At 47.5% G+C, this 576,716-nt stretch overlaps 3 protein-coding genes across 8 annotated transcripts in view; 1 reads left to right on the forward strand and 2 right to left on the reverse strand.

Annotated features, from left to right (window-relative positions):
• PPIE (peptidylprolyl isomerase E) overlaps window positions 1–1,265 on the forward strand; it is a 184,136-nt gene extending 182,871 nt beyond the window's left edge. For both annotated transcript variants that reach the window (XM_085648357.1, XM_085648356.1), the window contains exons 9-10: window positions 239–381; window positions 892–1,265. In XM_085648357.1, the coding sequence (XP_085504483.1) occupies window positions 239–381; window positions 892–960 (212 nt within the window). In that variant the 3' untranslated portion in view covers window positions 961–1,265. The remainder of the gene's footprint in view (window positions 1–238; window positions 382–891) is intronic.
• An 85,148-nt stretch (window positions 1,266–86,413) lies between these two features.
• Window positions 86,414–365,452, reverse strand: LOC146857745 (bone morphogenetic protein 8A-like). The gene is made up of 7 exons (XM_085648358.1): window positions 363,997–365,452; window positions 178,564–178,756; window positions 153,535–153,683; window positions 129,590–129,784; window positions 103,554–103,633; window positions 100,788–100,898; window positions 86,414–87,448 (listed from the first exon to the last, which is right to left on the reverse strand). Exons 1-7 carry the CDS (start codon window positions 364,388–364,390, stop codon window positions 87,299–87,301), a joined length of 1,272 nt encoding a protein of 423 aa, XP_085504484.1. The 5' UTR covers window positions 364,391–365,452; the 3' UTR covers window positions 86,414–87,298.
• Window positions 365,453–513,026: 147,574 nt separating this feature from the next.
• The window catches only part of MACF1 (microtubule actin crosslinking factor 1), a 1,146,281-nt gene continuing 1,082,591 nt past the window's right edge, over window positions 513,027–576,716 (reverse strand). For 4 of the 5 annotated variants that reach the window (XM_085648361.1, XM_085648360.1, XM_085648359.1 and 1 more), the window contains 6 exons: window positions 555,456–555,573; window positions 548,943–549,011; window positions 545,445–545,656; window positions 533,043–533,141; window positions 516,271–516,391; window positions 513,027–514,549 (listed from right to left, as the gene is read on the reverse strand). In XM_085648361.1, coding sequence (XP_085504487.1) covers window positions 514,290–514,549; window positions 516,271–516,391; window positions 533,043–533,141; window positions 545,445–545,656; window positions 548,943–549,011; window positions 555,456–555,573 — 879 coding nt within the window. In that variant the 3' untranslated portion in view covers window positions 513,027–514,289. The remainder of the gene's footprint in view (window positions 514,550–516,270; window positions 516,392–533,042; window positions 533,142–545,444; window positions 545,657–548,942; window positions 549,012–555,455; window positions 555,574–576,716) is intronic. The other variant, XM_085648363.1, reaches the window with a different exon arrangement.

The following is a 576,716-nucleotide window of genomic DNA, read 5'->3' on the forward strand; positions in this document are numbered from 1 at the left end:
GGGGTTGATCATTTACAAAGAGGTATTTTCCTACACTCACACATGATTATCTGTGATTGTCTGTCTTTCCCAGTATGAAGAGATTACCCATTGGGGTGTACAACCCGTGAGCCTTGTGTTTGTCGTATGATTGATGGTTGTGGGCTCTCTAATGTGAAGCAAGTGGAACTTTGCTCTATGTTAAATGGCACTATTTTGGTGTTAAAGATTCTAATATAGTTTGTTTCCATTCCCCTAGGGCAGCTTTCAATGGCAAATTCTGGACCAAACACCAATGGTTCCCAATTCTTCATTACTTGTGATAAAACAGACTGGCTGGATGGCAAGCATGTGATCTTCGGAGAAGTCATGGAGGGAATGGACATTGTGAATCAGATGGAGGTAATTTTAGAGTAAATTCAACCACCACTCACGTCACTGCAGTAGCTTGAATACAGATGAAAGCATAACTTATTTCTCGTCATAGCACACCCCTCTCTGATGGTAATGTTATGCTATGCAGTTGTAGCACACTGCTCTTCAGTGTAGTGTATTACTATTGATATTAAATCAACCACTTTTGAGACATGGCACGGTGATCTTGGAATTTGTCAGTCTTGCGAAATGTCCCTGTAGAAAATGTTGCTCAGAAGCAGTCTGGTTAATGTGACGTACCCCAAAGTCTGCTTTACTTTTCAACAGTTGGTAGAGAATGGTTCCTATTCTCTTATCCGCATATTAAATTGGGTTCCTACTTTGCATTCTGCAATGTGTGGTTCTTTTTCTCCCATTTGAAAGACTTGACTGTTTTATCCCATCCAAGAAGTTTGTGTTAATTTTCTCTTGTTAGTAGAGCTTGGGTTGTTTGTCTTCCAAACCAAAAAGATTGATGAGCCTTTTTCCACTTTTTAGGCACAAGGAAGCAAGGATGGGAAACCGAAGCAAAAAGTGATCATTTCGGATTGTGGCGAGTATGTGTGAAGAGCCTCTAACACATCGTATTGCAACTTCATGGAATGGAATTCTACCATAGGTACCCCCATTGTGCACAGGGGAAGGACACGCTACTCTCCGTGGACGGTAGACAAAGTGTTCCAGCATCTACCCTAAATTATTCAAAAGGGCTCCGATCTCCTACGTGAAGGTGGATGACAGACTCCTGACTCCCAGAGTTAAAACCAAGGCGGCACTGCTGTGGGACCAGATATTTTAATGCCCTCATAGGTCTGGCAATTCTGTATATATTTATGTTCAATTTTTATCGTGAATAAATATTATTTTTCATATGTTGTGATTTTATGCTTTGTTGTCCAAAAGAGATGCTGTAACACACCTGGCAGTTCTTCTCACCTTGGATCGACCCCATTGCGGTTGCATGGAGAGTTCTCACATCTAAAACAGGCATTGGCATAGCCAATAGGTCTCGCTTTGGGGACCTTATAAGTGTTTAGCCATGCAACAGTTGCATAACTAAATACTTATAAGGTCCCAAAAGCGAGACCTATTGGCTATGCCGATGCTTGTTTCTGTTTATTACTGCTCTGTAGTAATGGCGGCGATCGGGTGCCACCATTACTACATAGAAGTAATAAACAGGAGAAAAAAAAACTGGCTCACGGAGAACATCAAAGCGGCCGCGAAAGTGAAAGTGATCGCAATCGCGATCAAACATCAAAGCGGCCGTGAAAGTGAGGGGCCCGCGCACATGCACTGTAGCTCTAGGCTACAGTGGTAGCACTTTTTTGAGCCCTCACAAAAGGTCTCGCCAGATCAGCGCATGCGCTGGGTCAGGCGAGACCTAACAAATGAGCAACTGTAAAAGCAGGTGCTGTCCATACACAGAGACAAGTGTTAAAGAGTACAGAGGGTAGCAAAGAAAAGGAAGCGGGTGGAAAGAACTGAAGATCAAGGTGATAGAAAAGAAGAAAACATGAAAGTAAGGAAATATAACAGTGTGACAGAAGACATGACAAATTCAAAGACGAGACCAAGAGAAGCAAAGACATTCAGTATGCACACACCAGAAGTCAACATTGTAAAAGGGGAAATTTATTTACACAGATTTCTATAGCAGAGAATATGTATATTGGGTTTCAGAGCACTGTACAATATGCTGCATATGGTTAACGTTTGGGAAGGAAGGAATTAATTAGAAAAAATGTTTTAAGGAAGGAATTCAATTAACTTCCACAAACAGAGGACATTCAACCAGGCCATCTCATGATGGAAGGTTTGTCAGCATCAGGACACTGGACTGTTTTCCCCTGAAAGATCCATTCACAAAACAATAGTTGCAGAAACTTCTAAAGAAGACAGAAAAAAAGAGAAAGGGAACATATGACCAGGAAGGGACAGAGTTGTAGGAGGGAGCGAGAGGACGACGAAGCAATGTCCTGGGAGGAAGGGAGCCAGCCAGCCTGGGAGACAGTTAAAGTGAGCGCCTGTGAACCCTGTGATTATTTCAACGACATTTTCATTAACCGTGTGTGATTTCATTACACGAGTCATTATGTGGTTGATTGTACATGGAGTTGTATCTTGTTCCTCTCTGGATGTGCCTGTTGCCGGGAGTGCTTCCACCGGAGGCGCTGGGTGGGCGTGGCTGTTTCCCGCCGGCTCACCACGCGCTGCCGCTGCTGATTACAGTAATTAGAGCGCGGCTGTCGCAGCGCCAGGATACGGTGAATGGGTTGATGAGGAAGTGGTGCGCGCTCTCGGGCGCCACCAGGAGATGCAGTTCCCCCTCCCCCCCCCCCCAAACACACACTCCAATCGCATTTCGATTGATACCCTTGGAGGAAGGTTTTATTTATTTGAAGAATATTGTTTTTAATAAAGCCTACATTGCCAAATGGTGTCAAAGCGGTTTAGTAGAAGAAAAACCCCCGCAATTCTTGGTAGGGGAGGGTGAAACATTACCCCAGAAAGCAATGCGTGCGATATTCCCCCTTAGAGAATCTTTTTCAGATTCAATCAGCCTGGTGGTTGTGGCAGCTTTTTAGAGACTTTTTGACAGGGTGAGATAGCGGAACTGAAGCATAACTCGCTTTCGCGTTACAGATACAAACACCCACCTTTAGAGCGTCTGTACGAACAAAAAATCTTCAAATAGATTTAAGCGAGGGATTATATGTGCTCCAAGCATGGATAGAGTATAATATAGGGCCGTATCATTGGTGTGGAACTTAGCCACTGATGGAAGGGCGAAAAGAAACGGAGGGCCACAGAGCAGGGTACAGCAGCACAAAGAGAATCCTTGCTCAGTAATAGAGTGTGGATGGAACAGGAGTTGTTTATTTCTGTTGAAGAAGAAGAACAAGCAGGAAGTGGGATAAGGGAGGGGGTGGCAAATGGTGATTAATTTCGCGGCCGCTTTGATGTTCAGTGGCCGCACGGCTCACTGAGAACATCAAAGCGGCCACGAAAATGATCAGGCAGGCTGCCAAATGGTGCGCGCGCCCGGCGCACATGCACTGCATTTGGAGGCCTGAAAAGCACTAGTTTGCACTTCCAAATCCCCCGTTTACTAAAGCTCTCGCCAGAGCAGCGCTAAAGCGCTGGCTCAGGCGAGACCTAAAAATGAGTGATGGTTTAGAGGGCTACTGCATCTCGGCCTCATCTGATGGTTCAAAGAGCTTTCTTGCCTAAGGCACCTATGTGATTCAGTGGAGTGCTCCACCTTCTCAAACTGTCCGATTAAGCAGTGAACCTCTTCATCTCTAACCCCTTTTGCTTTCCCAGCTTAGACCCTGTGATTGTGAGAGTAACCCTTCCACCTCATATACCTGTGTGATTTAGAAGTTTTCCCACCCCCGAAACCTGTATGATTGTGCTAAGCTTTTCTACCCAAAAATCTTGTGATTGTATGGGTGCACTTTCCAGGACAGACCCTTCTCTGAATATTTTTAGTTATTCCATCTCGGACTGTTTGATTTGTGGATGAGCCGACCAGCATCCTGCCCTTTGAGTATTTGGGGTGTTTTCCCACTTCCACTGTCTGTGTATGAGACCCGCTTTAGGGACGCTTGGCAGAAACGTGCTGTAGGTCAGATGCGTAAATTAAATAGCTGGTAGCAGTGCACCCTGCTGTAGGACACATTGTTGTAAGCATTGTGCAGTGATCTTGTTTTATGCAAATCAACACATTATTGTGTTGGAATGGAAGCCACTTGTTCGAAGCAGCAGCGAAATCAAATCCTCCCTTCCCCTCCCCCCAATGTAATCCTTTGTCTGGCCACTCTCTCTTGCTCTGCACCTAGAATCGTAAGGCTGATGCTGTTCTGTGGGTCTGTAGCACTTTCTGTGCAAAGCAGCTGTGCAAAGCAGCAGTATGTTCCGGACCCTCCGCGTGCCCCTGATGCCTAGTCAGCCCTTACGTGGAGTAGTGCACTGAAGCTAGATGGAAGCAGAAAGTTGTCTGCCTTCTGATGGCTACTTCTTCCCCCAGTCCACCCCCGTTTTGACTATCCTCAGATGGCAGGCTAAATCTAAACAAGCATTGAAAATGCAATAGGTCTCGCCTTTGACTAAGTTAAAGCCATTTGCTTTACTAATGGTATCCTATAGCAAAACAAATGGCTTTAACTTAATGAAAGGCGAAACCTATTGCATTTTTAATGCTTTTGTTTTTTGTACCTAAAAACACACCTTGACTTCATAAATGTTGCATGTCGACATGTTTTAATCATTACAAACACACTGAACATGACCACTGTTCCTAGGTCACTTCACACTTGTTTCAGAAAATGACAAGGGAGCTACCAAAAAAGTGTGCCAACTTTTGACATCTCCAAAACATGAACTGAACAATGCTTCTGCAACATGCTTCCTCATAGTGATGAAAAATCGAAAAGTCACACTGACGTGTGCGGAAGCCTCTTTTGCCCATGTTCTGAAGCATACTATGCTGTTTTGTGTAAAAGCAGGCACAATTCACCAGTGAGTGGTAACGGATGCTAAGTTGGAAATGAGAGGAAAGCTCATCACCGGCACAGAACTACAACAAAAGAGAAAGACACAGGGAGTAAATGAGAAAGCAGCACACAGTACAGACTGCTCTCTTATGGAATGCTTCCATAACAAAACAAGCATTGGCATAGCCAATAGGTCTCGCCTTTGGGACCTTATAAGTGTTTAGCTATGCAACAGTTGCATAACTAAACACTTGTAAGGTACCAAAAGCGAGACCTATTGGCTATGCCAATGCTTGTTTTAACTGCTGCAATCTATTGAAGCCTCACAGAGAACATCAAAGCGGCCATGCGGCCGCGAAAGTGATCGCGATCAAACATCAAAGCGGCTGTGGGGCCGCGAAAGTGAAAGTAGTCGCGGTAAAGCGCGATGCGCGCGCCCGCGCACATGCACTGTAGCTCTAGGCTGGCCTGGTAGCACTTTTTGGAGCCCTCACAAAATGTCTCGCCAGACCAGCGCATGCGCTGGGTCAGGCGAGACCTAAAAAGAACCTCTAAAAGCGCAAGCAGTGGCAGGATTTTGATCCTCCAACTGAGCATGGTCCAATTACTCCTTCCTTGCGCCCACCATGGCGTCTGTCACCACCACACTGCATGGGCCCAACATGGCGTCTGTCTCCTCCACTGCATGGGCCCACCATGGCGTCTGTCACCTCCACACTGCATGGGCCCACCATAGCGTATGTCCCCTCCACACTCCATAGCCCACCATGGCGTATGTCCCCTCCACACTCCATGGCCCACCATGGCGTCAGCAGTTTCCCAATGTTTTGCCACACCCAGTCCACCCCAAGTATCATACGGAGATACAAATTCCAACCTGCACCCCCCATAAAAATAAGCGAGGGGGGTACAATCGAACAGACGTCAGTGCTTGTTGCGTGCTACTTGCCCATCGCCACCAGAGGGTGCCAGTTATCATCCAATCGGTATCGGCTATCGGCTAAGAATGCTGCCAGAGTGAACAACTGAGTGGTGTGGGAGTGAGAGAGGCAGGGGTGGGGTTTGAGGGGGTAATGTGGGGGAAACATGTCAGAATAGAGAAAATAGGAGAACTAGAAAAGGGGCGATCGAACAGGGTGCTATAGAGATAGGCAGAATGAGAGGGGGCGAAGACGGGGTAGGAGGTGCCAGTGAAAGAAGCTGGGCGGTGAAGGGGTAGATTAAGGGAGGGTTCGGGGAGGGGCGATGGAGTGGAGGAGGGAAGGATGAGCTGCGTGCCACTGAGTTAGTGCACACAGACGTCTGGCGCTGTAGTGTCTGGAAAGCTGACTATTCAAGCATGATATAAAACAATGTTTTGTATTTGTTTTTTCAGTCTTCATTTTTCAAAAGTCTGATTTTTTTTTTTTTTTCCCCCCCCCCAGATATGCCAAAGCAATCTCTGATTTACTCGACACTGCCCAACCCCCTCCCCAAAATAAAGATTGCTTGTGAAAACCGGTTACATGCTGCAGCATAAATAAAAATTAACTGGGGGGAGCTTGTTTGCCAGGCACGAAGCAGTAAGTGAAAATGTCAACAACGGTCACGTGGGTGGGTAAATCTGAGAGCCTGATTCCAGGGAGATCTAATGGAGGTGCCCAGGATGTGGCTGCCGCTGTAGTACATGTAGCCAGGTGCTAGGCTGTTTTGTTTGAGGACCTCATACACGGTATGATATTTACAACGAGCTCCAGGGGCAACCATGAGTAGAGGAAGAGGATCTTCTTAGGCAATAAGGTCTGCGCAGAAGCATCGCTCTAATGCAGGGAAAACGTGTAAGCAACGCACAGAAAATAAGACTCATGCAGGCAGCAGTATTCTTGTGGCACAGCACGCGCGCGGTCTACCATAGCTCATTGTTGAAAGTGAAAGCACGCCGCCATGCGCGTGCTCATTTGTTGACGGAGCCAGAAATGAAGGAAGCAGCGGCAAGCTGTAAACGCGAAGCGGCATTTTCATTGCTATGACAACAAAATGGTGTCGGACTGTCCACAGTCCCTACGGACACGCGCATGCTGTTTGCTTTGGACAAATGGCGAGAGCAGCCATCTTTGTCCATGCAGACGCGTGCATGTAAGCCTTTGGGAGAATTGATTGCAAAAGGCACTTGCATGGCGAGAGCAGCGCATGCGCTGCTATCGCCAGGCGAGACCTAAAAACATCACTTCAGTGCTCTCGAGTGCCACCAGGTGGGGGCATGCAGTCTGTGCCCTGTCCCCGAAAAACTTGCTGACACTGATATAATAAACCAATGCCCCTGTAAGATGACACACTGCCATCAGTTCTTAAACTTAAGCACCTGTGTGATACGACTCTGGAGCTTTTCTTTGTTTTGGTGACATGCTAACCAAATTCTTATAGCAGTGTAGCGTTGTTGCTCTTATATCTTTTCCCTGGGTTTCTGGGCTGAAATTCTGTAGGACAGTTGTCGGGGTCAAACATGACACTACGTCCTGTAATTGTACTTCAAGGCACTTAGTCAGCAGGAGGCCAAGCAGGTTGTGTCCAAGGCCCAACTGGAATGCACTTTGTACCTGTCTTTATCGGCCATAGGTAAGTCTTCTAACTGGGTGTGCTTTCTTGAGTTTCTCCTGCCACACAAAATGTAACAAGTATTGAAAGGACAGATCTTCCTCTTAATCTGAAAAGCGCTTCCAGTTATCAGGAAAGAGCTGATAGTCTGTGACATCGTACCTCAAGTCAGGAATCGACTTTAGTTTTGGAACTAGTTGTTGAGAACCTGCATCGGGAATTCCTGGAGTTGTTCACCAATGCCTCGCAGATTTCAGTCTTTAAGCATGCGATGTTTGGTACCTTCAGGGTATGTCTTGTGCCCTTTTTTCAGGAACTTCAGCATCAGCAGCTTCCACCTTGATGCCAGTTGACCATGCATGGCTCTGGCACGATCTCCCAAGCTTCCAGCAAGTCCCATTCTGGATCGAGGTAGTCACATATGGGCCCCTTGATGGAACAGTCTTCAGTGCCAGAAGTATAGTCATCACTTCTGCCTCTTTTGGTGCCATCAATTTTTTCTTTATTTAAAGAACAGATTCTTTTGGCTACAACACCTTCCAAAGGGCAATAATTTGCCCACTTGGATGAACCTTTTAGTTTGGATTCTGATGCTTTCTCAAAGGCTGCAATGTGGTTTACCTGCAGAGATGACGAATTTGTTACATCATTTGTCTGGTGATGTTGGTCTGTTTTTGGAACTTCAAAATGTGTTCTCCCTTACTTTGGCCCAAGCACCCCTTCCTCCCAATGATTAGGTTTGCTAATTTGCCTCTGTGGTTAGAAAAGCTAATGAGGTGCTGGAGTTGCCCTTTCCTGCCTATCAGTTGAGATTCTTTTTTGACTGAAATACTGCAATCCCAGTTGTCTTTTTCGGAGCTGCTTCCAGGCTGATAGTCAACCAGCAGCAACATTTCATTCACCGACGACCGGCTCAACACTTGATTACACGTTTGTCGCTCTGTCCTTGTTCCATAAAATCTCCTCCTTTCATCTGAGCGATCATCTCCCACAAGAAGTCACTTATAAAGTCACAGCCACTCCTCTTTGCAACCCAATTACAATATCTAATTCACAAGCCACAATAAACAATAGACGGATCAAGATCACAACTTCCTCACTAGGCAGTTTCCTGGAATCTGCTAAGAGCTTGCTCCGACAGAAACAAGTCGAATTAAAGAACCCTCCATATGGGAAGCCTTCAACAAGGAGCTCAGGGACATAATCACGACTTCAGTATCGACGAGAAACACGCCCCAGGTAGGGGGTTCTGAGGCGCCTCTACCTCTGTACAACAATCCCAAATGTAGAAGCAAAAAAATCTATAAATAAAACTCTGAGAAAGCTTTGCTGGAACTCGCAGGCAATAACTTTGCAATGTGAACGAAGACGAAACACTGCTGCACTAAAAAAGTTAATCTGGTCAATAAAAAGGCAAGATGAAGAAGCCCTATGGGAAAAGCTGTTTCAAGACACAAAAAGCAACAACAGCATGTAATTTTGGCACACGTTAAACTCTACAATGTGCTACTCATCATCGGATTAACTCATCTGTCGGAAAAAGCTTGGGCCACGTTTCTGTTTGGCATTTTAACAGCTCTATGGAGAGAGACACTCATGCAAGAGCCCACGCAAGCCCAAAAGAAAACACCATCCCTGTCCCCAGACGTAATGTCGATACAAGCCACTTAGACCCTCCGATCCGAAGGCCAGCAGCCATCATCTGATCCCTGCTCGGATACACTTATTTTGTCATCACAGCAAATCAAGAGACCAATAGCCAAGGGGAGGAGGCAAGGGGCCTCAGGACTAAACTGGATTCCACCATCACTGTTCAAGCACGATCCCACTTACTGGTCCGAGACCTTGGAGAAAGTTTTTAAGCAGATACTGACGGAAGAATTTATCCTGGTCTCCTGAAAAAGGTCTATAATTTCACCCATCTACAAGCAAAGTGACGAGCAACACTCAAAACTACCGCCGCCCTTATTGATAATGATGCCAAATATTATGCAGGAGCGGTTAAATTAGGGCACGACCTTGCGCACCCATCTGTCGCACTGCTGAAGTGGGAGAACGTCCCTCAAAAATCATCGTTACTCATTGATTTATACTTATTCATTATTTCTTTCCAAATTAGTACTATTGCTTCACCATTATTTCTTCAACCTTATAAAATCACCGCTGAGACAGCGTAGTTCCACCTTCATGCTTTATTTCATAATTTCCTTTTTCAAATTTTCATGTGTCTCCTGAGTGCCCATTACGACATTTCAGAGCGACATGTTCAAAACAAAGCTCAAGGCAGATCATACGTCCTGGTAGACTCATTTCTTATACCCAATGCATTTCGAGCCCATGTGGTTCTTCGTCAGGGGTCTCTACAACAAAATAACAGAAACAGCTTGACTATCAATTCGCTGTGAACTCACACTACACTGAAAAAATGTTTAGCGAATTCAAAAGAAACCTTGTGGTGAAACGCCCAACATGTGCCTCTACCTCCAATAAATACAATCATCCCTCCTCCCTGTTTGCCAAAACTCCTACCTGCACTTAAGGTGAAATTTAATCGAGTGATTTATGTGCAACAACATAAAACAGTCTAAATGCCTCTCTAATTAACTGACAATCCTTCCCTCCCCTTAAAAACGGCTTCTACATGTCTTGTGTTTTCCCAATTACCTCTCAGAAATCACAGCCTGCAATCGTCCTCATCTTTCCTTTCATATAGCACTACTTCTTAATCGGTCAAACGGTTTGTTTTTAAACGGAAACTTCCCCTCGTATACCCAATAAGATGCGATGTTGTTCAATGCTCTCCACGTGACTTAATACCCTATGAGGTTATGCTACACACTTGAGAAACCTTGGTAAAAACTACAAATCCCATCATGCACTAACGCAAACCAAATTACCTGAAAGATACCAAAAGGAAACCTAACTTTCTACCCGTATGCCACCCTCAAGTTACCCACACCAATCTGTTACGAAAATGCCATGTAAAAAATGAAAAAATAAGTGCATTAATGTGTCTGTGTATGTGAACATACTTTAGAAACTGAATAAACAAAAAATAGGTCCATGAAATGTCCATTACTGTGAAAGAAAGTGTTCAAGTTCAACAGTCCAATCAATCAGCCACAGTTGTCCTCATGTAATCTGTGCACTCTTTACTTCATGAAGTCCACTCAAAATGTTTGCGCTGTCTCAGCAGTGATGAATTCATTTTTCTTCACGTTCCGTGTTTAATCCTTCTTCCATAGGGTGCAAACTAGGTTGGGACGGTTTAATATTGCTAAGCAAGACACATGGTAAGAATGCACTCCTTTCCTTGTAATGTTCTTTAATTAAGCTGTAGTCATCTGAAGATGCGTGCGAACAGTTTGTGTGAACCGGCCCAATCACACATTTTATACAAAAGCGGTTAAATTAGGGCACGACCTTGCGCACCCATCTGTCGCACTGCTGAAGTGGGAGAACGTCCCTCAAAAATCATCGTTACTCATTGATTTATACTTATTCATTATTTCTTTCCAAATTAGTACTATTGCTTCACCATTATTTCATCAACCTTATAAAATCACCGCTGAGACAGCGTAGTTCCACCTTCATGCTTTATTTCATAATTTCCTTTTTCAAATTTTCATGTGTCTCCTGAGTGCCCATTACGACATTTCACAGCGACATGTTCAAAACAAAGCTCAAGGCAGATCATACGTCCTGGTAGACTCATTTCTTATACCCAATGCATTTCGAGCCCGTGTGGCTCTTCGTCAGGGGTCTCTACAACAAAATAACAGAAACAGCTTGACTATCAATTCGCTGTGAACTCACACTGCACTGAAAAAATGTTTAGCTAATTCAAAAGAAACCTTGTGGTGAAACGCCCAACATGTGCCTCTACCTCCAATAAATATTATGCAGGAACCATTCTGGAGGAGCTTCAAGTAAGTCAATTATATCTCCAAACTAGACTGGTTTCTGCAAGGAACTGGTAAATAGCACAAATATTATGGCCATATTTCTGCTGATAGATGCAGCTAAGGAGGCAAACGATACCTTTGTACTTGTGCTTCATAGACTAGCGATCCACCTTTGACCACGTTAACAGAGTCAAACTATGGCAGAAATTGACCAACTGGAATATTCCATTAGCCCTTTTGAAGAAGCTAGTTCTGCTGCACATGGGTACCGATCAAGCTGGGAGCCGGAATGCACCCCTCTAGGCATATTTCAACTTCTAAAGGACCGGAGCAAGGGGGTGTTCTTGCCCTAACCTTGATCAACCTCTTTCTGGCTGACCTGACCATGAGACTGGATAACTGCAACACACGTGCCCCAAAACTGAACAGCATGGTTCTTTATAGTCTTCTTTAAGCAGACAACTTGGTGCTAATAAGTTGCACCCCTGTCGGGCTGCAGCACTTGCTAGATGTCACGCAAACATACTCCGTGGAAAAGACTGACGATCAACCTGGATAAAACAAAATCAATGGCAATAAATCATGGGAAAAGAAGGAAACCCTCCTGACATCTGGGCTCCCAGGCCCTGAATACAAATACCTAGGTGTCGTCGTCATCAACAACAAGGGATCTTTCAATCCACGGAAAGAAGCTCTGAGAACGAAAGGCAAATCTATGGTTCTAGCATTAAATGCCCTAAAAAGGAAGGTGACCAGCCTCATTCTAACTCCATTACTTAGGGTCATACAAGCAAAACTCTTACCAACAATAACATATGGGAGCGAGCTGCTGCGAGGTAGAGAGACAATCACCTTGGCCAGTATCACCACTGGGGCATACACAACGATCTTCTGCCTCCCTAAATACAGCACTCCCTCACAGATCAGACTAGAATTCGGCTTCCTATGACAAGCTACGGTCAGAAGGGGGTGTATGTCAAATGCTTGCACAAGATTAGGAGCGCAGAGCTGAACACATTAAATTTGCATCTCTGGGAAGAGCTGACCACTCGAGAGAACTCCCCAGCCAGAGCTTACCGCTATGACTCATTAACGCTACTAAGCTTACAGGCCCTTTGGGCAACATCCGCAACCCATGCAAGTTATAAAAGCTTAGTCAACAAATCAATTAAACTGACCTCTTTAATGAGGATGAATTGAGACTGGCAAGTGGGGCTCATGGCTGGTTTGTCCTGAACAACTACGTTGCAGTATCTCCACTACCTTACTTCCATACAGGTTTCTCAAGGTCAGGGAAGGAGACATTTCTGAGATACCGCCTAAGCATTTTACCTTCGCCCCCTCACCAACCACCCTGGAAACAAAGCCTAAGAAAGTCCCGCTGTCGCCTGTGCAGATCGGGGTAGGAAGACCAGCCACGCTTAAAATGCATCCGCAATGAATTGCTGGCGGAACGAAGAACAATGCTACGCCCTCTCTTTAAAAAAAGAGGCGTCCGGACCTGCAGACGGGTGGTACTGGCATGCTTCGATCCGGCGAATCTGCAACTAAACTGCCTTTTTGTAAGATACTTAGACATAGTAGGAAAATAAATAGCTGCACTGGTAACGCACAATGAAAGCCTTGACACTCTGAATCGCGACTGTTTTTATAAAGGCATTCTAGCACTTTATGGTTCTTTCTGGACTTCAGAGTAGGGTTGAATGCTTCACAATGCTACCATTGAAACAAACTGTAAAAGCAAAGCAAATACACTGGTTATTCGTTGAATTTGCCAATACATGCTTCTGGTTGAGTGGAAAATGTTGATTTATTGTTGCTTTACAAATCTATATCTCCACTTGCAACTGGTGGATCTTTTTTATTTTTGTGTCCATAAATTTATAAAATACTGTCTATTTTTATAAACTGGTGTTGGATTTCTTGAGTTCTGTTTCTTCTTCATTTGTTTTGGGGCAGTTTTAATACTTTATGTGCATTCCTTTGTTGAAGGCTGACTGCTTGAAGCCACAGCTACCCAGGGTTGAGCTACAGTTTGACTAATGAGTGATTGGGAGTGTATTGCATGATGAGGTCTCACAACCACACCATATAATACATCCCATTTCCTCACCCTGAGTATAGTATAGTCCCTGCGCTTGAGAGAATACAGCTGCACCAACATAGGCATGGATGTTTGGTCCCAATTTGAAAGTCAGTCTTTTGGAATTGTGGATAATTCGCCTGGTGCTGAAGGCCATCTGGCCATGGTCGGGGAGCAGATGGTACAAGGTCTCAAGGAAACACCACTGTAATGGTTTTTGTAAATAAGCATGGCAGTATTGGGCCCAATCCGCTCTATGAGTAAGTTCTTCACCTCTTGCACTGTGCCCTGTGTCGCATCATCTGGCTTGATCATTGAATGGAAAGGCAAGCACATTGTGCAGGCTCTGTGCGAAGGATCAAAAATGGGTGCTACATTCCGAAGTGGTGGAAATGATCTGTAGAGATTAGGGTTATCTTTGGGGGTATTTGTTAATGTTTCTGGACAAAGCAAAATACATTTTTTATATCTCCTTGGTTTGTACTGTTAAGGTGAGTTGAGGAACTCATTTCACATGATTTAGAATTTAGCACTGAATTATGCATCTTCTCCCCTTTCTATGCTGACCTAGGTCATCCAAAAGGTCAACTTTGACTTAGCCTAGCAGATTCTTGTAGCACTGGATTTGGGCCGGGCTGCCTGGTTTTCAGGTCTGTTGACAGTGTCAGTCCTTAGATTCCTCTAACCTCCGGGGTGGTTTACCATCTTTCGGGTCAAGTGTTGCACCTGAACCTCCACAGCCTGAGCCTTCATGCATGGGAAGTGAAAGCGACCGCCTGACTTAGTTTGATCCATCTCCCAATGTCAGAGATGTTATTTTGGTGGCAAGGAGATCCTCAACCATATCTGGTGTATGCAGGTTGTTAGCCAAACTTGGAGTGCTTCTATGACAGTGGATCAAAGTCAGACAAAACTGTCAAATGTGTTCCGTGGTGGGCACAGCTAATGGCTGTCTTGATGCGGTGGCAACATTTTTGTCTTTGCTGAACCAACTGTTCATCTTATAGTCACGCTTAGTGCTTCTTTGTGTTGCCCAGTGAAACCTGAATCTAGTGTTGTGTTTGTAATGACTTCACCTTCGAGATGCTCCATAGTTTTTACTTTCGGCTTTTGAAGACTGTTTCTAGACGTCATTATTTTGGCAAGGAGGGTCAGTAATTATTAGGCGTTGCTGATCCGACCTTACATTTGTAACTTTTCTCAAGACAAATTGATTTTGAATATCCACCCCTCTTTTTCTGTAAAATGTAGTTTTCCCATTCATGTGTACAGTTCATCACTTTGTTGGTGTTTTCCCCTTCGTCTCGCCCTCTCTGAGGAGAGGTTGCTTCGGCTCAGCAGCAGGAGACAGCTAAGCTTTTGACTCCTTACCTGTGGGATTACGTAGGGTTAGCGAGGCACAAAAAAGTTGAAAAGAAATTCACAGACGACAGGTTCAAGATGTGTCTGGCTTTCTAATGATCTGTGTTATGCTTTTAGCAAGAAAAGATCCTTTGGAAAGTATTATGAACCTTTTGAGTAGAGCAGGACAACTTCCTTTGTATGCATAAGTGTAGAATGATGGCCATTCTGCTAGATCCCTCTTGTGCAATTTCCTGACTTATTCTTTTTCCTTAGTCCCTGCACCAGGACAGTACTACTGCCAAAGGACCTGTTTAAAAGGTGAGAAGTATCCATCCGATTAATAAGTTACTTACCTTCAGCAACCCACTTTTTGATGGATGCTATATCTTCCTGTGGGTTCTTCACCACCTGTCTCCCTCAATTTTCAAGAAATGAGGGTGTTAGTTGTTGTTAGTTCATCCGGGGCGTAATACTTGTTTGGAACCCTGCTGATGTTCAATTCTGTTGGATCCAGCTCTTATTGCAGCTGCTCAGGGGTGCACAGAATGTTTGAGGAGCTGACATCCACACGCATTGTGGTGCCGTATAGGGGACCGTTTTGTTATGTCTAGAGCCCTTGCAGAGTTTAAGAGTATTGCTGTGGACATTTGTGGATTCACTTTGATATCTGAGGATATTCAAAAGGTGAGGAATCTGCTGGAAGGTATATGTGGGACCTATTTCAAAAGATCCAGAGTCGTTGGAGTTACTGGGCTCAGGTTTGATCTAGAAGAGCAATTTACCGCTTGAGCCCTGGGGTTTCCGTGCTGTTGGGCCTGAAACAGAGTAGTAAGTACAACCCTTAAGCACTTGACCCTGAGAGACTAAGACCTCAGCAAACATCAAATAACAATTAATACCCTGCTGTCTAGCCAGTACGTTTCCACACTCCATATATTCCCTGTGTACATAATCAACAGAGGACATTCATCTGGGCTACTATTGGAAAATAGTGCCCACAGTAGACCGGTAGACCGTCTTCAGTGGTAAAGTAGAGCTGTCCTTGGCCCTGCATGGGGAATCTTAATGGGACTACTGAGGGCAGCTCTTTCAGTTCAGTTTATATTGAAGTTAGCCTTTAAGTCTCCATATAGATGTGCACCCTTCCCTCCCTTCTGGGAGGGGAGCATTGTCTCAGTATCTTTCTGTCCTTGATAAGGAGTTCTGCTTGTGGTGGTTTGCGTTGTGCATGGTCCATGGAGTGAGACTCGATTGCTATCATTTTCAGCCAAGCCCACTTTAGTCGCGGTCTGTCCTAGCAGACGAGTGGCTGTGCAGAACTCAGTCACACTGGTGATAGTTGGGTAAGTCTTGCTCCTGTGATAGTTTCTAAATCCAAAGCACATTCGAAATAACTAGGAGCCCATCCTGGTTGACTGGTGAGTCTCTCAACTTCTTCATCATCAAGCGCCTCTAGATGCTCAACTTCAGTGAGCAGAGTCACCCACCAAACATTTTGCATTACTTCCAGAAGGCCTATCGACCTAGGACTCGAATTGATGCTCTCAAGTCAATTATCCCTCACTCGTCATTTGCCGCTATACAGGCTCTTCCCCCTGGCTTGCAGCGACCATCACAATTCATCACCTCCTAAGGCGCAGATGGGCCGACCAAACAGTCAGGGCTCGCAACATTGGGCTAGCCACTCCTCCCCTGTTGCAGGACCGCCCACCAGCTCGACCTCAACCAAACCCTTCTGCTTTCTCTCAGTGCGAGAAGCAGTAACATAAAATGGTAATTATACCATTTTATGTTACTACTTCTCGCACTGCGAGAAAGCGGGGCGGTGCTCCTCCGCCCACATGGAGGAGCCGTCCCTGAGTTTTTCATTATAAGGAATGCTATTGACCGTTGGTACTGCCCCCATTCACTTCATTGGTGAACAATAACATTAATTATATATAAGTGCTGTCCACATTGACTTCAGTGGTGTTCCAGTAGTGAATTAAAATGTTACTGCTTTTACGAATGTGGGGACACCCTTACAAGGCCATAGGCTTGCCTTATTGATAATGACACCCCCTTATATTGTGATATTGCATCTAGTATAGGTAGGGGCTATTGTGCTTATAGGGTTCAGAACCCATTCGGTGTGAAACGTGCCATGAGGGTGTCACCAAACGTATTTCTACCTGTTTGGGGATATTTGTAATTTAATGCATACTATTTAGTTGTGTATGCATAATAAAATAACTTTATTGGGTTGTGTTGTCGCGTACCAGTAAGCTGGAGTTACTATCCCACACCCCTCCCCCGAGTAGGCCTTGAAATGCTCTGATTCGCTATCCGGAGAGGGTCCGGTGCCATAAAAGGGTACTTGGTTCCCAGTAAAAAGACGATTATAGACTTATTGCTTGTGAGGGACTCGCATCTTCCGCAACCAATAATTCAATTTCCTAGAGTTCTGTCTTTTCTCTTACTCTTATTTTATTGTATTTTTTCATTAACTGCTCAATGAACATCCGTTATTTCTCAAAAGTATGAATAGTTGCACTTCTCCAGTTACTTGACTTGGTTATGCAGGTCCTGTTGTGTTTGCTTTATAGATGTTGGGTGTCCTTTCTGCTTTGAGATCTTATTTTTAGAGTGACTGTCTGGATTTGCTTCATCCTGTTCGTCATCCTTATGTTGGTCCCTTCTATCCTACACAGAGGCTACAAACGTGTCTTGATTGCATCTTAATCCCATTTTTCCATCGGTACTTTCTATCCCTGATGCTTTTAATGACTGTATCTGGTGTTGTACATAGCCCTGCTTACAATAAAGTGACGCTGTTAAAATGTCATACATTTGTTATGTATATTTGTAAAGTGTACTATCATCCGGGAGGGTATCCTGGCACAGAGCAGGTGTGGGTATGGCTTTGCCTAGTGTGGGAGGGTCTTCTTGGGGAAGGCAAGGAGCGTGGATGAGACTCGGCTTCCACGCTTTCGGAGCTATGTATGAGAAGGCTGGACCACCGGATCTGGCCCTGCGTTTGCGAGGGATGTGTACAAATAGGAGTCTGGCTGAGCGGAGTTTGAACTGTGCACACTTGTGTATAGGGAGTCAGCGGAGCTGCTTCAGGTGAGGTGCAGTGTGATGTGTGTCCTGCGTGGAAAATTGAGAGCGTGTCTGGCCGACAATGGTTAGCTTGCAGTCCTCTGGTGAGTGTTCGTTTCCACTTCCCTCAGCAATCAGACTCTCTCCTCCCAAATGTTAAAGCTCGTGACTCTTCTCTGCCGCTCCTTCCTTCGTCGTGCTGTGTTTATTCACAGCTGTTACCAATCTTCTTTGCGCGCATGTCTCTCTTCCACTCTTAAGTGTGGACCTTCATTAGGCCAATTTGTAGTGGGAACTGGCCTGGAGGTTTCTGTTTTCATTATTACATTTATCTAGCCATTCACTTCCTTCCTGAATCCCTATAACTAGAATTGGACTAAAACACGTGCCCTGGTTTCCCTTTATTCTGCCGGCACTGTCGCCAACGCAGCCGTCCCTTGCCTCGGTGTCCCTGTCTTGGTTTGGGGGGGGGGCATTTTCGCAAGTTACCAGTTTCTACAGTAATTATTACCTGCTTCGGCGTGGGGGGTGACCGCTTTTCGCGAGTTATCCTCACAACTTAGCAGTCGACCACTTCCTTCTCTTCTGCGTCACAGTCCGACTGTGGTAGAAGCTTGAATATAGTCGGAGCTCAGCTAACGGCCAAAAAATGGAAAAAACATCTAGATAACTTTCATTGCGGTAAAATAACCTTGTGGCAAAAGACAGCTCATCATTTAATATCAAGCGACACTTTTACTGTCAGTATACATATTAAACCACATGATTTTAACATGTTTATAAACATACTTTTACCATGCCACGTCAACACTGTACTTTGACTCCTGGCAACAGTTCTGCAAAGCATGTATTTCGGTAAAGTCTGCAGTATTTGGGGAGGTCATTTTCTAAACTCTCCTGCTTTGCTTACTGTCATATATTTTGTTTGATGAGGTTGTGCAGTCATTCGCATTGCACCCGCACCGCGTTCTTACTCTTACGTGTGAAAAAGAAATGCAGCGCTGGTCCTGGCGCGCGTGGAGTTTATTCCCTGCGTGTCAGGGCTGTTCTAATCCCCGCTCTGGACCATGAGGCCTTACGTGGTAGATCGGGCAGGGCAAGTGCCATAAAAAGGGCAGACGGCTGAGCTTCCGATGCATGAAGGGTGGCGGCCCTGGGGTGGATGGGCCGTGGCACTGGATTGCGGCAGTGGCTTCACTGGCTCTCAGCCGGTCGGTGCAGTGCTCTGAATGGGGGAGATGAACTGCGGGTTTGAAAGGGCTGGAGTTCTTGCTCACTGTGCCACTGGATTCAAGCTATCCTGGCTGAAGAAGGGTGACATACCCTGAAACCGGGCTCAGGATGCTTGTTTCCGGTCCAGGGAGGACCTGGACTGGCAGTTCGGTCTGGACCGTTCCCATGGGGCACAGGGTCAAGACTGATTTGCATAGGGCTGGGTCCAAACTGGGGTGGCGTAGTGGGCAAAGGAACGATGGATTTAACCCAAATCTTTTGACTGGGGGAGAATGTTTGTATTGTCAGCATTCCGTCCATCAACACTTTTCGCCCTACGTAGGAAGGTTATGCCCAGACGTGGGTCCCTTGCTCACTGTGCCACTGGATTCAAGTTAGCCTAGCTGAAGAAGGGTGACATACCCTGAAACCGGTCCTAGGACGCTTGTTTCCGGTCCAGGGAGGACCTGGCCTGGCAGTTCGACCTGGACTGTTCCCATGGGGCACTGGGTCACAACTGATTTGCATATGGCTGGGTCCAAACTTGTGTGGCGTGTAGGCAAAAGAACAATGGATTTAACCCAGATCTTTTGACTGAGGGAGAATGTTTGCATTGTCAGCAGTCCATCATTTGTTTGCTGTGACACACCAAACTGTATTCATGTGTTTAGGTTCTTAAGTTAGTGTTTTAAAATGTTTATATCTTCAGCTAAGCAATCTGGCAAAGAGCTTAATCATTTTTTGTATTGTGTACTGTCATTTTTAGGTCGAGCCTAGCGCAGTGCGCATGCGCTGCTCTATGGGAGGCTTCATGTAATCACTTTAAACTTTTGTGTGTGGGTCTAACTCCCCTCACACATTTGTTTGGCAGTTGGCTGTGTCAATTTAAAATGGGAGGCTGCAAATGGCTAAAGGCAGGCGCATGTCCCACCTCTTGTACAAATGCTCACTCCCACAGCCTTTTGCTAGTGGGAGCGAGCAGCAGCGGGCACGGTGGCAACTTCATTCCTTAAATTCCTTGCAGCGCGCACCACTCGAGGGCTTGTTTTTGATGGTGGTGATCACCACTAGGTGGGGGCATTACGTCGGAGCTCTTCCTGTCACGCGTACAGTCGCAGAGGTTGACAGGGGAGAAACATTATCTCCCAGCCCCAGCAAGGCCCGCAGGCAGGTTACCATCTATGGGTGTGGGTTAACAAGTCGGCGCGCTGTCCTCTTGCCCGAGTATTACATTCCAGGATGCGCACCAGCCCAAAAGTCTTCAACTTGTTTTCTTTGCTGTGGTACTTGCAGCCACGGGTTTCTGAAGGCTAATCAGGATTAAAAACACCAGCAGGCAAATAAACGAATTTGTACTGGACGAGTTACTCGGGCACGGAATCGGGAAACACGAGAGCCCTGTAAAATCCCCAAATATCCCATTTTATGAACCGTCCCAAGTGTCGAAATAACGGGTGTTCTATTTACAAGACAAATGAGTAAATGATCCGTGGTAGGAGTGAGTTATGCCTCTAATCTTCCGATTGCTTTTTGGAAACTGAAGATGTCAATTAATGCTAATTTGCCTCTGCTTTTGAAAACACTTTATTTTCCTTTGCTACACTGTTTCATACATTGTGATCAGTACTCACATTTAGTCTTCATTGAAGCATTCACAATTTAGCAGATACAGGGATAACTGAGAAACAGGAAAATAAAGTAGTCTGCTCAGGATCACACAGTTCGCAGATCTCGCATGTGCTGGTGCCATAGCTGATGCACTAACCACTGGTTCAGATCTCTTTCACTGAATGCAAAAGCTCAGTCTTGATAGGCTCTGTCTACACCCCTTATAGCCTTGCGGCGGCATCAGAGGCACAGGGGTGCTGGTGGTACAGTTGGGGCTCACCGGGGTTTCCGCTTTGGGGTGCCCGTCTGCCATCACCAGAGTTCTCCTCCGACATGCTGCCTGCCTTGGAAACCCTGCAGGAATCCAACTGGAGAAGTTGTAGGATGGGAGAGGTTTTCCTGTGGTTCAGAATAGGCACAGGGAGGTGGGTCTCATGAGATGGGCTTCCCCACCTCCTGATGGTAAATATACTCCAAGACCGAGCAGCAGCAGGAGGGGGGGGCACGGGGGAGCCTTCATTTGATCAAAGGAACGATGAGGAGGAAGCCCTTTGCAGCCGCGCTTTACTCAAAGCTATCATTTCAGCGCTGACGTTAACTAACGTGTATGGATTAAAACCGAATGCTTTGTACTGTTGCCCTCGGTTATTTCTGCTCCGCGTGCCGAATTTCACTGACAGGGACCTTGTGTTGCCTAAAGCCCAATATAACTATAGCACAGCTTTCCAAACTTTTCATGTTGGTGACACACTTTTTTGGAGATACATCATTTTGGGACACAGTAAGGCAGTGTAGCGAGCGTAGCGAACGAGCCCGAATAACCCAATGGGGGTTTAGGGGGTTGCCCCCCCCCCCGGAAGAAAATGTTGAAATAAAAGTGGGCAAATGGTGCATTTTCAAGCAAATTTTGAGAAAACAGGAAGGTTACTAAAGCAATTGTGAATCTGTTCTAACAAAGACAGTGACTGGCAAAACTTGGTGCAAGGTTAGGTTTGTGCCTGAAGCAAGAATATAATCATGCACACATTGACACATGGCCCAGTGATTTATGGCACAAAGAGGGCTGGTTCACGCACTGCCAACCCTTTCAACCATGCACAAAGTCCGCCTGCTGGTGAGCGAGCCCGAACCACCCAAGAGGGGTTCCGGGCTGGGGGATCTCGCCCCGGAGAAAATTTTGAAAACAAAGTGGACAAATAGTGCATTTTCAAGCAAATTTGAGAACACAGCAAGGTTAATAAAGCAATTGTGAATCTGTTCTAACAAAGACATTGGCAAAACTAGGTGTAAGGTTAGGTTTGTGCCTGAAGCAATAATATAATCATGCACACATTGACACATGACCCAGGGATTTAGGGAATAAAAAGGGTGGGTGCACGCACTGCCAACCCTTACATCCATGCACAAAGTCCGCCTGCTGCCTTGCTGAATATGAGTTATACAAAAATCCGTTCAGGAAGGGGAAATTGTGAGTGGTAAAACAATCATGCAACTTATCAGCTGGTCTCTGCGCATTGAACTCAGATGGGACCGCTCTCCGTTTCTAAGTGCTGTAATATACAGGCAATATAGTTACCAATGTTTTGGAAGTATGGAAGGGTGAGTCAATCTTGCTGTAATTCTGACGCATGGGTACTCACAAACTTTCTCTCGGGGCCAAATTTACAGTGTGGTTTGTGGCTGAGGGCCGCACCGCTGGGGGCGGGGTCAGAGGGGGAGGGGAGGGGCTAAAGCAAAAACAAATTGTGACTATGAGGTTGAACACAGGTCCCTGCAGCAGACGCCTTCTTCCACTGAGCCACCAGACCCAGCATACACAGATCTCTCTCCCTCTCCCTCTCCCTCTCCCCCTCCCTCTCCCTCTCCCCCTCCCTACCCCTCCCTCCCCTCTTCCTCTCTCCCCCTCCCTCTCCCTCTCTCCCCCTCCCTCTCCCTCTCTCCCCCTCCCTCCCTCCCTGTCTCTCTCCCCGTCGCCCTCCCTCCGTCTTCCTCCTCCTTCTGTCTCCCTCCTCCCCCTCTGTCGCCCTCCCTCTGTCGCCCTCCTCCCTATGTCTCCCTCTGTCTCCCCCTCTGTCTCCCTCCCTCCCTCTGTCTCCCTCCATCCCTCTGTCTCCCTCCCTCCGTCTCCCTGTCTCCATCCGTCCCTCTGTCTCCCTCCCTGTCTCCCTCAGTCTCCCTCCCTCCCTGTCTCCCTCCATCTCCCTCCCTCCCTCCCTCTGTCTCCCTCCATCTCCCTCCCTGTCTCCCTCCGTCTCCCTCTCTCCCGGTCTCCCTCAGTCTCCCTCCCTCCCTCTCCCTCCTTCCCTCTCCTTCCCTCTCCCTCCCTCTCCCTCCCTCTCTCTCTCCCTCTGTATCCCTCTGTCGCCCTCCCTCTGTCGCCCTCCCTCTGTCGCCCTCCCTCTGTCGCCCTCCCTCTGTCGCCCTCCCTCTGTCGCCCTCCCTCTGTCGCCCTCCCTCTGTCGCCCTCCCACCGTCTCCCTCCCACCCTCTCCCTCCCTCTCCCTCTGTCTCCCTCTGTCTCCCTCTGTCTCCCTCTGTCTCCCTCTGTCTCCCTCTGTTTTCCTCCCTCTCCCTCCCTCCGTCCGTCTCCCTCCGTCTCTCTCCCTCCGTCTCCCTCCCTCTGTCTCCCTCTCTCCCTCTGTCTCCCTCCCTCCGTCTCACTCCCTCCCTCTGTCTCCCTCCCTCCCTCCGTCTCACTCTGTCTCTCTCCCTCCGTCTCCCTCCCTCCGTCTCTCTCCGTCTCCCTCCCTCTGTCTCCCTCCGTCTCCCTCCCTCCCTCCGTCTCCCTCCCTCCATCAATCTCTCCCTGTCTCTCTCCCTCTATCTCTCTCTCTCTGTCTCTCTCCCTCCGTCTCCCCCTCTCCGTCTCCCTCTCCGTCTCCCTCTCTGCCTCCCTCTCTGCCTCGCTCTGTCTCCCTTCCTCTCCCTCCGTCTCCCCCAAACTGCGCCTCTGTCACCCTCTGTCAACCTCTGTCTCCCTCCCTCTCCGTCTCCCTCTCCGTCTCCCTCTCCCTCCCTCCGTCACCCTCTGTCATCTCACCCCGTGTGTGTGTCAGCCCTCAGCCCGGACTGAGACAGCTTCCCAGCGCGCACACAGCCGCACTGAGACAGCTTCCCAGCACTCACACGCAGCCCGCACCCGAGTACTTCACAGGTCTTTAAAAGACCATTTACATGTTAATAAAGCTTTGTTGTATTTCACCTCTTAGGCCCCTGCATCTCCACTTTGACAATCACTAGAATCCCCCGGCCCCCACAGAGCAGAGTGTCAGAGTCTGGGCTGCTAACACTATTTTTGTAAATTTTTTTTAAAACACATGTAGGATATCTGCAAGGTCCGCGGGCCGCCAAGAAAGGCTTGCCGGGCTGCTGGCGGCCCGCGGGCCGTACTATGAGTAACCCTGTTCTGACTGATGTTTTCAGTCACAGAAGGATACTGCACCAAGAATGTCCTGAAAACCTGACTTCACCCCATTTCCTAGTGAGATTGCTCAGTGAAGCAGGATAAAGTGCTATGAATTTTCCCTATTAACCATGGACCATTCTCTTGTGGGAAACCTGTAACAATGTCCAGTGAGTGACAGAGTAACACCAGTACTTTGTCGCCTGCAAATGGTGGGTGTCTCGCGGGCACTTAGCACATAACTGCTGCTAATTAAGAGGCATTCCTAGACACTCTGCTCTATGGGAGCCGGGCGATTCATAACAAAGCCTCATTAACAAGTATATGGTCTTTTAAAGACCTGTGAAGTGCTCGGGTGCGGCTGTGTCGGTGCCCGGGAAGCTAGGGTGAGGTGACAGAGGGTGACAGACAGAGGGAGATGGAGGGAGGGAGACAGAGGGAGGGAGACAGAGGGAGGAGGGCGACCGAGGGAGGGAGACAGAGGGAGGAGGGCGACCGAGGGAGGGAGACAGAGGGAGGGAAACAGAGGGAGGGAGACAGAGGGAGGAGGGCGACCGAGGGAGGGAGACAGAGGGAGGGAAACAGAGGGAGGGAGACAGAGGAAACAGAGAGAGACAGAGGGAGGGAGACAGAGAGGGAGGGAGGGAGACAGAGGGAGACCGAGAAAGAGGCAGAGGGCGACAGACAGAGGGCGACAGACAGAGGGAGAAGGGCGACAGAGGGAGGAGGGCGACAGAGGGAGGGAGACAGAGGGAGGGAGACAGAGGGTGAGGGAGACAGACAGAGGTAGGGAGACAGAGAGAGAGGGAAACTGTGGGAGACAGAGAGAAAGGGAGACAGAGGGATGGAGTCCGGGGTAGACAGAGCGAGGGAGTGGGAGACAGATAGAGGGAGACAGAGAAAGAGGGAGACAGAGAGAGGGAGACAGAGTGAGGGAGCCGGAGGGAGACAGACAGAGGGAGAGAGAGGGATGGAGACAGAGGGATGGAGACTGAGGGAAGGAAACCGATGGACGGAGATAGAGAGGGAGACAGAGGGTGACAGAGGGTGACAGACAGGGGGCGACAGACAGAGGGAGGGCGACAGAGGGAGGGAGACAGAGGGAGGGAGACAGAGGGAGGGAGACAGACAAGAGGGAGACAGACGGAGACAGACAGAGGGAGGGAGACAGAGAGAGGGAGACAGAGAGAGGGGGAGACAGACGGAGTGAGTGAGACAGAGGGAGACAGAGAGAGAGATGGAGAGAGAGATAGAGAGAGGGAGGGAGACAGAGAGAGACTGTGAGGGAGACAGAAACAGACAGGGACAGAAACAGACAGGGACAGACAGACAGAGGCAGGGACAGGGGCAGAGACAGGGAGACAGAGGGAGGACGGCGACAGAGGGATAGAGACAGGGAGGGAGACAGAGGGAGACAGATGGAGGGAGACAGACAGGACGGAGACAGACGGAGGGAGATGGACAAGAGGGAGGGAGACAGAGGGAGAGGGAGGGAGACAGAGGGAGAGGGAGGGAGACAGAGGGAGAGAGAGAGGGAGACAGAGAGAGGGAGACAGAGAGAGGGAGACAGAGTGAGTGAGACAGAGAGACGGAGACAGTGAGTGAGACAGAGAGACAGAGAGAGGGAGACAGAGGGAGGGAGACAGAGACAGAGACAGACAGAAATAGAGACAGGGGCAGACAGAGGCAGAGACTGAGACAGACACAGGGGCAGAGAGAGAGAGAGAGAGAGACAGAGGGAGGGAGGCAGAGGGAACGAGTCAGGTAAGACAGAAGGAAGGAGAGGGAGACCGAGAGAGGGAGAGAGGGAGAGGGAGACAGAGAGAGAGGGAGAGCGAGAGAGGGAGAGGGAGAGGGAGATAGAGAGGGAGAGACAGAGAGGGAGACAGAGAGAGACAGAGGGAGGGAGGCAGAGGGACAGAGACAGAGGGAGGGAGACAGAGGGATGAAAACAGGGAGACAGAGAGAGGGAGACAGAGGGAGGGAGAGAGGGAGACAGATGGAGGGAGGGAGTGAGAGAGAGACAGGCAGAGGGAGACAGACAGAGGGAGACAGGCAGAGGGAGGGAGGGAGACAGAGAGAGGGAGGGAGACAGGGATGAAAACAGGGAGACAGAGAGAGGGAGACAGAGACCGAGAGGGGGAGACAGAGAGAGGAAGGGAGACAGGGATGGAGACAGAGGGATGGAAACAGGGAGACAGAGAGAGGGAGACAGAGAGCAGGCGACAGACAGAGGGAGGGAGACAAAGGGAGCGAGGCAGATAGAGGGAGACAGAGAGAGAGAAGGAGGGAGAGAGAGGGAGACAGAGAGAGGGAGACAGAGAGAGGGAGACAGAGAGAGGGAGACAGAGAGAGGGAGACAGAGTGAGTGAGACAGAGGGAGAGAGAGGGAAAGAGCGAGATAGAGGGCAGTTTTTTTTTACTCTAGCCCCGCCCCTCCCCCACAAATGTGTGGCCTTTTTTGTAACTTACGACATGTTGGTGCTTTTAGAAGGAATAACGCTTAACATCTTGGGTTCATAGAGTACTTTCCTTCTCCTGTAAGTGCATTACTAGCGTATGTTCATGTTCTGAATGTTGCCATCCGTTTTATTGCTTTCGCCCATATCATTTTTCAGAATGCATTTTGTTATTTGCCTGCTTGGGTGATGTCAATCCTTTGGTCTTAAGCTGTGTAGCAAAGAAGCATTTTTCCTCTTGGATTTGGATGAGGATATCGGGGTAGAGCTTGTGGGGTTGTCTTGTAATACCCCTCTGTTTGGTATCTATCTGTATTCTTAAGTGACAGCTTCGGTTGACAGCCAGGTCACTAGGGTGAGTTTTTTTTGTTTGCGAGCATCGCCAGGGATGGAATTTAGTTTTTATTATTTCAGATGTGATAGTTCATTGTGAGCCATTAATAGTTTAACATTGTTCCTCCCATTTTAAAATAAGAAAACTTGTACAGACCTTTATTAAGGAGATATTAGTAGATTGTTCGTACATTTCTTTTTTTCTCCTGCAATGAACCATTCGATGTATCTTCTATTGTAGGCCCTTGCTGGTATTGTGTGGAGGTCCTATATGCTGGAAGGAACTATTATAACTATAATAAGACTTTTTATTGGAAAGAAGCACTATGACATATGAAGAATGTGGTATTCAACTGTACATAATGCTGTTTAGTCGTGTTACTCTGTCACTCACTGGACATTGTTATAGGTTTCCCACAAGAGAATGGGCCATGGTTAATCAGGAAAATTCATAGCACTTTATCCTGCTTCACTGAGAAATCTCACTAGGAAATGGGGGGGAAGTCAGGTTTTCAGGACATTCTTGGTGCAGTGTCTTTCTGTGACTGAAAACATCAGTCATAATTACAGAAAGATTGACTCACCCTTCCATACTTCCAAAACATTGGTAACTATATTGCCTGTATACAGCACTTAGAAACGGAGAGCGGTCCCATCTGAGTTCAATGCGCAGAGACCAGCTGATAAGTTGCATGATTGTTTTACCACTCACAATTTCCCCTTCCTGAACGGATTTTTGTATTACTCATATTCAGCAAGCGGACTTTGTGCATGGTTGGAAGGGTTGGCAGTGCGTGCACCCGCCCTTTTTGTTCCCTAAATCCCTGGGGCATGTGTCAATGTGTGCATGATTATATTCTTGCTTCAGGCACAAACCTAACCTTGCATCCAGTTTTGCCAGTCACTGTCTTTGTTAGAACAGATTCACAATTGCTTTAGTAACCTTCCTGCTTTCTCAAAATGTGCTTGAAAATGCACCATTTGCCCACTTTTATTTCAAAATTTTCTTCCAGGGGGAAAACCCCCCCGAACTCCCCTTAGGTTGTTCGGGCTACGCTCGCTCACTACACTGCCTTACTGTGTCCCAAAATGATGTATCTCCAAAGAGTGTGTCATCAACATGAAAAGTTTGGAAAGCTGTGCGCTAGGGCTTTAGGGAGCCATGCAGCCAAAGCGTTGGTACATGTCGCATGCAGTGTGTTGAATATTATAATGAGCAAGTGTAACGTGACAGACACCACTTATCCTTTCTGGAAACACTTTCATTGTGCTTGCTTTTAAAAACAAGCATTTGCAATGCAATAGGTCTCGCATTTGAATGTTTAAGTAAGCTATTGGCTTTGTAAATGGCAATGCCTTTTATTTATGTTTTAAAAATCTACACTAAATAAAAGGCATTGTCATTTACAATGCCAATAGCTTAAACTTTCGTAAATGCGAGACCTATTGCATTGCAAATGCTTGTTTTTCTTTGAAAGGTGCTTTTCACAGTCATAGTAACTGTACCAGCTCCATTAGGTTATTTACCATAATAGCTCATGTAGTACTTCATATATACCCCTCTCGCTTCTAATACCCTAAATATTAAATGGGACTATGACCCATTTAAATGGTATTCATTCAATGACTATTTGGTTTAAAAAGTGGGTGCAAATAAAAAAAAAACCTTCCCACAGTAGTAAAATTTAACATTTTGTGCCATGATGTAATTTACCACATTGTTAGACACATGTCACCACTTTTATGTCACAATATGATGTAGTTTCGATGTCATGACAAGGAGATTTCATTGTTAACTGATTTTTTGTCTCTGGGCTTTCTACAGATCTGGCCTTCTATTAATGTATTCGAAGGTCACCTTCGTCTTCCCCTGGGGCCCTTGATCCCTCTCTGGCACCAGCATCCTTCTATGGTACCCCCATCCTTTCCTGACACCCCATTCCAAAAAGGCACTTCTTTTCTGCCCTCTCAAGAGTAGGAAAGGAACAGCTAGTGATCTCTAGTCAACCACTCTCCCAATAACCACTAAATTATCATCTCTTCCGAAACCTCTTGAAAATATATTTATTTACACTTTAGTGTCATATCATTAGTTTTTGAATCAGCCTAATATTAACTGTGAATTCAACAATGAGCCCATACTTCGCTCCAGAAATGGATTGGAGGTGGTCACAGTCACATTCTCAGGGGTGTGCCTGGGATCCTGTGACTGCTACACTGTGTTCAAGAGAGCAGCCAGGAAAATGAAATACAGCCCACTTGGAACTGCATTGTTGCCATTCAGTGAGTGAGTGAGCGTGCGAGTGAAGCGTGTGAGCTCAATCGTTTCTAGGAAGTTCCACGGCATTTTTACCATAATGTTTCTTACGTATCCATTGTTTTGTTCCTTTCAAACTACTGTCCCTCCTGCTTTCTTTTTTCTTGCATTTTTATTTCCCGCTTTGCATTTTTTCCTCACTTCTTTCGCATTATCACTCTCGCTCGCTCATTCTGGTTTGTATTTTCTTTGAGCTTTCCATCATTCCTCTTTCTCCTTTCAGCCATGTTTGGTCCCTTTGCCGTGACTTGGCCCCCTCTTAACAACTGTGTCTGTTATCTTTTTTGTGTTATGCATTTGCTTCTTTCTTGTGACCTTAGACTCGCAGCTCAGTGTTCAGAAGGACATTAAAAATCCAAGTTAATCTGTTCAGCTAAAACCCCGCTCGAGACGATATAGAGGGTTCTTCCATACTCCTCGATTGAGTCCCTTCCTTGCCTGGGACCATTTCTGTTGTGTTCTGGCTGATGCCGCTGCACAGCATCCTGTCCTCTGTAGAGATTAAAGCCTAACAACTGAATTTCCCCACTTGAGCTTTTCGAGAGGGTGGCCTAATGTCACTCTATTCACTTGTTCCTTTGATTTCCATTTCTGGATGTCCATACAGTTCCAGTCCTTTTCTCTGGAGCAGCGAAGGAGTAAAATCTATTCATCACAATACTCTGGTTTGACATTGTAGGTGAAGTATTTATTCGTCTTTGTGTTTTTTCTACATTGGCTCTGCATATTGTGGGATGACTCTTAGCTAAGGTAGTCACTCTGGTACGTCTTGGGCAACATATTGAGCATTTTCTTACTCAAAATGCCCGTCAATTGTGAACTAAAATATTTATTTTGAGTCGAAACGCCTGTGTTGCAGAATGGCCCATTAGTCAACCAGTGTCCCTGATCAATCCAGCCTTGTGGTCTGCTTGCCACTCACCAGGGAAGATCATGGACAGCATGAGGCACGTTGTCATGTATGGTATATGACATTGTTGGGATGGAATTTCCCCAGCATGGCTTAGTGAAGCTCTATCGCTCTGCCCTTGTACATTTGTCTGGAGCCTTGTGTATTTTTCTCCAGTGAGATTCATGCAGGCTTAAGTGAAGTACTCTTGTTTATAACGTGAGACATCAGAACTGGCTCTGAGGATGAGGTGGCAGCTGCACCCCTTTTTGTGAGAGTGCCTCGGGGGCAAATAATGGGGGCCGCAGAAACTGTAGCACATAACATCTATTCATTCTCTCATAACTTGGGTCATTTACCTCCATGATATCTTGGACATGCATGTGAAAGGCCGTTGCATGTGTGTGGGTAAAGGCTTAATGTATATATCTGGACAGGTGAATGTTGCAGTCCACTGGACTCACTATGTATGCGTTACTAGTTGGTGGTCGCCTTTGTGTGAGATTGCCAAAGTCCACTCCGGACACTGAGTTCTGCGCGCAATAATCTCCCATATCGCCCCCCTCCCACCCGAAATCAATTAGTCTGTAGGGGGAGATGAGTAGCCCACCAGAGCCCCTTGGGTGTCGGTGCAGTCTGCGCTGTTAAGAGTGAAATCTCTCCATTTCCTGTTCAGAATCTGCTTTTCTTTGGGAATGTGGTCTTGCGTGGAGCCATTCCACATTCTACCTGAGGCTGAGCCAGCCCAAACCGGTCTCAGGCAGGGCTGCAGAGCTGTATGTCCTTGACATGAGGTGATCATGCCTCACAGGTTTTGAAAGTAGTAGACCACCTGATTGGGCCAGGCATGGCCATGAAAGTAAAAGAAGTACTAATATTTAAACGTTTTGACTCTGCAACTGAGGACCTGTACGCCAGCTCATGAGAAGAAAAACACAGAAAAGATACCAATGGGACAGATGCTGCGTCGGAACTGTCCCTCCATTATGGGCCTATGTGTGGGAAGCATCTTCAGAGCTACCTTGCTGGAGCTGTTTAGAACGGAAGACCTACAAGCCTGCAAAACCGCATTTGTGCAATTGCCAAAAGAAAGGAAGTGAGCTGCTTATCAGAATATCTCAGTCCAGCTCCTGGAAGAACCTGTGAAGGAGAGCTTTCACAGATTGAGCATGCCCCGGGAGGAAAGGTTGCCCCGGCCATCTGCTCAAAAGAGACAACACTGAGATGTGGGGGCAAAAAGATGGAGCAGTGACTTCAGCCATTGAGAAGGGTGTGTCTGCTCCACCCCTGACCAACCCACTGCTTACCTCTCCAGCTGTCTGGAAAAATCCTTAGGAATTTAGACTTTGTCTCTTAGTCTGAGGCCCATTGACATTGGCTGGAGGAAGGTCACTTTGAATTAAGGACTGTTGAAGTCCTGGTCTTAACCCTTGCACGGGGTCCTGCAGAGGCAGCAGCTGGGGGTCCTCAATTCTCTTTCACTGCTGGTAAGATTCTTGGGATCCTCCTCACAGGTGCAGGGGCGGGTGCGAACCCCCTGGTGCTGATCCTCTGATGTGGCTGGGGCCCACCCTGGTCACTACAGTGGCCTCCTCCTCATGACGACTGTCTCGACCAGACCACGCTCCTTAGCTTACCCCAGTGCCCCCATAAAAACCCTCGGTCAAAACCCACAGACTCAACATCAGATCCTATACTGACGAGACACAACTCACCCTCTTGTGCTACGAAGACTCCACCAACACTGAGACCAACTTCTACAACTGCATGTCAGACACTGCCAACTGTATGAAGGACAACTGCCTTAGGTTCAGCTCGGACAAGAGAGCGGTACTGTTTTTCGGAAACAAAAGCTCCCCATGAGACACATGCTGGTGGCCCTCAGAACTTGGACCTACTGCTTTCCCCACTGACCACGCTAGGAACCTATCTTCGTAAGATATTCAAATGGCTACCCCAATGCTCAAGAGGCACCATCACCCAGGCCCTCATCTCCAACCAACTGGACTATGGCAAAACACTCTACGCAGGGATCACAGCTCACCTCTGACTACAGACCATAGAGAACGCCACACAGGTTAGCACATTAGAGCAGAGGTCTTTTTGATGCCGAGACCCACCAGTCAAACCTTTTTAGGCCTAAGGACCCCCTCCTGACAAAACTTTCTAGATCTTGGTACTCCTCATCATTGACAACTATTAACAACCATAAAAGCCCCCAATTTCCATAGCAAATCATTTTTACAGTGGGGGAAATAATATTAAACAGTGTTTATCAAACGAGAGATCAGTGGGCGTGGTAAAAGGTGAGGCTAAAAACAAAATGCCTCATTTATGAGGAATTGGCCTAGTCTTTTTGCTGCGCTGCCCTAAGCCAATGGGAAGGGCAGGAATGCACCTTATTTATGAAATATGGTGCAATCCTGTCCTTTCCCAATGCGTTGGCGCACAAATTGCTACCTAGCGCCAATGTAGGCTGGATTGTTTTTGTGCAGGTAGGTGCCCCGATAGGGGGTTTCCTCTTTCTGTGTGAGCTGCAGAATGTCACCATCAGGTAGCTACATATCAAATAATGGGTAGCTTAAATGAAAAATATATTTATTTAAAGTTGTTACTCAGTGGGAAATGCACTGTACTGCATTAGGAAACCTCAATTAGGTAATGCACTGCAGAGGTCTGTGTGTAACCAGAGAGCCACAGAATTACATTTGGTTTGTGCAGTGGGGAAGAGTAGCTTATGGATTTTTAGTGCTACGAGGTCACTGCCTGTGACAGAAAGCACTGTGAAAGTGTAAGTCATTAATTTATTCTTTGATTACACACATTATAATGTAGACTGCTACAAACTGTGCAAATAGTTTTAGGATATAATGGAGCTGCCCAAATTTAGATTTTAGTAATACTAGAACATCAGTAATTTTATTTTCCTTTTGCATAACTGTCCCTTTAACTCCTCCTCCGAGGTACTAAGCTATTAAAAACATGCACTTTACAGGCCAGTTGTTAACTCATCTTACTACCACAAACAAAAATATTTGCCATCACAAAGCAATTAAAGCCAGAACCGCTCACAAGCACCAATTTACATTTGTAGATTAACTCAAAACGCACATTTCCATTTCATTCAAGCAAGCAGGCACCCTGGCACAAAGGATTGTTTCACCTGTCTGCCCGGCCTTTTCCTTTCACAGAACAGGAGACTCAATTACCTTCAGCTGAAGCATTTTAACAACCAAAATGAAGCGTCCCGGTTTTAAAAAGGAAGAGCACGTGTTTTAGATTCCAGGCAGAAGTAAGGCCTGGAAATGTGAGACCCCCTTACCAGGACTCCACCCCCCCACCCCACCCCTCCGGGTCGCACCCCACAGATTGAAGACCTCTGCATTAGAGGGAACTCAGTGACCTTATCAATAAGGGTGCAGATTTACATTAATTATTTAAACACTGCAATCTAGTAAAGCACCACTGAACTTTTCGCAGGCTTCTACATTCAGTAAGGCTGGCATCAAATATTAATAACTAGTCTTTTATAGTGCTTCATACCAAATTTTAACATCTTTTAGTGTTACCACTTTATGGTACTCAATTTACTGGCCACTGAAACATGGAAAGCAGAATCTGCTATCCAGGGATTCGAATTTGTGACTTTAAGATCACCACATGGTCATTGGTGGGCATCCAACTTGTTGAGCCAACCTACTCACTTTCCCTATGAATAAATAAGCTGGTGGGAAGTGAATGGTCCCTAATTCGGTGGTCCTAGAGTGGTGACGTTCTGGAGCCTAGACTGTGGGTGTGTGAGTGTTCTGTGCAGTGTTGTGCCCTGTACGCCACTGAATGGTCTACATAGTCCAGGGGCCTAGCTGGGTGGCAAGTGGACGTTCTTTGTGGCTAATGCTCTCTGTAGTCCTGGGGCCTAGACTGGAAATCAGTGAATGTTCTCTGTAGCTCTTCATCTATAGGCTGATGGTGAGTGAGTGTTCTCTGCACTTCTGGGTGCTGGGTCTAGTCTTTTGCATTGGACGACTAGTGAGTGAACGGTCCCTGTAATCACAGGAACCTGAGATAGTTGTGAAAGAATGGTCCTTGTCATCCCAGGGTATTAGGATAGTGGTTACTGAGTGTGTAGTCTTACATGGGATGGTTGGGACTGGTGAGTGAATGTTCTCTGTGGGGAACAGCCATTATAACGCGGTTTTTACCACGCGCAGCTTTTACATCGCATGCGTTACAACGCATGCGATGTTACAACGCAATGCCATTACAACGCAAGTCTTTACATCGACTTGCGCTAGATGGCGTGCTAACATTACAAATAGTGTAATTTACTATCCCAACACCTTCCCTACTGTTACGTGGACTGGAGTTGGAATAGTAAATTACACTTTTCTAATGTTAGCACGCCATCTAGTGCAAGTCGATGTAAAGACTTGCGTTGTAAAGGCATAGCGTGGTAACATCGCATGCGTTGTAACGCATGCGATGTAACTGCACGCGTTGTAATAACACGCGTTGTAATGTCATACATCCTTCTCTGTAGCTCCCTGGCACTAGACTGGTGGTGTGTGAATGTTCACTGTATCTCAGTGCCCTGGACTTCTGGCGAGCGGATGGTAACCTTGTGCTCCTGATATAACATCTTTGAACTTGCTGGAAAGTTCACATGTTATGCCAACTGCACAGCACATAATTTGTACTTCTGATCATATTATGGCCACAACTGTTGATGAGTTGTTTGCCAACAGGGATGAAGGTGTTCAAACAGAGCTGCTGCTTATAGATCTTGATGCAGGCTTTGCTACATGAACACTGAGATTCTGATTGGCTGCCTCGACACAATTTTTGCTGATTCTACTTTGCCGTGGTTTAAATTCTTCATGAGTAAGCAAGGGATCTCTCAGCCTACATAGCCCTTAGCAACACATCCCGTTCCAGAGGGTTTGGCTGCCTCACCCATTCTTTTTAATATGTATATGAAACCTTTTGGCAAGATGGTCAGGTCCTGTGGCTTCAAAGTCCTCTCCTATGTGAATGATTCCCAGCACAGCAGTAGTCCAGGCTATCTCAATCTTCTTATAGTTCTGTCAGTCGTCTGGGAGAGTGTCACCGAACCATTCAGTGGTAGATGGCCACCAACGTTCTGAAAGATTAATGGGGAGATTACATGGGTGCTAACTGTGGGGGACAACCCCCAGGGGGATAGGAGATTATAGAAAAAGGGGAGTGTAGAGCGTTATACACTGCCCACTATATCAGTACAACATATGGTCCAAAGTTGCAAAAAAATTATTTAACTGAAGTACGGCAAGTCAAATCCTCCTCGTAGACAAGATCTACTCAATAATCTGGTCTCCAGCAACTACTAAATCGAGTGCAAAATATGGCAGCCAAGCTGGCCTGCGGCCTCAGACAAACACAACCAGAAATTTTTTGCACTGGCTCCCCATTAAGTAGAGAATTGAAGATGTTAGTGTTTTGCTAATTGTATTATTTCCTGTCTCCTTTTTGATTGTCCGGATCTCCTCTAACCCCCTCCCCCACCTATTATAGGTTGCTAGCAGTAGTACCACGATGCCGTTCAACGTGCCTTACTTACATATAATTTAGCACAGTAAAACATACAAACTATGTAATGTTCGAATGATCTATGTATGTAGCCCTAGGGCTGGCTCTGTAAACGTTCTCCATAATCATGTGCCTGAGCTGGTGGCGCTTGGTCTCTATAGTCCTGGGGTGCTGCTGATTGTATGGCGCTTAGGGCACTGGGATGTGGTAAGGAAGCGTTCACTGTATTCTTGCGCCCGGGGCTTGGAGAGTGAGTGCTGCCTGTAATCCCTGGGCCTGCTCAGTGAATGCTTCCTGGCTCTGACTGGTGGCGAGTGAATGTGTACTACAGAGGCGCCGGGATAACGGATACGGCAAGTAAAGGTTCACTGTGGCCTTGTGCCACGGGCTGGTGAGCGGTGGTGAGTGAATGTTCTCTGTAGTCCTGGAGCCCGGGTCCTGACCCGCGTGTCTGCGACCGAGAGCACAGAGGGGCCGCTATAAGGCGCCGAGTTGCGCTTACAGCTGGCAGAGCTTCCAGGACCTGCTGCCAGCTACGGTGCCCCCTCTGGCTGCCACCCAGGTTCCCCTCCATCGCCGCTTACAAGCGGGCAGTCAGCTCCGGCCATGCGCCTTCAAAGGGCCCGGAAGAGGCGGGCCAAGGAAAGCACAGCCAAACAGGAAGAGCCCTTCTGGGCCCTTCCCGGACGCAACCGACTCGCCCGCACAGATTGTATTTATATGAAAAACCAGAAGCTTGTTTTCAAAAGATTTGGTAAGTTGTCTTTGCTTTTACTAATTTTCTTTCAATGGGGGCATTGAGTGCTGATCCGAGCCGAGGTGCTGGAGTCGCACACCAGTCGCCCCAATTCCCTGTCTGCTGTTTATTTGTTCCACGAGAAATGGTCTTCAGGCGCCAACTATCACCCAGTCATAGCTGCCAAATTTTCAGATTGCATATGAAAACATTAACAACGTTTAAGTGTGCTTATGAGTGACATTCCATGGCTTTTGTGTTACATTTATTGTGAAACTTAATTGTGATTAAAAACAGCAAAAATCCCTGTAACGAGATACATATCCGAAGTAATCCCCGTTGCCGCAACATGAAGCTATAAAAGGAAGTTCCACTTCATCTTTTTTTCAATTTTTCTTGCTTTCACTGTGGCACGGCTGCTAACTGGCAGCAGGCTGCCACTGAATTTAAAGGAGCCTGCGCCTGTAGAGTGCAGGGTCTCCCTATCACAAGCTAGTGCGCACTGATGGTGTAACCATGACAACAGTTAACCCTTCCTGAACCTGGTTGCAGACACTCAGTGGCGTCACTAGGGTTGGTGTCACCCGGTGCGGGTAACTCATGGTGTCACCCCCTCACGACTTACCGCATGGACCTCCTCCGCTCCGAGTCCGCCAGTGGACACAGTTGGCAAATAACGGGACCATACAAAATCCTTAGTAACGTTTGTAAATGTAGGCAAACTTTGTCAATCATTGCGTCACACCGCTCTTTCGATCTTCACAATACTTGATTTTGCCAATGATTTGGAAGAGAAGTGGAAAAATCTTTGCAATGTCCATGTCATTTTCCTCAACAATTCTAGCAAAAATATTAGCAAAGAGCTTAAAGGAGGCTCATCTTGATAGCCAACGTAAAGTTTAAGAGCACCCCATGCCAATTTCCACAACATAGACGTCACAGTCAATAGAATGAGGCTGATGAGTGAGCCGCGATTAAAACATTCCGAGCCATTTCAGAAGTCTTTTTGCGTCATAGGCACATATCAGCAGGCATCTGTAACAGCTTTTCAAGCAATGTTGCAAAAGCTGTGACTTTCATGACATTTGGCGTGGCATCCCTGCAGTGCCCACTTGCAGCATTGTGGGTTGTTGGCATCCCTGCACTGCCTGCATGCAGCATTGTGGGTCGTTGGCGTCCCTGCTGTGCCTGCATGCAGCATTGTGGGTCGTTGGCATCCCTGCGGTGCCTGCTTGCAGCATTGTCAGTCGTTGGCGTTCCTGCAGTGCCGTTTCTTGGGAGCAGTGTGGTGCACTGTATGCTAGGTGAGAGACTAGTTCACGTGGGTTTGTCGGGATGCTGTGGTTCCCTCGACTGTGTCGCACAAGCCCCTTGGTAGGAGGGTGGTCTGCATTTGTCGGGTGTCATATGTTGGGCTGTTTGTGCCTGGGATCTCCTCCGGTTCTCTGTGAGTGCTCCTCATCACATGGAGGCCTGTCCGTTAGCCTTGCTTGGAATAAAATTAAATTATAGTGGCACCGGTCGCACCATTCAGTTGCTTGCCTCGTTACGTTCTATGCACATATTGAGTGCTGTGTGACTACATGTCGATGTGACTTGCTTGTGTTCTTTGATAAAAAAAAATATTTTTGCATGCTATCCAGATGTGGTATTTTGATGGACTTCGATCAATACAGTTGACCTTCCATTTGTCTCTCAAGCCCCCCACCCCGTGAACTGACCTTCCGTTTGTCTCTCCCGCACCCCTCCCCCCCCAGTGAACCATTTATTTGTTCCGTAAGTCATTACACAGCAGCGCTAGAATCAGAAGTCTGTGAAAGGATAAGGAACCTTGGTATTGGTAACGAATGTCATAGGCGCTTCAGTTTGATGTCACTGAGACCCAGGGTTTATGATACGTAACGGGAGCCTGCATAGGGGAGGCCGCCACCGCATCAGCGAGAAACAGAACATTTGATTTTTGATGTAGAATGTTATGTGAGGTAGAAACGGGTCTTTTTTATAGGTTCACGGCTGGATCCGTACCCCCCGCACCCTCCTAGTGACGCCACTGCAGACACTTGCAGCAGCTGCAATGGGAATACGTTTAAATATTGTTCAGTCATGCCATGCAGTCCCTCGTAACTCAGTGCTCTAAAACCAATTCATCACCTTTTAGGAGTTCTAACTTTACTACTACTAAATGCCTTCTGTGAATACCAAAAGTAGTAAGTTTAGGATTTTATCTCAGATTAGTTCTGTGAATATGCCCCTTATTGTTTTCATACGTGTTCAGCATTTTTATTTCAACGCATTAAGTGATTCAGACTAAACTTGGGTTTCAGGGGCAGATTGCTGTCTGCATAAAGCGAAGAAACACTAACTGCGAGGAGGTAGCCTGTTTGCAGTGGTTTTGCTCCGGTTGGCGGTTGGTTCTCTTCCCACCTCCATTCTCCCCGTGGCTCCCTCCTCCCTCCTAAGGGCGCATTCATTCTGCTGCTTCTTGTTTACACTTCCAACTAAAAACATTTTGATGGTTCCACGTTTAATAGCGGTCCCAAGTAAAAAAAAACAAAAAAACAGCACTCGTCCGTTGCGGCATGCAAAATTATTTTAATTACTGTAATGTGTTGGTTAGCCTTTGTCCGCAGCGTGCATGTTAATTGGTTGTTTCCCTACCACACTGACACTTTTTCCGTCTCTGTAATTAGGCACTCCCATTGCCATGACCGATTGGCTATGCCAATGCTCGTTTCCTTTGAGAGCGGGCTGCTCTGACACTGGGGCGGATTAGCCATCGCTACACAGTTCTGATGCCTGGTCAGGCCCCATCTTCTTGCTCCTGGGTTGGCGCTTTCAGACCCCCGTGATCACCTTTGTTTCTGAAAGTACTGTAAGTACAGCTGTTTGGCTCCAGCTTGCCCAAGATGGGGTCTGCTAAGACCAGCCCCCTTGGTCTCATGTGTGAGACCTCAGACACTGCTGCGTCTTTCTCTTCGGCAGTGGCATAGCTAGAGCTTTTGCCACCCGGGGCGATCCCAGTGTTTGCTTTCCAGTGACGGCCGGTGCAGAAAAGGGGGGTGGTGGAGGCGACAGATGATGACGGGTAGGGAGGGGGCGAAGGGACAGACGACGAGGGAGAATAAAATTAAGAAAGGAAAACTTACATTACTCTCGCCACTGCCCTCCTAGGGCAGACCACCACCCTCCTACACCCCAGCTACTCCACTGCTCTTTGGTTCTCACACTTGTGTGTGGCTTACTGTCTGCTGAGACTGACAAAATATGGTTTCTGCAGTCTTATGCGCCACCTGCTCAAGCCCCTGGCCCTCCTACTTTGGGTGGAAATATTCAAACACACACACACTGTCCTTCCCCTTGCTGTCCAATGTGGCCAGCTCAGATACCCTAATTCCCTTCCCCAGGATGACGAGCTATCTGTTCAGGAATAACAATCTTCCTTTCTCGTGGAACCTGGTCTTCCCTTCCTCCAGCTGTCCTAGAAGACAGCTCCATCTGAGGCCTTGCTGCCTTTCAGCCACAGCACTTAGGCAAGGTTCACAACTCTCCAAGTGGCACTGGTTTGCATTACTGCTTCTCCTGAAGTCAGCAGGCCAATACCTTGGGTTGGGTTTTTAAAAAGGGATCGCCCATGGGATACTGTCTCCCTTCTTACTTGCATGACCAAGTGCCCTCCATCCAGCAGCTGGGTAGCTCAGCATGTGTAGCTTGTTGCTCCTAGTCTTGTCTCTCCGGGAATAGTCATATGTTCTTAAATTGGCAAGCTTGTGACACTTTTGAAGTCCTGCAGACCTTAAGATGATCTCTCATTCATGACACTGAACATCAAACTCCAGATGACTTTCCTTCCGACATCTAACTCAAGGGCCTGGCTTGGATATGGCTCATGCCTGTTGGCACAGGGCCATGATGTAACAAGTCCTCCTCTTTAGATGTGCCCTTTGCATCAAGAATTGTCAGGTTTTCTTTCACAGAAGCTACTGCTACCTTCTCAAACACATAGAACTCCCCTCTTGAGACACAGCAACCATGGTCCTCGGAATGGCAAAGTCTCTTCTCTGGAAGCTGTTTGTCGTTTTGCCTCCTGATGTTTCATGTGAGGGATGGCAGAAGAGCCTCCTGCGGTCTTCTCTGTTGTTCCACCTCCAGCTGTCTGGAAGACTTCCTCCTAACCCTAAAACCCTTCCAACTGGTTCAGGCCTCTAGAAGTTAATCTGTCAGGCAGGACTTGGCAGATTCATAAAGGCAGACATTGGGTGAAGAAGGATGGTGGTGGCGGGGTACATGCCAATACAGTTTCCTCCATTACAAAAGCAAGCAACACACTGGGTTCTGCGGATAAGCCATCCTTGATATGTCCACCCTGTCTAAGCCCTGGGCCTTTAAAAGAGCCTGTGTTCTAGGCAGTCATTCCTTTGAGCCACTTGGCAACTGCTTCTGAATTGTTCCTGTCTGGGGATACCATTCCAAGCCCAATCAGGTTGTTCTGGAGTAAATAATTGACAAAAGGTCATCCTATACTCCAGCTTTTACAAGTACGATCTTGTCATCTCAAAGGTCATTAGTGTCAGGGGACAATCATCTATCTCCTTTTCCCAGTTTGCTTGACTGCTTCTGGTCAAAGATCTAATGGTCCACTCTTCTGATGCGGGAAGTCAATCTAAGCTTCATCAAGCACCTTGCACTTTACCTGGGCTGGGACTCCATCCCCCAGTTGCCAGCACTACCAGGAGGCTGGGCTTTGGCTGAGAACATGCTATAAAGCACCTGTACGAAACTGGGTTTCAGTTGCAGTAACCCTCGCCCCCACACACTTTTTGCCAGACTATTGATGCACTTTGACATGAGGTGCCCTGGGTCCCTGCCAATCAGGTTCCCAGGGCCTGTGTTCTTTCCTAAAACTGTACTTTGTACCCCCAATTGGCACCTTTCTGGCCACATGTCAGTACATTGTAAAATGTACCATGGGTACCAAGGCCACTGTGGTCAGGGAAGGCCTCTAAGGGCTACAGCACTTATTGCGCCACCCTTAGAGACCCTGTATATATATATATATATATATATATATATATATATATATATATATATATATATATATATATACACATACACACACACACACACACACACACACACACACACACACACACACACACACACACACACACACACACACACACACACACACACACACACACACACACACACACACACACACACACACACACACACACACACACACACACACACACACACACACACACACACACACACACACACAAACTATGAGTCTGTTTTCTTATACACTAAATTTGTAGTTGAAAAGTCACGTGTGAAGCAAAGTTAAATGGCCGCTGAATACTTTTCTCAACGTCAGTGAACAAGGGTGCTACGCACTCGAAACGCGTTTGGCCAACGGCTGACTGAGGAATAAAAGATTTGCTTAAAACCACACAAGGCTTCGTTTTTCTTCCGGATATATTGGGGAAGATTTCGCTGCAATATATATATATATACATATACACACACACACACCCGCGTCGTGTTTTGGAGCAGAGCAAAGTTGAGAGTCGACATGGCGCACATCCCTGTGTGCCATGCCTACGACCCACTGCCCTGGCATAGGGCAGCCACCCCTCTAGCTGGGTGCACTATACCAGTGGTGAGGGTACAGGTACATGAACCCTGTACCCTTACAGTGTCTAGACCAATTCTTAGACATTGTAAGTACAGTAATGCCATTTAGAGTATATGTTGCTGGAAGTTTGTCATTACGAACTCCACAACACCATAATGGCTTTACTGGGAAGTTTGGTATAAACTTTTCCGCACATTAAACTCACACTGATGCCAGTGTGGAATTTAATGAAAAATGCAATCAGAGGGCATCTTAGAAATGCCCCCTGAAAAACGACCAGCCTCTGGTGGGTTCCCAGACTGGTACACCAGCCTGCCACCACGAGATATGTTTCTGGACCCCTGCGGTGATAGCCTTTGCTCCTGAGCCCAGAAACAAATCCTTTCCTCGGCGGAGGTGGTCACACCTCCCCCAGACCAGGAAGAGCCATCTGTGGAAGGGGAATTTCTTAGCCTTGCCACCTTTATAACGGACACACAGCCTCTCCTGCTATCAGGAGTAGGGCCCCTTCCTGTCTTCCCTCCTTTTCGGAGGGAAGACAGGCAGGAAAAATGAGCACAGCCCAGAAGGTGTGCCCACCTCTGCCAACCCCACCCCTCAGGTAGGGGAGGCGAGGTGACGCCCCCTCTTCAGTGCCCGCCATCTTGCAGATGGACGGCACTCTCCAAACAGGATAATGGATTGTACCCACTTCTCCACGTGGGTTGAGCACTCCAAGGGTGTAGTCACTCTAAGGTGGGATACTGAACTCGCGTCCCCTAAAACGCCAGGTACATACAGTATTTAGGGGGCAGCCCTGAACCAAGAAGACAGATTCCCGCAACCTAAGTAGAAGGACGAAAGAAGACGCCCAGCAGAGAAGACTACAGAGAAGAACTGACTTGGCCCCAGCCTTACCGGCCCGTCGCCTTGTCCTGCAGTCAGCGACCTCCAGAACCCCTGGGAGCACTGACTCCCTTCAACAAAGACCGGATCTCCTATGAACAGCAGCTCTGTTCAAAAGAATCTCCAAAGTAAGACTCACAGTCTGCTGAGGACAAAGAAACCAGATGCCTGGAACCACCACTGCACCAGTCGCCCGAGTTTGAGTGGCTCACCGGTCCCAGTGAGGTCCCCCAGAGCTCTAGACTCAGAGTCCACCGTGGGTTTACCCCTCCAGGACTCCCCGACGCCACCTGCAGCCTCTACACGGAAACCTCCCCCAACCGCGAGTGGCCCGGTAAGGTGAAATCCAACCTCAAAAGACACCCCTGCATCCAGCTGCCCTGCGCCCTGGAAAAGAGAACCCGAGGTGCACCTACTTACCAGAGCCCTCCAACTTACCTGCCCAGATGTTGGTTTCTCCTAGAAGTCTGCCTGGACCAAGCCTGCAGCCAAAATCCAAAACCAGCAACTCCCATTGAAACAACAGGGCACCCGACGCCAAAACAGATCCTGCACCCAGCCGCCCCTGCGCCGCTGCGGGTGCACTTTGTGTGCTACTGGATCCCCCTTTGCCCTGAGCCTAACACCAGGAGCTTTGCTCCCACAACTTTGTGGCCTGCTCGTGAGCAGCCACCACCCTGAGGCCCCCTTTCCCCCATTGGATAACATTGGGCCTCAACACCAACTCCCACAAATAATGACTTGCCTGCAAACCGTTTACTTCATTTCCTTCCATAGGATTGCATTGACTGCTTTTCCTTGAACATTCTTCTAAGTGTGGAGTTGGTTTGTATAAAACATTGAAAAACTGCAAATGCAATAACATTGAATTACTTACCTTTTGTCTAAGAAATGTCTCAGTGTGATATCTAGGCATATCACACTGATTAGCAAAAGTAACTTAAAAAGTAACATGCACAGTAATCTGTAAAGTAACAGAAAAGTAATTTTGAGCTGTTGACTTACCTGTAATTTAACCAACTGCATTTGAAGCTGCATTCAACTGTAAATCACTGCATAAGATTCTGCAGAGTATTATTTCACTGACCTGCACCAGGATTGGCTTGGTTCTAGAAATATAATAACTAAATTATATTTTTATACAAACAAATTGGTCTGAGTTCAGTCTTTGAGTGTGTGACATCATTTCTTGCCTGAGTGTTTACAACAAATGCTTAACACTACCCTCTGATAAAGCCTTACTGCTTGCCCACACTACCACAAATAGAGAATAAGGTGCAATCTACTTGTAGCTCTTCCTACCTTTGGGGTTCCACTGGACTCTGAGCACACTATACCTCATTTTGGTATAGTATATACAGAGCCAGCTTCCTACACCGCCCATTTGTGCACACTGTGGGCTGGGACGTAAATCTAAGCCACATCAAGTACCTCACACTTTACGTGGGGTAGGACTCTATCCCCCAGGTGGCAGCATTACCAGGAGGCGGGGCTCAGGCCGAGAACGCGCTATGAAGCACCCATTTGCACACCGCAGTGCGGGATGTGCCCGGGTGAAGACCGGGCCAAGAGCACGGCTGGACAAGCCTCGGATGGATCTCCCCTCTTGGTCCTCACCCAGCATTCTTTACCAGAAAGGTAGGACTTTTTGTTCCAACCCTATCAATATCATTTGACTATATATCCAAGATTGGGAAGAAAAAGCTTACTCATCAGCCTAAAACTGGAGCCAAAGGGGCTGTGCCGTCGCCTTTAATCACTTTATACTTGCCTTCTGCTATGGGGGGGTTTCTCTACAGAGAAAAGTTAGTGGAAACTCGCATTGATTCTGTGCAGAAATTAATAAATGTTTCCTCAGGGCCTCCACTAGCTTCATCGCCTAATGGGGGAAACTTCATACCATCAAGCAATTCTTCAAAAGATTCCCAGCAGAAAACCCCTTCTTTAATTTTAAACCCCTATATAGTCTATGACCCCGTGGAAGATATTTCCATTGCCGGCTCTAGTTCTCCAACAAGTGTTCCTAAACCATCACCCCTTAAATGCAAGTGCAATGATGGCAAAACCCAAAAGGGAGAATCTAAGATTAATAAATTAAGAACAAACTCTACTCCCTCACATTCAAATTCAGTTTTTATTAACACCCGTTTTCTTGAAAATTTGTAAACCCATATTCAATAATCTGGAATCTATATTGAAGGAATTCCAACAATCAATGTTGTCTCAACTTAATCATCTATTGGAAAAAGCACAGAGTTTATATGATTACCAGCGTAATCTCCCACAGATCTAGACCTGCTGGCCACATCATCATGAGTCTTGTCCCTCACTTGCAGCTAACTGTCATGCCCCGCGGTCATGCCCCTACAGGCAGTGAGTACTTAAAGGGCGAAGGGCGTGTAAACGCCGCTTCGCGTTCTAGCATTGAGCCCCATTTCCGTCCCGAGAGTTCTTGCCTGACTTCCTGTTGCTGTATTTCCGGTTTCCTGTTTCGAGTCGCAGACGATTCCCGGCTCCGGTGTTGGTCACGTTGTGGATCCTGGTGTAGCGTGGCGCTGGTGGTGTTCTCTCTCCAGGAGCTACTGCGAGTGTTACGCCTGCTCCCTATGGTTGTTGTACCATTCAAGTAAGGTCTGCTGGGTGATAAGTTGTGCGGGGGTTTCCTGTCTCGCGTCGCTCCTTACCTGGGAGTTAGAAGTGGATAGGTGGTTCGTGAACCCCCCTCGCCAGCGCTACCTGTCTTGGTGACTTCAGAACAGCGCTACATTTATTAGTGAATTCAGACTGAAGCCTTATCAGTCGTGGGTGTAGTTGTGTTTTGCCTGCTGTTAAGGCGACTCCGAGGTTGTGTATTATTGGAGTCTCTCCTTTGTGTTTGTACAACGCCCTCAGTATCGTTTACTTCCCTTTGCTTTCACCAAGTATATATCCCTTGGCTTCATATCCCTCCCCTACGTCCTCCTGAACAGATATTAGGAATCCGGTGGTGATTACTGCGAGGACCATTGAGCAGGGGGTTAGGTTTCCCATACTCCTTCACAAAAAGCACGGTACTTGTTCTTCCTAATCTTCTTCTATGAATAAGTGGCATAATATACCTCCTGTGTTCACGATCTCTGCCTACCTGTTCTCCGCAGCTGCCCGCAAAGGAACTACTTACCTAGAGTAATACCTGCATGTTCCCGCAGACTAATACCCAAGCAGCTGACGATACTCCTGGTAGGTGCCGGGGAAGTGAAGATTAGAAAGACCAAGGGTAGCGATACATAGATATCCCTATAACCATCTTTGTATTACAGCTGGGAGGCCCTCTTATTCTTCCTGCCAAGATCCATCACGCTCCTGCTGTTCCTCCTGCCAGAATCATCCATCAAGACCTACCTGTTCCCCCAACTATCCTTGTTTTGTTTCCCTGTTTTCCCCAGTGGGTTCTCCCCACTCTAGAGTTTGATAGAGTCGGAGGAACGCGGGGGACGACTGTGGACTTTCTTCACGACTCCAGACGCTCCTGCAGAACATCCGCGATCCTTACACTAACACCTCATGCATTCCATTGGTTCCCTACACTTCTAGCCAACCTATTAGGAGTCCCACCCCGCCATCTGTGTTATGTTTTGTAATGTGCCCCAATATAGGCCTGGGTAGTCACCTAACCTTTCACCTACAATTTCCCTGCCATTGTACTACATAACGGTTTTTGGAATTGACCTTTTACCTAGTAAAGGTACTGCATAAATGTCTTGTGGTTTTCCCAGAAAGCTAGCCTCATTTATTATGCATGAGGGTTCTCAGAATTACAGCAGGATTACCATCTTCTGCATAATAACTATGTATAAGGGTCATCCCTTTCGTCACCCTCGGCCGACATGATACAGCAAGGTAGAACCCCTGAGGGTACATTTTGGGTATATATACACCATATCTTCGCTGAGGAGAAAGACTTACATGCTGACACACTGCCATGAGACGCTGAGGTTCCTGCATGCAGATACTCCAGCTCGCAGTGGTCTGACATCCCTTGCGGGGTATCCATCTTGGGACCAAGACAGGATACCACAGTCTCTCACTTCAGGTAATGGGGTTGGCTTCAGCCTAGGGGGATTCTTGGCTCTACACCTACATACATGCTAGGTATACTTGGGTACATCTAGTTAGGGTTGCATCGCGGGAGTATGCATTTTTATTGTCATGTACTTATATACCTGCTTGTAATCATTGTTTTAGCACTATGGAATCTATCATTCTTTTACTCTAATGGTGCTTATAACTGCTTCTGTCTTATGGTTGTTTCAGCACACCTGTTTTACACTAGAATGACGCTGGTTCAATAAATGCTTATTGAAAAATGTCCCCACTGTTTATTCTGTGTCTCTTTCTGAGACAAAGTGAGCACGAGTGACTGAGCGAAAAGTACTGTCCTGTTTCCATGATCTCTGATGGGACAGAGTTGTCATGTTCAATAGTTGCCAAGAATTATTCTCTCCTTGGTAAGAGGAGTTTATAGTGGCACTGTGAGCTAGCTGGTATACAGGCAAACATACTCGGTGGGGGTGTCTGGAACAAGTCTGGACACCAATCCCACAGTCTTATGTTGTCTAAACGCGCAGATCCTATAAAAGTTTATAGGAACTACACGAAATGGCGCCGCTAACGTTGGTTTGGTACTTATTTAACGGTCAAATCTGAGTACTTCAGTCATGCTTTTCTCAGAGACCCCTACTCACATTTACCCAGAGATGTCTGGAGTGGGAAGGGAAAATTTTGCAGCAGCTGAGTATGCATATCCTATGTATTGTCTGTAGGTTTATTAAAGCTTAAAGGACAAAACATTCCTATTGTGCATAAAACCTTATCTCAGTTTCCTTGAAACTTTTTCAACACAATGTCTGACGAACATCTCGTTGTGCCAGTGGAGGAAGGAGAACAAAAAGGCGAAATAAACATTTCAGAAAATGTCAGATCTACCCTTACCTTAAATTTAGCAGGCTATGGAGTCACAGCAAGGGGAGGGGTAGTAACTTTGGTGATTGAGGCACACAAATCGTATAGAACTGAGGTATTCTATTCATGTGTTAAATCCCCACCTGCAGATGCACGCACAAACACATTTCATTCTTACACTGAAGATGAAACACATGGGGAATATTGTCCATACGAGGACATTGAAGGTCCGCTCACCTACCAGGAGCATATAAACTGGTTTAAAGGCGCCCTCCCACACACAAAAGATAAAATAAGACTCGGTCCGCTCGACAGAGACAGAGCGACTTGGCCGGTCCTAGCGGCTTACACACCGCATCCAGACATTGACACAATGTTGGTAGTAGACTTCCGTCCCCTACACAAAGAAATAATAAAACTTCAGCTATCAAGGGCTACACAAGCAGAACAAATTCAGGGATCTACAACTAAAAACTCCACAAACACTACAAGCAGTTATGGGTAAAATGCCCACTAAACATGAACAAATGCCATTCTGGATAGCTCAGAAAATCACACAGTTAGAGGTAGTGTTTCCACACACAAGCCCGCAAGAAAAACACAGAATGCTAACAATCTGATTGGCAATGGGGATAGCTTCCCAGATAGAGGATTGTACCTCTTGGGGTACAGTTTTCACTGCCATATATACCAGAACTCATGGTATCCCTTCAATAGCAGTAATACCAAATGTATTAAGACAAAGACAGAATGAGTATGGAGCAGAACCTGCTCTGAACTTAGGGATGAAATTGTTAGGAAATTTTGCTCAGGTATCAATTTTTATATTAGCAAACATAAAAGGGGAGGTAGCAGAAGTGGCAATACACCAACGCCTGAGGGATTTCACTCCTGTACAACAGGAGTGTGAATTACCTAAAATTATCTAAGATACCTTTGCTGAATTAGGTAGAGATAGTTTGGGAGCTAGAGCAACAAAACCTCAACTCATGGGTGGACCTGAAAAGGATAACACCAAGTAAGCACCTGATTCTTCCAAGAACGAATGGGATAATAAAAAACAAAACAAAATAATAGAGAGAATAGATCACAATCCAGGGGTGGGTCTCCTCAACAGGAGCCCTCCGAAAGGAAGTACAACCTTAGGAATCATGATAACATAACAAAAACCTGACAGGTATCAGGATACTGATGCACGTTCCTCTCGTTCCTTTGAGGGTTCATCAAAAAAACTCCAAGAGGGAAGGATGGTCAGAACACAGATAAGAAGAATGGACAATGTCCAGAGACACACATCGTACTTTGGACTACAATATCAAAAAAGAAGATAAATCAAAATCAAAACCTCAGTTTAAAAAGAAGAAGGTAGCAGGCCTTAAAGTTACCCATGTCAAGGATACTGAGGACTCAACTTCTGAACGGGGAATTGGCTCTTACAATGCTAGACAGCGCAGCAGAAGTAACAATAGCTCACCAGAACCTGATGGAATTTCTGGTGACAGAAGAGTTGAATGAACATATCACAGTGGAAACACCTGATACAAGGGTAAGTGTCCCACATCGGTTACATGAGATAACACTCCAAATGGAGGGGGACAAACCTAGAAAATTAAAGGTCTCTTTTGGGAGAACCTGACGTTTGGCTATGACATCCTTTTGGCTGAAAGAAGATTGGCTGCCTGAGATTGTTATGGAGTGCCCAAAGGGTAATTATACTGGCTTTTTTCGACCTCGTTCCAGTATACTTAAAACATTCATACGTGCAGGAGTGGGCGATTGCACTTGCTCCTGCATTAAATCGCAACCATGTAGGGTGGGATGCTAAGTCACCTCACCATGTAATTCCAGTAAAAAATACTCCGGCATCCACAGAGACAATACCCTATTAAACAAGAAGCGAAAAAGCAAGTCAGGGAGCTCTTAGATCAACTTGAATACCATGGTGTAATAGAAACTTGCACCTCTTCAATGAATAATCCTTGGTTTCCTGTAACAAAACCTGATAATTCATACTGTCTAGTTTTAGACTACAGACATCTGAACACATGCACAAAAACATTTGCAGTACAGAATGCACATGTTGCCACATTTATGAATAACATTGTGCGGAAAAAATACAAACCAACACTAGATATCTCAAATAGATTTTTCTGCCAAAATATAGCACCTGAAAGCAGGTATTTGACAGCATTCTCAGCGCTCGGTTCTCAGCAGCAATTTTTTAGACTGCCCCAAGGGTATAAGAATAGCTCCGGGTTGTTCTCAGCTAGGGTAACAGAGTTACTTCAAAATTTTGATGAGGAGGCATTGTCCTATGTAGATGACATTTATCTGACGGATGATGATTTAATGGATCATTTGACAAGGGTGAGCAACATAATTTTGGGGTTCGCCTAGGAGGGCTACAAATTCAACTTTAAAAAATCAAAAATAGCCCACCTCAACATCCTATTTTTGGAGTATGAACTTTCAAGTGAAGGGAAAAGCCTAGCAACTAACTTTTTAGAAAAGTGTGTGCTGCTTCAATCTCCAAAATCTCTGAAAAATTTATAATCCATATTAGGATTCCTGAATTTTGGCAGAACATACATTTTTGATTACACAGAAAAAGTAAAACCTCTGTACGATTTAATCAGACCTGATTTTCCAATTAGACATTGGACACAGGAACACACAAATATACTTTGTTCTTTACAAGCTGACATGATAGCTTCCAATCCCCTACACACACGTGTAAATACCACAAATTTGGTGGTCCGTGTAATCGCGGGTCAGTCAGGGTACACTTACCTAACCTTCAATGAAGGTGAAATAGTGCCCATAGCAAACAAATCACACATTTACACAAACGCTGCCATGCATTTTGCTTCTACAGAAAAAATTCTGACAGCAGTACAAACTGCTGTAGTGAGAGGAAGAGCACTAGCTCAGGGGAAACAAATAATTGTCGTAACTCAGGTACCAGCCTCAGAGGCTGTTGCAAAGGCAAGCGTTCCAAATGCTAAAGCACTACATCCACGATGGATACAATGGGATAATTCTCTCACTGCAACAGATGTAGAATACACTAAAAACACAAGCATTCCTGCAATACGAACAAGAATATCCTCTCCCGAATGAAATAATGCCTCTAGATCAGTATGAATACATTATTTACACTGACGGTTCTGCTCAGCCTGCCATAGGAAGTAAACAGCAATACAGCGCAGCTTGAGTGATTGTAAAAGGACTTATGCAGGACGGCAAGTTCCATCCTAGCAGTAAGAAAACACAGTCTCTAGGAGACTGCACGGCACAGCTGACAGAATTAAAAGCCCTATTACTGGCACTAATACAAACTGATCAAAAATTCCCCACACTTATAGTGTGCAATTCGTTTTACTGTGTCCAGTCTTGCAATGAATATCTTCACTATTCGGTTTAAAATGGGTTTAAAGACTCAAAAGGTTGCACAATAAAGCACAAAACGCTTTGGGAACAAGTGGCAGAATTGAAAAAAGACTTGCACAAGTGGCAGAATTGAAAAAAGACTTGCAGAGAGCTCACGTGAGACACACGCTGAGTCATCAACGTGATGGCGTTCACGTTGAAGGGAATTTATTGGCTGATGAAGCCGCTAAGGGGGCAGTACTGCAATCACTCGTTCTAGCACGAGAATAGACGGAAGCACAATGGTGGCTGGCAGTGCTTCACGCAAAAACAGCGCAGTCTTACCAAAAGGTTTTCCACTCAAGTACTCCAACAAGTTAGATGCAAAAATCCTTCCGTATGCTCAAGTTCCAGGAGTGGGGGATAGAGTAATACCAAACATGGATAGCAGGTTAGGTTTAATATCAGCTGCACACAAGGGTCTGGGTTGTGCACATGCAGGGGATATCGCGACAGCTTCTCTACTGAAACAACGCAGTTGGTGGACAGGTGCGACATCTGTCAGCAGATGAAGGGTTCCACCATAGCACGTCTGGCATAAACACCATTACTAATATCAGACAGACCTCTTGCGTGTCTATTTGGAACCCTGCGGCCCCTTACAATCTGATGGGGCTTACAAGAACATCTTGGTGGCAGTGGATTCATGCTCTAGATTCCTGTGGGTTTGGCCTCAGCACTCGGCTGATGCTCAAACTGTTATAAAAGATTTGCGAGTCTTCATAGGGACATACGCAGTTGGCATATATTACATTCTGGCCATGGCCCCACATTTAGCTCTAGGGCTTACAAGGAAGCCATGGGAAGTTTGGATGCAGCACTACGGTACTCCTCTCCATACCATCCCAAGGGAAATTTGGCAGTGAAGAGGAAAAACAGGGACTTAAAGCAATCCTTAACAGCAAGGGTATTAGGCTCGGTGGTAGATGGATCAATCACCTATATGGGGTCCAGAGAGCACACAATAATATCCCAAGAAGTTCCCTAGGAGGTGTCACCCCTTACAAAGTCCTATTTGGGACGAGAATGTGGGTACCTGATCTCGATTATGAAAGCACAGTGGCGAATTAAAAACCTTTTGACATCACTAAACGTTTGGCTGTTTTACAGGATCTTAATGAATTCCGGGCACAACAAGGCAACGTGCAAGTAAATTGCACCGCCACTGGGGAAGTCAAATTAGTATCAGCAAGACCTGTTTGGATCCCAAAAGTCGGGGATCTAGTCAGAGAAAAGATTGTGGACAAAAAATATTTATGGCCATCTTACAGAAAGCCTGTACCTATCCTGGCTGTGGAAGGAACAAGAACAGTACTTCTTCTACCTCTTGCCAGCAAGAAAGAAAAGACATTGATCTAATCAAACCACACTATGTGGCCAATCCTGAATAGCAGGCCACGTGGGCTCCTGGGTAGCCGCTGCTCTCCTATTGCTACCATACAGGAAGTTCAGACAGAAAGACTTATAACATTCGAAGAGTCTTCTATACGTAGTAATAACCAACAATTAAATGGAACTCGTTCCTATTGAAATTGAACATCAAAACTCAAATGAAACACAGATATCAATTCGGCCTACTACCGACATCTACATCGATATGCCTCTACAGGAGACCCCTACCAGTTCATCAAAAACTGCTTAGCTACCAAAGATAGATTGAACTGCATCTGCCTACTTCATCAATTTCGACACATTTTCTCTGGATCCAAGTGAACCTGAGTCACCGCCAGTTCCAGTTTTCCACAAAAAACAACTTCATGATTTCTACATTTTTCTGAAAAAGACATACTAAGTGTCACCATGCCTACATCTCTGGATAATAACTCGAATACTATTCCTCCTATTCTGGATAGGTTTAGTGACTGTATTTTTGTTGCTCATGAATGTACACTATCTCCCAGAATGCTCTGCAGCATCACATGTGAACTTGGTACTGAAACCTCAGATGTCATCTCATCGTGAACAACGCGACCTGTCCTATGAGAACATTACAGCAGTTCCGGTTCCAGATAGAATAGTTTGGGATAAGGTTTCATATGATGTATTTGGTCCCACTGAACTTTTGAAAATGTCACATGTATTCAAAATTTCTTTAAATGATACCATCACTTCCTATACGTACTCTGACCATTGGGATTTTGAAACTGTAAATAATATGTTGTCCAATTTAGAACTGTCTGCAGCATTTACAGAGAATGAAGTGTTTGATGTCAATATTGATTTTGACACAATGTACTGTTATCAACATTATGGTCATCACTTTCTGCATAAAATAAGTGCACCACATAATGTTTTCACATACCACCAATGGGAACATTGAAAAAGGGGGTGGGAGCACACTGACTTCACATCGCAGCGTCATTACCTCTGAGCATCGTGGTAGATGTAGTTCATTGTTTTTGGCACAGGACAAAGTTCGAAAAGTTTCTTGGCTCAATACCATAATTTTCAAAGCGTATCCCTAGACACGTGTTTCTGGATTTCTCCGTCATCAGTAGGGAAAAAATAGTAGGTTGCTGGACATGCTGCCGCTTAATTTTCTCAGGCACAATTCCACTCTGGGCATGCAGGTGCTCCCAAGCTTGTCAGCTCAAGCGGCTCGAGGGAGCCTTTTAAATTATGAAAAAAGGGGTGGGAGCACAGTGACTTCACATCGCAGCGTCATTACCTCTGAGCATCGTGGTAGATGTAGTTCATTGTTTTTGGCACAGGACAAAGTTCGAAAAGTTTCTTGGCTCAATACCATAATTTTCAAAGCGTATCCCTAGACACGTGTTTCTGGATTTCTCCGTCATCAGTAGGGAAAAAATAGTAGGTTGCTGGACATGCTGCCGCTTAATTTTCTCAGGCACAATTCCACTCTGGGCATGCAGGCGCTCCCAAGCTCGTCAGCTCAAGCGGCTCGAGGGAGCCTTTTAAATTATGAAAAAGGGGGTGGGAGCACACTGACTTCACATCGCAGCGTCATTACCTCTGAGCATCGTGGTAGATGTAGTTCATTGTTTTTGGCACAGGACAAAGTTCGAAAAGTTTCTTGGCTCAATACCAAAATTTTCAAAGCGTATCCCTAGACACGTGTTTCTGGATTTCTCCGTCATCAGTAGGGAAAAAATAGTAGGTTGCTGGACATGCTGCCGCTTAATTTTCTCAGGCACAATTCCACTCTGGGCATGCAGGCGCTCCCAAGCTCGTCAGCTCAAGCGGCTCGAGGGAGCCTTTTAAATTATGAAAAAGGGGGTGGGAGCACACTGACTTCACATCGCAGCGTCATTACCTCTGAGCATCGTGGTAGATGTAGTTCATTGTTTTTGGCACAGGACAAAGTTCGAAAAGTTTCTTGGCTCAATACCATAATTTTCAAAGCGTATCCCTAGACACGTGTTTCTGGATTTCTCCGTCATCAGTAGGGAAAAAATAGTAGGTTGCAGGACATGCTGCCGCTTAATTTTCTCAGGCACAATTCCACTCTGGGCATGCAGGCGCTCCCAAGCTCGTCAGCTCAAGCGGCTCGAGGGAGCCTTTTAAATTATGAAAAAGGGGGTGGGAGCACACTGACTTCACATCGCAGCGTCATTACCTCTGAGCATCGTGGTAGATGTAGTTCATTGTTTTCGGCACAGGACAAAGTTCAAAAAGTTTCTTGGCTCAATACCATAATTTTCAAAGCGTATCCCTAGACACGTGTTTCTGGATTTCTCCGTCATCAGTAGGGAAAAAATAGTAGGTTGCTGGACATGCTGCCGCTTAATTTTCTCAGGCACAATTCCACTCTGGGCATGCAGGCGCTCCTAAGCTAGTCAGCTCAAGCGGCTCGAGGGAGCCTTTTAAATTATGAAAAAGGGGGTGGGAGCACACTGACTTCACATCGCAGCGTCATTACCTCTGAGCATCGTGGTAGATGTAGTTCATTGTTTTTGGCACAGGACAAAGTTCGAAAAGTTTCTTGGCTCAATACCATAATTTTCAAAGCGTATCCCTAGACACGTTTTTCTGGATTTCTCCGTCATCAGTAGGGAAAAAATAGTAGGTTGCTGGACATGCTGCCGCTTAATTTTCTCAGGCACAATTCCACTCTGGGCATGCAGGCGCTCCCAAGCTCGTCAGCTCAAGCGGCTCGAGGGAGCCTTTTAAATTATGAAAAAGGGGGTGGGAGCACACTGACTTCACATCGCAGCGTCATTACCTCTGAGCATCGTGGTAGATGTAGTTCATTGTTTTTGGCACAGGACAAAGTTCGAAAAGTTTCTTGGCTTAATACCATAATTTTCAAAGCGTATCCCTAGACACGTGTTTCTGGATTTCTCCGTCATCAGTAGGGAAAAAATAGTAGGTTGCAGGACATGCTGCCGCTTAATTTTCTCAGGCACAATTCCACTCTGGGCATGCAGGCGCTCCCAAGCTCGTCAGCTCAAGCGGCTCGAGGGAGCCTTTTAAATTATGAAAAAGGGGGTGGGAGCACACTGACTTCACATCGCAGCGTCATTACCTCTGAGCATCGTGGTAGATGTAGTTCATTGTTTTTGGCACAGGACAAAGTTCGAAAAGTTTCTTGGCTCAATACCATAATTTTCAAAGCGTATCCCTAGACACGTGTTTCTGGATTTCTCCGTCATCAGTAGGGAAAAAATAGTAGGTTGCTGGACATGCTGCCGCTTAATTTTCTCAGGCACAATTCCACTCTGGGCATGCAGGCGCTCCCAAGCTCGTCAGCTCAAGCGGCTCGAGGGAGCCTTTTAAATTATGAAAAAGGGGGTGGGAGCACACTGACTTCACATCGCAGCGTCATTACCTCTGAGCATCGTGGTAGATGTAGTTCATTGTTTTTGGCACAGGACAAAGTTCGAAAAGTTTCTTGGCTCAATACCATAATTTTCAAAGCGTATCCCTAGACACGTGTTTCTGGATTTCTCCGTCATCAGTAGGGAAAAAATAGTAGGTTGCTGGACATGCTGCCGCTTAATTTTCTCAGGCACAATTCCACTCTGGGCATGCAGGCGCTCCCAAGCTCGTCAGCTCAAGCGGCTCGAGGGAGCCTTTTAAATTATGAAAAAGGGGGTGGGAGCACACTGACTTCACATCGCAGCGTCATTACCTCTGAGCATCGTGGTAGATGTAGTTCATTGTTTTTGGCACAGGACAAAGTTTGAAATGTTTCTTGGCTCAATACCATAATTTTCAAAGCGTATCCCTAGACACGTGTTTCTGGATTTCTCCGTCATCAGTAGGGAAAAAATAGTAGGTTGCTGGACATGCTGCCGCTTAATTTTCTCAGGCACAATTCCACTCTGGGCATGCAGGCGCTCCCAAGCTCGTCAGCTCAAGCGGCTCGAGGGAGCCTTTTAAATTATGAAAAAGGGGGTGGGAGCACACTGACTTCACATCGCAGCGTCATTACCTCTGAGCATCGTGGTAGATGTAGTTCATTGTTTTTGGCACAGGACAAAGTTCGAAAAGTTTCTTGGCTCAATACCATAATTTTCAAAGCGTATCCCTAGACACGTGTTTCTGGATTTCTCCGTCATCAGTAGGGAAAAAATAGTAGGTTGCTGGACATGCTGCCGCTTAATTTTCTCAGGCACAATTCCACTCTGGGCATGCAGGCGCTCCCAAGCTCGTCAGCTCAAGCGGCTCGAGGGAGCCTTTTAAATTATGAAAAAGGGGGTGGGAGCACACTGACTTCACATCGCAGCGTCATTACCTCTGAGCATCGTGGTAGATGTAGTTCATTGTTTTCGGCACAGGACAAAGTTCGAAAAGTTTCTTGGCTCAATACCATAATTTTCAAAGCGTATCCCTAGACACGTGTTTCTGGATTTCTCCGTCATCAGTAGGGAAAAAATAGTAGGTTGCTGGACATGCTGCCGCTTAATTTTCTCAGGCACAATTCCACTCTGGGCATGCAGGCGCTCCCAAGCTCGTCAGCTCAAGCGGCTCGAGGGAGCCTTTTAAATTATGAAAAAGGGGGTGGGAGCACACTGACTTCACATCGCAGCGTCATTACCTCTGAGCATCGTGGTAGATGTAGTTCATTGTTTTTGGCACAGGACAAAGTTCGAAAAGTTTCTTGGCTCAATACCATAATTTTCAAAGCGTATCCCTAGACACGTGTTTCTGGATTTCTCCGTCATCAGTAGGGAAAAAATAGTAGGTTGCTGGACATGCTGACGCTTAATTTTCTCAGGCACAATTCCACTCTGGGCATGCAGGCGCTCCCAAGCTCGTCAGCTCAAGCGGCTCGAGGGAGCCTTTTAAATTATGAAAAAGGGGGTGGGAGCACACTGACTTCACATCGCAGCGTCATTACCTCTGAGCATCGTGGTAGATGTAGTTCATTGTTTTTGGCACAGGACAAAGTTCGAAAAGTTTCTTGGCTCAATACCATAATTTTCAAAGCGTATCTCTAGACACGTGTTTCTGGATTTCTCCGTCATCAGTAGGGAAAAAATAGTAGGTTGCTGGACATGCTGCCGCTTAATTTTCTCAGGCACAATTCCACTCTGGGCATGCAGGCGCTCCCAAGCTCGTCAGCTCAAGCGGCTCGAGGGAGCCTTTTAAATTATGAAAAAGGGGGTGGGAGCACACTGACTTCACATCGCAGCGTCATTACCTCTGAGCATCGTGGTAGATGTAGTTCATTGTTTTTGGCACAGGACAAAGTTCGAAAAGTTTCTTGGCTCAATACCATAATTTTCAAAGCGTATCCCTAGACACGTGTTTCTGGATTTCTCCGTCATCAGTAGGGAAAAAATAGTAGGTTGCTGGACATGCTGCCGCTTAATTTTCTCAGGCACAATTCCACTCTGGGCATACAGGCGCTCCCAAGCTCGTCAGCTCAAGCGGCTCGAGGGAGCCTTTTAAATTATGAAAAAGGGGGTGGGAGCACACTGACTTCACATCGCAGCGTCATTACCTCTGAGCATCGTGGTAGATGTAGTTCATTGTTTTTGGCACAGGACAAAGTTCGAAAAGTTTCTTGGCTCAATACCATAATTTTCAAAGCGTATCCCTAGACACGTGTTTCTGGATTTCTCCGTCATCAGTAGGGAAAAAATAGTAGGTTGCTGGACATGCTGCCGCTTAATTTTCTCAGGCACAATTCCACTCTGGGCATGCAGGCGCTCCCAAGCTCGTCAGCTCAAGCGGCTCGAGGGAGCCTTTTAAATTATGAAAAAGGGGGTGGGAGCACACTGACTTCACATCGCAGCGTCATTACCTCTGAGCATCATGGTAGATGTAGTTCATTGTTTTTGGCACAGGACAAAGTTCGAAAAGTTTCTTGGCTCAATACCATAATTTTCAAAGCGTATCCCTAGACACGTGTTTCTGGATTTCTCCGTCATCAGTAGGGAAAAAATAGTAGGTTGCTGGACATGCCGCTTGAGCTGACGAGCTTGGGAGCGCCTGCATGCCCAGAGTGGAATTGTGCCGGAGAAAATTAAGCCCAGCATGTCCAGCAACCTACTATTTTTTCCCTACTGATGACGGAGAAATCCAGAAACACGTGTCTAGGGATACGCTTTGGAAATTATGGTATTGAGCCAAGAAACTTTTCGAACTTTGTCCTGTGCCAAAAACAATGAACTACATCTACCACGATGCTCAGAGGTAATGACGCTGCGATGTGAAGTCAGTGTGCTCCCACCCCCTTTTTCATAATTTAAAAGGCTCCCTCGAGCCGCTTGAGCTGACGAGCTTGGGAGCGCCTGCATGCCCAGAGTGGAATTGTGCCTGAGAAAATTAAGCGGCAGCATGTCCAGCAACCTACTATTTTTTCCCTACTGATGACGGAGAAATCTAGAAACACGTGTCTAGGGATACGCTTTGGAAATTATGGTATTGAGCCAAGAAACTTTTCGAACTTTGTCCTGTGCCAAAAACAATGAACTACATCTACCACGATGCTTAGAGGTAATGACGCTGTGATGTGAAGTCAGTGTGCTCCCACCCCCTTTTTCATAATTTAAAAGGCTCCCTCGAGGCGCTTGAGCTGACGAGCTTGGGAGCGCCTGCATGCCCAGAGTGGAATTGTGCCTGAGAAAATTAAGCGGCAGCATGTCCAGCAACCTACTATTTTTTCCCTACTGATGACGGAGAAATCCAGAAACACGTGTCTAGGGATACGCTTTGGAAATTATGGTATTGAGCCAAGAAACTTTTCGAACTTTGTCCTGTGCCAAAAACAATGAACTACATCTACCACGATGCTTAGAGGTAATGACGCTGTGATGTGAAGTCAGTGTGCTCCCACCCCCTTTTTCATAATTTAAAAGGCTCCCTCGAGCCGCTTGAGCTGACGAGCTTGGGAGCGCCTGCATGCCCAGAGTGGAATTGTGCCTGAGAAAATTAAGCGGCAGCATGTCCAGCAACCTACTAATTTTTTCCCTACTGATGACGGAGAAATCCAGAAACACGTGTCTAGGGATACGCTTTGGAAATTATGGTATTGAGCCAAGAAACTTTTCGAACTTTGTCCTGTGCCAAAAACAATGAACTACATCTTCCACGATGCTTAGAGGTAATGACGCTGTGATGTGAAGTCAGTGTGCTCCCACCCCCTTTTTCATAATTTAAAAGGCTCCCTCGAGCCGCTTGAGCTGACGAGCTTGGGAGCGCCTGCATGCCCAGAGTGGAATTGTGCCTGAGAAAATTAAGCGGCAGCATGTCCAGCAACCTACTATTTTTTCTCTACTGATGACGGAGAAATCCAGAAACACGTGTCTAGGGATACGCTTTGGAAATTATGGTATTGAGCCAAGAAACTTTTCGAACTTTGTCCTGTGCCAAAAACAATGAACTACATCTACCACGATGCTTAGAGGTAATGACGCTGTGATGTGAAGTCAGTGTGCTCCCACCCCCTTTTTCATAATTTAAAAGGCTCCCTCGAGCCGCTTGAGCTGACAAACTTGGGAGCGCCTGCATGCCCAGAGTGGAATTGTGCCTGAGAAAATTAAGCGGCAGCATGTCCAGCAACCTACTATTTTTTCCCTACTGATGACGGAGAAATCCAGAAACACGTGTCTAGGGATACGCTTTGGAAATTATGGTATTGAGCCAAGAAACTTTTCGAACTTTGTCCTGTGCCAAAAACAATGAACTACATCTACCACGATGCTTAGAGGTAATGACGCTGTGATGTGAAGTCAGTGTGCTCCCACCCCCTTTTTCATAATTTAAAAGGCTCCCTCGAGCCGCTTGAGCTGACGAGCTTGGGAGCGCCTGCATGCCCAGAGTGGAATTGTGCCTGAGAAAATTAAGCGGCAGCATGTCCAGCAACCTACTATTTTTTCCCTACTGATGACGGAGAAATCCAGAAACACGTGTCTAGGGATACGCTTTGAAAATTATGGTATTGAGCCAAGAAACTTTTCGAACTTTGTCCTGTGCCAAAAGCAATGAACTACATCTACCACAATGCTCAGAGGTAATGACGCTGCGATGTGAAGTCAGTGTGCTCCCACCCCCTTTTTCATAATTTAAAAGGCTCCCTCGAGCCGCTTGAGCTGACGAGCTTGGGAGCGCCTGCATGCCCAGAGTGGAATTGTGCCTGAGAAAATTAAGCGGCAGCACGTCCAGCAACCTACTATTTTTTCCCTACTGATGACGGAGAAATCCAGAAACACGTGTCTAGGGATACGCTTTGAAAATTATGGTATTGAGCCAAGAAACTTTTCGAACTTTGTCCTGTGCCGAAAACAATGAACTACATCTACCACGATGCTCAGAGGTAATGACGCTGCGATGTGAAGTCAGTGTGCTCCCACCCCCTTTTTCATAATTTAAAAGGCTCCCTCGTGCCGCTTGAGCTGACTAGCTTAGGAGCGCCTGCATGCCCAGAGTGGAATTGTGCCTGAGAAAATTAAGCGGCAGCATGTCCAGCAACCTACTATTTTTTCCCTACTGATGACGGAGAAATCCAGAAACACGTGTCTAGGGATACGCTTTGAAAATTATGGTATTGAGCCAAGAAACTTTTTGAACTTTGTCCTGTGCCAAAAACAATGAACTACATCTACCACGGGGGGGCGTGGCTTGGCTGCGAGGCGGAATGGCTGCCTGAAACCGCAGCTCCGCCGATCGAGCGCATTAATCCGGAATACATCCGTTCAACTTGTGTCTGGACTCGGCTCTCTCGTCCCCGCCAGGACGCCTTGAGTAGGGGCTCGGCCGGAGGGGATCCCTGCCCCAGTGGTTGCAGGTACAGCGAGGATCGGCCCAGCGAGTGGCGGCCGGCGGTGGGGCCTGTGACGCTCACGGACGCCGGGGACTAACGTGGGGCTGGTGCCCAAGGAGGTGCAGTGCTACTCGGCGACGTGCATCTGGTCGCCCCGGACCTGGGTGCGCGCTGCCTCACAGGATCTACCCCCACGGGAGGTGCTATAGTCCGGTGGCGGCGTGCCCTGTGCTGCGGATCGTTGCTGGCGGACTCAAGGTGAAGTGCCGGGTGAGCGCTCTGTGTCCCCGCGCTCGGAACGCTTGGAGGCCATCCGGGAGTCGAGGAGCGTGGGCCTGCGCCGGCGTCCGGAGGATACTGTGGGATCACGTAAGCCGGGCTTGCTGTGCCGGACCTCACGGCGAAAGGAACCGCGTCGTACCTGGGGGGCGCCTTTGCTCCCCTTGGAGCGCTGTAACCTGCGCCGGACCTCGGGACCTGAGGCGGTGGGCGGCCATTGCACCCAGAACAGCGACGTTACTGTTGCCTGCGTGAGGGCTCCCCGTGACAGCGGACTGACTGCAAGTATAGCCGGGGGGGGCGTGTCCGCTGCCCGGTCCCGGAGACTGAGCGCTGCTGAGCCGTGGCCCTTCGGGGGCCGGTGTGTCTGCCCGTGGTGACGAGGGCGGGCGGCGTTTGCGCCTAAAAGGTGCCGTGTGTGTCGCCATTTTGCCGGATTGGAGCGCTGCTGGAACCGCGCGGTGTTAACACGAGGCCCCGACCTGTGAGTCCAAAGTGAAGCGGTTGCACTGGGGGCGGCCTGCGACTGGTGACATGTGCCGCAACTGGCCCGGGGGAGCGGATTGTTCCGTGGAGGGCATACCCTGCCGTGGGAGACGATGCCCACCCTGACTGCTGGCGACGACCGTCCGATTTGCTGTCTGCAGTGGAAGCCCGGAGCGGAGTGTCTGGTGAAAGTGGAGGCGCCGGAGCCGCGGCGGCTCCGTTCCATTGCTAGCGTTGTGAGGCAGCAATGGGTAAGCCTGATACCCGTCAGCCGAGACTGACATTTGACAAATCTAAACAAAAAACGCCGGACCCCGACGCTCGGGACTCTGAAGCTAAGAAGGACGCCCAGAGTGGCTCTCAAGATGTGGATATTAAATCAATGTTCCAAGAATTAAAGGCGAGCCTGAAGGGAATCGATGGCAAGATGGACGCGCTAGCGGAACGCATGGATGGTATTACGACGTGAATGGACAAGCAATAAGGCAGAGTAGAAGGGTTAGAAACGCGTGTCGCGGAGTCGGAAGAGAACCAGTCGGCGATAGTCACACAAATGCGGGGCATGGACAAAGTACTGGCTCTCATACAGCAAAAGAACGAAGACTTGGAGGCGCGCTCGAGGCGCAACAACATCCGCGTCACGGGGGTGGCAGAATCAACGGACATCACCAACATGGAGCAGTATGTTGAGCAGATGCTGAAAGATCTGTTTGGGACGGGTCTCTCGCCGATGTTCCTCGTCGAGAGGGCGCATAGGACACTGGGACCTAGGCCAAAGCCGGGAGCGCCGTCCAGGCCCATTATTGCACGCATCCTGATTTACAGGGACCGGGACACGATATTGCGCATGGCACGAGACATGAAGGACGTGCAATACAAGGGCAACCACATTGCGCTGTACCCGGATTTCACTCTACAGGTCCAAGCCGCTCGCAGAGAATTCATGCCGGCGAAGAAAATCTTCCAACAAACGGGCACGAAATACTCATTGATCTACCCTGCCAAGCTCCGGGTGCAGGGTCCGGGGAAACCATCTTTTTTCGTGGATGCGAAGGCAGCCCTGCAGTATGCGAAGCAATTGGCCAGAGACCAGAAGAACCAACCGCTTGCAGAGGGGCCAGCTTTCCAGGACAGGCTAAGTGATATTGAGTGATTGTATCCGATGGGGATTTGGTGTTCCGTTATGACCTGCCTGTGTGGGCTGGATTGGAGACTGGTGACTGCTGGGGACATCGGGGGTTGCCTCCAGGTGGCTGGGGTGCTATTAATATGACTTTCGATCTAGGGGGGGGAGGTCCTCGAGCTGACACGATAAGCCGGCACTCGATCGCCCTGTCAAAAGTACGGGGTAAGTAGGTGGCCAACCTGCGCGCCTCAGGGGATGATTCCCACTCATTGGTTGCTGCCAATGGCCTTAGTTAAAGTTTGTGGGGTAGGGAGGGTGACCTGGGGGGACTTTGCACAACCTGATTGGGGGGTTGGCGCGGGTGGGGATTCTGGAATTGGGTGTTTGGAGGCTGTTGTGGTTGTTTGTTGGTTTTGTAGCGAAGGACCAGAGGAAGCGAATCACTGTGCTCTACCAATTACTGTAAAGTACTCACTGCAATGTTGTCCGTCAATTTACACGATGTGCTGCGCTCACTCCTGTGCCTGGTTGCTCGTCGAGCCGCTGGAGTTTGACCCTCGCGTCTGCGGGTGGGGAGAGTGTGGCGTGCTGAGTGGATATGGGCTGCTGCTAGACCGTGGTGTTCTGTTGTCCTTGTTGCCGTGCAGAACGTGAAGTGCCTCACTTGGAATGTGCGGGGTATGAATGACAGCCGAAAGGCCAGGCTGGTGCAGGCCTACTTACTTCGGAAAGACATAGACATCTGCCTCCTGCAGGAAACCCATTTAACTGCAAATACGGTGCAGCTGCTTCAGCGGCATAGATGGGCAGAGATAGTGCATGCGGCGTATTCTAACTACTCCAGAGGGGTGGCGATACTGATCAGAAGAGGGCTTCCATGGTCCACACAAGAGGCAATTAGGGACGCTGAAGGCAGATACATAATCCTTGTGGGGGCGCTGTATGGCATGAGAGTGGTGCTGGTAAATGTTTATGGCCCAAATGACGATAACCCAGACTTTTATGGAGACTTATGGCATAAGGTACAGACCCGGGGACCGGCGGCAGAACTGTGGGGGGGGGGATTACAATGTGGTGCTATCTGACACGATGGATCGGCAGGGCGCGGCCAGGGACCACCATCCCAGAGCGGCGGAGGCGCTCGGCAGTATTATACAGGATGCGGGGCTGGTGGATTCCTGGAGGCTTTTACACCCCGGGGATCGCGCGGGCACATGCATAACTCCGCATAGGGCGGCCTGGTCCAGGCTAGATTACTGGTTGTTATCCAGAGATTTACACACCTCGGTACTAGAGGTGGAGCACCTGCCGCGGTCACTTTCCGACCATGCTCCGGTGTTCCTGTCAATGGCCACCCCCTCCAAATATGCTACACCGTTTATCTGGCGGGTCCCCTCCCGGGCGCTGCGCGACCACGTATTTCAGCAGGGTCTCCGCGAAAAGCTGGAGGAGTACTTTGAGATCAACGAGGGCTCTGTGGAGTCCCCGGGCACGCTGTGGGAGGCCTGTAAGGTGGTTACGAGAGGGTATTGCATGTCTCTAAAGACGGGAGTTCTGAGATCCATACGGACCACGCTTCGCTCCCTAGAGACGGAGCTAGCGCAGCTAGAGTCCACGTTGATTGCAGCGCCTTCTGATAGCGTGCGGGCTGCATTTCGATCGACGCTTACTAGGTACCAGGAGGAGGCTGACCGTGAAGTCGCGTATTTGTCTAAGGACTGTCAGGCCAGACGATATGGTGAGGTGGACTGCGCTGGCCGCACGCTGGCGAACTTGCTGCGGGCACCGCGGGGGGCGGACCATATCCTGGAATTACAGAGTGCAGAGGGTGGAGTGGTGAGGGAGCCACCGGCTATACTCGCCACCATGACAGACTTCTATAGGGAATTATACACTTCCAGGGTGGATCCAGACGACACGGTTCTCCGTGAGTACCTAGATACTATAGCGTTGGCGTGGTTCAATGACAGCGCCAGACAGTATATGGACCTCCCGTTTGCGCCTGACGACATACGGGCAGTAATCTCTAGCTTGCCCCCTTGCAAAGCACCAGGCCCTGATGGGCTGACGGCGGCCTTCTATAAAGAATATGCTGATATCCTGGTTCCGCGATTGCACAAGGTATTCGAGGAGGCGGTGGAAACGGGCATCCTCCCCCAGTCGATGCGCGAAGCACTGATTATCACGCTACTCAAGCCGGGTAAGGACCCTACCAGCCCGGACTCCTATCGCCCACTTTCATTGATCAACCTTGATGCTAAAATCTGTGCGAAATTGCTCTCCGACCGCTTAAAATTTATGTTGCCACAGATAGCGCTGTCTGATCAGTCGGGCTTTGTCATGGGGAGGTCCACCTCACATAACCTGAGGGTGCTTTTTGGGCTCCTGCACTACCTGGATCCCAAGGTGCAGGCGTCGGCGGCGTTATTGGACGCGACCAAAGCATTTGACTCCCTGGAGTGGAAGTTCTTGCGGACGCTGTTTACCCGAATGGGTTTTAGCCTGCCATTTGCCAGGCGAATCGGCGTACTTTATAATGACCCGACGGCAAGAGTGCGGGTGAATGGTCAAACATCTGCACCTATATGCATAACCAGAGAGACTCGACAAGGCTGCCCGCTTTCGCCGTTACTCTTTGCTATCGCCACGGAACCACTGGTGGCTCGCTTGAGGCAACATCACACTCAGCGAAGCATTGGATTCACGTCGCGTGGTCTGTTGATATCGATGTATGCTGACGATATTACTATATACATGCTGAACCCGTCAGAGAACTTTGATCCGTTGATGAGAGAGGTGATACGCTATAGTGGCCTCACCGGCATAGATATCAACTGGTCAAAGTCGGTGATGCTACCGCTGACGGACGGCACGGCCGTGTGTCATACGGAATTCCCGATCGAATGGGCCACTGACGAGGTCAAGTACCTAGGTATTAGGATGAGTCGCTCAATTCAGGACGTATGGCTGTCTAATTTTGGGGTGGCCATGGAGTGGCTGGAGACTAAGGTGAAGCGATGGAAGACGCTACCGCTTTCTATGTTGGGCCGCATTGCTATCGCAAAAATGGTCGTTGTGCCTAAATTCCTCTATCTATTTATAAATATCCCTGTGCCGCTAACAAAAGCATTCTTTCGCCGCCTTCGCTCGGCCGTGATTGAATTAGTCTGGGCGGGCAAGCAGCCTAGAGTGGCTTGGAACCTCCTTACACTTCCCTTCCGTCAGGGGGGCCTCGTAGCCCCGGATTTCGAGCTGTATGCGTACAGCGCGCAGGCACAATATTTGCACTACTGGCATCACCCGATTCCTTACCAGCCACATGTGGCGATAGAGATGGACGTGGCGGCACCCTGCCCATTACGGACAGCGGTGTATCAGACATACAAACGACCTGGGGAAGAAATTAACACTGTGGAGATGGTGCGCTGGGCTTGGGCGGGCATTGCTAAGCGCGCGGGCATTTCTGACCTCTACGCCCCGAGCATGCCTTTGGATGGCAATCCCCTGTTGGGTCCGTTGACGGACGCGGCGGTGGCGCGACGAGCCCGTGCTCATGGACTGACAGTGGCAGGTGACCTGTATCCGGATGATACTTTCATTACACTGCATGGTGTGGCTGCGGCTTCTGAGCCGACGGCATCGGAGCTGCTACTGTACTATCAATTACGGTCGGCCTGTAAACAGAAGTACCCTACGTTCCCAGAGGCCCCGCCGTCGCTGGCGGCCTTGGAGGACGTACTGTCAAACTCCTCCTCGCGGAAATTAATAACACGCATATACAGGGCTACACAACACGCAACACCTGTTGCGCATGCGGATTCCAGGGCACTGTGGGAGAGGGAAGCAGGCTTACGCATCACGGAAAAACAGTGGGAATTCTGTTGCGCCCAACTTGAGCAACTGTCGCCTAACTATAGACTGCGGCTGGTACACTTCCACTACTTGCACAGGACGTACCGTACACCTATACAACTTTTCAAAATGGGACTGCAGGCTGACACGAAGTGTTGGAGATGTGGCGAGGGGGAGGCTACGTTCTTCCATCTTGAATGGACGTGTGGACCCATAAATAGATTCTGGGACGCTGTTTTAAAAGCCGTAGGTGAAATAGTGGGCACGGCCATTGCTCCGGACCCACTGGTGGCCCTCCTGGGATTTGTCAAGAATGTACCCACTGCGTCGCGGCGCCTGGTGGCCCTTCTTTTATTGCTCACCAAGCGTCAACTGGCGGTACACTGGAAGAGGAAGGCCCCGCCGACTGTTGCAGGATGGGTGAGGTCCGCGATATACTGCAAGGAACAACTCACTGCCTATTGGGACCAGTTGCCGCAGCGCTCACAACCTGTAGACATATGGCAGCCGTTGGTGGACTGGCTGGCGGGGGCGGGTGCGACTGGCGTAGACTGAGATCGTGTGCGATTGGACTGGTGGTTTGGCATGGTTACGTTTGGGGTCTGCATGGGGAGGCAACCGACAATGGGAAGCGTTGCATTGATCATGGTTGCTCTGGCGGCTGGACTGCGCTGTGCATGACTGGGTTGTCTGGTGTTTCCGCGGATACGGCACCGCGTGGGTAACGTGAGGGTAACGACAGGGGTATTGGTCTTTAACGTATGCTGCTCTTCCTCGACTGTCGCTTTCAGTTGTTATTGCTGTGAATTGCGAACCTTCTTACTTTGGATATTCTGCTTTGATGTACGGTGTGGATGGGCTTTGGCGGCGTGCCGCCACGTAACCACGCTGCCTGCCTCCGGGTTGTTGGCTGAATAGCAGTGTACACTTTGAAGTAGCAATAAAGGTTATGGAAAAAAAAAGAAAAAAAAAACTACATCTACCACGATGCTTAGAGGTAATGACGCTGTGATGTGAAGTCAGTGTGCTCCCACCCCCTTTTTCATAATTTAAAAGGCTCCCTCGAGCCGCTTGAGCTGACGAGCTTGGGAGCGCCTGCATGCCCAGAGTGGAATTGTGCCTGAGAAAATTAAGCGGCAGCATGTCCAGCAACCTACTATTTTTTCCCTACTGATGACGGAGAAATCCAGAAACACGTGTCTAGGGATACGCTTTGGAAATTATGGTATTGAGCCAAGAAACTTTTCGAACTTTGTCCTGTGCCAAAAACAATGAACTACATCTACCACGATGCTTAGAGGTAATGACGCTGTGATGTGAAGTCAGTGTGCTCCCACCCCCTTTTTCATAATTTAAAAGGCTCCCTCGAGCCACTTGAGCTGACGAGCTTGGGAGCGCCTGCATGCCCAGAGTGGAATTGTGCCTGAGAAAATTAAGCGGCAGCATGTCCAGCAACCTACTATTTTTTCCCTACTGATGACGGAGAAATCCAGAAACACGTGTCTAGGGATACGCTTTGGAAATTATGGTATTGAGCCAAGAAACTTTTCGAACTTTGTCCTGTGCCAAAAACAATGAACTACATCTACCACGATGCTTAGAGGTAATGACGCTGTGATGTAAAGTCAGTGTGCTCCCACCCCCTTTTTTATAATTTAAAAGGCTCCCTCGAGCCGCTTGAGCTGACGAGCTTGGGAGCGCCTGCATGCCCAGAGTGGAATTGTGCCTGAGAAAATTAAGCGGCAGCATGTCCAGCAACCTACTATTTTTTCCCTACTGATGACGGAGAAATCCAGAAACACGTGTCTAGGGATACGCTTTGGAAATTATAGTATTGAGCCAAGAAACTTTTCGAACTTTGTCCTGTGCCAAAAACAATGAACTACATCTACCACGATGCTTAGAGGTAATGACGCTGTGATGTGAAGTCAGTGTGCTCCCACCCCCTTTTTCATAATTTAAAAGGCTCCCTCGAGCCGCTTGAGCTGACGAGCTTGGGAGCGCCTGCATGCCCAGAGTGGTATTGTGCCTGAGAAAATTAAGCGGCAGCATGTCCAGCAACCTACTATTTTTTCCCTACTGATGACGGAGAAATCCAGAAACACGTGTCTAGGGATACGCTTTGGAAATTATGGTATTGAGCCAAGAAACTTTTTGAACTTTGTCCTGTGCCAAAAACAATGAACTACATCTACCACGATGCTTAGAGGTAATGACGCTGTGATGTGAAGTCAGTGTACTCCCACCCCCTTTTTCACCAATGGGAACATTGCCTGACACCACCAAAAGGTAGTTCACAAACGTTTGCACTAAAGTTTGCTTACTTTTCTGGGTTTAATAAATCAAATCCACGCTCATACTATTATAAGCTTGCACCTACATCTGCAAAGAAAAGTATGCTCACTAACACAAAACATATAAACTTTGCATCCTTTATTGCCCAACTGTCTGAACAGGGTTTCTACTTATGGAAGGACACTATAGACACAAAATCTGTCTGGGGTACTAAGGACTGGCAAGTTCAGGGAACGGAGGCATGAATGTAGAGCATGCCTCATACCACAACAAATCATCTTCCTGAACGACACTGTGCAACAAACTTCCTGTCTTGGGGTAGCCAAGATTAAGGATTTAAATACAGCAAGTATTCCCTTGCGTTCACTCTTTGAAGAGTGGCAAAGTTACACAGAAAATGGTAAGGGTACACTAGATAACCTCATGCAGGGCATTTCATACAATTCAACAGACCCCAATTGGAAGGCATGGTTAGTTTGGCCTGTAGACCCGAATAGGTGTCAGTCAAGAGTCAGGGGTACTGCTAGTATCCAAAGGCCTGATTAACGCTATGTACAACAAGAACATCTGAGTGTGGGGACAACATACAGTGTTGGGAAGTTATGCCTAGATTGGCTAAAAACCTCAACACTGTCCCAGGTGAAACAACACTTGTCCCTACTCTCAGATGACATGGATTTAAAGGATTTTTTGCTAGGTCCCCATAAGCCACGTCGTACCAAATGCTTCCTATATGCCACTTACAATCAAATTTGGAAAATCTCTCCAACAGGAAGCTGCAGACAGATTGCGTGAAATTGACATCATTAACTTAGAAAAGGCTTTGGCTGTGGTTGACAACGGCATGACCACACTAACATCCATCATTTATTCACTGGGCAATATTGTATCTTCTGCTATAGACATAATGGAACAGGATCTGTCCATCTAACAACATGGACAATTACAGTTACGTTGCGTTGTGTCATTAAGCTGGACGCTACAATCCTTGCTCTCTGGTTATGTGCCCTGGAAATATATCAACAGTATATCTCTGTTGCCTACATATAATTTAACTGAAAAGCAGATAAAAATGCCACAAAGGGATGCGAAATATACAATGGTGCGCATTGAAAAATTGGACCAATTACCTTTCACCGTAGCAGAGTCACAGTCCACAGAATGGTTAATCCATGGACATATAACATTGCCAGTAACAACTTTCCAGTTTCAACATTGCCTAGAACACTACCAGGCAGGCAGATACAAAGTATTGGGGCCTGTAATGGTTCAGTTGCAAACTTGTCCTGTCATTTGAAAGGGTACCCAGCTGCTGTGATTAATATGATGTTCAGGCTGCTCTCAAATGGGTGTTACTTAATGTTGAATGATCAAGGTTGTTGTTGGATGCTTCCAGACATCGTATATCTTGTCTCTGTAAGTTCCAGGGTTACTTGTATGCAAGTATTGTTTCCACTGACCCGCACAGTCCGGGAGGTGCCGTTATGGCCTTCGCTGAATGTTTCCTTTATACGGTTTGATACTCTGAGCCGAATGAAAGCCATGCTTTTACAGAAAGACGTGCCCTTAACCTCAGCCCGAGACACTTTTGATCTCCAGATTGCAAGGTCCTCAGCTGAAATACAGGCACTTGTACGAACCAACTGCCCTTTTCATTTCGGAGAAATGGTACAGCATATCTTTAACATGTCTGATACAAAGGGTATAGTACACCTATTTAAGACCATAGGTTATGGACTGTTAAGCACCTTTCAGACAGTCTTCGGAGTGATTTCAGCTTTTATACACTCGGAAGCATTTTCAGAGGACTTCCGCTGATCCTGCTACTGGTAGCGGGAATCCTGATTTTAATTGTTCTGCTACGCAATGGACATCCCAGTCACCAAGGAGATGGAAGAAAACCCTCTGGGAGCGACGTTACCGTGATCGCATGGTACTTCATCTGGGCACACCTTGACTTTGGGAATTAAGCGAGTCTTGGTTCCCATCATTTCGACCAGTCTGAATTGACTGTGTTTTGCCTATTCTGTGGACAAGAATGTGTGTTGGACCTATGTCTAATACTTCTATCGGTTGCGCCCACGTACTGCAATGTCCTCAGTGTATTCCAATGTTGATGTCGGCATTCTTAGAGCTACCACGGGATGCTTCAGCTCCTGTTGTATCGGATACCGGCTCCTGTTCAGGCACACAGGCTCTGGATATTTCAAAGGTTTCCTCGGCACCGGCCGTTGGAACTGATGAAGATCACCTTTGCTTGATTGACCTGATCTGTGAGGTGTTACAGGGACCCTCGTCTGCGAATGCAAGCAGCAGTGATGTTGCGTCTCCCACACAGGACACACAAACATTTTGCTCTCCGTGTGCTGGGAAGAATTTGGCCTTTTTCCAAAACAACCAAAATTGGTATTTTAAACAAATGTTTTTCCCTCCTCTCTGCTATTATTATGGTACCATGACTTTCAAAGACTCTCATTTACTCAAGCCATATATACGAACATATTTTAAAGAACTTATAGAGTTTTAGCAATTTTTATAACATTTTTTAGAAGTTTTTACTATGAACATTTATTAGAATGTGTTATGACTGAAAGGATATTACTTTTTTAGTATATATAGTATATCATCGGGTCGGATGAGGAGTGGGTGTTATGTTTTGGAATGTACCCCAATGTCGACCTGGGTAGTCACCTAACCTTTCACCTACATTTTCCCTGCCAGTGTACTACATAACTTTGTTTGTATTGACCATGTACCTAGTTAAGGTACTGTATAAATGTCATATGATTTTCCCAGAAAACTAGCCTCATTTATTATGCATGAGGATTCTCCAAATCAGTGCAGAATTACCATCTTCTGCATAATAACTATGTATAAAGGTCATCCCTTTCGTAATACTCGGCCGACATGACAAAGCGAGGTAGAACCCTTGAGGGTACCTTTTGGGTATATATACACACCATATCTTTGCTGGGGCAGGCAGAGGAGAAAGACTTCCATGCTGACACACTGATGCAAGACGATGAGGTTCCTGCATGCAGACACTCTAGCTTGCAGTGGTCTGACATCCCTTGCGGGGTGTCCATCTCGAGACCAAGACGGGGTCCCACAGCCTCTCACTTCAGGTAATGGGGTTGGCTTCAGCCTAGGGGGATTCTTGGCTTTACACCTACATACATGCTAGGTACACTTAGGTACATGTAGTTAGGGTTGCATCGTAGAAGTACGCATTTTTATTGTCATGTACTTATATATCGGCCTGTAGTCATTGTTTTAGCACTATGGTAGGAATCTACCATCCTTTTACTCTATTGGTGCTTATAATCATTTAAATCTGCTTCTGTCTTATGGTTGTTTCAGCACACCTATTTTACACTAGAATGACCCCACCGTTTATTCTGTGTATCTCTCTGAGACAAAGTGAGAACAAGTGACTGAGCGAAAAGTACTGTACTGTTTCCAAGATCTCTGATGGGACCGAGTTGTCATATTCGATAGTTGGCAAGAACTATTCTCTCCTAGGTAAGAAGAGTTTATAGTGGCACTGTGAGCTAGCTGGTATACAGGCGAACACACACGGTGGGAGTGTCTGGAACCAGTCTGGACACCAATCCCACAGTCTATGTTGTCTAAATGTGCAGATTCTATATAGGTTTATATGAACTACATGACAGCGGCACAGCCCAATAATGCTAATTCTGTACAATGCCCAAGGTAGAGAGAGCAGTAAGGGAGCCCAAGGGTTTTCGAATCACCGATCGCAGGCGTACGGCCTGCTTGTAATTACCACCTGATCACACGCCTTTTGTCATAGTCCTCACAGGCGTGACCTCCCTGAGCGAAGACTCCTCTTAAGACTGGGGGGTCACTTAAACGGAGAGTTGCCCATTGTCTTGTGACTAATTCAGGTTGGGGCAAAGATCAGATGGATAATATTCTCATGGTTCGTAGGGTTAGCTGGGTCGGTTATGCTCCCAAGTCTGTTTCAGAAGACTGCTTTGTTAATTTCAGAAGTAAATAGCCGGTTAGTTCCTTACTTCATCAACTTGAGCACTTAGCTCTGACCCAAGCCAAGTTTGTGCATTTTCTCTAAAAATCATCCCCCATTTTCATCAGCTCAAATCAATTGAATGAAGGGTCTGGAAGTTGCAACGTCCAATTTGCACATGAACCCTTTAGTCCGCGACAAATCATTTTACACTGCTTTCCAGCCTCTCAGATACTGATTGAATTGCCCCCTTGCCAAACCCTAACCCCACTACCAAGTCTGAGGTTGAACTAGTTACTGCTGAAGGAGTGATGCCACTTAATACCATTTTATAACCCAAAACAGTTGGATTAGGTGCTATGTGTTTCCTTTCTTGGAATGTGGCAAGTTTTGGGAAGAAATTGGACAATCCGGACTAGCTTGATACTGTTAATTTATTTGATGTGGTGTGTTGTCAAGAAACATGTTGTTCACGCAAATGGTTTTCAATCTTTTTGTCTGCCAGCCATACTCTCGTCATCCGGTCGACCCAGTAAAGGTTTAGGAGTGCTTATTCATCTGCAACTCCAGAATTCTGCCATGAGTACTCTTCAAAAGAGGGCTTTGTTCAGGAGACATAAGTAGAGTGTGCGTCACGGTGACTCGCTCACCTTCAGTACCAGTATTGTGCATCTCATGGTGGTTTGCACACCTCAGCATAGTATACACTGGGTTACAAGGGAGCCAGTGCGCACCACGGTTCATGCACACCTATAGTGACAATACTGAGGCATTTTTCGAGTTAATTTGGTACTTTGCTCCTTCTAGTGCATCGGCATGAGCATTGTGTGTGTTGCGGGGAGTAACACATCCTCAGCACTATTAAAGGTAGGTTAGTGCAGTAAGGAAAATTTGAGGGGGAAAATTGTAGTGCAGATTGGGAGGGTATAGCTTTGGGGATATAGATACATCATGGGTGTGCCTCCTACCCATTGTATTCAGTCTTTTTTAGGTGGGTTGTATAGTACACACGCTGGTTGGAGATGAGTTCTCAAAATTGTGACCTCACTCCCCCTGTGCCATTTCTTCCACGACCAGGCGATCCTAATTTAAATGGTCAGATTGGAAAGAATGCTTTTTAAATTATATATCCGTTCTGGAGGAGGAAAATTATGAGGAATTCGCTCCTTCTAGGAAGAACATTTTTTTGTTGCACAGTCTTGGTCGTGAGGGTGTACAGTCAAATGGAGAAAAAAGCAAGACTTGCAGAAGCGGTCAATGCAATTAAAGACACCTTGGAAGATTGAGACAAACATTATCATCCTACTGTATGTGCAGCCATTGATAGGTATACATTTTCCCAAAGGAAACAGACAAAGAATGAGTCAGTAGAGGACTATGTGGTTGCACTAAAAAATCTGGCAATTCCGTGTAAATGTGGTGGAATACACAATGATTTCATAAGAGATGAGATAGTTATGCATTCCAACAATACGAGCATTCAAGAGAAGCTGTGGGTTTGTGGGGCTCTCTATTGAAGAACATTACGGCCATTGTGATAAGGCTGAAATGCTGAAGAGGTATGCTAAAGCTGCATTGAAAGGACGTGGAGAAGGGGAGTCTGTGTGTAAGTTGTCGAATTCAAGGACAGTTATAAGAAAGGGGAGGAACAGAACACTAAAGGTCTTGGAGGGAAAAAGTCAGTGTGTTTCAGATGTCGGAATAGGGGATATATGGCTAGGGACGAAAACTGCCCAGCTGCCAAATCCAAATGTGCTTATTGCGGAATCATGGGTAATTTCGTGAAGGTTTATAGGAAGAAGAAAAACAAAGGGGACAGGAGCACTGTCAAGTGTGTGATAGAGAATGAAGAGGATGCAGAGGAAGAAAATGAGTCCTTGAGTGACGAGGGATCCCTTAGCACAGAGGACGCAGTATTGGATGTAAATATTAGCTCTAGGAAGAAACCCATGTGTGAGATTAACATTGGGGGGTGCATATGCAAATTGTGGCAGACTCAGGATCTTGATGTACAATTGTACAACGTTCTGTGTGAGAGGAAAGGTTGGCTGCGGTGTTGGGTGACCAATTGAATCCTACAGATGTACACACAGTTACATTTATAGGGGGAGAAGATTCCTATGGTCTGGTCTAGGGAACTGGTATTTGAATTTAAAAATAGGACAGCCCGAGGGAAATTGTACGTGGCAGAGAAGGAACCATTTGTACTTGGTTGGGTAGATCATGGAGCATTGGGTATTACCATTGACCCCAATAGTGGAGACCAGGTAATGTTACTTAGTGAACCAGATGGGAATATTAAGGAGGAGCTCACTTAACAATTTCCCAATGTATTTTCTGGTATGGTTGGGAAGTTAAGTAGATTGGTCCATAAAATCTTTTTGAAGGTGGGAGTGTAACCGGTTCCACATAAGTTCAGGAATGTACCTAAAAGTATCAGGGAAGGCGTTATGGCAAAGGAATTATTGCGACCGTGGAGACTGTGGAGTGGTTAGCTCCCTTGCATGTAGCAGGTAAACCGGATGGTCGATTACGTCAATTCATTGACCTCAGAGACCTGAATAAGAATATCATTATAGATAAATTTCCCTTACCAAGGATCCATGAACTTTTGTCACGAGCCTAGGACATAAAATGGTTCTAGTAGGAATCTCACGGCGCTCGTCACTCCTTTCGGGTGCTATAGATTCATATTCATGCCATTTGGCCTTGCGTCAGTGGCTGCTTTTTTTCAGTGCCTGATGCACAAACCTTTTAAAGGCGTCTAAGGAGTGACGCTCATCCACCACGATATCCTAGCGATAGGCCGTGACAGGTAGGAACACGATTCTAGGCTAAGGTTGGTGTTGGGAACGTTTGCTGACAAAAGTCTTACTGCCGAACTCAAGAAATGCAAGTTTGCATTGAATTCTGTGACATCCTAGGGTCATGAGGTACGTTGTAATGGTATCTCGCCCAAAAAAGACATTACTGAAGTGATAAGTAATGCCCCGACCCCAGCGTCAAAGGAAGAAGTTAGATCTTTCCTTGGCATTGCAGAATCCTATTCCAAATTTGTGTGGAATTTTGCTATGAGGATGCATGGTTTAAGGTAGTTGTTCAAAATGAAGTATTCACTTGGAGTGAAGATTTACAATCTGATTTTGAAAGGCTCAAGAATGATATAATTATGTCTATGCCCTTGCAAGGGTTTGATGAAGGATCATGTAGTATTATCACCACGGATGCCAGTGGGAAGGGCCTCAGGTCAGTTTTAACCCAATGGTCAGGTACAGAGGAAGAATGCACTGTACAGTATGCCTCCTGTTCATTATCTCCTTCTGATGAAAAGTTTTCAGTCATTGAGAAGGAGATGTTAGTAGCAATGTGGCCAATGGAGAAATTCAGACAGTATTTGTGGGATGCCCAATTTACAATTCACTCAGACCATAAACTTCTGGTGAAGGTTCTTACTTCCAAGGGTATAATCAGATCTACTCCAAGGATAGCAAGAATGAATTTTTTAGGTTACTAGATTTTGTATATGAAGTGGAAAACCTACCTGGAAAGAAAAAAAAAGTGGCAGATTGTTGAAGCTGTTCTCCTTTGCCAGGACATGATGAGGCCAAGGAAGAGTGGGGCGACTACAATGTGGCAATGATTGAGGATGGAAAAGCAGCTATACAGAGGGAGAATTGGGGAACAGAATATAGAGAGGATAAAACCTTGGGGTTGGTCAAACAATTGTCAAAGGTTGGTCTAACAAAAGCACGTTACAGGGGGAATGTAAACAATTGTGGGAAATCAAAGACGATTTGTCTCTCAGCAAGAAGGGGTACGTTATGAAGGGAATGAGGGGTACATTATGAAGGGAGACAGGTTGATACCTCCTAAAGAGTTACGGGTGAGGATTTTGGACATAAACCATGATGGACACCTGGGTATCATCAAACTTAAAGACCAGGCATGGATGTTGACATAGACCGATTTGTGAAGGATTGTCAAACTTGTGCAAATTCTGACAAAGCACAATCTATGTTTCGGCCATCTCTGGGTGATAGGAAGTGTCCTGAGTACCTGTGGGAGGAGTTAAGCATAGATATTCTGGGTCCAATTTTGGAAGATTGGGGTGCTTCCAGTGTACGTTATTGTGGTCATTGACCAGTGCTCAAAATGGCCAGAGATTGAAGTTTCAGATGCAGTGGACACTAATGCCACAATTACATTCTTAGAGAAGTTTTTCTTGAGAGAGGGTATTCCTAAATCTATCCTCAGTGATAATGGTCCACAGTTTCTCTGAAAAGTGTGGGAATTTGTTGAGTAGGAATGGGATTACTGGGAAGAAGACTCTGGTGTACCATTCACCTGGGAATGGCGTTGTGGAATATTTTAACAGTATTGATTCAAGGTGCCCAGGCAGCTATCAATATGGGCAAACACTGGGTGAAGGAACTGAATAGCACACTTTGGGTATATAGGCACGGGGTACAGTCCATTTCGAATCCTCAGGGGTAGAGAACCATTTACGAAGGATAACAGAGCTTGGAAAAATATGAAAATGTGCAGTAAATGGTCTCTTTCCGTAGTGAAAACAATTCAATTAAAATGCATTAGTTGTACAAAACGTACAACGACAGGCAGCAGGGTGTAAAAGAGGTGTATTTCTCACCTGGTGACTGGGTGAGAGTGAAGTTAGGCCATAAAACTAGGAAGGTGTGCAGCACGTTTTCTGAACCATTACAGGTGGAGGAGGTTTATGCTAAATCAGCTTTATTGAGTGATAAAAAGAATTGTCACTTTAGTAGAATCGCCAGATGCAATAAGGTGCTGGATTTGGAAGACATTCTTCCCCCTCTATGGAATGGATGTTGGATGATATTGGTGATGCTACCAAAGAGACAATAGGGGATGATTGTGAAAATGCCCACTTTCTTATTGCCAATGCAACAGAGTTGGGTAGAAGCACAGCAGCAACACGTGGGGGCAGGTCTATTGTGTTGCCAAAACAATTCAAGGATTATATAATGTAGGGTATACTTTGTTATGCATTATAATTACAATGCTAGTAATTTTCTTTTAAAATGGGGAGAGAGGGGATTAGGGGGCAGTAGTGGTATGGCCATATAATTATATGTTGCCATTTTGTGTATAGTTGGCATATAATTATAGGTTGCCATTTTGTGTACGTTTTTTCTTCTATATTGCCACTGCTATTGAATTTTCACTTTATGTAAAGTTATGACTTACATGTTACCAATGCTATGTAATGTTCACCTTTGCAGTAAATTCTCTTTTGTTGTATTAGAAAGTGTTTTGAAGATTAATATATATTTAGTATAGTGTGACGATGGTTAAGAAGGGGAGATGTAGTATCCAGGTTACCTGTGCCTAGGCAAAAGAATGCCACAGGTTCTGGAATGTGGATGGCGGAAGGAGAATGTGTTTGGCAGTTGGATGAGGGTTAGGTAGTGTGAGGATGCTACCAGCTTTCTCTCCAGTAAAGTACTTCTTACCTTCAATCGGAATCTGTCATCCTTACAGGTGCTTTCGCACCATCTTGTTGGCTGTTAAATAGTAGAAGCTACAGGCATTCTCTGTCCTCGAACCTGGGAAGCAACAGCCATGTTGGCATCCACAGCTGGTGACTGGCAAAAGGTCGTCCTAGACTGCAGCTTTAACAAATACTATCTTGTTGCCGACTCAAGGGTCATTCGTGTCTAGGGACAATATCCTAACAACAGTTCCCTTGATAACTTCTGGTCAAAGATCTTATGGTCTTGTGATGTGGAATCCTTAATCTCTTAGTCCAGTTAACCGCTGACTCTATTTTTTTTAGATTTTGTCCCGCTGTCCCTCTGGCCCTTACACCTATTGTTTGTAGGATGTCAGGATGATTGATTATGACTTTGGATCAGCCACTGATTTAAATAGGGGTTGTGTTGTGACTTTACTTGAACTTTTGAGCTACACTGTTTTCGTAGCATTGACCATAGATACCTGGTGCACAATTAAATTATGTGAAGGGAACAATATACTTGATTTTGCCCTTTTACATACCTATTAAGATAACACCAAGATCAAATGATTAAGAAACTAGTTAGCTTGCCTACCATCACCACATGAGAAATTACAATGTTGCTTCTCATTGAGCTAATACATATGCACATAAGACTTAAAATTATTATCATATATGTTTCCTGTTTGGTGTGTGCTCTTCAGTCTTAGCCTTGAGTTTCTTGCAAGGGTTAGCCATGAGAGTAGGCAGGAAAACCAGACTATAGCAGGTAACAATTTATATCTTGTGTGTGTTCACTTCCGATCTCCCACGTTTTTGACACTTTTTAAGATTGTTATACAGGATGAAGCATGCCTTTCACTGTGTTTGTGGGTGCACCGTTAACAATTGTATACTGTTGAGATACAATCTGGGCTCTACATTGGATTTTGCTATCTGGATGATGCTCTGACAAATTACCATTTTCCCTACATGTACCCAAAGAGGTGGATCTCCTCTACTCCTTGGTGATCACCTTTTGTACCAATATTTATGATCTTTTCACACTATTACACTGTTATACTTTACAGCAGAGTAATTTAATTTAGGTCCTGATGAATGCCCCTTACACCTTGTTGAAGGGTAATTTTAGAGCAGAAACATGTTGACCCACTAGACATAGTCAGGGATGATTCTTTTCCCTGCTTCACTCTATTTGTTTGTAATCCTGTCCCTAGTAGACAAGAATAAAGTTTTAGGGTCTGACTAGGCAACAGTTTATTCTCACTACGTTTCACATTTTACACTCGACACAGCTCACCCTCATATTATAATCATATGGGGTAGGATAAAAAACATCTAACAGATCTGCCTATTGTAGGAGCAGTAGCCCACACCACAACTGTTGTTGTGGTATGAGGAGGAACCCTATGATGAAGCATGCCCCCTCAGGGTGAGTGAGGGGGTTTGTCCTCATTTTGTATCTGTCAGAAACATTGATTGTCAGCAAATCCCTTAAAGGTTTTGATCATAATTATTAGATCAGTGTATATTGTTGTGCTTATCATTTCGCTGGGAGTTTTTACCTGCTGTTCTGCAAATTCTCCTTGGCGTCTCTGTGTGTTATATACAGACCACTTTATACATTTGGAGAATCTCATTTAATCAGTTCTTAAAAAAAAAGTACAATAAGAAGTGGACTTTGGGTCTACCCTGTTGAACCTTTGGACTTTCATGTGTATTTCATGGTTTGCCATTACTTGGATGGACTATCCATCAAGGCCATGGCATTTCATGGAAGGATATATTGTCCCATTAATGTTACCATAAGGATTTGGAAATGGGAACTCATGTATTCCTTTTGTTAGCCTGTTGTTGCAACAAGGACACATTTTAAATGCTGATTTACAGCTTTTTTGTTTAGCAAGTGCTGCTGTTTAGATAATTTAGCCTGTCACAAAAACAAAGTACTATTCATTAATAGCCGATGCATGTTCATTTGTTTTACTCTGCTGTCATGATAGCATGTCGTTGGATTAATGGCTTTATTTGTTCATAAAGTAAAGAGGTGCACACACATAAGCTTTCTTAAAGATGAAACTAAATACTGTCCTTTTGACAAAAGTATCTACTGTGCAATATTTTGCTGTATTTGCCTTTTTAAGTTTACCACTTACAATACAAACTTCCTCATCTGACTCCTTTTCATAACACTTTTCTTTGAGGCTAATGCACTCTATTTAGCAAAGGAACCCTATTCCCACTTCAATATTTTTGTACCCAAGATATTGCTTCATAATCCGATTTTCTTTTCAGCTGCGAGAAACACACACAGAGTCACTGAACTATTCCCAAACACTTCCTTTAACAAAAAGCCAGACCTATTCGCTTCGCAAATACTTGTTTTTTTTACTGTTGTTTCTATGTTTACAGGTGCATTTCTGGAAGGGCGGTCATAGGTGACAGTGTGGTTTCTTTTCTGACCTACATGAACAGGCTTCCTATGGTTGAGGAACTGAGAATATACCCAGTTTGGGAAGTACACAGTTCCAATCAACCATTTATAGTGCTCGATCTGATGCATTGCTTCTCCATCTAAATCCAGGTAAAAGTATTGTCGCCATCTACTAAATCCATTGTCGCCATCTACTAAATCCAAGAAAGTACACTTTGCATATTCGTCTCATGTCCTGCACCAGATGAAAACCATGTGTGGCATCTGCCAGGCATCTTCGAGGCATTCCCCAAGCAGAAGTGGTCTCTAAAGAAGTTTGGCTTCCTTAAGCGTCCTTAAGAGGTCAGCTCATTTGTCACATGCTGAGCTTCAGGTTGAAAGCAGCAGGCCTCTACTCTTAATCACAGATGTTGCTCACATCCTCAATATCTTTGGCTCAGCCTTTGATGCAGGCTTGTGCCACAAACGGCTTAAATGCACTCTATTTGGGGATGTGTAGCTTCCTTTTTTAGAAATAAAGGGTGTAGCTGGTAACATTTGGAAGTGAGGCTACTTGGGCATCAGTGCATTCCTTTTTCCATCATTTTTGCCTTTTGGTCTAGAGCACTAGAGAAGCAAACATTGGTCTGGGATTATGCGAGACCGTGCAGAAGGGAACTGTCCAGGTGTATATTATGAAAGCGCACCGGATATTGCATCAGCTTGAGTTATTAGTGTGATTTTAAGATTCTTGTTGGAAGATTAGGGCGCTGCTTTCAGGGGTGTACCTGTCATTAGTGCAGCTGATGCAGATGCACTGGCACCTAGAGATGCGAGGAGCCGGCTGCACCCCACTTGTAGCTGTCTGATACTATCCAAACGAGGGGGCCTGGTCGCCTCGCTTGCATTGGGCCCCATGGCACTCTAGCAGTGAAGGAGGCTGTTTTAAATACCATTAGTAAGGCTGACACGTTAGAAGGACTGGGAGGTAATGGTCTACAGTACTCAACCGTAATCTCTATTATTCTTGGCCCCCCTCTTTCAAATCACAGTCCTTTAACATTGCCTACCCACTATAACGATGGAAGTTCCAGCCATCCTTTGGAAGCTTGGGTCCTGGAGGCAGTGGCGGCTTGCAGAGGGAGTACTGCGGGGCGGTGCGGCCGAGTTGGCGATGCAGCGAGCGCAAGGTAAATAGTTTTATTTATTTATTTACTTACTTACCTTACTCCATGCTGTCGTATGTCCGACTCTACTACCCCCTACCCTGCCCCGCAGCGCTCCCTCGGCGAGCCGCCACTGCCTGGAGGGTTCTGAGGATGCTCACCCCTTGACTCACACCCATGCTAGATGTGCCGGGCTAGCATTTTCAGAATAGAGCACAGAAGGTCTTCTCTCAGGGATTAAGTCCTTCTCATCAGAAAGCGCTGTGACATGTGAGAGTAGAGCCAAGAATAATGGAGATTAGTGGTAAGTAATCTAGGCAGTGCTGCAGATATATGTTGTGTTTCCACAAAATTCTTTACTCAAATACGTTTTATCCTCCGCTGCCTCATTCCCCATGCATTGCTTACCAAAATACTATTTCTTTGCATAAAAAAGGAGCAAAATTACAGTTGTACAATTATTTTACTCTGCACATTTTTTATCAATGCCAAATTGCCCATGTAGAGTTGATGTTTTTACTTTATGTGGTTGAAGATGTACGTATATGTGTATGGTTTGATATTCATACATCCTACACCTTGGTGGTGACCACAAAGTGGAGACAAGTTGAGATTGCGTATATCAAGTGAGGTTATCATATTTAACATTGCAATTCAAGTAGAGATCCTGCGACACCCCGGGCTATTGTGGAGCGTAAACCCACACAGGACCGTGCCACAGGTGAGAAAAATCCTGACAGTTGCAAACCATTATAAAACATTTGAGAATACAGCTCCTTTTTCTGATTTCAGACACCTAACAACATTGTGTGCTAAAATCATTGAGCAAATAAAAACTGGGGACTTCTCGGCTCCACTTTATTGTGCTGACAGATGCATATGGGAACCATTCGATATTGGGAGAGATGATGGCAAGGAGCCCATCGACATTTGCGGGTGGTCATCATTCGTCGCTCTGCAGTCGAGGGTTGGCTGTCGATAGACGTAGGTAATAACTGGAAACGATCACGGGCAAGAGACCTGAGAAGGACCGCACCAGGGCTTTATAATGCAGCAGGTGCCTTGTGACCCCTTCTTTGCCCCCTAAGGTGCAACGAAGCAGAGGTAAACTCTCCCACCCCTACATTGCTGCTGTAGAAAAGCCACTGAAGACCAAGTGAAGTATTGTGATTAATGAGGGCACTAGGTTGCTCGAATGGCTGCCTCCTTTGGTGGATACCTTTCAGGGATGAGGCTGGTAGAAAGGGGAGCTTGTCTGCTGGGGGGCCCTTCAATTCAACCTCTACCTCTGGTACCTCAACGATTATGTTGGACATGATCTAGTGTCATGGGATGCCCCAAAAGGGACCAGGCGCTATGCCATCTCTGGTGGTGTCAGGGTGGTGTTTACCTTAAGTCCTTTGGTCTTTGTGGGGAATGTAACAGCAAATGTTTGCAATTTGGATTTATTGTGTTCTTGTTTGCTGTGTATTTTGGTAATTTGTAGATGCTGTAATGGTTCTTATACTACCTTGATGGATGTGAAGTAAATTCACTACGCCCTCACCCCAGAAGGGAAGCCTGTTGCCTTTTGGGGGCTGTGGGGAGCATATTGTAAGGATAGGCCCAGCACCATTGCACAGTTAGCGCATTATGTGAAAGTGCTCCACACTGTTTACTTTCGCTGGAAAAGAGAATGCAGAAAGGCCCCACATACTTTGGGTGACGGCGAGTTTACATTTTCAACAGTAGATTGGGCACCGCAGAAATAGCAGCAAACAAGCAGACTGTGATCAGTGGCAGTGGCTGCTCAGGATGGCAAAGGGCAGGCTCTTGATATGGGATCCTCTCCTCCAGGCAGCTGATATGCCTCCTCCTGTGACAGTGGAAATACCCACACTCTCTCTTAGCCACAACAGGGCCTCTATGTCTATGGGTGGCGTCTGACTGTTCACTTCCCAAACATTCAAAAGGAGATGTGTAAACGGGGGTGCTTGAGAGCACCACTAGACATGTCAAACTGCGATCTCTGCGAGATCCAAGGGGAAGAAAGAGGACGACAGCCTCCAGTCTGACCTTCTTTCCTCACTGCCACAAGACACGCCCCATGCACGTTAGTTTTACACCAGGCTTCTCCAATGAACAGCTTGTGAGCTACTAATAGCTCTCCAGCTCCCTGTAAGTAGCGCTCCTTCGTTCAGCCCAGCCCACAAAATTTTAAGCTTTTGCTTGGCTGAATTAATATTATGTATATCAAAACTGAAAAGTGTGTATTCGATACAAAACAAAAATGTATGTATTTTTAGAACTCATAAACTGATGTTTGGAGAAAAATGGTTGAATTTCCAAAATATATTTAAAGTTGATAATTGAGTGACCACAGGTTTTAACCGGGATGTGATTTTAGACTGTCGGAACCTGCAACAAGTAAAAAATATCCTTTGGCTTGCCTATATTAAAAATGTTATGTGCGACTTAGGCCATCCTGAGCTTTTTGCTAATCCTGATAGCCTGTCCCTCATTACGAGGAGGGAATTAAAATCAATATCCATAAACCACCTGGAGTTGATCAGGCTGTCTTCTAATATCATGAAACCCTCAGTGAGAGCCAACCAATTGCTCCTGACTCAGACTGGGAGACAACCATATTCATTACGTACTTCCAGTAAAAATTACATGTATTTATTGACACACCTACGTTTAGGCAACTTTCACACCCTGGTTACTTTTCCCCAGATTAACGATTGGTCACGCTCTCTATGCCCTTGTCCCTGTGACGACATTTCAACACAGACAACAATCCACATTATGTTTTTCTGCAAGTTTTACACCTCACTCAGGAAAAGATGGATTCTGTCTTTTCTGAAAACACAAGGCTTGAGAACTTGCCGACCTGCTTTTATCAAGCTGCAACTTTTGGATGACGAAACTGTTAGTGACCATATTGCTAAGTTTCTGAAAGGGGTGGTCAGAACTCGAAAAATGATGCAAGGCCCGAACCTCGATTAAACGAGAATGGTTATCAATCATGTTTTGGTGGTGCACTGAACTGAGATGGTGTTTTTTTTCTTTTTAATCGACTGATTTTATCCGTGTAAATTGTACCAGTTGCTACATGTTTTACGTTTTTATGGTTTTTATCTATCGGCTTGTAATATTTTGTCTGTATTAATTGACGTGTTCGCGTGCTTTTATGATCTGATTTTTCAAATCGAATAAAGCGTATCTTGACTTGATATTTGAGTGATAAATCACTTGGCTTTGTGGGAATTTATTACTACTATTATTACTTTGGTGTAAGGAGCTCTGCAGCTATGGCTGTTATGTGCTACCCATGTACATTTACAATAATGCTGCCACATCTGCCCGATGCACTGAGGTGAACACTGCTGGTAATTTTGCATAACTTGGCTACTAATGTAATCTTGTCTGAGGTTGTCACTTTCATAACACTGTTATTAGTAGCCCAGGATAATTTTCATTGAGCATAAGTAGCTTTTATTACAGAGAAGGATAGAGACCCCTTTTCTACACACTCTAGCTATTAATTGAATCTTCTCCTCCACGTAGAGATGCCATTAAGAGAAATATGGGACTAGGAGTCTGTGTAGAGTAAGACTGATGCAAGGGCGTGAGTGCATTATTGACAGTCGAGTTATAATCTCTTGTGAAGATAGGAAGGAAACCTGATTCCATTTAGTCAACAGGTACTGTTCTTTCTGTAGTAATATCCCACTCTGTCCAAGGATCACCCCTGTCTCTCTCTAAAACCCACCTCCAGTACACGCTTATACACCACAAGACAAAAACAGGGAAGGGCAAAAAAGACACAGTAAGTTAAATATGAGCTTGGACATGTGTGAAGAAAGAATATACTTTAAGCTGTCTTTATTGGTGGTAGATCTGCTGATCCAAGATGCAGTAGCCACATTTGAATCACAGGCAATTTTAAGACTACCATTTTTTCTTCTTCTACAGTTTAGTTTCTGGCTAGTGTACTATTCTGGTCCAAACAATTTGAAACTACTTTCGAGATGTTTTACATATTCTTTCTTTTGATCTTTGATCATCCTACAATATTCACTCATATATATAAATATATTCAATTTTCTGGAACCCAGGGTAATAGTTTCTGTGTACTTGGAAATAATATAGTTTTTATTTTAAATACTCTGTTGGCTGGTTCATTTTCTCTGTTGTCAGCCTTCCTTTCTTTTGAAGAAGGCCTGTTTGGGTTCCCGCAATCCCATAGCTTTGAATTGGGTAGGTGTGCGACACTCCCCAGTGCTTGGAAAAGTTCTTTGGATCAGGAGTGGGGATCTGCAGTCCTATACGAAGCCGTCCTTCCACAAAATGTCACTGCTATTGCTGGTTTAATGCATAACATGATGTCTCCAAGTGATATGTGTAGACATGGATTCCAAAGTGCTCCCTACTTTCTGGTCCCTAGTTTATCTTGGAGCATGGGTCAGTCTGAGGTGCTTCAGTGCATCAGGCCTTTACAGTCTGTGGAACACAATCTACCTTCATCCCTCCACTGCTCGATTGCCCTCTGCTCCAATGCCTGGTGAAGCAGAAGTCCTTTGCTGTGGATGCTGGGGCTTTACAGATGCAGGCGCCTTTCCTTGTTTTCACTGCGAACCAGGTAATCTGGGCATCAGCGCATGCGTTAGTCTGTGAAGTGCCCTAGAAATTCTGTGCACCAGTGCTTTAGAGTCCATAGCATTAGTCCTTTTTTAGCTCTTCGCTCTCTTAGTGGCAGCCACAGGACTTTACCACCATGTTTCGGTGCTTCTTGAGGATGACATTGTTGCTATTATCATAATACAGAACGGATGTGGCACTCAGCTTGGTGGGGGCGCAGCAAGCTTTAGGGACCGTGTCTGGCTTCAGCAGATGCACCTAGGAGAATAAAAAACACAAGCACTCAAACAGTAGGCTATCGCTCATCAATGTATTATGGTGCCTACCACGAGAAATATCTCAACTTTTGGGATGCCAATGAACTGACTTGTGTGCTCCTCAAAGCTAGCAACTTACAATATAAGTTAGTCCACTGAAAGTATCATCTCTGAAAACTCAGGGGCAGATTTACTATTATTTGGCGCAACGCAGCAACACAACTTGCTGCGCTGCGTCAAATGGAGAGGGCAGGAATGCGTTACTTATCTATTAAGATTTAGCGCATTCTTGCTCTCCCTCTACGCTGGCACACTTGTGGCTGCCAAGCGCCAACGCAGGCACTCTTGCACCAAGGTGAAAGGGTACCTTTGTTACAGCCAGGATTGTTTTTGTGCAGAAAGGGACGCCTTCCTGCGCAAAACAATCCTCTGAGGTATTTTCCTTTCAATGTGTGCTGCAGGATGACACCCTCCACTTCCTCTCAGCGCCATGAAACCTCTAGGGGTGTGTGTGATCATATATTACATATATATATTCCTTGGGAAAGAGCTGTAAATAAACATCAATAAATATTTTTAAAATTAACCGATCTATATATGGAGTTTAATGAGACCTCAGTTCCCCAAACTTGAAGAGTTTACCAGGAGCTTGTCAGGAGACCTGGCATGGCATCAGCTGTGCTTCTCCTGTATCCTGGCCATCTGGACTGGTGCATGGAGCAGCAGAACACTAAGATGTTCTGTATGATCATAATACCAAAGCATTCTCGACAATAGTTATAAACAGTAGTTACAAATCTTGAAATTTACATGATTCTTCATAGAAAATAGACGGTAGACTTCAAAGGTTGTAGATCGTAACGCGTATTGAGACAAAGGACAAACAGACGATTTGTGTTTCATCACATAGTGCCTTCTTCAAGGCTGTAATCATATATATACAAATACAGAGATTTACAACACATTTTCAGAAAAATCTTCTTTGTAGTCAAAAGACGCTATTACATTTCAGTGTTTTATCACTAGGAAGGAAGACGGTACGTAATCGTACCACCGTGTACAGAATGTTATATTATTAATCTTCACGCACCTGTGATAGATGTGAAGAAGAAAAGAAGTTGATCCCAGCCATGTAACATTATTATTTAGCAATTATTTCAGTGCTTGGCACCAAGACATGAAAATTATCACCCAGTCCATAGTGTGAAGAAAGTAAACAGAATAAAAATTACCGTGAAAAGTAGATGTCCTTCACCTAAGACGACCTTTTTGTCTCAAAAGCATCGAGATGTGAAGATAGTTAAAACACTGACCTAAATTTGCGGTCATGTAGAAGTCAAGTAAAGTTGTGCATCAAATGGTTTTATAGATGCTGCAAAAATATTAATGGGAGGAGAAGGTAGTGTCATAAGTCTCCTCATCTTAATAGCATATTTTTAAGACGTTTTGTCTAAAGAAGTAGCGCAAACCGACTTACATAAGAGAAAGTGTGGTGGATATATTATTTCCACACGCTTTCAATGGTCACTGAACGATCCCAAGAATTCTTCCTCTAGTTCCTATGGAAATATAGTGCTATTTTAAGTCTCATTTAAAAAGAATTCACAATGCAATTTTTATCAATGTTTTGGTCCCGAATAATATTTTCTTCACACTATACATCGGATTAGCAACGTCCATAGAATGGATGGACAGTCCTCATAACAGAGTTTGGATGTCTCTCACATTTAGGATTCATAAACCTAACTAATGTGTTTTGGACATAAACAATATCTTGTTCATATTATATATCGGACTAGCTACATCCGGATATGGATCAATTAGGATGATGAGCACAATGGTCTTTTTAATACTTATTCACATATGATAATAGTATCCATATTCCTTATAGGAGCCTTATCATGGACTCGTATGTGTCGATCTTTTAAGACTGGTTTACAACAGAAGACATCTTATCACCACTTGGCATGTGGGGTGTTTATTCACGATGACTTAAAAAACTAATGTTTTATACTGCTTTTTAAATTAGACTTAAAATAGCACTATATTTCCATAGGACACATTGTTGTGACCTCTAACAGACCGGGAGGACATTTGATAAGAACTAGAGGAAGAATTCTTGGGATCGTTCAGTGACCATTGAAAGTGTGTGGAAATAATATATCCACCACAATTTATCTTATTTAAGTCGGCTTGCGCTACTTCTTTAGACACGAGGTCTTAAAAATATGCTATTAATATGAGGAGACTTATTACACTTCCTGCTCCTCCCATTATTATTTTTGCAGCATCTATAAAACCATTTGATGCACAACTTTACTCCACTTCCACATGACCGCAAATTTAGGTCAGTGTTTTAACTATCTTAACATCTCGTTGCTTTTGAGACAATACGGTTGTCTTAGGTGAAGGACATCTTCTTTTCACGTTAAGTTTTAATCTGTTTATTTTATTCACACTATGGACTGGGTGATAATCTTCATCTCTTGGTGCCAAGCACTGAAAGAATTGCTAAATAATAACGTTACATGGGTGGGATCACCTTCTTTGCTTCTTTACATCTATCATAGGTGCCTGATGATTAATAATATAACATTCTGTACACGGTGGTACGATTACATACCGTCTTCCTTCCTAGTGATAAAACACTGAAACGTAATAACATCTTTTGACTACAAAGAAGATTTTTTCTGAAAATGTGTTGTAAATCTCTGTATTTGTATATATATGATTACAGCCTTGAAGAAGTCACTGTGTGATGAAACACGTGTCAGCTGTCTGTCCTTGGTCTCAATACACATTACGATCTACAACCAGTGATGTCTATCATCTATTTTTTGTGAAGAATCATGAGAATTTCAATTATTGTAACTACTGTTTATAACTATTGTCGAGAGTACTATGGTATTATGATCATATATGTACACACTGAGGTGGTTTTACCAATGTGGATTACATATCGGTGGTTGTAGGATACGCCCATACCAGTATAGCACTGTATAATTACTTTCTTACATCCTCTTACACATTGTTGAACATGAATTAAATGTGCGGTCGATGAAAACCACTACAACGCGTTCTATAATACTAAGATGTTCTGCCGACAAGCTCCTCTGCCCTGTCTCTGAACTCTGGAATGCCTCCCAGTGCTGGTGGCTGCAACGGGGTTTCGAGGACCTTCCTTTCCACTACAGCGTGATAGAGTTCATTGTTTTTTACTCTGTTCAACCAGTGAGAAAGGTGAGGTGTCCTAGGCTAGCTAGGCACTCAAAAGACAGTCTGCCCACAATGCCTTACAGGCACAATTATGTGCAGATCTGAGATTTCACTCGGCTAAAGGTAGAGGAAGCATGACCATGTCTTTCTTCCACAGTTACAATAGGGGCCTCTCTCTGCCTGCAATGTCCTCGGCGCTGTCTTTTCACTCAGTTCAGGAAAGAGAGACGTTTAGGGTGAAACGCAGCCTTCTTGGGAATATTTACAAGCCCCTATCGCCACCACACCATCACTTTTCAGGATGCTGTGCTGGCGATAGGGGCTTTGCCTTATTTGCAAGGCACTTAATGTGGCTTAACACTGCCTTGTAAATAAGGAACCCTTTCATGCTATACTTAGCATGAAAGGGGAGGGCAATTTGTGTTTCTCTGGGCATTCCACTGCAACACCCATTGATTGAGCAGCACACATATAAATTACAAAACACCATTTAAAGATTGTTTATGTGCCGGAAGGGACAGCTTCCTGCACATAAACAATCTTCCCCTGCAATGCAGACACCCTTGCACAAGAGTGCCTGCATTGGCACTAGGCAGCTAAATTTAGCGCCAGTGCAGGGGGAAACGTAGGGCTGCACCATATTCTTGTAAATATGATGCAGCTCTGTGTTTCCAAAGTGTTAGAGCATGTAGTTAGCCTTCTTGGCTTAACGACACACTTCGCCACTTTACTAGTATATATGCCCCTCAGTATACCAGGAACGAACAGGAACACTCCCCATTTGTGACCACCAGAGTTGTTGACTTATGGTACAGTGCAGTCACAGCGGACCATGCCTGCTTGGATCTGTGATGCTGCTCTAGGTGAGAAACCCACATCACGCACAGAGCAGTGGGAGGGACTAGGCAGCAGGTCATGAGAAGAGGAGCCTGGGTCCACACCTAACATCAGTGGGTTGATCCTTGATACCTGGCAGGGTTGAGGGGTGGCGAGTCAGAGAAGGGTATGAGTTTAGTCAAGGGTGAGGGTTCTAGATCTCAGAATACTGAATAAATTAGGGAGAGCAGCAGATACGTTTTAACGCATGGCCAAAGGGGGCATTGTCCACAGACCCCCCCCTTCCACTGGCCAGCCCCTGGTAGAGAGAATATGAGAATTGAAATTCCTGCATTAATAATCGGTGTTCATATAAGAGGGCTTCTTTTTCTAATTTGATAACTGAGCATGTTTAACAGAAACTGTGTGCATGCCTGGCCTGCCCACACGCTCAGACAGTTGGTGACAATTACAAAGAATAGTAATAATTCAGTGCCATGTCTTCCTCCTTAATTCACCTCACCTCTTCTACTTAACCCCTCTCCCTGAATCTCTATCTCTGCAGCTTTATGTGCCTAATCCTCTCTCTTTATCTCAGTTCTCTCTAACTTTCCTTTGTCTACCTAACCTCTCTCTCAATATACCCAGTGTGCCTCATTCAACTTAATCTCTCTCTACCGCTCTCATGACTATGCCTGTTAATCACTCTCTCTCTGCCTACCTCAATGTCTGTCACTCTCTGGCCCCTCTCGCTATCACAACTCTCTTTCTCTACCTTATCCCTTTTTCTGTACCTCACTGCCCTTTTTCCACCTGACCTCTGCATGTCTCCTCCATCTCCTTCACTTCTCATACAACCTCATCTCTCTCCATGTCTCTCCTACCTTACCCCTTTCTACCTCTCTCAGCACTTTCTCATCCTCACTCCTACCCCTCATTTATCTTTTCTCTTTCTGCCTCACATCTCCCTCACTACCTCACCTCTCTCTATCCCATCGCTCTTCCTCTCACTTCCTAACCTGTAAGTTTACTTCACCTCTTCATCTCCCCTTTCCTTCTTTCCAAATATGTTTCCCGGTTCCTTTACCTCCCTAAATGTCTTACTCCTTTATGGCTATCTCTCTTTCTACACTTCTACCTCTTTTTCTCCATCATTAACTCTTGTCCCTCTCTCTCACAGAAACAAATCTTTTTCTCTAACCCCATTCTCCATTTCAAGTTTTCCCCTTCGCCTCAACTATCTTTCACTACCTCATTCTTTACAGATCTCTTTTCCTCACCATCTCTTCTTTCTCCATCTCACAACTCTATCAACCTTACCTCAATATCTCTATTTCACTTGCGTCTCTCAACTTCCTCTTTTTGCTCAACACTACATTTCTCTTTCTACTTTCACTCCCTCTACATTTCTCTTCCCCACTTCTCACTTTACCTGATCCAGTTTTCTATCTCTCTTCTCATTTTGACCTCTCTCTACCTTGCATTTCTTTATTTTTCCTCACATATCTCCATCTATCTCCCTCAACCTGTTGGTGTTTTTACCTCTCTCTAATGCACCTGTTCTTCTACTTTACCTCCCATTCTCCCACACCTCTTTGGGTACTGTAATCCTCTGCGTCTCTACATTTCCTATCTCTCTCTATCTCTCTCTACCTCACTCTTAAACCTTACCTAAGTCCCCAACACTCTTTCTCTACCATGCGTCTCTCTCTCTACATCTTCCTATTTCTACTTTTTCTTTCTTTCTGGCTATCTCACCATTCTCTATTTACTGAACTTCTCTAGCTCTACCCCCTTCTCTCTTCACTTCACACTGCCCGCTTTATGTCTCTGTGCTGCTCCAGTATCCTGTCCTATGCCATTTCACTTGGTCATCAGGGTCACAGGTACCTGTCTAGCCAGAGAAGTGCACCTATGTAAAGAGGAGAAGAGGGACATAGAAGGAATGCAAGAAAAGTATCATATTTTAACTGATGGAATGTTGAAGGAATTTTATTTTCACTGTTGCAGAATTAACTACAGTAGTGAAGGGAGATCTGTGTGGTTCCTAATTTCCTGCAAGTAAAGCAACAATTTCAAGTGCTATATGCACATGTTGGATGTTGGGACTGAAAAGTCCTCTGCATGGTACTGGACCTGCACCTTTGCCCTGAGTGCCCAACTATACTGATGTCTGGATCCCTAATGCAGATTTGTTTTTGGGTGTCGTAGGCACACCATGACATAGGTCTGTCTTAGGGATTGTGATCTTGTTGGACCAGGAAGCGCACAAAGCACTACTCTCATAGTGGTGGAAGTCCACTGCCTCCACCAGGAGTTAACCAGCATGAGTGTGTTGGTGGCAGCAGACCGTGAAGTGATCTGTAGGGGTGGACAGGTCCTTTCTAACCTGTCATTGGAGTGAGGCCTATAGGATCACTCATTTTCTAAGTTCTGCTGCTGTGTGCTTAACTCACTCTTGGCCTACAACAGTTTTGTGTGAATTACTACACAGTGCCAAGGTGTTTATTTGTGCCTGGGAAGTGTACAATACATAGATAATACAGTACTGAGCACTGCACCATGGTGAATGCATGTGCTGAATGAATATGTGCCAATGAGTGGTACAGTACCTGAAGGATGTAGTGCGTGCATGATAAATGTATGTCATGGGTGTATGTGTACCTGTGAGTTGTACAATACAGGAAGGGTGCAGTATGTGCATGACAAATACATGTGATGGGTGTAGGCGTACATGTGAGAGGTACAATAAATGAAAAGTGCATGCATGATAAAGGCATATGCTAGGTGTATGCATATTTGTGAGTGGTACAATACAAGAAGGATGCAGTGTGTGCATGTTGCATACAAATACTGGATGTATGTGTGCCTATGAATGGCAAAGTACATGAAGGATGCAGTGCTGGGCAGTGCATTCATGTTAAATGCAAGTGCTGGATGTATGTGTGCCTCTGAGTAATACACTACATGGAGGATAGGGTACTTTGCAGTGTGTATACTCTATACACATGCTCTGGCTGTATATGTGCCTGTGAATAGACCCAGACCTGCATGGCGAAACATAGAGAGGAGGTAGAGAGGTTCCTTCATACAGATTTGTTTATTGTTGTATTCTTGTAAGCTGGTTGGGACACACACTGGGAGGGACGAGCTAGGCTTTCCCTGTACATTTCAAAACGTGCTCCTTGATTCAGTGAGAGGTCACCAGGAAGGGGCCTGGGCACATCCCAGGAAGGATACGGGGCTGATAAGAGAGTCATAAAGAGTAGGGGTAACGGCCCTGGACTCACCTTTTGATGCACATATCACTGTGGCTGACATCCAGGAGTGAACTTAAGTCACTCCCATGGCCTGTGTTTGGAGACCCTCCTGCTGGGACAGACTGCGTTTGAAGAGGGAGCAGAGGAGTGGACACACATAAAAATTCAAAGTCCAAGACCCTAGATCACATTCAGTGTTGGGGAATTAACTATAAGGGGAATTTGAGACCCCAAAATTGTCATCAACCACGCAGCCAGACTGGCTATGCGAGGAGGGGAAGCTGTGCAAGACTTCTGCCTGTGACCAGGACTGGGGGCCAAGGCCTGCTAGTCTCCTTGCTGGGTGAGGGGACATCACCCAGGGACTCTAAGGCCTCCTCCCCTGAAGCTGGAAGCACCAGCGCCTGCATGCTTGACAAGACCAGTGTGCCTTATGAGGAAAAGGAGAGCGTTGGAGGGAGCAAGGTCCAGTGCAGAGTCCTGTCGAGTAGACTCCGTGTGCGAGGTGTGAGGCTACACCGATTGGGTTGTTGCCAATGTGCAGGACAAAGCTGGCGACTCCTGTGTGCCAGGAGAGGGCCACAGTGAATTGAGGTGTGTGTTGGACTGTGCCGATAGGGCTGGAGCCCATTCATAGTGCTAAATCAGCGACCCCATGTGCCAGGAGTTGCTGCCGCAGAAAAGGCTGTATCCTTGTGCGGTCAGCCAGGATGGGCCACAGTGAAGAATTTCATGTGCTGATTGGACAGGAGGATTATGAGTTGCAGGGACCCCATATGTCCGAGGAGCACCAAGAGTGGTGACCTGTTCTTCCTCCGTGCCAGAGAAGTGAGGACATCATGGGAGCACTTGCGCACCATCACTCAGGCGAGGGAGCCAAAACAGGATCTCACAGTCACCCCTCACTGGGAGACAAACTGAACCCTTGAGGCCTGATTCACAAAGGTAAACTTACACACTGATGTAAGTTTACACTTTTTCAGTATTCAGAAAACTATATTTTAATAGTAAGTTTACAAGTGCAGAGACTCCGCAGTCAGGGCGGAGAACTCTGAACATAAAAAGTCAGGACAGGCCTAGTAAACTTGCTATTGAAATGCAGTTATGTGAATATTGAAAAAGTGTGCATTTACACAAACGTGTAAATTTACCTTTGTGAATCAGGCCCTTACCACATAGGAGGAGCTGCTGAGAGCCTTCGGTCCCTTTAGGAGCACGACTGCAAGGGAAAGGCTCTCCTGCCACTTACTGAAGCCACCTGTGGCGTGTACGGCTGAGTCTGCTGCAGCCACGGCGAGCACCCACAGACCGGGTGCATTTAGTCTTACAAATGCCAGTGCGGGTAAGACTGTTTTCAGGGCCGTTGACCCTAGGGAACTCTACTGCTAAAGTAGCTTGGCAGCACTGTAACCCTATTAATTTTAAGTTAGAGTCATAATGGGCTCTTGACTCAAACTACTAGTGTGGCATTCCCTGGATGTTACCAATAGTGAATAGGGAATAACCACAATCGCTAAACGTGTGGAGTGAAGGGGGCAGGGAACCAACAAAAAACACTAGAGTCCTGACTTCACAGGAAGACTGTGTAATTGTTTATGAATGTCGTATTTTCCTTTGTGTGGTTAGCAGTACAAATAAAATACTTTTCATAAAAGTGAGTATTTGTCTGGAACATTATTTATTGCAGCTGCTATGCGCATTATGAGTTGTGAGCCCCCCCCCGACTACTCAGACCACACTATCCTGACAGTCAAGTGCAGACGGGGTACTTGGCCCAGTTGTTCAGGATCCATAGTAGATCAGGGCCACGGACATCAGGAGGGAAAGGCCTCAACCCCCATGGTTAGGCCCAGTAGCCCCTATGTGTCCCCATCGACCTTGGAAAGAGGTTCTGATGCAATTTAATATAATGAGCTAACCCACTAAGCATCGACCAAGTCACCCTTAGCATGTGTTTCCTACAAAGGGAGTAATAAGCCTGTTAGATACTAAATTCCTCATGAAATAATGGTGTTGCAAGAAAAAATGGCTTTATCAATGTTTGTTTAAGCTCAGCTATTTTTTTTAATAGTATTTGGCCAATGGACACCAGGCAGCTTGAGCTTTCCACAGTTTTTGCGTGCTGCAATTTCTGAAGGTTTTGCATATAATTCAATATTATTTGGCATCATGAGGACTTGAATGAGCTGAAAGGTGCAATACATACAAAGTTGTTTAAACAGTTGGCCCCCAAATATATCTTGCCCAGGACTCAACATATCCTTAAGATGTCACGCGGGAGAGGAACAGCAGAGGTAAAAAGTGGATTTCCCGCCATGTACCGGTCTCCTCTCACAGAGGAAAAGCAGTGGCAGCTCCTCTACTAAGGCGGAGGAACGTCGCCCCACTGCTCAAAAGGAAAATAGAATGATAATAGCGTATCGTTATTATCATTTTATTTTTCCTATTGCAGTCAGTGGCAAGGTGGTGCGGGCTGGCCAGAGCAGGGGGAGGAGTGGTGTGCACTCTCTAAGTGCAGATGAACTGCTTGGTCGACCCATGGCACTTTGCATTTCCCACTAGGCTGCATTACACAGTCTGGTGAGGAACATGCACAGGCTCCCTGATTCCATCTGAGCACCGAACCACGGAGCCCAGACCAGTCACAATGCTGCATTGCAGCACTGTGATTAGCTCAGGGGGGCCTGTGTGCCCGGGTGCTTCCTGCTGCTCGCCAGGACAAGAAAAGGAGAGGATCGAGGAGAGGTGGCATCTAGCCGTTAAAGGTAGGTCCTTTTTTTTTTATTACATTCCTCTTCCCCCTTCCCACCACCACCTTCTGGTAGCTGCTGCTACTGAGGAAAAGGCAGCATGTCCCCCCACAGTTCTAGAGTCACCTTCCTTAACAAATCACCCAGGACTAAATGTATCTAAGAGATGCGTTGCACCTCTTAAGTTAGATTTATCAAGCCACACAAGGCCATCATGCGTGGCCGTGAGTGGCTTGTTAAATCTATAGTAGTGCAACACAGCACGTTAATCTGCCCCAGGGAGGTGTTCCATTGGTGAGCCTGTGTCGTATGTACTCGTGGCACTGGACATACCTTTCATAATTTGTGGCATTGTTCCATTTATAACACAAACATACGATCAATTTTTATTTTTTTAATGTGCGAAATTTAAAGTGCAGAAACATTTTGTTTTGTAAAAATGTTCATGATATGGAACATTTTTGGGCACTTTAAATTTCTCTCATTAAAAGAAATGGCTGTATTTTTCAGTTATACTTATGGCACAGTGTCTACTGGCCACTGGGATCAATAGGCCTGCTGTTTGTAAACGCAAAACTTTGAAATGGGAGAATATTAAAATGAAGAGTTAACTTCATCATCATCATCATCAAAAAGCTTTATTCGACAGTAAATCTTAAAAGCACATAAAACATATTAGACACAAACAAACAAAATAAATATCACATGACAATCCTCTTTGTAATATAAAAAGCCATCCATTAGATCCAATTAATTACTGTCAATAAAAGAATTAATATACATTTTCAATTACTATAGTTACATAAAATTTATTTCCCTCTTTAAAAAGGATTAAAACAGCATAGCGAATTCAAGAAGTTTGCTAGCAACTAGTAGGTTGGATAGAAGTCCGGGTACGTATTATCCAAGCCCAACTTAAAAATTTGGCTACAGCCACCGCCAAACATGGCGAGCAGTCAGACCCCGATATCCTTAATGCTTCTATATGTCTACTTGTGGCTAATTTTAGACAGATAGGTCTAAGCCACTTGTGACGCGGGGCTGCATAAAGGGGACAAGCAAAGAATACATGTGCTACAGATTCAGTCATATCGGGAAAATTATGACATTTCTCATCCATTGTAGAGGACCATTTATTTGTAAATGTTTTGACCGTAAGAGTACCTATCCTAAATTGAAAATATAACTTGCGGTCTAATGGCCTCTCGATGATATCCCAATAAGCTTCACACAATGGGCGAAATTTAAAGTCTAAGAACCGACCAGTTAAATTTGTGTGCATATTGGCTCTGTGGGATTCTGTCTGAACCATTTTCCAATATTTTTCTTTCATTAGTTTTTTAGATGGGAAAATTGAAGAATCTGGTTTGTCCCACAAGATGCTCAGGTCCAACTTTAATAAAAGAGACCTGAGCTCTTTGAGCCACTTGATTTTATGAAATTGGTCGGCCAAAATCACGTCCTTCAGTCCCTGTGCATAATGTAGAAGTTGGGGAGTGGACCAAATGCGTCTCCAGTATAATAACGGTCGCAGCCTTGCTATATCTTCAATACTTTTCCTGCCCAAATCCAACAAGAGCGGAATGATCGGGGTACTCTGGGAAACACCAACTAAGTTACGTAAGAACTTATTCTCCGCTTTAACTAAGTGTTTCAAGTTGTTAAAGCCCCAGAGTTCTACTCCATAAAGGGCAGTATTAATTACTTTCATATTGTAGACCTCCAAGGCAGGTGTAACAGACCTGGTTAGGGAGGACTTGTGTTTAGAGGATAGGGCCCCTACAAGATGGTGAAATTTTAATGTGGCCATATCCATATGACAATTCCATCCCATATTAGCCTGGAGGGAGATTCCAAGATATACAAAAGAATCAACCTGCTCAAGAGGAGTACCATTTAAGAGAATTCTACCCTTATAGGGTTTGGACAGGTTCAAAGACATAAACTTAGTTTTTGTGGTATTAATCTCAAGACCACGTCGTAGATAGAACTCTCCAAAGGCATTTACCGCTTTCTGCAAGCCACTCGGGGTCCGCCAGACAATAAGGGTGTCGTCCGCGAACATGAGAACAGGCACGCGCGTACCAGCCAAAATAGGAGCATCTGTGGGGGAGCTATAATGATGTTCAACTATTCCATTTATATAAAGTGTAAATAGAGTAGGGGCCAAGACACACCCCTGTCGAACCCCACGCTCGACAGGGAATGAATCAGTGACCTCACCCTGAGCCCCCCATCTGATTCTGGCGTAATTGTTCTCATGCAGGCGGACGAGTAGAGTCAAAAGATCAGGTGGCATCCCTTGATCAGCAAGAACAGAAAACTTAATCATTAAGGTAACTTTTAAGTTAAAGTTTCTCCCATTTAAAAGTTTTCAGAAATATGTTTTTGTTCACAGTCCAAATATTGAGTTTACAAGGACTTTTATTTAAGAGTTAAATACATCAGTGCTTTGGTTGTTCTTTTCTGTGCCCAAGCCTGGGTCATAAATCTGACTCCAGCTCTGCTCATTATCAGGCCCTGCTATCTGCAGCCTCATTCTAGTAATATAAAATAAACACAGTCTTCCCTTAACTTTAAAAGCAACATTTGACCCTGTGCTTATTTAAAAATGAACTCCAGGCTGGGAGCTACTATGAAGATGTCTGGGAGCTACTGGGAGCTTGCGATTAATCGACTGGTTGGAGACACTTGGTTTAGAGCCTCTATGCAAAAAAAAAAGGGAAAACTCACTTACCGTAATGGGTTTAATTGTAGATTTCCAGAGAGGCTTATTACGGTAGGGAATTATGAAGCTGGTCAAGAGTCTGTGATGAGCAGAAGGGTTGTGCTTGGAGGCGGAAGCAGCTATGTTTGTGTGAAGGTTTGACTGACTCTCATAGTTTTCATGCTACTGTAAAATACACTGGGTGGAGGATGAAAGAACAATGGGTCTGGCTCCATGGTGATGGATCATTGTTTCTGATACTCCTGCTCCTGTGCACTTTGGTACTTTCTTCTGTGCTTCATGTTTCTATTACTGTACCTTTGATCTTTACTCTTTCACCAAGTGCTCGTCTGTGCAGCCTCAATGGCCAGTCTTCTGAGCAGCTTGCTCCTAAGCACTTTGCCTACTGTGTCAGTGCTCCCCACTACTGTGCCCAGTGCTAGGCACGGTCATACTCCGTGCTCCTCACTCTTCTGCCCAATGCACCTGTGCGTGTGAACCTATGCCTATCATCACATTCATTATTCACTTGCAGCCAGTGTGGAAATAAGAACTTTACTCCGACTTAGAAAATTCTCTTATAATACTCACAAGAGACTGCAGGATGGCGTGGTTGGTGGCATTCATGCAAGAGTCCAGCGGGAAGGAGCATTCACCCTCACAGTAGTATGCCGAGTACCCCTGCGGGGCGATCACCCAATCCTGGGGAAAGAACATCAGCCATTGGTTTCTGAAGTATATTCCCTACTTAAAAAGGCATCAACTGTTAAGCCTAAAGCCTGGGGGTATTACATATTATAGCAGACCTATTGAGTGGTGAACATTCAGTGCAAGAGTGGAACAAAAGATTAGGAATAAGCAATCTGACAGTGCAGGTGAAAGACAATGGGGAGGCCTAGAAGAGGAGCAGGTGTTCTTGCTAAAGCAAGACCTAAGGTAAGAATCAAACACTCACTGATATGTTAGGGCCCAAGGTGACTTGTGGATTCTCACCGCCATGGCTAGGCAAAAGGGACATGATCGCCGTAAGTATGAGGGCTAAGTCAAGCAGAGGATAACAATTCTATAGCAGGTGTTAGGTAAAGAGAAGACATTCTTGGATTCTATGAAAACCAAGGAAATGTCATGTGTTACCTGTGAGGGTGGGGGTATGATGCAACATGGTGGATGCACTCTATGGTGGATGCACTCTCCAAGCATGGGGCACTAAGGCAGACATTAACGTCTTGGCTAGCTACAGACAAGGCATGGGTTTTTATTGTTGGGGCTGAGGAATATAGGAAGCCAGGTAAAGTATTACTCTGGCAGACACCTAGGAAGTGGGTGTAAGGAATGACCACAGTAGCGTAGAGTGAAGGACTACTCGGTGGGTGTGGTGTAGCCTGATGCCCGAGTCCAGTGTATTGAGGTAGATTATTATCAAGGTAAATAAAAAGGACAATAGCAGTTGACCTATCTATATTGATAATGGGCCAGATGTACTAATATTCTGGGCGCAAAAAGCAGTCACAATTTGCAGCCAGTCTTTTTGCCACCAGAAGCTTATTTTGCACATTGATCTATTTACTAACAGGCCAGTTTGCAAAACAAGGATTTGGTTTTAGTCACAATCCGACCTACCTAATTAATATTCATTATGTAGATCGCAAATTGCTACTCAACTTGATTGCGCAAAATCACAGGGAAAGAGGCCTGGAAGGGTCAGCAGACCACCATAAATGGGATTTTTTTTTAAAGCTTCCTGATTTTCTTGAAGGAACAGAGACTGCTTTAAAAAACACTAAAATATATATATATTTTTTTTAAGTTTCATTGAGAGTTGACAGTGGCCAAAAGGACCACTGTTTAGTCTCCCTGAAGCTTTTACCCCATTTCACAAAGGGCTCAATGGGGACCCGTGCCCTTTTGCAAATGGGTTACCACTCAAACTTGGAAGTCAAAGCTTTTCAATGGTTTGAAACCAGAATTCTGGTTGCAAACCATTGATACACTGAACAATTGATTTACTATTTGGGAGGACCCACAACACAGCCCCTCCAAATAGCCACTTGGTAACCATACAGTACTCCATTTTAAGATTCAGTAAAAGGTCACCATCTTCTAAAATGGGATTTGTACATGGGAAATGCCGATTTTGCAGTTGCAAATACTTCGAGTTTGCAAATCAGTGTTTGCAAATGCAAAATAGGTTACTATCTCTGGCCCACAGTTCCATTTGATAGCTATTGACCCATTTATTTTTAGAGGACAGATTGAAAACATACCATTTCCTTGAAGACATTTCCTCGTCTTCCCTCAAGGAAATACTATTTCCTCATCCGCCAACTCTTTATTTTTTCAATTTAATGTGTTGGCTACATTAATAATACACAGACATATATGTAATTATTTTATTTAAACACAAGTTTAATAAAGCTCCTTAATTAAAAATAAAATTGGGATTATACTTTACAAATAGTTTTCATTCTGAAAGCAATTTAATAGGCAACTGTACAACAAAAAGGTTGTGAGTTTAACCTTGGAGTACTAATAACGCAATTACATTTAGTTAAAAAAAGATTTTAATTAATAAAAAAGAATTATGCTAAACTACAATTAAAAACGTGAATTGCATAAAATTATTTTAAAAGGTGAGAAAGCTAAATTCCCCTCTAAGTCCTGGAATAGTAATATAGGAATTGTATTAGTGTATTACATTTATTTATATTTAAAATATGTATAATTTATTAAATGAATTTCAGTTAATTTAATGAATAGAAACATTAAATAAATAATAAGAATCAATAAAGGGAATCAAATTGTACCAATACATTAAAATTAATTTAATGAAATACATTCTAAAACATTAAATCAAATTAATAAAATATTGAATAAAGGAGATTTTTTAGAGGTAGGCAAAGTAAAAGTGGCTACGTTTAACACAACAGTATTCAATTTAAAGGGATCAAAAAAGGAAATTGCTAATTGGCAAGAGAAGTAACATAATAAGGAGATAGTGACAAGAAAATAGTTAATTTAGGTTAATCCCACCTTGACGAGGAAATGGTCTATGTGGAAAAATAACAAGGACATGGTAGGAGGGGAAATCACAGGCCAGTAAATGTTATGTGTCCAGAAGAAACAGTTGTGGGACAGACTGTCTTCACCATTGGCCTGGTACTGAGAGTGCTAATAAGAATCTTACTTTCTAGCTAGCACCAGTGAGATCTAGATGAAGGTGTGTCTGTGTATAATAGTATCTCCAGCCTAAGTCTGCGGCCGGATAGAAAATGAGTGGTGCAGTGCTTGAGGTGTTATTGTACCTCCGTTCTATGGTCGAGATAGGCTATGGTACAGTGAAGGAATAAAGGTCATTACCAGCCATCCAAGGTCCCGAAAGCTGACATAAAGTTCATGCCTCTTGCACACTTGATGTCCTTCATTGGTGTGAACATGATCTGGAAAAAGATGGAAACATTAGAGTGAGGAGGTAGGCCTCAGAGCAGAGGTACCTGACTTTCCTCTTTAATCAGATGCTTCTTCATGAAGACAACATTTAATTGGAAGTGCAGGAGTGTTCCAAAAATGTGCATTTACCAATTCAGTCTTTCCTGATCTTTCCTTATCTTATAGAATCATATACATTGTGTGGCTTCCACAGATCATTGAATCAAAGAGCCGGTGCAAGGACTTTTGAAGCAGTTGGCAGCAGGAACATATCTGATGCTTTTATTTTCTTTCTGGTATTTCCTTGGTGGCTGAACCTGCTGACTAGTTTTACATTGTTGTACTTCTGCCCCTCTCAACATGCACATATGCATGCTTTATTTTTCCTCTCATTATCCAAACAATAGCTGTGCATCAATAAATAGAGGTCAGAAAAATGTAATATTGGCCATACCAATGTCATAAATTATGCCTGTATACTATGCCCTCATTCAGAAAAATCTGAGAAAGATTATGAACCTTGACTGAGTATAACTGAAAATGAATCCTCATCCTCACCTACGGAATATTAAAATGTAAATATCAGCCTGCACTTATATTGACTCCACAATATGGACTAAATTCCTTTGTATGCTTACCTTAATAATATGTTGGTAGTTGATATTGTTGAGTCCAAATATATGCAGGTCGATATTGTTGACCTCACTTTTGTGACGTACAGCCCCTCTTTCACACACTATTACAGGTTCAGATGAGCAGTAGTGAAATACATTGTATTGCTGCAAAGATAAGGATAACTCTACAGCTTTCTCTGTGCTTGGCCTGATCTATACTCATTCATTTGTCCTCTGGAAATAATGAGCTGCTATAACTTTTTTATATGTCTTATTCAATTGCCTAGGGTAATATTGATTGCAGTGATTTGAAGTTTTTTTTTAATGAAGTTGATTCATTAAGTCATTGAATTTTCTTGAGTCCTTTGATGTTGTCACTTCATTGAGCTGAGATAATTTATTTTCTTCATCATGTTTCTTATTCTCGCATAGCTTCTTTCTTCATTAATTGCATTTCTTGTATAGTTATATGGTTAGTTGACCCTTACTGTTCAGAGACCACAATCTCATGGCGGTATTCAGTTGAGCTTTATGTTGCCTAATCTCCTTCCCTCTGAAGCAGAGATTTCTGATCAGTTCCCTATTTGAACATGGTTGTTCCACCTCTAGTAGGAGCCATTGTAACAAGGTCAAAAAAATACACCCTGACCGGAGAGGTGCGAAATCTCAGGTTCCCCATGATCAAGTGGCCATTCAAATATTTATCCAGTAGGATAGTGCGTAATTCAGTGTTTTGAGTCTGCCATCTAAGCCTATGATTGGTACCAGCTCTGCTTCATTTCCCTATTGTTAATGACCCAATAAGTAAATGTAAGGAACACTCCAACATTGCATAATCACTTGGCAAGCAAGGGGACCCTCTAAACTAGTTTATTTGTTGAAAATCAGCAATGGATATCCACATGTAGCCCAGTGTCGCCAGCCTTTGTGGTGATTTATGAGTGTAAGGAGCCGGCTGATCTGTTGGTGTTCTGCCATTGAGCAGGAACATGTCCATCTTTTTTATTTCACTTGAAATAACTTTCCCAGGTTGAGGGATTTTCTAGTAGGAATCGCATTGTTGCCATTTGACCACTTGTCAGTGGGCAGAACGTTTGCATGAAAGACCCCAGATATTAACTATATTGCGTTTTTCTAAACCGTTTTTAAAGTCTGCAGTTTGGCCTTGAGAGATGCCAAAGTGTCTTCATTCTTATTGATTTTAGGGTTTATATTTATATATACTACCTATTATCACAATCTTCCACCGTTGTCTGGAGATGCTGTCAGTTTAACAAAGATGTAATCCCCACATTTTGAATAGATTACTGATGCATTTACTGCTATTTATTTTCTTATTTTAACATAGGTTGGATGGCCACCCTGCTGGAATTTCTTGGCAGTAAAGAATAATTCCATATACTCAGGCCATCGGCAGGATCCAAGCAACAAAGTCTCTGGAAGACATACAATATCATATCTTCTTAAGTAGGGAATTGAATCCCTCTTAGAGCCTATTGCATTAATACCCATAATGTTACAGGAGCATATTGACACTAACGAGTTCAAGGAGGAAATGGGGTTAGGACTGCTGACCAAGAGTATAACTGAAAATGCCAAATATTACAATTTAAATATCAGTGAAGCAGAGGCCCTGCCATTAATTTGGCTGGCCGTAGCTCTCAGGGTCTTGAGATCAGCAGTGCTGCCTTGTTTCATATACACACACACTCTGAATGAGGTACTGAACTTGTCTTCACTTCTGGGAGCCACTTCAAATGTGTTGGCGAGCTATCAGTAGTTCGCAAGCTACTCGTGGAGACCCCTGTAAGTGGCCCCCTCCAATTAATTACCCTGTGGGCGAAGCAGCTTTGAAGGACAATCTTGTCACTGGTAGCAAGGGCAATTCTTTGAGGGTAGGTGTCATATCTGTTCTAGCTAATAACTTGTCTGACAATGGCATTCTGTACACTTTGAAGTTTGCTGATTAGGCATTCTGTTAGCCTAATGTATAGTCACTGGCCTAATTTAGTCTAAGTTGAACCAATGCATTTGAGGCCTTTACTCAGATGGAACAACCCAGGTATGGGAAGATGCAAAACAGTGTTGCTCGAATAGGAATTAACCTTGAAAAAACAAACACAGGATGCGTTTGGCAAAACAGGAACAGTTGGTTTAATCAAACACTGCAGCTGGGATTACAGCATACAGAAAAGATCTGAGGACTGACTCAAAGTACAATGATTTTGAGTGCCTTTATATACATTTCTTGGATTATCATAAAACAGTTTACAGATCCTCTTTAGGGAGAGGAATGTGTGCCTACTTATGGAGCCATAAATTACTCCCACCTCATGACATGCAGGTGGGTGTCTACCTTGCATGGACACAATGAGGGCCAGTGGGTAACATGCCCAGATGCCTGGCATGGGGAGCGTGTGATCACTGCATGTGCTGTGTCCTGATTGGCTGGGTGTTCCTAACTTCATGTGGCATCTAACTTTATGATGTTTTGGGAATGTACATCCCCCCGGCCATGTGCGTTTTATTGGGGCCAATCTCCCTGGACCATTGTGGTGCTGCTGCCTATCTGTCAGACTAATCTGGGTTTTTCCTGATTGTGCATTTGTTCTGCTATTTACGTGCCACCCCATCTGTGATCTGTCAATCAGTTGCCTCAAGGCTGGGTTGCAGGGCTTGCCTGACTAAAAATTTCTGACCCTAGGTTGATGGAGAGGTCATCTCGGGTGATTTCGACAACATTGATTTGATTTCGTTTTTATGCACACGTGTATCATTGCATACATCAACATAAACATTAACAGTAGAATTCTCATGATGTTGAAGGTGCTTTTTGTAGCATTGTTCACTCAACTTTCAAGTGAGAGCTTGAGTGCATGGTCAAGTTCTGTACATCTGCGGAAACAGTAGGACTTGATACAATTTCTTCAGGCCCAACTGTCATGGATGCAGGAAGCTAGGTTTCTGTTGCAGTAACCCCCCCCCCCCCCCCAACACACTTTTTGCCAGCCTACTGATGCACTTTGACTTGATTTGCCCTGGGTCCCTGCAAATCAAGTTCCCAGGTTGGTTCCCAAAACTGTACCTTGTACCCCCAATTGGTACCTTTCTGTCCCTTTTCATTGGTACCATGGGCACTGTGGCCAGGGAAGGCCTCTAAGGGCTGCAGCACTTATTGTTCCACCCTTAGAGGCCCTGTATCTCTCTCTGTCTCCCTCTCCCTCCCTCTCCCTCTCCCTCTCCCTCTCCCTCACCCCCTCCCCCTCCCCCTCCCTCTCCCTCTCCCTTTCCCTCCCCCTCCCCCTCTCCCTCCCCCTCCCTCTCAGCAGGCTGCGTGTGAAGAGTCCACATGGTACACATCCCTGTGTGCCATGCCTACAACCCACTGCCCAGGCACAGGTCAGCCACCCTCTAGCTGGGTGCACCATACCAGTGGTGAGGGTACAGGTGCATGAGCCCTGTACCCCTACAATGTCTAGACCAATTCTTAGACATTCTAAGTGCAGTAATGCCATTAAGAGTATATGGTGCTGGGAGTTTGTCATTACGAACTCCACAGCACCATGATGGCTTTACTGAAAACTGTGAAGTTTGGTATCAAGCTTCACAGCACATTAAACCCACACTGATGCCAGTGTATGATTTAATGAAAAATGCACTCAGAGGGCATCTTAGAGATGCCGCCTTTGTAACGCGACCCCCAGCTTCTCCTGTTATCAGGAGCAGGCCCCCTTCTTGTCTCCCCTCCTTTTCGGTGGGAAGACAGGCGGGAAAAATTAGCACAGCCCAGAAGATGTGCCCACCTCTGCCAACCCCACCTCTCAGGTGGGGGGAGGCTAGGTGAAATCAACTCTTCAGTGCCCGCCATCTTGCAGATGGCAGGCACTTTCCAATAAGGATTAGGGATTGTGCCCACTCCCCCACGTGGTGTGAGCACACCAAGGGTGTAGTCACCCTAATACAGTATTTAGGGGGCATCCCTGAACCAAGTAGAGCGATTCCTGCAACCTACGAAGAAGAAGGATGAAAGAAGACACCCAGCAGAGGAGACTGCAGAGAAGAACTGACTGGCCCCAGCCCTACCGGCCCGTCTGCAGTTTCCAGAAATCCTGCGCCAAAAGTCGCCTTCTTCTGCAGCCAGTGGCCTCCAGAACCCTGGAAGGACTGACTACCTTCAACAAAGACCGGATCTCCTGTGAACAGCAGCTCCGTTCAAAAGAAACCCCCAAAACAGACTCTGAGCCTGCTGAGGAACCACCACTGCACCTATCGCCTACGGCCTGAATTTGAGTGGCCCACCGGTCCCAGCGAGGTCCCCCAGTTCTCCAGAGTCCGAGTGCACCATGGGTTGACCCCTCCAGGACTCCCCGATGTTGCCTGCAGCCTCTGCACGGAGACCCCCCCCCAACTGAGTGGCCCGGTAAGGTGAAATCCAACCTCAAAAGACACCCCTGCATCCAGCCGTCCTGCGCCCTGGAGAAGAGAACCAGAGGTGCAACTACATCCTTGAGCCCTCCAACTTACCTGCCCAGCTGTTGGTTCCTCCCGGAAGTCTTCCTGGTTCGAGCCTGCAGCCAAAATCCAAAACCGGCAACTCCCACTGAAAACAACTGGGCGCATGATGCCAAAACAGCACCCTTCATTCAGCCGCCCATGTGCTGCTGCAAGTGCACCTTGTGTGCTTACTCGGATCCCCCTTTGCCCTGAGCCTAACACCAGGAGCTTTTCTCCCACAACCTTGTGCCCTGCTCATGAGCAGCTACCAACCGGAGGCCCCTTATCCCCCATTGCATGACATGGGGACTCAGCACTCTGCACCCGGCTGCCCTAGTGCCGCTGAGGGTGCTTTGAGATGCATCCTCGACCCTGGGGGGACCCTGGTTCTAACCCCAGAATACCAACTCCTACAAACAAGTACTTACCTGCAAACCTTTAACTTCATTCTTCTCCATAGAAATACATTGACTGTTTTTTCTTGATAATTGTTTTGTGTGGAGTTGGTTTGTATGAAACACTGAAAAACTGCAAATGTACAGAAACTGATTTACTTACCTTTTCTCTATGAAATGTCCCAGTGTGATATCTAGGCAGATCACACTGAGTAGAAAAAGTAACTTAAAAAGTAACGTACAAAGTAATCTGAAAAGTTATTTCAAAACACTGACTTACCTGTAATTCAATCAACTGCATTTAAACCAGCATTCAACTGTAAAACATTGCATAAGATTTTGTAAAGCATTTATTTCACTTACCTGCACCAGGCTTGGCTTGGTTCTAGAAATAAAATAACTTAATATTTTTTAAACAAACAAATTGATCTGAGTTCAGTCTTTGAGTGTGTGACATAATTTGCTACCTGAGTGTGTACAGAAAATGCTCAACACTACCCTCTGATAAAGCCTTACCGCTCGCCCACACTACCACAAATAGAGAGTAAGGTGCTATCTACTTTTACCTCTGCCTACCTTTAGGTTTCTATTGGACTCTGTGCACACTATACCTCATTATGGTATAGTATGTACAGAGCCAACTTCCTACATTGGATCATAGTTTTTCCACAGCCCATAGGTTAGAAATTCAATTTTAGAAGGGTTTACATTATTATGTAGCGTCTAGGTGTCAACTGTGTGTAGGCATTCGTCGAGTCCTAATGTCCCACAATATGAAGGTTTTCCCAGTTTAATACAGCATAGTTCTAGCAAATTAGTTTGGAGGGTTTCATTAGCCCAGGAAGTGGTGCCATGTATGTTGAAATTCAGAGGTGCAGTTGTACAGCCTTGGGTAAAACATCATTTTTTGCGAATGGTGAGATGGAAAAGGAGTCTGTTGGAAAGTGCCCCTTTTTGCATGGTTACCCCCTAACTTTTAGCCAGATACCTGATGCCAACTTGACAATTAGGTTCCCAGGGCCTGTGTTCTTCCCCAAACCTGTACCTTTGTCTCCACAACTGGCACACCCCTGGGCCCCCTGTAAGTCCCTTGTAAAAGGTACCCCTGGTACCAAGGGCCTTGTGACCAGAGAGGGCCTCTGAGGGCTGCAGCATATATTATGCCTATTATGCCATCCTCAGAGACCCCTCACCTGAACACCCACACACTGCCACTGCAAGCTAAGTGTTCTGGTGCAGACTAAACTGAAGAGTTGACATGGCATCATGGTTACCTCTCTAATAGGTATTATAACCCTAAAAACAGGGTACACCATACAACCGGTGAGGTAAGCATTATGCTTCTTTAGTGTCTGTGCAATACTCAGGCATTGTAAGTGCAGTGAGACATTTTTGAGTATAGGGGCTGGAAGGTTCTCATTACAAATTCCAAATCCCCAGAATGACTCCCCTGACAACTGGGAAGTTTGGTACCAAACTTCTCAGCACATTAAACCCACACTGATGTCAGTGTGGAATTCAATGTAAAATACACTCTGAGGGCATCTTAGAGTTGCCCCCTGAAAAACGACCAGCCCTAGTGTGGTTCCTGACTGGTTGCCAACCATTTGCCACCACCAGACAGGTTTCTGACCCCTGGGCAGAGAACCTCCGCTCTCTGGGACCTGAAACAAAGCCTATCCTGCACAGAGGTGTCATGCCTCCTCCCCCAGGATGGGCAGGGTCCATGAAGTGGAAGCTTCAAAGGCCTGCTGACTTTGTTAGCTACCCCTAGCCTTTTGCTGCTACCAACAACTGGTCCCCACCAGTTCTGACCCCCACTTTGGGTGGGAGAATTGGTGGGAAAACCTAGCCAAGAAGGGAGGTGTGCCCACCTTTGCCAACCCCACTCCTCAGGTGGGGGAGGCGAAGTGAAGCACACATCATAGTCCCCTCCATCTTGAAGATGAAGTGACTCCCCCAATCAGGAAGAGGCCTGTGCCTCACTCCCACTGGTGGGTAGCATACTAGGGGGTGTAGACACCCCAGGGAAGGGACCTATTGGTCCCGAGCTACAGACCCCTGTAACGCCTAGTATTTAGGGGCACCCCTGATTCTTGCCTCTTCAGATTCGATTCGACAAGAAGAGGAAGGGCTGAAGAGCCGTGCTGCAGAGAAGATGGCGACAACTGCTTTGGCCCCAACCCTACCGGCCTGTCTCCTGCTTTGGAAGCCCTGCAAGCTAAAACCAGCGAGTCCTGCAGCCAGCAGACTCAAAACACCCTGGGGACCTGCCCTGCCTTCCAGAAAGTCTCTGATCTCTCATGGACACTGGATTTATCGAGCAGAAACCAACACCAGTCTCCGGATCCATGTGGATCTGCGACACTGCAACACTGAGATGTCTCCCCGTCGATCCTGAACTCATCTGCACTGGTGGCTGACATCTTCAAGACCCCTCCTCGACGCCCGTAGCCTCTCTCCGAAGGGTCCCCAAGCCCACGAGGAGATTCAGCTAAAGAAACCCGACACCCAAAGGTACCACTGCATCTTCCCCCCCCCCCCCCCCGATTTTGGGGAGCCCAGCTGACAGTGCCCAGGTGTCCTCCAGCTATCCAACTCACCCGTCAAATCGGTGGCCGCCTTCGTTCAACCTCCTGGTCCAGGCCTGCAGCATTTCTTCCTGACTGACGTTCTCCATTGGTTTCCATTGGGAGCCAGACGCCTACTGTGCACCCTGCCACCCGTTTGCTGCTGGAGGTGCGCTGCTGGTGCCTACTAGTTTACCTTTGAGCCCTGACCCAGAACCCGCAGATACCTACCTGTGACTGGTGCTCTTACCGAGTGTCTCCTATCTCCATAGTACTGCATCGGGCCCAACCTCTCCTTTGACCTCTGCACAGGGCCACCCCTGAGCTGGTGAGGGTGCACTCACCTTACCTACCTGACCCCTGCCCAGTGTAAGTGGTACCAGCCAGAGACAGAACTACAAAATCGTTAACTTACTTGCAAACTTAACACTTCATTTTCTCCATAGGATTGTATGGTGGGTTTTCCTCTGAAAAATGTTCTGTGTTGACCCTGTCTTGTACTGCAACAAAAGTACCTTAATGTCTTCCAAAGAGTTAACCTGCTTACTGATGTACTGTAAGGCCTAAACTGTGTTATTAGTTTGTTTCACCCCAAACTAGAAAACTAACTAGAAAGTAACTAGAAAGTAATCTAAAGTAATTACAAGTATTCTAAAAAGCTTACAGCCCATTTTCTCGACTGCAAAGCAATTTGTTTGCTTCTAAAAAACAGTACACACTGTATCTTGAAAAGTATCATTGTATGGAAAGTATCACTTACCTGCTACTGAGTAAAACTTGGTTCTAGTGATAAAAATAGCAAAGTAACAACTTTTTACTCAACCAATTGGTTTGGATTCAGTCTGTTGAGTGTGTGACATCATTTCTTGCCTGAGTGTGTACAACAAATGCCTGACACTACCCTCTGATAAGCCTGCCTGCTCAACCACACTACCACAAAAGAAAGTAAGGTATTATCTACTTTAGCCTCTGCTTTACCTCTGGGGATCCCGTGGACTCTGTGCATACTGTACCTTACTTTGGTATAGTACATACAGGGCCAGCTTACTACAGAGTCAATGATACGATTTGTGTTCTCTCAGTGAGGTATGATTGAATCCATTTCCGTGTTGTACGAATGTGGGTTTCTGTTGCAGTACCCCCCCCCACCCCCACACACTTTTTGCCTGGCTTTTGATGCAACGTTGACTGTAGAGTACTGGGTCCCTACTAACCAGGTTCCTAGTGTTCTTTCTCTAAAACTATATCACAATTGGCACCCCTTCAGTTACCTATGTAAGTACCTAGTAAGTGTACCCCTTGTACCTAGGCCATGGTTGTGCCACCCCAGGGACCCCTCACCAAAGCTATGCTCTCTGCCATTGCAGGCTGCATGTCTTGGTGCAGAGAAAACTGAAAAGTCAACATGACATACACCCGTGTGCCATGCCCATAGACACTGCATGATATATAGGTAAGACAGCCCTCTAGCAGGCCTAAGCCTTGAGGCAGGTGCACTATATCTCATTTGAAGGCATATTTGCTTGAACAGATATGCCCCTGCAATATCCTTGTAGAGTCCCGGAAATTGTAATTGACTAGGGAAGCCATAGTAAGTACATGTGCTGGACACTCATTATTACGAGTTCCCCAGCTCCATGATGGCTTTACTGAAATATGGGATGCTTGGTACCAAACATCCCAGCATAATAAAACTGCACTGATTCCAGTGTCAGATTTATTAAAAGGTGCACACAGAGGACCCCTTAGAGGGGTCCCCTGGAACCCACCAATCCTTATTGTGGTCACTGACTGGCCTGAACCAGCCTGCTACCACCAGACAGAGTTCTGACCTCATGGGGAGAGTGCCTGCACACTCTGAGGCCGAGAACAACACCTTATCTGGTTGGAGGTGTTCACACCTCCCACTGGTCAGGAAGAGCCATCTGTGACGGAGAGCGTCAAAGGCCTTGCCACCTTTGCAATGTGACCCCAGCCTCTCCTGTTAGAGGGAGCAGGCCCCCTTCCATCCTCACCCCCTTTTTTGGTAGGGAGACAGGCGGGTGAACGTAGAAAGAATAGGATGTGTGCTCCCCTCTGCCAACTGCACCCCTTCAGTGCTGGAGGCAAGTGGAAGTACACTTTTCAGTGCCCACCATCTTGAAGATGGTTGGACTCCTTCAATCAGGTATATGCCCACTCCCCATGTGGGATGAGCATTTAGAGGGTATAGTCACATTTAAGGTAAGTAGCCCATTGGCTACTAGCTGGCTCTCCCTTTAAACGCCCCCTAAATGTAGTATTTAGGTGCCCCCCCTGAGCCCTGAACTTCAGTTCCTGATGACCTGATGTACACTACAGAGTCACACCAGCAGAGAAGACTGCAGAAACCAACTGACTTGGCCCCAGCCCTACTGTCCTGTCTGAAGCCCTCGATGATCCTGCGCCAAACGACAACCCATCTTTAAGGGTGGGTGGCGAACTCCGGTTCGACAGCTGAGTTTGCAGAGTTTTGCCAACTCCGCGCTCTGCTGGGATCACGAAGTTCAGCAAAAAAACTCAGATTCTGCAGCGTGGTGGGGTTTGCCCCTGCCGGCCACCCCTAAGCCAAGCAACTGAGCCCTGCTCCTGCCCAAGTTCTCCTTACCTGGATCTCGGCGTGCCGTTCTCCTTGCCCAGGCTGTCTGCTCGTCCTCGGTGGTGCAGGATTCTTCTTCTTCTTTCAGGCTGTAAAAATGAAACCCCTTTGCTGCAGGACTCGCAAGGAACTGGGCATGCGCGTGCATTGAGAGTGGAGACAGGGCTAAGGTTTCCATTCTCTATGCACGCACATGTGCAGTACTCAAGAGTCCTGCCTCGAAGCGGTTTCATTAGTTATGGCCCAGCCAGGAGTCAGGAAGGACTGGAGAAGAAACACCATGCAACACCGTCACGGCAGAGGTAAGCTGGTAAAGCAGGTGGCAGTCTAGGGGTCAAGAATACTTCAGGCCTGTGTGCATAGGGCGGAGCGGAATTCCGCGTAGTGCCACTCTGCCAACTCCACTCACCCGTACCCATCTTGCAATCTAGTAACCTCCAAAGCCTTGGCAGGACTGCCTGCTTTTAACTAAGATCAAGATCTCCCATGAACAGCGGACCTGTTCACCAAGCAATGATCTTCAAAGCAAAGACTCTGTGACCTGAAGAACGGCAAAGCCTGCCCCTGGTTCCACTTCTGCACCCGACACCTACGGCCGAAGTCCAAGTGGCCCACCGGTTCCAGCAAGGTTTCCCAGTGTACCAGAGCCCGAGTCCATTATAAGCTGACCTCTCCTGGACTCCTTGACGTCACTTGCAGCCTCTGCACAGAGACCCCCTCAACCACGACCTGCTCCAGTAAGCCGTTTCCAACACCAAAAGGCACCTTTGCACTCGTCTGTCCAGGGCCTTGATGAAGAAGACAAAAGGTGTCCCTACGTCCCAGAGCATCGCAACCTACCTCTGCAGCTGGAGGTTTCCTTCAGCCGGCCTCCTGGTCTGAGCCTACAGCTCTTGATCGATTTGGCCGTTCTCCATTGCCTTGCATTGAGCACCCGACGCTGTGTTGGCACCCTGCACCCGGCCGCCCCTGTGCAGCTGGTGGCGTAGTGTTGGGGCTGCTTTAGGTCCTGCCCAGTGTTTGCTTCACCCTCTGGAAACTGGCCCACCCAAGCCGCTACTACTCACCTGTAAGCAGCCTCAGACCGATTGCCCCCAAACCCCATTGAGTTGTATTGGATGCCCTACTTTGAACTTGCACCCAGCCGTCCCTGTGCTGCTGGTGGTGCACTGTTGGTGCTGAACTGAACCTTGCACAGTACTGACCTTAGCTTCCAAAGACTGGTCTTATAAGTTGACGTTATCCCTATGTATGCTGAATCTTCCTATAGTTTAACATTGCAAAGTCTGAAAATTGCACTAAATGTCAGTTTTTCAACTGAAAAGTATTCTATTGAAAAATGTATTTACCTATGACAAAGTTCTGTGGTTCTACAAAATAATTATATAACCAAGTAATATTTTTATAAATTGGTCTGGGATTTATTCATTGAGTCTGTGTCTCATTTATTGCCACTGTGTGCACATCAAATGCTTAACACTGCCCTCTGATAAGCCTAGCTGCTTGCCCACACTACCAAAAGAGAGAGCATTAGTATTATCTACTTTAGCCTCTTTAAAGCCTCTTGGTAACAACTGGCCTCTCTCACAGTATACCTCCTTTTTGTATAGTATATAGAGAACCAGCTTCTTACAAGTGAAAGGTCATGTATTACTTTATAATGTAGGTTTGTTTAAGTAGCAGTTGATAATCCACAGTACCAAAAGCTACAAGTAACCATAGTGCACCGACTCTGTCAGACTCTATGGTGTTCTTGAGGTCTTCCCAAATAGTTATAATGCTAATTTAGTGCCTCTTCCAGGTCAGAATCCTGTCTGTTGGTCAGGGTGGAGGTTGGTTTTATTCAACAAAGTCTAAATTCTGGATGAAAGCAGCCGTTTCAATTATTTTAATAAAAATGATGCGTTTCTATAGGTCTTTAGTTTGTTGGGTTCTCCTGGCCAAGTCTTTGCTTTTCCAAAATCTGTTAGCTACAGGAGGTTTTTGGTACATTGGGAAATTCTGCTGATGATAGCGATTCGTTGATGATTGCTTTGGCCGCAGAGGTAGCTTCGAGGACATTTTTGAGATTCTTGAATATATATGGAGCTCATAGTCCGCAACAGAGCCAGTGATACTCATAGATATAATTGCTCTTTTGTTTCTTTTATGGATAGTTGATTAAACTAATGTAGTTTTGGGTATGGGTGTGCATTGTGAATGCCAATTTGTGCAGCCATGTGGTTAGTGGGTGTTTTTGTAAGGAAGTAGTTCACAAGATCTTTGGCTTTTTCACTGGAGTGTTCTGCAGTTGAATTGCAACATTTTAGGGAGTGATAATCTGGTACTGAGATGCAGTCTGGTTGCTGAAATTCATTGGTGATTTTGAATAGCTCTTTGGTCAAGTTGGTGGGATCTGAAATTCATTGAGTATAGCATGATTTACAGGCTTTTTGAGGGTTGCTTTGCAAAATCTGCTTTGTAATTGTTTTGCTTTCAGATCATACGCTTTCCTTCCCTGTCCTTATGGTAGCATTTTGATTTTCTGTTTTGTGTATTTATGCTCGAGTTGAGCCAACCTGCCTTCTGTTGTGATTGCTTGCATCTTGAAGCTTTAAGTCGAGCTACGGTATTGAAGATCTCAATCAGCCATTGGTGGAATTGGTTGACGGACATCACTGAAGTTTCGGATGACCTGTCGCTGAGAAATGTACCTAAAAAGTGTTGATGCTGAAATTCTTCCATGGTTTGTTAATAAAGTATGCATCAATCTGGTGGCTCAATGGTTTTACTGTATTGGTTGTTCTGTAATTGTGAATTTGCCAGGTTGGATGTTTACATTTTAGTCACTTGAGACTACGCCTTGAGAAGCATACTTAGAATTGTGATTGATGCAGTCAACCTTTCTTGTTTTATTGTTCTTTGCTGTACACATTTATTTTATTGTCACTGCCCACTTGCACTGTGCTGTATCACTGAGCATCAACATTTTGTGTTTTGTCTATATAGCACCGTAATGCCTGGGATACAATACATGCAAATGACTTGTGTTCTGAGACTCATTGTAGTATGGTGGTTTGTTACACGTACGTGGCTCCCTTGATTGTGAACCTTTCTTTTAAGTGAGTCCGAGGGTACCTGTATTGTTTTGTGCTATTCAGCTCTGGCTCCCAGGAATCCCAGGTTGCCCCTATGTTTGTGGTATTACCGAATCGAGAAGGACATCTGGAAATTGCGTGGTATATTATTGAGCGGTGGTGGTCGATTTCTTTAGAATAAATGTTTTTAGGGCGCATTCCATCGTTGCCTGCGTTTCCTGCCTGTATATTTCGTGACAGTTGGGAGGTTGGGCTAAGCTGTCCTTTTATAATAAGGTGGTAAGTGATCGATGGTGTATTGATAATTCTAGTGTTTGTTTTGGACTGGATTGCGCCAGGGGCGTAAGACAGGCCCCCGCATCCCCTGCAGTGCGGGGGGGGCCCCAGGCTCCAGGGGCCCCCTTAGCACTGCACTTTGGCCGGGGAGCTCCTAATAAGAGTCCGGAGGGGGCCCCTCCCGTACCTTGCAGGGGGGCCCCCCTCAATTATCGTTACGCCACTGGATTGCGCCTGAGGTTTTAGGTCGTTTTTTGTGTCTGCCTCTTCAGAGTCATCCGGTAGAAGAGGTAAACATTGACTGGATTATGTTTGGAGGAAGGTTATTTAGTGAGTTTGTTAGGAGGACTGGTAATTAGAACAGAGATTGAGGCGTGTGAGCCAGACATTGCAGAGGGCTATGACTGGGTAGGAAAAGAAGGGTGCAATTAGTGTGCGGTCGTTTATGTCTGTTAAAGGTTTTGGGATGTATAAAATCTTAGTGCAGCCATGCAGTATTGTTCTTTATACTTTATTTTGTTATTTTTTGCCAACTGTTACAAACATAGAATAGTACGAGACATTTGTATTCCGCTTTCCCTTTTTATGCATTCTTGCTGCGCCGCGCCCCTCCCAGACTGTCTCAGTGATGGTTTACATTTCCCCACCTGGGGGTGTTCCCTCCCTTTGCTAGTTGTGGTGCAGGTGTTCATCTGTTTCGATGTCACTGTGAGGTGTTTCCCTATCAGCCAGATTGGTTCCTAGTGAGTCCCATATGTCTCTAGGTGTTGACACAAGAGGATGTCGTTCAGTATAGAGTTTACTATTTACATTGTAATAGATGAATACTTTTATCCAGTCTGAGGCTTTGGGCGGAGGCTCCCTTCCCCATCTCATGGCCACCACCCTTCTTCCAGTTAGGAATGGCGATACTTCTGCAAATTTCCGGTATGATTTTGGGATGTCAAGCACACAGGACAGAAGACCCATCCCCTAGATATCATCAACGTCAATTCTCTAAACATCTCCGTCCATAATGGTGTCACTCATTGACAGTCCCACAACAGGTACTAAACCCAGCCTGCCCTGCACTAATCTGTCTCAGTTGCTGCTTTGTCTGAAGTTCAACTTATTGAATTCAGGTGGCGTGTGGTATTGCCCTGTTTTTACCATTGCTGGATATCTGTTGTGTCTGCATGCAGCAGTATTCCCATTGCTTTGGTGTGAATGCAATGCCTAAGTCAGTTTCCCACTGTTCTTTGTGGGGCGAGAACTCGGTCTGCCGTATAATGTCTTATAGTATTGTTAAAAAACAATCATTTGGCGCTGGTCGCTGTTAAGTGAGTAAGCTGGACCAACTCACCCAGCTTCTTTATGAATGAGCCGAGCATGACTCCGGCTTTCCTTTTTAGCATTTGGTATAAGAGTATATCTAGTGGTGTTCTAATTTCAGAGCTCTCAAATTCATCCAATGTGAGAAGTCCAGCATTCCTGTAGAGGTCTCCAAGTTTTGCATGACCTGGCATCTGCATTTCCTTACACGTCTTGGGCTGAATCGTCGGATCCAAACTAGGGTTAATGGCAAGTGGTACCAGAGGCGATTACATGCAGCCATCGACCGTCTGTCCTGCTATTTTCTGCCAGGCAATCGTGTTGAAGAATTGTTGTGTGGAGAAAATAGGTATATTTGCAAATAAGTAAAGGAATGTAGGCAGGATGACCATTCGTATTAAGGCAATTTGGCCTACTAATAATAATGGAAGTTTAATCCAGTTCTCTATATGGTCTGTTCCCTGGCAACAGTATTCAGTCATGTTGTATGAGGAGCCCCAGATATTTAATTGAGGCCTCACTCCACATAAGCAGATACTCCATCCCCACTGAGTGAGTGCTATCTCGCAGGGGGTAGAGTATGGATCTCGCTCAGTAGATAGTGAGACCGGGCAGCCATCCAAACCAGAGTATCTCTCTTATTATTGGGGTAAGGTTTTCATTTTATGGGGAATTTTTTTTTTTTTTAGAAAAAGCACCAAATGTCATCTGCACCAAACCAGTATTCTTTGCATCGTAAAGCTGAGGCATCCCTGAGAGTGGCGCTGTCGCTACCAATCAACTGGTTCCATGCCCATTGCAAAGAACAGTGGTGACATAGGGCACCCCTGTCTAGGACTTCGTGGGATTTTTAAGGGTACAGATAGCAGATTATTTATGTGCAGACAAGCCGTAGGGCCTGCATAGAGGATATGTATCCATTTTATGAATCAAAGGCTTAATCCTACTTGGGTTAATACTCTGAGCGAAAATTGCCATTCGACTGAGGCGAACGCCATTGCCATGTCCAGCAAAGCAGCGACAGCCCTCACCACAAGTTTATTGTGGTGCAACATTACAGAAATTGCGTGCAGATTATATACCGTTGAACTTCCAGGAATTAAGTTTAACTGCTGTGGGAGGATTAATGACGTCATGAGGAGTAGTAGCCTATTCACCAATAGCTGAACTAGAACTTTACACTCAGTGTTTATTAATGACAGTACCAACACAATACTAACCATCACACGCCTACAAGTGTGACAATTCAGACTATTCCAGGCTCCAAAGCCAAAAGAATGACCTGTGCAGAAGGTATTAGTAATTTTTAATGTATACTGTATTAATAAACTAACTGTTATTGTGCTCACCTCTAAATTAGACAATCAGCGCCACCATGTGGCAGACAATCATAAGTGCTGGTGTTGACAATTGAGTGCCGGTGCAGAGTACAAGAAACAACTGTCTCAAATTAGGCACTGGTCCCTCCTCTGTGGGTCTCTCCACTTCTGATATTTCTAATGTTTGTAATTCAGTTATTCCAGCCACAGCCCAAGGTTTTCGCGCCATGCCTGCCAGTCACTTGCCCGGGCGCTAGCCTTCCCCATATCTATGGGCTGTACTGGACTTGCTCAATCATTTAGTGCATTTCCCTGTCTGCTTTATCTGTGTACTCTCTAAGCTTGTTCAGCAGTGCTGTGTCCTGTTGCATCCCTGGATTTACTACTATGTTACAGTCTGAGTTCATGCACTTCCCCCTCCAACCATCTCACTCATATTGATTTTGATATGGCCACACGTTTCGCTATTGTGAACCCTCTGATGTAAGCTTTAAATACCTCCCTGAGTGTACCCCAACTCTCCACTGTACCTACATTGTTCTTAAAATAGTCATTAATTGCCTCTTTTATTTCCTGTCGGAGTGGAGCATCTAATAAGTAGTCTGATGAGAATCTCCACAGTTTATGTGGTGCTTTAATAATCTGGACATCAGAGTTACAAGACCAGTGCATAGTTAGACCATGTTCTTGCTAGTGTCTGGCATTTGGTTGTTTTAGTGCTGAGGGCTTTAGTTGCAAACCAATAGTCCAATCTAGTAGATGTGTTGTGGGCTGGGGTTTAGTGCATGTAGTCATGCACCCCTGGGTATTGCATTTGCAATACATTTATGAAGTTATTTTGGGCCTGTATCTCATAGAGTTCTTTGGTCTCTGCCATTAAACGGCAGGCGTGTTTGTGCGTCTACCTATATCAGGGTCTGGTACAATGTTAAAGTCCCCTCCCACAGCACTCTTCTTCCAGGTATCTACGCCAGTCTTGTGCTGACCAACTGGTAAAAGGTTGGTGTGTCTACATTAGGGCCATAAGTATCTATCAATGTAATAGGCATGTCTTTGAATAGGCTGTGTATCCACTGAAATCTACCCTCACTGCCAGCGTATGATGCCTTTAATGTAAAGGTAGTCCTCTTTTTAGTGATTGTTGTTACCCCCTTGGAGTAGTTTGAGGAAACATTTCTGAAGGAGCACCATCTTGATGATAATTTAGTTTCCTGCTTGGATGTGGGATGTGTCCCCTGGAGCATTTCTATTTGTATGTTATGCTTATTAAGAACACTATCACCTGTCTAGCTTTAAGTGCATAATCCAGTCCTTTTATATTCCAAGGGATGCAATTATTACAACTTATCATTCTGTGAATTTTCAGTCCGTTCCTACCCAACCTTCGAGTACTGATTAATTTTACTGCACTCAACAAAGTGCTATTATGGATTATTGCACACACAAAACATTGTTCTTTTTCCTCTAGTCATGCATTTCTTAAACAAAGTGAATCTCCCTCTATCCCCCCACCTCACACGCCAGTTCCCAAATGACTAGCTGGCTCTCCTATTTTATAACTATTTGCAGCAATATATACTATGAGTTCAACCTATCATGTGTGGTTTGACAGTAGGTCAGAACTCAGTGACCACCTGCTCCAGTCACAAATGTATACTTGTCCCAGAAAATATGTATCTCATCAAATGTGTTATAAGCTGTACAATCTATACTAAACCATCACTACCCCAACTTTGTTTCCTTTGCAGTCTCATAGTGTTCTAAGCAGACACTGCATGCTTTGCAATACCTGCACAGTAAGGCACTTTTTATGTGCTGCGTCTCAACAGTATCATCAGAGAAGTCTGAAGTTTTCATGGTGTTGTGGTACTCCCAGTTGCCGTTGCAATAATAACATCAGTGTGTTGCTCGGATCCAGGCTGGTCTTTTATTTTTATCTTTTTGATCAATTTGGTGGCTTTTGTTCCTTCCATGAAGTAGTTCACTTTAATATTGAGCTTTATCTGTAGTCTGGCTGGATAAAGCATTGCAATTCAACATGGCAGCCGTAAACGCCCATCTAGCTTCCTGCAGTGCGATTGTGAAATCCGGGTACAGTGATATCATCAACCTCATGGTAGCCAATGTCTTTCTTTTCTGTTGCTACTCATACAGCTGTTTTTATATATCTCCAGTGAAGTAATCATGTGATTATCGTTCGTACCGGGACTCACAGAGGTGGCTTTGGCACCTGAAATCTGTGCACTCTTTCCACAATGAGCAAGTCTAAGAAGTTTGCATGACCTAGTGTGTCTGCTAAGAACTGTTCCACAAATTGCTCCATTCTACCCCTGGGTGGGGTCTCTGTGACCCCCAATACACATATGTTGTCTCTCTTAGATCGCTACTCTAGGTCTTCATTTTTGTCCATGGGAGATTCCAATGCTTTCTCCAGCTTCCAACTTTCCTCATCATGTACAGCCAGAAAGTTTTCTGCATTCGAGATTAGGCTGTCAGCTGTGTCCATCCTGGAGGCCTGTTTGTCCATTCTGTCTTTCAGTTGATCCACCCAAATATTCAGAGTCCAGTTTGCCATATATGGCTGAAAGACTCTTCTGTGTAGTCAGAAGGAGCGACTTTAATGTCCCTTACCTTCCCCTTTGTTGGTAGTTTAGTACCTGCAGTGTTGGACCCATTATTGTCGATGCAAATGGCTTTTTGTTCTCAAATGGTAATTTGGACTAGTATTGATCACTTTTGTTTGTCTCTGCCCGTAGCAATGCTGCAATATTGTTCCTAAAATCTGCAGAAAATGTGCACCCTGATTTTGTGACTTTTTTCAGCAGTCCTCAATTTGTTTACTATGCTGCAAGCACCGTCCTAGTTTTTACTAATAAACCTTAGTCTTAAAGCACCCCTATGCAAGCTTGGCGGCCCCAATTATCTGTCCAAAGTCTGCATCCTTGGGAGCTTACTTATGGAGTTGTAGTGTGCCCACGGACAGGCTGCTACAGTGCCAATACTGGGTGCTGCACCGACATGCCGTTTAGAACCTTCTTAGTGAATTTGTTCTTTTTGCTGTGTTTCTATGCTTTTGTTACATCTGGATGTGTTATCAATTTTTATATGTGCATTGGCCAGGATTTCAGGCTTGCTCTGACAAATCAGCATTCACAATGTTCTTGCCCTGGTTCTCGCTATAGTTTAGCCCAACCCAGGCTGCAGCAATGGTGTTTTCTTGAAAAGCCATACATCCCAGGTAATGCCTTCGCCACTCACCTCTGTGGCTGAGGAAATCATCCTTTGTGGTCTCCAGGTCCTCAACGTGATCGCCTTTAGCCTTGAGGCCTGCTGATGTCTCCCTAAGTTCTCTGCCGGCTTCACTGTCATTCTCCACATGGCCACAACTCCTTGCTGCATTAAAATTACAGCCTTGTGCCTTCTGAAGTGGAACCAAAAAGTTCTTTGTCAGCTGCAATCCTGCTCCATTTCTTGGTGCTGCAAGGTCCGTCCACTTCTCCTCATCGTTGTCAGCTGGGGCCGGTAGTTTATCGCGTTTTATCTCCTCAGAAGCATAGGCGTTATGCACCCATCTCTGGGTCCTGCGCTTTAGCACCCCAGCCATGCAGTATCTCATTTGGCTCGGATAAATGGTGTGTTTTAGGGGCAGCAGAAAATAGTTAGTACCCGCTCTTTGGCAAATACAATGTGAAATGGCTGTGATAGCTCAAGAAGGCATATATAAGGAGGGGTTATTTGCTGAGACTGTAGGAGATTGGTAAAGGGATGCGGCAGGTGGATGTTGGGTTTTAAGGGGTGCTAGGGCAAGGACAATGGAAGCAATGTTTGACGGATAGCTGGTTGAAATGGGGAAGGATGGAACTGTTTAGAGTGGAGGAGGTCATGGTATGTGATTGTCCATCAGTTGGGTGAGTGCAGGGGGTGTTAAGAGACCTTGGGTAGTGCGTGATTACTACTCTTGAAGTGCTTTTAGGATGGGTGTAGGGATAAGGCTTGGTGATTTGACATTCTTCTTTGTAACATTATCTGTGATGCATTCGGGGGTTGGAACTTCAGAAACCCAGTAGCTAACGTGAGGTTTGCTATTCCTGCTATTACGTTTATGAGTCTCACCCCAAAGTGAGGTGAGAGCGCCCAAGGGATAGTTTAGTTCCCACCGTAGCAGGTCTTTGGGGCTTGCTCAGGTGTAAGGTGTTGCTACCCTAGGGATAATTGAGTAACCACAGTATTAAGTCTTCGGGGCACACCCAGGTGAGAGATAGCTCTACCCAGGGGGCAGTTGAGAACCACAGTAATAAGTGTATGGGGCCTAAAGAGATGTAATATGTCTTACTACCTTTGGGTTTGTTCAGTACCTACATTGGAATTATGGGGCAAATCTAGTTCAGTGATGTCACTACCAAAATGATAGGGAAGTACCCACTATAGTAGATCTATGGGCCCCCAAGGTGTAAGGTGTTGCTAACCTATTGATAGGTAAGTAAACAGAGTAGGTAGTCTGTTTCGACCAGGTGCAAAGTGTTTGGATACCTTTGGGATTAATGAGTACCCAGAGAAGTAGGTGTGAACCCTCCCAGGTGCATGCATGGTAAAGCGAATGCACGTTGAAGGAGACATGGTTTTGGTTGTTGTAAAATGGTGCATTTCTTTGATTACAGGTTTCTTGTGGATTTGAAAGACTCTAAAAGGCCAGGCATTGTTGTGTTAATTAAAACCATTAACATGCTAAGGTGTGAAATGGGCTTTCACTGGAATGAATAGGATTTGCTGCTAGTAATACTAGGAGGCTACATAATGATTGTAAAACTAATCAAGGCGCAGAGGAGAAAGTTGGTCTTGTGTGTCTTCCCTGGAACAGTAAGGACATGGCTGTGTATGCAATAGCAAAATGTTATGAAATTTAAAGATGTTGGTTTATGCTTAAATGCAAGGCTGTATACATGAAGGACCAGATGTGTTATTGCTCTGGTCGCTAAAAAGTGGTTGTAATTTGCGACCAGTCTTTTTCCGACCATAACATTATTTTGGAAACAGGCAAACATACTAATAGGTTGGTTACCAAAATGAAGTATCGGAGTTGGTTGCATGCTGATCTACCTAATTATTATCAATAAGGTTAGTCACAAATTAGGACATGCTCCGATTATCCACAATCACAGGCATGGGTGCCTGCAACAGTCAGCAGACTAACATCATTTTAAGTGACTCTGTGCTGTCTGTCATGAATTATAGCTCAACAGCTGAGCAGGCGGACAGCATGGGAAATTAAAAAACAGGATGAAATTTCTTTAAATAACGGCATGTGTCAATATACATTTGTGGTATAATGCTAGTATTTACCAGTGGATGTATTGTTATTAGGGCTCCCGGTTTTCCGTTTTTACGGATTTATACATATAAATACAGACGGAAATCTATATTTCCTTTGTCTGTATTTATATTTATAAACGGCAAAATACTAGCAAATTTGGCCACGCTGCCGTCGGGTATTTTTCTACCGACGGGGCACTTGGAATGGAAGATAAGGCGCTTGTACCCGTGGCAGACTGTGCTGAATGAAGGAAGGCACCCGGCACGGAGCGAGACTGGGAGAGTTGAATGAATGATGAACAGGACGGCTTCCGTGCTGGCAGCGCGGAGTGGGGGTGTCCTGTGTTCAGTGACTCGCGGGTCACGGTGTCTCGTGCTGGCGAGGACTTTGGAGAGCAGGGCACCAGGTAGAAACAAAGGCACACAGACAGATGGAAGCAAAGTGTGGCTAGTGGACTTGGGATGCCTGCTGTAGTAGAAGCTTCCCACACTTGCAGGGAGGTAGTATGCTTCCTACACATGCGCTCCTAGCTGCACTCGAAGAAAATTCATGTCACTCTGTCAATTAAAGCCTAAATGTCTCCCACGCCGCCTTTCCATTTCATCATTAGCCATTTGCCACATTTACATTTTCTACAGGTGTCAGGCTTCCTGACGAGGGTCGTTGTTTAGATTGCTGTCCTCCAGGTTCACGGCACCCATCCCTGTTTCCTTTCAGACCAGGCATCTGAGGGCTGTGTTTCTTTTCTTTTGCAAACAGCACCGCAACTGTTTCTGTTTAAATAAAAAACAAATATGGGCACGTAGCTCCCACCCTTGTCCCGTGTAAAAGGCAACTCTCACAGGGGGTAGACACTGCCCGCAGTCTGGTAAAAAGGGGTGAAATAAACAATAAAGCCTCGTTAACATGTGAATGGTCTTTTTAAAGACCTGTGAAGTACTCTGGTGCGGCTTGTCAGCTTTGTTATCTCGCACAGCAAGAAACTCCATCTGATTTGAAGCATAATCTTTTGGAGCTGTTGCGTCACCTTTAGGTGTAAGGGATACATAGTCAAGCAGGATGGAGAGCGAGAATGACAAAGCAGCACAGCCCACTAATTAGCCATCCAAGATCTATCATTTTTTTGTCCTACATTTTTTTATTTGTTTTCTAGTACAATATAGACTATATTGTACTAGAAAAGGAATAAAATTGTCAATTTAAATAAATGTGGAAAAATACTAGCTGTAGCGTCGTCTTTTGCTTGTGGCAAAAATAAATGTGGATAAATACAGAAAAAATGCCCAAAAAATAAATATGGATAAATACAGACGGAAATGGCAAAAAAATAAATACCATAAAACCGGGAGCCCTAATTGTTATGTAATATTTAGCAGCTTAAATAGCTAAAACACATCAGACATCAAAATATGAGTGCACGTCTGTCAGTTAAATACGGAAATGTACAGTTTTACAACTTCATTTACACGCAAAACACAACATAAATATGGATAAATACAGATAATATGGCCAAAAAATAAATATGGATAAATACATACAGAAATGTAAAAAAAAAAAATACCATAAAACCGGGAGCCCTAATCACAACCAAGGTAGTCACCTGACCCCAGCAGGCCACCATGCCTGTGACTGTAGCTAATTGTAGTAGGTAGCAATTTGTGATTTACCTCAAAAATATTTATGAGGTAGGTCGAATTGCGACCAACTATGATTATGCATTTTGTGACTGACTTATTAATACATAGGTTGGTTTGCAAAGTAAGAATCCATTCGGTAAAAGTTGGAGCGCAACTTGTGACCCCTTTAACTTAGTTCATTCTTCATACTTGAGGCCGTGAAGACCCATTTTGGGAGTCAGTTCAATTTGACTGACTCCTAAAATGAGTTGTGGTTCATGGGCAAAAATGATTTTGCGACCGCAAACTCCGAATCAAAGAGTCTGTAACCGCAAAACATTTCGTACTAGCCTGAAGTTATTTATTGAAGGGACGGGAGCCAATATCCGCAGCATCAACCCAAGGACGCAGTATCACAAAGTTCTTATTAACTTCAGCTAGCTGAAACTGATAGCTTATCATAGTGGGACTTTGTATGGTTGGGGAGTGTCAGTGGTGACAGAGTCACAATGGAGAGGAGCTTTCCTCAGCAGAGCAAAGAACAGGTATTTGAAATCTGCGTTTTGGGTGTTTGAACTTTTATTGGGCCTTGTTCTGTTTTTCCAGAATTTTGAAGTTCTTTATGGTGTTGTAAGGCTTTGGTGGAAGAAACTCTGACTGCTGATTTGAGTTGGCCTTTGCCCTATTGCGTACAGACATCCATTTTATTGGACAGAGGCACATTATCTCCTTTTCATCGTTTTAAGTGGACATATAACAAATTTCTACTGCTTAACACCTAAGCTATTGAAGCTATTTCCAGTGTGCTTTCATGGATTTAATACAAGAGAAAACCTGCAATCTAAAATAGGAGATTTGAGAAATTAGGCAAAATTATTCTATTTTTCTTTCCTTAAAGGACACAATCAAAAATAAAGTCTCAAAAGCACATTGCTGCATGTTGAAGACAGATGAAATTATCCTGCGCACAACTTGCGAAGCTAAGTATACTCAACCAGAAAGGTCGTGTTTAACCCAATCTTTCTATCAGTTGTCTTATGCGCGTTAATAAAAGTAAGCTTATTTATCTAGTTACTCTTTTCGCATATAATAATTTATATTTTCATGACCTTAGCATGACCATAGCAACTTAGGGGCACATTAACAAGGAAATGTCAGAGCATGGAGCTGCACAAAATTTGGCAGAGCCACGCTCGGACATTTTGAAAACGCAGGGATGCACCGTATTTACAACAATACTGTGTTTACCCTAGCGCTGGCGCTAAAATTAACTGCCTAGCGCCAACGCAGTCACCCTTGCACCATAATGCAAGGGTGCCTACGTTGGAGGGAATGATTGTTAATTTGCAGTAAGGTGTCCCTTCCTGCACATAAACAATCAATAATGGCGATTTGTTACTTCTATGTGTGCTGCAGAATAGAAGTGTCAAATCGCCATTATTTATCGATTGTTTAATAGCAGGAAGGCGTCTCTTCCTGCACATAAACAATCATAAATGTGCGGCATTAATACAGCACACACAGAAAAAGCAAAAACGAGGAGAAATAAAAGTGTTTCTCCTTGTTGCGCCATTCTAACGCCTGCTAATGCATAGCATTAGTTTTTGGCTCTGACTTAGATTTACACATCCTTGTAAATCTGGGGCAGTGTCAAAATGCATTGTGTGTTGCAGTGGAACGCCCGCAGCAACACCCATTGCACGCCCCTTTCACTCAAAGTGGTGCATGTAAAGGCGCTGTATTTACAAGGTAACGTTAAGCCACTCAAAGTGGCTTACCAGCACTTTGTAAATATGGAGAAGGGCAGAGCGCCACCAGAATGTTGCTAAAAGTGAAGTTCTGATGGTGCTATCCCCTTGTAAATATACCCCTTAGTTTTTTGCATGAATTTCAGCAACAAAGGAGGTGTTGTGCCTTTTCATCTGTTATTGTTGTGTAAATAACCACTGAATCATATTTCTGATTATATAACTCCATGCATGAGCTCAGTGATCATGTTCACTCAGTCACTGATGGGAAAGCAGTGAATGTATGCCCACTGTATAGCGGAAACCTACCTTGGAAGAGATGAATTAGCTAATAGCAACAACCGCTGGCTTGTGCTTTTGTTTTGTGTGGGCGTGCACGTTTGTGTGCATATGTATGTATGTATGTGTGGGTTTACAACATGCAGTTCTATGTGTAGTATCCCTTGCTGTATGTACATCACACCGCGTTGTGCAGAAGGTGGGTTTTGCAGACCCTGACATCTACTTTTGTACACCTAGTCCCATGTTGTGGTCAGTGTGGTATAACCGGCTTTATGTCTATGGTGCACAGGGAGAACAAGGAGCCTGTGGAGTACGCTTACCCCGCCTCACTGCTTACCAATGACGCCCGGCAGTTTGTTGGGGTGCGGTAGCTGATTGTTCTTCTTGTGCGGTCTCTTCTTCAGCTGCTTCACAGCTCGAGGAGCCCGGACTGGGCTCAAGCTTGCTCGAAAGAATGTCACCATGAAGGGCTGCTTCGAGCGTGGCCCTCTCCGGCCGAGGAGGCGAGACAGGCCCGGATCCACACTGTGCCCTGCAACACCAGATACAAAACCAAGAGAGGGGTTACTGTGCACTCTAATGACTCCCTGCTTCTCTTGAAGGGATGGAGAAGGGACACAGCATGCGGAATTGTGTCGTCCGAGAACGAGAGGAAGAACCCACACACAGGGGGCTGCTGTCATGAGCCACCATACACAACATGGAGTAGCTCACGGAGATTTATAATGTTACCAGTAACAGGGGTGCAGGAGACACTGCATTTCTGGGGGGAACAGGGACCGCCTTGGGGACTTTTCATTGACGCTACAGAATGCGCCAGTCATCTGAGAAACGCAGGCTTTGATAAATGTATACAGTCACATAGTTCTGAAGTTAATAGCAAGAAAGGAGGGTATGTTGTCACAATTTATAATAATGCTTTTATTGTTAATTACATTTTGGAAAGTAATTCGAAAATATGTGAAAAAACATGACCCTTGCATCTTCATGCACCAAGCAAACAAGGGCGGGATAGAATAAACGAAGAATAAACAAAATCTTCTTAGGACATTCATAAACCTCAAAATGCAACTGGACTAATAATTAACCATTTGTTTTGCTGCAGTCAGTTTTAATAAAAACCTAAACTTTTATTTGAAAAACTATATTTCTTCACCAGTTCAGTGTGGAGAACAAATTCCTTTGCTATTGTCTGTATGTCAGATGATTCGATCATCTCTTTATATATGTTGCATATTGCATGATTCATTCCTCTGTGGGACATAATTGACCCTAAGCACGTTTTCAATTGGTGGAGACCAATGAATTTTCTCTCAGCCTCAAAGAAGATACTGGAATAACCAAGATAACCTGTTGTAGCTTCTCAAATTATGTAATAAAAGGCTATTTCTGTTGAAAGGATTTTTTCAAAATATGTCTGCAGGTTCTAGCCCTTAAGAGCACTTAAGCATACTTGATAATGCAGTTAACTGAGGTGGGGGCAGCAAATTATCAATTTCTTGGTATTGAGCAATAGTGTCTCTGTGCCCATTTTTGAGATTCAGTCCATACTGCCATTCTCTGCAGTAAGCCCTCAGTCGTTTTGAAAGACAAAGCAGTAATCACTCATTGAATTTGAATATGTGTGATTAATGTATCATGCTGTAAGGAAGTCACCATCCTTCTATTATTGTTATTACACAGCTTATAGAGTGCCTGGTTACTCCAACGAAGTGTCCCCGTGCAAGAACACCAATTAGTACCCAGCAGCTAGGCCAGAGACCACCCACTCACCCTGCAGCCCGAACCCCCTATGGAACAGCAACATAGGGCCTATTTCCAGCCATCAGGGGAAGGCGGAATAGCCACGTCTTAAGTTTTATACCTCAACTATACGTGGACTGCCCACTCTTCTACTCTTTAAGAGTTAGTTGTATAAAGTCTTATTGAATTGGAATATTTAAACCCCTCTTTAATGGTAAAGTTGTATTCTAAGTCAAAATTCTGCAAATTACACTTTTAGAAAGTTGGATTTTTTTGGTTCTAACCATTTGTTGCCACCAGCCACCAGCCTGTGTCCTGGGTCACATGACTGGGTGTGGTGGCAGTTGGCCTTTGTGTATTCCTCTCAGACAGTGAGACAAAAGGGGTTAGGTGTTGGCAGGATGGGAGGACTAATAGAGTGACTCTAACGGTCAGGTAGCTGACCTCCTTTTATGAGCTACAGGATCTCAAAAAGCCCCAGGGGGCTCCCTGCATATACCCAGCTCACCTGCTGCAACTGGCCCTGCCTAGAACTGCAACTAGCCCTGCCTGAGGCCTGCTGGCCTCTGGTGGAGTGAGTCCCTGATCCCCCAAGAGATGCCCCCCAGGTCCTAGACCCTTGGCTGGCATTAGTATAGCGTCTCCTGTAAAACCTGCATCCTTGAACTCTGTGCGCAGGACTTTGAGAAGCTAACCTTTTTCAGAAGGTCTACCCTGGTCCATGTATTCGCCCGCACTCCATCATGGTTGCCCTGAACAGATGACTATGTCCTGGTCTAATGACCAGATAGCCACAGTTAGAGCTTTCTGCTTCTAGGTGCTAATTTTACTGAAACCTTTATAATTGCATATCTACAATTCTACAGATTGGAGTTTTGCCATTTTATTCTTATTTTATTGACTACATTTTACTCTATTTTCTAAATTGGTGTAGGGGCTTTCTTATGTTGTGTTTTCACTTTGCTACATTTGAGTGCTGCATAAATACTTGTGCATGTAAGTTAAGCCTGGCTGCTTTTTGACAAGGTACCAGAGGGTTAAGCACAGGTCAAACGAATGGCTTTTGTAGTTCACCCTGCCTACGATTGTGGTTGTTGCTTGAGAAGGATTTTCATCCCACTCAATCAAGAATACAGTTTCTTACAGTATCCATCATTCAGTAACCACCTACTATCCCAGACCTCTACAAGAGGCTTAACAATCCGCTTGTCAAAAAATGAAAGCACTTAGAAACACTGCTACCACTCCACTAGATGTAGTCTTGTGTATAAGTTTTAGTCAAACAACTATAAGATTTCTAAACCCAGCTTCTCCTTTTTTGAATAAAATTATGATGTAATAAGAACTGCATTAAAATGTTCACAGGGCTCCCAACAGTGCATTTGTCCATGAGGGCAATCTCTGGGCATTTTCATCAGCACCTGCTCTACCATAACTGCATTGCAGCGGGCAATGTGGAATCAGGGAAAAAAATAATAAACCATCTATCTAGATGTGACCAAGGCCGCTTGACGGCCGAAACTCGTCTTTTTTGTTGCCTTCTGTAAAATAAACTGACTTACCCGAGCGGCTCGTCCTTCCCCGCCGGAGCGAGTGTGGGTTATTTCGGTTATATATATAAAACTCAATTCCTGACGTTCCAGAAAAAAAGCAAGGACACCTTGGAAGTTGCAGTGTAGAGATTTTTACTGACTGCACCAGCAATACGCCAGTCTGATAAGGGCGGGAACCTTGTGGTGCAGGATAAGCATGCTTACCTGATGGAGGGTCGTAGACAATTGACTGATGTAACCTGCTATAGCGTTTCGGATAGGAATGCTATATTGAAATCCAATACTGAGTATGGAAAGTTGCTTGTGGAATGGAGAGAGCGTGGACTATTGGAATGGGAGGAATTTAATTACCTTAGGTGCCCCCACCCACGAGTCCCCGTACTCTATTTACTGCCCAAATTGCACAAGGATCCAGTCAATCCTCCAAGAAGGCCTATTGTCTCCTCCATCGGGTCTTTGTTGGAGAATACTTCTCAGTTTATTGACCACTATTTACGACCATTTGTGGTCAGCCTGCCAGCCTATCTGAGGGACACAACACACTTCCTAACCGTCATTGATGGGATACATTGGGAACCAAATTACATCTTGGTTACCCTAGATGTATGTAGCTTATATATGTGCATCCAGCATGATATTGGTTTGCAAGCTGTCAGATATTATCTGAAAACTCGCTCTGTCTCTTTATGATCACACTCTGAAATGATTCTGGCAATTATTCAATTTTGCTTATGTTAGACCTGTCAGCCCTTTGGGTGGTCCCTCCTCATCATTATTTATTTTGTCCCACTTTTGCCTCAAACCCTGTTTGAATTTTTCCTTTTTGGGAACCACCAGACTTCTTCGTGTTGCTACAGATTCAGGGAACCATTTTAGCTACCCCTGAAACTTCTGTCTGAGGGCCTGAAGCACAAAATGGTGGCCACCTGTGACATCACCAGCATCCACTGGAACCTACCAGCACCTTCCAGAACATTCCAGGAGCTTCCAGAACCCTGTGACCGTTGGAGGCGGTTTAGAATGTTGGGAGGATAAGAGAGGCAGTTGGCAGTTGGAGCTGGCAGTTGGCACCTGACTGGTGAAGAGAGAGGAGCACAACAGTGAAGGAGGAAGGAGTGAAGCAGCAGGGGTGGAAACTTGTGCCTGGAGTGGGGTCCATAAACCCACCCTTGATACTTGTCCCTACTGATGGATCCCAGCCTATAGCCCTGTGTGGGAAGAAGACAGAAGAAAACCATCCTAAGGACCTGGACAGCAGGAACAGGCCTTAGAACCAAGAAAACAGCAAGATTCTGACCTGAGAACTGGTTTCCCTGGAGTCCGGCGTCGAGTAGCCTGAAGACCTGGAGCCCGAGGTGGAGAAGCGGCGCTGACTGAAGTAGCAGACGTCGTACCCGGAGCCGCCTGAGGTCGTTAGAGGGCGCCGACGGGGGTCGAGAGGAATACCAGAGGTCGAGGAGGAAGTGAACCGAGGTCGAGCGAGCGGCGTCATCGGAGGAGTGAAGTCCGCCCTCCGGAGTCGTCGGAGACCGAGGTAGAGGAGCACCGGAGGTCGGGAGTGAGGATCGCCCTCCGGAGTCGCCCGGAACCTGTGAGGAGGAGCACCGGAGGTCGGGGGTGAGGATCGCACCCCGGAGTCGCCGGAAGTCGACAACGAGGCCAGGCCGGCCGACGTCATCGGAGCCGAGAGCGCCATCGGACCGGAGCCGCCCGAAGTCGACATCGTGAAGAGACTGCCCGACGTCGTCGAATCGGAGGTAGAGATCGAACCGAGGCCGCCGACATCGGACCGGAACCGCCTACCGGCGTCGTCAAAGAACTGACATTGTGCCGAGGCCGCCGAGACCGAACCGGAACCGCCTCACGGCGTCGACCCGACTCCAGCGGCGTCGGAACATCAGAAAAAGGGCAGTAAGTGGAGTAGAGGGCGCCTAAGGCCCTGTGGAGACCTGAGAGACTGCTCTAAGGGGCTAGGGAGGTGCTGAAACCCACCTGACTGTGCCTGGGGTGAACTGGGACTAACCTAGAGAGGTTGTGTGGAGAAGGAAAGCCAGGGCATTGGTATTCCCCCCCTTTGATCTACCTCAGTTTAGGCCTCAGCCTTGTCCCAGCCAGGGAGTAGCCTCCCCCCTCAAGCCTTCCACAACCCTACAAGCTGTGCCTGGGCCAAATCAGCCCTTAAGAAGTGAAGTGTCATCTGATTATATGAGGGGTGCTGTATACTTGTAATTATTTATTGGGGATACTGTATTTATTGAGTTTTTACCTATTTATTGCTGCACTATATTTATAGGTCCACAGGACTTGTTGGTGTACAATATTTATTGATACAGTATTTATTGCCTCAAAGTATTTAGTTGTCTGTATATATTGCCCTTGTATTTATGCCCTGTTATTTATGATCACCCCTATTTATTTCATTCAACAGCCAATATTTATTTGACCTGCACTAATTGAAATTTGTATATTGTGATTGACCTATTTATTTTTCCAATCAGCAACTAAGAGAAAAAGATAAAGAAAGAGTATTTTCATAATTTTTACGGTGTAGAGTCGTTTTTGGAACGGATGCACGCATGGTTATTGTATGGGTATATTGTATGCTTAGCACTGCGCCTGTTTCCTGACCACTCGAGCCAAGCTACCACAGTGTGTTCGGGGAGTCCACCACCACCCTGCGGAGTGGAGGTGGGCTGTTTCCAACATAAATTGGTGTTCAGTGGTGGGATAGAGCTGTGCCTACGTATACTCAACAATAACTGTGGGTAGTCCATAGGCCTACACCGGGAGTTTTCTCAAAGCGGCCTTCCTAATTGTGGGTTTTTGTTTTTTCCAAATTTACTCTGGTGGTGGGAGGAGGTATTATTAAAGGTACCCCCCTGCATTGTTACTGCACAAAACCTGTCCTCTAACCTGAGTGGGCAAGATGGAGTTTGTACTAGAAAATCAAGAAACGTACACTGTGGCCCAACTCAGGGAGTTTTGCCAGCGGGAGGGGGTGTACTGTCCCCCAGGAGCAAAGAAGGGTGCACTCCAAACCAGCTTAAGGGCTTGGGGGGAGGCACGCAGGGAAAGCAAGGCTGAGGAGGAAGACAGGGATGGAGAGCCTGACCCCGAGGGGGCTGAGATGTACCAACCTGAGGTGGGGAACCTGTCAGCAGGGCCCAGAACCATTTCTAGGGGGGGCAGCCGTGCCTCTAGCGGTGGCTTGTCTGAAGTGGAGCTAACGGACCGGAGGGAGAAAAGACAGCTCACATGGGACTTAGCAAGGCTGGAAAAGGAGAAGGAGGAGCAGAGGATGGCCCATGAATTGCGACTGAAAGAAATAGATCTTCAGATCTTGAGAATCGGGGCACAACCTGTTCCTAATGGTGGCAGCCAGACCCAAGAGATCACCAGGGAATCCAAACCATACCTGCCAAAGGACATAGTGGCTAGCTATGGAGTGGGCGACGATATCGCCAAGTGGCTAGCGGCCTATGAGGTCTCACTGAGGGCCCATGGGGTTCCGGAGAAGTACTGGGGAGGGGGATTGTATAAGTACATGCCTCCAGCTGGTAGGGATGCTTTATTGGCCCTCGAAGAGGATGAGCAAACCCACTACCCCACCATGAAGCTGGCGCTCATCAGAAAGTTTGGACTAACACCTGAAAAGTACAGACAGAAGTTCAGGGGTAGTCACAAACTGGGCACACAGAATTGGGTGGACTTCCTGGACTATGCGAAGAAGGCAATGGAAGGTTGGATTCAGGGCAGTGAAGTAAGGAGCTACGAGGAGCTGTTCGACCTAGTACTGAAGGAACACCTACTCGAGAAATGTTTCCCTGAACTGCGGCAACACCTGGTGGATAGCAAGCTGACCAGTCCCCGGAAGCTTGCTGAGGAGGCGGACATTTGGGCTAGTACCCGGGTGTCCACAAGGGGGACTGGAGGGGATACTCAAAAGGCCGGACAGGGCGCCCCCCAGAAGAAAGAGGGAGGGGAAAAGAAAAAGGAGTTCTCCAAAGGCCCCCAAAATAACTTCCAAGGGAAGGGAACAGGATTCACCTCTAAGGCTAACCCTCCCAGAAACCCTAATCCTGGCCAGAGTCAGCAGCCAAGGGTTGTCCATTGCTACGAGTGCGGTGGCGTTGGACACTATAAAGGAGATCCGAAGTGTCAGAAACGATCACCCCCTCCCACTGGAGGAAAGACCCCCGGAGTAGCTAGTGCAGTGCTCGGGGAGGAGATGCCCTTAGCTAAGGGAAGGGAGTGGGCGGGTGTCACTTTAGTGTCCCTGGGAGAACGGGAGATGGTTCCTAAGATCCAGGTGCCCGCAAATACCGCAAAGTATGGGCAGTGGGTCACCATCAACGGCCAAAGAGGGGAGGCTCTGAGAGACACAGGAGCCAGTATGACTATGGTGCGTAGTCAACTGGTGTCTCCAGAGCAGGTAATTCCCGATGTACTCCACCCAGCCGCGATGGCTGACGGCAGAACAGGTCACTATCCAGTGGCCGAGGTTCCCTTTGAATGGGGGGGGGTTGCAGGTTCACTTCGAGTTGCCGTAAGCCCTGCCGTGCCAGTCGATTGTCTGCTGGGCAATGACATGGAGCACAACGCTTGGAAGGAGGTGGAATACCGGACTCATACCGAGATGCTGGGTACACCTGACTGGGCCTGTGTTAGCACAAGGTCCGTGACTACCCGAAGAGGGAGTTCATTTCGGCTGGAGCCTGGGACAAAGGCCCAGCCAGCTGCCAGTCAAGGGAAGAACCGAGGACAGGAGGAGCCTGCCTCGGCGTCTCCACCCCGTAGGACGGATAGGCCACCGGAGGTGGTGGACCAGGAGTCTGCGGAGAGGGACGTTACCAACCTGGAGGACCTACCCATCCCGGCCGAGTGGCACGTGGAGGGAGGCCCGTCCAGGGAGGAATTCTGCCAGGGCCAGAGGGAGTGCCCTACCCTTGAGGGGCTGAGGCGACAGGCCGAAGCCCAGGCAGCAGGGAACGTTGAAGGGAACTACAGTGTTTACTGGGAGGATGGCCTCCTCTACAGTGAACCCAAGGCACCCCTACACGGATCGTCACGAGCCTTGGTAGTCCCTCAACGTTATCGAGCCTTCCTTCTGGAGTTGGCTCACGAGATACCATTGGCAGGACACCTGGGGCAAGACAAGACCTTCGCCCGTCTTGTTCCACACTTTTATTGGCCTCAGATGAAAGTGTCGTCCGATACCTACTGCCGGACATGTGTGTCTTGCCAAGCCAGTGGGAAAACAGGGGTGAAGCTGAAAGCTCCCCTGGAACCACTTCCTGTCGTTAGCACCCCCTTTGAAAGGGTGGGCATCGACATTGTGGGTCCGTTAGATCCGCCAACATCAGCTGGTCACAGGTTTATCCTGGTCCTGGTGGATCATGCCACACGGTACCCAGAGGCAATACCTCTGAGGACCATAACAGCACCTGTTGTGGCAAGGGCCCTGATGGGAATCTTTACCCGAGTGGGTTTTCCCAAGGAAGTTGTGTCCGACAGGGGGACCAACTTCATGTCAGCATATATGCGGGCAATGTGGAAGGAGTGCGGAGTGACCTACCGGTTCACAACTCCTTACCACCCCCAGACCAATGGTTTGGTGGAAAGGTTTAACAAAACCTTGAAAGGCATGATCAGAAGTCTGCCTGAAAGCCTGCGGAGGAAATGGGACGTCCTCCTACCCTGTTTACTTTTTTCTTACAGGGAAGTGCCACAGAAGGGAGTGGGCTTCAGCCTCTTCGAGCTTCTGTATGGGCACCCTGTACGTGGACCTCTTAACCTGGTGAGAGACGGATGGGAAAGAACTCCCAGGAAGCTCCCCCAGGATGTGGTGAGCTACATGCTGGCCTTCCGGAGCCAAATGGCTAAGTTGTGGAAGCAAGCTTCTGACAACTTGGAAGCCAGCCAAGCAGTAATGAAGGCGTGGTATGACCACAATGCTCACCCGGTGGAGTTGGAGCCTGGCCAGAAGGTGTGGGTGATCGAACCAAGAGAGCTTAGTGCCCTCCAGGATCGCTGGTCAGGACCCTTCGAGGTGTTGGAGAAGAAGGGTAAGGCTACCTACTTGGTGGACCTGAAGACCCCTCGTCAGCCCCTGCGGGTGCTGCATGCCAACCGCCTCAAACCCCACCACGAGAGGCCCGAAGTCATCTTGATGATGGTGACTGACGGAGGAGAGGACGTGGAAAGCGAGCCTCTCCCTGATCTGTTTGCGTCTCAAGAGAAGGATGGGTCGGTGGAGGGAGTGATTCTCTCCCCATCTCTCACTCCTGAACAGCAGGAGGACTGTCGCCAGGTCCTGGGGCAGTACTCTTCGTTGTTCTCCCTTGTCCCGGGTAGGACTCACCTGTGCGTCCATGACGTGGACACAGGAGACAGCCCACCTGTGAAGTCCAAGATCTACCGGATGTCAGACAAGGTGAAGGCCAGCATTCATAGTGAAGTCACTAAGATGCTGGAGCTAGGAGTGATCGAACCTTCTAGCAGCCCCTGGTCCAGTCCGGTGGTGCTAGTACCAAAAGCTGCACCACCGGGTGCCCAACCAGAACTGAGGTTCTGTGTGGACTACCGGGGACTGAATTCAGTGACAAAGACTGATGCACATCCAATCCCTAGGGCGGATGAATTAATTGACCGGCTGGGAGCTGCCCAATATCTAAGTACCTTTGACCTTACCTCTGGGTACTGGCAGATCTCTTTGACTGATGGAGCAAGGGAAAGGTCAGCCTTCTCCACGCCCAATGGCCACTACCAGTTCTGTGTGATGCCCTTTGGGCTCAAGAACGCACCTGCCACGTTTCAGCGCCTGGTAAACCAGATCCTCACCGGAATGGAGAGTTTCTCTGCTGCTTATCTGGATGACATAGCCGTCTTCAGTAACAGCTGGGAGGATCACTTGCGTCACCTGCAAGCTGTTCTCCAGGCCCTGAGACAAGCTGGATTGACGATCAAGGCCAGCAAGTGCCAGATCGGGCAGGGGTCGGTAGTGTACCTTGGACACTTGGTGGGTAGGGGAACGGTGCAACCCCTCCAGGCGAAGATCGAGGCCATCATGGCCTGGGAACCCCCCAAGACACAGACTGAGGTCCGAGCATTTTTGGGCCTCACGGGATACTATCGCCGCTTCGTGAAGGGGTACGGTACCATCGTAGCCCCTCTCACGGAGCTCACGTCCAAGAAACAACCTCGACGGGTAGTCTGGACGGAGGCTTGTCAGCAAGCCTTTGAGAGATTGAAGAAAGCCATGTGCGAGGCCCCGGTCTTAAGGGCCCCAGACTTTTCCAAGAAGTTCATTGTCCAGACAGATGCATCAGAACATGGCATTGGGGCAGTGTTATCGCAACTCAACGAAGAGGGTCTGGATCAACCCGTGGTCTTCCTATCCCGGAGACTACTTCCCAGGGAACAGAAGTGGAGTGCAATAGAGCGTGAAGCCTTTGCAGTGGTATGGGCTCTGAAGAAGTTGCGGCCATACCTGTTTGGCTCGCACTTCCTAGTTCAGACCGACCACAGACCCCTTCGTTGGCTGATGCAAATGAAGGGGGAGAATCCCAAGTTGTTGAGGTGGTCTATTTCCCTACAGGGGATGGATTTTCAGGTGGAACATCGGCCTGGAGTGGACCACGCCAATGCAGACGGTCTCTCAAGGTATTTCCGCCTTAGTGATGAGAACTCCCAAGGGGTTGGGTAGCTCTCCCCACTTTCAGCTGGGGGGGACGCGTGTTAGACCTGTCAGCCCTTTGGGTGGTCCCTCCTCATCATTATTTATTTTGTCCCACTTTTGCCTCAAACCCTGTTTGAATTTTTCCTTTTTGGGAACCACCAGACTTCTTCGTGTTGCTACAGATTCAGGGAACCATTTTAGCTACCCCTGAAACTTCTGTCTGAGGGCCTGAAGCACAAAATGGTGGCCACCTGTGACATCACCAGCATCCACTGGAACCTACCAGCACCTTCCAGAACATTCCAGGAGCTTCCAGAACCCTGTGACCGTTGGAGGCGGTTTAGAATGTTGGGAGGATAAGAGAGGCAGTTGGCAGTTGGAGCTGGCAGTTGGCACCTGACTGGTGAAGAGAGAGGAGCACAACAGTGAAGGAGGAAGGAGTGAAGCAGCAGGGGTGGAAACTTGTGCCTGGAGTGGGGTCCATAAACCCACCCTTGATACTTGTCCCTACTGATGGATCCCAGCCTATAGCCCTGTGTGGGAAGAAGACAGAAGAAAACCATCCTAAGGACCTGGACAGCAGGAACAGGCCTTAGAACCAAGAAAACAGCAAGATTCTGACCTGAGAACTGGTTTCCCTGGAGTCCGGCGTCGAGTAGCCTGAAGACCTGGAGCCCGAGGTGGAGAAGCGGCGCTGACTGAAGTAGCAGACGTCGTACCCGGAGCCGCCTGAGGTCGTTAGAGGGCGCCGACGGGGGTCGAGAGGAATACCAGAGGTCGAGGAGGAAGTGAACCGAGGTCGAGCGAGCGGCGTCATCGGAGGAGTGAAGTCCGCCCTCCGGAGTCGTCGGAGACCGAGGTAGAGGAGCACCGGAGGTCGGGAGTGAGGATCGCCCTCCGGAGTCGCCCGGAACCTGTGAGGAGGAGCACCGGAGGTCGGGGGTGAGGATCGCACCCCGGAGTCGCCGGAAGTCGACAACGAGGCCAGGCCGGCCGACGTCATCGGAGCCGAGAGCGCCATCGGACCGGAGCCGCCCGAAGTCGACATCGTGAAGAGACTGCCCGACGTCGTCGAATCGGAGGTAGAGATCGAACCGAGGCCGCCGACATCGGACCGGAACCGCCTACCGGCGTCGTCAAAGAACTGACATTGTGCCGAGGCCGCCGAGACCGAACCGGAACCGCCTCACGGCGTCGACCCGACTCCAGCGGCGTCGGAACATCAGAAAAAGGGCAGTAAGTGGAGTAGAGGGCGCCTAAGGCCCTGTGGAGACCTGAGAGACTGCTCTAAGGGGCTAGGGAGGTGCTGAAACCCACCTGACTGTGCCTGGGGTGAACTGGGACTAACCTAGAGAGGTTGTGTGGAGAAGGAAAGCCAGGGCATTGGTATTCCCCCCCTTTGATCTACCTCAGTTTAGGCCTCAGCCTTGTCCCAGCCAGGGAGTAGCCTCCCCCCTCAAGCCTTCCACAACCCTACAAGCTGTGCCTGGGCCAAATCAGCCCTTAAGAAGTGAAGTGTCATCTGATTATATGAGGGGTGCTGTATACTTGTAATTATTTATTGGGGATACTGTATTTATTGAGTTTTTACCTATTTATTGCTGCACTATATTTATAGGTCCACAGGACTTGTTGGTGTACAATATTTATTGATACAGTATTTATTGCCTCAAAGTATTTAGTTGTCTGTATATATTGCCCTTGTATTTATGCCCTGTTATTTATGATCACCCCTATTTATTTCATTCAACAGCCAATATTTATTTGACCTGCACTAATTGAAATTTGTATATTGTGATTGACCTATTTATTTTTCCAATCAGCAACTAAGAGAAAAAGATAAAGAAAGAGTATTTTCATAATTTTTACGGTGTAGAGTCGTTTTTGGAACGGATGCACGCATGGTTATTGTATGGGTATATTGTATGCTTAGCACTGCGCCTGTTTCCTGACCACTCGAGCCAAGCTACCACAGTGTGTTCGGGGAGTCCACCACCACCCTGCGGAGTGGAGGTGGGCTGTTTCCAACAGCTTAACTAACAACTTTTTCTATTCGATGATGTCATCTATCGCCAGTGACAGGGCACAGCGATCAGAACCTGCTTTGCCCCCAGCTATGCCAACTTGGTGATGGGCTGGTGGGAGGAGCAGGTGGTCTCACAAATTCCAGAATACGACTGCTGTGTCCTGTGGCTGCGCTTTATAGATGACATCTTTATCATATGGAATGGAGACACTGATTCAGTTAAGACCTTTTTTAACAAACTTAATGATAATCCATTTAATCTTGCTCTGACTGAACATATAAGCAAAACCAGAATAGAATTTCTAGACGTGCTAGTTGAAATTGTTGACAATACCATACAGACACAACTATTCCGCAAGTCAACTGCAAGGAACAGCATTTTAAATGCCTCGAGTGCCCATCCTCGGAAACTGGTATACAGTATCCCGTATGGTGAGTTACTACGCGCTAAGCGCAACTGTAGCACAGAGAGTAGTTATTTGAAGGAGAAGGAGATAATGTCCCAACGCTTCAAAGAGAGAGGATACAGTGTTAGAACTATATCAGAGGCATGCAATAGAGTCGAGTCAGTTACTCGTACACAGCTGTTACATTCAGTAAATCATCAGACCAGTAATGAGAAGCTGAGGTTTATAACCAGCTATTCTGGACAAGCACAAGATGTTCGCCAGATACTTAAGAAGCATTAGCACATCTTGTTAACTGATATAAATCTACGTAAACATCTCAACAGTTGTCCTCAAATCACATTTCAGAGGAACAGATCTCTGAGAGATGAATTAAGCTCTAATTATGTGACTGAAAAGGGTGGACCGATGAATACTAGCCGACCAGGCTTTTGACGCTGCAAGAAGTGTAAAGCCTGTACCAAAGTATTGACTGTACAACACTTGTTATAGCAAGCAGAGAGAGGGAATTTGTGATTAAAAAAGCCCTTATCTGCAACACAACGTACTGCATATATGCACTTATTTGCCCTTGCAATAAGGCCTATATAGGCAGTACAATTCACCATGCACAGAAACGTGTACTTGAACATGTCAGGGCTATACGTCACAACAACAGACAGTATCCTGTTGCCCGACATTTCTTTGACCATTATCTTCAAGATGAAAAACTTCTAAGAATGGTGGTAATTGATGCCGTTCTGGACAATGTGAGGGGTGGAAACAAAGAACTTGCATTACGCCAACTAGAGTCACGGTATATCGTTGACCTAGAAACTATGACCCCCTTGGGATTAAATTCAAGTGAGGAGCTAGCAGTATACCTACAATAACAAACTCAATGTAATTTAGATGTGCAATTTGATTTGAAATATGGATATGCTGCCTATTTCTATTGTCTGCTACATCATTTTGTAACTATGATATTATTATTTTTCCCATTTCTAGGTGAGGTGCACTTGTTTAACGCAGGCCATGTACTCGTTCAACATATCTGGAATCCTTCCCCCACTTGGGCAGAATTGTTTCTCGTGCACATCTGATATTGGACCATTGGTTGGCTTGTAACATTGCAGCCATTAAGCTGGTTATTATTAACTGACATTTGGTTCACAGATAAAGGTAGCCAAACCTTATTATCAACTGTTTCATATTCGTTCAGATGTGCTATAGGTGCGGTGAACACCGTTTAGAGTCAAACACTAATGTGCAAATATAATTCATGTACATAACGTGATATAAAGTTTTAAAATACTTTAACTATTTTTCTAAGTATAAAAGAATTTGATGAATTGTTATTCTGCTATTAACATTGACTCATGGTTTTAACCGCCCTGCAATGTGTGTATATTGATATACAAAAACCTTCCAGTCATGAAATACCTGACAGTGCTAAGATGGCCGCCATGGGTTGTATGAATTGTTCACTATTGGTGTAATTGTCCTTTCACTATGTTAAGTGCACTTGTGAAATAAATACGTGCTGTTACGTGCTGTTACTGCTTAGCCTTCTAGCGTGACCAAGGCGTAAGCGTAGGCGTACACTGCAACTTCCAAGGCATCCTTACCTTTTTTCTGGAATGTCAGGAATTGAGTGTTGTATATTGCATGGTTGATGGTACCCTGAGCGAGGACCGCCCTATACGACAACCTCTACCTATACCGGGTTCTTTGTGAATATATATATATATATATATATCACCTCGAACTAGTGACACCTCCCTCTGCTTCGCGCAGAAATAACGAGTGCAGACCAACAATAGTGCAATTGTTTATTCCAGCATTTTGTCTTGACGCGTTTCGGCCGTACAGGCGGCCTTGATCACATCTATATATTAACCCTGGGCATAGTTCGCGAAGTAGCACTTCGCGAAGCTACGCAAAGTGCAGTTCGCACTACGCGAGCTACGCGTAGCACTTCGCGAACTGCGTAGTACCTTGTTCGCACTGTGCCAGATGTCGTTTTCAATGATTGCACAGTGCGGACAAGCAACCGGCACTGTGCAATCATTGAAAATGGCATCTTGCACAGTGCGAGCTGTAGTTTTCTTCTGCTCGAGTAGATTTTTACTCGAGCTGCAGCTTTCTCAACGCGAACTGGTAGTTTCTCATCGCGAGCGGTCGCGAGCATACGCGACCACTCGCAATGAGAAACCTGACCTCCTCGCGTTGGGAATCTCGCCGGGAGGTTTATTTTCCATGCTCGCGATCGCCAACTTGATGTTGCTGATCGCGAACAAGGAAAAAGTCTCGCCGGGATGTCATTTTGCTTGCTCGCGGTCGCCAACTTGATGTTGAGGACCGCGAGCAAGCAAAAAATGACCGCAGCACTACGCAACACTACGCTACGCGTGTTCGCACTGTGCTACGTGCAATTCGCGTAGTGCGAAGTAGCGCGAACTTCGCAAACTACGCGAGCGTAGCGTAGTGCTTTGCCCAGGCTTACTATATATATATATATCAGTCACACAAATGCATAAAGCTTGCTGTGTGAGACAGAGTACCCTATGCCGTGACATGCTTCAAACAATGACAAATATGACATTGGCTTATGAGATGATCACAGAAATTCAGTGTAGTGAAATATGCAGAATGAGATGAGTGTGGATGGTGATGCTTGATTAGTAAGGAAATCTTAGGTATTCTTTGGAGTCAGTATAGACTTTAATTCATAGAATCATTTGAAGATTGATGGTGTACAAGAGTTATTCTTTTTTGAAAGGCACTCTAAAATTATTACCGGTTTAGGAAAGGTTAGCACAAGGTACAGTAAACATGTGACATACCAAAAAAAAGCTTTTTTGAAAGCACTGCAAGCATTTAATAATTATGGGGAACATTTTGGGTCCAAGGGAGTGAGGGAGGATTTTCTTTGGGGAAGGGACAACCGTTTGTGTTCTCCCTTGAAAATACAACAACCACAAAAAACAAACAGGCCCATATACTTCTAACCCTACCTCTGGGCTTTCACACCTTATTGTATAGGCATTTCCTCACCGAAAATGTGTATCAACTGGCTGGCTACTCTACTCATCCAGTATTATGGATTTACACAGGTGTGTCGAAATATTGATCGGGATGGCCTCACACACCCCCCTAAGGGAAATATCTGGAGGAGGCTAGGGATACACCTAGGTGATCAGGCGAGGGAGATCCTTGATGAAAGTGTGTCGATTGGACTCCCTCCCCCACCCCTCCCTGAGGTGAACAATCTCCAAAAGTAGGGGGTTACCTCTTAGAACACAAGGACCCAGATTGAACCAAATGGCAATCTGGTATTGTATGTGTAGCATTGGAATGTACGTGAAGTAGATGTAGGGAAGTACTGTAGGGTCATATAGGGTCCAAACCGGTCCTGAAGAAAGCCCTAGACCCTGTTGGGGCAGCCAGGGGGCTGAAACATGTTGACCTGACCATTAGTGGATATTAGCACCATAATAGGGCTGTTACTGTCCCACTTTCTCTTGTTTTTAACCTTCCCCCCACCACCAAAGAATAAAGATTAGTGATTTTTAACTGGTAGGTGGTAGGCTTTTTTAATGGACTCTTTCCCCCTTTTTTCCCCTAGGTTCCTGCTAATGACCGACCTATAGCCCTAAATAAGGGTCTTGTTCGCCATTAGAGGATTCTTTGGCAAACGCGGGATGGCCGATGATAAAGCCTGACACCCGGGGGTGTGTAAGGCTATCCTGATACATTTTTCTACACACCTGTGTAAATCCATAATACTGGATGAGTAGAGTGGCCAGCCAGTTGATACACATTTTCGGTGAGGAAATGCCTATACGACAAGGTGTGAAAGCCCAGAGGTAGGGCTAGAAGGATAGTGGACTGTTCTTTTTTTGTGGTTGTTGAAATATTTTATTTGACCATAACTTTTTACTTCATTATCGCCAAAGAAAGCATATTCAAATAAGTGAGTTCAGACTACCAGTGGTAGAAAAACTATCAATTTTAACAAGTACTTCTATTGGAGTGCTATAATACTCCCTGTTATTGTCGAATCTTCCACATCTTAAAGAAAACCATATTTTTTAATTTTGAGAAGTTTTAATAATATTTTATGTGATGTGTGTTGCATAATTTAGATAGAAAATATTTTCAGGGCTCAGTTTATGCATGGGCTCTAAGATGCGAGCCAGACCCTTGGCTTGCCTCTGGCTCACCTCTCCCTACTAATTTATTGGCTCACCCACTTCTGAGCATGCCCATTTACAACCCATGGAATATATCCTTGCCACAAAGTAATGCTTAGCTCTACTTTGCATTATGTTAGGTAACTTTCCAACACAAATCAGGATGTGCATTAGAAAGTAGATTCTAGCACAACACCTTGTCCCGGGTTTGCATCACTTTTCTGTGATGCAAACCTGGTGAAAAAATGTAGTACATTTTCCCTTGAGTCTTTCTGCACAGTTTCTGCAAGTCTATCTTATAAAGTGTGCAGCATGAGATACATTTTAAAAGTGTCCTATATATTCAGAGTGCTTTCACACCCAGGGACCTCATAGGTCTATAAACATACAAGTCACTAGTTCCCAGGGCACCAACTGGTTATACATACGATATCTGAAGTATACTATTACCCTAGAGGTGGGTGAGCCACTGAAAGCTAAGGGGAGCTCGAGCCTGAAGCCTGGCCCTGGCTCAGATTAGGGTTCTGTTGAAACCTCGAGCTCATAGCAAGACAAGCTTTCATGTGCCTTCTGCCAACTTCCTCACTCTACCCTCAAGCACAAAAAGGTGCAAACAAAAAATTAGCCCATTTAGTGGCTGATTCATACAAAGCGAAACCAGAAAACCTGGATTAATCATGGCTTCCCCGCTTAACCAAACTGTGTGATCACAGTAAAATATTTTATTTTACCCATCTTCCTTTTTCTTCAAATACACGAGTTCAGTGTACTAGCTGTACAAAACCTATTGAGTTTCATTTAATAGACTGTAATCTTGCTCTATTTATAAGCATGTGGGCTGCATAAAAGATTCACATGACATCTGTCAGGACTGGAATGGTTCTAAGTTCATTTTTAAAAACTATCGATTGTATAAGTACTTTTTAGTGCAGTACTAAAATGTGACGCATTAATGTCAAAACATCCACACATTAAACAAATACACTTTTTTGAATTTTGAAGGCACTTTATCATATTTTAAGTGATGTTTGATGTATGATTTTCATGGCAAATGTTTTCAGGGCTCAGCTTATCCACAGACTCTAAGAGCTAAGTCAGACCTTTTGCTCGGCTCTGACTTGGCTCAGCCTGTTAATGTATTGGCTCGCCCACCTTCATATTACCCAATTTACACTCAGAACAATGGATTGCCCACAGATCAGTGAGGACAAAATGATGTGACAGCGTTGCCTAAATTATGCAGCAGTGAAATCACATTGGATTGCATAATGTGACACTTTTTATGATGGTATTACTTCATTACATTGCCATTTTAACAAATCATATGGGCAAATGTTTCACCTCATTAGTACCAGTTTAAGACCCAAAGGTTGCATATATGTTGTGATCAGAGTTGTGGTACTACCATATTGTTTCCCTGCTCTTATGCATGAATTTGAGGTAAAAAGGAGTGGGAGGTAGATTTATACCCATTTTTTATGGGGAGAGCGAAGGGCCTTGCCCAAGGGGTAGCTCCCCCCTTCCTGGTGTCTAGTGGGTGGATCCCTGCTTGGGGATCGCCCTCCTGGGATGATTCCCAAGCAGGGATCCACTGGGGAGTGGGGAGATTCTCCCCTTTCCAATGATACCTCTCCCGTCTTTCTACGTGCTCAGGCAAGGGCACAATTTTGATGTCGCCTCATTACGTTTTGGGCCCTTGCCTGTCACGGGTACATGGGCCTCCCACACGAGTGAGGTACCATTTTTATCGGGAAACCTGGGGAAACGCTGGGTGGTAGGAAATTTGTGTCAGCCCAGTGATGCTACAACTTTCCCACACAAAAATGTGTGGCAAAGGTGATTTTTTCAGCTAAATTTTAGGTTTGCATAGGATTCTGGGTAAGTAAAAGGTGGGGGATCCACGCAAGCCATACCTCCCTATAATCCCCCGGGTGTCTAGTTTTCAGAAATGTGTGCGTTTGGTAGGTTTCCCTGGCTGGCCGCCGAGCACGGGGCCAAAAACCCAGGTGACCCCCCTTGCAAAATCAGGTTGTTTTGTGATAGGCAATTTTGATGTCGCCTCAATAAGTTTTGGGCCCTTGCCTGTCGCGGGTACTTGGGCCTTCCACACAAGTGAGGCACCATTTTTATCGGGAGACCTGGCAGAACGCTGGATGGTAGTAAATTTGTGTCAGCCCGGTGATGTCACAACTTTTCCACACAAAAATGTGTAGAAAAAGTGATTTTTTTCAGCTAAATTTGAGGTTTGCAGGGGATTTTGGGTAAGAAAACGTTGCGGGATCCATGCAAGCCATACCTCCCTGGAGTCCACTGGGTGTCTAGTTTTCCAAAAATTTATAGGTTTGCTAGGTTTCCCTAGATGCCGGCAGAGCTTGGGTTCAAAATCTACAGCTAGGCACTTTGCAAAAAAAGGGTCAGTTTTCACTGTGAAAATGTAGTGTGTCCACGTCGCGTTTTGGGCCATTTCCTTTCACGGGCACTAGGCCTACCCACACAAGTGAGGTACCATTTTTCTCTGAAGACTTTGGGGAAAGCGGGATGGGTGGAATTTTGTGGATCCACGCAGATTCCAGAACTCTCCACCACAGAAATGTGAGGAAAATGTGTTTTTTTTTACAAATGTTGACGTTTGCAAGGGAATCTGGGTAACATAACTTGATGAGAACCAGTCAAGTCACCCCATCCTGGATTCCCCTGGGTGTTTAGTTTTCAAAAATGTATAGGTTTGCTAGGTTTGCCTAGGTGCCGGCAGAGTTAGAGTTCAAAATCTACAGCTAGGCACTTTGCAAAAAAAGGGTCAGTTTTCACTGTGAAAATGTGGTGTGTCCATGTTGCGTTTTGGGCTGTTTCATGTCGCAGTCACTAGGCCTACCCACACAAGTGAGGTACCATTTTTCTTGGAAGACTTTGGGGAACGCGAGGTAGGTGGAATTTTGTGGATCCACGTAGATTCCAGAACCTTCCATCACAGAAATGTGAGGAAAATGTGTGTTTTTGGACAAATTTTGAGGTGTGCAAGGGATTCTGGGTAACAGAACCTGGTGAGAGCTACACAAGTCACCCCATCCTGGATTCCCCTGGGTGTCTAGTTTTACAAAATGTATAGGTTTGCTAGGTTTCCCTAGGTGCCGGCAGAGCTAGGGTTCAAAATCTACAGCTAGGCACTTTGCAAAAAAAGGGTCAGTTTTCACTGTAAAAATAAAGTATGTCCATGATGCGTTTTGGACCGTTTCCTGTCGCAGACACTAGGCCTACCCACGCAAGTGAAGTGCCATTTTTATCTGGAGACTTAGGGTAACACAGAAGTGTAGAGAAACTGTTATTACCTATTGACTTTCTATGCGTTTCTGCCTTCCAAATGAAAGACAATGTGTAAAAAAGAAGTCATTTTGAAAAATGACCTATAAGTCTCATGCTAGTATGGGTACTCACAATTTCGGAAATGTACAAATATCTACTGTTTCCAAACTCTATATTTTGTTCCAATTTCAGAAATACATAGGTGTCTTTCATACCGATTTTTCCACGTATATATTTTCCCAAATTGATTGCTATATACCCGGAACATAATGAAAAAACATTGCAAGACGCTGCTCAGTTATTGGCTCTGGGTTCATCGGGTTCATCGGGTTCTTGGTGAACCTACAAGTCTTATATATCCCCACAACCAGAAAGGTCTAGCGGATGTAACGGTACATTGCTTTCAAACAGCTGGCACTTAGTAGAAGTTGCAGGTGAAAACGTTGTCACAAATGGCTGTTTTTGTCAACTAATTTTCAATTTTTCCTATATTTAACTGTTAGTTTCTATAAAGAAACCTTGAAGGATCTACACAAATGACCCCTTGTTGAATTCAGAATTTTGTCTACATTTCTAAAATGTATAGCTTTCCAGGATCCATTATTGCTTTCATACCCATTTCTGTCATTAACTGGAAGGAGGTTGAAAGCACAATAAAAAGCAAAATTAGGCTATGTCCCAGAAAAATGCCAAAACTGTGTAAAAAATGTTGGTTTTCTGACAAAAGTCTCTTGTCCCTGAAAGCTGGGAAGATGGTGATTTCAGCACCACAACCCCTTTTTTGATACCATTTGCAGGGAAACAACCAGACGCCTTAATCTGTAGCCCTTTTTTCCCATTTTTCAAAAAAAAAAAAAAAAGATTAGCTGTATTTTGGCTAATTTCTGGGTCCCCTCCAGGGGAATCCTCAAACCCTGGGTACCTTTAGAATCCCCATGATGTTGGAAAAAAAGGACACAAGTTTGGTGTGGATACCTTAGGTGGTCAAAAAAAAGTTACAGGGGCCTAAGCGCAAACTACCCCAAATAGCCAAAATAATGCTTAGCAAGGGGGGAAAGCCCTAGCAGCGAAGGGGTTAAGAATGAGACATGGTGGTGCAGTGTATTTGTGAATGAGCGAAGATATGCTAATGGAGCCATTTATCCCTGTTTATCTGTCCCCACTAAGTCTTTAATTGGCACCCTGCAAGTGGGCTAGAAAAAGCGAGATACTGCAGGGGGCACAAGAAACAATTTAAAAAAGCATTTGCAATGTAATCAGTCTCGTCTTTGTGGTCTTGTAAGTATTTAGCCATGCAGCCCAATATTGTGGCCAGATTATAGATTACCAGCGTATCGTGAATGGCAGTATAAATCATTTTATAGATTTACTGTACGAAACTCCACATCTACCTACCTTGACAATGTATACATATGTAATGTATGTAAAAGTTGCATTAAGAAGAGCAAATCCATACTTATATCTCCACGACATTCCATATTCGATATTTTTGCCCTCGATATTTTGACATAAAGCCTCCCTGACCTCCCTTGGACTCTGGTTTTTACCTGCTAGCATCGGGACAGTGTAGACATATACATGCGTAGTCATACGCACTGTATGAAAGCGCATGCGCGTGATGCTGCTTCACCCAGCCTGATAGTCCTCGTTTGTCAGCTTGAAAATATTATACCAAGCTGCTGATACCTACAGACGTATAAATAGCCTGCCTGCTGTTTTTCATTGACTTTTTGTAAATAATTGAATGGTAATCAGTTAGTAAATCCATATGAACTTCCCGCCTCCACTAGAGCAGCGCCCTGACGTAATCATGCAGCAGCTAAAACAACTGCCTAGTGAAATTACATTACCTGTGTGCAATGCTGCTATGGCCTCTCGTGTGCCAGCCTGTCATTAACGTGCCAGCTTGCTGCTGAGACAGTAAGGTACTCCTCGGGGACCCCGTGCCCCACCTCACCGAGCTGAAAATGTGAAATGCTGCCATGGTCAGCAGGGCTTCCTCTGGTGCTATGGGTGGAGAGAGGTCACTCCGGACGAAGAGTAGCGGAACACAAGACTACTTATCCGTCCTTAGCCAGCAACATAAAAGATGGGAAAGGCGCCGCACCGAAAAAAGAAAGAAGCGTGGTCGCCATTGTTTAAGATCAAGCATGGCGTGCCATGCTTGAATTAAAAACATATAATATTAGAAAACGCAGTAGGGCGAGCCACATAGACTGAAAGAAAGGCATGCAGCCGCCATTGTCTCTGCTTGCTTTCTAGCATGGGCGGAGCGGGCTGCCGGATATCCATCACACACAGTTTAATGCTGTGCACTGAGAGAGCACCTGTGTGAAACATATGTAAAGAGTTGGTGCTGAAGAAAAGAAAGGCGTTGCCAACATTGTTTAAGATCAAGCGTGGAGTGCCGCACTTGCTTGAAAAAAAACAAATATTCAAAAATACAGTTGGGCGAGCCTCGTAAAGTAAAAGAAAGGCGCACAGCTGCCATTGTTGAAGATCAAGCGCAGCGTGCCGTGTGGCTTAAAAAACATATAACCTAAAAAAAACAGTTTGGCAAGCTGTGCATAACAAAAGAAAGGCACGCGGCTGCTATGACTAAGGGGAAAGCGCGGGGTGCTGTGCTGCTTAAAAAAAATGCAAAGGTATCATATAGACGCCCGGCTGTGGAGCGCGGAGGGGACGGAGCACCTTTCAACAGTAGTTAGGAAAAAGTCATTAACAAAATAGTGCTCACAAACTGTAAATAGCACATTCTAAGTAACTACACATGTAGCAGGGGCAGTCTTTATGGGAGGTGAAAAGTGGAGAAAGGAGGTACTAAGGAGGGACTACTAAATTTAACTAATAAAAAAAAACAATTTGAAAAGACAGTCAAAGGAGCCAATACAATACATGGGTGGAAAAATGGGCAGTGCTTAAAGCCCATATTCTTAATACAACATGTCTCAAAGAGACAGCGCAAGTGCTGCTTATGCGAGACCTACAAAACAAAGCCTCCTCTACTTTTAAAAGGCGTTTAAATGACCTGTGAAGTACTGGAGTCCGGCGCACAGATCAGATAAGAATCCTCTGTGTCATATAAGTTGCAGCAGCCCAGGCAGCGGGCATTGCGAGCTTGGAATCAGGAAAGAAACATGTAGAATTTAAGTCAGCAGCCCATTTAAACTTAATTCATTTTTCATTTCCCATGCTTTTAATGCTCTGAAAAACTAATGAGATTTAAACAGGGACTGCATCGTCTCTTTTTAAACTGCAGGGTCATTTGTCCCCCCACTCTAGTCCCCTGTGTCCCCCCACCTCCAAAACCTGGGTGGATAAATCCCCCGCATCTCCCATAGTTCCTACGGCCATGACCAGTTAAGAGAGCACTGGCGCAGCTTCTTCTAGAAATACCAACCGTCTTCTGTCTCCACATACAGCCGCAATCCAAGGTTGTATTTCGGGTTCAATAACCAGTGGTTACTGGCCGCCGTGACATCGAAAACCAGCCAACCCTCGTCCCCAGCTTCAACATCCTGCAGGTCCAAGAGGAACTGGTCAGACTCCCTTTGGAAAAAAAACATGTCATGACTCAGCTGCTGAATGTTAATGTTCAACAGAAAATTGTGCCTGTGGTGTCTGCAGTTTTAGAACATAATGCTTGGTTTCTCAAATGGAGGCATTTTGTGGCATTCAATATGGCCTGGGCCCAAGGAGGCTAAAGGCATTCCTGCATTTGTATAGCCAAAGGCAAAGTGCAGAGTTTCATCAAGTATCTTTTCCTGAGGTGATAGTAAGCACCATGAACCATCGATAAGTAGGAGCCCTGTATTCCCCAAGTTACCTGATGACACCAAGAACCATCGATAAGTAGGAGTCCCGTATTTCCCCCGTTACCTGATGACATCACAACCAGTATGTTGGAAAGCGTGACCTGACCGAAAAGTATTGGGTGCTAGGCAACTAACAACATTAAAGCACAATGGGCAAGTTTAGGGAAAAGGTAAAGAAGGCACAAGCAAGAGAACATTCACTCAGGGGAATATTTACTACAAAATGACGCGGCGCTGCAAGTCACCTTGCTGTGCCGAGCTGCATCATTAAGAAAGTGCAGGGATGGGTCGTATTTACAGCAATACAATGCATCCCTGCATTGTGCTGGCCCATAATTGGCTGCCTAGCACCAACGCATTCCCGTCTGATCTTATTAATTAATCGCCATACATCTTCAATGTAGCATGCAGGAGTTAAAAGCTCAGAACCATTTTGAATTGCATCAATACATAATTATTTTATCACTTCGAATACTACATCCGTTTTTGTTCACAATAAGATAATCTTTTCCTTTCCATCATATCCACGACTGCACGCAGATCATTAAAACATATCAAAACTGTAAAAACATTGAAACACATGCAACAAATTACTTCTATGCTCAGACATTCATTCATCTTTCTCCCACATACATCACTCAATAATATCACATGCAAAAAAACAACTTTACTGATCAATTCTTATGGTCCTGGCTTAGCACAATTTTGCTAAGTAATATCATTACTGATGTTCAATGTTCGACTTATTCTTCAGTATACATCCAATAATGCAATTATTACATACAAACCATCATATGTAATTTTTGTTTATACAGATTTATGATTGCAACTTCTTAATTTTTCTGTTTATGCTGTTATTTCCTGATGTGGCTTAACCCATCAACCTCAACGCACGTTTCTGCTAAAACGCCTTGCTCAGGAGCGCCACATGTAATGACCCCATGAAACATCCAAAGCCTGCAATCATATAATGTAAGAATATTACTGAGCCACACATTAAAACAAGTGCATTATAAATTGTGTGCTTTTGAGTTTAAAAAGGCAATCAGGTCAACCAAATACACCAAAAAGTGTCCACTACCAATGGAGGAAAAAAAAGCAATACGAAATTTAACTTGAGCACCACTATCCAGGTCAAGCCCACACAAAACCAAGGTCGATTCAAAAGTGTCCCTGAAAACATAGAAAGTACTTAAAGAAATCATTAATTGTGTGACTTGATGCTCCAATTTCAGCAGAAGCCACATAGCTGTAAATTGTACAGTTAGGAATAAGTCACACCTATCAATCGGTAATGAATACTGTCACCCACCTAGGGGGCAAAACCTAGCTCACACCAAAGTGGCTTGAAAGTTCCAGCCATAAACTTCCTTTGGCTCCTGCAAAGGCTGAATGCGCTAGAAACAGCAGAGAGTTATTACACTGTGCACCTATGCATACAATTGACTCAGAATGTAGGATGCCTGAAAAACACACTACCCTAATTTCCACGTGTTACTGTTGACTATCTTGGTTCCACTGCCCGGATAGAAAGACAATCGCAAGTCGGTTGGCAACTTTATTCTCCTTTCAAACACCAGCCCATTCTGGAAAGATATGTAACACACATAATAAGACTCCCTTAACCCCTAGTATAAGTAATCACTATGCAAGAAAACAATGGAGGACCGTTACGTCACAGTCAATTCTAAGTATACATCAAACTTGCTATAGGAGATAAAGGGCCAGATGTATGACCATTTTTAGCCATCGCAAACGGAGAATTGGGCCGTTTACGACTGCTAAAAGGGCTTTTGTAATGTACTAAACCTATTTTGTGAGTCGGTAACCTATTAAAGACTCGCAAAATAAGGTTTGCGAGTTGCTATTGTAAAGGGGTATTTCAAGGGCGTCCCTTCCTAATAGCGAGACGAAGTGCCACGAATGAATGTTTTGCAACCGGAATGTGGTCGCAAAACATTCATATTTTACCCACTCAGTGAAGGAAGTCGTAATCACTCTGCAAATGAGAAAAGGCACCCATGGGACTCATTCCCCTTTGTGAATATGGGCGGCAACAATTTTTAAGAGCGGGTAGTGGTCCCACGGACCACTGTCTACTCTTAAAAAATGTAAAGGAAACTTTTCATTTTTCTACTTGAAATGCATCCCATTTTCCTTTAAGATAAACCAGCTGTGTATTAAAAAAAAATTCTTTATTTTAAAAGCATTCACAAGACATTGTGGTCTGCTGACCTCAGCAGGCCACCATCCCTGTGATTACAGCCCGTTCCAATAGGTCACAAATTGCGACCTACCTCATGAATATTAATGAGGTAGGTTATTTGCAACCCCATTCGGAATCGCTAAATGTGTCTGAGACACATTAGTACATTTAGTTTTGTGACTCGCTAATTGTGAGTCGCTAAAAATCACAATTTGCGAGTTGCAAAATGAAATGGTAATATATCTAGCCCATAGTACTCTAACAATGTGATCAAAAAGGGGGAGGAAAATCTCCTTCCTTCTCATGAGGCTGCATCTCTAAGCTTCAATCAGAAGTGGATATATAGCGTAGTGCGTTTGAAAAATACAGAGCGATCCATGGTCTCAATTCTTTTTAAAAGTTATGAGCATATGCAGGCCTCTGGGGAGGCATGTAGGTTGAGTGTATATCGACAATACCCCTGTGGTAGCTCAAAGGACATCCTCCCATACTCTTAAAGATTGTTTATTAACAGAGCACAGCACGCACTCACGCATCACGCTCCTTAAATATAGGGCTGGATTTCGTCATCACTCAAGAGTCTCTAAATCTAATCCATAATCTAATGGACATGCATGTACTACCCAGACACTGCTGAGGGATTCTAACCTGTATCTGAATCTGCTCTGGAATGCCAACTGTCGGATGCCACAAAACATGCTTAAATGTTGGCTTGAATGAGCCAATCAAGACCCTGGGACCGCCTCGCTCCCCCTTTTTTTTAATGTAACTTTATTGGTATTTAGGAATCATACAGACATCATTTTCAAAAGAATACACTGAAGTGAAATCAGGCTCCCCATCCCGTCCCTCCTCCCCTACAACTGTGATGGATGGTAAATGACATCATCAATAAGTTGCCGGTTATCCAGCGGGAGGATCGAAAGGGGAGGAGGGCAACCCATCAATCTCATTTATAGAAGTATTCCATTTCTCAAATAAAGGTATGAAAGGAGAAAAAAAACATTACATAGGATTTCTTGCGATGGTAATATATAAAGTTTACAATATCCACCTCTTCATTCTGTCCACGAAGTCCCACGCCAAATTTTAACATATTAACTACTCCTACCTCTTCATCCACCCCCCACCCCTGTGTCAAGTCATCAGATCCATGAAAGGTGTTAAAATATACGAGTTTGCCTTAGGCCAACCAATGCGATTTCAGCCATCGCTCTTTAACTATCGTTGCCCACGATTCTCTGGCACCAGCTGTGTTCAACGCTCATCCGGACCCTCCCATGTCCCCGGGGCTTGCGGGTCCCTCAATTCAGACAACGTATAGGACCATGCCTCGAGATCGTCTGCAAGCTTTTCATCCTTCCAGACAAATTTCATCCGTACCACTTCCGCAGTCTCCCACTCACACACGTCTCTTACCCATTTCTCTGCTCGTGGGGGCAGAGGTCGAAGCCTTTGGTAGCACTAGCCCCAAGAAAACAAATCATCTACTTAGTTTCTTGTGCTTTGGTGCAGGTATTAAACTCAACACACCGGTCAGATCTCCATAGGAATCGCATATCCTGTGGCCCTTCAGAGGCGTGCAAGTACATCTTACCAATAAGAGTGTAGTGTTGGACAAGCCCAAGTTATATGGGAAAAGCCTGCTGCCCGTGACCCACATCTTGGACATTCATCAGAGTGAGCCGGATAAATTATATGTAGTGTTCGTGGGGTAAAGTATGTCTGATGTACAAAGTTCTATTGAAGGAGCTTAAAATGTGAATTGGAACTTACCCCCTGGAACCCCTCATGAACCCTTAGCCATTCTCCCACCGATAGGGGCTCCTCAACTAATGCATCCCATTTTGACTGCACGAGAAGAGTCCCGCATGGTAAGTCATCTTATAAGGGTCGATAAAGATGGGAAACCAATCGCCTTCCCTGAGCCATGTATAGCATCACTTTTTTGTATATTAGTTCTGGAGGGCTCCTCTGGGAAAGACGGTCAGATCTCCAGGGCCACCCTTGATATCTTTTCGGACTGCAGGAACTGCCCTGTCCCCAAATTAAAGGAGACCGTTTCCTCTTCCCAGGTGATGATTTTTCCATCAACAAACAGATCCCTCAACAGCTGGCATCCACCCTCCCTCCACCGACGCACAGACATGGAATCGGCGACACATGCCAAAGGACGCGGAGCCTATAGGGGCATATCTGGGGTATAAGGTGCATGTTGCATCAACTGTCGCACCACATTTCCCATGTTATAGCCACGTGCTGTACAATGTATGGAAGCAATGTGGGGACTCTGGTACAGAGCACCAGGAGGTCTGGTAAAGAGCGACCACCGCACATGCCTGCCAGGAGTCACCACTCCCAGTTATCATTACTATCCAGCCAGTGCACTGCGTGTTGTAGTTAGGACGCCATGTAATAGAATTCCAAACAAGGAACCTCAAGCCCTCCTTTACCCCATGTTCTCTGTAGTGTTGCAAGGCGTACTCTCCTGTGCTTGTTGCCCCACAGGAGGTCTATCAGTAAGCCATCTAGTGTCTGGAAATAATGCCTGGGAACCATGTATAGCGAGTGTTGTAATACATATAAACATCGAGGTGGGATAATCATTTTCATAATTGCAATCCGGCCCATAAGAGATAGCGGTAGGTCTTGCCAAAATCGTATGGAGACGTGTAATTCTTCTCTCATTCTTCCTATATTGAGATCTAGGTAGGAGGAAGCTGTATTCGCCAGTCGGATCCCCAAGTATCTCCCTCCTTCGGCCACCCGCGGAACCCACACCTACGGTAACTCAGTTTCCGATTTCTTCGCCAGTCTTCCTATGGGGATCAGTTTGGATTTCCCCGGATTGATACGAAACCCGAAATACTTCCAAACTTTTGTTGCTCCACAAGGAGGAGAGGCATTGAACATGCCGGCTGCCGGAGATATACCAGTGTATCATCAGCATAATGGGAGACCACATGATTGATCTCCCCCAGCTTACCCCACCCAGAGTCCCATCCGTTCTCTCGAGGCGGCTGCCAAAGACTCCATAGTAGTGATAGTGGGCAGCCTTGAAGGGTGCCCGGCAGAGTGCAAATGGTTTAGATATCAATCTTCCAACTCTTATTCCATCTAAAGGGGCAGTGTAGAGCAGTTGGACCCACTCGGAAAAAAAACACCTACCCCGACCCACTGGAGACCTTGCCAGATGTAAGATCAGCCTACCGAATCGAAGGCCTGTTCTATGTCTAAAAGTGCCAAAGCATAATCATCTTCCAAAAGGCACGGGGCACGCCACACATGAACCAGGCATCGTAGATTATGAGTAGTACTACACTTCGGGATAAACCCCACCTGATCTGTATGTATAAGATGGGGCATATTCGGGAAAAGGCATGCCGCCAGAATCACTGTAAGTATTTTTACATCTAAATTTAGGAGCGAGATCAGCCTGTAGGAGCTGCCCAGTAAAAGTTCTCTGTCAGGTTTTTGTATTATGGCCACCATGGTTTCGCGCATAGAGGTCCGTAAATTGCCAGCCTTGAGTTTCTCATTGTAAACCGCTAGTAGGCGGTCAACCAGCAGGGAGGCAAACCTCTGATAAAACTCTGCCAGTAGCCCATCACTCCCATTGCTTTTGGCAGATTTGATATGTTGAATGACCACAAGGATCTCCTCTCTATTAATCGGGACATTCAGAACGTCAGTCACCTCCGGGTCCAACCGGGGAAGTTTGACAGAGGTCAGGAAGTCCTGGACTGCCTCTCATGGGGGGAGGGTTGTCCCACTTTTTTTCATATTTCTTTATTGCGGTTTTAAGGTTCACGGCACATGTTGAGACAGTAATATTTTACAGACAACACTGAATAAGAAGCCTCACAGTCCCTGCCCAGCAGCAGTTAGTCCAATGTGGGTTGCCTTTGAAGAGTGTACCGAACCGGCAATGAGCATGAACATTGTCATTAACAATCATATGAACTTGTAACTGAACATCCCCCCTCCCAACCTCACCCCACCCTCCTTACCGGGCCCACCCACCTAGAGGTTCTGCTAACAACATCTCAATCAGGGGTATCCTCCCATCTCTCCCCCTGCCTGGGGGATTCAATCCCCACATGACTAACATCAGTCAATATTGTCTGTGTAGAATTCGGGGAGCTCCTCCCTATCTCCTGGACCATTAGCCCCCACGCCTGCAATACATCCCTTCTAGTGCTGCGTATGTGCCCCTCCTCCGCTAGTGCCCATTCCTTCAAGTCCGTCTTCCAGTTCGCATCCAGCGACACACTCTGTGTCAGCCAATGGATTGCTATTCGCCGCCAAGCTAACACAAGTCCCAACACCAGGAAATTCCTGCTGGTTTTACGTTTAGGGTCCCGGGGAATCAGTCCAAGGAGACAAGTACGTATCTCTAGGGCAACTCTCCATCCTATTATTCTGTGCAGGTCCTCTAGGATAGCTGTCCAGTATATCTGGATCATCGGACACGACCAAACCATGTGTGGGAAAGCTGCCTGTGCATAGTGGCATCTGGGGCACCTTGGATCCCTCAAGCTATCAATAGTGTGTAGGCGCTTGGGTGAGAGGTAAGTCATGTGGACCATATTGTATTGTATCTGCTTAAATCTATTGGACACCGCCACCTTACGTACACCCTTGTGAATTTTTTCCCACTCTCGTGGTGTGATCTCCTGTGGGCTCACTTCCTGCCATCTACCTTCTATTTTGAGAGGTGCGCATTTTCTGTCTTCCCGTAACGCCCTGTATAGGTGAGTGACTAGTTTCCGCCCTCCCGCCATGGCTATCATCGTGACCAGAGTATGCGTGTGTTCTGGGGCTTCCGGGAATGTAGGCCATAGAGGTCGTGCTGTTGCCGCTATTTTGGTGTATTGCAAGAATTGCCCCGGTCCCAGCTCAAAAGAGTCTACTGCATCTCGGTATGTTATGAACAGTTGGTAAGGGTAGAGGTCTGACAGCATAAGACACCCTCCCGCCTTCCATTTGTCAGTAGACATGACCCGGTCAATGTGCGCGAAAGGCGGCATCAGCCAAAAGTCTGCCTCCGGGGCAAACGGTCGCACCTGTATAAGTCGTCTAACCACCCTGGCCCAGATGGCAGCCAACAATCTGCCCAGTGGAGGACATTGGTCCTGTCACCCCTTTGTGTGCCAGAGAAGCGCACCTGTCGATCCCCATATGTGTCCGCCAGGAGCGATCGTTCCCATGAAGGGTTTGTATCGAGCCAGGCCACTGCGTGCTGTAATTGGGACGCAAAATAATAAAGTTCAAGATCAGGAATTTCTAAACCGCCCCTACCCCAAGTACGTTTCATGACGTCCAGGCTCACCGGACAACGTTTTCCATTCCACCGTAGTTGTATAAGCATTGCATCGAGGTCCGTGAAGACCTGGTGTGGGAGTTCAAAGAAGGAGCCTGCATTGTGAAGAGACATCGAGGCAACACCACCATTTTAATCAAGGCAATCTTCCCCATCAACGAAAGCCTGAGTGTGTTCCAGAAATCAATGCTGTCTCGGAGACCTCTAAGAATCCTCCCCATATTATGTTGGTAAATAACTTCTCTATCCCTACTGATCCAGATCCCGAGATAGCGCAACGTATCCGACACCCATGGAAGCCCCAGCTCTGGGAGTTGAACCCCGCCACTCACAGCCTCCGACCCAACCAGATATAGTTGTGATTTAGTGTTATTGACATAGAGTCCAGACGCCTCGGCAAACTGACCCAGAGTCGCCAGCAATATCGGAAGCGAGTGGGTTGGCTACCGTAGATACACCAGTGCATCATCTGCATACAGTGATACTATATGTTCCAAGACCCCAATTTGGATACCCTGCCCCTGGAGGACCCTACGGAGATGGCACGCTAATGGCTCCATCGCCAGGGTGAATAGCAAGGGGGAGAGCAGACACCACTGTCGCGTCCCCCTGGCTATTGATATCGCATCTGAGACATAGCGTCCCGTGCGGACCCTCGCCACCGGCTGAGTATAGAGAAGTCTCACCCAATTCACAAACCCCTCACCGATCCCCATTTTTAGGAGCACCTGAGCAAGTCGAACGCCTGTTCGATATCTAGGAATACCAGGGTGTTCTGTTCGGCCCTGCCCTCTAGTGATTGCATGACATGGGCGAGACGGCGGATATTCCGCAGCGCGTTCCTTCCTGGAATAAAACCGGACTGGTCCACGTGTACCAATCTCCTGAGATACGGAAGTAATCTGTTTGCCAATACCTGACTAATGATCTTAAGGTCTACATTGAGCATTGAGATTGGCCTGTAAGAGGCGGGGAGTAAGGGGTCCTTCCCTGGCTTGGGGATCATCCCAATCAGCGCCTCACGCATGGAGGCAGGCAATACGCCAGTCTCACCGGCCTCCAAAACAATGTCCAGGAGCCTAGGGACCAGGACTCCCCCAAACTCTTTATATAGTTCCGCGGCCATGCCATCCATTCCAGGGGACTTAGCTGTTTTCAAATGGTCGATCGCGGCTCTCACCTCCTCCCCTCTGAAGGGGATTCCTGACTGTCTGGGTCAAGGCAAGGTAGATCCATCTCAGCAAGGTAGGCTTCCAAAGCCTGTGGGGCGACATTGGACTTGGGCTCGGAATATATTTTTTGGAGGTGTGAGGTGAATACTGCATTAATATCATGCTGGGTATAAACCATTCGGCCCTGACCGGCTTTAAGGGCCAGTATCGGGAGAGGCTGAGTCTCCACCCTAATCAGGCGTGCCAATAGGCACCCGGCTTTATCACCCTCAGTGTACCACCGACGCCTACTCGTGGTCCTATTGTACTTGCCCAGTGACTCCCATAGATCCCCTATCGTTTGTCGCTGCTCCGTCCATTTGGCCGGCCCCTCTGGGTCTGTGGGAAGTTCTACCTCTAGGGTCTTTAAGCGTTCCTCCTGTTGTTTTAGGTCCCGCTCTAACACTCTCCTCACCCCCACCTCCGTGGACATACATATCCCCTCAACACCACTTTCATCGCGTCCCATTCGAACGCCCTTGAGCTAGCCGTGTTCCAGTTCACCTCGAAATAGCCTTCCAACCCTGTCGCGATCACCTCCTTATAAACCGGGTCCGGCAAGGCCTCGGTGTTAAGTCTCCACAACGGTATTTTGGAGCGCGGGCGGCCCAAAGTGTAGGCTATCAGCAGGGGGGAGTGATCGGACAGATATCGGGCCAGGTACTGTGTCTCTAGAATCCGACCGGCCGCCGTTTCCTGAATAAAACAGTAGTCCAGCCTGCTATGCGTATTAGCTGCCGGAGTATAACAGGAGTATACACGACTATCAGGATTACGGTGCCGCCATATATCTAGTAGGTGATAGTTGTTAATCATCTGGTATATGGATTCCCATGCCTTGGGTTTAGCATCCACCTTTGGGGGGTGCCTATCCCGTTCCCCATCTAGAGCACAATTATAGTCTCCTGCTATAATGAGTTCCATGTCAGGTCTAATTTTCCCAGGACCTTAGCCAAAAATTCCCCATCGTCGGTGTTTGGAGCATAAACGTTCACTAAACACATGTGTCTCCCATCCAGTGTCCCTTCCACCACCACGTATCTCCCATCGGAGTCAGGACTACATTTTAAAACCTTAAAGGGGTCTCCAGGCGCCACCCATATAAGTGCCCCACTGGCAAACCCCGAGTAGGAGGTCACGAAAAACTGGCCCCTCCACCGCCGTTGGACATGTGTCAGGCAATCCCCCCAGAGGTGCGTCTCTTGTAGAAAGGTCACACTTATCTTATATCGCCTAAGGTATGTTGCTATCCAAATCCATTTGACCCTGTTGTTGAGCCCCCTAACATTCCACGTTATAAGTTTATAGGTCTGCTGATCGCCTGCCATAAGTAGAGAATTTCGGTTGACCGCAATACCTGATGCAGAAGTGGTAAGAACCATAATGTGCAGTGATGGGAACCCCTCCGTTCCTCTCTGAACGCTCTCATGACCTCTGGTGACCCGGCATAGAACATTCCCATCATAGAACAATAACACAAAACAATGTGAACCTTCCCCCCCACCCACAGGCAGTAGAACCTCATTCGCACAGCCCAACCTAGATCTGAGAACTCAGGACTCCGCCCCATAGCCGCCACCCTCCCCTGAAAACCCCCCCGCAACAGTGTAAACAACAATGACAGTCTGCAGAAGGAAGAAACCCAGTCCTTGTTGTACAACTAAACTGCCGGGTGCTGCGCAGCCCCGCCCAAGCAGCGGCCTAGCCGAGCTGACACAGCGCCCCACCCCAACAGCTACGCTCCCACCCCCCTTATAGTCCCTGAAATTGAGGACCCCCCACAGGCACTCCACAGTAGAGTCAGGTTACAGTATCGGTGAGGTCCTCACTTACAGCATCTAGTGCAGCCCCGCCGACCACCATCCCCCAATTGGTAGTTCCCATACTTGCAAATACGTGGCTCACGAGCCACTCGCTAGTGGGTCAGCAGTGCCTTCCGGTTCCGATTGAGTTTCTTGGACAAGGCATAATGGGGAAAACTGATTTTGCGTCAGTATGCCCCCCAGGTCTTCTCTCAGGGTGCCATCCGGCCCCACCATGATGCGACCTCCGTCTGGTGTCCCCTGTGGCGCGGACCGTTGTCCTCCAGTGCGACCAGACTGATTCCGCTGTCGACCGCTCCGTCTCTTCCGTTCTTGCCATCCTTGATGTTGATCTTGCCCCTCCAGGGCCATCGAATCCATCCAGTCCGTGGCCTCCTGCGGATCATTAAAGAAGTGGACCCGGTCTGCATACTGTACTCTGAGCCGGGCCGGAAACATTAGGCTTTATTTTATATTGAGATCTCTTAACCTCCTCTTGACCCTCAGGAAGTCATTCCGCAAGTTTTGCACCTTTTTCGTGTAGTCCGGGTAGATATGGATCTCTTGGTTCTCAAACCGGGGGGACCATTCTTGCAAATGAACTGCAGGATCGCGTCCCGGTCTCTAAAATTGAACAAGCGAGCGATCAGAGTTCTAGGCGGGGATCCCGGTTTCGGGGGGGGGCCAAGGGAGCGGTGGGCTCTTTCCACCGCAAACATCTTGGATAGTCGAAGACCCGGGAGTGCGGATCCGATCCACTCCTCCAGGAATAGGTCCGCTGCCGGCCCCTCCACCCTTTCCGGAAAGCCCAAAAAACGGAGGTTGTTTCTCCTCGAGCGCCCCTCCGCGTCTTCCGCCCTGTCTTCGAGATGAGAGGTGTGCTCCTTCAACGCAGACACCGTTGCTTGCAAGTGTTGGACCTCCGCTTTCAAGGAGGCCAAGTCCCCCTCCGTAGTAGTGAACCGATCCGCCACCTTCCGTAGGTCCAGGCGCAGGTGATTTATGTCCATGGCCATACCATCCATCTTGGATTCCAATGCCGCCCGTGAGTCTCTAATGACCTCTAGGATATCTGCCTTATCTTGGGCCGCCGATCCCTGCGGCGGTCCCTGCTCAGGGTTCGGTCTGGTGCGCTCCGCCGACGTTGGGTCCGGTACTGTATATTGCATAATTTTGTTCGCTTGTGCTCCTCTAAGGGGTCTATCTTTCCCCATTTCCAGTGCGGGCTTGTCAAGGTCCTCACCGGGGCCCTTCACTCTGTAACCCCAGGCCCAGAAAAACTGTCACGGGGCAACTCGGGCCCAGGAGGCGTGTGTGTGGGTCCCTCACTGCACCCTAGTCTACCAGTCGGCTGAATAGTATCTGGGTACGTGTCCCCCAGAGCTCTGCACTCCAGGCACTAGGGCATCCGCTGGCTGTCTCGAGGGTCGCAGTCCAGCCGGGGTCCAGCTGCGGCCCCCCGAGTCCTCCTACCATGAATATTGGGTGGGCACTTCACCGACCAACAGGGCACCTCCCACCATCGGTGACGGTCCTGGGAGTTTACGGATCGGCCCCCTTTAGGAGTGCATCGTCAAGTAGAGGTCCAAGCTCCTCCGCTCAGCAGCCCGGCCACATGGACCGCACCGCGCCACCAATGGCCCTCCCAGGTGGGAACACAGCCCGAGTAGGCAAGGACCGGCCCCTCCGATGCACCGGGCTCGTGTGGAGCGCACTCCCGGGTGGTGATGGGTCAGCAAGTCATTACTGCGTCACCTCTTCGGACCTCGAATCCCTCCGGACCCCCACTCCACCAGGCAGGTGTCGGGCCTCCGACAGCTCCTCAGCATAAGTCTCTCCAGCAGAGCCTCGCCCCCACTTCCGTCCACCATCTAGAGGGATAAGGCTCAGGCGTCTCTATTCGTGGGCCCCTCGTAGTTAGGCAGGCTTCACTACACCAGAGCCCGCTCTCGCGGGTCGCGTCCCGTTGGCCCCAGATCTCACAGGGAGAGGCTCAGTCCAGGTGGGCCTACTGAGGCCCTCCCGAGGCCCCGAGGTCACGTAGAACTCGGCCCCGGGCACTCTGTCAGGATGCAGCAGGCCAGTCCGCGCGGCACCTCACCTCCGGGCAGAATCCTCTGGGGGCCCCCTACAGTGCGGCAGGAGTCCCGGGTCGCGATCGGCCCCTCAGCATAGGTCCGCACAGCAAGGCCGACCCAGAACAGGCGTTAGGAGGCCGTCCGTTAGGAGGCCGTCCGTCAGGCAGTCGCGGCCCGCGCCGCCACCCCGCAGGAAGGGGAGCTGCCTCAGCTCCAAGGGAGAGAAAGTTGGTTTTTCCCAGTCACCGGCAAGCGGAACCGCACACGGTTTGGATCCTCGGGACCAGGGGGGGTTCCGACCTCCGTGTATAGTAGAATGGCCGCTATTCCGCCAGGATGTAGGTAGGATTACGCTGTGTAGGACAGAAGCTGCGCTGATCAGCGACTAGCCCGCCATGCGTCCATTGGAAGTGGGTTGTCCCACTTATACACCACTGAGATGCATAGCAAGAGCTTCGGTGATCGCGCGCTGTCTGTGTACTAACTCTCCGTCGCTATCCGAGAGCTGTAAGATGGGTGTTGTGGACGATTATCAACAACAGGGGGGGACAGAGGGGCAAGTTTAATGAGGTCCAATGTACATACCCCATCAAGGATATATGCAAGAAAAGGTACAGAGTTCCTCTAGAGAAGATAAGAAAAAGTGCTGTCACGTGTCAGGGGTACCAAGTGGGCCTGGCTGTAAGATAAGCAGGTCTGAAAAAGGGGGGGAATCCCTTGTTGGAACTAGGGCTCTCACACACCCAGCAAGCTAGGTGTCATGCTTCATCATTTGAGCCTGCCCTTCGTCAGGTTGGCGCTGCGATACCTGACGGGCACCCAAAATTGGGGTTCTTTAGCGGGGATCTTTTGTTCCTGCCGGTGGGTGCAGTGGGGGTAGGGGCCCTAGTGTGTAGATGTGAGTGTAGGTGATGTGAATATAAAATAGGTTCTGTTTGTCCACAAAGACACTTTATTATGGTGGTTAAACAGCCTAGTTAAAAGGTGGTTGAGGTGGGTATTAAAGCTAGAGATAATGAATCCTGTTATGGATACCCTACTCTCAATGGGATTTACATGTTTCGTGCCATAGTAGCCATAGCGGTCAGGGCACTTCCTCAGGATCAATGGTGGAACTATCTACACTACGTGGACATGTGAAGAATCTACATACAACATAGGCTTGGTAAGGTAACCAAAACTGCTGACAAGGAGGTCTCGCAACAGTTACCGGCGGGTAAAAAACGGACTCAAATTCGGGTCCAACGTGTAGAGACGCTACAGCTTGTGCACCTACCCAGCCGCCGGAACCGGGTCCCTTTCTTACTTTGCCACTGGATTCAAGCTAGCCTGGCTGATGAGGGCTGTTAGCACGAAACTGGCCCCAGGATGCTTGTTTCCGGTCCAGGGAAGACATGGCTTGGCAATTCGGGCTGCACTGTTCCCATGAGGCACAGGGTCAAGACTGATTTGCATATAGCTGTGTCTGAACTGGGGTGGCGAAGTGAGCTAAAGAACGATGATGGATTCAACCCAGATCTGGGACTTAGAGTGAGTGTCTAAAAAGTTTCAGCACTCCGTACTTCATCTCCTTGTGTTTACCATTTCAGTTCCCCAAGTTCTCACTTTTTTAGTATTGTTCATGTTTTAACTTTCCACAAATATTGTGCTACACTAGTGGTTGGCCAGCTGGCGGGGTGCAAGGTCGAGACTTCCAGCCCCCTATCCAGGTGCCAGCCACTGGGGGGGTTAAGCCCCCTCCAACTTCACTTAGCTATGATCTGGAGGAACAACATCCTCACACAGCGCATCTTGGAAGCAATCTCCCCATATGGCTGTCTCGGCATTCCCTCATCTCATCTCAAATAGATATCGTTTCACTTATCTGGTCCAGGTATGCATGTCCATTCCCCGTCGGGGGTTCCGAACTTTAATTGGCGGTGTCTCAGCTTGGGCCCAGGCCCACCAGCTGAGCCGGAGACGATTCTCCAGAGTCAGGTACAGCTTCAGAAGTCTGCAGCGTCCCATCAGTGCATACTCGGATTCGTCCAGGGCTCCGAGTCTTATCAAGGGATCGCCAGTCATTCTGTTTTTTCAGGTCCCGGGCGGATCCGCCCGACCCGATGGCCAGGATGATTCCATCGAGGGCACCAGACATGCACCCGGGTGTCCCTGGGAGTCCAACCAATCACTCGCCTTCGCTGCTGAGAAGAACAACAAGGCTTTTTTGTTGCTTTCTACCCTTAGTAAGGCTGGGAAGAGGAGGCTGTACTTGAGATTTAGGTCTCGGAGATGATGTTTTACCACAAGAAAAGTTTTCCACTGATCCTGTGCTCATTGTGTGTAGTCTGGGTAGATTGAGACAGGGTGCCCATCAAATAACAAAGGTCTGCAAGTGCATCGAGTTCTGTGTGGTCGCTCGATGGTAAAAAACTTAGAGAGCTTCTTGGGAGCCATGACAGAGGTAATCCAGTCTTCCGGGAATAATTTGGTGGATGTCCCTTCTGCTTTCTCAGGAAAACCTACAACGCGTAGGTTGTTCCTACGCGATCTCCCTTCAGAGTCCTCCGTTCGGTCATCCAGTCGCACCACTCGCTTCTGGAGGTCAAGAACAGTGTCTTGTAGGGTATGGACCTCTGCCTGTAAAGTGTCTACCGTTTGTTTGGTGGTGGTAACCCTCTCTGATACTTTACATAACTCACAACGCAACAGGTTGACCTCAATGGTGACAGAGTCTACCTTGTGTACCATCTCATCCCGTGTGGTGTGAATCGCCGCCAGCATATCCGCTATAGAGGGGTCTGGTTCCGCAACCTGCTGTATCCCCTCAGCGTGCTCATTCAGGGTTGTCTCTTGTGCTCCGGGGGTATGGGAGGCGCATAATTTAGGATTTTGTTGGTTTGCATTGCCTGGTTTCCTTCCTCTTTCATCATCATTGATTGCCTTCGAGCAGGGGCCCCCCAGATGGGATCCACATCAGTTTATCTTACACCTAAGGCTAGCTGGATGCCTTTGTGTCTCCGTTCCTCTGATCCAACACAGTTCCCGCAGTCCCATAGGACGTGAATTTAGTGGGCAACTCAACCCGTCCCCTTCTCACTGCGCTGCCCCGCCGGGGTGTAGCCAAGATAATACAATCAATAATACAATCAATGGATCCCCCGCCCAATTTCAGGGCCTTTGCCTTTGCCGATCTGGGCTGGGGTGTTCACTTTCTATGGGGTCTCCAGGCACAGGGACAAGCCCATAGTTTCCAGGTCTCATCTGGCAGCAGAGTCCAATTATCAGCCGACTCTCACTAGGCCTTACCGCTCACCTCTAATCATGCATTGTAGGCCCTCTGCTCACTCTCATTGTATCTTCAGCTCACTTAAATGCATGGCTCCCCTGCGTGGGTCCACGCCTCCCAAGACTGCAGGAATCACTCGGTGACAGCCGCTCGCCTTTCAAGTCTGGGACAGCCGTCCACCACATCACAGGCCAGCAGCTAGCCATTACCGCAGCAAGTAGCGTGCATGGGAAGCCCAGGAGCCCTGATCTGTATCTCCACTCACGGGCAGCAGGGCGGTTGGTTCTCCCCCAAGCGTCGCACCCTCAAACGTGAGTGTAAGCGACTGGAGAGACATTTGCCATCCAGCAGGAACCCATCAGACTTCACCACATTGAAAGCTGCACTCTGCAACTACCACTACTGCCTCAAGGAAGCCTAAAATGATGCCCTAACCACCCGCATCAGAGTCAGTGCCAATTACACAAAAGAACTCTTCAGCATCGTCAGAGAATTCTCCTGCCCGTCGGCCACCAAGTTCACAATTCGCCCTTCCTAATCCCCCTGTGTTACTCGCTGGTGAACCACTTTCACAATAAGATAGCATGCATCTACAGTAACTTCGACCTGCATCGCACCCATCTCGCCCACCTCCTGACTCACACCGGCATCTCCCACAGCCACTTCATCGAATAGACACCGCTCGCCATGCCAGTCACCACAGCGATCATGGCCTCCATCCACTCCGGAGCACCAACAGACCCCTGCCCCCATCACGTCTTCAACCTGGTACAGCAGAAAATCAGCAGCACCCTATATGACATCCTCAACTTATCCATCTCCATAGCCATCATCCTTGATGCTTCGCAAAGCGCCTTGTGCTCGAGGCAGTACCGTTGTCACCAAAGCTCTGGAGATAAAGGGTATCCTTCCCCTGTTAGTTCCCGGTGGATCCCTTGGGAATTTGCCCCTCGTTTCAGGAGGAGTCTCCCTTGGAAGTCGGGCCTTCTAATGTCAGTGCTGCACCGGCGCAGGCCCTTCGTTGCTGATTAGCTATGACTGCTCCATGCCTCCCTACTGACATTCGCCCCTCAGGGGGACCGCTGGCCGCCCAGGGAGGTCGTCCAATCAATGGATCCCCATCATCATGCATCGGGCCGTTCTTCTCGGCGGGGTCTCCTAAGCTGTCTTTCCGCTCCGGACCCAGCTACTTGTCTCAATGCTGGTTGCGATCCAGCCTTTCTATCAGTTTAGCATGGAGCGGGGAAAATGGCGGTGGGCTGTTAGAGCAGCTCACCCACTATAGGCTTCAGGATGCAGTTCGCGGACGGTTCTAGAATGATAGCAGTCTCCCCTCAAGCCATCTATGGGGAATCACTGATCAGGCACTGCAGGATGTTGCTGGATTTAATCCAAGTCGACGGGAGTGCCAGTAGAAGCGTCTACTCTGCCATCTTGCCAGGCCACTCCCCTCCCCACTCTCGCCCCTCTTTCATGAATTGGGGCTAGTAATGTGGCAGTCATGGTTAAAAGGAAAAAGCCTGAATGTACAACGAACGTCAAGTGTTCAAAAATGAACCAAATAAGAATACAGAGGTGCGTGACCCAAGAAGCGCAATAAAAAAACAATATTTATATATCTAGCAATATGGCGGTCCCTCCGGTGAATTCGGTCAATACATCGAAACAAACGATGAAGGACCCGGTTATAGGTGACAGGTATAATATATGCAGGGGTGAAAATTGCACCTATCTAAGCTTTTTATACCTCAGATTCACCTCTCATGGAGAGAGTTTGTTGCAAATATTGCCAATAGGGGTTCTGGATCTTTTAAGAAACAAACAGACAACTCATTCTCATGAGAACACAGCTTTGGCTAACAAGCTGAAAACTATTTTCAGATAAATGTGCCATTATGAGACATCTTCATACTGCCGTTAACCATATGGAGGTTCTACATCTTTTCAAAAACAAAACAGGCAACTAATTATTTCATTGGAAATACAACTTTGGCTAACAGGACGGAAAGTATTCTGAATTATTGTGCCATTATGAGACACCTCTATACAGCTTCTAAACACTATGGAGGATTGTGAAGCTAGACAGGATCCCTAAGCTGAGCATAATCTCTCCAGGTGTATCGAATAGCGTTTTCCCAGGGGATCTCACTATTCAGTCCTCTTGAGTGGGTTTGGAAAGTGAAGATCCAAAATGCCTCTCTCCTTTTCCTCACTTCAGAAACATCCTTCCCTCCTGTGGTGATAATTTTCTCTTGAATAAGCCATTTAAGGCTTTGAGGTGACTGTCCATTTTCCACACAATGTTTCCCTATGGATGCCAATCATTTCTGGGTTTTAATGGCTGATCTATGTTCAGTCAATCGTATATAGAAACTTTGACCTCTTTCCCCCACATAACCTTGAGCACACGGACATAACAGTAGGTATATGACATTTTGGGTTTTACAGTTTGTCATCATCTGCAAATTTAGCTTATATACAGCATGTGTCCACATATCTGTTTCAATAGCACTTTTGCAGGCCATACATTGACCACATTTGAAATTTCCTTTCACAGGAGTGTTACCATCGATAGTTTTATCTGGTGTGATCTACCTAGCCTGTCTTTCAAGATCTTGTTCCTGAGGTGGGTGAACAGTGGTTTGGGCATCCTAGTTGAGTTCTCTGAATTGGTATTCAAGATATGCCAATTCAAATTGATCATCTGGCATACTTTCTTGTTCATGGCAGAATGTTTTGTAAAGCTTACCAATTGTGGGTCTCTTTTCCTTTTTCCCTGCCAAAGTAGATGATCTCTGTAATAAAATCTTGCACTTTTATAGGATTCTCGAATGAGTCTCCTAGGGTAACTTCTCCTCAGGAACTTTTCTTGCATTGGGACAGACTGTTCATCACAATCATGAATATTGCTGCGATTACCTCAATAAGTAATGTATTTCAGGCAGTAACCTTAACAAACAAGTCTACCTCAAGAAGAAAGACTTGAAGTAGACTTGTTTGTTAAGCCTTCTGCCCTGAATACATTGCTTCACTTCAATAGTTAATATTCGAGAAACCAGAAGCAAGGCATTCCCTTTGTACAGTTTCTCAGATTGCAAAGTAACATGGTTGGCGTTCCAGCCCAGATTCAGATACAGGTAACTCAACTTCCAACTCGACGACCCCAATGACATCAACTCCGCCAACCTCTTGGAAAGCAGAAGCAACATCGGACTCACACAACTGATCACCAGTCCCTCACACTGTGCACGACACTCCTTGGACCCCATCTTCACGGCCAGCGACAGAATCAAATTCAGCCACACCACCAAAATCACCTGGAAGGACCACAGCATCGTCCACTTTTCCATCGCAGGCTCACCATGACCCACCCCCACACCGCCACACAGGTTTTCCACAATTGGAGGAAAGTCACTGAGACCCAATGGACTACCGCCCTCAACACCACCAGACCCCTCACCACCAGCAAGTTGGAGCTAGCTGTCCAAAATGTCTCAAACTGATTTCCAGCTGCTCCGACACCGTCTGACCCATGAAAAAAGCCAGTACCAGGAAACTCTCCAAGCACGCCAGTTGGCTAACCCCCAAGCTTTGCACCCTCAAACGTGAGTGTAAGTGACTGGAGAGACATTGGCGATCCAGCAGAACCCATCAGACCTCACCACCTTTGAAGACCACAACCTTCTCGACACCACTCAGTTTGGCTTCCATGATAACCTTAGCACTGAGACAGCCTTAATAGCCGCAACCGAAGACATCAGATCCATCTCAAACTGTGGCGAGACTGCAGCTCTGATCCTCCTCGACCTCTCAGTGGCTTTCGACACAGTCTCTCACCACACTCTCAACACCAGACTACACCGCATGGGCATCAGAGGAAATGTCACCTTCTTCCTCACAGGACGCACGCAGAAAATCCACCTACCACCTTTCACCTCCGAACCCAAGAGCATGATCTGCGGAGTCCCCCAAAGATCCTCCCTCAGCCCCACCCTTTTCAATGCCTGCATGTCTCCACTGGCCGACATCGCCCGTACCCATGGACTCAACATCCTCTCATATGCTGACAATACCCAACTAATCCTATCTCTCATGGAAGACACCTCCACAACTGGAGTCGACTACCAGACCGCCATGACCAATGTTGTCGACTGGATGACATCCAACTGCCTGAAGCTGAACACAGACAAGACCGAAGTGGTCATCTTCGGGAAGAACACTTCCCCATGGGAGGACACGTGATGGCCCCCTGTGCTCGGACCCTCACCCACCCCTACCAGCCATGCCCCCAACCTCAGCATCATCCTGGACAGTGATCTTTCTTTCAAGACCCAGGTCAGCACAGTAGCCTCTGCCTGCTTCCACACCCTCTGCCTGCTTCATAAAATCTTCAGATGGATCCCCGTCAACACCAGGAAAACAGTGACTCAAGCCCTCGTCACCAGCTAACTGGACTACAGAAATGCTCTATACGCCAGAACAACCATCTCCTCAGACAACTACAGACTATACAGAACATCACAGCCTGACTTATCCTCCCAACATGGATCGGCATCACCCCCCACCACAGGCATCTCCACTGGCTCCCTGTCCAGAAGAGATGCCAGTTTGAGCTGCTGACCCATGCATCGAAGGTCCTCCACAACACTGGACCCACCTACTTCAACTACTGCCTGACTTTCCACCAGCCGACCAGACAACTCTGATCCACCTCCCTTGCCCTCGCACACGTCTCATACATCCGGAAGAGCCGCAGCAGAGGTTGCTCCTTCTCGTACCTTGCCGGCAAGTCCTGGAACAACCTTCCACTCCACCTCTGAACCTCCCCCTCTCTCATCGACTTCAGGAAGGGACTCAAGACCTGGCTCTTTCCCTCTCTGCAGCGCATGGATGGATGATAAGCTGTGCTATACAAATACGGATTGATTAAGGCAAGAATCCCTCTGCAGTGTCTGGGGAGTACATGCATGCCCACTGGATTATGGCTTAGACTTAGAGACTCTTGAGGGATAATGAAATCCGGCCCTATATGTAAGGTGCCCTGGGTCCTTAGATGCGTGAGTGCGTGCTTTGCTTGGTTAGTAAACAATCTTTAAGGGCATGGGAGGATGGCCTTTGAGCTACAACAGGGGTATTGTCGATATACAATATTGACTAACGTTTTCCTATTGGAAAAGCGAAGATCATACTCAACCTACATCCGCCCATGGCGTGCATACGCTTGTAACTTTTAAACAGCATTGACACCAGGGACCCCTCTATTTTGCAAACGCACAATGCTGTATATCCATTGTTGATCAAAGCTTAGAGATGCAGCTACATGCGAGGGAAGGAGAGATTGCTCCCCCGTTTTTATTACATCGTTAGAGCAGTTTATCTCCTATAGCAATTTTGATGTGTATGTCGATTGGACCACAAAGTAATGGCCCTCCATTGTTTTCTTATGCAGTGTTTCCTTACACTAAGGGTTAAGGGAGTCTTATTACGTGTGTTACATATCTTTCCAGAACTGGCCGTTGTTTGAAAGGAGGATAAAGTTGACATCCACCTTGCAATTGTCTTTCTATCTGGGCAATAGGACCAAGATAGTCTATGGTAACACATGGGAATTAAGCTGGTGTGTTTTTCAAGCATCTTACATACGGAGTCAATTGTATGTATAGGCGCAGGGCTGGACTGGGAACCGAAACCCGCCCTGGCAAACTGCTCGGCCTGCTCCCCCTCCAGGGTGAAGGGGGTGCGGCCGAGCTGTTTTCTAGGGCCGGTTTATGCCGATTTTGTTACTGGGTGCTGATATTCCCGGCCCCAGGGGCCCAAAACCAGCCCCCACCCTGGCGGCCCACCGGGGTAATGCCCGGTGCCAGCTGCGGCCAGTCAAGCCCTGTATAGGAGCACAGTGTAATAACCCTCTACTGTGTTTAGCGCATTCAGCCGTTGCTGGAGCCCAAGGAAGTTTACGTGTGGAACTTTTAAGCCACTTTGGCGTAAGCTAGGTATTGTCCCCTAGGTGGGTGACTATATTAATTACCAATCGGTAGGTGTGGCTTATTCCTCAATGTACAATTCACAACTATGCAGTTTCTGGTGAAATTGGGGCATCCAATCACACAATGGGTGTTTTCTTTAAGCATTTCTATGTTTTTTGGGACACGTTTCAATCAACCTTGGTTTTGTGTAGGCTTGACATGGACTGGGGCGCTCAAATTACATTTCTTATTGCTTTCTCTTCGTCCTTGGTTGGCGGACATTTTTGGGCGTATTTGGTGTACTTGGAGACCTGATTGACGGTTTTAAACTAGGAAGCACTTAATTTGTAGGGCATTTTTTGAAAGGGTGTTCAGTGATATTATTTCATTATGTGATTGCAGGCTTTGGATGCTTGATGGGGTCATTACATGTGGCACTCCTGAAGAAGGCGTTTTAGACGATTGGTTAAAACACATCAGAAAATTACAGCAAAAAACAGAAGAATTAAAAAGTTGTTCTCATAATCTCTGCAACAAAAAAATACATATGATGTTTTGTATGCATTTATTGCTTCATTCGATGTATACGGAAGAATGAATTGAACACTGAACATCAGCAATGATATTACTTAGCAAAATTATGCTAAGCTAGACCTGTAAGAATTGATCAGTAAAGTTGTTTTTTTCGCATATGATATTATTGAGTGATGAATGTGAGAGAAAGATGAATGAATGTGTGAGCATGAAAGTAATTTGATGCATGTGTTTCACGGTTTTTACAGTTTTGATATTCTCCAAAGATCTGCATGCAGACATAGATATGATGGAAAGGAAAAGATTATCTTATTGTGAACAATAAATGAATGTATTATTCGAAGTGATGAAATAAATGTGTATGGATGCTAATCAAAATGGTTCTGAGCTTTTAATATAGTCATGCTAAATCGAAGATGTATGGCGATTAATGGATAAGGTCAGACGGAGGTTTCTTTTGTATATTTTAGCTTGCGTTCCCTGCCCCGTTCACTGAGCCTAAGCTGGGGGTCCTTAGTTTTTTGCAGTACTGGATCATGGCAGTTCATAAGAAGGGTGTAGATCTACCACATTTGAACACAACTTCATCTCAGAGTATGACTCATTTTCTACGCACCTTAGAAATGTGCCAACCTTTAAATCAAACAGCGTTTTAGTAATTGAATATGTTTAGTGAATGAAAAGACTTTGCTAACTTCACAATACAGAGGAGAATTGAAAGTGATCATATAATCCTATTCATTACATGGCAATGAAAAAGAGCAATTATTCATACATATTCCCAAGAGTCTGCGCTGGACACAGGACATCATCCAGGGATTTAAAGAATTGTTAGGGGGCACTGAAGCACTAGCAATAAAAGACTGGACCATAGAGGCCCCAAATGATAAGGACTGACGGCAGTCTTACTGCAACATAACAAAGTTTTTAAACCCTTGGCTGTCAAGAAGACCTACATGTGATGAAAAACCAGTGGCATAAAGGAGAGGGACCCTATCAATCTCAATTGAATGATTCGATTGAAAATGCAAGGATGCGAAAAATTAACTTGTCTTGTAATTAAGGGAAGGAGTGAGCTGGGATGAGTTCAAACATAGTAGAGGTTTCTACAAGAATTAATCAGGGATAAGTAAGTGGCATACAAAGAGAACTGATGGAGATTATTTGTAGAAGCAGCAAAGACCAAAGATTCCAGGACATTCTAGTTGATGATAGCCAGCAACACAATACAGAGATTTACACAGTTGAGACCACCTGGATGGAACTCATTAAAAAAATCTTTGCGGATAAAAATAAGCCAGATCAGCTATGGAAAATTATATCAACCATTTAAGGTCCAACGAAACTAGGGTCATGACTATGCTTGTTTGATGCAGATGCTATCCAGCTGACCATCAACCTACCTTCACATGAATCTCCAGGATCAAATGCGAAACACCCAGAATATTTCTGTGACTTGACAAGCTTTTAGAAACTAGTCCTGAATAGGACATTCAGTCATTTCCTAATGATCCAAGGATTGACAGACTCATGGCTCAATAGACTGTTGGTCCCAGTCTCCAGAAATAAAAACCTACTTGGCCTATAAATGTAATCAGTAGCATTGTCATCACTATGTAAAAAGCATTGGTCTAGAGTGATCAGACATACAAAGACAGACATACAAAAGTAGCCAACAAGTCACCTGGAACAAATGTTATGCTAGCAACACATTGTTAGAAAGGTTTGTAGTATATCTGAGGTGTGTGGGGTGCTCTGTTTGGGATACTGTAGAAGGAAAATCACAATACCATGATAGCGCTTGACAAAGCAGCTAGCAATCTTTAAAAATGTTTGTACCTTTGAAAGATGGTATTTAATCACAGTCTTGGGATCTGTGATTATTAGTAGATCACGATGTTCTAGCTGGCCATTATTTGCCAGGATCAATGCATCGGTTCCATCATGAATATTTAATCATGGGGTTTGACATAAACATTAGATAATAATCAGGATCATCTAACCATCTAACAATTTTTGTGTAACTTTCTTAAAAATGATTCACCACAAGTACATCTTATGTGCAAATGTTATGCAAAGTATGCATTTGGACGATTGTAGATGTTTGCTGTGTGGTGCTTGTCTATTTTATATAGGCTGTCCCATTGCTGCTGGGGGGGTATTTGACTGTGATTCGTGTGTGTTCTGTGTACAATGCCCGTTCCCCTCACCCTGCATGCCACATACCTGTTGCTGTGCTCCTTCACAATCTCGTAAATGCTGATATGCAGGCTCTTATTTGCATGTTGGGACACACTTCGCATTTTGTAAATTCTGAATTCTGCAGCAGTCACTGCTTCCCCTGATGGAATTTGTGTCAGGTCAAACTTAAACTCCTTCCAGTACGGCTTCTGGTAGAAGGTGTCCCTGTCATGTTCAACTGTAAGACACAAGACAAGTTATGTGTGAGGAGGATAGGTTCTGGGAGTGCTAAAATATAATAATTTTTTAGCAGACTTAATGAATTTGCAACTATGGCCCTAATTACAATGTCAGTCGGAGTTGCCTCCGACTGGCACCGTTTCAGTGAGGCAACTGCCCGACCACACGTCGGCGGTTCCGAATACCTGATTACGATGCAATGGTGCGGTCGCAAACTCCCATTTCTCTATGGGAGTTTGTGAAAATCCCTGCACCGTGTGGCAGACACCTCACAATGCCTACCACACGGTGCAGAGTTTTTAAGGGGGGCACCATAGGTGCCCCCAGGGCCACATGTGAAGGGCCAAGGGGGAAGGGGGCCCCTTTAGGGGCCTGCAAAGGTGCTTTCCGACTGCCTTCCGATGTCGGAAAGGCCAACATGGAAAAGCTGTCGGAAACTGACATCATAATCTCGACGAATGAAACATTGTCCTTAAGGGATTATGAGGCCTTTCCGAATGGCCGACGGGCTCCTTGAGCCCGCCAGAACCGCACCAGATTCCGAGGCCAGTTTAAACTCTGGCCGCCGTCATTATTATACGGCAGTCGGAATTTAAACCTACAATATCGGTGGGAAAGCTTCAGATCAGCGGTCGGAGACATTCCGACAGACATTGCAATTAAGCCCTAAGTGTTATAATCAGCCATGACTCCACCAAATGCACTACCCATCTCCAGAAGCTGATATGATTTGGAGGAAGCATACCATGTTTTGCTAAGAATGTGGATTTCTGGATACCGTATTAGGAAATGTTTGGATTTGACAGAGGTCTGTGATGAGGCAAACACAGGATAGGGATCACACAGTAAGAGCAAAGACACAGCTAGAGATGAAGCTCAGGCTATAGTTTTAAAGCATGCAGGGGTATGGGTGTTGCAAGAACGTTCAAGGGGTATTTGGGTATAGTTTATGCCTTGCCTTTAATTTTGAATCTGTTTCCAGTTGCTCCAGGAAAAGGAAAGAACCCCTGACCCATTTATTTTAGAAACTTTATAAGAGTTATCTTGAGCAACAGGTAGTATCATTTGAAAGTACTTAGTAAATTTGATTCTAGGTTGTAGAGTCTTCCAGAATTTGTTGTACAAATTTGATGCCGTTTAGTGTTTTTATACATATTTGAGTATGTGATAATGGAGAGCTACTTCTCAACAGATCAGCCAACATGTGCTTTGCCCCATGTGGTCCACAAACCGGGGCTTTCTCAAGGCGTAGAAGATAAAAACGTTCTTAATATGGTATGGATGTGTCTGTGGTCCTTATCCATAGAAAATGGGTAATGTGAGGAGGCATGGAAGTCCTTTACTGCGGCTGGTATCTATCAATTTCTGCCTTTCATTGATTTCTTTGAATGTCTTCAGAATCTATGATATGCTGTAGCTGTGTACTATAGCATGTTGTAAGTGCCTACATTTTGCTAGTGTCATCAGAATATATGTATGTCATTACTGTCTATGCATCCCTTCATGAAATTAGTATCCATGGATATCATAAGTATGTATTTATCTGCATGCCTTTAGCATTTATGCATTACTACGTGTCATTAGTACCCACAAATTACCGAATTTTCGTATTCTTGCAGCATGTCCTGGGCTCCCTTCTGGAACTTCCATCACTTGACATGTGTAGGGTATTCACTCATATGCACATATTAGTGCATTGGGTAAGTAGTGTTGTGTACACACATTTAATTCATCGACCTCAAGGAAGGTTTAAATTATCAAATAGAAGAATGCAAGGCCATTTATTTTCTTTACATGCAAGAAAGAAAACTTCATGCAAATGAAAGTAAATCTGCCTTTTAGGACATTTGTTATGTTTTCACAGTAGCAAGTACACAGCACCCTCGCCTAACAAGAGAAATATTAGTACTGCCAAAGTTGAGATCGAAGTTTTTAGAAATTTCCACACCATTTCAGATGATTGCTTGCTCACTCACAAGTTGAATGTAAGGAGTTCCCAAAAGATACTACCTGAATGCGAGAGGGATACTGCCTGAACGATAAAGCAATACAGCAGCCCAATGCGGACCTATCAGATCCAAACAACTTCCGACCTATAACCAGCAGTATGACTTTAGCGAAATTGCTTGAAAAATGCATCCATTCACAGCTCTGCAACCACATTGAGAAATATCAACTCCTGGACAGCCCATCAGTCCCGTTTCAGATCAGGGCACAGTACTGAAACGGCACTAACGTCCATTGTTGATGACGCTTGAGAGCCCTTGACCAAAATGTCCTTTGTCTCCTGATCTTTCTGGACCTCTCCTCAGCCTTCGATACCATCAAACATGAAAACTGATTGATCTTCTACAACACAGGATGGGTCCCTCAGGCCCGATCCTCAATTGGTTTGCCTCTTTCCTGCATAAATGCACGCAATGGATCAAAGTTAACATTCCTATGCATCCAGTACCCCTGCCATGATTGGAGTCCCCCAAAGATCCGTGCTCTCGCCCACTCTCTTCAACCTTTTTATGGAACCACTTTCTGTCTTTCTGAACCAGACGAATATTCAGTACCCCATGTATGCTGATGACACGCAACTGTACCTGAAGATCTTCTCTCAAGAGGGTATAAAAACTTTAAATGCTGCACTTGCACAAACCCAACAATGGTTAGATCAGAACCATCTCCTACTAAATACTCTCAAAACAGAATTTCTTTTGAGCTCCCCACCCAATCACTCGGCTACTACCCTTGACTGGATTAAACATCTCACTGCTCTGAACTGCGCCCCTCATGTTGTAGACTCTGCCAAATCTTTAGGTATCACCTTGGATAAACACTTAAACATGCAAGCGCACATCAGTGCTACTACTAGGGGAGCCAATTTCCAACTTAACACACTTAAGAAAATTAAACCTTTCCTCCCCCCCCAAAGACTTCAGGCCGGCAGTTCAATTCCTGGTTATCTTTAAATTGGAATATGGGCTGGGGACCCTTGCTGGACTTCCCAAAGCTAGCTTGGCCCCCCTCAGAGCTACCCTGAACGCATCGGATAGACTCATTAGGGGTTCGAGAAATGACCACATTTCCCCCGACCTTCTGCAACTAAATTGGCTATCTATTGAAGCCAGAATCCAACTCAAGATAGCTTGCCTGACTCATAAAGCCATATACTACAACACCCCGTACTACCTGGCAAATAAGCTTGAACTTTCGGGCTCCAGCCGGAACCTTAGAAGTACGTCCACCCTTCTCTTGAAACCTCCAAGATACAAAAAGAAAAGATCTTACAACCATGCTTTCACTGGTCTTGCTCCGAGAATCTGGAACTCCATGCCCTTCGAGAGCAGATACAATCCTTTAAAAAACTGGCCAAACGACTACTCATGAACGAACTTTAACAGCACCATCCTGTGATCATGCTCTTTATTAATACCCTAATTCTTGTTGTACTACACTGATTCATTTTATTGTATGCTTTTATGTTATTTTGCTCTAGTCCTCTAGGGCTCCTTAACTGCATTGACTTGTGATCTCGCTCTTTTTGTTAAATTCCCTGATTTTTATTGCACTTCTCTGGTGCGTTTTATTTTATGCTGTTTTTCTCTTTGTATTCTAGGGCACCGCTGATACCCCCAACTCTTAACCTGTTCGATTTCCCCTTTGTTGTAACTTCACCTACTGTCACATTGTGTTTGTACCCTTGCTTTCACCAATTCTGTACAGCGCTCTGATACCCGTATGGGTCTTGTTCGCGCTTTATAAAACTATTCAAATAAATAAGCTAGGAGGCCGAACGATACCATCTGAATGGCAGAAAGATATATCTTTACAACTAGAGATGTACAGCTGAATCTGAGAGAGATACCAACTGAATACTACCTAAAAGCTAGGTAGATGCCACCTGATAGTGAGAAAGATGGCCTTCTGGCTTCAGTACAAAGACTCATTCGTACACACAGTCTTTCTACTGCACATGTGCTACCCGCGCGCTTCTCATGCACTCGACATACGCAGAGGATGTTAGTGCAAGGCTCTGGGCATTCACATCGCAGCGATGTTTTTAACAATGGGTGCCTGTAAGCCACACATAAGTGGTACAGGTAAAAAGAAAATCTGATCACGCTGTCACTCTCAAAACACGAGATGCTGCACCACTGCTTTAAGTACTATACATAGGGCAGGGTCAGTGGCCCACAGGACAGGTTCAGAACCTCCATTAAACTGGGACAGACCAATGCCACTGCGCTCACTTTGGCGTGTCACTAGGGCAAAATAAATGCCTGGATACCAGATACACATGCAGTTGGGAACTAAGGACAGGGGAAATGCTCATCTGCTGGAAAGAAGAAAAAAAAGGAAGAGAAGAAGAATAATTTTGTGTTTTTACTATGTAAATGTGTTGATATTTTTCAGGACAGTATTTCATGTTTTGCATTTTAAGCAGGGTTAATTTAATTCAATTAATTTAAGTAAGAGGCTGTGCACTTTTATTGTTACGTGTTAATGACCGAGCTGTGTACCTGTATTCAAATACTTCACCCTTTTAGGTTTTGTTTGTTGTTATTTTGAAATATTTGAACTACTTAGACAAGCCCGGAAAACCGGGATGGACCATTCACAAAACACATACTGGCTATGTTTTGTCACTGAAAGATCAAGGCATGGCTATTTGAATACTAGCTATATCTTTGCGTGATATACGATTTAAAGTAAAAGGATATATATGCGTTAGTGTTTCTTTTTGTTCAGACTTTATTGTGATGTAAATTTGTGTACAATATAATAAATTCAGACACCTCATTGTTAGTGTTTTTATTAGAGGATTAGTGTTCATGTGTAGCTTGAAGTCGTTTGCTCCCCAGTATTAAAAAGTCAGGGTTGTTGCGCTATGTAAGTATCCATTGGTGGAAAGTTAGGGTTACTGGCTATGTGAGTAGTAGCAGTGCAGGGCTATTGGAGTTATCGCTCTTGTTCTCTTGAACCGGTTGTGTTATTTGCAGCATGAATTCATGTATGTACCTGTTACTTCCTACATGTGGGGGGTATGTTTTAGCCTTCCTTTCAGTAGTAACCATTTTCCTGCTTTTAGATTTGAGAATTTCACATAACATGACTAAATCCACCATCGGTAAGAAGAAAGGTTGCTCTAGGCACAACAAGCAGTACATCATCTTTCCCACAGCATTTAGATGGAACAATCCTCATCAAAGAGGGAATAATTGATTGTAAGGGAACCTCATGTGTTGGTATCAGGAGGAGTACAAAGGACCATTTCATACTGGGAGTTGAAAGCTCAAATAAATGAAGACAGAGCAATACTATAAAAACGGACTGCACAATCCAATTCAAAAGGGAAAGTAGTTAAGTCAAAACTCAAAAAATGAACAAGCACTCAAATTAAAAAATGAGACCATCCAAATAAATGCAACAAACAACGTCTGGAGGTCAAGTGCAGTTCCTAAGGTGAAAGGTAAATCTACTTTGTTATAAAAAAAAATCATATATACACATATGGATTTAACATAAACCTAACTAAAAAGTAAAAAAGTATAGGTTGAAAGAAACAAATAAAAATGAAAGGTCTGGAATGGACTGGTAGCATCCACCGAGGTTCGGCCAGCTAAGCAAGCAAGTGTGGCAAAACGACAATGTTAATGGCCCTTGAGAAGATTTCCACCCAAGCCAGTAGAGTCGGTATGGTGAACTTGCTGAATTTTAAGTACCTTTGAATGACTTACTGACTGACTGTTTTTAACAAAAAGGAAGAGTTTCTCTGTAGGGGTTTCCTTTGGTTGGTTCCTTTCTGGTGACGGTCTGCCCATCTTTGGTACAGAGAGGGGAACCAGTTTTGTTTATATTCAAACACTGAGTATGAAGTTCCTATCGAGAGACGAAAAAAGAAGAAAAATGCTAACTGTGTGGTTGAAACCGATGAAAAGTCGGAGAGTGATCTCCTTATTGGAATAAGGCCCTCACACACCTGACAAGTAGGTGTCTTGCTTCATCATCGGGTCTGCTCCTACTCGGGCCGGCGCTGCAATGCCCGATCAGGCACCCATTAAGGGGCCTACTTCTCGGAGATCTTTTTTCCAGAGCCAATAGGTGAAGTGCAAGTGAGGGTCCTAGTGTCAGTACACGTGAAGGTGTTGTGTGCGTTAAAATAGGGAAAAATAATCCAATCCAAAAATAATTTTATGAGTATGGTTACTTCCCTAATTAAAATGAAAATAGCGCGTATCTTCACTTCAATGTTGTGTAGTGATGCGCTAAAAAGAGGTCGACATGTTTCTTGCCTATTTATCAAAGTTGATGGCAATTCCTCAGGACCTAGTGATATACTACCTCCACATTTGTTGGTGGTGGTCACCCAACGCGAACAGTGAAGGAGCGGCCACCATTACAGCACCCTAAAAAATGTGTAGGGGTGGTTGGTACCTTGGTGTCAACCGGGGTAAGAAATGCTTAACCTGAAATAAAAGACACAGTTAGAACAATAAAAAAGCAATCCATTATAATATGATTTCACTGAAAGTCACTCATCCCAGTACTATAGTTTGTGGTAGTGTAAAGACACATGCATTGGGACTGAGTACAGTGACGTGCTGAAGTGCGATAAAACAGTGGTCAATCAATGGAAGGACACTGCGGTGACCCTATATCGAAAACCGACAGACAGAAATAGTCTGCTTCTTTTCAGCAGTCATCACCCCAGGGCACTGAGACATAATCTTCCTATAGGCCAGTTTCTTCGCATCAGAAGGAATTGTAGCACCCTCGATGACTACAAAAAGGAAGCAAATACATTGAGACAAGATCTCCTCCAACGTCAATACCCTAAACAGGTGATTAATGATGCTTATAAAAGAGCACGCAATAACAATCGAGAGGGATTGTTGGAGGTTAGGATGAGAGAACCCGACACTACCATCACCTGCGTCACCACCTACACACCAGACTCTAGTCGTCTGAGGAACATTATTCGTAAACACTGGGGTATTTTGAACACCGGCTCTCTGAACCTTGCTAACCCCAGATTTGCATTTAAGAGGACTAACAACATAAAAGATATGTTGATACATACCAGACCTAAACAACGCCGTGACACAACACAGAACACCCTATGGCATTTACCACCAGTACAGGGACATTTTCCTTGCGGTTCGTGTTCTGTTTGTCCCCAAACCAAGGTCACAAAACAACTGAACCTTCCGAACAACTTTTTGTGGCATTTGAAAAAACACACGAACTGTAATACAACTAACTGTGTTTATATGATGCGTTGCCCTTGTAACCTTATCTACATAGGGATGACGACAAGACAGGTGAAGCTCCGCATGATGGAACATAGAAGCACTTTCAGATGTGCTAAGACCAACACAAGAATGACCACCCATTACAAAGAAAGTCACCATCCTCCTGACTCCTTTGATTGGTGCATTCTTGAAGCACACACTGGCATGACGAAGGATGCCTTGTTCCGTTTGGAACAACGTTGGGTCCTGAGACTGTCATCTGACAGATCAGGACTTAACGAGGAGATTCCATGGAGCATCCTGACCTCTAGAAACTGAGGGACACTCTCAGTTATCACTCTATGTATGTTAATCAATATCACAGACTCAGTTAATGTAAATAGGAATTTTATTAATAGCTGACTACCTGGAGTGTAATTCCCGCCTTCATTAAACATCTGGCTATTTTTGAATTTACTGACCCGCCATACTACCCTATTGTACTAGGGTTACACGTCACTTATCTTCATCAATTTGTGGGCACTGACATGGCATAAATCATACATGATTAGTGGAAGACCATCAGAATTGGCATATACATTTAAAACTAATCGTAGGATTGAATGCGCGATCCTCCGAGACCGCGTTCACTTTCACTGTCCTTCCTCGATTATCATTTCTTGCCCAGTCCCGTCCACACTTCCCCAAGATGGCGCTCCTGAATGTGTAGCGCTCCAGTCTTTGTTCTACCCGACCCGGAAGTACGGATCACGCATCGCGCGTCCTACTTCTTTTTAAACACTATCAGCGATTTCCCGGTCACCAGACTACTTGGACCGGCCGATCCGCAGGGGTAGGGTTAACGCTGTGATCCGTCTGCAAAACCGTGAGTAAAACTATTCTACTTAACCCTCCATTGTTGTCTTGGGTTATCAACCGGATTTTTCTACTAAGAGACACGCGATACCCGCTTGTCACTGGTTCATATTAATCGACTCAAACTTCAAGCGAGCATCATCACGATACCTAGACTGCTCGGTAATGTATTTACGGTACCATGGCTATCTCAGATCATATTGGCACAGATGTCCGGATAATTGGCCAGGTATCATTACTCAATGTATTTGAAGTTCTAAATTCACTTAATGGAGTTTGTTACCGTTCCAGGGTTGCCTGTAGAGGTTTCAATTTCATAGTCAGCGATACCATTGAGCTCTAGTGACCCTTACATAAGTTACTACCTTTACCTGGGTCCTAGGAATGAATTCGCTGTTGTTTATACCCTACTATGGGTTTGACATTAACGTGTTTTTATCATATATTATGACACTAGACTGCAGTGCTGGCGGCGACCGGTACCATTATGGCCCGTCACGGATTGAACGAGGGTGAGACACACTTTGATGATACTATATCCTTATGCTTCAAGTATGATGTTTCCCTGTATTCTTCTTTCGTACTTCTGTTGTTCTTTTCATCACCGCAGTGTCCTTCCATTGATTGACCACTGTTTTATCGCACTTCAGCACGTCACTGTACTCAGTCGCAATGCATGTGTCTTTACACTACCACAAACTATAGTACTGGGATGAGTGACTTTCAGTGAAATCATATTATAATGGATTGCTTTTTTATTGTTCTAACTGTGTCTTTTATTTCAGGTTAAGCATTTCTTACCCCGGTTGACACCAAGGTACCAACCACCCCTACACATTTTTTAGGGTGCTGTAATGGTGGCCGCTCCTTCACTGTTCGCGTTGGGTGACCACCACCAAAAAATGTGGAGGTAGTATATCACTAGGTCCGGAGGAATTGCCATCAACTTTGATAAATAGGCAAGAAACATGTCGACCTCTTTTTAGCGTATCACTACACAACATTGAAGTGAAGATACGCGCTATTTTCATTTTAATTAGGGAAGTAACCATACTCATTAAATTATTTTTGGATTGGATTATTTTTCCCTATTTTAACGCACACAACACCTTCACGTGTACTGACACTAGGACCCTCACTTGCACTTCACCTATCGGCTCTGGAAAAAAGATCTCCGAGAAGTAGGCCCCTTAATGGGTGCCTGATCGGGCATTGCAGCGCCGGCCCGAGTAGGAGCAGACCCGATGATGAAGCAAGACACCTACTTGTCAGGTGTGTGAGGGCCTTATTCCAATAAGGAGATCACTCTCCGACTTTTCATCGGTTTCAACCACACAGTTAGCATTTTTCTTCTTTTTTCGTCTCTCGATAGGAACTTCATACTCAGTGTTTGAATATAGTCTTCTGGGCATGTATGCTGGACCTGATCATAAAAGCCCTTCCTTGACTTCCCCTCATCTTTTTGATTTAACCAGTTTTGTTTCACAAGATGTTACAAGAAAAGCACCTACAAGCTGCAGCAGAGGGCATTGCTATGATCCCAAGGATTAAGCCTCAATAGGAGACATCTTATGCATGGATCTGTCCCCCACCCCAGGGATGGGTTCACCAGCAATAGCCACAGACATTCTCTGTGCGGAGGACTTAGAGCGCGCTAACTCTCAATTCAGGGGAATAAAGAGCTGCAAATCTAAGGCCTACTTTATTTAGGCAGTGAAGAGTACACCAACTGCACCCATTAGTCCCTCCGCCGAGAATCCAAAAGTGAAGGTTGTTGTGCCTACACAGCAAGATGGTCCATGATGTAAGGCTTGAATCCTGAAGAGAAACACACCCAAGAAAAACACATTATCTTCGATTGCAGCTCGAAGTGAGGGCTGGTAGGAAACATAAGTAAGCACTCGGTATCTGTTCTGACCTCTCAGGAATGCCCTTTTCTCCCAGTGTCTCAGTATCAGGGGTGGGGAAAGTAGTGAAATAAAAACCTTCGTAGTGGTCTCATCTACTCCTCGTCTTTTCACCTTACCAGGGGCCCGCCACCTTGCGAACACAGAGAAACATCCAGTAGGAGAAGGAGTAAGTTCTCTTCTCTATATCATCTTGTTCCCTCTCCTAACAACTTGCATCCTGCTTCCAGGTGGTCTGGGGATTACTCTACCAGACAATAAACTAGCTGTGGTCTCTGTGGTCGCTGCATGTCATTAAGCCTCAAAGGCATTTCTATCCCTGACATCTGTTTGCAACTAAGGAAGCCCTTGTGGTACCTTGTCTCAGACATCCATAGGCATACAGGACACCTAACTGGATACGCTTGACAACAGGGCCCAGATTTGCGAACATTTTGCATCATGGGAGCGCCACATTTTAGGCGCAGCCACAAAGCAAAATGTATTTCACGGTATTTGCATGGCTTTGTAAAAAAAAAATGTTTAAGTTGTGCGCGGCAGTGCATTCCACTGCTTTGTATGGAGTATGCGTTCCATGGGTGGTGCAGGGGTGTTCCCATGCATCCACCCATGTATTTTGACGCAAACCCAGATTTACTAAAGTCTATAAACCTGTAACAAGGAAACATATGTTTATTTCACCTTGTTACTTCCTCTTTGCAAATGTGCTGCATTCTGCAGTACACATACAAAGATGAATACGCCTCTAAGGTACTCCTTCCTGCACAAAACTATCCTGCCCACAATGCAGGCGCCCTGGCACCAAAGTGCAAGAGTTCAATTGTTGGTGCTAGGCAGTCACAAGTGCGTCAGTGCAGGGAGAGGGTGGAATAGCGTCATCTCTTTGCAAATATGGCCCACCTCAGGTCTTTTCTGTTCACACAATGCAGAGTAGCACCATGCCTTGCAGTGCTGCGTTGCGTGAACTGTTAGTAAGTCCGGACTCACCTATATATTTCACGACTCTAGAGGTGACCATGCCATGCTCAATTTATTCAGGTCTGCAGCCCTTCCTTGATGGTTGTTCCATGTGGGGTCCTGCACAAGGTTAATTAGTAAATGTAAACGTCAGTTTAGTCATGCTAGTATCCACAGAGAAGAAGGAACCAAGGTGGTCCACACCCTACACCGGAGACAAGACAGCGCCACAGAGGTATCCTGGCACGCCCTGTACCTGAAGGGCCAGTTAGAGCCTTTTTAAAATTCATAACAACATTCTTTTACAATGCGCTGTAGCTTCTAGTGCAGTGAACATGACACGTGAGCCACTGAAGGACTGTTCCCTTGTTCCGGCTCCTGTCTTTGATCCATGCGGGACGCTGCATAAGTGGCCAGTGAGCCAGCATAAACTGGCCGCATATGCCCCGTAATCCAGCTGAGCTCCCACTGCTTCGGTATAAGCGAATTCCCTAAAAGGCTTTTTTGCCTCTTGGTTGCTCTGTTTCCCATCTCAAAAAGGCCATTTGTCACACCTGTCGACCTCTTGTTGCCATGTATAGTGCACAGCGAGGCAGCTGCCTACAATAGCCTCAATGGAATGTCTGCAGTGTACCCCAGTGACACATAGCGGTCAAGTGGACCCACAAAATCGCGGCTTCCCAAATTCAACCTGTAGTGCCATTGCTATACCAGACCTTGGACCCAACACAACTGTGCTGATGCACCTCACTTCTCACCTACATCACCCCTGGTCATTATCTTACTTCTTCCCCCAGGTGAAAATGCAGCAAATCCTGACCTGGAGTAACGCAGCTATTTTAGTACTTGGCCCTACATCACCTAGTCAACCCGAAACTTGAATGACACCATTTCTTTGAATTCCAATATTAAGACACACATCTCTTCCAGTGTGTCCATGTTGTTAAGGCATGCGAAATAATTGCATGCTTGGTTCGCTCAGTCAAACGTGGATCTCTAGTGTGCCATTGCAGGTTTGCTCCCTAAGAGAACAACCTAGCCCCCTGCCCGGAGCCCTTAAACATGCTCCCAGCCCTAAACACTACCCCAAGCCCCTGCCCTGAGCCCTAAAACCCTTCCCCCTGCCCTAAAAACGATCCTGACCCCAGCCCTAAAACCTACCCTGACTCCAGCCCTAAAAAAACGACCTCCTGCCCTGAGCCCTAAAACCCTTCCCCAGCCCTGACAAATACCCAGACCCACAGACTACCCCAAAAACTACTCACCAAGCTGTTCCATTCATTGTCATCCATACAGGACGTCTCCAACACCTCCCACCTACTCTCTCCAAATCTAGAGCGCGGACTGCCTTTACCACGCATATGCCTTTACAGCCTTTACAAGGGAAATCATTGTAAAGGCATGCGTGGTATAGGAATATGTGTGGTAAAGGCATACGCGTGGCAAAGGCAAGCGTGGTAACACTGCCATTGAAATGGCATGCGTGGTTTACAAAACGTTGGTAATGCCATTTACCGAGATCCATGCACAGCTCTGCGAATGCACCACTACAGCGACATGAAGTCCCCTCGCTATTCGATCAATGAATCCCCAAATGAGTACGAACGCAGTTTAATTAAGAGGTGATTCTCAATAATTAGATATTTAGGAATCTTAGTATGCAACGAAACAATCATACAGCAAGGTACAAGATATTATTAAAAATTAAATATGGCAGCAATATACTGCATTGCAACTCAAAGGCATTCTGCAGGGTGATCTCTGGGGGGAAGCCCACATCTCCCTTAACTTGCTTCACTACTTCTTTCAGAATGCTAAAATCATAACATTCTCAAGGCAAAGTTTTCCTAGTTTTAGTGCGAGACATCAATGCTCTTCTCATCTGTTGAATCTTCAGAAGTGCAGGGCTTTGTTTAAAGCTGGCGCAGATCAATTAGCCCAAATCTGCTCCTTTTCTGATGCTAGCACACACCCATCTCACAATCACGGCACTTTGTCATATATCTTTACTTTACAAAAGAAACAAATACCAGTTCAGGTCATTTCAACACATACGGCTTGATTACAAGTTCCCTGCTGATGGCTGAAATGTATAGAGCGTAATAATAATCACCTATTATGAGTCGATCCCTCAATAAGAGGCATAATGGATTTTGGTGCATTCTGCAAGTAAGACCTCGTGTTCCCATATTTACTGGGCATTTTCTCCTGTAAATATCAGGAGGTCTGAGCTGCCAAAATGTATTCGGTGGTTGGGGGAGGGGGTAAGGGGTGTGTAGATTTTATCGCACCCAATAATTAGTGAGTGTAATAAAATCTGCTTGTCATAATTCTGACCCCTGTGCAAACACTGATCTGTTTACGAGTTGGAATTTAAAAAGGCAATCGAGGTGTATAATCATTGGGAAGGCAGGTATGTTTACTAGCCTCTTTCATTTTTTTTCCAAAATCCTTGCTTTGGAAGATTTTTCTTTCAGTTTGTTTCTGATATAATTAATGCTTACTGTAGGAAAGTGCCCCTTTTTGCATGGTTACTCCCACTTTTTTTGTCTGACATCTGATGCATCCTGACTTGATGTGACCTGGGTCCCTGCCAGTCAGGTTCCCAGGGCCTGTGCTGTTTCCCAAAACTGTACCTTTGTACCCACAATTGTCAAATCTCTGGCGACAGGTAAGCCCCTTGTAAAAGGTAACATGGGTACCAAGGGCGCTGTGACCAGAGAAAGCCTCTAAGGGATGCAGCACCTATTGTGCCACCGTTCGAGGTCCTGTACCTTAACACCCATACACTGCAATGGCAAGCAGCGTGTTTTGGTGCAGAGAAAAGTGAAGAGTCAACATGGCACACATCCCTGTGTGCCATGCCTACAACTCACTGCCTGGAGAAGTCACCCCTCTAGCAGGTTGCACTAGCCCACAAGTGAAGGTGCAGCGGCATGAGCCCTGTACCCCTACAGTGTCCATTCTTAGACATTGTAAGTGTAGTAAAGCCATAAAGAGTATATGGTCTGGAAGTTGATCATTACGAACTCCACAGCTCCATAAAGGTTTTAATAAAACTGGGTAGTATAGCAGCAAACTTAAACCCACACTGATGCCAGTGTGATATTTAATGTAAAATGCACTCAGAGTGCATCTTAGAGAGGCCCCCTGAAAAACAACCAGCCCTGGTGTTGCTCCTGGATGGCTGACTGCCATTTGCCACCACCAGACAGATTTCTGGACCCCTGGGTAGAGAGCCTCTGCTCTCTGGGTCCAGAAACAAAGCCCATCCTGGGCAGAGGTCTCATGCCTCCTCCACTAGGATGAGCTGGGTCCACGAAGAGGAAGCTTCAAAGGCCTGTCATCTTTGGAAAATGTCCTGCAACTGGATCCCACAAGTTCTGCCCATCCCCCACTTTGGGCAGGAGATCCGGCGGGAAGACCAAGCTATGAAGAGAGGTGTGCCCACCTTTGCCAACCCCACCCCTCAGGTGGGGGAGGCGAGGTGAAGCCCACATCTCAGTCCCCTCCATCTTGAAGCTGAGGGGACTCAGCCAATTAGGGAGAGGCTCATAGCCCCTCTCACTGGAGGGTGGCATCATAAGGGGGTGTACCCACCCCAAGGAAGGGACCCATTGGTCCAGACATGCACAACCCTTTAACGCCCCTAAATTTAGTATATAGGGGCAACCCTGAACCATGCCTCCTTCTATTCAAGGAAGAAATAAAAAGGACCGAAGAGCCATGCTGAGCCAGGAAGAAGAAGACACCAACTGCTTTGGCCCCAGCTCTACCAGCTTGTCCCGTCTACAACCTGCTTACAGTGAGAACCCCTGCGAGTCTAGCAGCCAGCAACCCCCAGAGCCCAGAGGACCTGTCTGCACTCAATTAACTGTCTCTGTCTCCTGTGATCACCGGATTTCCTCGAGCCAAGACTCACCCACAGAACCCGGCCACCCCTGTGCCACTGGTGGTGCAGCTCCTGAGCTGATCATTGGGCCCTGCAGTTGTGACCTTAACCCCGGGAGCCTTGCTCCCACACCCGAGTGGCCTGCTCGTAAGCAGCCCCTAACCGAAGGCCCCCTTAGCCCCATTGGCTAACTTTGGTGCCTGCACTCTGCACCCAGCCGCCCCGGTGCCACTGGTGGTGCAACTTGAATGCCTACCTAGACCTAGGGGAACCTTGGTGCTAACCCTAAAAACTCCCACTCATGAGTCAAATACTTACCTGTGAAACCAATAACCATTTTCCTCCCATAGGGATCAATGTTATGTGTTTTTGACCCTAAAACTTTTCAGTGTTGAACTGCTGTTTGTATGGAGAAAGAGGAACTAAACTGTAAAGTTTTAAAAGTCTCACTTTCTGTGTATTGTGAGATCCCTCTGTGTGGTATCTAGGCATACCACCACAAGTAGTCGATGTAATCTGAAAGTAATCAAAGAGTATTCTAAAAGTAATTACTGCGTAAGTCAAACTGCTTTTTGAAACTATACCAACCTGTAATAAATGCAAATCCATCCCCAATTGCATTTCTGTGTAAAGATTTACAAAGTACATTATACCTACCTGTAAGCTGTTCTGCTTGGTTCTAGAAATAAAATGTAAGTATGCTTTTTTATACTTACCCATTTGGTCTGGATTCTGTCTCTGAGTGTGTGCCATCAGTCTTGGTTGAGTAAATACAATAAATGCTTAACACACCCTCTGGATAAGCTTAACTGTTTGCCACACTACCACAAAGAGAGCTGTTATTACTTACCTAATTTAGCTTCTGCTATACTTCTGGGGACTCCATGGACTCTATACCTTACTTTATTATAGTATATACAGAGCCAGCTTCCTACACTTACCACTTACTTTCTGCAACTCTATGCTACATCTTATGACCCTATTCATGTTTCATTCTCTGCCAACAACCGGTTTAGCTGCAATGGTGAATAATTTCACTAATCTTGGAGGGTCTGAAAATGTAGACCCCTCCATCAGCGCCGTGATAATCTGATTTTAACCACATCTCAGCAGTCACACTGGTACTCTAACACCTATTCTATGATCTAATCTCTTTGTATTTCTTCTGCAACAATTCTGCTCTGCCTCTCTCTTTTTCACCTAGATTTACGCTTACTCTCCTTTTATTCAATTTCTATTAGTCTCTAGTAATACTGTCCCAGACAACTCCAAATGGAACCTACCCAGTGATGGCATGTGGAAGCATCGGGGGCAACCTACTCAGTGATGGCATATGGAAGCATCCTGTGGAACCTACTCAGTGATGGCATGTGGAAGCATCTTGTGGAACCTACTCAGTGATGGTATGTGGAAGCAAAACCTACTCAGTGGTGGCATGTGGAAGCATCCTGTGGAACCTACTCAGTGATGACACGTGGAAGCATCCGGGGCAACCTACCCAGTGACAGTTTGTGAAAGCCTCTCTTTCGTCGCAAAAATTCTAGAAATCTGGGTTTAGGCTCTTTTTTTAAGCACCGAAACTGTACTTATGGAATCTGCCAATGACATCCGTTTCATCTTGAATGGAGGGAGCTTGGCAATTCTCTACCTCCTTGATCCTGGTGAAAAGACTATGGCCCAGATTTACTAAGCCCTTGCATTGCTATTGTATCACGCGAGGCAACACAAGGCAACGCAAGGGCTTACATGATATTTAATAAACCATGCAAAGCCCCCTTGCGTGGCTCTGCATGTCTTAGTAAATCCAGAGTAATGAAAGGCAGCACTGCCGTCCATTAGTCTGCTATGGGGATGCGTTTAATTGGTGGAGTGTGGGTGTTCCCATACAGCCACCCATGAATTTTGGTGCATTCCCAGATTTACTAAGGGTAGTAAACCTGGGAATGCGCCAAAAAGCTACACCATCCCAAGAGAGGCGCAACAAGGAGAAATATGTTTATTTCTCCTTGTTATTTCCTCTTTCTATGTGTAGTGCGTTTTGCAGCACACGTAGAAAGAGTAAAATGTCTCTGAGGATTGTTTTTGTACAGGAAGGTGCCCCTTCTTGCACAAAAACAATCCTGCCTGTAACGCAGGCACCCTAGCACCATGGCGCAAGGCTGCCCATATTGACACTAGTCTACAGGGATAACGAGGTCTGAGAGGAGGCAACAGAGGTATGCAAGAGGATGAACGCCTTGATGAAAGTGTGACAATAGGGTTCACACTGCACAGCGCCACCATGTTGTATAGAAAGACTGCACAACAGGTACAGTCGCAAGAGGCAATTCTTGATATGTAAGTTCGATAACAGCCGCTTGTAGCGCGTGCCTTAGGGTGCATGCGCATCACACATTTTGGTCCTGATGAAAGCCATACTGACTCTGATGGGCGCATGGTGAATGGCTGAAACATGTTGACCACATAATAAGGGGTATAAGATGACCATTGAAGTCCAAAAAGATATCCCCACAATTTGTATGAATTGACTTTAACCAAATCCACCTCCAGTGAGCATGTGGCTGAAGTTGATAGATTATACCTATAAACTCGACAATGATTGCCTTCTTAACAATAACACAGACAGCATATGGGCATTGTATATCAGATTGAGTAACAAAAACATAAATTAAAGGCTGTCCAATGATTACACCAAATTGGGCTGAATTAGACCGACCGCAATCTGTCTGGTTATTTTTCAGCAGACCAAGGCGCAGATGGACAATTGACAGCTTCCGATAGAAGTCACTCATATTTGATGGTTCCATGAGGACCAATATAAAAACAAAATGGACAGTCACTTTTGTCATGGTGTACCTGTTTGCCAAACTCTAAATCAGTTTCTAAGTGTTGTAATCTGCAATTATTGGACCCTTAACTCTGTTGAAAACTTCATATTAAGTGAAAGAAAGTAACTAAAGCCCTCATTACAGTTAGACAAGCAATAACGCTGCTGATGCAAACTCCTGTGTGCGCCTGAAACTGGAGTATAATTTTGCAGATTTGCAATTAGGAGGTAAAAGAAACTGACTGCTGGTTTGTGCCCACTGCTAATTACCCCAGATATTACATCACTCATGACATCTTCTATGACATCATTGATAATATTACTGTAACATTTGCAGTAAAATTGTTGATGAGAAAGCTGAGCATGGTGTGGGCACGAGTTTCAGTTACCTTAGGGCATGAGATATAGTAACTATAAAAGCTGAATTTCTATAACCGTGTAAAATCTGAATCTAGCTAAAATGACCCTGTACCCTTTTTTGTATTTTTTATATTTAAGTTTTTTTTTTATTTCCTAACCATAACGTCCCTGTAACCTTCATTTTTTTTCAGTGGGTTATATACATGTATATATATATATATATATGTAATATTTTATTACTTTATATTTACAAGGAACCTTAGAAATTCACTGGAAAAAACAATTGTTATGGGAAGTCTATCCTTAGGTATAAATGTCAGTTAAAACATACCATTTTAAACAACAACAAAAAAGAGCATAGAGCTACTTCTAGGAGTGCTTTATAAAAATATGATAAGCTCTCCCGTTTTAATGGATTTGATGACCCAAGAAATGTGCTGGTTTTTTTTTTTATTAATGTTGCAGGTGGGGCTGCTACACTTCCTACAACCTAAAAAAATGTTAGGTGGTGCCCAGCCTCTTCTAGGCACACCACCAGCAAGAAAATATTCAGTAAAAAAAAGCCCTAGAGCATTATGGCATGCTCCTTGCCAGAGCAGGGTATAATAAATGAGTGGCTCTAGCTGCTCATTTATTATTCATTTTTTCAAGATTTTTTTTGGGGTGTCCTGGTTTCCACCCCTAGACACCTACAAATTGAAATTTTGTTAGGGGCTGCAGGATAAGACCCACGGTCCCGTGGCCCCTGCTGGCACCCATTGTGGGAGCCGGCATATTTTTATTAGGTGAGTGCCCCGGTGCCCATTGGGGCACCCACAGCCCATTTTTTGTTGGGGGCCTTGGGGGAGCCCCAGAGCTCCTGTAGCCCGAGCTAGCTCCACTGGAAGGATTCTGACATTTTTTTACATTTTAAGTGGGTGCCACAGTGCCCCCTCAGGGTGCCCATAATGCAGGCCATGTTGGCTCCCCAGCCAACACCATGTTGGGTGTTGGCGGGAGCCAGCACCTCTTTTTTGCTCCCTTCCGGCAGGCGCAGCAGTTTTTTAACTTCTCCCCCCCTCTCGCCCTCCCTCCCCCGAGCGGGATCAAACTTCAGTTCCCTGCCCAGGAGAGTGCGGCGGAGTTTGCACACACTCTCTCAAACAGGAATCTACAGTATTCCATGGAATGGGGTCCCAGGGACACTGCTGAGTATTAGGCCCCCAAATCTGGGGCCCGCGGGTCGATCTAGGCTCAGCTTAGGGGTCTGTGTACTCCTCTCGCCTGTATTTAAATATGGCCCGGGGTCTCATTGAGATTTGCGATGGGGGGGGCTGTGCCAGTAACTATAACTTGTGCCCTAAAGTATCTATAACTCGCGCCCGTGCAATGCTCTGCTAATTTCTTTCCATAGTACATCTCTCATGACCTGTTCTATGACATCACTGATAACATCACTGAAACATCTGAAAACATATCATTCATGACAACACTGTGCATGGCTGGGATGCAATTTATAGATAATTTAGATAAATATAGAATGTGAATTCCATTGTTTAAAACGATACGTTTTAACTGACATTTTCACCTAAACTCCTTTGACATTTGGTTTTTCTGTGAATGTCTAAGGTTTTTTTATATGTAATGTAACATATTATTACAATTCCTAACTTTGATGTATATATATATATATTCACTTAAAAAACCATAGGTTTCACACATGTTATAGTTAGCTGGACATTTCCCTCGTAAAAAAACAATGAAATTCCCCCGTTATAGTTAGTGCAGGCAACTATAACTCACGCGACCGCAATCCTCTGCTGATGACGTCAGATATTACATCACTGATTACATATGTGTCTTTCTGAAAAATAAATATTTGTAATATATGTATAGCTAAAGATTAATGGAAGAAGACATGGGTAAATAGGTGTCTAAATATAGTGATGTAATATCGGACGTCATCAGCAGAGGATTGCGGTCGCGTGAGTTATAGTTGCCTGCACTAACTATAACGGGGGAATTTCATTGGTTTTTTACGAGGGAAATGTCCAGCTAACTATAACATGTGTGAAACCTATGGTTTTTTAAGTGAATTTGCAAGGTTTTTTAAATGCTAATTCCTAACTATAACGTGTGTGAAACCTATGGTTGTTTAAGTGAATTTGTACGGTTTTTTAAATGCTAAGTTATGTATTTATTAATATTTTTTTTTCAGTTTTTTCACCGTGCGCGCACCGTGCGTGCATGGTGCTTTTCGCGCACCGTGCACGCGCTGTGGGCACTCGGTGCGCTTCACGCACCGAGCCCCTACGATGCGTTGTGCGTGCCGTGCGCGCACGGTGCGCGCACCCCGCACTTTTTCGTCAAAAAAATAAATGTTTTTTTCACCCTTGGGGGTCCTTCAGTGACCCCCTGACAAAGGCTAGGGGGTCAGGAACTTTTCATCCTGACCCCTTTTCACGTTCTCCACCTTTGTTTTTCACTGCCTCAGACTGCGAGAGACAAAATGGCGGCCGACACTTCCTGATTTCGACCGATTCGAATGTTTACTGACATCTAACAACCAATCAGAATTGCGCTTGCGCACGTCACCGTGCACGCACCGTGCGCGCTTATAGATATATATGTACTTTTAACTGAAATTTTCTCTGGAACTACTGAACAGATTGACTCCAGATATTCAAAAGGCACATCCCTGACCTGAGGACTACCTCTCTGCCAAATTTCAAGTAATTCTGTTCAGCCGTTCGGGCTGTACCTTGGACTAAAGGTCCCTATGGAAAAATGCATGGGGAAAACGCGTTTTGGGACCCCCTTTTTTCTCGGCCCCCACTTGACTAATCACCCCGAGACTTTCAGGGTAGGAGCGGAGCGTCCCACCTATTTCGAAAAATTCGCGAGGATTCGTCAACCGGCGCCAAAGTTATTCAAAATAGAATTTTCAGATTTCCTACGGAAACACGGTCCTAACTATAACTATCTACTGGCGACCGCCAGTAGATAATATATATATATATATATATATATATATATATATATATACATACACACACACACATATTGGAAGATAGTTATGGTTGCGGGAAGGGATGTACAAAGTTGTGAAACTTGGCACTCACAAACTTTTTAATACCTTGCCAAAACCCTCACTTGAAATAACTCCCCCCGCCCACAATCTTTTTAAAGACTGAAGCTGGCAAACCTTTTGTTTATGAAAAAAGAACAATAAATGGAAAAAATTGAGCTGTGTGAAAGTAAGAACATTTCTGCTGAAACACAGGGCTGCAGGCATGCCATGAGCCAACATTGGCTTACTGGTTTCTGACAAGCCACATATCTCCTCTCCACAATACTGGAAGTCCTACAGTCTGGCAGCAGGGTATGACAGCTATGGTGTTTCCCCACCATCATTCATGGCATGTACCCCTGAGTGACAGCACAGAAATCAGTTTCCTGCATCTGGGTGCCCTGTGGGGCAGGGGCAATGCAAAGCTATGCAGGCAAAGTTTATAATTTCCACATCTCTAGTTCTTCAATGCTAATATGGGGCTCTTGTGACATGATAATTAGCCATGTGACCCATTGGTTTGTAAATGTCACCATAACACCAGAACATGTTATCGGTTATGCATTTTTATATTATACATTTTTGAAACATGAAAACACATATTGATGCCTGCACTATATAACACAGCTATATACACCGCTTCTACTTTGGTCCCGGCTAAAGCAGAGCGTAATTTGGGAGTTATGATGGATGCTAATCTAACCTTGGAAATACACGTAAATACGTTGGAGGGGGTTTGTTTCTCCCTGATCAGAGCTTTGAGGAAGATCTTCCCGCTGTTGCCAAAGACGGCCAGAGTGTTGGTCGTTGGAAGTGTCATCCTCAGCAGGTTGGATTATTGTAACGCCCTATTATTGGAGGACCCAAAATTCTTAGTTGATCGTCTTCAAAGAGTCCAAACCTTGGCGGCAAATTGTCACTGATGAAACCACCTCGCTCATCAGGCTCCTTGGCCCTTGCAGAACTTCATTGCTTACCAATAATGCAGAGGGTTCAGTTTAAGTCTCTCTGCTTGGTCTTCAAGGCCCTCATGGTTTTGGACGCAAACCTCTTCAGGAGACCTTTGTATGGTATACTCCATCAAGGTGTCTTTGCTCCTCCACAGCCTGCCTGGTGAGAGCTCCTAAAATTCGGAAAGCTAAGTCAGGAGGCAGGGCGTTTAGCTCGCCCGCTGCCAGACTCTGGAATAACCTCCCTCTGGAAATCAGACAGTCTCAGGATCTTTTGCAGTTCAGGAAAAAGGTCAAAACATGGCTGTTTCCTAGAACCTGACTGTCCAGAGGGCTTTCTGGTAAATCCATTCTGGTACCTTCCACTGATTGATGACTCACGTATCATAGCGCCAAGATACCCGCTGGGTGATAGTTGCACTTTATAAATACTGCATACAATACAATGCCTCAGTAAAATATATTACTTTCCTGCCTTCTAAATTGTTGAAATATAGAATTCACAGGGGCAGTGCAATTTAAACAAATTACTTACAGAACATTCATACCTATGAAATCATTCCAGTGAAATGTGGGTTTGAAATCCACAGCAGAGAAGACATTGTTATGATCCAAAACCTAAAAGCAAAATTGTTTTTCAGAATGTATGCTTAGCTATGCTACCACAGCATCACTATATTCATACCTTATGCCCTTCAAGCATGCCCATTAGCCAAAATACCACTGCTTGTGGTACTCTCTGATGATTGTTTTCCGGTACACGGAGGACCGGTCCTGGCAGTTCGGGCTGGACTGTTCCGATCAGGAAAAGGATCAAGGCTGATTTGCTTATGGATGGGTCCAAACTGAAACGGCGGAGCGGGCAAAATAACAATGGTTTAAACCTAGATCTGTGACTGGGGGTGAATGTTTAACAATGTTCAGCATTCCGTCCATCATCTTTTTGTGTTGCATTTTTGCCCTAAGTGGGGGGAGTATACCCAAACGTGGGTCCCTTGCTCGCTACGCCACCGGTTTCAAGCTAGCCTGGCGAGGCGCGATACCCCAAAACCGGTCCTAGAATACTTGTTTTCTGGTCCAGGGAGGACCTGGCCTGGCTGTTCGGGCTGGGCTGTTACCATGGGAGCAAGGTCAAGGCTGAGTTGTATATGTCTAAGTCCAAACTGGAATGGCGTGGCGGGCAAAATAATGATGGATCAAACCCAGATCTGTGACTGGGGTTGAATGTTTGACAGTGTTCAGCATTCCATCCATCATCTTTTTGTGTTCCACTCTCTGACCTCGGCCATGCCTAAAAGGCTCTGAACAAAGGTATCCTGCATCCAGAAACTCTTAGAACCCCTGCTCTGCTGGCAGACTTTGCAGGTCAGTACCTGCAAAATGTGTTGCAATTGTTCAAGGCAGTGTGCTTAACACAGTTGTTACATTGTAAGCAAATGCCTCTTTTTGTATGATCACTCCAAGTTTGTGGACTGATGCTGCTGATTCTTTGACTCAAGAGTGTACTGAGGCCTGCTAACCAGTCCTCAGTGACAGTGTCCTGATCCCAAAACATGTATGTTACATTGGCTACAGCCGATTGGCACAGGCTAACTTATCTGTAAGTCCTTAGTATATGGTACCCAAGATACAAAGGGGCAGATTTATAACAGACTTGCGCCACTTTTACGCCACCGTTGCGTCACTTTTGTGACGCAGCGGCGGCGTATACCCTGCGCCATGTTGCGCCCCATTTACAACGTGACGCATCTAGGGAGATGCGTCACGTTGTAAAGCTTGCGCCACAATTGGGCGTACCTGCACAGGGGGGGGGCGTTCCGGCGCAGGCACGCCTCCGAAAAATGGCTGAGTGAAATCTACAAGATTTCACTCAATCACTTTTCCGGCCATGCTGCGTCAAAACCCTGCGCCTGCTTGAAGCAGGCGTAAGGATTGACGCAGCATTGTAACGATAGGGCACCCCCGAGCCTTGCTGGAGCTGCGTCGCGCTTGCGACGCAACTCCAGCAATGCGCCAACCTTCCGCCATCAGATGCGTCACGCATCTGTTTATCCTTGCGCCACGATGCGCTGCATTGTCAATGCGGCGCATCTATTGTGGCGCAAGGGTAAACTTGCGTGACGCATCTTCCCTGGCGCATCCATGCTGATTTGCAGGGATGCGCCAGGGAACATAAATCTGCCCCTAAGGGTGTGTAAGTTATAGATTCACCCCAAGGACTGCAGCACTGGTTGTGACACTCTGGGGGTGCCACAGATAACCGAGTCTCCCAGTCTGCCACTGAAGACTGGAAGAGCAGTTTCAAATTGTAAAAAAGCCCAACTTTGCTATTTAAAGCAATGGCAAAGCCAAGCCTCCCTCTGTGAAATGTATAAGTCGACCCTATAGCAGGCCTACCAAGCGCCTAAGGCAGGGTGCAGCATATTTCAAGGGCAGAACATGTATTTTGCATGTTCTGGCAGTAAGACGCAAAACTGTTGTTTTTACAGTGGAAAGACTTGGTCGACCCAATTGACATGTACTGGGTTAAACACTGCCCCCCTCAGCTGTGCTAACTCCTGAACGGTGAGCACAAATTTAATACTCCAAGATATCAAACAACTTGTTATGTTAAGTCCGACTTAATTCACAAGTCTAAATAAATGTAATAAGTTACAAAGTTGCCACGTTTTTTGCCTTCAATCTCCTGTGCCCTTAACAGTTACACAAAGTTGGTTTTCTGCCCTGAGTCCGACTCTATTTAATGTCTACCTCACCCCCTTTGCTACCTTGGCAGAATCTCTAGGGGGAAAAATCGTGTCATATGCGGATGACACCCAACTGCTGTTCTCTTGGAAGAATAACGACACCTTCCCAAGTGACAAAATTCGCAAATGTCTCACTGAGGTGTTTAGGTGGCTGTCCATCAACCAACTTAAATGTAATGGTGGGAAGACAGAACTTCTCTTCTTTGGTTCAGAGGCCGAGACACTATGGCAGTCTTTCTGGCCATCAGATGCCAACCCCCCTCCACTAACCCAAAATCTGGTGTTGAAAAACTTGGGCGTCAAATTTGATGAACAACTTCTATTTCGCGCCCAAGTTTACTCAGTGGCAGGCACTTGTTTTGCCCTACTTCGACTACTTCAGAAGTTTCTGTTTTTATTGTACTTTACTGCTAGACAACAAGTGATTCAAGCCCTTATAATGTCACGGCTTGACTATGGGATCTATTCAGGCCTGTTCAAATACCTTATTGATAGGCTGCAGCTTGTCCAGAATGCAGTGGCACGAACAATTTTTGGCTCCCCTGTAATTCCTATGCATCATGTCTGCTTAAGGGTCTACATTGGCTTCCGGTGAGGAAGAGGATTATTTTCAAGACACTGACTGTGACCCAGAAAGCCCTCCGATGGAACTGGCCCAGGCTATCTACAAGACATAATTAAGTTCTACACCCCCCAGAGAAACCTTCGCTCTGTTGATCTTTGTATCGCCAGTGTTCTGAGGATCAGGAAGGCAATCAGGGGGCAGAGCCCTTTCTTTCATGGGCCCCTCCCTCTGGAATAACCTTCCACCGACACTCAGATGAATAAAGGCGAGGCCTGTGTTTTGGAGAAAGCTTAAGACTTTGCTTTTTTCCAACCCTAGGTCATTCCCTTCTATTCCTTCACGGACACTCTTTCTGTAGAAGTGCCAGGACACTCCTTGGAGTAACAGCCACGCTTTATAAAAAAACCCACATAGACATGCCAAAGGCTCCCAGGTAAGGAGACAATAGGGGCTGCTCGGCGGAGAGTCGTCAGAGTAAAGCTTTGTCACCCAGTAGGTCAGTTATGACTTTGACTGCGATACTGGGTGACTGATAGCTCAGTGGCGACTGGACTTCTACAAGCATCGAGAGGACTACAAGGGATGTCAGCTGTGATCTGTGACCAGGACAACCTCACATCCTTAATGGACAAAAGAATAGCTGCAGGAAGACCCTCATTGACTGCATTGCATCCACGACATCCTTGATCATCATCAACATCCTTCATCCCTTGCATCAGGACCACTTCCATAGGAATCCATTGCAAACGGTATGAAGTGTCTGGAACTGTCTGGAGACTGCTTCATCTGTGGAAGTAACTGATTCTGAAGACCTTGCTGGTCCTCCTGACATCAAATAATCGAGGATTAAAAAATGAAACATGGATATTTAGTTGTGAAAATTAACAGAATTAATGTTGGGACCATTTACAAACTGATGCCCTTACTGTTGGTATTTTGTTTTTTTATGTATTAAACAGTAGCTGTAACCTATTAGGTCCGTGTAATTTGACGCAGCCCAGCCGACTTGTAGTAGTAACTATGCTGGAGTAAGTCCCAACCAAGCGTGCCAGTCTTTTTAAACCAGCCTTGGTGTGGCACCTGTTCGAATTGTTGAGAGCATCCAATGCCCTGCTCGCGGTGCAGAGCCGGCATTGGCCACCAGAGGTGGACAATGGTCTTATCTATAATATTCGACATTGCTAAAAATATTTAACTTTCACTTCTTAGACATGCCAAAATTGGACAGGTGTTTTCAGTGTGGACACCAGCGGGTCTCCCAAAGCCCTTTGTTGATTCTACCCACACCTCCATGTTTTTTCATTTCCCACCCATGCTCCTTCATGGTCCCTCGTGACCCAGAATCCTAGTGCCAGGCAGGCATGGCTCAGTTATTCGCTCTATCTGCATCGTTTGTAATTTGCCATCGCTCCCAGTCCCAGAGCGTGGCTGGCCTGCGTGCAGCTTTGTCCACGCGCCCCGAGAGCCTCTCTTCCCCTTCGCCGAGACCGTAAAGTGTTTGCAGGTGTGGAAACCAGTAACTTGGCGCTATAAAAGGAACATTTTAATTGTACGTCTCTGCACGCTTAACTGCACGCTGAAACATAACATTTCCGTCCAGCTCCTGGTCGACCGCAGGGTCCCTTCTCGGGAAGCATTCAGGCCTCCTCCGGCAGACGGCCACCCGGAGGATGTGGTGGCCGCTTCCGGCTGTGTGGGCGGGGCACTGAGGGGAGACAGCTGGACTGTGGGAGGAAGTCGGGGACATTCTGTGATGAGAAACCTACATTTCGATCCTCCCCTGTGTATTAAAAGAAAGGGAAAACAATCTCCACTCTGGGAACGGGTGCACTGCCAGACACCAAACTAATTTTAACTTTGCGGCACCAGTAGCCGAAAGATACCAAGCTGAACCGAAAAACAGAACTGTGTCCGCGCCGTAGAAGGTGGACCTGTCGGGAGACTTCTTGCACAGTGCAGCTACGCGCTGTCTGTGGGACCCATACATGTACTGTCCGACTGCACCCTGCACTGGCTGGACGAACCCGAGACATGGCGCAGTCCGCACTGGACCTGCACTGCTGGACCTCGGGCATGGATGTGTTCACTGTGGCACTGCAGGCTGCAAGGCGCTGCTCTGTTCTAATCTAGACATACCATGTGCACATTACCTCACATACAGTCATGTCCAAAATGAAGCCTTGAAGGCAGCACTGGTGGGCCTCAGGGATGGCCACGTCAACCCTGCAGGCGACTATGCAAGCCGCCTCTGTTGTACTTCAGACATCCCATATAGACGCTGCAAAACGGGTGGCTGCGCCGCTGTGCTCCACTCTGGCTGTGCAAGAAGAACATCTCAGCTCGCTCATAGTCATTGACAGTATGGCAGTGCACTGCAGACTAACCAACAAGCCACCCTGCTGGAATCCAGACTTATGTCCCCAATGCAGCACCGCTGACATTGCTACCGGAACTCAGTCTTGGTAATTAAATGTATCAGTGGCACAGTGCACTGCACTGCTGGAACTCAGACATGGCCAAGGTGCACTGCAACCCTGCGGGCTCCACTGCCCGGCTCCAGGCATGGCCATGTCTACACTCCAACAACGGGGATTGTTAGCTAGGCTACCGCTGGGCTCGAAACATGCACTGTAATCTATACACATATGGACCCGTCTTCCAAATATGGAAAGGCGTCCACTGGAGCGGGAGGACGGGGGACTGTCAGCATGCGTGTGCTCCCTATCTATACACCAGAAGCGGCAAAGGGACAACCGGCCTTCCCAGGCATCGCAGTAGCTTCTAGTCATGCCTCTGGCCCACCTTCAATAAATAGAAACTCTTCGGGCTCAGGGATTTTTACACTCTGTCGATCCTATTTTGCAAAGACTCCTTACCCTGCAAAACTATAAAAGTACTCTCCAGAGACACAGGGACCACATAAGACATTACAAGTTTCTCTGGTGAATGATGCCTGGCCAATGATGAAACATGACACATGGGGAGGGGGATGCGGGTGTGAGGAGAGGCCACCCATTGCAATTTTTTTGTGATTCTCTTTGGTCCTATTCACTTTCCGAAAAATACAACGGGAGGGAAGAGTTCTCAGAAGATGGGTAATTCCCTGTGGGTGATCCTCTATTGAGTCTCTTTAAGACGGGTCACGCTACAGTTAAGACTGGTCATGTTACTGTTAAGACTGGTCACGTTACAGTTAAGACAGGTCACGTTACTGTTAAGACTGGTCACGTTACAGTTAAGACTGGTCACGTTACAGTTAAGACTGGTCAGGTTACAGTTAAGACTGGTCACGTTTCAGTTAAGACAGGTCACGTTACTGTTAAGACTGGTCACGTTACAGTTAAGACTGGTCACGTTACTGTTAAGACTGGTCACGTTTCAGTTAAGACAGGTCACGTTACTGTTAAGACTGGTCACGTTACAGTTAAGACTGGTCACGTTACTGTTAAGACTGGTCACGTTACTGTTAAGACAGGTCACGTTACAGTTAAGACTGGTCACGTTACAGTTAGGACTGGTCACGTTACAGTTAAGACAGGTCACGTTACTGTTAAGACTGGTCACGTTACAGTTAAGACTGGTCACGTTACTGTTAAGACTGGTCACGTTACAGTTAAGACTGGTCACGTTACTGTTAAGACTGGTCACGTTACAGTTAAGACTGGTCACGTTACTGTTAAGACTGGTCACGTTACAGTTAAGACAGGTCACGTTACTGTTAAGACTGGTCACGTTACAGTTAAGACTGGTCACGTTACAGTTAAGACAGGTCACGTTACTGTTAAGAATGGTCACGTTACAGTTAAGACTGGTCACGTTACTGTTAAGACAGGTCACGTTACTGTTAAGACTGGTCACGTTACAGTTAAGACTGGTCACGTTACTGTTAGGACTGGTCACGTTACTGTTAAGACTGGTCACGTTACTGTTAAGACAGGTCACGTTACAGTTAAGACTGGTCACGTTACTGTTAAGACTGGTCACGTTACAGTTAAGACTGGTCACGTTACTGTGCAAACTACCCTGCTGTGCTTGATACATCCCATGCGCACACTACAGCACTGCTGTCTGCAGCGATGACTCTCCAGGCTCAGGCAGGAGTATACTGTGGCCCAGCAGCGGATTTGGCCAAGGCCCACATCAGCCTGCACTGCTGGACTTCAGACCTGGCCAAGACTCGATGCTAAACTGCAGAGTGCACAACTGGGCAGGGGAGCGGGGCGAGGGCAGGGGGGCGGGGGTTGGAGGGTGGGGGGGCTGCATGTTCAGAGTGCGACCCATGTGTCTGACTCCTTGGCCGTGATTCAGAGTAGAAAGTAGGAACAGCTCCCATCCACTCGTTCCCACAATTCACCCACATTGCCTTGCGCAGAGAAGCCTCCTTATAAGCAGGATAATCCCTGTGAAAACCCACACAAGAGCCGCTGTGCTGGCCCAGACTTTCATTTCGGTGATGTAAACACTGTGACCACCTATTGTACTGTATGAAACTGTGGGGCAGAGCAGTAGGGGAAAGGCGTATAAAGGTTGAACATGCTTCAGAGGAGCTCACACTGTACTCAAACCCTGGCGATTACAGACAGGGGACAAAAGAAAGGCCTCCTTGAAGCAACATCTGGCTAATTTTCTGGATTTTACAGTCCAAACTCAAATCTGTGCCGGAAGTGTGTTTCAGGGTGGGCCGGACTGAGAACCAAGAGCAGTCCAAGCAAGCATTTGCAATCCAGCCCCACTCCCATTCTCCCTTCTCTCTAAGGTATCCACCTGGAATGGAGGCAAATTCACAACAAGAAGTAAAAATGCAGGACAAAAGGTCAGAATTCAGGACAGAAGGTCAATTATATGCAAACATCCGAGGAGAGTCCATACTCCACTATTTTATCAGTGCGTTTATTCACTATTTGTTATATTGCACTATTTCTTCACTGTGCTTTGTATGCGATTGCCTCTAAGTGCGCTACATTCAGGTAGTGCATTATGTTTAAACTGATGCACTTGAGCATGGTGTCCAGTGCATCACTACTAACCAAATCTTTCTTTGAGGGAAAGTAACAGTGACATTTTACTTTCCCATTGCCAACAGTTTAGGAAACATTAAAGATCACTACTTTTTCACTTTCTGCTAACTCAGACAAGTTGAACAAACACATCTGGTTCACCTGACCCTCCACTGGACTTCAAACCTTAACCAGACTTTCCATAGCTATTCAACATAGTGGCCATGGTGCATTATTAAAACAGTATGAATGCTGTGATCCTCAGTGCAATGGGGATGGGGGGCAGTGAACATGGAGGCAGAGTCAAAAGCGTGGCTAAAAAGAACAAAGTATTCTGTAACCATTAGGTAACTGCATATAAAATACAGCACACCTTAAATGAAAAATAAATGCAAGTTAAACTCATCGGTGGGAAATACATTATTTTTTGTTGCGAGACCTCGGCACATAGAATTGAATCCTGCCTTGTGCAGCAAGGAATAGTGACATATATATTTTTAGCTCCATGAGTTCCCTGCCTGTCACAGAAAGCACTGTGAATGTGTAAGTTTTTTAAAAATTAAACGTGCATTACACACTGTATAATACAGGCTGCCATAGAATGAGCAAATACATTTAGTTTAAAGATTAAAAAAAGTGCTTCCAAAGTGTAGATTTTAGAGATGTGCAGATTGTACCTTGTGCAGGCACTTTTTAAAACTGTTCATTAAAAGCACACGTGCCACAGCCCAAGCTTGGAACACCCTTAAAATACCTGTTTGGTTGGCACCTATGTGTAGGAACCTGGGTACTAAAAGTAGTATGGTGGCTTTGCTCATAGTTAGATCGACTACTTTAACTTGGATTATAATTGCCACCGCTAAGTATCTGGGGTGGGCATGGATAATCAGGCAGAGATTGCTAGTTCGGTGACTACTCTCTGCCTAGACGCTCAGAGACTGCTAGAGTACTGTCTATTCTCTGTTTAGTGTATTTTATCGTGTCATCTGGAAAAAAAATTTTAACGATTCTTTTTTAGTATAAAGATTTTACAAATTATACTCAATTGTATCATCAACATCATGAACTTTACACCTGTGAAATGAAATTCTAAATGGTTCTTTTTTTAGTATAAAGATTTTATAAACTGTACTTAATTGCATTAACAACATTAATGAATTTTACTCCTGTGATTATGTATATTTTCTTTCTGAAAATAATTTGTATTCTTTTTAGAAATGTGCGTATGTCAATATGACATCTCAGATTTAATTGTTTTTATTATATGTTTGTATGTTTGCTTTTATGAGTAACACTCGAATAAAGCACTTTTGACTTGACTTGACCTCTCAAAACAATAAATCTTGGTCATCAGGAAGCCTAAAGTGACTCCATCTATTAACCAGAGCCTTTTACATTTGCAGTTTAACCAATTGCACACATTTTCATTTCTTTCAAGCAGCAGGCACCCTGGCAAGGCTGGATTCTTCTTCAGCTGTCTGCTCCTCCCTCAACTTTAATTGTGGACATTTAAAATCATCTACAAAATGTGTGAAGATTACACTTTTTAGTCACCAGTCATAGAATATCCCACGCTGTCAGATGCCACAGGTATTAGGAACACATAGCAAATAAGGACACAGCACACGCAGTGATCACACGCTCCCCAGCCGGACATCCGGACAGGCTACCCACTGGCCACATTGTGTCCATGCAAGGTTGAGGCTCACCTGTATTTTCCATTAGACAATTCATTTAAGACTCCAAAGGCAACAACTTTCATTCCTCACCATATATGGATCACTGGAAACCTTTTATTACCCGTGATGAACTGTATAAAAGAAGGCCACAGACTGATTGTAAACCGAGACAGTCCTCAGACCCTGTGCCTCTAATTGTTCTCCCAGCCGCTATGTTTAATTAAACAAACTGTATGTTTTCCAAACGCCTCTTGTTTCCCCCAAGGTATTTGATGTTCAAGGAACACAAGTTTTATAAGTAAGGATTTGCAAAGCAAGGATTCTGTACTGAATTACTTGAATATGCTCTCATACTAGCTAAGTAAAGTCATACATTGTTAAGTAAAGAGAAAGGCTTCGGATCAAACAATTTGATCAAGTAGGAATGGCGAGATTTGAGCCCAAGACTCAAAGTGGCACTTTGTGCAATTCAGAAGCTGTGGGGTTATAGCCACCTACCTGCTGTTCAACACCAAAGGTCAGTGCTTTGTGTTTAGTTTTTTCAGTTACTGTTATTCGGTTAGTGTTAATATGTGGAGTTAAAAAAAACACAATTATCTCACCTTAAACAGAAATTATACACATACACAAACATGTAGTCATAAGGTTTAAAGGTGTTTTTTTTTCTCTTTGTAATTTTTCCATGGACACTGAAATCAAACAAAACATGCCTGTCTGAAATTATGCAGCACTTTGCAAGCGTCTCCTCGAAGAGCTGTTACATAAGGAGTAAACTCTGTCTGAGCTCTGATTAATTCATAATTAATTTAATTGTGCTCATCAAGGTGTTGAGCCTCCCATAAAATCGTTCTTTTTCTCAAGGCAGTGGAACCAGCAATAAAATAAATTCACATCACCTACCTTTCCTTCCTCAGCTGGCTTACCTGGTTTGACAAACACAAGAATTTTAGAAGAGGCTCAACACCTCAATGACAGAAATTAAATATTTAACAAAACAAGCCGTGCAGCCCCAAAGGGTTTGCTCCTCAGGTTAACATGTTTCAAGGAGAGCGGTGATGGGCAGATTGAGTTCAGAAACACATTCTGCATGCCACTGTTTTTAGGTCTCGCCTGGCCCAGCGCATGCGCTGGTCTGGCGAGACTTATTGAGAGGGCTCCAAAAAGTGCTACCAGGCCAGCCTAGAGCTACAGTGCATGTGTGTTACACATTAGTCGAGGCACACATAGAAAATAGTATAGCCGAGTAAATCTTATTTTCACTGTGTGTTAGTGTATACTTAAAGTCCACAAAACACTTCACAATTTTCTTTCGATTTTTCTTTATTGTTTCTTCTTTTAATGACCACATGTATGTACAAAAACAGCCGACACGTGTTTCGTCCAAAGGGACTTTTTCAAGGCTGTGAACAAATGTATATAAACAAACAATCACAATCTTTAAAAGTCATTTACAAAATTTAATAATTAAAAAACCATCGTTTTCATACCGATCATCGACTCATGCTGATGTAAAAACATTTGAATTTTATATCTATTAGTTTAAAACAAAAAACAGGACAAAGGGGCTCTTGTCCAACACTTGTTTAAGAGAATGTATCCAAGAAAAAATCACTATGTTACTAACCAATAGTAAACTGTATTAGAACCACCACCAGAAACCAAATTGTCTATCCTATTGGAAACCAAAGTGTCAGTCCTATTGTGTCCATCATAGAACCACTCACCAAAGAACCAATTTGTGAGAAGAGTAGAAAAGAACCAATAGGTCTCTAGTTATAGTTTCTCACCTAATGCGTATTCAGACGAGCGTTAATAACATCCATAGTCAATTGAAAAGTTAGAGACAGCTAAATCCGCTGGAAATCATTTTGTATACAACTCCTTTCTTTTTGGAACTGGTATTAGCATTCCCCAGATTATTAATCATCCATTTTGGGGGTGGCCTTCAGGTCATAATACACCTATCGGCAATAAAAAAAACAAATTAAAAAAAAAGTAAAAAAAATTTTTAACATAAAATATCGGTCTAAAAAATTGACACTATTGTTATATAAAAAAGGTCAATCTCGTGTTGCTATAAATAGAAACCACTGCGCTTATAATGTCCCTTGGTATTGTTCGCTCTTAATTATGTGGGAAACAACCGCATTTAAACACCAAAAAGCAAATAAGGAACCTCGACGTTTCTATATTAAACAATTGAGGCACATTGCTTCCGATAATACTGTTTCTGTCTCTAATGGTGTTCCCCCGTATACAAATAGCACCCCGATACAGCACGCCAAAATATCTATTAAAATAACGGATGGTGGCTGATAACGTCCCACATACCTGTACAAAAATTGGCGTCTCGACTCTTGAGAAAGGAAATGATGGGCAGATTGAGTTCAGAAACACATTGTGCATGCCACTGTTTTTAGGTCTCGCCTGACCCAGCGCATGCGCTGGAATGGCGAGACTTATTGAGAGGGCTCCAAAAAGTGCTACCAGGCCAGCCTAGAGCTACAGTGCATGTGTGCGGGCGCGTGCGCCGCGCTTTACCACGATTTACCGCGATTACTTTCACTTTCGCGGCCGCACGGCATAGCCAATAGGTCTCGCTTTTGGGACCTTATAAGTATTTAGTTATGCAACTGTTGCATGGCTAAACACATAAGGACCCAAAGGCGAGACCTATTGGCTATGCCAATGCTTGTTCAATCTTCAGTTTCCACTTCAAAATACCGTCCCCTGTGCCCATCACTCCAGAATTTGGAGGGATTGTTCCCTCATCCCCTCCTGTTCCCTATGCCACTGTCTTGCTGAGACTGCAGCCTAGGACATAGAGATCACATACTGATCTCTGTCTTACATAGATTTACCCACTGAGCTTTCGCACTAGGATCTACATCTGTGGCCTCAAAGATCAGTGCTGTAGGTACAATAAACATCTGAACTATTAACTGAGATACGTATCTGGGCCCAACACTCAATCGATATATATAAAAGCTTTGAACAGTTTCAACATAGAACTTTGCAGTGGCATGCAAATTACCAGAAGGGCTATAATGTAGAGAGACTGTTTATTTTTCTGCTGTTTTTTCCAGCAACCTTAGATTTGCTCATATGTTTGCATGTTACTTGTCTCTTGCTCTCTCTGACTTTAGTGTTTTAAGAAAGCAGCCACCCTGAACAGTAGGATGTGAAACACTTGCTCTTGTTTCTATCCCAGTTTCAGCCTTTTGCTGCCTGCTCATATGCTTGTGATATAATAGCCATCACTGCTCCTTTGTCAGCTTCAAGCATGCCAGGGCCAGGCAGGTCGCTCCCCTCACCGCCACGCAGCCCCCTGTGTGACCACTGACCGCTGCTGCATTGTGTCTGCCTGCGCCCTCCTTCTCTTCTGTACCCACGAGTGAGTGATTCTCCCCCACTGTACCTGTGTATTTTGCTGCCTTGATTGTCCCCCTCTCCTTTGGTGCCCAGATTGTGTCCCTTTTTTCTTCTGTCTTTCCCCGCGTCTCCCCCTCGCCGCCCGTTTCCCGCCGCCGCGTCCCGTAGCTCCGCCCCCCTCGCACCCTATTGGCCGCCGCGTCCCATGGATCCGCCCCCCTCGCACCCTATTGGCCGCCCCGCTCCCACCTCCCAGCTGCTCCTCCCTCCCTCTCCCACTCACATGGAGGCCGCGCCGAAGGCGCGCCTAAGGCAAGCCCGTCTGCGCCCGTCCGCGCCTGCGCCCGCGCCCAGCGCCAGAGCCCCTGGCCCCCGCAGATGCCAGCCCACCCGCAAGACCTACAACGCCGCCACTCTCATCGCACTCAACACCGGCCGGAGCCCGGGCTGCTGCAGAGCCACCCCAAGACGCACCCACGGACCCTTCACCTGCCAATCCTGCAAGTTCTCCTGCATCCGGACCCGTACCGCACCCGCCAAGCCAAGCACCAACAGCAACCACCTGAAGCACCTGAAGTGCATCCTGCTCAACACCCGCTCCGTCCACAGGCACGCAGTGGAACTCTGGAACCTGCTCAACGCCACATGCCCAGACGTCGCCTTCCTCACGGAAACCTGGATGAACGCCTCCTCAGCACCCAACATCGCCATCGCCATCCCCGACGGATACAAGATCACCCGGAGGGACCGCGCCAACCAGAATGGAGGAGGCATCGTCATCGTCCACAAGAACACCATCCGCATCACGACCAACTTCGAAGACACCCTCACAGCCGCCGGACACCTGCACTTCCAGATCCACACCGACCCCAAGACCACCCTCAGAGGCACCCTCATCTACAGACCCCCGGGACCTCGCACACAATTCAGCGAAGACATCGCCGACTTCATCAGCCCGCACGCCCTCCCCTCCGCTGACTACATCCTCCTCGGGGACCTCAACTTCCACCTGGAGAACAACAACGACCGCAACACCACCACCCTGCTGGACAACCTCGCCAACCTCGGACTCGAGCAACTGGTGACCATCCCCACCCATTACGCCGGCCACACGCTCGACCCCGTCTTCTCCTCCAGCAAGGACATCACCTTCAGCCACGCCACCGGACTCCACTGGACAGACCACAGCTGCGTCCACTTCAGCTTCAGAAGGACCACGACTCACCACCACCCGCAACTGGTCCACCGCAGAAGCTGGAACAAGATCACTGCCGACCAGCTCACCACATCCCTGAGCCAGAACCCCCCCACCAGATCAGCGAACCCCAACCAAGCCGCCAACAACCTCACGAAATGGATCAGCAACTGCGCAGACGACCTCGCTCCACTGAAGACCCCCCCCGCCAGACCCGGCACCAAGAAAGCATCTTGGTTTACCGACGAACTCAAGAGCTCCAAGAAGAACTGCCGGGCCCTCGAGAAAGCCTGGCGCAGAGGCCCAACTACAGACAACATGACCACCCTCAAGCTCGCCACTCGAAGACATCACCAGCTGATCCACGCCACCAAGAAATCCGCATTCAAGGAACGACTGGACAACAACGCCCACAACAGCAAGGAACTCATCAACATCGTCAAAGAGCTCTCGAACCCCAGCGCCGGAAACAACGACATCACGCCCTCGCAAGACCTCTGCAACTCGCTCGCCTCGTTCTTCCACAGCAAGATTGCAGACATACACAACAGTTTCAGCACACAGCCAACGCACCCTACGACCGGAACAACGCCCCCCACCACCACCCTCCGCGCCTGGACCCCAGTCAACACCGAAGACACCATCCGCACGATGAACTCCATCCACTCAGGATCTCCAACCGACCCCTGCCCTCACCACATCTTCAACAAGGCCGACTCCGTCATCGCACCCCACCTGCGGGACATCATCAACGCCTCCTTCGACACCGCCACCTTCCCAGAGAGCTGGAAGCACGCCGAACTCAGCGCCCTACTGAAGAAACCATCAGCGGACCCCACCGACCTCAAAAACTACCGCCCCATCTCGCTCCTTCCTTTTCCGGCCAAAGTCATCGAGAAAACCGTCAACAGACAACTGGCCGCCTTCCTCGAGACGAACGGATCCCTCGACCACTCGCAGTCCGGCTTCCGGGCCAACCACAGCACCGAGACCGCCCTCATCGCAGCCACCGACGACATCCGAGCTTTGCTCGACAACGGGGAAACAACGGCCCTCATCCTCCTGGACCTCCCCGCGGCGTTCGACACGGTCTGCCACCGCACCCTAGTGCAGCGCCTCAACAACATCGGTATCCAGGAGAAGGCACTGGAATGGATCATCTCCTTCCTCGCCGGAAGAACACAGAGAGTCCGCCTACCCCCGTTCAGATCCGAGGCCACCGAAGTCTTCTGCGGCGTACCACAAGGATCATCACTCAGCCCCACCCTCTTCAACGTCTACATGAGCCCCCTCGCAGCCATCGCACGCCAACACAACCTCAACATCATCTCCTATGCCGACGACACCCAGCTGATCCTCTCCCTCACCAACGACCCCGCCACCGCCAGAACCAACCTACACGAAGGGATGAAAGACGTAGCCGAGTGGACAGCCGCCTGAAACTGAACTCAGATAAGACGGAAGTCCTCATCCTGGGATCATCACCCTCCGCCTGGGACAACTCCTGGTGGCCCCCTGCCCTTGGCAGCGCACCCAAACCAACAGACCACGCACGCAACCTGGGCTTCGTCCTGGACTCCTCCCTCTCCATGACCAGACAAGTCAACGCCGTCTCCGCATCATGCTTCAACATCCTACGCATGCTACGTAAGATCTTCCGGTGGATCCCCACCGAAACCAGGAAGACGGTCACCCAGGCCCTCGTCACCAGCCGACTGGACTACGGCAACTCCCTCTACGCCGGAACCACAGCCAAACTCTAGAAACGACTCCAGCGCATCCAGAACGCCTCAGCACGCCTCATCCTGGACATTCCCCGACACAGCCACATCTCCGTACACCTGAGAAACCTGCACTGGCTCCCCGTCAGCAAGAGAGTCACGTTCCGACTCCTCACCCACGCACACAAAGCTCTCCACAACCAAGGCCCAAGATACCTCAACGACCGCGTGACCTTCTACACTCCCACCCGCCAGCTTCGATCAACCAGCCACGCCCTCGCCGCCGTCCCCCGCATCCGAAGAGCCACAACAGGAGGAAGATCCTTCTCCTACCTGGCTGCCAAGACGTGGAACTCCCTCCCCATCCACCTCCGCCTGACCCAAGACCACCTCTCCTTCAGGAAGCAACTCAAGACCTGGCTGTTCGAGCAGTAGCGGACCCCCCTCCCCCAAGCGCCTTGAGACCCTCCGGGTGAGTAGCGCGCTATACAAATGCTTGATTGATTGATTGATTGATTGATTGATTGAATGGTTGTTAGGACTTGGAAGGATGCTATGGCTATGCTGAGAGCTGGGCCTGGCACTGTCATCATAATGTCATGGAACCTTGGGGGAGTCATACTGTACCCTGTAGTTCACGGTTTGCATTTGGAATCAGAACTGCCCACTGAGAGATTGGTGGTTTTTTTCATGTCGGCCCACAAATTAGTCTCAAATTGTAGCTCATGGGGCATGCCAATGGCTAGGACCAGGAACGCTGTAGTCCCGATACAGACTTTGGTGCTCCCCGACTGGAACCGTCACTATTTCTAGTTCAGTAAATTCACATGCCTATGCTGAAACATTCTCTTAAAAATGACAAAAAGGGTTGTTGTTTCAAAACTTTATATAAAGAATGAAACAGATTACAATAAGCATAGCATAAGCGAGTATTGCAGCAAAGCATTAAAATCATGAGTACAAGGAACTCGGTACAGTTCCAAGTTAAATCTGGCACATATTTGCCTTTTAAGGGTGTGGAAAGGTATGTTCCTCAATTACAGAACTGCACGCCCTTTTATTGGACTTTAGAAAAAGACTTTCATACATTCTGTAGGAATACCTGGTTCTCAGATTTTGCACCAAGAGGGAACCATCTAGAAGAAACATTTTATTACAGAATACATTTGAGGATTCTCTCAGGATAGTAATACATTGAGATTTAGTCATTTTCATAGTTTTAGCTGAACAGTTGAACAGATGCATTGTTTTAAGAAGAGCCTGGGGCGGTTGAAATCATCCTTGATTCGGTACAGTGGTAAAACTTCTCAGAGAACACTCTCTGCTTAGTCATGTGGACACTAGCAATACTTTATTTAGAACCGAAATAGCAAAAGTTATCACATGGTATATTGTGATGTTGAGGCCAGATGGAGGACAGTGTAAACACAATCTTATGTTAGCATAAGCTTAATTCGTAATTGACAGAAAATCATCTTCCAGACTCACTTTGCTTATCATGCAAATAGATGGCTAGAACGTATTTGTATCATGTAAGCTTCTTCATTGGCACAGCTACAGCACTGGCAATCAGTATCAATCAATCAGGGGTTTGTAAAGTGCAGCTACTCACCGAGAGGGTCTCAAGGCGCTGAGAGGGGATAACAGCCTGTGGTGGACAGGCGCATGTCACTAACCTTCAATGATAGCAAAGAACCCACTTTGTAGGATCAGAGTCTCCTGCCATGTCATTGAAGATTGGAGAAGACCATGTTGCCGATGATCCAGAATTGACGCTGACACAAGTTTTGTCCTTGAGAGCAGTTTTGTGCGTGTAGGAGAACTAGGCACAAGCAGCTTCCTGTGTAGTCTCCACGTCTCTTTTCAGCATCTAGATGAGATCACATGCCTGCTGTGCGTGACAGTGTTACATGATGCCCATTTTGCATGATGCACATGGAAATGCTCCGATCCCGATAGACTCTGCGACTACAGCATCCCTTTAATCAGGACAGTCGAGGCTGCAACTGTAGATATACTGTCATGTTTCGGCATAGGTAGTGGGGGGAATCGATAAGTATGAGTGTCCGTATGAATGCTGCCCTTATTCGGACTACATCTCCCATAAGGCCAAGTGGCCATCACATAACACAGGCATCGGAAGTGTATATAAGCACCTCCCTCCCCTTTGAACGGTGCTTGTCAATCTAAGCTCCCGAGCATTTCCCCAAGGCTCGGATTCTCTCCGTTTCCAGGCTAACGAACTATTCCTTGCATTTTGGTGCGTCTGCAACCTTCCCTGAAGTGCCGAGGCGCGCTCCAAGAGTGGGCGTCATTGAACCTTACAAACTGCCATTCCGAACGCACAGAACTGTGCGAGAGACCTGAACCCGCTACCGTGCAGCTCTCGCGTCCCGTGCTGAAGCGCACGGTGAACGCTGTTCCTTTCCCGGTCTACGGGTGCGAGTCCGCAGTGGTACTCCCCGAGAACCGGAAACGTTATCTTCCTTCACGAGCAACGGCTCGTCGGCGAGCCGCTTGAAAGGCTCGGATCCCGTGACCCGTGTTTTCTTTCATTTTCTTTCACGGAGGCTGGACACGAAGGCGTGGTGCTTTGGTAAAGGCGCTGGGGTGCCTTTTGGACTACGGAGACCGTTCCTTCAAGGACACAGTGGCAGAGAACTCCGTGACCGCCATCCGTCAGCTAAGTGCTTTCTTTTGTTTAAATGCTAAACATAGTTAAAGACGTGCTGCTGAAAGCATAGTCAGGACAAGTGTCTATGATGCTAACATTCATCCTCAGGGAGCACGAGTTTCAGACTTGGGTTGCCTGCAGTTGCCTGTCCCGTAAGTGATCTGCCACCTAGTAGACTTATGTATGTGTCATTACCCATGCTTGCCGAATAAGGTCTTTGAGTGACTGTGCTTCTTTCTCTGCAGGGAACACGGGGCTAGCTGGCAGGGGATCCCGACACCTACTGAGGTTCGCTTCATTCCCATCCTGAAGTGGGACTTAGTAGCTGCTCCTTTTTCTTCTTTCCTTTGTCCCGTTTTATCCCTTTCCCCCGGGCGGAGTCGTTCCTTGAGGGGTGTTCGAAACCTCGGGGGCGTTTCCGTGGTGGGGGACGGGGTTATCTGGCATCATCCATCGTTCCTGCTGCATTCGGAGTGACAGGTTAGTGGGTTGCCTGTTTACAACCTGACAGACCTAACAGATTTACAAGCCCACGATTGCTTGCAGCCTGAGCGATGGATCCATCCACGATTCTTTCGTCCGTTCTAGAAACCCTGACTGCCTTACATTTGGAGGTGGATGCATTCCGAGGAGAGAATCAGGAGTTACGGAATGAAATGGGATCCATGAGACAGGAGGTAGCTGGGCTAACTAGAACCACCCCTACAGGGGGTAGAGGGAATGGTTCCTACATTAGGGATTGGACTTTACCACCCCCAGTGACAGATCGCACTCAGGGCCCTCGAACCATACCGCAACCCCAAGGAGGGGGAACACAGGGTGCGGGAATCCCCTCGGTGCCTGTGATACAGCCAATGCATCTGCCTTTGGCGCCTCCTGAACGGTTCTATGGGGACCCAAAGAAATTTGGTATTTTTCTTAGTCAGTGCAGACTACATTTCATGTGCAAACCTGCGGTGTTTCCCACCGACCAAGCCAAGACGGCCTTTATCATGTCCTACTTAGGGGGCAATGCTGCAAATTGGGCCCTTCCACTAATAGAAAGGGACGATCCTGTCTTGTATAACTATTCGGACTTCTGCACTGACATACGTAAGCTGTTTGACCGTAAGGCACACCACCTGTCGTTGGACAAGGAAATGCTCACCCTTAAACAGGGATCACAAGACCTCCTCACTTATATCACCAATTTCAACCGACTCCTGGTGGAAACGAATTGGCCTGTAGAAAAAAGATCGTCCATGTTCTATCAAGGGCTCAAAGGTGAACTAAAGGACGTGCTCGCACAAGTAGTACAGATGCCAGAGTCCTGCGAAGAACTGATTGACCTCACAGTGCAGTTGGACCACAGGCTCCAGGAGAGGAAAGGGGACAGGTATCGTTCCGAAGCAAGAATCTACGTGCCCCGACCTAAACCTGTAGCGGACGAAAGACCCACCACCCACGATGGCGCCGAACCCATGCAAATCGGTGGAGTCCGAGGTCCCTTAAGTCAGGAAGAAAGAGAACAACGACGAAAGCAGAGGTTATGTCTGTACTGCGGGAAACCCGGCCATTTCATTAAAGAATGCAAGGCTCGCTCTCGGCTCACCAGGAGAACAACCCCGACAGAACGAAATCTCTCAGTGGTGGAGTATACAGCAGAAGAGTCGGAAAACTGACGCTCTCAAACGAGAAAGAGACCCCTTGTTTGAGACCCCCTGAAGAAGAGGTCTCTCCTTCGGTGGCCAACACGGTCCAGTACATGGTGGCCCATATGAATTTATGCGTGACCTTGGAACTACCTTCAAGAACACTCCTAGTTGTCCATGCCCTGTTGGATTCTGGGGCCACGGGCAATTTCATCGACCAACAGTACGCCGACGAAATCGGTGTCCCTTGCAGGAAAAAGGAACATCCCGAAACCGTGAAGGCAGTGGATGGGTCAGCGTTGACCTCAGGATTGATACGTTTCCATACTCAACCCATATTGATGCAAATAGGGGAGCAGCACTTTGAATACATCCAATTTGACCTGATTGATGCCCCCCAATTCAAGTTAATACTGGGGATGCCTTGGTTGACCTACCATGACCCCTTGATACAATGGACAGCACGTTCTGTCTCAATGAATTCGACGTTCTGCAAAGAGCACTGCACAAGACAAGAAGTCATGAGCACCAAAGACTCGGAACGCCCCGCCAAGCTACTTGCTTTCGGAAGCCACACCCAGACAGTATGTTATGCCTCCACTCTACCACCTGAATATCTACAGTTCCAAGCCGTGTTCAGCAAACAAGAGGCAGGGAAGTTGCCTCCACACAGGAACTACGACTGCGTGATTGAACTAGAACCAGGAGCACTAATACCATGCAGTCGGGTATATGCTCTCACGGAAGCGGAAACAACGTACTTACAGCAGTATCTTGCCGAAATGTTGTCTAACGGATTCATTCGTCCTTCATCCTCTCCAGCCTCCTCCCCCCTCTTTTTTATACCCAAGAAAGAGGGAGGCTTGCGGGCGTGCATAGACTACAGAGCCATCAACAAGGTGACTATAAAGAATAGATACCCCTTACCCTTGATACCCGTCTTACTAGACCAACTTAAAGGAGCCACTATCTTCACCAAGTTGGACTTAAGGGGAGCCTACCATCTGGTGCGGGTGCGACGCGGAGACGAATGGAAGACCGCCTTTAGAACAAAGTTTGGGCTTTATGAATACCAGGTCATGCCTTTCGGTCTCTGCAACGCACCCGCAGCCTTTCAATATTTTATGGATGAGGTGTTGCGAGGACTCCTGGACATTTCATGCATAGTCTACATTGACGACATCCTTGTTTACTCTTCTTCAAAGGAAGAACATGTACGTCATGTGGCTGAAGTACTGGAACGACTACAGAGGTATACTCTGTACGCTAAGCTGGAAAAGTGTCTTTTTCACGCCGATGAAATGGAATTTCTAGGGTACATCATAGGACCCCATGGCCTGTGTATGGACAGTAAAAAGACCCAAGCCATAGTGCAGTGGGAATCCCCTACTACGGTCAAGGCACTTCAAAGTTTCCTGGGATTCGCGAATTTCTATCGCAGGTTCATCAAGGAATTCTCTCGCATTATCCAACCCCTCACGCTTCTGCTCCGGAAAGGAGCCAGATATCTATGGACAGAAGCAGCAGAACATGCCTTCCAGGAACTTAAACTATGTTTCACCCAAGCCCCAGTATTGAGACACCCGGATACGGCTCTTCCTTTTGTGGTAGAAACAGACGCCTCCCATTACGCCACAGGAGGCATTCTCTCACAACGTCATCCTAGTACAGGTCAACTCCACCCCGTGGCCTATTATTCTAAGAAACTCACTCCTTGCGAGGTCAACTATAGTATCACTGACAAGGAGCTGCTAGCAATAAAAAGAGCCTGCGAAGAGTGGAGACACTACCTGTTAGGAGCCAAGCACACCGTGGAGATCTTTACGAACCATCGAAACCTGTTGTTCCTAAAGACAGCCAGAGCACTGACGCCGAGGCAGCTCCGTTGGTCATTGTTCTTCGCAGACTACAACTTCGTGATCAGGTACCGACCTGGGCCACAAAATGGCAAGGCTGATGCCCTATCGCGGCAAACTCCTCCACCAGAAGTGAACCTAGCGCCACAAGAAGAACCCCCGGTGATCCTACACAACGCTTCCTTTCCAGACATGTTCCTGGCTTCCACGACCCATCACGCCTTTCTAGAGCGAGTAAAGGATCAGGTCCAGAAACTTGATGTCCAAGCATGGATCGACGAAGCACCCGGAAGACGAACAAGCAGTAATGGACTGCTGTACCATGACGACAACTTATTTGTGCCTGACAGGCCTTTACAGCAACAAGCTATGCAATGGATACACGACTCACCCTTGGGAGGGCACTTGGGAATACACAAAACCATGCAAGCAATGAAGAGACAATTTTGGTGGCCAACCTTATCAGCGGATACCACTTCCTATGTCTCCGAATGTGCGGTTTGCGCTCAAGGAAAAGCCCTACATCAAAGACCTAGTGGGCTCCTGCGGCCCATTCCCATACCTCCAACACCGTGGCACACGTTGTCAATGGACTTCATCGTCGACATGCCGCCCAGTAAAGGGCAGACCACCATTTTGGTAGTAGTCGATCATCTTACTAAGATGGGTCACTTCATCGCCCTCCCCAAGGTGCCCTCTGCAGCGGAATTGGCTCAGGTGTTTCTTCAACATATTGTGCGTCTCCACGGAATCCCAGCAGTCCTCATCACAGATAGGGGAACTCAGTTCACGGCCAGATTCTGGAAGGCCTTTTGTGAATCCTTGAAAATCGATGCCCGGTTATCAACCAGTTACCATCCGCAAACGGATGGCAAAACCGAAAGACTGAACCAAACATTAGAACAGTACCTCAGGTGCTTCACTCTACAACACGAAGAGGAATGGAGTACACTTCTCTGGACTGCGGAATTCGCATATAATAACGCCAATCATTCCTCCTTAGGGTGTGCACCGTTCTTCTGCTTACAAGGTCACCATCCGAATATGTTACCCTTCGAGTGGCCTGCTCAGTCAAAACACCCTACCATTCAGGATCATCATGCGCACCTCCGTAAGGTCTTACACTCTGCTAGAACACAGCTAAGCACAGCCCAATCCTGTGACAAGGCCAATGCAGACAAGAAACATTCCGCAGAACCATCGTATGGGGTGGGGGATAGGGTATGGCTGGCTACAAAACATCTAAAACTCAGGGGAAGCAATAGGCTAAAGCCGAAATACGTGGGTCCCTATGTAGTGGATAAAATAATCAACCCGGTCGCCATGAGATTAAAACTCCCCCATTCATGGCATATACATCCTGTCTTCCACGTGTCCCTGCTACGGCCCTGCCTTCCCAGCACAAGACTACCTCCTCGGCCGCGGCCTGTAGAGATAGATGGGGAAGAAGAATACGAAGTTAGACGCATTCTCGATTCCAAAGTGCAGCGAGGGAGGGTCTATTATCTCATTGACTGGAAAGGGTACGGTCCGGAGGACCATTCCTGGGAACCCAAGAGTAATTTACATTGTCCTGTACTGCTCCGGCGCTTCCATGCGCGCTTTCTTTCCAAACCTGGCGGACCGGCGGGTCGCCGGTCGTTGAGAGGGGGTACTGTCACGTTTTGGCATAGGTAGTGGGGGGAATCGATAAGTATGAGTGTCCGTATGAATGCTGCCCTTATCCGGACTACATCTCCCATAAGGCCAAGCGGCCATCACATAACACAGGCATCGGAAGTGTATATAAGCACCTCCCTCCCTTTGAACGGTGCTTGTCAATCTAAGCTCTCGAGCATTTCCCCGAGGCTCGGATTCTCTCCGTTTCCAGGCTAACGAACTATTCCTTGCATTTTGGTGCGTCTGCAACCTTCCCTGAAGTGCCGAGGTGCGCTCCAAGAGTGGGCGTCATTGAACCTTACAAACTGCCATTCCGAACGCACGGAACTGTGCGAGAGACCTGAACCCGCTACCGCGCAGCTACCGCGCAGCTCTCGCGTCCCGTGCTGAAGCGCACGGTGAACGCTGTTCCTTTCCCGGTCTACGGGTGCGAGTCCGCAGTGGTACTCCCCGAGAACCGGAAACGTTATCTTCCTTCACGAGCAACGGCTCGTCGGCGAGCCGCTTGAAAGGCTCGGATCCCGTGACCCGTGTTTTCTTTCATTTTCTTTCACGGAGGCTGGACACGAAGGCGTGGTGCTTTGGTAAAGGCGCTGGGGTGCCTTTTGGACTACGGAGACCGTTCCTTCAAGGACACAGTGGCAGAGAACTCCGTGACCGCCATCCGTCAGCTAAGTGCTTTCTTTTGTTTAAATGCTAAACATAGATAAAGACGTGCTGCTGAAAGCATAGTCAGGACAAGTGTCTATGATGCTAACATTCATCCTCAGGGAGCACGAGTTTCAGACCTGGGTTGCCTGCAGTTGCCTGTCCCGTAAGTGATCTGCCACCTAGTAGACTTATGTATGTGTCATTACCCATGCTTGCCGAATAAGGTCTTTGAGTGACTGTGCTTCTTTCTCTGCAGGGAACACGGGGCTAGCTGGCAGGGGATCCCGACACCTACTGAGGTTGGCTTCATTCCCATCCTGATGTGGGACTTAGTAGCTGCTCCTTTTTCTTCTTTCCTTTGTCCCGTTTTATCCCTTTCCCCCGGGCGGAGTCGTTTCTTGAGGGGTGTTCGAAACCTCGGGGGCGTTTCCGTGGTGGGGGACGGGGTTATCTGGCATCATCCATTGTTCCTGCTGCATTCGGAGTGACAGGTTAGTGGGTTACCTGTTTACAACCTGACAGACCTGACATATACAGTCAGTGAAACCTTGTGAGGTATCCAGTACATACACTATACACTAAGGCAGCGTTTCCCAAACCTTGGTCCGTGGACCCCCAGGGGTCCGGGACACATTCTCAGGGGGTCCGCAGGGCTTGAGTGCCTGACATTGTAGTAAAAGACAAAACGCCCATGCACCCTCACTGCTCACAAGAGATGTGCATGTTAGCGCAGGGGCGGCAAAACCACAATACAATCTGGCCAATCACCATTCAGCTTTAGGTGCGAGCTGAAGGGTGATTGGCCTTATTTTCTTATATGATTCTGCTAGCCACCCGACGTTGCACTCGCACGGCAGTGCATGTGTTTCCTCTTGTGTTTGCGGCCAGCCCCAGGGCATTTTGCTATCAAATGTCCCCTTTTGCCCTGAAAGCAGGGTACAGCTGTGCCTCTTGTGTCCAGGCTGACGAGCATTCGAAGACCTCGAATCATCAGGAGGGCTCTTCTGTGTCTGGAACTGCATGTGAGTGTTTTATAAGTGTACCCTTTTACAATAAAAGCGCGCGGATAACGTGTTTCCTTTTTATGTCATCAGCGCCTCATGTAACATAGCTGCCAATGTTTCAGATTGCCTATGTGTGACATTTTCATATGTGTGTGTGTTTTTTTTTTACAGAGCTTTTTCTTAACTAGTGTCTCAAAAGGAAAGCTAGGAGAGCAGTGCTTTTAGAGAGCCCACGCCTGTCACTTCTAAGCTGCTGAGGGGGGCAGAGGTGACCTGACATCGAGCGGCTTCCAGGTGTAATAAGACACTAAATACTAAACGTTATGTTAAGGGTGCCATATTATTGGTAACTGGCAAAAACAAAATGCAAGTAGGGTGTTACATGGCGAACCTAAGGAAGAGAATATGGTGACGGAAAAGATGGGGTGAGGTGAAAGCACATTGGGTTCGGGGCAGTTTGTAATTGGGTTGTGGTGAACAACAGAAGAAAATTGCCAGTGGAATTTATGGGCGGCCATGAAGGACGGAGCCGACTTTGATCACATAAGACAGCGCGGGGCTGGGCAGGAATGAGAGTGTTTATGTCAGCAGTGTACCGGCACAATAAAAGTGCAACGTTGGGCAGCAGGGTTAATACTAGTGGTAGAGAGGTAAAAAGTTGGCTAGAGAAATGAATAAAAACACCCATAGATCTTGAGGTGCAGGTCATAGAAACATAGGAGGTTAGAAGAAAAGCCGGTGACTGGAATGCGGCACGAAGGAGAAGGCCAGAGCATCAGAAACTAAGAAGAAAAGGGAAGAGACAGACGAAATACTGTGCTGTCTTTCCTCCGACATTTGGTGTGACCTTGAAATTGTGAGCTTAAATTATTGGACAGAAATCTTTACCTGCCATCCTCCAGAGAATGGTAAGTGGAGAACTGTTATATTGAGCAGTAGTTACACCTGTTATTTCCAGTGCTTTGAAACTGCAAGAGTGTGGCATGGAGCTCTTCTGAAAAGAAGTTATTAGGATTACTAATGATAAAGAACTCCAGTGAGGTATGTGTGTGGCAGTACTGGGAAGAGAATGGTAAAGTGAGGAAGCAAGGGACTGGTATTGGGCAAGGTTATGGAGGTATAGAACGACATGAAGAAAGTTAGGGGAGGATAGGGATTGGGAAAGGGGTCAACCAGAGGCAGCAGTGCAGTGTCTAAGGCAGGTGCAGAAATACTAGAGAGGCCAAGCAAAACAGGCTAGATAGTGCAAGCTTTCCTCTCTCGCAGAACAGCTACACAAGGTGCATCAGTTGACAAGTTTCCCAGGTTCATAGAAGTATACCACACCATCCCTCACATAACAGGCACAGCTCAGCATCACCATTGCAGGCTTCCATTCCTCATAGAACGGATACGGCAAGGGCATGAGTGCAAGCTTCCCTCCTTTGCAGAACAGGCACAGCATGGTAACAGCAGTGGAAGCTTTACTCTGTGACAGAAAACCTTTATAACAGTATATCAGTACAAACTTCCTACTGTCACAGAACAAGTAAAGCTTAGGAATTATCAGTGAAGCTGCCTCATTCACGTAATCGGGTGCAGCACAGTCTGCAACAGCAGTGAAAACACCCTTGCCTATTTGATGCGTATGTTTTAGTACAGATCGAGGGTAGGACCCATATGGGGACCTCTTAAAGAAATGCCTAAGATATCAGGGGAATTAATTTTTTTCCGGTCTATTAGACAATTCAGGGCAATATTTACCCATATAAGCAAGCCTCCAGATGGCCGACCTTTGCCATTTCTGGGGAGATTGGCTGGGACAAAATACGTGACGTATCCAACCCGGAAAATTGGTTCTAGAGACCATGTCTCCTGAAATAGGCAGATCATATGAGCCTCCACTAGGGCGTTCCACTCAGATGAGCACAGTTTCCTTTGGAGGCCCGCTAGATTCCAGCTTAGGATCTTTACCGTGTCCAAAGAATAGCAACAGTAAATTTTAGGAGAACTAACGCAATCATTAGGAGGTGTGGATACTACTAAAGTATGAGTCAGACATAGACATGGAGATGGAACCTGTAAGAATTCATGAACAGCAGGCTTCTGAGTGGAAGAAATAGGGTTAATGTCATTGGCAGTTTTAGGAGGGCTATTCGGAGGTTGAGGCTGATTGGAAAAAATATAGTCAGCAACCTCCGTATCTTGTCTTGCGCATGGTAATGGTCAGTCTACTGTGTCTAGGCAACTAAATCTGTTAGTCAGAGGTATATCGTCCAGTAAAAGGTGCAGCCATACTCCCATAGTCCTGCCAACCATCCCGCACCCTTCTACCAACCCAGTTGGCATCTTGGGGCCCACCCCCTCCTGGAACAGGACAATAGGTAGGGGTGGAGTAGAAAAAGGAAAGCCTTCTCGTCTCTATACCATCATGCTTGGCCCGTGTACCACGGCGGCAAATATAGTCCGCCGTGTGTGGGTTGTCAAAATTTACAATAACACAATCCCCCCGGGTCCGTTTCTTTTCGCTACCTATCCAGAATACCCTGCGTACCATTAGAATCTTACTGGCACAAAAGGGTGGGAGCGGTCTATTTATAGTGAGCCAATGCTGCACCTTGTTTTTTAGAGACCCCAAAGGCTCCTTTGTATTGGGCCTTAAGCCTGGGACACCTGTCATAATTACAACATATGGGCCAGCTTCGGGTGGTAAGTGTATACGCTGGCCATTCACATCCCTATCATTATCGATGTTGTTCATTGCCCCAGGAGATTTAGATAGTATACGATTCAAATTTACAACTGGGGATTGGGATTTAGCAGGCTCCACAACCTTCTTGTGGTCATCTACGGGTGGCTTAGGTTTTTTGTTCCAATTTTTGGGTGGTATTGGGTCCGTCCTCATAGCTACGTTATTAGGCTCCCCAGGTGTAATCAGCTCCATACCCATCCCTTCTTTGGGAGAGACAGTCAAGGGAGATATATTCCTAGATGCTAACAATTTTTCGATGTTTAGAAGCGATAGTTCTATGGGATGAATATAGGATTTAATAAGTTCATCTATTCTAGACAAAAGAAGATTGTTAGCCTCACAGGTCTTGCATCCCTCCCCCAAACTAGCAGGGTCCCTAGGCAAGATTGGATTCAAGGAAGAGGCAGGGTTAGCCCTAGACCCTCCCTGCGCGAGAGTACTTTTGCTTTGTGGCCGGCTGGTGGGGGCTTTTTTAGTGAATTTACGTTTACATTTTTTCGCCTCCCTAGCCTTCTTGGTTTTGGGGATAGCACCTTCCCTCTTGCCCCTTGATGCGTCAGTAGTGGGGGACACCTGCCTTGGGCTCCTAAAGAGGGCTGGCGTCCTCTCGAGGGTCTCGCTAGATTGTATATCCGAGGAGGGCAAAGATGCCGAAAGATCGTCGATGTTTGGCACTCCATGCGTCTCGGCCTGGACTATAATTAAGGGCCTGGGCTCCCTTGTGTTTAAGGGTGACTTAGATAATGCTAACGTGCCTATAGAAGAACGTCTCGCCAAGGCCAGGTCTTGGGACACCCTACGTTCTAAGAATGATATGCCTTGGTTAATTGCCTCATTCGCCCTGGTTATATATTGGTCTATTGGGCCTGACACATGTGTTAAGCCATGTGATGGTTTGCTTTTGCTGCCCCTTGTCATCATTATGCTACTTCACTTATATAGGCTGGCACAAATATAACTGAAGAGAGGGAAAACAATTCACCAGTTAGAAGATAGCGATACAAAAGGCAACAGTTGTAAGAATAGATACTTCCGGGGCAAAGTTCAAAGAAGAGAGTCCAAACCAGTCTTACCCGAACTTTTGGCGGGTTTAAGCGGGACCACTACAGGAGGCTGATGGATACTTTACGCACCTACAGGGCGCTCTCTGGCGTCACACAGCAGTAAAAGTCCTTTGGAGACCTGCCTCAGTCCACAGCGTCCGTGTCCACAAGCACAGCGTGGCCAGGACCCATGTACCGATGTTAGGGGAATGGCCCAGCCCAGTCTGGTCCGGTCGGGGACGGGCAAGGACGGGCCCGCCCTTGGCTCGGGCTTCGCCCGGGCGCTGCCCGCACGCGTCCCGCGCTGCGGGGGCCCCTGGCAGGCTTTAAGGTGTTCCGGCGCGGCCGCGTAGCATCACTAGCGTGCGCGGCAGCCAAGGATGCTGGGAAATGTAGGCCGTTCCCCTCACGGCGATGTTTGGCCTGGAAAACGCCAATGAAGCAGAGTCCGCTGTCGTCGCCACTGAGCCGTTCCCCTCACGGCTGGCGAAGAGCTTGCAGAGCTTGAAGGTACTAGCCAAGGGCAGGGCGTCCCGCGCTGCAGGGGCCCCTGGCAGGCTTTAACCTCTTCGGTGCCCGTGACGAGCTGGACTCGTCATGGGCCGCGGTGGCGCTGTGCCCATGACGAGTCCAGCTCGTCACAAACCCCGCCCGCTAATGTAACGGCCGGCACAGGGCGGGGAAAGGGGCGGGCACCGAAGGGGTTAAGGTGTTCCGGCGCGGCCACGTAGCGTCACTAGCATGCGCGGCCGCCAAGGATGCTGGGAAATGTAGGTCGTTCCCCTCACGGCGATGTTTGGCCTGGAAAACGCCAATGAAGCAGAGTCCGCTGTCGTCGCCACTGAGCCGTTCCCCTCACGGCTGGCGAAGAGCTTGCAGAGCTGGAAGGTACTAGCCAAGGGCAGGGCCTATCATTTGACACAGTGTATTGGCAGGTCCATTGAAGAGATTTCCATTACCGTGTTCCCCCCCTTTAAGAGTTGGAAACCTTTGCTGCAACTAGGGGCAATGTGGGACTGATTGCTATTGGTGGTCATCCCGTCTATGTTTTAGTATGATTGTGTGGATTGTTAGGTGGCTTTGATGGTTGAGCAAGTTAACGGCCGCACCACATACTTATGTGAAAAGGCGTTCTCAAATCTTATGTACCTAAAAAATAGGTACAGAAATCGCTTGGTAAATCTAGAATATGACCTGAGGATTTAACTTTCCGAAATAAAACTAAACATTGAAAAGTTAGTCGCTGAGATGCAGCATCATCCTTCGCATTAAAATGTTTTGATTTTTGCATATTTTTCAATATAAAATATTAAAAGCTTTAGTAATGCAAGTATTTGTTTGGTGTGTACTTGTATGTGTATTTTTTGTGAATACTGTTTTAATGTTTTAAAATTTAAATTGTACAAATTGTTTGGGGGGTCCCTGGCTTCCAGTAGTGATTCTGTGGGAGTCCTCAGGAGTCAAAAGTTTAGGAACCGCTGCACTAAGGCAACAGTAATTATTTTCTTATTTGCAGATTGTGCCTCGTGGTACTGGATGTATGTACTGAGAGTGCTGAGGCTATTATGGAAAGCGATGGTTCAAGAATATTTTAGCAATCTACAAGCTAGGTTGGCAATGAAAAGTACTTTTGGACATTTGTTTCTAGCACCACAGGTCAGGTTGATGGAGTTTATACTGTGTGTTAGGAACCTTCATTGTCACTCTTCACATGAATTCCTACACCATAAACCTGTCTGGTCACAGTGCTACCCGCAGTATTCTTGATTACGGATAGTGGTGTTAGTCCTACGTCCGTGGCTGCTCTAGAGATGGTGAATGAATCATGCAGGAGGAAGAGGTGAAGACCTAAGCGCTGGAAGGACTTTGGCATGAAATGACGTTGGGAGGAACTTTGCCTTGAAACAATTTTGCTCTGATATGTTTATGGTGAAATATTTGATTTCTATGTTAGCTTTTCTGTGGTCTTATTGCATGGTCCCTCTATCTATTTCTTGACATTCAGAACAATTTCTTCCTTTTCCTGCATCTGTTTTCCATGCCTTCGGCTCCTTATGTTGTTCCTGTACACATTCACTTATCTTAGTGGGTGTACTGTTGTTTGAGTTCTCTTGGGGTTGTGCTAGCTGGGACATGTTGTTAGCTGGGTCTGGCGCTGTCATCATAATGCAATGGAACCTAGGAGGTATCATTCTATATTTGGACTTAACTGGATTCCACGGGTGGCAGTTGGAGTTGGGCTGCCCTGCTGAGAGGCTGGTGGTTTTTGCTGCTGTGCTTATCGTGCGAACATATTTTCTATCATGCAGGCGTCTTGATTGGCTAAGTTTCAATGAACATCTCTTGGAGAATAAGAGCGCATGGGAATGCAGTTGGAAAGAGTTTCCGAGACTTCGACCTCTGCCTAGGATGTGATTTTGCAGAGCACTCCTCAGAGAGCAGGAGAGCGGCCCCGGGCCCCCTCGGGCCCCCTCCCGCCCCCTCGATGTCTTGCAGTTGTCTTTCTCAGCCCTGCTGCCCAGTCTTCTTCAGCGAGTAAGTATGACAGCGGAGAGACAAGGCGGCTCTGAGAGAATAGGCTGCAATGGCAGAGAGCTGGTCATTACTTAAGTGTGCCTCACAGAACGAGTTATAAAGCCTACAGAGCGGCCAATCCCAGCTATTGCTGCAGATGGAGGGTAAGACTAAGAGCCCCCCCCAAGAGAGAAATATGCGTTTGCTGCCTCAAAACGCTTTCCCTAGTGCCTTGAGGGATTCACCTGAATAAATATGAACAGAGAAAGAATCGTGAAACGACTCTGATTTTAAATAAGTTCAGGCTCACCTTTCTTTTCATGATTCTTTTGATTCCTCGTGTTTGGCTCTAGGAGTGCAGCCCCGTGTGTAAGTATAGTGTCTCTACATTCCTTAGCCATTGCTAAGATCCCTAGCCTCCGACCATCCATAGCAGGTGGGTCCTGGTTGGAGGCGTGCACCGCGTGGCACTGTAGTGCCTAAGAGGAGTGGCATAGGCGCATGGGGGTTATTGATAGTGATGCTTTTTGTAATTTGATCATAAAATAGAAGAATATTTAAAGAGAACTAACTAAAGGTGCGCGCTCCGGTGCTTTGCTCAGCCCTGCCTGAACCTCCTTGTCTGGGACTCATACCCTAGACGTCAATGCAGATGCAGCTCGCTGGGTAAACTGTGACTTGAAAAAAATATTACAAAAAACGAAATCATGAGATTACTTAGAAAACATCTCATTGAATTTCTCAGACTCGGGCATCTGCCAATACTGGAATTTCAAAACATAACATCCAAACAAAAAGCCATGGTTTTAAAAATGCAAATGATACCAAAACCAGTTAGATATTTTTGTAAAATAAAGTTTTTTCAGTGTTCATAAAAATGTCCAAAGTGATAGTTCAGTTTTAAACAATGAAATAACTGAGGAGCAGTGGCCACTCTTTCTTAGGAAGGCTGTCTCTATGCATACAGTCATAGCTCCCGTCTGCAGCACTGAGATAAGAATAAACCAAGCATCATGTCACCTTTGACCCTGCTGTGGCCAGGTGCCGCAGACAGCCAGGCCGGCAATCCTGGGGAGCACTGCAGGCATATCATTTGGTGCTCACAGTGGTAATTACCAAGCACTGCCAGCCGTCAGGGCAGGTAGCTATTAGACTACACTGTGGTTGCTTTGTTGTGCCTTGCAATAGCCAACGACCAATGGCAGCCAGAGGCGGCGGCCACCACAGCACACCGCAGATATCTTGTTTTAAGGCATGGCAGTGAACAAATGAAAGGGTGAGGTGCACCTAGATCACCAGCCAGCAGAGGTAACACATATTACAGGTCCAGGCAAACGTAAGGCAGATACATTCTGGAAGAAAGGGGACCAGGTACGGCAGCAATCAATGCTATGGGGAAGAGCTGAATCTATTTGACAGGTTAGGGGATATCGAGGAAATGGCAGGTCTCCATAGGACACTATGAGAGGGGTCTCCACCTTGCCTTGTTAGTTGCAATTCACTTATGAGAGGCTTAGGACAAATATAAATGTACATTAATTATTTGTAAAGTGCCGTGTGGCAGTGCAACTCGTTTCCAGGAGCTAAGGGAAAGACAAAAAAACAAAAAGAAGAACCAAGAGAAAGATAAGGAGGGACAAACAGAAAACGTGTGTCTTCTGCATTATCTCCTGACATTTTTTCATCTTTTTATGGACTGCTTTTTGCAGGTAATAGGTCTCTTGGCTCTGTGAAACTGCCATTAGGTTTTACAGTGGGGGTCATCTGCCCCAGAAACACTGAAGTAATACTGGCTACACCCAATTGGCTATTTAACTTTCCAGTAAGACTACAGTAGGCTGGTGCGCACCAGGGGTGTAGTAGTTAAATGTCCCATGTTGAATGTAGTGTATGTTTACACCACCCGCATATTACTGAAAGGTATGACTCTAGGGAACACCACTGTGTCCAGACTGCCTGTAGCTTTCCCTGCAGGAGCACGTCAGAGAAAAATGTTCCATCCTATAGAAAAACCTACTTTTATCCATTAGCTGTCACCCCGAAGTCTGCCAGGTAAGCCCACATGGCCGTGGACTTAATGAATGAAAATGGAACCTGGTGAATGTTAAAGAAAAGTAAGTCACCACAATGCACACTTGCCAGAAGCTGTCTGTCACTGTTGACAAAGTTACATTTTCATATGAAAATGCCTAAATGTGAATAAAAGTCTATTTTTAGAATTTCAACCGGAAAACAGATTAAAACTAAAGCTCCTTTTTAATTTTTTATGAAAAATCTAGTTCAATTGTGAAAGGAAATCGTTGAAATTGTAGATGAAAACTAATTTTTATAAAGTGCAGTTTGTCCTGCCTTAAAGTCAAACAAAATCGAACCAGTTCTACTGGCCTGCCTGTACATTAATGGGTGTAATTAGCTTTCCAATTAGGTGTGAAGTGTTGAGTTGCAGGAGTACACTAGAACACTTCAAAGACAAGGAGGACTGTTGTAGTGCAAACACTGAGCTCGGGTGAGCTATTTGGGAGAGAAGTGAACGTGAAAGGATGGAGGCGATGTGGCCTAGTGGCTGCAGCTACCATCTTCAGAACTGGGGAACCAGATTCTACTCATGACCTTGACTTAACATTCTCTGATTCTGGTGCAAATCACTTAATCTCCATTTGCTTAAAAGACAAAAAAATGTATAACAGTAGTCTTGTAAAGCGCTCCAGTGCCCTCAGGCAAACTGAAAAAAAACATCATAACAGAGGACTGCAGCAACAGCCTTCTTCTACAAATGGAAATCCCAAGATGGGACTTGCATGTCATACATTTTTCATACGTATAGGCCCCTCAAACTTCCATCTGCGCCCACAGCAGAGAACGCTTCTGCCATTTTGAATGAGGATCTCTGGGGAGGGTGGGAGTCGGATAAAAAAGAAAGTCCTAAAAATAAGGTTGCGTTTTGGTGGGGATTCTCTAAGAGTTGGGCCTAGGACAGCTCCAATTACTGGCCAGTGCACAGGATAAAAATGGCACAATGCCACCAACTGCACATTTCCTTCCAAACTTCCAAACTGTTTTGGAGGACCTGCAGGCAGATAAGTTTGTACTGGTTGGGGGGACATTGCAGGTATATGTGGAAGTGGGATACATGTACATAAATGGCAGGGCAGGTCACCTGAAGTATGATAAAAGGCAAGGATGACAACACAGTGCAGACCCTTAGTGGGAGAAAGCCATGAAGGGTCTTCTGTAAACATGATGCTAACTGTTCCACACAGCGACAACACCTGGTGGGGAACAGGTTCGTATTGTTCCAGTGAGGGAGTCTTCTCTGCTCAGGCACTTTTTTCGTGAAGACCCTGAGGTGGAGCCTGGAGCTGAAACTATGACTTAGCTCTGAGGTTACCAAATGTTTTCACACCTCCTAACTCAGCAACTAATTATTAGAAAACAAATACAGAGTCAAACAATTTCAATAATGTTCAATTCCGTTGTAGAAAAAGGACGCCATCAACAGCCAAACCGAATAGTTTAAGAGGGAACAACTTTATATCACTTGCCCACCGTAATTCGTTTTCAGCCTTTCTTTCTACTTTTTCTGCTTTCTCAAATTGCATCCTACCTCTACATTCCAAAAAGCCTGCATGAAAATAACCCGATTAATTAGTTAGGGTTTTTCCCTTCCTGCCTCTTTATTTAACTGATCCTCTCCTTACACCCCATCCTCTGCACACCTTAGTGTCTTTGAGTTTCCCCAACCCTTTAATATGCCTGCCAGCTTGCTCTCTACCCCACTTCAGCAAACTAATCACACCTTTCCTTACAAATCACAAACTCTCCTTCTGAGTAACCATTAATGCAATATCAAAACCTTTTTAAACCAACTACTCAACCCGCACCTATGAATCAAAATTTCTTAATCTGTTTAACCTCTTCTTGCGAACTCACAATATCTTACCTATGCCACCCTAGTTACACACCCCTTTTTGCATGAACTATCTGTAATAACCACAACTACCTCCTATTAACTTAATACATCACCACTTGCAAATGGGGAAAATTCTCCAGTTTCCTTCGAGCAAAAGACTAACTCAATAAGCAACAAATCTACAACAATAATTAATACCCATTGGATTAGCCACTAACTTTGGGCTACAGAGTAGCGTGCTACTCGCAATAAAGCACTTCATTGCCTCATCAGGGGTAGTAAGCACTATATACATGCAATTACAATATAATATTGTTCGAAAATTTGCCCTTTCTGCAGATCACCGTGATTTTGTTGCCTTTTTGCTGAACGCTATTTTACTGATTATGGCACTCTGTGCACTTTACCTCTGCTAACCAGTGGTAAAGTGCTGCTGCTGCTTCTTTCAACATCATAAAACTGGCATACTCTTTAAGGCATATTTAACTTCCCCATAAGTCTCTAGCATATGGTACCACTGTATACCCATGACCTGTAAGTTAAATTTCACATTAAATGTGGACTGCAGCAACCATTGTGCCATCCACTACAGAGACAATGTTAAACATGACTTCAGGCCTGCCACCAGTAGCTTGGCTGTTGAGGTTTTGACTGCAAATTCGATTTGTCAAAATAACCCCTACTGACAGGTCTAAAACTTTATTTTTAATATTACTAAGTTACCCCAAAGTAGGCCTTACTGCCCATAAAGGAAGGGTGCATGGTTTTTAAAAGCGGGACATGTCAAATTTAATGTTGAACACATCCTTACAGGGAAAATGCCCTTAAAGCAATTTTCACTGTAGCAGGTTTAGCTGTTCCACAGGAAAACACTGGGATGCCATATTAAATAATAATCCTATATTTCAGTAATGGGACTATCTAGAAAAATAATTAAGCAACTATATCAGATGATAACAATCCAATTCAATGGTGAGGTTAGATTTGTTCTAAATAATTTGGAATGGACCTTGGAAGCTAAATCTGCATTTTGTTCTCCCTTTTTGGCCATCCACTAATTAGCATTTAAATGGGAGTAAATGAGGTGTGAACTTGCTCCCAGGAGCAAAGCAATAGATTGACTTGAATGGCTGGAAAGGACCCCTCTGAGTCTGACAGTATATACACGAGGCTGAGAGGATCCTTTTTTAAATTACAGTGTTAAGTCCTGCAAGAATGTCACATCCTGCTTAACAAGTCTGCTTGGGCTTTTTAAATGACACTTGGGGCACTCTTCAAAGAGACCTGCCCTGTCAGAGGCAAATGCTAGCTGACACTTGAGGAGGGCTCATCTGCCATCTTCCCATTTAGCCTGTCCCCAATTATAGTGGGCATATTTTGACATTACAGTGTCACAACTTGTTTGACAGGTCTGCTAGGTTTGCATATAACATTTAGGGCACGCTTCAAAAAGAGGAAACAGAATTGCTAAACAATTTCTGCTTATTACTGCCAGATTTCTAAAATATCTGCTTTGTTATATTCTTAAGTTTGTGTGTGTACAGGGACTACATCAAGCTAGAGTTTGGCATTAGATGTGGGAGGACACTGTGATTACCATAGTACACCCCCTCACACACCCTCCCCCAGCATTCAGAGCCCAAGTTTAGTGTGGCCAAAGACTTCAACCAACTTACAAATGCCCCAGGTGGGTAGGGTTAGCCCCAGGAACCGTTGCAGTATTGGATATGGCATCTCCAAATGGCATAACAATCCATAACTATGGCACCTCCAAGCACCCACTTCAGAACACTCCCGGACCTGTGGAAGATCAAAGAGTATTGAACCGGTTGTCTGGGACTTGAGAGGAGACTAAAAGACTGCACCTGCTCTTCTTGTTGTACCCTGGAAAAAGAGATGTACTCCAAGGGCCTTGAGGCTCACCTCCTGGTACAGCTAGAGAGACACAACAAGCTACTAGAGGCCTTTTCATGAAACTGCCCATCTGATCAGTGACAACTGAAGTGGATTGGACCCTGCTTTGGCCTCAGTCTGACATACGATGAGTCTCAAAGGGCCTCACCTGAGATCACGGGGGCTTTAAAAGTGTACTTCTGTGGAGATTGGGACTTATATGATTAAAGTCAGAAGGTAAAATCTTTGATCAAGGCGAACCTGGTTAGTGTTTCCGACCCATGCTCCATCGTGGTAAGTGTCAAATTGTGGCTAGGTCCTGTTCTACCATGACCATTGACTATCATTGGCACTTAGTGCTTCATGTGCACTTTTTCTATTTAAAACTTTAAAAAATCATATCTTGGTTCCCCTTACATGATTTTTTTTATTTTGCAGCCATTTTAATATTTAGATTTTACTCTATTTATCTCATTTGTTTTGGGATTTTTATTGTTTTGCATTTCAACTTTATTACTGCTTTAGTACTACATAAATACGTTACACATTGCCTCTTAGTTAGGCCTGTATGCTCTGCGCCATAGCTATCAGCGGTTTGACCTCAGGTTTATTTAGGGTCTTTAGTGGTTCACCCTGACAGGGATTGTGGTTATTACTTGAGGTGGATACGTCCCCCCAACTAATTCTCCAGTTTCCTACAAATACAATAAAATATCACCAAGGATGCAGTACTGCAATTCTGGGCTTTGTTTAAAAATCTGATGCTTTCTGGGAGATGTAGTCCTGGTTCACATAGGTTGATCCAATTGAATGAATACACCTGAAACAATGTCTTGTACAAGGAAAGTCCAGGACTGGAGCATGGCGTCCTTGGTGAAATGGAGATATATGGTTACCTTAGTCAGCTCCTTGGGTAGGTGGACCCCGATATGCTAGGACAATTATGAGTAAAAGGATCCAATCATGCCTTCTTTTCTGCCTCTGCCCCTCTACATAATACTTTCTCCATAGGAGAATACCTACCTAATTGAACAGTTTGATTCAGGGCTCGACAAATCTTAAAAATCGTACTTGACCTGCAGGTCCAGTGACTAGAATTTTCTACTCGACCTAACATCACTGTACTCGACCCACAAATTGGTTGCATACACATTTTCTTCAAAACATTTGCAGCGCAGTTGATCTATGACCAGTAAGACATGATCACATTTTTTAGCTTAATTACCATTCTCACTGCAATGTTTTGAAAGTTACGAGCATGGCCTTGGATGAACACTCTCATCAGTACTCGGGTACACCACTGAACCTTAAACATACTAGAGTGCGGCCTCAGATAAACACTCTTAGCAGTACTCGGGTACACTACTGTACATTACACATACTAGAGCGTGGCCCCTGGATGAATACTCTTAGCAGAACTCAGGTTCACCGCTGTACCTTAAACATACTAGAGTACGGCTCCGGTGGCTCAGCATCCTGTGATTCTGAGCAAATCACTTAATCTCCTGTGCCAAACAAAAATGAGTGTGTCCTTGTGTAACGTAACTGGTGCTCATGTAAAGCACTCCAATACCTTCAGGTCGAATAAGCGCTATATAAATCTGCAAAACAAAAACTCTTAGCAGTACTCTGGTACACCACTGTAGCTTAAACATACTAGAGCACAGCCTTGGAAAGGGCAGATCGCACCATGGCTTGGGACAGAAGTAACTGTATGACTGGAACGTTTTTACGGGCTCTTGCATTTGTATTTTATGTCCCAGCTATCAGACCATGCATGCTGTGTAAGCACAACTAGGGCCACATAAACAAAACTGCCCTGCTTGAACGTGACATGATATCGTCATTCAGGTCGCTGACGTGGGGACCTGTCTGTCAAGCGACGGTGAAGCCTTTCAGTGCGATTTCACACCATAGATTGTGATTACAACCTGCTCATACATCTGTTGCACTTCCTGGTGGGCTCCACGGCCTGGCCTTTCAACTTAATGACGTCGCCGCCAGCCAGATCCTCCTTGTGAACGGCCATGCTTCATATACAATTAATTAAAAATCACTCAGGGAAATAAAAAGATAGGCGTTTAACGTGATTGGTTGTACAATTTGGAGTGGACATATATTTTCGTTCTTGTCCACTTTTCTCCAGCCTCCTTATATTTTTACCTCTTTTATCTTTGCCAACCCACCCATTCACTCCTTCCTTACTATAGATCATATTATGCAGCTCAATATTTTTGTAATTAAAATAACAAAGGGAATCGTGGGGCGCTGTTTACCCTCTGCATCCCGCCGGTGCACCCCCGACTGCACCCGCCTTGTAGAGCTGGGTAATCCAACATCCAAGCTGTGAGAAAATACAAAATTTCCTGCGCTTCCATCTGGCGCCTCGATGGGCACCGCAGGCAGCTTGTGGGCACCTCGCGAGCTACCATTGTATGAGGCACGTGCAGTGAGTGCCCTCTGGCCTCCCTCTATTAGAGTCCATGAATGCTTTGCAGTTTTGAAATCTCAAACCTTTTTCATGTGCCTCATCTAGCTGTGGTTCTCTGAGCACTATCAACCTTCTGATCACAGGCAGTTCGCAGTGTTATGTTATGTTAAGTGATGCTTATAAAGCGCACTGACACCGAAGCTTCCTGGCGCTGGTAGACAGAACAGAGTGAGGGGGAGGTAGAGGAACAGAGTCTACGTGGGGGTGGGAAAGAGGTGAGTTTTTAGCATTTTCCTAAATTTGAGAAAAGAGGAGCAAGATTTAATAGAGAAAGGGAGGAGGTTCCAAAGCCCGGGGGCTAGGTGAGAGAACCGGCGTCTGCCGAATCTCTTAGTTTTGCTCCTGGGGGTGATCAGCAAGTCGCGGTGTGCGGATCGAAGATTACATGTGGGGCAGTGAGGACGGATGGTAGATTTTAGGAAAGCAGGGGAGGGGCAATGAAGTGCCTTAAAGGTGAGACAAGCCACCTTAAAGGCAGCCCTTCGCTCAACCGGGAGCCAATGCAGGTTCGTAAGCAGAGGTTTAGCTGATTGCCATCTAGGTGTTCCATGGATCAGGTGGGCAGCCTGGTTCTGAACGATTTGAAGGCGTTGAGTCAGGTATTGTGGCAAACCGTGATAGATGGCATTGGAAAAATCCAAACGGGAGAGTACCAATGAAATGACAGTTTGGGTGAGTGCTGCCGGGGGGAGAAGGTGGCGGATTTTACGGATCCTCCGAAGTTGGAACATACAGGAGGAAACCACCGCTCCCACCTGAGCACTAAGAGAAAGCTCGGTGTCGATAATGACCCCCAGTAGGTGGCACTGAGTCCGGGAAGTAGGAGCTCAGTTTTACCGGGGTTCAACTTTAATTGGTTCTGGTTCATCCAGAGTTGGATATGAGTCATGGCACCATGGAAAGTTGTGATGGCATTAGGTGAATTAAGGGGGAAAATGATTTGGAGATCGTCAGCATAGTTATAGGTGACGACGTCCCATTTCAGAAGCGATTGAATGAGTGGACGGAGGTAGAGATTAAAGAGAAGCGGGGAGAGGGAAGAGCCTTGGGGAACACCACAGGATGTGAGAGATTTTTTTGCAGTGTAAGGACCAAGGCGGACCGCCTGTGTTCTCCCGGTGAGGAAAGACCTGACCCACTCGAGAGCAACGCCCTGGATGCCCGCCTGTCCGACACGGTGGAGAAGGATGTCATGGTCCACCGTGTCGAATGCGGCCGATAGATCCAGTAAGACGAGGGCTTGGGGGTTTCCCGCGTCCGCGTTGCCTCTAAGTGTGTCAAGGGCTGCCAGTATAACAGCTTCTGTAGAATGGGCGGGTCTGAAGCCGGCCTGGGTAGGTACAAGATAGCCGGAAGATTCAATAAACCCGGACAGGCAGCAAGTGACATGGGCCTCCATGAGTTTAGAAAAGTAGGGGAGAAGGGAGATGGGGCGGTAGGTCGATGGCTCCGTGATGTCGGCGCCAGGTTGTTTTTAGTAAGGGTACAAGGATAGCTTCCTTGAAGGAGGTGGGGCAAGTGCCACTGCTGAGGGAGCTATTAAGTAGGTGTAAAATACTGTCAGGTAGATTGAGACATATGTTCCGCAGAACGGACGGCGGGCAGCAATCATTTGGGGAGCCAGATTTTACACGAGTGGCTAGTTCCGCCGAAGAAGAGGAGTCTAGAACCGGGAAAGAAGTGAAGGACAGGGGATTATTGAGGGAGTTATCCAGTAGTGGCAGTTGGTGGAATGAGGGAATGGATTTTTTGATAGAAGAAATTTTTTCTAGAAAGTACGAGTTCAAGGTGTCGCAGGCCTCCTGCGTGGGAGTCTGGGCTGGTAGGGTCCTATCATCTGTGGTTAACTCGTTCATAACTCTGAACACCTCCTTAGATTTATTAGCTGCCTGAGATATCCTACTGGCGAAGTGTTCGGATTTAGCTGAACGAATAGCTGTTTTAAATTCTTTGCGAGCGGTCAGATAAGATTGTTTGGCTAGGTCAGAATAATCGTGTGTCCAGATGCGTTCCAGCTGGCGTGTTTTAAGTTTCCGGGCTTTGAGGTCATCGGAGAACCACCTGTGAGAGTTCCTATGTTTGGTACAGGGAAATTTGACCAAAGGGGCAAACAAATCGCTGGCCGACTCAAGCCAGGTGGCCACTTTTTGTTCCAGCCCGTCCATGTCGGTGGGGTCGGAAATCACCGGGGAGGAGTCGGCCAGGGCAGTTAGAAATCCCTGGGAGTCATATGAGCTTCATTTACGGGCATGGCCGCCGGCCATCAAGGGAGCGGGGGTCTGAGCAGCAACCGTGATGGTAGTGTCTACCAAGTGATGGTCGGACCAGGCACACGTACGTATGTCTGGTGGGGACAGCTCCAGGTTGCAGGTCCAGATCTGGTCCAAGACGTGTCCCTTGATATGAGTAGGTTGGGAGATGTGTTGGACAAGGTTCAAGCTTTTAAGCATCTCAAAAAGCTCAGTGGCATGAGAGCCGGTGCTAATGTGATCGCACACGTTAATTATGTCTAATGCCTAATTTCTAGTCAACTAGGTTTATTTACGTTGCCGGTAAGCTTGTGCTTTTCCAGGATAGAAGACTTGAAGTCTGAAACAATAATAAGTGTAACAATTGCCCCCGCTGTGCGTCAATCCCCTTCAAAGCCACTCTCCCCAACAATCGGAGCAAAAACCCCTGACCCGCGGCGGTGTTCCCATCTAAGCGCACCTACCGTAGGGTCCCCCGCAGAGATATCGAGCTGTCCTCGGCAGGCGCAGGCTTACATCACGGGCAGAGCTCCACTCGCAGGGCTCCCAGAAACATGGTTAAACACCCAAGGTGCAGGAGGAGAACTTCTGCTTCGCTAGGGCACCAGTGTCGTTCATGGCCTGCCTCCGGTCAAGTGAATTGGGTACAGGGGTTGGCAAAGACAGTTTACACGCTTCTCCGTCAGTATATCCTGCTGCGGCTCATTGTAATCAGCCAATGAGAAGCGTGTACACCTTACTGTGCGGAGATTAGCTACGATCTGATTGGCTGATTGCAACTAGGCCTCAGCAGATCGAGCCCGCGTGGCAATCGGCCAATCAACACCTTTTCTTTTCCCGCATTTTGTCACAGCAGTTCCTGAACATTTCACCCAGCTGCCCTCTAGAGCCTTCAACCGGCACTGCACTTTAGCACAGCGACAAAGCTCACTCGCCAGGCCGGTCAAGTAGACCTGAAAACTGTCTCGCCCTGGAAGAAATTGACTCGCATTTGCGAGCGGGCGAGTATATTTTTCGAGCCCTGTGATTGTATACTGGAAGACTGCCTATTTTCCCTCAAATTCCTATCTGACATTTGGGCTGCAACAGCGTATAAACTTGGTCTTAAGAAAATGTCTCCAATGCTCCAAGAGAAGGGGTGAAGGGGTACAACCATGGCCCTCCATAATGACCTTCACAAATTATGTGAAGTCAGTCTTTCAGCTCTTTGTACTGATGAACTGGGAGTTGGAGGTTTTCTCTTCCTGGCAGTTCCATGAAGATCTGCATGGGCTACTCACTGCCAGTGGAGCCCCCTGATTTGGAGAAGATGTTACTGGCACCGAAAAAAGCCCCCGTTCTCAGCTTGCATAAAAGGAGGCTCAAGGAGGTAAAAATTCACTCAGATTCGCGGCGCCTTGGCCCAGTTTCTTGCAAGAATATTTTGCCCCACCACTTCGGGTGTTTAGCACAGCAGTTCATAGTTAGATAGGGCAGTCCAGACTTGTGTGTGCCATTCTATTGTTGTATTAGCAGTCCAGAGGTGGGCGTGCCAATCACTATTGGACATGCCAGTTTTGTTTCCAGGATTGGGAATGCCAGTCTAGTGTTGGATCTAACAGTCAGGACTTAGTTGTGCCATTCTATTGTCGGAATAGAGGTCTAAAGGTTGGTGTCCAAAGAATAAAATGCCAGTCTACTGCTGGACACTGCAGTGCAGAGTGGAACATGGCAGTTCACAACAGGGTGTGCGCTATGGTTTACATCTAGCGCAGGTGAAGCGCAATAGAACTTTATGATGTCGTCTACAATGTGAAATGTGAGACTAGAATTTTAAGGAGTTCACTTTCTGCAAGAAGTGCGAGTGGTGGTCTTTAGTGGCTGTTTCTGTACTAATAAACTACATTGGAATTACATCTGTGACTATTTCATGATTCCTAAAGGTGAAAGAAACCCAACACGGTGAAAGTCTAATGTTGGACTTGGCAGTCTCACTCAGCCTGGTGGTGGGCCTATCAGTCCAATGATGGATGTAGAAAGCTGATGCATGCTCTTCACAATCGGTGTAGGACATGGCAGGCCAGTGGGGCTCACCCAGGCCCATGTTAGATTTGGCAGGAAAGTGCATGCTCTTAAGGCTGATCTTAAGTGCGCCAAGCTGGTGTTTGATTTGGCAGGCCAGAGGTGGGTGTGCAAGGCTGATGCAAGCTCACCAAGACTCTAGTTGGATGTGGCAGTCCACAATAGAATCACCAAGGTCGATGTTCGATATGAAAGGCTAGTGAGTTAGAAGTGGCAGGATGCTGATTCAGTTAGGTCATTGTTGGACGTGGCTAATGAGATCAGGTTGTGAAAGGCCTCTGTAAGACGTGTCAGGGGAGGGCAAAAGTCCTAAAAAAAAAAAGAAGTGAGAGGACTAATCAAGTTAGACAGTATGCAAGTGACATCATGGGGTATGGCATCACAGCGCGTGACATTGCATGTGGCATCATAGGAAGTGACATCACAACCTATGACCTCGCAGGAAGTGACATCAGATCTTAAGACCTCACATATGTTTATCAGGTATATCATGAATACATTTGAGCTCATTACAATATTTAACAGATGAGATTTTGCATCCAGGTTGTGTAAAAAAATTGACACAACCCAGACACAAAATCTGTGCCTCAACTTATACATTTAAAAAAAAAAATCTCCAACAAAGAAATTGGCAACAATGAGAAAAGTGTCTGTAAATCTGTTAAGCTTAATTGGTTACAAATCCTGTATTTTAAAATGTCTTATGGAGTTAAGGCAACTGCTGCAAAGATATTTGTGTGAAAGCTAAATCTCAGGAAATAATAATAATGGTAAGATAACTCTAGAGGACAACGTATTTGTTGGAGAGAGCTGAATTTTGTTTAGACCCAGTTTTGAATCAAAGCAGCGTAGAGAGTTAATGTGTCTTCTGCAAAGCACATTATGTAATACGCAGATAACAGATTTTTATTTTATGTAAATGGGTAATTGAGTTACTGCTTTTAAAACAGAGACCCCCTTGTTAATTGCAGTTCATAAATTGCAATCCTTCTACTATACCATAGTGAACTATGAAGGACATGTGGCTCCTACACCTTGTAACCCTCACTGTCTTATGTAACACATCATGTACATTGATTTAACAACATATGATTTATTGTCAATGTATAATGTGACCATGTGATGTAAAGTGCTTCGACACCCTGCTTTGGGATTAGTAATGCTAAAGCGCTATAAAAGACATAAAACAAAATATAGGTATTTAAATTGTTGTGTAAATACTGGGATAGACCATCACATCTGACATTCTTACAGTGCATGCATATCTCTTACATACAGGGACTGAACAAAGTCAAAAGCATGCCTTTCTTATACCTTTGAGGTGATAACAAGCTGTGAGCCTTTGTTTGCCCTCCATTGCATCTACATGTGAGGCTCCAGATAGCTCCCAGCCTGGATACTCCAACAAAAGGAGGCCTTATGACTCCTTTGGCTTTTGTTATGGACAAGCTGGAATCTGATAAACCCCTTCCCCGCAAGCACGCTGCTGCTAGGAACAAGAACAGACGCTGCTGAAATTCTCCCGGTTTCTGAAAATTACAGTGGGACAAGTTCAGCATATTTCTGTGGGGCCCATCCTTTTGCCAGCGTAAACGGCATCCGCCCTGTGAAAATAGTGGGTAGACGCCATCTACCAGCGTGTGCCCTCGACTTGTGCCATGTGTCAGGGGAGGTTGATTGTTGCAGTACAGTGGACAGTCATTCTAGTGGGGAACATAACTGCTCAGTGTTATTGGCTAGCATGGTGTTGGCTGTAGCAGGTTTGTGCATGTAGTATGTGACCATTCACCCCGACATGATGTGACATACATGCATGCACCGAGGTGCTAGGCACAGCTGATGAGGTTAATAAACTGAGCTAAAGCAGGGTCGGTCTGGCCTATAGGCAATCAGGCAGTGCCCAATGGGGTGGTCTGACAGGTCAGAGTGTGGGCCAGTATTTAGTCTGTTTGTGGGACTCTTTTGTTATCTGCTGGTTTACTGTTGATTTCCCTGATATTAAAACAAGCATTTCCTGCAACAAGCTCAAATCCATGCAGTCTTCCATACCTTGAAAAGCACGTGTACAGTGTCTTTACAAGTTCAAAACTGCCCCAATTTGCAAACAAGAGCTACTTTTTAACCCCTTCTGTGCCCATGACGTGCTGGACTTGTCATGGAGCACAGTCGCGCTATGCCCATGACGAGTCCAGCACGTCATGAGGCATTCCCTGGGGAATCCCTCTGGTGCGGGCAGCAGAGTGATTCCCTTTAATTAAAAATAGCCTCGGGAGCTGGGGAAGAGCTTCCCCAGCTCCCGTGCCCCCCCCCCCCCTTTCAGTGTAATGACGATCGGCGCGCACGTCGCGCCGACGTCATTACACTGAAAGTGAAACTGAAATGAGCCAAGAGGCTCATTTCAGTTTCACTTTCAGTGTAATGACGATCGGCGCGCACGTCGCGCCGACGTCATTACACTGAAAGTGAAACTGAAATGAGCCAAGAGGCTCATTTCAGTTTCACTTTCTACGTGCTCAGGGGGCTATCTCAGCCCCCTGAGCACGTAGAAAGACGGGAGAGGTATCGTTGGAAAGGGGACTAGACACCAGGGATGGGGGAGCGGCCCCTTGGGCAAGGGCCCCCAAATAACGTTGGCACCATTGAGTCTTTTTGCCCCCCCTGGGGGCAGATGGGGGCATTAGCCCCCAATCTGCCCCCCGGGGGGGGGGCAAAAAGCCCACTAGACACCAGGTAATTTAAAAAAAATAAAAAATAGGGGTGGGGGCTGCCCAAAACGGGCAGGTCCAAGCCACCACCCCACCCGCCAATAACTACAGTCTTTCTGCCCCCCCCGGGGGGCAGATGGGGCATTGGCCCCTAATCTGCCCCTTCGGGGGGGCAGAAAGCCCACTAAATACCAGGGATTAGTTTGTAGTCTTTTTTTTAGGGTGGGGCTGCCCGAAACGGTCACGCCTATGCCCCCACCCGCCCGCCACCATTAGAGCCTTTCTACCCCCACTGGGGGGCAGATGGGGCATTGGCCCCCAATCTGCCCCCCAGGGGGGCAAAAAGCCCACTAGACACCAGGGAATTTAAAATAAAAATAGGGGTGGGGGCTGCCCAAGATGGGCAGGCCCATGCCCCCACCCCACCCCCCCAATTATTACAGTCTTTCTGCCCCCGTGGTGCAGATGGGGCATTGGCCCCTAATCTGCCCCTTCGGTGGGGCAGAAAGCCAACTCTAACACCAGGGATTTATTTTTAGAATATTTTGAGGGTGGGGGCTGCCCGAAATGGGCACGCCAATGCCCCCACCCACCCGCCATCATTACAGCCTTTCTACCCCCCCGGGGGGCAGATGGGGCATTGGCCCCTAATCTGCCCCTTCGGGGGGGGGGGCGGAAAGCCCACTTGACGCCAGGGATTTTTTTCGCACAATTTTCTTTAGGGTGATGGATTTTATTTATGATAGTCTTTCTGCCCCCCAGGAGGCAGATGGGAGCTGTAGCCCCCAATCTGGCCCCCCTTGGGGGGCGCAGAAAGCCCACTAGAAACCATGGATTTTTTTGTTTTCTTAGTGTAGGGGTAGGGGCTCCCCAAAATGGGCATGACAATACCCCCACCCCACCCCCAGAGAAACTCCAGTCTTTCCGCCCCCCCCTGGGAGGGTAGTTGGCGGCAGCGGCCCCTGATCTGCCCCCTGGGGGGTGGGGGCAGAAAGCCCACTAGGCGCCAGCGAGTACGCAGGCTTTTTTTATGTGTGGGGGTGGGGGCTGCCCAAAATGGTCATACCAATGCCCCCACCCCCACAAAAAATAGCCACAGTCTTTCTGCCCCTTTAGGGGCATATCAGGATGAAACCCCCTTCCCCAATTACCCCCCAGGGCGGCAGAAAGCCCACTGGGCTCCGGCATTTTTTTAGCAATGTGCATACCTGTGGATTTTGGGCCCTAGCGCAGTTGGCACATAGGCAAATCTAGCAAACCTGTACATTTTTTAAAACTAGACACCGAGGGGAATCCAGGATGGGGTGACTTGACTGGCTCTCACCAGGTTCTGTTACCCAGAATCCATTGCAAACCTAAAAATGTGTCCAAAATAACAAATTTTCCTCACATTTCTGTGGTGGAAAGTTCTGGAATCTGCGTAGGTGTAAGAAAGTGGGTTTCTGTTGCAGTAACCCCCCCCCCTTTTTTTTGCCTAATAGCTGATGCACTTTTTTTTGTTGTGCCCTGGGCTCCTGCCAATCAGGTGCCCAGGGCCTGTGTTCCTTCCCTAAAAACTGCCTAACAGCCAAAACCCAAATTGGCAAACCCTGGCCACATGTCAGCCCCTGGTAAATGGTACCCTAGGTAACCAGGGCCTTGTGACCAGGGAAGGCCTCTAAGGGCTGCAGCACTCATTGTGCCACCCTTAGAGGCCCTGTACCCTAACACACACACACTGCTCTTGCAGGCTGAGTGTTTGGATACAAGACAAAACAGAGAGTCGACATGGCACACATCCCTGTGTGCCATGCCCACAACCTACACTGCCCTGGCATACATCAGCCATCCCTCTAGCTGGGTGCCCTATGCCAGTGGTGTGGACACAGAGGCAGGAGCCCTGTGCCCCTACAGTACCCAGGTCCATTCCTGGGTCCTGTAAGTGCAGTGCTGCCAGCTAAGAGTATATGGTGCTGGGAGCTTGTCAAACACGAACTCCTCAGCACCATAATGGCAGCACTGAAGACTGAGAAGTTTGGTATCAAACTGCTCAGCACATTAAATCCACACTGATGCCAGTGTGTGATTTAATGTACAAAGCACCACAGAGGGCATCTTAGAGAGGCCCCCTGAAACCTAAACCTACAATCCACGTCTGTTCTGAGGCTGCCTAGGCTGCCACACAGCAGACATGTTGCAGGACCCCTGGGTAGGAGAGCCCCTGCTCTCCTGGGTCTGCAACAATGCACATCCTGGGCGAGGTGCTAAATCTCCTCCCCCAGGATGGGTAGGGGGAAGCTTCAAAGGCATTCCGCCTCTATGAGCTCCCCCAGGCCACTGCAACCCCCCACTCTGGCAGGAAGCTTGGCCGGAAACCCCAAATAAGGACAGGGGATGTGCCAGCCTGCCAACCCCACCCCTCAGGTGGGAGAGGCGAGGTGAAGCACATCCCCGGGCTCTCGCCATCTTGAAGATGGGAAGCCCTGCCCAATCAGGACTAGGCTCCTGCCCCCCTCCCACAGGATTGGCAGGATAGGGGGTGTACCCACCCCAGGACAGGGACCCCTTGGCCCCTGCCCTTCACCTACCTGTTATGCCCCTAAATCTAGTATTTAGGGGCACCCTGAACCTTCCTTCCCCAGATTCCAGATTCGAAACTACAAGAAGAGCAAGAAGAACAAAGACCTGCCCTGCAGCTGCTAAAAAGAGGAAGACACCAACTGCTTTGGCCCCAGCCCTACCGGCCTGTCGACCCTCGAACCTGCTCCTGCTCCAGCGCGGCATCTCTCGTGGCCAGCAACCTCACCAACACCGGAGGACCTGGCTACCTTTTGGCTCTAAGCCCCTGGGACTCCCATGAGTAGAGGCTCTACTCGAAACCTATCTCTAACCCCTGGCAGCAGCCCGGAACTGCGAACCCAGCACACTCTGCATCAGCCGAGCCTGACCAGTGCCGGAGTGAACAAAGACCCTGAGGACGACCCCACGGCGACTGTGACCCCGAGTCCGGCACCCAAGGACCTCCCTCGACACTCTTGAAGAAGCCTGCAGCCTCAGAACAAGGTGCCACCCCAACCACGGCCCCCTGTGCCCAATCCCGGGGTACCTACCTATCCTCCAACTACCCAACTTACCTCTCGAAGTGGTGGTGGCACCTGAAGAGTCCTCGTCCCCGAGCTTGCAGTCTTTTTCTAAACCGGAGATTTCCTATTGAAATCCATTGAGCGCCCGATGGCTCAAAAGCCCTCTGCACCCAGCCGCCCGAGTGGCCCTGGCAGTGAAAACTCTACACCTACCTACTTCCCCACTTGCCCTGAGTAAGTGACCAGGAGCCCAGCTCCCACAGCCGCGTGGCTTGCCAGTCAGCAGCCACCAAACAAGGCACCCCTATCCCTCATAGGATAACATTGGGCCTAACTCTCTCTGCACCCGGCCGCCCTAGAGCCGCTGAGGGTGAACCAACTGTACCTACCTGACCCTGGGAGACCCCTGAGTCTGTGCCCAGAACCTCAACTCTGCCAGTCGAGTACTTACCCTTAAACCGCAAACTCTATTTTCCTCATAGGGTAACATTGATTGGCTTTTTCCTGAAATTTCTTCTAAGTGTGGACTTTTCAAATCCTCAAATATTCACCAAAAATCAGCCGAGTGACAAAAACGAATTTACTCACCTGCTCTTAGGTGAGCTCCCAGTGCTGGATCTTGGTGCCCAGCACTGACTCTGAAAAATACCCACAACTGTACTTACCCTTAACTCAATTTTCTTCCATAGGAAACCATTGACTGTTTTTCTGTGAAATTTCTTCTAAGCGTCGATTTCTGCAATCTTTAAATATTCTTCAAAAATCGTATAATATCTGAAAACGTAATTGCTTACCTGTTTTGGATAAAGGTCCCAGTACTGAGTCTAGGCACCCAGTACTGGATTACAAAAGTAACGAGAACATACTGTACCTGTATTTTCCTCCATAGCGAATCATTGACTGTTTTCTCTGAAAGGCAATTTTCATGTCGCCTCACTACGTTGTGGGCCCTTGCCTGTCGCGGGTACTTGGGCCTCCCACACGAGTGAGGCACCGTTTTTATTGGGAGACCCGGGGGATCGCTGGGTGGTAGGAAATTTGTGTCAGCCCGGTGATGCCACAACTTTCCCACACAAAAATGTGTGAAAAAGGTGATTTTTCAGCTAAATTTGAGGTTTGCAGGGCATTCTGGGTAAGGAAACGTTGGGGGATCCATGCAAGCCATACCTCCCTGGAATCCCCCGGGTGTCTAGTTTTCAGAAATGTGTGGGTTTGGTAGGTTTCCCTAGGTGGCCGCCGAGCACCGGGCCAAAAACCCAAGTGATCCCCCTTGCAAAACCAGGTCGTTTTGAGATAGGCAATTTTCATGTCGCCTCACTACGTTGTGGGCCCTTGCCTGTCGCGGGTACTTGGGCCTCCCACACAAGTGAGGCACCGTTTTTATCGGGAGACCCAGGGGAACGCTGGGTGGTAGGAAATTTGTGTCAGCCCGGTGATGCCACAACTTTCCCACACAAAAATGTGTGAAAAAGGTGATTTTTTCAGCTAAAATTGAGGTTTGCAGGGCATTCTGGGTAAGGAAACGTTGGGGGATCCACGCAAGCCATACCTCCCTGGAATCCCCAGGGTGTCTAGTTTTCAGAAATGTGTGGGTTTAGTAGGTTTCCCTAGGTGCCGGCAGAGCTAGGGTTCAAAAACTACAGCTAGGCAATTTGCCAAAAAAAGTTCATTTTTCACTGCGAAATTGAGGTGAGTCCACGATGCGTTTTGCGCCATTACCTGTCGCGGGCACTAGGCCGACCCACACAAGTGAGGTACCATTTTTCTCGGAAGACTTTGGGGAACACTGGGTGGGTGGAAATTTGGGGATCCAAGTAGATTCCAGAACTTTGCACCACAGAAATATGGGGAAAATGTGTTTTTTTTGGCAATTTTTGAGGTTTGCAAGGGATTCTGGGTAACAGAACCTGGTGGAACGCAGTCAAGTCACCCCTTCCTGGATTCCCCTGGGTGTCTAGTTTTCAAAAATGTATAGGCTTGCTAGGTTGCCCTAGGTGGCGGCAAAGCTGGGTTCAAAAACTACAGCTAGGCACTTTGCCAAAAAAGGGTCATTTTTCACAGCGAAATTGAGGTGTGTCCACGTTGCGTTTTGCGCCATTTCCTGTCGCGGGCACTAGGCCGACCCACACAAGTGAGGTACCATTTTTCTTGAAAGACTTTGGGGAACGCGGGGTGGGTGGAAATTTGTGGATCCACGCAGATTCCAGAACTTTCCACCAGAGAAATATAGGGAAAATGCATTTTGTTTGGCAATTTGTTAGGTTTGCAGGGGATTCTGTGTAACAGAACCTGGTGGGAGGCAGTCAAGTCACCCCGTCCTGGATTCCCCTGTGTGTCTAGTTTTCAAAAATGTATAGGCTTGCTAGGTTTCCCTAGGTGCCGGCAGAGCTATGGTTCAAAAACTACAGCTAGGCACTTTGCCACAAAAGGGTCATTTTTCACAGGGAAATTGAGGTGTGTCCACGTTGCGTTTTGTGCCGTTTCCTGTCGCGGGCACTAGGCCGACCCACACAAGTGAGGTACCATTTTTCTTGGAAGACTTTGGGGAAAGCGGGGTGGGTGGAAATTTGTGGATCCACGCAGATTCCAGAACTTTCCACCAGAGAAATGTAGGGAAAATGCGTTTTTTTGGCAATTTGTTAGGTTTGCAAGGGATTTTGGGTAACAGAACCTGGTGGGAGGCAGTCAAGTCACCCCATCCTGGATTCCCCTGGGTGTCTAGTTTTCACAAATGTATAGGTTTGCTAGGTTTCCCTAGGTGCCGGCAGAGCTATGGTTCAAAAACTACAGCTAGGCACTTTGCCAAAAAAGGGTCATTTTTCACAGCGAAATTGAGGTGTGTCCACGTTGCGTTTTGCGCCGTTTCCTGTCGCGGGCACTACGCCGACCCACACAAGTGAGGTACCATTTTTCTTAGAAGACTTTGGGGAACGCGGGGTGGGTGGAAATTTGTGGATCCACGCAGATTCCAGAACTTTCCACCAGAGAAATGTAGGGAAAATGCGTTTTTTTGGCAATTCGTTATTTAACTGTTAGTTTCTATAAAGAAACCTTGATGGATCTACACAAATGACCCCTTGCTGAATTCAGAATTTGGTCTACTTCTCTAAAATGTATAGCTTTCCAGGATCCATTATTGCTTTTGTACCCATTTCTACCATTAACTGGAAGGAGGTCGAAGCACAAAAAATAGCCAAAATAGCCTATGTCCCAGAAAAATGCCAAAACTGTGTAAAAAATGTTGGGTTTCTGACAAAAGTCTGGTATCCCCTAAAAGCTGGGAAAATGGTGATGTCAGCCCCACAAACCCTTTTTTGATAACACTTGCAGGGGAAAACCCAGATGCTTTCATTTGCAGCCCGCTTTTCCCATTTTCCCCAAAAAAACTGAATGTTGCTGTATTTTGGCTCATTTCTGTGACTCCTCCAGGGAAATCCGCAAACCCTGAATACCTTCAGAATCCCCATGATGTTGGAAGAAAAGGACGCAAATTTGGCGTGGATACGTTATGTGGTCAAAAAGTTACAGGGGCCTCAGCGCGCACTACCCCAAATAGCCAAAAAACGGCGTGGCACAGGAGGGGGAAAAGGCCTGGCAGCGAAGGGGTTAACTATTTCATACTTTAATGGGATGCTGCTTTTATTTTGGTGCCTGGGCCTGTTTTCTGTCCTAGTCCGACCCTGAGCTGGAGCACTCATGCACCGCACCTGAATTCACCTCTCTGCCTAGGGTACGTTCTATCCTGGCCTCACTCCTAAACCAGATCACAAGTGCTGGGCCGTCATTCACCACACTACACTGGAGACGAGGACAGACCAACATTAATGTCCCAGAGAAGCACACAGCTATGGTGTGCCAAACACCTCCTTGCTAAACATAAGACCCAACACCTTCCCGCAGAACCCATGAACTTCAATTTAAAGTACGTACAAAATTGCATGAAGAAAAAATAAAAAAATAAAAAGCCATAAACGTCATTTAGGGGATGCCAGGGGTCACAGCTGCGACCCCTGGCTTGTTCCCTGCGACTCCTGGCTCTACATTTGTGATCCTTGGCCTCAAAATAAGTGCCAGGGGCACAAGATCAGCTGTTTTTTTGTCAATTGTTTTTATTAGGTCTCGCCTGACCCAGCGCATGCGCTGGTCTGGCAAGACTTTTTGAGAGGGCTCCAAAAAGTGCTACCAGGCCAGCCTAGAGCCACAGTGCATGTGCGCGGGCGCGAGCTCCGCGCTTGTCCGAGATTACTTTCACTTTTGCGGCCACACGGCCGCTTTGATGTAATTTGTAACTGTTTTTGGAACTGAAACAATCCTTTGGCTTAAGCCAAAGCTCTCAGCACGCCTTCCTATGGTTGTAAGAGGGCGATGATGCCCACCTGCCAGTCTCCCTTCTTCACCCCCCTTCGGGCGTACCTGCTGTGTGCTAGAGCTTAGTGTGGGAAGTTGGCCTGACATATGATGTCACTAGTTCTAGTGTACACCTTGTATCAGTCCAAACAACCCTTATGGTGATTGGTTGTAAAGTCAACCTTATAGACCAGCTATCCTAGTGGTAGCATGGACAAGAGCAGTCTTAGGCTAAACTCTGTATGGCATGTGAAGCCAGCTGTTATACCATTTGCAACCCCTTGAATATCAAATGAAAGGACACCACAACAGATATATTATAAAAATAGAATGTATTTATTCTAGTCAAAATACCCTCAGCACTCTTTATGAGATTCGAGGTAAGTACAACACAGTCTTATTTAAGCATACATAAGTCACTCAGGTAAGTAATACAGTTAAGCCCTCGGGGCCACGCAAACCATATACTAAGTAAGTGGTATAAGAACCACTGTCACAAACACAGGTTAGGCCTAGGCCTAGGGAATCGCTGGGGCTACACTATCCTACCAGTTGCTAGGCAGTGGGAGGCCCACGCGAGTCAGGTGCAGAGTGGAAACACTCACGCGTAATGCTTTAAAGTCGATAGAAATAGTAATGTTTAGAATTAAAGAGTTTTAGGACACTTCGGAAGGAACTAGGAGTTAGAGACTTGGAAACTAGACACTAGGATAGTCAATACCCTTGTGAGCACCGGAGTACTCGAGTTACCTAGCCCACGGGCTGCGGGTGCATAGGTGTGAACTTGCGTCGGGTTTCGTCGTCGACTCCTATGGATGCCTGAAGAAAGATGCTGACAGGCAGTCAGTGAAGAGTGTCCGGTGGATTCCAAGGATGGAATCAAGAAGGAGGATACCTGCAAGCAGAGGGGACAGAGTCTAGGTCACCAGCCAGGAGCCGGGAAGGAACCAGGAAGGAACCAGGCGATGTCGTGAAGATGCAGGTGAAGAGGTGAAGCTTGTCGCAGCAGCCACGGGTACCAGGAGACATCGAGGATGACCAGAACCAGGAGGCGAGCTGTCCCACAAGGGCTCTTGCTGTTGGCGGCGTCGATGTCGAGTTTGGACACAACAAGCCTTGACAAGCGCAACCCACGCAGAATGAAGGATTCGCTTCTGTTGCAGACCAGGAAGGCCTGAGGTGCTTCTCTTTCACAGAGAAGCAAGGGCCAGTCTGGAGGAGCCAAACCAGCGGTGGAAAGTTAAGGTTTCATTGTCACTGAGGCTACTAGCCAACAGGCAAGTAACCGGACAGACGCGTCGAGCAGGAAAATGCAGAAGGGCCCCACGCAGAACTCGTGGAGTGTGGAGGGCTGAACTTCGGTGCAGATGGTGCTCGGGGTTGGGCCTTCTCAATCCCTAGAGCACAACTTCGAGGGTGCCTCAGAAGCTGCGCTGGGAGCTAGTAGCCAATTTTCCCAGGTAGCCGGTCCCACGTCTCTCGTCGCCTCCACAGATCTCAGCTTTGCTGTGGATGTGGAACAGGGTCGGAGAAGTCTGGAAGTCAAGGCGCTGGTCGGGCTCTGCAGTCGGTTCCTCGTAGAACTTGGGCAAAGAAAACGGCAGGTCGCTTGATGGTGCCTGTTGGAGGGAGGACCACCGGGGAGTCGGAGGGACTACTCCGGCACCTTCCTACCGCCAAGTTATAGCCGAGCGCCGCTGAGAAGCCTCCTAGGAGAGGTCCTTCTCCTATAATCGTACTAGGCTCAGTAACACCACCACACAGGACTCTGTATCAGTTGCTTATCTTGGTTCTTTATATAAACAAGGAGCACGGTCAATCTGTACAGTGGGATCGAGAGATCCAGTAAAAGTCTCAATGTCTCGAAAGGAATAGGGTAGCGGGACAGTCTCAGTACCAACCAGGTACGGGGGGAGGGGTCTCTGCGCCAGACCTTGGATGCTGTCTCAGAGCAGCTCGGACGTGGAGAGCCGCAACGGCGTCAGCAGGGCTCGGGTGGTAGTTCCGCTTGGGTCGAGCCGCGACACAGTCAGCAGGGCTCCGGTGGTAGGTCCGCTTTGGTCGAGCCGCGACGAGGTCAGCTGGGCTCTGATGGCAAGTTCAACAAGGTCGGGCCGCGACGGCATCAGCAGGGCCCCAAAGGTTCGTGAAGGTCTTGTAAGCACGATGGAGCCGCGACGTCGTCAGCAGGGCTCAGCAGGTAGTTTCAGGCAGAGTCTTTCTCCGTAGGGTCAGCCGCGATCCGATCAGCAGGGCTCTTGACTCCAGGATACAACTGTCCTCTTATTGTCGAGTCGCCCCAGATATAGGTCGTGAGCCCTTTGATGTCCGGACCCTTGCGCCCAGGAGGGCGGAGAGGCCGGGTAGGGCGCGGCCAGACGCCCAGCAGGAGAGGCGCCAGGCCCCAGAGAGCTGTGGGGCGGTCGCACCTAGGTGTGGAAGGACGGTTGGGGGTCCCATCGATACTGCCCTCCGCCGGGAGTGGAAAGGGCTCCCGTGGTATCCCCCGGGCCAGGGGTGGGCGCCTCGATGTCGGGCCTCGCTGGGACCGAGGTCGGGTAGAGCAGGGTCACGGAGGTGGTCATGTGGAGTGACGTGTAATCCAAGATGGAGGAGCCCCGAGGTGCATGGGACCTCGTGCGGCTGAGCGAGGGGGAACAGGACCACGCCACGAGGACGGCTCCAACACGCGTCCCCCCCAGCTGAAGGCAGGGAGAGTCACCCATCTCCTTGGGGGTTCTCCTCGCCGAGGCGGAAGAATCGGGACAGGCCGTCAGCATTGGCGTGGTCGTTGCCGGGCCGGTGCTCCACAGTGAAGTCCATCCCTTGCAACGAGATGGACCATCGCAACAGTTTGGGGTTCTCGCCCCGCATTTGCATGAGCCACCGCAAGGGCCGGTGGTCAGTCTGGACCCTGAAGTGGGTGCCGAAAAGGTAGGGCCGGAGCTTCTTGAGAGCCCATACCACAGCGAAGGCCTCCCGCTCGATGGTGCTCCACCTCTGTTCTCGTGGCAGCAGTCGGCGGCTGATAAAGGCCACAGGTCGGTCGAGGCCCTCGGCGTCCATCTGGGAGAGGACCGCCCGACCTCGTACTCGGATGCGTCGGTCTGCACCACAAATTCCTTGCTGTAGTCAGGGGCCTGTAGCACCGGGGCAGCACACATGGCCGCCTTGAGGGCTTCAAAAGCGGTCTGGCAGCGGGGCGTCCAGTGCACCACCTTGGGCTGTTTCTTGGAAGTGAGCTCCGTAAGGGGGCCCACAATGCTGCCATAATCCTTAATGAATCGCCGGTAGTAGCCTGTGAGGCCTAAGAAGGCCCGGACAGCGGTCTATGTTGCGGGGGGCTCCCACGCCCGGATGGCATCGACCTTCAACTGGAGGGGCGCTACCTGGCCACTCCCCACCTGGTGGCCCAGATAGGTCACAGATCCTTGACCGATCTGGCATTTGCTGGCCCTAATTGTGAGCCCGGCCCCTTGGAGAGCGGCCAGGACTTTGCCGAGGTGTCCCAAGTGCGCGGCCCAATGGTCGCTGAAGACTGCAATGTCGTCGAGGTAGGCCGCGCTGAAGGTCTCTAGTCCGGCCAGGACCTTGTTTACCAGCCTCTGAAAGGTTGCTGGGGCGTTCTTCATACCGAAGGGCATCACCCGAAAGTGGTAGTGCCCATCAGGGGTGGAAAAGGCGGATCGTTCCTGGGCGCCGGGAGTGAGCTTGATCTGCCAGTACCCAGCGGTGAGATCAAAGGTGCTTAGGTAGCGGGCGGCCCCTAAGCGATCGATCAGCTCGTCTGCCCGGGGCAGGGGGTGGGCGTCGGTCTTGGTGACTGCGTTCAGGCCCCGGTAGTCTACACAAAATCGGAGTTCCGGAGAAGTACCGGGGGCGGTGGCCTTCGGCACCAAGACCACCGGTCTGGCCCACGGGCTGTCTGAGGGCTCAATGACTCCGAGGGCGAGCATCTTGGTGACCTCGGTCTCTATGCAGGCCCGGACTCGGTCGGGTACCCTGTAGGCGCGATGTCGCACAGGGGGGCTGTCCCCGGTATCCACGTCGTGTACGCACCAGGGGGTCACCCCGGGCGTGAGGGAGAAGAGGGCAGCGAAGGGTTGCAGCAGCCTCCGGCAGTCATGGCGCTGTTCCGGGGTCAGCGTGTCAGAGAGGTGGACTCCCTCTAAGGAACCGTCTTGGCTCGAGGACCCCAGGAGGTCGGGCAGGGGCTCGGAGTCGCTTTCGCCCCCATCATCAGTAGCCAGCAGCAGGCTCGGGCAAAGTGGGGCTTGAGCCGGTTGGCGTGCAGGACCCGGAGGGGGTTCCTCGGGGACTCCATGTCGATTAGGTAGGTGACGGGGCTCTTCCTCTCAACCACCTTGAAGGGCCCGGTCCACTTGTCCTGCAGGGCGCAGGGGTCCACGGGTGACATGACCCAGACTTGCTGGCCTGGCTCGAACTCGATGGTCGAGGCGTTGGCGTCATACCAGCGCTTCATGTCTTCTTGGCTGGCTTCGAGGTTGGCTTCTGCCAGGGCCCGGATCTTCCGAGTCTGGTTCCGCAGGGTCAGGAGGTACCGGTAGACGTCGGGGGGGGCATCTTGGACGTTCGCCTCCCAGCCCTCCTTGACCAGGCTGAGGGGCCCTCGGACGGGGTGCCCATACAACAGTTCGAAGGGGCTGAAGCCCAGGGATTTCTGCGGTACCTCTCGATAGACGAACAGGAGGCAGGGCAGCAGGACATCCCACCTCCTCCGCAGGGGCTCTTCCAGACCTTGGATCATCCCTTTTAGGGTCCTGTTGAACCGCTCGACCAGTCCGTTCCCCTGGGGGTGGTAAGGGGTAGTGAATCTGTAGGTGACCCCACATTGTTGCCAGAGGGATTTCATGTACTTTGAAATAAAGTTTGTACCCCTGTCGCTCACCACTTCTCGGGGGAACCCCACCCTGGAGAAGATGCCCATCAGGGCCCGGCCCACCACTGGAGCTGTCACAGTGCGGAGTGGGATGGCCTCCGGGTATCGGGTGGCGTGGTCGACCAGTACCAGGATGAAGCGGTGTCCTAGGGCGGTTCGGGGGTCGAGGGGCCCCACGATGTCGATCCCCACTCGTTCGAACGGGGTGTGGGCGGCTGGAAATGGTTGGAGGGGGGCTTTAACTCGACCCCCAGTCTTCCCGCTAGCCTGGCAGGTCTGGACCGGCAGTGGTGGTCCACGTCTCTCCGCATTCGGGGCCAATAGAAATGGGTCACTAGACGGCTGTAAGTCTTGTCCCTTCCGAGGTGTCCGGCGAGGGGCACGTCATGCGCCAGGTTCAGGAGGAACTCCCGGAACCGGAGGGGAACCACCCACACCCGGCCGGCTCCCAGATCGGCGACTTTCTGCTCGCTGTATAGTAAGTCATTGTCCCAATAGACCCAGTGGGTTCCCGTGGGGTCCCCCGAGGCCTGGGCGGCCGCTTGCTGTCAGGCCCCCTCGAGGGACGGGCAGGTCTTCTGTTCCTGCTGGAACTGTTCGCGGGTGGGGCCCCCATCGTGGCGCCACTGAGCCAGCTCGGGGATCTCGCTGAGGGAGGCGGCCTCGTCGGGAGACAGTTCGGACGGCCCGGCCTCATCGTCGGGTTCCTCCGTGCTGGAGGGGGGTGATCGTTCTGGGCCCGTAGGCTGGTCGGTGGCCGCGGCAGCGGCGGGTTGGGCGGTCATGGACCGGGTGGTGGCGCAGGCCCACTCAGGCAGCCCTAGCATCCCCAGATGCTCTCGGCGTTCCACCTGGGCCCAGGGGGAGCTCTCTAGGTCATTCCCCAGGAGGCAGTCCACGGGGGCGTCGTCGCGGACAGTCACTTTTAGGGTGCCGGACACTCCTCCCCACTCGAAGGGGATCCTGGCCATCCGGCACAAACTTTCGGTGTTGTCCGTGGTCCGGACCGGGCATAGGACATGTGGCAGGATTTGTTCGGGGGTCACCAGGTGGCAGCGGACAGCAGTCACGCTAGCCCCAGTGTCCAGGAGGGCTTCGGCCCGTTGCCCGTTGATGGTGACCCACTGCTGGTACTTCTGGGTGTTGCGCTCGGGATGGCCGCTCGGGGCACCATTTCTCGGGAGCCCAGGCAGACGAGCGACATGGCAGCTGGTTCCCACTCGGGGGACCCGTCCTCGCGGTTTTCCTCCTCTTCTTCTCCTTCCCCCAGGGCAGCGGCGGCTATTTGTCGGGGAGGGGGCCCAGCAGTCCCGTTTCGTCGGTTCACGGGGCAGGCCGGGTCGCTCGCATAGTGGCCGGTCTGCTGGCAGCCGAAGCAGGTCACGGGTGGTCGGGGTCCTGGTCGGGCGATGGGGGTCCCCCTTCGGCCCAGGGTCGGGGACGTGTGGTTGGCGGCTTGGCCTCGTGGCGGGCTTCTGGGCGGTCCGGTCGGGAAGTCTCGGCTGCGGTGGGACCCCCCTCCTCCGCCCCGCTGGCGGGGGGGTCCCGTGGTACTCCGTTGGTAGTCCCCCACGGGGTTCCGGGGGACCCTGGTGTTGACCCATCGGTCTGCTTCGGCGGCAAGCTTCCGGGGCTCGGTCAACTTACTGTCCAGGAGGTGTTGCCTTAGTTCCACAAAGCAGTTGTTGGCGAGGTGCTCCCAGACAATGAGGTCGAACAGCTCATTGTACGAGGTGACCTTGCTCCCTTTTATCCACCCTTCAAAAGCCCGGCTGAAGAAGTCCACGTACTCGACCCAGGTGGTACCGGGGAGCTTCTTGCAGTCCCGGAAGCGCTGCCGGTACATTTCGGCTGATAGTCCGTAGCGGGTGAGTAGGGCTTCCTTCATGTGATCATAGGAGGTCATCACTGCGTCGGGGAGCTGCAGCAGGGTATCACGGCCCACGCTAAGGAACCTCCCCCATAGGCCGGCACCCCAATCCTTCCGGGGTACCCGATGGGAGATCATGGCTACCTCGTAGGCTCGGAACCACTGCTGGATGTCGTCGTTCTTGTAGTACTCTTTGACGACATCCTTGGGGATATGAACCTTTGGCTCGGTCAGTGGCAGGGCGTCCCGGGCCCCGGGGGTGCTGGTCTCCCCCGTTTTGGATTTCAGTTCGATTTCTTTGAGGCTCCTCTCGTGCTCGAGGGTTAGCCGTCTCTCTTCGAGCTCCCGATGCCGTTTCTTCTCCTCAATTTCCTCTTGCAGCCGTAGTTGCTCCAGGGCTGTCTTCTTCTCCGCTAGCTGGAGCTCGCCATCCAGCCGGAGTCGTGCGAGGTCCATTTCGTGTGCCCGGACCCTCTCCCGTTCTCGTATTTCTTTGTGGGATAGGCGGGCTTCGGGGATGCCTTGCCCCCCATCTGTCGGGGTCGTGGTCGGCAGGTTTTCGTCCCGGGCCGAGGTCCCTTCGGTGCGGGTGGAGTGGCCTCGGCTTCGGCCCAGGCTTTCAGGGCTTTCTGCATTTCTTCCTTGGTGCCCAATCCTGTGGTTGGGATCCCTTTGTCTTTGCAGAATTGTTTTAGTTCTTTGTGGGTGTATTCCTCCAGTTTTTCCAGCTGGAAGGTTGCGGCCACGGTTGCTTCTTGTCCGTCCATGGTTAGGTAGTGGGTGCGTTACTTGCTTGTATGATTGCGTCTGGCTCGGATCCCGTCGCTGGCCACCAAATGTTGGAGGGAGGACCACCGGGGAGTCGGAGGGACTACTCCGGCACCTTCCTACCGCCAAGTTATAGCCGAGCGCCGCTGAGAAGCCTCCTAGGAGAGGTCCTTCTCCTATAATCGTACTAGGCTCAGTAACACCACCACTCAGGACTCTGTATCAGTTGCTTATCTTGGTTCTTTATATAAACAAGGAGCACGGTCAATCTGTACAGTGGGATCGAGAGATCCAGTAAAAGTCTCAATGTCTCGAAAGGAATAGGGTAGCGGGACAGTCTCAGTACCAACCAGGTACGGAGGGAGGGGTCTCTGCGCCAGACCTTGGATGTTGTCTCAGAGCAGCTCGGACGTGGAGAGCCGCGACGGCGTCAGCAGGGCTCGGGTGGTAGTTCCGCTTGGGTCGAGCCGCGACACAGTCAGCAGGGCTCCGGTGGTAGGTCCGCTTTGGTCGAGCCGCGACTAGGTCAGCTGGGCTCTGATGGTAAGTTCAACAAGGTCGGGCCGCGATGGCGTCAGCAGGGCCCCAAAGGTTCGTGAAGGTCTTGTAAGCACGATGGAGCCGCGACGTCGTCAGCAGGGCTCAGCAGGTAGTTTCAGGCAGAGTCTTTCTCCGTAGGGTCAGCCGCGATCCGATCAGCAGGGCTCTTGACTCCAGGATACAACTGTCCTCTTGTTGTCGAGTCGCCCCAGATATAGGTCGTGAGCCCTTTGATGTCCGGACCCTTGCGCCCAGGAGGGCGGAGAGGCCGGGTAGGGCGCGGCCAGACGCCCAGCAGGAGAGGCGCCAGGCCCCAGAGAGCTGTGGGGCGGTCGCACCTAGGTTTGGAAGGACGGTTGGGGGTCCCATCGATACTGCCCTCCGCCGGGAGTGGAAAGGGCTCACGTGGTATCCCCCGGGCCGGGGGTGGGCACCTCGATGTCGGGCCTCGCTGGGACCGAGGTCGGGTAGAGCAGGGTCACGGAGGTGGTCACGTGGAGTGACGTGTAATCCAAGATGGAGGAGCCCCGAGGTGCATGTGACCTCGTGCGGCTGAGCGAGGGGGAACAGGACCACGCCACGAGGCCGGCTCCAACAGTGCCTGTTTGCACAGGGTGGCCACTCCTTGGCCACAAGGGAGATTCTTCAGTCTTCTTCCGTAGTCGAGTGTCGAAGGTCCAGAGTTTCTGTTCAAGTTGCAGTTTTTCAGGATAATCCAAAGTCCTAGGGACTCAGCTCCCACTCTTATACTAATCTGGGGGGCTGGGTTACCTGCTAGGTCCCTCCTATGGGTGGGACCAGGGAGGGGGGTGGTTACACCCCCTTCCCTTTGTCCAGTTTCGCGCCAGGACTGGGGCTGGAGTGCCCCAGCACCGGTTTGAACCGGACTATGCATGGGACACCTTGTGTGCCCCAGGCAGTGTCTCGTTTCATTCATCCCTCCCTGCCCCAATACACTAAGTCCTGTCTAGGGTGGTGCTAGCACCTCCCAAGGCAGGAAGCCTATTGTCCAAGCCTCCCTCGCTGGAAGGACTCCCAGCAGCAGGAGGTCAGACTTGTGTCTGTGGCAGCGTCATCCATTTTGTGATGCTGGGGCTCTGGTTAACTTCAACCGGGTAGTAGGTCTTTAACATGTCTTCTCCCTCTAGAAGGGAGGAATACTATCCTCATCGCCAGAAATGGTGTAGGGGTAGTATTCCAAAGTGTTAGACCCCTTACACGACATGTTTTGATAAAGCCAAACCATAGTTACCACAACCGCGAGGATTATAAGGTACTTTAAGAGTATATGGTCGGCGATATCATAGAACAGCTGTAAGGACATGGTTCCGAAAGCTGCAGACAGGCTCAGCTCATGCTAGAGCACCATCTCACATGTTACCAAGCACTCTGCCTTCAGGATTGTTAAGGCCGGCCATAGGAGTGACTGATAGGTTACCCATGTGTCTATATATAAGGTAGGTATAGGAATACTACACCTAAGCAAGGGGTGATCACACGACCTTGCCCCAGCTGAGTGATCAGCCAGATGTGTCATAATGGAAGGCCAGCCAGGGGTGGCATAATACATGCTGCAGCCCCTGGTAGGCCTAGGGTACACCTATGCCCTGGGTACCTAAGGTACACTGTACAGGGCCCTAGAAGGTGATCCTTACCAATTGGGTTATGTACCTAAAGTACATAGTATGAATTTAGAGAGAGAACAGCTGGGCTGTGGGTCTGATTAGCAGGCCCACAGCCACATCCAAGTCGAAAACCAGTGAAGCAAAAGCAAAAAGTGGGGGTGAACATAGAAAGCAGACCCTACTCTCCTACACTTAGTTTCGAAGCTCTGACACTGAACGACTGGACTGCCTCCTGACGATTAGCTTTACAATCGAGCAATGACTAACATACCAGCCCAATTATATTTCGAGAAAAATACAACATCGCGCTAGAAATGATGCTGTAAACAGATGGCTTCAGATATGCCCAGTGTTATTTGTGGGTTTTAATTTTTTTTTAAAAATCCGAAACAATCCGGCATTGAATTGAGTGGTGGCATGAATGCGACAACATCCTAAAATCCCACCCGCCAAAGCTGCTGCTGAGGTATGACCTAGGCCCCAGAACATATAAAATAAAACTGTATGTAACACAACCTATTATTAATCGAGTCCACTGCAACTTGAACTTTTGACTTTCGAATACAACAAAGATCACACTGTGTCCATGCTGAGCTGCTGCAACTCACAAATGTAAAGTGAAGAGAAATAGGGCACATACAAAGAATATACTGAAGTGCAACATTAGTTCAGAATTAAATGTGTCTGCTACTGACACGCAAGATTTCTAAAATGCCCTATAAAATCCAATATTTTGGAATGCACATCCTCCTCCAAAGCTTCAGCTAGGATTTCATACAGGCTTAGAGATGCGGCTGCTTCATTACAACACATGCTCATCGTCAAACAAAAAATGCATACAAAAAGCTGCGAACTGCAGTTATGTTGGGTGTCTCATGTGCGCAAAAGGGTAAAAATGGCAACAAAAACAAACATTAGAATCACCTTATGTGATAAGAGGGCTAACTGCGATACCCCACTACCTCGTGAGCATACGAGCTTGGACTTGAAATTGACCAGAAAAGGGTCAAAATCAATGGAGCGCACGCCGTTCACAACAACTCACGAGCCTTACCAACTACCGGTGGCATCACAAAAACTCAAAACGAAAGCACCAGCTCTTACAATGAGAAAAGCCCTCATTTTGGAGCCGCGACGAACAATCAAAGTGAGCGCCCGGCTGAAACCAAGAGCAAACTCCAACAAAGCCCATGAAGAGAATGTGAGGAATTCCGAAGGCTAGTAAGTTAAACATTACCACACCTAAGACGTTGCAATTCAAATGCAGCTAAAACGAATTAAGGCGTATTGTGAATGCCTTCAGACTTTAAAACCTGTCAGTGCACATGTATGAAGTACATTACTCATGCGTTCTATTTTTAACCACAGACCATCATTTAAAAGAGGAAACGCCTACCGTAAGTGCTGGTTTTGATCAAATACCTTTTTTATTTTAAACATATACACATAAAAAAAATGCAAAGGTATAAATGCGTGCTTTCAAAACCTTTTAGAACCACAACCCAATTTTTAGAACGACAAAGATTTGCGATCCACCTACCTTTAATGGACATGAGGCGGAAGGTTTAGTAATAGCACTAAAGCATTGTGTGGTAGAACACTGTAATTTACAGATAGCATAAATAACATCACACAGCCAGTCTTTCCTTTCACACTCCCTGCTCCCTTGCAAAATTGTCACATAATGCACTTTACTTTTCTTTCTCTGACTGCAAAGTGAGCGGAGTTTGTAAACATCAATACCCATGTTAAAATTTGTCAGAAGACATAGTCTGACATTTCACCATTGTCTTTGAAGTGCAACAAATGTTTAGAATTTAAAGGCATATTTATCTATTGCTTGGACGTTTGTGAACCACCAAATAAAAACGGGTCCCCATCCAGATTTTGGGAAACACTGATATAAACTATAATACATACATATACATACACACACACACATATATATACACACATATATACACATACATAAACACACACACATATATATATACACACATATATACACATACATACACACACACACATATATATATATACACACACACACACACACACACACACACACACACACACCTACCTATATATACACACACACACACACATATATATATTTTTTTTTTCACCAAAACGCCCTTGCGCTCAGGCTTGCACTCGACGATGCTCCCTCACTGATCTCCTCGAAGCTGCACGCATTACCTCTGTCATTAAATAAAACCATGCCCGACGCATTTCGAGGACAACGCCTCTTAATCATGGGCTGCACGTAGAGGCATGAAAAGGCTTACTTGTTAGTTAACTCCTTTTTATTATGGTTAAGAGCAACCTCCCACAGTGGGCGTGGCTTACAGTAGCTGCCACGTTTGCATGCTGGTAATTGCAGTTCAACAAGTAAGTAACAGTGTCCATCCTTAGTAGGCTCCGTGCCTCTGCGTGTCCTTAACAGCATTGTGATATCCTTTAGTAGGGAGTGACTTGTGGCTTTGTGTGCTCTCTTTAGCCAGGAACACAATGCTGTTAAGGACACGCAGAGGCACGGAGCCTACTAAGGATGGACACTGTTACTTACTTGTTGAACTGCAATTACCAGCATGCAAACGTGGCAGCTACTGTAAGCCACGCCCACTGTGGGAGGTTGCTCTTAACCATAATAAAAAGGAGTTAACTAACAAATAAGCCTTTTCATGCCTCTACGTGCAGCCCATGATTAAGAGGCGTTGTCCTCGAAACGCGTCGGGCATGGTTTTATTTAATGACAGAGGTAATGCGTGCAGCCTCGAGGAGATCACTGAGGGACCATCGTCGAGTGCAAGCCTGAGCGCAAGGGCGTTTTGGTGAAAAAAAAAAAATATATATATATATACACACACACACACACACACACACACACACACACACACCTATGTATAGGAAAATCTTAACATTCTTTTCCCAATAACTTTGGCGCCGGATGACGAATGTTCGCGAAATTTAAAAAAACTGGAGGGGCGCTCCGGTCGGCTCCTATCCTGAAAGTTTGTCAGTGATTCGTCAAGCGGGGGCCGAGAAAAAAGGGGAGGTCCCAAAACGTGTTTTCTCCATGTTATTTCCCATAGGAAATTTTGGAACAGGCTACAGCCCGAACTGCTGAAAGGAATTACACCAAACTTTGCAAAAAGGTAGCCCTTGGTTCAGAAAGAGACCTTTTTTTTAAAGGGTGTAAATCCGTTCAGTAGTTCCTGAGAAGTTCAAAAAATAGAGGTCAAAAAATCAATTTCCCATAGGAAACTTTAGACACAGTTATAGCAACAAGCATTGGCATAGCCAATAGGTCTCGCCTTTGGGACCTTATAAGTGGTTTGCCATGCAACAGTTGTTGTTGCACCAAGGATATTGTGCTGCATAACTAAATACTTATAAGGTCCCAAAAGCGAGACCTATTGGCTATTCCAATGCTTGTTATACTAATACTGAATAATTTTCTATTATTCACTGTAGGTGTAATAAAAAAAATGGAGTGCAGTTAGCTCGAATATGACCCTCCTTGACAGCAGAGAGAAGTAAAAAATACTTTTGAATGTATGTTGTATGTATGCGTGCAGGTGAGGGTGTGTTTATGTGAGAGAGAGATAGAGAGACGGTGTGGGTGTGTGATTTTGTGTGTCTGTGTAAGCATGTGTGTGTGAGTGTGAGTGAACATAAAATTCAAATGGCGAGTGATGTCACTTCCACTACCGTGGCCTTTTGGTGAATTGACGTTCATGGAAAATGCACTCAAAGCCAGAACATTGCTGGGTTGACGTTGTCTACACTTACACACTGCAAGTGCCAGTCCACGCGCCTTGAACATACAGACAAGGCCAGAACATTTCAGGGCTGACAACCTGCTCCATTCACATGCTAGCATCCTGACATCATCCCGCTGTCACATGACGAGGACAACCATCTGTGCCCCTCCAAAGGTGCTACTACCCTCTAGTGCACGTGCATCTCAGTGTTCAGGGCTTTAATCAAAAGGATCATGGGAACAGCACCCCAAAAAGGCATGTATTTGTTGCACACCATTTTCGATTGAAGGAAATGACAACAACAAATAATGGGTAGAAGCGAAAAGGGGCTACTGGCCAGATGGAAAACCACCATCTGCACATTTGTCACCCTCAGTGAGGATGAGGCAAGCAGAGCAGGCAGTGCTTAATTTGAGCAGGTGGTTTCAGGTGCTCAGCACTGGCACTAAATTATCAACACAGGCTCTTGTAACAGTCTGTCACTATGTGTTGCTGTCTCAGATGACCACAACAACTATCAATTATTAATTCAACATACATTAAAAATGACAATTACCTGCCATCTGTAGGAAGCTGGCTCTGTATATACTATACCAAAATGAGGTATAGTGTGCACAGAGTCCAGTGGAACCCCAAAGGTAGGCAGAGGTAAAAGTAGATAGAACTTTACTCTCTATTTGTGGTAGTGTGGTCAAGCAGTAAGGCTTTATCAGAGGGTAGTGTTAAGCATTTGTTGTACACACTCAATCAGCAAATTATATTACACACTCAAAGCCTGAACTTCAGACCAATGGTTTTGTATAAAAATATTATTTTAGTTATTTTATTTCCTAGAACCAAGCAAGCCTGGCACAGGTAAGTGAAAAGTACTTTGCAGTAATAATACAGTTTGTATTGCAGTTGTATATATACTTCTGGTTTGATCACAGTAGAACTACTAGTAATGCAATGCTTTGAAATATTATACATATACTTGGTATTGGCTTTTCAGTAGAATGTCAAGTAGATTACTTTACAAATTATTTTTCTTACACAGGGCAGTATACCCGGATACTGCACTGGGACATTTCCTGTAAACAGGTGAGTAAAAGCGTTTTGGTTATTTTGTTACAGTTTTAGAAACTTTTATAGATTTTCCAACTCCACACTTCAAAACTTTTCACAGAAAAACAGTCAATGTTATCCTATCGTGGAAAATAGTATTATCGGTTCAAAGGTAAGTATTCGGTTGTGGGAGTTGGTATTCTGGGGGTAGACTTAGGGATCCCCAGGGTCAAGGATGCACTCTTGTTACACCCTCAGCGGCACTAGGGCGGCCAGGTGCAGAGTGCTGAGGCCCAATGTTTACCAATGGGGGATAGGGGGCCTCTGGTTGGTGGATGCTTACGAGCAGGCCACAGGGTTGTGGGAGCAAAGCTCCTGGACTTAACCTCAGGGCAAATGGGGGTTCAAGTCAGCACAAAAGGTGCACCCTCAGCGGCACTGGGGCAGCCCGGTGCAGAGTGCTCTTTTCGTGTCGGGCGCCCTGTAGCTTTCAATGGGGAGTCTCCGGTTTGCAAACACACTGCATGCTCCGGGACGAAGGTCTTCTGGAGGCAACCACCACTTGGAGATGTAACTTGGGATGCTGGGGGTTGGTTAGGCACTGTCAGTTGGGCCACCCAAGGCCATGGGGTGTCACGTGCAGAGATGCCTTTTAGGGTCGGATCTTCTTACCAGCTCCTGGTTACGGTTGGGGGGACCTTCCAGTTTGAGGCTGCAGGCGTCGGCTTGAGGCAGGTCAGGGATTCCCGGATCTTGGATCAGTATCGCCGGGGAGACCTCCTCGTGGTGTTGGGTTACTCGAACTCGGGCCGTGGGCATCGGCTGCGGAGCGGTTCAGACTTGCGGTTCTTGCCAGAGCTGGAGTCTGTTGGTGAACAAATAGGGTGTTCACGGAACACAGTCTTTTCTTTTGAATGAAGGGCAGGTCCTCGGGGTTCTTGAGGCTGCTGGCTGCAGGACACACCGGAGTTTCGCTTCTGCAGGTTCGAGGTGGGGACAGGCCAGTAGGGCTGGGGCCAAGTCAGTGGCCAAGTCAGTCCTCTTCTTAGCTTCGGCACGGATGTTTGGTCCTTCTTCTTTTCTTCTTGTAGTTTCTTGGCTGCCAATGGGCTACTGACCTTAGGTGACTACACCCTTGGTGTGCTCACCCGACGTGGGTCCAGAAACCTGTCTCGTGATGTCAGGCTAGTGTGTACCAGTCAGGGAACCCACATGAGGCTGGTCATTTTTCAAGGGCAATTTCTAAGATGTCCTCTGAGTGCATTTTTCATTAAATCCCACACTGGCATCTGTGTGGGTTTAATGTGCTGAGAAGTTTGGTTCCAAACTTCTCAATTTTCAGTGCAGCCATTATGGTACAGTGGAGTTCGTAATGACAAACTCCCAGCACCATATACTCTTAATGGCAGCACTGCACTTACAATGTCTAAGAATTGACTTAGACACTGTAAGGGTACAGAGCTCATGCACCTGTACCCTCACCACTGGTATCGTGCACCCAGCTAGAGGGGTTACTGATCTATGCCAGGGCAGTGGGTTGTAGGCATGGCACACAGGGATTTGTGCCATGTCGACTCTTCACTTTGTTCTGCACCACAACAAGCAGCCTGCAATAGCAGTGTGTGTGTGCAAAGGTACAGGGCCTTCAAGGCTGGCACCATATGTGCTGGAGCCCTTAGAGGCCTTCCCTGGCCACAGTGCCCTTAGTACCCATGGTACCTTTTACAAGGGACTGACATGTGACCGGAGAGGTGCCAATTGGGGGTTCAAGGTACAGTTTGGGGGAAAGAACACAGGCCCTAGGAACCTGATTGGCAGGGACCCAGGGCCCAGCAAGTCAAAGTGCATTAGTAGTCTGGCAAAAAGTGGGGGAGGGGTTACTGCAACAGAAACCCAGCTTCCAACACAAGCCCCCCCCCCCACCCCCACCCCCAGCCCAAAGGCCAGGAGACTCAGCCAAACCTGGGAGAGTCTTTCTAGTCTTTCAGGCGAGGAAGAGTAGAGGAAGTGGGTTGAAAGTTGCAGGGCCTACTCTGCATCACATCCTTCTGTCCAGGTCAGTCCCTTTGGGGAGCTGGCCTACCTCACCAGTTTCAGGACCTAATGCCCAATGCTCCTTTCCTAGCTCTTTAGTGTCTTCACCCCATCTTTTTAGTTTGGGTTCAGAGGTACCTGCCTCTGGAAATTCTAACTTAGCTAGGGCAAAGCCCAGCTTACCCACAGAGGATACCCGCAGCTTTAGCAACCCCACCATGACCAATAGGGTCAGCGGGCCTAACTTGCTATTTGGCAGGGGGCTAGGCCACCATGCCAAGGACAATGCTGCCATGAAGGCTAACACCCAGCAGAGGCTACTGACAGCTGTCAGTGTCCAGAACCACACCTTTAGCCATACACTGGTAGGTGAAGTGGCTAACTTACAGGTTTCTTTGGATTCTGGTGGCCTGTCTGCTGTTTTAGGGTAGAGGGTCACTACACTTGGTAGTGAACACCCTTCTTCCACCCTCTGTTCTACCAGCTGAGGAGCCACCAACTCAGGCTGGACAGTTGCCTGACTGTATCAATATCAAGAGGGAGAATGGACCACTTGTACCTGTGTAACCAGGGTCAATGGGTTTGAAAAAGTTCCTTAAAAAACCCTCATATACGTACACAAGTTGTGGGCAGTATATCTTGGTTATCCGCCGGTCAGTGACGTGGCAGGATCATCATTGGGTTTTTAGCATAGGTATGCTGACCTCCACCTGAAGGAAGACCAACTGTATTACAGTAGTGCCCAGGAATGAAAAAAGTGGCTGCGGTGCTCATGTGAGGTGAGTTCAAATTCTCTACACCACCATTTAAGGGGATTCTTTAATGGTATGGTGGTGTCAAAAACGTAAAAACAGTGTTGGTGCGTGTATAGATCAAGTTACCAATCTTATGCACTCTTAGGTTCATCGGTGGTGGACATGTTTCAGCCTCGTTGTCGGTAGGATATAGGGGCTTTCTTCAGGACCAGAAAAGGGGTAGATGCACGTTGCGGCAACTACGGTAAGTGAGTAATGGACTTACCCATTTAGTAGAATCAGGTCAGGTCAATAGCACCCGTACCTGTAATCAGATGAAAAAGAATGCATTCGTCTTATTTTCTTCATTACATATATAAACATTATTAAGAAACCCGAAAATGTTGGCTGCTCATATAGTTGTTCTACCAATCAGTTATTAAGTTATTGACAGTGCTACACTTAAAGAGAAAGAGAATAGACACAAGTCAGGCAAATCCCGGTAAATTGCATTGTTACATGTGTGGAGAATAATGATTACAGGAGCCCTTTAAGTTAATGTGTGTTGATCTTGAAAGTCAGCTCATGTAAATTCTAGCATCTCATTGTATAAATGCGCACTTATGAATTGAAAGTAAAGCGCGTGGTTCAGGTCTTCTTAGTGGATGTTGTCATGTTAGGAGTCTTGATAGGTTTAAAATAAAACATAGTGCTTAGTGCGCGCGTGTCCTGTTAGGTTACAAAACAAAACAAAGTGCCCAGTGCGCCTGTTCGTAATGCGCCTATTACGAGTAAATTAAGCGTTAGAGCCTGCGTTCATACTGCGCCTTTTAAGAATAGAGCCCGCGCGGGCATGATATGTAAGAAAAAGGGGGCTCGCGGTATGTCATTAGTATTTACTCTACAACAAGAGTACAAATGGCCGTGTTGGTAATAATCGGGCTTGCGATGTTCCGATTGCCGTTAAGTCGCGTTCGTGCTAAAAGCCAGTATACCTCATAATTCCCAGCTGCAGGTTTCCTCAGCGTCCCGGTCAGCTATCCAGACCTTCTCTGTAGGGAAAGAATAGACGGTTATGAGGCCTTACTTAGTCTGGAGGTGTTCTGTGCGTGTATGGCGTATTCCAAGGAGCTCACTACACGAGGCTGGAACAGCGACTTGTGCTGATTCCACACAAGGATCCCTCGATAACGCTGGCTCGTGAGGAGCTCAAAATAAATGTCCACGTTGCAACGGGATATGGTGAACAGACTTACTAGTGTATGTTATAGTTTCACAGTAAGGAAGGTAAAATCTTCTAAAATATATGCCTTCTTTCACACTTTTAATTCATGGTGATAATAATGAAATGCCCAGGAAAAGATTACTTTTTGGCAGAGTTACAATTAGCAGGGGATGGACATAATGGACAGACTCATGTCAGATTGATGAGTAAGTAGATTCTACTCAAGTGTGGAAAAGAGACTCTATTTCAGTGTCATCATGTGGTGTCATTTTAAATTTATAAACAGTTGGTGTACTTGACTTCATAATCAAGCCCGCTAAAGTAATGCTGGCTGGTTCATCATGTTAATGTATGCCACGGGATATTGACATTCAGTCCTCATGTGTTGGTCTGTAGACGGTGTTTCCAACGTTGTTCCTTCTCAAATAGGATACGTTCCGCATTGTGGTTTCTTACGGCTTGGTTTCCCAGTATTATCCATTTCAAGTCTTCAACGGAGTGGTTAAAGTCAATATAGTGTTTGCTCATTTTTGTTGCAATTCACGTTGCTCCTATGTTCACAAATGCGTTGTTTTACTTCGCGTCAGGTCATTCCTATGTATTTCTTGTCACAGGGACAGGTAATCATGTAAATTACATTTGTGGAGTTGCAATTAGTGTGGTAACGTATTGTCCAAAGAAGATCCGGTGTGAGTTGAATGATTTTGGTCACAGTTGTCAACTTGCACACTGAGCAGGATCCGCATGGGTAGTGTCCTGTGATAGGGCTCAAGTTCCATGTAGAAGCAATTCAATTGTTGTTTCTGTTATGCTTTTTTGGGGCGGTCTTGTGTGTACCAAGATATCTCTAAGATTCCTAGTTCTCTTGTTAGCGAATCTTGGTTTCGGCCACTGTAGAGAACCAGACGTAAGTATTCTCCAATGTTTATTGATGATCTTTTTCACCGTGTTGGTGGCTGTGTTGTATGTTGTGACGCATTTCAGTAGGTCTTCTGGTGGTTCTTTTGGTCTGACCTCTAGTAAACACTCCCTTGGCTGATTTCGTGCTCTCTTTTGACATTTCTTTATTGTTCTCACTGGATAATTCCTTCTCATACGTTTTTGACTCAGTTCTTCTGCCTGTAGTTTATAATCCTCCAATTTGCTGCAGTTGCGCCTGAGGCGCAGAAATTGGCTATAGGGTAGATTGTTCCTCAGTGGGCGGGGGTGAAAACTGTTGTATGAGAATAAACTGTTTTTGGCTGTAGGTTTGTGGAATGTTTTGGACTGTAGGGTGTTATTTTCCACATAGAGGGTGACGACCAGGAAATCTAGTTGTTTTTTGTCTGCGTTGTCGGTGAACTTGAGACACTCAACTCTGCTGTTGATGTAGTTGATGAATTCCTGTAAGTTGTCCATCGTGTCATGCCAGATCATTATGACATCGTCGATGTACCGTTTCCAAAATGATATCTTGATTATAAAGGGATTCTGTTAATTTTGAATATGCATTCTTTCAATGTTGCTCACGTAGAGTCCTGCTACGCTTGGGGCGAAGATACTGCCCATTGAAGTCCTGTGACATTGCACAAACAGTGTTCCATCATACTCGAAGAAATTTTCAGTTAGAGCTAGCCTGCAGCATTCTAGTATGAAGTGTCTAGGTGTTCTGTGCTCTCATTGTTCAGAGAAGAGGATGTCTTCGAGGGTTTCCAAGGTTTTTTTCTGTGGGAGGCTTGTATAAAGGCTCTCCACATCCAGACCGACTAGGCACATACTCTCTTCGTTGAATGGTTGTCCTTTAAGTTGGTTTAGCAGATCACGTGTGTCTTTAAGGTACATTGGTGTTTATTGTACAAGTGGTTTAAGGAATTGGTCTGCAAATTGTGAGTAGGGTTCAAGTAAGGAACCTATTCCGGAGACTATTGGGCATCCTGGCGGTGGTACTCTGTTCTTATGCATTTTTGGCAATGAGTAGAAGCATAGTACTTTCGGTGTCTTAGTCTTCAAGAAGTCTGCTTCGTGTTTCGAGATCCACATGTGTATCTCGGCCTCGTCGACCATCAATTCAATGGTCCGTTGTAGTCTTTTAGTGGGATCCGTAGGTATCTTTTTCTAGAACCTTTCATCAGAGAGGAGATCCAGGCATTGTTTTTTGTAGCCTTCTTTGCTGAGGAGGACAATTCCACTCCCTTTTTCTGCCGGTTTTATAATCAGGTTCTCATTTTGCCGCAGTTCATCAAGTGCTTTCTGTTCCTGTCTCGCGATGTTGATGAATGGTGTCTTGGTTTGATTCTTTATATTGTCCATCTCCTTCATGATGGCTTGTTCGAAGGATTGGATTTCGACTGGTACCAGATGGTTTGGAGGGTTAAAGGTTGATTTGGGTCTCAGGTTGGTGTTGCTTTTTGTGGTCTGATCTTCTTTATCCATGAAGAAGGCCTTTAGTTTGATCTTTCTACAGAACTCGGCCAACTCACATTGCAGTTTCAATACCTCTAGTGTCGGTGTTGGTACAAACCCAAGTCCTTTGTTTAATACTTTTTCTTGGTTCTCAGTTAAGGTAATGTCAGTGAGGTTAACTATTAGCGATTAGCTGAGCTGGGTCCCCGTTTTTCTTTGATCATGCTGCTTGCGTTCATTTGGTGAGGATGACTATGACACAGCAGTAGCTACCCTGAAGCATATTTAAACCTGCACCTAAACTCAGATTTTGAGAGGTTCAAATTGAGGCAAGCCAAACAATAAGAGCGCTAATCCAGCAATAGATTCTGTACCACACTATGATATCTTTCAGCACCTGCACTTAAGAAAACCCAACTAAAGATGTGTGGATACAATTCATCAAATGAAGCAGATCCTCATAGCTGAGGTGGCTGATGCTGAAACAACCAGTGATACTGCTGCTGGGCAGATCGCATATACTGTCAAGAGCTGAACACATACAACCAGAACTAGCTACAATGGCTATAAAAGAAGAACAAATGTATCACCCCCCATCAAGACAAACAATAAAGACCATCAAAGGCAAATGCATCCCTGGAGGCGGGATCCCCGCATGCAACAATTCAGAGAATGAGTGACTGCAGCCACTGTTAAGCTGAACCATATCCTACAGCCTAACGTCTGCACAGGGCAAAACATTCTCCACCTCTGGCAACTCAAACCACTTTGCCAGAGTATGCTATAGTGGACACAGGGGACATGGACCAAAGTGAGAAACTATGAGCCCATAAGGACTACAAGCAGCGACAAAAGAATGTGAAGATGCTTCATATCAATCAACACAACCAGCAATGACCACCAATTGTTGTAATGATGAGGATAAGGAAATATTCCCCATCTCTTTCATTGATCACACCTAAGCTAGCAAATCACTAAGGTCTACCTGCAAAGTACAAATACAAGAATTCAACAAACACACTCTAATCATCACAGGACCGTCGGGAAAAATCACAAATCTGCAATAATTTGAACATCTGAGACCAAGCCCAAAACTGTTTGTTACTAAGACGTGCATTTATGCTCATGGAAGCACAGAACCTATTCTGCTTGCTGGCAAAATCTTGGCAGACATGCCCAATGGTCAGTGCTTAGCTTGTAAAGAATTTAATGTCTGGCCCTTCTTGGGAGGTCCCTGCAGCTTGCATCACCCATTGCCCCTGCCAGCTCTGCCAATGACAGTATCAACATAACTAATAACCATCTCACTTCTACAGTGGGACAATTCTGACTACTTCAGGCCACCCAATGCTATAAGAATAGCATTGGTGGCAAATACTGTTAATTTTGATTGGATATTGAATTATTAACACTGAATTTTGCTCATCTCAAAATTTGATAGACATCGGCACCATGTGGTAGATTGTCATTAGAGCTGGTGTTGAGAATAAAGTGCTGGTGTCAATCACTGGAAAGCACTTGCTCAAATTAAGCACTGCCCATGGTTCTTTTGCAATTCACAGGAAAGTATTTGTCACCAAACCAGAGGTGAACACCCTGATTAGCAGGGCAACTGCAGAAAAACAGAAATTAATCATGTTCTTAAGCAACATGCACACAGACAGCAATGACACCCTGCTAGTGGAGCCCCCAACGTGATTTAAAAGATATCCAGACAAATGCTCTTGGTGTTCCTTATGATAATAACGATGAAACCCAAGCAACCAGGTTAATACGTTTTTATAGTTAGAAAACGATGGAGGGTAGTGCTTTCTTAATTGGTCCACGTCGGTGGATAATCAACATCAAGAACATTGCTCAAAATGAAATTACTTGTGTTGTTTTTATTTTTTGACAAAAAATGCAGGTATAGATTGTGAGAGAAAAAAGCTTTTCTCTCACAATCTATACCTGCATTTTTTGTCAAAAAATAAAAACAACACAAGTAATTTCATTTTGAGCAATGTTCTTGATGTTGATTATCCACCGACGTGGACCAATTAAGAAGGCACTACCCTCCACCGTTTTCTTACTTTACCTTTTCAATGGCTCTTGGGTGTAGCCATTCACGAGGATTGTGCCACACATAAAATTGGGCCTTAACAATTGTAGCGCCACAAGTCCAGAATTTTCCACCCATACAATGTTTCATAATACGTTTTTATAAGTTCTCTTGTAAGCACGGCTCAGTAAATTCACTTTGGCCCTCAGGAAAGCAAAGTGTTGTACCAACTCACCAGCTTGAGTGGGAGAAACAGACAGGGCATGGCTAGTGCATTTCCCATGACTTACCTTGATATAATAAGTATTGAGCAACTATCAGATCCTGCCAGAGACTTTTGGAAATCCATTTTATTTTAGTGGGTTACAGGAATGCTCTTTCTCGAACTATGCAAACACACATAAAATGAACAATATTATATTAAAAGCTTTCATTAGTATATTAAAGCCTGGTTTCAGCACAGAATACCTAATTGCAGATATAAGCACAATGGTGAATAAAATAAAGACATAACATGTCAATAATATGAAAACTGACATCATACTAAATGGCAAGTTTTGATAGAGTATTTAGTGGAATCACTTATTTCCTATTCTGACCTAATATCTACTTTGGCACTAAAATACATCAACTTCATTAATTTTGAGAAAGCCTTTGACAGTATCCACTGCGACAGCCTATATGTATACTGTGAGCCTATGGGATACTGTGCAGCAGATAGCTCTCCTCATCAAGAGCAACTTTGATCATTTTACTTGCAAGGTGGGAGATAGTGAGTATAGCTTCGAAGTCAAGACCGGTGTGAGCCAGGGATGCATGATGTCAGCATTGCCTTTCAACCTAGTCCTCGACTGGGGGATGAGATGTGAAGGACAACTGAAGACTAAGCCAGAGCCATCAAATAGATCTTATTCTCTACACTGGAGGATTTTGACTATGCAGATTAACAAGTCTTGCTCTCTCACACATACTAGCGTATGCAGGAGAAGATGTCTCGCCTCAACATTTATGCACAGCAAGTGGACCTGAAGATAAACATAAATAAATAAGAAGTCATGTCACTCAACATCCAAAACCCTTCGCCAATCAAGGTGAATGAATAGGGCCTAGCCATGACTGAAGACTACACCCACCTATGCAGAACCATCAGACATGATGGAGGGGCATGTAGAGACATCAAGAGCAGGCAAGGAATGCCTCGAGGATGCTGAACAATGTGTGGTCGTCACCTCAGGACAGCACTAATACTAAGCTGAAGCTTTACCAGAGCTGTGCTCTGACCACACTCTTGTATAGATCAGAATGCTGTATCAGCCTTTCACACCAGTAACCTGAGAAGAATTGTGTGCATTTTCTAGCAGCAAACCATCTCCAATCAGGAACTGCTCACTGGATGCAAGTAAGAATGCGTGGGCACCATCATTATGAGAAAAAGATGGAGCTGAATAAGACACACCATCAGATGTGAACAGGACTCCACCACAAGAACAGCTCTCTACTGGACCCAAATGGCAAATGAAAACCCTGCCAATAAACTGGGGCACTGTACAGAAACTTCCCCGAGACAGAAAAAAGTGGAGGACCTTCGTTGCTGCCCTACATACCATTTGGCATAACAGGCAATAAGTAGGTAAGCACCAAATCCTGGCAAAAAAAGGAGTTTACTAAATGGCACACATCTGATAATTGTATTTGCATTTTTGCAGTCTATCGCCTGCCTCTAGGCATGGCAAGTCATCATCTCTGTTTTGTTGCTGCTCTCAAAAGAACCAGATTACAAGTGAAGAAACGCAACCTTGGTAGACTGTTTGCCAAAGATGCTCCTTCTAAAATGTCCGAAACTCTTCTCTCTCAGAGAAGCTCTCAGACATGCTTTATATAATATGTGTTCAACATTATCTTGAGAATAACTAACCCCATAATCTATGATGTATGGTGTGACTAGAATCCTGTGAATTGCCTTGCACATTAATCTAAACCTGTTGCACTTTTACTCTAAATCTCTCACTTCATGAATATATAACATATAAACTAGAAACACACTATCAAATTATAAGAAATATTGTTAGACTGTTAAATTCATACAAATAAGATACCAAGCAGCAATTATGCAATTTGAAATGTATGTGACGCCTAAATTGATGAAGAGTACAGATGCAAATACACAGTACAAAGAGGATCAAAGGCATAAACAATCTGAAATATATGACAAGGTGGTGTTTGCATATTCACCATTTGTGACTACCCAACAAAGCCATTAGTTGGAACAACATCTCGCCCCCACCTTCAATGATATCCTCATTAACCTGAATTGAGCCTGGTGGTTCTTGAAAATTATCAAAGTCAGGGCAATACCCTCTACAAGTAGACGAGGCCAACAGGTAAATGACCATGTTTTCTATACATTTGCCTGAATTTTGGAATGTTGTTAGCAATAGTGATCTCCCAAAACACCACCAACAAGATATTGTCAGGACATCGGTGATGACATTCTGATCCACACAAAGACCACCACCAGAGGCTGAAATCCAATCTGCAGAGAACAGCCAACAGTGGCCACACCACAGACAAAAGTATTTCTTCTTCACAGGGACCATAAACCTATAGGAGTATCTGTTCTTACATCACTGGCAAAGCATTGACCTGCAAAAGGCCAATGACAACATGGGCACAGAAACCTCAAAAAATACAATTGAGGACAGGAGCCTCCCCGGGATGACCACATACTCAGAGCACCACATTCCAAACCTGTCCACCCTAAAAAGAGTTGATGATACAGTTAACAAAGACCTAATGCCCCTGGGTATGGACAAAGGTACCCATAAACGAATTCTCACAAGTAATAGGTGCTGTTTTTGAATGATGCTGTGAGGAAACACTTCAACCCGAAACTAAGAACCGAGTTTGTTGTGGATGTGAGTTCAGTAAGACTTGAGACAGTCCTTCTCCCAAAAAATTTACTGATGTCTGGGCACCAGTAGCATTCACATGACATGGCCTCTCAGAGACCAAAACTGATACTCTAAGATAAAGAAGTGCTCTTAATCACTTGTATGGGTATTATGTTTGTGTGATCACTGATCACAAGAAAACCAAAGTCCACACCTGCAAGATGAAGAACATATCAACTCAAATCCCCACACCTAATTTTATTTTATTTATAAAGCGCGGTGAATCAACCCCCGGGGGGGTATCTCAGCGCTCGGATACGGCAGTGGAGATATAAGAGGTACTCAGGCTGGGAACAAGACGGTTTTGAGAGCCTTCCTAAATTTTCAGTAGTCGGGGCATTGTCTTAGGGCCAGCGGAAGCAGGTTCCAAATACGGGGGCCTGATAGGAAAAGCATTTCCCTCCTGTGCGTGCTTTCTTAATCTTAGGGATTTGAAGGAGTGACTTGGAGCTAGAGCGGAGGGATCGGATGGGGGTATAGGAGTGAACTTTCTCTGCTAGATAAGGAGGGCTTTTTCTCCAAATAGCTTTGTGGGTGAGGCAACAGATCTTAAATTTTATGCGGAGACGTATAGGGAGCCAGTGTAGTTGATGGAGGAGTGGAAGAGAAGCAGATCTGTTTGGGGCGTTTAAGATCAAACGTGCAGCTATGTTCTGTATTACCTGCAGGCGGTCCAATAAAGACTCGTTGGCTGCTATTAGGAGAGCATTGCAATAATCTAATTTACTCATCACTAGAGTCTGAGTGAGGGTCTTTCTAATGGCATCAGGGAGATAGGGAAGTGCTTTCCTCAGTAGACTTAGGGTGTGGAAGCATGAGCTTACAGTGTATGACACGTGTTTTTTCAAGGTGAGGGCCTGTTCAAGAAACACCACGAGGTTTTTTACTGAAGTAGCCGGGGTGGGTGGGGAGCCCAGTTCTGGGGGCCACCACTGCGGGGACTACAAGAGGGGGGTGTCACCGAAGAGCATGACTTCCGTCTTTCCAGCATTCAGCTGGAGGAAGTTGTCTTCCATCCAACGGGAGATTGCCAGCATGCCGGAGGAGAAAGTGTGTTCAGCTGTCAGGGAGGTTTTATTGAAGGAAAAGGTAAGTTGAGTATCATCTGCGTAAGATACTGGGATGAATCCGAGGTGACGCAATAAGGAAGCCAGGGGGGAGATGTAGATGTTGAACATGGTCGGGCTTAGGCACGAACCCTATGGGACTCCCTTGGTCAGATTTTGAGGCTTAGACCGGAAAGGTCCAAGATTGATGGTCTGGGAGCGATTGGTAAGGAAGTTGTTTATCCATTTCAGGGCAGTTCCCCCGATTCCTGTCTCTCTGATTCTTGTAAGCAGAATCTGTTGGTCGACCGTATCGAATGCTGCCGAGAGGTCCAATAGCACGAGGAGGGTGGGTTGGTTTTGGTCTAAGGAGAGTCTGATGTTGTCGGTGACGGCTAAGAGGGAAGATTCAGTGCTATAGTTTGGGCGGAAGCCAGATTGAGTCGGGTCGAGGTAACCTATAGCTTCTATGTGGTCTGAGAGATGTTTATTCACATGGTTTTACTTAAGTAAGGCAAGAGGAAAATGGGGCGAAGGTTGGACAGGTTATCAGCGGGTAAGTTGGTGTTTTTCCTGATGGGGATGACTTGGGCCACTTTCCATGCAACAGGGAGGATACCTTCCTCCAGAGATTGGTTTAAGATGGAACAGACTGGGTGAGAAAGTTGTTTTGCTAAGGATGCCATGATCTTGGCCGGGATTGTGTCTAAGGGAGAGCCGGAGGAGATTGTGGCCATTATGGACTCGGTGTCTTCTTGTGTGAGTGATGGGAATTTTAGGAGAGTGGAGGGGTTGGGTGGGAAGTGTGGGGGGATGTCCGGGTTGATATCTGGAGAGGAAGGGTTCTTAGAGGAGATTATTTTGTTATAGATGGTGTCGATTTTTTGTATGTAGTGGTCACTAATTTTATCGCAGAGTGTTTGAGAGGGGGCTTCTGTAGATTCACAAGCTGTGGGGTGAGTGAAGGTTTTCAGAAGTTGGAACATAGCTTTGGGAGTGTTTTTAGCTGTGCTAAATTGAAGGGCTATGTAGGACTTGCGGGTTCGTTTAATATTTTTATGGTAGATGGACAAGGCGATTCTGTATTTTTCATCTGAAAGAAACACGTTAGTTAGATTCCTCACCTTAGAATATCCCCAGGCGTCAGACTGGATCCGGAAGATTTTTCGTCAGCAATACCCCTTGCGCGTCGCTAGGCGTCGTCTGCGGCTCCGCGTCCGTCGTCGGCGTCGTGCGCCCAAATGACGTCGTCGGAGTACTTAGACGCCGCCCTCGCGCGCTGACGTCAGTTCTTCTTTTTTCCGCGCCAGTAAGCGCAGATCCGGGAGAGCTACCCCTTTAGTCATTTTTTGACTAACTTTTTCGATCCTTTTTGATCTTGTCTCGACTCCGGTGCCGGTAGGATGCCTGGTTTTAAAGCCTGTGCTGACTGTAGCCGCTTGATGTCGGTTACGGACCATCACCGCCGGTGCCTTTACTGCTTGGGCCTCGACCACGATGCGGAGTCGTGTTCGGACTGCAAGGCCCTGACCTCGAAGGCTAGACGGGAGCGGTCCCGTAAGCTTCTCGAGATTCGCCACTCGGCTCCGCGCCCCTCTCGATCCCGGTCCAGGAGGAGGTCCAAGGATCGGTCGCAGAGCCGCAGCCGACGTCATCATCGGTCGTCGGGTTCCAAGTCTTCGGGTAAGTCGAAGCACTCCAAGAAGTCCAAGAGGCGACACCGCTCTTCGGACTCCCCTCGCCGGTCGCGCGACTCGGCCGAGGGTCAGGGTGGTTCCACCCCCGCGGCTCCGGCAGAGCCGCAGGCGCTGCGCAAGTCCCCATACCCACCGGTCCCTGGGACTGACGCGACGCCGGCGGAAGTCAGTGCCTTCCTCTCGGCCATGAGGAGCCTGGCTCCGCCGTCGACGCCCGCTGGCGCGCCTTCGGGCCCCGCGGTCCCGACTGGGCAACCTTGCCTGCCGGCGGCTCCGGCCCCGGCGCCATTGACGGCTCCGGCCTCGACGCCGCAAGCGCCCGAGGGACCCGTTCCCGAGTCCCCGCCGACGCCGGTCGACCTCGTCAGGCCTCCTCCGCCGGCGTCGACACCGGTACCACCTCCGACGCCGACTCCGCTCGGCGTCGAGCCCCGGTTCAGCCCCGGTCCGGGCCCGGCGCCGATACGGCATCGATGGACGCCGCGTTCGGCGCCGCTGGAGACACATTTTGTCTATCGCCCGGCTCCGATCCTTCCTCCTGCATACCAGGAATCGGATGATGGGGACAACTGGGAGGGATCCGAGGATCCTATGGCCGTTCATGCTCAACTGTCCCAGGACTGGGCAGATGAACTGGGGGAGGCCAGTGGCCTGGATACCTCTCCAGACACTGGATTCATCTCTCCTCCGACTGTGGCTTCGGAGGAGGGTGCTGCTTTCTCTGTGGTGCTGCGCAAGGCGGCCGCAGCCCTTGGGCTCAAGCTACCTGCCGTGGCTGTGAGGACGAACGTCCTCACTGAGGTGCTTCAGTCTGCAGCAAGCTCCACTGAGCCTCTGCTGCCATTCAATGAGGCCCTCACTGACGTTCTGCAGGGCACCTGGTCCAAGCCCTCCACAGTTCCTCCTGTGGACAGGAACGTCGCCAGGCGCCACCGCCCTGCTCCGGGCGACCCCAGTTTTCTGTCCCAACACCCTACCCCTGAAAGTCTGGTTATCCAGGCCTCTACCTCCCAATCCTCCTTCCCAACCGCTCCGCCGGACCGGGATTCCAAGAGGCTGGAACAGTTTGGCAAAAAGCTGTTCTCCTCCCCTTAGTTTGGGCCTGCGGTCTTTGAACACTGCCTGCCTCTTGGACCGTTATTCCCACTCTCTGTGGGATGCGGTGGAGGACGTGCTGCCCCTGTGTCCGGAGGAGGTCCAGACACGACTTACCCAGGCTCTGGCCGATGGGAGGGATGCAGCACGACATGCTATCCGATGTGGGCTTGACACTACGGACTCGCTGGGTAGGGCGATTTCTACCTCAGTGGCGCTTAGACGTCACGCCTGGCTGCGGTCCACGTCCTTTTCGGGCGATGTCCAGAGCACCCTCATGGACATGCCCTTTGATGGCACTCGCCTTTTCGGCGAGAAAGCGGACAGTGCGCTGAATCGCTTTAAGGACTCACGGGCTACGGCCAAGTCCTTGGGCCTCTCGGCCCCGCTGTCGCAAACTTCCGCTTTTCGCCCCTTTCGTGGCCAAGGAAGGGGTGCCTCCTCACGTACGCCTAGCCACCAGCCGCAGAACCAACCTGCGCGCGGTCGCGGACATGGTTTCCGCCGAGGCGGTTCTGGTGGACGACGAGGTCAGCCCACATCCACCCCGGCAGCATCCGCCTCAAATCCTTCCTAGTCCGAGCTTTCAGGCCCATTCCACGCCAGTGGGCGGCAGAGTTCGCCATCACCTGCTCCACTGGCGGTCCATCACATCGGACAGGTGGGTGCTGCAAATCGTCCGAAGGGGCTACTCCCTCCCCTTCGAGACGACCCCTCCAGCCATGCCACCGCAGCACCACCGTATCTCGGGGGATCATTTGAATCTTCTCCACGAGGAAGTTTCGGCCCTCTTGGCCAAGGGGGCCGTCGAGCGCGTTCCGAGCCCAGAAGTAGGTCGTGGTTGTTATTCCCACTACTTTCTGGTTCCCAAGAAGGGCAAAGGGGGCCTACGCCCTATCTTGGACCTCCGGAACGTCAATGCCTTCCTCCGGAAGGAAAGGTTCAAGATGTTAACTTTGGCTCAGGTTCTAGCTGCCCTAGACCCTGGAGACTGGATGGTAGCGTTGGACTTGCAGGACGCCTATTTCCACATCCCCGTCCTGCCGGCCCACCGGCGTTACCTGCGGTTCACGGTGGGCCAAGAGCACTTTCAGTTTACCGTGCTCCCCTTCGGCCTCACCAGTGCCCCTCGGGTGTTCACGAAAGTGATGGCGGTGGTCGCAGCTCATCTGCGCAGATCAGGGGTTCCAGTCTTCCCCTATCTCGACGACTGGTTGTTGAAGGCGGGCTCGCCCCAGACAGTCGTCTCCCACCTCCAGACTACGGCGGATCTCCTACATTTGCTGGGATTTTCCATCAACGTGCCGAAGTCACACTTGAGTCCCTCTCAGAAGCTCCTCTTCATCGGAGCGGTTCTCGATTCGGCGCAGTTCCGGGTCTATCCGCCGGAACAGCGGGTCCGGGATATACAGGCCCTGATTCCCATCTTTCGGCCTCTATCCTGGGTTTCGGTCAGGCTAGTGTTGCGGCTTCTGGGGCTGATGGCCTCCTGCATCCTACTAGTGCATCACGCCAGGCGGCGCATGCGGGCTCTGCAGTGGGACCTGAAGTTTCAGTGGGCCCAGCATCACGGCAACCTGTCCGACCATGTCTTGATCTCGGAGGGCACTGCACAGCAGTTGCGGTGGTGGCTCGCGGACCGCGATTGGGTCAAGGGCAAGAGCCTCTCCCTTCCCCAACCAGAGCATGTCGTAGTGATGAGGGGTGGCCATATGGGAGAGGCGGAGATCAGAGGCCTCTGGTCTCCGGCGGAGTCTCGTCTCCACATCAACCTGTTGGAGTTGAGAGCGATCCGACTTGCACTGAAAGCCTTCCTTCCCTCTGTCAGGGGAAGTGTTGTGCAGGTGTTCACGGACAACACCACCGCCATGTGGTATTGCAACCAACAGGGCGGGGTGGGGTCATGGACCCTTTGTCAGGAGGCTCTGCGCCTCTAGACATGGCTGGAACACCAGGGCGTCACCCTAGTGGTTCAACATCTGGCGGGCTCTCTGAACGCCACAGCAGACGAACTCAGCCGCCGGTGCATGATGGATCACGAATGGCGTCTGAACTCCGAAGTGGCGCAAGGTCTCTTTCAGCAGTGGGGAGAGCCTTGGTTAGATCTATTCGCCACCGAAGAGAACGCGCAATGTCAGCAGTTCTGCGCGTTGGAGTTTCCAAGGCGGCACTCGCTCGGCGACGCTTTTCGTCACGAGTGGAGTTGCGGTCTGTTGTACGCCTTTCCGCCTATACCACTTCTGCCCAGAGTGCTGAAGAAGATCAGGCACGACCGGGCCCAAGTCATCTTGGTGGCTCCGGATTGGGCACGAAGGTACTGGTATCCCGAGCTACTCAGTATGTTGACCGATCCTCCGATACGTCTGCCCCTTCGGGAGGATCTTCTGTCGCAGCAGCAGGGGACGGTCCTCCACCCGAACCTGTCCAGCCTCCACCTCCATGCGTGGAGATTGAGCGGCGGCAGTTGATGCCATTTGACTTGCCTCCTGAAGTCTGCGATATCATTCTGGCAGCCAGGCGTCCCTCCACAAAGACGGTATACGCCTGCCGGTGGAACAAATTTGTGGCATGGTGCACAGCAAAGGCTGTGGATCCCCTTTCCGCCCCTCTTTCTGAGGTTCTACTGTTTCTTCTTTCTTTGGCCCGGCAGGGCTCTGCCCTGGGCACCCTGAAAGGTTATCTTGCTGCCATCTCTGCCTTCTTGCGGCTTCCTGATCAGCCTTCTCTTTTCAAGTCCCCTGTAGTTACACGCTTTCTAAAGGGCATTACTCACACGTTCCCTCCTGTCCCTTTTGTAATGCCTCAGTGGGACTTGAATCTTGTTCTCACATTTCTAATGTGCGCTCCCTTTGAGCCTCTTCATAATTGTCCTCTTCGTCTGCTGACGCTTAAGACTGCTTTTCTGGTAGCCATCACCTCGGCTAGACGGGTGAGTGAGCTCCAGGCTTTATCTTCAAAGCCTCCTTTTCTCTCTGTTCATCCGGACAAGGTTGTCCTTCGGCCTCGTCCCTCTTTTCTTCCGAAAGTGGTGACTCCATTTCATCTTGGGCAGTCTGTCACCTTGCCCACCTTCTTTCCGCCTCCGCATCCTTCCAAAGAGGAAGAGAGGCTCCACCGTCTGGACCCAAAACGTGCGCTCTCCTTTTATTTGAACCGCACAAAGCAGTTCCGGGTGGACGACCAGCTTTTCGTTGGATACGTGGGTGCTAAGAAGGGGAAAGCTGTGCACAAACGGACCATCTCTCGGTGGGTCGTTTTGTGCATCAAAATTTGTTACTCCTTGGCAAAAAAGGACCCTCCTGTTGGGCTGCGCGCCCATTCTACTCGGGCCACAGCGGCTACTACTGCTTTGGGACGGGGTGTCCCTTTGCAGGACATCTGTCAGGCGGCGACGTGGGCTTCGCTACACACGTTTGCCAGACATTATTGCCTTGACAGCCAAGTCCGAAGGGATGGCTTCTTTGGCCGTTCTGTCCTCCAGGACTTTCTGGTGTGATCTTGGTTCGCAGACCCACCACCGGGGATGGTATTGCTTGGGTATCTATTCTAAGGTGAGGAATCTAACTAACGTGTTTCTTTCAGATGAACAAGTTACTTACCTTCGGTAACGATGTATCTGTAAGAAACATTAGTTAGTTAGATTCCTCACCGACCCACCCATCCTCCCCGTTCTGCGAACTGACATCTAGGGTTAAGGTTATCCTTTTCAGGCCCCTAGATTTTATTTTTGGCACCAGTGTCGGTCTTTGCATGGCTCTGCGTTCCTGGCGCGGAAAGCTATGTACAAGAACTGACGTCAGCGCGCGAGGGCGGCGTCTAAGTACTCCGACGACGTCATTCCGGCGCACGACGCCGACGACGGACGCGGAGCCGCAGACGACGCTTAGCGACGCGCAAGGGGTATTGCTGACAAAAAATCTTCCGGATCCAGTCTGACACCTGGGTATATTCTAAGGTGAGAAATCTAACTAACTAATGTTTCTTACAGATACATCGTTACCGAAGGTAAGTAACTTGTTCTTTATGAGCTTCGAGTTTGGTGCAACGCCATTTCCTTTCAAGATTTTTGCAGTTGGTTTTTTCTATATGAAGTTCCGGGGAGAACCATGCTGTCTTGGGTGATGTGGGTTTAGAAGAGCTTTGGCATGCCCAAGAGCAATCTCCCTTAAGAAATATCTGAAAGTGCTGCTACTGATTCAACCTAAAATGGAACTCAAAGGGTCTAGAAACAACTTCCTATCCAAATCTAAGTATTGAGATCAATCAAGCCAACAAACCCTCCTGGTCCTGTGCAGTCTGAAACAAATTAAATGCTTCACAAAAGGTCTACCTCTGTGGGGCAAATAAAGTCACAGTCCCTCTGACATTCAGAGTCCTTAAGACTAAGGTTACCAAAGGAAAGGCCAAAACCGAGGCAAGAATCAGGAAGAAGCTGTGGTACCCCAACATAGATGCTTGGTTTGAGATAGTTAACAAGTGCCACCTGTGCCAAACAACAGGCAACCATGAGTGAGTGGCACCAGTCTTTACAGAAGAAGTCTGGGAACTGCCATGGACAAACCGCAAAGGAGTTCTGCGCCCTCCCTGATGGGAGGCAACTACTTGTTACTGACATCTTTACAAAATTTCCACCTGTGGAAATCATTCAAATCATGGCATTTGAGCATGTCAGTCCCAAATTGGAAAATATTATTGTGGCATATGGCATTTCCAAGATGGTAAAAAACAGACAATAGACTCCCATTCAAAGGGGAGGAATTTGAGGCTTATTTACAAGAGCTTGATATAACAAAGTGATTTGCCAATAAGGATAGACAAAAACAACACCATTGAATCGATCATCCATCACTTCTTAAAGAGTACACACCACTACTCCGCACTGCACTACGAAGAGAGACCCTGCCAACTTTCTACTCATGCAGGGCTGTGTGAGATGGTCAGCATGTGTAGAATGGTACAAATCCGCACAGTGTGTTGATACTGGTTGGGTGACAATGGTGTACAGTTTACAACTTTCAAAATATAGATATGTAGAGATTGTACAAAGAACATATAATATCAGTGGCAACCGTATGGTTGAGAGGTTCAACTGAGTCCTGAAGGATGCTGTTCAGCTGTCCGTCAAGCGCCAGAAATTCAGAACAACGAGCGTTGAAAACAGTATGTAAATTGTCGCTCAACCATTGTCGCTCAACCATTGTCGCTCAACCAGCACGGGCATAAGGGAGCACCGTTATTGTATCAACTGGATACAGACTATTTGGGATAATGAGAGGCAGAAGTCCCAGATCCAAACCTAGGTCAGGATGGCTAGTTGAACCAAAAGTAATTAATTTTTCAAAAAACGAGGCAAGGGCCAACATGAATGATGCAAGAAGTACTACGACCACAAGTTTGAAACACAGGCTGTTGAGGTGAAAGTAGTCCCATGGGGCACAGTGAAGAAATCGGTAAAAGTACATAAGGGAGAGAGTGAGTTTTACAACCCATGCACAGTGAAACGTTATACAAGTTATGAAGAATTCCTTTGTTAGAATGGCACTGGAGTTATGTGCCATTATGTAGTCATACTGGAATGAACCAGGGATATCTGTAGTACAAGTTTGATGTGGATAGTAATCATGCAAGGGTGGACAGTGATATACAACTTGAGAAAGTCTTGAATCTGAGGAACAAAGTTTCAAAGAGGATGGTAGAAGGGAACAAGATGCCTTTTCTAATTCTCATAAGCAAAAGGAACAATTGATGGATGGAATGCTGAACAATGCAAACATTCACCCCCAGTCACAAAGATCTGGGTTTACTCCATCATTCTTTTGTTCACCCCGCCACCCCAGATTGGACCCAGCCATATGCAAATCAATCTTGAACCTGTTCTTTCTGGGAACAGTCCAGCCCAAACTGCCAAGCCAGGTCCTCCCTGGACCAGAAACAAACATCCTGAGACCGGTTTTGGGGCATCACCCCTCATCAGCCAGGCTAGCTTGAATCCAGTGGTGCAGTGAGCACGGGATCCACGTCTGGACATACCCTTCACACTTAGCGCAACAAAAGAAAAAGGAACAATTGATGGACGGAATGCTGAACAATGCAAATATTCACCCCCGTCACAAAGATCTGGATTTAATCTATTGTTCTTTTGCTCACCAACCACCCCAGTTTGATTCCCATAGCATGGCTGAAATTCATGCTGTGAACCAATCAGCAATGCACCAGGGAAGTATTCACTATCAATGGGATGTAAGTTTGGATATGGATAGGATGACCAGATTTTCAGAAGAAAAACCAGGACAGACACAGAAATGGGACTAAATGTCCTATTGGGAAGTATATGGTATCAAGGCGTCTTATATACAAAGATTCTATTTCACAATGTCATATATAGGTAGTTGAGGGGTACTGCTATGGGCACCTACTTCGCCCCAGCTATGCAAATTGTCATATGTGCTAGTGAGAAGAGCAGTTGCTACAAGTGGAATATCAAGGTGAATGAAACGAGAACATAGTCCTATGGACACATTTCATAGATGACTTATTTGTAATCTGGTGGGGGACATAGCAAAGTGCTAGAACATTTGTCACTAAGCTTAATCACAATAATCTCAATTGACACTTCACCAGCACTATAAGTAAAACAGAAATGGTTTACTTCCTGGATCTCAATGTGTATATAAAGAACCAAAGTCTGGAAACTAAAATTTACCACAAACCAGTAGTTTAAAATGAGCATACTCTATGGAGAGGCACTCACAGCATGCCAAAACTGAAGCGAAAACCATCAATTTGATGCTGCTACTGTAGAATAGGGGGTTTAGATTCAGGGAGAGAGGTTATCCCAGAGAAGCAGTGAAAAAGTCCATAACGACAGTCAAACACATGAAAAAGGAAACAGTTCTGTTACAAAAATGTGATCCCTCAACACACAGTACCAATGAACACAGATCCATTGCCCATTTAGTACAGAACACAACTTTATTAGGAAAGTACTCAAAAAACATTGACACTTGGTGCAGAGTGATAATATCATAGGCCACACACTTCCTAACAAGCTAAGCTGCACCTTCAAATGAGTACGCTCGATGAGGAATTAACTGGTAAGGAGTACTTTACCAGAGCCCGCTAAGTGTCACTGGCTAGCTGCCAGTCAGGGAAATTGATTATGCAGTGGGCTACGATACGTGGGCAGACCGAAACATCAGTTACACAAACGCATACTACAACATGTCTGGGCCAAATTTATTCAGTGGCCAAACTTTTTGCAGAAGCACATAGTAATAGGGAAGCAGACCTGCAGGATTTTGTCATAGATGCTGTGCCCCTAACCACTAGGGGCGGGGCTAGGAAAAAGATCCTCTGGAGGATGGAATCCTCATAAGCTTTGAAGCTAGACAGCAAGAATCCAGGAGGCCTGAATATGGATGAGGAGATGTACAAGCATTTATAGGGTAGGTATTCACTCAACTCAACATTATGAGCAGATTACTAATTCTTCCTGTGCTACCTATACATGGAGTTTTCTCTTCTACCTCATGCAACTTTTTCTGTATGTTCAAGAGGAACTACATGTTTTTAGTTTGACACCTTCAGCATGGCATCTATACTGGGCTCCTCTTTTCAATAGTTCATTTGGATGGTTAGCATTAAGACAGTATTATTGGATATGTAGATATGCCCAAGGCAGTTAGGCTTTCAAAGTTTGAAAGGTTAGCGAGAACCATAAAAAGTAGCACTTTCCACGCTGCTTAGCAAAATAGGTTATGACAGCATATATGGTTTGTGTGTGCATCTTGTTTAAGGGTGATACCCAGTAGCTTTGCGGTGAGCTTAATAGTTTTGCTCACATGGGCTTAATTTTGTTTAGGTTGGTATACACAAACCTTTTCGCTATTTAGAGCATGTGGATACTGCAGCATATCTGTTTTGTGCATGCACCTTGTTCCATGGGATAGGTTTATTCATGCTTTGCCCACTCAAGCTCATTTTTGTTTGGGGGAGAATACACAAACTTTTCATAGGAAAGAAAAAGAGATGCACTATTAATAATGAGGACTAGGATCTTTACTTTTTTGCACATCATTTTGCATGAATTGGATTGTACTCCATGTGATGAAAATAGTATCGCAATGAATTTGTATTTTTGAAAAAATAAGCCTGCGCATCACAGCAGTACAAATGGTGTATTTCTGAAATTTCAGTTTTATGTTATTGTTATGTTACTTTATATTGTGATGTTTTAGTTTCTTTGAGAGAAAGGAAAAAAGTATGTGCTTCTAGTAGTACTAATTATGTATTTAAGAAGTCGATCACTTGCACAGCGATTACATAAAGAATTTGAGTATTTGAAAAAAGGGGATTCCAAAACACGTTTTCCCCATGCAATTTCTAATAGGGATTTTAGGCACAACTACAGCCTGATCCGCTGCACGGAATTACATCAAATTTGGCAGAAAGCTAGATCCTGGTCCAGAAAGAGTCCTTTTTGTAATATGGTGTAAATCTGTTCAGTAGTGCCGGCGCTATAAAGGAAAAAGATTTATCTATATCTAGAGACGTGGATCCACCATGGTGGGTCCGCGCATCCCTGCATCAACAGCAATGTTGTGATTGGCTGACTGCAACCTGGGAGAAAAGTCGTGCTCGCCATTTTGTTATCAGGGACACGGTTTACAGGTGGAAAATCTAAAAGGATAGGGGTCAGGATAGATGTATGCTGACTCCATGGGACTGATGGAGGGGTCTGTGAGGAACCAATTATGCGCAAACAAACGCCCCAAAATGTTTTTGGGAGGGCGTGTGAGGATCTGAGGGTCCACGCGGGGCTCAGAGTGGCCCCCCGTGTGAATCCGCGGCAGATCCGCGTATCCAGATCCCAATTTTTTTTAAAATACAACCACTCACAGACTCACACACCCCCACACAACCACTCACACATCCATAGAGCCACTCACCCACTCAGAGCCCAAGAACACCACTCACACACCCATACAGACACTCACCCACTCCGAGACCCAGAAAACCACTCACACACCAATTGACAGACCCCCAGAGGCACTCACACAGCCACTCATACAACCATGTACACACTCATTCAGCCATTCACACACCAACTCACAGAACCACACAGCCAGTCACATACACACTAACACACCCACCACACACTCACACACCCACTTACACACCAAATCACACACCCAGGTTACTGGGACGTTAAAGTTAGCAAAGAGAATGAAAAACTGTAGCAATTCAATGAAAAAAACAAAGATTACAGGGAGGTTATAGTTAGGTTCAGATTTTACACACACAAAACCCTACAAATTCAGCAGTTATGATTATCCAAAGTAACTATAACTCGTACCCTAACGTAACTTTAACTCACGCCCTCGCCATGCACTGCTAATTACCCCACATATTACATCACTCATGACATCAATGATAATATCACTGAAACATGTTGATGAAAGGACGCTTGAATGGCAGGCAAATAGTCCTAGGCTCCATATATGCCCCGAATACAGAACAGTTACCGTTCTGGCATGCCCTGTCTGGCGCCCTATCTAGGTGGTGCGACACCCCCTGGTTATTAGGAGGCGGTTTTAACGTGGTCCTAGATACACACCTAAGCAGGACCTTCCCACCACTTCCGCAGACAGCAGCCTCGTCAAATGCTAGAGCCTTAGGTGAGTTAATGCGATATTGGGGTCTGATAGACATATGGAGAGTGCTGAATCCGCAGGGGCGCCTCTACTCTCACTAATGTCACCCGCATGGGCTACACATGCACATAGATCACTTTATAGGGACCGTGACGCTACTCATGGAATGTATCAGTATGGATTACCTAGGCCGCACACATTCAGATCACAATCTGGACACGCTTCGACTCTCCGGGGACAGCATAGAACAAACGAACCGAGTATGGCAACTACAACCCACAGCACTGGAGGCTCCCCCCCTTCAGGGCCTCGCGAGGCACAACCATAGACATTTATCTCGAAGCAAACAGGGACTTGGTCATTAACACAGGGGTGGTCTGGGATGCATATAAAGCAGTGGTTAGGGGGCAATGTTTAGGCCTCAGTTGGAGTCTACGCTGCCAATTAGACAGACGCCACAGAACTGAAGATGCACTAATTTGTCTAGAAACCGCTGTAGCATGCAACACTGGCACCCAGCAAGCTTTAGATGACCTGCAAAAAGAACACACCGAAATCATGGAGAGCGACTGCATTGCCTAAACTATAGCGCACGCACACCTGCGGCGGCAATAGGGCAGGCCAACTACTGGCATGGCAGATCAGGCAGAAGCAAGCATAACAGCCGGCCCTCTCATTAGGGTCCACATCTGGACTGTTACTGACCAGTCAGCATGATATACACCAGGAATTCACTGCCCATTACACAAGAGTGTATAAATCAGCTGTAACCATAGCCCCAGGAGTGATGGAGTCTTACCTGTCCTCGTTATCCTTACTATCATTGTCCGCAGCACAAAGGGCTGAGCTCAATGAGCCTATCACACCTCTTGAAATTCAAGCGGCAATCCAAGCGCTGGCAACAGGTAGAGCTCCTGGACCGGATACGCTACCAGCTGAATACAATAAAACATATAAAAAAGCTCTTGCCCGACAACTAATCGAAGTATACCGCAACTCGCAAGAGAAAGCGTTCAATACACTAGAATGGGGTTTCCTTTTTGCCACTCTTAGCAAATACGGATTGGGCGCCAGTTTCTTAGGCCTAGTGAGGTTATTGAACACGCACCCCACCACTAAGATTAAAACGGGCCCTTATATACCAAAATCGATCCCAATCGAACACGGCATCAGGCAAGGCTGCCCACTCTCCCCACTGCTGTTTTTACTGTCCATTGAGCTGTTGGCTGTAGCCTTACGTGGAACAGGGCTGCACTGGGGCCTCCCCATGGGAGATGGAATACACACAGTTTCCCTGTACGCGGATGACTTGCTAATATATCTACGGAACATCCAGGAGCCGTGCACGGAAATAGAAAGAGCATTATCGGACTTTGCCATGGTGTCTGGTCTCCGAGTAAACTGAAGGAAATCATGTCTGTACCCATTTATCAAAGCAACTCCCGACCCAGCCTAAATGATTGGCAACACCCTGGTCCGCTGGCAACAGTCGGCATTCGGATACTTAGGTATTTGGATCTATCGGGAATCGGGGGACCTACTGGAGGGAAACCTCACGCACGCCATAACAGCAGTTAGGTCACAAATGTCATTCTGGCGCACCCTCTCATTAAATACAATGGGTCGCATTGCGTTGCTCAAAATGGTAGTACTTCCGAGGCTCCTCTACCATTTCACAAACCTACCCCTACATATCAAACCCGTGATTTTCTGCATGTTTGAAGGCGATATGTGTCAGTTTATATGGCATAGCACACGCAACAGGGTAACACCTGCACCCAGATCATAGCGCTGTTTCACCCTGGCAGGAAAGGAGTAACACCCACCCAACTAATGACGATGGTCGCATATACATGTTTTCATCGCCGTCTAAGACTTATGAAAGATGTGATCCCATACGCACCTTCTTTGGCTATACTCGGCACACCTAGACTGAACCAAACAACCACCATCGCAGAGCTCAATGCATGGGAAGAAGCAGGTGCTCAAACTCTAGGGGACCTATACCATGACAAGATGCTCATGCCAATTGACATATTAGTTGAAGGTTGCGAATTGCCATGGGGTCAGTTCCTCTTACATGCCGCGCTGACGTGGACTATGCGGGCGCTCTGGAGTGATGTGATATAGGAGCTTGCAACTCACCTCACAGCACAGTATTTCCATGTCATGGGCCCGGGACAACACCTCATTAAGTGGGTTGCGGACTCACTGCAGGCGCATGCAACATGTCCAATGTCGTCGTTCAGGCAGCGCTGGGACACAGACTAACAATGGCAGAGTGCGAGTGGGGGACCATCCTAGAGGGCCCCACTAATATCCCTCGGAATGCCAGATTCCATCTTATACAATACTTCATTCTGCATAGAGCTTACATGGCACGAGCTAAGATTAACCAATACTTTAAACTTAACGATGCCTGCTGCTCTAGATGTAAGCTAACAGTGGGTGCTCTCCTACACATGCTATGGGCCTGCAAAGCACTCACCACCTACTGGGAAACAGTTACAATGCACCCAGCAGACTCCACGGGCTGCACAGTAGAGCGCTCTTGGGAGGTATGCCTCCTGGGCCTTTATCGGAGACCCTAAAAAAACAACTTAACATCCCGTTTCATAGATCTCGGGCTCATTGTTGCCAAGCGACTCATTACCAGGCATTGGAAATCCCCAGAACCCCCACCAACAAAAGCCTGGTACCAATCCCTGATGTACTGGGCTCAATCAGAGAGCATAGCACTGCGCCGAGAAGACACGCTAAGACTGTGGGCACAGCCGCTAGCAGCAGCATGGGAAGTGATACTACAAGACTTACGCACATCCTGGCAGGCGCAGGCAGACACTCTATCAGACTCAAGTAATTAGGGAGGCACGAACACAATCGGCTAACACGTAATAAAGTGGCCACTAGTAGGCGGCTCAGACCTAGGATCCCTGCAGTAGCCTGAATAGCATATACTTCATACACACACCCAGGTCAAACTATAAACATCTGCAAAATAAAGACGAGCATCACACTCCCCCAGCACATAAGCGGCGCAGGCATGGAGGCAACACACACCACTGGAGGGTGGAAACACATTGCAGCAGGCGACTGACAGCACACTACCCTGTTGTTTGTAAAACCCCTACCTATAGTATCAGCTTCCTGTTACTCAGTGTTTCACTACAACTAACAGACTGGTTGAAAGCTCGATAAACAGACATGTTACATGTGAATAGTAATCCTAAATTAGAGCTTCCCTTCTGCTATGTACTTATGCGAATAACCATTGTGAAACCTGTATTGTTAAAAAGTAAAAGAAAACGTAATAAATTCAAACAAAAAAATTATAATATCACTGCAACATTTGCAGTGAAATTATTGATGAGAAAACTGTGCATGGTGGAGGTGAGAGTTATAGTTACCTTAGGGCACGAGTTATAGTTATTTGAGATAGCTAATAAAGAAATGGGGGGCCATGTGGCCCCCCTCGTCGGGGGCGTTCTCGGTCCCGGTACCGCCACCTCCCCAGTGCAAGCCCTCTCCTGGAGACCTACATGGCCCTGGGGACCGCCTTCTCCCAGGGTCGGCTCCTGCAATGTCCCGGGGTGCCCAACCGCTCCCACCAAGCCTAGCAAACTGTGCTCCGTTTTGAGCAAGGGACAGCATTTTGCTCTTGCTTGCTCAAACCGCAACACAATTGCTTTTAGACTCCGGCGTCGGCGGGGACCTTGATGCTCCACCTGTGGCCCCCATCACTAAAATGTGGGTGCCCTGGGTGGGACAAGGGCACCCACAACAGAAGCCGGGCCACGGTGGATGGGTTCCCCGGGGCCAAAATCGGTCAAGGAACAAGGCCCACCCAAGGAACAAGGCCCACCTCCCATTATCTAAAAAAAGAATTCAAAAGGCCAGGACCTGGGGAACAGGGTTCCAGGGGCAGATATCGGCCCAGGATGAGGGCCGCTGGGCCCCCCTATCTTTAAATTATAAAAAATGAAAAAGAAAAGAATGGGCCCCGGGGTATGGTGTTCCGGGGCCGAAATCGGCCAACAACGGCAACGCAGCCCCCTCCCTATTCAAAATGGACCTGGCACCTGAGGATAGGGTACCCGGGGCAAAAACTGGCCCCGAGGAAGGGGGGCCACGCAGCCTCCTCCCCAGAGTAAACAAAAAAAAGGCCGGCAAGTCGCTGGAGGGTCCGTACCCTTTCCTCCTTTCTCCACCACTCGGCAAATGTATCTCCTTGCGCACTGCTGGTTGGGGGATTAAGTCCCCTTAGGTGCAGAGGGTCCTTGGAGGCCAACAAGGCTCCAGAAAGTCCCACACAGCCTGATTGCTGAGAGGACTTTCAAGGCCATGCCCCCTTTCTCCATCACTCTGCAAACACACCTCCTGGGGCACTGCTGATTGGGGGATGAAGTTCCCTTGGCTCCAGAAGGTCCTTGTGGGCCAACAAGCCCTCCTGTTACCTCCTGTAAGTCCCACACAACCTGATTGCTGTGAGGACTTTAGAGGCCACACCCCACTTTCTCCACCACTCCAAAAACGTGCCTCCTGTTGCACTGGCAGCTGGGGGATTATATCCCTTTGGCACCAGATGGTCCTTCAGACACCGAAACACGTTGATGTCTCTTCCGCATTAGAGAAAATAAAAATCCATTGAATTTACACTCAGCATTGGCGTGCTGTGGTTTCTTAACGACAGAAAACCTGAAAAGCAATATTATATATATATTGAAAGAAATAACTGTGTCCAGCAGCAGAATCTCGTGATGGCTTCGTTTATTCATACACGTAGTTGATTCTCAAACTGCTAACATGTGTTTCGCACACACTGCGCTTCTTCAGGGCTGTTACATAGAAATTTGTACATAAGTATGTTTCATACGAATACAAAATTATACAAATACAATAAACTCTATCTGATACAATTTTTAATTGCTTGTCAAACTCCAAAGCATCACTTATTTCCTTGTCTATTTGTAGTCATGTAACAGATACATACATTACATCCTACCCCGGAGACCTACATCAATTATTGTTAAACACTATCATTACACAAAAGAACCTCTCGTTAGTGGATTGCTCCATAGCCATGAAAGTTGACTCTCTCTGTACCCATTCTATAAAGGTATATACAATAGTACATCGCACTCCTATTTCATACGATTTTGATAGGTTGTCAAACTCAGAAACATAAATTGCTAACCTAGTCTCTAAATTATCCTGTGATAAAAAACTTTGCAGTACATTCTACCCAAGGAAAAAACATAGGTTGTTGTTAACATAATTATCAGCCACCAGACCCTCTTATTATTAAATTGATCCATAGCCATAGGGGTTAAATCTTTCTGAACCCATTCTATTGTTTCAAGCGTTAATGTTCTCCCACATTATCCCATGAATGATATAAATAAATGTTAGAAAATTAAAATGTAAAAATACATTTTGCTTACGTAATTTCCACTCATGCGTTATTTCCTCGTAAGTATTTATTTCATAGGTTTGTCTTCCAGGAATTATATTGTCTATTGTGGATATCTCTAGCAGTATGGTTTACCCGTAATTTATAATGTTATGCCAAATTATCCTGCATACGTTGTAAAGGGTGTGTAACTATATTTTAATTGTCAGGTATAATCACACCTACTTGTATGAACGCTTTTAAAGAGAACTATTTTATCCTTTTTCCATTACAAAGTTTCTCTGCAATTATCTATGAATCCACCATACCGACTGTGCTTCTGTAAGAACACAGAATGTCACTGTAAGTTACTGGTCAAGGGTGAAGGCCTCTGCCTGCCTAATTCCCAATGATCACGAATTTTTGTTCTCACCTTAAAAAGTGAAAGATATTGTCCTCTAAGTTCAGGTTGCCTTCTTTTTCGTCATAGGTGCCCCGTGAACCAGAAATCTAAAAATGCAATCCATCGCACATATTGAGATTTCTTTCTAGGTTTCATCTACACAATGATATTTACAGTGTATTGTGTCAAGTGAACTGTATATAGTGTGACGTGCCATTACTGAATGTACATTCCTTGCCGGAAGTCATGTGAAGGGGATTTTGCAGGAAGCACAGGGCGTGTATTTGCATTGGTTTTTTATACACGTGCCATTACTGAAATTCCACTTCTTTATAATAAACGTGGTAGAAACGAAAAAACCGTCGCCATTGTCGAAATCAGACAATTATTTTACACCTGCAGAGAGCAAGCAACATGTTACCCGTTTTTTACATGCAAACAGAAAATCAAGTAGACTCCTCTCTTTAGAAAGCGAACCTAGCCACGGTTTATGGGGTGACGTGCTTTAAGCAGTTCCCTTGACACTATATTCTGTAAATATGATTGTATTGATGAAACCTGGAAATAAATCTGAATACGTGTGATGGATATAACTTTCAGGTTCCCCGTATCATGGGGCACCTGTGACGCTGCTGAAAGCAACCTGACCCCAGAGGAACAATATCTTTCACTTATTAAGGTGAGAACAAAAACACTAAATAATTGGGAATTAGTCAGGCAGAGGCCTTCATCCCGGACCAGTAACTTGTGGTGACATGATGTGTTCTTACAGAAGCACAGCCGCTAAGACATAAATGGAAGTGGATCCATAGATAATTACAGAAAAGCTGTGTAATGGAAAAAGAATACAATAATTCAACTTAAAAGCGTGCTTAGAAGTAGGCGTGATTTTACTTGACATTTAAAATGAGTTACACACCCTTTAGAACGTATGCAGCATAATTAGGCATAATATTATAAATTACAGGTAACCATGCCGATGGAGATATACACAAAAGGAAATATAATTCCTGGAAGACAACCTATGAAATAAATACTTACGAGGAAATAACGCATGAGTGGAAAGTACGTAAGCAAAGGGTATTTAAAAATTTTGATTCTCTCATTCTTCATATTTGTCGTTCATGGGCTAATGTGGGAGAACTTTAACACTTGAAACAATAGAATGGGTACAGAAAGACTCAACCCCTATGGCTATAGAACAATTTAATAATAAAAGGGCCTGGTGACTGATAATTATGTTAACAACAACCCATGCTTTTTCCTTTTTTTATTTATTTATTTATTTAAACATTTTTTATTGAGTTCTTGGCAATCCATTCATATAATGCAATATATCAAATATAAATGATATGCTGGATCTGGACAGAATACAACCACAGAAAACAAAAAGAAGAAAAACCCATCAAGCATACAGGCAGCTCAACGATTTGAATTCTGACAATAAATCTCGAATTTTATCTAGCGTAATCAGACAAATAGTTTCAATCAAAATAAGACTCCCATATTTTAGTGAATTTACGCAATGCCGCAGTCCTTTGAGCAAATATAAATTTGGTTTTCCTGACTCTCTTAATTTTTTGATACCATTCATCTACAGTTGGAACTGTTTCTGTCTTCCAATACTGGAGGATCAGTGATCTGGCCACTGCTACTAATATATACAGAAGTTTCGCCAGAGAATCAATCAAATTTAGCTCTGGATCAAATCCAAATATGATTACATTTTCATAGCTGGTGATCGTCAAATGTAAATGAAGAGAGAACAAAGAAAACATTCCTTTCCAAAATGTCCAAATTTTAGGACAAAAGGCCATTATATGAGACCAGTTAGCCAGGTCCGGTTGAGTGCATCTAAAACAGGTAGGCGACGTAGTGCTATACATTTTAGCCAAGGTTGCCGGGGTGTAATATAAGTGCCACTTACTGAAAAAGAGCATTCGTCGCCAATTGGCACCTCTCAAAACCGTGAAATTAAATTTATTTAAAATTTTCCAAGAATTATCAGTTAATTTATTGCTTTCCTGCTTCTGCCACTTTTTTATTGCTTTGGCGCTTACATCCTCCTCCCTGCTGTGTGCTAAGCTTTTTCTCCATTTTCCGGCGTTTTGGAAAACTGGGGACGAGAAAAGGTCCTTTATTAAATGAGAGAATTGACTATTCTGCGCTAAATCGAGATGAACCAGAGATTTATACAATAGTACATATGAACCCATGAGAAGAAAGTTTCCACGAATTAAGATGCCATCTCATCAGGAGTCAGCCAAGCTCCATCTTTCACGAAGTTCGATAAAGATATGAAACCAGATCTGGCCCAATTATGTATAGTTTCTGGCCCCATGTTAATCCCGAATCCAGAGGCAGCATCGCTCAGTGGAGTTGTTAAGTTCAGAAGAGAAAGAGAGTACCTTTTCAGCATAGCATCGCGCTTTTTAAGAAACCAACTCAGGACCTTATATCCAACTAATTTAGGTGATTTGACTATCAAAAGTGGAGAGGGAATTTTGGTCTCTTTACAAATTAAATCAAAAAAAATTTTTATGAACAAAGCCTCTCTAGATACTAAGGGGCCGATTCCGATCCTGGAAAAATTTTCCCCGTACGAATCGTGTCCGGATTTTTTACCGTACGAATCGTACAAGTAGCGTACAAACTGCCAAGTACGATTCGCATGGTAAAAAGTCCATACGAATCGCATTGGGAAAATTTCCCCACACGTCCTCAGGTCGGAAAATGTGTCCGACACATCCCCGGACAATTTACCGTACGAATCAGAAAAATGAAGTCCGACCGCGCAAGTACGATCAGTCCCGTCCTTTCGATTTTACAACCGTATGGAAAAAACACCGTACGGTCCGAACTCCTATAGCAACCATGGAGACATGTGCCCGCATACGCGCCGAACACCCCACCCCAGACCCCGTATGTACGCGCAGAACACCCCCCCAGCCCTCGTATGTACGCGCCGAACACCCCCCCCAGCCCCCGCATGTACGCGCCAAACGCCCCCGGCCGCGGATGTACACGCCGAACCCCCACCAGTGTATGTACGGGGCGTACCCCCACCCGTGTATGAATGGAGCGTACCCACACCCCACCAGTGTATGTTCGGAGCGGACCCCCACCCATGTATGAATGGAGCGTACCCACACCCCACCAGTGTATGTATGGAGCGTACCCCCACCCGTGTATGTACGGAGCGTACCAACACCCCGCAAGTGTATGTACGGAGCGTACCCCCACCCGTGTATGTATGGAGCGTACCCACACCCCACCAGTGTATGTACGGAGCGTACCCCCACCCGTGTATGTACGGAGCGTACCCCCACCCGTGTATGTACGGAGCGTACCCCCACCCGTGTATGAATGGAGCGTACCCACACCCCACCAGTGTATGCACGGAGCGTACCCCCACCCGTGTATGTACGGAGCATACCAACACCCCACCAGTGTATGTACGGAGCTTACCCCCACCCGTGTATGTACGGAGCGTACCAACACCCCACCAGTGTATGTACGGAGCGTACCCCCACCCGTGTATGAATGGAGCGTACCAACACCCCACCAGTGTATGCACGGAGCGTACTCACACCCGTGTATGATTAGAGCGTACCCACACCCCACCAGTGTATGTACGGAGCGTACCCCCACCCGTGTATGTACGGAGCGTACCCCCACCCGTGTATGCATGGAGCGTACCAACTCCCCACCCGTGTATGTATGGAGCGTACCCCCACCTGTGTATGTACGGAGCGTACACCCACCCGTGTATGTACGGAGCGTACACCCAGCCCCCCCTGTATGTACGGTGCGAAACACCACCACCGATGGACGGTGCGGACCAACACCCTGCCCGTGTCTGTACGCACCCTACCCCAGGCCCCTACACCAGCACCCTCACCCAACATCACGCATGTACAAGTCGTACTAAGCCATAGCAAAGGACAGCACTGTACAACAACATGGCCCATGTACGCACCGTACAGACGCAAAAAACACTCGTACTGAACCAGGACAAACCAAAACAACACAAGGAGAGTCAATTTGATGCACACAACACCACAAAACATGTCCAACAAGCCCAAATACATCCTATACACTGACCTGCAACTGCCAAACAGCTAAACAGAGGCCCAAAACACAACCACTCCTTATAACACACCCACCCAAAGTTCAAACACAGCCACACCCACAAATGGACCAATAAAAAGGCCCAACACACACAAACCATGATCCTTTGCAACAGATCCACTACTGCCAGACCACAGAGACAACGCACTGCAGCATACTACATCCATCAATACACCTTACACTTGCACTCCTTCACACAACCACCATCACAAACACCCCCTCATCACATTCACACACACACACCTTCACAACCACACTCACACACCCACAACCATCCACACCAACACCCCCACAACCATCCACACCCACACCCCACACCATGCCCACTAACAAGAATCCAAAGTTCACAAAGGAGGAGCTGGAGGTCCTTGTCGACGAAATCGTCAGAGTCGAGCCACAGCTCTTTGGAACATTGGTCAGACGGACCAGCATATCCGAAAAATCAGCCATGTGGGAGAGGATTGTCAATTCTGTGAATGCTGTTGGGTCCACCCGAAGGACCAGGCATGAGTGCCAAGCCAGGTGGTACGATCTGCGGACGATCACAACCAGAGGAACATCACTGGAGGAGGGCCGCCCCGCAGACCGGTACACTACCATCCCTGGGAGGAGAGGGTGATGGCCACGCTGCCGCCGGTGGGAGTAGACGGAGTAGAAGGAGTCCGATAGCCTGGTGAGTATACAAACAACTCACCTCACATGGGGGGAACGCCATACACAACCAAAATACCAATCATGCACGCAACCCCCCCAAAGCCAGCACCGGACACAACCACACTCCAAAAACACACACATGCCACTAGCGCCTCCATGCCCCAAGCAAGGCCATGCCAAGGCACAGGCCACACAAAACACCAACACAAGACAGGATGTCCCCGATGCCGGGAGGGTGGGCCTCAAAACTAACATAGAGCAACTCTGAAGCACACAACAATGCCCTCAGCCCATATGGCCTAGGGCACAGCCATACAAACAGTGTGTCCCCACACAGTACTGTGTTGCCTGCAAATGGTGGCCGCGTTGCAGGATGACATGGGTATGAAGGCACAATTTGCACATAACAGCAGCTAATGAAGACGCATCACTCTGAAAGAGTGTCAGCACACACCGCCACAGCAGCAGCGCAGACTCAGACACTCCGCCCAATGGGTGCCCGGAGATAAGAAACAAACCCACATGAACAAGCCAATGGCCTTTGAAAGACCTGCAAACTGTGTGTGCCCAGGAAGCTGGGCTGAGGTGACAGAGGGTGACACACAGAGGGAGGGAGAGGGGGAGAGAGAGGGAGGGAGACAGAGGTGGACACAGCGAGACAGACAGAGGGAGGGAGGAGGGTGACAGAGGGAGGGAGAAAGGGAGACAGAGGGAGACGGACAGAGGGAGGAGGCTGACAGAGGGAGGGAGAAAGGGAGACAGAGGGAGACGGACAGTGGGAGGAGGGTGACAGAGGGAGGGAGAAAGGGAGACAGAGGGAGACGGACAGAGGGAGGAGGCTGACAGAGGGAGGGAGAAAGGGAGACAGAGGGAGACGGACAGAGGGAGGAGGCTGACAGAGGGAGGGAGAAAGGGAACGAGAGGGAGACGGACAGAGGGAGGGAGAAAGGGAGACAGAGGGAGACGGACAGAGGGAGGAGGCTGACAGAGGGAGGGAGAAAGGGAGACAGAGGGAGATGGACAGAGGGAGGAGGTTGACAGAGGGAGACGGACAGAGGGAGGAGGCTGATCGAGGGAGGGAGAAAGGGAGACAGAGGGAGACCAAATCACCCTTGGGTGGTGTGGCCATGTCCGCTCGTCAGCAGGTGGACTGTGTGCATGTAGACAAGGTTTGGCAGTGCGTGAACCCCCCCTTTAACCTTTGATAAACACTGGGCCATGTGTCAATCTGTGCACGAGTACATCAGCGCTGCAGGCACAAACCTAACCTTACACCCAGTATACCCACCCACTGTGTTTGTCAGAACCCTGTCACAAATGCTTAAGTTACCTACCTGCATTCTCAAATAGCATGGAAAAAACACCATGTGGCCACGTACAGTGCAACACGTAAGGCGGCTCTGCATGGCTTGCTACGCCCGCTCACTACACTGCTGACTGCGTTCCAAAAAGATGCATCAACTAAGATTGTGTCACACATAGGTAAAGTGTCGAAAGCTGTGGCCAAGGGACATACCCATGCACAAGTGCACTGTGAGAGGAATGCAAGCCAAATCCAACCACCCAGAGGAACTGTGCCAACTCAAAAATGAATGAAACATGGATGTCGCATGTAACACAATTAACATTGTCTCTCTCACACACAGGTCAACGTCGTCGATCTCCCCCCAACACTGGGGGGAAAGACTCACAGGACCAGGCTCTGCGTGAAGAGGACCCCACCGGCAGCGACGACTCTCACCACTCCGTGGATGACCCAGACCAACCTGGCCCCTCTGGTGTCCAACCACCTGCAGCACCTGCGTCAGGTACAACTGTGCCAACCACCACCCCCATTCCTGCCACATCCCAGGAGCCCTGCCCGCACACAACAACACAGCCAGTCTGTCCAGGAGGGACAAGGTTCTCCGGGCACCCAGAAGGAGGCAGGTGACACCGCAAATGCCATCCCTCAGGGGTCCCGGAGACCCGATGTGCCCACAACGGCAGGCCAGGCGCAAGTGGGCAGGGGTGGTGGGAGTGGAGGACGGCGGAGGCGCGAACCTGACCAGTTGGCTCAGGAACCGGTAATGTCACACGTCAGCAACATCCTGGACACATACCGGCGTGACACCAGGGGCATAGTCCAGATTGTGTCCACCCTCACAGACATCAAGGGGACCCTCGAGGAGATGAAGACCCTGCAGGCCGAGCAACATGCCTGTCAACAGCCACACCAAGGACGGATGGAGGCAAGACAGGCTGAGCTCGTGGCGGTGCAAACGGACATGACCCGTGTACTCCGTCGGATTGCCGAAAACATGGGCAACCCTCCCTGTGCCACCAGGCGAAGAACATCACCACCCACAGGGAGGGATCAGGAGGAGGAAGATTCATCTGACGAAGCATCACAAGCATCATCACGGCCTGCTTCTGAGGGTCCCCGCAGGAAGGTGGGTCGTCCACGCAAAAGACCGTGAGAGTCAGCGGAACATCACCATCTCCCAGGTCACCTGGCCTGGCACCTGGCCCTCTGGCCCAACAGCAGCACATCATCACATGACATTCTCTGGCACATGGCCTTGCTGGTCACTGTCTGACCAATGTTGACAAAGACTGTGGCATAGACTTTGATGACTTCCAATGGCAAGGATACCAACTCCCCCTGTGAACTTTGGATTCTACACTCCCGCAAAGCACCTATTGTCATCCCCCCAAACACGTACCCCACCACAAATAAAAATCATCACAATCACGAGATGATGCCGTCATTTTGCATTATTCCACTACATGTGTGTGTTGTAAAGTCAAACCATGCCTTATTTCAGGAGTAACTCCAACCATCCATACCATGGGGTCTGAGTCTGGCACAGGACACACATGGGTCACAATGTATCATCCAATACAGACATAAAGCACCATACTCACCCGTGATGGGCCCAACCAGCTGAGGGGGTGCCCGCACAACTGTGCCTACAGACCTATTTAGAAGAGCAACAGTCATGCGCAGAGGTCAGGGATCATGTGGAGTGTCCTGGGGTGCTACTCCCAGATATGTGTAGACACGTGGCAGAACCATGTCCTGTATGCTTGAGTCAGGTGGATGTGGAGAATGGTGGGCCGGCCAAGGTTGGATGCATGGAGATGGCACAATGTGGTGTTGGATCACAGTGCCACAAGGTTGTGTTGTGGTTGTGGGCTGCATCCCGAGTGTGTGCGTGGATTGAGAAGGTCATCCTGCAGCTGGCAGTGATCCATTCCCTCCATCTCTGTTGGACGTTGATGTGGCCTGGTCGCCGGATGTAGAAGCAGAGCTGTGCAGATGCACCCTGGATGTGGACAAGTATCATGGGAGTTGTAACGCACATGTCCGTAGAGTGCAGGGTAGGATTAGACACGGATGTCGTAGTTGACCTGGGGGATGGTCTCTCTTGCCTTGAGGTGGATGGAACTGGGGATCTTGTGCATAATGCCGAGTGTGCTGCAGCATGAGGCACAGATGCTGCTGATCAGCATAGCACATGTCAACGAGCAATCCATGATGAACACCAGCTCGTTTGCGTGGACACTGGGTGCCCTTGCTGCAGGGCCTGCAGCAACATGCGCCATGTCAAGAAAACAATGCCACATGTTGCACACAAAGACCAGGATCTCGGGAAGGAACTATGCAAAAGGTGTATGTCAAGGAAGGAATGTCTGGTTCAACATGGCGCACACACACACACAATGGATGCACATGCAGCACAGTGGCCGTCGTGGAGACTGACATGCCACAATACCTACACAGCCATGGACATCATGCACAATACAGATTCTAATCCCTGACAAACAGCTTGCATCTTGCTACTCCACACATAGACTCATATGCACTATCTCTGATAACTATGCCAGACATGCCGCATGCACAGTGGCAACAGACCACCATTGACAGAGATGAGTCACCTTGGAGGCAGAGGGACACCTTTATTAGTCATGTGTGTCGGAATGCTAATGCAACTCTGTCAACACATACACAGGTCATGTGGATGAACATGTGGGACCAACACTGGCACCCACCTTTGCACCACAGATGCTGGAAATCCATAGAACTGGCACACAAGTGACGGGTTACAGCTAAACACCCCCTGCTGTTCACGGAGAGGCTGCTATACACCATTGAGCCTCTAATGGGGAATTCACACACCATGTCAACCCGGTGCAACCCGTATGTTTCCGAGAGCAGTGTTACACACATTGATGGCTTCATCACAATCCACAATCCCATTACAGATGACTGTCAGCAAGTCTGACCATCAATTCAGGTGAATTCAGCTCCATGTCATGTGCCCCATGGTGATTCTACATGTATGAAATGTCTCCAAACCTGAACAGGAGCAGTGCACACACATTCAAAACAAATACCACTCCCAAAAAGCCGTGCTGCATCCCTTACCCTAAGGAGATTTTCAAACTTGTCCGTGCATGTAACGCTGATTCAGCACATGTTGCTGTGTTCATGAGGAATAGCAGGAGCACAACAATGCCACCAGCAGACAGCATGTGCAAGTACCTGTGGATGAGAGACACACCAGAAGTCAGCCAAAAGAAGCACATCCGCATGCATGTGCATGTACTCGACACGTATAAGGTTGTCAACATGCTAGGTGACAATGATGACTCTGGAAAAACATTCTTCTATTGCACCATCACTCGAGTGACACATCCAAACACACCTCTGACTCACTTGGCAGATGGACACACACATTGCAACACATGCCACACACGGCTCAATGCGTGCACACTCAGACACTGGAACTTACCACTAAGCAAAGAAGTTGCGTATGAGCCGACTCCGGATGTCCTCCCCCCTCTCCTCCTCCTCCACATCACTTGCCTCGTGACCAAGCCCTTCATCCTCCACGGGTGGATGGTCCTGCTCATCCGGATCCAGGATCAGCTTTCTCCACTGCCATGTTGTGCAGCATGCAGCACACGAGGAAGATCTTGCAGACCTTCACCGGTGCATATGGGAGTGCGCCACCGGTCTTGTGGAGGCAACGGAATCGGCTCTTCAGGAGGCCAAACGTCCTCTCTATCACTCGCCTGGTCCGCCCATGAGCGTTGTTGTAGCGGTGCTCGGCAGCCGTGCTGGGGTTGCGGAGAGGCGTGATCAGCCATGGCATGTTGGGATAGCCAGCGTCCCCCACATGGAAACATCATGGACAAAAGTGGGTCAGGAGAAGCAGTAGGACAGGAAGATGACGTTAAATACATGACTGCCAGAGTATACCCACCAACAATACATGCTTGTTCGTTGCGCAGCTGCAGCATCATTTCAGGCACCCTGCTACGCCTCATGATGTAGGCATCGTGTGCTGATCCTGGAAAACGAGCACAGACATGTGAAATCACCATGTTGGCAAGACACACCACAAGGGCATTAATGGAGTGGTAATGCTTGTGGTTCCTATACGCTACCTCCTGTGCCTGTGGTGGTACCAAAGCCACATGTGTTCCATCTATGGACCCAATGACATGGGGCATCCCTCCCAGGGCATAGAACTCACGCTTGACACCTGTCAACTGCTCAGGAGTTGGGAATTTAATGAACTCATCCAGGTGATCCAACATGGCCTCTAAAAAATCATGCAGAACACGGCTGAACATGGTTTGGGACATGCCACCAACATGAGCAATGGTATATTGAAAGGTACCCGTGGCAAAGAAATGTAGGGCTGCCATCACCTTCATCTTGGGTGTCAGTGCAGTAGGATACCTGTGTAGTGGTTGGAGGTGTGGTGCCAGCCGTGTCGTCAAGTCCTCAATCAACTGTTGGGGGAAGCGGTAGCGGCGTATACAGTCATGTTCCCTCAGGTCAGCCAAGTCCGGAATTGGTCGATGGAGAGGCGGAGCCCTGCAGTGAATTTGAAGGGACAACGAAGAGTGAGTACAGTACACCACCAATGTCAATGTACTGAGCACATGTTCAACAGGCAATACACATATGCTACATACAGAGTCAGGTCTGTGCAATATGCCCTGGACACGTATGCCAGGCAGGTGACACTCCTACCAAGAGCCAGCCACAAACGTGGATTCTCAAGCTCAACATGACATGGCATGAAACTAGCGGTGGGCCAGTGTGAGTGAACAGGCAGACACATCACAGGAGTGCCAGACATCCGCATATGTGCAGAATAAGTATGTTAATCATACAGACAGGTTGCGGAACACTAGAGGCACAGGTCACATGTCATATAAAAAGGACAGACCACACACCTTGCCATGAAGGAGTACATGTCAAGACTGATCACACATACATTGAGAGTATGCAGATATGTCCTTGTTTTGAAACTCCGTGTCGATGCATACATACACACCTTACGTCGGATGACACATGTGGGATGGTGTGCGTAACAGTGTGCCATGCCCATCTACACACAGACACATGTCGGTTGCAGTAACTGCAGATGCATTTGACCAAACACCTACAGCAAACCAATGGGAACACATGACACACACATGACATAGTTACAGCGTGCAACGCGGGCATTCACATCTCAGGTGTAACATTCCGTGTACCTGGCATCAGGGGACAGTTGCGGGTGTCGGTGACTGTGCCATGCCAGTGACGCATGGCTCAACAAGTCTGTACTACATGCACACATGTCAAAGGAGTGACATGTGTACACAGCTCATCATACAGTTATTTGCTTCACACCTCAGGAGTAATGTGCCACATCACAGCCTGACACACCTGTGCCCGACACATGTAGTACTGCACAGACAATGCCTTGATGTCCAGCCTTGGCCAAGTATGACAGCTCTATTCCTGTCTGTGTGCCGCCTGTCACCACTGTCAGGTGTGAAACGCACCATACATACGCACTGAGGGCGTGTTTACGGTCCCTATCACAATGGGAGTGCTGGCATATGCGTACGCCATAGTGATACGGACCGTACACGCGTGTGTAGGGTCGCTATCACTATGGGAGTGCTGGCGTATGCGTACGCCATAGTGATACGGACCGTACACGCGCGTGTAGGGTCCCTATCACTATGGGAGTGCTGGCGTATGCGTACGCCATAGTAATATGGACCGTACACGCGCGTGTAGGGTCCCTATCACTATGGGAGTGCTGGCGTATGCGTACGCCATAGTAATACGGACCGTACACGCGTGTGCAGGGTCCCCATCACTATGGGAGTGCTGGCGTATGCGTACGCCATAGTAATACGGACCGTACAGGCGTGTGTAGGGTCCCTATCACTATGGGAGTGCTGGCGTATGCGTACACCATAGTAATACGGGCCGTACACGCGTGTGTAGGGTCCCTATCACTATGGGAGTGCTGGCGTATGCGTACGCCATAGTAATAGGGACCGTACGCGAGTCTGTAGGGTCTCTATCACTATGGGAGTGCTGGCGTATGCGTACGCCATAGTGATACGGACCGTACACACGCGTGTACGGTCCCTATCACTATGGGAGTGCTGGCGTATGCGTGCGCCATAGTAATACGGACCGTACAGGCGTGTGTAGGGTCCCTATCACTATGGGAGTGCTGGCGTATGCGTACGCCATAGTAATACGGACCGTACACACGTGTGTACGTTCCGTATTACTATGGCGTACGCATACGCCAGCACTCCCATAGTGATAGGGACCGTACACGCGTGTGTACGGTCCGTATTACTATGGCGTACGCATACGCCAGCACTCCCATAGTGATAGGGACCCTACACACGCCTGTACGGTCCGTTTCACTGCATTTGGGGTGCCCTAGGGCCGTGGAACGCACCGTACCTGTGTGTAAATATTGAAATAACATAGGGGACACATGAGGGACAAGTATAAGGGCCAAAATGCATGCTGGTTGTCATGGAGACCGAGTTTAAAGTTTGCATTTTAGCATCAGGTGGCCAGCAGGAATCGGTTGGAAACAATATACTTTGTTGCAAAGTGGTTGTTGACTTGACATCATGCTCAATTTTAAAACCATGCAAAGCCACTCACTGGGGTAGGTTTAAAGGGATTGGAGGAAACGTAGGATGCTAATGTGACTGACCAATCACTCTGTACTCCTGTAAATAAAACAGGCCAGCAAGGCAGATATAAGGCAGCCAGGTCCCATGAGAGAGCACTTGCCTGCACATCCTTTCATTCCACAACACTGCTGCTGCTCGTGATTCCTCTGGCACCATGTCCAGGTCTGTGGAGAGGGCCCAGCCATTCACCATGGAGGAGAATTTGGTGATCCTCCCACAGTACACCATGCTGTATGGTCGACCAGGGGAGCAGGTGGGTGCTGACTCCACTAGTTTAGGCTGTGCCCCTTTTTTGTGACTGTGACTTCTGGCATTGTGTCCATGTGTGACAGACATGCAATGTTGTTTAGAGTGGGTCCCAGGGTGGGAATGCCTCATGTCTCCCATGCAGAGCATGCTGTAGTTCCTGTGTGCACTCCTCACTTGCATAGTGCTTACTGTGACAATCAATGCATGGTGCATGCCACATTCAGCCTGGCTACTCCTCCTGGGAATGTTGTTTCTACAGTCCTGATGTGATTCTGTGGTCCCCCAAGTGTGACAGGTGACAGTACCCATAGATGTGTGTTTGTTTAGTGTACCTGTGCTGAGAGTGTCCAAATGATGTGTTTGTCCCCTGGACATTGGTGTGTGTGTGTGTGTGAGTCCCCTGTCATGTGGGTGATTGCATATGTGGAGTGTTGCACGCCAGCTGCATGAGGGATGGATATACCCTGCCCATCTGATCTGAGCAGGGAGCAGTGCTGTGTGACTGCCGTGCTGAGCCAGCCCCACACCTGTGACACCCCCCAGTCTAGTGGCACATGGGCAGAGTGAGGTTTGTACCCGCAGTTGGCAATGGCAGGTGATTTTCCTGTGCCTGTGTGTGTCTGTGTACTCTGCTGAGGTTGCGTCAGTGGGCTGGGGCATGTGACTGCTTTGAGGTGCTGTACATAATCCTGGTGTAGCTTGTGATGCACAGTGTGATCCAGGATCATTGGTTGTGTGGCACCCCTCATGCCACCTGTGTACTTTCAATGCCACGTAGTGCATTTGGCCTTCCGCAGAGGATAATGTCCCTATGACAAACGTGCAATGAGTTGCCTGCATACCATGGCCTGTTCAAACAAGACAACTTATTAATATGGTTGTCTCTGTGTCATTGCTCAGGTGTATTAAAGTATTCTCACTTTTGCATCCTCACAGGTAGGCGTCCATGCCAAGGGAGAGATATGGAAGCAAGCCGTCAGTGCCGTGAGGAAGACGGAGGGTCGGAAGCGGCGCCTAGCCCAGGTGAGGAAACGCTGGCAGGATATCCGGTGCTGGACGAGGAGGATCGCACGGGTCCTGCTGGGGGACTCACCTGAGAGCCACAAGAACCGTGGGCGCCGGCGTCTGACCCACATCCATAAGCGTGTGCTGGCGGTGGTCTTCCCCGACTTGGATAGGTGCTTACGGGAGAAGCAGCAGCAGGAAGGGGGTAGGTACATGTGTGTTTGTTGTGTGTCACCAGCTTTTGGAAGTGCGCAGTTGCATGGATACACTGCCAGGGTTTAAATGTGCAGTGCATGACCTGTTCCCCAAAGTAAACCGGTGCTGTTCTTCCTCCCTTCCCCTCCTTGCCATGTGTTCCCTGGTCTGTGTGTAATCACTCATGCACAAGGTTATCTAGGCTGGCAGTTAATCCAAGTGCCCAATGCTTGCAGCATCATGTGTGGGGGTGGTGTGTAACTGGTTTTGGGACCTTGCCTGTGCCCTGGCCAGTTCAGTCATTGTGGGGTCCATGTCAGTTGGCACTGATGGTGAGTCCCGACATAGGAGTGTGTCTTAAAAGTGTACTGCCTTACAGCATGCATGTCCAATGTTGTGCCCTCTGACATGATGTGCATGAGTGGGAGTAATGCATAGTGCAGGGACGGTTGCTTCAGTTACACTGGGGCACCTTTTCCTAGGTATCATGTGTGTCATACAACAATGTGGACATTCTCTGTGTCTTCGGCATAGGTTGGGCTCTGTGGCATTGTACCCTGGCCTCATCTGTATTTACGTAAACTGTGCTACATGTGTCCACTGTACAGTGTGACCCAATTTTGCTTGTGCATACTTACAGTGGGCAGTGCCTGTGTGTCTTGGTACGACAATCTGATGATAGTTGATTGTCAATGATATATGTGGACAGGCGCACCAGGGGTAGTTTGTGTACAATCCGGATTTAGTGCAGGCCATGTGTTTTTATCCCAGAGTGAGAGGTGTAAGTACTTCCTCTGTCTCAATCATATTGTCTCAGGTAGGGGGCGGTTTGTGCAGGCAAGGCCTACATGTAAAAATCTGAAGTCTCCTTGCTAGGTCTGGCCTGTGTGTGATGTTTGTCTGGACATACACTCAAGGTGCAGTGACCCAATCATGTTGGGCATGGTTTAATGTATTAGCTTTGCAGCATGTGCAAAAAGTTAATAGACATGGTTCCTGCTCATCCCTTTTTTGGCAATGCTGTGTGGTGCTGATGCTGTGCACGATTGTCCCCAGAGCCTGGCTCCTCTGTCCAATTTGATATCAAGTAATTTGCTGTTGTGTCGTGCTCTCCATTGTTTCTCAGTGGCATGGTGGGTCAACCAACTGTGTGTTGCAGGGCCTACATATGTACCTTGTATTGTAGATGTTACTCATGTTGCTTTTCAGGCTATGCACTGTGACCTATGTAGATTTGACTCATGTGACATATGTATACAGGTGTCTGATTATTTCCTGTCTCTTCACCTTGCCCACAGCATCGTCGGGGGACTCCGAGGGAGACACTGGCACGGACAGTGAGGAGGGATCGAGCACCAGTGCTGTCTTGTCTGGCGCATCGAGTGGCACGGAGGCCGAGGGGAGTGAGGCGGAGTGCCTGTCCAGTCCCACCACCGACTATGACGCTGACGGGTCCGAGGCTGAGCTCCCAGAGGGGGCGGAGGCAGCTCCCACAGCTGAAAGCAGCACTCAATCTCTACCCGCCCCCTCCATTACCATCACCGGCCTCCCACTTGCTCGGGTCCCTTCCCGCCGTGCTAGGTCACCACGTGTCTCCTTCTTGCCAGGCACCGCACCCCCTGCCCCTGTCTCCACTGCTGCCGTGAATGCCGAGTCTGTGGACATCCTGCGCCAGTTGCAGGTTGGTCAGACTGCGATGCTTAATGTCCTCCATGGCCACGCCCGTGTGCTCACCCAGATGGAGGCATACATGGAGGGCATCTCAGCTGCGCAGTCTGACCAACGCCAGTTGCTGAGGTCCATAGACTCAACACTGACTGCAGCAGTGGATCTCCTGCAGCGCTGCGTCCCCCCCCTACCCCTGCACCATCCACACTTCCCACTCCCATGCCTGTCCCACGCACACCCAGACGTCACCATGCATGCACCCCACCAGACACAGGCACCACACCACCAGGGAAGGCCAAGCGCACACCTCCTCTCACGCACACACAGGGTGAAGTAGGCACACCCACTGGGTCGGGGGGCAAACGGAAGACACGCAGCCACAGTGGGAGTCCACATTCCTCACAACCCACTCCCCCCGAATCCACTCCCCTCAGCTCTCTTGGCCAAGATTCCAACAAAGATTCCTTCATGGCCGCTCTGTCCCTGAGCCCCAAAGTGACACCACCCCGCAAGCGGTCAAAGGAGTCCCCGGTCAGGGTGGTTGAGTCCCCCCCCCCCTGTCCACACCCTCCCCCAGTAGCGCTGCGACCCATCCCTCCGACCCCCCCCCCTCCTTGGGGCCTGTGGTTCCTTCGGGTGCAGGGGAGACGCTGGGGGACCTTGCAACCATGTGCAGCGCCATTCTCACCACCACCTTTGGCTTCCCCACCCCCTGTGGTGGAGTCCTCCGTCCCTGCACCCACAACACCTACCCTTGCCTCTCCTGTCCCTGCGGTGCCTGGTCCTTCCCCCCCACATGATGCCCCCCCCTGTGGAAGCAAAGGAGGTATGAACTGTGCAGGCAGGCTAGGGGACACGCGTCCCTATGTGTCCCCCACCAGGAATTGGACTATGGACTGCCCTATGGGCGTTGAACATATTGAACTTTTATTAACAATTTTTTCTTTTCATGCTGAATAAAGCAATGTTTTATTTTTCCTTTGTACACTACTGCTTTTCTGGTATTGCTGTTGGTGGTGCTGCTCCATGATTTGGGGTGGTGATAATGTGTTAGGTGTCTGGGAAATGTTGTGGTGTGCTGCTCATGGGGTGGACCCTGGTATCTGTGTGCCATCACAAGGGCTCTGCAAATAATCTTTGGTCATGTGTGTTCTTACTGTATGGTGAAATTGTCCCAAGGTGTGTTCCTTCCTCTGTGGACCCTGACATCTTCCCTGCAGGGTGTTTCCAATATGTTGTGCTGAGCTGTGTCTACATTTCCTTGGTGTGTGACGGATCCGTTCAACTTTGGCCATGCATGCTGGGCAAAGTCTCCACCTGCATCATTAGTGGCATCCTTGGTGGTCGCTGTACTTGTGTATGGAGTTTATTGACATTACTTCATGTGGACATGTTCCCTTTTACACACTATGCATGTGTGTACTCCCAGCCTCACACACATGTGTTACGTGTTCTGCAGGGTCTTTGGGCACCAGACTGACATTTGTGGCCATTGTATCTGTGGGTACTCCACCCTTTTCTTTCCATGGGCACTGCTGGGAGGACTCTGCACCCACCCCTCCTGTGTCTGGGCACTGCTGGGAGGACTCTGCACCCACCCCTCCTGTGTCTGGGCACTGCTGGGAGTGATAGGCACCCACCCCTCCTATGTCTGGGCACTGCTGGGAGGACTCTGCACCCACCCCTCCTGTGTCTGGGCACTGCTGGGAGAACTGTGCACCCACCGATCCTATGTCTGGGCACTGCTGGGAGTGATAGGCACCCACCCCTCCTATGTCTGGGCACTGCTGGGAGGACTCTGCACCCACCCCTCCTGTGTCTGGGCACTGCTGGGAGGACTCTGCACCCACCCCTCCTGTGTCTGGGCACTGCTGGGAGTGATAAGCACCCACCCCTCCTATGTCTGGGCACTGCTGGGAGTGATAGGCACCCACCCCTCCTATGTCTGGGCACTGCTGGGAGGACTCTGCACCCACCCCTCCTGTGCCTGGGCACTGCTGGGAGGACTCTGCACCCACCCCTCCTGTGTCTGGGCACTGCTGGGAGGACTCTGCACCCACCCCTCCTATGTCTGGGCACTGCTGCGAGTGATAGGCACCCACCCCTCCTGTGTCTGGGCACTGCTGGGAGGACTCTGCACCCACCCCTCCTGTGTCTGGGCAGTGTCTGGGCACTGCTGGGAGGACTCTGCACCCACCCCTCCTGTGTCTGGGCACTGCTGGGAGTGATGGGCACCCACCCCTCCTATGTCTGGGCACTGCTGGGAGTGATAGGCACTCACCCCTCCTATGTCTGGGCACTGCTGGGAGGACTCTGCACCCACCCCTCCTGTGTCTGGGCACTGCTGGGAGGACTCTGCACCCACCCCTCCTGTGTCTGGGCACTGCTGGGAGGACTCTGCACCCACCCCTCCTATGTCTGGGCACTTCTGGGAGGACTCTGCACCCACCCCTCCTGTGTCTGTGCACTGCTGGGAGGACTCTGCACCCACCCCTCCTGTGTCTGGGCACTGCTGGGAGTGATAGGCACCCACCCCTCCTATGTCTGGGCACTGCTGGGAGGACTCTGCACCCACCCCTCCTGTGTCTGGGCACTGCTGGGAGGACTCTGCACCCACCCCTCCTGTGTCTGGGCACTGCTGGGAGGACTCTGCACCCACCCCTCCTATGTCTGGGCACTGCTGGGAGTGATAGGCACCCACCCCTCCTATGTCTGGGCACTGCTGGGAGGACTCTGCACCCCCCCTCCTGTGTCTGGGCACTGCTGGGAGGACTCTGCACCCACCCCTCCTGTGTCTGGGCACTGCTGGGAGTGATAGGCACCCGCCCCTCCTATGTCTGGGCACTGCTGGGAGGACTCTGCACCCACCCCTCCTGTGTCTGGGCACTGCTGGGAGGACTCTGCACCCACCCCTCCTATGTCTGGGCACTGCTGGGAGTGATAGGCACCCAGCCCTCCTATGTCTGGGCACTGATGGGAGGACTCTACACCCACCCCATCCTGTGTCTGGGCACTGCTGGGAGGACTCTGCACCCACCCCTCCTGTGTCTGGGCACTGCTGGGAGTGATAGGCACCCACCCCTCCTATGTCTGGGCACTGCTGGGAGTGATTGGCACCCACCCCTCCTATGTCTGGGCACTGCTGGGAGGACTCTGCACCCACCCCTCCTGTGTCTGGGCACTGCTGGGAGGACTCTGCACCCACCCCTCCTGTGTCTGGGCACTGCTGGGAGGACTCTGCACCCACCCCTCCTATGTCTGGGCACTGCTGCGAGTGATAGGCACCCACCCCTCCTGTGTCTGGGCACTGCTGGGAGGACTCTGCACCCACCCCTCCTGTGTCTGGGCACTGCTGGGAGTGATAGGCACCCACCCCTCCTATGCCTGGGCACTGCTGAGAGTGATAGGCACCCACCCCTCCTATGTCTGGGCACTGCTGGGAGGACTCTGCACCCACCCCTCCTGTGTCTGGGCACTGCTGGGAGGACTCTGCACCCACCCCTCCTGTGTCTGGGCACTGCTGGGAGGACTCTGCACCCACCCCTCCTATGTCTGGGCACTGCTGGGAGGACTCTGCACCCACCCTGATAGGCACCCACCCCTACTATGTCTGGGCACTGCTGGGAGTGATAGGCACCCACCCCTCCTATGTCTGGGCACTGCTGGGAGGACTCTGCACCAACCCCTCCTGTGTCTGGTCACTGCTGGGAGGACTCTGCACCCACCCCTCCTGTGTCTGGGCACTGCTGGGAGGACTCTGCACCCACCCCTCCTATGTCTGGGCACTGCTGGGAGTGATAGGCACCCACCCCTCCTATGTCTGGGCACTGCTGGGAGGACTCTGCACCCACCCCTCCTGTGTCTGGGCACTGCTGGGAGGACTCTGCACCCACCCCTCCTGTGTCTGGGCACTGCTGGGAGTGATAGGCACCCACCCCTCCTATGTCTGGGCACTGCTGGGAGGACTCTGCACCCACCCCTCCTGTGTCTGGGCACTGCTGGGAGGACTCTGCACCCACCCCTCCTATGTCTGGGAACTGCTGGGAGTGATAGGCACCCGCCCCTCCTATGTCTGGGCACTGCTGGGAGGACTCTGCACCCACCCCTCCTGTGTCTGGGCACTGCTGGGAGTGATAGGCACCCACCCCTCCTATGTCTGGGCACTGCTGGGAATAATAGGCACACACCCCTCCTATGTCTGGGCACTGCTGGGAGGACTCTGCACCCACCCCTCCTGTGTCTGGGCACTGCTGGGAGGACTCTGCACCCACCCCTCCTGTGTCTGGGCACTGCTGGGAGGACTCTGCACCCACCCCTCCTATGTCTGGGCACTGCTGCGAATGATAGGCACCCACCCCTCCTATGTCTGGGCACTGCTGGGAGGACTCTGCACCCACCCCTCCTGTGTCTGGTCACTGCTGGGAGGACTCTGCACCCACCCCTCCTGTGTCTGGGCACTGCTGGGAGGACTCTGCACCCACCCCTCCTATGTCTGGGCACTGCTGGGAGTGATAGGCACCCACCCCTCCTATGTCTGGGCACTGCTGGGAGTGATAGGCACCCACCCCTCCTATGTCTGGGCACTGCTGGGAGGACTCTGCACCCACCCCTCCTGTGTCTGGGCACTGCTGGGAGGACTCTGCACCCACCCCTCCTGTGTCTGGGCACTGCTGGGAGTGATAGGCACCCACCCCTCCTATGTCTGGGCACTGCTGGGAGGACTCTGCACCCACCCCTCCTGTGTCTGGGCACTGCTGGGAGGACTCTGCACCCACCCCTCCTATGTCTGGGCACTGCTGGGAGTGATAGGCACCCACCCCTCCTATGTCTGGGCACTGCTGGGAGGACTCTGCACCCACCCCTCCTGTGTCTGGGCACTGCTGGGAGGACTCTGCACCCACCCCTCCTATGTCTGGCCATGTACGCTCTGGACATACACGGGTGGGGGTACGCTCCGTACATACACGGGTGGGGTGTGGGTACGCTCCATTCATACACGGGTGGGGGTACCCTCCCTACACACACTGGTGGGGTGTGGGTACGCTCCATTCATACACGGGTTGGGGTACGCTCCGTACATACACTGGTGGGGTGTGGGTACGCTCCATTCATACACGGGTGGGGGTACGCTCCATACATACACGGGTGGGGGTACGCTCCGTACATTCCTGTACCCACGATCTGCAGGCCTGGGTACGGCCCGTACCCATGCCTTTGGAACATGGGTACGGTGCGTACCACCATTGTTGGGGTGCCGTAGGGGTCCGCATCGTACCCAGGCCTTAAGAGCGTGGGTACGGGTCGTACCACGCGTACCCCTACGTCACTCCAACAATGGCGGTACGGCCCGTACCCACGTTCTAAAGGCCTGGGTACGGTGCGTACCCCTACGGCACCCCATTGGGGGTCCGCACCGTACCCAGGCCTGAAGAGCGTGGGTACGGGCCGTACCGCCATTGTTGGAGTGACGTAGGGGTACGCGTGGTACGACCCGTACCCACGCTCTTAAGGTCTGGGTATGGTGCGGACCCCCAATGGGGTGCCGTAGGGGTACACACCGTACCCAGGCCTTCAGAGCGTGGGTACGGGTCGTACCACGCGTACCCCTACATCACCCCAACAATGCTGGTACGGCCCGTACCCAGGCCTTTAGAACATGGGTACGGGCCGTACCGCCATTGTTGGGGTGACGTAGGGGTGGACGTGGTATGACCCGTACCCATGCTCTTAAGGCGTGGGTACGGTACGTACCGGAATTATTGTGTTGCCGGTTCGCGTCAAAATCCACTTCCGTTGTGGCGGACGCTTGCGTTGCTGGACACGCCCCCACCCCCTCGAGGTGACCAGGTCCTGCAGGTCAGGTATGTCCAGGGCATGTCTGATTTGGGACTTGGGTGGGGGTTATGTGTCCTGCCCCTGCCCCCCCCTTTGCCCCTGGGTGTTGTTCTGACCTTCTGCGGCGTCTGCGTCGGTTCCTGTAGAGCAGGTGGACTGCTATGAGGGCTGGGATGACACGTAGGTTCGGGTCCATGGCTGTCCGTCGCGTACAGGTGCTCCTTGTGCGCGTCGTCCTGATTTCCCGGCAGTTTTTGGCAGCCGGAGAATATAATCCATGCGGGATGACGTTGGTGCGGATCGTACTTCCTGGTTCGTGAAACGCAGCCTGAATGCGTCCCGACGTCACGTCTGCGCTTTCCCGGATCACATTTGTATGTTTTTTTTCGTCGGTCGGTGTTTTGTACGATTCGCACGGAAATAGTGTTTCCATGCGAATCGTACTTGCATTTTTGTAATGTTTTTTGGTCGGGTACGAGTCGGACGGAGAAAATGCTCCGTCCGACGGTTCGTACCCGGTTTCTCCAGGATCGGAATCGGCCCCTAAATGTTTAAATCTTGAGAGATATTGTGCAAAATATGCATAGTAGTAATCTTTCAGACATGGCAGACCAAGACCTCCTTGTTCCTTATCTACATATAGAGTATTGATAGCTATTCGAGGAGTCTTTTTAGCCCAGACAAAAGCAGAGAATAAAGACTCGACTTTTGAAAAAAAGGAGCCTGGAAGGGAGCAAGAAATAGTGGAGAACAAAAAGTTGAATAAGGGGAGTACTGACATTTTAATGAATGCAACCCGGCCCAAAATAGATAAAGGCAATGCATTCCATCGTGAAAACATGCCACAAACTTTTTGAATCAAGGGCCCGAAATTCAACGTATACAGATCACGAACTAAAGGCGAAAAAAAGACGCCCAGATACCTTTTGGGTCTATTGTTAACACAACTCTGAATATCTGGGTGCAATTCAAGATTTTTGTTACAACAGATTAGAATCTCAGTTTTCTTCTTGTTAATTCGGTACCCCCCCAAAGCTTCAAATTCTGTAAAAAACGAAAAAAACTGTATTTGCGTATACATCTCAGGTTTCAGTAACAACATAATATCATCTGCGTATAATTTGATCTTATCCATGCAGGCAATAGGCGGGAGAATATCCTTACTTTTTCTAATTGCCACTGCTAAAGGCTCAATAAGAAAAGCAAAATGGACGGGAGATAGTGGGCAGCCTTGCCTCGTCCCTCTTTGCACTGAAATCGAGCCCTCCATAGATGAATTAACAAGGATATGAGCTTTTGCCCCTTGATATAAATTTCTAATTAGGGCAATAATGTGAAGGGGAATACCAAAATGTTGTAAAATAAAAAAGAGTGTATCCCAAACCACCAAATCAAAAGCCTTTTCTGCATCCAGGAGGAGAACTAAGGCCGGGACCTTCCGTGTTTCAAAATAATCTAGTGCCTCAATCAAATAGTGTGTGTTGGTGATTAGTTGGCGACCTGCAATAAAACCATTCTGATCTGCTTGAATCAATTGCGAAGAGACATGAATAAAACGAATAGAGAGCAATTTAGTGATAATTTTATAGTCCGAATTCAGCAATGTTATGGGCCGATAAGAATTTGGGTCTTTAGCTTCCTTTCCTTTTTTCAAGAAACTGACCACTGTGCCATCGTAGAAAGACGCTGGAATTAGGCCGCCCTCCAGCATAGAATTTGCTAATAAAAGAAGAAATTCGGAAAGAGAGGTAAAGAACGTAACAAAAAATTCAGCGGGAAACCCTTCTGGGCCGCAGGCCTTGCCATAAGGAAGGCTTTTAACTACCAGCTCTAATTCATCGCACGAAAATGATGATGCCATGACTTCTTGGTCCAGCAGGGGGAGGGTGGGAAGACGAAATTTATCTAAAAAATCGTTTAATCTCCACGGATCCGTGGTGTGATGTGAGGTATAGATATACTCATAATGGGACAACATAATTGCCCCAATCTCTCCCACGTCTGAGGTATCCACACCACTGATTGGAGATTTAAGAGATCGAATTGAATTAGCTGCAGCTCGTTCTTTAGCCTGCCACGCCAAAAATATACCCGTAAAATTACTATGCTCGTACATTTTTTGGGCTTGTCTACAAAAGATTTCCTCACTTCTTATGTAGTAATGTGCATTCAGCTCCCTTTTTGCGGTATTTAATTGATTCTGTATCTTGAGAGAGGGGCTGTAATACATTTGATCTACTAATGCCTGTATTTTTTGCTGCAATTGATTCTTTGTGTCCCTATAAATGACTGATTCCCTTGCATCCCTTCCTATAACTGCCCCCCGAATAAATGCCTTCAGTGAGTCCCAAACAACATGGATAGGGGCCGTCCCCGTATTTCGTTCAATATACTCCCTAATCTCATTTTTAAGAGAAGTAACCCATATTTCATCAGACAAATAAGATTTGTTAAAGACCCATCGTTTCTGAATATTCACGCTTTCATCCAGCACAAACTCGGCCACTAACATCGCATGGTCGGAAAAGCCATAGTGTAACATCCGATAATGCCGAGTTTTAAGTTTTGAAGAAACCAGAAGAAAATCAATACCAGAAAATGACTTGTACCTTCCCGACCAACAAGTATATTCCCTTTTATAAGGATTTAGCAAGCGCCAGGGATCAACAAGATCAAGAGTCCTTACATTATTCATAATTGTCTGAAATGATTTAGGTTTCAACTGCTTTTTGCCACCAGTGGTAGAATCTAAATTCGGTTTCATGAGAATATTAAAGTCCCCTCCGATCACAATATCCCCGCCAACCATCAGTAGGGACTGAAACATTTCATCATATATTGCAGGACTGTCATTCAGAGGGGCATAAAAACTTACAAAGGTAATATGCGAAGGTCTATTCTTTAATTTACATGTGGCCCAGCACCACCGACCCTGACTATCTGCACCAGTTTGAATCGTCTCCGCCTCCAATCTCCTATTAAGAAACAGTGCGGCTCCTCTCTGCGACTCAGAAAAAAGGGAAAAGCCCCGGTAAGAGGCCCACCCCTTAAACATAGAAAAATTATCGGCCTTTGAAATAGGAATATGAGTTTCTTGCAAAAATATAACTGCGGGATTTTCAGTCAGAATCCATGTCTCTATTGCCCGCATTTTCTTCTTATTATTTAGGCCGTTCACATTAAAAGAAATAATTTTCAAACTTATTTTAGTCATCGTTAAAGCCCTTACTTAGAACCAATAACACATTTTTCTCTCTTCCTCCCTATCTCATTTTAAGCAGTCAATACCCTGATCAGTATTTACCAGAAACTCCAGCACAAAGACCACGTTTATCTCCAACGATTGACAAGTCGATTCAACAGAAATAAAAAGAGCAGGAAATTTGCCAAGAACTTCATTTTTAATTTTTTTACCCAACCCACCCCCTCTACCGCCTGTGGCACCCTCCTAACTCTGCCTCCCTCTACCCACGCTCGCCACAGGGACCTTCCCCACTGTGCTATTTCAGCGCATAGCTGCTCTCTACCAAAAACCTTGAAGGGGGAAAAATCGTCATCTTGGATTGAAGAACGAGGAAAGGAAAAAAAAAAACCACAAAACTGGTGATAAGCGAGCAGCGTGAATTCCTGGAGTCTTTGAACAAATATCTGAAGCGTGCATGATGGGAAAGCTTTTAAATGCTCGCATTAAAGCTAAGCAACGCCGACAGCAGGCAAAAGAGGCAGCGGCTAGGCTAAAAGATGGTGGTATTTCCAAGGAAGACGATTCGGTTCGTTCATCAGAGAGCTCAGAGGTCGAGGATGTATCAATAGAAAACTTAGTTCAACTGAATATGGGGGATGAACTCTATGTTTTACATCCTGAAGATCATTCTAAGACTCTCGAGCCTACTCAATCTCCCCTATTGCATCCGCCGTCTAAACAATTTCCTCTGTTTGCTAAAAAATCACTCCTTCTCTCACCCAATAAAGCGTCCTCCCTGAAGTCTAAACCTGGAATCAGGTCAGATTCAGCATGTTGGCACAAAAGGTCTGAGTCTGGCTGTAAATACCTCGATAAGCTCTGCTCCATCTGTTTATTCTACATTGGATTCAAAAGAAAAAAAGATAGCAACTGACTCTGCAGATGTTAAAAAAGAAGCTGTAAGGTGTATAACAACACAGCCTTCTGAAGTATCTGACAAGGGATATGATGGGGTGGTGGCTGACCCCCTCGGCCCTTTGTTAGAATTGAACACAGAGACTGAGGGGGAAATGAGGATGTCTGTGAAGGATATGCTGAATCTAATCCTGGATGAGGTAAGAGAGATTAAGAGGTCGCAAAATGCCGAACTAGCAGCGATCCATCAGAGACTGGCCAAAATGGATAAAATCGAGGAACTAGTCTCTACTTTTCCAGTTTGCTTAGTTGAGGCAGAGGAGAGGATCTCTTCTCTAGAGGACCAAATGGTTGAGGTGAAGCAAGAGTCCAAAGATGTCTCTAAAATATCAAAGGCTATGGAGATTAAATTGGACGATTTGGAGAACTATAACAGAAGGTCCAATCTACGAATAGTTGGTGTTCCCGAAGGAATTGAGGGGACAGAAATGCTTGCATGGGTGACCACGTTTCTTCAACAAGTGGTGATACCGGAGCATAAAGTCGATCTCACTATTACCAGAGCGCATCGGGTTCCTGCTCACCCATTTCCGAATTCAACTCTCCCGCAAACTATCCTGCTAAATTTTGCAGATGTCAGGGTTAAGGAGCGAATTTTATCTAAGGCGATCCAACAAAGGCAGTCTCCCGTGAACGATACAGTGAAAAATGCCGAATCTTCTCCGATATGTCTGCAGCAGCGGCAAGACGCAGGAAGGAGTTTGTTAAGATTCTACATCTATTCAAAGCCAATGGGGCTCAAGCAATGATTGCACAACAATCAAAGCTTAGAGTATTGATTAAGGGGAAATGTTATATGCTATCTGATGTGGAGGAAGCACAGGCATTGCTTCATGGAATTCAAAATGGCTAGTTTCGAATTAAGATTTAGTATTTGAATATATCTTGTGATAATCTGGATTACTCACAAAATGTCTTTTTTTTTCTGTCCGAAAATCTTTACAATCTTTATTAGTCTCGGGGAGGCGGTCACGGTCTTGGGGCTGAAGGGGTGTAAATCCATGCTTTTTCCTTGAGGAGAACGTACTGCAATGTTTTTTATCACAGGATAATTTAGAGACAAGGTTAGCAATTTATGTTTCTGAGTTTGACAACCTATCAAAATTCTGTAAAATAAGAGTGATTTGTACTATTGTATATACCTCTACAGAATGGGTACAGAGAGACTCAACTTTAATGGCTATGGAGTAATCCACGAACAAGAGGTTCTTGTGTGTAATCATAGTGTTGGACAATAATTGATGTAGGGCTCCTGGGTAGGATGTAATGTTTCATGTCCGTTACAGGACTGCAAATAGACAAGGAAATAAGTGGTGCATTTTAGTTTGACAATTGATTAAAAATGTTATCATATAGAGTGCATTGTACTTCTATAATTTTGTTTTCGTATGAGAGATACTTGTGTACATATTTCTATGTTTGGAACATCCCCGAAGAAGCGTAATGTGCGGTAAACACGTGTTGGCTGTTTCGGAACCAATTAGGTGTATCAGTAAAAAAAAACATCACAAGAGATTCTGCTGTCAGACACAGTTATTTCTTCTCAGTATTATTATTTTTTGCATTGTACTGTGGTGTTTCAGTGTACTAAGAGAAAAGCACTGGGCATTATTCCTGTTACCCACAGCTATTGTGATATATATTGCAACATTTCATGAAGATTCGTCAAACGGCACAAAAGATGTAGCAAGTCAAAAAATGCTTTTCCTATGGAAACATGGTCTTAACTATATCTACCTACTGGCAGCCAGTAGGAGATAGATAGATAGATAGATAGATAGATAGATAGATAGATAGATAGATAGATAGATAGATAGATAGATAGATAGATAGATAGATAGATAGATAGATAGATAGATAGATAGATAGATAGATAGATAGATAGATAGATAGATAGATAGATAGATAGATAGATAGATAGATAGATAGATAGATAGATAGATATAGAAGCATTTTTTGACGTGCCTACATCTTTATCTCTGTTTATATTACCTACTGGCAGTTGCCAGTAGGAAATAATAGTTAGGACCAAAGTTTGCATAGGAAAGGGGTTTTTGTTTTGCCAATAAGTTTGGCGCTGCTCGATGAATCTTCACTACATTTTCATAAATCTTCCCCTTTTTAGTTCAGATGCTTGGTTGAAAGTTTCAGGATGATCCGTCAAACAGGGGCAGAGAAAATAGGGGGTCCGAAAACGCTTTTTCTCCATGTTATGTCTAAGGGGATTTCCATTTTTTCAACACGACTACAGCCCGAACCACTGAACGGAATTATACCAAATTTTCCTGAAAGCTTGCTTATTGTGGTCCAGGAAGTGTGTTTTTTGTAACTTGGTGTAAATCTGTTCAGTAGTTTAGGAGATATTTAGGTTTTAAAAATATAGATATCTGGTAGCCCAAAATCATACTGAAATTTGATTGGCTTCCAACACTTCAACCAGGAATTGTTGGCAGCCAACTTGGGAGTCGGTTTACATAAACTGTTATAAAAAATAAAAGGGGGCAGGATAGAAACAGCCTAACCCCTAGGCCTCTTAGCGGGGCTCCACTGGGACCCCGTAGGGCCAAAAAATTCATTAAAAAAAAAAAAGAAATTGGTGGGATTAGTGGATCTGACCAGAAACATAGGGGGGGGAAAAAGAAGCACGGGCTTCCGCGCTTTGTTCATTATACACCCCCATGTCGGCCTGGTGCATTTTTTTAATAATGAAGGGGGGTGCATGCTCCCCCCCTCGTTGGGCTGAATATTGCCCTGCGCACCACCACCTCTGTGGGTCTTCTTTTATTAGAATTGAGTGGCCTCATGGACCCCCAGCCCCTCCCAGGGGCTGTATGCTAAAAGAATGCGGAGCCCTGCAGCACCAGGAGCCACATTTTTAAAAATCTAAATCACGCAGGGGGCCGCGTGGATCCCCACAGCCCCGTGGACTGCCACCTCCCTAAATTACATCAAACACGCCCCTTGGAGAGACCCCCAGTTTTTTCATCCCACTTAAAGCCTTGGAAACAACACCATATCACAGTCACCTCACGTCCTGGCCCAGTTCATCATGCATGACTCATGACTTCCAAGTTTTCAGAGTGCCTATGTGCAGGCGCATAGTGAACCCTACTTGAATGTTACACTAGCAATTGATCTCCTGCTGCGCCAACAAGCTCACACCCCTCCGCCACCCCTCCAAACAACGCCCTCTGAAGGCCGCCTGGTTCACCACAGAACTACAGGAAGCCAGACGCTCTTGCAGACGCCTTGAGAAAACCTGGCGAAACCAGAAAACCACGGCAGCACGGAACAACCACAGGAGTGCCCTGAAGGAATACCACCAGCACATAAGAGACACCAAACGGACCTTCATAAGAGACAAAGTCCAGACCAACGCGACCAACGCCAAATAACTGTTCAACGTCATACAGCAGTTCACAAAAACCCCCAGCGAAGCCACGGACGACACACCTTCCCAGGAACTCTGCGACAAGCACAGCTCATACTTCCATCTGAAGATCAAGGCCCTCTACGACAATTTCAGCAAACAGACGCCGGACACCTCCCCTCCCCCCCCAACGCCGGCGATAAGCCAACCATTATGACCTGGAATCCTGCCACCGTCAAACACATCACCGCTACCATGAAGAAAACCCACTCAGGAGCCCCAACGGACCCCTGCCCACTGCACATATTCTACATGGCCGCCGCTGCCATCGCACCCGAATTAGGACTAACCATCAACGCCTCTTTCATGTCCGGCAATTTTCCCAGACGACTAGAAGCGGGCAGAGGTTAAACCCCTCCTCAAGAAACCCACGGCCGAACCAACTGACCTGAAAAACTACTGGCCCATCTCTTTCCTCCCTTTCACGGCCAAAGTCACCGAGAGACTTGTGAACACCAAGCTGACCACCTTCATCGAAGAGAACTCCATCCTAGACGCCTCCCAGTCTGGATTCCGCAGCAACCACAGCACCGAGACCGCCCTCCTTGCCGCCACTGATGACATCTGCATGCTACTCGACCAGGGACACACCGCGACCCTCATTCTTCTTGACCTCTCCGCAGCCTTCGACACCGTTTCGCATCGCACACTCGCAGCCAGACTTCACGACGCGGGGATACAATGAGCCGCTCTCGACTGGATCCAATCCTTTCTCTCCGGCATAACCCAGAGGATCAGACTCCCTCCCTTCCTCTCCGAACCCACCGATAGCAACTGCAGAGTACCCCAAGGATCATCGCTCAGCCCCACGCTCTTCAACATTTACATGGCCCCCCTCGCAACCATCGTTAGACAGCATGGGCTCAGCATTGTATCCTACACCTACAACACCCAACTCATCCTCTCACTCACGAAGAATCATGAAGACACCAGACTCTGCTTCCAGGAAGGAATAAAGAATGTGGCAGCCTGGATGAAACACAGTTGTTTGAAGCTCAACTCAGAGAAGACCTATGTCCTCATCTTCGGACCCTACACCTCCGCCTGGGACGACACCTAGTGGCCCTCCCCCCTCGGGAATCCACCCACTCCTACAGACCACGCACAAAACCTCGGCATCATCCTCGATTCCTCCCTCTCCATGAACCACCAGATCAACGCCGTTGCTTCCACCAGTTTCAACTGCCTGCACATCCTCCGCAAGACCTTCAAATGGATCCCCCCGACTGTAGAAAGAATGTCGCCCATGCGCTAATAACCAGCAGACTGGACTACGGCAACGCCCCATACTCCGGAATCAACAGAGCTCTACTACACAAACTCCAAACCATCCAGAACGCCGCTGCCAGACTCATCCTCGGGACACCACGTCACGAACACATGACCCAACACTTACAAGACCTCCACTGGCTCCCCGTCGAGAAGTGGGTCACCTTCAAACTCCTCACCCACGCCTTCAAATCCCTCAACAACATCGGACCCAAATACCTCAACGAGAGAGTATCCTTCTACGTACCAAAGAGAAACCTCTGCTCCACCGACCTTGCCTTGGCAGAGGTCCCCCGCATCCACAGAAACAGAACAGGCAGGAGAGCCTTCTCCTACATCACAGCCAAGACCTGGAACGAGCTCCCCGTGAACATCAGACGCTCCCCGATCTGCACACGTTCAGGAAGGCCCTCAAGACCTGGCTCCTCGAATGATTCGGAGCTGCTCCCGCCCTCCACTCCCCCAGCGCCTTGAGACCCTCACAATGAGTAGCGTGCTTTATAATCCCGATTGATTTATTGATTGATTGATTGTAAATGTATGCATGTTTTGTTTTAGGTGTAAGGTTTTAGGGAGAGCCTCATAGTGCCATGTGCAGTGCTTGAGATGTATATTGTTTTTTTAACAATAGGCAAGGAGTCAAAAATAAACTATGTAATAGTGTATCGGCAGTGCCTTCTTTAAGAAAGCTGCAGGGAAAAGCACCTTTGTGACTACCGTCAGCTAGTGCAACTCTCTGCGAAGCCCCCATAAGCAAAGTCAGATTCCATATTTTAAGTTCCACCTGCTGAAACACCCATAACGCGTTCCCTATAGTGGGTTCATCACAGCAATCCTCCCTTTAGTTCACCTATGCATGCCGCTTTACATCTCACAATGGCACTCCGATATGAGATGCCAGTAACAATCCGAGCAGATCTTTCTGACCACTTCTCTCTCCAAACATGCCTGCTCAGGACCATGAGTTGAAAACAAAATATCAGACTGGACAACCCAGTGCAGTAACCATATAAATAGATTATTATCATACGAAATACCTTAAAAAGACCTGCACAGTTGCTCAAAGCTGCGCGCATACCAAAAAAACATGAAGTGCATATTTGTCTCACCCTAATATAAACTTATTTTGACTTGTACTTAAGTAGTTGTCTGTTTACTTACTTTTATACTATCGCACAACTTTCTCTGATGTGTCTATAAAACTTACATTTTGTCCTGAAATGTTGTCCTGAATTTTGACCCTTTGTCCTGAATGTTTACACTTATCGTCCTGAATGTGCACCCATGCCAGTTGGTCACCCTAGCTACGAGACTCCCGCTGGAACTGCAGAAGAACTCTGAGGACAGGGCGTGGGTAAGTAAACATTTTTAATACGCTTTAGTTTTTTGACCCACTGATTGACAGGCACTGTGGAAAAACTCGCCCTGCCTCCAGCCTCAAGCCCAGAGATCTCGTGGCTCGTTATAAGTGCTTTTTGTAACAAGTGACGATGGTGGGCTTCGGCACTGAGTCTACAGGCAGTGCTGGTGTCGCTCAGTGAGTGATTGCTCGCCTCACCACTTAATATTGTCGCCAGCCGCTACTGACTACGTGTCATCCTTATGATGAATGTGGCAGGCCGGTGCTGGGCGTGGCAGACCTAAGCTGCCTCACAGGCCTGTCTGTGATGCGCTTTGCTCCCTTCATGTGGTATATATATAAATAAAGGCGGGTGATCACCCCATGTCTGAGTTGTTGCGCACACGCACAGCCCGTAATTACCGCAGGGCTCCGAGGACTCTCATTACCTCCGACACATGTCGCGCGCCTTCTGATTGAGGGAATAATTAAGGGTGCCGTCAAAGGCCTCGTTTTCACAGACTTGTAATATGGCTTGAGAAAAGCGCACTTTAACCGAGGGCCTCATTTCATAAGCAACGCGAACATTCCATTACCCAGCCTGAGACATATAGACCAGACTGGGACGGACACACAGCCCAGCCCGTGACAAACAGATCCGCGTGTGACATACGGGCCACCCTGTGACTTACAAACCTGACGGGCCTCTGATATGCAGAACAAACAGCAGCATACAAAGCAGCCCAGCGCGTGCTACAGAACACAGCCTGCGATATCGAAACCCAGAACTCTGTAACACATAGACCAGCATACGATATTCAGCAGTCCAACCCGTTACATACAACCCAGCTTGTGGCAAACAATACAGTCTGTGGCACCAGCGGCTTACCTTCCATAGGTGCAACAGGTTCAGTGGCACAAGGGTCTCAGGGGCCCAGTGAACCCTGATTATTGCTGCATTTTATAATGCAAATAGAAGCCATGTCACCCATTTCCTTTCTTGCACCAGGGCCCATGACACAATGGCTGCGCAGCTGTGTGACATACAAACCAGTGTGTCACCTATAGACCTATTATGCACAGACGAATTCAGTCTGTGAAATGAAACGTGCCCTGGCCCGCGAAGTACAAGCAACCTATATGTGAAAGTTAGACCAGCAGAAAAGCTTGGTCTGTGACATGCAGCAGGTCTAGCCTGTGAAATATGGTCCAGAAGGAACTGTAGCAAACAGACAACCGTGTGCGGTATAGGGTACCCTGCATCTGAGAAGCAAACCTTAGACTTACATCGCTGTGACAGACGCACCCGCCGCTGGCATACAGACCAGCGGGGTCTGAGATACAGACACAACCTGATGCTTGCCCCGACCCCTCCCCAGGCAGAGAACAGGGATCGCAAAACCCAGGGCAGGGACGGAAAAGTCATGGAAGTCAACTCACATCGGACGAACATTTTGAAACAGAGGAGAAACATTTCCCCCAAATCAGGACTGACAGACACTGACTCCATAAGTGAAACACAAGACTCCCTGAACCAGGAACATCCAACCATTTCTGTACTAAGAGTCACTTAGGCTCAGTAACAAGCATCCAGAGCCGCTCATGTTATGAGAGTGGTAATAGTGATCACACCGGTCAAGATTACCTTAGTGGCCACCCCAAGCAAGACCGCCAGCAGTGACCACTCAGTGCAGCAGGCAGGGCCGCCAGCAGTAATGTAAAAAAGGTTTGGCCAATATAGAACACCTAATATAGACTAGCCATCCTTGCAATGCCCCCCCCCCCCCCCGACACAAAAGTAGTAAGTCTACCCAAAGCCTTATATTTGTGTTGAAACTGAAATATTTTTATCTGGGCATATGACCACAAAATAAAGTGGTTTGGGTAGGCAAGGTAGAGTTGTAGGATACAAGTATTAAGATGTGCGCATGAAGTCCACGGTACAAGGACAGGAGGCTCTAAACAGGGAGGCAAAGGTTGCCCAGGACCCCTAGAACACACCCATGAGGAAGAATGGGTTATTGAATGAGGTACACTGATCTGGCCGCCCTGTAATCTCTGGCAGCACCCAAAGGTGGGACGGAAGATGTCCGAATGAATGGGGATCATCAAACAGGCGGAACAGATTTTCCTACTTCCTGTTAGACCCACCCTTGCCTTTCCTACCCTTCCATACCCCCTCCCCATGTGAAAAGCTGTGGAAAAAGGCTGGCAGGCCCCTAAATGTTTATCTAGTTGTGAATGAGGGTAAAGTTAGAAAAAAGGGGCAGATAGATTTAAGATGGAGATTACCCCGGCACAAGGGGCTCCCGCCTACGTGATGTACCACCAGGATGGTAAAAACAAGCATGGGTATACAGAAGACTAGGCAAAGTGCACACATGGTGGGGGAAGAAGTATTTCCCAGAAGTGATATTGAGCATTTAAGTAACATTAAGAAAAGACTGAAAGAGCCCAAATATAAAGTCAGTCAAGAGCAAATGGCAGCCTTCCTAAATTGCTATGAAGACGCCATGACACAAAAGTAGGAGTTTCTGATGTAGGGATCGAAGGACACCCAAGAGAAACTGACAAACCAAATTAGCCACTTTAGGGACATGGTTAGGGCTGTGTCCTACTGCTTCACTTTCTCCTTTAATATTTCCCCAAATTACGAGTGAAACTCCAGAAATAGCATAACAAAAGGAGCACATACTAGATGTTCTAAGTTTCCCTATAATGGCAGCAGAAGCTGGCGGGCACACAGCAAGGACTGCCTGGGAATGGAGCAATGCCAGTCAGTGGGCTGGCATGAGGGGCACAGGCAACCTCCAAAGGAGGCGAGCGCTGAAAGCACAGCATGGTCGGCAAGCAGCAGCACAACAGACGAGAATAACATTTCAGCACCCCACTTGCCACCCTCAATCAGTGGCGGCTTGCACAGGTAACCGCTGTGGGTGGTGAGGCGGGGCGGAGGCAGGGCAGGGGCGGGGTGGGGGATAGTGAAGTCTGACATAGGACGGAAAAGTGGAAAGCAAATAAATAAATAAAACTACTTACCCTGCGCTCGCCGAATCGATGCGTAATTAAAGAATAAAACAAAACTGTTTGGTAGACAGGCCCATACACACTGGTTTACTATTGCAAGCATCGTTGCAGCCAGGGTCCACTGTGAAAAATGATGAGACTGTGTTCGATTGTTTCTCGTTGAAATTCCCCTTCTCTCACTCACCTCACACATGAGCACTTTTTCCTTGAACCCTTTCTTAGAGCGACCGTCTATTGATAAACTTTCATATGTTGTATTGACTTTGCTATTTTAATAATAAGAGAATATAAGTAAGATTTTGTCTCCATAATAAAGCAATTGTGTCTTTCGCTCGGGTGTGTCTTAAAGAGTATGTGTTATGTTATGTTATGGTAATTTATAGAGCGCAACGAATCACCCTGGGGCATCTCGGCGCTATGCCTGATAGAAAACCTAAAGAGTAAGAGGAAATGAGCAAGAAGGAAAGGAGAGACCGAGATGGTCAGAACTAAAGAAAAACCAATCACGGAGGAATTAGAATAGGAAGGTCTTCAGTTTTTTCCTGAACAGGGTGAGAGAGGAGCAAGAGCGTATGGATGTAGGGAGCGTATTCCAGTAGCGGGGGGCAAGATATGAGAAGGATCTTCCCCCCGAGCAGGCAAGGCGGATACGAGGGATCTTCAAGAGCCCTAATGAATTTGACCTAAGGTGCCGAATTGAAGTTTGTTTAGTAAGTTTGCGTGATAGATATTGAGATCCTTTCCCCTTTAAGGCCTTGTAAGTAAGACAGCAGGTCTTGAAAAATGCTCGTTTCTTTATAGGGAGCCAGTGAAGGTCAAACAATAGCGGGGCTGATGCCGAGCCCGGAGAGCAGTTCAGTATCATACGTGCAGCCGTATTTTGTATGGTCTGCAGTTTTCTTAGCAGTGTCGGGCCCAGATCTGCCAGTAGTGCATTGCCGTAGTCAAGGCGGGAAATCACCATGGCCTGGACCAAGGTTTTTCGATGTGTGGTAGGTAAGTAGGGGAGGATTTTTCGTAGGAGCCGGAGGCTGTAGTAGCAGGAGCTGGTCGTTGCTGCGATATGATCCTTCATGGAAAGGGCTTGATCCAGTTTAAAGCCCAAGTTTTTTACCACTTGTTTGGCGACGGGGGGACTCCCCAGGTTGACGTGCCAGCAGCCCTGAGACCAGCACACCGAGGCTTTCCCAATTAGCATAATTTCAGTTTTGTTGGGATTTAGTTGAAGATAATTTGCTATGTTATGCATTCCCGCTGCAAAACGCAGGTGTTCAAATTTTGCTCCAGATTGATTTTAAAAATAAGCTGAGTATCATCTGCGTAAGAGATTATCTCAAAACCAGATGATTCGGCAATCTTTTCTAGCGGGGCCATATATAAGTTGAATAATGTGGGGCTAAGGCAGGATCCCTGCGGAAGCCCTTTGTCCACACAATACTTATCAGAGTGGTAGGGTCCTAGTATGATCGTCTGGCTTCTGTCCGAGAGGAAGTTTTGTATCCATTTTAGAGCCTGATCTCGGATCCCACAAGAGTACAGTCTCCCCAATAGCTTAGCGTGTGAGATGGTGTCGAATGCTGCAGATAAATCTAGGAGGACCAAGATGGCAGATCCTCCGGCATCCCTTTCCAGTCTCAGAGAATCCGTCAGTGCCAGAATCGCGGTTTCAGTACTGAATCCTGGGCGGAATCCTGACTGTGACGGGTCTAGATGATTGTTAGACTCTAGATGGAAGCTTAGCTGTTTGTTAATAGCTGATTCCAGAAGTTTGCCTAATAGAGGTAGCAGAGATATCGGACGATAGTTATCCAGTATGAGAGGGTCAGCTGCTGGCTTTTTAAGAATGAGGCGGACAAACGCTTTCTTCCAGGTTTGGGGGATGATGCCCGACCTGATGGAGAAGTTACAAATTTCTTGAATTTCTGAGGTGCAACTTGGAGCTAACAGGGCCATGATTCTGGAAGGGCATAAATCGCTCGGGGAGCCTGATTTGGCTGAAGAAATTAGTTTAAAAACTTCCGCTGTAGAGAGAGGTTGAAATTGTGTAAGATTAGTGGAAACTGATTGGTGGTTTTCTTCGAGGCTCCTACCGCAGGTTACAGGCCGAATTGATACTGGAGGGAAATTAGCGTAAATCAGTGCTATTTTATCGTGAAAGTGTGAAGCAAGGGAGTTGCAAAGATCCTGAGATTCCAGTTGGGGTGGCCTGCATGCTTGAGGCGAGACGAAGTCTCTAACTATATTAAATAATGTTTTTGATGAATTAGTGGCCTGGTCTATTTGATTTAGAATGAACTGTTTCCTTGCTTTTTTTATATTTTGATGGTATTCGGATTGGGACATTTTAAAAGTATGTCTATCCAGAGATGTTTTACTGTGTCTCCAGCGTCTCTCCAGAGCCTTATATTTAGTCTTTTCCAAGGCGAGTTCGCCTGTGTACCAAGGGGCTGATGGCCGTTGTTTAAAGGGGGGGGGGGAGTTTTTTCCCAGGAATCACAACATCAAAAACCTGGGTTAATCTGGAATTAAAGTTTCCCAGCAGGTCCAGGACCGAAGAGTCTGCCATGGGATCTGTCTGGGAGTGTGCCTGATAGGCGGCCTCAAAGGCCTCTGGAGATAAGTTATTCCATGGTCTACGAAATTGCCTGGGTTGCGGTCCAGATCGTGCTTGAACCGTTGCAAATTGTCGTTGTATGGAAAAAGGGACCATAAAGTGGTCGGACCATGTTAGGGAAAGGGGGGGAAAGACGAATAGGTGCCTGATGTTAGTGAAGATCAAGTCTAGGGCATGACCTGCCTTGTGCGTGGGGCCGGAAGTCAGTAAGGAAAGGCCAATTTGCGATAGGCTGCTGAGGAGGTGAGTCACCTCATGGTTAAGAGAGTCTTCACCCTGAAAATTAAAATCTCCAAGCAGCATAAAGTTGCTGGAGGCTAAGACCTTTGTAGCAATCAGTTCAGCTAGGTCATTAGCGAAGTGGGACCTGGGTCCTGGTGGGCGGTAAATCAGGGCCCCGTCCCAGCAGTCCGAGTGCGACCTAGTGACTCTGAAAAAGCCTAGTTCCAGGCCGTCCGTACTCTGTGAATCAGTCCATTTGACGTTCACATGGTCCTTAAAAGCAATTGCGATTCCACCCCCCTGTTTTCCCTGCCTATCCAGATGGATGAATTTATATCCGTCTGGTATGGCAAGGTTAATCTGAGGGAGGTTTGTGGGATTTAACCAGGTTTCAGTCAAGAAACATAGATCTGGGGAACTGGAGTGGATCATGTCCCAAATTTCAGTCGGATGTTTGCCCAGAGACCTGACGTTGCATAGAATGAATTTTGGAGTGGGCTGGTCTGACTCGGGCTGATCTGCTCCTGCCGGTGTGTTTGGTTTGCAACACAAATGGCAGATATAGCATGTTACTGGTCCTTCCAGGTTGCAGGGAAAGGTGTTTGGGCAGCTAGTCATGGATAGTGACTGGGAAACAGCCCTAGACTTGATGTCAAGTTGGTCCGTTGTGCAATATGTTATGCGGGGCATAATAGAGGTTGAAGTCATGATTAGAGCAGCCCTTCCTGGCTTAGGGCTTGTATGGGCGCGGACGGGCGCAGACGGGCTTGCCTTGGGCGCGCGTGCGCACCAGCTGCTTCATTCATGCTGTATTAGTCCTGATAGCTAGTCTGCTGACTGCTTGTCCCACCCAAGATGGCGGTTTTCCCAAGCAGTGAGCCTAGCCGTCCAACGTCAGGCGTTCAAGCGCGACTACCCAGCAAAGAAGGATCACGAGGTAAAGGAGGGTAAAATACAAGTGCAAATAGCAATTTTTCTTTTAAAAAGAGTAATGTCCTTAGCAGCAACATGAATAATAGAGTGATAAAAATACCAGTTAAGAAGATTTCGCCGCTATTACTCGTTTCCCGGCTTCCGCCTCAGGAAACTATCAAGCGCTGCGCGTGCGCACCAGCTGCTTCATTTATGCTGGATTAGTCCTGATAGCTAGTCTGCTGACTGCTTGTCCCACCCAAGATGGCGGTTTTCCCAAGCAGTGAGCCCAGTGGTTCTATTTTGTGCAACAATTATGTGAAAACCTTTTTAGTGACTTAGCTAATTAATTCCAAGAGTCACAACCTGTTTGGCCCTTTCAACGAGAGATGTCAGGACCTCCTGATGCCCTTACTAAGTTTTAAATGCTGGTAACTGTGTCAATACCACTACTGTCGCCAATCCACTTTCATGGGGCCCTTTGTTCATGTGAAAATAGATTTCATTGAAATGCCTCAATGTTGTTCTTACACTTATACTGTAGTGAAAGAGTGAAGCACACCGTATTACTTCTAGAATCAACTATCTGTTTTCCCACTTATCTCAGTGCAACAGTGGTGTACGTGCTGTCTGGACACGCCCTGCTACTAAACCACTCTATTTCGGGTCTATGTGACCTGACCACTATGCACTTTAGCTCAATGCAACTGCACTGTAATTTTCAGCACAAAATATCAAAACAGTTATCAAGTTTTTTTTAACATTTTTGAAAAGATATATATACACACACTGTTTATCAAAACATATACACAACACGGTACAATCCTTTGTGTTTGATTTAATCATATACATTCATGTTCGAAGATCACAAGACAATATATATGTCCAAAATGTTCACAAATTTCGTTCTTGCCCAATGCATTTCAGGCCGGTGGCCCTTCGTCCGGGGCTCAAATTGATGTAAACTCGTTTGAAAACACTCTGAAGCTACATCAGAACCCTCTTCAGCCGGTTCCTAGACGGCTGTGCTTTGTAACTAGACAATACTCCAAAGCAGGCTGTGTAACAAACGGCTCACACCTCACATCTCCGATTCTTACACTTATGTCAAAGTCCTCATGTGCTTGTTTTCTGAATAGGTTGAAGCCTTCTCATGCACCCAAGTTGATACTATCACTGTAGCTAAGAAACTGCTCAGAGATTTCATCCCAAGGTTTGGTATTCGCCTCCGAGTTGAAACTAACAAAGTAACTCATTTTTTTAAGCCTGTCAAAAAATGTAAAGATTTGAGATTAAACAACATCTAAATTGAGCTTACTGCCTTGAATCCGCGGGGAAGGTAGGAAAGCTTAATAGGACCTTTCGAAAAAACAAAATATCCTAGATCCGTGCAGAAACTGGATTTGAGTACTTTTTGCACTATGGTCCTCTTTTCATCTGTCTAGCTTCTCCTTCCCTATCCTTCCGTCCGCCAGCGCTGGGATACCCCGGTGTTAGACTGTCTATCTGGATTCAAACACCACACCGAAAGGGGACAACCTAACTGATTGACACTGAACCTACACTCCAATATATGTACCCCAAAGGACAACAGATCCAGGAATTCAAAATGCTCCTGAATCCTGCCATCAAACCCTGGAGTCATCACCAAGATGCACCCCTTTCTCCTGCCTACTGCAATGACATGCGACCCTGCTAGTTGGAAATCTCACAGATACCTGATCCCTTGGCGGCATTCGCCGGCCTTCTTTGCTGGGCGCCTGTCTCAATGGGTCATTGTATTGTTCAGTTTGGAGGGTATCAGTGCTGAGAATGAAAGAAAATCATTCACACTAAGCCTGCTATCCACCTTCGAGATAAATGCACCATCTATACCAATTACAATGTCCTATACCGTTTGGAGCAATGTCTGCAGAACATAAACTTTTCTTCATGCTATGTGCCTGTCGGAAAAATTAATCTAATGGTGGAGTGTCCATGATTCCGATTACCTTTGATGAAGAAGAACAGGACAAATTGCACACACATGGGCATTTCACTCCTGAATCTGACAATGTCACAATCTTGTTCAGCTCTCACGCCAGAATCTTCATCTGCCTGACCAACAGATTTTACCTCCTGCTACCCACGTTGCTGATACTGCTTATAGCCTGGCTTGTGAGACTGGAAAAGCAAGTGTCTTTGTGGGACTTAGTAAGTGTGATGTGTCCCTTCCTGCAATAAATGAATACGCCTTCTCTTACTCCTCTGATTGTCATGTGATCACATTTTAGGCTTGGGTAGAAACACCATTTTACATGATCACGTTTTTCGGTTGCCTTCTTTTCCTAAACACGATGACATTTGACACACATTGGTTTGCATGCCTGTGCAGGATAATATACTCTGAAATAAGCTTTGCTTACATTTCCACTTCGTAAGCACATTATCAAATGCCTTGAACATTCTGTACAGGGGCTAAGATCATTATGCAAAATGTTATTTGTTATTGGCCGTATGGCAATAGAGCTATCACAATAGAATAATTATTAACGGTCTGACTGAGGCTTCAGCATGGCAACATGGGTGATGTTTATTATATAAGCGGCATCACTTCCTTGTTTAGACAGAGGAGAATTTTGCTGGCACTGAGGGGTCACCCCATGCTGAAATTCCAGCCCACCCGATTGCTGATTACCTCTTGCAAGAGATGCTACCCAGCTCTCCACCACGACTAGCACCCTGATAACACTAACATAGGTAACAGGGAGTTAGATCACCCTACAGGGACCTGGCAGATTCGCCCACCCTAGGCACACTAGGATAGGTAGTGCTAGGTAGGAACACAATATATTACAGTTTTTATAAGCAAGCACATATTCTCTAGTATAGAAAAATTGTTGAAGTGTTTATCTTTTTCACTATTCTCCTGATTCTAATCACATTATTGTGTTTCCTTCTATCGATTATTCCAGCACACATATTTTACTCAACAATCACAATGCTTCAATATATATTAAAATGTTATGGTGTGTATTTCTTGTGTATCTCTTTGGGTATGCATGAATAACCAAACGAAAAGGTTCTAGATCTGTCAACATGATTCCCTTGAAGAGTCAGGGTTGTCATGTTCTGAGGTTGCACATTCCATTTGTTAACTGGTCAGGTTTGGGGGTACAGATGGTGCTCTGTGAGCTAGCAGGACTAAGGCCAACGTATCCAGAGGGAATGCATAGGATCAGTCTGGCACAATTCTGATGTTTATGTTGTCCAACAAACACACAATTTTTTACTGAAAAGTATAAGCTGTACGACATGATGAACTTCCTTTCAGAGTTCTGTTCACCCACAGTGGTGCAACTGATCAACCTGGAACCATTTAAGTCTGCTGGAATTGATCGTATGTCTGGCTCCCCAAAAAATGCCATGGATAATGTTATTCTGTTTATGCTGTGCCTGCCGATAGGCACTTTAAATCACGAGCACCCTCCTTTATGCTCAAATCTGCTAAGAAACATTTCTGAGACTGCCGGATGATGAGACATTCTTTTTGCTATTTACAGATGGCTCTTCATTTTGTTCTGGCTGTCAAAGGTGGAGTTTGTGCAGTTGTAGGCACAGAATGCTGTACTTTTATTCTGAATAACTCTTTAGGAACAATGGGACAGATTTATCATATATATCATACTCTGAGACAGTATGGTTTTCGAAGGTGTTTAGTCATGGTTGAAAAGCATTTTTAAAGGTTAGGGGCAGAAAACCATTGACTACATATTAATCATTTTCATTGTCCTTTTGTTGATTTACATTCTTGTATGAGTCTCTATTGCCTAAATCTAGAGTCTACAAGACGGAAGAATATGTCCCCGTCTTACCCTTTGAGAGTGATGGATGGTAAAGAAGATTATGAGGTCGGGGAGTCTGAATAAAGATCATAGGAATATTATAAACCAAATATAACACGAAGCCATTTTTTCACATATTAGCAAATAGAATTAACAAGTGTTGATTAGTTTACTCAGCCAAAATGTTTACATGCTTGTTTGAAATCTGTAGGTCTTCTTCCTCCTTTCTTATGATCTCAGACTTTATACTCCTGTAGTGTACCTTTGACACGGCCACATGCTCCCAATTGTAGACCTATGAGTGTAACACTTTAAATGTGTGCCTTGCCTTTGCTTGATGATGTTCCTCTAACACAGTTTGCTGGAGGACCTCAGGCAAACTGATTCTGCAATACACAGAATTTTTCTTTTTCTTTCCAACTTTGATTGACCTGTGAGCATATTTTCTTTAAAAGATCCGACAAATCACTTCACCCACACTCACATGTGCTGTTAGAATTTGATTTTAAACCCTCTACAGTCCCTGTGCCCCTTCATCAGTTAATCCTAAAATCAGAAATCTGACAAAGGACCTAAAGTGCCAAAATCATAAGGAATTTGTGAACAGTGTGCTATACAAAAAGCACATAGAATAACATAAAGTGTGATAAAGAACTCAGAGCAGATTCTAAAAAGACCCCCAGTGTCTGAGGCATACAGACCATGTAGTAATACAAGCCCAGCACAATCTATGACACGTGTACGACCAAATGACCCACGAGATTAAAGTTATTTAAAGATGATTGTGAAAGGGTACAGAAAATAAATATACTCCCAGACTCCATATTTTGACAACCATTTAAGGCTTGATTTATATACAGTTAATCTATCTCTCCAATCAAAGGTTCCTGGTGGTATTATTTTTAAATAACTTTCATTTAATTTGTTTCTTTTTGTCTTTTTTTAACATTTAAACAGTGCTTTTTAGGGCTCGCGCAGCGAGAGCCCTTTTGTGTGGGGTTCGAAAACGGAGCCTGGAATCGCACACGCTCATGCGTGTGCTTTTCCTTTTGGCTTCCGTGATTGGCCTTTGCTTGCGTGTGTTTCTGAAAGATGGCACGCAATAGGCCAAAGGCGGGCGCATTGCTCCGCCCATGGCCTATTGGTGTCTGTTACGCGCACCGAAGGCCATGTTGTTTCAATTATCGTGCCCAGCCACGGGCGCGATAATTGATAACACATGTTCGCGCGTGCACCACTCGCGGGCGTTTTTTTTTTTTTTTACACCAACGATCGATTTCATGTCCGCTTGTTTTATGTGCAGCTCGGTCACTTTTACTTCAGCGGCTGTGCTTGTTGTTCCTGTTTCAGACCACGTTTCTAGAAACATTTGAACGGTTTAAGCTGAAGATGTTTTTGTGAAATTCTTCAAAGATGCAGCAGTGAAACTGATCCATACACACAGTGGCATAAAGTAAGAAGTTGATGTCACATAATGACCTAGTCACACTCTTACAACTCCAGGATATGATCTGGTCAGGAACTCCAGGTTCGAGTCCCAGCTCAATCCCTTGCAGTACGTGATCTTGGCTAAGCCACTTTATCTCCTTCCCCTCCGGTATTTCTCACTTCAACTAAAAAGAACCACAGGATGCGCTCGGATCTCAGGCCTGGATTAGAGAGAGGTTTTATAAATAGCCAATTATTTTGGATGAGTAGAAGTGACAGCACTTTTTGTCAGAGGCTGCACCCCTCCCGGAGAAACCTTTATACATCGTTATCACAAGAGACATGCAGGTCTTCCGACGTGAAACCCTCCTGCAGCCGCAAGGCGCTGCACAGAATACAGGCAGGCACTTTTAATGCGCGCTCCCTTCAACCGGAGGACCTGGGGGTGACTAGGCTGGTGCCCCGGCTCCATTTAGGAGATCCATGCATGTTTTTTATAAAAATCTTTCTGTTGAATTTCAAGTCAGGTCATTTAAACACAAATGAATCATACAGTTGTTGCCAGTATAAACGCAAGATCATTTTATAGTAAGCCATAACAATAATTCTACATGGTTATTAATATAATTCGGCCCACATGTACAGAATTTTGCTCCGTGTTTTAACTAATGCTAGTGATCTATTTAAAGAATGATGTACTTTTTAAATAAAACTGCAATAAAAAAAAAATACGAATCAATAGCATGGCAAGTAGTCAGCTCGGAATGGTCTTTTGCACTTTATATTGCTGCACCATTCCAAAATAGCCTCACATTGTATATAAACGAGGCATTTAGAGGCAGCGTGATGTGATGGCCATCAGGGAACGGTTGAATAATGAAATACATGATGATGATTTCAAGGTGGCCGCCACCCACCAACATTGCCTTTCCCAATGCCTGGCTGGTAGTTATGCAAGCATTGGCAAACCCAATACTCGTAAGTGGCGGGCAGCCAGCTTTGTCGTGTTCAGGCGCCAATGGATGGTGGATAGGAAGGGAATAGACAGTGACACAACAGATAGCAACACAGTGCTGGGGAGTGTGCAAGTGACAGCATGGAGCAACTGGAAGTGAACAGCAACGAGTTGGGAATAAGTGATGGAGACTAACAGGGCCAGCTCTAGGGCGGTGCGACTGGTGCCACCGCACCGGGTACAGACTTCGGTGTGGGGATCAAGGGGGCACCATGTTTGCACGTTTATTATGGTTTTAAAGCACCTGCTGCCACGTTCCTTGCCTCCAGCAATTTCCAGGCAATAATAAAACTGTCAAGATAACTCCTGTAATAAATGTTCTTCCTGGAGAGAGATCAGAGTTTTGTCTAGTTGACGTTTTGACTCACTATAAGGCAGCACAGAGGGTTAATATGTCTGCTGCAGACAAAGTGTGCCATGCACAACACAAACTGCATATAATGTAAATAGCTCAGTGGTTAATGCTTTTAAAAAAAGACTTCCTTTTGTTACTTGCGATTTAGAAGTTAAAATCCGAATATAGAACAGTAAGCTATTAACTTTGATCAAAGAACTGCATGCACACTGCAAAGAATAGATTAGTGCATAGATTAATGTCGCAAAAAAGGTTAATTTGGGTAGAACTCGATTCTTATTATCAAACAGAAACCCCACTATTGTGTTCCTTTTTAAATTCTTAGTTTGTGCGTCTCTAGACCAAGCACTCTTAAACCATACTGCTTACCGGTATGGATGATGTCACTCCCACACCTTGTAGTCCACCGGCTTATGTAACATCTCCTATACACTCATCTACAAACAAATGATTGATTGTCTCTGTGTAACTTATGTGGGATGCAAAGTGCTCAGACACTGGTATGGGTGGCGCTATATAACTAATTAAATGTGTCAGAGAGAGTGTGGTTATGGAGGCTTGAGGGGCACTATTAAAGGGTGGTGGTGAGGGAATCCGTGGTGGTGGTCATTGGGGGTGCAAACAAACATTGTCACACCGGGCGTCACCAGCACTAAACAGAGTAAAAAAACAAGCATTTGCAATGCACTAAGCCTCGCAGTTGTGAGAGTTTGAGCTATTAGCATTGTAAATGGCAATGCCTTTTATTTATGTGTTGGTTTTTAAAACATATATATAAGGCATTGTCATTTACAATGCCAATAGCTTAAACTCTCACAAATGCAAGATCTATTGCATTGCAAATGCTTGTTTATTTTACAAGGACACAGGAAAACTGCTCTAAAACATGTTACACAAGTAAAACAAATATTTAAAAATCAATTTAGGTGAACAATTAATCCCAACATGTTAAATGTTACAATTCTGAAACAGATTCTATACAAACAACCTGTATCTAATACCATTCTGGGTTTGCTTATACTTCAAGAAACAAAATATGTTCACACTATTTAATTTGTTAGTCTTTTGTCCACTTTCATCCTCGGCTGATACATTTAAGCTCCTATTGTGATTATCTACTGACTGTCCTTAATAAGAGATATTATAATTATCTCCTATTATGATAATCTACATTGGTACCAATGAATCTGACCACATAAACAGAGCGCTGGATATTAGTTATTTTTTCATGCCCTCATCCTCTATATGGTTCCACAGAACTGTTTATTTTGCTTTGAACATTGGAAGATCTGATTTTGTTTTCTCTAGATGTTTCAGCTCCGTATTCCTATTGAGGAGCCTTCATCAAGACTACAGAGGCTCTAGGTGGAAAGGGGATGCATCTCTACTAACCTTCAAGGGAATTCCACAGAATAATAGTGTCAGAGAACTTTGAGTCAAGTGTCAGCAGAACTGTGTAAATCAAGCCAAATATTACTGTTTCCAATAGATGAAGGATTATAACAAGCAACAGGGACACCCTGAAAAAAATGTGCGTTAGGGCTTTGAAGGGGTCTGGGAAGCACTATGTAAATACTAATACAATACATTTATAGGACTATCCCATATTTTTTTATATTTTGCCTTTTTTGTTATGGGCTCTTCATTACTGACACAAGAATTTAAAATGAAAGCAATGCCATTTTTTAATTTTCTATTCCTTATTTTTGGAGCATTCTTCCTTTATCTAAACATCCACTGAAATCCGCTATCATGAATGTAAAACACTGATTCACTTTGAGAAAGCAATATAGGAATATTCACAAACAGCGGTCAAGGAGCTCTCTGTCACAGAGAGATTCAAAACAGCTCCCTTCTGGAACTCATTATGTTCCTTCATACTTGTAAATGTAGATTCTGCTCACCTCAATTGACAGTCTCTCTACCACAATTTTGGTTTAGTCTGGGGAGTCTTGGAAAAGCAAGGTAGTGCACCTTCTGTCGTGCAGCTCTCCCAGGACTAAAATAGAATGTTTTTCTACCTGTGGCCACCTGGCTATTAGTGCCTACTCATCTATCCTTGGGTGGTCTGGGCACAGGCTGCCTTAATCATTGGATAATATTTGAAAATCTGTGGAAATGTTATCGAATGTTCACAGGAAGAAAGGGAAAATCTGCAAGGAAAGCCAAATCATTGTGCCAAAACGGCAGCGAAAATGTATATTAATATTTTTAAATGGATTTGGCAAAAAACAATAATCAAACAAGTTACATCAAACTCAACTCCCTAAATGTTCATCTTCCTTCAATCTTTAGAAAGTTAGATTAATGAAATATATAGCACCTCTGGCCCACTTTGCACAAATGTCTCCTCAGCGCAGCTCTGTCCCTCCTCATGTGAAAGTCTCACCCACCTCTCTCTCAGCCTCTCTATGTGGGGCTGAGTGGGTCGCATGCCCCTCCCTGGCCTGCCTCCCCCGCGGGTGCTTGTTCCTATACGAGCACACAGGTTCCTATAGGAGCCCACATTCCAGCATGGGCGATCGGGTGAGTATGCAGGGACTGGTCTGGGCGAGTTCTCTGCAGAGGCTTGCTATGCAGGTGCCTTAACTGTGTATGTAACCCTGCCATCCTGTGCTGCTGCCATGGGTCTATCGCTGCATTGCCACTAAGGCCAGGCGTGCTTGGCTCCAGCCATCCCTTCTCCTTCCTTTCTGTTGAGTTAGAATTTTTTGTTGTTGATTTTAAAAGCAAAATAAAGGAGCACTTCATATCTATGTCTGCTTATGAGAGGGCATGCCTCCTTGCCCGATTCCAAGTACCCTGTGACCTTTAACCCAGACAGTAGCGCAGCAAGGGCGCCAATAGCACAGAAAGAATCAGGGCGCGCTGCCACCTCACGCTCTGGGGCACAGGGCCACCCCATGTGGGTCTGGGGTGCCATCAAAGCATAATCCTCTTTCTGCTTGCAGGGTCATGTTACAAACTTGTCTGCTTAGTGGGCATACGTATTTCAGCCTCATTTTCGGGGTGACATGTCTTGTTCCCAACATTTGTGCAGCAGATGGTACCATTCTTACTCGGGGGTTGGGCGCCATCATGCCTGTGGGGCAGGCCCGAGTCGAGTCAAGCTGCCCACTTATTGGCACCGTCTGCAGTGCACTGCACAGCTGCTGGGTGGAATATATCAGTTTAGCGCATTATCTGTATTGAGGTAGGCGCCAAATCACTTGTTGATTATTACATTCCGCTGTGGTGCTCGGCCTAAAGAGGCTGCTCTGTTGAGCCGCATTATTACCAGTCATGTGGCTGCCTGGGGTGTTGGTGGCGGCATGGCATGTTTAATCGCCTTGCTCTGAATGGTTTGTGAGGGGCAATGGTTGTGCTGCTGAGGGTAAAAAAAGGCCCGTGGCAATTGGCGTTTGAAAGGGCAGTAGCTAAGTCTGTCCATTACAGGGTTCGGGGCGGCACCCTGGAATAAAAAAACCGTACTGACTTCACCAGCGTCGCACGTGAATAAATCATTGCCAGGCCGCCTGCGAGGGGACCATGAGAATTGAATCGTTTAATAAACTGCTGCATTTTACTCCTGACACCGTGTGTATGGCTGTCGTTAAAGTTATGACTAGGGTTTGGGTGTTAAACGGATACTAAATATGTGTAACCTGTCTAGAGAGTGTTAACTTAACGAGTGTAAAAAAAAGACTCAAAAATAAACTAACCCTATCAGAAAATGTGCCGGATTATGCCACATAATTTGGCATTTCTTGCCGCATGATTTAGTCAACCCTGCCACATAATTTAGCCGTACCCTGCCACATAATTCCAGGGGCCCTGAATATGATGTTTTGGTACACACACAAAGCAGGAGCTGAGTCGAGTGTGTTCCACTAGTGACTTGTCAGCTCATTTAGCACTGGGGGAAGCTCTTGACAGCGTGTTCCTGGAGGTGGTTTCTTCTAAAATACTTCACTGGCTGAACTGCATGGACTGATAAGTCGGCACACTGACTTCTGCAGCCAGTGTTACATTGCAAAGCATGTGTTTGTCCATGACACACAGGAAGCGAGTCTTTAAAGAATGTGAACTGTTTCCTTTTTTTATTTTGGGCACATTATATTGTTTATTTATTGTTCGTTAATTTAGTTCACATTTGTAGAAATCAGATTTTGGAGAACTGCACAAAAAATATTAAATCATAACAGGTAACAGAAGAAAAACAGGTCCATCGCAAAATAAAATGGACTTTTTCAGGCTTTGCTATTTAAAAAAATAGAAATACGAAATAGTTAAAAAAAAAAAAAAAAATTAAAGAGAAAGATTTGTCTTAAAACAGAGGACAAAACCAATAAGCAGTGGCGTAGCTAGCTGTTGTGCCACCCATGGCAGTCACTGCGTTTGACGCCCAGCGGCCGCATTAAGAGCGGGCAGGGGGACTTGTCGAGTCCTGCTGCGACGGCCGCCTGTACTGTACGAGCGGGGGGAGGGAGGCCACCCCCCTAAAACTCATGCCACCTGGGGCGGACTGCCCCCCCCCACCTTTGCTACACCACTGCCAATAAGTCTGGCATTGGCTGCCACCCTGTTGGCTTTGTCAATGCTTGTCTTGTCAAGGTTTTTGTAAAACATTATTATTAGGGACCCTTGACAATATAAAAAACAAATAATTAGATGAAAGCAAAAACATTTTTGTTTTGCTAATAACTTTGGCGTAGTTTAACGAATTGTCATGAAATTTTCCACACTTGTGTACCAGTCACTTCAGCTGCTGTCTGAAAAGTTTCAGGGTCATTCGTCAAGTGGAGGCCGAGAAAAACAGGGTATCCCAAAACGTGTTTTCCCCATGCAATTTGCCATAGGGATTTTAGATACGACTACAGCCCGAATGAGGAAGGCGGGGCCGGAATCGGCCGCGCCGCCATTATGGTGGTCGGCCGTGCCCCCGTCTCTCCCACGCCCCATAGCCCCGCATTGGTCGGGGCCGTGACCCGGAGGTGATTAGATCACTTCTGGGTCGTGAGGGGCTCCCCCGCGCCCCGGAGGTGATCTGATCACTTCCGGGTCACGAGGAATCCCGACCAAGAACCAGTTCCAGCTGGTGACGGGACACCTCCTTTAAAACGGTGGGGAGCGCGAAGTGCAGTCTCTTTGCACTCCGCTCCCCTCGAAGGCACACCCGTCGCGTGTGCACCCTCCCTTGGGAGGGTTTCTAACCGTTTTTCTGTTTTTCAGGTCGCCAGCTGTCTCGCGGAGCCGGGGGGAAGTTACAGCCTCGCTCGAAGGCCTTTTCACACGTTTGTCGCCTGGTCTCCAGCAGGGCGAGCACGGGATTTTTTCGTCGGCGGCGAGTGAGGGGCGAAGAGAGCAGGAGTCAGTTGTGGCAAGCGGAGCAGCAGCTTGAGGGAATCGGGTGCTTTTAAGTGAGAGCCAGCGCCAGTTGCGGGGAGCATCGGTTCGGAGTCAGGAAGCCGCTGAAGCGCTTGGTTTTGGCACGAGGCGCTGGGACCGACGTGCAAGCAAGGTAGCGTGCTGGCGGGGTGAAGAGCGCGACCTCAGGAGCAGGTATAGTGCGTTGCATGAGTGACCTGGGGGCAAATAAGAGGGTGAAGAGCACAACTTCAGGGGCGAAAAATATCCTCACGGCGGGTGCAATCAGCGGAGGGAAGTGCGCGTTTAATTGAGCGTGGTCAAAGCAAGCTTGGGGGGCAGGCGTCTTCTGAGCCGATTTTCTCTGGTAATCTCCCCATGCAAGGGTTCAAGGAGATAGGTTAAACCGCGTGGGTAGCGCAAGGGTGCCAGAGCCAAGTTTTAGCGGGACAAAACGCATTAAAAAGGGCGGTGGGCACGCATAATTTGGGACAATTCTATCTGGGCAGCGCGATTGACCAATCTGGACATGTGGCGCTTTGTCTGCTTTACTTGTGGTAGTGGTCAGCGAGCGTATTTTGGGAATATACCCGCGCCCGCCGTGTTTTATACTGATGTGCATCGGGAGACGGTGTTTGAGGTCCGGTATAGTAGATCTGCCTGGTGCGTGACTATGTTACATGGAACCTCTTTTTTATCCTTCGTTGGGGAGAGCAGATGGTCCTGTGGGGTATCAGGCGCTTGCAGGGAGCACACCTCTACATGGTGTGTGATCCCTTGGTTACAGAGCGCGGGCGAATGGGATCGCGCCCGAGGCTGATTGAGATTTGCATGCAAGTGGTAGCGTTTCGGTTCAGGCGAACGGCCACGAACTCTTGCGGGGTAATGCAATGATGGAGGGGTGAATATTTGGTCATTTAAAAGTGGAGTGGCAACTGCATGCTCTGTGTGATTGGCAGCGCGTCCCCGGGCTACCAGACAAGCCCCGTGTGTCTGCTGCGAGCTCTGTTCTGAAACTTGGCAACCAGCGCCGTGAATTTAACAGAGTTGGGGCAATCAATTAGAGGCGATTCTGTGAATTATTAACTGATTATAAGGCGGCGATGAATTTGGTATGTGCGAGTGTTTCCAAGTACTTAGATTATGACCGGAACTTGGGCATTAATTAGGCCAGAGAAACGCCCTTGCCGGCTTCAGCGCAGGATAATTGCCTCTGAGGGAGTGGGCACCCCGAGGCCAGGACATATATGGCTTGGTTTGTGAAGAGCTGCGTCAACATTGGCAGGCCGCAACACACACACGTTTTTTAATTATGAATTATTTTGTTACGGTTTGAACAATCGTTGCTCTTTTCTCTTTTGTAATGCAGTGCTAGTGCAGTCATGCCTGCAAAGTAGAGCGTCACAGCACAGCCTGTCATGACTTGCTTGAGTGGTAAAAGTGAGGGGCCATTCGGGTGAGTTGCGCTTTGTCTCTCGACCCAGGAGGGAACCGTGTGGGCCAGAGGCTAGTGCCCTAAGATTTTACCCATGCCAACAGTCTCAAGCTCTTGTGCGGCCCTCATTCCATTCTTTGGGGAAGGATTGGGGGCCAGGGAGCTGCACAAACAGTAGCAAATTTTAGTAAACATTTTGCAAAATGCAAGAGTAATACAAAGCAATCACATGAACTTCAATGGCCCAATTCGTGTTGATAGTACCAGACCTATTTTCTATTGTTTCGCGTGGTCTGGGGCGCAGCGTATCATAATAATATCCTGCATAAGAAAGTTTGCAGGCCTGTAGGTATGAGGAAGGGAGGCCATTTATTTCACTGATGATTTTGGAGGGTTAGTTGCATTTGCGGAAAAATGTCCATCTTCTTGCCTCACTGTGCTTCTTCCCCTTCGTCATATACATATCTTCCCTTCAAATCTCTAACTGGAAGATCCGGAATGCGTGCATTTGTTATTTAAAAAGTTTAATAAATAGGGTGTAACCATGTTTGCCACAGGATACACATAACACATGGTACATAGGACGCCGGTGTATGTGTCCGTTCACCTTAACATGATAAACATGTGTAAGGTTGATAGTGACGTGTAATTTTTAAGCGCAGGATAGACATACCACACTGTTTAGTGTCGGTGTGTGTGCACAAAGCACCTGACAACCATGGGTAAAATTGACAATGTCCATGTATGTTTTAAGCACAGGATATACATAAATCATTGTGATAGCGATTTTATGTGTGGGTACGCTAAGCACAGGATACAGTTGTATGCGCTGGATACATCACGTTTCTGGTACGTCTGTTGGTGCACTGAGCATATTGCATATGCACTAAACACTCAAGGCAGTCAATGCCATGTTTACAGTTTGCGTGTGTATGCACTAGTTCCATGAGATAGCACAGTGGCATGGTTACAGTCTGAATGTGCGCAAACAAAATGCGAGTATGTGCACCAGGCACGATACCAAATGACATACTCTGTTTTGTGTTACACTGGGGACAGGGAGATGCACACAGTATCGGGTTTGTAGTCTGCGTATACATGGGGCCCATGATACATGTATACTTAACCTCAATGTTATGGTCTGTATGTGCAATATGTATATATACACTTAGTGTCATATTTACAGACTGAATGTGTATGTCTAGATCTGAAGACAATAAAATAGTTACTCAGGGAGGGCCTCCTCCCCATGCACACGATGGTAGGTTGGTATGTTAATAGGTGCACTAAAAGGGCACGCAACAGGTAACCCCTCATCTGTGGTTTCTGCCTTGATTGGTACCAAGCGTTAGGAAATATTGTGTGTGTTTTTGATGCATTTATGTTTAAAAAGGATTTGGCAATACCAATAGCACCGGTTTGGCAAGGGATGTGCATTTCGTGCCATGGCTTCAGCCGTCATTAAGTAACCATGAATGCGCTAGTACACTCCACTCTATACCCCATACCTTCCTTAAGTAACCATGAATGTGCTATTATATTCCACTGCATACTTCTATTCTTTTATTAGTGGGGCACTCGCACACGTGAAGTACACCTTCGGGGGGGCCGGGTACATGGTATGCGGTTAAATAGAAGCCTAATCTATGACAAAATTAATGGATTGCATTCCCCTCTAGTCGAACACAGGGATTAGGCAGGAGCATTTCACATTGTTGCAACACTTCTCATAAGGGTCCAAGATGGGAGATGGTACTTGTCCTTCCACTTCAAAGGCTTCATTTATCGGGTCGTATCAATGATATTGACATGGGTAAGCCGGAGAAAATCATTTAGTCTCTTGCGGAAATATATAAAGAGGTCCCCATGTATGCAACAGGTGCTATGCTAGCCACCCTCACTGTAAGCCTAAATTCAATCTTCCCCATGTAATAAAATTGATGCTATGCTAAGCGCTCGCAGTTGAAAGTCTGGGGGTAATACAACTGGTGCGATGCTAGGCGCTGTCAGCTGTAAGTCTGACGATAATGCATTCGGTGCTATTCTGGGCGGTCTCTTTTTGAACGTCTGGTTTCAAAGTTCTGCTCGCAATACAACTACATCTGTGCGCCCCATGCCTTGCTGTCACGCCTTCATGAGTACTTAAGCACGCGTGTGCAGTTACACATACAAAGTAGGGGATTGCTGAAAAGCATCTAGACACCCATTGCAATAACACCTATACATTAGAAACCCGTTAGGTCACAAGGAGGGTGCAGCAATATAGGCCGGTGGTTGTCGCGTGGTACCGGTGCACCCATGTGCTCTACTTGTATGTATGCGTACTACTAATTTATGGTGTCACACACTATCTCTGCACCCAGGTGCCAGATCAGTGTTGCTTTGGATGTCTGGTTGTGGCACACGCTACCGGTCATGGCTTGTGCACTTATATTGTGTTGGATGCCTAAGATATCTTGCATTCGTTTGTGTCACGCATTGTATCACACTGTATCATTTACCCAAAGACAAAACACTAATCATCTGTGTTTAGTTTTCATTTACATATGGCTGGATCCATGACTGTTACATGGGAGGCGCGCCGCACCACAATGACTGCAAGATGTGGGCAGGCAGGGGGATCGGATGATCCAGGACGGGAGTGGCAAGCAGCGGATTCAAGGCTGATGGGCGATCAATGGAAAAGCTCAAGAGGTGCCAGTGTGCTTGGTTCCCTCGGCCTGTCACGCAGGAAGAGAGACAGCGACACCTCACCAAGGAGAAGAACAACCAAGGCGACAGTACACTCTCATTCTTATGTCTAAGTAACTTTCTGTTGCAGGAAATGGGGCAGCGCGCGCAAAACGGTTAGGTTTCAGGGTCTCCTTTTTCGGGCACGGGGGGCTGCATTTCAACAGGTTCAGAGAACGGATATGTCACATGCTAGCTTCCTTGGGCACTCCCCCCGACGCTATCATCTTACATCTTGGGGGTAACGACTTGGTGCACTTGAATAGGAGGACCCTGATTGAAACAGTGCTGTCAGAGTCAGCATGGCTGGCCAGGCGCTGCCCAGGTGCTGTTATTGTGTGGTCACACATGATCCCAAGACTTCAGTGGCGGGGGGGGGGGGAAATCAGTGAGGGCTCTCAACCATTCGGTTCAGAGGATCAATAATAAACTGGACAAGAATTTTAGGACCCCCATAAAAGGGGACGTTTGCTACTTGCACGACGGGGTCCACCTCTCCCGGTTGGGGAACGAGATATTCCTGGGCAACATTTTAGCTTGGTTGGGCCAATCTCAAAGGGTCGATGGAGGACCAATGGACTTAAGTCAACAGAGTGCCTTTTCAATAACAGAATCTCCTCGTAAGGATGCCCCCGAAGCCCAGGACTTTATCCAATCACAACAGGCTCATCCCCAACTTTCAGTACAACAATCAATCTATTCAGACCAAGTTTCATCAAAGGCAACAACTAACAGTAATGCTGACCCTTCAACCACCCAACCAATTTTAAACTCAAGCTTGCTCTCTCCGTCCGTATTTTATTCTTCAGTTAATCTCAACCAGGTCAAATCACAAAAGAGTCCAATAGCCGCTCCATTACAGGCATGGGCCCTTTCACAAGCGGCCCTTAACAACTTAGTTCAATCCGAATTAGACCCCTGTCTGAATAGAATGAATCAAGGGGTAGCATCCGAGCAAGACCCTATACCTGAAGACCCAAATATTAATATCATAAACACCTCTTTGGATCTATCCTTCTTCAATACCGTGCATAAAGAGCCGGATAGGCAAAAAACACTCTCACCGGCCAATTTTAACAATTTATGGTCCCAACTATTACAAACTTTTCAAACCACGTCAGCTGCTCTAACATACCACTCAGACAAGATGGACATGCAGGTACACTTGCTAAACACGCTTGCAGTGTACACCGCCGGGATCGATCAAAAACTGGAGGCGCTCAATGCCCTTATTAAAAAAGCTCAAGCCCAAACACAGCTGGTGCAATCAGTGTGTTGCTGTTCGCCCATCATAGATTCTCTCTCATCTCTACCTCAATTTCTTTCAGCCGTTTTAACGGAAATAAAGAAACCTCTGGTGTCTAAGTCGCAAGATCCTTCCTATCAGGCCTTAAGTCAGCCACAGGTTTCTCCTTGTCTGAAAGTCCACTCCAGTACAAAGTCTCCTAACCCAATCGACACAGTAGCTGCTGAACCATCTTCTATTAAAGCATCCAAAAAAGCACACCGTCTGTCGAAAAGGGAAAAGAAAAGACAACGAAAAAGCCCTAACAAACTAACAACCGGCCTAACATCTTTTAACACGAGTAACCCCCTCAGGGACGAGGCAGCCCCCTTAGGTAATGCACCATCAATAACACCAATACCTTCCTCAAAAGGAGAATGGACAAGCCCTCAACCTCCGTTAAATCAGTCGCTAACACAGACAGCTCTTTTAACCCGGATTAATAGGCAATCAGCGACATCTCAAGCTTTGGAATTTTCTCTTCATTCACCAATTCAAGCTAAATCTGGCTCCACACAACCATCACTTAAGCACCTAGCTTCGGGAGCTGTTCAACAGAGCCCTGCATCATCTCAAATTACTGTTCAAGAATCCAGTTCACTCCAACCCCTTTCTGGTGCCAACAAAAATAAACAACGTACACAAAGTATAGCCATAGATTCCGGCTGTAAAAGAGACTTAAATTTAGCAAACCACCGCAGTTTGGAGCTTATAAACAAAAGTCATCCCCCACATTCTTTAAATATAAATCACATGGAAAAGGTCTCTTTTTCACCCACCATATCCATATTGCCAAGAAAGCTCCCCAAAGCCAACTCCAAGCAAAGACAGCCAGCAACGGCCAACAAGCCCTGTGATCCCCACAACAGCACTCAAAACACCAAATTGCTGTTTATCCCAGAATACACCTCAAGGGGCCCGCACGACATTCTTAATCGAGGAAATATATTAAAGCTTTTCAAATCATTACCAGATCTAAATCATCTTCAATCGGGGGATATAATTGCGATAGAATTTATTCCAAGCACCGGATCCAATACGGGCAAAGCCACCCAAATAACGTTCTTAACATCCGCAACTCGGGATCTAGTGTTGACCAAAATCGACCAGTTCAAAACATGGGGCATTATAACAACAACCCCGAGTGTCCCTCGTTATCCCTCAATACTTGAAACGAATCAGGCATGCACTGTAAGTTCCATCTTGGCCCCTTATTCAGTACTGAGGTCCGCTAGAGGCAGCTCGCCCACAGGCAATCCTGAGCCGGTAAATAACCAGCGAAACAGTGGCATTGCAGACTGGTCATGGTTGCCGGGGACTCTATCCCGAAATCAGACCGATTGACCCATAGTTAATCACAACTTGACAATATGCTCTTGGAATATTAATGGATTTGGCGCGGAAAAACAATCACCAGCTACAATGGACTTTCTAAAAGAATACGACGTTATCCTCCTACAGGAAACTTGGGCAGGAGAAAGTATCCCAATAGTGGGGTTCTTGGAGTTTAGGACACCTGCCTCCAGGCAGTCCAAGTTTGGCCGTCTTAAGGGTGGTCTTTCGATCTACGTATCAACAAAAATATCAACAAGTGTCAAACAGATCGACTTTGCGGAGGAATGGCTCTCTGGAATAACCCTGGGAAGTTCAACCATCGACCCTCAGTTGTTAATTCTTAATGTCTATATCCCCCCCGGCACCACTAAGCAAAATCTAAAATGGACAGTTTGATCAATTCCATCTACGATCTTATCAGCAAGTATGGAAGCACACCAAGTATCATCTCGGGTGATTTCAACACTAATCTATTTTGCAACCATGTAGATGATACATGCCTGGATCCCCCAAGAACCCTCCCACATTTTCTACCCCAGGTAATCCCCGTTGGGAACAAATCATCACAACTGGGTAATACGTGGGATTACAGTTTAACAACCTGGGATTTACTCTATTAAATGGGCGATTTTCTTTCGATACTCCGCCCGCTTGGACTTGGTCAAATGGCAGTTCCCACTCCTTTTTGGATTTTACCTTAGGGAGTAGAGAAATACTGCCTAGGATCAAGAGCTATCAAATTGCCCAACAAGGAGACAGTGACCATCGGGCCCAAATAATAACACTATCTACTGGCGACTCATATCATCAGGAATTGGCCCACACTCACTTAGGTAGCCATTCAGAGGACCTTAAGCAGTTAAAGTGGTCAGATTCTATGGCTCCATCTTTGATGGAAAAAAGTAGAGTTTTGTTACATCAATCTCGAGACTCAAATATCCATGTGGTCAGTGGTTGGGCCTCTCTTATAAATCTTCTTCTCAATGAATTTCCCCTAAGGAGGGGCCCGAGAAACCAAACCTCTCAATTTTTTATCTCAAAAGCTACAAGGAAATTAAGAACCGAGAGGAATCGAGCACTCCGTTTTTCAAGAAAGTTCCCCAGTAACAAAATCTGCTTTAATAATTACAAGCAAGCACAAGCCTTATTCAGAACAACCATTCAAAAGGAAAAACTAAAGGCCTCGGACCGATTCTGGCTGAATCTCATCCACGAAAGTAAAAATCCCAATCCGAAGCAATTCTGGTCCTTAGTGAACAGGAGCAATCAAAGTGTAACTGGACATGGCAGCGCAAACATCAGTGAAGAAGACTGGAGTAAGTTTCTATCTCTCCATTTTGGAGACGCACACGACAATAAAGTTGGCCCCGATTCTGCCAGCCCAGTAAGCCTTAAGTCCCCCTTCCTGAGCCCAGAGAGCCAGGGGAGAGCTTGGCCCGAAAACACCCCTTCAGAAGACTCGGCAAAAAAGGACCTTATGGAATGGAATGACATTCAACCAGAACCTACGGTGTTGCCAGCAGTATTAAAAAATAAGATCTCAAACCACATAAGGAAAGCAAGAACGGACGGAGCCCCCGGTCCGAACGGCCTCCCTCAAGCAATGTTTAAATCCGACATTAACTTATGGGCAGATTATTTGACCCCGCTGTTCCATAATTGCAGATTAAACAACACGATCCCAGAATCCTGGCGAGGAGCAGTCATTCACCCGATCTATAAAGGAGGAAAGAGAAACGAGCCAAAAAATTATCGAATGATTGCACTTCTTGACGTGGAGTCCAAGTATTTTGCAAACATCTTACTAGAGGAGCTGCAGGCCTGGGCTGAAACAACCGCGCGTCTCCCCTTTAATCAGACAGGCTTTATAGCCAAAACCGGGACAATAACCAATCTGCTAACACTCACAGTCTTGATGGATAAAGCAGCATGCCAACACACACAGCTACATTGCTGCTTTGTAGACTTCAAAGCAGCTTTTGACCGCGTACCCAGAAGCCTGCTATGGCAGAAATTAAAATCATGGGGATTACCACAATCTCTTCTACAGGCAATAATTCAGCTTCACACTGAAACATGGATTAAAATCAAGCTGGGCGAAGGCCGCCATGTTTCCAGGAAGATCCAAACAGCAACTGGCGTTAAACAGGGTTGTGTGTTGGCTCCACTCCTGTTTAACCTATTCATATCGGACCTTTCCCCAGCACTTGACAGAGTAAATTGTCATCCCCCTAAACTTGATGGGACCCGCATTACCAACTTACTTTATGCCGACGACCTGGTGTTATTAAGCCACACAAAAGTGGGTCTACAGAGGTTATTGGATGAATTGTTATCATACTCGACAAAAAATCATCTAGAACTTAATCTGTCAAAAACCAAAACTATCTCCTTTGGGAAACAGAAAAGGACAATAGAAAGGTGGTACTTCAATAAAACAAAGCTGGACTCAACTCCCAGTTATAAATATTTGGGCATCTTCCTGGAGGCAAGTGGCTCCTTTGGCAAGCACAAGGAAGCATTACAAATAAAAGCACTCTCATTAGAGGTGGCCGCTGCAAAGCTGTCAAACCAGCTACTAGGTCCCAGTCTTACACCCATGCTGAAAGTAATGAAAGCCAAAGTAATCAACTCACTGACATATGGTCATGAGATCACCAAGGGCTCAACCAGCAAATTAATAAACAAATTAATTACAAAAATCTTCAAACGAGCATTCCGGCTGCCAAAATATGCATCGCCAGCCCAGGTGAGACTAGAACTGGGTCTCCAAGATCACCTCGTTGTGGAGGCAGGTGCCTTTGTTAAACTGTGCCATAGACTGCGACAGGCCCGGGAGGGTTCTTTGGAGGCCCGACTCTGGCAGGAAATACAGAAAAAGCCCACCAGTCAAAAGCACCGACAATACTTGGATCACAGCTTACAGTTGTTAGGCGTAAAAGACCTATGGGACTTAAATCCCTCCTCATCAGTGTTAAAATCTGTCATAAAGAAATCTGTTAGGCTGTGGTCCTTCCATTCAGACAGGGCATCACTATCGAAGAGGGGACATGCCTGGGCGGTAAATGCCAACTACGAAGTGGGTGTCCAGTCGTCTTATCTGTCCAGTACATACGCACTTTATTGGAAACGCAAGTTTTTAGCCTTGAGGATGGGAGAATGGCCCTTTTTGAAGAATCTTCCGGCATGGCGCCGGTCGGGCTGTAGCATTGCATGCAGGTTGTGCGGTTATCAAACTGAATCAATGGAACATATTGTCTGTGCATGCCTAGTACTACTTCAAGCCAGACGGCAGCTATTGAGAGGCCAATGTATCAAATTGGGTGTACGTTCCTGCCGTCAAGCAATATTGGCTGCTCTTAACCCTGTTAACACCAAGCTAAATATTGGGCTTGCGAAATTTGTTCATAAAGCGTCAAGACTTCTTGAAGCCAAAACTACCACCTCAGTTAGAGTTGAGACTCCGAACTAAAAGATGTTTTATCTAAAATTACATGAAATCTAGGGTGACGTATTGTATTAGAAAATTATCAGATATTCACTATCACTGAACTCTATTTTATTGATTAATTGTTTTTAAACTTTTATTATGGTTAAACCAGATTATTCAATTAGCATGTTGAGTTGTAAATGGTTTTTAAAATCAAACAATAAAGAGCTATTATTATTATAAAATGGTTCAAAAGTTACTAAAAACGCAGCAACACATGTTGCCGCGTAGTGGAAGGCCCTTTGCAAAGGTTGACTTGTCAACTTTTTGAAGCTTATTGCTATTATTGGGTGGTAAACTAATGCCCAGGCAGTGTTAACAAGTTTAAAAATGACAAAATAATGAAGTAATACTATCACAAAATGTGCCACGTTACGCCGCATAATTTGCCTATTCATGCAGCATAATTTACTCTAAGCTGCTATACCCCTGATAGTAAGACATATGCATACATGTAAGAATGCCAGATGTATCTGTCTACACAAATAATTACACTGATAATGATTTAAAAAGCACCTACTTTTTTTAAAATTTAATTTCCTTTATAGTTCTACTCACCCCAATCTAGTGTGCCACAGCACTTTACATCGCACACACAGAGACAATGAATCATACAAGCGTGTAAACCAATATATGGTAAATCTTGCGTACGACAATGAGGTCAATGTGTCTAGGAGTCTCATATCGTCCGTAATAATAATACTATAATCCACATTTGTAAAGCGTGAACAGGCGCTAGGGGACGTAGGGAAGATTAAACAAGCTATTGCCCAGAGTCACATGGTGCTGGGCTAATCTACCGCTGGCGCCGGGGCTCGAACGGTGATCCCTAGATTCCGGAGTCAGTCGCCCTGGCCGCGGCGCCACACCGTACTGGTAGGTAATATATTTTAAGAGTACATGGTCGGTAGAAACACAAAGTCAAGATTTAAAATGTAGCACAATGTCTGAGGTTATCTGTACTAATAAGACTGTATTAAACCCTTTTTAGCAACTTGAAAATGAGGAAACATTGAGAAGGCAGTTTGCATGCAGCTGCTTGATGCCAGTTCATAGCTCACTGTGCTATATTAGAGGAATTGCAACTTATAAACTACAGGATCAAACGGCTCCCTGTAACCTACTAAGCTATCTACAAAAAATACAAATCTGTCATCTAAGTGTTACACAGTGTACTTTGCAGCAGGTGCAATAACCCTCTATGCTACGGAGTTAAAACTGTGGTTTGAGTAACAGATTCCTCCAAAAGTGCTGGGTACACAAGATCTCTGCAGCAGAAGCCTTAACTCCCCCCAAAAATATTTTAAAATGCTATGTTTGTTGCCAATTAATTAAGACAGAACAGATTTATTGTGACATTTTTCTTTGTTGCTAATTTCGTTGCTGCAGAGTTTTTATCAAACAAATGTATAAGTTGACTGTCAGGCGCTGCTTTTTGAGACCCCGCCCCTCAGGGCTCCACCCATTTTCCGGCGATACACCCTGACCCCTAATTATACATACATACTATGTATTGCCATGAAGTGAACATGAGGCAGAATTTACTTGCGGTATACAAAAGCTTTACTAAATAAATAAGGAGACGTTGTTCAGTACAAATGAATGGGATCTTAACACTCACTGAACAACCCTAATTTCACCTCAACTCATACATGGAAACCTGCATGGAGTACAGCTTTGACACACGTGGGTCAACAGCCGACCCAGAGCTAATAGACAAGGAGGACTCTACGGGTAAGTAAAGCAAGTACCGACGGAGAGCCCGCGCCAGAGGGGAGGCAGCACCTGCCCCAGACGCCTGCAGGTCACTGCCCCCGGTGAACGCAAGTCTCCACACCCAGAGGCGAACACGCACCGGCCGCGGGGGGGGGGGGGGGGCTATGAAATGTCATACACGGGCAGCAAGTTACACCAGTGTGATGGGGCTTAAGGCAGGGCATGAATTGTAGGTGAGGGGAGGGACTCGAAATCTCCCGGGTCTATGGGGTCACTCAAAAAATGTTTAACAATAAATGACGTTCCTTGTTACTTTGTATTTGGTGAGAACTCATTTAGCATTTCAAACGTGCAACGATTTAAATCGACTCCTTCGAACGTTTCAGAGATGATGGTGAAGAGGCTGAACTAACACCAGCCATTTTTACCACATTGCCCTCTGGACATCCCCCTCTGGTGCCCCAGTTTGAAGCCAACTGCCCTAAAACACAGAGATTTACAAACCCATCCGCCTACACAGCTTCTCCCCCAGAGGGCCCAAAGGAACCTCCTGCCCCACCCACCCTCGACCAGCATCCACGGTGCCCCCAGCACTACTCACCCATGTTCACAAAACTCATGACGGTGTCCGCCTGGCTGATGACCGCCCCCAGCGGGGGGGACTGGGTGCTGAGGCTGGTCAGCACCGGGCGGGAGACCCCCTGCGGCCCCTCGTCGTCGTCCTCGCTGGCCATGGCATGGTAGAGGTCCAGCATGAAGAGGGGGGCGGAGGAGGGCAGCTTGGACCCGGCCCCGGGCCGAGGCCTCCCAGGCAGGCCCAGGATGGAGAGGATCTCCCGCTGCATCTCGCGGCGCTCGCGCCCGCTCAGGCGCCGCTGGATGAAGCTGGAGTGGATGTGGTTCTTCCAGAAGCTTCCAGCAGCGGCGTCCCACCAGAGGACCAGGAGCCATGCCCGGGCCCAGAGCGGGCAGCCAGAGCCACGCGGCCTGCCCATGATAAAAGGTCTCGGAATCTGCTTGGCTGCACAAATCTAGTTCAACGGAAGGCACCAAAATAAGGCCCAGCACTGCCCATTGCGCCCGCAAACCAAAAGCTTGAACTATTCCTGCCACCAGCCATCCATTTATGCCAAATAACCACAGAGCCGGCCAACTGCTGCCTTTTGGCGCACGAAACTCCGCGTTGGGCCTCTCCCAGACCTTTAGTCGTCAATTTCCAGGCAGAAGAAAACGAAATCAGTTCCAGGGACATGCAGGCAAATTAACAATTGGACTTTCGGGCTGGCACCACCTGCAGGAATTAAATTCCACCCCAAATCATCCCAGAAGTAGACCCAGCGTGCCTGCAATCTGGACTGCTCGTCCCTCTCCACCTGCAGCCATCACTTCCCACAAAAAAAGAATAAAACAAGTCACAGAGGGTCCCGAGGTGCTTGTAAACTGTGCAGTTCGGCTCTCTCCACCTGCAGTCCTTATTTTCCATCTAACATCCTAAAAGCAGCCCGGGCGCCGCCGTCGGACCCTCGCGCCGGACTCGCGCGCTCTCCGCCTCCAGTCATCAATCTCGAGCGAAGGCGCACAAAACCAGACCTTTATTCCGCTTCTAAAGGCACAGAGAAAACACGAAAAACGCCTCAGCGCAGCGCCGCTCCCACAAGGAGGCCATTCACCGACCCACTTTGAAATCAAAACTGCGCAGATTGAAGTGTTTTGTCAAAAAATAAACTCGGGTCTAAAAGACTTGAGAGAAGTCTTTTATCGGGAAAACGGCAACTTGTTTGTGGGTGAAGGGGACCGGGGGGCAGTGGGCGGTCACCCTGGGAGCACTTCCAGGAAATGCCCAGCTGGCGAAAGCTGTATATCCCACTTATTGCAAAATCCAGTTGTTAAATTCCACCCAAAAATTCATCACACGTTTCACCCAGCGTTGACCCAGGGCCGAGATATTTAGTGGTAATACTGATAGGTGAAGTGAGGAAAACACACAGTCGGTTAGTTCTGCCTTCAGATATTCCAGCCTTCACATTCCGGGTACCTGTGGTAACCTGCACCACCCCAAAATGCAATAAATGTTCTTAGGCAGGACAGGGGCCGGATCGACGCCAAGTACCGGCTGTGACAGGACTGAGGGCAGAGGAAAGCACTGCCACGGGTGAATGAAGGGGTATCGGTAGGGGCGGGTTGGGGGCAGAGTGAAGGGCTGACGTCAGAGGGCAGGTCTGGGGCAGGTCTGTGGCCAGAGTTAGGGAGTGGGCAAGAGAGCGTGAATGCGCAAAGGCAGGGGCGTGTTTGGGGCAGCGTGAAGGGTTGTCCCGGACTGCGGTCAGAGCCAAGGGCTGTCCAAGGATGAAAGGGCTGACGTCAGAGGGCCGGGCTGGGGCAGCACTGCGGGCAGACTAAGACTGGGAAACGGTGAATGATGGGACAGAGTCGGGGAGTAGGAGCGCAGAGCCAGGCTCGGGAAGACACGGAGGGCAGTGTTGGGGAAGTGGGGAAGATTCCAGGTAGGGGGTAGAATGCAGGATGGGATGCTGGGCAGGGAAGACTGGGGTAGAGTGCAGGTCCTTGGAAGGAGGCTGTGGTGGTACTAGGCAGGGCTGCGACAGTGACTGATTGGGACAGGTAGGTACTGGGACAGTTTGATGCTGGACTGGGGTAGAATAAATGGCATGTCGCAGGACGGGAGTTTGTGAAGGATGGAACAGAGCGCATGGATGGGACCGGACGCATTGCAAGGGGCAGTGGGGGTGTGCGGGCTGCCTCAGCAGCAGACCGCAGATCCGAGGCGGACGCACGTCTTGGGCAGGGGGAAGATCTTGGGTATGCTCGGGCAGAGTGCGCGGCAGGGACAGGTTTCTGTGGCAGAGTCCCGGCTGTGGGTAGTTCCTTTGCAGAGAGCAGCTCCTTTACAGGTTTTGGGCAGAGTGCAGCTCCTGGGCACTGGGCAGGAGTGCAGGAGCAAAGTTCCGATCCGGGACCAGACGGCAGGTTCTGGACAGGACCAGATCATGTCCTGCTGCCAGCTCGCTCTCCCCGTCACCCTGGGGGCAGAGCTGCCTCCTCCAAGCGCTCCCTCCCTCCTCCCTCTTGGCACAAAGTAGGATTATAGAGTCAGTGTTAACTGTAACGAAAGCCACCCCTTGCGCGCGGAGATTAGCCGCACTTCATGTGGTAACAGAGAGAGAGGGGGCAGGGCCGGCTTTAGCACTGGTGGCGCCCGGTACCACAATCATTTTGGCGCCCCCCACACCCCTTGACCGCCTCCTTGGATTCTCTCCTTACCACGGGGCAAACGTGCCCCTTATATCTCCAATTATAAGTTTTTGCTAAACACAGCGCCCCCCTGGGGGTCAGCGCCCAGTGCCTCCGACCAGTCGCACTGCCTAAAGCCTGTCCTGGAGGGGGGCGCTCTCGGTGCCGAAGGCAGGCGCGGCTGGTTGGGGACACGAATGTGAAGGGACATGTGCTATGTGTGAGGGTGGATGAGGCAGGCTGTCGGCGGTTAAACAAGCATTGGCGTAGCCAATAGGTGTCGCCTTTGGAACCTTATAAATGTTTAGCCAGAGCTATTGGCTTTGCCAATGTATTTAAGCTATGCTGTAAAGCTGCATGGCTGCTGTGCAACATGTTGAAAAGTTATAATAAGTATTTTTGCCAACTTATATGTAACCAATATGACATTATATAGATCTGAACGGCCATATTAACAAAATAATTAACATAAAAAATATCTTCTAGTTTTCTTGTTCTTGCAATGCTTATTGAGAAAAAGTGGAATTCAATGTTTTATTTTTTACTAATATTACAAGTACTTACCTTAACCTGTTGTTTGTAACTTCTGGTGTCACGCTTTAGACATCAGTAAGACTAGTAACCTTTCTCATATGGTGGAAAACCTATTAGTCTTCCATGGTACTGGGGGGGGGGGGGGAGGGTTCAGCTCATTCTTAAATCTCCTTGCATGTATGTGTAAGTGAAACTCACAAGCGAGCACACACCACTCACCTGCAAGCATCCACCACTAAACTGCGAGCACCCACCACTCAACTGTGAGCACAAGCCTGCGAGCACACACCACTCACCTGTGAACACAACCACTTACCTGCGAGCACTCGCCTTCGAGCACACGCCACTCACCTGCGAGAACACACCACTCACCTGCGAGAGCACACCACTCACCTGCGAGTACACACCACTGACCTCCGAGCACATACCACTCACCTGCGAGAACACACCACTCACCTGCGAGCACACACCACTCACCTGCGAGAACACACCACTCACCTGCGAGCACACACCACTCATCTGCGCGTGCCCGAAGACAGTTCCTCTGAATAGAGTGTATGTAAGTGTCTTTCTGGCATGGAGGCGGCCCTTCCGCACCTATGCTGGACCCACCTCCCGCCCTGGAACACAAGTGTGTTCTTGCACATTGGAAAGAAAAGTTTATCGGATACATTTTTTTTCCTTTTTAGCGTTTGCAGCGCTCGCCCATATAACGCCAAAACCGAGCCAAACACGAACGACAAAACAAGTGGCTTGGCATTTCAGCAGCAATGAACCCTCCGTGGCCCGGCTCGGGTGGAGTCTGAGGCCGCAAGGGTGCCAGAACTTTACATGAACAGATGGGACCAGACGGAGCAGGGAATGCCAGACTCTTGTGCAATAACCAAGCAACCGTGGAAAATAAAGAGGTGAAGGGTAGGCGCCTCGATGCTCCCAAACAACCCCCCCCCTCACCCACCCGAGAAACCAACGCGGGTAACTTATTTTTTCACTTGTGCTTTTGTATAGCGCTATGTCACTTAACATGTTAGAGCGCTATAAATATGGACGCCTCCTTTTGAGATGGATTTTGGCAACCAATATTAAATGTTTAGACAAAGCACGTTTTTGCATAGGCCAGTCGAAGAAGATATAAATATATATAAATATATATATATATATATATATATAACTAATTGAAAAATTTAAATATTACCTTTCACAACGAAGCGCATCATATGTCCTCCATGTGCGCACGGGGCGCGAAGCGCATCGTGCGTACATGGCCCATCTAGCGTAACGTGGGCACGCGGTGCGCGTAGCGCACCGCGTGCCCACCGTGCGTGCACGGCACTAACTGCGTAAAGTGGGCGCGTGGTGCGCAAAGCCCACCGCGTGCTCACTGTGCGCGAAGCGCACCGTGCGCGCACGGAACGAACTGCGTTAAGTGGGCGCGCACGCCACGAATGGCGTAAAGTAAATTAGCATTTAAAAAACCGTACAAATTCACTGAAAAAACCATAGGTTTCACACACGTTATAGTTAGGAATTAGCATTTAAAAAACCTTGCAAATTCACTGAAAAAACCATAGGTTTCACACATGTTATAGTTAGCGGAAATTTTACTGATAAAAAACCAATGAAATTCCCCCGTTATAGTTAGTGCAGGCAACTATAACTCACGCGACCGCAATCCTCTGCTGATGACATATGTGTCTTTATGAAAAAAAAATATTTGTAATATATGTATAGCTAAAAATTGATGGAAGAAGACATGGGCAAATAAGTGTCTAAATACAGTATTAGCATCAGCAGAGGATTGCGGTCGCGTGAGTTATAGTTGCCTGCACTAACTATAATGGGGGAATTTCATTGGTTTTCTATCAGTAAAATTTCCGCTAACTATAACATGTGTGAAACCTATGGTTTTTTCAGTGAATTTTATATATATATATATACACACACACACACACACTGTCCTACACAACTGGAACCCGCAAACCCTGGCCCCAGCACCCCCTGTCCCCCAATCACCACCCCAGCACTAGCAAGCAACAGAAGGGGCGGAGGCGGGAGGGGTTGTTCGGTGACGTCATTTGTGTTCCTCAAGTCCCAGTTGTTCCAGCCCATGGTTGAATGTCTCACAGGAGGAGAATTTTATTCTGGATCTAGGGACCCAAAGAGTGCCCCCCGTCCATGCTACCCCAAGTCTCTTCACTACAAAACTTACCTCAACGTCTTCACGAGTCGAGCATGTGAATATCAACAAGGGACAAACAGAGCTGCACTTTACTACTTTACTGTCCTTGGAACTGCTCTGCAACCTCCTGGTATCAGGCGTCAGAAAAGCAAGTGAAATTAAAATGTATTCCCTCTTCCAGCTCCTTACTGACGGGCTTTTGGGCACTAAGGCGTCAACCCGATGATGTCACAAGGGATGAAAGGAGGAGCAACGTCAATCCCACTACTCCTTTGTGTTGGTAATCAACCCCCTTAGTCTAGACGAAATCCCAGCTCTTGGAGTCTTTCTGCTGTGATGAAACTTCAATTACACCGTATTCTAGTAATGTCCAGTGTTTCCCATAGCACAATATGTCCCACGGCACTTTTAAGCGCTAGGATGATCATCGTAGACACAGGCCTTCGTTACGATTGGCTGCGGAAATGGTCTATTACTCCCGGAGGTACAGATCCCAGGGAGAGGGGTGGGGGGTGCGGGGCTGATAATTCCAGGGGCAGAGAAAATCCAGCCCATTATACATTGCACCTCGAAGATTCAATATGGAATGAGGAATAACTAGGAAGGAATCAATAAATCACCATTTTGGCCTGAGATGTCGTTCAGATTTTAGCAGCTGAAATACAGTGGGAATAAAAATCTTATAACTTGAATAGTAAATGTAGTAATGGCCCCACTGGACCTAAGTGGGATAGTGCAGAGGCCAGAAACTCACCACAAACTCTCACAGCAGAATTGACTTCAGAAATGTAGGGGCGCCTGCGGCCAAACTATGGATGGGAATGCCCCTCTGGGGAAGCATCTTGTCATTCTGGGGGCAATGATGCTCTAGGGGGCAACCAGGGCCACTTGAATGTAGCGATTCTGCAGCGTTTTTGCCTAATTATAGAGTTGCCATGTTTGCCTGCACGCACGGACTCTCCTTTGCAATGTTATCTAGCGCCTCGTGCCTTTAGTGAGCTGGCGTCCGGCCCACACACACAGCTGGTGCACATGACTTCTTAAATGCCTGGAGGGCATCCAACAGAGAGCATCGGAAGGCACCCGAGGGCAGCAGAGGGCACCCCAAGGTATTTCTCCCCGGACTGGGCAATCCTCTGAGTCCACGTCTGCAGACACACTGGCATCTAAGCTCTCTTCGCTCCCTCTGCCACGTCACGGAAGCAGCTGAGGCTTGCTGCACTTGGTTTCATTTTCTCTGATCTGCTTTTCTATTCCTGTAGAGGGACCATGGAGGGGCGGATGAAGGAGCTTGCTGGGTGTAATGGAGAGAGGCGAAAGTAACAAGCTGTCGGAAACATGAGCCGGCAGTACACATTCATTAAAAACAGATGGACCCAGCATCATAAACTCGTCCACACTGAAACACGCCCGGCCCCCATAAAGATAAGAAAGTGCTTTGCGACAGCAGCAAAGCAGACGACCCTGTCCGGATCGGCTGGACAAAAAGGCGAAAGGGCGCCAACAAAACAACCTCATTTCCAATGGCAGGCCACCGTTTAGCATAACGCCAGCCAATGGAAATGAGGGGCGGGGCTTCAAGTCCCCTTCTGAAATCTGCTCTCTTACAATATCTCTCACCCAGCGAGCAGCGCTTTGCGCTGCAATGCCAGGCGAGACCTAAAAAAAGCAGAAGACAGGTTTGTGTGTGTGAAAACAGGTTCCCTGTGCGAGGATGCAGAGCAAGAGACAGGTCAGTGCACGAAGAGACGCGTTCAGCGTGTGAAGGAGAGGGTGACAGGCACATGTGTGAAAAGACCTGCAGGATGGAGCATGGTAGGGCAGATTCGTGTGTGAAGAGCAGGCTCAGTGTGCAATGGGAGCCCGAGAAAGGAGGGGTGCAAGGTGTACGGGTCAGGAGACTGGCTCTGTGTATGTGCGAGGGAGCTGCAGACAGGTCCGGTGCTGAGACAGATCCGGTGCTGAGAGACAGATCCGGTGCTAAAAGATAGGTTCGGGATATGAGGGAACAGGAGACAGCTCTGGTGTTGAGAAAGAGGTCTGCTGTGTAAGGGAGCAGGAAGGAAACAGGGCCGGCTCTAGGGCGGTGCGACCGGTGCCACCGCACCGGGTGCTGGCTTCCGGGGGGCGCTGTGTTTACAACTTTTTTATGCTTTTAAAGCACCTGCTGCACGTTCCTTTCCTCCTACAATTACCAGGCCTCACAAAAATGTCAAGATAACTCTTGTGATTAATGTTCTTCCTGGCAGGAGATCAGAGTTTGGTGTAGTTGAGGTTTTTGACTTATGTGAAGTTAGTGCAGAGGGTTATTATGCCTACTGCAAAGAACGTGTACCAAGTAGATTACAGAGTGCATTGAATGTAAACAGATCAGCAGGTTACTGCTTTCAAAAGAGACATCCTTTTGTTACGGGCAAATTATAACTTAAAGTCCTTATACACAACAGTGAGCTATTAACTTTCGTCATAGAACTGCATACACACTGCAAAGTATAGAACATTGATTAATGTTGCAAAAAGGGTTAATGTGGGTAGAAATGGATTCTTATTATTAAAGAAAACTCCCAACTCTGCTGTTTCTTATTCGACTCTTGAGTTTGTGCTTCTCCACACCAAGCACTCCTAAACTATACTGCCTACCAGTATGGATGACATGTGACTCCTACACTTTTAGTCCTTTGGCTTATGTAACATTTCCTATACACTGATTTACACAAGTATGATTGATTGTCTGTGTAATGTGTGTGTGATGCGAAGTGCTCTGACATACTTTACTGGTATGAGTGGCGCTATATAACGAATTCAATGCATCTGAGAGAGTGTGGTTATGGAGACTTGGTCACTGTTAAAGGGTGCTAGTGAGAGAATCCGTGGTGGAGGTGGTCATTGGGGGCGCCAACTAACATTGTCGCACAGGGCGCCACCCGCGCTAAAGGCACAGGAGACAGGCCGGTATTTGAAGGAACATGCTCGGGTATTAGGAAGCAGGACACGACACATCCGTATATGAAGGAAGGGGCTCAGCGTGTTCGGGCAACAGGTGAAACGAGAGGCTCAGTGTGTAAGGCAGGGGCGTAGCTCCGGTTGGTGCAGCGGCACGGGGTACATCGAACCCTTTTAACTGCTGTATTTAACTGCGTGAACAGCAGTCAAAGGGGCTATTTTTTTTCCGCTTGTACCAGAGCCCGTGGCATCGTCACTACGCTACTGGTGTAAAGGGCCAGGAGATGGGCTCAGAGGGAGCAAGAGACATGCTCAGTGGATGTGAGGAAGGAGACAAGCTTAGTGTGTAGGGGACATGAGACGTCCTCAGTGTGTGGGGACCGGTAAGAAGGCTTAGAGTATATATAAAGGGGCAGAATACAGCCTCTGACTGCGGATAGGGTCAGAAGACCGCTACAATAAAAGGGGACAGGGAACAAACTCCATATGACAGGGAAACAAGACAGTATTTTGGATAGACATAAATATGCAACCGACCACTTCATACAATATATACAATATGAAACATGGCACCCTTGCATCCATGAACTCTATTTTAAACCGGAATCCTACCACCTTTGAGCTCCCTGAATGTCTACTCTTTATTTGAGATCATAGAAGGAGAGATCACTACCTCATCAAACAAGCATTTGCAATGCAATAGATCTCGCAATTATGCAAGTTTGAGCTATTGGCATTGTAAATGACAATGCCTTTTATTTATGTTTTGGTTTTCAAAACATAAATAAAAGACATTGTCATTTACAGTGTCAATAGCTTCAAATCGCGTAAATGAAAGACCAATTGCACTGCAAATGCTTGTTTCATCCCAGCTACTTTGCGCTGCCCTGCATGGGAAGTCCTACTTGGAGAATTACAATGCTGTCCAGAACTGCCCATTCCTTCCTGACTTCAGTGACCTTGCATGATCTCCACTTTTACCCTTACTTTATCAGTACCACAGAGTCAGTACTTCGAGGTTATTTTTTGCCCAAATATTCTTCTGGGGGACAGTTCCCTGGACTTACAACACAGTCAGTAAATCAAGGCCATTACACTACAAGTCTTTGCTCAGAGGCAGTACCACTGGAATAGCGCAATATTGTGGCCGCCACGTTCTCGAAGGATTTACATATTTTCCACACTTGCTGCATGATTCTGATCTTCTGTATCACTTTCAAACATTGATTCTAGCTCAGATGGATCAAAAGAGGCTTTAAAAAGCATCAGCCGTGGTCCCCCAGGGGGACAGACGATTTGCAAAGATTAACTGTCACCATTTCATTGCTGACGGCTGTATTTGGGTGTTAGAGTGCTGCTAATGAGGGGAAACGTTTGCCCAGACAGTACTACTGTGTTTTAAAATGGTAAAATAGCAAAATATTGCGACAGAATGTGTCATATTATGCTGCATCATTGCACTTCTTCTGTGTCTGATTACGTTCCTCTTCTGTGTCCGATTAAGTTTGTACCTCTCCAGTCCCTGCAGCACCTATTCTGACCTGGCTCTCAGGCTCTAAAACAGCTCTGCTGACCTGGTTCTCTGGCTCTATAACAGCTCTGCTGACCTGGTTCTCCGGCTCTACAGCAGCTTTGCTGACCTGGTTCTCTGGCTCTAAAGCAGCTCTGCTGACCTGGTTCTCTGGAGCAGCTCTGCTGACCTGGTTCTCCGACTCTACAGCAGCTTTGCTGACCTGGTTCTCTGGCTCTAGAGCAGCTCTGCTGACCTGGTTCTCAGGCTCTATAGCGGCTCTGCTGACGTGGTTTTCTGCCTCTTCAGCAGCTAAAATGTAAAATGTAAATTGATACTTGTATAGCGCACTACTCACCCGCAAGGGTCTCAAGGCGCTTGTACGAATACCGCTGTGGAACCCATCGTGGCTTTCCCTGTGAGGCGTCCACTCCTGGGCACCCCCAAGGTGGAGGCCAGGCATCCTTAGCGTTGTGGGGGCCGTTGTGGAGATTAAGCAAGCTATTGCCCAGAGTTGCAGAGTGGGACTCCATGATTGGAATAGGCACCGAGGCGAGAATTATCAGGTCCGTGGAATTTTTGAGCCCAAGACCCGCCGAGGCGGGGAATTGAACCCTGGTCCCGGGCTAGACCTCTGCATCAGGGTCTGCCGCTCTAATCATTGAGCCACACTTCTCCACCAGCTCTGCTGACCTGGTTCTCTGGCTCTACAGCAGCTCTGCTGACCTGGTTCTATGGCTCTACAGCCGCTCCTAAAACTCTGAATACAAATACCAGACAAGCTGTCGCCATTGTGAAAAAACATATAGTGCTTACCCACTGATGAAGGAGACAGCATAACACCCAAGTAAAAGATCCAGTCCTGATGGGCATCCCAAAAGGAGACAGAGCGGTAACAAGGAGGTACTAAGAAGCCTCATTATCAATCAGAAGCCAGGATTTACCATGGACGATGACCAAGCCAATGAAAAATATGGGCGGGGTTTCCACACCACTTCTAAAACATACCCTAATACAGCATGCCTCGCAAAGCGAGCAGCACAAGTGCTGCAACGCTAGGCTCGACCTAAACACCACAGCCTTCAAAAGCAGCATGCCCAAACAGAATACCTAATGATATCAAATCGGAACCCAACCAATGGAAACTTAGTGTGTAAACTATACTCACAAATTCTAGAAAAAGGTCAAATTCCTTCTTCAGGGACTGGGGCGTTAATACACCCTAATTTTTAAAAATGGGTAAGAGGTGACCCAAAATGTCTTATAGACTTATAGCTCTTTTACATTCTGAGGGAAAATGTTTTGGCAAATACTTTTTGCATGCCCTTTACTTCTGGACAACGGAAAACAACCTAGTTTTTACACAATTGATCCAGATTCAGAGCCAACTGCTCTACGGTTGATAACATTGTCTATAAGAAAAATATTCTCTGAGCACTCAATGAATCAAAGTTGAGTTCGTGGTATCAACAGTCTGTTATTTATTTTAACATCTGATTTTCAACTTCACCAACAACGTTTCTTCTTTGCTGTCAATGCTGCAGCAGACTTCCTCAGGGCTGGTCCTGTCCTAATGTGACGTGATAAGTCTTATTTTGTCTTCCGTCTTAGTAAGTCTTGTCGGGCCCACCTAACTTGTGTGCTGTCCGGGGCGCTCTTCTACAGGTGAGCCACCCTGTCCTTGAGACAGTACTCCTGTCACACTGTATCGCAGGGTGTGAGGTTGTTGATAATATTTTCTGCTTAAAACTACTAGTGGAAAAAACATTGAAAAGGAGACTCAAATTATATGTATATTATGTTGATTATTCTTTGGCCTTCAACAGAGTAAATTGGAAGCTTAATTAGGAAAAACTGTCTAAATGGGGTACCAATCAAACATTACTCCACTTTCTGGTATTACTGCATGAAAATACTTAGCTTTGTAATAAATTGACAAAAAATGCTCTCTCCCCTAAAATGACCACCCAAATGGTCTGAAACAGGGCTGTATCTCGACTTGCTAATTTTTTTTGCTATACATCTCAGACCTCCCTTCATATCTAGGCCATCCAAATGCAACGGTAACAAAATTAGGTGATAAACCTACTATGTACATACAGCAACAAAATGTTTTTTGTTAACCCCATCAGGCCTCCAAAAGCAGCTTACAAACTTAGCAGATTTTAATCGAAAGAATGATTTACAAATCAATCCAGGTAAACAAAAAGTAATGAGATTTGGCAAGACCCGGAAAGAAGAGAATTGGACCATCGATGACAATCCTATACAACAAATCACAGCTTTTGAGTATTTAGGTGCAACACTACACAACAAATTATCCTGGTGTAGCCACATCTCAAACGGAAGGAAGAAAGCTACCACCACAAGATCAATGGGGAGATCCTTCAACATTTACAGCAGCCAGGCAATTCTTCAACCTCTTGAAATACTAACATCAAAATTGACTCAATTTCGCTTATATGCCTCTATCATCTTTAATGACCAAACATTGGACAACTCAATAAAATCTGCATGAGAGATAAAATTATTGTTAATAAAAAAAGAAGAAAAATCATTATTGCGTCTACATCCTTCAACTCCAGAGGCCAAGTTACGACTTGAGCTAACCCTTCGATTCAGTCTACATTACAGGGCTAAACTTTATTATCTTTGTGACTGCATTGTTGCCAAAGACAAGTCATTAAAAGATCTATCTGCTGAGGAACTTCATATAATTGAAATTCCAAACTCCATGTTCAGCTTTGCAACTATAGAAATGGTCACAGCAAATAACAATCTGCCGCCATTAACAACTCTTGTGACTATATCTCAATGGGAGTGAACGCTCCTGAGTCGAAAGACTGACTCTTACTGGGAGATTACCTGACTTGCACACTGTAGAGAATTACAAGTATGCGACTACACAATTGAAACATATATACCATTAAAACGCAGGGATATTTACATTTTACCCTGGACCAAGCCTGCAAAAACAAGTATTTTAAGATTCCGCCATTTGTATCTTCCAATTGCACAATTCGAAGGAGTCTCAAAGAATCAATGTCTTCCTTCTAAAACATGCAGACTCGGGGTACAAGGAGGAGACCATAAAACACATTACATCTCTGTATCCGTCTCTTTTGGACCCGAGGAAGGAAGATTTGAAGCCATCATTGATCACAGCCAAGAGTGATATCCCTGCTTTTCACAAGACTGACAATTTATAGGCCGATTGATGACATTTGCAAACCAAGTTTATCGTCAATTACAAACAGTGTTTAACAACCATTGTGATACTTTAACTGTATTATTTATTATAATTGCTACTTTTACCATGTGTACACAATAACATTTCAATTTATTCTTTCAGCCTTGGCATGTGAGCGGGCAGTAGATAGGATCAATTTCTATCCGCGTGACAGGAAAAAGGCTCAATGCATGAGATGGGAGGAGAAAAAAACAGTCTGAAGAAAATAAGACAAGTTGCGTGTGGTAGCAGGGGGCATTCTCAGTATCTGCGTGTGTGGACAGCAAATCTACTCGACCTGTGAGGGAGGAACAGGCATCATGCTCATGTGTGAGATGGCTGGGGACCAGCTAACAGCATGAGGGCCATGAGACAGGCTTTGCGGTTGGGGGCAGAAGACCCTTGTATGATAAGAAGGAAATATCAGTGTTAAGCGAATGGGAACTCAGTGAGTGAAGAAGCGGGGTGGTGTCAGTTTCTGAGGGGAGGAGGGTGTAACAGGGCAGACGACAGGTCAGTTTGAAAGAGTAGGAGACAGGTGCAGTGTGTGAAAGGGAAGGAGAGGGGCATACTGTGTGGTGGGACAGGAGAGCAACACAGTGTTTTAGGGGGCAGAAAAGCGGCTTACTGTGTAAGTGCTTGTGGTGTGGTAAGAGGGTGACTTACTGTGTCTCTTGGCCCCACCAAAGCAGGGCGATACCTGAGGAGCGGCTGAGAAGTCCCGAGCATTACAGGCTCCGTGTTCCTCAATGGCCCTAAGATGGCCCTTCCCTGCTGTGAATGCGAGATGTGAAGGAGGGCCTGTGATGGGACAGGCTGTCGTTACACTGGGAGGATACGGCCTAATGAATTTTGTAACTGCACGATTGAGGGATACAATAGGAGTCTGAGTAAGGCTCGTACAACAACTGGTACAAAGGGGTTGGACTGTCCGCTACTATTTGAATATCCACAAAGGCGGCAATAAGCTATCTCCGATAAATACATCAAGGAGGTATAAAATACAGGGACTAAACAAATAAAGTATCATGTATGCATATTGTCTTATTGGCCAACCGTCACAAATTTAGGTGCTTGTCCTCTCCCTTTAAGTGTGTGTTTACAAGACGGCACCACCTGCACAAACTGCATGACCTTTGAAAAATAAAACCAGAGAGTAAGCCCAAGTCTGGCTGAGTATGATTGACACAGTATGCAGGTGGTTGAAAGACAAAAAGGAAAAAAGTAAACTAACAGCATAGACCAACCACCCCACACATTTAAATATCTGGACCTAGAGTATATCGCACCATAGAAATGAATCCACTGATTTAGATAAAATCAAACCGCAAACCACATGAATATATATCTCACGTTCACCATGGGAGCACCATATCCACGGTTTTTAATAAAGAGAAATTTACAAGGAAGATTGTTGTATAGGATAATAACCACAGATTAAAGATACTTTTAAATGCAAGCTAATGGTGAAACATAAAAGGTGTTTGAGATGCATGAAAGAAGTCAGGATAGATGAGTGAAGTAAAAGTCGCCTCTCTGTTTTTCTCCTTTCATAGAAAATCCTCTGAAGAAAAAAACAAGACAGGTGAGAGCATTAGGCGTCACGAGTGTGCATAGTTTGCATGCACAAGACAAAGCAGGGATACACAAAATATAGCTCTGACGAAGGCCCCAGGCCCGATTGGGCTCCCAGAGAGGGCCGAAACATGTTGGCACAGAAACAGGGGTATAATTGAATGATTACATTCAATTAAACCCAGAAAACTCACGTTTTTATTTATACCCCAGGTACCCTCAGAATAAAGCATAAACCTTTGGGTATACCTTGAGGTATTTTTAAGTGTCACTCATCTGGATCCCTGCTTATCCAGTTTTGCTTTATCTAGGAACTCCCATTCCACCCATAGTCGAGTCCGCCCGGGTAGTACCATCTTACCCGGGTGTGTATAGGCGCCAATGATGAAGCATCTCACGATAAGTGAGTGAGGCGTCTACTCCAATATCTTTGGATATCCCCAACTTGCAGGACAGAGCAGAGGTAAAATATAACATCCTGACTTAACAGGAAGCCTGGACTTTCTTGGTAGTAATTTTATGGCATCGGTTGCTTGTGTACGTGTCGTTACGTGATGACAGGGAGGAGGAGCTGTCACCTGAAGGTACCTGCTAAATGCAAATTTAGTAACAGTGATACCTTGAAAGATGCTAGGAGGAATGTAAACCCTTGCAATGAAATAACCATGACTCTGCAGGGAGAAACACCCCAAAAGGGTTAATGCTGGGCATGGGATGCCTGTGTCTCATTTATAGGTATGTTAGCGTGAGTCGTGCCCCTAACTTCACGTTTACCTACCTCAATTAGAGATTGAGAAACCAACAGATCTCTGACTGCAGATCATCAGTTGGCTTCACCATCTGAAACTCTTACCATGGCAGTAGCGGCGGCCCCCAACATTGTGAACAGTTGCAGAACTGAGGCTGGGATTGCGCAGCACCTCATGCACGAGAATGCAAAACATGTTTGTTGAGCTTGACACCTGTGTGTCTGTCTAGAGCATAGTTACTTATCCTGCAACTGAGTTGCTCCCAAAAACTATGCCCTACTATGTAACAACTATGAGAATGGGTTCAGAATGCGTACATTCTCTCACTCATCCACCATGCATTCCTCCCAGTGAGTTAGACACTTACTGCAGAGATCTGTCTGTAACCAACATGTCACTCATGCCTTAACTGTGCATGTCCTATGAGTGATGAAAGCTTGTAGTAGTCAGCCCTCGTGGAACTGTCCTGCATGGAATGGAAGATTGCAATTGTTGTCTTCCGTGAGAGAGATGCCCTTGCTTTGCTACCTAAATTCTGTACTTTGAGGAGGCAAATTTTGCACTGCTGCTGCCCGATTTGTACCTGTCCTGTAATAGGGAAAGATACAGCTGATACTGCCCTAACTGTACCTGTCCTCCAAAGGAGGGAAGCTTGCACTAAAACTGCCCACAGTGTACGGTTTCCACTGCTGTTGCCCCATCTTATGAAAAAACATAGGATATATTAAATGCACTTTCACAACATGCCCTATCAAACAGGCACTGTTTTACAATATTTGATGTGAGATGTTTATAGTACTGAAGAAGACCCCTCGTCTCATAGTGGACAATATTTGAATGTCAAAACATGTCAAATAAAAACAGAAGCAAGGTTGGTTGCTTGAGCCTCCTGTTTTAATCTCGTAGTGAGGAGACAACAGTAAAAATAATAATACATTTTAGCTCACCCACAAAGTTTTAATAAAGGTTTGACAGTTTAACAAAGGGAGAACATAATTGTCGCCATAAGGGACATACCATCATCCAAAATAAGGGACACAACTGGGAGACTGTACAATCAGTGAACCGTAGTACTCTCATAGGCCACTTAGTGCTCGATGTGGAAATCATTGATGAAGCATACCACACTTCTTAGGTGAAAGTTCATCATTTTATGTGAATACCTGAATCTAGGATAGTTCCACAAGAGGTTTGGCTCTTTATTCCCCAGGAGTCATGTATGCCTTGTCTGTTTTAGGGACAGCATACAACAGTCATTTAACTCTTCTTATTCCCTCTTTAGTGTATTAATTATTTGTGTTGTACCTCCTTTGTGGTCCACTGGAGATTGGGATTGCTGGCTGAATTGAGAGTTTGAATCAGTTTTAATAAAAAAAATAATACTAGAATCAGATTGACGTTTTTGTGTCAGACGTTTATTGAGCACAACAAACTTCTCTTTTCAAAAGAGAATTCATTGTTGTGGATTCTTTAAATTGGGGAGCGGAGATTTGGGAGAGAATGTTTGCATGCCACGGATGGCAGAGAGGGCATCCCCTGCATAATGCTGCAGAACGAGTTTGGTTTGGTCCTCCTTAAAGCGTACCCTTCAGCCTGGTCTCCAGAGACAGCCTTTTTTGTGTAAAGTGATGCTTCTCACATCAGGGAACCCTGGGGCTGTCTCCAGACAGGCTCATACACAACACAAAAGCAATGAGGTGTGAGATCTCTGCACCTGGCTGTCATCAACCTTCCTGAAGCAGCCATTGAACCAGAGGGCAGGCCAGGGATAGAAGCTTTCTTCCTTTCAACAATAGAAACTACAGTCCCATCCTCATCTCTACCATCCACCAAATGGCAATGCTCCTTAATAAAAAAAGTCCTCATGTAATCTCTAAGACGGCCCTTTCTCCAAGCTCCTCACTTCAGTGGCTGGGTCTCCACCCTCCAGCTACAGGAATGCATTCTATATACTTGCATTGTCTAGGGAAGCTGTCCTCACCCCAATTTTGGGTCATGTTAAACCAGGGAGATCAAAAGAAAAAGTTACTTACCTGCGGCGAAATTTTCTCTCTGGTGAATACTCTATCTACCTGCAGATTCCTTACCTGTAGAAAAAACTGCAGGCGTCACACTGGATCTGGAAAATTTCAAAGCTACGAAGTCGCCGATAGAGGACACAGTACCCGGTCGAAACCAGAAGTGACAGCAGGTGACGCCAGTGAGGCCATAAAGCACCCGTCCCAGCACACCGACATCACCTTCTCTCCATTCTTCCAAGCCTTTGAGGCGATTGCAGGGCCCTAATATGCTAACGTGCGTGCAGGAGTAGGATGATGCAGGATGCCAGCAGACCCAGGAATCTGTGGAATCTCCCGACTGGAACCCTTCTGCCTTGCTGGAAAGAAGGGACCATCTCCTGGATATCTCTGACTCTGTAGCAGAGGAAAGGAGCAAAGAAGGGTGGTGTCTAGTAACAACCCTATGAACTGGAGCTGTTGGGAGGGCCACAGGTGAGATTTGGCCTTGCTGTTCAAAAAGCCCAAGCCAAACAGCAGAGATGCTGTCAACTGCATGACACCACTTCCGGCGAGCAGACTTTCAGGAGCCAGTTGTCCAGGTATGGAAATCTGGGGATGCCTGACCTACTGAGATGGGCCACAACCACTGTCAAAGTGTCGATGCAAAGCCAAAGGGCTGTACTCATATGAGGAAACAGGCTTTTTGCAGGTTTCTCCCTACTTGCTGCCCCCATTATGCTTGATTTAATGGTTCTCAAACGACCTCAGCCCTGCTAATCAGGAATCAATGCATGTACTCTGACCCGTAAAAAGGTACATAATTGATTGCCTCATACCCAATTGGCATAGCTTAACTTACTTTTAAGGCCCTCGTATATGGTACCAGGAATACCTAGGGTCTGCAAGTTAAAGTGTCACTCGTGGACTGCAGCACTAGTCGTGCTACTACAAGTATCACAAAGTAAAATATGTCTCTCAGACTGCCACTTCAGATTGCTAAAGCAGTTCAAACTGCTAATTCAACATTGCCATTTAAGGTAATGGCAAAGCCCAAACCTTCCTTTGTAATATATATATATATATATATATATATATACATTGTTGTTGCCACAGTTCATGATCAAATCCACCTGTGCTCCATGGCTGGAGCGACCCCAGCTTATATATTTCCCTTCACCCTTGGCAAGCCGAAGAAAGCGGGCACTCCAGTTAGTGTGTTCCCCATATTCCTTTATTTGCAGCAGATTCACTACACTGATGCATTTTGGCTTTTGATTGTCTTTCTCAAAGTGTACAAGCCCCACCTCCTCACAAGGTACATATACACCGTCCCTCAGATATGGAAAACATTCCATCGTGGACCATTTTTTCCCCCTTAATGTTAAAGGATCATTAAGATTACGGATCGGGGAATTATCCTGGGATGAAGCTCACTGAAGGGTAAGCAGTTCCACATTTGTGTTTTGTGAAACAGGCATACCACCTTCCCTCCGAGGAGAGGAAAAAATGCTACCATATAACAATCTCCTGTCGAAGCTCAAGTTGCACTTGATGAGTTAATGAAACATTGCTGACTAACATTAGTGATGAGATGGGGTTATTTTAAATGCATCAAATTATTTTTCCAAAAAGGCAAAGTTTGGTTGAAATACGATATGTTTGGAAAATTAAGCTGTTGTCCCGGTTTACTAATTAAAGTATTTAATTAGTGCTCTTCTTAACTAGCTAAAGTTTGATGTAACACATCTCTATTTGAAATTGAAATGTTGTTTTTAACTTGTAAATAGTGAGATGTATTGTGGGATCATGTTTAGGATCTGACTTCTAACATTAAGGGGAAAAATGGTCAGTGATAATATGTTTTCCATGACTATGAGGAATGTTGTATTTGTATCTTGCGAGGTGGTGAGGCTTGTACTCTTTGAGAAAGGCTAGTGAAAGCCGAAACATGTCAGTGTTGTGAATCCGCAGCAAATAAAGTAATTTGGTGAAGACATGCTATCTGGAGTGCTTGCTTTCTTTGACTTGTCAAGGGTGAAGGGTCGAAGTTGAAGAAAGCGAGTATATACATATATATTAGTCACCTCTACAGCAGGCCTCTCGATTCCTAAGGCAGGGTGCAATATATTGTAAAGCAGAACCTGTTTTAGTAAAAACCCTAAATAGTTGTTTTTGCTGTAGGAAAGGCAGGTAGCCTCCTAGGCAAGTACAGAGTTATGACTCAACTTTCCGCCCTGCCAACTTCTAAATCGGACTACTGAGGAGGGCACTTCAGGGTATCAAAAGAATCAGTACATTAAATTCGATTTAATGGTTAAATCGAATTTAATGTTACTCATGGACAAAGTTCAACTTTTGTAAGTTGCCACTTTGGGTGCCCAAGGTTTCCAGTGTTCATTTATGGCTGCATACAAAGACTGCCCTTCCAGAGAGCCTTCTGCCCTCTTGGAGAGACATGTTAACCACTTCCAGGACAAGTAACAATAGAGGCTTGCCATTGGAGGAGATGTTGGCCCAAAAGGCGAGCTTCAAAGAGCAAGCCACCTGTTGGAAAGTGCCCCTTTGTTGTGTATAATTCTCAGAGTGGGGGAAGACCTGTTCTCTGCCCCTATAGCTCCTTATTGTGTTTGGTTGACAGCTCAGTCCTTTCCTTCTCTAGAGCTAATAGTTTAGCCTCTAATGCTATCCTCGTGGCTAATTTTTGAAGATCTGCATCTTTACTATCTATTTTGTATAGGGTGCTGTCAGTAGTACTCCCAGTGATATTGCTTTCTGTAGGATTGCTGGAATCCTCATCCACCTCAGCATACTCTGTCACATCTCCAAGAGGGCTTCTCCCTCAGCAATGGTCCTGCATTTTCTAAAGATGTACCTTTGTGGGTCTAGGCCCCATGGTGAGGTTCCATGGTTTGCAGAGGGTCTTATGACTATCTAATTTAAGGTTCCTATAGGGCCCCGGGTTGATCTCTCGGGAAAGACCTGCTGCATCATTCATGGTTTTAAAGTAGTTGGGAACTTTTTAGAAACTACAAAAAAAACGCTAAGTACTTTCTAAGGTCCTAATTAACTTCAATGCTTTTTAACTTCTAAACAGTTTTACTGTGGTACTTAACACACAACCCTAACATATTGGTTTTAAACAATTTAGAAAAATTTGAAATAGACAAAAATATTTGTAAACTAATGACAATTTTGTATTCCTTAGTGGAATCACTCATTAACCAATTGGTACAGCAAATATCCAGTCTTATATCCCATCGCTGCACCACCAATGTAGGAAGCTGCCTCTTTATAGGATATATCAAAATGAGATATATTGTGCATAGAGTCCAGGGGTTCCCTTATAAGTAGCCAGGGGCTTGCTCTAGCAATCCCAAGGTGCTCTTCTGGGGGTTAATGTGGTCGCGCACCCTTTTTCTTATCAGAGGGGAGTAGTAGACATTCATAAATACGCACAATAGTCCATAAGTGAGACACCTAAATCAAAAAGATCAACACCAATTCAAAAAAATAGCACGCATCTTTATATATATTTAGGCACCAGAAGCAATTTGTGCATATGTGCAATATGTACAGTTTTCAAAAGAAATACTTTTGTATTTAAAAAGTTGACATTTAGTGCAATTTTCAGAAGCTGCAATGTTATCCTATGGGAAGAAAAGCAAGTGTGGCATTCAGGTACAGTTTAGTGACTTACAGGGCCAGTCTCCTGGACTTAAGGTGAGTGGTGTGCAAAGCCCAAGCCAGCACTGGCAGAACCCCACCAGCAGCAGTAGGGCGGACCGGTGCAGGGGTGCAAAACAGCGTAGGGTGCCCAATGTTACTCAATGGGGATTAGTCTTCGCGTAAAGAGGCTGCAGGCTTTGACTGGAAGGCCAGTCTGGCTGAATTAATGGGGAGCTCATGCCTCATGATGCTCAGTGACGTAGGGATACCTTTGGTCCTCTTCTCCACAGCCCTGAGGCGACAGATGCAGAGATGTCTTTAGGCATCCGATTTTCCTTAGCAGGAGCAGTCGTGGTAGATGGTCGCCTGCATGCAAAGGCTGAAGGTGACATAGAAGAGTTCACTGGGGGCTAAACCACGGTGGACTCGGTCTCTGGAGGACCACAATGACACAGTTGCCCCACTTCTACTCTGGCTTGGAGTGATGGCTGCAGTGGTGTCTTCAGGAGTTGGGTTTCTGCGGTCACAAAGTCGTCTCAGGAGTCTTTGGTGCCTGCAGGATACAGGGAAACAGGTCTGCTACTTCTCTGGAGTTCTTAGTTCCTGGATGAAGTGCTGGCAGGTCTCCCGGGCCTTGGGAACTAAGCAGCTGCAGGACAAGTCGTATTTTGGTGCAATGGTCAAAGGCAGCAGGCAGGCTGGCAGGGTGGGTGCCAAGTCAGTTGCTGGGTCTTCAGTTCTTGATCTTTGTAACTCTTCATGTCCGTCTTCTTCCTTTGGGTCGACAGGATCTGTTTTTCTGGTGCCAGGGGCTCCTCTAAATACTGAATTTAGGGGAGAGTAGGGTAGTAGCCAATGGGCTCCTTACTCTTGGGGTCACTATGCCCCCTATATGACCACTTGCTGTGGGAAGTGGGCATAATCCTGTCCCAGAGTTTCTAAGTTTGCCATCACAAAGATGGCCAACTCTGAAAAGTTGTGTCCACCTTAGGAGTGGTACTAGCCCGGGGGTGGGCACGCCTACATGACTGGCTAATTTTCCCACCTGTCCAGGTGTCAAAAGGCTCAGGATAAAGGGGGTGGCTTCCTCACCTGTGAGAGGAGCCAGATTTGCTTTACAAGGGAGGTGGGGATGTGAACACCCTCTTCCTGGGCAGGCTTTGTTTTTGACCTCCTAAGAGCAGAGGCCCTCACCCTCAGAGGTTATAAATCTGTCTCAGGTGGCAGGCTAGCAGAGACCAGTCAGCCAACTCACCAGAGGATGATAGGTTTTCAAGGGGCACCTCTAAGGTGCCCTCTGTGTGAAGCACTCACAAATCCACCACTAGTATTTTGGTGGGTTTGTGAATATGAGATGTTTGATACCAAAGTTCCCTATTTTCAGTGAAGCCCTCATGTAGCTCGGGAACTTGTTTTCACCAGTGTCTAGCATGTGTGTTTTAATGGCTTCTCTGATCACTAGCTGCAGTGGAACTGACCAGCACAAGGGCATATCTGCTCATCCAGATATGTCCTCACATATAATATAAGGCACCCTGCCTTAGGGTTATAAGGCCTGCTGTAGGGAGACTTATGAATATTACATGCAGTGTTAGGGGACTTGGCACACAGGGATTGTGTCATATCGTGTTTTCACATTTGTCTGCGCCGAAACATACAGCCTGCAATGGCAGCCCTTCATGGGTTTGGTGAGGGGTCCCTCAGGGTGGCACAATTCATGCTGCAGCCCTTGGTGACCCTCTTTAGTACCTCTGACCCTAGGTACCAGGTGTACTATTTACTAGGCACTGGTGACCTGGTTAGCAGGAACTCAGTGCACTTCCACTCAAAATCGCAACATGTCCCAGGCAAAAAGTGGGGGGTGACCTTGTCACATGTCGACGTTAGCAGGGCATGTATAGTGAACCCCGTAGTGAAGGAGGGGCCTATTAGGCGCGGTGACGTGTCGCGCTGTAGCGCGTTAATAATTACTCGAGGCAACAGCCGGGCCGATGCGGTGCTGAGTTGATACCGGACACTGTTACGGTCACGGTAAGTCTACCTTAGGTATGGCCCCTTTGCAAACAGGCTAGGCGAGGGCAATGACTAAGATAAATAATGATGAATACTGGAGAATTTGTCTTGCTAAGCAGCAACATAGCAAGGGGTAGATCCCACCTTCCTATTCTTAAATGCTATAGTGAGAGTATGTGTTTGAGACACGGGGACACACGCAATAAATACCTGCACGCGCGCTGCCACTTGAGATTAAGGGCATAATAGAAGAGCATATGTGTTTGAAATCGTGCAGTGCTAAGCACCTATTGTCTCACGATACTCTGCCATGTTTTATAGATTCACAATAGGAAGTGACTGGGAGAGCCAGTGAAGGAGTGATTGAATACACATACACAAGTGCTCGAGGGTAAAGGTATGCCCATGGTGGGCTACATCCCGGTAAATCTCATGATAAAATCAGTGAGGGAAGTCTCTCATATTGCATCACTTTTTTAATTGTGACCAGATGCCAACTAATTATGTTATGTGTTGTTTGTCTGTCTTTTGTTTCCCTGTGTCTCCTATAGAATTTTTTTAAAAATAGACAAGTGTTGGTGCAGGGTGGAGTGACTGACCCACGCCCTGAAGAAATTGCTGTGAGTTTCTCCTGTGGCAATGAAACATGTCGGCTTTTTAATGAGCAGACACACAGCACAGAATAAAGATTGTTAGCAAGTGTGATCTAGCTCAGTTTTTAGATTGGGACAAGGGGAGCTATATTCTGATTCCCAGGTCCTAACTGTAGGGTTGAACCTGTTGCATGAACTGATGCACAGATAATCTTTGTTTCACACCCTAGCACCTTGTCTTTTTGGGTTTTTCTTACTTTTCTCTACACCTATTTGCTTTGGAGTGGTGGTAGCTGATGATGAGACCTTGAGGTAGCAGGCGAGTACCTTCCTGCTTTACCCTCTTTGGTGTTGCTACCGTGAGGCACCACCATTCCTTTTTCACATCTTTTCACTACATTCAGGGTACTTGGAGACACAGGCCACTTCTTTCACAGACAGACTCTAACTCTTCTAACTCTTTCTTCTTTTTTGGTGATCCGTTCCTTCAGTAGTACAGATGGTGCAACCACTGGCTCAACAGACTGTCTAAATATATGACAACTGTCTTAGGATTACGAGTTGTGATATCACCGTGTGAACAGGTCCTTTGTTGTGTATAATTCTCAGAGTGGGGGAAGACCTGTTCTCTGCCCCTATAGCTCCTTATTGTGTTTGGTCCTGAGAACGGCAGCTTAGCCGTGAGAGCTTTTTAACGAATTTGTTCCTTACAATGATGTACAGTACATAACATAACATACAATGCTGTTTATTTAAGCGGCAGTTGTTGTTTTTTAGTTGGCATTGATTCACTACTGAGGACTTCCCCCCTTTTTCACTAACTTTCTTTGATTATATTGATGGATAAGTTCTGCTTGACCTTTACTGACGAACATATAGCATCTATACTTTCGGGTCCATCACTATTACCCAATGCCCCTCTAAATGGGACGTCATCAGCATGTGATGAATGGGAAAGATGATCAAACACTAGAAAACGACAAGTGAGGATTGCGCTCCATGGAGCTTTAACGACTGAGTACCTCAGGGCGGGTGCAGCACCTGCCAGCCTCCTGGTGCGTATAGAACCCAAAATCTTTTTGGAAGACAAGAAATTCCGGGTGGACTGGAGCTACATAGGTAACAAGTGCACCCGGGATTGGCTTGTCTTGATTATTAACACGGCAAAGAGACTTAGCGACGAGCTCCTCAAAGATATTTTAGAGATAGAGGAAGCAATTAAAGCAGATACAACTATTGCTGATATGAAAGAACAATTGGCTAAGATTCAAAGTGATTTGGGGGAATACCAGACATACATGGTCAATCAAAAGATCAAGGGACTTAAGAGGAACCTAGATAGATTTAGTCATGAATGGGCCTTCCCATATGTAGAAGACCAATATTATCAACAAATTCAATCACAGCCATCATTTCCAACAGGCATGAGAGGTGGTCGTCGACAGGGCAGAAGAACTCCAAATAATTGGACATTTGAGAACACGAGTAGTGAGGATGAGGAATACACTGCCCAACCATCTACCTCTAATCAAAGAGTGAGATTTAATCCCCAAGATAGAACCAATGAGGATTTGGGAGCTATGTTCAGGGTTTTTTTAGGACAACAAACTCAACACCCTGTAGCTCAAAGAGGGGTCAGTCACAGGGGCAGGGGGAGGGGCCGCGCTCGCCAAAATTTGAACTCAACTTGGCAGACATTCTCTCCAAGGATCACACGCAGCAGGGGCAGAACACCCCTATAACTGTGAGTGACAGCAACATAGTGGTCAACCTCTCCAAACATCAACTGACTGATGACGAACTAAAAGTACTCAACAAGGGGTAGGGGTTTGCACCAACCACTCAACATGATGGGTTTAAACTCCGAGGTGAACTATATGGCCTCATGAGAAAGATTAAATTGAAAATGTTTTTTGAAGGAAAGGAACAGAATAGCCCCTCGATCTTCTCGACCAACTTGGGTTGCCTGTCACAGTTCTGCCCACCTAACAGCTCGGTAGGTCCTGAGATACAGGTTTTTGAACAGAAAGTTTTCCAAGACATTTTAGACTTGGAACAAAATACGCAGGCTGCTACACATAGCAATATGAGTCATAGGGACTGGCAAGCATTAAAAACTATACAGAGTAATCCAGCCATCACCATCAAACCGGCCGATAAGGGCGGGGCGGTGGTGGTGATGGACACTCAGGACTATAAAACCGAGGTTGCTAGACTTCTGGGAAATCGTTGTAACTATAGACCTTTGGTGAGGGATCCTACAAAAGAATTGCAGGCAACCATTATTAAACTGGTTACTGAAGCTAAGGAGAAAAAATGGTTGACATATAAAGAAGCCGAATTTCTGATCAATATGAGACCGAGAGTTCCGGCATTTTATATAGTACCCAAAATCCACAAAGCACAACGACCCCCACCGGGACGCCCGATTGATTTGGGTATACAGTCCTTGTTGGAACCTTTATCGCAGTTTGCGGATTATTTTCTGAGGGAGTGTGTCATCACCCAACCTTCTTATGTCCAAGACACAACAGATGTGCTGAGAATTTTAGAAGATGTAACATACGATCCTCTTAATCAATTCTTAGTCACTATAGACATTGAATCGTTGTACACAAGCATCCCCCAGGAAGCAACACTGGTGGCAGCAGCGCGCGCCCTGGGGGAATGCGAGTGGTTTTATGACACCCCCCAGACCTTTGTCTTGCAATGCATAGAGATTGCATTGACTCAAAACTTTTTTGCTTTCAAGGACCAGATTTACCTGCAGGTGTCTGGCACTTTGATGGGGGCAACTTTTGCTCCTAGTCTGGCCTGCATTTATGTAGGCCAGTTTGAGGCCTACTATATCCACTCTGACACTAATCTCTTCCAGAGGAACATTGTCCTCTGGAAGAGATATATAGACGATGTGCTATGCATATGGTCAGGTACGGAAGAGAGACTCAATGAGTTCCTAGCATGGTTAAACAATTTGTATGACTGCCTTAAGTTCACATGGTCTGTGAATAGACTATCAGCAGTATATCTTGATCTTGACGTTCAAGCAGAACATGACAAGTTAGTGACTAAGGTGCACCAAAAACCAACTGATAAAAACTCGTTCTTGCACTACAGATCATATCACCCCAGAGCTCTCCGAGATAATCTGCCTGTGGGGCAGTTTTTACGATATCGTCGCAACTGCTCTTCTCTACAAAAATACTCAGAACAGGCAACTGTATTAGCCAGCAAATTGGAGAACCGAGCCTACCCCAGAAGGTCATTAAACAGGCAAGAAAACGAGCGTATAACACGCCACGTGCCGCACTTTTGGAAAAGACACCCAAGAAGAGTGGAGAATGTATCCCTGTGGTCACCACTTTTGGCCCACTTTCTACGAAAGTTAGACAAATCATTCGGAGGCATTGGCATTTGCTAAGCACTCCGAACATGCAAATGCCTCAGCCTCGTTTTGCTTTTAAACGATCTGCCAACAACCGCGATCGATTGGTGCACACCAGACCCAATCAAGAACTGAGAGAGGCCAGTGTCCCGCAGGGACATTACCCATGCGGGAGTTGTTCTGTGTGTGAATATACATCTCCCACAAAGAGTGTAACACTTGCCAGCAACAAAACTTGGTTTTAAAATAAATTTAGCAATTGTAACACAACCAACGTCATTTACAGACTGACATGTCCGTGTGATTTACACTATATTGGCCTTACGACAAGGAAGGTCAAAATAAGGATACAAGAACATTTGAGCACATTGCGTTCAGGGAAACTTAGCACCAAATTGGTGCAGCATTTTCAAACCTACAAACATGCCCCTAAGGATGTTCGTTGGGTTGTCCTCGAGAGGGTAATGGGGGACCAATACGATATGGAAACCAGACTCAGCACCAGAGAGGCACGGTGGATCTATCAGGAGGGTGTAGATCAGTCTGGATTGAACGACCTTATTGAATGGAACAAGGTCAGTGTATAATTCACAAATCCAACTATGGTCTCCTAGCAGTGCGCATACACTCTCTCAGTCACCTATGACTCCCCCATGAACCCTACTTAGTCATGTATAAAGAAATGATGTTACTATGAGTGATATTGAGCACGGTTTGTTAAATATCCATCCATGGCAGCGTGCTCAACACCCTTTATTCTATTTATTTCTCATGCGAGGGGAGGAGCTAATTGTTGCTGATTTACACGTAGTATTGAAGATATCTCTACGTTGTAAATCGCATGAGGAATATATCTATGGCCATATTGTTCATCACGGGCTAAAGAAAGCTATCAAATGTTCAATTTCTAAAAACCTATGTCACGAGTACGGGCACTGATATTTGACCCCGTTTTCAGCTTTATAAATACAAAAAGTTAAAGCTATGTAAAATATGAACACTGGGATCTGCACAGGCGTGCATACTGCAGTGCATATATGTTTTGTTTTTGTTTTTAAAAAAAAATAAAAAGCATCGATGATTAGATGATAAAGCTTACATAATTTGCATCGATACAAAACACTTCCAATGTTTCCAACACTGATAGTGAAATATCTGATTTCCGTTAAAACAACTAAGAAATCAGTATTTTAACAACATTTCCACTGTTTAATAATGGCGTCGACGTTAGCAGGGCGTGTATAGTGAACCCCGTAGTGAAGGAGGGGCCGAAACATACAGCCTGCAATGGCAGCCCTTCATGGGTTTGGTGAGGGGTCCCTCAGGGTGGCACAATTCATGCTGCAGCCCTTGGTGACCCTCTTTAGTACCTCTGACCCTAGGTACCAGGTGTACTATTTACTAGGCACTGGTGACCTGGTTAGCAGGAACTCAGTGCACTTCCACTCAAAATCGCATCATGTCCCAGGCAAAAAGTGGGGGGTGACCTGGTCACATGTCGACGGTAGCAGGGCATGTATAGTGAACCCCGTAGTGAAGGAGGGGCCTATTAGGCGCGGTAACGCGTCGCGCTGTAGCGCGTTAATAATTACTCGAGGCAACAGCCGGGCCGATGCGGTGCTGAGTTGATACCGGACACTGTTACGGTCACGGTAAGTCTACCTTAGGTATGGCCCCTTTGCAAACAGGCTAGGCGAGGGCAATGACTAAGATAAATAATGATGAATACTGGAGAATTTGTCTTGCTAAGCAGCAACATAGCAAGGGGTAGATCCCACCTTCCTATTCTTAAATGCTATAGTGAGAGTATGTGTTTGAGACACGGGGACACACGCAATAAATACCTGCACGCGCGCTGCCACTTGAGATTAAGGGCATAATAGAAGAGCATATGTGTTTGAAATCGTGGAGTGCTAAGCACCTATTGTCTCACAATACTCTGCCATGTTTTACAGATTCACAATAGGAAGTGACTGGGAGAGCCAGTGAAGGAGTGATTGAATACACATACACAAGTGCTCGAGGGTAAAGGTATGCCCATGGTGGGCTACATCCCGGTAAATCTCATGATAAAATCAGTGAGGGAAGTCTCTCATATTGCATCACTTTTTTAATTGTGACCAGATGCCAACTAATTATGTTATGTGTTGTTTGTCTGTCTTTTGTTTCCCTGTGTCTCCTATAGAATTTTTTTAAAAATAGACAAGTGTTGGTGCAGGGTGGAGTGACTGACCCACGCCCTGAAGAAATTGCTGTGAGTTTCTCCTGTGGCAATGAAACATGTCGGCTTTTTAATGAGCAGACACACAGCACAGAATAAAGATTGTTAGCAAGTGTGATCTAGCTCAGTTTTTAGATTGGGACAAGGGGAGCTATATTCTGATTCCCAGGTCCTAACTGTGGGGTTGAACCTGTTGCATGAACTGATGCACAGATAATCTTTGTTTAACACCCTAGCACCTTGTCTTTTGGGGTTTTTCTTACTTTTCTCTACACCCATTTGCTTTGGAGTGGTGGTAGCTGATGATGAGACCTTGAGGTAGCAGGCGAGTACCTTCCTGCTTTACCCTCTTTGGTGTTACTACAGTGAGGCACCACCATTCCTTTTTCACATCTTTTCACTACATTCAGGGTACTTGGAGACACAGACCACTTCTTTCACAGACAGACTCTAACTCTTCTAACTCTTTCTTCTTTTTTGGTGATCCGTTCCTTCAGTAGTACAGATGGTGCAACCACTAGCTCAACAGACTGTCTAAATATATGACAACTGTCTTAGGATTACAAGTTGTGATATCACCGTGTGAGCAGGTCCTTTGTTGTGTATAAAGGACTGAGCTGTGCCTAGAACCCTTCTCTGGTAGCAGCAAAATCATAGATCGACTGCTAGGCAATGGTCTGGAGTCCTCAGTATGGGCTCATATGGAAAGAAAGACCCATGCAGCTATGCTGGGTATACCTGAATGGGCATGTGTGAAAACAAGAGCATAGTGCAAAGCCCAGGGTGAAAAAGAAGAGTTGGGAGCCTGGAATAATGGCCTAACCTTCAAAGAGAAAACGCATGAAGACTGGGAAACCAGCTTTTGATCAGACACAAGTTCAGGTCCCCTCTCCTCAAGGAGAAGACCTGTCAGTCCCAGAGGGAACTGAACCCCAGGAAATTGTGCTTACATGGCAGAGCTCCTGGGCACAGGTGGACCCTCTAGGGAAGATCTGTGCCAGGGACAGTGGACCTGTTCCACTCTTGAAAGCCTGAGACAGCAAGCTGCTGATCAGGAAAAGGGAGATGTCAGTGGCTCCCTCAGAACCTTGGTCGGTAAGGATTTCTCATGGAAACCCCATGCATGAAAACACCTCAATGAGGTGTGCAATAACCTTTGTTGTAATAACCCTTAAGGGAATGGCTTCCTGATATTGTGTAGCATAGTCAACTATGACTAACAGATATTGAAACCCTTTTGTGGAGCATGGTAAGGTTCCCATAAGACCCATTCCAACCCTGTCAAAAGGTTTTCCTATTATAGATAAGGGTTGCAGAGATACTTTAGGGGTTTGGGAAGGATTTTGTCTTTGGCAAATGGTACACTCCTGGCACTATTGTTTGGTCTGTGCATATATGCCAGGCCAAAAGACATTCTGTAGAATAGCCTGGCTGGTTTTTACTACTCCAGAATGTCCTGCTAACAAGTGTGAATACGCAAAGAAAAGATCCTGATCCCTATAGTCGAAAGGGTACCAATAATTGAGGATCATCACCTTCCTTACCTACTCGATAGAGGAGACCTCTTTGGATGATAAAATGGGGATAAAAGGGATTGGAGTAATCATGGGTAGCTTTGGCACTTTGCCAAGCATTTTGAAGTGTTTTATCATTTAGATGGGCCATTCTACACCGTTTGTCTAAGGCCCAGGGTTCGGAAGTGAGTCGGGTGTTATCTACTGGTACAACCTTGTCTGCTTTGGTATTCCATGAGTGATTTTGTTTTTAAAAGTTTTTTTGTAACACATCAAGCAAATAAGGATTATCTGTACCTAGTATAATTACTTCAGGAAGATAAGGGAGAACCCCAACCTCACTTTCTTGTCCCGTGGAACTTGTAAGGGTCAATCGGGCTTTGGGATAGATTTTAGTGTCCCCGTACACACAGCATATCCCTACACTTTTATTGTGAGCGATTTGTGAAGGGCAAACTAACCGACTCCTAATTACTGATTGTTTACATCCTGAATCTAGTAATGTTTTGACATTTTTAACATTCAATCGTAAACTCACATAATATATCGGTCCTGTCTCTTGTGCATACAGGACAGATTGGGGTATATAACTGATATCCGTGGGTGGTTCTTCTACTTTCTCTTTTCTTTTTTGTAAAATTGAGCAATATATCTCCATTCTCCACATTCAGAACATTATGGACCAGAATGTACAAATGCGTCAGGTCGTCCTATCTTGACATTGGTCGGGTCCAGAGTTGTCTTATTTATTTTGTTCTCGAATTTATGACTGGCAGACGGCATCGGTTTATTGGATTTTTCAACATACATAGGAAAACTACAGGACCGAGCCCTTGAAATGTTGTAGCTATTTCCACAGCATGATCTAAGGTCAGTCTGGCATGTTGCGTGAGCCATTTCTGTGAGTGTAAAGTCAGAGCTTCTAAATATTGCCTGAGGTATATTTTTTTCATGATCTCTTCTTTAGAGGATACCATGGGCTTAAGCCAACAGTCTGCAGTGTCCTTCATTTTATAAAATAATGTCTTTGGAATATCGCCTGGTACCCCTCTCTCCTTCCTGAACATTAACCAATGGATTTCATTGATTACCCTCAAATGGAACATTATATATTTCTTTACTTCCATAAAGGTAGAGTTACCATCCCAGTTGTCGATTTATATTTGATAGGCGGCCTGTGCGTCACAGGTTAACAAGGGGGCAAGGTAAAAATGACAACTGTCCTGTGGCCAATTACTGGCTCTGGCAGCTCTCTCAAAATTGAGGAAAAAGACTATCAGGTCCTCTCCGGACACGTATTTCTGAATTGACACCATGGCTCCTGGTGCTTTTCCTTCCTACCCCAACAGCTAATTGAGTCTGTCCCTCTGCTATTTTTGTCATATTTTCCCCTTGTGCATGAATGGCATTGGAAAATACAGGACGATCTATTTCCACTTGTTTCATATGTTTTTCTAGGGCCTATTCCAACTTAGCTTGGCCCTCTCATACCTGATGAATAATGTTCTCCGTCTTGTATCAGATGGTCAATGTTCCCACATTCTTCACCACTTGTCAGTTTTTGGAAAGATGATATTCATAAATATACCACTAAGGCTCTTGTAAGATTCACGAGTCTGTAACTTTCATATGATTTTTTAATTTCACTTCTGGATGAACACCGATTGATTTATGTACTTCTCTTTTTGTTCTCTTCTTAGATCTTGTGTTGAGTACGCTGGGCCACTTCGGAGAAAGGATGCCCTCAAAAGAAAATGAGCCATAGGTGAGTGCTCAGACTTTCTTATCCTTATATAACCACGAAGGGTATGTGCAGGAAATCACCCCCTAAATCCTAATCCATCACGAGGTGGCTAATTCTAGTCTCAACTGTTTAACTGACTCTTTTAAGAATTATTTATGTTAAAGAAGAGGAAAAAAAAAATATTTAAAAAACAATGAGCTAATGAACGTTACGCTGCACGTTTGAATTGGGGAATCTGGCTCTAGTATTCACATTCTTTCCCGACTTGATGCAACGGGTGTTTTCTTTCCTTTTTTCTCCTTATTTATTCTGGTTTTTCATGGGCTCAGACAGGAGAACTTGCGTCCTCCCGCTTTTTCCCTTCCAACTGCCAGTTTACCCAAGAACCCGGGCATGCACCTGAGCTAGCCACGCTTCTCCGGGAGTGTGGGGGGGGGGGGGGGGGGGGCACTGTGTGTGAGTAGTGGCCTCCTGGCCTCGCTTCGTGTCAGGTATGAACTCCTCGGGGGGGGGGGGGGCGTTGTAATCCTGGCTCCCATGGTTCCTGGGGTCTCTGTTCACACGGTGTCTCTCCGGATTCCAATGCAGTGGATGCCAATACTCAACACATTTTTTCCTCTTCTGGGGAAGTTAATCAGAGGCTTCCTCCTCATTGGACCACAGCTCCGCTCTTGTCACCAGGCCATGACTACCTTCCTTCGCAACTCCTGGGTTTTCATTAAAAGAATAGAGGTCCCAAAGAGTCTGCAGGACACAAACAAGTGCGTCTAGTGATACGGAGGTGGTGGGGAAGGGCAAAAGGGCAGAAGAGTCAACACCCTCCTCCCCGTCACAATTAGTCAACCACTACTACTAGCCAGGAATGTCCCAGAAGGTTAAGGTGTTTGGCAACTTGTGTGCCACCTGTAAAGCCAGTGGTAAGACAGGTGGCCACCCAAAGGCCTCCTTACTTCCACTTCCAGTGGTTGGGATTCCCTTTGAAAGGGTCGGCATTGACATTGATGGGCCGCTTGATCCTCCACGTGAATCAGGGAACAGATTTATACTGGTAGTAGTGGATCATGCTACCAGGTACCCTGAAGCAATTCCCCTAAGGACTACCACTGCTCCTGCAGTGGCTAGGGCCCTCATTGGTATCTTTACCAAAGTGGGTGTAAGACGGAGAGTACGGGGTTCACCTTTGGGACATCGTGGGACAGTCAGCATAACATCCGGAGTGAGCCCGCTGCATTCTGGGACGTGAAGGAGAAGCCAAAACGACAGCTACAACCGTGTTCTATTTCCACACAGCAGAACTACGGAAGAGACCCGGAAGTGGACGAAAGTGAACCCGGAAGCCCAATTCACGGGCCAATGAAAGGAGAGGTCAACCGGCAGGAAGGCGCACGAACCAATGGTTGCGAAGGCGCCCGAGCGAAGGAAAAGGAAGGAGAGCCCTGCGAGGACAGCGCAAACGCCCGGGAGGACGTGGAGACCGAGGATGACCGTGAGGACGAGAAAGAAGAGGAATCTGAGGAGCGGTGGAGCGAGGAGTGGTGGTGTCCCCCGGAGGAGGCGGAAGAGCGGCCGCAACTCCGGAGAGTTGCGGCGGGGCCGGTAAGTCATCTCGCTACAAGGGAGGAAGGGGTAACCGAGAGGGAGGAGGGAGGCGATACAAAAGGGGAAGGGCACGGGTAAGGAAGAAAGCCAGAAACTGGGCACAAGAGTGAGCATGTTTCGTTTTCCTAAGCCTCACCAAGTTGGTTTTCCCTCGTGAATGCTCCACTGACCCCCGCCAAACTTAATTCTTCTCTTATTATTTGTACGCCCCTTAGACGTACTGTCTTCAGGCACTAATCTGGGGACTTTCTTTCATTTGTGAACGACCTCAGACATTAGGTCACTACATTACCCCTAAGTGGGGAGAGCATCCTTGTCCTTATCCTATCTATCACACCTTTATTTTGGGTTCCAGCACTTCCCCGTGGTTTCACTCCCAGGTGTGGTGATCGGGAAAGACCCTTCAGAGTTCAAAGAACAGGATAACTGATGGCTCCTTTTTCTTTCCTCTTCTATGAGCCTCCGGGAAGACCCCAGCAAGATCCAGGAAGGACCAAAAGTCCCTGTATCAGTTCCCTCGTCCAGTGAAAGACACAGTACAGCAAGAGAAAAACCCGAGGAGATACCCGCCATATATCCTAATACCTCACATCCTGACAATAAACCAAGTGTCTTTGGAAAATATATTCGGCCTCCTCGTTTGTATATCAAACCCCACCTCCCACAAGTGGTGTCAGAAGTGGGATTGAAGGACGACATGGAGGCTGCATTAACCAAAATGGCGGAGAACCAGGAACACTTAGGAAAGGTGATGGAACGCTTCTTGACCGTGGTTGAAGAGGATCGGGGTAAACTACAACAGGTGCTCACAGGACAGAGGCTCTGGGCCACCAGAGAGGTCCCACCACCCTGCCCTCTGTAGTCTTACAACGATATGTAACTGGAGAGGACCCGGATTATTTCTTTACTAATTTTGAAAGGATGGCCACTGCCGCATCCTGGCCACCCGATAAGTGGGGTCAATACTTGGGACCTCTCCTGTCCGGGGACTTACAAGCCGCCTTTCAGGCAGCCACCGTTCAAGGTGCAGTGCCCTATCACGACATTAAATGGTGTATCATGGAAAGGCTGGGAGTAGACGACGAAACCTACAGACTGAAGTTGCGACAAATGAAGGAAGGTGCGCAAGAAACCCCTAGAGCTTTGTATTTCAGAGTCAAAGATATGGCCGATCGCTGGTTAAAACCAGCCACTACGGATAAAGACGGTATCATGGCCAAAATTTACTTGGAACAATACTTGACCTCACTCCATCCGCCCAAGGTGGGTACGACAACAGGCGAATTTGACTCTGGAAACCGCAGTAGAAATCGCTAGTGCCTATAACAGAGCACAAGAGATTCAAAAAGGATGAGAACAACATGTAGGAAAAACTGGCAGTTCAGGAGGGTTACGTCATCCCCGACCGACCCCGATGAAGAAACCCGAGCCTGTTGCCATTTTCCCGGGCATCCCGACAAGCAGACCACCTACTATGGGACCTCAATGTTTTCAGTGTGGTGGGGTAGGACACATTGCTCGGTTCTGCCCCCAAAAAGAAGAGCCCATGGAAATTGGCCTGGCTCGCAACTACTATTGTTCGCCCTCAGAAAGAAAACTTCCACCGTATCATTGTATCGTATCAATAAACGGATGTCCACTGACAACCCTGGCAGATACGGGTTGCCTACATAGTGTGATTCGACCTCAGGATTTAGGTACAAACCTAGGTCCCGTTGATGGCACCGTAGCAATAAGGTGTGTTCACGGTGACACTAAACCATACCCCACGGCACAGGTGAGGATACAACACGCTCATGATCCCGGTACAACCCTAACCGTGGGTTTGATCCCCAGGTTACCTGAGCAGGCTATACTGGGAAACGACTACCCAAACTTGTCCAGTTTGATACAAGAAACCAACCCCGAAGACAAATGGTTGTCCACAGACCCATTTGCGCAAGAGACAGAAAAGGAATGGCCGCCGGTAAAACCAAAGAAGAGCCGAAAACAGCGGAGGACCGAGAAGGGCAGAAGCCCATTGGTCCTTCCCGTTGTACCGGATGAGAACCCCTGGGACACTGACAGAAACTTCCATGCGGCTCAGCAAGAAGATCCAGTGTTACAAGAGGCCTGGAACAAGGCCCTGGAGAATGAAGACCCCCATCATGTAGGTCCATATTTCTTTAAAAAGAAGGGTTTACTATACCGAAAAGGGAGTCCCACTCAGAACCCCCAGTTATAATACCCGGTCCGTTCAAGGAAAAGGTATTATACTTAGCCCATAGTCACTTGTTAGGAGGGCATTTTGGGGTAGATAAAACCGAGAAACATATTACCGAACGATTCTATTGGCCTGGCATATATCAACAGGTAAAGAAATACTGTAGAGAGTGCCCAGTATGTCAAAGGAATAACCAATACCACCCACCTAGAGCACCCCTACAACCTCTTCCCATAATAAGTGAATTTTTACCCGGATAGGCATGGACGTCATCGGACCTTTATTACCATCCCGCAGTGGATGCCGTTATGTTCTTGTGTTAGTAGAATACGCCACCCGATTTCCCGAAGCCATACCATTGCGTAAACCAGATGCCACCAACATAGCCAAAGCTATGATAACGGTCTTTTCCAGGGTGGGATTCCCAAAAGAAATCCTGACTGACCAAGGGACCCCCTTTGTATCCCGCTTAATGAAGCAAGTGTGTGTATTATTAGGGGTGAAACAAATTAGGACAGCGGCTTATCATCCTCAAATGGATGGCTTAGTAGAGAGGTACAATGCCACCATTAAAGCCACCCTAAAAAAACCCTTAGCCCTGGAGTCCAGAAAATGGGAAGATATGTTACCTCTCGCTTTATTTGCCATACGCTGCAAGGAATAAAAGAGTACAGGATATTCACCGTTTGAGCTGTTATATGGACATAAGCCACGCACATTTCTTGAGATGGCCCAGGAGAAATGTGAGTCAGAACCCGATAAGGCCAAACCATTGACGGAATATGTTTCTAATTTACGTACACACCTAGGACAAATTCGAACCATCGTCCGAAACAACTTAGAGAACGCCCAATTAGCACAGAAAGGGCACTATGACAAATGGGCTAAACTCAGGACTCTAGACATAGGGGACCCAGTATTACTAATGATGGCTTCCTCAGACCACAAGCTGTTAGGACAGTGGCAGGGTCCGTATATTGTCAGGGAGAAGGTCACTCCTGTGACCTACCGGATCGAGATGGACCCAACAAGACATACCTCGCAGATTTATCATATCAACTTATTAAAAAAATGGGAGGGACCCCTTCCCACCGACATAAACGTAGGAGAAGGTCACACTCCCTCATATGGTCAGTGTATAGATGCATGTCTCCCCAAAACGCTTTTACATGACTTGATACGAGTACTGAGTCCGCGGTACAGGATACTTTCTCTTCCTTGCCTGGTAGAACCACTCTTTTAGAACACGCCATAAAAAAACCCTTTGGGAAACAAGTACGGCTTAGGCCCTATCGCATCCCAGAGGTCCGTCGCCAGACCATTAAAGAAGAAGTCCAAAAAATGCTACAGATGGAGATAATCGAGCCCTCCATTAGTGAATGGAATTCTCCCATTGTCCTTGTACCAAAGCCAGATGGCTCGGTACGGTTTTGGATTGACTTCAGAGAGGTTAACAAGATTTCTGAATTCGACACATATCCCCTTCCCAGGGTAGATGAAATGGTTGAAAGAATAGGGAAGGCCAAATATATCAGCACCCTGGATCTGTGCAAAGGGTATTGGCAGATACCCCTCCGGAAACAGGACAGAGAAAAAACAGCTTTCTCAACCCCCGACGGATTATACCAGTTCAAAGTGTTACCTTTTGGACTGCATGGGGCTCCCGCCACGTTTCAGAGAGCCATGAATATAGTACTACAACCGCATGAAAAGTACGCGGGAGCCTATATCGACGACATAATCATTTACAGTGATACCTGGGAGCAGCATTTGGTACATCTTTACCAAGTCATACAGACTCTAGGGAGCTATGGCCTAAAAATCAACCCTGCTAAAAGCCATCTAGCAGCTCAAACCGTGCGGTATCTTGGTTATCTATTAGGAGAAGTAGTGATCCGACCCCAAACCACCAAATTAACTGCCATTGCACAGATACCCTTACCACAAACCAAGAAAGGTCTTCGGGCTTTTTTAGGTTTACTCGGGTACTATCGACAGTTCATTCCGGGATTTTCCCAAATTGCGACCCCTTTAACTGACCTACTCCAGAAATCAGTCAAGACTGAAGAAGCACTACGACAACCAACGGAAGACGTAATACAGGCCTTTGAGGCCTTAAAAGCCTCTCTCACATCCGAGTCTGTTTTAGTTAGTCCAGACTATTCCTTACCCTTTGTTCTTCAAACAGACGCCTCGGATCAGGGTTTGGGAGCTGTTTTATCGCAGGACACACCCCACGGAGAAAAGCCCATACTATACATAAGCCGTAAGCTTTTCCCAAGAGAGAAAAATTATGCCACTATCGAGAAGGAGGCTCTAGCCATCAAATGGGCCATTGACACTTTACGATACTATCTCGTGGGTCGGGAATTCACTCTATATACTGACCATGCCCCCTTAGAATGGCTCGCTAGGAATAAGGGCAACAACGAAAGAGTACTGAGATGGTTTTTATCACTCCAACCGTATCGTTTTCAAACCAAACATCGGAAGGGAGTCGAACAGGGGAACGTTGATTACCTGTCTAGATTTCCCCAAAACCAGAACACCTGTAGAAAGACAGCAAGGGAAAGGGGATGTAAGACGGAGAGTACGGGGTTTACCTTTGGGATATCGTGGGACAGTCAGCATAACATCCGGAGTGAGCCCACTGCATTCTGGGACGTGAAGGAGAAGCCAAAACGACAGCTACAACCGTGTTCTATTTCCCCACAGCAGAACTACGGAAGAGACCCGGAAGTGGACGAAAGTGAACCCGGAAGCCCAATTCACGGGCCAATGAAAGGAGAGGTCAACCGGCAGTAAGGCGCGCAAACCAATGGTTGCGAAGGCGCCCGAGCGAAGGAAAAGGAAGGAGTGCCCTGCGAGGACAGCGTGAACGCCCGGGAGGACGTGGAGACCGAGGACGACCGTGAGGACGAGAAAGAAGAGGAATCTGAGGAGCGGTGGAGCGAGGAGTGGTGGTGTCCCCCAGAGGAGGCGGAAGTGCGGCCGCAACTCCGGAGAGTTGCGGCGGGGCCGGTAAGTCATCTCGCTACAAGGGAGGAAGGGGTAACCGAGAGGGAGGAGGGAGGCGATACAAAAGGGGAAGGGCACGGGTAAGGAAGAAAGCCAGAAACTGGGCACAAGAGTGAGCACGTTTCGTTTTCCTAAGCCTCACCAAGTTGGTTTTCCTTCGTGAATGCTCCACTGACCCCCGCCAAACTTAATTCTTCTCTTATTATTTGTACACCCCTTAGACGTACTGTCTTCAGGCACTAATGTGGGGACTTTCTTTCATTCGTGAACGACCTCAGACATTAGGTCACTACGTTACCCCTAAGTGGGGAGAGCGTCCTTGTCCTTATCCTATCTATCACACCTTTATTTTGGGTTCCAGCACTTCCCCGTGGTTTCACTCCCAGGTGTGGTGATCGGGAAAGACCCTACAGAGTTCAAAGAACAGGATAACTGATGGCTCCTTTTTCTTTCCTCTTCTATGAGCCTCCGGGAAGACCCCAGCAAGATCCAGGAAGGACCAAAAGTCCCTGTATCAGTTCCCTCGTCCAGTGAAAGACACAGTACAGCAAGAGAAAAACCCGAGGAGATACCCGCCATATATCCTAATACCTCACATCCTGACAAAAAAACCAAGTGTCTTGGCCTCCTCGTTTGTATATCAAACCCCACCTCCCACAGTGGGTTTTCCTTAGGAGGTGGTGTCAGACAGAGGTACAAACTTCACGTCTGGTTACCTGAAGCACGTGGGCAGAATGTGGAGTGCCTTATAAGTTCACTACCCCATAACACCCACAAACCCACGGTCTTGTATTCAACAAGACCATTAAAGGTACGATTGGTGGACTCCCTGAAAAGCTCGAAAGGAGATGGGATGTCGTACTACCATGCCTGCTTTTCACCTAATGGGAAGCGCCACAGAAGGGAGTAGGGTTTTCCCCCTTTGAACTTCTGGTTGGTCATCCTGTAAGGAGACCGTTATGTCATGTGAAGAATGGCGGGGAGAGACCTCTCATAGAGCGTAAGCTGGACATAGTGGACTATGTGCTTGCCCTACATTCCATGATGGCGGAGTACAAGAAAAAAGCATCAAAAAACCCTGAGGCCAGCTAAGAGCTCCAGAAGCTCTGGTATAACCCAAAAAGCTGCACTGGTGGAGTTCCAACCAGGGCAGAGGGTGTGGTGTTTGGAGCCTGTGGCTCCTAGGGCCCTCCAGGAGTGTGCCCTACCCTATCCTGGAAAGAAACGGGGAGGTCATCTACCTGGTGGACCTTGGCAGTTGAGGAAACCCCAAAAGGGTCATTCATGTAAACCGCCTTAAACCCTATTACGACAGGGCTGAGATGACCATGCTGATGGTCACTGATGAGAATCAGGAAGAGGACAGCAAACCTCTACCTGACCTCGATAACCCTAAAGATGGGTCAGTAGAAGGAGTTCTTTTAAGACACCCTCTCTGCCCTACAGCAGGCTGACTGCAGGCAAGTCCTGGATCAGTATGCTGGGCTCTTCTCTTTGACACCCTGGTCAGAATAACTGGTGCGCACATGATGTGGGCACTAGGGACAGCCTATCTGTCAAAAATAAAATCTACAGGCAGTCTGATCATTTCAAAAAGGGCATCAAACCTTAAGTAAGTTGTTTGAAATGCAAATCTGGCTTCTCTCACAGGAGAGGAAGCCGAACCCCTTTCAGGTAGGCATGCCCACGCCCAGGCTAGTACTACCCCTAAGGGGGGCTAACTGAAGGGGACACAACTTTTCAGAGTTGGCCATCTTTGTGATGGCAAACTTAGGAATTCTGGGACAGGGTTATGCCCACTTTACACAGGAATTGGTCATATAGGGGGCATAGTGAACCCAAGAGTAAATAGCCCATTGGCTACTACCATGCACTCCCCTAAAACCCCTGAATTCAGTATTTAGGGGAGCCCCTGGCACCAGAGATACAAATCCTGCCGACCTGAAAGAAGACAGACAGACATGAAGAGATGCAAAGAGCAAGAACTGAAGCCCCAGAAACTGACTTGTCACCAACCCTGCCTTAAACAATTGTGCCAAAAGATGACGTGTCTTGCAGCTGCTGAGTCCCCACAGCCCGAGAGACCTACCAAGACTTCACCCAGGGACCAAGAACTCCCGAGAAGTAGCCGACCTGCTTCCCTGTATTCTGCAGGCACCCAAAGACTCCTGAGAAGACTTTGTGACTGCAAAACCATGATACATGAAGACACCAATGCATCTGTCGCTCCGAGCCAAAGTTAAAGCGGGCCATGGTTTCATCATGCTCCCCCAGCCCTTCAGGGACCAAGTCCACAATGGTTTCGCCCCCAGTGAACTCTCCGATGTCACCTGCAGCCTCTATATGCAGGCCCCTCCCTCTACCACGACTGCTCCCTGTAAGGGAAACTAGACACCTAAAGACACGTCTGCACCTGTCGCACCTGGGCTGTGGAGATAAGAACCAAAGGAGTCACGTCCTCGAGCATCAGGAGGCCTGAGCCTCCCTGTTGGTTCAGCCTGACTAGGCCCCAAAGTCAAAGCCTGCAGCCTCTTTACCCAAGACCGATCCCCATAGAGTAACATTGGGCACCCAACACTGTTTTGCACCCTTGCACCTGGCCGCCCTACTGCTGCTGGTGGTGTTCTGCTGGTGCTGCCTTGGGCCTTGCTTACCACTTACCCTAACTCCTGGAGAAGGGTCCAGTAAGTCACTGTAATGTACCTGAATGCCACACTTGCTTTACCTCCAATAAGATAACATTGCAGCATCTGAAAATTGCACTCAGTCGACTTTTTAAATACAAAAGTATTTCTTTTGAAAAACGTACTTACCGGAACAAATTGCTTCTGATGCCAAAATATATATAAAAATATGTTCTTGGAAGAGGGCAGAATAGAGCATTCTGGGATGGCAAGATGTCACACTTCACAGGCAAGAGGGATCCAGGTAACCCATTGGCTATAACCTCATCCTACTCAGAGGGCACATTTTGGGCATTGAAGAGGCACTCCTAGCCCACAGACCTCAGAACTCGCTTGGACTGGGGAAGAGGACTGAAGGACTCCCCTGCTGAAAATGGAACTGGCAAAGAAGAGGTTGCACCGAAATTGAACTGCACCTGCTGTTCCTTGAGTTAGCAAAGGCAAGGACTGTGCCTGCTGTGTCCTGCTTGTGGAGGAGTCGTTCCCCGAGCCCAGCTTGAAGCTGACACTCCAAGAGTAAGTTGGCTGGCTTCTTGTTCGCAGCAAAGGGCCACAAAAGCTGAAGAAGCCTGCTGGGGCGAGTTAGTAGCCCAGATTGACGGTCCTTGCTGCTGTGTAGTCCAAGAGACCAGCAACCGATGCTCAAAAGTTGCACCTGAGTCTGCTAGACCCAGGAGAGTCATCGGAGGGCAGCTTGGTCACCAAGAAGGAAAGTTATCACCAAAAGAACAAAACCGCTGTGCCGGGCGACTGGTAGCCCAGTGGCGACTGGACTTCTGCTGACCCGGAGAAGACTTGGTTGGACATCAGTCCCTGTGGCCAGAATCATCTTACCATGACCATTGACCAAGGAGAAGCCCCAGGAAGACCCCCATCAACAGCATGGCATCTTCAGCATCCTTAAGCATCAAGACCACTCCATAGAAGGCAATCTCAAGGGGCCACGAACACTGGAACTGGACTGAAGACTGCTTTTCTTGACAAGGTAACTGTTACTTCGGACCTTGCTTCTCCCCTTGACTGGCTCCCTGCCAGAGTTTGTCACACAAAGTAACTCTAAGCAACCACAATCTGTTATTACCAAAGCTTTCAAGAAAAGGTTTCTATGTCAATGTTTGTTCGTGGTTACGTGAAAAGTTGTGATTTACTGTTTGTTTAAATATCTATATCCCCAGAACCCTCCATTGGATCTTTTTTAAGTGTCCATAAATTCATTAAAATACAGTCTATTTTTATAAATTGGTGTCGAATTCTGTGAGAGGTGTGTTTCTTGCTTCAATTATTTTGGTGGTGTTTAAAAGCTTTATACTTGTTTCTTTGTTGAAGTCCGACTGCTTGAAGCCACAGCTACCCAGGGTTGAACTAAGGTTTGACAAACAAAACCTGACTGGTCCCAGAAGGGTTGGTAGTGTATTACACAGTAAGGTCTCACAACCACACCATATAATACACCCCATTTCCTCACAACCGCAAAATGGAAGTGTGTAGAACCCACCACAAATCTCAAGTACTTCTGATGTGACCCAACAGCGACCTGCACCAGCTGTTTCCTGACGTCAAAGGACACCCCTGCACCTGGAACCCCTGGATCTTGGGGAGATCAACCGACAATGTCCTGACGCTCCAGCACATCCCAACTTACCTATGCAGCTGCAGGTCTCCTTCGATCAGCCTCCTGGCCTGAGCCTGCAGCTTGTTTCCGACTTTAGGATTCCCCATGGTTTACGTTGCACGCCCAATGCTGTGTTGGCACTCTACACCCGGCCGTCCCTGTGCCGCTGGAAGTGTAAGTTTGGTGCTGCCTTGAGGCCCCCCGCTTACCATAACCCCTGGAGACTGGGTTACCAAACCGTGCAGCTTCCCTGTAAGTAGTACCACTTTGAATGCCCCCTTTCTCCATCGGATAACAGATAATGAGATAACCAGATAATGAGTTGACCTCTGCACCTGGCCGCCACAGTGCAGCTGGTAGTGCAGTTTTGTCACGTACCTGAACCTTACCTGTTACTGATTCTTTATCCAGAAACTCAATATCGTAAATTGTTTACTTACCTGCTTATTGCTGATTGTGTTTCCTCCCATGGGATAACATTTTATTGTTGAAAAATGCACACTTTTTACATTGAAAAGCATTGATATTGCAAAACATATTTACTTGCAACAAAGTATCTTTGGTTCTTTAAATAAATATACTAAAAATAATATTTTTACAAAGCATTGGTCTCAAATTTAGTAATTGCACGTGTCATTTATTGCCTTTAGGGGGTACAACAAATGATTAGCACTGCCCCCTGATAAGCCTAACTAGTCGCCCACACGTCCACAAAAAAGCATTAGTATATTCTACTTGGGACTCTGTAAAGCCTCTGGGGATCCACTGGACTCTGTGCACACTGTACGTCGTTTTGGTATAGTATATACAGAGCCAGCTTCTGACACAGCCATTTTAAAAATAACTGAGTATTCCCCTGAATAGTACATTCCCCCCAGCCTGAAGATCATCACTCGGCTATTCAAAGCCAGGCAAGCTGCCATGCTGACACCAGAGCTGAAGGTGGAATCCCATGATGACAGATTCCATTTATCCATATAAACCGATAGGTATAGGGAGTGTTCGTGGAGAATGATCACGCTTCCTACGCCAGCCTGCCCTAGATGTGCTTGTGAAGACTATGGTTACTTTCGTATGGTTTGGGAATGCCCCAGCATAGGGCACTACTGGTGCAAGATTTTCTCTACTCCCTCCAGGATACTTGAAACTGACTGATCTCCCCGCATTGCTCTGTGGGCATTCTGGAGGACGGGAGGGGCCTCACAAAGGAAAGCACCTTAGTAGGTATTTACACTATAGCAAAGCATGACATTGCATGACACTGGAGTTCTATGCAGCTCCCCTCCTTCCCCACACCATTCAGGCCGAGTGGAGAGCGGAAATGAACTGGTGTGCCAAGTTATAGCAACCAATCTATGAAGCATGGGGGTGCCCGCGTAAACATGGAAAGACCTAGTCGAGGTGGTGGTCTTATTATAATATATCACTCATGTATTGTGCTGTACCTCTTGATGATGTCCTGCTGATCGTCACTGCTATGATCACACTGTGCGCCAGGTCTGCTTGCTTATTACGTTTTGCTTTTGGTTATACAATTTAAAGGGAGAGTCGAGCTACAGGTCTGGCTTGGCTCTAAGAGTCAAGCCATGAAAATATTTGCCATGTAAATCAAACAGCAAACATGTAAAGATATAATAGTCTCTTCAAAATAAAAGATTATGTTACTGTTATAGCTTGATTTCTTATAATGCATCCTTTCCCTGGTTACCCATTCCTTGCTGCTCAGCCCACACACTCCAACTGTCTCTCTCTTCACTCCACCAGGCACTCCAGCATTCCACTACCTCCTCATGCATTCTAACATTCCACATACACATCACATTCATACTGGCTGAGCAGAAGGGAATGGGTAACCAGGGAAAGGATGCATTATAAGATGGCATCTAAGCTAATAAACCTTTTACTTACAACTTACCTCATGGCTACCTCTGGACTTCTTTTGGATTGTAACAGTTACTTATCCTGTAAGCATCTGTTTGTGGCATGTAGTGCTGTAGAGTCACATATTTGCATACTCCTGCCATCTAGTGTTGGATCGGGATGTGTGCAAGTTGCTTTTCTTCGAAGAAGTCTTTTGAGTCACAAGATCAAGTGACTCCTCCTCTTGGTGACAATGCACACGGGCATCGACTCCATTGTAAGATTATTTTTCCACAGGAGGGTGAGAATGAAGTGTAAGTAAGTGTAGTAAGACATGTCCATGTGTAGCAATAGAGGTAAAGGAAACTGCAACGGCCAAAGGTGTCCGGCAGGAGGGTGGGCGCGTATGAATCTACAACACTACATGCCACGAACAGATGCTTTCAGGTTAAGTAACAATCTGTTCGAAGCATGTGTAGCTGTAGATACACATGCTTTGCATAGCCTGTAAAGCAGTGCCCCCCAAAGCGGTGGCTAACCTGTGGGTGTTGCAGTTGTTTGAAAGAGTGTACGTAACACTGCCTGTCCTACATTAGCTTACCAGAACATCTACACAATAATGCTTTGTGAAGGTCTGTGGTGCGGACCATGTAACTGGTTTGCAAATATCAGTTAAGGGAATATTTCCCAGAAAGTCCATAGAAGCCCCTAGTGTGCGAGTTGAGTGTGCTCTAGAGGTGTTGGTAAAGTTCGTTTGGCTTTAATGTAACAAGTTTGAATGAATTTAACTATCCCCCTGGCGATTCCTGATTTAAATAAGGGCTTTCCTTTTTGTGGTGTTGAGAAGGCCACAAAAAAAGATGTTTTGTTTTCCTAAAAGATTTTGCTCTTAATGGAATATTTCCCAGGAAGACCATTGAAGCCCCTGGTTTATGAGTTGAGTGTGCTCTAAGGGTGTTGGTAAAGTTCTTTGGCCTTTAATGTAACAAGTTTGAATGTATTTAACTATCCACCACACGATTCCTGATTTAGATATAGGATTTACTTTTTATGGTGCTGAGAAGGCATGAGATTTTGCTCTGTCAATGTAGTACATGATGGCTCTTTTATCATCTAATATATGTAGAGCCCTTTCTGCAACTGAATGTGGCTGTGGGAATAAACTGGCAACTCAATTGACTGGTTGAGATGAAAGTGTGAGAAAACCTTTGGGAGGAATTTTGGGTTGATGTGAAGGACCACCATGTCCCGTGGCGTTGGAAGAATGGTTCTTCCAAGGTTAATTCCCGGAGCTCACTAACACATTTAAGTGATGTGATGGCAATAAGAAATGCTACCTTTCATGACAGAAATTGGAGGGGGGCAGTTATGTAAGGGTTCGAATGGAGTACCCATGAGTCCTGTGAAAACAATATTAAGATTCTATGAGGGCGCAGGTGAAACCCGAGGTGGGATCACCCTTTTAAGCCCTTTAATGAAGGCCTTAATCACTGGTACTTTGAATAATGAGAGGTGCTGTCCGTTTTGGAGATAGGCAGCTATTGCTGCAAGGTGTAATCGTATAAAAGTGAAAGCAAGGACAGAGAGCTGTAAATGCTGCAAGTAAAAGATGATGTTTTGTATAGTGGCATGGATGGATTCATTTGTAACAGACATCTTTTCCACCTAGCTACGTAGCAGGCTCTTGTGGTTGGTCTGTATGCTTCTTTGAGAATGGTTATACATGCTGGTGGAAGACTGAGATATCGAATTCTATGTCCTCAGGAGCCATATTGCTAGGTTTAGTGTTTTGAGTGCCTGATTTTTCCTATGATTCTTAGTGAGGAGGTCCGGCTTGTTAGGAAGCTTCTGTTGGGGAACCACTGAGTTTTAGTAGCGTTGTGTACCATGGCTGGCGGACCCATGTAGCAGCTACTAGTATGAATTTGAGAGATGTCGGCCTGACTTTCCAAACCAAAAAGAGAGAGGGAAAAGCATAGGGAAATATCCCTGACCAATTCATCCATAGCGTTTTGCCTATGGATAATGGGTGTGGGAACCTGGAGGCAAAGTCTAGGCATTTTGCGGTCTGCAGTTGCGAACAGATCTATTTGTGGAAATACCCATTTGTGAAAGTAAGGGAGAGGTACTGTGGGAGGGCGGGGGTGGAGTTCCCACTCGAGGACTTGTTGCTGCATCTTGGTGTGGACGTCTGCAAAGTAGTTTTCTTCCACTGGAAGGTGTTTTGCTAACAGATAAATGTTGTGATGTAGAGCCCAAAGCCAAATGGTCTGAACTAGAGGTTAGAGCTGTAGAGTGTCCCCCCCCATGTTTTTGTGGATAATCAATGGTTGTTGTATTGTCTGTCTGAACCAAATCAACCTTGCTGATGAGGTGAGGTAGGAAGGCTTTCAATACTAGGTGAACAGCTTGAAGCTCTAGGTAATCGACGTATAGAGTCGGGTGCTTGGAATCCCAGGGGCCCTGGACTGTGAGGTCTTGTAAGTGTGCACTCCATCCTGTGAGAGATGAGTCAGTTGTCAGAGTGGTGTGGGGAACAGGGTCTAAAAAAGGCCGCCCCTTTAAGAGGTGCTGGTGTTCAACGACTGCATAAAGTGATGCGTGCGGCTGTTTATCAACACTAGATCTTCTAAATGACCCTGTGACACAAACCACTGTTGTGCCAGGCATTCCTGTAACCGACGCATGTGAAGTTGAGCATGTGGTAGTAAGGTAATACAGGATGCCTCATGACAGTTCGTACTGTGAGTTGCTGACTGATTGGAAATCAGGATATCAATGTTTGGATATTTTTAATTCTAGGTGTATTGAAATATGCTAATCCTAGGTTTGTGTTTAGGATTAGGATCCTAGATATGGTTGTATTTGCTGAGGTTGAAGGTGAGATTTTGTGGGATTGCTAGTGAATCCCAGTTAGTGAAAAGGATCTATGGTAGCTTGTGTGTGTTGCTGGCATAGATGAGTATTAACTTTGATGAGCCAGTTGTCGAGGTAAGGAAAAACATGGATGTTTTGCATGCGTAGATGTGCTGCTATTACTGGTAAACACTTGGTGAATACCCATGGTGCAGTAGTGATCTCGAAGGGAAGGACTTAAAATGGTAGTGTTTTTCTGCTATCACAAACCTGAGGTATTTTCAATGAGCTGGGTGTATTGAAATATGGAAACAGGCATCTTTGAGATCGAGGGCTGTGAGAAAGTAGCTTAGTTGAAGGATTGGGTTCACATCTTGGACTGTGACCATATGAAAGTGCTCTGACAGAATGTAGTGGTTTAGGGGCCTTAAATCTAGAATAGGCCGTAGAGATTCATTCTTTTGGGGGATTCTGAAGTATAGGAGTATACTCCTGATCCTTGATGGTGTGGAGGGATGTGCTCTATAGCTCCTTTGAGAATAAGAGCTTGAAATTCCTGTTGGCACAGTGTTTGATGTTCCGGTAATAACCTGTGGGTGTGAGGTGGTATGTAGGGAGGTGTGGTAATGAGCGCCAGACAATAGCCATGTTGGCTAATGTCCAACACCCACTGGTCTGATGTTATAGAAAGCCATGTGGGTAGAAACTGTTGTAGAAGCTGCAGACAAGTGTTTGTCTGCGGCTGTTCCCCTGCCTGGAGAAGCACCTTTGCCTCTACCTTTATTAGTATTGCCAATATAGGAGCCCCTGTGGTAAACTATGGGGAGGAATACTGACTCTGTCTTCGTTGGTATAAGGTGGAGGTTTCCTGAGGTGTAGTTTTGGAGCCCTTACGATAACTGGAGCAGCGAGGTGACGGTATCAAAAGGGCTCTCATGGCTTTTGCCATTTCATGCTCTTTTTAATTTGTGCTATAGCCTCATCAACCTGTGGCCCAAAAAGGTGCTCTTTGTCAAAATAGACATTTAAGAGGCTTTACTGGACCTCTGGCTTAAAGCCTGAAATATGTAGCCAAGCATGGCGGCATAATAGGATGCTTATATTAATTCCTCGCGCCGCTGTGTCGGCTCAGTTTAGGGCACATGTGAAAGAAATGCTGGAGAGAAGTTTGCCCTCTGTGACAAGTTCCTGTCCGCTTTTTCTGTGCTCATCTGGGAGGTCCTGGAGGAGCTCCCTCCATCTCATCCCAGTGAGCACGGTCATATCTGGCCAGCAAACCTTGAGAGTTGGTAATACGACAATGGTTTGTTGATTGGGCAGCTACTCTCTTTCCTGCTGGATCAATGTGTTTACTCTACTTGTCGAGAGGGGCCACATCTCTGCTTGCTTGTGAGTTTGCTCTTTTACAAGCACTGGTGCCCACCACTGTGCCTGGTGGGACCTGTCCTTTGATAAAAATAGGGTCGGAAGGAGAGGTTTTATAGTTTTTGTCAACCCCTTGTGTTATGATACAGGGCTTGAAAGGGACTATGACAATGTTGTCTGTACGACGCATCATCCCTTTCATAACCGGTAGGAATTGGGTACACCTGTGTGTTGTTGACAAGGTTTCAAAAAGAAAATCCTCCTCCAGATCGGATCCAGTCTGAAGCCGGATCCAGGCTTCAGACTGGATCCGGAAAACTTTCCGCAGCAGCACCTCTGCGCGCCGGGGGCCGCGCCGCCTGGCTCTGCCCTGACATCGTCCATGGACGTGATGTCAGCGGAGCCATATATGCCCCTCCCGGCGCGCTGACGTCAGATTTCGTTGGAGAAACTTTTCCGCACCACAACGCGGAGCCACCACCAAAAACTGTGAGAATACGGGAACAGTGTACAAAAATGATGAAAACAGAAAAAGAAGGTGAATGGTGAAAAACAGCACAATAAAGGACAGTGTCCGGTACTGTATCTTAAAAACTAGTGAAGGGAAAGAGCAGTGCACCGCTCTGAGAAGCCACCCTGCAAAAGTGAAGGCCAAGCCTCCCTTGGAGGCAGATGAAGACGTGAAAAAACATCACGGCAGACAACAGAAAGTCCGCAACCATAATGTATAACTGTGAAGGACAACAAGTACAGAACACAGGAACAAGGACAATTCACCAGAAGACGTCACCCGAAAGAGACTTCATATCCCCAATGAGAGACCTATAGAATGTGACAGAGCCATAAGATTTCAAATCAATGGACCGCAGGGGAGGAAAGAGACCCCAAGGCGATGGAGAAGGGGAGAGCGAGGGGTGGGAAAACATGAGTAGATCCCACACTGGACAACCCAGGACATAGGGTTGGAAAGGACACTTGACACATGAGCATACCGCACAATCACGAGAATGGGCAGAGTATAGCAATGAAACAGAATGAAGCATTGTGTGTCGGAGTGAAGTGAAAAATGTCACCCCGCAGAACGGTCAAGCCATCCGGAAGGAGGCGAATGTAGGAAGCCCAAACTAAAAAGGTCCTCGCAGAATGGGGAGGATGGGCAGGCGTTAAGGAATTTGCGGCTAGACTGTGTCTTTACCAGATACATCGTTACCGAAGGTAATTAACTCGTCCATCAGATAAGGAATCTGCAGCTAGATATCTCTAACTAAGAATAAATACCAAAGCCATACCAATAGAGGAGGCGGGTTTGCGACTGAACCCTATCAACCGTCAACAAGGTGCTGAAACACAGTGGGAACTGCAAGCCAGCGCAGCCACACCATACCATGAAGCTCAGAAAAGAGCTGAAAACATTGGGAGGCAAAGGCACCACGAGCCGTCAAAGAACAGCCTGAAAACCCCCGTATGAATGCCGGGTGAGAAAAGAGGACATATGCCAGGTATGTCAGTGTGAAAGAGAAAGCTCATGACTTCGTAAAGAAGTGGAACTGAACCTAGGGTCCGATGGATCCGCAGCATCTGGCGTGCTGACCGTAAGTAAAACCCAGAGAGATGACAAATGGTATGACAGAGTCAGCACATACCGGTCCAATATGCACAATAGTGGAAAAAAGCACTGTTGAAACCTGCACCAGCTAAAATACGTGGGGCAGCATTGGCAGGACGCCGATCCATGGCCAGAAAGTGCTGGTAGTACTAGAAACAGAAGACACGCCAGTACGTAGTCGCTCTGTGACAGGACATGTGAAAGGGCTGACGGCAACCAGCAGAAGCACCCAAAATAGGACTACAGTAGTAATGATAGTCAAGTGGAAGACTGGGAGATACATAAGCATACCGTGTGGACGCTAGAACCACACGAAGTATAGCAAAAACCCTCCTGTACGGTAACGTGAGCAGCCCAGATGCGAGAGACGCAATAGCAAGAAGGCAACCGGCAAAAAGGGGTACCAGGCAAGCTGGACACCCACATAAGAGCGCGTAGCAGGAGCAGACCGGGTCGAGGACGGCGGATACCGCATGAAGTAACTTGCCTGCACGACTCTGCTGTGTAAGAGCACAGAGCAGAAATAGAGTAAGAAGAAATACGCGCAAAAATGAAGTGTAACACAATAAAAGACTAGGGTACGCAAAAAGTACTAACAGTCATATGGAAGCAAAAATGGACAGGACAATGTCCTGACCAGTAAGCGACATCAGCACCTCGCAGGGAGGAGCAACGGTCCCCCGCAAGACAGATGAGGAGATGGAGCCAGACACGATAGTAGAAACAGTCAGGACCAACCTAATGGCCCAGGGACCCAAGAAGCGAGTATCCTGAAAAGAACACTCCCCTTGAGAGTGTTACAGCAGGAACCCAAAGCAGAAGTGCGGAAAACACCTGTGCGGAAAACACCTGTGCGGAAGCAGCAGGGGATGGGGAGAAACTCCTGTTGGGAAAGTGCCCAGAAATCAAGGGCACAAAGCAATGTACAGCAGAGACGTAGAGGGCGAAGATGCTACCTTTAAAAAACAAGCCCAGAAAGGGCTGAAGGATGAGAAACTATTATCCAACCCTAGAGGGAGGGGAGAACCAGCATCACAGCAGCGGAAGAAACAATGCAAGCACCCTGTGATAGCAATTACACCAAAGTGCACTCACAGTTTGTGCCAACACCAAGAAGCGTTCCGCACAGCGGCTTTTTCCCTGGCGCAAAACAATGACAGGGCGTCAGCCATGAAGAACTGCACCTGAAGTGAACAGAACAAGGGCCCCAAGGGATAGTGGCCGGCAAAAGAAGAGCAGCCATCCCGGACAAGAAGAGCACTGTGATGCTGAAAAAACGCCCCGCAAAGGGCAGGCGAGGCAGAGGCAGCACGGTAAGAAACCCATACTGAAACCTCAAAGAACTACAGACAACTGGAGCCAATTGCAACCGAAGTGCAATAGAGCGATGCTAACATTAGGATCACAGCAGAAATCAGGACAGCCTGACCCTCACGAGGATGTCTGTGAAGAAGACTCGGTAGGAGCATACCAAGGCTAAGGCAGTGACCCAATAGCCAGTAAATACCCCACATAGGGTAAGTCTCAAACCCCGCGAGGGTAATCCTCTTGGGCAAAATACACATTCAGAGGACTGAAAGGGAGACAGAACCAGCCATCCGGCTGTACTGAATGAATACTGAGATAGCGGAACAACCGCTGACACTATCTGGGTACCATTCAAGAACCCAGGACATTTTTGAAAGCAAACAAATAAGGCAACATCGCCTAGACAGAAGAAAAAGATACTAGAAGACAGAAGAAAAAGATACTAGAAGGCAGAAATTTGTGCCTCGAGAGTTACGGTAACCCAGACATGAGGCTGGAGACCGCTGAATCTGCGTGGCTGTCAAAAAGGTCCACGCCATTGAATGGCAGATCTCTAAGAGCATCCCGAACATTGTCTGGGAAACGACTGTCGCACAGTCATGCATGGCGGCACAAGGCCACAGCCCAAACAAGAGCCCTTCCCACAGAGTCAGTTGCCTCAAGAGCAGATCGGAGGGAAGATTGCGCCATTCCCCTGCCATCAAGAATAAGGCGATGTAACTCTGCAAGCGGCTCTTCTGGAATAGAAGGAAGGGGGATCTCGACTAAACCCCAAAGGGCAGAGGAAGCACGCACGAACACGCAAGACGTATTCAATGCACGGATGCCCGCACTGGCAGAGGCAAAAAGCTGACGACCACATGTGTCCAACCACCTAGACTACCTGGTGGGAGGTGTGAGAAAGTGACATCTTTCTTGCATGGTATGCCCCCACCTTTTGCTGAATTGCTGAATGTACTTTGACTGAGTGTGCCCTAAACTCCTGCCAATCAGGTGCCCAGCGCCTATCTTCCTTCCCTAAACACAAACCTCAAAACCAAATTGGCAAACCCTGGCCACATGTCAGCCCCTGGTAAGTGGTACCCTAGGTACCCAGGGCCTTGTGACCAGGGAACGCCTCTAAGGCCTGCAGCACTCATTGTGCCACCCTTAGAGGCCCTGTACCCTAACACACACACACTGCCCTGACAGGCTGAGTGTCTGGGTACAAGACAAAACAGAGAGACGACATGGCACACATCCCTGTGTGCCATGCCCACAACCTACAATACCCTGGCATACATCAGCCACCCCTCTAGCTGGGTGCCCTATGCCAGTGGTGTGGGCACAGAGGCAGGAGCCCTGTGCCCCTACAGTACACAGGTCCATTCCTGGGCCCTGTAAGTGCAGTGCTGCCATTTAAGAGTACATGGTGTTGGGAGCTTGTCAAACACGAACTCCACAGCACCATAATGGCAGCACTGAAGACTGAGAAGTTTGGTATCAAACTGCTCAGCACATTAAATCCACACTGATACCAGTGTGGGATTTAATGTACCAAGCACCACAGAGGGCATCTTAGAGAGGCCCCCTGAAACCTAACCTAAATCCACATCTGTTCTGAGGCTGCCTAGGCTTCCACACAGCAGACATGTTGCTGGACCCCTGGGTAGGAGAGCCCCTGCTCTCCTGGCTCTGCAACAATGCACATCCTGGGCGAGGTGCTAAATCTACTCCCCCAGGATGGGCAGGGGGAAGCTTCAAAGGCATGCCGCCTCTGTGAGCTTCCCCAGGCCACTGCAACCCCCCACTCTGGTGGGAAGGTTGGCCGGAAACCCCAAATAAGGACAGGGGATGTGCCAGCCTGCCAACCCCACCCCTCAGGTGGGGGAGGCGAGGTGAAGCACATCCCCGGGCTCTTGCCATCTTGAAGGAGGGGGGCCCTGCCCAATCAGGATTAGGCTACTGCCCCCCTCCCACAGGAGAGAGGCAGGTTAGGGGGTGTACCCACCCCAGGACAGGGACCCATTGGTCCCTGCCTTTCACCTACCTGTAACGCCCCTAAATCTAGTATTTAGGGGCACCCAGAACCTTCCTTCCCCAGATTCCAGATTCCAAATTCCGAAGAAGAGCTAGAAGAAAGAAGACCTGCCCTGCAGCTGCTAAGAAGAGGAAGACACCAACTGCTTTGGCCCCAGCCCTACCGGCCTGTTGACCCTCGAACCTTCTCCAACCCGGCATCTCTTGAGGCCAGCAACCTCACAAACCCCGGAGGACCTGGCTGCCTTTTAACTCTAAACTCCTGGGACTCCCATGAGTAGAGGCTCTACTCAAAACCTACTTCTAATCCCTGGCAGCAGCCCGGAACCACGAACCCAGCACACTCTGCACCAGCCAAGCCTGGCGTGTGCCGGAGTGAACAAAGACCACGAGGACGACCCCACGGCGACTGTGACCCCGAGTCCGGCACCCAAGGACCTCCCTCGACACTCCTGAAGAAGCCTGCAGCCTCAGAACCAGGTGCCCCCCCAACCGCGATCAACAGAGGGTAAGATTTCCCAGACACCAAAAGGCACCCCTGCACCCGGCGCCCCGCGGCGCCCTGTGCCCAATCCCGGGGTACCTACCTATCCTCCAACTACCCAACTTACCTCTCGAAGTGGTGGTGGCACCTGAAGAACCTTCGTCCCCGAGCTTGCAGTCTTTTTCTAAACCGGAGATTTCCCATTGAAATCAATTGAGCGCCCGAAGGCTCAAAAGCACCCGAGTGGCCCTGGCAGTGCAACCTCTACACCTATCTACATCCCCACGTGCCCCGAGTAAGTGACCAGGAGCCCAGCTCCCACAGCCGTGTGGACTTTTCAAAACTTAAAATATTCACCAAAAATCAGCCGAGTAACGAAAATACTCACCTGCTCTTAGGTGAGCTCCCAGTGCTGGATCTTGGTGCCTAGCACTGACTCTGAAAAATACTTACAACTGTACTTACCAGTAACCCAATTTTCTCCCATAGGAAATCATTGACTGTTTTTCTGTAAAATTTCTTCTGTCAATTTCTGCAATCTTTAAATATTCTTTAAAAATCGTATAATATCTGAAAACGTAATTACTTACCCGTTTTAGATAAAGGTCCTAGTACTGAGTCTAGGCACCCAGAACTGGATTACAAAAGTAACGAGAACATACTATACCTGCAACTTGAATTTTCTGCCCGAGGGAATCACTGACTGTTTTCTATGAAATATTTTCTCTGTGTCAACTTTTAAAACAGCAAAATATTGTCTAAAAATCATCACAGTAATTAAGTCGACTTTTATCACTTGATTCCAAGTACTGACCCAGGACTGAATCTAGGGTCCAGTCCTGGAATTCCAAAAGTAATCCTAAAAGTAATCTGTGGCAAATTACTTGAAACTTCCATGGAACTAAATGCATTATTGTGTTTAGAATTGTGTTGCCAATTGCAACCACTTGTAACTTTCTACAAAAGTCAATTGCATATTGCAAAAGTATTTATATAAAGCATCTCATTCTGAGAAAGTATATTTTAATACCTATTGTTGGTTCTAAAATAAAACAAGCATTTATATTTTTTTTATATAAACCATTGGCCTAGAGTTCAGTTATTGAGTGTGTGAGACCATTTGCTGGCTGAGTGTGTGCAACAAATGCTTTACACTGTCCTCTGATACTGCCTTACTGCTCGACCAAGCTACCACTTTAGAGAGTAAGGTTATATCTAACTTTAACCTCTGCCAAACCTCTGGGGACTGTGGACTCTGTACACCCTGTACCTATTTGGGAACAGTATATACAGAGCCACTTTCTCACAGGAGGCAACAACGGCAAAGCAGAGGAAGGCTGCAAGTCAAAAGCCTCTTGAACAACTAGACCCTGAGCTCTAGGGTGAAGGGACAGGCAGAGTGGATAATCCGGGGCAGGACGATGTCGACGAGCAATGGCCCTATCAACAGGGTCACCAGAGGAGGGCCTCGCACATGTGCCAAGCAGGATGTCAAACAAAGATGCCTCAAGGGACAGTAAAAGCTCCACCTCAATAGACTCCATGGAGAAGATCCAGTAAAGGAACAGAAGGCAGGGAAACCACAGGAGGCGGAAATCAAAGAATAGCCGCCGCCATGTGAATAGCCCGTGCTAAGCAGCACTAGCCTCAGTTGCCATCCAGGGTGGCGACAATAAACCGTCGGTAGGAGACGATTGGAGACTAACCCATCCACTTGACAGCAAAAGTGGAGGAGGCTGAGGCTGATCCGAAGGCCACGCCACACTAGGTACCTGCACAATGGGGCACCGAAACGACCTCGGACCCGGGAAGTCCAGAGGAACATCAACCTCTGGCAAAAGAGGAGGCGCCGGCGTCGACCGATTTCATATGGGAGCCGTATCGACGTCCGAGGAGTCGAGAGGCACGTTAACCTCATGCAAAACAGGAGGCGTAGACATCGGCGCCGGTGTCGACCGACGCCAAGTTGGAGTCATCTCGATGTCGACGAACTCCAAAGGGGACTTGGCCTGGGCACCTACCGACAGCGATCCCACCGCAGTATGTGGGGAGGAAAGATGTCGACAGGGCATCGAGCCCGGCACCACCTCCAACGTCAGTGCAGGGAGCCACGCAGGGCTATGCGGTGAGTGGTGGGGTGGGCTGGACGGCCGACTGACGGGACCCTCTGGGCTGTGTCCCGTCGGTGTCGTATCGTCTCTGGAGTCGATGCACACAGCCGGCACCGAGGACGAATACGCCGGCGAGGACCCGACATGAGTGCATTCCACCTCTGTGTGACCCGAAGGAGCACCAGAGAAAGGGGGTGACCCAAACTAAGAGTGGAGTGCTTTTGACTAAGCCTCCATTTGGGTCAGCGTCGCTCCAACTCCTGGAAAGGGAGGGTACGGAGGAGACGACTGCCGGACGCCCGTGCCAGGCAAGGAGCGAGAGGAATGGGCGCCAGCGTCTCACATATGGGAGGAAGACCTCCACGACTTACGTTTGTGCTTACCCGCCTCTGAACGACATCCGCGGGAACGACCTCGGGAACGGCCTGATCACAAGAGGGAGAACGGCGGCGCAAGGGTGCAGGACCGGACAGCCGTGCGGCCTGCAATTACATACGACGCTCCCTCAAGGACTTAGGTTTCATTTGTTGACAGGCGTCGCACTGTTTGGAGTCATGGTGCACTCCTAGGCACTTGAACAACACCAGAGTCCGTGGGTCTATAATGGTCTACCTAAGACATAAGCCTCACACGCCTGCTACACACAAACATATGGAAGTCCTTACAAAAGGAAACAAGTCCCATCACCCACCGAAGTGGCATGCTTCATCATCTGGGACCTCCCTTAACCGCACCTGGTGCGATTAAAGAGCTACAACTCCCTCGATTACTGTAATAAGGAGGAGCTCAGGGATGTTTTAACTGATGTAAATTGGAGGATAACAATCTCAAAGTAAGGTGAAGCTGCCAAAGGTGTAGTGAATTAAAGTGCAGTGTGTGGAACAAGTGGTTTAAAATTGATTATCACTAGAAAAATAATTTTATTGGATATCCAGTGGTATCAAGAGTAAAAACGCAGAAATGATAGAGAAAAACGTGTGCACAAATAATTTAGGAACACGTTCTCTAAGTGGAGGTCTACATGTTTCAGCCAACTAGCGTCTCAGTAAGATGACAGTGGCTTTCATCAGGACCGTAACAAAACACTACTGCAATGTGAGAAAATGTGAAAAAAAGGGGGAACGATACAACCTACACATGTACCTGTTTCTCTGAAAGAATACGGCACCGTAGGGAAGTACAAAAGTCACCTGTTAAAAAAAGAAGTACATTTAAACAGGGTAGACTATTGACAAGGGCTAACATACATAGTAAGTGTGAGCTAGACATGATAGCAAATGTGGGTAGACTCTTGCAAACATATCAAAAGTAAACGTATGCCCATAAAGGATCTCAAATTCCTTCTTACCCGTCAAGTGATCGGGGGAACGTCCCACACTCCTGGTCACAACTCAGGGCGTGAGGCAGCGCTCTAAAAGACACAAGGAGCAGACTAATACTCGCACGTCTAGGTATTATCTGAACACTAATGTCAACATTGAAAAGGGTCAGCTAAACGAACACAACATAGTAAGGCGGAGGATGAATTAACAGTGGGATGTTCTACTGGGCCCCACATAGGGGATCTAAACAATCACCCAAAACTTGACCGGCGGTGTGCCCGACTTCTAACTCAAATAGAGTTGAACATAAGGGGGATGGCAAGAGTGCCAAGACTACGCCACACGCAGCGTGTGACCGGGTAGGTGTTCTCATATGGATGAAGCTACACGGGACATAGGCATATGTCCCCGTACAATCGAAGCGCTAGACCCGCGAGTACATGAAACCCAGCGCCCTGGGAGGAGTGTCCGAGATGTAAATACAGCTACAGCCAGTGCAATCGAGAGACTTGTCTGCTAGGTCTGCTTACCTGTCCGTCGCTACCCCGGACTTTCTTCTTGGTTGTTCCGAGTGGTAGCCGGAACGAGGTAAACAAGCAGATCTTGAAGTCTCACTAAGTCGCGCCCCCTCCGCTGAGCCAATCATACGTGTAACCCTAGTCACATGACTCGGGAGTAATAGCATCGAGCGTGAAGTAGTTCACGTCGGCTAGAGCATATCGGGAAATGTAGTTAAACAGCATGAACATTATAAACAAGCGGACCAGTGAAGCCTCGCTGGTTCGTGCCCCCATTGCTGAGCCGATCCTGCGTGTAACCCTTATCCGACCCGCATGTACTCTGTTAGAATGGGCGGCGAGACGAGGAAGCCATGTGGTATCCCATTACAAAGAGATAGAATAATGTGGAAACCAATCGATAATGACAGGTCTAGCCACCAACCCTGCATGTTAAATCACAGATGTGAAGTGGAACGGTGGTAGCAGAAATGTATCAAAAAAGTAGTAGTATACCTACATAATGCACTGAAGTCATAAAGAATATGGCCTACCAGAATGTCGCCTATCAGAGCCGTCAGCCCTGCCTGAGTGGTTCTCAAAGGTAAGACGCACCAGTGGTGAGAAAGACACAATTGAAAATGGTATTGTATCAGGAACAGAAAAGGGCCAACGAGAGGCCATCGATGTTGAATTAGGCATCTCATTGTCTCAAAGTAAGCCAATCTCAGCACTCTCACAGTGAAGTCCACGTTATAGCCTCATTAAGCCCCACCTGGTCACTGCTCAGTTTGAAGACCCAATGTTGCTCTTTTCTGAACAAGAATTTAGAGATGTCAGTGACATGAGACGGAATGAAAGGCTGTTCAAGTATCGTCCACCTTATGTCTTCAGGCCTATGCTTGAGATCCAGAAAATGTCTAGTCAACCGTGTCGCCTGTCTCTGGCATCTTATGGTACTTTTATGTTCCATAATGCGCAACTTGACCTTCCTAGTGGTCATACCCACATATCTCTTTTGGCAAGGACAGGTGATCAGGTAAATGACTCTCTCACTATTGCAGTTTGTGTGTTTCAACTTCCTCCAAGGTTTACTTGTTCCAATATCAACTTCTGTGGTGTGTTGCGTGTGTGCACAAACCCTGCAATTACCGCAAGCATAATGACCCTGGACCGGTGGCAAATTCCAAAGTGTGTTGGTTGTTGGGGCCATCATGACCCTCGGACGTGTGTGGACCAAAGTATCGCGCAAATTGGTGTTCCTCTTAAATGAAAACAGTGGTGGAGCTAGATGTACTTGGCCTACGTTAAGAATACGCCAGTGTTTGCGTATAATTTTCTGCATTCGGTTCGACTGGGTACTGAATGTTTGTACGCAAGTCAATCTGTCCAAGGGGGGCTTTGGTGTCGAGGGCTCAAGTAATGCCTCGCGGTTGTTGTTACTGGCTCATTTGCAAGAACGGCGAATAAGATTGTGTGGGTACTTGCGAGCCTTGAGATTCCGGGAAATGACAGCGGCATGCTCCTTAAAACTGTCAGTAGTGGAACAGTTCCGTCTCAGTCTCAAGAATTGTCCAAAAGGTAAACCTGCACGAAGTGACTTAGGGTGGAAACTGTCATAAGACAGAAGGGAATTTCTCACCATAGGTTTAGTATATAGCTCACTAGCCAAACCATTATCAGAAGGAAAGACCCGAAGGTCTAGAAAAGGTAAGCTGAGTTTGCTGGCTTCCATAGTAAAATTAAGGAAAGCATTTTGGTCATTAAGCCAGGAATGAAAAATCTCTAGAGCGGCAAGATCACCCCGCCAGATGACAAAAATGTCGTCGATATAACGCTTCCAAACGACTATACTGTCGCGGAAGGGATTGGTGTCATTCAGAACAGACCTTTGTTCAAAAAGGTGTACGTAGAGATTGGCCAGGCTGGGGGCAAAAACACTGCCCATTGAAGTACCCGATGTTTGGAGGTAGAATTGATTCTCGAACTTGAAAAAGTTTTCGGTCATGGCCAGCCTGGCACAATTCATGATGAATGCCACTGGCGAGCTCAACTCGACGGAGTTCTCTTCGAGGAGCCCTCTGATGGCTTCAAGGGTCTCTAGCTGGGGAATACAAGTATACAGTGATTCCACATCAAAACTGACAAGGAAATCAGTGTCAGTATTGAAATCAAGGCCGGGGAGCAGCTGTAGAACATCTTTGGTGTCCTGCAAGTATGTAGGCATGGTTCTCACCAAAGGCCTAAGGAATATGTCAACAAAAGTGGACAGAGGTTCAAGAAGTGAACCCAAACCAGAAATGATAGGTCTGCCCGGCGGGGGACGCTGTACCTTATGTATTTTGGGGAGCACGTAAAAATAGGGGGTGATCGGATGTTCAATCACCAAATATTCTGCTTCCCGTGCTGAGATCCACCCTTCTGATTTGGCCTCAGTGACCAGCTCTAGAATTTCTCTTTTAATGCGAGGTGTTGGATCTGTCTCAAGGCATTTGTAGAAAGTCTCGTTACTCAGTTGCCTTAAGCACTCGGTCCTATAATCTTCTGTATTTAGGATCACAATGGCACCCCCCTTATCGGCGGGCTTAATGATGATATGAGGATTTTTAGAGAGAGCAGAGAGAGCCTGTTTTTCAAGGTTGGGTAAGTTATGATAGTGTCTCGTGGGTTCACTCATGAGGGCTGAGATGTCTTTATTCACCGCTGTCTCATATGCAAGAACATGGGCAGGTACCAAGTGGGCAGGTGGATTGAAAGTGGATTTGTTTCTAAGACCACTATCGCTCACCCCATCCTCTGCATCTGTGATGTCATAATCTTTATCTTTGAAAAAGAAGTGTAGTCTAATCTTCCGGAAGAAGTTAGCTACCTCGCATTGCAGGGTAAAAGGATCACCTGGGCTAGTCGGTACAAAGCCTAATCCTCTGTTGAGGACCTTGTCTTCCATGTCCGTCAAGGTGTAAGAGCTCAGGTTCACCACTAACTGCTGCTGGATCCCGCCCCTGTTGGTGCCTTCGCCGTACTGCGAAGGTTGCGGGGTGAGGATGGAGGACTCCAATGGACCCGTGCCTGATTCTGAGTTTGATTGTGTTGGCCTCTTCTCCGCCCCCTCGACCGGCCCCGGCCCTGGCCTAAAAAAGGCTGATTATGAAAAAACTGTGGTGGCGGATTGAAGGGCATCATGTTGGGAAGGAAGGGAGGGTTGGAAAATTGCCAAGGTGGAGGTTGCACTCCTAGGCACCACATACAGATGGCGTGTGGGTCCGTTACAGACATCTGGCACGCACAAGTCTCACATGCCTTTCAGCCCGAAGGCATTGCACACTGTTCCAGGAAGCCGAAGGTGTCGAGAAGGCCCAAAAAACAGGCCAAGGAACCGCTGGTTTTCCAGGAACCGCGTTGGCACGTGGAAAAGAAGAAAACTGACATCAGCACGCTGGGAAGGGCATATATGGTTCCGCTGACGTCACGTCCGTTGACGACGTCAGGGCGGAGCCGTGCGGCACCGCCCCTGGCGCGCATAGGCGCTGCTGCAGAAAGTTTTCCGGATCCAGTCGGACGCCTGGGGATATTCTAAGTTAAGGAATCTGCGGCTAAATGGCTCCATCAGGTATGTGTTCCAGGGGTCATCTTGTGGTGGTGTTGTTAAATGTGTCATCCCCATAGCTTGTCCACCTGTGTCATCACCGGGGAATCCATGAGATGAAATCTCATGGGGATGCTCAAGAGACTGTGGTGGAGATGGAGAGTCAGGTGGTGGTAGTGGTAGAGGGCCGGCAGACTTGTCAATTTTTTTCTTTTTTTGTGAGGTAGGCAGGGAACAGAGTCTTCAAAAGACAATTGTCTTTTAAATGGTGGTGTTGGAGCAGGAGGTTTTGTGAGGATGAGTCCAGTTTGTGGTTGTATCTGGATTTGGCGTTCAATTTCTCCTGAAGTTTGTAGAGAATGGGTCTGACCGGCACCTCAACAGTCTTATTAGGTGTCCGCTTGGAAACCTTCGGGTCAGTGCTGTTTGTGCTTCAGCGCTGAAGTTCCACTCAGAACCGAAGCAGAAGATGTGGAAGGTCGGCTCACTACCGATGGGTGGGTAGGTGCCGAGGGTGCGGATGCCGAAGGCTTCAGCTGGTGTTTCGGAGCCAAGCCGGAGGGACGGGCTTCCGAGATAGTCATTCAGTGCCAATCATAGCCCTGAGGCACCAGCAGTTCGAATACCTCTTTTTCTAGAGGTGTTTTCTTTTTATGGTGTTCACCTGGGGCTGAGTGGCAGAGGGTAAAGTACTCACTGCTCCGACCTCAGTTGTGGTTTACATGATTTCGAATTCCTGGTCGTTGTAGGAAGGTGGATATCTGACTATGGTTACCCCCAACTTTTTGCCTAGTGTCTAGCTGGTTTTTCTACTAAGTTGGCCTGAGATCCTGCCATTCAGGGTCTCAGGCTGTCTGCTCTCTCCTTAAAATGGACTCCATGTACCCTAGGTGCATACACAATTGGTAAGGATCACCTTGTTGGACCCTGTACAGTGTACCCTAGGTACCCAGGGCATAGGTGTACCCTAGGCCTCCCAGGGGCTGCAGCATGTATTATGCCACCCCTGGTCTGGCCTTCCAATCAGACACAACTGGCTGATCACTCAGCTGGGGCAAGGTCGTGTAATCACCCCTTGCTTAGATATAGTATGCCTATATCTACCCTTATATATAGACACATGTGTACCTATCTGTCACTCCTATGGCAGGCCTTAACAATCCTGGAGGCAGAGTGCTTGGTAACATGTGAGATGGTGCTCTAGCATGAGCTGAGCCTGTCTGCCGCTTTTGGAACCATGACCTTATAGCTGTTCTATGATATAGCCTACCATATACTCTTAAAGTGCCTTATAATCTTAAACGGTTATGGTAACTATGGTTTGGCTGTATCAAAACATGTCGTGTAAGGTGTCTAACACTTTGGAATAATACCCCCATACCATTTCCGGTGATGAGGATATTATTCCTCCCTTCTAGAGGGAGAGACATGTTTAAATCCTACTTTGCTGTTTTACTCTAACCAAAGCCTCAGCATCACAAAATGGATGCTGCTGCCACAGACACAAGTCTGACCTCCTGCTGCTGGGAGTGATCCCAGCCAGGGAGGCCTGGACAATAGGTTTCCTGCTTGGGGAGGTGCTAGCACCTCCCCAGACAACCTTTAGTGTATTGGGGCAGGGTGGGCTGAAAGGAATGAGACATGCCTGGGGCACACAAGGTGTTCCTTGCATAGTCCAGTTCAAACCGGCGCTGGGGCACTCCAGCCCCAGCTCTGGCGCGAAACTGGACAAAGGGAAGTGGGTGTAACCACCCCCTCCCAGGTCCCACCCATAAGGCGTGACCTAGCAGGTATCCCAGCCCCCCAGATTAGTATAAGAGTGGGAGTTGGGCCTCAAGACTTGAGATTATCCTGAACCTGCAAACTTGAACAGAAACTCTGGACCTTCGACATTCGACGAAAGAAGAAGACTGAAGAATCTCCCTTGTGGCCAAGGAGTGGCTACCCTGTGCAAACAGGCACCATCAAGAGACTACCCTTTGCTTTGCCCAAGTTCTACGAGGAACCGATTGCAGAGCCCGACCAGAGCCTTGACTTCCAGACTTCTCCGACCCTGATCCACATCCACAGCAGAGCTGAGATCCGTGGAGGCGACGAGCGACGTGGGACCGGCTACCTGGGAAAAGTGGCTAATATCTTCAAGCGCAGCTTCTGAGGCACCCTCGAAGTTGTGCACCGGGGATTGAGAAGCCCCAACCCCAAGCACCATCTGCACCGAAGATCAGCCCCCCACACTCCACGAGTCCTGCGTGGGGCCCTTCTGCATTTTCCTGCTTGCCGCGTCTGTCCGGTTGCTTGCCCGCTGGCTAGTGGCCTTTGTGACGACGCACCCTGAAATCTTCATCGCTGGTTTGGCTCCTCCAGACTGGCTCCTGCTCCTTTGAAAAAGAGAAGCACCCCAGACCTTCCTGGTCTGCACCAGAAGCAAGTCCTCCGTTCTGCGTGGGTTCCGCTTGCCAAGGCTTGGTGAGTCCTAGTCCAACTTCGACGCCGCCGACAGCAAGAGCCTTCGTGGGACAGCTCGCCTCCTGGTCCTGGTCGTCCTCGACGCTTCCTGGTCCTCCTGGCTGCAGCGACAAGCTTCACCTTCACCTGCATTCTTCACGACATCGCCTGGTTCCTTCCTGGTTCCACGTGGTCACTGGCTAGTGACCTTGACTCTGTCCCTTCTGCTTGCAGGTCTCCTCTCTTCTTGATCCCAGCCTTGGGATCCACCGGACACTCTTCACTGACTGCCTGTCAGCATCTTTCTTCAGGCATCCATAGGAGTCGACGACGAAACCCGACGCAACTTCACCCCTATGCACCCGCAGCCTGTGGGCTAGGTAACTTGGGTACTCCGGTGCTCATCAGGATAGTGACTATCCTAGTGTCTAGTTTTCCAGTCTCGACTTCCTAGCTACTCCGGAAGTGTCCTAAATCTATCGTTTTCTAAACTGTACTATTGCTATTGACTTTTACGCATTACGCGTGAGTGTTTCCACTCTGCACACGAATCCCGTGGGCCTCCCACTTCCTAACCTTTGGTAGTATAGTGTAGCCCCAGCGATTCCCTAGGCCTAGGCCTATTCTATTTCCGTGACAGTGGTCCTTATACCACTTACTTAGTATATGGTATGCGTGGCCCCTAGGGCCTAACTGTATTACTTACCTGTGTGACTTAATGTATGCTTAAATAAGACTGTGTTGTACTTACCTCTAATCTCATAAAGAGTGCTGAGGGTTTGACTAGAATAAATACACTTTATTTTATATATATATCTGTTGTGGTGTCCTTTCATTTGGTATTCAAGGGATTATATATGGTATCACAGCTGGCTTCACATGCCATTCAGAGTTTAGCCTAAGACTGCTCTTGTCCATGCTACCACTAGGATAGCTGGTCTATAAGGTTGACTTTACAACCAATCACCATAAGGGTATTTGGACTGATATAAGGTGTACACTAGAACTAGTGACATCATACATCAGGCCAACTTCTCACATTGGTGAGCAGCGGTTGGGATCTGAGCTTGCTGTTGTAATACCATTGTAATCTTAAGATACTAAATTGAAAGATCACACAGATATTTTCTAGGTACATATAACATAGATTATAATACTTAAGTCCTACTGGACTTAGTAGTTGTAGGTTGAAGGGAGTAACACACCCTGACTACAACTACCAGAGAGGTTTAGTAGAAACAACTAGTATAGGTAGGTGCACACACCACACCCTCACTAGATCATGTCTCTGAGAGGAGATCAAGTAGATGCTCTCTCAGGAGGATCAGGTCTGCAGAAGACCCCCTCTAGATATGATACCCTAACATTCCAGGAGATGAGACAATTGTGTACCTCCAGAGGAATAAAACAGGGTGCAAACCCTACCCTCCTTCAGTTAAGACAACTCCTAGAGGAGTATGATGCTCTTAAAGCCTCTCAGGCAGGTACCCTAGGTACACAGGAGGGTCTACCCACCACAGAGGAGTCAGATGGGACTTCAGATGAAGAGGTAGACAGCCAGGGCCAAGTAGGAAGACTTAGCCAGGCTAACCTAAGCTTACATGGGAGTTTGCATGGGGTCCCCCCATACAGACCCTCAAGTAGGCTTACACAGAGAAGCAGGAAGGACAGATCCCCTTCAAGGGAATCCATCCACTCCCATGTCTCTAGCATCTCTAGTGTTCCCTCTCACAGGGGAATGACTTCCCCTGAGAGAAAGGAACATGAAGCCAGAATGAGGGAAGCTAATCTGAGGATTCAGAGGGAAGAACTTGCCCTTGCCAAGGAGAAGCTTGCTCTGGCTAGAGAGCAAAAATTGTGTGGGTCAGAACCCACTGGTGGCAGCAACATTCCTAGAGATAGGGATAGGTCTTATGACCATAGAAACCTAAGCCAGATAGTCCCCCCATATCAGAATGGGGATGACATCCACAAGTGGATGACTGCTTTGGAGAGGGCCTGCAAAGTACAGCAGGTACCCCAGAGTCAGTGGGCAGCCATCTTGTGGCTCTCCTTTTCTGACAAAGGTAGAGACAAGCTCCTCACAGTCAGTGATGAGGATGCTAACAATTACAAAGTCCTGAAGAGTGCTCTGATAGATGGGTTTGGCTTAACCACTGAGCAATATAGGTTGTTGTTCAGAGACACCCAGAAGACACAGACACAGGACTGGTCTGATTTTGTGGATTGTGCCACTAAGGCTTTGGAAGGTTGGTTAACTGGCAGCAAGGTGCAGGACTATACAGGATTGTACAACTTGATTATGAGGGAGCAGATCCTTAGTAATTGTCAGAACCAGCTTCTCCATCAACACCTGGTAGACTCAGATTTGACCTCTCCCCAAGAATTGGGAAAGAGGACAGATAAATGGGTCAGGACCAGGATTAGGCCTAAAAATCAGGGTGGTGACCAAAAGAAAGATACCACCAAGCCTCAAGAGAAGGGTGGGGATAAAGCAAAAGAAAAATCTTCCTCAGGGCCCCAAAACTCCACACAGGGTGGTGGGTCCCAAGCTTCCTCCTCTACCACAGTTAAAACGCCTTACTGCCATGAGTGTAAAACTCCTGGGCATTGGAAAACTGACAGCAGTTGCCCAAGGGCTAAAAACAAAACTGTTCCTCCAACTACTCCTGTCACACCACCTATTACTGTCAGCAGTAATCCCCCAGGTGGTGGGAGTGCCCCCAAAAATTTGGTTGGGTTTTCTTGGGGAACACAGGGGGACTCTGGCTTAGCCAATTCCCCTACAGCAGCTACTCTTGTCTGTGATGGTGGCATGGGGTTTGCCAACTTCACTGCCTGTCCCAACACTTTGGGTAGGTACAGACAGGAGCCCTACATCAATGGTAGAAAAGCTGAGGCCTACAGAGACACTGGAGCTAGCATCACTATGGTGGCCCATAGGCTAGTTCCCTCTGAGCAGCTTTTGCCTGGTTTCTTATACCAGGTAACTAACATTGATGGCAACCAGAACAGTCATCCCATGGCAGAGGTATGTCTCAGCTGGGGAGGTGTCACTGGCCCTAAAAGGGTGGCAGTGTCTCCAACCTTGCCTGTGGACTGCTTACTGGGGAATGACTTAGAACTCTCAGCTTGGGCTGGAGTTGAACAAGACACCCATTCCAAAATGGTAGGCCTTTCACAAAAGGGTAGTGGGGTTGTGCCAGTCATAACCCCTGTCCAGGTAGATTTCCTCCCTGAAAAGGTTGGAAGGGCAGTGGTAGCCACAGCCCAGGCAAAGACAGACTTCCCTGTAGAGATTGGCAGAGCTGTGACAGTCACAGCTCACACCCAAACTGAGTGCCTCCCTGAAAAGGTTGGCAAGGCTGTAATGGTCTCAGCCCATACTCAGACTGATATAGGTGTAGTGAAGCCTGAAACTATGGATCACTCCACACAAACAGAGAGTAGTGGGGAGGAAGAAAAGTCTCCCTCTCCCCAGACATTAGGAAAAGGTCAGCCTCCTCAGGGATCTGACCTCACCCCTTGTGAAGGAACTGCCCCAGAGGTAGCCAGGCCTGGCCTGGCAGAGCCTCTGATGTCAGTGGCCCCTTCCAAGGTGGGACCCAGTCTGGTGCAGGTAGCCTGCCTCTCTCTACCCTGCCTCAGTCAGCCCAGGGCTGCAGAGGTCAGGGAGGCCAGTGGACCCCAAGAGGGCCCCTGTCCACAACAACCCCCCCATCAAAAGAATGAGGATTGCCTGGCTAGTGGCCCTAGCCAGGTGATGGTTAAAAACATTCCTGAGGGATCTCCTTTACAGGTAGTTAGGGACCTCCCCCAGAGGGATTCTGTTGGGCACAGGCAAACATGGGACCTTAGGGCCCCAAACCTGACCTGTCCCTCCAGTAAGCCCACAAAAGGGACCCAGCCTCCAGCTTTAGGTAGCCAGAGGCTGACCCTGAGAGCACAGTGCAACTCAGTTAAAGAAAGAAAGGCATCCATGGTGGAGGATGATTGGAGGAAGCTGAGGCCTCACTTTGAGGACACTCACTTCAGTACTCCATCTCAACACCAGCCTTTTACTTTGCAAAGACACACCCAAGGTAGAGATTCCCTATGGTGGAGACCCTATGATACCTTTAGGATGAGGGATTGCTTAGTGGACCATGAGACAGGGGGTAACCATGCCAGTGCTGGTTCTTCCTTATATGGCCACTTAGGCAATAGAGGCTTACCTTGTCAAGGCCAGCCTTATCTCCTTTCGTTTTGGGGGGGGGGTTGTGTAGGAAGGTGGATATCTGACTATGGTTACCCTCAACTTTTTGCCTAGTGTCTAGCTGGTTTTTCTACTTAGTTGGCCTGAGATCCTGCCATTCAGGGTCTCAGGCTGTCTGCTCTCTCCTTAAAATGGACTCCATGTACCCTAGGTGCATACACAATTGGTAAGGATCACCTTGTTGGACCCTGTACAGTGTACCCTAGGTACCCAGGGCATAGGTGTACCCTAGGCCTCCCAGGGGCTCCAGCATGTATTATGCCACCCCTGGTCTGGCCTTCCAATCAGACACAACTGGCTGATCACTCAGCTGGGGCAAGGTCGTGTAATCACCCCTTGCTTAGATATAGTATGCCTATATCTACCCTTATATATAGACACATGTGTACCTATCAGTCACTCCTATGGCCGGCCTTAACAATCCTGGAGGCAGAGTGCTTGGTAACATGTGAGATGGTGCTCTAGCATGAGCTGAGCCTGTCTGCAGCTTTCGGAACCATGTCCTTATAGCTGTTCTATGATATAGCCTACCATATACTCTTAAAGTGCCTTATGATCTTAAACGGTTATGGAAACTATGGTTTGGCTGTATCAAAACATGTCGTGTAAGGTGTCTAACACTTTGGAATAATACCCCCATACCATTTCCGGTGATGAGGATATTATTCCTCCCTTCTAGAGGGAGAGACATGTTTAAATCCTACTTTGCTGTTTTACTCTAACCAAAGCCTCAGCATCACAAAATGGATGCTGCTGCCACAGACACAAGTCTGACCTCCTGCTGCTGGGAGTGATCCCAGCCAGGGAGGCCTGGACAATAGGTTTCCTGCTTGGGGAGGTGCTAGCACCTCCCCAGACAACCTTTAGTGTATTGGGGCAGGGTGGGCTGAAAGGAATGAGACATGCCTGGGGCACACAAGGTGTTCCTTGCATAGTCCAGTTCAAACCGGCGCTGGGGCACTCCAGCCCCAGCTCTGGCGCGAAACTGGACAAAAGGAAGTGGGTGTAACCACCCCCTCCCAGGTCCCACCCATAAGGCGTGACCTAGCAGGTATCCCAGCCCCCCAGATTAGTATAAGAGTGGGAGTTGGGCCTCAAGACTTGAGATTATCCTGAACCTGCAAACTTGAACAGAAACTCTGGACCTTCGACATTCGACGAAAGAAGAAGACTGAAGAATCTCCCTTGTGGCCAAGGAGTGGCTACCCTGTGCAAACAGGCACCATCAAGAGACTACCCTTTGCTTTGCCCAAGTTCTACGAGGAACCGATTGCAGAGCCCGACCAGAGCCTTGACTTCCAGACTTCTCCGACCCTGATCCACATCCACAGCAGAGCTGAGACCCGTGGAGGCGACGAGCGACGTGGGACCGGCTACCTGGGAAAAGTGGCTAGTATCTTCAAGCGCAGCTTCTGAGGCACCCTCGAAGTTGTGCACCGGGGATTGAGAAGCCCCAACCCCAACCCCAAGCACCATCTGCACCGAAGATCAGCCCCCCAAACTCCACGAGTCCTGCGTGGGGCCCTTCTGCATTTTCCTGCTTGCCGCGTCTGTCCGGTTGCTTGCCCGCTGGCTAGTGGCCTTTGTGACTACGCACCCTGAAATCTTCATCGCTGGTTTGGCTCCTCCAGACTGGCTCCTGCTCCTTTGAAAAAGAGAAGCACCCCAGACCTTCCTGGTCTGCACCAGAAGCAAGTCCTCCGTTCTGCGTGGGTTCCGCTTGCCAAGGCTTGGTGAGTCCTAGTCCAACTTCGACGCCGCCGACAGCAAGAGCCTTCGTGGGACAGCTCGCCTCCTGGTCCTGGTCGTCCTCGACGCTTCCTGGTCCTCCTGGCTGCAGCGACAAGCTTCACCTTCACCTGCATTCTTCACAACATCGCCTGGTTCCTTCCTGGTTCCACGTGGTCACTGGCTAGTGACCTTGACTCTGTCCCTTCTGCTTGCAGGTCTCCTCTCTTCTTGATCCCAGCCTTGGGATCCACCGGACACTCTTCACTGACTGCCTGTCAGCATCTTTCTTCAGGCATCCATAGGAGTCGACGACGAAACCCGACGCAACTTCACCCCTATGCACCCGCAGCCTGTGGGCTAGGTAACTTGGGTACTCCGGTGCTCATCAGGATAGTGACTATCCTAGTGTCTAGTTTTCCAGTCTCGACTTCCTAGCTATTCCGGAAGTGTCCTAAATCTATCGTTTTCTAAACTGTACTATTGCTATTGACTTTTACGCATTACGCGTGAGTGTTTCCACTCTGCACACGAATCCCGTGGGCCTCCCACTTCCTAACCTTTGTAGCCCCAGCGATTCCCTAGGCCTAGGCCTATTCTATTTCCGTGACAGTGGTCCTTATACCACTTACTTAGTATATGGTTTGCGTGGCCCCTAGGGCCTAACTGTATTACTTACCTGTGTGACTTAATGTATGCTTAAATAAGACTGTGTTGTACTTACCTCTAATCTCATAAAGAGTGCTGAGGGTTTGACTAGAATAAATACACTTTATTTTATATATATATCTGTTGTGGTGTCCTTTCATTTGGTATTCAAGGGATTATATATGGTATCACAGCTGGCTTCACATGCCATTCAGAGTTTAGCCTAAGACTGCTCTTGTCCATGCTACCACTAGGATAGCTGGTCTATAAGGTTGACTTTACAACCAATCACCATAAGGGTATTTGGACTGATATAAGGTGTACACTAGAACTAGTGACATCATACATCAGGCCAACTTCTCACAGTCGTGTTTGGATTCTTTGACAGAGAATGCTTCCTCCTTTGCTACAGAAGCCTGTGGGTTTTCTTCTCCAATGTCTTAGTGGCCGAAAAGGTCAGGAGTGTCGTCGGAGGCCCTCTGCTTAATTCCAAGCTGGCATGCTCATTGATCCCTGAAAGTTTGACATGCCTCGAAATCTGCTTCCCTGTGTTTCGGTGACAAAAATTGGTTACAGACCTGATGGGCGTTGGTCCATGGGTATTTTGCGTGGCAGCGGGGGTAGAAACAGAAAGGCACCTGTTTAATCTCTAGGAGGGCTGTTTGTGGAGAACCTGGTGGAGGGTATTTTCGAAGGCCCTGAAAGGTGAGGCCCTAGAGGATCCGTAATAAAAGCGGGTTGATCCAACGGGCAATTGTCCCTCGATACTAGAGAAGTAACAAAACAATACCGGCACGGGTTAGAGTGGATTGGGAACCGAAAAGAGTGCCATACGGTCTCAGCCCGGAGTGCAAGCACACACGTCCGAATTAGCCGGCAGAAAGAAAACAATCTAACAATGGAGTCGATGTCCATGCGCATTATCACCAAGAGGAGGAGCCACTCTATCTTGTGACTCCAAAGACTTCTTTGAAGAAAAACAACGTGCACACATCCGGATAAAACACTAGATGGCAGGAGTATCTACACAAATAACTGACTAACATATCCACCACTCAAATTACTTCATATTTCACTATACTAATTGAACACTAATCCTTTATGGGTTCTGGAGTAGCGTGCTACTCGCCAAAAAGCGCTTCAACACCCAATCAGGGGTAACCAGCGATATATAAATGCAAACCTTTTTCCCTCTTCTATCCCTCCGCTATCCTTCTCAATCCAAATAATTGACTAATATCCACCACACAAATTACTTTCATTTTTCACTATACTAATGCATCCCTACTACTTTATGAGTTCTGGAGTAGGATGCTACTCGCCAAAAAATCACTTCAAAACCCCATCAGGGGTAACAAGCGCTATATAAATGCAAACCTTTTTCCCTCTTCTATCCCTCCGCTATGCTTCTGAATCCAAATATCTGGCTAACCTATCCACCACTCAAATTACTTTCATATTTCACTATATTAAGCCAACACTAATCCTTTATGGGTTCCAGAGTAGTGTGCTACTCGCCGAAAAAGCGCGTTGACGCCTCGTCAGGGGTAGTAAGTGCTATATAAATGCAATAACAATACAATTCATGCCTCGAACAAAAAAGTTTTCTTCCACATGCTAAAGTGTTTTACCTTAGTACATCAGACAATATTGCTGCATTGAGAAACATTTATTAAACATGATAGTATTTCAATATGAATTTAGAAACATTTCTGTGCCCTAACCCTGGCGACAATGCCATAATAACAAATGAAGAGGCTAGTCAGTTGGCATGTGCACCCTACATTTGGCTTAGATTTTTTTTAGTATATGTGGAGCAAAATTAAATACTATTAAAAGAAACACAAACATTATTTTATAGCACACCACCTGAACTCCCTATGTGAAAGTGCTTTCATATGTGATAATGAAGAACATTGGCATAGCCAATAGGTCTCGCCTTTGGGACCTTATTAGTATTTAGTTATGCAGCACAATATCATTTGTACAACAGCATCATATGTTGCATAGCTAAACACTTATAAGGTCCCAAAGGCGAGACCTATTGGCTATGCCAATGCTTCTTTTGTTATGGGGGGCATAAATAACAGGAGGATGAAGGTCAGTTAGTGAGAGTGAGTGAGAGAGAGAGTCAATCAGTGAGAGAGAGTCAGTCAGTGAGAGAGAGTCAGTCAGTGAGAGAGTCAGTTGGTGAGAGTGAGAGAGTCAGTCAGTGAGAGAGTGAGTCAGTGAGAGAGTGAGTCAGTGAGAGAGTCAGTCAGCGAGAGAGTGAGTCAGTGAGAGAGTGAGTCAGTGAGAGAGTCAGTCAGTGAGAGTGAGAGTCAGTCAGTGAGAGTGAGAGAGTCAGTGAGAGTGAGAGAGTCAGTCAGTGAGAGTGAGAGAGTCAGTCAGTGAGAGTGAGAGAGTCAGTCAGTGAGAGTGAGAGAGTCAGTCAGTGAGAGTGAGAGAGTCAGTCAGTCAGTGAGAGTGAGAGTCAGTCAGTGAGAGTCAGTCAGTGAGAGTGAGAGTCAGTCAGTGAGTGAGTCAGTTAGTCAGTCAGTCAGTCAGTCAGTCAGTCAGTCAGTCAGTCAGTCAGTCAGTCAGTTAGTCAGTCAGTCAGTCAGTTAGTCAGTGAGTGAAAGAGTGAGTCAGTGGGATAGTCAGTGAGAGTGAGTCAGTCTTTTAGCAAGAGTGAGTCAGTCTTTTAGCGAGAGTGAGTCAGTCTTTTAGCGAGAGTGAGTCAGTCTTTTAGCGAGAGGTGAGAGCGTATGACCACAGAACAGAGGTAAGTGGAGTATTTTTTCTTTCTTTCATTGAAGGAAGGAGTTCAGGGACGAAGGGACCCTAAGAGGAGGAAAAGGAAAAAGCGATGGCCTTAGGGAAACCCAAATCTTGGAAAGTCCCAAGAAATTCCAAAAAATCAGGAAATAAAAGCCCTGTGATGGAGGATCTGATCGAAATACCGAAAGGAGTGAGTGAGGGAAATGGTGGCATGGCAGCCCCTACAGGAAACAAAAAATTAGTGAAGGGGAACACTCGATCACTGAACTCAACCCCACAGCCAGCAAGGACAGCAACAAAGACACTAGGCGTAAAAGGCAGTTCAGTAGTATCAAAGTCGATCAAGGACTTCTTAGGGAAACATTTTAAAGGGAAGGAGACGCCTGATAAGGAGCAGAGTGTGGTAGAGTCTCTGCTAATCCCAGAGGACCCGGGAGCCCTAAGCTTGGAATCTCTGAACCAAACAAATTTTAAGATGGCTGAAATTTCTATGGAACCACGTTTATCCTCCTCGCCAAGGTTATTTCAGTCACTGTTTGTTTATGAGATAGAGGCAGAGGAGGCGGAGGAAGAAGTAAATCCTTGTGTGAGGAAGTCTCTAACCAGAGGAAATACAGTCCCAACGCGAAAGAAAGACTGGAAAATTCATATGTTGCTCGAACCGATTTATCATGTCCATCATTGCATAGCCTGGAGGTTACGGGAGCCTCCAGTGTATCTATGCTAGAGGTTATGCTGATGCGCCAGAAAACCCTGCAGGGTATATTAGAGATCTGTCTTAAATAATGAAATCTTAAAAACACAAAGCAAGCAGTTTAAGAATATGATCGGGGAGCTGGCACAAATTAAAGGTCTAATGCCCTCGCTAGTAAGACCAGTAGAAGCCCATCAGGAAGTAAAGGCTGATGGGGAGGAAGAAGCTGTAAGGAATAGCCGATTACAGTTGGAAGAACCAACAGTATATATATCACGTTGCCCTATGATCATAAAAAGATGCGGGGAAAGGAGGTATAAAAAACAAAACATCCCGCGGCCAGGTAAGGGGAGAAAAGGTCCACCCAAAGGCCAATCCTTAAGGCAACGGGTTAACGGGAAAGGGGTAACGCCAGAACAAAGGTCAGCTGGCAGGGTAGTGACTCCAGAATCTAAAAAGATAAGCTTGGCAGAGACTGGAGTAACTACCCGATGTCCTGAATTACAACTTAGGCGGACAAAGGGAAAAAGAACCGTAAAAAGTGCCAATGATTCCTTGAGGAAATACTCCGGGGAAAATAAAGAGGTAGACGTAGAAAGAGGGTTGGGTATGTCCCCAGGTGTAGGACCTAGCAACGCCAACCCCGGGAGGGGCCTCAAGAAGAGAGATATCGAAGAAGCACACAGGCAAAGAAGGGAAGACATGATAGTTGGATGCCCACCAGGATTACAGTCAGAAAGACGTGCGGACCTCTGGCTCTTTGTGGAGCCTATAGGACAGGGAAAAGGTGGGAAAAGAGTTAAGAAACTAAACCCCCTAAATCGCTCCCAACTCCTCTCCCCATTCTCGAAATGCCCAAGCCTACGATATGTTAGCTCAAAAGATCTAAAAGAAGTAGGGTTTGTAATAAACACCAAAGGGGAAGAAGTAACAAAGGTTCTACTTTACTCTGTATTAGTAAAAGTAGCATTGGAAAAAGCAGAATCTGACATGTTAAAAGAAGGAATTAAAATAATAAAAAGGGAGGAAATGTTGATGGATAAACAGGGGGAACCTTTTCTCAGGAACCATGCTGGGCTGGGAGACCGACAAATAAGAATGATTAACTCCGAATGGGGTAAGAAGGAAGATCTTGAAATTACAATAACCCCTAAGGACCTAGGGTGGGTTGATAAAGACGTGTTGGTTGGGAATAGATATAGTGAGCTTGCATATATGGAATGTGAAGAATATGGGTACTTGAGCGATATTGATTAGGAGCTAGGGTCGTCGCACAACCTGTCTATATTATCTTGGACCGTCAATGGTTATAAAAGAATAGTGCTCCAGGAAAGTTTTAAAAACATTCTTAAGAATACTGACATTGTATGTCATCAGGAGACTTGGCTGTGCGATGAAACCCTAGTCACAGAAGTATTTACCCGTCATATAAAGCCAGCAAGAAAGAACATATTAGGTAGACCGTCAGGAGGACAACTGACGCTGGTTTCCACAAAGATTGCTAGGAATATAGAACTCCTTGAATTCAAATGTAATTGGGTGTTAGGTAGTAGAGCGTTGACGTTGAATAACAACTTAGGTTATGAAGGTATATTGCCAATGTGTATATCCAGAAAGTAAAAGGAAATGATTATAAGGTGGACCTGGAATGCTTAAAAAAAGATCTGGAGGGCTTATGTGATATATACCCCAGAGATGTGCTTTTGATATTGGGCGATTTTAATCATAGATTAAACCCCTTAAAAATTGATTTATGGTGTAGAGATTTGTTAAGTGCCTACAATATAGAGACTGCTAAGTTCCCCAGCTGATACACCTCACCCCAAGATGTAGCGCTTGGACAATTGTTGGGTTCTATGGGCCTGGTCTGCGTAAATGGAAGAAAGGATACAGATCGGCCTGCAAAGCGCACCTTTACAATAGGGCAGCAAATGTGTCCGATTGATTATGTGTTTATACAGGCTTGGAGTTTTGATCTAATCAAACATTTTGAAGTAATAAGGGTTGAGGGTAGTGACCACTACCCAATGCTGACGAAATTATATGTTAAAAGGGCTCCCCAGAGACAAAGAGCCTTACAAGTACAGGTAGAATATCCAAAGCGACTTACAACTCGTATTACAGAAGAATATATACAAAAATTAAGTGCATTCCAGCTGACATTCACATTAGAAAATGTATTACCAGAGGAGGACATTACCTGGTATGAAGATATAATAAGGCAATCGATAGAATGTCTCAGGATAAAAATTAAATGTGGTAAACAAGAGTTAGCAAGTAAGGAAAAATTACACAGTAATAACAAGCCATGGTTTGACGAGGATTGTCACAAAGTAAAAGCCAACATTGGGCAAAAAGAAAAGAAGTCTTAGAGGTAGATACAATGATGAACTGTTACTTAACATTCAGAAATTAAGATCAAAATATAAAACAATTATTAGAGATAAAAAAGAACCTATAAGGATATATGCTGGGTGAAGTTATTAGAGGTAATTGAAGAAAAAAATATGAAAGGCTTTTGGAAATTAATACAAGAAAGCACTGGTAAAGTTGTAGGGTCCTTGCAGTGCTCCGTACCGGAGGACAAGTGGGTCGTTAATCTAGAGGAAATTTATGGGAAGTGGCCAAGGATGGTGGAAATAAACACGATTATATGGCCAGGCGTAAGGGAAGAAGTAAGAGAGCAATTCTCCCCTAGTCACATTAGAGGTATAATAGCCAAGCTAAATTTAACTCGAGCCGCTGGCCCAGATAATTTGCCGGCTGTCATTATAAAAATGAATCCTGAGTGGTGGTCAGAGTTTTTTTCTAATATGTTCCAGGGGATAGTTAATACAGGGGTTATGCCAGATAGTTGGAAAGGGGCAACTGTAAGACCAATACATAAAAAAGGCGATGTAAATTCCCCTAAAAACTATCGTTTAATAAATCTCTTGGACATAGGTGAAAAAGTATTTGCTAAAGTAATTCTGGGATTACTCGAGGATTGGACAGATGAAAAACAGATAGTCCCCCCAGAACAGGGAGGGTTCAAAGAGGGTCATTCAACGGTTGATCACTGTTTTGCTCTCTGGTCCACTGCGCGGAAGTCGATCGAGCAGAGGGGCAATTTGTTCTGCTGCTTTGTGGACTTCCGCACAGCATTCGATCTTGTGAACCGGGAGCAGCTGTGGTCAACTCTGCTAGGGTATAATATCCAGGGCGATTTACTGGCCTTGATCCAGGCCCTGCATACAGGGAACTGGGCTCAGATAATCTTGGATGAGGATGGAGGATTGTCTAGGAGGATCCAGATCGGTAATGGGCTGAGACAGGGGTGCGTACTTGCCCCCTTACTTTTTTCCCTGTTCATAGCTGACCTGCCCTCAAAATTAAGAAAGGTTAGAGGGGCTAGCCCGATACTAGGAGGAAACCATATCTCCTGTCTATTATATGCAGATGATCTGGTAATTATGGACCAGACGGAAACTGGTCAACAAAGAAAATTAAACATGTTTAATGAATACTGTCAACGTAAAAAATTAGTTGTGAACATGGAGAAGACCAAAATCCTACGCTTTGGAAGAAGAAAAACAAAGTTCTCCTGGTATCTGGGCACAGAGACGCTGGAAAAAGTAACAGAGTACAGATATCTGGGGATGTGGTTTACGAGTAGCCTGAAATGGTATACCCATCTCGATGCATTAAAAATGAGGGCATCGGCTTCCGTGAAGGGTTTAAAAAGATTTAACAGTGTATATGGAGAAATGTCCGATAGGCCGGTTTTAAGGCCTATCTAGCAATGGTTCCTCCACAATTCTTGTATGGCGCAAAGGTCCTCTATTTAAGTGGCAAAAATAGATGGGACAAAGAGGAGGGAAATATTCTTAAAAGCTTGTTCTCGCTGCCTAGATCATCTATGGTACAAGCAGCAAGATTAGAACTCGAGACCTCCTCTTGGGCTATAACAGCTTGCATGGCTTTATTACGTTTCTGGCAACGCTTAGGATCAGGTGAGGACCATAAAATCTCACAGTGGTGTAAAAATGAAATATCCAACAGTGAGTTGACCTGGGCAAAAGAGACAAGAACCTCAATAAACGAAGCGTATGGTGTGTTAAAGCTAAAGTTGGGCCCTCAGTCCCCCCACTTAAAGATAGATAAGAATGAACTTAGGTCACTGGGAATGGAAGTGTCTCGAACACATGATCAAGAGTAACTCTTACGGAAAAGCTCAGTTTCCCATATGGTCTTGGCATGGAAAAATGATTTACATTACCCTTATATAGACCGATTACCTAGTTGTCTGTTACGGTGTGAAGTGCTAAGATTGAGAATTGAGCTAAACCCCTGTTATGCGAATATAGGGGTCAAAAACCTAATGATAGATAGCAATGGAAAATGCACTTGCACTTTGGGTACTACCTGTGATATTTTACATATTTTACTAGATTGCTTGAAGATTTTAGATATATACGAAAAGGCATTTTAGGTCCGATTTTTAAAAAATATGATATGAAAAACAGGAAGCAAGCTGTAAATCTCTTAGTGGGAATGATGAACTTAGATATAGCCTGTGCTATTGGGAAATATATAAATAAAGTTAAAATGTTTCTTAAATGTAAAGAGTACTAATGAAATCTAGATCTTTTAAGTTATTAGGAGAATGAGTCATTAAAGGATAGAAGTATTGGGCGAGACATACCAGAAGGTTTATGCGCCCTAAGATTGGAATAATTGGTTTTAACATATTTTAAGATGATATTTATCTTTTATTTTAAAGAAAATTTGTTGCATAGGCTTGTAGAAGATGTATTACATATTCGATGATACTGACTTGCTTACTTTTACTGAATGAGATGCTGCTTGTTGTATACTTTTACGCCTGTAAAAAACCAAATAAAGTTTTATTGACTGAGAGTGAGTCAGTCTTTTAGCGAGAGTCAGTCAGTCAGTGAGAGAGAGTCAGTCAGTGAGAGAGAGTCAGTCAGTGAGAGAGAGTCAGTCAGTGAGAGAGAGAGAGTCAGTCAGTGAGAATCAGTCAGTGAGAGAGAGTCAGTCAGTGAGAGAGAGTCAGTCAGTGAGAGAGAGCCAATCAGTCAGTGAGAGTGAGTCAGTCAGGCAGTGAGAGTGAGTCAGTCAGGCAGTGAGAGTGAGTGAGTGGGAGAGTCAGTCAGTGAGAGAGTGAGAGTCTGTCAGTGAGAGCGAGTGAGTCAGTCAGTCATTGAGAGTGAGTCAGTCAGTCAGTCATTGAGAGTGAGTCAGTCAGTGAGTGAGAGAGTGGGTGAGTCTGTCAGTGAGAGTCTGTCAGTGAGAGTCTGTCAGTGAGAGTGAGTGAGAGTGAGTCAGTGAGAGTGAGTCAGTCAGTCAGTGAGAGAGTGGGAGAGTCAGTCAGTGAGAGTGAGTGAGTCAGTCAGTGAGACAGAGTGGGAGGGTCAGTCAGTGAGAGAGAGTGGGAGGGTCATTCAGTGAAAGAGAGTGGAGGAGTCAGTCAGTCAGTGAGAGTGAGTGGAAGAGTCAGTGAGAGTGAGTTAGAGTATGTCAGTGAGAGTCTGTCAGTGAGAGAGTCATTGAGTGTGTCAGTGAGTCTGTTAGTGAGAGTGAGTCCGTCAGTGAGAGAGAGTGAGAGTGAGTCAGTCAGTGAGAGAGAGTGGGAGAGTCAGTCAGTGAGAGTGTCAGTGAGAGTGAGTCAGAGAGAGTGAGTCAGAGAGAGTCGGTCAGTGAGAGTCTGTCAGTGAGAGTCTGTCAGTCAGTCAGTGAGAGAGAGAGGGAGAGTCAGTCAGTGAGAGTGAGTCAGTCAGTCAGTCAGTGAGAGAGAGTGGGAGAGTCTGTCAGTGAGAGTGAGTCTGTCAGTGAGAGTGAGTCAGAGTCTGTCAGTGAGAGTGAGTGAGTCAGTCTGCGAGAGAGTCTGTCAGTGAGAGTGAGTCAGTCAGAGAGTCTGTTAGTGAGAGTGAGTGAGTCAGTGAGAGTGAGTCAGTCAGTCAGTGAGAGTGAGTGAGTCAGTGAGAGTGAGTGAGTGAGAGTGATTCAGTCAGTCAGTGAGTGGGAGAGTCTGTCAGTGAGAGTCTGTCAGTGAGAGAGATTCTGTCAGTCAGTGAGAGAGAGTCTGTCAGTCAGTGTGAGTGAGTCAGACAGTGATGGAGAGTGGGTGAGTCTGTCAGTGAGAGTGATTCAGTCAGTGAGAGTCTGTGAGAGTGAGTCAGTCAGTCAGTGAGAGTGAGTCAGTCAGTGAGAGAGAGTGAAAGAGTCAGTGAGAGTCTGTCAATGAGAGTGAGTCTGTCAGTGAGTGGGAGAGTGTCAGTGAGAGTGAGTCAGTCAGTAAGAGAGAGTGGGTCAGTCAGTCAGTGAGAGAGCGAGAGAGTCAGTGAGTGAGTGAGTCAGTCAGTGAGAGTCTGTCAGTGAGAGTGAGTCGGTTAGTCAGTCAGTGAGAGAGTGGGAGAGTCAATCAGTTAGAGAGTCTGTCAGTGAGAGTGAGTGAGTCAGTCAGTGAGAGTGAGTGAGTCAGTCAGTAAGAGTGGGGGAGTCAGTGGGGGAGTCAGTGAGAGAGTCTGTCAGTGAGAGTGAGTGAGTCAGTGAGAGTGAGTGAGTCAGTGAGTGAGAGTGAGTCAGTCAGTCAGTAAGAGTGGGGGAGTCAGTGGGGGAGTCAGTGAGAGAGTCTGTCAGTGAGAGTGAGTGAGTCAGTGAGAGTGAGTGAGTCAGTGAGTGAGTGAGTGAGTCAGTCAGTCAGTGAGAGAGAGTGGGAGAGTCTGTCAGTGAGAGTGAGTCAGTCAGTGAGAGAGAGTCTGTCAGTCAGTGAGAGTGAGCGAGTCAGTCAGTGAGAGAGAGTGTCAGTCAGTGAGAGTGAGTCAGTCAGTCAGTCAGTGAGAAAGAGTGGGTGAGTCTGTCAGTGAGAGTGAGTCAGTCAGTGAGAGAGTTAGTCAGTGAGAGAGTCAGTCAGTGAGAGAGTCTGTCAGTGAGAGAGTCTGTCAGTGAGAGTGAGTCAGTCAGTGAGAGTGAGTCAGTCAGTGAGAGTGAGTCAGTCAGTGAGAGTGAGTCAGTCAGTGAGAGTCTGTGAGAGTGAGTCAGTGAGAGTCAGTCAGTGAGAGAGAGAGAGTGAAAGAGTCAGTGAGAGTCTGTCAGTGAGAGTGAGTCTGTCAGTGAGTGGGAGAGTGACAGTGAGTCTGTCAGTCAGTGAGAGTCTGTCAGTGAGAGTGAGTCAGTCAGTGAGAGAGAGCGGGTCAGTCAGTCAGTGAGAGAGCAAGAGAGTCAGTGAGAGTGAGTCAGTCAGTGAGAGTCTGTCAGTGAGAGTCTGTCAGTGAGAGTGAGTCGGTTAGTCAGTCAGTGAGAGAGTGGGAGAGTCAGTCAGTGAGTCAGTCAGTGAGAGAGTGGGAGAGTCAGTGAGAGAGAGTCAGTCAGTCAGTGAGAGTGAGTCAGTCAGTAAGAGAGTGGGAGAGTCAGTGAGTGAGTCAGTCAGTGAGAGAGTGGGAGAGTCAGTGAGAGTCTGTCAGTGAGAGTGAGTCAGTCAGTCAGAGTGAGTCAGTCAGTCAGTCAGAGTGAGTCAGTCAGTAAGAGAGTGGGAGAGTCAGTGAGTGAGTCAGTCAGTAAGAGAGTGGGAGAGTCAGTAAGAGAGTGGGAGAGTCAGTGAGAGAGTCTGTCAGTGAGAGTGAGTGAGTCAGTGAGAGTGAGTGAGTCAGTCAGTGAGACTGAGTGAGTCAGTCAGTGAGTGAGAGTGACAGTCAGTCAGTGAGTGAGAGTGAGTGAGTGGGAGAGTCAGTCAGTGAGTAAGAGAGAGTGGGAGAGTATGTCAGTGATAGTCTGTCAGTGAGAGAGAGTGGGTCAGTCAGTCAGTGAGAGAGAGTGAGATAGTCAGTGAGAGTCTGTCAGTGAGAGTGAGTGAGTCAGTGAGAGTGAGACTTAGTGAGTGAGTGAGTCAGTGAGAGAGAGTGGGAGAGTCTGTCAGTGAGAGTCTGTCAGTCAGTGAGAGTGAGTCAGTCAGTGAGAGAGATTCTGTCAGTCAGTGAGAGAGTCTGTCAGTCAGTGAGAGAGAGTCTGTCAGTCAGTGAGAGAGAGTCTGTCAGTCAGTGAGAGTGAGTGAGTCAGTCAGTGAGAGAGAGTGGGTGTCTGTCAGTCAGAGTTTGTCAGTGAGAGTGAGTCAGTCAGTGAGAGAGTGGGAGAGTCAGTCAGTGAACGAGTCTGTCAGTGAGAGTGAGTCTGTCAGTGAGAGTGAGTCAGTCAGTGAGAGTGAGTCAGTCAGTGAGAGTGAGTCAGTCAGTGAGAGTCTGTCAGTGAGAGAGTGAGAGAGTCAGTGAGAGAGTCTGTCAGTTAGTGAGTGAGTCAGTGAGAGTCTGTGAGTGAGTCAGTGAGAGTGAGTGAGTGAGTCAGTGAGAGTGAGTGAGTCAGTGAGAGTGTCAGTGAGAGTGAGTGAGTCAGTCAGTGAGTGTGAGTGAGTCAGTGAGTGAGTCAGTCAGTGAGTGAGTCAGTCAGTGAGTGAGTCAGTGAGTGGGAGAGTGTCAGTGAGAGTCTGTCAGTGAGAGTGAGTGAGTTAGTCAGTGAGAGAGTTTTGAGAGTCACTTAGTGAGAGAGTGAGTCAGTGAGAGTCTGTCAGTGAGAGTCTTTCAGTGACAGTGAGTGAGTCATTGTGAGAAGTTGGCCTGGCATATGCTGTTCCTAGTTATAGGGACACCTTGCACCTTTAAAGACAACCTTTAAAGAAAGCTATCCTAGTGGTAGCTGTGGAGAGCAGCCTTCAGGCTAAGTCTTGAAGGAGTGTTAAGCTTATTGTTTTACCATAATAACCTCTTGAATGACCAAATGAAAGAGTAGCCCACACAGGTATATATATAAAATATATGTATTATTCTAAGTAGAATCCCACAGACACTTTATGTGACTAGTGGCAAAGTTACACTTCAAACAAGCATTTATAAACACAATAAATAGCACAGAAATCAATGGGCCCCAGGGGGGGACCAAACCATATACTAAAATAGTGGTATAAGAACCACGACAATTCTACAGGCAATGCCTAGGGCATTCAGGATCGCTTGCCCCTTCAGAATCCACCCACAGTTATGAGGAAGGGGACCCACGGGAGGCGTGTGCAGTGCGAGAAGCTGCTGTCGGGATCCCAATGTTAGCCTATGGAGAATGTCACAGTTGAATATTTAAAGTTAAAGGACACTTCTAGCAGTAGTACAAAGTTAAGACTTGAGACTTAAGGCTTTGGAGAGCCCACCACCACGGGAGTACCGAAGTACCACTGTTACCTGCCCCAGGGAAGCCGGGTGCATAGGTCGATTCTGGTGTCGGGTCGCGGGCTGATTTTCAATGGAAAAGTAGTCCAAACTGCTGCTAGCTGAAAGCGTCGCTGAAGTCGTGAAGATTAAAGATGTAGGAAATGTAGAGAAGGACCTGAAAGCAGAGGGGACAGAGTCTGGGTCACGGCACAGTGACCAGGGAGCTCACAGGAAGGAGCTCGTGGAGGTCGGGTGCTTCAGGTGAGGAAGGTACAGCTGGGCTCTGCAGTCACGGGCTCCGGGAGGCTTCAAGGAAGGCCAGCGTCTGGAGGGCGACTGTTCCACGTCGGATGAGGGTCGCTGCGGTGTTAGTGTCCCGATTGGATCCACTAAGCAATGGCAACCGCAACCCACGCAAGATGTACAAAGCAGCTGCTGGTGCAGACCCACGAGGTCTGAGGGTGCTCTCCTTTGCAGGAAGCGCAGAGCAGGCCTGGAGCAACCAGGGGAACTCTTGGAAAGGTAGATTGTCCTCCGTCAGGGCCCACAAGTCGAGAGACAAGGGACCGCGGAAGGCAGCAAAATGGAGTGCGTAAAAGGGCTCCCACGGGCCACCGGAGCGGACTAGGGAACTGAGCTTTGGCACGGATGCTGCTTGAAGGTTGGCTCAGAAATGGGCCAAAGCACAACTTCCCCACTGGTCGGGGTCGTGTGCTATGCAAGAGGTGGCCGGGGTCACGGGGTATGCAGGGATCTCGGCACCCACGTGGTCCACGGTGCTCAGACTTGCGGGGCACGCTCACAGGACTCTGGGATGCACTGGAGACCCACCTCAAGGTTGATGGAAGGCGTCGAAGTTCGTGAGAGCAGCGAAGTTCCAACCGGGTGTCTTGCAGTCTTTTAGGTGCCTGCCAAGCAGGGGGATAACTCCTTTATCCCAAGGGAGATTTCTTCAGTCAGCCGGGCAGCAGCTCGTCGAAGGTCAGTTCTGTTAAGTTCTGGACGAATCTGAGGCTCTGGGGCCATGTTATTCACTTATATCCCCAAGATTAGGGGATGGTCCCACATGGAGCCTGCCAATCAGAATAGAGGCGGGAAAGGGTGGCTACACCCACTCCCCTTTGTGTGTTTCCCGCCTGGGCGAGGGGTAGGATGCCCCTGAACCGGTTCCAGGCGGTGTATGCAGAATTGGGGCTCTGCAGCTGCCTACGTGCAACTCTGAATGGACATTTGGTGCACCCACCCTGTACCAATCCACATATCCTGTCTGGGGAGGTGCTGGCACTTCCCTGCCACAGGAGCCCTATTGTCCAGATGGCGAGGCTGGGGTTTGCCCCAGCAACAGCCAGCCAGAGTCGTGTAGGTGGCGGACAGTAGCCATTTTGTGGTACATGTGCACTTTTAAATTGGTGTCTAAATTCTACTGCTTTTCCCATATCACCCTCCTAGCAAGGGGGAATCGTACCCTCATGCCCATGGCTGGACTGGGGGTATGATTCCTTCATGTTTGACACCAAACACGATATGGTTCCGTGTAGCCATTCCCAAGTTACAGCGATGACGCGATAACTTATAATGCGGTTAAGAGTATATGGTATGGCTACACTACAAACAACCCAGTAACGATTTTACGAAGGTTGCAGAGAGGTCCTACTAACGTAGGGGTCCCCCCTCACACATACCTCAGCACCCAGCCCTGTAGGATTACCAGGGCCTGCCATAGGGGTGACCTATGAGCGTATATGTGTTGTAAGGGTGTGGGATATAGGGTACCTACATCCCTGTAAGGGGTGCTAGCACCACCTTACCCAGACTACAGTAGTGGTCTGGTGGTGTCAGTTTGTGTGGCTGTCCCAGGGTGGCACAATAAGTGCTGCAGCCCTGGTAGGCCTACTGGGGGACCCATGCCCTGGGTACCTAGGGTACCATCTACAAGGGACTGGTAGGATATGCCCAGCATCCAATTAGGTTTGTACCTAGAGTACTTTACATCAGTTTTAGGGAGAAAGCAGATAGGCTGGGGTCCTGGATAGCAGGATCCCAGCCAGACTAGTCAAAAACCACTTAAATACCAGGCAAAAAGTTGGGGGCAACCATTAGTCAGATTCCACTCTCCTACATAACCCCCCCCCCCAAACGAAAGGAGATAAGGCTAACCTTGTCCAGATAAGCCTTTATTTCCTGAGTGGCCATATAAGGAAGAACCTGTACTGACATGGTTGCTCCCTGTGTCATGGTCCACTTGGGAAATCCTACCCCAAGGGGTTCTAGAGTTTCTCCAAAGTCTAGGGAAATTACCTGTATTGGTTTTTGGGTCAGAGGTGGGCTGGTGGGGTGTCTGAGTCTGGAAGTGAGGCCCTACGTGGGTTGGTCTCAACCTCCTCAGATCACTGGCCACTATGGAAGCCTTTCTGCCCATGACTGTGTCATATCTGGCCCTAAGGGTCCACCTCTGGCTGGCTACAGCTGGGGGTTGGATCCCTTTGGCTGGAATAGTGGAGGGTCCTGGAAGGTTTGGGGCAACTAGGCCCCAGGTTTCCCTGTTCCCAACAACATCCATTTGAGGGGTGCCTATACCTAAGGGTAAGGGGGATCCCTCAGTTTGTAGAGGAATTTTCACCTGGCTGAAACTACTCTGCTGGGTGTCCCTAATCTGTTGATGAGGGGGTTCCTCTGGACAGGGGCCCAGTAAGGGTCCACTGACCTCCCTGACCTCTGCAGCCCTGGGCTGACTGAGGCAGGGTAGAGAGGGGCAGGATACCTGCTCCAGACTGGGTACCACCTTGGAAGGGTCCCCTGCCATCAGAGAGGTGGGCAGGCCAGGCCTGTCCACTTCTGGGGCAGTTACCTCACAAGGGGCAGGGGCAGTTCCCTGAGAAACTTGACCCTTACCTGTAGTCTGGTGGGGGGAGGACTGTTCCTCTTCCCCTATGCTCTCTGTTTGGGTAGAGTGATCCATAGTTTCAGACTTCACTCTTTCTATTTCCTCCTGGGGTGGAGGTGAGGCCCTCAGGGTCTCATCCACTCTCTCAGGGATTCCTACCATTTTCAAATGGGCCTTGTGGTCAACCTCAGCCCAGGCTGAGATTTCCAGATCATTCCCCAGTAGACAATCTACAGGCAAGTTTGGGGACACTGCCACTCTCTTTGGGCCAGTGACCCCTCCCCAGCTGAGATTTACTACTGCCATGGGATGGTCTGTCCTGATTCCATCTATATTGGTCACCTGGTAGCTAAATCCAGGTAAAAGCTGTTCTAGGGGCACTAGCCTCTTGGTCACCATGGTGACACTGGCCCCTGTGTCCTTATAGGCCACAGCCTTTTGACCATTGATTATTGGTTCTTGTCTGTACCTGCCCAAGATATTGGGGCTCATGGTAAAGTTGGCAAACCCCATGCCACCATCACAGACCATAGTTGCTTGAGTAGGGGACCTGGATAGGCCAGAGTCCCCCTGAGTTCCCCAAGAAATCCCAACTAAATTTTTGGGTGCACTCCCACCACCTGGGGGATTACTACTAGTAGCAACAAGAGGTGTTGGAGCTGTTTTTGGAGGAACATTTTCTTTATTGCCATTCTTTGGACAGCTGGAGTCAGTTTTCCAGTGGCCAAGTTGCTTACACACATGGCAATATGGTTTCTTGTTATTAGAGGAAGTATTTTGGGACCCACCCCCAGCACTGGGTTTTTGGGGCCCTTCAGAGGACTTTTCTTGTTTATCATCCCCACCTTTCTCTTTGGGCTTAGTGGAATCCTTCTTCTGGTCACCAACTTGGTTCTTAGGCCTAATCCTGGTTCTGACCCATTTGTCTGCCTTCTTTCCCAATTCTTGGGGAGAGGTCAGATCAGAGTCCACCAGGTGCTGGTGTAAAAGTTGGTTCTGACAATTATTAAGAATCTGCTCCCTCATTATGAGATTATACAATCCTTGATAATCATTAACTTTACTGCCATTTAACCAACCTTCCAGTGCCTTGGTTGCACAATCCACAAAGTCTACCCAATCTTGATTTTGTGCTTTCTGGGGGTCTCTGAACTTAAGTCTGTACTGATCAGTGGTTAAGTCAAACCCATCTATTAAAGCAGCTTTCAAGATATAGTAATCATCTGCATCATCTTCTCTTACAGAGAGGAGCTTGTCTCTACCTTTATCTGAAAAGGAGAGCCACAGGATTGCTGCCCACTGCTCTACTGGGACCCTCTGTACTCTACAGGCCCTCTCAAGAGCAGATATCCATTTGTGGATGTCATCCCCATTCTGATAGGGGGGCACAATCTTGTGGAGGTTCCTATTGTCAGGGACTTTCTCTCTAACTCTAGGGGTTTCCTTACTGCCACCAGGGGTCTCTAGACACCACTTCATTGAAGCTTTCTGAAGCTCCAGGGCTTCCCTGTCCAAAGCTAACTGTTCTCTTTTAAGCTGAAGCTTAGCCTGCTCAAATTTGATCAGTCTGCATTTCCTCTCATGAGAGGATTCTCTTCTCTGAGAAGAGGCAGAGGACCCTTTGGATCTCTCAGAATGGTTGGATCCCACTGAGGGGGATCTGTTCCTTCTGGGACCCACCACTCTCCTTTTAAGGATGGAGGGAGTGCCTCTTGGGCCATCACCTCCAGTTTGTGAGTGGTTTGTTTCTTCCAGGTCAGGACTTTCATCCTCTTCCTGGTCCTCATCAGAGTCCACTCTGGGAGTGTCCTCTTCTGATGGATGCCCACCCACTCTGTCTACCCCACTGGACCCTATGGACTCCATAAAGTCTGCTATGAGCAGGATTTCCCTGAGACGTTGGGTGTTGGCACCTTTGTTTGTCTTCAGTTTTCTAAGGGTGCACATCTCCCTGAGCTCAGCAAAGGAGAGATGATCATACTTATCGACTGGGACCCTTTGGGGTCCTTCCAGAGCCTTAGTGGCACCTGCACCTGAAGACATGTCTAGTGTAGTGATAGTGGTGTATCTACCTACACTAAGTGTGGCCTACTGAACCCTCTCTTGAGTTGTAGTCAAGGTGTGCTAAACCCTCTACACACAACTCTAAGTTCAGTAGAACTTATTGTATTCTAGCTTGAATTTATGTGTACCTTTGGTACCAAGTGGCTTTCACTTTAGAAATTCAATTTGTTATCTGGTAAAACAATGGCAAGCTTGAATCCCACCGCTGCACACCAATGTGAGATGTTGGCCTGGCATATGCTGTTCCTAGTTATAGGGACACCTTGCACCAGTCCAATTCGACTCTTATTGATGATAGGTTTAAGACAACCTTTAAAGAAAGCTATCCTAGTGGTAGCTGTGGAGAGCAGCCTTCAGGCTAAGTCTTGAAGGAGTGTTAAGCTTATTGTTTTACCATAATAACCTCTTGAATGACCAACTGAAAGAGTAGCCCACACAGGTATATATATAAAATATATGTATTTATTCTAAGTAGAATCCCACAGACACTTTATGTGACTAGTGGCAAAGTTACACTTCAAACAAGCATTTATAAACACAATAAATAGCACAGAAATCAATGGGCCCCAGGGGGGGACCAAACCATATACTAAAATAGTGGTATAAGAACCACGACAATTCTACAGGCAATGCCTAGGGCATTCAGGATCGCTTGCCCCTTCAGAATCCACCCACAGTTATGAGGAAGGGGACCCACGGGAGGCGTGTGCAGTGCGAGAAGCTGCTGTCGGGATCCCAATGTTAGCCTATGGAGAATGTCGCGGTTGAATATTTAAAGTTAAAGGACACTTCTAGCAGTAGTACAAAGTTAAGACTTGAGACTTAAGGCTTTGGAGAGCCCACCACCACGGGAGTACCGAAGTACCACTGTTACCTGCCCCAGGGAAGCCGGGTGCATAGGTCGATTCTGGTGTCGGGTCGCGGGCTGATTTTCAATGGAAGAGTAGTCCAAACTGCTGCTAGCTGAAAGCGTCGCTGAAGTCGTGAAGATTAAAGATGTAGGAAATGTAGAGAAGGACCTGAAAGCAGAGGGGACAGAGTCTGGGTCACGGCACAGTGACCAGGGAGCTCACAGGAAGGAGCTCGTGGAGGTCGGGTGCTTCAGGTGAGGAAGGTACAGCTGGGCTCTGCAGTCACGGGCTCCGGGAGGCTTCAAGGAAGGCCAGCGTCTGGAGGGCGACTGTCCCACGTCGGATGAGGGTCGCTGCGGTGTTAGTGTCCCGATCGGATCCACTAAGCATTGGCAACCGCAACCCACGCAAGATGTACAAAGCAGCTGCTTGTGCAGACCCACAAGGTCTGAGGGTGCTCTCCTTTGCAGGGAGTGCAGAGCAGGCCTGGAGCAACCAGGGGAACTCTTGGAAAGGTAGATTGTCCTCCGTCAGGGCCCACAAGTCGAGAGACAAGGGACCGCGGAAGGCAGCAAAATGGAGTGCGTAAAAGGGCTCCCACGGGCCACCGGAGCGGACTAGGGAGCTGAGCTTTGGCACGGATGCTGCTTGAAGGTTGGCTCAGAAATGGGCCAAAGCACAACTTCCCCACTGGTCGGGGTCGTGTGCTATGCAAGAGGTGGCCGGGGTCTCGGGGTATGCAGGGATCTCGGCACCCACGTGGTCCACGGTGCTCAGACTTGCGGGGCACGCTCACAGGACTCTGGGATGCACTGGAGACCCACCTCAAGGTTGATGGAAGGCGTCGAAGTTCGTGAGAGCAGCGAAGTTCCAACCGGGTGTCTTGCAGTCTTTTAGGTGCCTGCCAAGCAGGGGGATAACTCCTTTATCCCAAGGGAGATTTCTTCAGTCAGCTGGGCAGCAGCTCGTCGAAGGTCAGTTCTGTTAAGTTCTGGACGAATCTGAGGCTCTGGGGCCATGTTATTCACTTATATCCCCAAGATTAGGGGATGGTCCCAAATGGAGCCTGCCAATCAGAATAGAGGCGGGAAAGGGTGGCTACACCCACTCCCCTTTGTGTGTTTCCCGCCTGGGCGAGGGGCAGGATGCCCCTGAATCGGTTCCAGGCGGTGTATGCAGAATTGGGGCTCTGCAGCTGCCTACGTGCAACTCTGAATGGACATTTGGTGCACCCACCCTGTTCCAATCCACATATCCTGTCTGGGGAGGTGCTGGCACCTCCCTGCCACAGGAGCCCTATTGTCCAGATGGCGAGGCTGAGGTTTTCCCCAGCAACAGCCAGCCAGAGTCGTGTAGGTGGCGGACAGTAGCCATTTTGTGGTACATGTGCACTTTTAAATTGGTGTCTAAATTCGACCGCTTTTCCCATATCACCCTCCTAGCAAGGGGGAATCGTACCCTCATGCCCATGGCTGGACTGGGGGTATGATTCCTTCATGTTTGTCACCAAACACGATATGGTTCTGTGTAGCCATTCCCAAGTTACAGCGATGACGCGATAACTTATAATGCTGTTAAGAGTATATGGTATGGCTACACTACAAACAACCCAGTAACGATTTTACGAAGGTTGCAGAGAGGTCCTACTCACGTAGGGGTCCTCCCTCACACATACCTCAGCACCCAGCCCTGTAGGATTACCAGGGCCTGCCATAGGGGTGACCTATGAGAGTATATGTGTTGTAAGGGTGTGGGATATAGGGTACCTACATCCCTGTAAGGGGTGCTAGCACCACCTTACCCAGACTACAGTAGTGGTCTGGTGGTGTCAGTTTGTGTGGCTGTCCCAGGGTGGCACAATAAGTGCTGCAGCCCTGGTAGGCCTACTGGGGGACCCATGCCCTGGGTACCTAGGGTACCATCTACAAGGGACTGGTAGGGTATGCCCAGCATCCAATTAGGTTTGTACCTAGAGTACTTTACATCAGTTTTAGGATAGCAGGATCCCAGCCAGACTAGTCAAAAACCACTTAAATACCAGGCAAAAAGTTGGGGGCAACCATTAGTCAGATTCCACTCTCCTACAGTCCGTGAGTGAGAGAGAGAGTCAGTCACTGAGTGGGAGAGTCTGTCAGTGGGAGCGAGTGAGTCAGTGAGAGTCAGTCAGTGAGAGTCAGTGAGTGAGAGTCAGTGAGTCAGTCAGAGAGTGAGTGAGTCAGTCAGTGAGAGTGAGTGAGTCAGTCAGTGAGAGAGAGTGAGTCTGTCAGTGAGTATATCAGTGAGAGAGAGTGATAGTGGGAGAGTCAGTCAGTGTCGTGGTCCCTGTGCTTCTTCTCCTCAGGATCACGTTGATGCTATGTGTGGGCCCCCCGCCCATCCGTCCCCTGTCCGGTGCACGTGAAATACCCTCGGACGAGGAGACAGGTGGGCGAGGGAAGGTCGGGAAGGGACAGCAGGGGAGAGACCTGGAAGAAACAAGAAGACGGGTTAAGCCACAGGCTCCTCTCTACCTCCCCCACACCTCCAACTCGTTCTTCCCCCTACTTGGGGTTTCTGTCTTCCCTATGGCAGCTCTCTGTGAGTCCCTCTCCGTTACTTCACGGACGGGACGAAGAGAGAGAGAGAAGGTCTCACTCGCGCTCCTCGTTCCTTCACGGGGAGGCGCAGGGAAAGGCTCGAGGCGGCCTGCGGACTCAGGCGCTGCCACTCACGCCCAGGAACTCCGGGGGCGGAGGAGCGCAGGAGCTGCTGCTGCTTGAGGTTAGCGTCGAAAGTGTCGGGGGCGCTGCCACTCACGCCTGGGAATCCGGGAGGCGGAGGAGTGCCTGGAGGTCAGTGGGTGCGGGTGGCGCTGCCACTCACGCCCCGAGGTCCTGGGGCGGAGGAGCGCCGGGAGGTCCGCAGATGTAGGTGGCGCTGCCACTCACGCCCGGGAAATCCAGGGGCGGAGGAGCGCCGGGAAGTCTGGAGGAGCAGATGGCGCCTAAGGATATGCAGAGGCGCGCCGGGAAAACCGCAGCCTGCTTACCTCCTCTGGGTCGTCGAGAGATCTGTTGTCGAGATATCCACGTCGGGTCACCGGCTGGATTGAAGACAGGGATTTGCGGGACGATGCGGGGGTTTGGTCGTAGCCGTTAGGATTCGCTAGTTCGAACGGGAATCATTGGCCCCGCCTACCAGGTTGCCGCGCCTCTTATACTTGACCGGGGTGCGATGATGTTTCTTCCGGCGGGTGGCCGCGGGGGCCGCTGGGATTTGGAGTCCTCATCCTCGGAACAGCGCCGTCGGCCCCCGGATCATGACAGCACACCCCTCTTCACCCCGGCCACCGGACCGCCGGAGCCCCCGGGCTTGGAGGGCGAACGGCGGTGGAAGACCGCCACCAGTCGGGCCGCGTGTACCGCCGTCGCCGGCTCCCATGAGTTCTCCTCGGGGCCGTAACCCCTCCAGGCCAAAAGGTACCAGAGCTTGCCCCTCACCAGCTTGGAATCCAGAACACGGCGAACGACGTACTCCTGCTCGTGGTGTACCCAAACAGGCGCAGGGGGCTTCTTCACCGGGCACAGAGAGGGTTTCAGCAACGACACGTGGAACACTGGATGGATGCGCAGATGCGGGGGCAACCGCAGGAGCACCGCCACCGGGTTCACATGTCGCACCACCGGGTATGGTCCTATGTACTTCGGGTGAAAAACACTGGGATAGCGGAAGCGAATGTTTTTTGTGGACAACCACACCTTCTCTCCCTTGCGATACACCGGTGTGGGTCTCCGCCGTTTGTCGGCTTGGGCTTTATAGCGAGTCTTCGCTATCATCAAGCTGGCCCTAGCCTGTTTGAGAGCAGTGTGTATGGTGCTGAGTCTTGTCTGCAAATCAGGAAGGGACACCGCCTCCCTGGGGAGAAGGAAGGGAACAAACCGGGGGTGGAACCCGGAAGCAAGAAAGAAGGGAGTGTGGTGTGTTGATGAATGTTGTGCATTATTATACGCCACCTCGGCCACCCAGAGCAAATCAACCCAAGAGTCCGCCGCTTTAGCGGCGTAGCAACGCAGGTATTGTTTCAGGGTTTGGTTGAGTCGCTCTGTCTGCCCATCCGTCTGGGGGTGGAAGCTCGTGGACAGGGAGGAATGGATGCCGAGCTGTTCACACCACACCCTCCAGAACCGGGCAGTAAACTGCGATCCCCTATCCGAGACGATCCCCACCGGGAGTCCATGAAGACGCACCACGTGTCTCAACAGGAGGGACGCCAATACCCCTGCTGAGGGGACTTGTTTACAGGCGATGAAGTGGCCCATCTTGGTGAGATAGTCAATGACAACAATGATGGCGGTACATCCCTGGTCCTTCGGCAGCCCCACCACGAAGTCTATGGAAATCCGTTCCCAGGGATTCATCGAGGTAGGAAGCGGCATCAGCAGTCCTTGTTGTCGTTGATGGTCGGGGTTCATCTGGGCACATACCGCACATCTCTTCACCCATAGCAATACATCAGGACGGACAGTAGGCCACCAAAACTGTCTCAACACCCTCTCCAGGGTTTTTGTCCCTCCCATGTGCCCCGCGCTGGGTACTTCATGGCACCATGAGAAGACGAGCTTTCGGAGCCGTACTGTGGGGACAAATACCCGGGACCCCCACAAGGGGATACCCTGGAAAAGACGCCATTCCTTGTGGCTTCGTAACCACGATGACCAGGTGAAGGTTTGGATTCCTTTCTTTACCCCCTGCAGAAAGGATTCGGTCTTCAGACTACCTATGACCTGATCCGGAGCGAGAATGGATTGCTCGGGAGACACCGTAGGGAGACATGGAGGATTTTGGCGTGAGAGAGCGTCGGCTTTTCTGTTCAATGCCCCGGGACGATAAGTCACCACGAAATGATACTCAGCAAAGAAGAGCGTCCATCTCTTTTGCCTTGGCGACAGGTGGCGGGCTGACCGTAGGAATTGCAGATTGCGATGGTCCGTGTAGACGGTCACCTGATGACGAGCCCCCATCAACCAATGTCGCCACTCCAAGAAGGCTTCGCGTATGGCGAGCAGTTCTTTCTCCGCGATGGTGTAGTTGAGTTCGGCCGGGCTCAGTTTCCTGGACATGAAGGCCACTGGATGGAGCAGCCCTGTATCCTGCTGGCGCTGGGAAAGAACAGCTCCCACCGCTTCGTCTGACGCGTCGGCTTCCACCAGGAACGGTAGCTCCGGTTGGGCATGGCGAAGGACGGGCGCGGAGGTAAACGCTGTCTTGAGCTGCTCGAATGCCGTCTGGGCTTCTGGTGACCACAGGAAGGGCGTTCCCTTGCGGGTTAGCTTGGTTAGCGGGGTTACCGTTTGGGAAAAATGTTGGATAAACCTCCGGTAAAAGTTCGCAAAGCCGAGGAAGCTCTGCACGTCTTTCACTGAGGTCGGTTGTGGCCAATCGGCCACAGCTTTGACCTTCTGGTCGGTCATGATCTGCCCTTCGGGGGTGAGCAGGACGCCAAGGAACTCCACGGTGGTTACGTGGAACTCACATTTTGTGAGTTTGCAGAATAGTCGGTGTCGTTCCAGGGCTCCCAGCACGGATCGTACGTGCTCTTCGTGGTCCTTGGGATCCGACGAAAAGATCAAAATATCGTCGATATAGACCACGACGTATTTGTCCAGATAGTCCCTCAATACTTCGTTGAGGAAGTATTGGAAAGCGGCCGGGGCGTTGCAGAGACCGAACGGCATCACTAAGTACTCGAATAAGCCGAATCGGGTCTTGAACGCTGTTTTCCACTCATCCCCCGCGCGTACACGAACCAAATGGTACGCCCCTCGAAGGTCCAACTTTGTGTAAATCCGTGCTCCCCGGACTTGTTCCAAGAGGACGGGGATGAGTGGTAGGGGATACTGATTCCTGATGGTTATTGCATTGAGGGAACGGTAGTCGATGCAGCAACGTAACTTCCTGTTGGCCTTCGGAATAAAAAACAGGGGGGACGCCGCCGGAGAGCTGGAGGGGCGTATGAATCCCAGTTTCAAGTACTTGTCTATGTACTCTTTTAGATGACAGGTTTCTGGACCGGTAAGAGCATACACCCGGCTGCACGGAACGCTGGCTCCTGGGACCAGGTCAATGCGGCAATCGAATTCCCGATGGGGTGGTAGTTCTTCGGCTTGCTGCTTATCAAAGACCCCGATATAGGGTGCATAGCATTCGGGGAGGACCACCTCCTTCTCCGCTGCAGTGGCCACATGGTGCGTGGTTCCGTCACCCTTCCCCAGGGGTTCCTTCATGAGACGGCAATGGGTTTGACAGAACGGAGAGACGAACGAAACCGTGTTCGTCGCCCAATGTATATGCGGTTCATGCAGCCGCAACCAAGGCAACCCTAGGATGATCCTGCATCGAGGGGCTTGTATTATATTCAGGGTGAGCCACTCTCCGTGTTCTTTCCCTATTGTCACCCACAGGGGCGGAGTGACCTGTCGAATGGGACCGGATTCTAACTCCTTGCCGTCGACAGCATACACCATTTCGGGGACGTCTTTGGAACGGAGGGGGATTCGCAGTCTCTCTGCTTCCTCGATATCCATGAAACATCCCGTGGCCCCGGAGTCGATCATGGCTCTAACCTCCAGAGGGCAGTTGTCAACCGTCACTTGAGCGGCAATAAACACATGGTCAGGTTCCTGGGTGACGTCGGCTTCCAGCGAAGGGATGAACAGACAGCTTGGAGGCGTCCCTCCTCTTTCCTTCAAGCACGGGGGTTTTCCGCCAGTCCCTCAACGAGACTGGCCGTTGTTTGACCCGTTCGGGGCCTACCGGTCTTCGGGCGCACCGGGCATTTGCGCAGGAAATGGCCCTTCTTCCCGCAGTATAGGCAGAGGCCCTGTTTTCGTCGGTGGTCCCGCTCCGAAAGGGTCAGAGAAGCTCTCACCGTCCCTACCTCCATGGGGACGGGCCCGGATGCTGTAGCGTCCGACAAGCGGGGTGGCTCGTATGGTGAGGATGGCTTGTCCTTTCGTTTATGATCGCCTTTTCGTACCCGGAGGCGATATTCGAGCCTGGACGCCAATTCTATCATGGCCGAGCAGGTGAGTGGCTGGGGGTCGATCTGGGCGATCACGTCCTTCAGCTCCTCCGTGAGCCCTCTATAAAAGATCGCTGTCTGCTTCGTCTCTGGCCAATCGGTTTCTGCCACCAAACGGCGAAAGCTGTTGATGTACCCTAGGAAATCGGAGGGGATCTGCCGTAGGTCTAAAAGATCATGGTCGGCTGAAAAGGTGTCGGCTCTACGGTCGAAAGTTCGCTCAAATTCCTGCCGAAAGGAGTCCCAATCGTATAGAAGGGCATCGTCTCGCCGTACTAAGGGGACCGCCCATTGCGCTGCTTCCCCGGTTAAGTAAGAGATTAGAAATGCTACTCGGGCCTGGTTCGTGATAAACAGTTTAGGTTTGCAGTGAAAATGGAGTTGTACTTGGGTGAGGAAGACCTGTACTTTCTGGATATCTCCGTGGAACCTCTCCGGAGGGGCCAAGGGGACGTGAGCTGGCATCTCCACTACTACCTGCGGAGTGGTCACAGGAGATGGCATCCCTGCGTCAAAGGGATTGCGTTGCAGGCGATCCAAACGGCCGTGCAGGGCGACTGAGTCCGCTCTGGACGCCGTTAGTTCTAGCTGGATCTGGGTCAATAAGGCCATTACATTGTCTAGTGATGCCATGTTTTTGCGTCAACGAGATCAGGAGGAGAAATATTCGTGGGCCAATGATTCTGTCGTGGTCCCTGTGCTTCTTCTCCTCAGGATCACGTTGATGCTATGTGTGGGCCCCCCGCCCATCCGTCCCCTGTCCGGTGCACGTGAAATACCCTCGGACGAGGAGACAGGTGGGCGAGGGAAGGTCGGGAAGGGACAGCAGGGGAGAGACCTGGAAGAAACAAGAAGACGGGTTAAGCCACAGGCTCCTCTCTACCTCCCCCACACCCCCAACTCGTTCTTCCCCCTACCTGGGGTTTCTGTCTTCCCTATGGCAGCTCTCTGTGAGTCCCTCTCCGTTACTTCACGGACGGGACGAAGAGAGAGAGAGAAGGTCTCACTTGCGCTCCTCGTTCCTTCACGGGGAGGCGCAGGGAAAGGCTCGAGGCGGCCTGCGGACTCAGGCGCTGCCACTCACGCCCAGGAACTCCGGGGGCGGAGGAGCGCAGGAGCCGCTGCTGCTTGAGGTTAGCGTCGAAAGTGTCGGGGGCGCTGCCACTCACGCCTGGGAATCCGGGAGGCGGAGGAGTGCCTGGAGGTCAGTGGGTGCGGGTGGCGCTGCCACTCACGCCCCGAGGTCCTGGGGCGGAGGAGCGCCGGGAGGTCCGCAGATGTAGGTGGCGCTGCCACTCACGCCCGGGAAATCCAGGGGCGGAGGAGCGCCGGGAAGTCTGGAGGAGCAGATGGCGCCTAAGGATATGCAGAGGCGCGCCGGGAAACCCGCAGCCTGCTTACCTCCTCTGGGTCGTCGAGAGATCTGTTGTCGAGATATCCACGTCGGGTCACCGGCTGGATTGAAGACAGGGATTTGCGGGACGATGCGGGGGTTTGGTCGTAGCCGTTAGGATTCGCTAGTTCGAACGGGAATCATTGGCCCCGCCTACCAGGTTGCCGCGCCTCTTATACTTGACCGGGGTGCGATGATGTTTCTTCCGGCGGGTGGCCGCGGGGGCCGCTGGGATTTGGAGTCCTCATCCTCGGAACAGCGCCGTCGGCCCCCGGATCATGACAGTCAGTGAGAGAGTGAGTGTGTCGGTGAGAGTCAGTGTGAGAGAGTCAGTGTGAGTGAGAGAGTCAGTGAGAGTGAGAGTGAGTGAGAGAGTCAGTGAGAGTGTCAGTGTGAGAGAGTGTCAGTGAGAGTGGGAGAATCTGTAAGAGTGAGTCAGCCATTGATGCAAGGCATTTGCAGTTAGGGCGAGTACTCTAAAGCTCAACTTTCATTGTGACAATGATTCGAATGTAAAACCTCTACATGTTTGCAGAGTTTAACAATTTGTGGCTATTCCTAATGCTCTGAGGATACTACATTATTATATGCAAATGAATACATGCAGAACAAATAAAAGAAACAATTATAGTGAAGACTTGAATCCGCATGTTCTGAAAACCTGTAATTTTCCATCTTTCAAAAGAGCACAAGCAGCAGCTGTTTTAAAGCACTCGTGCTTGTGCTCGTCATTGCTAATTTATATTAATCGATTTCATTTTAAAGTAATTCAATTAAGATAGAGAGACAGCACATCGGGTAAGGATTACAAAGCACCTGAGAAAGCACGTTTAACTCTTATCTTATCAAGCCCGGCAGTGGTGCGTGCGTACACGCGCATGCGCGCAGTCTTCACTTTTTCAAGCACTGCACTTGTGCTTGTGGCACGCCGCTGCGCGCTCCCGCTAGGTGGATGCCGCCACAATCACGAGTGCAGTGCTTGAAAAACTGACGAACAGTGGCTAAAGGCCCTCCTATGCAGCACATGCGTGCTGCGTAGGCGAGACCTAAAAAGAAGGCTTGAAATAAGGCATTGGACTAGTATACCACTTGGTCAAGCAAAGAAGCATGGATTGATCCCAAGTTTTCCTGTTTTATATTGTGCAATTCTGCCACTAGAAGGATAGCTCTTTCTCACTCCCGTTTTACATAAAGGTTGATACTTCATCTTATATTCTTGGTGTGCAAGATTAAGGGCTCCAGGACCTCAAGCTGAGCCAGAGCCAGGCATCTGGCTGGAGCTTTCAGTGACTTGTCAACTCTAATCATGAAGTTACTATTTCCTTCGAGCGCAGCTTGAAGCTCTTGATATTTCCCTGTAAATGTGTTCAGCCATTGCTTTCAGTCCTTCAGCTGATTAGCCGTCCTTGGTGAAACTCTGGTCTAGCACTAGCCTAGCAGCAGACATATTGTTCGCCTATTTTAGTGCCTCTCGAAGTACATAATATCTCTCTCACATGCATATAATGTTGCTTCTATCTACAGTTTTGCATCTTCAGATTGCATGCTCTCTCAAAAAACCTCCTCAGTATTCCCAAAACCCTGCATGAAAAACTGCCCGATTTCTTTCTTTCAAATGTTTTTCTCCTAATTTTCAATCCTCTGAATGACCCCACTCTCCGTGCACAGTCTATTTGACATTACAGGTACGTTTTTTTAATCTTTATTATCGCATTTATGCGAACTGTCCTTATTTAATTCCAACATTTTTAAAAATCACCTCTCCTTTGACAGTCAAACATGCAACCTAGGAATACGTAATCTCCTCGATTTCATCTATTAATTTCACAAACCATTTGCATGAGCTCACATACCCAGCAACCCCCAATTATCAAACCTAGCGGCTACTATTTCAATGCACCATGAAAAAAAGGGAAACAGCGGTTTCAACGCGGGTAACACCACGTGGGTAGGTTACAACGCGGACATTACATCGTCCGCGTTGTTACCACGCATGACATTACATCCCAAGGCGTTTTAACGACTTGCGCTAGATGACGCGCAACACCAGGGAATGTGTTGGATTTTAAATCCAACACATTCCCTGCTGTTGCGCTAACTGGAGTAGGAATAGTGATTTATACTATTCCTAAGTCCAGCGCGCCATCTAGTGCAAGTCGTAGAAATGACTTGGGATGTAAAGCCATGCGTGGTAACAACGCGGACGATGTAACGTCCACGTTGTAACCTACCGTGTGGTATTTGCTCGCGGTGAAAAGAGACATATTCTGAATAAAATCCTGAGATTAAGGCATGGGATGGTTTCTTTGAGAGTACAAGAGTGATCCCGATAACCAATGGATTAACCACTAACCATGGGCTCACAGAGCAGCGTGTTGCATGCAGTAGAGTGCTTCAGCACCCCAACATGAGTAGTAACAGCTGAATAAAAAGTGATGGCAATATATGTGGTGTACGTGAGACAACGGCATGATGTTTCACCCGCTAATTCCACCTATACTTTACTTATTCTTTGTGACTGCTGCTGTTATTGTTGTACCTTTGTGTTGTGAAGCTTGGTATGAAACTTTCCACTGTACAGAAGACAAATGATTTGCTATGCCAATGCTTATTTTATTACATGATGTGAATCGAAAAGTGAATATTACAACATATGTAAGTAGAGTTGAGTTTTCGTTTCATACATGAAGCAAGCTGTTTTTGAAAACGATCAAATGACTGTTACATTTTATTTAACCAACTCTTATTGATTTTAAAGGTCTTGCAAGAGTCAATACACAGCTTACTCGCCTACAACCATAGAGGCCGGCAGCAAAGAACCACATATTTCCAAAGGCAAATGCATATACAGGAAAAACAAGAGGATCCTTTTGAAACCCAAAAAGCGAGCCTACGTGCAGCTGTCAATGAACAGAGTTTCCCGCCTTAAAGGCACTATGCCCTGCGTAAGCCATCTGCCTGGCAGACATGTTTAGAGAAGTGCAATATTGCCAAGCTAGCTCAAACTGATTGAACTTCACCACTCTCGCCCTTGAGGGCCAATGACCCCTTACCCTAAAGGTCTCAGGTATCCTAGTTTCTATACATTTCCCATTATAGCTTAGCTTTACCTGCATTCATTTTGTCTGATATAGTGTACAATTCAGCCAAATCAAGCAGTGTGCCCCAACATTCAATGTTGCACTGTTCACTGTTACATTTTAAAACAATTGAGAAGTGGCTCTGGGTCAAGTACAACCCCTTTGGCCACTTCTGGCATTGTGACCAACAGCACTTAATACGCTAGGGTTGGTGCCTGAAGACTGATGCAAAAATATCGTTATCAAGAATATTGTTCTATTTTTTTTATAGGTAATATCGTTAAGAATTTTGTTGATTTTAATATCGCTTTCAATAATCCTGCTGTAAAAAATATTATTTTTTAAACTATTTTAATGTCTTAGTTCATATATTAATTTATTGTGTTACTAATAATTTTATGTTAATTTAATGGGCTTGTGTAATTGTTAATAATTGTTAATAGTTTGTTATTTCAAGTGATTTAGAATTTTTTATTTAATTAATTGTAATTCAGTGTTGTAGCGGGTTATTGGGTTTGTAGGAGGTTCGGGTGGGAAGTTAATTAAACAAAAAGGAATGATTAAGTATGTTTAATTAATTATGTGATTGGTATTAATTATATATGTAACACTAATTTATCTTACTTTTATTTTAGGTGCGGGTCACAAGGTTTGTAGGAGTATAGGGTGGGAAGTTAAGTAATAATTAACAAATATTTTATTAATAATTATTTTATTGATTACTAATGTACATTGTGTAATTATATATTTTTGATATGTTTTAGGTGCGGGCTGCTTGGTTTGTAGGGGTGTATGATGAGAATTGAATTAAGTAATTTATTAACAATTATTTAGGAATTCATTATTTAATTAGCAATTATGCAAATTATGCTATACTTATTTATCGGAATTACAATTTTGTTGCGGGATGCTGGGTTTGTAGGGATATTGGGTGGAAAGTTAAGTAATAATTAATCAACATTTATTAATGGATACTTTAAAAAAATATTTAGGTACATTGATTGTTTTTCTTTTTCTAATATATATATATATATATATATATATATATATATATATATATATATATATATATATGTATTCATGTTAATTAATATTTTTCATTAAAAACATATTTTATTAGTTTTTCTGTATTCATGAGTTTACTCATATGTAATGTAATATACCTACTTTTGCTTAGACAGCAGTAGGAATAGTAAAACTAACGTTGACACAGTTCAATACTTTCCCTACTGTTGTACTGTTTGGAGTGGGTATAGTAAATTTCACCCCTTCGAAATCCAACGCTTTCATTAGTGTTACAGAGACTGGAATGGGAATAGTAAATTTTACCCCTCCAAAGTCCAACACTTTCTCTACTGTTGTGCTGACTGGAGGGGGAATATTACATTTCACCCCTCTGAAACCCAATGCCTTCCCTATTGTTGCATAGACTGGAGTGGGAATAGAACATTTTACCCCTCAAATGTCCAAGACGTTCCCTACTATTGGGCTGCTTGGAGTGGTGAATAGTACATTTTACCCCTCCAAACTTCGATACTTTCCCTATTGTTGCGTTGTTTGGAGTGGGAATATTAAATGTAACTCCTCCAAAGTCCAACAGTTTTCTTACTGTTGCATAGACTGGAGAGGGAATAGTAAATTTCACCCTTCCAAATCCAACACTTTCCCTACTCTTGCTTAGACTGGAGTGGGAATAGTACATTTCATCCCTCCGAAGTCCAATGCTTTCCCTACTGTTGCACGGACTGGATTAGGAATAGTAAATCTATCTCCTCCTAAATCCAAAAGTTTCCCTATTATTGTGGTGAGTGGAGTAAAAAGAGTAAATCTAACCCCTATAAAGTCCAACACTTGCCCTACTTTTGCATAAACTATAGCTAGAATAGTAGATTTAATATTCTTAGACTTCAACAGTTTTCAGAATACTAGTTGAATAGATTTTAGATCACACACAAAAAAGAGATAAAGTATTTAAAAAAAAAAGAAAAAATCCCCTTCATCCTCTACAACTATCATAAAAATTAGGCTCCCAGATATCCATTTTTTACTGATTTTTACAGATAAATACAGACAGAAAACAATGTGTTTCCCGTCTGTATTTATTTCTAAAAGCAGAAAAATACAGAAAATTGTGCTTCTTGTGAGTGACTCTCCATGCTGTCTTTCATGAATTCTAGGCAAACAGTTGAGCAGGTAGAGAACATGGAGCTTTAAAAAACACAGCATTAAATTTTATTAAACACAGGCATTATGTTAATAAATATTTGTATGTAATGCTAATATATATCTGTGGGTGTATTGTTTTGTTATATTCGGCTGCTTAATTAGTTAAAACATGGCAGGTATCAAAGTATGAGTGCATGTTTATCAGTTAAATGTGGAAATATATCATTTTACTTATACATTTATTCTCAAAACAAAAAAATGGAAAAATACCAATAAGATGGTCAAAAAATAAATGTGGATGAATACAGATGGGAATGTAAAAAAAACATAAAGGCCATAAAACCAGCATCCCTACATATAAACACACAAAATTAATTCCTTTCTAACCTCACCCCACAGGGAATTCCAGCAGTAGGAACAAAGGATTGAAAGATTATGGCTGGAGAGGTCTCACCCACATTTTCGTGGCATGCTTCATCGGCCAGTCCACCACAGCGTGTTAGGACGGTGCCAACATGGGGGTCTCAACATTACTAAAAGGAAAAACAAGATAAAGGTACTTGTGGTTTAAGCGAGGGGTCCATATTTTATTCTAAAACTACCTTTGTATAAACCCCAGGGAATTAACTTTATTTACTGGGTACATATGGTAGGATTTTAAAGAACAATATTAACATCCAATATGTATGAGTTAATGTCTCAAACGCCCATAAGAGTTGTCAATTGGCACCATGTTTCGGCCACAAAAAAGAGAGGGTACCAGTAAGGTACTCAGAATCAGTTACCTCCACAGGTGAAGTAGTTTCCAGGCAGTTCTAGACACTTTATCCCCTTTGCAATTAATTCCTACAGAAGTGGTCCTGGAGCAAGGGTTAAAGGATGCTGAAGATGCTCAAGGAGGCTGTGGGGTGGTCTTCCAGTGGCTATTCCTCGGTCCACAAAGGGGGTGCGGCAGTATTGGGCACAGGGTCAACGTCCCTCAAAGTCCTCTCTGTGCTGGTGGAAGTCCAGTCGCTGCTGGATTACCAGTCACCCAGTGTAAGGAAATGCCTATTTGTATTGTGACCCCTAAGTGTTTGGACTGTTGCTGCTGGTTTTCGGACTACAAGACTGCACTGAGGCCTGGCTGAGGCCATACCCATAAACTATGTCGAATTGGCTTCTACCCAATTGCTGAGCTAGCTTACCTGCAAGTCCTTAGTACATGGTACCCAGGGCATGTAAGGTAGAGGGTTCCCCCAAGGATTGTAGCAATGGCTGTGCTACCCTGGGCGGGACACGAGTAAAATCAGACTCCCAGGCTGCCATTTGCGGGCTGGAAGAGCAATTTAACTGCTGGCCCGACTTTGCCATTTACAGCAATTGCAAAGCCAGACTTCTCCCTAGTATATGTATAATTCACATTTATGGCAGACTTGGTGAGTCCTAAGGCAGGGTGCAACATATCTCAAGGGTATAATGTGCATTTTACACCGCCAAGACCTGACACACACAGCCTCTCCACCTCAGGCAATCACTTTCGCTGCCCCAATTCAGGAAGGACCTGAAGACCTGGCTCTTCGACTGAACCACAGTGCCTAGACAGATGAGCAGCCCCCCCACAGTGCCTTGAGACCCCTACGGGTGAGTAGTTGCATGTTACAAGCATTTGATTGATTGACTGGTAGTAAAATCGGTAGTTTTTGCTATAGAAAAAAAGCTTGGTCGGCAAATTGGCAAGAGCATCATCCAAGGTATCAAACAACTTGTTACATTAAGCCCAACCTGATCCTCAGGTCGAAATTAATGTAACAAGTTGCAGTGTGCAACTTTAGGAAAGTTGCCACTTTGTTGACTTCAGTTCCCTGTGCCCATACTGGTTGCACACGGAATCCTGTAGCCGAGACATCTTTCCGCCCTCCTAGGGAGACGTGCTAATGATTCCCCGGAAAGGAAACAGTAGGAGCCTACTCTGCAAAGAGGTGTCACCTCCTTCCTGCAGGAAGCCACACAGGTGTTGGCCTAAAATGTGAGTTTCAGTGTCAAAGCCGCTTTTGAACGAAAAATAGGTAAGACTTGGGAGAGGGGCTGCTCCTCTTTTCAGGCAGACAGGCTGGCACTTGGGATAGGAGTGTGGATTCCAGTTGCCAAACTGGTTTTCCAGGGGCATGTAGCCCCCTTGGCAGCCACTACTCTGGGTCGGGCTAGGGAGCTCCACACACCAGAAGAGTGGTGGGGCTATATTGGGAGTGGGCCGAATGGTGCATATTGGGATGCCCAGATGCCACAATTCGCAGGAAGTGGTCATCAGGTGGGAGGGAACCTGGTAGCCCATTGGCTAACCACCGCATCCTTCTCAGAGGTCCTTTTCTGAGCATAAGTAGGGCACCCCAAACTCAGATCTCAACTGGACTGGACATCTCAACTGGACTGGAAGAAGGACCGAAGGAGGACTGCCCTGCTGCACCATGGAACCGGCATGGACTACACCTGCTGAACATCTTGGCTAGCTAAGGAGACTGTGCCTGCTGTGTCCAGCTCAAACAGAAGTCCTCTCTAGAGCAGAGCCAGGGCCAAGAGACACCCAAGGTCAGTGAGCTGACCTCCAGTTCAAAGAATCGAGACACAACAGCTAAGAAGCCTGCTGGGGTAAGTTGGTAGCCCAAAGTCTTCAACACGCTGTGCAGGACCAGGACCCAATGCACAAAGTTGCACGCAAGTTCACTGAGCCTGGGAGTGACATCAAGGTGCAGCTGGTATCCCCAGAGGATGAGTTATAGAGCCAGGAAGGATTGGCCTGTGACTGCGAAACTGAGCGGCCAGTGGTCCAGTGGCAACTGGACTTTTACCATCACTGAAAGGACGTCGAGGTATATCAACCCTGTGACCAGGACCGCCTCACCTCCTTGGTGGACCGAGGAGCAGCCACAGCAAGACCCCCGTTGACCGCATTTTATCCACTGCATCCGTTAAGCATTTTCAGCATCCTTCATACTCTGCATCAGGACTACTTCCATAGGACAGCCCTGGAACAGATAAAAGTGCCTGGAACTGACTGAGGACTGCTTCACCTACTGAGGTAACGGTCTCTGAGGACCTTGCTGGTCCCCCTGACTGGCTCCTTATTGAAGGTGGTCACCTAAAGTGACTCTTAGTGACCAGCTAAACTTTTTGGTGAAAATGTTTTAGTGGATTTGCCAGTGCTTGTTTGCGGTTGAGTGAAATTACCTGATTTACTATACCTCATAAATTCTATATCTCTGGAACGCTGCAGTGTCTGAAAATACATAAAAATACAATCTATTTTTATAAATTGGGGTATTGTATTTCTATGTTGTCTTGTTGATTTATTCTTCAATTGTTTTGGTGCTGTTTAAATGCTTTACACTCGTTCCTTTGTGTAAGCCTTGCTTCTCAGAGCCACAGGCACCCAAGGTTGAGCTGAAGTTTTGACAAACTAAACCTAAGGGTCCTAAAGCACAAGTTACTACTTGTGTAACGATATATCTGTAAGAGACATTAGTTAGTGATAGCTTTCTTACCTTAGAAAATCCCCAGGCGTCAGACTGGATCCAGAAAGTTTTCGTCATCAGTACCCCTGCGCGTCGGAAGGTAGCGTTGTGCGGCTCCGCGTCCGTCGCTGGTGCCGAGATGACGTCACGGAGACAACTTTGGCGTCACCCATGCGCGCTGATGTCAGTTCTGTATACAACTTTCCACGCCAGGAACGCAGAGCCATGCAAGAAACTGACCACTGGTGCCATGAAACTAGGGCCCTGAAAGGGTTGACCTTAACCATAGAAATCAGTTTGCAGAACGGGGAGGATGGGTGGGGCAGTAAGGAATCAATCACTAACTAATGTCTCTTACAGATATATCATTACACAAGTAGTAACTTGTGCATCTGAAAGAGACACGTCAGTGATAGATTCCTTACCTAAGAATAGATACCCCAGCAATACCTACCCCGGAGGTGGGTCTGCAAACCAAAATCACACCAGAAAGTCCCAGAGAACCGAACGGCCAAAGAAGTCGTCTCTCCGGACTTGGCTGTCCAGGCAGTAGTGCTTGGTAAAAGTGTGCAGCGAGACCCACGTAGCTACCTGACAGATGTCCTGCAAGGGAACACCCCGTCCCAAAGCAGTAGTGGCTGCCGTTGCCCTCGTAGAATGGGCACGCAGCCCCACAGGAGGCTCCTTCTTAGCCAACGAGTACCAGGCTTTGATGCAGAGAACGGCCCATCGAGAGATGGTCCGTTTGTGCTCGGCCCGACCTTTCTTGGCACCCATGTAGCCAACAAAAAGTTGGTCATCCAACTGGAACTGTTGTGTGCGCTTCAGATAGAATGAGAGCGCACGTTTTGGGTCCAGACGATGGAGCCTCTCTTCTTCTTTCGAAGGATGTGGAGGCGGAAAGAAGGTGGGCAAAGTGATGGTCTGCCCGATGTGGAAGGGCGTGACAACCTTTGGCAAGAAAGAAGGACGAGTCCTTAAAACCACTTTGTCCGGATGAACAGAGAGAAAAGGAGGTTTGGAAGAAAGAGCCTGGCGCTCACTTATTCTTCTGGCAGAGGTGATAACTACCAGGAAAGCCGTCTTTAGAGTGAGAAGACGTAAAAGACAGTTATGAAGTGGCTCAAAGGGAGCACACATCAGATAAGTCAAGACAAGATTTAAGTCCTATTGAGGCAGTACGAAGGGCACGGAAAGAAACATGTGCGTAGTGCCTTTCAGGAAGCGATTAACAATTGGGAACTTAAAAAGACAAGGCTGATCTGGAAGCCATAGTAAGGCAGAAATGGCCGAGAGATAACCTTTGATAGTGCCTAGAGCAGAGCTCTGCTGGGCCAAAGAGAGAAGGAACAGAAGGACCTCGGAAAGAGTGGCAGCATTGGGATCCACAGCCTTTGTTGTACACAATGCCACAAACTTGTTCCACCTGCAGGCGTATACCGTCTTAGTGGAGGGACGCCTGGCTGCCAGCATAATGTCACAGACTTCGGAAGGAAGGTCGAAAGCTGTCAACTGTTGCCTCTCGGGTGGAGGACCGTCCCCTGTTGCTGTGACAGAAGATCCTCCCGAAGAGGCAGTCGGATCTGGGGAACGATCGCCATGCTGAGTAGATCGGGATACCAGTATCTTCGTGCCTAATCCGGAGCCACAAGGATGACTTGGGTCCGGTCGCGCAAATCTTCTTCAGCACTCTGGGCAGAAGTGATATAGGCGGAAAGGCGTACAACAGACCGTAGCTCCACTCGTGACGAAAAGCGTAGCCGAGCAAATGCCGCGTTGGAAATTCCAACGCGCTCGTTTTGGTGGCGAATAGATCTAACCAAGGCTCTCCCCACTGCATAAAGACACCTTGCGCCACCTCCGAGTGAAGATGCCATTCGTGATCCATCATGCACCGGCGACTGAGTTCGTCCGCTCTGGCGTTCAGAGAACCTGCCAGGTGTTCAACAACCAAGGTAATGCCTTGATGTTCCAGCCATGTCCAGAGGCGAAGAGCCTCCTGACATAGGGTCCACGACCCCACCCGCCCTGTTTGTTGCAATACCACATGGCGGTGGTGTTGTCCGTGAACACTTGCACTACACTTCCCCGGACAGAGGGAGGGAATGCTTTCAGTGCAAGTCGGATCGCCTGAAGCTCCAAAAGGTTGATATGGAGCCGGGACTCCGTCGGAGGCCAGAGGCCTCTGATCTCCGCCTCTCCCATGTGGCCGCCCCATCCCAGGAGGGACGCATCCGTCACCACTGTGTGCTCCGGTTAAGGAAGGGACAGTCGTGTGCAGTGGCCTTCGAGATCTGGACATGATCGGACAGGTTGCCCTGATGCTGCACCCACTGGAACTTCAGATCCCACTGTAGAGCCCGCATATGCCATCTGGCATGTTGCACTGGCAGGATGCAGGAGGCCATGAGGCCCAGGAGCCGGAGGGTCATCCTGACTGAAGAACAAGTTACTTACCTTCGGTAACGATGTATCTGGTAGAGATGATTCTAGCCGCAGATTCCTTAACATAGAATTATCCCCAGGCGTGAGACTGGACCCGGAAAACTTTCTTGCCCAGCATCTCTGCACGCTGGGGGGGGGGGTGGTGGCACCACCCGACTCCGCCCGGCGTCCTCCGAGGTCAGCGAGGTCACATAAGCCCCACCCCGGCGCGCTGACGTCAGTTTGCTTTCGAGAACTTTTCCACGCCACAACGCGGAGCCATCACAACAAAACTGAGGAGAGCATGGGAACAGTGTGCGAAAAAACCAGAGAAACAAAATAAAGAGAAACAAAAGGAGAGAAACATCACCAGGTGGCACCAAGGCACCAGAAGGTGACAATAGCAGGCCAGAGCAGGAAAAGAGCAGAGCACCACTCTGAGGAACAACAATGCAAGCCAAGGTGAAAGCACCAGGTGGCAGTAAAGCACCAGAAGGCCAGAGTAGCGAGGCCATAGCAAGAAAAGCGCTAAGCACCAGTCCGTGGAACCACCTTGCAAGGCAAGAGCCCTCCTGGAGGCACAAACATGTGAAAGCACCGTGACAGAGAGAGAGAGAGGGAGCCTGCAACCACAACCACAAGGGGAAGGGCCACAAACCCGGAACAGAGGAGCAACAGCAATCCACCCCCAGACTACACTCGCCAAGGATGGCCACACCTCCTGAAAGGAGGAGAAAGTCAAAGGACAGGTAATTCATCCGTAGACTACAGGGCCAAGGGGGGGGGGGCATAACTCCGAAAGGAGTAGGAAGTTGAAGGACAGGTAAAAGAACCCCTAACAAAGAAGAGCGGTTGGGGATCTCCAACTCCAACAACAGAGGGAAAGAGCAAAAGTAAGCCCCTCACGCTGGAGAGAAACCAGCTAGAGGGATGCCTGACCGGAAGAAAATGAAGAGGACACTCATAGAAGACAAGTCACCCAGAGGGAGGCGACTGCAGAAACCCAAGCAGAGGATCCTCGCAGAACGGGGAGGAAGGGCGGGTCGTGAAGGAATCTGCGGCTAGAATCGTCTCTACCAGATACATCGTTACCGAAGGTAAGTAACTTGTACATCTGAGACTACTAGCCGCAGATTTCTTAACGTAGAATAGATACCCTAGCCACACCCAGAAGGGAGGAGGGCCTGCGAGAGAGCCTCCCCACCAGGAGAGACACAGGGCCCCAGCCGGGAACCTGTCACAGGGCTAAGAAGGGAAAGGTCAGGAAATCCTGAGCCCAACCAAGGGAGAACTGCCCAACACCCCACAGGGGCAGACAGCGCCCGAAGAGCCGCAAAGAACACAAGGACCACCTCAACCTTCAGGGAGAAGCGGTAGAACTGGAGGCAGGGCCCACTTGAAGAAACACATACACAGCGACAGAAGAGCTGTACACACCCCACCCACAAGCAGCTGACAAGGCAGGGACGGCTGCACCGCCAAAAGTGCAGACCGAAGAAGAAAGGCACAAAAAATACAGCAAAGGCCACAAGGGTGCAGTAGAACAAACAGGCCTGCACTGGCATACACATCCAGCAGCAGACAACATCACGGAACGGTGCACCCAGGACCAGCTAGGCGCCAGCCGAAGGCAGAGGCCAGGAAGGGCCAAGAAGGGCCAGGACATGCTCCAAGGGAGGGGCCGGCACACACTGACCCATGAAAGTGGAACCAGGCAGAGGGAGGCCGACAGAGGGAGGGACAGAGAGGGAGGAGGAAGACAGAGGGAGGAGGGAGACAGAGGGAGGAGGGAGACAGAGGGAGGAGGGAGACAGAGGAGGAGGGAGACAGAGGGAGAGCGACGGAGAGAGGGCGACGGGGAGAGAGACAGGGAGCGAGAGACCGGGGGAGAGAGAGAGAGAGGGGGAGAGAGGGAGAGGGAGGGAGAGAGAAGGAGGGGGAGGGCGGGAGAGGGAGGGGGGGAGAGGGAGGGAGGGAGAGGGAGAGGGGAGGGAGGGGGAGAGGGAGAGAGAGATGTGTGTATGCCGGGTCTGGTGGCTCAGTGGACGAAGGCGTCTGCTGCAGGGACCTGTGTTCAACCTCATGGTCACAATTTGTTTTTTGCTTTAGCTTCGCCCCTCCCCCTCTGACCCCGCCCCCACCGGTGCGGCCCTCGGCCACAAACCACACTGTAAATTTGGCCCCGAGAGAAAGTTTGTGAGTACCCATGCTCTAGCTCATCTGTCCATTTCTGTTCCGACCCACACTGCTGTGCGAGAGGGTCCTCAGCAAAGACCAGGCAATGTTATCCTAGGGAAGGAAATTCAAGTTGCAGGTAAAGTATGTTCTTGTTACTTTTGTAATCCAGTACTGGGTGCCTAGACTCGATCTAAAACAGGTAAGTAATTACGTTTTCACAGTTGGTGCGATTTTTAAAGAATATTTGTAGTTTGCAAAAATCGACAGAAGAAATTTCACAGAAAAACAGTCAATGGTTTCCTATGGAAGAAACTTGGGTTAGCGGTAAGTATGGTTGTAATTACTTTGCAGGGTCAGTGCTGGGCACCAAGATCCAGCACTGGGATCTCTCCTGATAGCAGGTGAGTAATTTCGTTTTCGTTACTCGGTTGATTTTAGGTGAATATTTTAAAGTTTAGAAACTCCACATTTAGAAGAATTTCCAAGTGAAACCAGTCAATGTTACCCTATAGAAGAAAAGAGAGTTAACGGCTTTTGGGTAAGTACTAGACTGGCAGAGTTAAGGTTCTGTTATACCAAAATAAAGAGTATGCAGTTCCTCAGGGTAAAGGGAGAGAGTGTATGTGACAAGGAGACCGTGTTCAAGAGGAGAGAAATTCCTCTTGTTGGAACTAGGGATCTCACACACCAAGCAAGCTAGGTGTCATGCTTCATCATATGGACCTGCTCCTTGTCGGGTTGGCGCTGCAATACCCGACGGGCACCCATAAAGGGGCTCTTTAGCAGAGATCTTTTGTTCCTGGCCGTATGGTGTAGTGCGTGTGAGGGGTCTAGTGGTGTCGATGTGGGTGATTTTTAAAAAGTTGGATAGTCCAAAATGTACTTTATTAAGGCTAGCTATCCACCTGGTTAAAAACAAAATTAGAGACCTAGTAAGGCCGTAGGCCCAGGTGCAGGGGTGCCTTTTGGTGTCGGGTGGTCGCGGTTGGAGGGGTCCCTGGTTCTGAGGCTGCAGGCGTCGTCAGGAGCGTCGAGGTGGGTCCTTGGGTGCTGGATTCGGGGTCACAGTCACCGGGGGGATGTCCTCGTCATCTTTGTCCACTCCAGCACAGGCCAGGCCTGGCGGGTGCGGAGTGTGCAGGGTTCGCGGTTCCTGGCTGATGCCAGGGGTCAGTTACTTGCTTTGAGCAGTACCACTGCTCGTGGGAGTCCCTGTTGCTTAGAGTCACAAAGTAGCCAGGTCCTCCGGGGTTTGTGAGGTTGCTGGCCACTGGAGATGCCAGAGTTTAGCAGGAGCAGGTTCGAGGGTCGATAGGGCTGGGGCCAAAGTAGTTGGTGTCTTCCTCTTGTGAGCAGCTGCACGGCAGGTCTTCTTGTCTCTTGATCTTCTTTGCTGTTTCGAAATCTGTATCTAAGGAAGGAAGGTTCAGGGTGCTCCTAAATACTAAATTTAGGGGCGTTACAGGTAGGTAAAGGGCAGGGACCAATGGGTCCCTGCCCTGGGGTGGGTACACCCCCTATCTTGCCACTCTCCTGTCGGAGGGGGGCAGTGGCCTAGTCCTGATTCGGCAGGGCTCCCCATCTTCAAGATGGCGAGAGCACGGAGCTGTGATTCACCTTGCCTCCCCCACCTGAGGGGTGGGGTTGGCAGAGGCTGGCACACCCCTGTCCTTCCTTGGGGTTTCCGGCCAGTCTTCCCGCCAGAGTGGGGGTTTAGAACAGGTAGGGGCCAGTTGCTGAGTACAGCAAGCAAGTGAGGGCCCTCAACTGGGACTGCGGGGCCCGAAGGTGCGCAGACGGGAGCCAGACGCCTTAAGAGGCAGTCCATGGCTGCAAGAAGATCTTGCACCTGGGCAGGAGTCGCCGACGGACCCAGATAAGGTGGGTAGGCTGCAGGAGTCACAGGCTCCAAAGGAGCCACCGGGTGGTACCCCCGGGCCCCTAGTCTGCGTCCAGAGAGAGACGAGGGGACGTCTGAGAGTGGAAGCGCTTCTTCGACTTTTTCTTATGACGTCTCTTACCCGAATCTGAGTGGGACGACTTCGACCCCGGGAAGCGATGACTATGGCTCCGCGAGCGATTCCTCAAGCGACTCCTGGGCCTCGAATGGCACGGAGACGACTGCCGGGCCTCCAGCAACTTACAGGACCGCTCCTGCAAGGCCTTTGGAGCCATGGACAGACAGTCGGAACATGACCCGGAGTCATGGTCGCGGTGCAGACAGTAGAGACAGACGCCATGGGGGTCAGCCACTGACATCGTACAGCGACTGGCCCCGCAGGATTTAAATCCCGGCATCCCTACGTGGCACCAGGTGTCAAAGACTCAAAAAACGTAAAACAAAAAGTCTCAAAAGTTTAGTCAAAAAGTGACTACGGTACGTGCTCTAACCGGATCTGCGCTTGCTGGTGCGAAAAAGAAAGAACTGACGTCAGCACGCATGGGTGGCGCCTAAGTAGTCTCCGTGATGTCATCTCGGCGCTTATGACGCCAGTGACGGACGCAGAGGCGCACGACGCCACCTTCCGCTGCGCAGGGGTACTGCTGATGAAAACTTCCCGGATCCAGTCTAACGCCTGAGGATGTTATAAGGTAAGGAATCTATCACTAACGTGTCCGTTTCATATGGGGTTGGTAAGTGTATTACATGGTGAGGTTGCACAACCACACCATATAATACAGCCATTTCCTCACATTTGGTATCATGGTCACAGCCAAATCCTTCCTCGCACAATATCTTGGCTTCTGGCGACCAAGCTGCACTCTGTCGACTCTCCTAGGCTCAACTAAACAATTTAGCTGATAAAAAACGGGACCGATGCTTTCTCCCGTGTAAATGCCGGTCTGGAAGCAAGATGGCGACCGGACTACTCTGAACAAGACGAGCAGGCAGACACGATCCAGTTGCTCACCGGTGAGCGGGGTACGACCGGAGATCGGCAGACCCAGTGAGTGTGCGGACGGTAGTGAGGAGGCGTGGCGGGGGTGCCGGACTAGCTGGGGAGCAACAACCTGTACGTCGCTTCCTCTCCCCTGCCCCCCTCGAGATGGAGCAGGCCGTGGAACCTCCTGGACCCGACCAGCCACCTCGCCGCAGGCCTTTAATTACAAAAGGCAACCGGCAGCCTACTGTCAGAATGACAGCAGCGGATTCCAGGGGCGATGACCCTTGTGGGTGCCCTGAGCATTGCCTGACCTCAAGATGGCGGTTGGACTGACCTGAATCTGTCCGTCCTCGTGACCATGGCCTGCGTGGACCTCAGACTGCCATTGCGCATGGCCCCCCTGCAAGGTAGAGATCAGCCTGTGGGGCAAATTCTTGTTCAATCGAATCGTAGGGGCTGGAGGGCTTAGATGACAGCGCCAACATCTAGATAAGCCCTGCCTGACTTCAACATGGCGCCCAAGACGAGACATGCCTGACCTGGACTTGGCGCCCGCCGTACAGTAGATGAGCAACATGCAGGGGTAAGGCTACTGTAAGATGGCAACCCAGCTACATACCTTTTCCTACCATACCATCCTCATCATCTCCACCCCCCTCGTTTCTGGACTCAAGACTTGCAGTCACTTCATAATCTTAATTTTAAATCCGGTGGAACTCGAACCACATGGCCGATAGCCGGTGGAGCTGCACCGACAGCTATAGAGGAGGTTGGCTCCGGCGCACCGCTATGGCCGTCACCTACCCCGCCGGCTTTCGGACATATGTCTCGTCGTTCTGTTCCCCCGCTATTGTGTTGCCCCTGTGAACTTCCAGTTCTCCAGATCTTTTTGGGTTTTGACTTTTGTTTTCGCTAATAACTCCTGTCTTGACTTTGCAATCATTCTGTAATTAATGTGAAATGTGAAATTTTGTAACTTGCAACTCACTTTTTCCTTATGTTAAGCGCTCTGATACTTGTGCGTTCAATTTCTTTAGCCAGCGCTACATAAAACTCATAAAATAAATAAATAAATAGCTGCCCCTGTCCCAAGTGTCCCCCATTTGCTCTTCAAAGGAGGCTTCAGCTTTGAAGCTCACCTTTTGATCCATCACCTATGTGGCTTCCTGCAGGAGGAACTTAACACCTCTCTCCAGTGCAGGCCCCTATTGTCTCCTTCTCTGGTAGTTGTTAGCACATCTCCCTAGAAGGGCCTAAAGCTATCTTGGGCTTGCAGTATCAACAGCTTTTCCAGTTGGCAGAGGTTGACTAGGAGACATTTTACATTTTTCACAACCAGTGATTCAATCACTGGGGTGACCCTCTAACGTGCAGGCATTGTGTACCCGGGCTGCCATATACTAGGGACTTACCAGTAAATTAGGTTATGCCAATTGGTAAGCCAGTCAATCATACAAGTTTTACGGTCAGGGCTCTGGCACCGATGTCTGGTTAGCAGGCCTCAGTCCACTCTCTCAGAGTTGAAAAACCATCAGTCAAAACTTTGGGGTTGACTATACAAAAAAGGCATTTTCTTACAGAGAGAAACAACCCTCTCAATAGCATCTTTGGAGAGCAACACTTGAATATCCTGTAACAGAATGGAGATGAGCTCCATCTGGAAATCAACCGAAAGCAGTGGCGGAGAAAACAGAAAGGGTAGGGCATAACTCTGCTGAACAATTTCCATGGCCCATCTGTTGGACGTAATGGATCGCCATTCAGGGAGGAAGTACTGAATCCTGCCCCCCACAGGTTGAGGGTTTGCTATTAAGGACAAACTAACAGTTTAGAAACTGTTGCCACAGAGAATGGGAGAACCGGTGCCCCTGCTAGCCTGCAAGCTGCTGGTCAGATCCCCTCCTTCTGGGTCGAAAGGACTAAGGTGACTGTTGCAGTGACTGGGGGGGGGGTTATCACTGTCTGTACTATGGCCTACCCAGTCAGTCAGTAGTATCCAGGCTACCACAAATTACGTATTTGGCCGAGTTCTGTCGGTCATGCATTGATCACACCAGGGAGGCCCTAAGGTCTTCCGGCGGCAATACCTTGCTAGGTATGTCCCAGAGGGCATGTGTGTAGTGAACCAACAAACCAGGTTGGCAGAGGAGAGCATTCGTAGTTCCAAATGCTTCAATCATCGTGGGCTCCATATACAGAGGAGTTGTGGGGGAAGAACTGGTGTTCAACTTACTGGCTGAGGCCTGAAACAACAGGCTCTCTGGAGCAGGATGTCTAGTGGGAAAATCGGATAGCCAGGTGCCAGTCTTTAAAGCCTAGCCTCCAGCGCTCGAGAGCACTGAGTGAGGCCGATCCCCCCCAATCCTGGCGCTGCTCTCATGCTGCTGAGAACAGTGCTAGTGTTGGTTAGGGGAGTTGGCTGGGTCCCGTGTTGGAGCCTGCCTTCAAAGACCGAAGGAGGAGGACGTCACATCGCACAGGAAGGTAAGGGTCTTATTTATTTTTTTGTCCCCACACCCTCGGTACATGCCAATTGCCACTGGTATCCAAGTGATCCTCGTTGAAGAGGAGCAAGGTGGTTCAGACATGGGAAGCCTGGGCTGTAGATTTTCTGTAAGTACATTAGTCTTCGTCTTGACAGAGAGCAGCTTCAAATCCAAGACCTCAGCTGTTTATCGGACAACAATCACAAATGACGCATTCTCTTCAGATGGTGGGCCAAGTGGCGAGTCCAGCCTCATAAAAGGGAAGGTATCAAGACCAATGGCATCCTGTAAATTTAAAAACTGTCATCATCATAACAAGGGGGATGAGCATCATCCCCCACCCCCTATCATCATCATCTCCCTCCGGTGGAGTACCTTCTTCAGAGTCAGAACAAAAAAGATAAGGGCGCCTCTATCAGCAAACCCTTTCTGCTAGAGGCATCGGAGCACAATAGGGCTGTATAACAAATGGTAGAGCTTAAGTAATATATAGCGACATCAGTCAAGATCAGGCTGAAGCCAGTTTGGTGTCAGAGATCGGGATCAGGATAAGATCTTCCGGTAAGACCAGTATCTATGAGTGGTGGACCGGCACAGGGCCAGAGTTAGTGTCTGTAAAGTAGCAAGTATGGGACTCAGAAGGGGTTTGAAGGCATCAGACGGCAGTGAGGAATGACCAGCTGAAAGTCACCCGACTGGCAGCCTCTACAGGTCCTTGGGGCTCAAAGGCACACCAGAGGGAGCCAGGAGAGCGACAGAAATCTGCAGTTCGGCCACTCTGATGACCTCAATTTGCTGCATCAAACTTAGGCCCCAGGAGATTGACAGACATCATGACGACCTCATGCCTTCATCTTGGACACAGCGGCAGGATAGTGTTGAGTCCGGCTTCACCTTTTTTATGTTTGCACTTAGCAGAGGACTCTGACCATGTAATAGACCTCCTGTAAGAAAGACTCTGGAAGCAAGGCTCAGTCCACATACTTGACCTGGAGCAGGACTTATGCAAGGGTTTCGAATTCTTATGTTTGGTGATGTACAGCTTCACCTCCCAGATTACTTTTGGGTGCATAAGGGTGTACTTATTGCATGTCTATTAGTTTATCCCTGAGCCCGAACACCAGACGCATGTCATGGGGTCCGTGACAGACATTGGTTTCCTGCAATCAGAGCATGGATTGAAGCATGTTGTTTTAGGAGGGGATATTGTTTAGTAGAATACTTGCTTTAAAGTTTTCTAAAAGTCGTCCTAAGTCTGACAAATTTAGACGTGGACATCTGGATCTGGATCTGCGTCTGAAGGCGCGGAAATAAAGGAACTGAGGTCAGTGTGCCTAGGTATTGCAAATATGCACCTCCACTCCATCACTTCAAAGGCAGTATGGAGCCAGCGCGAAGCTGCATGGTGTCACTTATCAGCATAAGGGGGAATTGCTGGAAAAAGCTTCTGGGTCCTGTCTGTCACCTGGAGAGTATTCTAAGATGAGGAATTCCCAGTGACATCAGAAATCGAACGCACAAGTTACTTACTTGTGTAACGATATATCTGTAAGAGACACTAGTTAGTGATAGATTCCTTACCTTAGAATATCCCCAGGCACCTGTCTGGATCCGGAAACGTTTTGTCAGTCGTACCCCTGCACGTCGGTAGGCGTCGTCGTGCGGCTCCGTGTATGTCGCTGGCGTCGTAGCCACCGAGATGACGTCGTTGAAGCTACTTAGATGCGCCCACGCGCGCTGACGTCAGTTCTGTACACAACTTTTCCGCGCCAGGATCGCAGAGCCATGCCAGAGACTGACTACTGGTGCAACAGAACTAGGGCCCTAAAAGGGATGACCTGAACCCTAGAGAACAGTTCGCAAACGGGGAGGATGGGCGGGCAGTAAGGAATCTATCACTAACTAATGTCTCTTACAGATATATCGTTACACAAGTAAGTAACTTGCGCATCTGAAAGAGACACGTTAGAGATAGATTCCTTACCTTAGAATACATACCCCAGCAATACCAACCTCGGTGGTGGGTCTGCGAAGTGAGATTACACCAGAAAGTCACGGAGAACTGAATAGCCAAAGAAGCCGTCTCTCCGGACCTGACTGTCAAGGCAATAGTGCTTAGTGAAAGTATGCAACAAAGCCCAAGTGGCCGCCTGACAGATGTCTTGCAGGGGGACACCGCGTCCCAATGCTGTAGTTGCTGCTGTTGCCCTGGTAGAATGGGCACGCAGCCAAACCGGAGGTTCCTTTTTAGCCAGAGAGCAACAGGCTTTAATGCACATGACAACCCATTGGGAGATAGTTCGCTTGTGCACAACCCGGCCTTTCTTGGCGCCCACGCAGCCAACAAAGAGCTGGTCATCCACCGGGAACTGTTGTGTGCAGTTGAGATAAAACGAATGTGCACGTTTGGGGTCCAGACGGTGGAGCCTCTCCTCTTCTCTTGAAGGGTGTGGTGGCGGAAAGAAAGTGGGCAGAGTGACAGTTTTCCCGGGATGAAAGGCAGAGACTACTTTTGGTAGAAAGGAGGGACACGGTCGAAGCACAACCTTGTATGGATGAATCGCCAGGAAAGGAGGTTTACAGGAAAGAAGCCTGGAGCTCACTCACCCGTCGAGCGGAGGTGAAGTCCCATTGAGGCATCACAAAAGGAATAGGAGGGAAAAGGTGAGTAATGCCTTTGAGAAATCTATTGACAACTGGAGACTTGAAAAGAGAGGGCTCATCAGGCAGCCTAAGAAAGGCTGAAAAAGCAGAAAGGTAGCCCTTGATAGTGCCCAGAGCAGAGCCCTGCTGGGCCAAAGAGAGAAGGAACAATAGGACCTCAGAAAGAGGGGCAGAAAGAGGATCTACAGTTTTCGCTGTGCACCATGCTACACATTTTTTCCACCGACAGGCGTATACCTTTTTAGTCGAGGGACGCCTGGCTGCCAGAATTACATTACAGACTTCAGGAGCCAAGTCAAATGGAATCAGCTGTCGCCGCTCAATCTCCACGCAAGGAGGTGGAGGCTGGACATGTTCCGGTGGAGGACTGTCCCCTGTTGCTGCGACAGGAGATTCTCCCGATGAGGCAGTCGGATCGGGGGATCCACGCTCATACGGAGTAGCTCGGAATACCAAACTCTTGGAGCCCAGTCCGGTACCACAAGAATGACTTGGGCCCAGTCGCGTCTGATCTTCTTCAGCCCTCTGGGCAGAAGTGGTATAGGCGGAAAGGTGTACAATAGACTGCAACTCCACTCGTGACAAAAAGTGTCTCTGAGCGAGTGCCGCCTTGGAAATTCCAACGCGCAGAACTGCTGACATTGTGCGTTCTCTTCGGTGGCGAATAGATCTAACCAAGGTTCTCCTCAGTGCTGAAAGAGACCTTGTGCCACCACGGAGTGAAGTCGCCATTCGTGATCCAACATGCACCTGCGGCTCAGTTCGTCCGGCCTGGTATTAAGGGTACCTGCCAGGTGTCGAACCACTAAGAAAATGCCTTGACGTTCCAGCCACGTCTAGAGATGTAGAGCCTCCTGACATAGGGTCCACGACCCCACCCCGCCCTGCTTGTTGCAGTACCACATGGCGGTGGTTTTGTCTGTGAACACCTGCACTACTCTCCCCTTGACATGCTTTCAGTGCAAGTAGGATCGCCCTGAGCTCCAAAAGGTTGATATGGAGCTTGGACTCCGCCGGAGACCAGAGGCCTCTGATCTCCGCCTCTCCCATGTGGCCGCCCCATCCCAGGAGGGACGCGTCCGTCACTACTGTGTGCTCCGGTTCGGGAAGGGAGAGGGATCTGCCGCTAACCCAATGCTGGTACGTGAGCCACCACTGCAAGTCCTGGGCAGTGCCCTCCGTGATCTGGACGTAGTCGGACAGGTTTCCCCGAAGCTGCGTCCACTGGGACTTCTGGTCCCACTGCAGAGCCCGCATATGCGATCTGGCATGATAAATCAGCAGGATGCAGGAGGGGATGAGGCCCAGCAGCCTCAGGGTCTTCGTGACCGAAACCCAGGACCAGGGCCGAAAGATCGGAATCATAGCCCGAATGTCCAGGACTCGCTGTTCGGGTGGATAAACTCGAAACTGCATCGTATCCAGAACCGCTCCGATGAAGAGGAGCTTCTGAGAGGGAATCAGGTGCGTATTTGACACATTGATGGAAAACCCAAGCAAATACAGGAGGTCGGCCGTAGTCTGGAGGTGGGAGATGAGTGCCTGGGGCGATCCTGCCTTCAACAGCCAGTCGTCGAGACAGGGTAAGACTGAAACCCCTGATCTGCGCAGATGAGCTGCGACCACCGCCATCACTTTCGTGAACACCCGAGGGGCGCTGGGAAGGCCGAAAGGGAGCACGGTGAACTGAAAGTGCTCGTGGCCCACCGTGAACCGGAGGTAACGCCGGTGGGCTGGCAGGATGGGGATATGAAAATAAGTATCCTGCAAGTCCAACGCTACAAGCCAGTCTTGCCGGTCTAGGGTAGACAAGACCTGAACAAGCGTGAGCATCTTGAACGCATCCCGTGACCGGTGAGGGATAGACGAAGAGCGACGTCGCTTCTTCGACTTTTTATGGCGCCGTGACTTACCTGCGCCCGAGTCCGACAACCGGGCCCTCGACCTCCCACGGGAGCGGGACCTCGATTGGCGCGGAACCAATTGCCGGACCTCCAACAACTTTCGGGAATGCTCCCGCAAAGCTTTCGGCGCCATGGCCCAACAATCCGGGCACGCGTCGGGGTCATGGGCGTGCCCCAAGCAGAAGAGACACACGTCGTGCGGGTCCGCTACCGACATGTTCCGACGGCAGGCAACTACATTTTGTCTACTGTCAATATTTAGACCATAACCTTCAACAACATTACACATATGCCTTTGCTAACTTTAACATCTGAAAGTGATAGATTCCTTACCTTAGAATATCCCCAGGTGTCAGACTGGATCCGGAAAGTTTTTCGTCAGCAGTTCGCCTGCACGTCAGTAGGCGTCGTTGTACGGCTCCGTGTACGTCAGTGGCATCGTAGTCGCCGAGATGACGTCACTGGAGCTACTTAGACGCGCCCACGCGCACTGACATCAGTTCTGTACACGACTTTCCACGCCAGGAACGCAGAGCCATGCAAGGTACTGACCACTGGTGCATTGAAACTAGGGCCCTGAAAGGAATGACCTTAACCCTAGAAATCAGTTCGTAGAACGGGGAGGATGGGTGAGGCGGTAAGGAATCTATCACTAACTAATGTCTCTTATAGATATATTGGTACACAAGTAAGTAACTTGTGCATCTGAACGAAACATGTTCATGATAGATTCCTTACCTTAGAATAGATACCCCAGTATTACCAACCCCGGTGGTGGGTTTGCGAACAAAGATCACACCAGAAAGTCACGGAGAACAGAACAGCCAAAGAAGCCGTCTCTCCGGACTTGACTGTCAAGGCAATAATGCTTAGTAAAAGTGTGCAGTGAGGCCCACGTGGCTGCCTGACAGATGTCTTGCAGGGGGTCAACACGTCCCAATGCAGTAGTAGCTGCTGTCGCCCTGGTAGAATGGGCTCGCAACCCCACCGAAGGTTCCTTTTTATCCAGAGAATAACAGGCTTTGATACACAAGACAACCCAGCGGGAGATAGTCCTCTTGTGTACAGCCCGGCCTTTCTTGGCGACCACGTAGCCAACAAAGAGCTGGTCATCCACCCGCAACTGTTGTGTGCAATTTAAGTAAAATGAAAGTGCACATTTTGGGTCCAGATGGTGGAGCCTCTCTTCCTCTCTGGAAGGGTGCGGAGGCGGAAAGAAAGTGGGCAGACTAACATACTATCCCAGATGGAAGGGTGTGCCAACCTTGGGCAGAAAAAATGACCTAGTTAGGAGTACCACTTTGTTCAGAAAGATGGTCAGGTAAGAGGTTGCGATGAACTGTGCCTGCAGTTCGCTCAACCTGGGTAGAAGTGGTATAGGCAGAAAGGCGTACAATAGACCGCAGTTCCACTCGTGACGAATAGCGTCGCCGAGCGAGTGCCGCCTTGGAAATTCCAACGTTCTTTTCGGTGGCGAATAGATCTAACCAAGGCTCTCCCCACTGTTGAAAGAGACCTTGCACCACCTCCGAGTGAAGACGCCATTCGTGATCCATCATGCACCGGTGGCTGAGTTCGTCCGCCCTGGCGTTCAAGAAACCTTCCAGGTGTTAAACCGTCAAGGAAATGCCTTGACGTTCCAGCCATGTCCAGTGGCGCAGAGCCTCCTGACATAGGGTCCATGACCACACCCCGCCTTGTTTGTTGCAATACCACATGGCGGTGGTGTTGTCTGTGAACACCTGCACCACTTTCCCCTTGACAGAGGGAAGAAATGCTTTCAGTGCAAGAAGGATCGCCCGAAGCTCCAGAAGGTTGATATGGAGCCGGGATTCCGCCAGAGACCAGAGGCATCTGATCTCCGCCTCTCCCATGTGGCTGCCCCATCCCAGGAGGGACGCATCCATCACCACTGTGTGCTCCGGTTGGGGACGGGAGAGGGATCTGCTGCTGACCCAATGCTGATTCGTGAGCCACCACTGCAATTGTTGTGCAGTGCCCTCCGAGATTTGGACGTAGTCGGACAGGTTCCCCTGATGCTGTGCCCACTGGAACTTCAGGTCCCATTGCAGAGTATGCATATCCCACCTGGCATGGTTGGTGAGCAGGATGCAGGAGGCCATGAGGCCCAGCAGCCTCAAGGCCGACCTGACAGAAACCCGGGACTAGGGCTGAAAGATCGGAATCGTAGCCCAAATGGCCCGGACTCGCTGTTCAGGAGGATAGACCCGAAAATGCACCGTGTCCAGAACCGCTCCGATGAAAAGGTGCTTCTTAGAGGGAATCAGGTGCGACTTCAGCACGTTGATGGAGAACCCCAGCAAATGCAGGAGGTCGGTCGTAGTTTGGAGGTGGGAGACGACGATTTGGGGCGAGCCCGCCTTCAACAACCAGTCGTTGAGATAGGAGAAGTCTGAAACCCCTGATCTGCACAGATGAGCTGCGACCACCGCCATCACTTTCATGAACACCCGAGGGGCGCTGGTAAGGCCAAAAGGGAGCACGGTGAACTGAAAGTGCTCGTGGCCTACCGTGAACCGTAGATAACGCCGGTGGGCCGGCAGGACAGAGATATGAAAATAAGCGTCCTGCAAGTCCAACGCTACCATCCAGTCTTGCGGGTCTAGGGCAGACAAGACCTGAGCAAGTGTGAGCATCTTGAACTTCTCCTTCCGGAGGAGCCGATTTACGTTCCGAAGGTCTAAGATAGGACGCAGGCCCTTGTCCTTCTTTGGAAGCAGGAAGTAGTGGGAGTAACAACCGCGACCTACTTCTGGCGTCGGAACAAGCTCTATGGCCCCCTTGGCCAAGAGGGCCGTAACTTCCTGCTGGAGAAGTGTCAAGTGATCCCCCGACATGCGGTGGTACTGTGGTGGCATGGCTGGCGGGGTAGTCTTGAAGGGGAGGGAGTAGCCCCTTCGAACAAGCTGCAGAACTCACCTGTCCGATGTGATGGTGCGCCAGTGGTGGAGATGAATGCGAATCCTGCCTTCCACTAGCGTCTGGTGGGACAAACACCGGATTAGGAAGGTTTGGAGGCAGTTGCTGCAGGGGGGTTTGTGGACTGACCTGCACGCTGGCCCCGTGACCCGCCTCTGCGGGTCCGATGTCCGCGGCTGCGCTGAGACTGTTGCTGCCCCTTCCTTGGCCTTGAAAGGAGTGAAAAGCAGAAGCGGAAGGGGTGCGTGTAACCGAAAGGCCTAAGGACTTGGCCGTAGCCCGTGAGTCATTAAAACGTTCCAACGTGCAATCTGCTTTATTGCCGAACAGGTGAGTGCCATCAAAGGGCACGTCCATCAATGTGTTCTGGACATCCCCAGAAAAGCCAGTCATCGTCAACCAGGCGTGACGGCGTAGCGCCACTGTCGTTAAAATCGCTCTGCCCAGCGAGTCAGCAGTGTCAAGACCACAACGGATGGTGAACTTGGCTGCGTCTCTCCCCTCAGCAATAGCTTGCAAAAGTATTGCCCAAACCTCCACCGGACACTGTGGCAGCACTTGCGCAACCGTATCCCACACAGAATGAGAGTAACGGCCCAAGAGACATGCGGTGTTCACAGACCGCAGGCCCGAACTGGCGGAAGAAAAAATCTTCTTCCCAAACTGCTTCAGTTTCTTGAATTCCCTGTCCGGAGGTGCGGAAGGGAATGAGCTTGGGGACGCAGAGGCTTGGACAACCAAGCTCTCGGGGGTGGGGTGTTGGGAGAGGAAAACGGGGTCGCCCGGGGCCGGGCGATGGTGTCGGGCCACGTTCTTGTCCACCGGAGCCCCTGTGTTGGGCCTGGACCAGGTTCCCAAAAGAACCTCCGAGAGTGCATCGTTAAAGGGCAGCAGCGGCTCCGTAGAAGCAGAAGGTGGCCGAAGCACCTCTGTCAGGAGGCTAGTCCTGACGTACGAGTTACTTACCTTCGTTAACGATGTATCTGGTAGAGACATTGTCTAGCCGCAGATTCCTTAACTTAGAATATCCTCAGGCGTCAGACTGGATCTGGAAAACTCCCTGCAGCAGCACCTCTGTGCACCGGGGGACGGCACCACACGATCCCACCCTGACGTCCTCCACGTACGTGACGTCAGCGAGGTCATATAAGTCCCTCCTGGCGCGCTGATGTCAGTTTTCGAAGAAACTTTTCCACGGCACAATGTAGAGCCACCAACAAAAACTGTGGAAGTATTGGAACAGTGTGCGAAGGATGAAAAACCGTGCAAAATAAATAAGGTGGACCATCATAAAAGACCGTATCAGACACTGTCTACATATATATGCATGGCAAAGCGTAGACCCTTCCCAAAGTGTGAGCAACAAGGGAAGAATATCTCAACAGAGACTGCTATTACCATGTAGAAATGTGACTGCTATTGCCATGTAGAACCGTGCCATCCAACAAGGACGGAGCACAGAAAGAACAGCAATGTACTCTGAGAAAGTATCTTCCTTACAGAAAGAACAGCAATGTACTTCAAGAAGGTATCTTCCCTTACAACAATGGAAGTGTGAAACAGAGCTGAAGAAAGCATCAAAGAAGATGACTATATAGGAGACAAGAGCCTCTAGTGAATGGAGAAGGCGGGCGGGAGAGAAGACAGCAGGAGACGAAGAAGAAGAATTTCCTGATGACAGTGAAAGAAAAGGAACCATTCACAGGAAGAAGCCCCTTGGAGGGAGTCAGCCGCATATGGTAATTCTGAAAGGGGCGCAACTATGTGAGCACCCTTGAAAGAAAACTAAAGGCAACTGAAAGTAGGCAAGAGGAGAAGCCCTCTTGGCAAGGTTCTCGCAGAGCGGGGAGGATGGGTGGGCGATAAGGAATCTGCGGCTAGACATGTCTCTACCAGATACATCGTTACCGAAGGTAAGAAACTCGTACATCTGATAGAGACATCTAGCCGCAGATTCCTTACCTTAGAATAGATATCATAGCCATACCCCATGGGGGTGGTGGGTCTACGACAGAACAACAGAAAGTGCTCAAGCACGGAGCCGGCAACAGAGTGACGGACAATGGGGATGGCTGTGGCAGGACAACCAGACAGCAACCCAATAAGATAACGGGAGGCAAGGAAAAAATGCCATAATGGTGCTATACTACACCTGTATAAGTATGAGATGTGGAAGCGGCACCAGCTCTATAGCAGAGAGAGAGAGAGAGAGAGAGAGAGAGAGAGAGAGAGAGAGAGAGAGAGAGAGAGAGAGAGAGAGAGAAAAACGTGAAGCGAAGCAACCATACCAGAGCCTACCAGGCTAGCCCATGGAAGGAAGGCCGGCGAAGCTACAGCCAGGAACCGAAGGGCAAGAAGTAGAAACTGGACAATGTCCTAGAAGGACAGGCGGGAACAAGCAACAAGCCAAGTGCACACCCAGGCACCAAAGCAGGGACAGGGGTGAGCAGGAACAATCTGAGGCACGCTGATGTGGGCCACCACTGAAACATGCACAGAGCCTGCTGCTCGCATCTTTAGCCGATTTGCTCATTTGCACCTGATTTCAGAAACTTAATTGCTTTTAAAACCTAATCGTTTTATTTTGCCAGAACCTTTTAGAAGTGTGTGTATTTTAATGAATATAACTCTGTGGAGGGTGGTGGGAAACAAACAATCTTACCTGTACTACTGGACGTAGCCCTGCACCCTGGTCCGTCGCGGCAAGTGCCGTTTGAATGGAGGGTGGACCTCGGGCGGAAACTCCTCCCCCCCTCCCCTTCACTTCCGGGCACCGGGGATAAATTGGATGCTAAAACGAGCGCGCAGCGGACGCGGTGAAGTGCTGCCAGCTGCGCTGCTCGCATCTTTAGCCGATTTGCTCATTTGCACCTGATTTTAGAAACTTAATTGCTTTTAAAACCTAATCGTTTAATTTTGCCAGAACCTTTTAGAAGTGAGTGTATTTTAATGAATATAACTCTGTGGAGGGTGGTGGGAAACAAACAATCTTACCTGTACTACTGGACGTAGCCCTGCACCCTGGTCCGTCGCAGCAAGTGCCGTTTGAACGGAGGGTGGACCTCGGGCGGAAACTCCTCCCCATCACTTCCGGGCACCGGGGATAAATTGGATGCTAAAACGAGCGCGCAGCGGACGCGCGCAGCGGGCGCGCCGGCGGCGCGCCAAAGGCAAGCCCGTCTGCGCCAAGGACGTGGCCAAGGCGGGAATCCCTGCCCATACAGCTGCTGCACTAACGTACAGTTCCGCGGACCTAAAGGCTCTTAATACTAGGAAGAACTGCTTCCACCAAGTTGCCCCGGACACTCTTTGGGGTTCCTTTGCATGCTACAAGTGTAGACATGAGTTCTTTGCTAGCGACCCTTCAGTGCACAACAAGACTAGCCCCCCTTCCTCAACTAGCAAACTCAAACTGCAAGGAGGACTTATTAACGCAAGGTCCCTCAGCAAACACTGCCAAGACATCAGAGACTTAATACTAGACATGCAGCTGGATTTCCTGTTTATTACAGAATCCTGGCTGAAAGACTGCTCCAACCCGGATATAGCTATTGCACTCCCCCCTAACTACACTATCCAGAGGAAAGACAGGTTAGGAGGGAGAGGAGGGGGATTGGCCATCATCATCCGTGACTCCCTTCCCTGCGTCACCATAAACATAGCCTCCCTCAAAGGCGCTGAAAGCCTAGGCTTCCGTATTTCTCTAAATGCCTCACTGTCCTTTTCAGGAGTCCTCATCTATCGACCGCCGGGATATAGTACTACCTTTACGGACTCACTAGGCGATGCCCTAAGCCAGTCACTTCTCAAATACGCCAATTTCACTATGCTAGGGGATTTCAACCTTCACTTGGAATCCAAAGGATCCCCTGAGACGGACAATTTTCTACAGATAACTGAGCTCCTCACTTTGAAACAACTGGTACAGCAACCTACCCACCAGGCTGGCCACACTCTAGACGGGATCTGCTCCAATTTTCCCGCTCTTACGGTGTCCCTTCCTATTCCACTGATCTGGACTGACCACCACATGATTCCACTGATCTTAGATTACCCATCGACAGACAGCCCGGACCGCTCCCCCAACTCCAAACCCCGCCGTAATTGGTCCAAACTTATAAGCAATCCCAAGCTTCGGCCGAACGCTCAATCTTGCACTCCTACCCTCACAGGTAACCCGAACCAAGACTCGGGGCACTTTCACACTTGGATCTCCAACATTTGCAATGATCTGGCGCCCTTGGAAGGCCAGAACAAAAAGAAAAAGACAAGGAAAATTAAAGCTCAGCGACCACCTTGGTTTACCTCTGAGCTAGCTAAAGAACAACACCAGTGTAAACATTTAGAACGTAAATGGAGGAAATCCTATGCTATAGAGGATAAGCGAGCCTACAAAGCTTGTAGAAAACTCTACCATGCCTTTATTAAAACCACAAAAAAATCTTACTACTCCAAAGTCATACTAGAGTCCAAACTTGATCAAAAATCTATTTTTAAAATAGTCAACTCCTTCACCAATCCTAAGGGACTAAAGAAGGATCTTCCCCCCTCACAAACTCTGTGTGACAATATCTCCAATTACTTTGAAGAGAAGATTTCCAAAATACAAAAAAAATTCTCGCTTACCCCTCCCAACATCAAGACGGAAATCCCCACTCCTTCTCCAACCCTTGCAAAGCTCTCCTCCTTTTTACCAGTGTCACTGGAAGCCACATTCAAGGCCATAATGACATGCAGTTCAGGTTCTCTGTTGGATGCCTGCCCCCCCCAGGATTCTACATAAACTCATTGACACCGTCAACCCAGTGGTTAACCAAATAGTCAATTCCTCGTTAGACACAGGCATTGTCCCTGAGGATTGGAAACTTGCCCTGGTTAAACCCCTCAAAAAGAAGGAAAATATAGACGCATCAGTCCTCTCTTACCTACGGCCGATATCATTGCTCCCAGTGCTGGGCAAAATAACGGAGAGGTTTGTACTTAAAGAGCTTTCAAATTTTATCGAATCAAATAATATCCTCCACTCTCAGCAATCTGGTATTCGCCCTAGACACTCAACGGAGTCGGCCCTCTTAGAAATCACAGAGGTGTTAAAAACCCTTGCTGACTCGGGTAAGAAAGCTGTACTGATCCTCCTGGACCTTTCCGCCGCGTTCGATACCATCTCTCACGATATCCTTCTGGCAAGACTCGAACGCGGCGGTATCACGGGTACTGTCCTGGCATGGATTAGATCCTTCCTCACCAATCGCAGACAAAACGTGGCGTTAGGTCCCTTCCTTTCCACAGAGAAGACGATAACCACAGGGGTCCCTCAGGGCTCCTCCTTGAGCCCTCTGTTGTTCAACGTTTATATGGCCCCCCTCATCTTCCTTATAAAATCCTTCGGAATTGAAGTCACCTCTTACGCCGACGATACTCAAATGATAGTCTCCCTGGACAAAAACAATAATGAAGCCGAAAGCAATTTCCAATCATGTCTTTCTCAAGTCATACAGTGGATGAAGAACAATCATTTACAATGCAACACTGACAAAACTGAAATCCTACCCATTGGTACGAATGTAACTTTCATTCCTGACAGGTGGTGGCCGGAAGGCACTCCACCCCCACCGGATACGGTCAAGGTGGCCAGACACCTGGGGGTCAAGTTTGATTCTTCCTTATCCTTCCTCCCTCATGCACTGGTTACGGACGGCACCTGCTTTAGTGTAATAAGATCCTTGAAGAAATTCTTTGATCTGATCCCTCTGGCTGCTAGGAAATCTGTAACGGTTGCTCTTTTCCTCTCACGCTTGGACTATTGCAACAGCCTGTTGGCCGGGGCTAACAAATCCACAATTAAAAGATTACAAATAGCACAAAACGCTGCAGCCCGCCTGGTTCTTAGGCTCCCACGTACTTCGTCGGCATCCTCGGCTCTAAACACTCTACATTGGCTCCCCATTCATAAAAGGATTCTCTTCAAAATGCTTCTGATCACCTATAAAGCCACTCGCCGGACAGGCCCTAGATATCTCACAGCTCGTTTCGCACCCTACATTACCACCAGGACCCTCAGATCTTCCTCGGCCAATTTGCTAAAACCACCCCACTTTAGACTTGCCACCAAAGGTGGAAAAACGGTCGCCTATCTTGGCTCTAAGGCGTGGAACGTACTCCCTTCTGGCTTACGTATGCAACAATCAGAGACGTATTTCAGGAAAGCACTAAAAACCTGGATTTATAAATGTCCAGATGACCTCTGCTTTGCATTAATCTAACTCCTCCCTCTCGTTCTTCATAATTCAGTTTCTTCCACCTCGTCCTTTTAGCGGCAGGAGGCTCCTTGCGGAGTGACAGTTTACGCTTTATAAATGCACTTTTACATTACATTTACATTACAAGGTGGCATAGCTAAAAAAAAAGGGCATAGGACTGCCCAACCAGGCCGCTGGAAGATTAAGGTAAGAAACCACTCACGAAATACAGTAGTAGGGTGCAGACCCTAGAACGACTGACAACAGACGAGCTATTCCGCAGGCACAGCGGACATAGTATAGGGTGATACCTAATGAAAGGGGCACATCTGAAGAAAGTGGCAGCAAAGGCACCAGAGTACCAATAGACGTATAAATGTAGGAAAGAATTTCAGATTCGTAGACCATATCCTCTGACTGGGAGTAAAAATTAACCCTCGTCCAGAAAGAGAGAGATCGTTCAGTATCTGCACACCAAGAAAGGAGCAGTGTAAAGCCGGGGAACCACCCCAGCTAGTGGGATGCAAAAGGGACCCTATGCTGAAGATGCAGGAAAAGCAACAAAGTGCACCGAAGTGTACTCAAAGACACCAAGCAGCGTAGACAAAGGGCAATCCCGAGCGCAGCTCAGAAAAGGTCCCTGACCCATGGTGATATAGGACCAGACCTCGCAGCAGCGAAGAGAGATGGAGATGTAGGAAGAAGAGTACCCATGGTAACCTGCTTATACACACATACATATATATATATATATATATATATATATATATATATATATATATATATATCTCTCAAAGAAAGGTAAACGAGCCATGACCATGCAACAAGGGTGGTATAGGAACATACCTAGTGCATTAATGGCAGGCGGTATCTGCATTTTAAGTGTGAAAAACACCATGAAAATCTTCCAAGAATAAAGCATAGAAGATTGCGCCAAGTCACAACATTGAACACCGTACAACTGCAAGATAAGAGCACCAGGGGGCGCATAGAGCTCAAAGGATCTCTAGGCCCACAAAACATAAGGCAGAGCTATATAATAGTATACAAGCACCCCACTAGGACTACGGACACCTCAAACAACGGGGAACACCTCTTAGGGCAAACCAAAGTCAGAGGCCAGACACAAGAACCAGTGGAACACTGCCACAGTAGGCTTATCGCCAGCTCAAAACGCATAAGGCATCGCAAGGATGCTAAATGAAAGGGTAATTACCTTAGAACATGCGAAAAGCCAACCTGGAAAATATAGGCTTATGGCAGAGGGCGAAAGCCCGCAAGGAGACGCCGAACAGCCGATTCAGCGTGGGCATCAAACAATAACACCCCATCAAAGGGTAGATCAACAAGTCGCTCCCGGATATTCTCTGGGAAGAGGCTATCCTGCAACCAAGCATGGCGCCACAAGGCAACCGAACCAGTCATAGCTCGGCCTAAGGAATCGGCAGTATCCAAGGCCGAGCGGATAGTGAATTCAGCAAGGTCACGGCCATCACGAAGAAGATGAAGGAGGTCAACACGAGCACCTTCAGAGGCGTCTGAAAAAAAGACTCTACAGAGCCCCACAATGCAGAGGTAGCCCGAGCCAAGACACACACTGTATTTAGTGAACGAAGGGCAGCACTAGTGGAGGCGAAGATGTTAATACTCCACGACTCAAGCCATCTGGAATCCCTGGAAGGAGGAAGCATTAACTGAGGCAAGGGAGGGAAGGCAGTTTGCAAAACGAACCCTTGCACGTCTGGGTGAACGAATAAGCAAACTGGATCATGTGGAGCAGGTCGGTGGCGGTGCAAGACAGAACGAGCCACAGGATCACCAGAAGCCGGCCGAGCCCAGGTGCCCAAAAGGGTGTCATAAAGAGAAGTTTCAAAGGGTAGAAGCGGCTCCACATTCCCCAACCCATGGTGAAGGACACCAAGCAGAGGGTCCACAGGCAAGGGGACCGAAGGGGACTGCATGTTTAGAGCACAAGTGGCTAAGGAGACTACTCTAAGAAACGTTGCACCGGCCTCGGTAGCCCTCCAAGGAAGGGACAGCAACTCATCTGTAGGCGAGGGCTGTAAACTAAGTCTACCAATACACTTAGGGTTCGACCAATGCCCAAAGGAAGGAAGCCCCATTGACGAATGGGGGTCCTGATGGGGCTCCTGAGGAGGCGGGGAACCTGCCGGGTCCACAGATTCTAAGGGGGCACAGGAGAAGAAGCGGAGGCCCCGAGGACACCCCAGGGATAAGAGCGGACGCAAGGGAAGTCTGCAGAGCCGCGGCATAGGCCTCCATTCTGGTCCGAGTCGCCCCCGTGCCGGGATTGGGGATGGGCGACTCCGGGGGGCGCACGTTCGGAGGGCTCTGGGAACTAGTGCCCCCGACAACAAGTGTAAGTGTCTAATCCGCTTGCCTCCTGAATGCCCTCAAATTCGTCAGTGGAGTCACCAACTTCACCTTCCTCCACTTCCTCCCTATATTGCTCCTCCTCTATAATCCTCTGAGCCTCTCTTCAAGAGCGGATCTGAGGGCACGGCGTCGGTGGCGCCGTACGCAGAGTCGGCGGCGCCGTACGCAGAGTCGGCGGCGCCGTACGCAGAGTCGGCGGCACCGAACGTGGAGTCGGTGGCGTCAGAGTCGGCGGCGCTGGACGCGGAGTCGATGGAGATGGCGTCGAGGGAGGCTCCGATGAAGGCAAGCGTTCCAGTCGAGGCCGGGAGGAAGGCTCTCCAGACAGCACCGGGAACTGCCATGAAGGAGCCATCGGCGAGAAGGGCATAAAAGGTGCCTGAGCATAAGGTTGCGGCACGCCCAAACTAAACGTCATTGGACCCACGGGACCTGAAGGTGCGCCGGATGGGAAGGCTGCTCTTTGGAAAACAACATACATCGCATTAAGGAAATGCGTCGGATCCGCACCCGGAGTTGGGAAATGTGGGTATTGGTTAGAACCTGAATCCGGCTGAGGAGTAGCAGGAACCGGAGCCGAAGTATCCTCAACTGGAGTCGCAGGTTCACCTTCTGGCACTGGCGAAAGATCTACCACCTGCTCCGGCTCAGCGTCGGAAGCTGGAGAATCCACCGGCCCAGAACCTCAAGTACTTACCCGAAAGCCGATAACCCAATTTTCCTCCATAGGGTAACATTGACTGGTTTCTTCTGAAATTTCTTTTAAGTGTCGATTTTTGCAAACTACAAACATTCTTTAAAAATCGTACCAACTCTGAAAACGTAATTGCTTACCTGTTTTAGATTGAGGACCCGGTACTGAGCCTAGGAGCCCAGTACTGGATTACAAAATTAACGAGAACATACCATACATGTAACTTGAATTTCTCCCATAGGGAATCATTGACTGTTTTTCTATGAAATTTCTTCTAAGTGTCAACTTTTAAAATAGCAAAATATTGCCTAAAAATCACAACAGTAATTAAGTCGACTTTACTCACTTGTTTCCAAGAACTGTCCCAAGACTGAATCTAGGATCCAGTCTTGGAGTTAGAAAAGTAATCCTGAAAGTAATCTATTGCAAATAACTTAAAACTTCCATTGAGCTCAATGTACTATTGTGTTTGAAATTGTGTTGCCTATTGCAACACCTGTAACTATTAGCTACAAAAGTCAATTGCAGATTGCAAAAGTATTTAACTAAAGCATCTCATTCTGAGAAAGTATATTTTAATACCTATTGTTGGTTCTAAAACAAACGTATGGTAAATGCTACTTACCAGTATGCATCTGTTCTTGGCATGTAGAGCTGCTGCAGTCACATTATTGCATTAGATCGCCGCCTAGTGTTGGGTCCGGATGTTGCACGTTGTTGTCTTGGAAGAGTCTTCGAGATCTCACGAGATAGGTGACTCCTCCCCTGGACTACAGTGCGCATGGACAGCTCCTCCATCGTCAGATTGTTTTTTCGCCATTGTGGCAAAGATGGAGGATAGTAATAGAAAGAAAAGGTGTCCATGTAAATGTATCTAAGTAAGATAGTACTGCAACTGTGCTCCGCACCAGGGAGGAGGGTGGGCATGTGACTGCAGCAGCTCTACATGCCAAGAACAGATGCATTCTGGTAAGTAGCATTTACCGTTCGAGGCATATGAGCTGCTGCAGTCACATTATTGCATAGACTCTATAGCAGTTCCTCCTCTAGTGGTGGTTACCGGTGGCAGTTGCAGTAGTTTGGAAAAGTGTTTTAGGGACAGCCTGACCTACAGAAGCTTGTTGTTTGGCTTGCACATCAACACAATAGTGTTTAGTGAAGGTGTGTATGGTAGACCATGTAGCTGCCTTACAAATGTGTTCTAAGGGGATATTCCCTACAAAAGCCATGGATGCCCCCATTTTGCGCGTGGAATGTGCTCTTGGGGGAATAGTTAATGTGCGTTTAGCTTTTTGATAACATATTTGTATGCACTTAACTATCCATCTGGCTATTCCTGCCTTTGAAATAAGGTTACCCTTATGAGGTTGACAGAAAGACACAAACAACTGTTTTGTCTTCCTAAATGGTTTAGTTTGGTCTATGCAGTAGAGTAGAGCCCTTCTGACATCCAGTGTGTGGAGTGCTCTTTCAGCTACTGACTGTGGTTTTTGAAAAAAGACAGGTAACTCAATTGATTGTTTAATGTGAAAACTAGTTATGACCTTTGGTAGGAATTTAGGGTTTTTCCTGAGAACTACCTTATTTTGATGTATTTGCATGAAAGGTTCTTGAATTGTTAGTGCCTGCAATTCACTTACTCTTCTGAGTGAAGTGATTGCTATTAGAAATGCCACCTTCCATGTTAGGAACTGTAATTCGCAAGAATGTAGAGGCTCAAAGGGTGGACCCATAAGTCTAGTAAGTACAATGTTAAGATTCCAGACTGGGGAATGTGGAGCTCTTGGAGGGATTACTCTTTTGAGCCCTTCCATAAATGCCTTAATGGGTGGTATTCGGAAAAGAGACACGTGTTGTCTGTTCTGGAGGTATGCTGCAATAGCAGCTAGGTGTAATCTTGTAGATGAATATGCTAGATGACATCTTTGTAAGTGTAGCAGATAACAAATTATGTTTTGGACAGAAGCGTCTAGTGGATTGATTTGATTATTTTGGCAGTAAATAACAAATCTTTTCCATTTGTTTGCGTAACAGGCCCTGGTAGTGGGACGTCTTGCCTCTTTGATGATATTCATACAATCAGGAGGCAGGTTAAGGTATCCGAACTCTAAGACTTCAGGAGCCAGATTGCTAGGTTCATTTGGTTGGGGTCTGGGTGTTGTATCTCTCCATGGTTCTGTGTGAGTTGTTTTGGAGAGAGGTGTAGTCTTTGATGAGGGACTACCGAGAGTTCTAGGAATGTTGTGTACCATGGTTGTCGTGCCCATGTGGGAGCAACTAGGATCATCGTAAGTGTTTGTTGCTTTAGTTTGCGTACCACTAATGGAATGAGTGGGGTTGGCGGAAAAGCGAATGCAAATCTGCCTGACCAGTTCATCCATATCGCATTGCCCTTTGACTGCGGGTGTGGGAACCTGGCGGCGAAGGATGGGCATTTTGCGTTTTCCTTTGTGGCGAACAGATCTATGTCTGGGTGTCCCCATGTTTGAAAGAATGGGAGTAGGACTTCTGGGTGAATTTCCCATTCGTGGATCTGTTGACTGTGTCTGCTCAATAGGTCTGCAATCTGGTTGTTTACTCCTGGGAGATGTTCTGCTAGAAGATGGATGTTTTGTGGAATGGCCCATTTCCATATCTTTTGCGCTAGTTGTGATAGCTGCAGAGTGTGTCCCCCCCTGGTTCTGTATATAGAACATTGCTGTCATATTGTCCGTCCGGACTAGGACAGTCTTGTTGGCTATGTGTTTTTGAAACGCCTTCATTGCTTGAAAGATTGCCAGTAATTCTAGGTAGTTTATGTGGTGTATTTTTTGGTGCGGTGTCCATAGACCTTGCACTGTATGTTGAAGTAGATGGGCTCCCCACCCTGTGAGTGATGCGTCCACTGTCAACATTACTGGTGGAACTGGCTCTTGGAACAGTCGTCCTTTTGAAAGGTTTTGTGTGTTCCACCACTGCAGAGAGCGATGGGTACGACTGTCTACCAACACTAGGTCCTTTAGTTTCCCTTGAGCCTGGTTCCATTGTGTTGCTAGGCATTCTTGTATGGGACGCATTTGTAGCCGAGCATGTGGAACTATGAATATGCAAGATGCCATCATGCCTATGAGTTGCATAAACACTCTTGCTGTCAGGTTGGAATTTTAGGATCATTGCTTGAATGTTCTGTATCCTGGCTGGAGCTGGGTAAGCCTTTGCTACTGTGGAGTCTATAGTTGCTCTCAGATACTGCTGTATATGGGAGGGTTGTAGATGGGATTTTGGGTAGTTGAGGGAAAATCCCAGATTGTGTAATAGATGGATTGTGGTCACAGTGTGCTGCAGGCATTGGTGATGTGATTTGGCTTTTATCAGTCAATCGTCTAGGTATGGAAACACATGAATATGTTGTCTCCTTAGATGTGCTGCCACTACTGCTAAGCATTTTGTGAACACCCTTGGTGCTGTTGTTACCCCGAAGGGTAGGACTTTGAATTGGTAGTGCTGTCCCTGCACTACAAATCTGAGGTATTTCCTGTGTGCAGGATGAATAGGTATGTGAAAATATGCATCTTTTAGATCTAGCGTGGAGAGAAAATCGCCTTGCTGTAGTAGTGGTAGTACTTGTTGGAGTGTGATCATGTGAAAATGATCGGAGTGTATATATTGATTGAGGGGACGAAGGTCGAGAATGGGCCTGAGGGAGCCGTCTTTTTTGGGGATTATGAAATAGAGAGAGTAAACTCCCTTCTCTTGTTGCTGCAGGGGAACTGGTTCTATAGCGTGCTTTTGTAGCATTGCTAAGACCTCCTGTTGTAATAGTATGGTATGTTCCTCTGACATTGGTCTGTGTTTGGGTGGTATGTTGGGTGGGGTAGATGTAAGTTCTAGACAGTAACCAGAATGGATAATTTGCTTCACCCACCTGTCTGTCGTGATGGATTCCCAGACAGGTAGGAACTGTGATAATCTGCCTCCGACTGGTGTTAAGTGGTCTGGAGGCAGGTGTAAGAGGTCACTGTTTGGGAGTGGTGGAGGTACGGTTGTTGTTGTTACCTCTACCTCTGCCTTTAGTATTGTTTCCTCTATATCCTCCTCTGCCTCTGTGAAATGTGTTTTGAGAGGTAGTTTGGAAAGGTTGAGAGGTTTGTGTATTATTCCCTCTCCCTGTACCTCTATAGGAGGATCTACGAAAGGAACGTTTGGATTGATAAGACTGCAGTGCACCCATAGATTTAGCGGTGTCAGTATCCTTTTTCATTTTGTCTAATAGGACATCTGTTTCAGGCCCGAACAGGAAATCTTGGTTAAGGGGTTGATTGAGAATAGTGGTTTGCACCTCAGGTTTAAAACCTGATATGCGTAGCCATGCGTGTCTCCTTAACATCACGCTTGTATTGACTGTTCTAGAGGCTGTGTCAGCTGCATCTAGAGCACACTTTATTGAGGCATTAGTGATGAACTTTCCTTCCTGGATAAGGTCATTTGCCTGTTGTTTATATGGGTCAGGGAGATGTTGTAGCAGCTCCTCTAGTTTGTCGTAGTGCGCCCTGTCATATCTAGCTAACAATGCTTGTGTGTTAGCTATTCTCCAGGTGTTGGCTGCTTGTGAAGCCACCCTTTTCCCAGATGCCTCCAGTAGTTTGGACTCTTTTTCTGGTGGTACAGCATCGACAGTGGTTTGTGAGTTAGCCCTTTTTCGTGCATTGGCGACTACTAGAGAGTCCAGCTGTAGTTGACCCTTGATGTATGTAGGGTCGGAGGGTGCTGCTCTATATTTATTTTCCATTCTAGGGTTGAGTATTCTAGCCCTAATTGGGTCTTTGAATATTTCTGGTGCATGTTTTAAAACCCCTTTGAGCATGGGTAATGTGCGTACACTTCTTTCTGTGGTTGGGAAGGTGTCCAGCAAGAAATCCTCTTCCATAGCGTCAGCATGCATATCTACCCCGTGGAAACTAGCAGCCCTGTCTACTAACTGATGGAATGCAATGGTGTCGTCAGGAGGGGATGGTTTTGAAGGATATGGAGTGGGGTCTAGAAGAGGTGTGTTATTGTCTGGTGAATATGGGTCTCCCCATGTGTCCAGGTTGGGATTTGTGTCATCAGGATCTTCATAAGGGTCTTATGATCATTATTTATGTCCTCATCTGGGTCCCCATCAGGCTGTGGAGGCATGGGTGGTGTGTATGGCACATAAGGCAGAATAGGAGAGAGAGGAGGAGGAGTAACAGGCCTAATGGGAGAAGTAGCAATGTCCTTCCTTTTTAGAGGAATAGGAGAGGGTAAGGCAGGAGGAATTTTCCTCTTGTGGAGCACCACATGACCTGTGTTAGGGTCTATGATGATTCTTTTCTGTTTTGGATCGACAGGATCCGGATAAAACAGCTCCTCCCCTGTATTTGGTGGTTTCGGCACCGAAGATTTTTGGTGTTTCTTACTGGGAGTTGAAGGATTTGTAGGCTTCGGCTTCGACTTGTTTGGCTCGGGAACCTTGTTTTTGTTCGGTTCGGGAGCTTTATTGACTTCGATGTCCTTTTTCGGATCGACCGTTTTCTTGGGTTCGATCTGTTTTTTCGGCTCGGTGACCTTTTTGGAGTCGTTAGTCTTTTTCGGGTCGATTAACTTTTTCGGGTCGATATTTTTCTTGGGATCCACCGTTTTCTGCTCGAGATGCTTCGGCTCGACGTTTTTGGGAACGGTCGAGTCTCTCGGCGCCGGAGCCGGAGTTGGTGCCGTATGCGTTTTTCTCGGCGCCGAAGGCATTTTTGGTGTAGGGAGATACGGTTTGCTCGGTCCCGAGCTACCGGAAGGATTTTCTATTATCTTCGGAGCCGGGCCCGAGGGCGGGGCTTCCGAAGGGATGTTTCGATCGTGACGAAGGCCTTGTGGCGATGTCTTGACCGGAGCCTTATGTGGGGTGATTGGGACAGGGGCATCAGTACTCACGTGCTGCCCCGCCGGGATTGAGTCATCTGAGTCCGATTCTTCGACTGCGACGAGCTGTAGGTCGTCCGAGTCCTCGGCATCCGAGGGGTCGTCGAAGATATCGTCCGGTGCCAGTGCTGCTGCTTGTCGATGCATCGCTTGTCGATGGGCCCTCCGGTTCCTGATTGTCTTCTTGGAACGGAAGCGCGCGCAGGCTGAGCAGTCTTCTTCTTTATGCGCCGGAGATAGACATCTGTTGCACACCGGGTGATGATCCGTGTGGGTATTTAGCACCGCACTGGGGACATTTTTGAAGGGGGTCCTTTCCATGGGCCCGAGGCCCACGTGGCGTCGATAGGCCCGGAGGCCTGCGTCGATGAAAATATGGGAAATAAAGTCCTGTAAAGTTGTAGGGTGTCGACCGGAGAGCAATCCCGTCGAGATACGTTTGATTTGCTGTGAGTAAAGTTGAAAACTTCGGAGTCGAAGTTGGCGTCGCAGAAGTACATCCGAACCAGATGGCGGAAAAAAACAATCTGACGATGGAGGAGCTGTCCATGCGCACTGTAGTCCAGGGGAGGAGTCACCTATCTCGTGAGATCTCGAAGACTCTTCCAAGACAACAACGTGCAACATCCGGACCCAACACTAGGCGGCGATCTAATGCAATAATGTGACTGCAGCAGCTCATATGCCTCGAACATTTTTTTATATAAACCATTGGCCTAGAGCTAAGTTATTGAGTGTGTGAGACCATTTGCTGACTGTGTGTGTGCAACAAATGCTTTACACTGTCCTCTGATACTGCCTTACTGCTCGACCAAGCTACCACCAGAGAGTAAGGTTATATCTAACTTTAGCCTCTGCCAAACCTCTGGGGACTGTGGACTCTGTACACACTGTACCTATTTGGGAACAGTATATACAGAGCCACTTTCTCACAGGGGTACCACTCTCTCTGGATCTGCGCTTGCTGGCGCGGAAAAAGAAAGAACTGACGTCGCGTCTTAGTAGCTCCAGCGACGTCATCTCGGGGACTACGATGCCAGCGATGTACGCGGAGCTGTACGACGACGCCTACCAACGCGCATGGGTACTGCTGATGAAAAACTTTCTGGATCCAGTCTGACGCCTGGGGATATTCTAAGGTAAAGAATCTATCACTAACGTGTCTCTTTCAGATCCAGCCTTCCCCTGATGGACCGTAAAAAAAGCTTTTAGTGGCAATCGGATCGCCCAAAGCTCCAATAAGTTGATATGGAGCCTGGCTTCCGCCGGAGACCAGAGTCCTCTGATCTCCACCTCTCTCAGATGGCCGCCCCATCCCAGAAGAGACACATCCGTCACTACTGTGAGATCTAAGTGTAGAACGGAGAGGGGTCTGCCTCTGACCCAAACGTGGGTCGTCAGCCACCACTGCAGGTCTTTCGCTGTGCCCTCTGATATCTGAACTAGGTCTGTAAGATTTCCTCAATGCTGTGCCCATTGGAACTTCAGATCCCACTGCAGAGCGCATATGTGCCATCTGGCATAATCCACTAGCAGGATGCAGGAAGCCCAACAGCCTCAGAGTCATTCTCACCAAAATCCAGGATAGAGGCTAGAACATAGGTATCATAGCCTGAATATCCTGGACTTGCTGTTTGGGAGGATAGGCCCGAAACTGCACTATGTCCAGAACCGCTCAGATGAAAGGGAGCGTCTGAGAGGGATTTGGGTGTGACTTCGGCACATTGTTAGTGAACCTCAGCGAATGCAGGAGGTTCGCCGTAGTCTGGAGGTGGGAGATAACTGCTTTGAACGAGCCCGCCTTCAACAACCATTTGTCGAAATGGGGGAAGACTGGAACCCCTGATCTCCGCAGATGGGCTGCAACCACTGCCATCACCTTGGTGAACACCAGAGGGGCACTGGCGAGGCAAACTGAAAGCGCTCGTGGCCCACAATAAACCGCAGGTAGCGACGATGGGCAGGCAGGATAGGGATATGAAAGTAAGAGTCCTGAAAGTCCAGCGCTACCATCCAGTCTTCTGGGTCCATGGCAGACAGGACCTGAGCAAGGGTGAGCATTTTGAACTTCTTTTTGAAGAAGTAGTTGATGGTTCTGAGGTCGTGGATAGGAGGAAGGCCTCCATGCTTCTTTGGAACCAGAAAATAGCGGGATTAACAACCACAGCCTATTTCTGGCCAGGGAACCCTTTCAATAGCTCCCTTGGCCAAGAGAGTTATGACTTCCTCATGGAGTAGGGCAAGGTGATCCTCCGTCAGCTGATCGTAAACTGGAGGAAAAGGTAGTCTTGAAGGGGAGGGAGTAGTCCCTTTTGACTATTTGCAGCACCTACCAGTCTGAGGTGATGTTCTGCCAGTGGTGGAGATGATGGCGTATTCTGCCACCAACTGGAAGTGAATGATCCTGGGGGATTGGACTAGGAGGGTTTGTGGCTTGGCTCGACTTCTGACCTCCCGACCCTTGGGGTTGCGGTGAACCGTGTCCACAGCCCCGCAGAGGTTGCTGAACTTGCAGGCCCTCTGGCTGGAATAGAGTTGGCGTGGTTGGTAGCACCTTCCAAAGCCGCAAAAAGCAAACACAGGCCAGGATGTTGTGGTGAGGCCCAAGGACTTGGCCGTAGCCCACGAGTCCTTAAAACACTGAAGTGCCACATTTGCTTTGTCACCGAAGAGACGGTAGCCATCAAAGTGCAAGTCCATAAGCTTTGCCTGGACATCCCTTGAAAAATGAGACGTCCTCAGCCAGGCTTGGCAATGTACAACCACTGATGTGGAAATTGCTCTACCTAGCTCGAATGGAAAACTTCGGTGCATCTCTCCAGTCTGAAATAGCTTGGGAGAGCAGAATCCGGTCCTCCTCCGAGACTTTGGGCAGCACCTGGCAACCGTGTCCCATATCAAATGAGAATAACGGCCCAAAAGGCATGCAGTGTTCACCGACCGCAATGCAAGACTAGCGGAAGAGAACATTTTCTTCCCAAAGCTTTCCAGTCTTTTGGATTCACTATCCAGGGATGCGGAAGGAAATGCTCCACAGGAAGTGAGGTGGCGTGGGGTGGACGGTAAGGAAAGCTGGGTCGCCCGGTGCAGGGCGAAGACGGCAGGCAATCGTTCTGTTCAGAGGAGTCTCTGTGCTGCGCTTGGACCAGGTGCCCAGAAGAACGTCTGTTAAGGCCTCATTGAAAGGCAGCAAGGGTTCTGCGCTGGGGACACCAGGCTGCAGGATCTCTGTCAAAATGTTAGTCTTGACTGCCACCGTAGGGAGCTGTAGGTCCAAGATCTCCACAACCCTACGCACCACCATAGCAAATGATGCCCCCCTCCTCCATAGCCAGGTTAGGGGGAGACACCATGCCAGAATCTGGGGAGGTATCCAGTCCACTGGCATCACCCAGTTCCTCATACCCATATATGTCTCAAGGTTGCGGGATTTCTAAGGGATCATGCTCCCCCTCCCAATCCTCCTCATCCATTCCTAACACTTCAGAATATGGCAGGTTTAAGGGCATGGAGTCAGGTTTGCAGGAACGAGCCTGACGCTCACTCACCCGCCGAGCGGAGGTGATGGCCACCAGGAAGACAGTTTTCAAAATCAATAACCGCAATGGACAGTTATGAAGAGGCTCAAATCGTGCGCACATTAGATATGTGAGAACCAGGTTCAAATCCCATTGAGGCATCACAAAAGGAATAGGAGGGAAAAGGTGAAAAGATAGGGCTGATCAGGCAACCTAAGAAAGGCCGAAAGAGCAGAGATGTAGCCCTTGATAGTGCCCAAAGCAGAGCCCTGCTGGGCTAAAGAAAGGAGGAACAATAGGACCTCAGAAAGAGGGGCAGCAAGAGGATCAACAGATTTTGCTGTGCACCATGCCACAAATGTTTTCCACTGACAGGTGTATTCCGTTTTATTGGAGGGACGCCTGGCTGCCAGAATCACATTGCAGACTTCGGGAGGTAAGTCAAATGGAATCAGCTGTCACCACTCAATCTCCACGCAAGGAGGTGTAGGCTGGACAGGTTCGGGTGGAGGACTGTCCCCTGTTGCTGCGACAGGAGATTCTCCCAAAGAGGCAATCAGATCGGGGGACCCACGCTCAAACTGAGTAGCTCAGGATACCAAACTCTTCAAGCCCAGTCCGGTGCCACAAGAATGACTTGGGCCCGGTCGCTCCTGATCTTCTTCAGCACTCTGGGCAGAAGTGGAATAGGCGGAAAGGCGTACAACAGACCACAACTCCACTCGCGACGAAAAGCTCCGCCTAGCGGGTGCCGCCTTGGAAACTCCAACACGCAAAACTGCTGACATTGTGCATTCTCTTCGGCGGCGAATAGATCTAACCAAGGTTCTCCCCACAACTGAAAGAGACCTTGCACCACATCCGAGTGAAGACGCCATTCGTGATCCAACATGCACCGTCGGCTGAGTTTGTCCGCCTTGGCGTTTAGTGAACCCGCCAGGTGTTGAACCACCAAGGAAATGCCTTGACGTTCCAGCCACGTCCGGAGACGTAGAGCCTCCTGACATAGGGTCCACGACCCCACCTCGCCCTCTTTGTTGCAGTACCACATAGCGGTGGTGTTGTCTGTGAACACCTGCACTACTCTCCCCTTGACAGAGGGAAGGAATGCTTTGAGTGCAAGTAGGATCGCCCTGAGCTCCAAAAGGTTGATATGGAGCTTGGACTCCGCCGGAGACCAGAGGCCTTTGATCTCCGCCTCTCCCATGTGGCCGACCCATTCCAGGAGGGACGCGTCCGTCACTACTGTGTGCTCCGGTTGGGGAAGGGAGAGGGATCTGCCCCTGACCCAACGCTGGTTCGTGAGCCACCATTGCAAGTCCTGTGCAGTGCCCTCTGAGATCTGGACGTAGTCAGACAGGTTCCCCTGATGCTGCGTCCACTGGAACTTCAGGTCCCACTGCAGAGCCCGCATATGCCATCTGGCATGATCGATCAGCAGGATGCAGGAGGTCATGAGGCCCAGCAGCCTCAGTGTCTTCCTGACCGAAACCCACGACCAGGGCTGAAGGATCGGAATCATAGCCCGAATTTCCTGAACTCACTGTTCGTGTGGATAAACCCGGAACTGCGCCGTATCCAGAACTGCTCCAATGAAGAGGAGCTTCTGAAAGGGAATCAGGTGCGACTTCGGCACGTTGATGGAAAACCCCAGCAAATGCAGGAGGTCGGCCGTAGTCTGGAGGTGGGAGACGACTGCCTGGGTAAAGCCCGCTTTCAACAGCCAGTCGTCGAGATAGGGGAAGACTGAAACCCCTGATCTGCGCAGATCAGCTGCGATCACCGCCATCACTTTCGTGAACACCCGAGGGGCGCTATTAAGGCTGAAAGGGAGCACGGTAAACTGAAAGTGCTTGTGGCCCACCGTGAACCGTAGCTAACGCCGGTGGGCTGGCAGGATGGGAACATGAAAATAAGCATCCTGCAAGTCAAACGCTACCAGCCAGTTTTGCGGGTCTAGAGCAGACAAGACCTGAGCTAGCGTGACATCTTGAACTTCTCCTTCCGGAGGAAGCGATTGACGTTCCGGAGGTCTAAGATACGGCGCAGACCTTTGTCCTTCTTCGGAACCAAGAAGTAGTGGGAGTAATAACCACGACCTACTTCTGGTGTCGGAACGTGCTCGATGGCCCCCTTGGCCAAGAGGGCTGTAACTTCCTGCTGGAGAAGTGCCAAGTGTTCCCCCGACATGCGGTGGTACCAAGGTGGCATGGCTGGAGGGGCAGATTCGAAGGGGAGGGAGTTGCCCCTGCAGACTATTTGCGAATCCTGCCACCCACTGGCTTCAGGTGGGCCTGAAACACCGGACTAGGAAAGTTTAGAGGCGGCGGCGGCAGGGGAGGTGGTGGACTGACCCGTCCGCTGTCCCCGGGATTCACCACAGTGGGTCCCACGTCCGCAGCTGCGCTGAGACTGTGGCTGCGCAGACTTGCGGGTCTGAAAAGAACACGCCTGGGTGCCCCGACCTTGACCTCGAAAGCATCGAAAAGCGTACCCCGAGGGAGTACACATGGTGGCGAGACGTAAAGACTGGGGCGTAGCCCGAGAGTCCTTAAAGCGTACCAGGGTGCTATCCACCTTATCACCAAAGAGGCGTGTACTGTCAAAGGGCATGTCCAACAGGGTGTTTTGGACATTCCCAGAGAAGCCAGTAGTGCGGAGCCAAGCATAACGACGGAGCGCCACAGTTGTGGAAAGTGCCCTACCGAGAGGATCGGCCGTGTCAAGCCCACAACGAATAGGAAATTTTGCAGAATCTCTGCCTTCGGTAATGGCTTGGGAGAGAACCGCCCGTGCTTCCACAGGGCACTGAGGCAGCACCTGTGCCACAGTGTCCCACACAGAATGGGAATAGCGGCCTAGCAGGCACGCAGTATTCAGCGCCCGCAACCCAGAGCTGGCAGATGTGAAAATCTTCTTCCCAAATTGCTCCAGTTCCCTAGATTCCTTGTCCGGAGGAGCAGAAGGGAACGCACTCGGCAAGGCAGAAGCCTGGACTACCAGACTCTCAGGCGTCGGGTGTTGTGTGATAAAGCTGGGGTCGCCCGGCGCCGGGTGATGGCGGCACGCCACACCCTTGTCTACAGGGACTCCTGTTAGGTTTAATCCAGGTGCCCAACAGGATATCAGTAAGCGCTTCATTCAAGGGCAGTAATGGCTCCGCAGAGGAGGACTGCGGCTGCAGGACCTCAGTCAGGAGATTGGTCCTGATAGGTACAGAAGGGAGCTCGAGGTTAAGAGCCTCAGCTGCCCGACGTAAAACCACCGAAAAAGTCCCAACATCCTCCGTGGCCATGGAAGAAGGGGACAGAGTGCCAGGGTTTGGAGAGAAATCCAGATTCACTGGACCCTCCACATCGCCTTCCCACTCAGGCTCATCCTCGCATTGAGCTGCAAGAGGGTCCTCAGACCCCTCCCAGTATTCCCCTTTGTCCACCGGTTGCTGAAGGGGCCGGTAAGGACGAGGTGCCCTGGGAAACTGGATAAACTCCCCTCCAAGAAATGGAATGGGGGGGTAAGATACCAGTCCCAGGTCGGCGCCATCCGGCGTCAGTGGCGGCGCCAGATCCAGGGCCGGCACTGGCGGTGCCACAGGGTATGGTGCCGGCGTAGCCGAGGCCAGAGGCGGCGGCACGGGGCTAAACCCTTCCGACGGATCCGCGGGGCCCGAAGGTGCTCCAGAGGGACCCGGCGGGACAAACAAATGGCGCAAGGCCGACATAAAGGCCTGCACCTCGTCCGAAGTCGTGTGCAGCCCAGGAAAGGGAGGGTAGGCTGCAGGCAACGACGGGGGCTCCAACGGAGCCGCGGGGAGTTACCTCCCGCCCGCCCCCTCCACTGCCTCCCGCGACCGGTGAGGGGTAGAAGAAGAGCAACGACGCTTCTTCGACATTTTATGGCGCCGAGACTTACCATCCCCGATTCCGACGAGCGATGCTGATGGCTCTGCAACCGGTCCCGGGACCTTGATCGGCGCGCAACCAATTGCCGGACCGCCAACAACTTTCAGGAAAGCTCCCGCAAAACTTTCAGTGCCATGGCCCGGCAATCGGGGCACGCCTCTGGGTCATGGGCGTGCCCCAAGCAGAAAGGACACACGTCGTGAGAGTCTGACACCGACATGTTTCGACGGCATGCCCTACAGGACTTAAACTCGGGCATCTCTATTGCACCAGGAGTCAAGTGCACGACAAAAGAAGTTGTCAGAAACCAAGTTAAAACTTTTAACTAGGGGTACCGCTGTCTCTCGGATCTGCGCTTCTGCGTGGAAAAAGAAATAACTGATGTCAGCGCGCCTGGGCACATCTAAGTAGCTCTGACGACGTCAGCTTGGCGGCTACGATGCCAGCAACGTACGCGGAGCCGTACAACGATGCCTACCGACGCACACGGGTACTACTGACGAAAACTTTCCAGATCCAGTCTAACGCCTGGGGATATTCTAAGGTAAGGAATCTATCACTAACGTGTCTCTTTCAGATAGGGATCGAGATCGTAGAGGCGACCTCCGTTGTGCCAGGCCGCGATCAGTTTGAGGGCCGCTCCCTCAAAGCCTTTGGCGGCACGGCAATCGGAGCACGACTTTGTGTCGTGGTTGCGCTCCAGGTGCCGGAGACACACTAAGTTGGGGTCCGTGACCGACATGGCACAGTGAAAGGCGCAGTACGGCTTGAACCCTGAGGTCTTCTTGCAATACATCCGTAGCACACCAAAAGAAGTTAAAAAAAAGTGTGTCAAAAAATGACCAGGGGTAAGCTCTTGTCGATGGATCTGCGCTGGCTGGCACAGAAAGAAACAAACTGACGTCAGCGCACTGGAGTGGTGGTTATATTGACAACGCAGACGAACACGTCGTCGTTGTCAAGTGGAGTCGACCGGCGCCATCTACTGGTGCGCAGGGGTATTGCAAAGAAAAATCTTCCGGATACTGCCTGAAAGTTCAAAGGTAAGGAATCTGCGGCTAGATGTCTCTATCAGACTTGACCCATGTGCTGGTATCTTTGCAAAATGGGAGTCGTGTAGCTGCAGAGGGTGTACACTAATATCAGGCCAAGGTGGCAGGTGGCCATTCAAGAAGTCAAGTATGAGTGGAAAAAGCGTCACATGCAACCTTTAAATATCCTTGAGTAGTGGAACTACTGGTCAATTCTTGCTGAAGGGTTGTTTTGAGGGTGGAAGTGTGAAAGCAAAGTGCATGGCAACAGGAGGGTTCGGACGCCTTTGATGTGGATGCCTGTGAGCAGGGGCTGTTATAGCGTCAACCCCCTACCGCAGCCACTGCACAGCAATACTCATCAACCCAGAGCGATCACTAGTCTTCTGGCACAATGTTTTCCCTGCAAAACTGCATGCATGTAGGTGCCCAAACCACCCCAACGATGTAGGTTTGCATTCTCAAAGAAAAACTGCACTAAATAGAAGACCGACAAATAGGAGTGTTGTTACTGCAAGCATTTTTTAATACAAAATGAGTTGTTTACCTTGAAAGAATTCATTGGTACAGCTTCAGTTTCTGCCTCAATTAAACTAACTGAGGGAATCACACAGCAACATGGTCAGTTCGGAGAACCAAACATAATAAAAGCGGACATAGCCCATTTCCATTTTCACATACCCCCAAAAAGGTCAGTTTTGTCAAATTAATTTTATTACAAAGAGAAGCAGCATACAAAAGTGAGCGGCCGGCACCAGTGCTGATGACCTGTTAAGGGACAAACGGACAAGTGTTCAAGGGTCCAGCTTCTGTAGGACGTGCACAAGGTATGCTCATCTGCTCCAAGTGGAATGATGGTTTAAATAATAAATAAAGGGAAAAGCTACGCAGATAAATAAGTGTAATATGGTTTGGAAGTAGAATTCTCTTCACTAGCGCCCCCTTGTGCCATCCGGTAGCGCCACTGCTCAAATGATCCTAAGGGGGAGCGCACAAGACGAGAACAGGGCCTACCAGGGACATCTGATACAGTGTCCTGTGACATAAGGGGGTGCTTCCTGTGACGTCAGCGGGTGCCCCGCTATCAGAGAGTGCTGCAAGTGGTTTACTAGAAGAAAATGTCCACGAATGCTCAAAACCATCCCTGAAGTCGAACTGCTTCGTTAGTCTTTTAAAAGCTCACTAGTTGAGGCAGAAGAGGCTCTGAAGATGGCATTCTGTAACACTCTACCATGTGTGTGTCCTATTAATTCATAAAGACACGCTTGCCAGGTAAAAGCATCTTTAAAAATCAACCAGAAGATAAAAAGTCCCACTTCAGACCGCCCCACATCTGTGCCTGTTCGAGGTATGGATGATTTGCAGACGGTGCCCCCGGGGTCCCGCAGCAGGGGTAGTGTCCATTATGCCTGTGCGGAAGCCATATTTAAGAAGGTGCATATTTCGGCTGTAGCGTTCACACCCTGCAGTGTGCAGCAGCCGCATGTAGAATTTGTTCCTCCGCCTTAACTTCTTTTCCTGGAAATTTAGAGTCTTCCAGTTGCATTTTGATCTGGCAGAAAACATCCCCTACACGGCACAGAGGGGAATTTTACCTACATAAATATTCACATGAAAACAAAAACAAATAAGGCAGCTTTTAACACAACTTTTCTTTTACACTTTTAACAATATAATTTTCCCTATCTCGAATAAATATACATCCAAGTGCACATCGTTGTGATAAAAAAAAGTGTCTGGAAGTAGCGCCTTCCTTGTGGTCAGTATTATCTCTTGGTGCCCGGCGTCTTAGGTGGGGTGGTAGTAGTGCTTTTCTTCGACATGGTCGGGATCTTGGAGGGTTTGGAGGTGCCCCGTCGGGAGCTGCCGAGGCCTCCCTGGGCGCTGCTTTCGGACGTATCTGAGCAGGCAGACTGCGTCTCCAATAGGTCAAAGTCAGAGGCGTCGCTCCCCCGCCGACTGCTAGCACGGCTTCCGGCGCGGCTTCCAGCACGACTAGCCGGTCGGCTCGGCGTCTTCTTAAGGTCTGAAATATGAAGAGACACAAACTATCTTGTAGAATAGACTGAGCAAGAGAAGGCATCCAGATTACAGGGGCCACGGCCCATTCAAGACTACTGTATGACAGACCTAGAGCAGGAGTCTCCAACCTTTTCTGTTATAAGAGCTACTTATGATCAATCATCATCCAGAGCTACCAATATCATTAGTGTTGTAATAATGATAGATCAGACAAGATTTTGTTTGCTGCCACCCTATGTAAAATTACCCGCAGTGATAACCTCTGAATCAGGCACAGTAGCTAGCGGTAATTTAAAAAAGGTTTTGTCAATTTGGAATGCCTTTATGTAGGTAGTACATAACAGCCATAGCTTAAATAGCCCAGGCACCAAGGTAATATTAGCAATAAAGCTCCCCAACGCCACATGATTTATCACTCCAATATCAGCTTTATATTTTGGAAATTCACCTATCAGCTTATCAGTTCCAATTTTGGTATACATATTTAATTCGATCAAACAAAAGCTTCTACTTTAGTAGGTTGGGCTGCACACAGAAGAGCTACTTCTAGGCAGCTGAAGAGCTCATGAGCTACTCATTGGAGAAGCCTGGCCTAGAGACTGCTGTAGATGGGAAACTTAAGCCCTCAGAGAGTTGATGCATTACAAGGCTCTTTGCTACCCCAGACCACCTAGCACTCTCTCATTTAAAGTTTCTCTCTCAGTCACCCTCTCTTCTGTGAAAATCGCCAGATGTCCCTTTTTTTTCATCTCCGCTAAGCGCCAAGATGCTCCTTGGAGTGAACGTCGCGCTCTCCATAAACTCTTTTCATTCATTCATTAAGAGGAGGAGCATGCTTCTAGGAGCTTATGCTTTACAGGGAAAGGCTCACTTCCCCAAGGAAAAGTTTAACTATTGAGATCTTCCTCTTTTTCTCTGCTATAACTTTGAATTAAACCCCTTAAACTTGAGTGGGAGGTTCTGCTTGTAGGAGTGAACTTCCCTTAAAAATATCTCAACGGAGGATAGGCTTGGAGAGCTCTCTTCCACCATCCATAGGATAATGGATGCAGCACCTGTAGCTGGTTTTATAGAGTAAATGTGGTGTGGTGCACTGAATGCTGCAGTGGAGCACGGCACACGCTTGTCGACATCTGTATCAGTAAATTAAATGCCAACTAACACAGCTGGGTTTTGAAACTCATGTGGACGATGTGCCCACACATCTATAAAATATTCCTGGCAAGGGGACTCATGCCGAGCTGAACCACACTTGAATGCTTGGGACTGTGGGCAGGAATTCAGGCCAGTCTGGCAAGCGAGTCAGTCGGAGCTGGAGCTTCCCTGTGATTAAGGGGTCATCATAGTATTGGGCAATAGCTAGTTGGGTCAAGAAGATTACTATTGATTGACTAATGAAACAGAGTTAGCCTTGTCCGGAAGCACTTTGACTCTGCAGCCTTAAATGCGCCTGCAGGGAAAAGAAATTTGAACAAGTGTCCTCGAGGGAGAGCCGAGACAGCTAACAGCAAGAGGTTAAAACTCAACTGGCGCTGGACACTCACAATTTTCTTCCCTGTGTGCTGCAAATACACAGAGAGAACCTATCTGGAAAACAAGTGACTAGGGAAACTTACTCTGTAGCCCTTACTCCTGCTCTGATGCCGAGTGGAAGTACCTTTACCATCCCTCAAACCCTGAATACCCTAGAACTTCTTCCAGTAGAAATTATTCATATCAACTCACCAGCACGGCTGGGTTTGGCACCAGAAGACACTGGCGTGGCACAGCAGGCAGCTTCTCCAGTGAGTGATGTCCGACTGGAATGGAAGGTAGGCCTTTTCACCTTGGCGCTTTGTGGTGTTACCTAGAAAATAAATCCCAGAAAGTGTGGTTAGGAACACGAGTGGTTACCCTCAGACCCCTAGCAGACACCCTTGAATGAAAGAGCCGTATTCCAGATTGCCAAGCAAATGGTGCTCACAATTAGCCAATAACTAGCAATGTCATAAAGCCGATAAGAGGTTGGTGACACCAGAAACGAAGGGGTAAGGTGTTGTGGGGGCTGAGAGAGGCAGTGACATCATCCAGAAAGGAGGTCAGTGACTACCACTAGAACTGGAGAGGATTGGAGTGCATCCCAAGCATGGGCTCAAGAAGGACTTAAGGGCTCAGTGACAACTATAAGCTGGAGGGTCTAAAAGGGGCTATACAATGGTCATTGGGACTCCTCAGAAAGGGTGTCTCTGTCAACAGTTCCAGACTGGAGGTTCCCACAGAAAAAACTGAAAGGCTTATATGGATTTAGTGACCCATTCGGCCTAGTAGGTCCCTAAAGAGTGGGTAAAGAAGCTCTACATAGTCAGTGAAACCACTCCCAGCCTCAAAGGTTCTTTAGAAGGTCCAGAGAGAGGGTATATGGGGTCAATGATACTCCTCAGACTGAAGGCTTCCTAAAGAGGACCATAGGAGGATATATATGTAGTTGGTGAAAACGTGGCAGACTACGAAGCGATGGTAAAGGGAGTGAATTATAGAAAGATAAATGACAAGGACTGACAGTCTGGAAAGAGATGGCATGTTTGTGCAATTGGGGAGAAATTGCACATCAGTGCTAGAAGGGAGACATTGGTAAGCAAGCAGCAGTAATCCTTCCCCCGAGAGAGCTTGTGTAGCATACTGTGTGCAAGTCTGATACTGCCCCTCTCGGGCTATCACAGAAGAGAGACCGACACCCTGGCCTGTGAGCAATAGGGGTAATAGATGAGAATAGCCCCATCTCCCACCCATACTTCAGTGGCTCTGACCTGTATAATGCTATTTACTGGGTAAGGTATGAGAAAGAAGTCATCATCAATGCCCTTATGAAATATTCAATGATGGCGCAGTCAGCTGCTCAGCACCTAGGTAACACACTCAAGTGTTATGAGAGAAAGTAAGCACCCAAGCAGGCTAAGAGCCCATGCAGCACAACGCATCTGTGCAAGACAGAGAAAGGAGGCAAAAAAAAGCATAGCAGACACTCTGGCTGGAACACGGAGATTAGAGGTGCATATCAAGTTTAGATCTCCAAGATCTTGCAGCCACTAATCACCAACCAACAGCAGCGTTCACACACCCGGACAGAAACATTGTTGGTAAGTGGGCAAAGGGGCTGTATTTGATATTTATAGCGATACTCATACCCATTGCACTACAAATCTAAGAAGCAAACAATGCAAAGAGAACCAGCTCTGAAAAATCACTGTATTTAGAAGTTTGTGGTTTATTCAATTTTCTTAAATAGCTGTACATACAGAATCAGTAGGCGTCAGAATGAAAGATGTGTCAGCTAGCGAAGCATTCAATGGTTAAACATAAAACAAGCATTGGCATAGCCAACAGGTCTCCCCTTTGGGACCTTATAAGTGTTTAGCCATGCAACAGTTAATGTTGTTGCAGTAAGGATATTGTGCTGCATAACTAAATACTTATAAGGTCCCAAAGGCGAGACCTATTGGCTATGCCAATGCTTGTTATTGACTTGGCGCTATGCTGTCCTCGCTGTTTATTTTCATTCTGCACCCGTGGCGCACAAATGGTACAGTCTAAGCTCTCGGCGCTCATTCCTTATACCTCAAGTCCGGCCCCAGTCATATGTTGCTCCCCCTCTCTCGATGGTTCGGAAATGCAGCGATGCAGCACCACCTTCCCGCCCCGTGCACCTCCACCCCCCACTGCCCTGCCCTACCACCTCACTACTCCATTCAGCAGCTAATAAAGCGCCTCTTTGATGCTGGTGTGAATTTCAGCACTTTAGGAAGTCCATCTGTGCGGCCAAAGGAGGCGAACCAAGTACAAAGAGAGCAGCTTGGGACGTCCAAGGGCCACGAAGAGGAAAACAGTATTTTTTAGCAGCCACGGGGGTATCAAGGAAAAGAAGATAATCAAATAAATGCGACCATTTAATTGGGAATAAAAAGGAGTGTGGATTCATTAAAAAAAAAAAAAAAAAAAAAAACACCCAAAAAACGAAAATGCCGTTTTTGCAGCGACTACCTTAAGCACTCACTCGAAGAATAATAACGATTTACTCGCAAAACCAGTTTAAAGTTTCGATGAAGTTAAAGAGAGTAAGATGTATAATTACGGGGTGTGGACAAAATAGAGATTCGGTAGAGTGCGTAAATAGTACTATGTGGATAAAAGCAGATTAGCAATAATGAATGAACACAAATACACACGTAAATAAAAACAAGCATTGGCTGCGCACGCGAGAGGCCATATGTGGTGGGGGAGGGGGAGAAACGGAAGTTGTGTGCGTGCACGGCCAAAGCTTGGAAAACAAGCATTGGCCGCGCGACGCGGGCGGAAAAAGTGAAAGCTCCAGATAGCACCTCGGGCGCTGAAGCTGCTGGCTGCGCGCGTGCACACTCGCGTGAACGCAAGCGCTAGGCCGTGTGGCAGCACTTTCAAAACCCGTACACTAAATGTCTTTGCCAGACCAGCGCATGCGCTGGATCAGGCGAGACTTAAAAACAGATCTGTTCTGCAAGAGGCCTTGATCTCAAAGCAGAGGTGAAATGAGAATAACAATACTTAACACAACACAATCGCTTACACATTCCATATCCCATCAGTATCTTACAGAGTCGTTACGTCTCAACAAGGTAATGGGACAGTATTTCCTCCAATCAAGCGACAATATAAACAGGGTAATTTACTAATGATAGTAATGTATGCCCTGTATGCTCTTTCACCTGTTTTATTGATCTGGAACATCCTTCCCCTTTTAGGACTGAAAAAGACGATGCACCTTAGAACTGAAAAGACTCCCACATATCAAAGCCTTCCTATCTCAGATCCACCTCTCTGCATCTACCATCTGAAGAAAGAGCAGAGAGCAATAGGGGTAAACGACATCAATGTGTGGGGCCAGCAAATTAAGCATATAGAAGTTTAAAGGCAAACTGAGTTTGGGCCTACATGTATGTCATCAAAGCACTTTTTCCCATACACCATCGGAAGCGTTTCAATCATTCAATGTTTAGAGGGATAAAGTGGTTCAAGAAAAAGTATTCTTTAAGCTGGCCTGAACAAACTGGGCATCAGCGTTAATACAAACACTGCAAAGTGCCTAAAAACAGGAATGCATATGTTGCAACCTTGCAGTTCACGATGTGTCAATGTGGCTCTGAAATGCCACTGGCAGGTACCCAGAGAAGAAGTTATTTACCTTCGGCACTAACATTTCTGGTAGATACTTAATCTTTCTGCAGATTCCTCATTTTATGAATCATCTTGCTATTCTGGTGTGGAAACAATTCCCCCGCAAGGGCTTTTTAAACCCTTTGGATAGCATTATGCACCACTAGCAGCAACTCTACCTCCAGACATCAGAGTTTTAGGCATCAACTAGTGTGCTAGCATCAGTTTCTACAACTTCTTCTGCAACTCAATACGGGAGTTCGATGAGGAACCAAGAAGTAACAGCAGCAACAAATAAAACACTTACCAAGTTTGCTTACCTTGGGCTCTTGTTAGTCGCTGCACTAACTACGAAGGTGAAGAAGTGGGGAACCCACAGGGAGGTTATGTTTCCACCAGAAATATTGTTACCAACGGTAAGTAACTTTAGATGGCTATATCTTCCAGCTAATTCCACACCTTATCAGTGAGTCACAAAGCTCCCTGGCAGGTGGGATGCAGTAGACTTACTTGGCTTAGCTACCAATTAAGTCATGAAACACAGATTGGATAGCATACCCATCACTACATGCCTGACACATGAGGCAGTAGTGCTTTGTAAAATTATGCAAGGACAAACACGTGGCCGCTTGGCAGATGTCAGGCTGGGATATCTTTAATGGATTTTGTACGAATCTCCTTAGATGGTCATTTTGGCCAAGGTAGAGCATAGTTTTATATAGCGCGACACTGTGTAAGTAATAAGCTGAGCCCTATGAAATTCAGAAATCACCTTGGGTAATAAGGATGGCAGGCGTGAAGGATCAACTTTTCTGAAAAGAACACTGTGACAGGTTCTGAAGTCCTCCAACAGAGCTAGCTTCGGGAAAGAAGTCGAAATAATCAACTGTGCATCAGCTCAAACAGGGATGCCATCAAAAAAGTAAAAACGAGGCTCAAATCCGAGTGAAGAACAGTAAATAAAATGTGTAAGGGAACAAATAAAATACACTTTTTGGAAAACGGACAAGTGGCGATTAACAGAGGAGGTTGACTAGGCAAACGCATGAAAGCAGACATGGCTGTAAGATAGCCCTTAACTGTGGCCACTGCTGCACCCTACTAAGCGAAGGATATGCAAACTGTACGTTATAAGAAAGGCGTGACAAAGGGGTCAAAGCCTTTTTGACTCACACAACTGTACCAACTTTGCCTTGGGCAGATAGATTTGATGGCAGGCTTCCTGGCTGCCAGGACGACATCTCTGACTCATAAGGAAGACCTGGCACTGTTCAATCACCACATGTGGAGCTGCAGTGTTTGGGGATTCAGAAGGATGAGATGACCATCCTGCTAGACAGCTGCAAAAATTAGTTTACAAGATCCTCTCAGCATAGTTTGGAACGATCAAAACCAACTTGCTTCAGCCTTCTGCACCTTCTGTAGTACTTTTTAGGTTGAACCTGGGCAGCGCCTGTGCTGTCTCTTCGAGACATGTTGTATACACTTTAAGGGCTTACAGCCCGCTCATTGCCTTTTTATTCATTACTTTGATTGTCCTTTAAAAAGGTTTGCATGATAGTGGTTAATCTTCCCTTGTTATCTCTTATTGTTGTCATTTGTTTTCCTCCCACGGAGCAGCGCCTAACTACTGGTATCTTTCCACTTTGGTGCTTCTCTGTTCGTTTTAGGACACCATTATTTTCTTAGTTTCCTGCTTGTGTTTGGCGAAGCTTCCCTTTCCATTTGCAGAGCATTCAAGCTCTGCTCCATTTTTGTAAACCGACCTGTAAATCTTGCTCTTATCTCGTCAATTTGCAGAGCATTCAAAGACCTTTCTATTTCCTCTTCCCTAGAACATGATACCACAGTTTCGCATAAAATCAGCTTGTAGAGGATTACATTTAAATAGATGTTTTTTTCCTCAACTTGCTATTTATAAACATTTTGTTGAGGTGATGAAATCTGATGTTTTAGCGATGGGAAGAATGACTGGTAATGAATGTGTTATGCCATTCTCTTGTCAAGAATATTGAATATGACTAAATGCGTCCTTTCTGAAAGGTCTTAGCTGTTTACTTACACCACTGAAGAGTGACATGTTGTACAGGCTGCTGGCAGGCCTACTGCAGCCAAACGCATTGGTACGTATGTCACCGCAGCTACACCCACGCTCTGCAAACTGCACCATGTGAGTTACTGGTCTAACTGTGGAAGTCACTTCATTTGCCTGCCAACCGTCTTCTTTCCTCATGGGCGCTATTTCTTTTCTTGGCACTTTTGTAATGCGCCGCATGGCTGCATGTTTCCAGTTATTAATTTTCTTTGTTCTTAGTGTTTAAGTGGCCGCTTAATTATATATAACTTTGGCCAATGTTTAAAATATATGACTCTTCACTAGCTCTGTCTCCTGTAGTCTCTTTCCCCCTCCCTCCCACCTGCCCCATTCCAACCAAGCCAGATAGCCCTCACATCTATACGTGCTGCTTTAACTGCCAGGAAATGGATCTTACAGCACTAAGCAAGACCCCCGGTCTTCCTTTCCTGGTGGCCACTGGTACAGCCTGACCACTGCTTGCCCAGACAATCCACTTTGCTGTGTAATAGGCTGACATGTTCTGCACCAGTCCTATAGCAATTGACAATCTGTTGAAAGATATATATTTTATGTGCATGGGCCAAATGCGGTACAGCAATGAACGGCATTACTTAAACAATCACAAGAATGTTTACCAAAATGATGGTTCTAGCGGGACGGCGTATTACAATGCTCGACTGTATAAACATTTGTTTTTTTTAAAGAAACCAGTGTTTCCCAGCAATCTCAATCAGAAAGCACATTTTCTTGCGACACTGGTAAAAAGGAGAATTTGAATGCTCAGTTATTGGGATGATTGTTAAATGTGGTGAGCATCCAGTCGCTGCTATGGCGCTCATTGTCTTGTGGGCATGCCTTTGTGTGTGATCATCTTTCTTTCACAGCTTAGTGGTTTGTGGGATACAGTCAAAGCTAATATCTCCACATAAAGCACGGGCTCATGTGGCTGGGCACATTAAACAAGCCAAAGCAGCACGTCACCAGCATCAAAGAGAGAAAACTGACACACGTCATCTGTCTTTATGCTGCACGCTTTGTGAGCATCTGCAGGAAAAACCATAAAAGCTTGTCTACAAGCAAATACCTGTTACAACAAACACTGGCAAAGCCAACAGGTCTTGCATGTCCCAGATCTATTGGCTTTGTTAGTGATTTTTTAGCCATGTTGTACAGCACCACAGCTGCTGTGCAGCATGGTAAAACTTGATTTTTTTTTAAAAAAAAGAGCTATGACACTTTCATCGCTAGCCGTGGCATAGCAGTTTTTTGTCATTTTATTTTCAACCATCCTGCACATGCAGCTGGACCGGTTTCCATTGCTGTGTCCACTGTCACAGCTGAATAACCTCTCAACATAGGGTCCACGACCCCAAACTGCCCTGTCTGTTAATGTCATGGATGGTGACGGTGTTCGTCTGACATCTAAATGTTGTCCCCAGAGATAGAAGGAAGAAATGCCTTCATAGCAGTGTAGATCACTCACAGCCTGAGTCATTTATGTGCATACACTGCTCTGATGTGGACCAAAGGCGCCATGCTGTCAATTCACCAAGGTGGGCATCCAACCCAGTAAGGAAGCGTCTGTGACCATGACAGCCGGGGCCTGCAGAGGACTGAAAGGACGGCCCACAAAATGGTTGGAAATATCCATCCACCAGTGCAGATCCAAATAAACAGAGTTGAAGACCTGCCCCCAAGCCATATATATATCCCCCAATGCTGAAGCAATTGTCACCTCAGACACCACTGCAGGGCCTTTATTCGTAAACTTGCGTGGGATGAATAGAATACGTAAGGCAAGAAAGGCCTTTAGAACCTGGACATGAGCCGGAGTCAGAAACCTCAGAATCAGCTCATGAATATCCGTGATGCTCTGAAAAAGAGGAAAGTCCTTCATGTGGGTCGTGTCCAGTACCACCCCAGTGAAGGTTAGACTCTGCAATGGAGATAAGTGAGAGACTTTTGGGTATTGATGGTCAAGCCCAAGTCACAGAGGAGCGTCATTGTCCATTGGCTGTGTTCCATGAACAGTATCCGGGACTCCGCTTTCAAAAGCCATCTGTCTCAGTACGGAAAAACACAAACTCTGGACTTTTGCAGTGGAAGTGCAACAACTGCCCTTTAGTTAAGATACCAGGTGCGGTGGTCAGTCTGAACCGCAGGGCTTAGGTAATGTCTATGGCGGGAAAGATTGATAAATGGAAATAGGCATCCTGGAGATCCAAGGATGCCTACAACTCTCCCACATTGAGGACCAACAAGACCCTCCCCTCCAGCAGAGAATGACGACTTAAAAGGGAGGAGAAGGGAGAGAGCAGAGTTGGGGGTCAGAGGGGTTTTGAGGGAGGAGAGCCGGCACAGCATGGTGGAAACTCCATCCGCTGGTTTCATTGTCTAGATACAATCCTACCCTGAACAGAGCAGTACATCTGTTGGAGTCCCTGAACAGGCTCAGGAGTTTTTCCCCTGCTGGGGCTGTACAGCCTGGGAGTAGTCAAAAAACCTACTACAGTGTTGGTGGAATAGTTGTGCTGGGGAGTCCAGACCCAGCGCATGAACAGAAATTTTGTTGTTTTTGAAGCACTCTATGGAAGTGGGCTTTTTCTTCAAACAGCCACTTGCCATTGAAGGACATATCTTTAAGTTGTGGCTTAAACAGCTCCAGAGAAGCACGTTGACCAGATCCAAGCAAGACCGCTTGGATGATGCAATGAGCAATGGCATCAGCAGATTATCTGTTTGCATGCGCCATCATTGATAGGTCCAAAAACTGCTTTTTTATGTGGTCTGGTATGCTGACCACTCCAAGCTTGCCCGGTCCCACATGTCATCAACATATCAGCCCCAGAGGCAGTACAGAACACCACAGAGGCAAGATTCTTTGACTGTCGTGAGGATCCTTGGGCAAGGCATTTTGGATCTGCTTTGTGGAGGATATTTGAACACCCTGACTTTCCGTGATGGGTGGAGGACAAAAAGTACGCTATCGATTCTTATGCCACTTTTTTTGCTTTACGTAATAAGAACAATAACTAATTAATGGGTTATTTACCTTCAGGTAAAGCTCTTTGTGGTGTATACTCTAGGTAACTCGAAGTTCCACACTGGATCCAGAGAGGTTATGCAAAAGTTTCTGCGGGCCAGTAATTGGTTCCATCAGCCTCCATCGCCACTCCGTCCCACCTCTGGACATGAGGACACAGATCCGCAAAGGAAGGTAAATATAGGCGCCACAGGTGTGTATTGACATTATTGTCTTATATTTTTCCGTCCCTCAGAAGGGCTGACCAGATTCAGTTTGCAGTGGTGGGGCGCAAAAATTAACATGGGCCCCTATTATACCCGAAAGTCCACTCCGCAGAAAGAGGATGCAGCTAAGTAGTAAGGAATATGTAGTTAGACAGATCATTCGCACAAAAAGAGTGTTACTGAAGGAAAGTTATTCTTCTGATGAATATCTTTAACTGCAGATTTCTCACCTTGTGAATCAGTGTCAAATCAAAGTCCTCCCAAAGAGGTGTGTCTGAGGAGTGGACTTACAGCAAGAAGTCTTGCAGTACTGAGCAGGCAAAAAGAGCCTCTCTTCAGCCTTGAGAGTCAATGCTGTGCTGCCTGGTGAAAGTATGAGCAGATAGATACTCATGGTGATGCCTGGCAAATGTCCAAAACATCACCCCAAGCCAGGGCTACGATGGAAGCGTTTGGCCCTCTTAGGGTGAGCTCGAAGGTACTCAGGAGGGTCTCTCTTGGCCAAGGGAGAACGCATTTTGATGAAAAAAAGGACAATCCTTCTTGATAAGGTCAGTTTCTGGATAACCTTTCTTTTCTTTGCACCAGTGAACCCAATAAACAGTTGACTGTGAACACAGTACTCCTTAGTCCTATGAATGTAGAAACTAAGGGAACGCCACATGTCTAACAGGTATACACCACTATTCAATCTTTACATGGATGTAGTGGAGAAAAGGCCGGGAGCGTGACAAAGTGCCCTACGTACAAAGGTGATAAACATAAAATTGGGCCGATGGGACTCATTTGCATCATTACTAGATACAGTGAATCACAGGTAATGGGGACAGTCAAGAGATTACTAGGTGTCAGTGCCATGACAATCATACAGTGTTCAATGATCAACCCCATGAACGGTCAAAGCTTCTTCTCTTGTATTTGAGGTTATTATTCATATATCAAATGTACAGGTTCAGTATAAAGAGTGGCGTAACAAAACGTAAGGCCTCCCTGCAAGTTACATGGAGGACCCTTCACGCTCCGGATCCATTCAAGCCCACCGCCCATGCACAGTGCCGGAGGGGACCCCCTGGCGCTCGTGGCTATCGTTACGCCACGGAGTTTAAAGTGAAATGAGTACAGATGACAGTGCTCAGAAAAGTGCAAACCACATATAGAAAATTGCATAAAAACACTGAGACAACACCCAAGGTTGATATTGTAGTTCTAAACAATATGGATTGTTATTTGTCTCAGGTTATTTCAGTTACAAAAAAAATCATAAAACCACAGAGGGTGGATTGATAATATTTCAATCCGGTAGTAGTATTGTTGAATCTCATCAAGACAGGGTCATCAATAGCATTTACAGACACTATTGGCAGTATGTCCACAATACCCTCAGATGAATCGGCACTATCTCAGGGATCGACACACGGGAGGTGTGCACGCTGGGAGTGTTTCGGAGGCGAAAAATAGATAAGGTACAGCTACGCTTCGTGCCCCTGTTATTACTCCTAGCAATGAGAGCCATAGCCATGCATTGGAGAACTCCAGGAGGGCCCCCGGTGGAAGCTTGGGCGGGAGCCATTAAAAAATGGTGCACGGCAGAAGAAGATGCGATCCAGGAAGAGGAAACAAAAGGTCAACCGTAAGCACCACATATCTATGGAATGGGCACAAATCCTATACCAGATCACCCAGCACACCACACGTGTAGAACCCTCAGAGACCCCTAATACCCAACCGACATCTGTCACGCCAACCCCACCAGCCAGCAGCTCTGCCACGCGAGTATGCCTGGCCATGGAAGACACTCCCCCAGGACCCACGCCACCAGATACAGCCCATGAACTCGTGATGTAAACTAGGCTATTCTCCAACCCCCGCACCACAGCTCAAGGGTTACTAGAACAACAACGCACACTGCCATGGAGGACCTACTGACCCCTCCCGTCTGTGCTCACTCCCCCCATCATCCTTCCCTACTGATCCCGCATCAATACCCCAATTTAGCACCCAGATGTTTAGTTCTGGATACAACTCCGGCACCTAACCACCACCAGAGAGGGACTGAACACGGCCACACACTAGCACAGTAAGTTCATAATACTCATGGTGACAGAGAATAGACTAAGCCCCGTCACTTCGTCTCAGCAGGCTAGGAAATCCCAGCATACCCCAGCCTCACATCATCACCCATGCACTATGTAGGAACTACATTGACTCGTTAACACAACTGCGAGAGACTGCAGCCATGAATGTACATCGGACTAGCCTATAATACCTTTGTATGCCTAAGTATGTATCTCAAGATTACAGCCATTGCCGATGTTTAACTGTATCAAACATGTTAAAAAATCAATTGAAAAAAATTTAAACATCGATAGCATTTACAGACGAAAAGCAGTGGAAAGTGGCCATCGTGACTCATGCAGAAATCGTTTCTGGATCACAGTTGTGGAAGTATATAGCTCAATGCTTCTGCCCTGTTGCCATTCAGCAGTGGTCTCCGATTTGTAGTCAGGAGAATTACTTGGTTGATGTATTCGCTTACATCAGGCATGAATTACACTTACCTCATGAAACCTCTGGGATATTTTAGACAGATGACCTAGCCCTAATGAGGCTCAACAATTCTACTATCAGTTTGAAATGTCGACAATCCATTGTTGGTTGTTTTAGCTGCATCCTGAATCTTCAGAAAACAGGAATAAGTTCCATGCCCCATGTAGCAACCCAAAAGGGACATGGCAGTTCAATAACTCAGTGCTAGACTGCCTAAAGAAAAGTTTTTGTCCACTGCATCAATGTGAGTTAGGATTCATGTTGCAAGTGGAGGACTGGACCACAAAGCTCTCAGGAGTGGGATTCTGTATTAAAACTTGAGGGTCACCCGGAGCGTGTGGTGCCTAACAATGCAGCTTTTCACTGCTGAGCAGAAAAAGTTTAGACTTCGCTGGTGTAATCGAGTCAACCAAAACCTCGTTAAATGATCCCAGAGCCGCCAACATGTGGAATCCATGCTGCAAAATATAGATCTGTGAAAGAGTTGCCTTAATCTCCTCATTGGGAAGGAAGAGCTTGAACCCTTCCGCCGCCCTCCTAACCATAACTATGAGAAAAAACACTTTCTTTGGTCAGAATCTAAAACATATTCAGGAGAGGTCTCAAACACCAGCACTGGCATGCTCCAAATCAAGATATTCACGGGAATTGGTATAATGCTGGGATAGCCAGTTACCTGCCGCTTCTTTGTCATCATGTTGGGCAGGTTGAAGCTTGTATTCGGTAAAGATCAGGCACAAAATAACCCCCATCCTCTTGAGGTTTTGCTGCAAAACAGTGGGTGGGGTACCAGGGACAGGATGTTCCTCCATAACTGGGTGCGTGTATGACAAAGGTTGAATCCTAGCTGAGGAAAAATCCAGGAGCTGGGAAGCAACTGGAGGTGGTGCAGACTGACTTCCTCCAGGCTCAGTCGGTGCTGAGGAAGAGACAGTTGGCAGAAATTCGCCTTGAGCCCCGTCAAGTCTGTAAATCCATAAGGGGCACCAAAAGGAATAATTCTGAATAGCTGCACCATGGCCTCTCTGAAGGGTCCAACTGTCTGCGCAGCTGATGATAGCCCATGGCATTGGGGCTCATCAGCTCCAATGTCACCATTTGGTCCAAAGAAGCAGGCATAGCCAGTGGGGGGGTTTCTGCAATGCAGACTGTGATTCCTCTCCAGAGATCACCTGGATGTAAAAAAAAAAACACTTACCTTTCCTTCTTTTTTATCTTGTGCCTTGCCTTCCAATTCGATTTACCTAATCAGAGCATTCTGGACAGGGAACAACCTTGTGATCTGGAACGATGTACCCCGTTTTTTATGCTCAGCGACTGAGTTTGGTGTCCTGTTTTCTGATGGCATCTAAGTGCATCCTGAAGCATATGTCACAGGACTTGAAGTCATAATTGATGCCAAGGCACCACAAGCAGATGTTGAGCATCCATTACTGAAATCGGCTTCCAAAACATGCAAAATTTTGAAGCTTGTCGTCTTTGGTGACAACATCCCTGCACACATGACAGAATTTTGTTTGAAAAGAGCTGTAATAAAGCACACAAATCGGCAGTACCAGCACCCTAGAGGCATGCTGAAGGGGGTGTATAAAGAAGAATTTACATCAGTGCATGGGAGTGACACCTATATCAGGTTCTATGTTCTCATGTCTGGAGTTTCAATTGAGAAGTGAAAGAGGCTGATGGCACAACCAATCAGTGTGCATTAGTTTGCAGAAGTTTTCCAGATTCTGTCAGGCACCTGTAGAGATTTATGAGTGGAGGAGTCTGCTGATACAAGTACGCTTTTCTGTAGGTAACGGCACTCAGTTAGGAATCTACTGACCACAAAAACTGGCCTCCCGATATGCGGCCAATTGGCCTTCGGATACACAGAGGCACAATAATTGCAGTATGCTCTGTCATGTTCTGAGTTGTCACAAATATCTGAAAGGATCATCATCTTATAGCAGCTGTGACAAGGCTTGAAGCTGAATATTTTGGAGGAGGCTTTGCCCTAATTGCTGTCAAAATGCTAAGGAATTAGGACAGTGGGACACAGAGTGAGCACTCCAGACAAGGATCAATGAAATGTGGGGAAAAATGAAACTCATGCCAGGGTGCCATTTAGTATCTAATTCCTCGGTGACATGATGATCAGAGATAGGGTTGTGGCTGGAGCCGCATAACATCACTGGGCAGTGCAGCTGAGCTATTCTGGGAAATGCATTCCAGGTCGGTCTGAGGCCAGAAGAGGTAGTTCATAAAATGAGGACTCTGAGCAAAGATGTAGCCATCAGAAGGTATGAGCCACTAAAGCTAGCGGGAAGTCTTAAATAGAGAAGTTTTTCAAATATTTTTTAGGCCTACAGTGGTTAATGAACAATCAAAAGAAAATCACAATAGCTTTGTGCAATCAAATTAAAGCGGACAGCCGTCCTGGAATCCAATTTATAGAAGGTCTGTTCTGGCTCATTACAGAGCGATGCAAAAAATAGTATTCTTACAAAATTCTGGCAGAAATGAGTTGGCTCCAGTCAACGTTATACTTTGAGTCTGATTACAAACACACCAGTCACTGGTTATTTGCGTTTCTTATCAACTGAAGATAAAACAAATTTTAATTTAACCCCTAAGTAGATGGTAGGATTATGTATAGAATGTGAAAGTAAAAAACATGTAGAACTATAAAAGTATACACATACCTTTATGCAGACCTTGTTACTAGTCTGTAGACGGGCTCCTATTATGATGTGTGGTTACAATTGTCCCTATGAAACACATGGCATGGTTTTGAGGTTCCGGAGGCTCGTTAATGCAACTTGCAGAAGTGTAGCAACTAGAAAAGTTGTCCTCCAGGAAGAAAAACATCATGTCGGAGTAGGACACCAGTTAAAAGGGTTTATGCAATATTCTGGCAGGACCAGATTCAAATCCGAACTAACAGGATTTCTGATCGGAGAAACAGGTGCATAAGGCCTGCCAGAAGATGCCTGGTGTTGGAAGTGGAGGAGGATTCCCAAGAATGCTCCTACAGGACCCAAATCCTGCTAGGTAGCTACTGTTGGTGTCTACTGGCAAGGTAGATTCAGCAAGATGTCCAGAGAAGGACATGAAATCATGAGCAAATGAGCGGCTGCCTTCGTTGACAAGGTCTAACACAAACATCTTAGCCAGTTTCTCCTCTGCTGTGTTCAGGTGGATGACTTCCTGGCAGCGATCAGGACATCATGTTTTCCTAAGTAAGACAGGAAAAAGCAACCACCCCATGAACTTGGTGCGAATTTGACAATGGGGGACAGGGATGCGAGGATGAACAATAGTTTTCTTCATTCAACAGAAAGTCCTTCAACTGGAAGAGGTGAATGTTCTCCCCTCGAAGATGATGTAAAATGTCTAAGAATCCTATCAAATTGGGTCAGGCCGAAAGCACAAGAATGGTATAGCAGCCTGTCACTGATCTTCTGAAAGACGCAGGTTCTTACCACACAGTTAAGTGAAAGGAGCTCATAAGGGAAGTACTTGTAAAACAGAAGGGCATTTGCCACTACATCTACGTGTGACAGAGGGATCACATACAAGCATGCTAAAAATGGGAGAAAGCTAGGACGTGGGAGGTACACATATATACTTGTTGGCTGGAGTCACGATGGATATTGATGCCTTCAGCTGTTCCATGATAGGCGAGGGACAGGGATTGAAAGATTCTGTTTTCTATTCAGTAAAAGCCAAAACCCTCTTCATGACTAGGGATGTCTCCAGCTCTCTAAGACACAACCCACCACTCTCTTGCCTATAAGAGCATGAATGTATCTGGTGTGGTCAAGACCCAAACTCATGGCATAAAATAAGGGGGTCTTGATCTACCACTATATCTGCCTGTGCCCGAGGAGTCGCTACAACAGGTGTAGGGTTCAGGACCAAATGGACACAACCAGAATTCCTGTGTCATTTAAGACCAAACACTGCATTTGTAGTCGGTGACTGCGGGCATTTATGTATTACTGCAGGCATTTATGTATTACTACAGGTGTTGCTTCAGCACAGCTTCTGAAGTGCTTCAGTACTTGCATCAAAGATGATAACTTCTGAAAAAACGTAGCAACCCGTGGCATCTTATTATACTGTTGGTATCATATTTTACCCGATTATTGTGACTCAGTTTCTTTGGCCAGTCATGGAAGACTTCATAGCAGGACGACAGCCTTGATGTTACCAATGCAAACACAAGCCCTAGAATAGGATCATGCGTGCTGCGTGAGCGCCTCTCATGGTAACAGATGTTCACAAATCTGCATCACAGTCATGTCTATCTATGGTCTACGTTCTGACTGAAAATCTATTTCAGATGAACCTGCTGAAACATTTCAAATTAAACAGAGCTTCCGATACTGCAGAAGTGAATAGGATTTTGATGAAAGCCAGACCCTCTTCCCCTACCTCAAATTGCTGTATTGGACTCAATGAAAGGGACTCATAAGTGGATCACCAGAGGACCATCCTGCTTACAGATGCGAGTGAGAGGCATGTTTGAGCGACTAGAGATACTACCGAGCAGTCCCTGGACAGAGGGTTCTTCAAGTTACAACGAAAACCTATGCAATAAGGAACTGACAGGCAGTTTGATCACATCATTCTATATCAGATCATGCAGTCATAACAGATATACTGATCTGTTGTGCAAACATGCATGATGCCTTATTAAAGAAGAGTCCTAGAATTCCTAAGTGTTTCGTTCTCTCTCAGCGAGGCGTAACAGAAAGCTCTGCAAGAAGACACCTCATCTGAAGATGGCAGAGGTAACAACTGAACATCGGCAGGAGAAAAAAACTGCAGCAGACAGGAGTCCTAAAAAAAAGAGGGCACCATGTGCATCAGTATAGGACAGGATTTTACAACATGAACAAAGGACATTTCTATGACGGGAAATCCATATAGGGCTGTGGCACGAGGTAGACAGTCCCAAGTGGACCCTGGATGAAGTAATCTATCGGATTATTGCAGAAAGCAGGAGGAAGACATCAAACCATGGTTATAGGCCAAAAAAAGAATCAGGGCAGGAGGTACCCACAGGCTCATGGCAGGAAGTATACCAAAATAGAAGGAGGTACTAATCAAGGCTGTATCGAGGAGTACTTATCAGACCAGGGCAGGATGCCCCAAGTCGAACTTGGCAGGAGTTACAAAGCAGACATCACAAGTGGCCCTAATTAGGCACTGGCATTGCTATTGCATTAGGCCAGGCTGCAATGACCACTGCTGCCTCATGCAGGAAGGATACATTATTTTACAATGAGAGATAATGGGTTCTTCCATTAAAGCCAAACTTGAACCAAGCTTTTCATGCAGCACCTGCATATGTCAAGTCCACAAGGGTTAGTTAGCAGAAGGATGAAGCTGAAATGTTAGCCAGCTGAAGCCATGTTTAAGGGTGCACAGTCGGCACAAACCCAGCCCCCTTAGGGAGCACATACTCTACCTCATATGGCACCAGGAACTCAGAGAACTCAGAACCCCTGATAGGGGTGTTGGTTTTACTGTTTGCCAACCAAGGTCTCTCATAACTGCGGATGGGCTGCTGCGGGGTCGGTGCATGGTGGAAAACAAAGAAATCGGATGGGTGTAGAGTGAAATAGGAGAAGAGAAAGAAAGGCAGAATGTAAATAAAGAAATGGCAAAGAAAAATGGGAAGAGAAACAAGATGGAAAGAGAGAACAAAACATAAATCAATGTACAAATGAACACTTTCAAATAAAACATACAACTGATGAAACAGGGCAGAACAAGAGCATGGTAGTCTTAAGAGATTGCAGGGACATAAGGTATGATCTTGGAAGACCCACAAGCAGAAGCAGCAAACTTGCGGCTTAGAGAGACTGCAGGTACTGACAGCATGCCAAGGATTTAGAGACAGGAAACAGATGGCAGCTCGTCCCAAGTTTTGCTAGATAATAGGTAGTGAAACAAACCAAGGTCTGACTTAGGCTAGCGCTGGAAAATGTGCCCAAAGGCCACTGTGATCAATTTTACAGTAACTCCACAACCAAGGCTAAGCGATCAAGAGTGCACAGTGAGATCCAACGTACATATAAGCAACAGCAACCTGCGGATTTACAGTGAAAGGGTGCTTGATGTGACTGCAAGTTGTGACAACCAAGAGCTTTCATGAATACATGTATGATATTACTGTAGGCAGTACCAGCACACCAGTGGATAAGACACAATGGGTTTGCAGTGAGAATGGAGACCGTGATATCAGGAACTTACTTGAGACAGCAAGCAGAGCAAGCACAAGAACATCTAAGAGAGAGTTGTGAGACCACAGGCAGCAAAACCATAGACACCAAGGGCTTATGGACAAAGATGCATTTTTAAACATCAGACAGCAACGGCATGGCTAGGGCCTAAGATCAACCCGCTATAATGTTGAAGTTACCAACCTGCTTTAATAATGTTTGCAATGGATCCCTATTTTTAGTGGAACTGTTTCACCTTGTCCACCCTGCTAGGAATCAAATGAGGATACTGGACATTTTTTGAGGATCAAAAGCAAGGTGACAGACACACCCATTAGCACAACACAGTGGCTCCATGAAAAATGTAATAGTATGGAGAAGGTGCACCTCGATATAGATGCACAAGTTCTTTTTAACTGTAATCGAATAAAAATATTGCATTCCTTTTTGCAGTTTTATATATCACTGTGTGACCGAACGGATATCAGAGCACTTTACATGATCGCTTTATCATCTGTTTTCAAGCACTGAAGAACACGTGACTTCTCTTTGGTAACACACTTTCTAGGGAATAATCTAACTGCAGATTCTTCACCTTTAGAGTATTCCCAAGGCGCCAGATTAGATCTGGCAACTTTTCATACTAATGCTCCCGCGAACCGCTTGGTGACAATGTACGGCTCTGCATTTACTTTGTTCCGCCCCAGACGTGATGGAGCATAGCTGTATAAGCGTAATCCCTGCATGTCACTTTTAGTTTCTTGCTTGAATCTTTCCGGGCCCTTGGACCCTGAGCACAAAACAATTGGAGTAGCAGTATGCAGATCTCTAATTTTGGACCTTTTTAGATGCCAAAAAGAGATCACTATACAGATCGGGGAGGTGGGACGGCAATGAGGAATCTGCGGTTAAACAGAGTATAGACCAGAAGGAATATACTACTTACCAGTATGCATCTGTTCTTGGCATGTAGAGCTGCAGATCTACACACTTGTGCATAGATCGCCATCTGGTGTTGGGCCCGGATGTTTGCAGTTTATTTTTCCTCTTGGAAAGTCTTTGGAAGTCACAAGGTCGGTGACTCCTCCTTTGGATCTTATTGCGCATGGGCTTCGGCTCCATCCTCAGATTGTTTTTCGCCAGCAGGGAAAGATGGAGCGTAGTAGTAACAGTGAAGATGCCCATGTGTGTGCTATCTAAATAAGATAAGCTGGAACAGATAAAGGTAGCCGGGGAGGCGGGTGGGCGTGTGTAGATCTGCAGCTCTACATGCCAAGAACAGATGCATACTAGTAAGTAGCATATTCCGTTCGAGGCATATGAGCTGCAGACTACACACTTGTGCATAGATTATATAGCAGTACCCACCGTTAGCGGCAACCACCCGTATCTGTTGCAGTGGTTTGAAATAATGTTTTGAGTACAGCCTGGCCCACACTAGCTTGTTGCTTAGTTTGCACATCTACACAATAGTGTTTGGTGAAAGTGTGCGGTGTTGACCATGTAGCTGCTTTGCAGATATCATCTAATGGGATGTTCCTTAAGAATGCCATGGAAGCCCCTATTTTTCATGTAGAATGGGCTTTCGGGGGAATGGATAGCGTTCGCTTTGCTTTATGGTAGCAGATTTGAATGCATTTTACAATCCACCTAGCTATCCCCGATTTTGAGATGGGGTTACCTTTGTGTGGTGGAGAGAAAGAAACAAACAGTTGTTTGGTCTTACGGAAAGGTTGTGTTCTCTGAATGTAGTAGAGTAAGGCTCGTTTCACATCCAGTGTGTGAAGAGCCCTTTCTGCAACGGTCTGTGGTTGTGAGAAAAATACTGGTAGTTCTACTGTCTGGCGCGGAAAAAGAAGAACCGACGTCAGTGCGCGAGGGCGGCGTCTAAGTACTCCGACGCACGAGGCCAACGATGGACGCAGAGCCGCAGACGACGTGCACGGGGTATTGCTGACGATAAATCTTTCCGGATCCAGCCTGATGCCTGGGGATATTCTAAGGTGAGGAATCTAACTAACGTGTTTCTTTCAGATAGAGACGTATGAAGCGAGGCCTCAAAGGGGAGAAGCAGCTCCCTACCCCCATAACCCTGATGGAGGACTTCCAGAAGATGATCTGTGGGGAAATGGGCAGCTGGATTGCCCCATACGCAAGATCCCCGCCGCCGTGGAAACAGCTCGAGCAAAAGCAGCACCGGCCTCCGTAGGGCCCTGTGGAGGTGAAAGCAGTTCCTCGATGGGCAACGGCTGCAAACTAAGGCGACCGGTGTCAGGTCAACGTCGACCGGCACCGAAGGGGACGCCAGAACGACCTCCGCCACAACTCGCGGCGCAGGAGACCGGAGCGGGGTCGGAGCTGGGGCGGCCAGGGAACGGTGCCAAAAAGGCGTTGAGTAGACCAACGAGGCAGCCGCCTGCGTGAAGGGACGAGGGGGACACGTCCCGACCCTTAACCGGCCCCTGCAGCGCCGCCAGGGCCAGCAACCGCCAGCACCTGAGCGGCGTCACCTCGGACAAGGCTGCCGCCTGCCCAGAGGACAGAGTGGGACTCGAGGACACGCCCTGAGTCCAGGCAACCTCCCGCGACACCACAGGGACCCCTGCGGGAGTTTGCGGCGAGGCAGTGGTGCCCGGGTCAGAAGGAGGGAACCCCGAAGGGCTGCACCCCGACGGCCCGCATCCTCCGAACCTGGATCCGAACCCGTCGGCGCCGGAGGAGCTCCTGCACGCGGCAAGGGACCCGCAGACGTCCCAGGAAGTGAAGGAGGAGATGGAAGAGCCAAAGAGGCCTGCAAGGCCGCCGCATAGGCCTCCATCTGGGCTCTGGTCACCCCCGCGCCGGGGAACGGCGGATATGAGGGCGACGCTCGGGCCGCACCACCCGCGGAGAACCCACGCCCCCAACAGGCCGGAGACCGGGCCTCGTGGACAAACTGCGACACTTACCCACAGGTGAGCGACACTCCTGCGGCCTGGGAGAGGGACGATGTCGGAGACAAAGGCGGCAGTTCTTGAAGCTGTCCTCGGGGGACGGACGCGGCGCCGACCGGGACATGCGTGCCGACAGAAGCTTCATCCGGCGCTCCCGCCGGGACTTCGGCTTCATCTGCTGACACGCCTCACAATCCGTGGAGTCGTGGTGCTCCCCAAAACACCACATACAGATGGGGTGAGGGTCCGTCGCCGAGATCTGGCACGTGCAAGAGGAGCACTTTTTAAACCCCGAAGGCATTCGCACACTGTACCCAAGAAAAACAAGAAAAGAAGGCCTGAACAGGCCCAGACACAAGTCGGGTCCACGTTGCACGCGGAAAAGAAGAAAAACTGATGTCAGCGCGCCGGGGTGGGGCTTATGAGACCTCGCTGACGTCACGCCCGCAGAGGACGTCGGGCGGAGTCGCGTGGTGCCGCCACGCGGCGCGCAGAGAAGCTGGGCAAGAAAGTTTCCGGGTCCGGTCTCACACCTGGGGATAATTCTACGTTAAGGAATCTGCAGCTAGTATTCCCTATCAGATAGGACAATACCAAGAGGCTGGGAAGAAGGGCAGCAGGCCCTCCTCATGCACTGATCACACATCACCGCATCCAGGATCCAAAAGTAGCACCTGACTGGATTAGCTTGTCAGTCGGGCACGAGGGGCCAGTTGTTCAATGCAGTACTCATTTTCTGATCAGCCACGCAGAGGGTGGCATAATATGTAGAGATCCAGAAGGGAAATCCAGTAGTTTGAATGCTATTTACCCTGTCAAACCTGGGAACAGATTTTGGACTTGAGAAGGAGTTTCTGCAAAAAGTTTATTCGTGAAAGGAATTTGCCAGTCTGGTGGAAAGAGCTGAGGTTCAACTCATCAGGCGGCATTCTCTGACACTTGTGGAGGGAGTTAACACTTTGAAGCACAAAGACTCTAGGCAGCTGCTCCAGACAAGGAAACCTGCTGCACATCAACACTGAGGGAGACAGAGGAAGCTCCTGTTATGGAAAGTGAGACTGCTTCACTCCTGACTCGTGCCCTGAGGCTGCTTTCAGTTCCCAACTGTAGCTAGGGAAGAGGGCCTTGATGAACTTTACATCTGAACCCTTGGTCCCTGTCTCACGACTTCCTGAGTCTCCAGCTTTGTCCTTGCGTGTCCTGCACTAGTTGCAAGCAGCACTGTCCCCATGGGTACCCTGCTAATAGAAACTCTAGAATGAGACAAGTGCACTCTCTGGTGCAGGCCCCCAACCCTCTTAGTGTCACCTGAGGCACCACGACTAGCCATTACCTTCCTACAGCTAACCATTTGTCTATTGGACTAGCCGCACTCCGGTAACTCTACCAAGACACCAGGCGCCCCTAACAAGAAGTCTAATACCACCAGAGAGGTGTCCTCTCCAAGAAAGGGTGGGCACTTCTGTTACTTTGGGTGGAGTGTTAGTGGGCGGACAAGGAACATTGGCCTCCATATCAACTCCTGAAGCCAAATCACTGCAATATAAGTATTTGTACCATTGCTCTAGCTTTGAAGAGTAACCCTGTCGACATGGTTTGTATATTGCAATAACTGTTTTATAGTGCTTAGCGACTATACGTGTATTCTCTTTAGGGGCAAGAACTGTAGCCCAGAAATTTGTAGGGATTTCTGGTTTTCAATGTGTATCTTAGTTCTATGTGTAGTATACTGTTCTTGTGTGTATTAAAGTACTTATCTTTTAGAAAGTAAAGCAATGACTGGAATTAATCTTATTAGCAGTTATTACGGTGCAAACTATATTCTGAATGTCTAACCCACTTCACCTCCTTGAGTAAGCCTTGGACTACTTTGTCTTACTACCCGGAGAGAATCAAGTGCTGGACAGGAGTACTTGGTTAACCAGTTTGGGCTCTAATAGCACCGGTACCCAGCGGTAAATGACTTGATGCAACTGGAGCCCAGTAACCCCAAACAGCCCGTATGCGTATCTTGCATATGTAAGGAATATGCTACTTACCAGTATGCATCTGTTCTTGGCATGTAGAGCTGCAGATCTATACACTTTTGCATAGATCGCCATCTGGTGTTGGGCCCGGATGTTTGCAGTTTGTTTTTGTTCTTGGACAGTCTTTGGAAGTCACGAGTTCGGTGACTCCTCCTTCGGTCCGTACTGCGCATGGGCTTCGGCTCCATCCTCAGATTGTTTTTCGCCAGCAGGGAAAAGATGGAGCGTAGTGATAGTAGGAAGAAACCCATGTGTGTGTATCTAAATAAGATAGACTGGAACGGATACAGGTAGCCGGGGAGGCGGGTGGGCGTGTATAGATCTGCAGCTCTACATGTCAAGAACAGATGCATACTGGTAAGTAGCATATTCCGTTCGAGGCATATGAGCTGCAAATTATACACTTTTGCATAGATTATATAGCAGTACCCAACCTTAGCGGCGACCACCGGTATCCGTTGCAGTGGTTTGAAAAAGTGTCTTTAGTACAGCCTGGCCCACACTAGCTTGTTGTTTAGAGTGCACGTCTACACAGTAATGTTTTGTGAAGGTGTGCGGTGTTGACCATGTGGCTGCTTTGCAGATGTCATCTAAGGGTATGTTCCCTAGAAACGCCATAGAAGCCCCTATCTTTCTTGTAGAGTGGGCTTTAGGTGGAACAGATAATGTTCTTTTTGCTTTTTGATAGCAAATTTGTATGCACTACAATCCACCTAGCTATCCCTGATTTAGAGATGGGGTTGCCCTTATGCGGTGGAGAGAAGGAGACAAACAACTGTTTAGTCTTTCTGAAAGGTTGCGTTCTTTGTATGTAGTACAGTAAAGCAACATCAAGTGTATGTAGAGCCCTTTCCGCAACATACTGAGGTTGCGAGAAAAAACCCGGCAATTCCACCGATTAATTAAGATGGAAGGGGGAAATGACCTTGGGCAAAAATTTGGGATTTGTGCGAAGTATCACCTTGCTGTGATGTATCTGTAAAAAGGGTTCTTGTATAGTGAACGCTTGTATCTCACTAACCCTTCTAAGGGAAGTGATAGCTACGAGGAAGGCTGTTTTCCAAGTGAGGAACTGTAGCTCACATTTATGCATTGGTTCGAAAGGCGGGCCCATTAGCCTTGTAAGAACTACGTTTAGATTCCATACAGGGGAAGGTGGTGCCCTGGGTGGAATTACTCGTTTAAGGCCTTCCATAAAGGCTTTAATAGCAGGCACTCTTAACAGTGATAAATGCTGTCTGTTTTGCAGGTAAGCAGCAATTGCTGCTAGGTGTAGACGTATGGATGAATATGCCAGGTTACACCTGTGAAGATGGAGCAGATAGCATATGATGTGCTGTATGGATGCATCTAAGGGGTCGATTGTATTGTTACGGCAGTAAACAACAAATCTTTTCCACTTTGCGGCATAGCATGCTCGAGTGGTAGGGCGTCTGGCTTCCCTGATAATGTTTATGCAATCAGGGGGAAGGTTAAGGTATCCAAATTCTAAGATTTCAGGAGCCAGATCGCAAGGTTGAGCTGAGCTGGGTCCGGGTGCCTGATTTCTCCATGGTTCTGGGTTAGGAGGCATGGGGACAGGTACAGCTTTTGGTGTGGTACCACTGAGAGCTGTAGTAGTGTGGTGTACCACGGCTGCCTGGCCCATGTTGGAGCTACTAGAATGAGTCTGAGGGAGTGCTATTGTAGCTTCCTTACCTTAATGGAATTAGTGGGAGAGGTGGAAAGGCGTATGCAAATTTGCCTGACCAGTTCATCCATATCGCATTGCCTTTGGACAATGGGTGTGGGTATCTGGCGGTGAAGCTTGGGCATTTTTTGTTTTCGTGGGTGGCGAAGAGGTCTATCTGAGGATGCCCCCACTTGTGGAAGAATGGGTGAAGAACTTGTGGATGCAGTTCCCATTCGTGCATTTGCTGCGTTTGTCTGCTGAGCAGATCTGCCATGGTGTTTTGTATGCCTGGGACGTGTTGTGCCAGGAGAAAGATTTTTTGTGGAATCGCCCACCTCCATATGCTCTGTGCTAAGCGGGAGAGCTGGGGAGAGTGTCCCCCCCCCCTGTTTTTGAATATAGTACATTGCAGTCAATTTTTGTGTGTGAATTAGGACTGCCTTGGCTGAAATTTGTTTCTGAAACGATTTCAGGGCTAGAAAGATCGCCAACAACTCCAGATGATTGATGTGGAGTAACCTCTGTTGTGGCGTCCATACACCTTGCACTGTGAGGTGTAATAGGTGCGCTCCCCAGCCGGAGAGCGATGCGTCCGTTGTTAGAATCACCTGAGGAACCGGGTCCAGGAACGGTCGCCCTTTGGAAAGGTTTGTGGTGTTCCACCACTGCAGAGAGCGATGGGTGCGACCGTCCACCAACACCAGATCCGTCAGCTATCCCTGGGCCTGGTTCCACTGGCGTGCCAGGCACTCTTGGAGTGGATGCATGTGAAGTCTTGCATGAGGCACTATGAAAATGCAAGACGCCATCATCCCTATTAGTTTCATGAACACTCTTGCTGGGAGAGAGTGCTGAAGAAGGAACTTTTGGCGCAGGGCTTGCATGCTTGCGATCCTGGCTGAGTTGGGATAGGCTATAGCTTTTGAGGTGTCTATAGTGGCACCGAGGTATTGCTTTGTGTGAGAGGGTATCAAGTGGGACTTTTGGTGATTCACCGTAAAGCCTAGCTGGTGGAGTAGTTGTATGGTAGTGTTTGTATTTTGTACACACTGGTGGTAGGATGCGGCTTTTATGAGCCAGTCGTCCAGGTAGGGGAAGACGTGAATGTTTTGTCTTCGGAGGTGTGCTGCCACTACTGCCAGGCATTTGGTAAACACCCGTGGTGCGGTTGTGACCCCGAAGGGGAGAACCTTGAACTGATAATGTTGGTTGTCCACCACAAATCGGAGGTACTTTCTGTGAGCCGGGTGTATTGGGATATGAAAGTATGCGTCTTTCAGATCCAGTGTAGTGAGAAAGTCGCCCTGACGGAGGAGTGGGAGAACTTGCTGAAGAGTTACCATATGAAAATGGTCTGAATGGATGTATGCATTTAGAGGCCGGAGGTCTAAAATGGGCCGTAGGGTCACGTCTTTCTTCGGTATGAGAAAGTACAGAGAGTAGACCCCTAGATTTTGCTGATTGATGGGTACCTGCTCTATCGCGTGTTTTTGCAGGAGGGAGAGTACCTCTTGTTTCAGAAGTGTGGTATGTTCTTGTGACATCGCACGGTGTCTGGGTAGAATATTTGGAGGGGTAGAAGTTAGTTCGAGACAGTACCCTGACCGAATAATTTGGGTTACCCATTTGTCTGATGCTATGGCTTCCCAGGTGTGAAGGAAGTCCTGTAGTCTGCCCCCGACCGGAGTGGAATGGGCTGGGGGGAGCGGGGGAAAGTCATTGTGTGGGCGGTGTGGCAGAACGGGCGGTGTTGGTTTTGCCCCTGCCTTTATTATTGTTTCTCGATATCCACCTCTTTGGTAGCCCTTTGAGAAGGTATTTTGAGGAGGGGACTTGTAGGAAGTGGAGGCGTTATCGGAAGAGTAACCTCTGCCAGAGCCTCGAAAGGAGGAACGGCGAAAGGAGCGTCTAGGGGTTTGTGACTGCAGGGCTCCCATAGACTTCGCCGTATCCGTATCCTTCTTCATTTTTTCCAGGGCTTCGTCTACTTTTGGGCCAAATAAGTGATGTTGGTCAAAAGGGTGGTTTAAAATAGATGCTTGGACCTCCGGTTTAAAGCCTGAAATTCTGAGCCAGGCGTGACGGCGAAGTAGGACACTGGTGTTTATAGCCCTGGACGCCGTGTCTGCTGCGTCAAGTGCGCATTTGATAGAGGTGTTGGTAATAATCTTCCCCTCTTGTATGAGCTCATGAGCCTTATTCTTATATTTGTCCGGGAGATGCTGCATGAGAGCCTCCAGCTCATCATAGTGCGCTCTATTGTACCTTGCCAGCAGCGCCTGTGTGTTGGCGATGCGCCACATATTGGCAGCTTGGGAGGCAGTGCCTGACGCATCTAAAAGCTTGGACTCCTTATCAGGTGGTGGGGCCTCACCAGATGACAGAGTTGGAGCGCTTCCTAGCTGTGGAGACCACTAGTGAGTCTAGGGGCGCAGGTCCTTTAATATAGATAGGATCCGTGGGGGCTGCCTTGTACTTTTTTTCTATTCTGGGGTTTAAGACCCTAGCTCTAACGGGGTCTTTGAAAACCTCCATGGCATGCTTGGTCACCCCTTTAAGCATGGGTAATATAGCGGTGGATTTGTCTGCTATGTCAAATGTGTCAAGTAGGAAGTCTTCCTCAACTGGATCACTATGTAATTCCACCCCATGGTAATGTGCCGCCCGTTGTAAGAGGTGGTGGAACCCCAGGGAGTCCTCTGGTGGAGACGGTCTGGATGGATAGAGATCATCCTGAGGCACATCTGGGACATCGGGATTGTGATAATCCTCCCATGGGTCAGGTGTTCCCGGAGGAGTGGGGTCCTGCGGGGCATCTGTGGGATCATAGAATGGATCTCCGTGGTCATCAGGGTCTGGAGACGGGGTTGGAGACCGGTGAGGCAAGGGTGGAGAAGGTGGGGGAGGAGATGGAGGTGATGGAGGTGGGGGAGGAGATGGAGGAGGTGGAGGTGGTGGGGAGGGTACTCTGAACGGGGATGTGGCAGAGTCCTTCCGTTTTGGTGGTGGAGGAGGAGTTGGTTTGTCCAAAAGTCTTTTCTTGACAGACAACATTAAATGTCCAGTCCTTGGATCCTTTGTTAAAGTCTTTTGAAGAGGATCCGATGCGAAAAGCACCTCCGGCACCGATTCGTCCATCGGTGCCGACATTTTCGGAACCGAAGGCTTCGTCGGTTTATCCGAGCCATGCTTTCTCTGGATGTCCGATTTTTTGGTCGGCGCCGAGGCATGCTTCGGCACGGAAGCGTCGGTGCCGAGGGATTTGTGTTTGGTCGGCACCGAGAGGCCAGGTTTCGACACCGATGGCTTCGGAACGGAACTTGTTTTCTTCGGCGCCGAAGAATGTTTGTCGGCGTCGCTAGGAGGCTGGCTCGAGCCCGAGCCGCCAGGAGACTTGTGATGCTTTTTCACCGGGCCCGAAGGTGGGGTGATGGAAGCAGTATGCTTGGCTTTCCCTAGGCCCGGAGGCGAAGTGGTAACCGGAGTCTCTTTCGGTATGGGCGCGGGAGGGGGAGGGGGTAGAGTACTCACGACCCTCTGCGCCAGTGTGATCTCCTCCACGTCGGAGTCGTCGGCCTCGGAAGCGCTGACGATATCTTCCTCCTGCTCGGTGTGCTGCTGTCCCGAAGCTCCGGTGTCTTCTCCGAAGATGTCAGGTGGAGCCGAGGTCGATGAGTGCGCCATGGTGCGTCGAGCTCGTCGATCCCGAATAGTCTTTTTCGATCGAAAAGACTTGCAGGTGGGGCAGTCTCGGGCCTCGTGTTCGGGAGAGAGGCAGAGGTTGCACACCTGATGGAGGTCGGTGTGGGGAAATTTAGACCCACATTTCGGGCACTTCTTGAAAGGAGTCCTTTCCATCGGCCGAGACCGGAGTCGAGATAGGTCTGAAGGCCGCCGCCGATGTCTGGAATCGAGGAAGTGCCGAAGAGAGAGATGAAGAAGTCGATTCCGTCTAAAGAATCTCAATGGACGAGGATTTTTCGTCGAAGGTCGAACTGGAAAGGTTCGAAGCCGGAGCACGAAGTATTACATCCGAGCCCGATGGCGGAAAAAAACAATCTGAGGATGGAGCCGAAGCCCATGCGCAGTACGGACCGAAGGAGGAGTCACCGAACTCGTGACTTCCAAAGACTGTCCAAGAACAAAAACAAACTGCAAACATCCGGGCCCAACACCAGATGGCGATCTATGCAAAAGTGTATAATCTGCAGCTCATATGCCTCGAACCTTCAGTTTTTTGAAAGTGCTCAAAATACCTTTTGATGCAGTGGCGCTAAAGAAAATTACTTAAATAAAATAAAGTGGCATTGAGGTTACCATCCAAGGATACCCGAGCCATTCTTTACTGAAAAGTACAGAGATAATTTCTGTGGTACAATGGCTCAGCAAGTAAGGATTCAATATACATTAATTCGGTAGGATGCTTTTCATTTCAATTAGCACAACAGAGGAGGAGCCCCTCAGTTGGTTTCTACATTCCTTTACGCTTTGTGCGAACACTCTGGCCTCCGTGCTCTTAACATCTTACTGGTGTTCTCCTCTTCTGTCATGGGCAATCTATAAACACTTCAAAGCCTGTCCATCTTTTTTGCTTCCTCCCAGTGCAATTTATGACAACACCCTGCTCCTGAAACCTGCCTTGGTATCCAGTTAAGCACACAGTGGCTATCCTAATTTCATCCTCAACTTCCACTTACCATCATCCTAATTTTGCCAGACAATACAGATGCATCAAGGCTTGACAGTTGTCCACCAGTGCCCGATTCTTTTTTTCCACCTGTCTCGTCAAACGTCTGAGCCCACACTTGCATCCATCTACCCACAATTGAAGCAGCTTATGACTAGACGCTGACCCTTTCGCTGGTCAGTACCCTACTCTTCTCATGCATGCATTATTGCTCCACACAACCTATTTATGCATGCCGTTCTTAAACCTCAAACCAGGTAGTCTGCTGCCACACCCTAGTCCACAAACTCAAATGTAAGCAAACCAGTCTAGCGAGAACTTCTTACCTTGGCACCACTGGCTGGTGTTGCAGGCGAGGATGGCATGGATGTGCAGCTGTGGTTACTCTGACTGGCGCTTGAGCTGGATCTGGTTGGAGAAGCTGTCCGTGAAGAAGGCTTTGACCTACGACCCCGTGACCTAAAGGGTGTCATTCCTTGAGAAACTCCCTCAGGGAGGATGAACTTCTCCCGAAGTTCAAGGTTTGTTCGTCCTCGTGCTGGGGAGAGAGACAGCAGAAATAATTATAGATCGTAACAAACACCGATAGATGGGACAGGCCAAGACACACACAGTAGGACTTCAAAGCTACTCTGTCCTCATGTGGCAGCATCCAAATGTGATGTGCAGAAGGAAATACAGAACAGGCTTTGGAAGAGTTTGGCAGGTGCAAGATCTGGGCTCCCCTCACCCCCTACAGTTCTGTAATGTCACAGAATGGATAAGAGATTATGGGAATGTTGCAGGGGTGGTTTGTTATTAAAAACTCAAACAATGTATGCCCGCTGAGAATCAAAATGGAAGTTAAGTTTTTTTCTAGAGGAAAGAGACACCAGGACGGTTCACTGCTCCCATAATACCACGTTCAACACCACTGTCCCACTTGCCTTCATGAATTTGATGTTTTGCATTTGAAAAGGAAGGGTGTCTGATGGCACTTATTTTGCTTTACAGTGTTGAGAAAACTGAGCGTTAGTGGCAGGTTCAAATCTGTTTTATATTTAAAAGTAAAGGGGGCTACAATTCTTAGTTCTTGTTTATAGCTCGCAGAAGGTCGAGGGGCACTGAGGTTTTTTTGTTTAAAGTTTCTGGGATGGTGGGGGGCACTGCAGATCTATGTTCTTGTTTACAGTTCACAGAACGGTAATGGGGCACTGAATGTTCTTGGTTTTTTATTTAATAGTTAGAAGAAAAGTGATGGGCCGCTGGAGGTTCAAGTCTTAGTTTTATTGTGTGCAGGAGGGTGAGCACGTACTGAATTGTCTATTTGTTTCAGAAGTCCCACAATAGTGATTGGCACTGAAAGTTGAAGTCAGTATTTTAGCGCATAGACTGGCGAGGGAGGACAAAGGGTCATAGTTTTTGTTGAACAGAAGGGTGACTGTCTTATAGAATCCTCTTTTTTATATGATACTAGAATTATGCGGCAGGATAGGTCCAAATTACGCAGCAAGAAAAGGCACATTCTGGGGCATAAAGAAATATATTTTGAAGCACTATTATATCACTATTCTGACATTTTTATACGGTATGGGCAAAGGTTTTATCTCACTACGATACAGTGATCAGCATCTGAAAGGCGACCTGCCTCTGTGTGACAACACGTGTGGTAGCAAGTTTAGAGATTTGTGATCAGTCTGAGTTAGAAATGATTACTTTTATTTTAATCTGCAAAATATGCAGACGGTGGAGTAGATGGAAAATGCGTCAAATCAGTAATTATGAGGAAAAACGTTGCAATATCACAGAATTCCAGTGGTCTTGCTTATAAGGCCATGGGATAAGGTGATGGAAGATAACACAGGTTGCTGCACCTTCCTAGGTGATGGAAGATAACACAGGTTGCTGCACCTTCCTTTATAGTTTGCAGAAGTGCAGGGGTGTTCTAGTGTTTTGTTGTTGTTTCATAAGCAGTTTAACCCCTTCAGCGCGGCGCGGATTTCAGCGCGGCGCGGATTTCCGCGCCACGCTGAAGATTCCGTGCGCGGGCGGGGCCATGACGGAATGGTTCCGTCATAAGCACAGCCCAACCGACGTGCATGACGGAACCGTTCCGTCAAGCGTGTCGAAGGGGTTAAGACTAGCCTATAGGGCAATAGGGCCGTGCCGATGGGCTGGATTGAAAGGCTAGCATGTGGTGTGGAACGGACTTTTGGCTGTTTTTGGGCCTGTTTAATGGTCTGCTGGGCCGAGTTTTTACTACAGACTTACCGTATATTAAAATAAAAACTGTCTGCAGCAAACTCACATCCATGCAGTCTTTCACATGCCCCAAAATACTGATACATTGTCTCTTTACACGTTCAAAACTGCCCCAATTTGCAAAACATGGCCACTTACTTAGCTTTCTAATTCCCTATTGGAGGCCACTTAATTTTGGTGCCTAGGCGTGTGTTCTGCCCCAGTCTGAACCTGTTTATGAACCTGTAAGGGACACCCGTGGACACTTTTTATTTTTGCTTTATATGTCATCGAAAGAGATGTAGGAATTGCGGGATTTAGTTTGGTTTTATGTCTCGTTCAGAGAATGCCTCAATGTAAGGTTTAACAACGCTTGCCCTAGTTGGACCTTTAAGCCCTCTTCAAGCGTGGGCTCAGGGCCAGGGCCAAAGTGGCTTCACACACTGACTGCAGCGAAGCAGTGCTTGGCAACTGACTTAATCATCAAGCAGCGACAAAGCTATTCAAAACTATTGCTTCTGTGACGCACCGCTTGGCAATAGGCTTAAACAAGATGTGGCAAAGCTGTTTCACACTGACGCTTCTGTGAAGCACCGCTTGGCAACTGACTTGAACAAGAAGCGGCAAAGCTATTTCACACTGTGGCTTCTGTGAAGAACCGCTTGGCAACTGACTTAAACAAGAAGCGGCAAAGCTATTTCACACTGTGGCTTCTGTGAAGCATCGCTTGGCAACTGGCTTAAACAAGATGCGGCAAAGCTATTTCACCCTGTGGCTTCTATGGAGCACCATTTGGCAACTGACTTAAACAGGGAGCACCAAAGCCAACCAATGTTGCGACTTTTGCATAGAAAGGATTGCAGGGTCACTAAACAGATGTTGCACTCTGTCTTCTGTGAAGCATCGAGAGCAGCTGACCTAAACAACGAGAAGCAAAGTAACTGCACACTGCCATTTTTATGCAGTATGGATGGGTATGGTCACAGCCCTGAAAAAAGAGTGTGAAAGCTATTGCATGCTGATTTCTGTGCAACAAGGCTCAACTACGGACTTAAAAAGAAACAGTAAAGCAACTGCACATTGAGATGTCTGTGCAGCTTGGGGCGCGGGGTCACTGCTGGGAAGAAATGGCCCAAAATAACTGTAAAGTGTGGCCTCTAAAACAGCGGCTTGTGCGCATCACAGCTCAATTCAGGGCTGCCCATAGGCGCGTGAGAGGCACACTAGGCAGTGTACTGCGGCATCTCCAAAGACCAGAAGACACCTCTGCACCCTGTCATATACACTGACTCTCACAGTGCTGCACCAGTCTTACAGCCAGATTTTAAGGCTGAGTGCATGCAAGCCTCTACAAAACACTTACCATGCCAGGAACAGGACATGCTGTGCTGCATGCAATGCAAGCAGCTTATGGACTGCATGTGCTTGAGCAGTGTTGCACCTGCAGCAACAATTCATCAACCTAGTGGTACTGACCGCGTCAGGGAGGAGCTGAAGGAACAGCGGCAGTGAGGAAGGAAAAGTCAGGCAATAAGCAAAGCCATTCTCAAAACCAGCCTCTGAAGCAAAGGAGAAAGTGCAAGCGAGAGAGAAACAGCCCCAACCTATGGGAGATTGACTGATAATCGAGGAGCTGGAGTCGGAGCGTTTGATTTTACATCCAGGATGGTGAACTAGAATCAAATAAAAGACAAGAGAAGAACAAACAGGGGAACAAAATAAAGTGGTAAATAAGGAGTCAGAAGAAGGCTGTGCCATGCTCAAATATCTGGTCCATCTCTTTCTGCCATGCACTGATGGAGCAGAGAGAAGCTTGAACATGCAAAGAACATCACAGCTGCAAAAGAATGTTTGGTCTCGCAGAGCTAGTGGTAGTTACATGATACCACGAGAGTCCCAGTCGCTGCTGCATGCAGTGCAGCAGCTGCAGGAAGATCTGGAGGTTCTGCGAGTCCAGCAACTGGGTGCTGAGATGGCTAGTAGCACAGACCTTTTAATACTATTGCAACACAAGGCTGTAACTTACCTTCACCACTACTCATGGAATTTGAAGTGTGAGAAAGATTCACATGTTCTGCACAACCCTGCCATCCAGTGGTTGGATTTGGGGTATTAAAATCCTTAAAATGAATTGCGAGGACTTTTGCCTGCTACGCGTGACTCTTGAAGCCTGGTGCAGAGCAAGTTCATGTATGGGGTGGAAGCAGAGAGTCACCCGAGAAACCCCGCTATGGGAGGGTGGAAGCCTGAAGGAAATAGATACATTAAAAGGATTTACACCCTGCATTCAAATTTGCATTTCTAAAGTGGGCGACCTGATCGAAGAGGGATCCTTGATGCCCTGTTCTTCACTCCAGAGGGTATTCTAACTACACGACCAACAGTATTACAAATACCTGCAACTCGCCCATGCCTGGAAAGCGGAAATATCCCCCCAGATCTCCCCCGAATATGCTCCACTCAAGGGAAGACTTTTAATGGACGAACTACAGGAGAAAGCAGTATAATGCATTTATAAAACCATCAATAATAATATGCCGGACACCCTCCTAAAACTGGGAAACTGATTATGGCGAAATGGAAGACCTGGATTGGGAGGCAGCATTAATGTTCCCATGAGAAGTAGTAATTAGAGCCCAGCTGCGACTCATTCAGTTACAAATTCTGGATAGGATTTACTACAATAGGGCCCGCCTCCAGAGAATAGGTAGAGCAGCCTCTCCGGAATGCCTGCGTTGTGAGGGGAACCAGGGGGACTTTCTTCATATATTACGGGTATGCCCGGTCATACAAACATTCTGGCGCAAGGTGCTTTTGGAACTCAGCCCTATAATAGTGGTGACACTGCCTGAAGACCCTAAAGATGTTATTGTGGGTATACCTAATGATGCAGACTTGCCAAGGATGAAACTATAACTGAGTAACCTGGGTTTGGTAGTGGCTAAACAAGATCTGGTCAGGCGATGGGGAGCACCTGAGACACCTGCCATGGCTGAATGGAGAAAGGGAATGGAGCTTTATATGGCAGTGGAAAGAGGAACACATAAAAGTAGGGGGTGCCCGCATAAGTTCCGTAAATTGTGGGGTAGTTTGATTGCATATTATGGACTAGATAGACGTGACAATGTTGCTGCTGTGCCTTCTTAGTAATTACACTGCAGAGTTTACTTTACCTTGTTGCGTCTGCTTACCCACAAATGTACTGGTGCCTTTCCTCTCATTCTCTACTCCTGTTACTGGGAGATATCTGATGTGCCACTGCCCTTCCGCCATGTTTCCTTTTTTTAAATGGGGCACCCACCAGTGCCCTTTCTTTTTAGCTTTATAAAAATCCAATATTTTCTTTTTTTTTCTAATGCTGAAAATGTCAGTAGTGGGCACGAGCGGAAGGTATGCAGGTAATAAAAACACTTCTAACATCGACCAGTCCCAGAATGCACTGAGATTGACCGCCATCTTCAAACTTCTTTTTGAAACATGGCACTAGATTAGCTCAGGTTTCAAAATTGCCTGGCCCCTTTCTTTAGCAGGCAAGCTGGGATGGTCACATGTGAATCTAGGACAGACTGCCAGCACCAAATTTTGGGTATCCCTTAAGTGAGGTTCTATTTTAAGGTATGCATCTGTCATAAATGCGTGATTTGAACAGTGAAATAATTCAATATGTAATGACAGTGAGATGGTAGAAGCAGTTTTGAAACAATTTTTAATGCTGCTTTGACCACCTGAGTTTCCTGCATTGAATGCAAGTGTGAAGAGTGCTTATCTAACAAATATTGGCACAGCCAATAGATTTAACCTTATAGACCTATTGGGTGGCAGTGGAAGGATACAAATCATCCAATCAAATGGATGGTAATAAGGCTATGCTCCAGGTAAGGGACAGACACAAAGAGGACTAAGGATATACACTGAGTAAGGAGCAAGCAAATAAGTGACAAAAATGACAACCAATGGTAAGCAATGGGAGGGCTATGAGCCTGATACAAGTATTTGATATGGCCCACAAGAAGCTTTGGCCTTTAGACAGGTTAGACCTGTTTGTATGCAAGACCTAAAAATGTATGCAGATAATACAATGATCAAGCTGTATGAATCCTGCGCAGGGGCAGGCTGTCTATAAATACTCACAGATTTGCTTCCTGTAGAAGCAATACTTATTGGCTGTCTGTCTTGCATTAAATAACAAAAACAAAAGCATTCCACAATCCATGGCTGATGCTGCCATTGAAAGTGTTTTGTCTTTAAATTTGTTTGAAAGTGTTTTGCCTTATAATGCATGACCAAAAGCCCCAAAGTAGGAGCAGTGTGCTTCAAATTCTACTAGTGTAATATCGCAAAGGCCCTTTCATATGCAATCAATATACTTAAGTGCAGCTGAGCTATGTTTGGGGGAGAATAATGGCATGTCAACAGTTTGGTTAATATGAAAATCAGAAACAAACTTGACATGCAAACTTTATGACCTCAGGAAACATAATGGCAAGTTCCTGGCTTGTGTCTTCACAGCAGACAGTCTCTCTTCTGGTCCTTAAAGGGCTGGCTAGGGCTGGAGATACCAATTTGAAGCATGTTTAAGTTGCTTTAGTCCTTCACTTTCCAGTTTCAACAAATAATCTTAACCAATTTCCGTGCCAGGCCAGTTACAACTGGTCTGCTTCAGAGGAAGAGTTTTTCAGGTGTTCCTGGGAGTTAGCAGGAGATCAGTCCACCCTAATTTCGCAGACAAAGCAAACATTCTTTGTTGGGTTGTGGTGTTCACATTCCCACCCTCAGGACTGCACTTGTCTGCTTCCAAGCCCTGCACCACATGCATTTTTGAATCTGTGAGTCGTCTCTGCATGTTCAGACTCCCAGCTGTATTCTGTCTAATGGGAGCCTTACTATTTTGTGCTAAGTGGCTAGCAGGCCACACATAACCTCCCACCATTGCCTCCTGGTCAGGTCCCAGTCTTGAAAGTGACTCAACAGAAGTATACCAGTGTAAAATGTAACACTTCATCAAATGCAGCAGCGTAGCAGAGGTGTGTGGAAAAATCCCTAGTCTGATTCACCACCTACCATTTACTACAGTCTTTGACTTACTGTGAAAAGTCTTTTAAGTGGGAGGTCAGTTGGAAACTTTCAAAAGGTTATACTAGAAAAGTTCAGAAACTGGGCTGCCCTTGCGTAACCATTTTACAGTTATTCCCTCCTGTGAAAAATCACTGCTGGTGTCACCGAAACGGATGTGGTGATTCTGTGCCCTTTGAAGCTTCACTGTAGGAGTGTGCTTAGACACACTGTACGGAATTGGCTCTATTTGTATGGTCCTGCCCAAGTCTTTTGACTGATGCTGCTGTTTTTTTTACTCTGAGAGTGCACCAAGGCATGCTCACTAGACCCCCCTCCCCCGAGTAAAACAAGCCCCCCAGTCTGCCACTGCAAACTAGTAGAGCAGTCGTGCACTGCTTGCCTGACTGTGACATTGAAAGCAATAGCAAAGCCACCACTTCCCCAGGACATGTGTGCAAGTCATCTCTCTGTCAGGACTAACGAGCCCTAAAGGCAGGGTACAACATATGACCAGGTAGGATATGTACTCCACATGTCCTGACAGTAAGTCACGCAAAACTCCAGTTTTTATGGCGGAATGACTTGGTCACCTAGTTGGCGAGTATTGGATTACACACTGACCCCTCAGCTGTGCTAACTCATGAATGGTGCGACCAAAGTGGGCACTCCAAGGTATCAAACAATTGGTTACATTAAGCTCGGCTTGTATCTCATTCAAAATGAATACACTAGTTGTACTGTGCAGCTTTTGTAAAGCTGCCACATTGTTGCCTTTAAAACTCCAATGCCCTTCCGGGCATACATGGAGCATGTTCCACAAGACATCTTCTTGCCCTCCTGGGGAGAAGTGCCAACGACTCCCAGGAAGGAGAACACTAAGGGATTGCAGGCCAGGGAGGTGTTATCTCCCTCCTGCAGGAAGCCACTAAGGTGTTAGCCCAAAAGGCAGGCTTCAAAGGGAAAGTCACCATTATAGGGCTGATGTGTAATTTCAGGGCTGCTCCATTGTTAAGGTAGACAGGCCAGCACGGGAAACAGATAATGTATACCAGTTGCCAAACTGTTTTCCCCAGGGGCAAGTAGCCCTAAGGTAGCCACACCATGGAATGGGCCAGGTAGGTCTGAACACCGAGAGAGGGGTCTCACCATCTTCGGAGTGGGCAGAATGGGGAATCCTGGGACAGCCACACAGGTCACCAGATGGGAGGGAGTCTCGTAGCCCATTGGCAACCAACTGCATCCTGCCATGAGGGCATCTTCTGAACATAAGAGAGGCACAAATAGCATCCAGAACTCTGATCTCGACCGACTTGTAAGAAGGACGGCCCAGCTGCACTTGCTAAACCTGGTGGCTAGCGACGAGATTGACTGTACCTGCCGTGTCCTGCTCAAGAAGAAGCGGTCTGTAGAGCCCAATCAAACTAAGAAACTCCAGGCACTAGCTGACTGGCCTCCTGCTTGGAGCACATGGACACAAAAGTTGAAGAAGTCTGCTGGGGCAAGTGGCAGCCCAAGGTCTTCAAACCGCCACCACAGCTGCTGTGCAGCGCCAAGGACCAAGACCGGACGCATAGAGTTGCACCAGAGTTCGTTGAGCCTAGGAGTGCTGTCAGAGAGTTACTGGGACCCTCAGAAGGCGAGTTATCGACTCAGGAAGGATTGACTTGTGACACCAGGTGACTGGTAGTGATGGCTGGACTTTGGCCAGACCAAAAAGAAGCTCATAGGACCTCCAGCCTGCAACCAGGACCCCCTCACCATCTTCGTGGAATGAGGAGTCCCTGCAGGAAGACCCCCATCGACTGCGCCACATCCATGGAGCATCTTCAGCATCCTTCGTAGGAATAACCTGAAACGAGGATGAAGTGCCTGGAAATGCTGGAGGACGGCTCCTTCTGTGATGGATAACTCTTGAGGACCTTTCTGGTCCCCCTGACTAGCAACCTGCTGGAGTTGGTCACCCCAAGTACTCCTAAATGACCCAATTGGATCTTTTTTGTGTCTAATTTCTTATAAAAATACAGTCTATTTTTATAAATTGGTGTGGGATTACTGGAGTGTCGTACTTCAATAGTTTTGGTGCTGTTTAAATGCTATACACTTGTTCCTCAGTGCAAGCCTTGCTGCTCAGAGCCACAGCTACCCAGGGCTGAGCTTAGGCTTTGACAGACAAAACCGAAGGGTCCTAAAGGGGTTGGTAAGTGTATTACAATGTGAGGTTACAACCGCACCAAATAACACACCACATTCCTCACACTTACTTTAGCATTAGCTCCGCAAGCACAGAGAATATGGTGAGGAGAAACAATCCCTGTCTCCCCTCTCCCTCAAAGTCTGTACATCTGTGTAACCATGATCTTCCCATATGGAGGCTGTGCACATACAGCTAAAGACAGCTCTCCCTGACCTCCCATGTGATCATAATCTTTAGCAGCTAAAGAGCAAGGACCCACAGCAGGTGGTGGGTATCATCTCGATGGAGACTGTCCATCTTGATAACTCAAGAGACTTACTATCTCTGAAAGCAAAACCAACATCAGCTGCTATAATCAGTCAGTACATCTAGTAAATGCACCTCTCAGCTAAATAAAATGCTAATTGTTCTATAACTGCAGACGTGATTCCCTATATTATATTTTACATCGAAGCAATCCTTAATCTACTGACCTTTAGTTTGGAATGTCCGCTGGCAGTGACTCACACATCTGCTGACCCATCTCCAACACTACATACTAACTGTCCCCAATACATAAGTAGTTCTTGCCCATATGAAACAGACAATTATTCCCCCAATCTGCAGAAAATGCACTACTCATTAAACTTACCACATTTACTGACTGTGCACCATACATATACAGACTTTTCTGCCCCTTGCCCCCAACACATGTACACCAGTTGTTGCTCTTAATAACCCTTGACGACAGTGTCTCACATGAAACATAATTGTTTTCCACAGGATAGCTAGCTAACTGGGTTGCTGGGTATTGATGTGCCGATACACAATGGGCAAGATAGCCTGGGCTCTTAGCTCAAAGAACACACACTCTGCTCTAGATACTCACCTCTGCAGGGATCGTTCTTCACCAAAAACTCGTCAAGGGCCATCCAACCTCCACCAACGCGGACCATGACTGTACTGCGCAGAATTCGGACCAGCCGCAACTGCTGAGAGTCACCAAACTGTGGAATTGATAAGGGACATCCATGAGAAATCAAATACATTTATTAGGCGAGGCGAACCAGGAGCTCTGTTCACCACCCGATAAGCTATTCCAAATTGAAAATGATTATTTGTAAACAGGACTAGCTCAATTCACTAATGGATAAAGGAAAACATTCAGGCTTTATCTACATAGAGGAACAGAAAATTGATCACGGTATGCATTTGAACAATAACGCACAAGTTACTTACTTGTGCAACAATATATCTGTAAGAAATATTAGTTATTGATAGATTCCTTACCTTAGAATATCCCCAGGCGTCAGACTGGATCCGGAAAGTTTTCGTCGCGGTACCGTTGCTCGTCGGTAGGCGTCGTCGTGCGGCTCCACGTACTTCGCTGGCATCGTAGTCGCCGAGGTGATGTTGTCAAAGCTACTTAGACGCACCCACGCGCGCTGACGTCAGTTCTGTACACAACTTTTCCACGCCAGGAATGCAGAGCCATGCCAGAGACCGACTACTGGTGCAATAGAACTAGGGCCCTGAAAGGGATTACCTGAACCCTAGAGAACAGTTCGCAGAACGGGGAGGATGGACGGGCGGTAAGGAATCTATCATTAACTAATGCCTCTTACAGATATATCGTTACACAAGTAACTAACTTGTGCATCTGAAAGAGACACGTTAGTGATAGATTCCTTACCTTAGAATACATACCCAAGCAATACCAACCCCGGTGGTGGGTCTTGGAAGTGAGATTACACCAGAAGTCACAGAGAACCGAAAGGCCAAAGAAGCCGTCTCTCCGGACCCGACTGTCAAGGCAATAATGCTTAGTGAAAGTATGCAACGATGCCCAAGTGGCTGCTTGACAGATGTCTTGCAGGGGGACACCGCGTCCCAATGCTGTAGTGGCTGCCGCCGCCCTGGTAGAATGGGCGCGCAGCCCAACCGGAAGTTCCTTTTTAGCCAGAGAGTAACAGGCTTTAATGCACAAGACAACCCATCGGGAGATAGTTCGTTTGTGCACAGCCCGACCTTTCTTGGCACCCACGTAGCCAACAAAGAGCTGGTCATCCACCCGGAAATGTTGTGTGCGGTTGAGACAGAACGAAAGCGCACGTTTTGGGTCCAGACGGTGGAGCCTCTACTCTTCTCTTGAAGGGTGCGGAGGCAAAAAGAAAGTGGGCAGAGTGACAGTTTGCCCTAGATGAAAGGCAGAGACAACTTTTGGTAGAAAGGAGGGACGCGGTTGAAGGACAACCTTGTCCGGATGAATCGCCAGGAAAGAAGGTTTACAGGAAAGAGCCTGGAGCTCGCTCACCCACTGAGCGGAGGTGATGGCCACCAGAAAGACAGTTTTCAAAGTCAATAACCGCAAAGGACAGTTATGAAGAGGCTTAAAGGGAGCGCACATCAAGTATGTGAGAACGAGGTTCAAGTCCCATTGAGGCATCACAAAAGGAATAGGAGGGAAAAGGTGAGTAATGCCTTTGAGAAATCTACTGACAACTGGGGACTTGAAAAGAGAGGGCTGATCAGGCAGCCTAAGAAAGGCTGAAAGAGCAGAAAGGTAGCCCTTGATAGTGCCCAGAGCAGAGCCCTACTGGGCCAAAGAGAGAAGTAGCAATAGGACCTCAGAAAGAGGGGCAGAAAAAGGATCTACAGCTTTCGCTGTGCATCATGCCACACATTTTTTCCACCAACAGGCATATTCCGTTTTAGTGGATGGACGCCTGGCTGCCAGAATCACATTACAGACTTCAGGAGGCAAGTCAAATGGAATCAGCTGTCGCCGCTCAAGCTCCACGCAAGGAGGTGGAGGCTGGACAGGTTCGGGTGGAGGACCGTGCCCTGCTGCTGCGACAGTAGATACTCCCGAAGAGGCAGCCGGATCGGTTGATCCACGCTCATAGTAGCTCGGGATAATAAAGGCTTCGAGCCCAGTCCGGTGCCACAAGAATGACTTGGGCCCGGTCGAGTCTGATCTTCCTCAGCACTCTGGGCAGAAGTGGTATAGGCGTAAAGGTGTACAATAGACCGCAACACCACTCGCGACGAAAAGCGTCTCCGAGCGAGTGCCGCCTTGGAAATTCCAACGCGCAGAACTGCTGACATTGCGCGTTCTCTTCGGTGGCGAATAGATCTAACCTAGGTTCTCCCCACTGCTGAAAGAGACCATGTGCCATCGTGATCCAACATGCACCTGCGGCTGAGTTCGTCCACCCTGGCGTTCAGGGTACCCGCCAGGTGTTTAACCATCAAGGAAATCCCTTGACGTTCCAGCCACGTTCAGAGACGTAGAGCCTCCTGACATAGGGTCCACGACCCCACCCCGCCTTGCTTGTTGCAGTACCACATGGCGGTGGTGTTGTCTGTGAACACCTGTACTACTCTCCCCTTGACAGAGGGAAGGAATGCTTTCAGTGCAAGTAGGATCGCCCTGAGCTCCAAAAGGTTGATATGGAGCTTGGACTCCGCCGGAGACCAGAGGCCTCTGATCTCCGCCTCTCCCATGTGGCCGCCCAATCCCAGGAGGGACGCGTCCGTCACTACTGTGTGCTCAGGTTGGGGAAGGGAGAGGGATCTGCCACTGATCCAACGCTGGTCCGTGAGCCACCACTGCAAGTCCTGTGCAGTGCCTTCTGAGATCTGGACGTAGTCAAGACAGATTTCCTCGATGCTGCGTCCACTGGAACTTCAGGCCCCACTGCAGAGCCTGCATATGCCAACTGGCATGATAGATCAGCAGGATGCAGGAGGCCAAGAGGTCCAGCAGCCTCAGGTTCTTACTGACCGAGACCCAGGGCCGAAAGATCGAAATCAAAGCCCGAATGTCGCTGTTCGGGAGGATAAACCCGAAACTGCGCCATATCCAGAGCCGCTCCGATGAAGAGGAGCTTCTGAGATGGAATCAGGTGCGACTTCGGCACGTTGATGGAAAACCCCAGCAAATGCAGGAGGTCGGCCGTTGTCTGGAGGTGGGAGACGACTGCCTGGGGCGAGCCCGCCTTCAACAACCAGTCGTTGAGATAGGGGGAAGACTGAAACCCCTGATCTGCGCAGATGTGCTGCGAGGGCCGCAACTTCCTGCTGGAGAAGTGCCAAGTGATCCCCCGACATGCGGTGGTACTGAGGTGGCATGGCTGGAGGGGTAGACTCAAAGGGGAGGGAGTAGCCCTTTCGGATTATTTGCAGAACCCACCTGTTCGAAGTGATGGTGCACCAGTGGGGAAGGTGATGGCGAATCCTGCCACCCACTAGCGTCTGGTGGGTCTGAAACACCAGACAAGGAAGGTTTTGAGGTGGCGTTGGTGGATTGACCCGCCCGCTGGCCCTGGGAACCGCCACGGCGTGCCTCACGACTGCGGCTGCGCTGCGACTGCGCAGGCCTGCGGGTCTGAAAGGAACATGTATGGGCGCCTCGACTCTGGCCTCGAAAGGTGCGAAAAGTGGACCCCAAAGCGGTGTGCGTGGTAGCGAGACCCAAGGACTGGGCCGTAGCCCGAGAGTCCTTAAAGCGTTCCAGGATGCTATCCGCCTGGTCACCAAACAGGCGTGTGCCATAAAATTGAATGTCCAATAAAGCGTTTTGGACATCCCCGGAGAAGCCAGTCGTTCTGAGCCAAGCGTAACGGCGGAGCACTACCGTTGAGGAAAGTGCCCTGCCGAGTGAATCGGCCGTGTCAAGTCCACAACGGATAGTAAATTTAGCAGCATCTCTCCCCTCGGTAACAACCCGGGAGAGCACCGCCCGAGCTTCTACAGGGCACTGAGGCAGCACCTGTGCCACAGTGTCCCACACAGAATGTGAATAGCGGCCCAAAAGGCAAGCAGTATTCACTGCCCGCAACCCAGAACTGGCAGAAGTAAAAATCTTTTTCTCAAACTGCTCCAGTTTCATAGATTCCTTATCCGGAGGGGCAGAAGAAAAAGTACTTGTGAGCAGAGGCCTGGACAACCAGACTCTGAGGCCTTGGGTGTTGAGTGAGAAAGCTGGGATCGCCCGGCGCCGGTTGATGGCGGCGCGCCACACCCTTATCCACAGGAGCCACTGTGTTGGGTTTGTTCTAGGTGCTCAACATGACGTCAATAACTGCGTCCTTGAAGGGCAGCAGCGGCTCCGCGGAGGAGGACGCTTGTTGCAGAACCTCAGTCAGGAGATTGGTCTTGACAAGTACTGAGTGGAGCTCGAGGTTAAGAGCCTCAGCCGCCCTACGCAACACCACAGTAAAAGTCCCAACCTCCACGGGAGAGGGAGACAGCGTACCAGGGTGTGGAGAGAAATCCAGATCCACTGGACCTTCCATATCACCCTCCCAGTCCGGCTGATCCTCGCATTGAGCGATGGGGTCGGCTCTGCGACCAGTCCCTCGACCTCCCACGGGAGCGGGACCTCGATCAGCACAGAACAGATTGCCGGACCTCCAACAACTTTCGGGAACGCTCCCGCAAAGCATTCGGCGCCATGGCCCGACAATCGGGGCACGCCTCGGGGTCATGGGCATGCCCCAAGCAGAAGAGACACGTCGTGCGGGTCCGCCACCAACATGTTCCTACGGCAGGTCCTACAGGACTTAAACCCAGGCATCCCTATTGCACCAGGAGTCGATCACTCGACAAAACAAGAGAAGGAATATGCTACTTACCAGTATGCATCTGTTCTTGTCATGTAGAGCTGCAGATCTACACACTTTTGCATAGATGTTGGGCCCGTATGTTTGCAGTTTGTTTTTCCTCTTGGAAAGAATTTGGAAGTCACGAGGTCGGTGACTCCTCCTTTGGATCGTATTGCGCATGGGCTTCGGCTCCATCCTCAGATTGTTTTTCGCCAGCAGGGAAAGATGGAGCGTAGTAATAACAGTGAAGAAACTCATGTGTGTTTGATCTAAATAAGATAGACTGGAACAGATACAGGTAGCCGGGTGGGCGTGTGTAGATCTGCAGCTCTACATGCCAAGAACAGATGCATACTGGTAAGTAGCATATTCCGTTCGAGGCATATGAGCTGCAGATTACACACTTTTGCATAGACTATGTAGCAGTTCCCAACCTTAGCGGCGACCACCGGTATCTGTTGCAGTGGGTTGAAATAGTGTTTTTAGTACAGCCTGGCCCACACTAGCTTGTTGCTTAGTTTGCAGATCTACACAGTAGTGTTTAGTGAAAGTGTGCGGTGTTGACCATGTAGCTGCTTTGCAGATATCATCTAATGGGATGTTCCCTAGAAAAGCCATAAAAACCCCTATGTTTCGTGTAGAATGGGCTTTAGGGGGAACAGATAGCGTTCGTTTTGCCTTGTGGTAGCAAATCTGGATGCATTTTACAATCCACCAAGCTATCCCTGATTTTGAGATGGGGTTGCCCTTGTGTGGTGGAGAGAAAGATACAAACAGTTGTTTGGTCTTTCTGAAAGGTTGTGTTCTTTGGATATAGTAAAGTAAGACTCGTTTGACATCTAGCGCGTGTAGAGCCCTTTCTGCAACAGTTTGAGGTTGCGAGAAAAATACCGGTAATTCTACAGATTGGTTTAGGTGAAAAGGGGAAATGACTTTAGGTAGGAATTTTGGGTTGGTACGGAGAACAACCTTGTTCTGGTGCATTTGAAGAAAAGGTTCTTGTATGGTAAGTGCTTGTATCTCACTGACCCACGGTTGTCTGGCCCATGTTGGAGCTACTAGGATCAGCGTGAGGGAATGCTGTTGTAGCTTTCACACCACTAATGGAATTAGTGGGAGAGGTGGAAAAGCGTACGCAAATTTGCCTGACCAGTTCATCCATATCGCATTTCCTTTGGACAATGGGTGTGGGTATCTAGCGGCGAAGCTTGGGCATTTTTTGTTTTCGTGGGTGGCGAATAGGTCTATTTGTGGATGCCCCCACGTTTGAAAGAACGGGTGAAGAACCTGCGGGTGAAGTTCCCACTCGTGGATCTGCTACGTCTGTCTGCTGAGCAGATCTGCCATGATGTTTTGGACTCATGGGACATGTTGGGCTAGGAGAAAGATTTTGTGTGGAATTGCCCATCTCCATATGCTCTGTGCTAGTTGAGAGAGCTGTGGAGAGTGTGTGCCGCCTTGTTTTTGAATGTAATACATGGCCGTCATGTTGTCTGTGCGAATGAGGACTGCCTTGCCTAAAATCTGTCTCTGAAAGGATTTTAGGGCTAGAGAGATTGCTAGTAACTCCAGATGGTTGATATGGAGTAAGTTTTGTTGCGGCGTCCATGTGCCCTGCACTGTGAGGTGTAATAGATGAGCTCCCCAGCCGGAGAGCGATGCGTCTGTTGTTAGTATTATTTGTGGAACCGGGTCCAGGAACGGTCGACCTTTGGAAAGGTTTGTGGTGTTCCACCACTGCAAAGAGCGATGGGTGCGACCGTCTACCAACACCAGATCTGTCAGTTGCCCCTGGGCCTGGTTCCATTGGCGCGCTAAGCACTCTTGGAGTGGACGCATCTGGAGTCTTGCGTGGGGCACTATGAAAATGCAAGAGGCCATCATCCCTATCAGTTGCATAAACACTCTTGCTGGAAGGGAGTGTTGAAGTATGAATCTTTGTCGCAAAGCCTGAATGCTTGCAATCCTGGCCGGATTGGGGTAGGCTATGGCTTTTGAGGTGTCTATGGGGGCACCGAGGTATTGCTTTATGTGGGATGGTGTTAGTTGGGACTTTTGGTGGTTCACCGTGAAGCCTAGTTGGTAAAGTAGTTGGATTGTAGTGGCGGTGTGGTGTACACATTGGTTGTAGGATGTGGCTTTTATCAGCCAGCCAGTCCAAGTATGGGAAGACGTGAATGTGCTGTCTTCTGAGTTGTGCCGCCACTACCGCTAGGCACTTGGTGAATACCCGTGGTGCTGTTGTGAGTCCGAATGGGAGCACCTTGAACTGGTAGTGTTGCCCGTCCAGTACAAATCTGAGGCACTTTCTGTGAGCATGGTGTACCGGAATGTGGAAGTATGCGTCTTTCAAGTCCAGTGTGGTGAGGAAGTCGTTCTGGGAGAGGAGCGGAAGCACCTGCTGAAGCGTTACCATGGGAAAATGGTCTGAATGTATGTATGTGTTTAGGGGCCGGAGATCTAGAATAGGTCGTAGAGTCTCGTCCCTTTTTGGTATTAGAAAATATAGGGAGTAGACCCCTACATTTTGCTGATTGACGGAAACTTGTTATATTGCCTGTTTTTGTAGGAGGGAGATTACCTCCTGTTTTAGTAATGTGGAATGTTCTTGAGACATTGGGCGTTGCCTGGGTGGAATGTTTGGGAGGGTAGATGTTAATTCCAGGCAGTATCCTGACCGAATAATTTGGGTCACCCATTTGTCTGAGGTGATGGTCTCCCAGACATGAAGGAAATGTTGTAGTCTGCCCCCGACCGGAGTGGGATGGTCTGGAGGGAGCGGGGGGGGGGAAGTCATTGGGTAGGCGGTGTGGCAGAGCGGGCGGTATTTGTTTTGCCTCTGCCTTTATTATTATTTCCCCTATAGCCGCCTCTTTGATAACCCCTTGTGAAGGTGGACTGAGTGGGGGATTTGTAGGAAGTGGACGCACTATCTGAGGAGTAGCCTCTAGATGTACTCCGAAAGGAAGAGCGGCGAAAGGAGCGCCTAGGAGGGTGTGACTGCAGCGCTCCCATGGATTTCGCCGTATCAGTGTCCTCCTTCATTTTTTCGAGGGCCTCATCTACCTTTGGGCCGAATAGGTGTTCTTGGTCAAAGGGATGATTTAGGATGGAGGCTTGTACCTCTGGTTAGAAACCGGATATTCTCAGCCAAGCATGGCGACGGAGGAGGACGCTAGTATTAATGGCCCTGGAGGCTGTGTCTGCTGCATCTAAGGCACAGCGTATGGAGGTGTTAGTTATTGTCTTACCCTCTTGAACTAATTCTTTGGCCCTAGTTTTGTATCTTTCAGGGAGGTGGTGCATTATGGTTTCTAATTCATCATAATGTGCCCTATCGTATCTGGCCAATAGCGCTTGGGTGTTGGCGATACGCCATATATTGGCTGCCTGTGACGCAGTGCGCTTTCCTGACGCGTCCAGTAGCTTTGACTCATTGTCAGGTGGTGGTGCTTCGCCTGACGCCTGGGAATTTGACCTTTTTCGTGCAGCTGAAACCACTAGGGAATCTAGTGGTGCTGGCCCTTTGATATAGGCAGGATCTGTGGGGGCAGCTTTGTACTTTTTCTCTATGCGTGGGTTAATGACCCTGGCCCTGACTGGGTCCTTAAAAACCTCTGGCGCATGTTTTACCACCCCCTTGAGCATAGGTAGTATGGAGGTAGACCTATGTGCGGTATCAAACGTGTCGAGGAGGAAATCCTCCTCCACTGGGTCAGTATGTAACTCTACCCCGTGATAATGTGCCGCCCTTTGAAGTAGGTGGTGGAAACCTAATGAGTCCTCCGGTGGAGATGGCCTGGAAGGGTAAAGGTCATCTTGTGGGACGTCTGGAATATCTGGGTTATTGTAGTTGTCCCATGGGTCTGGGGATCCTGTAGGGGTGGGGTCTTGGGGCACATCCCCTGGATCGTGATATGGGTCCCCCTGATCATCATCGGGGTCGGAGAGCGATGAGGTGGGGGTGGAGAAGGCGGAGGGGGCGGAGGTGGGGAAGGTATTCTGAAAGGGGAGGTAGCAGAGTCCTTCCTCTTTGGAGGTGGAGGCTGAGCCGGTTTGTCCAAATGTCTCTTTTTGGAAGAGAGTGCCAAATGTCCAGTTTTTGATCCTTGGTAAGCGTTTTTTGTAAGGGATCCGGTGTAAATAGTTCCTGTGACAATGTTTGGTCCGTCGGTGCCGAAGTCTTCGGGGCCGATGACTTTTTAGGCTTGTCCGTGCCAGTTTGCTTAGCACTGGGCTTGGGAACCTCCGATTTCTTGGTCGGCGCCGAGGCGGGCTTCGGCGTGGAAGTGTCGGTGCCGAGGGCCTTATGGGGTTTGGTCGGTACCGAAGATAGCGTCGGTACGGAAGCGCTGGGTTTCGACACCGAGGACTTCGGTGCGGAGCTCGGTGTCGAGGTAGAGGCCGTCTTTTTTTTCGGTGCCGAAGTGTGTTTCTCGGCACCGCTGGCAGGCTGCCTCGAGCCCGAGCCGCCGGAAGGCTTATTTGGCTTCTTCACCGGGCCCGAAGGTGGGGTGTGTGAAGCAGTGTCTCTGGTCTTGCCTAGGCTCGGAGGCGAAGGCGTGACCGAAGCCTTTTTGGGTGTCGGCGCGGGTGTGTGTGTGTGTGTGTGGGGGGGTATATTACTCACGACCCCCTGTGCCGGAGTGATGTCCTCCACATCTGAGTCGTCGGCTTCGGAAGCACTGACAAGGTCCTCTTCGTTGCGCTGCTGTCCCGGATCTTCGATGTCGTCTCCGAAGATGTCGACTGGAACGGAGGTCGAGGAGTGTGCCATTTTTCGTCTGGCTCTTCGGTCCCGAATAGTCTTTTTCGATCTGAAAGACTTACAGGCCGGACAGTCACGAGCCTCGTGTTCAGGGAAGAGGCAGAGGTTGCACACCTCATGAAGATCGGTGTGGGGGAATTTGGACCCACATCGAGGGCACTTTTTGAATGGAGTTCTTTCCATCAGCCGGGACCGGAGCTTGGGTAGGCCCGAAGGCCGCCGTCGACGACTGGAACCGAAGATTTGTCGATGAGAAGGTGCGTTGATTGAGGAGATCGCGATCGAAACAATACCGCGATGTGAGGTGAGGATTAGGCTTCGATCGTCGAACTGGAAATGTTCGGAACCGGAGCGCGAAGATTACATCCGAGCCCGATGGCGGAAAAAAACAATCGGAGGATGGAGCCGAAGCCCATGCGCAATACGATCCAAAGGAGGAGTCACCGACCTCGTGACTTCCAAAGACTTTCCAAGAGGAAAAACAAATTGCAAACATCCGGGCCCAACACCAGATGGCGATCTATGCAAAAGTGTGTAATCTGCAGCTCATATGCCTCGAAGTTCTCAGAAACCAAGTTAAAGTAATAACTAGGAGTACCGCTTTCTCTCGGATCTGCGCTTGTTGGCGCGGAAAAAGAAAGAACTGACGTCAGCGCGCGTGGGCGCGTCCAAGTAGCTCCGATGTCATCATCTCTGCGACTAATACGCCAGCGATGTATGCGGAGCCGCAAGACGATGCCTACCGATGCGCAAGGGTACTGCTGACGAAAACTTTCCGGATCCAGTCTGACGCCTGGGGATATTCTAAGGTAAGGAATCTATCACTAACTAATGTCTCTTTCAGATATATAAAACAGCTGCCTCCAAGCATTGTGCACCATTTCAAATGCAATCTGCGGCTCAACTGGACCAAGCTCTTGATATAGCCTTCCACCCAAGGAAACTATAAGTACTGCACAAAAAATTACAAGAACTACCATTCACGTGTGGATAAAATCCTATCAAAGGTCAGACATTTAAATAAGCAGATGTAAAATTACTAGGAGGCAGAAGTAAGAGACACCATGACATTGAAGTTCATCGATGTTTTCCATGCATAGCCCAGTTTCTCTTCTGGAATCAGCCCAGGCCCACCTCACAAAGCAGAAGCATGCCTTTCAAAAATAGGACCTGCACGGCACAATGCACCCTTTTTCAAATGGCATAGTAACATAAAAGTGGCAGCAGGGCCAAATACACTGTCTAAAGAATGATACAGAGCCTCAAGACGTTCACTCGTCAAAGGTCCAACACCTCACACTAACACCCCCCCCCCCCAAAAAAAAAAACAACACACTGTCCCAAACCATGAAGATTAATGTGCTGACTGAAGCACAGGCCTGTGCTGGAAAGGTACAAGTGTTCAATGAAACCCACAAGCCTGTCCCAAGATGGTACTTTGCTTACCTCCCTGCCCTTCTCCAACTGCTTTCACAGAATCAAGCACAAGCCCACAAACCAAATCATAAGCCCACCCCCAAAAAGTACAAGCCCGCCATCAAAAGAAAAAGTCAACCCAATAAACCCTGGTACAGCATGAATTATAAAAGCAAAAGTACACAGACTAAAGCACTAGCTCAATGACCAAAGCAAGAGGTAATTACTCAAAGTACAAGGTTATGAACCAAAGCTGGAGGTCACCGACTTCCCAAAGCGCATAAGCCTGCAAAAAAAGTACAAGCCTGCCCCCAAAGTGCATGAAACTTTCAGGAAATGATATGGGCCTGTCACTGAAACCACACATGCTGGCCCCTCAAAATCTTACCAGCGGGGCGCCCAAATGTTTAACAAATGGCTCCCCAAAATACAAACAGCCAACAAAATCCCTCAAGCCAGCCCAGTGAAGCATAAGCCCACTCAGAAAACAATGAGTTCTCGGACTGCAATGCCTACTCACTCATAAAAGCATAAGCTCATTAATAAAAGCACAAGTCCACCCTCAGAAGCACAAGGTCACTGAATGAAGTATGATCTCAAAGAACGAGACTGAACCAACTGAAAATAAAATTGATTCTTTGAGTTGATCGTGGTTGGCTAGGAAGGAGACAATTAAAAAATAAAAAATTATTTGTTTGTTTAAGAGGTAGATCGTTCCTTGTTGGGAAATGACCACATATAATCTCGAGTTTAGAGTGGCAAACAGCAGTTCTTCCGCTTTCCAATGTCTCAAAGGGGCTACAGTAGGCACTTTGCTTGAGTATAAGCACAAATAAACTGCTTATTAAACCGTACCAAACTCCGCATAGGGAGGCTGCAAGTTAATCTTGTAATTGCTTTGATTTACTAAATATCTAAATATTATACTAAATAGTGTTCTGCAGATCACCTGCTGTGGTGCTTCCACTTTGAAAGTGGCCTAATGAACAAGTTACTGTGTCAAATCTGGTTCCCCCAATGACTGCTGCCCCCCGCATATTCTAAAAGAGGCCCTGTCTAAACTCCCCCACAGTGTGCTTCCCTTCCTAAACGAGTCTCTCCTCCAAAGCAAGATCCCCACGGCTTTTAAAAACGCGATTGTGGTCCCATTACTAAAACAAACCTGGGGCTGATCCCCTGAATCATTCCAACTATCGCCCCATTTCCTTGCTTCCTTTTCTCGCAAAGATTCTTGAGGCCCACGTCGCCAGGTCCCTCTCGAACTTTATCGAACAGTCTGACCATCTAGAACCCAATCAAGCCGGGTTCCGCCCCGCACACTACTGAAATGGTCATCCTCACCGTGTTAGACACCTTGCGAGCCAACGGTGACAAAGGCATCCATCAGGCACTTATTCTTCTGGATCTGTCGATTGCGTTCGACACGGTTGACCATAACGTCTTACTGTCCCGTGTTGAACAAGCAGGCATACAAGGTCCGGCATTTAAATGGATCCAATCTTTTCTTGAAGACAGAACACAGGCCGTTCGTTTGGGCACTTTTACTGCCCCCAGGATCGTCACCTCCTGTGGGGTTCCCCAGGGCTCATCCCTCTCCCCTCTCTTATTCAATCTTTATCTCAAACCCCTCATCAACTCCTTAAAACACAGGATGGTTACGACCTTCAACTATGCTGATGATCTCCAACTTGACTTTACACTGGATGGTTCAAACTCTGCTTCTGAAGAAACGCGTTACTTACCTGTAACAGCAGTTATCCAGTATTGGTGTCTTTCATAGATTCACATGCCTGAATCATTCCCCGTCGTCGAGACGGGAGCCTCCGGTACATAAAAAAGTAATGTCCTATAGACATACATAGAGAAAAATAGGCCTAAGGGCCTCCCCTTAGCCGCCTATCATAGTCCTTATGTAAAAAGGACCAAACTCCTAGAGCCAGCCAATCAGCTATCACCTCCCTCTAGAACCTTCCTGACAGGAGCCTCAGTCCCTCAGATTTTCGTACGCACCCAGCTAGGTAGGCGTAATATAGTTAGAGAGAGGTGTGAGTCCTTCCAGGGGAGGCGGGAGGGTTGCATGTGAATCTATGAAAGACACCAATACTGGATAACTGCTGTTACAGGTAAGTAACGCGTTTCTTATCCAATATTAGGGGTGTCTTTCATAGATTCACATGCCTGAATCAGAGTAGTTCGCAATACATTATGCACATTTCTGATGTAACATGCCATAAAGGTATTTGAGATAATACAGCATTATCATAACAGTTCGAAACATTGGCATACATCAAAATAGTAAAACAGTAAAGAATGTGCATACCAGGATGGCGGGATGTTGGAAGGCTCACCTCACTGGAATAGATGGCGAAGCACCGCCTGGCCCACTGCCGCATCCCTCGTAAGCTCGGCATCCAGGCAGTAGTGTCTGGAGAAGGTATGCGGTGACTTCCACGTCGCCGCTCTACAGATGTCCAAAATCGGCACTCCAGCGAACAGCGCTGCTGATGTGGACATCGCTCTGGTGGAGTGTGCTCCCACCCTGTCTCGCAACGGCCGTCCGGCCCCTTCATGGCAGAACGCTATTGCAGAAGAAATCCACCTTGAAATGCTCTGTTTCGTGAGGGGCATACCCAGCCTTGGTCTGCTGTAGGCCACGAATAGCTGCGAAGACTTTCTGAAGGTTTTTGTCTTGTCTATATAAAACTTAAGACACCGTTTGAGATCCAGAGAATGGAGCGTCCTCTCTGCTGCCGTTGTAGGGTTGGCAAAGAAGGAGCGCAGGACCACCGGCTCGTTGAGGTGAAAGTCTGAAGGCACTTTCGGTATGAACTTGGGATTTGTTCTCAGCACCACCCTGTCCTGTTTGAACTGCATGAAGGGCTCCTGAATGGAGAGAGCTTGCAACTCGCTGACTCTCCTGGCAGATGTGAGCGCAAGTAATAGAGCCGTTTTCCATGAGATGTACTTGATGGAGGCTCGGTGAATGGGCTCAAAGGGGTGCTTCATGAGTTGATTAAGGACCAAGTTGAGATGCCATGTCGGTGGGACCCGTCGGGGCCTTGGAAAGGACCTATAAAGACCCTTAAGGAACTGTTTAACAAGTCTGCTGGACCAGAGGGACGGGCCTTGAAAAGTCCTGGTAAAACGTGAAATCGCCGCTAGATGCACCTTTATGGATGCATGCGCTAATCCGGACTGTGCCAAGTGCAGGAGATACGGCAATATCTGCTCAGGTGTGATATGAAGTGGTCTCAGGCCCTTCTCCGAGCACCAGACGCAGAAGCGCTTCCATTTGAGGGAGTAGGTTTTGTTGGTACTGTCCGCCCTCGCTTTTGCTAGCACATCCCTGCAGTCCTGCGGGATGTTCAAATGGCAGAACTCTCTGTGCTCAGGAGCCAGGCCGATAACCTGAGCGATTGGAGGTTCGGGTATTGCACCTGCCCGTTGGACATCGTCAGTAGGTTCGGGTGCTGTGTTAGACGAATCGGCGTCCTGATGGAGAGGCGATGAAGGTCCGAGAACCAGTGCTGCCTCGGCCAGTACGGGGCGATCAGAATTAGTGTACAGGGCTCCGCCTTCATTTTCCTGAGGACCCTGGGAATCATCGGGAACGGTGGAAAAGCGTACGCAAATACGCTGAACCAGCCTATGGAAAAGGCATTTCCGAGCGACTCCGGTTGGGGATGCCAGCTTGCGTAGCTTGGGCAAACAGGTCGATTCTTGGGGCTCCCCAGTCCGAGAATACGTGTGTTAGTGCACTCTCGTCGAGCTCCCATTCGTGGGAGAGAGATTTCTGCCTGCTTAGGGCGTCCGCAATGGTGTTGTCCTTTCCCGGGAGGTAGTCCGCCCTGAGCGTGATCCCCTGGAGAACAAGCCAGTTCCAGATCTTCTGCGATTCGCGCGATAGCGTGAGCGAACGCGTTCCTCCCTGTTTGTTCAGGTAATGCATCGTCGTGGTGTTGTCCGTTCTGACGAGCACCTGAGAGTTCTGGATGCGTGGTAAAAAGGCCTGCAGAGCTAGATGCACAGCCCTCAACTCCAGCAGATTTATATGGAGGCGTTGCTCCTGATCCGACCATTTGCCGCTGACTCTGAGGTCCTGAAGGACAGCTCCCCAACCCGCTAGAGATGCATCTGTGGTGACTACCAGTGGTGCTGCTGGCAGCAGGAACGGTAGTCCTCTCGAGAGGTTTCTGGTATCCTTCCACCACTCGAGACTCCTGGATATTTGCGGTGTTATGCTTATAATGTCCTCGAACGAACCTGCACTCTGAGTCCACTGGTTCGAAAGAGCCTCCTGCAGAGGGCGCATCCGCAGCCTGCAGTGAGGGATGAGTAGTCCCCAGGAGTGACTTGAAGGTGCGAACTCTCAGGGATTTCCTTGATTGCACTGTTTTGGCCAGGGATATGATCCTGTGTTTTCTCTCGTCTGAGGGAAATGCCCTTGCGCATTCCGTATTCAAGGTAGCCCCGAGGAAGGTAATGCTTCTCGTTGGGGACATATGTGATTTCTGAAGGTTGAGCGTCAATCCTAGATGTTGGAAAAGATTGGTACAAGCGTTGAAGGATTTGGTTGCGCCTACGGCCGTAGGCGCCTTGACCAGCCAGTCGTCTAGGTAGGGGAAAACTTGGTGACCCATTTGACGTAGGAAAGCTACCACAGGAGAAAGGCACTTGGTGAAAATCCGCGGAGCGGATTTGAGGCCAAACGGAAGGACCTTGAACTGGTAGTGTTGTCCTGCCACTTCGAAGCGTAGAAACTTTCTGTGCCCCCTGAGTATCGGGATGTGATAGTAAGCATCCTGAAGATCCAAGGATGTCATGAAGTCTCCTTCCTCCAGAATGCCTAGGATTTCTTGGAGCGTCACCATCCTGAACGACTGACTCTTTAGGAAGGAGTTGAGTGCTCTGAGGTCCAGGATGGGCCTCCACTTCTTTTCTTTCTTGCGTATCAGAAAGAAACGGGAGTAGAAACCCTTCTCCCTCTGAGCTGATGGAACTCGCTCTATTGCTCCCTTCCTTAACATCTCCGATATCTCCCGGAGCAGCAGCCGCAGATGTCTGTGTGGAGACTTGCGGGGAGGGGTTGCAGGCGGGATGGCGGTAAATTCTAGGGAATGGCCGAATCTGAGGAGTTGGAGTACCCAACGATCTGAGGTGATGATGCGCCAATTTTTTAGGAAATGGGTCAATTTTCCTCCAATTTGTGAAGAAGAAGATGGTAGCTGGACTGGCTGGAGTAAGCGGTCACTGGCGTCCGCCGGTGCCCCTTTTCTGGTTCTTACCCCTGAAATTGGATCTTCCGTAAGATGATTGTCGGCCCTGTTGTTGCTTTTGCTGGTACTGGGTCTTATTCTGGAACGAATATGAGGACTTATTCTGGAATGATCCTCTGTAGGAAGACTGACCTCTAGACTTGTTGCCCCGAAAGGACTGGTTCCGTGCCTGTAAGGTTCCAAGCGCTCTAGCCGTGTCCGTGTCCTTTTTAATGGCCTGGAGCGCCTCGTCAATTTTATCTCCGAATAGATGCTGCCCATCGAAGGGCATATCTAGCACCTTCGTTTGCACTTCCTGCCTGAACGATGTTGCTTTGAGCCATCCTTGGCGGCGCAGGACTGCAGCCCCAGCCAGTTGACGGAAGCCTGTCATGGCTACATCTATGGCACAGTCGATGACCTCTGCCGCAGAAGACTGGCCTTCGGAAAGGAGTGCCTTCACCTCATCCTGTATGGGGCAATATCCTCCCAAAGTTGGCGGTTATAACGCCCTAAAAGGGCTATGGAATTGGCCACCTTGATGGTCATTGCCGAAGTGGTTGAAAACCTTTTGCCTATTGTGTCTAACTTTCTGCCCTCCTTGTCTGGTGGTGCTGACAGAGGCGAGGATGGATTTCGAGAATTTTTCTGGGCCGCTTGGGTCACGACAGAATCTGGTTTCGGGTGGCTAGTCAGGCAAGCTGGCGCCGTGGACGGTGCTTTATACTTCTTATCCAGGCGCGGAACGACCGCAGGAACTGAAGCTGGCGTCAGCATCAACTTCTTTCCCTGGTCCCAGAGGAAGTCAATGATAGGGATGGATTTGGCCGTCTTCTTCGTCTGCTCCTTAAAGTCATGGAGGAAGCATTCGGTTTCCGTCGACTCCATGACCATATGGAACCGCGTCGCAGCCCGTTCCACTAACTTATGAAAACCCCCGATATCCACAGGTGGTGAATCCGCCTGGCGCGGTTGTGGGGAAGGTGGTGAAGATGCTACATAGTCCTCCTGCTCATCGTCATCCTGGTCCGTCAGGTCTCCCTGGACCTCACCTTCCTCCATCTCCTCCGCCTCCTCATCCGTTGAGTCTATCACCTGAGGTGGCGGCTCGTGGCCGACCTGCGTTACCGGCCGTGATTGCCTTGGGGCTGTCGCTGGGGTGTTTGTAGCTGGCACTGGGACCCCTGTATCCTGTCTTGGTGGTTCCGGGAAACGTTGTTTGTAATCCCTGATAAGGAACTTGAGGTCCTTAACTATTGCCAGAGGGAGGCAGACCATTGGGGTGACCTCCGTGCGGACTTGTTCCTGGACGGGGCGCTCCTGCGCGCCTGAATCTTCCTGCTCCTCGTCCGTGCTTTGGCATTTGACAAACAGCTCGGAAGGGGAAGTAGCCTGTTGGAAGAACTCTTCTTCGGACTCTTCACTCTGCAGGATCTCCAGAGGTAAATTGGTTTGGACCTTGCTTGGAGATGTTGTTTCCGGGGTAATCTGTGGTCTGGAAGCAGATCCTTGGACAGAAATCGCCGTGGTTTTCCGTCCCACGGACGACGACGTTCCCGTCGACGGCTCGGCTGACACCAACGGCGTCCCCATTGACGATATTTTCCTCGTCGACGAAGTCCTCGTCGACGATGTGGTCGTAGACGATTCAGTCGTCGTCGATGCCTTCGTCGTCGATGCCTTCGTCGTCGACGCCTTCGTTGTCGACGCTTCCCTCGTCGACGCTTCCGTCGTCGACGCTTCCGTCGTCGACGCTTTCGTCGTCGCTTTCGTCGTCGCTTTCGTCGACGATGCCTTGGTCGTCGACATCTTCGTCAACATCTTCGTCGACGATGCCTTCGTCGTCGACGCGCTCGTCATCAATATCCTCGTCGTCGACTCTTCCGTCGACGGAGGGCTCCTCGTCGACGAGGTCCTCGACGGGACTATCTTCGTCGTCGACGATGATTTAGACGACGGTTTCAGAAGTATAATAGACGAGATAGGGGTACCTGCAGACGATGATGATGGAGTCGTCGTCGTCGACGAGCGGGCCGACGCCGCTGTGGACGTGGACACCGTCGTCGTTGCTGTGGAGACGTGTCCTGATGGCCTTTTTTGCGCAGAGGATGGTGTCGCAATTTTTGAGGCCGACAGAGTAGGCTTCTTGAAAGTGAGAGAGACTTTATCAGACGCTGAGGATCTCGAAGATCTTGCCTCTGAAGACTTTTTGTGCGTCTTCTTAGGAGGAGCGTCTGAGGGGCCAGGAGATGTCACCCTCGGCCTCTTCAGGGAGACTTCAGAAGCTCCGGAAAAGCTCGCCTCTGAGGACACCACACTGTCTTTGTCCTTGAGCCTGTCCAGCCAGATAAGCAGGCGGCCCTCCCTGTCTCTCAAGGTCTTAAGTGGAAAAGACCTACATATCTTGCAGTCCTTAGGGACGTGATCCGGGTAAAGGCAATACAAGCATAGTTCATGCTTGTCGTCCACATGAAGCCTCTTCTTCCCACATGAAGAACAAGCCCTGAAAAGGGCTTTCTTCTGGGAGTCAGACATGCCAGGAGTTGTAGATGAAATAAACACTCACTGCAGCAAAAAGAGGCCTGAAGTAGTCAGTGCTGAAATCCTGAAGAAGAAAGTCACCAAAAATCGTGAATAATCTGGTTTGAAAGAAATCCTGAGGAGAACTCAGGCTGGAGACTCCCTAGCACAACGTGCGGTAGAAAATCTGAGGGACTGAGGCTCCTGCCAGGAAGGTTCTAGAGGGAGGTGATAGCTGATTGGCTGGCTCTAGGAGTTTGGTCCTTTTTACATAAGGACTATGATAGGCGGCTAAGGGGAGGCCCTTAGGCCTATTTTTCTCTATGTATGTCTATAGGACATTACTTTTTTATGTACCGGAGGCTCCCGTCTCGACGACGGGGAATGATTCAGGCATGTGAATCTATGAAAGACACCCCTAATACTGGATAATTCCAAGCTACCATGCTCCACATCCAGCGTTGGATGAATATCAACCACCTTAAACTCAACCCCAGCAAGACCGAGCTAGTCCTAACGGGAAAAAGCGCAATCATGTGGGGGCCCCATTTTTGGCCACCCGATTTTGGACCACCCCCCATCCCCTCTCCCTCAGTAAAAAGCCTCGGAGTCACCCTAGATACCGACCTCTCGCTTAGAAGACAGGTGGGGACTGTAATCTCTTCATGCATCTTTCAACTGAGGAAAATTAGGAAAATTGCTCCCTTACTCACCCCCCCCCCGGCCCTCATCCAGGCAGTAATAGCCCTCGTACTGTCTCGCCTTGACTTCTCTAACGCCATTTACCTTGGCCTGCCTATGTTTTTGCTCAGACGCCTTCAAATAGTGCAGAACCAGGCTGCTAGATTAATATTTCAGCAACCTAAATGGCATTCTGCCAGACCCCTTTTGGCTAAACTTCATTGGCTCCTAATTACACAACGTGCAGCTTTAAAGACCGGATGTTTAATCTTCAAGGCCCTGCACTGTAGAAACCCCAAATTTGTTAGTGACTTGATCGTGAAACATATCCCTCGTCGCAACCTACGGTCTACCACCTCCGGCTGCTTGCTACCCCTACCATCAAACTCAAACGCTAGGGGGGGCGCAGGTTTTCGTACCTAGCGCCTGGATTCTGGAACTCTCTACCCCTAGACATCAGAGCGCAGGAAAACTTAATGGGATTTAGAAAGGCCCTTAAAATATGGCTGTTTGCGCTCTCACTTGACTAGCTTCCCCGCCGCGTAACTTGCAACAATTAGCGCCATGAAACCTTCCGGTGACCGTGCGCTTTATAAATGTCTATTAACATAACATAACATAACTTACCTTCGGTAACGATGTATCTGGAAGAAACATTAGTTAGTTAGATTCCTCACCTTAAAATATCCCCAGGCGTCAGGCTGGATCCGGAAAGATTTTTTGTAGCAATACCCCTTGCGCGTCGCTAGGCGTCGTCTGCGGCTCCGCGTCCGTCGTCGGCGTCGTGCGCCGGAATGACGTCGGAGTACTTAGACGCCGCCCTCGCGCGCCGACGTCAGTTCTTGTACATAGCTTTCCGTGCCAGGAACGCAGAGCCATGCAAAAGACCGACACTGGTGCCAAAAATAAAATCTAGGGGCCTGAAAAGGATAACCTTAACTCTAGATGTCAGTTCGCAGAACGGGGAGGATGGGTGGGTGGGTGAGGAATCTAACTAATCTTCTTACAGATACATCGTTACCGAAGGTAAGTAACTTGTTCATCTGAAAGAAACACGTTAGTTAGATTCCTCACCTTAGATTAGATACCCCAGCAATATCAACCCCTGTGGAGGGTCTGCGAACCAAGATCACACCAGAAAGTCCTGGAGAACAGAACGGCCAAAGAAGCCATCTTTCCGGACTTGGCTGTCCAGGCAATAGTGCTTGGCGAACGTGTGCAGTGAGGCCCACGTCGCCGCATGACAGATGTCCTGCAAGGGACACCCCGTCCCAAAGCAGTAGTAGCCGCTGTGGCCCGAGTAGAATGGGCTCTCAGCCCAACAGGAGGGTCCTTTTTCGCCAAGGAGTAACAAACTTTTATACACAAGACGACCCACCGTGAGATGGTCCGTTTGTTTACGGCTCTCCCCTTCTTAGCACCTACGTATCCAACAAAAAGTTGGTCGTCCACCCAGAACTGTCTGGTGCGGTCCAAATAAAAGGACAGCGCACGTTTTGGGTCCAGACGGTGGAGCCTCTCTTCCTCTTTCGAATGATGCGGAGGCGGAAAGAAGGTGGGCAAAGTGACCGATTGCCCGATGTGAAAGGGGGTCACCACTTTCGCAAGAAAAGAAGGACGAGTCCGGAGGACAACCTTGTCCGGATGAACAGAAAGAAACGGGGGCTTAGATGACAGAGCCTGGAGCTCACTCACCCGTCTAGCCGAGGTGATCGCAACCAGGAAAGCAGTCTTAAGAGTCAGAAGACGAAGTGGACAATTGTGAAAGGGCTCAAAGGGAGCGCACATCAGAAAGGTCAAGACAAGATTCAAATCCCACTGAGGCATTACGAAGGGGACAGGAGGAAACATGTGAGTAATGCCTTTAAGAAAGCGAGAAACAACAGGGGACTTGAAAAGAG

Source organism: Triturus cristatus, chromosome 3_2 (assembly GCF_964204655.1).
Source record: "Triturus cristatus chromosome 3_2, aTriCri1.1, whole genome shotgun sequence".
Classification (NCBI taxonomy): domain Eukaryota; kingdom Metazoa; phylum Chordata; class Amphibia; order Caudata; family Salamandridae; genus Triturus; species Triturus cristatus.

Coding starts and splice junctions, on each gene's coding strand:
- LOC146857745 (XM_085648358.1), bottom strand. CDS start 364,390: ATGGGCAGGCCGCGTGGCTCTGGCTGCCCGCTCTGGGCCCGGGCATGG. Junction 178,757..363,996: donor CATGAGTTTTGTGAACATGG/GTGAGTAGTGCT, acceptor TGTGTCTTACAG/TTGAACATGACAGGGACACC. Junction 103,634..129,589: donor CAAACTGCCGGGCGTCATTG/GTAAGCAGTGAG, acceptor ATCTTTTTCCAG/ATCATGTTCACACCAATGAA.